This window comes from Bos indicus, chromosome 3, assembly GCF_029378745.1.
Source record: "Bos indicus isolate NIAB-ARS_2022 breed Sahiwal x Tharparkar chromosome 3, NIAB-ARS_B.indTharparkar_mat_pri_1.0, whole genome shotgun sequence".
NCBI lineage: Eukaryota > Metazoa > Chordata > Mammalia > Artiodactyla > Bovidae > Bos > Bos indicus.
Genome location: NC_091762.1, coordinates 84,385,605 through 84,962,320, shown reverse-complemented (window position 1 = coordinate 84,962,320; position 576,716 = coordinate 84,385,605). Strand labels below are relative to the sequence as shown.

General features: G+C 41.0%; 2 protein-coding genes and 2 long non-coding RNA genes across 9 annotated transcripts; 3 read left to right on the top strand and 1 right to left on the bottom strand.

The window, feature by feature from the left end:
- Positions 1 to 81,374: 81,374 nt before the first annotated feature.
- On the top strand, positions 81,375 to 88,089 carry LOC109556224 (uncharacterized). 3 transcript variants are annotated; one of them, XR_011565865.1, is made up of 4 exons: positions 85,107 to 85,225; positions 85,995 to 86,118; positions 87,717 to 87,826; positions 87,932 to 88,089. It is a non-coding gene; the product is annotated as an uncharacterized lncRNA (long non-coding RNA). The 3 variants fall into 3 exon arrangements; XR_011565864.1 differs by lacking the exon at positions 85,107 to 85,225 and adding an exon at positions 81,375 to 81,464 and having other exon boundaries at positions 85,995 to 87,826; XR_011565863.1 differs by having other exon boundaries at positions 85,995 to 87,826.
- On the bottom strand, positions 85,865 to 88,015 carry LOC139182225 (uncharacterized). Its single transcript, XR_011565866.1, has 2 exons — positions 87,915 to 88,015; positions 85,865 to 86,125 (listed from the first exon to the last, which is right to left on the bottom strand). It is a non-coding gene; the product is annotated as an uncharacterized lncRNA (long non-coding RNA).
- A 20,196-nt stretch (positions 88,090 to 108,285) lies between the features above and the next one.
- NFIA (nuclear factor I A) lies at positions 108,286 to 507,297 on the top strand. Of its 4 annotated transcripts, none has more exons than XM_070780237.1 (11): positions 108,297 to 108,610; positions 114,029 to 114,560; positions 308,227 to 308,292; positions 362,995 to 363,069; positions 382,686 to 382,803; positions 389,658 to 389,785; positions 414,982 to 415,110; positions 441,598 to 441,761; positions 444,182 to 444,347; positions 465,450 to 465,541; positions 499,899 to 507,297. In XM_070780237.1, the coding sequence occupies exons 1-11, from the start codon at positions 108,584 to 108,586 to the stop codon at positions 499,914 to 499,916; spliced, it is 1,515 nt and encodes a 504-aa protein (XP_070636338.1). In that variant the 5' UTR covers positions 108,297 to 108,583; the 3' UTR covers positions 499,917 to 507,297. The 4 variants fall into 4 exon arrangements, with proteins under 4 accessions (XP_070636346.1, XP_070636338.1, XP_070636343.1 ...); XM_070780228.1 differs by having other exon boundaries at positions 108,305 to 108,610; positions 441,598 to 441,776; XM_070780242.1 differs by lacking the exon at positions 465,450 to 465,541 and having other exon boundaries at positions 108,303 to 108,610; positions 441,598 to 441,776.
- Positions 507,298 to 537,123: 29,826 nt separating this feature from the next.
- On the top strand, positions 537,124 to 537,789 carry LOC109557076 (retinol-binding protein 1). The gene has a single exon (XM_019958403.2). It carries the CDS (start codon positions 537,188 to 537,190, stop codon positions 537,470 to 537,472), a length of 285 nt encoding a protein of 94 aa, XP_019813962.2. The 5' UTR covers positions 537,124 to 537,187; the 3' UTR covers positions 537,473 to 537,789.
- The last annotated feature ends 38,927 nt before the right edge of the window (positions 537,790 to 576,716 follow it).

The window sequence follows — 576,716 nt, the reverse complement described above, 5'->3', positions numbered from 1 at the left end:
CGCCTCGAGGGCCACCTCGTCTATTTGAAAGCACCTGGGGATGCTGGTTTTCCTCACGGCACGTTGGTGGAAAGACGAGGAAGGGCTGTATACCATCCTCAGGTTTAAGTTCCCATTCTAGTAATCAGGGGAAATTCATCTGAAGGATGATGAGGAATGTGACAGGCAGCGCCCCTGGCTCATGTTCTCAGGAGCGGAGACAGTCAGTGGCGTATAAGGCTCTGCAGGTCTGACTCCAGGAAACAGAATGTTGGGCACAAGGTGAACTGTCAGGAGAAAAAAAAATCAAGGGAACCCTAAACAGTTGTACGTAACTCATCTGACAGAATACTGCCCACTCCATCGTGGCAGCTAAAATACTGCCCCTCACCGATAGGGGAGCACATTCGCATTTAAGCACCCCAGACTGCATCTATTAAGGAAAGTGCTTCAGCAGGAAAGACAACATGGTGGGCTGCTGAGCCAGTGATTTTGGAAACCCAAGCACCATGTCAGAGCATCAGGATTAAAAACATACATACCTGGACTTCCCTACCCAGTGGTTAAGAATCCACCTGCCAATGCGGGGACAAGGGTTGGATCCCTGGTCCAGGAAGATCTCACATGCCACAGGACAACTAAGTCATGTAACACAACTACTGAGCCTGCTCTCTAGAGCTCGTGCATCACAACAGAGAAGCCATTGCAATGAGAAGCCTGTGCACTGCAACTGGAGAGTAATAGAGAAAGCCTGTGCACAGCAACACAGATCCAGCACAGCTGAAAATAAATAAATAATTTTTTTAAAAAGGTACATACCTAACTGTGGTCTAAATCAAAAGGAAGCTTATTCATCAAGCTAAGGAAGGGAGTAAGGGGCTTAAGACAACTGCCATTCCTGACTTTGGGTTGGTTAATTATATTCAGAGAAAAAATGCCATCCATTCTGAGGGTCTTCACACAAAGTGGTCCTAGAATTACTCTTGGCTACTTGGGTTTGCTTTCTTCCTAAGGGTAAAATAGGAGATGTTCACCATTTAATCAATAGATATTTATTTAGCGCCTGCCATTTGTTCACCCTTCTAGTAGGAACAACATTAAATAAGACAGAACATCATCTCTGCCCTCATGAACTTTATAATTCAATCCATTTTTAGGCCTTTCTAGATATTAGGCATACGTGTAACAGAGGGTTAAATTCAATTTAATTCAATAAACATGTTGAGTTTTTATTCTGAGCAAAGTAATATAAGGACAATTTAAGAATTATTCATTGAAAGAATATTAAGAAAACAACATGTGGGATATACTAGACTGGCTGTTTGTGGAGACATGTAGTTGATTTTGATCTAAGATAACTGCCTCAGGGAACCTGCTGTGTGGGAGCCATGATAAAACTTGTACATAGATAACTGTCCATAGACAGACATTTAAAAATGATAAATGTCATTGAAAAAGAGAAGTGCAGATAAAGAACTTTAACAGGAAGGATGAGGGGATGACCAGCTTTGGGAGCTGGACAAAATCTATTCTCTGCTTCAATTTCCTAATTCATTCATTTGGTCATTTACTCAACAAACATAGCTTGAATTCTTGCCACTTTCTAGATGTTATGAAGGCCTGGGATGAAGATCAAATGAGAAAGGAGAGAGATGCCGGTTCCCTGCCATAAATACCTTGGTAAACACTTCCCAGTCCAGAGAAGATGTGGTGCAAAAAAGATGAGGCAACTTCCACACTGGCTTGTGGTGGGAGATAGTTAGGAAAGGAAGGTTTTACCAAGTAAATGAGCTTCCATTGGGTGTGAAAGAAAAGTAAACATCTCAGAAGAAAGAAGAAGGAAAACACAGCACTCTAGGCTCTAGGGCGATGACAAAGTCTCTCAAGGGAGAGCTGCAGAGAGCGAGGAGGATGTACACAGGAAGCAGGGAAGGAGGCCGAAGGTGGAAGCTGAGGGTGGAGTACCTGGGGGGCCTCTGCCGGTGTCCCAGTGCTGAGGAGACTGGACCAGCAGGTTCTGATCTGGGAGTCTGCTTTGAAAATGCGAGAAGATACTAACAAAGAACAAGCAAAACTTTCCTGGTGGTCAAGTGGTTAAGCATTCACCCGCCAATGCAGGGGACACAGGTTAGATTCCTGGTCCTAGAAGATTCCCCATGCCACATGCCAGCCACAACTACTGAAGCATGCCTAGAGCCCACACTCCCCAACAAAAGAAGCCACCAAAACACGAGGCCTGCTTGCTGCAACTAGAGACAGTCCTCGGGCAGCAACAAAGACACAGCACAGCCAAAAAGGAGAAAAAGAAAAAGGCAGCTCTAGGGACTTGGCTGACAATCCAGTGGTTAAGACTTTGCCTTGCAATGCAGGTAGTATAGGTTCGATCACTGATTGGGGAGGTAAGATCCCACATGCCTCATAGCCAAAAAATCAAAACAGAAAGCACAAGCAATACTGTAACAAAGTCAGTAAAGACTTTAAAAATGGTTCACATCAAAAAAAAGAAAGAAAAGAAAAAAGAGGGGAAAAAAAGAAACGGCAGCTCTGAAGGTGAAAGATGAAGCATAAGTGCTTTGTGGCATAAATCCACATAGGAACCCAGAACACTCCAACAGCACTGAGCAGTCTGAGTGTAAGAGTGGAGGGAGCTCTTCACTGGACAGACACAGCAAGGGCGTGTGCAAGGGAACCAGGGATGCTCTGTAAAGCTCAGATGACCGACCACGGGGTCTGGCCTCATAGACTGAAAGAAAAAGGGTCAAGCTGTTGGAGCTGGATATCAAATAGATTTCATCTGAGATGTCAACTCCAAATGATAGAATCCTGGATTCCAAAGTTACCTCTGTGCTCCACGGGACAGGATGGCACCATCAGTCAGGAATGTTCTCTAAGGGCACAGAAAGAGTGGCAACAGCCAAGCCAGGCAGTGGCTATCTCTGGACTAGCGGCCAGATGAGTCTGTGAGAGTGAAGGAGTGAGAGACCTGAGAGAAAAGGAGATGGTGGGCAGAGAAGCTACCAGAACTTGAGGTTTCCAAGATGGAGTTCTCACAGGAGATGGCCAGGCCTGGACACAAGGTCATGGGACAGTCTGGCTGAACAGAAGACAAGGCACAATCTAGTGTTTAGATGCCCAAGTGCTGCCGAGTGTCTTGCTGAAGAAGAGACAGGTCTTCAGAAGAGAAAGACACTTGTGACTTAAGAGGAGAAGATGGAAAAAGCACTGGGCCATTACCAGGGGGATGGAAGAAAGCATGGGAAGCCCTTACTCCTCCACCCATCGTCATCAGCCTCCCACTCTTCGATGCATACGTGGACTCCTTCCAGACTCGTGGCACTTCCAACCCCCCTGAACTCTGCTAGAGGGATCAGCCACTGAAGGTTTCCTCCAGCAGAGTGGGCAGGGGGCAAGCCAACAACCTCTCCTCCCATGGCCTGATTTCCTGACATTTTTTCTACTTGAGGCAAGAGCACAACTTGAGGGTCTACCCTCTTAACAAACTTTTAAGTGTAAAAACGCAGTATTATTGATTATGGTACAATGTTGTACAGCAGATCTCTAGAACTTACTTATCTTACTTAACCGAAGCTTCATACCCTCTGATTAGTAAATTTGTTTTCTCCCCTTCCCCCAGTCCCTGGCAACCACCATGCCGCTCTTTGATTCTAGGAATGTGACAGTTTTAGATACCTCGTGTAAGTGGAATCCCGTAATATTTATCTTTCTGTGAGTGCCTTAGGTCATTTTAGCGTAATGCCCCCAGGTTTCCTCAATGTTGTCACATATGGCAGAATTTCCTTCTTTTTTAAAGCTGAATAGTATTCCATTGTGGATATAAGCCACATCTTTATTAGGCATCTGTCTGTCAGGGGACACTCAGGTTGCTTCTGTATCTTGGCTGCTGGGAATAAGGCTGCAGTGAGCATGGGAGTGTTACTCTCTCTTTCAAATCCTGATTTCAATCTTTTTGGATAAATACCCAGAAGCAGGATTCCTGGATCATATGGTAGGTCCCATTTCTTTTTTTTTTAATTCTTCAAGGAGCCTCTATACTGTTTTCCATAGCGACTGCACCATTTTTCATTCCTACTAACAGAGCACAGGGGTTCCAATTTCCCCACATTCTCACCTGAATCTCTCCCTGGGTTCTGGAGTGACAGTGTCTCAGGAATTCAGCACAGAAAACACCACAACCTCCTCCTCAGTCGGTGCCATGGTGGAGGGCTGGGATCATCCTTCTCCAAGCTTCCCCGTTTGCCAGCTTGCCCCGTGGATAAATGCAGAGATAGGCCTGAGGGGTGAATTTATGGCCCTGCAGAGCATGTCTAAAAGTGTTTGTCAAAAAAAGAGTTAATGACTGCTTCTCTGCAGGAAGCCCGAAAGAAATGAGTGTTCTGAAGTGTAGAACATTGCTTTTACGGTAGGTGGTGTTATTGTTACATGTTCATACAGACAGTGCTAATTAACAATCCTAAAGGCCACATCATTAAATTATTTCTCGGCTTAAAACCCTGCAATGTTTAAAGCACCCAGCAATTCAATTACACCCCAAACACTAGCCCGAACGCCAAGGCATTCTTCTGCCACTGACAAAATGCAATTCGCTCTTAAGAGCAGGTGAGCCTTAAAAAAAGAAAGAAAAACATCTGACACGCTGCTTCTCTGTGCCTCTCCCCTACACACATCCTAAAGATTAAAAACAACAGTAATCTTCAAAGAAAATTTAAAGGGGACCTTACCTTTGCCGGGCAGACAATGAAATATACACTCTACTGACTTTCCTGTATGTGCAGATAGGAAGACTATGATTAAGATTTTCTTAAAGATCTCACCTGAAAAATCAAATCGTTGCCCTCAGATCTGTTTAAGGTCCTTTGGGTTTCACTGTTTTTCCTCTGGGTCCTGCCACCTATCCTTTGTCATTTCTAACCACTGTAAGTTGCATTTGGGGTTTGAACCAGGGGCAATGTCACGGCTTTGGGCTGGGTTTTTCCTGGATGTGTATCACAGTCAGCACAGAGTACTTTGAAGAACACACAAAGCCCCTTTGTCTCCCACCTAGTGAAACATCACAAGTAAAGAGAACAGGGAGAGAGGGCTTCAATGCAGCTTAAACACACACACACACACACACACACACACACACACACACACACACACACACACACACACCAAGCTCCGGCTCTTCTGGACTCCCCCCAGCCTGATCGTCTCTGCAAAGGGTGAGACAGTTCTGCTCACAGGCGCAGAGCCCTGATCAGCTGGCCAAGTGGCCTCAGTTCTCTGGACAAGATTTGGCAGGTGACACCATGACAGAACCTCCCACTTGGAAAGTGCTGGTGCCGGGGCCACATCTGGGAGCAGCACATATGTGATTTCACTGGTTTTCACACAAAGAGGCAGTCTGTGCCAGTGGCCAGCTGGCCAGCTGGGCACTTCTCTGCAGCCATAGAAAGCAAGGCTGGGAAAGCAACCCACCTGATTCTCTTTTTCGTGGTCTCCCTAAACGTTCAGTCTCTGTATAAACCATCTCATCACTCTTCTCCCTAATGCTTTCCCAAGAGTACCCTTCAAGGAGGTCCCACTCAATTCTACAGGGCCAGGAGACTTATGTGTCTCCCTAGATCCATATTACAGAGCACAGTGCCTTACACAGAGCACACTCTGCCTAAAGCTTTTCTAGATGGAGGGATGGATGGACAGACAAAGACATGGATAGAGGATGGATGGATGGGTAGCTGAATGGATGATGGGTGAATATTGGATGAACAGATGTGTGGATGGATAGATGGAAGGATGGATGGATAGAAGAATAAAGCAACTGAAGATGCTGCTCCACCTTTCTGAAAGAACTGAGTCCTCCCAATGACAGCCTCAATCTGGACTTTAGAGCTATAGAGAGGTAGCACAGGCTGGTGTTAGCAGGGCCTTCAGTGCACTTGTAATGCCGCCAAGCCCCATTCGCTCACCCACAGCAGATATCGCTAACCAGCCACTGTGTTCTTGCCAACAGATTTAAGACTTTTCCTCAATATTTTCTCCAGTAGTGCTCCAGGCAGGTACTCTTTATCATCAAACAAGATGCAACCAATTTTCTTTCCCGGGGTTAGAACATGGGCTTTGGGGCCTAACAGACCATTGTTTAAATCCTGATTTGATCAGTTTTTTTACTGTTGCAACCTGGACAAAGCTACCGAATATAAAACTAAGCCTTTAGCTTTTCTACTTATATAAAGGAAGATAAAGAACTGAATGAGTAAGTACTGTGTTGATTAATGAGAAAATTTACCTGATATAGTAGGTGCTTAATAAAAGTTCGTTGTTTTTATCCAGAGACTGCTTATGGATTATGTCACTTGTTTCCGCGAAAGGTCCTTTCCATCACTGTCATGCTTATTGCTCAGTTGCATCGCTCCCAAAGTGATGAGAGAAAAGGCATCACACTGGCTTTGGTCTGACGAAACTCAGACTGGACTTGGTACCACAAGAGACAGTATCAATATGGACAGAGGAATCACAGTCTCTAATTTCACTATGATTCAGTCAGGCATTGTTTGGAGGCAGAATAGAAAAATGAAAGATCTAGAAGAGAGGAGACTGGATTCTAGTCAAAGTCTAGCTTGAGAAACAGGGAGAGGTCGCCTCTCTGCCATGGTCCCAGATGTCTTCTATGAAAAAAGACCACTGGGTTCTATGGATACTTCAACCCCCAATTCTACAATTCTACCTGATGGACATCTTCTCTCTCTCCACTAAAGCCTTTCCTGATCTTTCCCATGGGACATAAATTCTCTCCCTGTGAGACTTTGTAACACTTGTCTGTGCTGAGCATCTGGAAATTAGTCCATGTTCTGATCCCCTTGTAACAATGATACAGTCAGATCAAACTAACTGCAGGAGCACGGGTGGTTGCTCCTAAGGTACACACACACACACACACACACACACACACACACACTCACACACACACTCACACATGCGTGCACTCTAAGTCGCTTCAGTTCATGTCTGACTCTGACAGACACAGGCTCCTCTGTCCATGGGATTCTCCAAGCAAGAATACTGGAGTGGGCTGCCATGCCCTCCTTTAGGGGATCTTCCCCACCCAGGGATAGAACCCGCATCTCTTATATCTGCTGCATTGGCAAGCAGGTTCTTTACCACTGATGCCACCTGGGAAGCCCCACCACCCACCCACACACACACACAGCTCTCTAACTCTGAGATAAATAACAACCCGTTTTGCAGATAAAAAACCGATACAAAAAAAGTAACTTGACCAAAGTCAAACAGCTTTAAATGCTGGGGCAAGTATTTGAACCCAAGCAGTAAAGACCTGCTGTCTGGAGGCAATAATAGCTATCTTTGTTGTTTAGCATCTCTCTCCCATCCCCAGGAGCCTCCCTGAGGCAGTGTGTGTAGTGGTTAGGAAAGGATCCCTGACCAAGCCTGCCCGCATCTGAACCCCGGCTCTATTTAACCGCTTCTCGCCTCCATTTCCGAATGTATAATAGGAGGACAATAACTGTACTTCCTCATAAGGTTGCTATGAGAATTATATGAGTTACTCTAAGTGAAGTATTCAGAGCAGGGTCTGGTCTACAGTGAGTGCTGGTCAGGCCTTTGCTGTCTCTGTGTCCAGAGACCTAGACCAGAGCCTCTCCACATTCCCTGTGCCTTGTGCCTAGTAAGTGCTTTTGTGGTGATTCAGTTGATTTAGCTGAATAGCTCAAAATGATGGTATTAGGAGGCAAATAGACCAGATCCAGTCCCAGCTCAACCACAAATTAACCCTGTGACCTTGAGCATATCAAATAAGTTCTTCTGAGTCTCAGTTTTCTCCGTTTATAAAATGAGAATCCTGCGGGCTGCCCTGTGGATCCCTGAGAATTGCTGTGCTGCTCAATTCAACAAGACTGATGCATACACAGTGCAGACCGCTGGATACATGAAAGGGATGTAGTGTGGGTTAGTCCTGAAGAAACCACCTCCTGATGGCCTCTAAAGACCTCTGCTTGAAGGTCATTCTCACCCTGTTGCAAAAGCAGAAGAGAGAATTCTCTCCAGAAGAACCATTTTCAGAACTTTTGCTAAGCCAGATAACCTTATTATAAAGCATACGGCAGAGGAGGTATGAGAGACTTGATCTTGTCCCACTGAAGGAACCACGTCTCTATGTCCAAGACGGGGCAAGTCATGCATTTTCTGACATATATAGATCTTCTCTAAGACATCCAAAGAATTTTGCCATCAAGGACATATAGATACCCATTCAGTTTGTTGGAAGTTAGGTAGAACATATTACAGACCAGACAATATTCTGAAGGAGGCATTTATTTCTGTTGTTATTTCCTTGTGGAGTTAGACACATCTGTGTTTTACTACCAGTTCAATCACTTACAAGCTATGAGACCTATTTAATCTCCTTCAGCCTCTCCTAGGACAGGAGTAGGGATTAGAGACAAGACCTAGCAGAGACTTTGACACGTAAGAGAGAGTCTATGAATTTAGTAGTCGTTGTTGTTTTCATATTCCTCTTTATTTAGTTGTTTCAGTCTGAATGCAGGGATCCAAAAGTCCTCAAGTTCTGCCTTACCTGTTCCTTCAACCATTGTAGATAACCCAAGGTCCATGGTCTGAACCTTTCTTGACATCTGCCAATAAACACCCTTTTGTCTCCCTCCCATCAGATAGGCCAGTTCTTGCTAAGATGTGTACCTTCTAATGTGTTCCCCACCCACACAACATTTGCTAAAAGATACTAACTCGTGCCCCCTGCAGTGGAAGCTTGAAGTCTTAACCACAGGACCACTGGGAAGTCCCTATGACAGGTCTTAAAGACTCCGATTATGATTATTCATCACATGGCTATGGCTCCCAATCCTCTATAATAGAAAGCTTTCCCTGGTTACTACTAAAGTCCTAAAAAATCTTCTTATGAGCACTCAGCAGGTCAGGCCACAGCCCAAGGTAAAACCCTAGCAGATTAAAGAACAGAAACAGCATCATGTAAAAGAAAAAAATTACAGATTTTCAAGTCAGAGAGATCTCTGTCCCTTAGGCAGCTCTTGACCTGAAGCCTTGCTTCCTACTCCATAAAGTGGGGATGATGATAGCATGTACCTCATGAGCTTACCACAATAATTCAAGATTATGTATCAGTTAGCCTTTCTAACAAGTCTCCCAGAAACTTAATGCTTCATAATAACAAGTGCTCATTTAACTCACACGTCTGCAGGTTTGCAGTTCAGGCTGGTATCAGCTGGACAGTCCCGCTGGGCTCCACTGGGCTCTTGAGACCTGGGCTCAGAACTCACACATCATCCCTCCCACCACATTCAACTAGTCCAAACAAATCATAAGACCAGCCCAGATCGAGGCAGTACGAACATAAGCTGCCTTTTGACGTGACTTGCTTCAAATTATTGTGACAGTACTGAACTCTACCATAGGTTATAAATAGAAAACACCTGGCCTTCAAGCCAAGTTAATAGATTTCTAGCATATTTTTGGTTCAGAAATTCTTGCAGTGGCCTTTTATATGAAACTTTAAAAAAATATTTACTAAGCCTTTACTGTTCAGCACTGTGCTAGATATTGGAGAGGAAGGGAGGATTTAAAGTATGTTTATGACGGTCTCTGCCTTTAAGGTGCTTATAAATCTAATTGGGGGCAAGGGATGACATGCATATACTGGATTGGCCGTAAAGCTCATTTGAATTTTTCTGTAAGATGCTATGGAAAAACCAGAATGAACTTTTTGGCCAACCTAATACAAAGATGAATTACAAGACCAGAGTGAAATATCAGTGCGAGGGATCAACAGTTGAGAAGAGAGAATGAGACAGAGATAGAAGTGTGTAGAGTCATTGGGGAGCTTATCAAAGGAGAGGGGATTTAAGCTGGGTCTTGACAGATGGTTAAAGTTGGCCCAAAGCACCAAACTGACGTGGCTCTCGCTGACATTCACTTTCTATCCAGGCTCCCTTTCTAAGGGCCCTTTCCCAGAAAGAACTCTCTGTATCCATCGCTTACATGATGAAGCTGTTTCCAGCTCTGTATGGGGAAAAGGAGAAAGCCTAATCCTCAGAGCCATTAGTCAAATAAAAGACCTTTATTGGTGATCCACAGGATGACATAGTGGAAAGACTGTGGATTTTTTTAGTTCCAAAAGCTGGCAATGTATACTTGCGTGTCTTCTCGAAAGACTTCATTTCTTCATCTTTTATTTCTAATGGGAACTGTTCCTACCACAGTACATGAAACATCACAGAGTATTTGAATATAATGTTTCTGGCACATAGTAGACAATAAATAAAATGTAGTCCCTCTTCTATGCTTCTCCATTGCCTCTGCCATTACATCTAACTTAGTTATTAAATGCTCCATAAAGAGTAATAATAAATATCCCAGCAAAAGCACTAGGTTTTCACTACTGTAGCTGTGCAGGCTTCCCAGGTGTGCTAGTGGTAAAGAATCCACCTGACAACAAGGTGGAGACAGGAGGCGTAAGAGACGCAGGTTCGATTCCCTGGGTCAGGAAGATCCCCTGGAGGAGGGCATGGCACCCACTCCAGCATTCTTACCTGAAGGATTCCATGGACAGAGGAGTGTGATAGGCTACAGTCCATGGGATCACAAAGAGCTGGACACAACTGAAGCTACTTAGCATGCATGCATAGAGGTTGTGTGGCAAAACTCATTCCAGAAGACCCAGGTAGAGCATCTGTCAAGAGAAAGGTGTTCAGTAAGTATTTGTTCCTCTTGCTTGCAGTTCCTGAATCTCATCATACTCTCTTAGGTCTCTGCAACCTGCCCACAGTGCTCTATCTTTCTGAAATAGCATTCCCCCATCCCAGCCACCAACCTAGCCAAGGAGCTAACTCCATTCTTCTTAGGCATCTACTTTCTCCTCCAGGAAGTCTTTCCTGCCCCTACTTCCCACCCATTCCCACTCTGGTTTAGGTATCTCTCCCCATGCTCCTATAGAAGTAAATGGAACAATATGGGATTTCAGAAAATGGTTATTGGATGGATGGCTGAATAGAGGATGATTCACTGAGGTATTCCAAACAGAAATCAATCTGCCAAAAGCTCCTTTCACATTTTTGAGCCAGTGTATGGGGCCTCTTGTGATGCATAAATTTCTTGAATCAGAGATAGAAGCTAAACTTTCTATGAAAAGGTAGGGGTCAGTGATTAAGGCTCAGTCTCATAGAATAATAGACCTGACATGGAAAATTCCTGCTCAGCATGTGCACACTTTAATACTCACAGGAAACAGCAGGTAAGCACCATAATTAGAAGGATATGCATAAACCCAAGGAAAAAAGTCAAGCCATTCCCCCTGAAAGTTTTCAGGGGCAAACTTATGGCAAAGTCATTGGAGATAAGATTCTTTACCATCAGATTCAGTAAGCAGAAGACCCCAAGCTTGACATGTTTGGGAGGGAAATGCTTCTGTCCAAAGAGACTGAAGTTAATAATTCTGAGATCCCTAACAGAAATCATTTTCATCTTGCCAAGGGCTTCAGCAAGCCATGGAGCCAGAAGACCCCAACTCTTAGCTTCCTAATCTCTGCTTTCTCTCTCACCCTCCACAAAAGCCTCAGCATCCTTCTCTTCCACCTCATCATGCAAAATTTTCTAAGTGTTTTAAGATTAGAAGAACATAAATATTGTTTATCTAGCTTGCAACGACCATAAGGCTTTTCTCTTTAAAAATTTGTACAACAAAACAAAACAAAGCAATTGATTCAAATGTGAAAGCCATGAAGCACTATCTGAATTTAATAAAACAAAATGTGTATCATCAGTATATGATGCCTGTATATTTCCTCCCTCTCTTCTTTTCTTCTTTCCTTCTTGAAATACATACACACACACACACACACACACACACACAACATTTATGGATTGCCATGTGCCAGGAAGTCTGCTAGCCCTACTGATGTAAAATGAAAAGGGCACAATTGTTTCCCACAGTCTAGAGGAGACAGGGCATGTAATACAGTCACCATATAGTGTGAGGAGTGTGATGAGGGACATAAGGGCAGGGTGCAGAGGGGTCGCCAAGAAGAAACATGCAAATCCATCTAATGGATCACAAAAGCCTTCCCAGAGGAAAGCACTCTGGAGCATAAAGGTGATTTTAAGTATAAAGAGGGATACGCCAAGCAAAAAGAAAGAAAAAAAGGATGCAGGTTTCACACAGCGAGAATGGCAGAGAAGGCAGAGTAATGAATGAGCATTTGCAGAAGTATCGGTCACTTCATTATGACTATAGGAATGGGATAGACGAAGCTAAAGAGATACAGAGGAGCCAGATCATGAAATATCTTGTGTGCAAAGATGAATTTGTGTTTTATTCTAAAAGCTAATGAAGCTAATGGGAGCTAACGAAGGGTTGTAAGCAGCAAGGCTATAATCTGATTTCCATCTAGAAAAGTGGCTCCATCATAGAAGGGAGGATGGATAGTAAGGGAATGAAACTGGGGGCAGAAAGACCACCCAGTAAGTACTGGAGTAAACTGCATAAGAAATGATTAAGCCCTGGTGGGCCAAAGCAATGGACCTAGGAAAGGTAGCTGAGGGTTCTTTAATTTTGGATGGAACCTTGTATTTGGGTTCTTTTATTTTTATTTTATAATGGAGTATAGTTGATAAACAATGTTGTATCGGTTTCAGGTGGACAGCAAAATGATTCAGTTATACATGTACCTGTATTTATTCTTTTTCAAGTTATTTTCCCATTTAGGGTATTACAGAATATTGAGCAGAGTTCCCTGTGCCATACAGTAGGCTCCTGTTGGTTATCAATTTTAAATATAGCAATGTGTACATGTCATCCCCAATTTCCCTTGTATTTTTGGATGAAACTTCCCAGCAAATAATATACTGTGGTAACAGGCATTACCTGTGGTTCCCTTTGCGTTCATTTTCTATTTGCTTTCCATAAGTGTCTGGTTTAGGAAAAATATGTCTTTGCAATTACTGTGATCAGAAATCCATGTTCTTATCCCATCCCAATCACTTGCCAGCTGTGTTCCTTCAGGTTAGTCACTTGTTCTCTCTGTGACTCGGTTTCTTTAATAATAAAACAAGATCATAAAGCTTATCTCCTAACCCTGCATGATAATTAAACTATAATAACTCAATATATTACTGTTTAGCCAAATAAGTCTCAAAAGTGCAGTAAATCATCACATACTGTACTGTATTAGGAATATTCTGGATGCAGAAAAGCTAACCTAAATTGACTCAAGCTAGAAAACGGACGTCCTGGAAAGTCTTTGAGCAGATTTGGCTTCAGATGCAGTTTGACTCAGGCTCAGATGAGGTCACCCAGACCCAAAAACCTTGGCTCTGCTACTCCCATGATGGCTCCGTGCACAGGCTCACATTGCAGTCCCCTTCTCTACTGCCAGCAGCTTCAGACACACATCATACCACCTAACTCTGTCTCTCCTAGGTTCTTCATAAGCTTCTCTCATTGATCTGAACTGGATCATATGCCCTTCTCTGCAGCCAGAAGATGGAATTCATATATTGATTTATGCCCACACCGGGGATTCTACCGGTGGAGGCATCCAAATGTTCAGAACTGAAAATGAGGGAGAGAAAGTTCTTCCAAAACAAAAGTGTCCCCACTCAAGGTCTCTGGTTGCTAAGCAGCTGTATAGAGATGAACCAACCTTGCTGTTGCCACCACCGTTCAGAGATGGAATACTAAAGAGACGTGGCCCTTCTTTCCACTTATGTCATAATCGGAAAAATGGCTATTTATTGTTAAGCTTTGAAGTATTCTTCCAAATGTTCTCATAACACCTATGAGCTATTCAGGAATCACCAGGTTTCCACACGGCTCATTTAAGAGGCTCTTCTACTGGTAATAGAAAACAGAGGGCAAGAGAGCGCTTCTAGCAACAAGAGAGCCTAATGGGCAAGAGTAAGATAAAAGAATCTGACAGTAATCAATATTTGTATTTATAATACAATTACAGTCAGTAATTGTATTTATAAGAGGCATCCTCTTCCTCCTTGGAAAGTACCTTCTAGCCCGTGGGGACTTACCCATCTCTATAAGCTTTAGATCATGTCACCAATCTTTTGCATCCAGCCTCCTTGTCAGTGGACCCCAAGATTGTGTTTCCATTGTGCCCTCCATGGGAGAGTGTTCAACGGCAGAGAAACAAAACCAACAACTGCCTGGTCATCAAGAGAGGTGACCATCAGTACTATCTTTCTCAGTTCAGGTCAGTCACTCAGTCATGTCTCTTTGCAACCCCATGGACTGCAGCACACCAGGCTTCCCTGTCCTTCACCATCTTCCGGAGCTGACTCAAACTTGTGTCCATTGAGTTGGTGATGGCATCCAACTGTATCATCCTCTGTCATTCCCTTCTCATCCGGCCCTCAATCTTTCTCAGCATCAGGGTCTTTTCCAATGAATCAGTTCCTCTCATCATATGCCCAAAGTATTGGAGCTTCAGCTTCAGCATCAGTCCTTCCAATGAATATTCAGGACTAATTTCCTTTAGGACTGACTGGCTGGATCTCCTTGCAGCTCAAGGGACTCTGAAGAGCCTTCTCCAGCACCACAGTTCAAAAGCATCAATTCTTTGGCGCTCAGCTTTCTTTATGGTCCAACTCTCACATCCATACATGACTACTAGAAAAACCATAGCTTTGACTAGACAGGCCTCTGTTGGCAAAGTAATATCTCTGCTTTTTAATAGACTATCTAGGTTTGTCGTAGCTTTTCTTCCAAGAAGCAAGCATCTTTTCATTTCATGGCTGCAGTCACCATCTGCAGTGATTTTGAAGCCCAAGAAAATAAAGTCTCTCACTATTTCCATTGTTTCCCCATCTACTTGCCACAAAGTGATGGTACCAGATGCCATGATCTTAGTTTTTTGAATGTTGAGTTTTAAATCAGCCTTTTCACTCTCCTCTTTCACCTTCATGAAGAGGCTCTTTAGTTCTTCTTCGCTTTCTGCCATAAGGGTGGTGTCATCTGTATATCTGAGGTTATTGATATTTCTCCCAGCAATCATAATTCCAGCTTATGCTTAATCCAGCCCAGCATTTCATATGATGTACTCTGTTGCTGCTGCCAAGTCACTTCAGTCATGTCCAACTCTGTGCGACCCCATAGACCGCAGCCCACCAGGCTCCCACATCCCTGGGATTCTCCAGGCAAGAACACTGGAGTGGGGTGCCATTTCCTTCTCCAATGCATGAAAGTGAAAAGTGAAAGTGAGGTCACTCAGTCATATCCAACTCTTCGCGACCCCATGGACTGCAGTCTACCAGGCTCCTCCGTCCATGGCATTTTCCAGGCAAGAGTACTGGAGTGGGGTGCCATTGTACTCTGTATATAAGTTAAATAAGCCGGGTAACAATATACATCCTTATCATACTCCTATCCCAATTTTGAACCAGTCAGTTGTTACATGTCTTTCTAGATTCCATATATATTGTTTGATTTGACAGAATAACATTGAAACATATACATTACCATATGTGAAATAGATAGCCCGTGGGAGTTTGATGTAAGAACTTTGATGTAGGGAACCCAAAGCCGGTGCTTTGTGACAACCTAGAGGGGTGGCAAGAGGAGGGAGGTGAGAGGGTGTTTCAAGGGTTAGAGGACATATGTATACTTATGGCCAATTCATGTTGACGTATGGTAAAAACCATCACAGTATTGTATAGTAATTATCATCTAATTTTAAAAAATTTTAATGGAAAAAAAGGTAACTATAAACAGCTTGGAAGTTGGATCCCACCATTTCTTAACTCTAGGAGAACACAGAGGGGATGAAGCTTTTCCTACCCTGCAAGAGGCAACATTCACAAACAGGATTCCCCATTAAAGAGTAAATCTCATATCCTTTAACTTTATTCCCTGATATGTCCGTAGTGCATTTCTGTGTTCAAAAGCCAGATTCTCATGAGCAGCAGCCATATGTTTTTCATGTCTTAACCCAACATTTACCACTAGACTTGAGCCATAATAGGGGTTTCATAAATGTGCATAGAAACAAAAAATTCACTTTGCTAGGCACTGGCAAATTCAAAGATATAAAAGACAGGTTAGTCCTTAAAAGTCTCAAAGCCTGATTGGGCGAAAAATGAGAATATAATGGATTTGAATAAGACAAGGTGTCCTAAGCATAAGGCACCCATGCAAGGACCTTTCCTGTTTGTGAAGCACTAAATCAAATCCAGCTTTTATTTGATTTTCAGGACATCTAATTATATTGGCATAGCAGATTTGCTAGCTTCATTTTACAGACATAAAATCAGACATAAAAATTACTTGTGATGCACAGGGTAGAAAGATTTAAGTTACATGATTATCAGTGACAGAGCCTGGACTGGCTCTGAACCCCAGATCTGGGCTCTTCCTATGACATCTCTGCAGTGTTCCGGGATGAACGCTGCTAGCATGTTCTCTGAACACCATAGGAGGTAAAACAGACTAAATGGGTTAAAAAAAAGTGCTTTCTCATTCTCTCTTCTAACACCACACTGAATTTGTGTAACAAGTTTAAACATAAAAGAATAGAGAGAGCTTCTAAGTGTCTCAAGTTTAGACAAATGTAAAATTAGTCAGTGACTAAGTTACAACCAGAATCTAAGACTCCTTGACTACCACTCCCCCTTTTGCCTTCTCTCTGGCCCTAAAAAAGTGACAGTCATAGCATCCCTGGATAGTAAGAATAAAAGAAACCTTACATGGTGTACATTTCCACCCATGCAAATAGCTTTTTCTTATACACCTCCAATGAAAACATACCACTTCCCACAGTGAAATGCAGGTCATTCAATATTACCTACTATAGGTCTTTGTGTCATAAACAAACAGAACTATGATTCCCTGTTCGGTCTACTCATTGGTTCTGCATTGGTTCGATTTTATTCTGTTTTCCTGGGTACCTGACAGATGCCAAGCACCTCATAGACAGGCACTATTATTACATTCATTTTGCAAACAAAGAAACTGGGCCTTTGAGAGGTTAGAAAACTTGTTCGAGGTTATATCTGGGAAGAGACAAGATCGGCTCTGCTGTTCTTAAATATCAGTACAGTGCTGTCTGTGGCTGGCACTTAAGAGACACACAAGTGAAAATGCAAGCCTTCCTCCAGACAGAGCAGACAGGACCAGTTTTTCAGACATGGTTCCCTCTACACCACTCTCCTGTTTGACAAGTCTGTAAATGTTCAGGAGCTCTCAATCCAACATACGAGGTTAATTAATAATATGTAAAAGTTTATAGTTTATACAGTATAATCTCATAAACATTTATTAGTATGCTAATAGAGAATAATGGCCATGTGAGCATAAAATGAGATGGGGGCTGAAGTGATGGAGCAAAAGAGCTGTCAGAAATTCCGTGGTATCGTTTTCTCCAGCAAAGGTATTACAGAGGTGATCTTCTGACAGATTCATTTTCCTGGTTGCACCTCTGGAAGACCGCGATAAAGTTGAAAAGATGCTGGACTTGGGTTCTGTTCATCTGGGTTCTAGTCCTGAATCTGTCCTTAAAGAAGGAAAGGGAACTGATCTTTATTGAAACCTACTCTTTGCCAGTGTTCTACTAGGCACTTCCCCAGCGATTTCTCCAACTGTTCCACCTGGGTGAGCTCAAGCAATTACTTGGCACATTACAAATAGTCAAACATATTTATTCAATTATGCTGAGTTGAAATCACTCCCCTTCTCTGGGCTGTTTTCTCATTCTGTCTCTAAGACTCCAAGAAAGTCTTCCACCATCTCTCCCAAATACATTAGGTAAGTGACAAAATTTAAATCATTCCACTTTTTTAAAATCTAACACAGGCTGGTTTAATGCAAGAGACAGGACAGCTAGAGTCTTGTCAACCACTGCCCTCATTGGCCACAGGCAAGTCACGTGATACAATGTACGACAGTCAGTTTCCTCATAGAAAGTAGAGGTAAAGATGTCAAGACAGAAGAAAGTCATGAACGATGTGGAAGTGTTTAGAAACACATACACGTGCATTTGTCCCTCTGCACAACAACTGACTGAGTACCAATTACAAGCAAGCTCTCAGGCTGGGACGTTGGGGACATAAACATGACTAAGACCAGATTTCTATATTTAAGATGTTCACAATGTACATGTGATAGAGATGGAAGGGTGTGAAGTAACCCTGAAACAAAGTTATAAATAAGTTTCTGTAGAAAGTATAATTCATTTCATTTGGATGGGATTTTCTTTAGAGAACAGTTCATTAAGGAGAAGGATTACATTTTTAATTTAGCCATGAAAGATGAGCAGACCATTTTGCAACGTGACTATTTTTTAATCTCACCTTATGATTACAATGCATTTAGAGATTATCTATTTTAACTACCATACAGTATTTCATTTTATGAAACCACAGCATATTTTGATTTACTAAGGGACAATTAAGCGGTTACCATTTTGCACTATTAGGTTGACTGTCCTGATCCATGCCTCAACCACATTGGAGCTCTTTCCCTACCATAGACAATTACTAGTGGAATGACTGGTATGTGTTACTTACCAAGTACTGTCAAATGGCTCCCCAGTGGATATGGGCAGATTAATACAATTATGCAAAATATAAAATCACATAAACAGTGTTATGTATTATTTGTGGATACATTTAAATATAATAAAATTGCATTGGAAATGATTATATACCAGCTTCACCCCAGTGCTTACCTCCAGGGTAAGGGCAAGCAAAAAGAAAAGGACTTTTGCAAATGCCAACCTCTCTGAGTTTCTGGCAAAGAATTTCTGTACTTTTCTGGATGGAAATCTGAACTAGTTCATAATTAATCCTATTTAAATTAGAAGACCCACATCAAGGTGAGAAATGGGGAGCAGTAGGCCGGAGGAGCCTGGTGGGCTGCAGTCCGTGGGGTCGCGAAGAGTCAGGCACGACTGAGCAACTTCACTTTCACTTTTCACATTCATGCATTGGAGAAGGAAATGGCAACCCACTCCAGTGTTCTTGCCTGGAGAATCCCAGGGACAGAGGAGCCTGGTGGGCTGCCGTCTCTGGGGTCGCACAGAGTCGGACACGACTGAAGCGACTTAGCAGCAGCAGCAGGCTTTCTAGGCTGAGGAAATGGCGTGCCCAGGAGCAAAGAATAATGTAAGCACAGCCGGTCCCAGGAGTGGTCCAGGCGTAGCACAAACATCACTGTGACTGGCGTGAAAGATGCTGCGCTGAGAAAGAGAACGCGACAGGTCAGCGGGATTCAGCCACTCCGAGGTGTCTGGACCATGTTCGGAAATCAATAGAGAACCACTGAAGCTATTTGCAAGCCGCAAGCCTGTATGCGTGCTTCTAGCCGGTCTCTCTCTAGCCGGCATTATCTGGACAGCACCAAGGTCGCCCACCACCCGCCCCTCTGCCCCTCCCCTCCTCACGCATCTTCTGACCTCTCGCGAGATGCTGCAGTCAGAGCTAGTGAGCCAGGCACTTGGTAGCCGGCGGGGCCCCCTCCGTGGCAGCCTTTAGAGATGAGTCAGCTCAGGGCTGCTAATGTGGAAAATGCACATTGTCTCATGCACAGGTGTGAGAATTGGAGGAGCTCTGAGCCAGAGCCGTCCTAAGCTCGATGAGAGTTCAAACAATCACCAGAGGCAGCGAGAAGAAAATTGTCTCATAAAACTTCCCATTGATTTTAGTTGGACCCTTATATTTAAATTCCCGTGGGACCAGATTGCTTTTAGCATGATTAATACCCCTGCCTTCCCTGATGCTCCTTGCTCACTCTCTCTCTCCCTGTAACACACATATACAGACACACTGCAGACTCACAGCCTCTGACACACTCAGCCCTCCTCTCCAATGAAGACGTGAACACACAGAGACCCAGAATCTCTGCCTGAGTGCTTCTCAAACTCCTTCTACAGGGGGTTAAATGTTTCCCTTGTCAGGAAACTTCGAGTCGGTTTCCTTTTGTAATGTATTTTTCACACTTATCTCAAATCTGGCTAGGCTTTGCCTTATGACCAAAATTTTCCCTTGAAAACACCCTGGCTTTTCTTAACCCAGAGCACAGGCCCTGCATCAATCATGGAGCCGATGACTGGTGGGTCGGCTCCACGAACCAAAACAAGCCACTCAGCAGTTTGTACTCAGCCCCGCCAGGGCTCTCCAGGGTTCACAAGGGAGAGAAGACATCTTGCACCCACCCAACCGGGTGCAAACCTGGGGGCCTGAGGCAGGAGGGGGCTTCTCAGACTTATAAAGGATCCCACACAGTGCCCAGGGGAATGCTGGGAACCAGGAGGGGCAGGGTTACCTGGCACGCCCTGCAGCTGGGAGCAAACTCCAAATGAACTTAAATGCAGAAAATGGTCCCTGAGGATCCAGTTTCCCAGCAGACATCAGCCTTCAGGACTTGTTATTTTGGGGGGAAATTAGTGCGTGTAATAAGAAGGGAAAACATCCATAATCATTCTCTTTCAAAGGTGCCCAGCTTAGCACAGACATTAGCTCACGTTTACTACCATGCGGGAAATCCACTTCTCAGTCAAGGCGGCCTCTCTGCCAGGTAACACATGCTGCCTCTCTTCAAGCCTTCTCCCACCCCCAAGGCTCCCCATCCTCTCTTCCAGTTCTTAGTCTTTACCTGAACCTACCAAAAGAAGACAGATTCCAGGGGGTAAGAGAGTACTGTGGAGAAGGCCACACTGTCCAGAAATGATTCAGGGTCCCTTTAGCAGTAGAAACCAAAGGCCAAGAAGAAGAGTTGGCAAGAGTTGACTTAGTGGAGTCATGTAGAGGAGTGGGGCTCCATCCATCCCATGGAGCTTTGGGAGATGTGAGCCCAAGCTCCATCAGGCCTTCAACTACCACTGGGATGGCCGTGGCCTCGCCACTTCAGCATTCCTATAGCTCATTCCAAACACCTGTGTCCGTACTGACCTTTCCTTCTACAGAGATCCTTTCTCCCCAGATGGGGTCGATGGAATTTGAAAGCCCAAACTTTTCTTCCATCTTCTCTACAGCTCTAAGCACAGTTCCCAGCACATGGTAAATGCCTAGTAAATTGTTTGATGGGTTGAAGTGCTTTGGAAATGAGGTGTGAACAAAAAGATGGTCCTGGGATGTTTACTCTGTCTGGAAGAGTCTTATAAAACATACAGTCCAGAGTTGGGTTGTGTCAGTGAGCTAATCCCCCATCACAGTAGTTCAGATCCAAACACGGTGACCCAGGGTGGACCTTCTCTTGTGTCAGTGATGCCCCTGAGAATGCCATGGCACATCTGAGGGTCTTTAATGCACTATCTCTTTTGCAAAGCAGAGTGGTTAAGAGCAGGGATAATGGGCATCAGGCTGCTTTGGGTTCAAATTCCAGCTTTACCTCCTACCAACTGAGTAACCTTGAGGCTCACCTATCTCATTGCTAAAATGGAGTTATGAAGAGTTTGTACCTCATAGGGCTGATGTGAAATCAGGTGCCTTGTTACATTTAAATCTGTAAATAAATATGTGGGTATTCATATATATTCATATGTATGTGAATATGATATACATATGAATAGTGGCTGCCATAACCTGACAGTAAATATCTATCATATGCCAGGCACTGCTCTAATTGCTCAAAATACAGCAAGGAATAAAAACAACAGACAAAAAAATCCATGTCCTCATGAAGCTAATAGTCTATTGAGGACATCACCCTAAAGCAATGTGAGTGACCCTCATAATTAGTTTTTTATGATTATTTCTATGGCATCACCCTTTGTTTCCCCTACTGGCCTGTATCTTCAGATCTGGCAAAGTTCCAGGCACACAATGGTTATTCAGTAACCAGCTTTCAAATAGACAATGACTAGATGAATCCACAATTAGAATATTGCCATAGTTGTGTCAGTTTCAAAATTATATTAGGCAACAAGTACTGAGCCTTGGTCTAGGGATTTAAACTAACTGAGGACTCAGGCCTCAGCAAACCTACAAGGCCAGGAGTATTATTATCCCTAGTATACAGATGAGAAAACTGAGACAGACATAAACTAGAAACATTGCTCAAGACCACCTAGCCAGAGCTCACGTTCATCTGCTCAGGCCACCCTGCTTCTCAGTAGGACAGAATAGGCCAGGTTTTTTAAGAGCACAGTGGACACTCTTCCTGTGACTAGGAGGAAACCAGCCAGCACTTGGACAATTGTAGCCACTTAAGTCACCTGCCTGGCCTTGGTCCTACCCCACCTGCACAAAGTAGCCAGAGATGACCACCCTAAATGACAGAACTGATCCAGTCACCTGGTCATGTCCGTGCTTGAACACCCATCACCACCACCGTCCCTGTGAGTCTTTGTTGTCTTTAAAGTGTTTTTCAGACTTTTTATAAAAAATATTTATCTGTTTGTTTGTTTGGCTGTGCCAGGTCTTAGTTGTAGGACTTGAGGTCTTTAGTTGCAGCGTGCAAACTCTTAGACGTGGGATGTGGGACCTAGCTCCCGAACCAGGGATCTAAGCCAGACCCCCTGCATTGGGAACTTGGAGTCTTAGCCACTGGACCACCAGAGAAGTCCCTAGATATTTTTTTTACCTTTATCCACAGTAAGAAATACATTTCACATGGTAACTCAGTACATGTGCTGTGTGCTCAGGCACTTAGTCGTGACTCTTTGTGACCCCATGGACTACAGCCCATCAGGCTCCTCTGTGGGATTCTCCAGGGAAAAATAGTAGATTGCCACTTCCTTCTCCAGGGGATCTTCCAAACCCAGGAATCAAACTGGCATCTCTTATGTCTCCTGCATTGGCAGGTGAATTCTTTACCCCTAGTGCCACCTGGGAAACCCTAACCCAGCCCTACCCCAACGTACAAATGAAATAAAAGCTTCTCTAAACAGTACCTGGCCCTCTTTTGGCTATGTATCTTAGGCTGGGTATTTACATTTTCTCCTTCAGACCCCCTCTGCCCTCTCCACCCTGCCCTGCTCTGACTTTAAAAGCCTATCTCAACAACTTAGTGGCATGTGACCTTGGGCAAGTTATTTAACCTCTCGAAGCCTCAGTTTTCTTCCCTGGTTAAAAAAAAAAAAAAAAAAAATGGGGATGATAATAATAACACCCAGCATAGAAGACAAAATGAAATGGTACATAAATTCTTAGAGTATGCCTGAATATAGCCACACTCAGAGAAATGTTAGCAAGGGCTATAATTATTTTGAGTAGACACGACCATAAATGTGCATTAATTTTCGTGAAGTTGCTTTAGTGCCTCGTTCTGATTTAGCGAAGAGGCCTCAGACACAGGCTGTGTGTCCACAGTCTTGGAGCCACATGATCAAAATGACCGTTTTAGAACAAAAACCACCATCGTGTTGTTTGAGGCCATTTTTGAAACAGATTCGGATCGATTGCCCTACAGATCTCAGTGGTCCCCAACTGCTTATTGGAAGATGACTTCTCAACTGAAGAGCAGTTTCTTCTCTGGCAGTGCCTCACTGTGCCCAGAGTCAGAAATCTAAGCCAGTGATAATCCTAGCAGACTCACCTAATGACGTGTTTCAGGGTCCTGGGGAGCGAGGCACCCGTAACATGGGTCTCCCGTGCGAGACGTGCTTCGGCAGCAGCACAAGCAAGGGCTTTTTATTCTCCAAATTTGGGCTTATTCCCCAAAGGCAGACACCCAGGTTAACAGCCAAGTTCCAAAAGGTGCCAAAGCAGACTATTAGGAAAAAAGAGAAATCCCAGGTTACAAGTCACTTGGAAGGCAGTTTAATTATAAAATGTGTGAAGCTGAGTTTTAAATGTGAAGGTTCATATGGGCTGTTTCCTAGAACTCTTTGAAAAGTGTTAACTAGTTATCGTTACATGAAATTTATGAATGTACACACCCCAGGGCTGTATGTTATTTCCTAGGCCCTTCAAAAATTTGCAGTAACAAGGAGCTGGTATTCACTATTTAAACATTCCAATGCCAGCATCAAATTCAAGGCAAAGACCCTGAATGCAAACATTTATATCAATAGTCTGATCACCAAAAAACTCTTCTAACTTTGGACAGTGCTTAGCATCCTTAAATAATATTTACAGCCACCTTCTTACCAGACCAACAATGTGAACTTTCTTCCTATCTACCCAGCACACACACACAAACACAATTCCATTTTGAAAAGATAATTTTTGCTGATAGAAACTGCCTGGCCCAAGATGCATTGCAGCAGAAGATTAGCCACCAAGTGTCCCAAAAAACTCCACCCCAACCGAAAACCAACTCCCTCCGGTCACAGTAGTGAGGATGGGATTACAGCCCTTGCTGTCACTCATCCTCTTGCCACCTGCCACCCTGTGAGATCAAGGGAAAGGGCCAGGAAACTTTGACAGATGGTACCAGAGCCCACCTTTCTGTAAACCCACATCTGAATTTTCATCCCACAAATAGGCTGGGGGCAGGGCAGCACAGCGGGGGCCGGAGGGCGGGGGGAGCTGGGAGGAGAGTGTGGGCATCAAAGACGAAAAGATATTGGTCCCCACCCTCAACCTGGTCACCAAGCAATAAGGGACAAATTAAGGCGCCTCCAGGGGAGAAGCCCATATTTGTTGTTGTTTTGAGTGTTGTTTAGTCACTGAGTCATGTCCGACTCTCTGCAATACCAGGGACTGCAGTGCGCCAGGCTTTCCTGTCTTTCACTGTCTCCCATAGTTTGTTCAAACTCATGTCCATTGCGTCAGTGATGCCATCCAACTATCTCATCCTCTGTCACCCCCTTCTCCTCCTGCCCTCAGTCTTTCCCCCCCATCAGGGTCTTTTCCACATCAGGTGGCCAAAGTATTGGAGCTTCAGTTTCAGCATCATCCCTTTTAATGAATATTCTGAAGTTGATTTCCTTTAGGATTTGTAGCTCTTGCCAATTTCCATCATGTAAATACTCCCACTATGACCAATTTCAAGCTGCCAACATGACATCCCAGAACAGAGAGTTGGGCAAAGATCCCAGTGGCACCCCAGTACATGGTACCTCCACCATACAGGTACAGTAACCTCAAGACTATAGATCTTAATAAATGTGAGCAGTGCAGTTTCTCAGATTTCTGTGGCACATGGTAAAATGTAATAAAATAATTTGGAAGCAATGAATTTTGAGTACTTATTAACTCTAAGTGTTGTATATCTGATTGCAAATTGAGATGATTTAAGTTTTAAAGGTGGTTATGTTTAACAACCAGCACACGAAATTCCTGCAACCTTTAACAACTGGCTTTTATGGGTGGTGGCACTCTACTCCAGCCCATTGCTGGGTGGACCTCACTTGGACAGAGGGTTGACCAGGGTGCCTCAGGGCCAGGGCAGGGATTCAAGAGGCCAGATGTGAGCAGAGAACTTACCTGAAGCCATCTGAAGTGCAAGAGCTAGGAGTGCAGTCCAAGCCAAATTTTACAGAGAGCTGAAAGCCAGACACAGAGGAGACAAAGTACTAAGAGCAGAGCAGAAGAGCCAGAGGCCGACTGCGCAAAGAAGGTGCGGAGCAGAGTTGACTTGGGGCCAAAATTTGGTCGGACAGAGAACAAAGAGAATGATTCGGGAACACGTGAGGAGGTTTTTGGAATGCAAAAGGAACTCTGAGAGACGGTGCAGCTCACATTTATTAATGAATGCTCTTGATCGTCATTCATGAGCACTTCATAATCATTATGGGGCCCTCCACATAGACAAGGTGCTGGTGTAAACGCTTTGCATGCTTTATCTCACTTCTGATAGCTCCATTTCAAAGATGAGACAGACAGCCCAACTCCAGAGTCTGTGGTGGCCCCTCCGATGCTCTGCAGCTACACGGGTGTGCTGCTGCTGCTAAGTCGCTTCAGTCATGTCCAACTCTGTGTGACTCCATAGATGGCAGCCCACCAGGCTCGCCCATCCCTGGGATTCTCCAGGCAAGAACACTGGAGTTGCCATTTCCTTCTCCAATGCATGAAAGTGTGTGCTAGGCTTCTTTAAAATATTCTGCGGAAAAACAAACAGTACGTGAAGAAACACTAAAAGTAGAACAAATATGTGTTTTCCAGCCTGTGTTCAAAGGGATGGTGGTGGTTTAGTCGCTAAGTCGAGTCCAGCTGTTTGCAACCCCCATGGACTGTAGCCCACCAGGCTCCTCTGTCCATCAGATTTCCCAGGCAAGAATACTGGAGTAGGTTGCCATTTCCTTCTCCAGAAGATCTTCCTGATCTAGGGATCGAACCCATATCTCCTGCATTGCAGACAGATTCTTTACTCTGAGCCCCCAGGGAAGCCCCCTGTGTTCAAATAGTTGGTTCAATATAATATCTGTGTTAGGAGGTATCACCACACATTGCCTATGGGTGAGGAGGAGGGTTAAATTAAGCAGTGGTTGATCTTGCCTTTTGGTGAACCAGATGCACTGTGAGTACTCTGCGGGGAGGAGGGTCAACTATAGTTCCTGCCCTCCTGAAGCTCCAATCTTTACTCCTTCACTCACACATTCAGCCCCTTGGATTTGACACCATTAGCAGTCCTTGCTTCCTGAGTCTCCTTTCTTTAAACACAACAACTTTGGTTCCTCTTGCTCCAAGGCCCATTGCATACAAGTCAGTCCACCTTGCAGCCTGGGCCCACTTTGCAGCCCAGCCTGGGAAGACACTGGGTCCTTGTCCCAGAGGGGAAATTCTAGTCTATGAGCATCTTGAGACTGTACAGATTTTTTCCAGAGGACCTAGAAAAATGCCTGGGACCATAAATAGGCGCTGAACTAAATACAAGGCTGCCGGAGCAGGGGGAAGACATTACCACAATGCCTTCTCATTTTATGAGTCATTGCATGGGACATGGGCCAATGGCCCCTCTTCCCTTAGGAAGTGACCTTCTAACCAGAATGACACAGTACTGCATGTTCCCCACCGGGAACCACAGAGGCCTCACAAGTGTCTCAGTCTGGCTTGAAGCATTACACTGAGTCTCAAGCAGGGTTTTCCCTGCTTTTGTCTTTGACTGATAGGGGCACGTGAGAAAGAGCTATTAGAAAGGGCCAGGATCCCACATGCAGGGCTTCAGGGAAGTTCATGATCGGGTCTCACCCACCGACCTGGGAAAGTCTCCATGAATTCATTTTCCTCTCACCCTCAATGATGCTCCATTGGCAAACCCAGATGAGGGAAAAGGTCTGTTTTCAATTAGGGCTTCTCAAAAATGTGTTTTTAAATAGCCTGTAAAAATAATCTGATAGAGGTGGTGGAGGTGTGAGCTGTTGTCATCATCCTGTTTGGAAAACGTCACTCAGAATACACCCTAGAGCCGAGGAGGGGGGTTGTGACGCCTTCAGAAATTTAATTTGTGAAAGGAACCTGCCGGATTAGTCGTGCCCCTTTGTGCCAGCTTTAATGTGTCCTCCACCAGGGAAATCGGAGGCTTTGGATGATTAGCCAGGTTGGATCACATTACCCTGTTTGGCTCTGCAGAAATCACACTTTTCATTTTGCCTTTAATCCTAAAGGTCACCTGGAAGTTTAGCCCCCGACACAAATGATACTTTGTGGTCTTACTTTCAGACAATTATCAACTCATAAATCTTGGTCAGACGGTAATGAGAGTGTGAGAAATAATTGAATTCAGTCCAGATGAGCAGGATTCGAGGGAGAAGAGGGCTGAGTGGAGGTGAAAGACAGAAGGAGGGGGTCCAAGACCCGAGAGCTAGAAAGCCTCTGTTGACTCCTGTTTGCCTTTGTTGAATCACTGCATTTGGAGGCTTGGATGGATATGAGTGAGGACATTACAGATGGTGATGGTCCAGTGGGAGCTCAGAAAATAGAGAGTAAAATCTAAATAAGATCGCTACTGGCTCTAAAGGTAGCCAGTAGGAGAGAAGATGGAAAAAGAACTAGGGAGCTGAGAGTCCCACTTCAGCAAATATCCATGCTGTGTGATCCAGGGAAAACCATTTGACCTCTCAGTGTTGGAAATGGGGCTTCCAGCCCCTCTTACATCACAAGAATGTCATAAGGATCACATGAGATAACACACTGAAACATGTTTAAAAACCCTCAATAGAGACCATATTCTTAAGGCAAGTTAACACCGTTTAGTCAACAATGATTTGGAGACAATCCTGTTGACTCTACATTCCAAGAATGTCTAGAACTGACCTATTTTTTACCCATTCCACTGGTCCCATCTGGATCCAACCCAGCATCTTCTTTTCCCTGGATTATTAGAAAAGTCCTCAATAATCTTTCTCTCCATGAGTTCCCCTTCTCCAAAATTCATTCTTTATCCATCATCTAGTCATGATTCTTTGAAATATGTCATGTTACTCCTCTGATCAAAACCCTCCAGTGGTTCTTCATTCCGCATGAGTGCTTTGGTGGTGGAGGAGAGGAACCTTTGCGCCACGGTGCCTTCCTAACCAGCCTGGCTTCCACCACTGTAAATCTGCTGCAAATACCTACGAAGCTGGCAGCACCCATAAGAGAAAGGGAAGGAATCGAATTTGGCTTGAAATAACCAGTATTTTTGTTTTCAACACCAAGCATTGCCAGTGATTAGGATATAAAGGTTGCTGGGTTATTTAACAAGATTTTATTTATATATATATATATATATATATATATATATATAAAGCACCTGACACAGGAGAATGCTCAGTAAACCTGTAGTGATTCTATTATTCTGAATGAGAACAGGGTCACAGACTCAAGTCACATGGGCCACCAGTGTCTATATGATTCCAGGGACTTGGCCCATAAGCTTCACTCAGCTGGTGATGGGAGTCAGAATCATACGGTAGGGAGAACTAGGAGCATACATGGCCTGATTTGGGCTTTGCCACTAACCTAGTCTATGACCTTAGTCTGTGACCTCATTGCTGTGTCTCAGAATTTCCCATACGTTAAATGACAGTTTAAAAAACTCCACATGTGTATGTATGGCTGAGTCCCTTCTCTGTTTCCCTGAAACTATCACAATATTGTTGATGGGCTATGGAAGTGAAAGTGTTAGTCACTCAGTCGTGTCTGACTCTTTGTGACTCCATGGACTAGAGCCCACCAGGCTCCTCTGTCCATGGGATTCTTCAGGCAAGAATACTGGAGTGGGTTGCCATTTCTTTCTCCAGGTATGTTCGCAACCCAGGGATCAAACCCAGGTCTCCTGCATTGCAGGAAGATTCTTTACCATCCAAGTTGATTGGCTATACCCCAGTACAAAATTAAAAGGTTTTTTTTTTAAAAATTAAATAAACCGAATGCAAACAATAAAAATAAAATAAATAAGTAACTTTTTCATCTACCTCCTAAAATTGTGAGCATCAAGTGACATCAAGTATCTGAGTTGACTTTGCAAGGTTGATATAACTTATTAACTACAAATGAAATATCACCCTGATGGAAAAGGGACCTTACAGGATGATGGCTAACATTTTGTAGAGCTCTGCTCTGTGCCCAACACTGTTTCAGGGCTTTTCCAGGAATTAATTAACTTGCCTAATCCTTACAATAATCTTCTGAAGCCTGAATTATTATTATCTCTGGTTTTCAAATTCAGAACTGAGTACAAGGAGATTAAGTAATTTCCCAAGATCATGTGACTGGTAAGAGGTAGAACCAGGCCTCAGACCCAAGTTTCCCTGGCTACAGAGCTGGTGTTCTCCACCTCCAGCTGTGTTCAGCATATCCCCATTTTGCAGATGAGAAAACTCACGAGACCACACGCATAAGACAGCGGGAGGCAAGTGACATGCAGCAGGAAAGCACCAAGTAGCAGGCCAGTCTTCAGGCTTCCCATGTGCTCTGTTACTACTCACGGCAATCCCATGAGGCAGGAACCACACCCATGTTACTGTTGGGGAAACGTGAAGCATTTAATTAACACAATTAACTTGCCTAAAGTCACCAGCTTAGTAAATCATAAAACTAGGATTTGAGCCCAGTCCTTTCTGACACCAAAATCCCTGGTGTTTCCACATACCATGCCTGGGTAAAACTTACCCTGATGCCAAGAATAATTTACACACACAACATAATAATGTGGTACACTTATACCAATAGGTTCAAAGTCTCTTCTGATATGAAAGGGGCAGCTTATTTTTTGCCCCTCAGACCAGAGGTTTGCTGACACACTGCCAAATACTTCTTTTAGCCACTGAGCAGGGACAGGCCAATGCAATGATGAGTTACACATCACAGAAAGACAAAGCCCTTAATGACGATGCTGGCATAGTCAGCCCTGGTGGAATATACTAGGAGCAGGTGGTGCTGAAATAAGAGAGTAACTGGAATGCAGGGGAAATTGTGGCATACTTCATTTGGACTGATAGGCAATTTGGGGTCCACTCCCATGGAAATCACTTGGGGATAACCTAGCAGTTATTAAATGCACCAGGCTTGTGGAAAGACCCATTCATTACTGAGCCCCTGCACCAGAGCTCTTGCTTAGCAAAATGCCGCCATCACAGAGCCTGATTTAAACCTAATGCAAGGGGCCACGGTAAATCCTGTCACTTAGCAAAAGGCAGGAGAAGACAGCACCTTCTGAGAGATATAGTGGGGCTGTGGACGCGGCACGCAGGTGCCCGGAAATATCTAAATATGGAAAATAGACTGAAGTGACTTAGTTACTCGTATTTTTACTCATATTTTCCAGAAATGAAGGCTTCCTGTAATGAAATTGCAAATCTTCAACCCTGCGGTGGGAGCCACAGGGCCATGATGCTACTCCCCAAGCATCCCCTGAATCTCCTGGGTCTCTCCATTCATCCCCTTGTCACACCACACTTAATGCAAAGTCTGCCAGGGACACTGACAAACAGGTTATAGACGCAGAAGTCTTGCTCGTATCAGTCAGTGGCAACCCTGCCATTCTACTGCACGGGCCATGAACCTGGGAGCCATCCTTGGCTCCTCTCTTTTCTCACAATGCACATCCAATACAGCAGGAAATTCTGTTACCTCTACTCCTAAATATGCCCCAAATCCAACCACTTCCCCAACTCTCACCTGCATTCAAGCTGCCGTCATCTCTCACCTGAATTAGGCAACAGCCTCCTAACTGGTCTCCCTGCTTCCATTCCTGCCACTCTACAGTTTTTTCTCAACACTGCAGTTGGCATGATCCTATTAAAACCTTAATCAGATTATGTCATGTCTGTGTTTAAACCCTCCAATGACTCTCCATCTCAGGGAAAGTGCAAGGTCAAGTTCTTTCACTGGCCCATGGCGCCCCTCATGGCACGCCCTTTGTTTCCTTCCCTACCATGGATCTTAACTCCCCTCCTCCCACTCTCCCTGGACCCACTCCCTTGTTTCTTTACTGTTCCTCAGAGGGCCCAGGAGTAGTGGGCCACAGAAGCGGAGCCCCTGAATGGGCTCCGAATGGCAGAGTATCTCATGTACCTGCAGGAAGTTCAGTCCAGTGGGTGTGACCCGATTTGACTGGAGTATATGCAGAATGAGAAGACGGCACATTTTTAGAGAGCAGGGGGTTGAGCACAAGTTCAGGTCTCAGCAAGCCTGAGCGGGCCACACTGGAAGGTGACAATGAGCATGCCCATCTCCTACTGGGTCTCCATCTAACGTTTAATCCCCTAGCTCAGCACACAAGGCCCCTCCTGTTCTCTCCCCTACCTTCTAGTTTAGGCTGCCATGCCCTCCTAGGTCCCTCCCGTGTCCCCTGACTCCGTACCAGGCTGCTAAGAGTTACGAAGACTGTCATGCTGTTCCACACTGGGGAACCTTCACCTTTGCAATTTCCCCAAACTTTCCTCCCTCTCTGCATGTCTCCCTCACCCCCGGTCCACATACATTAGCCTGCACACACACAGGTACACACTCCATGTGACCTCAGGAGTCTTCTCTGCTCCTACAATGCCACGTGCTCACACTACCACACCACTTCATCCTCTGTACCGCAATAGCACGTTTGTCTCATGCCTGCCGGATTGTGAGTTCTTTGTTGGGAGGGACCAATGGTGCGTTTCTGCATCCCCAGCATCTAACACAGTGCCAGGCACATGGTAGTGCCCTCTCAGCTCCACATACCAGCACTCAATGAATGGAGGAATGAAAGCTGGTGCCCCATCAACGTAGAGAGGTTTGACAGCAGGAAAGAACAAGACCCATTCACAGGTCTGGAGGTCCGAGTCAAGCCGCCAGCATTTGGGAGGCTGGAGAAAGCAAAGCAGGGGTTAGTTAGTCTTACAGGAAGTAGAACATAGATCATCAAAGTGGACCTTTGAGTACAGGAAGAAGTCAGGGACTCGAGTGCCAAAACTGAAAGCGAAGAGATCTTCTCACAGAGCAGGACAAAAGACCCCAAGATGGGGAATATTTCTGATAGCTGATGGAGCTGCTGAGCTAGTAGACTGAAGACAGAAGTAGTAGACAGAAAAGAAATCAAATGTTCCTGTTAATGAGAACAAAAGGTGCAGGGAGCCTGCTGGCTCCGTACATGGCAGTTTCCATGGTGTCTTGATCACCCTTCATCCTCCAAACCCATTGGCACAACCGACGGGGACATCCCGTGGTGCAAACTAGAATGGGTACCATAGTATTCCCACATTTCACCTTAACAGCTCTCTCCCTCTTTGCATCACTTCCTTCCCCAAAGTACAGGAGAAAAAATTCAATCACCACTTTCACATTTAGCAGTTTTGAGTCAGATTGCCGGAGTTTAAATCCCAGCTGTGCCATTTGCTCCCTATGTGGTCTTCAGGAAGCCGTGTGCTTAGCTTTCTCTTCTATGAGATGGGATGTCATCATAGTACATAGCTTACAGGGTTAGGAGAGGAGGAAATGAGGTGCCTGGTGTCCAGTACTCAGTGACTGTGCCTCAGTATTTTTTAAAGTCTTTATTGAATTTGTTACAACATTGCTTCTGTTGTTTATGTTCTGGTTTTTTTGGCCTTCGGAATGTAGGATCTCAGCTTCCCCCTCTCAGGGATTGAACCCACATCCCCAGCCATTGGACCATCAGGGGAGTCCCCATGTATAACTATTGTAGTTCGTGTTGTGCTGTTATTGATGGCATAGTGACTATGAACACGAACTACAGAACCAGACCTTTGGGTTCAAATTCCGACTCCACCTCTCGCTAGCCCTGGGACCTTGGACAAGTTACTTACTTCAGGCACTTACTTCAATTTCTTCATCTGTACCATGGAGATAATAGCAGACTTACCTCTAGGGGCTGTAAAATAGTCAATAGCTATAAAGCATTTAGAACAGTGCTGGGGTTATATAACACGTGCTTTCTAAAAATCAGTAGAATAAATACCTTATTATTTTTAGGAACCAGTGTTTTACTGTTTCCCCTCTCCTGAGATGCAGTGGGGCCTCAGTATCTGAGGATATGAAACCCACAGACATGGAGGACCAACTGTATTCATTGAACTACAGCATTTTTAAAAGCTTTGGGGTTGTCAGAAGTCTTATTTTTCACCACATGGACAAAAGAACACTGGAAGCCAGTCTGGGGGTGTGCGGGGGGTGGGGGGCATAACAATGCTGGAGCAGGGCAAGGGACAGAAATGAAGGAGACAGGCAAAAAGTAAGAGAGATGAGAAGTGGAGAGAGAACCTGATGGCTTTTGTGTTACAGCATTTTATATAAAGGACTTGAACATCCTTGGATTGGCTCTTGGAACCAGTCCCCCACGGATACCGAGGGATGACTGTACTTGCAATTTTTCAAACAGTGTTAGGGGAAAGAAACCCTATGTGTCAGCGGCCAAGACCAATGACTATAGGCAAAGGTAATACTGGAGCTTCCTGGCATCTCCCAAGTGTCCTGTGAGTGCCAGCCTTTTCTCTCTGCTATACATCTGGCTTCACAAGACCCAAACCAGTCCCAGACCTGCTGGGAAGGTCCCCCGAGTCCTGACAACATATGACAGAGTGGTGGGAGGGAATGGAGCGCCTGCAGAAAACAGCTGACCCTGTGGACTGGCTGCTGCCACTGGATCTATTTCCCAGCGTCTCGAAAGTTGCTGACTTCAGCCTTTCCAGAGTAAAGCACCGTCCATGGTCAGAGACAGCGCTGAGGCGAACACGCAGCACAGCCGTAAATCTGCAAGCCATATTATTTAAGAGACCTGACTTTCTTGTGTTGCGATATTAAAGCAAATCTGCCTCCTGCTCATAAATCAGCAGGGCTATTTCCGTCCTCAGCCACTCTGCTCAGCCATCTCGAGATGCACACAGCATACATTTCTCTCACTTGGGAGGTGCAGGTTGAGAAAGTAAAGAAAGATATGTATTTACACCATCCCAAAACTCTGTCCTCATGACACTACCTATTGCTCCTTCCCCACCCTAGAAGCTTAGACTCCCAGCATCCTCCGGAGAGTCACAAAAAACACAGCACCACCCCCTGGATATTGACGCAAGTTACTCTCCCAGCACTCTGGGTAGATAGGGCAGGTGCAGGTCATGAAACTGAGTATCAGAGATATAAAGTGAATCTCTTGCAATCACATAGTGAATAGAAGCATACACGTGTGCTAAATCTCTTCAGTCATATCCAACTCTTTGCGACCCCATGGACTGTAGCCTGCCAGGCTACTCTGTCCATGGGATTCTCTAGGCAAGAATACTGGAGTTGGTTGCCATGCTCTCCTCCAGGGGATCTCACAAACCCAGGGATCAAACCTGCGTCTCTTATATCTCCTGCATTGGCAGGCAGGTTCTTTACCACTAGCGCCACCTGGGAAACCTAGTGAGTAGAGGAGCCTGGGCTAACTCACGTCTCCCAACTCCTGGTTCAGTGCTCCTCCTACAGCGTTAAATGTCTCATCATGAATCACTTCACATGCATAAAGCACAGATGTGCAGGGACTCTCCTGGGAAAAAAAGAAAATGATGTCAGTTCAAAATTGTAAATGAACGTTGATTGAGAGTCAGCTATGTGCCAGGTACTTTCCGACACATCAGCAAACCTTATCACTATACCAGAACTTTCTGTGGCTTCCCATCACCCAGAATGCAGCCCAGGTACTTAGCGTAATAGCCAAAGGTGCCCGTGATTTTGGTTTACGCCCGAAAGCACAGGACACAGCCTTCACTTCAACTTTCTGTCCTCCAGGAAGTCAGTTCTGGCCCGGCCGGCCGCCACGCCCTGGCTGGGCTGGGGCTCTTCCTCCGCAGTCCTCCAGCACCTGTGCTTGCTCTCACTGCAGCGCCTTCCACATTCCCTCACTAGGCTCTGTTTATTTCTGACTCTTCCTCAGATTCTGAACTCCTTCAAGGCAAAGGGATTGCATAATTCCAGGTGAGAGTGTGGGTGCGCAACCAATGTTCCTGGACCGAATCCTCACTACCATCCCGCTCAGCGTACATAGTTATTTTCACTTGACAAGTGAGGAAACAGAAATTCAGACACACTGCATGACTGTTCGGCATCAGCCTTTAGGACGGTCCCCAGCTGGGCCTAAAACTCACCCTGCCCTCGTCCCCTTCCCCTCCCTGCCCTATTCAGCCTTAGATGGGTCAACTGACTTCTCTTTTTAATATTTATTTATTTGGCTGTGCTGGGTCTTAGTTGTGGCACCCGGGATCCTTGATCTTTGTTGCAGCATACAGGAACTTTAATTGCAGCATCCAGCATTTTTTTTTTTTTTTTTTTTTTTTGAGTTGTGGCATGTGAAGTCTTAGTGGCAGGATGTGGGGTCTAGTTTCCTGACCTGGGATCAAACCCAGGACCCCTGTGTTGGGAGTGAAGAATCTTAGCCACTGGACCACCAGGGATGTCCTGCTTCAATTGATTTCTGCTTTTCCACCCAGAGTTAGTACGCAGAACAAGCCCTGCCATTCAGTGCTATCAAGAAAGCATGTGTCCTGGCTTCTCCCTCCTCCAGTCAGCATGGCTCAACTATCCCTTGAGAAAAGATCCTCATGGGTCACCTTGGAAGGAGTGTTGTCCTGTGGGCTTCCACAGAGGGCTGACCAGGACCCATGGGTGAAAATCAGAGGGTAGAATATTCACGTGAGTTCACAAACTTGGAGCGCTCACTCTGGGTCAAGCATTTCTCAATAACTAAATCTATCAGAAACGAGAAGAGACCCTTGACCATGGCTGGAGGTGGCACCTAGAGGCAGGATGAACTCTTGGCAGCAATGTTACAAGCAGAGACAGAAGCATTTGCTGTGGGTGGGGGTGACCTGAGGTGACTCCCACAGTCTCTGAATGTGAAACCCTGAGCCCACAGGCCTGGGGTCCCTCTCAACCCCAGCCCCTCCCCAACTCTTCCAAACACTATAAAAAGCCAAGGCTTAGGAAATGTAACTAAACTAATTTTGTGGAAGATTCTAAAATATTCTTTAAGTATGGCTCTAAATGATTTTGTTTCCAATACTTCCTGGCAGAAAAATATTACCCCTGCATTTCAATGCAGAGGAAATAAGCAGGCTACATTTGGCCAAATTCATTTATTTAAGTTATTTCCTAAAATGAGTGTAATTTGGAAATCACTGGTATTATTTTCTCCCAGTACAGGTTAATGCCTTATCCGTGGCCTCTGGAAGGGACACTTCTTGCAAAGAGAGTTATTAGTTTTTTATTTAGAATGTACTGTATGGGTGATTTGTGGGTGTAACAAACCTGAATAATTTAAAGTAGTCTTTATTTGCTGAGAACTGCAGTTTTTATTTTTTAAGTAGATTTTAAATCTTTAAACTTTCAGAGATTAAGAGAGATCGGCCAGGGGATTTATTTGTAGCAGGAATTTCTTTTTCTTATGCTTGCGTCTTTCCCAGCACCCATTCTTCTCTCCTGCCTCCATCTAGAATTATGTAATGTCAGCAATAAAGGAGATAGTAGATGGCCATCTTTTAGAGCGGTAGGTTTCAGACTTCTTTTATGGCCAAATCCTTTATGCAAAGAAAAATTTTAGCCCCTCTAGCAATAAAACAGGGAAAACCAGAGCTGCTCTGGTGGGGCTTGGGAGTGGGAATCATCCTTCTCAGCTGACCAGTCCATCTTCATGCCAAGACTCACAGAACTCCTGGGAACACACCTTGAAAACCAAGACCACTCATTTCACAGTAAGAGAACAGAGGCCAGAGGGTAGGGAATGACTTATCCAAGGTCATTCAGCAAGGACAAGGCAGAATCAGAATTAAAACAGTGTCTCCCATTCCCTGGTAGCTCAGATGGTAAAGAATCTGCCTGCAATGCAGGAGACCCAGGTTCCACCCCTGGGTGGGAAAGATCCCCTGGAGAAGCAAATGGCAATCCACTCCAGTATCCTTGTCTAGAGAATCCCATGGACAGACTATGGGGTCGCAAAGAGTCAGACACGACTCAGCAACTAACACCTGCTTGCTTGCTCCTGACCCAACTTATGTGCATCCCATCAGATCCAGCTGCCTCCTGCACTAGGCTTTGCTGTTTGCTCGTAGATCTGTCAACCATCTTTCAAATTCCCATCTCTTGGTGGGAGTGATAAGAAGCAACTCAGCACAGGAGCACAGCACAGAATCACACTCGTGCATGTTAGCAGCGGTCGTAACGGTGGTCCCAGGCCACATCCTCCTGATGTGCACTTAGCAGCCGCCCTCTGCCTCCAGCAAGGCTTGGTGGCTCGTCATTTCTAAGCAGGGCACGTTTTTCTGCGGTCCCCTTTCCAAAGAGCACATGGTGACAGCAGCCGGGAATGCAGAGTCAGCAGAAGGGGATCCGCTTTGCCTGCAAAGTCCCCATAGCGACCCTGCACCCTGTGCCCCTTTTCCTTATACCTGGAAACCCAGACCTTTTTCCTGGGGTCTGGGGCACCCTGTGCCAGCCAACACCCACCAAAGACCTCATCTCAGTCCCATACCCAACACTGATTCCATATGAACAAGGGTAATTTTTGTTTGCCTTTCTGCTTTTCATTTCTAAGGAGAAAAGCATCTTGCTACATAAAAGGTCTTTTGTTCTGCTAAGGACCTTGGTGAGTATAGGTGTGAATTTAGCAGGTAAAGGCTTAAGGGAGTTTAACTTCACTGCATAAAAAAAGGGACAAGTCATTTTGTTTGCTAGAGATGCTGGAGTGGACAGGAGAGAGATGGAGTGGGCCTGCCAGGCTCTGCCACCTGGCAAGAAGCTGGAGTCCAGTTTGCCACATGGACTAGAGGGATTTTAAAAGCAAAAATCTCTAACATGAAATTTTAAGTTATCTGTGCTGCTGCAATCAAAATCCCTCCCCTTCCTCTGCTTTCGGGAAGCCTTCTCTAAACTCAAATGCCTTGTTGTAAGTGGCTTTCCTGGAGGAAACCAGGAGAATGAACTGAGTTCATATCTCAGTTGGTGAGGTAGAGAAACAGACATGTGAGTGGAACAGTGAGAAAATCCCTAAAGGCAGTGAATGAATTAAAACTGGAGCTCAAAACCAGAGCTGATCGCAAAAACAGAAGGCTCTGGGCAATGCTTCATCATCTTGGGGAGAGTTTACTACTTACACACTCCATGAAATGGGCATCTGAGTCTGTCTTGTTTTCATTTTAATTCATGGGAAGATACCATCTGATGTTCAATTTATATGTCAGGCAGCCAGCCCTTCAAACACTGTAGAAACACAGATTTTGCCTGTGCTCTCAGGGCACCTGGTGAGTTAAGATACAGTAACAGTTGTTAATTCAAGCCGGTAACATTTGCTGACTCTAGTTGAGAGTAACTTTCTTTCTGCTTGGTGTATTTGTCCTTGCCTGGGTTTGAGTACTACCAGAAATCCTTTAGTCCCACCTCCGCTAGCTCTCGCCGAGCCACATGAGATTAGTGCAGTCATGAGGTCGAGGGAGAATGATTGCTTCATTCCAAAGCAAAAAGCATAAAAGAGGGTCACAGAGTATTTAGCCTTTGCTCTTACTAGTGATCGAGAACAATAAGACAAGCATTCTCACTCTTCAAAAATGGTCATCTGAGGTACTGGAAAGTCCTAGAGACAGACACAGATCACTGCTGAGTGTGAATAAATTAGATCAGATCTGAAAAGTAAGGGAGACTTTGAGGACACCGAATTTGGGGAAACAGAGAAAGGACCTTGGTGTTCATTTCCAATGTCCTTCAAGTTGGGAGAGAAAAGTCTCCCATGGGGAGAAAACCTCAGGATAGAGGTGGAGAGGAGCTGGGATGAGGGTCAGGGAGGGACATTTTCTCTCAGAAGATCAAAGGAATGAGCATGTTTAACCAAGCAGGTAGGTTCTCAAAGTGTGGCTAGTTTGGAGCATCCCCAACTTTAACCCTTTGTATCACAAGGTTTCTTCCAATAGGAATCCAGTTTCCCTTCCCACTAAACCACATCCCTGACTTGCCATGAGCAGCCCAGGGCCAAGACTAGAGTACTAGCTTAGACCCCAGAGGTTTGGATTTCAGCCTCAACTCTGACCTTCTTGGATTTTAAGTCAGCTACCCAAGCATCAGCTGGGGCATTATTAAATCATGAGGTGTCAAGTGCTTTCTATTTCAAGGAGCAGAACACTTTCTTCAAATAAAATCTTATTCAGTAGCTCAATATACAAAAGAAATCAAAGCAGAGTTGTCTAGAAGAGAGTGAAGGTGACTGTGGCCCTCCCTAAGGGACCCTCAGACACACAGAGCTGTGGACATACACTTCACCTAGCAGATCATGAGGAAGGTGCCCCTGGATTGTGCAGTGGAGCAGTACTAACTTTAAAGCTCCACAGAACACAGTTCAGGCAATCACAGGACCACCTAATCCCCTTCCAGTTCCCACAGACTATGGGGATACACTTTCTCCAAAATAGATCAGTCACAGGGCTAACCCCAGTTCTTTGTCTTTGTCCCAACTCATTCTGCTTGTACCCCAGGAGACTGGAGGCTGGGGAATTAGAGATGATAAAGGAGGAGAAAGGACCAAAGAGGAGAGAGAAAAAAAAAAAGTGTCCACTTAAGCATCAGTCAGTCAGTCAGTCAGTTCAGTTGCTCAGTCCTGTCTGACTCTTTGCGACCCCATGAATCCCAGCACGCCAGGCCTCCCTGTCCATCACCAACTCCTGGAGTTCACTCAGACTCATGTCCATCAAGTCAGTGATGCCAGCCAGCCATCTCATCCTCTGTCGTCCCCTTCTCCTCCTGCCCCCAATCCCTGCCAGCATCAGAGTCTTTTCCAATGAGTCAACTCTTCGCATGAGGTGGCCAAAGTACTGGAGTTTCAGCTTTAGCATCCTTCCTTCCAAAGAAATCCCAGGGCTGACCTCCTTCAGAATGGACTGGTTGGATCTCCTTGCAGTCCAAGGGACTCTCAAGAGTCTTCTCCAACACCACACTTCAAAAGCATCAATTCTTTGGCGCTCAGCCTTCTTCACAGTCCAACTCTCACATCCATACATGACCGCAGGAAAAATCATAGCCTTGACTAGACAAACCTTTGTTGGCAAACTAATGTCTCTGCTTTTGAATATGCTATCTAGGTTGGTCATAACTTTCCTTCCAAGGAGTAAGCATCTTTTAATTTCATGGCTGCAGTCACCATCTGCAGTGATTTTGGAGCCCCCCAAAATCAAGTCTGACACTGTTTCCACTGTTTCCCCATCTATTTCCCATGAAGTGATGGGACCGGATGCCATGATCTTCGTTTTCTGAATGTTGAGCTTTAAGCCAACTTTTTCACTCTCCTCTTTCACTTTATCAAGAGGCTTTTTAGTTCCTTTTCACTTTCTGCCATAAGGGTGGTGTCATCTGCATATCTGAGGTTATTGATATTTCTCCCAGCAATCTTGATTCCAGCTTGTGCTTCTTCCAGTCCAGCATTTCTCATGATGTACTCTGCATATAAGTTAAATAAGCAGGGTGACAATATACAGCCTTGATGTACTCCTTTTCCTATTTGGAACCAGACTGTTGTTCCACGTCCAGTTCTAACTGTTGCTTCCTGACCTGCATACAAATTTCTCAAGAGGCAGATCAAGTGGTCTGGTATTCCCATCTCTTTCAGAATTTTCCACAATTTATTGTGATCCACACAGTCATAGGCTTTGGCATAGTCAATAAAGCAGAAATAGATGTTTTTCTGGAACTCTTGCTTTTTCCATGATCCAGCGGATGTTGGCAATTTGATCTCTGGTTCCTCTGCCTTTTCTAAAACCAGCTTGAACATCAGGAAGTTCACGGTTCACATATTGCTGAAGCCTGGCTTGGAGAATTTTGAGCATTACTTTACTAGCGTGTGAGATGAGTTCGCAATCGTGCGGTAGTTTGCATAATTGTATATGAAAAGTGAAAGTGTAGTTGCTCAGCTATGTCCGACTCTTTGTGACCCCATGGACAGTAGCCTGCCAGGCTCTTCTATCCATGGAGTTCTCTAGGCAAGAATACTGGAGTAGGTTGCCATTCCCTTCTCCAGGGGATCTTCTTGACCCAGGAACCCAACCTGGGTTTCCTGCATTGCAAGAGGATTCTTTACCTTCTGACCCAGAAGACCTCCATCTAACTGTAAGAACACACTGAAGAAGGAAGTTGCCATTATGAATAGAGTGAATCTTGAACCAGAGTCATGGGGTCTGATTTCTTGAGCCAGTTCTGCCACTTCCTAGCTGTGCAACCTCTGACAACTTATCTGTGAGATGGGAGAGAAACGAATGCCTGCCATACAAGTCTGTGTTGAGGAACAGAAGAGAAATATGCGTTAAAATAATGTAAACTATAACATGTTTATAATTTAAGATATTATTATTGCCTTATTAGTTTAACACCGTTGTGGGCTTCTCTTGCATGCAATGCAGGAGCCACAGGAGACTTGCGTTCAATCTGTAGGTTGGCAAGATCCCCTGGAGGAGGGTATAGCAACCCACTCCAGTATTCTTGCCTGGGAAATCCCACGGTCAGAGGAACCTGGCAGGCTACACTCCATGGGGATGCAAAAATTTGGACATAACTGAAGCGACTTAGTGCACCCAGCACCTTTTTAGCTGTGCTGAAGATTTTAGCCCAATCCTTTATACCACTGAATCTCAAACTGTGAGTCAGTTGATGTTTTAGGAATTCTGCAAATAAGGGAATCACATTTCAATTTTGTAATAAATTTGAATATTTTTAAACTGTGATTCAGTGTTAGAAAAGAAAATTACAAGATGCCCAGAGAACATTCAGGGGCGTGAGATTGGTGGAGCAAGGAAGATTTACTGAAGAAAGTTATGTTTGGGAGTTAAAGGATGCGGAAGTGTGGGGAGGCCAAGGGAACAACATGAATGGAGATCCTACAACAGGAAAAAACATGGGGTAATTAATGAAGTGAAAGAGGGAATTCCCTGGTGCTCCGGTGTTAAGGACTTTGTACTTCCATTTCTGGGGGCATGGGTTTAATCCCTGGTGGGGGAACTAAGATCCTGCAAGCCATGCAAAGTGGCCAATAAATAAATAAATTTAATTTAAAAATACAGAACTGGAAGAAAGAAGGCCAGTGTGGCTGGTGGGAAAGGACAATGGTGAGAGTCATGAGATGAGGTTAGTGAGGGCAGCTAAGCAGGGGCCAGACCAAGCTTGTATGATCAAGCTAAATCTTATGTAGAATTCAGAAAAAAGTTTATAATTTTATTTATTCATTTATTTTTGGCTCTGCTGGGTCTTCACTGCTGCACAGGCTTTTCTCTAGTTACAGTGGCTACTCTCGAGTTGTGGTGCACAGGCTTCTCATTGTTGCGAGCACAGGCTCTAGGGCGAGCAGGCTCCAGTAGTTTCGGCTCCCGGGCTGTAAAGCACAGACTCCATAGTTGTGGCACATGGGCTTAATTGCTCTGCGGCATGTGAGATTTTCCCAGACCAGGAATCGAACCCATGTCTCCTGCATTGGCAGGCAGATTCTTTACCACTAAGCCACCAGGGAAGCCAGGATTCAGAAAATTTTGCTCATTTTTCTTTCTCATTACCAAATGTATTTTCATTTGGACACTCATCAGGATAAGAAATAAAAATATCAAGATACTGAGGCACATTGGCCAGCATGACTAAGAACGGTCACAGAGCAGGGATTATAGCTGAATAATGCAGAGCCTCAGGACATCAGGAGGACCCAGCACACCAGGAAGTGGCTGAAACCCTAGTTAAATGAATGAATGACTGAAAGAATAAACAAATGACCTTCAGCTTAACCACTCATTTATCAGCAATTCGGCCCAAAGAACTGGAAACTAATTCATTAGATCCTCAGCGGGGGCCTAGACCTTTACCCACTGAGAACTACCCACCCTATCCCATCCTCCACAGCAGAAACTAGATTCCTAGACTTTGGTTTTTGTGTTAACTTCCTGCCATACATCATGCAAACACCCATAAAATATTCCTAAATCATAAGAGGCTTTTTAAAAGCATGTCATCTAAAGCCTTCAGGCTTCCCTCTCAGATCCCATGCCTGAATCTCTTTACTCTCCCTACCTACAGATCTCTGTTCTCTTCTAACAGCTCCTCCTGCTGTGGGCATCTTTTTGCCCCTCAAACACCTGTAAATGTGAAAATGATTCTTCTGAAAGCCAAAACCTATCTCCCTGAAGCATTCATTCATGATTTTATTTCTTCTGCTCTTTGAGGATATACAGATTAAAGCTACCTCCTTTTTCAAATAAGAGCCTCTCATAAATGTCTTTCCTCCATTTGTTCCGTAGAAATCATGTTTCCGTTTTAGATCAGAAAAGCAAAGCTCTGTGCCCAGTGAAGATTCCTACCTAACAGGGTCGTGGGCACAAAACCCAGCACTTGTACGTGGTGTCTCCATGTCCTTGTTACGTGCTCTGCTTCTTCATATGGGGCGTTCAGGAAGATAAACATCAGGGCCTTTGGCAACTAGGGCTAAGGTTTGAGCTCAATTTGAAGTCTCCTGTGAAATATGTTGGTGGCTTGAACTCTGACACTTGTGAGTATTAGCTCACACAGTAAAACTATCATGACTAATCCAGCCCAACTGGAGGAAGTTATTGGCGGGATGCAGGGTAGCTGGGGTGACTTAAGGCATTGCTTTTTGAGAAAGGAAACTTGCATGAATGAAGACTGAATGATTTGTTAACCCCCAGAGAAGGTGTTACATATAGGTCAAACCTGAGTTCATTGCTAGGGCAGCTGTGCTAAAGGGCTCTGGCTATAAATTCACCTTATTTCAGCATTTATAACAATGGCTTTAAGAACTTCGAAGAGTGTCCAGAATAATTTAATAAAGCTTATTTTTGTTATATGGGTCTACTTGAAATAGGGCCATGATCTTTATCTCTTTTTTTATGACTAACCACTACACAGAACAATTCCCTGCCTTTATTGTCAGAAGATCCTCCTCATTGTCTCAAGTGGACTTTCATGAAGCAAGGGAAGGAATTCCATGACCCCTGGAAGGCTTTGGTCAGCAGTGTAGCACACCATGGCAGTAATCTCTGGGCCACCATTTGGCTTACTGAATCTTCTTGACTTTAATTGAAACCCAGATGGAATCTTTTATAGCTCAATGATTTTTTTCTCCCAGGCACTCTGATGAAATACAAACAGTTCCCTAGTATCCACTGAAAATAGTTTCTATTCCTCATTTCTGTTTCTAATTAATTGTTGAGCAATTAGATTGAACCTTGATCTGTAGCAGTCACTATAAAATTGTACCACTGCAGAGTCTTAATAATCATAGGCATCACCACAAAAGTAAGATGTTCTGGAGGAAAAAAAAAGAGGAAAAATATTTTGAGGGCCTTAATTCATTCAATTAAAAATATAATAATATTTTAACCTAAAAGAATATCTATCGCCTGAACTAATGAGGTCTTTCAGCACCCTGGTGAATGAGACAGATACAGAAAGATAATGGAAAAATGCTGAGTTTAAGTGACTAGCTGGTGGCTGACACGATGGAAAACCATGGCAGAACTCAGCAGGGGCCCCTCCTGCTAACCATCATAGACCAGAGCCAATAGTCACAATCTAAATTAAACACCCCTAGCCCAAGAGAGTTGCAGAGATGTCACAATCATACCGGAAAAATTACAACCAGGGCTTGCCTCAAAATTCCAAATGTGCATCAGAGGAAAAGCATACTGTTCCCCCACCCCACTCCGATTTCCTCCCTTGGAAAAATGACGGCAGTGCCATTTCTAATTCAGTGTTATGCTGGGAAGGTTGCAAATTAATTACAATTATGCCTTCTTTGTGCCAAGTGATAATTTACTGCAATTAATTATCAAAAGATCTACTGCTGTCAATTATGATACTTGCTCTTGAGGGGGGAGGAGCTATTTGTGAGCCTCTGAAATCTGTAAGCAAGTTATGTTTTGCCCTTTTTCTTTTCCATTTCCAATTAAGCTATTATAATTTGTTTTCATTATGCCAAACACAATGGAAAAACTAACAGTGTTACTCTAACCTTTTTCTTAATCTAAACATTATCTAGACTTTCATTGAGTCAACATGCCTATTGTTACACCTGCAAGTCGTACATGGAGGGAGGCATACTTCAGAATTAATGAGCGCAGCTGCGGTCTCTCTTACATTCAGCACTTGTAAAATAGACCTCTTTAAAGTGCCATTATCACAATATTGATAGAGTTATTTATAGCATTGCAAACGCTCCCAGTCATAACAGAGGACTTGTTATCCACAGCGAGTTCATGCTGCTGTCATCCCCTGGCCTCTATCCAGAGCTGGGGAGCAGGCACCAGGTGGACCATCTTTCAAAAATGAGCTCTAAAAGACGTCCAGAAAACTTGTTCTTAAAGTGAATCTGATCGCCAACAGTGGTTCCCGTGACAGAGTGACTACCTGTAGGAAACACAGTAAGTGGGCCAGAGACCCACACATAAGACACAGCACCTATAACCCAACCCAGCACAGTTCTGCAGGGAAATGGGAAACCCGGGGCACAAGGCTTGTGCCATTTCTTCATAAATTAACGAGGTGCCCCTGCAGGAGGGCAATGTCAGGAGAAATTGTCCATTTCCACACCCTTGCTTGTGCTCTTCCTTCCACAGTGGATGATCACCCTTTCTTCTTTTCTGTGAATGAACCTCCTTATTTGCATCTTCTCCCCATAAAATTTAAGTGCTTTGTGGATTAAGCATGCACCTTATTTGTGTCCTGATTAGCCCAGTGGGAAAGTACTATACTCTGTAATTAGCACCCGGCAAATTTATTTGAGGCTCCTTTGTCAGGCACCAAACCCTGTGTCAACCACAGTATTGGCCCTGTAAAGCAGTACAGGTCCTAGATAAGTCATCATTTCTTCTCTTAAGAATGTCATGTCTGGGACAAGGGTCCTTTACCTTTCTTTGACGTTATAAGATCCTTCGTTAATCTGCGGAAGTAACACTTCAGGATCTGTCTGTAGAGAAAGCAAGGTGTCACTCAAATAGACTCCAGGGCCAGGGCTCTTATGACAGAGGCTGCCTCAGAAGCCATCTGTCAGCACAAGGTAGAAGACACTGAACTCATGTACCCAGACCTTTTTACGAGAGTGAAGATCCCCTCCAGATGTCCTTGGATGTGTGTGGTGAGACTGAGACAGGGGACCGGCAGTGACTTACACGGCCTCTGTAAAGTAAGTGACTGTCTGCCAGGGACCCTCTGACAAAGTGACAAGCTTCTCTGCAACAGATGGCCTGATTCCCTGTCACCTTTCAGGGTGCCCGTGTGGGTGAGAAATCTCTAGGTAGTGCACCTAATTGTAGGGAGTCACAGCCTTATAAAGCCCATTCAGGGACCACCCCCACCCCCACTCTCACCCCCTACCTCACTCCATCCTGTGATTAGTGGCAATGAATTATAAGAATTGTATGCTGGTTGGGCAAGGGCATGGTTTGCCTGGGAAAAAGACTATTTATCAGCCTTCCTCCCAGAAGCAAATTCTCCCTAAACAGGTTGGCCTGGCTTGCTTGAATAGTGAGGGCCAGCCAGTTATCCCATATTTTTGTAAGTTTATGTTTGGACAAGTAGATTTGATTTCTTTTTCCTAGCTGCATTCTGATTGAATCCACCTCCCCCACCCCACCCACACGCTAGACTCTCTCCTTGCTGGCGGTGAAGATGAGCACGTGTTGATCAAATCTGCCAAGCAAATAGGTCAGCTCCTCTGCCAGCCTCCACCACAGAGCCCTGGGATAACAGAAACCCAGCTGAGAGGGAGAGATAAGCCCTAGTGCATAATCTTCCCCACCCATCCACATCTGAGTTTGCAAATAGACATTCAGAAGTGACCTTGGCTCCCAGGGGTTTCGACATGCTCTGTTCTTGCCAGCCAAACCCTGCCCTGAGCTCCATTCACAGACACCCATCTCTCACCTGCATGGACACGCTAAAGGGAGACGGGTTACATGGCCATCCCGTGGGAGCAGCCTGTCACTCATCTTGGGGCACAAGACCAAACTACCACATAGCTCGCAGAGGCCTTTCCCTCTGAATCCCATCACCTGCAGTTATTGCTCCTAAAGGGAATTTTTCCCTTTGCACCAGGTAGCTGGAGATGGCTGCTTCGTGCAGCCTGGGTGCAGTTCACAAAGTGCTTCTCTGAGAGGCAGCCCCTGTCACAGGAAGAGCCTGGGGAGGTGGGGACCCCAAGATACTAATCCTAGCTCTACTGTATTATAGTCACTTTTCTCTTCAAGTCTTCACTTCCTCGTCAGCAAAAGGAAGGACTCAGCCTAAAGGAGAGGTTGCAACCTCAACCACTCTCTAGGACCAGGAAGGTCACATAGATGACAGTAGCTGCCAACAGGTGGTGTTCAGAGCCATGGTGAGCAGAGAAAGCCTGTCCCACCTATAAAGGCATTTTTTCTATTCTAAAATTGTTAAATGCGCTTGAACAGCAAAATATGTCTGCATTCGAAATTCGTCCTGTGACTGCAAGTTGTGAGGTGGGCTGTTGGTCACAGCCAAAGCAAAATGATACTATTGGTATTTCAGAACTTGTTTTATTTAGTGGATCTCAGAAGTATTTAAGATGTTTTAAATAGAATCAGTGAAATTAAATAGATTTCAAATATGAAATTTTAGGGACTTCCCTGGTGATCTAGTGGTTAAGACTTAGCCTTTAGTGTAGGAGGTGGAGGTTCAATCCATGGTCAGGGAGCCAAGATCCCACATACCTTGAGGCCAAAAAACCAAAACATAAAACAGAAGCACTATTGTAACAAATTCAACAAAGACTTTAAAAATGGTCCATGTTAAAACCAAAAAAAAAAAAAAAAACTTAAAAAAATTAAGAAATTTTAGCTGAATCTTCCTTGGCCGTTATTGGTTCTGTTGCTGTCTTTGACATTAGTCCCTTCTGCCTGGGGCAGCTTAGAGCAACTGTGTGTGATGGAGTCAGTCCAGGTGGGCTGCAAAGTCTCCTGCAGGGTCAAGCCCTAAAAGCAACCTTTAGGACCACTGCTACTCTGGGCAGCTCTTCTGCTCTGTCCACGAGCTCCTAACTGCAGCACTTCTTCTCTCTCCCTCTTCTGTCCAGGAGAAATGACCCTGCCGGCAGCCCACCCTTTCTCTTCTCATGTAGGACAGGAGGTAGGCAGAGGGGCAGAGTTCCTTGCAAAGCTAGCCATCCGGAGGAAAAATTGTTGGTGATGTTATTCACTTTCTCCCCATCCCCTGTGCAGCCACTGTGCCATGTGGAGGAAAGAAGGATGCGCCCCTGCTCCATGCTCCTCTGACTGCACCCGTGCTTACCTCTGTCACTACACTTTTCTGCTGTTTTGCTTTTTTATATCATTCACATGTCTGTTTCTCCCACTAAATCTGTAAGGTCCTTGAAGGTATTTTTGTGTCCCCGGTTTCTAGCATAGTGTCTGACATACAGCAGATTCCACACATTTTTTATATTATTCCTTACTTTTATTTATTGCAAGGATGTTGAAGTTATATAAACAAAATAAAGAAGATAGGGCATTCTGGGCTTGGGGGAGCATAAACATAATAAACATAATCTATCATTATTTGTATTTCTTCAGAATGTCTGCCTTTTCCACTCCATGGCATTGCCAGCACCTAGGGCAACCCCTGACATACAGTATGTGCTGAATTAATACTGTCTGAATGAATGAATGAATGAAGGGAGAAAAGTCATTTCACACAATTTCTATTTCCATCAGCCTTCCTGGAAAAATTGCCTTTCTTCCTTGCTTTCTTGAAGTCACGTATCAGACTCTCGCCTCTTAAGCCATGTGTTGATAATTTATATCTTTGCATTGGTTGAGGGTCTCAAAATCTTGAAAGAAAACCCTATACAGAGCTCATGTTCATACACAATAAACCAGACTGACAGTTAAATCAGAAAGGCTGTTTCATAATTTAATTAAACTCCCTTAAATGTAGACATTAGTCAAGGACAACTTTATTGATTGAGTCTAATTGCATATATTTTCTTATACTTTTACTGAAGCCTATTTTTCAAGTCACTTGAAAGACTACTCCCATTTTTGAAAGAGGATATGACAAAGTGAGGTTTTAATTCATTACCTTTTGGACATACTGTCATTCCCTGGCTAGCACCAATCCGTTACAGAATGTGATAGTGTAATTACTTATAGGACTCCCAATCTACCTTTTTACAAGTCTTAGCTACTAGAAAATTCTGAAGATCTGTCTGACTTTCATTCACTTAATCAGTCAATCAGTCATTTGTCAAACATTTATTGAATCTCAGTTATGTGCTAGAAATACAGAGATGAATGATGCACAAAACTGCTCTCCAGGAACACCCAGTTTGATGGAGGAGGTTGATAAATAAAGAGTTAATTTACTGTAATATGCGCAGTGGTCTAAGAGATCTGTATAAGACACCAGGTACCCCAGACTCATGAGGGAGAGGTCAGGGAAGGCTTCACAGAGGCATGTGTGAGCTGGGTTTCATTAAACCTTATATAATAAGGGAGTAGCAGTGCTTCAGACAAATAAAGTGGGGTAAGTACATTCCAGGCAATGTCACCACTAGAGCAGATACATCCACAAGAGGAAGTAAGGAGCAACTAAAGCGCTGAATGCCTGAGGTGGAGGAGCAGCAAGTCACCCTAGAGAAGGAGCTGAGGGTCAGGATGAAAAGTGTTTCTGAAGACTGGGGGCATGATAAGCTTGACAGTGTGGAAAGATGGCCCTAAGCAGTTGCATAGAAAATAAACCACAGAACAGTAGGTTTCATGCTTCTAGCTGAAGTCACCCTGTCAGGCACCTCCTTCCCCAACTTTCTATGGACCAGCAGTGAGAATCCATTCTTTGCCTTTTCTGGGAGGCTACCTATAGCCCTTGGTTCCTGGTCCCTTTCTCTGTCTTCAAGGCCAGCAGCATTGCTTGTGTCTGATTGTACTTTCATCCTCACATCTTCTCTGACTCTCCTCTTCAGCCTCCCACTTCCACTTTTAAGGACTTTCATTTATACATTGGATCTACCTGGATAATCTAGGATCATCTCCCCATCTTAAAGTCAGCTGATTATCAACCTTAAATCCTCCTTACCATGTCAGGTGACCTATTCAAAAGTTTCAAGGACTGTGACATGGGCATCTTCAAGGGGCCATTATTTTGCCATTACAAGGAGGAAGCAGAATGAGACAGGTATGCAACATTTGTGAGGAAGAAAGCACCTAGTGTGATGGAAGGAGCCCTTTCCATTGTGGCTTTGAAGTTAGAGACCTACGTTACATCAACAACTCATCCACATGCTCACCCATGAATTAGAAAAATTCAGTTGATATTTCTGAGTCTCAGTATCTTCATCTATCAGGTGAAGATAACCATAACTACTTCCCAGGAAAACTGAGGGAATCAAATGTTCTTTAAAATTAAGGAAGCAGTGCTTGGCCAAGAGTAAGTACTCAGAAAACGAGGAGGAAGAGTAAAAAGTTGGTTCCAGCTAAATTTTAGGAGCTAGCAGAGGAGTAAAAAGAAGACAGGGCTGGACACGTAAGCAGAATCCATACCATAAAGAGCCTAGAATGCCAGAATTTGACTATGAAATGCTATCAAAGACGCTGACTAGAACAACAATGAATGGCCAGAATATTCACCAAGCAAACAAGAGTGTCAGATGAATGGGGTCGCAAAGAGTCAGACACGAATGAGTGACGTCACTTTCACTTTTCACTTTCATGCATTGGAGAAGGAAATGGCAACCCATTCCAGTGTTCTCGCCTGGAGAATCCCAGGGACGGGAAGCCTGGTGCGCTGCCTCTATGGGGTCGCACAGAGTCGGACACGACTGAAGCGACGCAGCAGCAGCAGCTTTGGCACGAAGAGTCCCTCAGGACAGGTAGGCTAGGCTCCCGCACAGCTAGATACCACATTTTAAGCCAATAAGCAGAAAAGAAATCCCCCATTCTGCTGCTGCCCATGGTGAACAGCGTGTTGCCCTCTAAGTGCTCAGTTCATGTTCACACATAATTTTAAATCTGCTTTAACCTCAGATTCATAGATTTCCAATTTACGCAACATCTGGAACACCAAGGACCCTGGAAAAGCCACTCTGGGAGCCTGCCATTTACACAGTGGTGCCTCAATAAACATTTGTTGATCAAAAACTGCAAACATAGGAGAAAGAAGATTTGGAAACCAAAACCAGGTCTTTTGAAGTGGAACAGAATTTGCCAAGTCTGAACTGTGACATATTGAAAAACATATTTTGCAAGTGAGAACTTGGGGAAAATTATCATCTAAGGTCAGCAAAAACATCCAGGGAAGAAAAAAGAGAATCTAGAACATTTGTGCATGTGAAGGGAACATTCTGGACTTATTTTCCTTTTTGTCCAAATCATATGCATACACTCACACACAACCTGGGGCAATGCCTAACTGCAATCAGCAAGCAGTAACTTTGAACATTCAGGCAGATTCTTCTAAGTTCCTATGACTATTATACCATCAGATATCCCTAACTAATATTTGTTAATTAGCAATAAGAATTTGTTTTGTAAAATTTTTCTGCAATCGACAATATACTTCGTATGGCTTTTCTAGTTGATTAGCTAGTCAGGTAGTTCTCTATAAATTGATATACTTCTGATAATAAAAATAATATTTTTTGAATGACTGTTTTCCTCTTGATTATAGGTTAACAAATAAACACTGTGCTTACTGCACCGATCTCTGCCAATAATATGAATCATTTTAGGGCATGTGTAGTGAGTTCCAAATGTGTCAACTTTAGCTTCCTGGTTTAGAATACTTGTCAGAGCATTCATCATAGACCAATGTCACCATGTCTCCAGAAGTTTCCTTTTAAAATGTAGATTTGTTCAGTGGCACAAGTGGTAAAAAACAAAACAAAAAAACAAACAAAAACATCTGCCAATGCAGGAGACACAAGAGAAGTGGGTTTGATTCCTGGGTTGGGAAGATCGATCCCCTGGAGGCAATCCAATCCAGTATTCTTGCCTAGAGAATCCCTTGGACAGAGGAGTCTGGCAGGCTATAGTCCATGGCGTCACAAAGAGTCGGACATGACTGAAGTGACTTAGCATGCAGCATGCACGCAAGGCAAGTGAAGCAGAACTAATGTTTGTAGAACTCCTCTCTAAGCTTTTTCATGGACATTAGCTCACTTAGTCCCCACAGCAACCCTGTGGTGAGCAATTATGAGTCCCATTTTATAGATGAGAGGGTGAACCTCAGAGTTTAATATCTTGCCAAAGGTCTTTCCACCAGTAAGTGGCAGAACTAGGATTTAGACCCAGTTTTCTCAGCCAGCTTTACTTCCAGCTGCCAAGACAACTGGAAAGTTAAAGCAAAAGTCACTGATGAACCAGAACAGATGCTGAAACCTATAGGAAGAGGCCTGAAAAAGAGTCACCCTCACTCTTTGACTTATGTTAAAGAAAACCTCACTTAACTAGGAATTATTAATTTGTCCCTAAGAAGAAACCAAGAAAGATTTCAGTCAATAAATCATCCCTGGATGGCAGTTGAAAGCAAGGCTGATAATAACGGCTATAGTCATAATAATATTTATGACTACCTACATTCATTTATACCTACTATATGCCAGGTGTTCTTCTAACACCTTAGAGATACCAACTCTTTTAATCTTACAACATCTCTGTGAGGTTGGTACCATTGTCATTCCATTTTATTGATGAGGAAGTAGAAGCACAACAAGACCACAAGGTAAGTGACAGATAAGAATCAATCCAGGCAAGTCTGGTTTCAGCAGCCACAGTCTTATCCACTAAACTTCACTGCTTCCATAAAGGAGATTCCGAATTATATAATATCAATGAACACAGAATCACACTGATACAAGAGGGTTTTTAGCCACAGAAGTAATGATGGATGCATGTTTATAAACTTTGCAATTTATAAAAGCAACTTATTCATAATCATTCATATCATTCATTCACTATTATCTCAATTGATTCTCTTAAAAAAGAGACTGAAAGTATATTTTTTGTCCACACTGTACTGATCCTTTCATTCATTCAACAAATTTATATAAAGTGAACACTTGTCTTGAACAAGCTTTGGAGATAGAGAAGTACTCAAAAAGAATCTCATCTTTGCCTTTATAGAGTTTACAATACAGTAGACAGGATATTCTTTAATAAATAATCATGTGAGTATGTAATTACAAATGGTGCTAAGAACTTTGCATGAAAAGTATTGGGGATTATGAGAGCATATAATAGAAGACGACCTAGGTATTCAAAGACTCGCTGATAGATCTAGGCTGGAAGACATCCCTGAGGAAATTAATTTGAGCTAAATTCTAAGAACAATTGAGAATTAATTTAAATTTTACCCTGTGAGTAAAGACGTCCTCCCTATTCAAAATAACAAGCACTTTTCATAGCCCTTACTCCTCTCTAGTCTTCCCTATCAATTATCATCTTCTAACAAACAATTTACTTATTTATTATGTTTCTTTTTGGTCTGAGTACCACCTCACCCCCAACAAGAATATGAGTGGTATGGGGATGGTGAATCAGTTTCATTCACTCAAGTCTTTGGCAAACGTGGGACCTCAGTAAATATAACAAAGGAACTAGTGCAAGGGGCCTGGGGATGTGATAACCAACAATAAAGGGGGGACGTTTCTCAGTAGATACATCCCTCTCTCAAAGGACCTGGGGTAGGAGGCTGCATCGATTTTTATTTTTTGGCCATAGCACATGGCAAGTGGAAATCTTAGTTTCCTGACCAGGGATTGAACCCGTGACCCCAGCAGTGGAAGCTCGGAGTCTTAATCACTGGACTGTGAGGGAAGTCTCCATATCCGTTTTGAAGGAACTCAAGATGGCCATCAGGCATGTTGAGCAAGGAAGAGAGTGGCAGAAAATGAGATGGAAAGGGAAGATTAGACCATGTTGTGAGAAAAAGGAAATTCGGAGTGAATGATTCCCCCTCACCAAAGAAAAGGAGCCATATGTGTATTTCAAGTACACTCTAGCCTAGTTTGTCACCTCTTAGATTTCTCCCAGAGGAGTAAGGAACTACATGCTCTTCACACAAAAATGACCAAGCTTAAGCAGTTGGCATGAACAATGACAAAGAATGCTCAGATTGGGAAAATAATTAATAGATGGTTAAAATATGGTCATTTAACATGCCTGAGGCAGAAAAGCTTGATGGATGTGGTTGATTTATGAGCAGCTGGATATTAATGCACAGGATGTCAAAGTGTGTGAATTTTGTAGAGTTTCCTAATTCTGCTTTGTTAGAACATAACATTTAAAAAGTGGTATCCTAGATCATTACTGTCTCAGCTAGAGATAATTGATATTGTGGCAGATAGCCAGCATTGTTGAAGGAAAGAGAATGTTTCAGGAGGCCAGAAACACCAGACATTCTAGGACCCATGGATAGATTTCTACTTGCCTGCCCCAAGGCACCATTGACCTCTTACAGGAAGGAATCTCTTAAGGAAGTCTTCCTTAGAACAAGATGGCAGAGGGGGGACTCCTTTATGTCCCTCCACCTGGTTCAGAAAAGAGAGATTTGTGTCTTTTAATTAAAGTGCATCTTTGTCAAACTGGTGTTCTTACTGTCAAACTAGTGTTCTGACCGGAAGTTTATTTCATACAGACTCCCAGATTACGCCTAACATGTGGTAGGACTCTTGAAACCCTGTGGCACAGTATTACAGGAGGAGCCTGGGGCTTGATTCTGTCAAACAAATTAAATGTCTGCACTTCATACACTAACAAGCCCAAATTAAACACTCGTCAAAAGGGAGACACCTTTCAATGGGCAATGCCTGCAGCCTCCTTGACACCAGCTAGCTTTCTCAACAAACCCCAGACTGTCTTCACTGGATGCATGAAGATGGCATTTTATTTCCAAGGTAGTCATTTCTAAGATTTGTCTTCCCTAAAAGGATGATTCTTATTCCAGCTACTCTGAAAGTCTAGTTAGTACAAGAAAGAGTTTAACCACCGTAGATAATTTGTTCTCACAGATAAACATTGCCACAGGTGTCAGCTATTTATTTTGCCCAGAAGGTAATTTATAGTAAATTAAATGAGACCACCATTCCACTGACCCTTCCTAGAACTTTAAGAATGGCTATTTACAAACTGAACTATGATAACTTACTCTGTGATTCCATTCTCTGACATGGTCACTGCCAGTTCTTTGGTTGCTGTAAGCTAGAGATATCCAGCACCTTGTTTAGGTGAAAATCTAGTTAAAACCTAACATGAGCAGGTCTGGCTGTGGTTTTGTCAGGCAGCTATTGACCTGGGAAGCACTTTAAAGAAGTAGAACCTTGCTCCAGGTTATTTTCTCATCTTTCCCAGTCTTTATATTCATTCTGGAATGTTACATGTTGAAAGCTAAAAGAGACCTTGAAAGAATATTTGGCCAAGTAATTCTCAAAAAAAGTCAGCTAAACAGCAGCATTAGGATTAACTGAGGTGCTTATTAAAAATACATTTTTATAGGTTCCACCCCAGACCTGCTTGAACAAAGGCTGTGGTTGTGGAACCTAGGGATCCAGGTTAGCAATAAGTCCCTCAAGGGATCTGGGGGGCTTCCCAGGTGACTCAGTGGTAAGGAATCCACCTGCCAATGCAGGAGACACAGGAAACTCAGGTTCAATCCCTGGGTCAGGAAAATCCCTTGGAGGAGGAAATGGCAACCCACTCAGTATTCTTGCTTGGAGAATGCCGTGGACAGAGGAGCCTGGGGTTGGGGGGACTGCAGTCCATGCGATCACAAAGAGTCAGGTGTGACTCAGCATGCAAGAGATTTTGTTCCTTAACCACTATGTTTGGAAACCAGAGTTATATTCCTCTCCTCACCCCATAATCAGACTACATAACCCTCTTAGTAGATGAGATCTTATATAGAGAAATAACAAATATTTCCCATGCACACTTTTAATTATTATTAGGAACAGAGAAAGGCCTCAAGTTATCAACGTGAGTTTCACATTTTCATCCCATTATCTGGGTTGCTTAGGATACTGCATTACAAAGAAGAGTCTAGCAAGTGGGTTACAGTGGCCAGAGTTTCCAGGTGAGGTTATAGTCAACATCAGGCACCTGCTACGTCCGGTTGGAGTAGGACTTCCACAAGTAGCTGCTCTAATAGGAAATCCAAGACCATCATGGGAGGGGATCAACTCCAAGACCATCATGGGAGGGGATCAACTCCAAGACCATCACGGGAAGGGATCAACCAAGGTTGGGTGAGGACTCAAGCACTTTTCATGCATTAAATTATTTAATCTGACAGTGACCCTCCTATACAGACCCCCCCTATTATTAATACCATTTTAACAAGTGAAGAAACTAAAGCATGGAGAGGTTAAGTAACTTGCCAAGGTCACACAGCTAGTGAGTGGCTTCAGAACCAGGCAAGGTGGCTATAGAATCCACGTCTTTAAACATTAAACACACTGCTTCTTCAAAAGGCTAATGATAAGGATTATGCTCTAATCAACAGAGAAGTGGAACACTCACTCAGTAGGAAAGACAGCCAGAGCTTGGCTGTAGCACAGGTCAACCTACCAGTCATTAAAAACAAATAATAATAAACTTAAAAACTTTTGCACAGCAAAGGAAACTATAAGCAAGGTGACAAGACAACCCTCAGAATGGGAGAAAATAATAGCAAATGAAACAACTGACAAAGGATTAATTTCCAAAATATACAAGCAGATCATACAACTCAATATAAGAAAAACAAACAACCCAATCAAAAAGTGGGAAAAAGACTAAACAGACATTTCTCCAAAGAAGACATTCAGATGACTACAAACACATGAAAAGATGCTCAAAATTGCTCATTATTAGAGAAATGCAAATAAAACTGCAATGAGATATCACCTCACACCAGTCAGAATGGCCCTCGTCAAAAAGTCTACAGACAATAAATGCTGGAGAGGGTATGGAGAAAAGGGAACACTCTTGCACTGTTGGTGGGAATGTAAATTGATATAGCCACTATGGAAGACAGTATGGAGATTCCTTTAAAAACTAGGAATGAAACCATCATATGACCCAGCAATCCCACTCCTAGGCATATACTCTGAGGAAACCAAAATTGAAAAAGACACATGTATTCCATTGTTCATTGCAGCACTATTTACAATAGCTAGAACGTGGAAGCAACCTAGACGTCCATCGACAGATGAATGGATAAAGAAGTTGTGGTACATATACACAATGGAATATTACTCAGCCATAAAAAGGAACACATTTGAGTCAGTTCTAATGAGGTGGATGAACCTATAACCTATTGTACAGAGTGAAGTAAGTCAGAAAGAGAAAGATAAATATTGTATTCTAACACATATATATGGAATCTAGAAAAATGGTACTGAAAAATTTATTTACAGGGCAGTAGTGGAGAAACAGACATAGAGAATAGACTTATGGACATGGGGAGAGGGGAGGGGAGGGTGAGATGTATGGAAAGGGTAACATGGAAACCTGCATTACTACATGTAAAATAGATGCCCAATGGGAATTTGCTGTATGTCTCAGGAAACTCAAACAGGGGCTCTGTATCAACCTGAAGGGCTGGGATGGGGAGGGAAATGGGAAGGAGGTTCAAAAGGGAAGGGATATATGTATACCCATGGCTGACTCATGTTAAGGTTTGACAGAAAACAACAAAATTCTGTAAAGCAATTATCCTTCAGTAAAAAAATATTAATTAATTAAAAAAAACCAGATGATACAAATTCAATACTAATTTACATGAATTATATCAGAAAGAATATTCTTTGGATTTGGATCATGGAAATCTTGGGGAGAAAAAAAAGTTTTCCAAATTCAATTCAAAGGTGTACAATGTTAAATAAATATGTTCCTATTGTAGAAAGATAAAAAATAAAAGCTGCACCTTAGTAACCATCAGCACACTTCAGGCACAATGACTTCTAGACTGTACAGCAGCCAGACTAATTTCAACCAACCTCACCTCCAGGGATGGTGTAGGGGCTCCTTCTGTTGTCTCTGTTCTAGAAGGAACCAGCTTAAGAGAGCAGGGTGTTGGGCATTGCCTTACCTCCCGGGCTGCCATAACAGTATGCCTTAGATGGCTTAAACAGCAGAGATGTTCTCTTGCAGTTATGGAGGTGGGAAGTCTGAGATCAGGGTGCCAGCATGGGTGGTCTCTGGTAAGACTGCTCTTTCTGGTTTGCAGGCAGCCTGGTTCTCTCTGTGCTCACATGGCCTTTCCTTGGTTACTATGTATGAAGAGAGAGAAGACTCCCTTGGCCTCTTTTTAGAAGGTCACTAGTCCTGGGACTTCCCCGGCTAGTCCAATGGTTAAGACTCTGAGGATCTGACCCCTGGTTGGGGAAATAAGATCCTGCATGCTGTGCCTGGTGGCCAAAAATGCATACATACGTATGTACATAAAATAAAAGATCAGCAATCCTATCAGATTAGGACCCCATCCTTATGACCTCATATAACCTTAGTTTCTTCCTAAAAGCTCAATCTCCAGATACAGTCTCATTGAGGAGAAGAGGGGCTAGGGCTGCAACATATGAATTTTGGGGACACAATTTAGTCCACAGAAATCACTTAGATACTATGGGAGAAGACGGATCCAACACCAGCAATGATGATACTGATTTCTGGCGCTGAGGGTCTCCTGTGTGCCAGACTCTGAGTTAAGCACTTCCTGTATGCTACCTCATTTAATCAGTGCCCTACAAGCTCAGGAGTAATAAACTCATTTTTTAAATGAGAAAACCGAAAAGGTCAGAGATTTGGGGGACTTCAGATTTAACTAGTGGCAGAGCCAAGCTTTGACTCTGCTCAGTCTGACTCTCAATCCCTATGCCAGAAATGACTCCGGATCTGTGATCTGGATCCCTTGGAAAGTCTAAATCAAGTTATAAACCCTCTCCCTAGGAAAAAAACACACAAACACAAAATTTGCATATAATTTTAGGGGGCCCCCCAGCAATCCAGAGGTTAAAGGAAGTGAAAAGATAGAATAAACAAGGGTTTTATTTTTCTGGAGAATCAGAATCTCAAGTGTGTGCTACATGCATGCTCAGTTGTGTTCAACTCTTTGCGACCTCATGGACAGTAGCCCATCCATAGGATTCTCCAAGTAAGAATACTGGAGTGGGTTGCCATTTTCTCCCTCAGGGGATGATCTTCCTGGCCCAGGGATGGAACCTGAGTCTCCTGCATTGGCAGGTGGATTCTTTACTGTTGCACCACCTGGTAGCCATATTATAGAGCAAAGGTAACTTTTGCATAAATTTCTAAGCTGAAGCATGTACATCAGAGAAACTTGCATGCTACATGGGCTGCAGTGGGCTTAGCCCCAGGACAACAAGACCACCATCCCCTGACTGGAAGTAGCAAGGCAGCACCAGGCTCCCTCTTTCTCTCTTTTTCTGGGAACGGATTTGATGCAGGGAGAGGGAAATGGCTCTTCAAGATGTACCAAAGAAGCAAGCTAAAGTCACCTGAGAGCAGGAGGCTAGAATTCAGAGAAAGCCAGGGATCAACAGATAATAGAGACTGAAGCAGATCTGGTATGATAGAGCAGGCAGCTCTCAGCCTAAGGGGCCACCCCACAGCAGCCCCTGTCTGCCTTCTCCATGAGGAATGTGGGTTCGGTCGGGACACATCTTTATTACCTTAAAGCAAAAAATCCAAATTTTTATGTAAAATCTCCCCATTTTCAAATGTCAACTCTTAGAGGACATGCGGCCTTAGAATAATCTCATTCTTCTTAGCTTTTAGTTTCTCCTATTGGTAACATGAGATTTGTAGTAAGATTAGTCTCAGGGGATTTTTTTTCAAAGATCAAATGAAATAAGGTATATAAATATGCTTTATAAACTATAAAGCACTATATAGGTGTTAACAAAAAACCTGTAAAAAGCAATTTCTCTCCAGCGGTAGTGATAGTATATTTAATAGCTGGGCATCACACACCGATAGAGTCTGAGCTATAGCAGAAGGGACCTTTTTAAAATGTAAGTCAGATTATATCCCCTCTCAGTTAAACTCTCATCCCACTTAAAGTAAAATCAAAGTTCTGTATGGTCTGGGTACTGTCCACCTCCCACCCAATCCCTGACCTTCCCCTCACTTAGGATGCTCCAGCCATGGCTCGTTTCTATTCCTCAACCACAGGAGGATTCTCCTCTTGGAGTCTTGGCACGAGGCTCGTTGACTGGCACACTGTGTCCCTGACCTTCTGCATGGCGGACTCATCTTTTAACTCTCAGGGTCAACAACCCCTTCTGAGTCCAAAAGAGCCACCTGATCACCCTCAGCAGCCACACTTGACTTTATTCTTAGCATAGCCCTTCTCACTATTCGATATGGTTCTTGATTTTATTGGTTTCCTTTTTTAACAAATGCGTCATCCCACAAGATACAAGCTCTAGTTAGAAAGGTCCTACATAGTCTTTTTGTTTATTTGCTTTTTATATTTTTTAAAATTTACTCTTAATTGGAGGATAATTGCTTTACAAGATTATGTTGGTTTCTGCTGTATGTCAGGGGCTTCTCTCATAGCTCAGTTGGTAAACAATCTGCCTGCAATGCAGAAGACTCAGGTTCAATTCCTGGGATGAGAAGATCCCCTGGAGAAGGAAATGGCAACCCACTCCAATATTCTTGTCTGGAGAATCCCATGGACAGAGGAGCCTGACAGGCTACAGTCCATGGGATTGCAAAAGTCAGACACGACTTAGCAACTAAATCACCACCACCACCACCACCGCTGTATATCAATCAACCATACCCCCTCCCTCTAGAACCTCCCTCCCATCCCACCCAAGTCCCATTCCTCTAGGTCTTCACAGAGCACCGGGCTGAGCATCTTGTGTTATACAGCAACTTCTCACTTTTTTACAATGGTGATATATATAATCTTATTCACCACCGAATTCACCAGCCTCTGAGTTAGGTCTGGTATATAGTTGAAATTACAATATCCGTTGAAAGAAGAGTCTTAAAATTGGTATTATAGTAGAAATTTTAGTAGAAGAGCAAAAAGCACTTTGGACTGGACCAAGGCCACTTCTTGGGTCCCACTCAGATTAACTAAGCCAGAATCTCTAAGAATGTGGTTCAAGTATCTGGATTTTTAGTAAACACCTTAGATGGGTGATTTGGGGTCAGGTGACCTCAGAACACATTTTTTTTTTAAACACAGGATTTAGAGGACAAAGACTGAGTTCTAGAGCCTATTTATTTTGCAGGGTGTTCATGAAGCCTCAAAAAATAAAATAGCAGGTAAAGTTCTTTGCCTACACCCAGACTTAGAGAAACACAGGCTGTTCTTCCCTGGCCTTCCTGTCAGGGTCCTGCAGCGTCCACATTCAGGGATAGAAGGTTGCTGTGCCCTCAGGCAGCTCCTTCTTTTCATGGACCTGAGCAAGCTCTAAGCCCTCCTCCATGAGGTACATCTTCAAGGATTAAAGACAACTCTACGAGCTTCCTTTAGCATTTCTAGCTTGTTAGCCATTCTCAGACCTTAGCAACCTGGATATATTTCAGTTTGTCTATGCCATGTTTAGAGTATAAATTTTTCTAAATTAATGAAATAGTCCTCTACAGTCTGTTCAGTGTAGCTACATGATAAGAATACTATTTTAAAAATGACTGGAGTTGTAAGGTCAAACATTCAGGAATTTGACTTTTTTTCCTCATCTCATCAAAAACAAAGCAGACTTTTATAGAAAGAATCATCTGCAGAATCTCACAAAAGACTGATGGGGAAACAAAAACCCAGACTATCAACCTACAATGAAGAGGAAAATATAATAGTAACAACTAACACAAATGAGCCCCACCTCAAGCCCAACCCCATCACACACTCATTTCATATGCATAACCCTGTAAGGAAGCATCAGGACTCTCCCCCTTTCAGAGATTTGTCCAACATGAGTAACTTGCCCCAAATGACATAATTAGATCTTTGCATACTTGGTATAAAAGCCCAGGCAGCTGGTTGACCCCAGAACCATGTACTTACCCACTGACTATGCCCTGTGAAAACTCCTCTTCTGACACCAGGCCAGTTGGCCTGCTCTCGCTCTTTATTTTCTGTCTCACTCTAACCAACCAGTTCTTCTTACTGACACCTCTCTTTCTAGAACAGTACCATGGATGATACCACAATCAAACTCCATCAGCTTTTCCAGTTTCTCCTCTTGAGGGTATTTCTGCAGCCATCCATTATATGTTGATTTTGAAATTTAAGTCTTTGAATTTGGATGGAGGGAGAATTCCTTACTGATGCCTGTAACTTCCTTTAATGATCAACTAAAACTTGAAATATTTTTCCAGACTACTGGTCTAAAGCTAGGCTTGTATACTTGCGCCACTGATTTTTTTTTTTCCAACCCAAACACAGGACTTTACATATATACCTGTGGGATTTCATCCTATGGTTTGGGGCCGTTGTTGTAGCTTGTCAAGATGATTTTAAATCTTGACTCTGTCTTTTGCGGTATCAGCTACTCCTCCCAGCTTTATGTCATCTGTAGACTTTATTAAATGAAGCATCTATTCCTCAGGCAAGTAAGTGATAGAAATGTTGAACTGCACAAAGCCAAGCATAGATAGTATGACAGGAGGGATTTTTAAAAATGAGTATTGGTATTGTGCTGGACTGAGCCTGAAGATGAACATTTCGTCACTAAAATTAACCCTCAGATGCACTATTGAAGAGAGTGTAGTTCCAGCTTACTCCCCGTCTTCTCCATAATGCCACATTCTAGCAGTCATACTAACAGCATGATCATCACTTTTGATGTACCTTTTCATATACTTCCTTGCCCTTTATAATTTATTGCCTTGATGAAGTAAAACACTCTGTGCATATGTGCTTTGGTTACAAAGATGAGGAAAATAAACAATTAAGTTGATCATCTGGGCTCTTAAACCAAGTGTGCAAAGTTCTAATTATGTCATTTACGGCAAATTACTACTGCTTTGGCAATTTTCATTTCTAAAATAGGGAGAAAATTGTGATTCTTTCTTACAGACTCGTGTGTATGAAATGAGATAGTGTGTGATGGTTCTTGGCCCTGAGTTAGAGTCCATGTGTATTAATTATTACTATTTTTCTCTTCACTGTAGGTTGACACCCTGGTTTTTTTTTTCCTCATTAGTCTTTTTTTTTTTTTTTGGCCACTCTATGGGGCATATGGGATCTTAGTTCCCCAACCAGGAATAGAACCTGTGCCCCCTGCAGTGGCAGCACTGAGTCCTAACCACTGAAACACAAGGGAAGTCCTCTTCATCAATCTTTTGTGAGATTCTGCAGGTGATTCTTTCTACAAAAGTCTGCTCTATTTTTGACAAATTAGGTGGGAGGGGGTGGAAAATCAAATTCCTGAATGTTTGACCCTGGAGGTCCAGTCATTTTTTTTTTTTTTAATAATTAACATCACTGGGCTTCCCTGGTGGCTTAGCGGTAAAGAGTTTGCCTGCCGATAGAGGAATTTGATCCCTGATCCCTGATCTCGGAGGATCCCACATGCCATGGAGTAACTAAGCCTCTGCACCACAACTATCAAGCCTGTGCTCTAGAGCCCAGAAGCCACAACTGCTGAAGCCCGCATGCCCTAGCCCCCGTGCTCTGCAACAAAAGAAGCATCACAATGAGAAGCCCATGCAGCAATGAACCCAGCACAGCCAAAAACAAATAAAATGATTTTTAAAATGATATTAATATCATGTAACTATTATGAACAGACCATAGTGGACTATTTCATTGGAGAGATGATATGGGAGAAAAAGAGGAAGACACATTACTATGATGAGAGATCAAGAAAGGCGCCCTAAAGGAAAGGGTGCCCGGGTTAAATCTGAAGTTCAAGCGTGGATTGGCCAAAAAAGATTTGGGTGTGGAGTGGTTGTCATGAGCTAAGTTCACAAAGCATCTATGCCATCTTAGAAGACTGGATTTTATATTAATAACATTAAAAACTTTCATTGAAGTTTCTGTCCAAGAAGCCTCCCCCATACACTTCAGTTGTTTCCAGTCCCTCCTGCCTTGAAAATCCTACCGACGTTTTTCTCCAAACCAGGAGCAGGTTGCCCTTTAACATACACTCATATTTTTACCTCCATAATGTATACATGTATCTTTCACTCCCCAAATCATGGCAGGGCATTGAAAACTAAAACTATGGCTCACATCCTCATTCAGTCCACAGTTTAAAGCACCAAGATGGTAATGAACAAGTTCTTGATGAATTGAACAGAGCCAGCAGAGATGAAAGGCTAACAAGAGCAGGGGGAGGTCAGGCGAGAGGCTGATAACCAGATAAAATGGCACAGATGGTGAGGATGCCTGGAAAACTGGGCTGGAAACTCTACGCAGGCAGGGATCACATTTGTGATGTTGCCTCTTGTGCCAGGTGACCAGTGGAGTGCCTGGTTTTATCTTTGGATAAAATAAACCAATGAAAAGTGTTACATTCTTCTCAGAATTATGTCATATTTACTATTTGTATGTTCAGTCCTACTTTACAAGGACAGCATATGGCATTGGCATCCTCTATAAAGGTTCCTGAGTCTGTAAGGTGGTATTAAATGTTTTCTTTTCCGTTATGATCGATTACAGGATATTGAAAATGGTACCCTGCACTACACAGTAGTTGTATGCAGTTGTGTACAGTACTATGCAGTTTGTTGTTTCTCCATCCTATATATCATAGTTTGCATCTGCTAGTACTGAATTCCCAATCTACTCCCCTCTTTTGGCAACCGTAGTCTGGTCTCTATGCTTGTGAGTCTGTTCCTGCATCATAGATAACTTCATTTGCATCATATTTTAGATTCTACATTTAAATGATATTGTATGATATTTGTCTTTCTTTCTGACTTCACTTGGTACGAAAATCTTAGGCACAATTTCATTATACATGTCAAGATAGAGTGAGCTTTTGGAGGGTATGCCAAGCTCATACACAAGCTTTTACTTTATCTGATAAGTCAGGCTATATTGACAATAGATTGGAACATAGATTGGAACATCCATGACCAGTCAGGTTGGTTGAGAATGGCTATCTGGGTTCAATGGGAAAATGAGCCCTAAGCTATTGATCATGTTTGTTGGCCATGGGTAAAGGATTTAGTGATTGGAAAACACAAGGGCCATACATATGCCAATCTCTGATAGGTATTGCCTTTAATGTGGCTTTCTTCAGGATTTTTGGCACAATCTAAATGGTCACCGTCATCCTTCACCTTATAAACTGGTGTGCATGTGACTCTAGCCTTTTCTTTAACCTTATTACTATGAAATAAAATATATCTAAATAATTTATCAATCCAAAACACATTACTAAACAAAAATATATATAAGATACACCTAAACAGTTCAAAAATTTGTCCAGAGTGAACATGTGATACCACCACCTAGGACAAGAAATAGAACATGTTCTGCTGCTGCTGCTGCTAAGTCACTTCAGTCGTGTCCGACTCTGTGTGACCCCATAGACAGCAGCCCACGAGGCTCCCCCGTCCCTGGGATTCTCCAGGCAAGAACACTGGCGTGGGTTGCCATTTTCTTCTCCAGTGCATGAAAGTGAAAAGTGAAAGTGAAGTCGCTCAGTCGTGTCCAACTCTGAGCGACCCCATGGACTGAAGCCTACCAGGCTCCGCCATCCATGGGATTTTCCAGGCAAGAGTACTGGAGTCGGGTGCCATTGCCTTCTCTGAGAACATGCTCAGTCTCTTACAAACCCCCCTCTCATTTGCTCTCTCCAAGACACTACCCACCATTGTCCTGATTTTTAAGGATATGACTTTCTTGCATTCTTTTCTAGTTTTATTGCCCAAGTATATTTCCCTAGGCACCATAGTTTGGTTTTTCTGTTTCTTTTTCTTTTTGGTGCATGCGTGCTAAGTCACTGCAGTCATAGCCGACTCTGTGCAGCACTATGGACTGCAGCCTGCCAGGCTCCTCTGTCCTCTGCAGACGTAAGAGACACAGGTTTGATCCCTGGGTCAGGAAGATCCCCTGGAGAAGAGCATGGTAACCCACTCCAGTATTCCTGCCTGGAGAATCCCATTGACAGTGGAGCAAGGAAATAGTATCTTAAAAATTAGGACAGTGGTGGGTAGTATCAAATCATACACTATACTTTCTTTGGTGTTTTTTAAATTGATATTAGGGGTGTGAGCTTGAATGATTTTGTTGCAAGTAGCTGTGGCTCGTTTATTTTTAATTTATTTTTATTGTAGTATTAAAAAGTGTGACTGTATGACAGTTTTTTTAATCCAATCTACAGGTGAAGGATATTTAGATTGTTACCAGTTTTTAACTAGTCTGAATAATGTTGGTATGAACTTTCTTATACACATTTCTTGGAGCACATATTTCTTTTGGATTTATGCCTAGAGAGTAATTGTTGGGTCATAAGGTGTTCATATGTTCAATGTTAATAGATAATGCAAACTGGTTTTCATAGTCACTGCATCAATTTCACTTCCACCAGAGACACATGAGAATTTTAGCCCTTCTGATAAGTGTGTGATATTTGATTGTGGTTTTAATTTTTATTCCCTGATGACTAATGGGCATCTTTTATATATAATTTGACTACTTGAAACCCTCTTTGGTGAAGTGCCTGTTCAGGCCCATGTACAAGATTTGCCATTTTCTTTTATAGGAGTTATTTTTATCTATTCTGGACACAAGCCTTTATCAGTTATACCTATTACAAATATATTCTATTTGGTGGCTTTCTTTCCACTCTCCTAATGGTTTACTTGGAGGAAAAGTAGTTATAAATATTATATAGTTCATATTATTCAACATTTTTCTTTATAGCTCGTGCATTATTTTGTCCAATTTATGAAAATTTTACCTAGTTCAAGATTGTGAAGATGTGTTATATTTTTTTCTAGAGCAAGGGTCCCCAATCTCTAGGATCTAATGCTCATGATCTGAGGTGTAGCTAATGTAGTAACACTAGAAATAAAGTACACAATAAATGTAGTGTACTTGAATCATCCTGAAACCATCTTTTTGTTTCGTCTGGTGCAGAGAAGTAAATCATTTCATTTTTTCCAGAGTGATCACCAACTGATGCAGTTTTAAAAAAGACTGTTCTGAATCAATATCTTTGTTTTGAATTATGTTCACATTTGCATGGGTCTCTTTCCAAAATCCCTGCTGCTGCTGCTGCTGCTGCTGCTAAGTCGCTTCAGTCGTGTCCGACTCTGTGCGACCCCTGAGATGGCAGCCCACCAGGCTCCCCTGTCCCTGGGATTCTCCAGGCAAGAACACTGGAGTGGGTTGCCATTGCTTTCTCCAATGCATGAAAGTAAAAAGTGAAAGTGAAGTCACTCAGTCATGTCCAACTCTGAGCGACCCCATAGACTGCAGCCTACCAGGCTCCTCCATCCATGGGATTTTCCAGGCAAGAGTACTGGAGTGGAGTGCCATTGCCTTCTCCTCCAAAATCCCTATTTTATCCTTATTCAGGTAGCAATACCAAACCAATTTCTGCAGCCGTTACATCCAGTGGAGCAAATCCTCCCACTATTCTTCATCAAGTGTCTTGCCTGTTCTTGCCCACTTGCATTAACATATGCATTTAAGATAATTTTTTCAGGTTTAAAAAATCTTGCTGGGATTTTAATTGGGAATACATGAATCTATAGACCATTTTGGATAGAAATAACATATCTATAATATTGTATTGTCCAATAGGAACGTGGTATGTCCCTACTTTTATCTAGGCAGTTTTATAAAATATTTTTGTTTTCTTCAAGTTTATTCCTGAGTATTTGACAGTTTTGATATTAGTTTAAAAACATGCTTTTTCAACTTAATTATATAATTGTTTGAGACTACAATATAGAAATGTAATGTTTCTGTGTGTTGATCTTGTATCCAGCGATCTGCTAAGCTCACTTATTAATTCCAACATTCATATGTATTTTGGATTCTCTACATACCCAACCATAGCATACACAAATAAGCAGAGTTGATTACTTCCCTTCCAATCCTGATAGATTTTGTTTCTTTTGCTGCCTTGCTATACTAACTGGGATCAATACAATACTGAATAAAAGTAGAGATAGAAGTCATCCTGCATGTTGCTCCCAATCCCAAAGCTTTTAACATTTTGCCATTAAGTATGGTGCTTGCTGCTGGTTCTCAGTAGCTACTCTATTCCTGATTAAGGAAGTTATTTTGTATTCTTAATTGTGTAGAGTTTTTTAAATCACCAATGGATATTGAATTTTATCAGATGTTTTTTCTGCATGTATTTAGATAAGCATATGATTTTGTCTCCTTTACTCAGTTGATGCAGCATATTGTTGGGTTCTGAATATCAAGCCAACTTTTAATTCCTGGAATAAAGCCAAATTGGTCATGATTTATTATCCTTTTATACATGTTCAATTTTTGTTTAGAATTTTTACATCTATGTTCACAACAGAGAATAGGACATACTTCTATAAACTGTCCTCATCAAGCTTTGGTATTACTAAGGTTGTGCTGATCTTATAAATCAAATAGGTAATACTCTTCCATTTTCTATTCTCCGGAAGAGTTTTTGGAAGATTGGCAGCGTTTCTTCTTTGACAGATAGGTAGAATTTACTGTGAAACCCATGTAGTTCAAGATTTTCTTTATAAAAAGGTTTATTTTAAGTATAGATTCAATTTCTCTGTTACCAAATTATTCGTACTTTCCCTTTCTACTTTTATCCATTTTGAAAGTTGTTTATTTTTTTTAGAGAATTTGTGTATTTCATCCACATTGTCAAATATATTTGCATAAAGTTACTCATATTATCTTTTCTTCAAATGTTTTTAATGTGCATAGTATCTGTAATCATGTCCCCTTTTTCATTTGTAACACTTGTAATTTGTGTTCACTATTTCTTTTCTTTTTCTTTTTTTCCTTTGATCAACCTCATGAGGGATTTATCGACTTTATTGACTTTTTCAAATTAATTTTTGAATTTGTTCATCCTTTCTACTCTATGTTTATTTTCTACTTATGTCTATTTTCTGCTCTTATTTTTTATTACTTCCTACCTTATATTTCATTTGACCTTATTTTCAGCTCTGTCTTTAAATTATTAGAACAGGTGATTAGCTCATTGATTTTCAGCCTTTCTTCTTTTATAATATATGCATCTGAAGCTACAGATCTCCCTATATATACATGGCTTCCATTGTATCTTATTAAGTCTTTTTTTTTTGGGCATATATATCACTATTTATTTTTTTACTATCATTTTTTTCTTTTATTTATTTATTGTTTTTTTTTTAATTTAATTTAATTTAATTTTTTAACTTTACAATATTGTATTGGTTTTGCCATATATCAAAATGAATCCACCACAGGTATACATGTGTTCCCCATCCTGATACATCAGTTCAGTTCAGTTCAGTCGCTCAGTCATGTTCGACTCTTTGTGACCCCGTGAATCGCAGCATGCCAGGCCTCCCTGTCCATCACCAATACCCAGAGTTTACTCAGACTCACGTCCATTGAGTCAGTGAAGCCATCCAGCCATCTCATCCTCTGTCGTCCCCTTCTCCCCCCACCCCCAATCCTTCCCAGCATCAGAGTCTTTTCCAATGTGTCAACTCTTCGCATGAGGTGGCCAAAGTACTGGAATTTCAGCTTTAGCATCAGTCCTTCCAAAGAACACCCAGGACTGATATCCTTCAGAATGGACTGGTTGGATCTCCTTGCAGTCCAAGGGACTCTCAAGAGTCTTCTCCAACACCACACTTCAAAAGCATCAATTCTTCGGCACTCAGCTTTCTTCATAGTCCAACTCTCACATCCATACATGACCATAGGAAAAACCGTAGCTTTGACTAGACGAATCTTTGTTGGCAAACTAATGTCTCTGCTTTTGAATATGCTATCTAGGTTGGTCATAACTTTCCTTCCAAGGAGGAAGCATCTTTTAATTTCATGGCTGCAGTCACCATCTGCAGTGATTTTGGAGCCCCCCAAATAAAGTCTGACACTGTTTCCACTGTTTCCCCATCTATTTCCCATGAAGTGATGGGACCGGATGCCATGATCTTCGTTTTCTGAATGTTGAGCTTTAAGCCAACTTTTTCACTCTCCACTTCCACCTTCATCAAGAGGCTTTTTAGTTCCTCTTCACTTTCTGCCATAAGGGTGGTGTCATCTGCATATCTGAGGTTATTGATATTTCTCCCGGCAATCTTGATTCCAGCTTGTGCTTCTTCCAACCCAGCGTTTCTCATGATGTACTCTGCATATAAGTTAAATAAGCAGGGTGACAATATACAACCTTGATGTACTCCTTTTCCTATTTGGAACCAGTCTGTTGTTCCATGTTCAGTTCTAACTGTTGCTTTCTGACCTGCATATAGGTTTCTCAAGAGGCAGATCAGGTGGTCTGGTATTCCCATCTCTTTCAGAATTTTCCACAGTTTATTGTGATCCACACAGTCAAAGGCTTTGGCATAGTCAATAAAGCAGAAATAGATGTTTTTCTGGAACTCTCTTGCTTTTTCCATGATCCAGCAGATGTTGGCAATTTGATCTCTGGTTCCTCTGCCTTTTCTAAAACCAGCTTGAACATCTGGAAGTTCACAATTCACGTATTGCTGAAGCCTGGCTTAGTTCAGTTCAGTGGCTCAGTCATGTCCGACTCTTTGAGACCCCATGAACCACAGCACACCAGGCCTTCCTGTCCATCACCAACTCCTGGAACTGAACTGAACTGAGAGAATTTGAGCAACACTATGGTCACATTTGATTTAATAGACATATGTAGAGTAAGACAACCAATAATGGCCAAGTACATTTTTTTTATATTCTTACTGATTTTTGGTCTGCAGGCTTTATTAGATATTAAAAGTGACTATTAAAATTTTCTGTTATGTTAGTCTGTTTCACATTCTAGTTTTGTCTATCTTTGCTTTATATATTTTTGTGTCTATTAGGAATATACAAATTTCCTGTGAATTAAATATTTTATCAGTGTAAAGTGTTTCTCTTCATTAATAGTGTTTTATAAGCATTTAAAGTATATAACAGTTACATTTGGCTAGTACTTGTTCTATGCACATTTTTACTCTCCTTCCAATTTCTGTATTTTTATGCTTAGGCATGCCTTCTAAAAATATGTTAAGCACTGTAATTTAAAGTTCGTGTCTCATGACTCCTCTGTTTGGAATTCCCATAGGTCTGTTTCTTTTGCCTATTGGTTTTGTTAGTTTTCATTCTTGTTATCTGGTCACCTCGTATTCTTATTTCTTTCCTGATTATATGATGGTCATTGTGTTCAACAATGTGTTTGTAGAATTAATTTGAGGGCTAAGATGAGGTTATCTTCCCCAGAATGGATTTACATTTGTCTCGGCCCTCAAGCCGTAATTACTTCAATTCAATTTAAAGATGATTCAAAACTGGTCTTAGTCCTTCCTGGGCCTCTCTGTTTCTGGTTCACCCATTCCCGGGACTCATACCTTCCTAGGGTCATAGCCAGCACCCCCAACCTGGGTAAATCCTGACGTCCAGTCTCTCCCTCCCTTGCTACCCTCTCTAGACCTGATAGACCTAGTAGAAAAGTGGGCCCAAATGCTGAGCTTACCTACTGGGCCTCACTCTCTTCTTGATCCTAGCTAGGTCGTTCTTCATTACTTTGTTAGTTATCTAGTGCCTGATATTTTTATATTTTCACCAGTTTTTGTTATTGTCCTCAGAGAGATAAATAGTCCAAATTACCCAACCCACCATAATTAGATAAATGTACATGTCTGCTCTCCATTTGTTTTTTAATGTTTATGATTTACATTATTTCTTGCTATGCTTTCCTTCTTTTTATTTTTTTGCCACATGGTTTGTGGGATCTTAGCTCCCAGACTGGAGACTGAGCCCTTTCCCTCTGCAGGAACACACTGAACACAGAGTCCTAACCACTGGACTGCCAGAGAATTTCCTTATTATGCTTTCTTATCATGGTTGCTTTTTTATTCTGAAAGTTATACATTTCCACTGTCAAAAATTTAGAAAATACAAACACAAGAAAGAAGAAAAATTAAAAATCACTTAAAATTTCACTATTTCCTATATATCTTTTTTCTCATATATATAGACATTTTTAACAAAAATGAGATCACACTGTAGTTATTTTAGAATTGAATGTATTCATTTAATATATAACATCTTGACAGCTTTATACTATTCTAGTATATATATATATATCATAATTCATTTAAAGAGTTCTTTAGAATTGGATATAAAATTTTTCCAATTATTAAATCACTATCACAAACATTATTTCATCAAATATTCTAACAGTTCATGATATTTTTCTTAGGATAAATTCCTAAAAATGGAGTTGCTGGTCAGAATATATAAGGCATTGTATATATAGCCAAGTTGTCCTCCAGAAGAGTATTACCAGTGTACACATCCACCAGCAGTGTGGGAGAATGATAGTGCTCAACTCCTAAAATCAGATTAGAACTTCTGAGTAATTATTTCCTTACCAACATAGGTGAGATGTATCATTTTAAAACAAGTAAAAAGCATTTTAAATGCTTTCTATCTTGCTTTTGCCATCATTGTGACTCTGATTTCTTCCTTGGTATATAAATCCCCACTAGCTTGGGTATTGGAGGATTTAGGGGCTTAGCACTGGAGATCAATCATTTTCTCTGCAGAGGGGTCCAGGGTGGGGAGGGGAGAAGAGGGAGGTCTGTAAAAAAGCTGGTTCACTGAGGATCACCAGGGATGACCACTGACATTTAGCCGGGTGGCCAAAGTAGGGCTCCTCCTTCTGGTTGATACCCTCACATCTTCTATTAAAAACCAAAGTAAATGAGTATAAAACTTCTTTCTGGTAATCCAGAAACTAAGCAGTACTAAAATAGATAAGCTTGTTTTGAATTCCCCTGTACTGAAGAAGTCCAACTCTTTAGCAGACTTTTTGAGGTCTGATCTTTTCCCCACCTCTCCTGCCTATTCTTTGTCCTTCCTGACTTTACACCTTCATAGCCAGCAATGCTGACTTCCCCTAGGTTCCCAGACAGAGTCATGTTTTTTCTCTTCTTCTCCCCTTTACCATGGATACAGTGTCCTTTGCATGGAATTTTCTTCTATTCTCTATCAAGTCCAATTTATCCTTCAAAATTATTCATCTCAAGGAAATTTCCCATGACTCCCACATCCTGGCTAGGAATAACTCCTATCTTACAGTATTTTGCATTAATCTCTGTCACAGAACCTATCAGTCTACTCTGTACTCCTCTGTTTACTTGTCAGTGTCGTCTGTTATCTTTAGAACTTGTGATGTCAGGGACTATTTCTTATTTCTCTTTACACTCTCAGCACTGCACCTGGAAAATGCTCCTTAAATTAAGTCTTTCCTTCACCTACAGATATTCTTTCACTTACTCCCCAAATCCAGGACTTTGTTTCTATTAAAGATAATACCACCTAAACATCTCATTCCCAGTAAGATAACAGTAGGATATAGTTGCATAACATTCTAGAATGATAAAACAGGGAGGGATGTAGGTAATCATAAGCCATGTTCTCTATTTTTGTGGCAAAGGAACTGAATTTCAGGGAGACAGAGCGACCTGTCCAAGATTATATTACAAGTTCATGGTCCAACTGCATTGCCAATGCCAGTCTTTGATTTCTAAACCAATATGCTTCCCACTGAATCAAAGAGTTTAAGAGCAGCATCTCAGAGGAGATGGTCCTTAAGTCACCGAAAATAATCTATACTTGTGGGATTTCAGACGCTATGGCTTGCGTAGGAGGGAAACAACTCTTGGTGTCTCTCTCTTATGCCACCTGCTGCTGCTGCTGCTGCTAAGTCGCTTCAGTCATGTCCGATTCTGTGCAACCCCATAGACGGCAGCCCACCAGGCTCCCCCGTCCCTGGGATTCTCAAGGCAAGAAGACTGGAGTGGGTTGCCATTTCCTTCTCCAATGCATAAGAGTGAAAAGTGAAAGTGAAGTCGCTCAGTCATGTCCGACTCTTAGCGACCCCATGGACTGTAGCCCACCAGGCTCCTCCATCCATGGGATTTTACAGGCAAGAGTACTGGAGTGGGATGTCATTGCCTTCTCCGCTTATGCCACCTACCTCTATCCAAAATGAGGAAAGGGGAATTCCACAATATTAACATGGAGAAAAAAACTATATTTCGCTGTATACTTAATAAGGAGGATTTTGTTTTATGTTCATTATTGTATATCCTCTTTAAGGTGTTGTAAAATCTTTCTGAAGATGAAGAAATAGAAACATGAAGCCACACGTTTTTTAAACTAAGCCTTGATGTAATCAAAACCAAGTTTCAAAGTTTTATTTTGCTTGACTTAATTACTGTTCTGATACCACCTTATGAAAATAGCAGATATCTATTTCTGAAATGCATTGAGTTAAACTGATAAGCTAAAATCAATTATGCTATTTTAGTTTTATTCCTAATCATTATTAGAACATAAAATAGTAAGAAACATTGTTACTAAGCCCTGGCTTAGCCCATGGGACAGTATAACATGGTGGTAAACAGCATAGACTCTGGAGCCAAACTGAGTTTGGATTAGTGACTTCTAACTAACTTTGAGCAAATTACTTAGCATCTCTGCCTGACCTTTTTCATCTCGAAAATGGGGATGTAAATAGACACATTTCAGATGGCTGTTTTGAGGATTAAATGAGATAATAACTGTAAAGTGCTTAGAAAAATGCCAGGCACATGGTAAGGTTTAGAATTAGTTATTACAGCAGGGGCTCTGTAAAGAAATGTTAAGTTGAAAATAATCAACAGATCCATAGTGGGGAGGCGGGGGTGTTACCTACTCCTGCCCCAAAATGCAAAGCTCATGCTTCTGGAAATAATTTTAGCGAATGGAACATATCCCCATTGACTCCCTATAATATTATGCTACAGGAAGTCCATGAAAGAAAACTCGATAAAATACAAGCAGCAAATGTTATCCTGTAACTATTCAAAATTTCTGGATTTTCACAATGCAGTTCTTCCGAATCGTAATTAAGGGTTTGAAAGTCAAATGATTTAAATGCTAGTTTTAATTACCGCTTGGTGAACTTTAGTGTGTTAGAATTGTCACAACTTTCCTTAAGGATTACTCTGAAGCCAGGCGATACAGTGGGAAATTATTAACTCCTACTTTGGTACAGCAATTATCTGCATTACAAGGTTTATGCAATTAGCTGTTTAAGATGTCATTATATTTTGCCATCTGGTACACAGGAGTTTATGCATATGAACAGGCACGTGTTGAAGTGATTTTCACTATATGACTTGTTCTCAACCCAAGTCATCTCTCTAATGAGGGGAAGTTACCGTGCACCGTACATTAGTGGCAGGTGCACACTATCAAGCTTCATTTTCATCGAAGACCTTCATTTTTCCATTTTAAAGTATTCTGCACAAGTGCTGGAAAATTAATTAGTCGTTTGCCATTGAACGACTCCTGCAGACGTGTTCCTTAGCAGTCAGACGGGGGCACGGCTTCAGCTAGGGGCCGCTCCTCTTCACCCAGACGGCTGCGAGGAACCCGCGTTGGGTGAAAAAAGCCAGGGCGTGAACCACCGCAGTAGACGGCCTCTCGGGACCTGGGAATGGGGGTGGGGGTGGCTGGCGGCGGGGTCCGCAGTCTCAATCCGGCTTTCCACCCAAGAAGGGGAGCGCCGGACGGGGGCAGCGCGGCGGCTTTCAGTTCGCAGCTCCCGCGGGGCGACTGGGGGCCCGACCGACGCGCATTGGAAGGGCGCCCTCTGCCGTCGGCTCGCGGCCGCCGGGTAAGACGAGAGGCTTGGAGCGGTAGACTTAACTTGACACGCGTTTTGCACGCGGAAAGCCCGGCTCTCCGAAGGGGCTTGCAACCCTGCGCACGCGCGGTGCGCGGACAATTTCCCCCCCGCCCCCCACGCCCCGCCGCCCACCCGAAGTCGGGCGCGCTCGGGTCGCGCGAGAACTCGGCCCCGCGCCCCCGGGGCTGGCCTGGGCGCCAAAGGCCAGGAAAGAGAAACCCCCGGGCGGGACGGCGGTGGGGCGAGGGACAGCCGGAGATCCGGCACCTGTTCCGGAAGGTGGCCCTGCGCCACCCGCCGCAGAGCCTTTGTTAGTTGGTTCCCTCTGAATCGCCGCGGGGCCCAGCCGTCCCGCAGAGGCGCGCGGGCACCTCGCCGAGGCTGGCCCCGCGCTGCCATTGAAACGTGACACTGACGAACGAGCTGGGCCCGCGGCTTTCTTTGGGAGTTAGGAGTCGCCGGTCGCGGAGAATGTGGCTCTCTGGTTCCCTGGGAAACGTTCTGCCTCCTCGGCTGCTGCCATCTTCCGTCTCCCCGCGAAAACCGCCGCAGCACGCACGTGTTTCCTCTTTCCAGTCCGCGTGCCAGGAGGAGCGCCCAAGTTCAGCTCCGAGAGTTGAGCAGGGAAGGACTCTGCTGAACACGGGAAAGTGGGGTTTGATGGGGCCCAGGCAAGAAGGTAGTTCCTTGAGCCTTTTGTTTTAGGGCACCGACTGCATGTGTGCTCAGTCGTGTCCGACTCTGTGCGACCCCATGGACTGTAGCCCACCAGGCTCCTCTGTCCATGGGCTTTACAGGCAAGAAGACTGGAGTGGCGGAGGAGACTTTAGCCTTTTGGGGGAGGGGAGCTGAGGATGATGGCACGGGGACTGAGGGAGAAGACCCTGGCTGAACCTGTCTCCCCCACCCCTTTGTCGCGTTTCTGCGCCAGCTTTTTGGGGGAGAGGGGCAGGGGGAGTGAGGAGTTCGTTATTTAGTTGCCTGTTTCCAGATAGACAACAAGGTGTGAAACACTGAACCAGGGACTAGCAGTTATTAAGAATCAAAATAGGAATTTGCAAGCTGATTAAAGAGAATAAAATTCAAAAAAGGGGAGGTCTCATTAAAAATTCAAATGGTGCAGCCAGGTGAGTGTACAACTGGTGCTGCTGCTGCTAAGTTGCTTCAGTCGTGTCCGACTCTGTGCGACCCCATAGACCGCAGCCCACTAGGCTCCCCTATCCCTGGGATTCTCCAGGCAAGAACACTGGAGTGGGTTGCCATTTCCTTCTCCAATGCATGAAAGTGAAAAGTGAAAGTGAAGTCACTCAGTCGTGCCCGACTCTTAGCGACCCCATGGACTGCAGCCTACCAGGCTCCTCCATCCGTGTCAACAACTAAAGGGTAGGTAAAATTAGAATTGGCTGTTGGAGTCTCAGAACTTCTGGTCCTGGGTGACCCTGCAAGTAAACTGGTCGGAGGTGATTTCTGTGTTCTCACAACGCAGAAAACAGACAATAAAGATTGAGGTGATGGTGGCAAGAAAAAGAGCCCATCATTTGCGCTGGAAGAGAAAGTTGGACACGTAAATCAAGGCCAGATTGGAGAAGGCTGAAGGGCCTGGGATTGACTGGATAGAGTAGGAAAACCTTGTGCTTTGGGGCCAGTCTAGACTAAGTCTAAATCTCCTTTATGCCTCTTAGAAGGTGTAATTAGGAGCCTCTGTTCACCTCTGTGAGGCATTAATTATGAGGATTATACAGGGTATTATGAGACAATGTTCTTGGCCCTAATACATTTAATATCGATATAACCCTTTCTTTCAACTATTTCAGATGTTGCCATGATCTCTAGGCTTCTTCAAGGCATCTCTAAGGTTATTTAAATAACCATGTGTCTATGCTCTTCTTGCTTAAATCCAGTCAGCTCTGTTGCCTCCAGACACTAAGGAGTCCATGCTATACTGCTATGTTTTACAGCATCTAAATTATTTGAAAATGTTTAATTTCTACCATAAGCTTCTAGTATAATCAACTTTCTGAGCAACTATCCCATCAGATTAGTCCATCTGATGCCAGTCACACATAACATGGGTTTATTTGACCCTGACCAATGGCTTTGGCTGAAAATTCATCTTCATGAACAGGAGCAGCAGTTCAGTTTCTCAAATAGCCCTCACACCTGTGGGCCTGCAGCCCACATTCAGAAGCTCTGAGACTGCAACTTAGGGAGGTCAGGCTGTGATTCACCATAGGTGATATGAAGAATATGAATGAGTTTCAAAGTGACATATAGACTGGATCCCCACTCTGTCCTTTCATTACTAAAAAGAGCCCTGGATTGCTCACTGTTGCTGTTGGGGAAAGGTACCAAAAAGAAGTAGCTAAGATCTCCAGATACATGCCCAACACACCCCAACCAATATGTTTCCATGACACAGAAGCACAATTACACATCAGAGAATAAAACAAATGTCTCCAAAGTACTATGCTATCTATTATACAATCTCAAGTATTCAACATTCACTCTTTTATCTAACCATACCAGAAGATGATGAAATTTGTAACTGAAATTCTAGGATGAAGATAGTAATTTCAGAAGAGAAACATGTCAGCTTAATGTATGAGGTGGAGTCTGTGTTCTCCGAACATTAACCCCACCACTTTATTATGATAGAACTAAGACATGGACCTAGGGAGTGGGAGAGAGCACAAAGTTTCTACATTGAAGTTTAGAATGTAAATCTCAAAAGAATTACTCCTGCATTTCTTCATACTTCTGCTAGCACTTAGAACAGGGTGGAACACACAAAATAAATTCCATGAGTAGGTACTGGTTTCAAATGGTTTTTCTTCACAAAGCCCTCTTACCTAATTACCAAACTGGTCCCCAAAAGCTGACCATCCAAAGCCATCTGACTTTAACATTGATAACTTTATGGTGTTAGTTACACAGTGGGGTTTTTTCTGCTAATGAATCTCCTATGGCATCTGTTTTTAAAAATGAAAACCTATTACATTATTAGAAATACTCTCAGGGTACAGAATCTGTATAGAAGTGAAATGGAGTTAAGGTCTGGGAGCTTCCGACATTTCACTGGCAAGCAGAAGCACTAAGACTGGACCCAGTTTAAAAAAAAAAAAACAACACATTTACATCCAATACCCCAACCCAAAGCCTCTTTAACTTCCCTTTTGCTATATTTGCGTTCAGTCATGGCGGACTCTTTGTGACCCTATGGACTCTAGCTGACCAGGCTCCTCTGTCTGTGGGGATTCTCCAGGCAATAAATGTTTGCTATGTTTAGTTATTCTAAAAAGTGAAAAGAGGGTATTCTGGGTAGGAATGCACCATATTCTACCACACCTTCAACATGGTTTGATTTAGTGCCTAGGTAGATAAGAAGAAGGGGAGCTAGTGAGTAATTGTTACACAATTTGGAAAAACAAAAGCACTGAAAGGACTATAATTTTCCTGCCAAATAATCCAATCCTTTCATCATGAACTGTTACTATTCCATGGATGCAGATATCAGCAAAAATATTTAATATTCAAAATTACTTTTGTAAATAATTTTTGTAACCAAATCAACAAAGGACCATCACTATAGGTCAGATGCCAGGATTTTGCCATAGCTACATTATACAAAAATTTTCAGTGTGATAGTATGCTATAAAGAGATTTGGTTGGTTTGGTCATTAAATATGTTACTCATATTTGTTAATGAGTAACTAGATCAACTCATTGTTTGGCTTCTCCTATGGCACACATGCCACCTTCCTCCACCATCAATATTTCCTTATGAAATGTTGTAATACTCGACCATTGCTAAAGGCTATAAACACCATCTTCTACCACACCTGCAACATGGCAAAACCACCAAGGTGCCACTTCTCCAAGTGACCTTTCCCAATAACTTGTAGCAGCATCCCAAAGCTAGTTGGAACCATACTAAGTTATGGTGCAACAGAGGCACCTAGATGTATCATCAGAAGAGCTGGGCTCTTCATCACCTGGCTCCACCACTTCTCTGAAGGATTTTAAGTGACCCCCTATTCTCCCACCATCCCACCCCCATACCCCCATCTACCTGAACCAAGGTTTCCTCTTCTATTAAGAGTGAACTTGAAGTCCTACTTCATGGAAGTGTTATGAGAATCACATGCACATAGTAGGTGCTTAATAAACTGATGTTAAAAGTAGATTCTGAAATATAGATCTGAGTTGTTGACATAGGAAAATTTCTTTGAAGAAACAAAATATACCAACTATTCCTTGTATCCTTTTGTCTTTATTTCCTCATATTCAAAATGAGAATAACATAAACAATGTATGGTGATAAAAATTAAATGAGGTAATAGTGTGTGTGTGCTGCTCAGTTGTGTCTGACTCTTTGTGACTCTACAGATTGAAGCCCACCAGGCTACTCTGGCCATGGGATTCTCCAGACAAAAATAATAGAGTGATTTGCCATGCCCTCCTCCAGGGGATCTTCCCAACCCAGGGAATCAAAACTGTGTCTCTCTTTAGTCTCCTGCATTGGCAAGCAGATTCTTTACCACTAGTGTCGCCTGGGAAGCCCCAAAATAGCAATAGTAAGGTATCCATATTAGAATGCTGTTATTTGTCTATGAGGAGGGGATTAGCTAGAGAGAGTAGTTATCACAACTTCTACTAACGGGTCCTTCTAATCAGACACTCATTTCTCTCTGGCTCTCTCTACTCTCTTCTAAGGCCCTAATCTTCATAAAACAGAAAACAGTAGACAAGGGCTTATAAGTTAGATTTGTTAGAGTAAAAGACAGTTTTTTCTTATTAAAAATCGCTGAAAGCTCCCTCTAGAAGGCATCGCATAGTATGCCGTTTAACTCTAGAAAAGATCCTGTCAGACAGGTATCACTATTCCCCTTTTTAAAGGTTGACGAAATCAAGACTCAGAAAGAGCAAGTAACCTGTCCAAGGTCACAGGGCCACTCTTAGTGAAACAAGCTGCACTGCTTCGGACTAGCCTGGAGGAGGAATTTCTTTGATCCACGAATTCCCGGATTCCTGTATTTACTACCCCATTTCCCCACTCCCCAAAAGTTCATTCTCAGTGCCCTCGGGACTCCCTCTTCTTCTAACAGTTCCATAATTCTGGAGCTCAGAACTCAGACTCAGGAGCAGAGAGACGGCCCCTGGACAAAACGGGGCCCTACTTCTTCCCCTAGGTCGCTTTTCTTGACCGGCAGTTTCTCCCCTTCTCCCTCTGCAATCTGGAACTCGCCTGTAGGTGGCGCCCTGATTCGCTCGGGGAACTTGGAGGGCGAGGACACCGGTCACCAGCGGCCTCCCCTCAAGGCCATTTTAAATAGTCCCTTGGCTGGCGCCCGGCACAGGAACCCTGGTAATGTGGACATGCCCTCCGCCCCAGCCCGGTCTCTTCCTCTCCGTCGCCTCGCCCCTCCCCTCCCGTCCCCTCCCCCCTCCGGCCGGTGCGGTGCGGGAGCTGTCTGCGCTTCCTCCGAGGTCTGGCTAGGGAGTGGATCTCCAAGCGCTCTAGGCCGAGCCTGGCGCTCCGAGGTGGTGCTTCGACCCCAGAGCCTGCGCCGGCCCTCCCCCTTCCCCCCTCCCTCACCCCCGGTGCTGCAGCTGTAGCGGGGGTGGAGGGATCGGGGGAAGAGTGTGACCCGTGAATGCTGGGCGGGGCGGGGCAGCTTTAAAAACTTCTGAAAGGCCACGTTCAAAGCCTCCAGGGACCGAACTTGGGCCGGAAGGCGGTTTCCACGGAGGGGGCCTAAAAGGAGGCGGAGGGTGCACCTGCAGGGCCGGGAGCGCGCTGCCTGGGAAGAGGGTCTGGGTACCCGGGAACCCTGAAGCCCGGGTCCGGCACTCGGCACCTGGCCCCAGCCTCCTCCGCTCCAAGCCCTCGCCCCCTCTGGGAGCCAGCGGCCCCTCCCGGGACCTTGCTTTCATCCTCCCCGCGGGATGGCAGTGGGGCGGGGTGGGAGCCTTTTTGGGCCGCGTGTTCCCTGCGGGGTCTTCCTTCCCTCCGGCCCCTCCTTAAGAACCAGAGGTTTCGCAGCAAAGTTGAATTCCCGGATTTTAATTCCAATCCACCCGGGTGGGAGACGGCTGAGGAAGTGGGCATCGCGATGGAGGAAACGTTCCCATTTTACTTCCTACCCCCATAAAAATCACTGGGGAGGGTGAGAAGGAGGAGAAAACGAGAGGAGGGGGCCCACGCTGGGGGTGGGGAGGTGGGTAGAGGGTGGCCAGGGTCGCATAGTGGCGAATCGGATAGTGGTCCGGGCGGGCGGCGTCTGTGCGCCTCGGCTGTGCCATCTGAGGGCACATTGGGAGGGGCAGACGCTGGCCAGGGCCGCTCTTGAACAGACAGCTGACGCGGTCCCTCACGGGGCAGAGGGGGAAGGACTAAAGGGATTTTCACTAGTATGAGGATCTCCAGGCCCAAAGTCCTTCCTATAGAGGCTCTTGAATTAATTAGGTAAATGATTTCCTTCATTGGTAGTTTCTGAAGAAGACATTTTCTCGTATCTTCTGAAATTGAGCGCTTTAGCCAGGTAGCAAATACAGGGAGGGTCCCCTTAAGACGGTGTCCACTCCTGTGGTCTCTCGGGGTGTGAATTGATGGGTGGGTTAGTGGGAGCACTTGGGGATACGTAGACATGGAATCGAACAAAGCTCGTGAGTTAGTTAAGGAAGAAAAAGAGCTACTGAAAATAGAGTCGCTTGAAAACAACAGTTTATTATTTTGCTTGGAGTCCTTTTCCTTGATCTGAGAAAGTAAAATAAGTGAGAATTCGGTTTTTTCTTTTTCCAATTAGCATTTATTACATTTTCTCAAAGGCCTTGAAAGAATTATTTTAGTAAATTTCAAGAACAGTAGTGCTGGCATTACAGAGATGAGGCGAACCGATCGCTAGGCTCCAGGAGAGTTTAGCTGCAACACTAACTCCTCAAATTTAGTGTCAACTTTATGTATTAAAAAAAAAAGGGGGGGGGGCAGCGTTTTTATTAACTCATAACTTTAGGAGGTAGGGAACACTAAGAAGGAAAGAGACCTAAGGAAAAATAAAGCAATGGGAACAAAAAGAGACGAGATTGATTATAACAGTCTGATCTTCAGTGAGTCCCAAGTCAGCATTCTAATACAGTGCACATTTCTGGTAGCCTTGACTTTACCCGCAATATTGGTGGGCCCGGTCTCTAAGCGCTTCCTAAGAAAGAACAAGCTTAAGCAAAACGTGTTCTCTTTTGTGAAGGTCTAGCACTTACTTAATGAAGTTGCTCCAACAGAAAAAGGGGTCCTCTTGCTCTCGGGTGACCTGAGCAGATTTCACTGCTGTAAAATCGGCAGGTGTGCGCAGCATCCGCAGTGCAAGAGCCCGGACCTGGTGAGCCAGAGTACAGATGACTGGAGTACCTTGCCCTGGCATCTTAGCAGACAAGAACTGGCACGTTGAAACTGTCCATGTGATGGACAAAGAGATGGAGTTTCTTACAGACGTGCCCACTTTGCAGTCCAACATTCTCCTGTATACAGGGTGAAAGCAACATTTTTATCCCTTAGGACTAAAATGTAACCTTTAAAAGGAGTTGAAAGCATGGTCAGGGCTCACAGGTTAAGTACAACTTATCTGGTAAAGAGCAAGAAACTTTGTAAAAGTTGGAATTGCCAAAGAGATAGTTTAAGATGCTACAAATAGCCTGGTCACCACAAGAGAAACAGAAATACTTGGGGGTGCATTTGTGTTTGTGAAGGGGGCAGGTAATTGAGATTTGGTTTTGCTATTGTTTGAATAATTTGAGGTTTACGGAAAGCAGACCTTATTCTTATGAAGCTGGAAGGCTATACTTTCTGGGCAAAATACTCTTGGTGATTTCACCCTCAGAGTTGTGGGGTCTAAGACCTTTGCAAGCACCCTTGACCAGAGAAATCACACATCTAGCAAACTGCAACTTTTCTCTTGAGTTGATTATACAAAATGCACAAACCTTGATTGTTAAATAATTTAGGTGGTGTTTTCTCTCAGAAAGAAAACTCCAGGGAGAATTTCTGGAGATAAGGGCTACATTAGAGCCCATTCCTTACCAGTGGGGCAGGGGGTCAGACAACATTCTGGCACAAACACACATCTTTGCCTGAACCGGCACCCACATTCCCACCCTGGGTGCACACACTGCCAGTTGAAGAACAAGTTTATCCACCCCAAGTGGATAAGGAGTAAGGCTTGATGCAGAGTTCAAACACAAGTCCACAAAACTACTAAAGGGCGCAGGGGGGGGGGGTGGGGGTGGGTGGGTGGGGAGGGGTGCTTAACTCTGAGTGTTAAGAAGGGTTACCTCCAAGCAGCCAGGGACTTCCAGCAAGCAGTGAAAAAGAGCCCCAGAGGTCTGCAACCTGTCAGCTCCAGGGGTAGTCCCGCCAGCCCCACAATATCGGTGCTGTGGTTCAAAAGTTGGAAACTGCGGTTTTTAATTGAGTCAGGGTCCTGCCTCCCCGTTTCCTCTTCAGCGGCCCCGCTCGGTAAGCGGATTTGCTTTTCCATGCATCGCTGGCAAGTCGCTTTTAGGAAACCTAGCTTCTGCGAAATGTTTTAAACATGGTAATATATTGCAGCCTTATGAAATCCCCCTCCATAAGTGCGTGAAAGAGGCTCTGTTTTCCTGAAGGATTTGGGGACTTTACTATCTGAGCAAAGGCTGGCTCAGAATCCTAGGAAGGCTTGGATTCACTTCACATCCACTCACGTGAAGGCAGCGTATTTTGTTTTTCGTTTTGTTGTTTGGTTTGGTTCTTAACGCCTAGAAGATTTTAAACTCACATAATACTCCCTCGAAAAGAGGTGGGGGGAACATTGAACGTGTTTCCTTCTCTCCAAGATACCCTAGAAGGTATTTGTCTGAGAGAAGCGGTGCTGAGCTGGTGGAATCACCAATTAATATGGAGAACTAGGCCGTCTGGGCCAAGTTCCCCAGGCATGGAGACGCGGAGGGGAGGGGATAAAAGTCTCTCACAAGTCGCCACTAGGAAAGAGGGTGGCAGAGCAGAGCCCCTTCAAAAGTTCAGCTGTGCTGGGCGTCTGATCTTCCTTCCAAGACCGCTCGCCAGGGAGCCCCGCGGGTTTCAGCTTCCACTGAAAAGTAAGGGTTGGTTCTGCGGCGTCGCCCCCCTCCTATTCCTAGGGACCTGCCAGGCCGGTGACCGAGACCCGAGCGGCGCGGGGTCAGCCCCGAGGCCAGAGGGCGGCGCCGGCCGCTGCGCGCCTCGGTCAGCAGCCTGGCGGTCGTGACCTTGTTGTTCAGCTCCTGCGACTCCCGCTCCGTCCCTCCGCCCGCCCTCGCCCCCGCCCCCTTCCAGGACCTGGAGCGGGGGATCCTCGACCTGTCTTTCCGGTCGGTGAGGACGGAGGGTAGAGCTGAAGGGATTTACTCTCAAATTCCCCCAATACCTCTGCAACAGGGGAAGTCCGCGGGCCACTGGGGACCGTGAGCAGTGAGGTCCTCGCGGGGACTCCGTGGAGGTCTCGGAAAACTATGCGAGGCCAGGCGCCGGCGGCTTGTGTTGCCAAGTTGCTGCGGAGGCGCGGAGGAATGAAATTCGCCAAGGTTCCCCCCTTTGCCTCCGGAAAAATTTTAAAGCATAAGTCCCTATATACTTTATATATATACAGGGACCTTGGGTTTCCTTTCGGCACCTTACAGCGCCTCTTTAGAGGGAGTGTGTCCATGATGGAGAGAGTGGGAGTCCCCACGGGCGAAAAGGAGGAAGGCAAACAGGTGTTATGAAAGGCAGCACACCCTCTTCTATTGATTTATTTATTTAGGAGATTGTGTTAATCAGATTGACAAAGTGGAGTCGAGCACGCACTAAGTAGCGCTCGGAACACAACTTTTCTTCCTGCGCTTTCAGCAAGACGTCGTCTGGCTAACGAACTGAACCCGGCGCATGCAGCCCTCTCAACTTGGAGTTGGACTTCACCCTCGGCGCCGCAGGTCTGCCAGCCCTGGATGGGGCGGTCTCTTCCCGGCTCCTGGTAGGGGCTTCGGATGCCACGGGAAGAAAGAAGTGGGACCTTACTTTCCAACATGCAGTGACCGACGCCTGCCAGCTTCCACCTTGTTCTGGAAACACCTAATCTCCACTTCCTCTATAAAGCTTAACTACAGCTCGCCTCCAATCCCAAAATGCAACACTATCGGGATTGCTCCCTTAAGCATTCCTTGCCTGTGACCCTTCCTAAAGCCTGGTTCAAGTCTGCACTCTAGGGGGTCATTAGGAGAGGAGGAAAAAGTCAGAATGTTGCTTTTCCCCTTTAAACTAATAATGACACGAAGGGAGCAGGCCAGAGATTTGCAATTGTTTTGACCCCATAATTCAATGACAGAGACTAGGCCTGAGGTAACAAATTGTGTAGGAAAGAAAGTATCACAACAGAACGGGCAGGAACTGATTCCTTGCAAACTTCTACCCAAAGAAAATATTGGCTTCCTACCACCTGGACAGTCAGGACACTCATTAATAAGGATGCACTCAACATACAGACCCGATATTACATATTTGCATTGACCTGGTCAAGTGGAGGATTCTCCAACTTTACCACTATTGAATGTATGGGAATGGAGTTTGGTAGAGAATGTTTTGGTTTATTCTTAATAAAGACTGCTGTGCTCCCTGCTTTAAGCTGACATCATAAAAGCCTGATAAAGTGCTTAGAGGCCTTAGTTGAAATTCAGAAGCAGTTCAAAGATCCCTCTATTATATCTGCCCTTGCTTTCCCTGTATTTACACTGGAGTAATAATAACCTCTAACATTTATTGAGCTGTTGGTTACATGTGCCATGCTCTGTTCCCAGCACTTTAATATGATAACTCATTTATCCTGACAACAGCCCTATGAATTAGTTGCTATTATAATCCCCATTTTATAATGTGGGAAACTGAGGCGCAACTAAACTAAGCAATTTGGCTATGATTACTCAGCTGGTGCATGTGAAAATTAGTTAGTGGTCTGGCACTAGCACCCACACTCCTGACCACTCATGACACAGACAAGAGGAATGTCAAAGAGTGGTCTCTGCCTATGACCCTGCTTGGCGTTGTTTTCCGAAAAAATAGACGAGTAATTAATCTCCTTAATTCAGTCAATCTTGACAGCCAATATGGCACAGAAGAACTCTTAGACCTACTAAAAACTTATTTTCTCTGAATTATCGAAGTAATTTAATGCATTTTACAAACAGATTATAAACAAGAATGTTGAAAATTGTTCCAATCCCAAAATTATATTGGCTGATCCTTGAAAATAGTCTCTACCCCAAAAAATATAATTACAAGACTACAATGTCATTCTCAAAGAGCATTCATTATATACTATCTATACTTCAGAACTGGGACAAGAGCAGCTCTAAATATAGACACAATCTTTATTGTTAAGAACTCAGGCATACTGGACTCATCACTTCCATCACCACCAGTTTAAACAGATGCCACCTGAAGAATGTGACCTCTTTTTCTCTCTACATTAAAACTTCTTCCCCGTACCCCATCATTATTCCCTCCTAGCTAAAATCATGTTAGTGCAGAATAAAAAGATCTTAGAAAGCATATAATTTACCCTCTGTGATTTTACAGATGAGAAAAGAGGGCCATAGCAAAAGAGACCTGCTCAAGTTCACAGACTAGGACTCCACTCTCAGTTCAATCCTTCTCCCAACCCTAATTCATCCTGAGAGTTCATAAAGGTATTTTCACTGACAGCATACTTAAAAAAAAAAAAATGTTTTAACAACTCTTTTTGACCCACGATATATAAAGAAGGGGCTGTCTTACGCCTTTCTTCCTTTCAGATGTGTTCCTGGAATGTCTTCACCAGATGTTTACCCAAGAAATTACAGTCGCAGAGTCTTCAACATGTGCGTGCATTTTGAAAGCAGCATTTAAGATCTGAACTCAATTTATGATTTTCTTTCCCTTATTAAAAAAATAAAAGGGTGGGGGCATGTTAGTTTTGTCTGCAAGTGAGTCTTTACCGAGTCTGCGTTAACGTCACTCACTTTCACTCTGCGACGTGCTAGTCTCACAGTCTAGTTTTGTTCAGACTTTATTTTGCTCCAAGCTCCCTTACAAGCCACTTGTCCACGCTGCAAAAGGTGGGGGTAGTGGTTGGGGTGAGGGGCTCTTTGGCTCTTTTTTCCCCCGGTTCCTATATGTGATGCAATCTGGAATCATTTCACTTGGCCCTCCGCGCGCGCAGAGACGCGCGCGCACACACACGCACACACGTGTACCATGCATGTGTGGGCCCCTATAGAACGGTGTAGACGCGCGTTTGTGATTTAAAGTGGCAGGACCGAGAGCCGGACTGAAGTCTTGAATTATTTTGCGTGATCAATCAGCCCGATCGTCTGCACACTGTACTGGCATTATTCACCCGAGTGCTCGGCGGTTACGGCGGACGTGCACTGCGGCAAAAACGTCCTCGGAGCCGCTAATTTTGTGGCCACTGCGGCGGCCGCGGCGGCGGCGGCAGCGACGGCTTGGGGGCGCGAGCACAGATTGATTTTTCAAGATCACGTCTCCTTCAGTGCGGGTCGCCAAATCGAATCGAGTTGAAGCCTCACTGGATGCATGCGGATTAGGTTTTGTACCTGAGATTGTTAAAATTCATTTTTTAAAAAATTCCTTTAGAAAGATGAGCAGAGCCGTTAGTGCAGGAAAGGAGATATACCTTTTCTGTTTTATTTTCCTTTTACGTTTAGGGGGGAAAAATGAAAATGGCTACCACCGCTTCTTGAGCATAGGGGAGGCCAGACCTTTGCAGACTGGGAAATGATGCTCGAAATCCTCTTTCTTCCTTCCATCCCTCCCTCCCTCGCCCTCATTCTCTGCTCTGAGACAGCCTAAGGAGAAAAATGGTCATATGCACTTGCGCGGGTCATTTGTCCTCACTCTCACTCTTTTCTAACGACAAGTAGTTACCTTTTTTTGTTTTTTCTTTTGACAAACTGATCCTTTTTATCTGGTTTCAAATTTTTAATAAAACGTGTCCGGAACATGTTTGATTTGTCTTCTGCTTAGACACCCAGCCTTGCAATGGTTGCACAGCGGCAGGGTGGGGGTGGGGGCAATCTCCGACCGGATCTGTAGAGCTCACCTGGGCTGCAAACACAGCCCAGTGGTCACCCAGACTTTTGCGGAGGGGGAAGGCGGGTGGGAAGGCTAATTAATAAACTAGTTACCAGATGTGTATTGATGCCTGCGAGTTTTTGAAAAGCACATCCAGAATTCACGTGCTCGTGATTGTATTGCTCTTCCGAGCATATGGATCACCCCAGACCAATCATTTACATTTAAAATGTGGGGTTCGAAAGACTGGAGAGACGGTTTGGCGTCCCACTTTGTTTGCAGGATAAAACCTGAGTATCTCTCCAGAGGGTGGGAAACCTTTTCCATTCCTGAAGGTGGCATGGACCTATTTATCCCGGATTTTTACTTCTCCCCGAAGCAGCAAAGCAGGTCGTATTTGCCAGATTGGGAAAATAATTGCGGTGTCTATATGTAATGACACAATGTTGCATAATAATAACTTAAGCAACCGTGCTTTTGTTTACGGTGATGTAACTTTCCCAGTTTGTTTGCAGCTTTAAAGGGTTTAAGTGCAGAGCAGAATGCCTGTGAGCAGCTGCCCTGAAGAAAGTGAGCGTGATTCAGCCCTCCGGTTTGGGATATGCAGTTCCCATCTTTAGCTGCAATCCCAACTTGTAGGTCCCGGGAGCAGGGTGGAAGGCAGAGGCAAAGCAGAAGACTTGGCTTTACCTGATAAAGTCTGCCTGAATTGTCCACGACTTGGAAGAATACTCCTGTTCAAAGCAAATTAAAAAGTCAGAGGCAGCAGCAGTGCTGAGAAAATCCAGTTCAGTTAAATGGGAGCATATAACATAGTTGAAATACAGCTTTTTAATGAGCGTGTCTCAAGTAGTAAAAATGAGTGCAAATGAATTCAAAACCAACCACCCCATTTGCTCCAACATTTCAAACATACTGAGTCTGTCATGTGTTCCGGCTGCTGTTTCACAGCCCATGATGTGTAGACAGTGCACAGTTTCTACGTTATAATGACTTGGAGATAAATGAGTGTTTTAATTCAGTCGTTAGAGACAAATGAAAGTAGGTTATACATCTAGGTCCACAGAAAGGCGGCCTAGCAACCCAGAGGAAGCCCACACTCTCCCAGACAGCAACACCTCCACTGTCCTTTTTTCTTAAAGACCCGGACTGCAGGGCCTCTGAGTTGGGCATGAGTCTGATTTATAACTATAAAAGTGATAGACCAAAATGTATTGGTTCACACATGGACATGGATGTATGAAAACTAACAAATAAGTCTTTGTTAGCCATTAGGCAGGGCTGTAAACTTGCGAAATGCATCCCTAAAGTTTATCTTAATTAATACTTTTTGTGATTAATACTCTTCTGTACAACCTTGATTCGCCATTTACAGAGACCCTATTCAGGCAGGAAAGTTAGTTTTAAAACTTTTGTGGTATCAAAGTTGTTTTTGTTTTTTTTTTAAGGGGAAAAATCACAAATCAAGCTCTCTTATATGTTATAGGAAAAATTAGTAAAATTCTTAATGTGTTGCTGTTTTAGAATTAAAGTCAACAGGCATATCCTTTGATGAAAATAATAAATATCTGAATATTATTTGCATTAATTATGGTGTTTTCTTAATTGATCATGTTTTTATTTTCAAAGTAACTATTTCTGATAGTGAAAAACTTCAGATTTTCTCATAATGGGACTGTGGGATTGCTCTATCAGTGAAGTGCTTTTAAACTTTCAATTTAGATTGTTATGTTAAACTTTCATATCATGAACTGTGAGAACATTAAGTTTTTTTTAGTTGTCTGTTTTTGTTTTTGATGTCAAAGTTAATTCTAACTATTTTATCTATAGTTTATGGAAATCTATTACTATTGCACCTAGCATATTCATTAAGACACTTAGTAAGTAATGCTATATAATACATTTTTTTAGAAAAGTTAAAGCAAAGGACATGAGCAAATTGAGACAACTGGAATGATCAAGTAACAATATCACAGCAATACAGACACTTGTAAAATTATGTATTTGAGTCATTATTCACATTCAAATTTACAAAAGAAAAATGAGGAGAATGAGTTTTTATAAGCCTTTCCAATTAACACTTAGCTGGGGAATAAACAGGTGTCTGTGTCACTGTTATCCACTGAGAAAAACTCTTTTCCTGGTCACACTACACCCTCCCCCCAAAGTCAAGTAGTATTTTAACAAGTACTGATACTGACCTTGCAATGAGTCTTTCAACTATCTGTAATATAAAATTCAACTGTATTCTCAAACTTGGACTTTGAGAAACTAAACTGAACACGAATTGTTATGTTTTAATACACTTTGAAGCAAGTGTCATGCATATTATGTTTTCAGGACTTACTCAAATACTATGGTTCTACATAAGAATGTACGGTTTACTGCAATCTGATATTCAAATAGAGACTTTGAAAAGTTAGTCCTACTAACATAAGAATCAGGTTTGGAAGGAGAGCAGTGAGGTAGGATGTGCCTTGCTATTTGGTACAATGTCATGTGTCATATGTTTTGAATGACCTGGAGAAGGTATTCTGCTCTGGCCTTCTGGCAAATAAAGTAACCCAGCCTTCCCAAGAGTCACTTGCCTCTTTGAAGACCAGATCATCACTTACTTGTCCTGAGTCCGTAGAACGTAACGGAGTGCCAGGCTACCGCAGCATCCAGTAAATGTTTCCCAGGCTTGAATTTATTTGATAGTTCTTAATTTTTGACAGTAAGTGTAAATTTAGGGAATGGATAGGCTTAGTAGAAATACTTTGGCAGAAAATCAATTGGGAAAATTTTGTTTCTATCTGTTATCTCGTGACAAATTAAAATATATTTGATTTATTGTTAACTTTATAGCTCTTGGGCGGGCTAGCAAACTAATAGGAAAAATGTTAAAACCAGAAACACTTACCATTCTTTGGCTTCTTTCTTGAAGCACTTCTTTTTTCAATATACCAAAAGCATACCATGTACCATACAAACTTTAATTTCCCGGCTCTTGGCCTGGCCCTGCTTGCTACAAGCTGGCCATTTCAAGCATCCTCGCCAGACTAAAGCACTCTTTATAATTGGTTCTCCTTGCTCTCATTTTGGTTTTCTTTAACACAAAGTAAAACTTATGCCAAACTGCCAAAATTTATTGAAGGCAAATGCCATTCTTTCTGGCATTACTTTACTAAACAAGGCATGAGTGATTGAATGAATCTTAATACCTGCAGTAAACCAAGGCATTATTCTTGCATATTAAAACTCAGAGTATTTTTCCAAACAATTTGTTTTGCATTTGTGTGATCTAAAATAGAACTAAGATCTAAGAACTCCTTTTCTTCACCCATTAAAAATAATGGCCTTCAGGGATCATTTGTTGTCTTCATAGATATACAATCTGCTGATGCAGCATAACACATAACTTTCAGAGTGAAGAAAATGAGGTATATAAAAAAAGGAAAACAGCATCACTGTGTATTTTTATGATTTTACAATACTACATTATTTATATAAAGAATATTATATAAAGCCAGAAGTAGACTATTTGCATCCCAATTAAGGAAAAACTCCACTTAATTATATATGAGTTTTCTAAAGTTTTCTCATGAAATATAAGAGTGATATTAATATGGTGATATTTAATTTTTTTAACATTGTAGATAAAAGGATAATAATTCTGATCAGAACATCTTTAAAAATTTCTTTAATGTCATAGTCCTATCATATTAATTGGCAAGCTAATGACCTGAAGACACTACATGATGAGTAGTTTTCATGGTTCAGGGGAAATGGTGGACAAATACTTTTCAGTGTAAGGAGAAGTTCAGTACAGTATTGTTTACCAAGATGAAATAAGTTTGATCTAAATGTCTTTTGTTCCAAGTTAGGTTCTGGGACATCTTGACTCCTTTCCCCACCGTTAAAGAAAAATACAGCAAAGCAGAGAAAGAATAGGCAACTTGTTTTGAACACCTACAGTCCATTCTCCACATTGTGGTTGGTTAGTGTGATTTTTTAAAACAAAGACTAATCTTGTTACTACCTTAAGCTCTTCAATAGCTCCCCATTAATGTTAGGATAAAGTGCAAAATCTTAAAAGTTGGTCACTCAGCCTAGAGTGTTCTGACCCATATTTACCCCTTCAGCCTTCTCTTGGTACCTGCCTTTCCACTAGTTCACAGTCCGTTTTATTTCTTTTTTCAACTATTACCCCAGCCTTCCTTCTCCCCATTCCCATTCCCCTTGGATAAGTCCTGTTTATCTTTAAGAGAGAGAGAGAGAGAAAAAAAAAAAAACCAACAAAAAACTGCTCTGACATTCAAAAAGCATTTCCAAAATAAATGAAGAATGGAATGGATGAACTCATATACCAAACAGAATATGCAGAATTAGAGACTTTTAGAATTTCAAAGGACCTTAGATATCAACTAATTTAAAAACATCTTTTTCAAATGGGCGAACTGAGAGTGGTCCTGAAAATTCAAGAGACTTTAAAGATTACATAGCTAATAGGAGAAGTGAGAATAGAATCCAAGATTCGTGATGCTCATGAAAGCAACTCTGTAAATGAACTATCATTAAATAATTTGTTCAATTTTCCCCCAAAGACAAACTAAAATTCCCATTTCCTCCTCAAAAAATTAAAAATAGAATTACTACATGATTCAACAATTCTAAGTATATACCCAAAAGCATGGAAAGCAGGGACTCAAACAGAAATTTATACACCATGTTTTTAGCAGCATTATTCACAAAAACCAAAAGGTGGAAACAATCCAAGTTTCCATCCATGGATGAATAGATAAACAAAATATGGTACATACTTATAGTGGAATAGTATTCAGCCTGAAACAGGAAGGAAAATCTTATACATGCAGGACCATGCATGAATTTTGAAGACATAATGCTAAGTGAGAGAAGCCACTCACAAAAGTGTGAAAACTGAATCATTATTCTTAGATAAGACTCCTAATGTAGTCAAGTTCATAGAGGCAGAAAGTAAAACAGTGCTTGTTAGGGACTGTGGGCAGAAGGGAACAGGGAGTTACTATTCAATGGATACAGAGTTTCAGTTTGGAATGATGAAAAAATCCTAGAGATGGATAATGATAAGGGTTGCACAACAGTGTGAATATACTTAATGTACTGAACTGTACATTATAAAACGGATAAAACGGTAAATGTTATGTATTTTACCACAATTAATTTTTTAAAAAGATTGCCATTTTCCTAACGGGCCTACCAGTACAGTGTCAGATTGTACCCTGTCTCCCTTTCCTTGATACACAGGCATTTTTTTTTTTTTCCTGTGATGTTTATGGTTAACTCATAATCCTGATTCTTAGCCTATTAACTGCACTTTGAAGCAAGTCATTACTTATTACTGCTAGTATATCCAACACAATAACAACAACCCCAACTCTATACATTTCTTTGCTGGAGGAACTCCAGCTGATCCCAGTTTTTTTTTTTTTTTTCACTTTACACTATTATATTAGTTTTGCCATACATCAACATAAACCCACCACAGGTGTACACATTTTAAGTCACTTTATAAAAGAGAAAGAAAGGTCAAGGAGGCTGGAGAGCTCTGAAGGGATAGAGGATGGATGGGAAAGTGTGAACTCAGTATCCATGCCAACTGGGTTGTCCAGTTCCTATTTCCTTCCTATCCATACTATCTTGTGGGGAACGGGATGTTATCTTAAGAGTGAGTGTAAAAACCCCTAAGGTCAGGACTTCCCTGGTGGTCCACTGCAGGGGATGTGGGTTTGATTCCTGGTCTGGGTACTAAGATCCTACAAACTGTGAGTTTAAAAAAGAAGAAGAAGAAAAGAAAAACCCCAGGCTAAAGGGGCCAACCTCAATTGGTTTCTCCTTTGTTGCTGATGTTCTGGACCTATAGACACTGATGTCAGACCAGGTACATCCTAATTTAGCAGTATCCAGAGCACTAGTTCCACCAGCCCAGGGCACTCTAGCTATAATTGAGGAGTTTTAGAAGAAGCACGCTCCCTCTGTCCTTATGCTGTCTGGAGTCTCACCCAGGGATTGAGTCTATGATTCTGTGTCTCATAGAGAAGCTTGTCCTCTTTACAATACTGGTTTGTGTACATGTATTACAGTGGTGGTGATGCTGGTGGTAAGAGCTTATGTGTTAAAATCTTGCAGACCTCAGAATGTCTGTGTTGCTTTTGAATAACTTTTCTTGAATTTGCATTTTATAATGATATGAATATTACATATTTCATACATTTTTACCTTTTCTTTTTTAAATTGACGATAAGGAAACTCAAAGTCGAAATTGCAACTCAACCCTAGATAAGTACGTAGAGTCTCACTGTATGTATCCTGGATACTAACTTCGGCCTTGACTTTACCTTATTTCTATGTTAATAGTTTTTTTTTTTTTTTTTTATGTTAATAGTTTCCTTCTCTCTCTCTCTCTCTTCCCATATATATATATATGGGCTTCCTGGAGACTTAGATGGTAAAGAAACTGCCTACAATGCAGGATACCTGGGTTCGACCCCTGAGTGGGGAAGATCCTCTGGAGAAGGAAATGACAACCCACTCCAGTATTCTTGTGTGGAAGAATTCCATGGACAGAAGAGCCTGGTGGGCTACAGTCCATGGGGTCACATAGAGTCAGACATGACTGAATGACTTTCACTCACTTTGGAGATATATATATATGACTATATGTGTGTGTGTCTACATATAGTTATACAGACAGAGATAAAGAGAGATACACACATACACATCCCTACTCAAAAACATTTCTGAATAGAGTCAGGATAAATACAACCAACTACATATCCATGTTCTTTATTCTGTGCTGTATGATAAACAACTGTTGGTGGTACAGGCCTTCACAGAACAGAAACCTAAATTTTTGTACAGTTTCACACTCATGATTTCATTGAATCCTCACAAAACTTCAATATGTAAGCAGGGCTGATGATACTTAAACATTTTTCAGAGAAGGAAGCCAGAGGGAGAGGTTGAACTGTCTAAGGCCACAGTGAGCAGAGACTAGAAAACCAGATCCATTCACAGCTCTTCACACGAATTTGCAGTTCTAAACAGCTGCTCTCACCCCACCCTCGTTTATTTTTCCTGAAAATTATCACTGAACTGTCTGAACACGTTTAGGTAAATCTTTTAGGTACCCGCCTGGATTTTATAGTCGTCCATTCGATTTAGATAATTAACTGTTTTCTTTCTCCTATCAGATTCAAAAGCAGTATTTCTTCACTTTCCCAGGCCTCTTTTCAACTTTGATATCAGAGATAGTTATTCACTCCTTTCCCATTCCTGCAAAATATCCTTTGCATGATGTAATGAAACTGGCACTGAACTGGGGATTAATTCTTTACCAGCTGTAAGACCATGAGCTTCACTCGGCTAGTTTCAGTTTTATCATCTGTAAAACGTGGTGGCTGGAGACTTCTGAGTTCCCCTTCCCCTTTCCTTCTGTGAATTGGGTACTTTGCTACCTTCACTCTAGTTATGACACAGATTTCCTCTCTCTGGTTAGCCCAGCAGCTCAGTTGTGCGACACCATCTTTGGTATTGAGGAATTTCTGCAGTTTATCACGGTGTGTATCTATGCTGCTCAATTGCAGGTGTGCCCAACTGCTCAGTCATGTCCAACTCTTTTGCAACCCCATAGGCTGTAGCCCGCCAGGCTCCTCTGTCCATAGGATTTCCTAGGCAAGAATACTGGAGTGGGTTGCCATTTTCCCCCTCCAGGGGATCTTCCCAACCCAGGGATTGAACTTGTGTCTCCTGCCTTGGCAGGGAGACTCTGTACCACTGAGCCACCTGGGAATAAGAAGGATGGGTCTAGGGTGGAGGAAACGAAGAGCTGTTATTCAGTGGGTGTTAAGTTTCAGCTATGCAAGATGAATAAGTCCTAGAGATCTGTACAATACAGTGCATATAGTTAACAACACTGTACTGTGCCTTTCAAGATTTAAGAGGTTAGACCTCAAGATAAATGTTCATACCACAAACAAAAGTGGGGGGGCACAAGGAAACTCTGGGAGGTGTCGGATATATCTATTACCTTGATTGTGGTGATCGATCATGGGTGTTGGTATATGGCCAAGCTCATCCAACTATATACATTAAATACGTGCAGTTCTTTGTATATCAATTATATCTCAATAAAGCTTTTCTATTTTTTTAACAATGGATCCACGTGTTTGCCTTTGATTACGATTAGAGCCCACTAGTACTTAAAAAAAATTGAAGCCTGAACTTTTTCCTAAGTCAGAAATCATAGCTAGAGCTTTGGAGAGGAATGCTAAATGAATTGAACTGTTTTCAACCACTCACCGATGAATGACCTTGAGTAACCACTACAGTTTCCTGAGCCTTAGTTTCCTCAATTGTGTAGTTAGAATGACAATGGCTGACCTGCCTAGAAGGAAAGGTAAAGGTGAGAATGTGTGTGGAAGATCTGTGAAAAGCAAACTCAACGTCCTACTATTTTATTACTTAAAATTTCCATCCAGTGATAATGCCATGTCTTGCAACAGCCATACTCCTGACCTTGTGTTTTATCAGACTGAAAGGTTGGAATGCCCACCATTTGTTCATGTGTTCATTCACAGGTGAATTTGCCCAACATTCATTGAGGATCTACTATGGCACTTTGCTTATAGGAATCCAGGAAGGAATGAAGTCATCGCGCTTCCAAGGAGCTCATGGTCTAGCAGACAAATGGACAAATAAATAATTGATATACAAACTGATGGGTCTTCCCTGGTAGCTCAGACAGTAAACAATCTGCCTGCAATTTGGGAGACCTGGGTTCAATCCCTGGGTCTGGAAGATTCCCCAGAGAAGGGAATGGCTACCCACTCCAATACTGTTGCCTGGAGAATTCCATGGTTAGATGAATCTGGCGAGCTACAGTCCTTGGAGCGCAAAGAGTCAGATATGACTGAGTGACTAACACTTTCATACAAATTTATATACAATGTGAAGAGAGAGCTGTCCTAAAAATGAGTATAAGACACTAGAGATCATGCTGGAGGGACGGATGGATTCTGCCAGGGGAGTTAGGAAGTAGTATTTGGTTCTTGAAAAAATGAGTGGAACTCATTTTTTAAGGGATTTCTGGACAGAAAAAAATCACACAGACAAAGGAAGAGAGGAATGAACATGTATGCTATGTTCAGAAAATGATGAGAAGAGATGAGTTATTTAGTGTGTATGGGATGAGCAGGTCACAGAATTGAGGCAAGAGGAGAGTCTGGAAAAGGAGGCTGATAATAAAAGCAAATGTAATCTGTACCAAGTTGGGGGAAAACCATAACATCTTTATAGAGAAAATTATCCAAAGATCTCATGAGATTATTTTGTAATCTTGATTATTAGTTGTAGTAAATGCTAGGCTGCTATATCAGAGACCTCAGAACCAGAAGTTTAAATTCGATCTAGGCTGCAGGAGCAACTTCGCTCCCTGAGATCACTTAGGGACCAAGGTCCTTCCATCTTGCCACTCTCTTGTCTCTGAGGGTGCAGACCTGCTCTTTGTCATTGAAGTCTGGTCTCTGACATGGCCTCATGGAAGCCCTTAGAGAGGCCAAAAATTTACAACAAATTTCTTTTAAGCAAGTAACATGGAACTTGCACTCAGCTATCCTGCTTCCATCCTATTGAGAAGAACTTAATCATGTGTCATGCCTATCGGAAATGGAGGCTGGAAAATATAGACTCTAATTGTTCATCTATGTATCCAAAAGTAGAGAACAGATTTAGGTGGGGACAGTAGACTGCCACAACTTGCTTATTTGGAAGCCTCTTCAAATTCTATATTTAAATTTGCTTCTAGTATTTATATTGCCGTGTTATGTATTATCCTTTATATTGCCATGTTAGACCTCTAAATGCCAGTGTTCATTACTTACCCTAAAAAGTTCTTTGGATGATCTAGGATTTACCCAAGCAAATCAAGAAAATGTGAAGTATACCTTTGTGTTCAACATTCAATTTAGTACAGACATTTAAAGTTATTATTAGAAAAATATAGTGATTCTGAATTATGTTTCTATTCTGTAAGACTCTGATGTTCTAGTCTCCATATCAATGCCCTGCAAGAGGATTAGGTTTTTATTTGGGTCAACAAAGCAAAATTCCTGGAAGAGCATACTATTTTCGAGGCATAAAGCCAGCCTATGTGGAAACATGAGGCTCTCAAATGGGTTGACAACTCAAAACCACCCTATTTAATGTACAGCTGTTTTTCAATGGGGCTGAAGTTACTAGAACACAAATTCAGGGAGTGGAAAGAGCTAATAGAGAGTAAACAGTCAATCTATGTGAGCTACTGTTATGGTTGCTGTTATTATTTTTAAATTATTTAATATTGTAGGTTTAAGGATATAGAAGTAGCAATTTGTGGGGTGAGGAAGGTAAGAAGAGCTTCTTTCATTAACAGATATTAAACGTCATGTAGATATTTGGACTTTGGGAAGAATGTGGAAACATTGCACTCTTATGTTGTCCCTATTGATCAAAGTCCCTGAAATGAATGTGAATGATGTGTCTCTCCCTTGCTTCCACACCTCTCTCCTACTCTCTCCTCTTCCCTCCTTTGTTCTCTTGCTCATTCATTTCTTCTGTGCTATAGTTCAAGACTTCATCTTCTCTCGCCTTGTCCTAACTGGTCTCTTTGCCTCCACTGCTACCGTGATCTTTCTAACTTGCACATCTTATCTTGACTATCTTTTGGTTAAATACCTTTGAGGCCTCTCCAGTCCCTCAAGCAAAACTCATAAGGGTCTCTACCGTCTTGCCTCAGTCTGCTTTACCAACTACATCTCTAGTTACTAGCTAGTGCAATGAGCCACAATCGAACCCCACCCGATTCTCTGGCCCATTGCATACGCTGATATCACCGTGCTTTCCTAGACAAGAGTACTCTGCCCCTCAATTGTTCACCTGACAAATGCATACTTTTAGCCTAACACTAATGTCACTTTTTTTTTTCTTTTTATCTGTACACCCAAGGAAGATCAATCATCTGTATTCCTGCTGCCCTTTATGTATATCTAAGTTCGAGATAGCACTTACTATGTTGTTATTTACCTTTATGTCTTGTCTCTGCCATTGGACTGAAAGCTTCTTGGAGGCAGGGATAATATCTTATTCTCTGTTTCCTTAGCTCTTAACACATTCAGTGTACCTAGAATACGGGTGTATGTGTGTGTGCACAGTGCATGCTCAGTCACTCAGTCATGTTTGACTCTTTGCAACCCTATGAACTGTAGCCCATCAGGCTCCTCTGTCCATGGGATTTCCCAGGCAAAAATACTGGAGTAGGTTTCCATTTCCTCCTCCAGGAAATCTTCCTGTCCCAGGGATCGAACTTGTGTCTCCTGCATCTCCTGCATTGGCAGGCAGACTCTTTACCACTGAGCAAACCGGAAAGCTCACCTAGAACACTATAAATATTAAACAGTAATAGTATTATTATAGCTACCTTTATTGATCACATATATTGTAGTAATTTACATATGGTATCTGAATATGTACCATTTTTCAAAGGAGGGATCTAAAGCTTACCAAGGTTAAATAATTTGCCTGGAGTCACATAGTAGGCACTTATTTGGTGGCTCAGTGGTAAAGAATCCACTTGCATTGCTGGAGACTGCCTGCAACTCAGGAAACGCAGGTTCAATCCCTGGCTCAGGAAGATCCCCTAGAAGAGAAAATGGCAACCCACTTCAGTATTCTTGCCTGAGAAATCCCATGGACAGAGGTGCTTGGTGGGCTGCAGTTCATGGGGTCACAGAGTCAGACATGACTTGGCGACTGAACCACCACCACCACCACACATTAGTAGGACCAACATTAACACCTAAGTTGGATTCCAAAGCCTATACTGTGTTGTTGTTGACTAGACGAAGATATAAAAGGTTACTTTGGAACAGGTGCTAACCTACCACATTAGACCAAGTTAATGAAGTACAGACATTATACACAAAACTCACTGTTACCACCTACTGACAAGGCCTGGTTTGCTTAAAATTAGTAATTATTCAGGCCACAGCATCTACAGAGCAATGCAATACAAGTTGATACCTCTTGTGCATTTCAAAGGCTGTTAGCTCTTGATAAAACAGACCTCCATTCTCACAATAAGTCCATGTCCTATTTTACAGGTGTTACATAACCGTCTCAATATCACATAGCGTAGCACCAGCCAAACTAATCCTAGAAATTTTTTGATTACTTAAAAAATCATTTTTTTTTCTTTTTACTTAAGCCACTATATCTCATCAAGTGTGTTTCTAAGGTGAAAGTGGTATGCCAAGTGGAAATGCTCAGTGGATTAAATGCCACAGACTTTCCAGAGCTAGACAATATTTGAATCTATCAGAGTCAGACCAGAACAGCAAATCCTGCGTAATACCAAGGGCAGCCACAGTACTTTACCTCCCAGCAATGCTTCATTAGTTAGCTAGTTGTAAAGTGTTTAAGTCTAAAGCCAAAAATGTGGTCCAAAATAAAATAGGAAGTTTCTCTAACCTCTAATTTAACTGTGCAAGGTCCTGTTATTAATTAATTAGGTAACTTCACCAAGGACAGTTAAGAAAATCAGACAACTGCCAGGTTGCTTCCTATTCCTCTTGACTTCTTATTGGATAAATTTTATCAAGTGAGCTAAGCACACATTTTCCTGTAACTCAGTTATTCAGTAAAAATGTGTTAAGCTACTTAACTGATGCAAAGCAAACACATTAAAAAAAAAAAAAATAATAGGCCAGTTGTGAAGCTTTCCACTTAAAGGGACACCCTACCCCATACACACACCACCACTGAACCAATGGCTTGTTTATTGCTTGAAACAAACACATAAAAGATTGACATTGAAATAACCTGATTACATGATCTTAAAGAGTCTGGTTTAATGATATAAGATGAATCAGTGAGATGGAGGACTTAATAATCCAATAACTGTGTTTTAACGCCTCTCCCCTATATATGTGGAATGTCTTTCAGCTCTTCTTTTCGGGGGATGGGAGGTGGAGGGCTGTATTAAACTTTGTGGAACTCAGGCTTTTTTTTTTTTTTTTTAAGGATATTGACAAATTAGACCCTTGCAATTAAGTTAGAATTTCACTGCATCTCTTGCTTTAAAGGGACAGCTTTATTCTTGAGGGAGCCCACCTAACAGTTTTATGTTCAGCCATCTGCAGGGTAGAGCCAATGCCTTTTTCTTTCTGAATCTGGAGTAGAAGCTTTATTTCATTGTGAGTTCTCTGTGACATTTTGCACTCTCTTGATTTAATGAACCAAAGAGGATCTTTAGCTCTTGGTCTACACCAGTGCAAATAAAGGTTAAATCTCTCACTAACCATCCTGAACTAGCCTAATAACTCACGAGAGACTACAGAAAAAGAAACCGAGAAAGCAGGTGTGCAGACTTGATTAAAACGTGCGAAACCCGCACAACCGCAGGCAAAGGTACTATATCGTCACATCTCCCTAGTCCCGGCTGCGAGGTCCTCAAGAGGGGGAACTCCTACTGCGCCAAAAACACCATCCAGAGAGCCGGGCCTAGTAACACAGGGGCTTTCTTCCGAACGGTGTCCCGACCGGAGCTTGCGCTGAATGCCGGGGCTCCTATTGGCCACAAGCCGTGGGGGAGGAGGAGACTGGCGGGGAGAGAGACAGGAGGAGGGGAGAAGGGGGCAAGGCCTTTTCCCTGCCCCCTCCCGGCCCCCACCGCCTCGAGCGTGGTTACTATGCAAATTGCAGCGATTGCGGAAATAAACAAGGGGGTAGGGAGAGGAGAGAGAGACTGCGAATCGATTGCAACTTCTGCAAAGTCTCGTACAATCCAAAGCACACAAGGCAAAACCAGAGAGAATCTGAGAACCAGCCAGCCGGGGTTGGATCGCTTTCAAAAGAGGAGAGAGAGACAGTGAGAGAGGCAGAGAGCGCGTATTGCAATTGCAAAAGCCTCCTGATTTGGAGTTAAAAAAAAAAAAAAGTCTCCGAGAAGCCTGCAATTGGCCAACAGCTTAAAAAAAATCTCTTCCGGGTTTTCAACGGTTCCAAGTTTATTTAGATGTCTTTTTTAATGCAAAAAAAGGGGGACAACTAATGAAGCAATTCGTCTGAACATTTTAAAGTTTCTCAGTTTCTCACGTACTCTTTTTACATTGCAGTGGTACGTGGTTCAGCTTTAAACTTTCTATTTTGCATTTATACGGTACGCGTTTTATAAACAACAATAATGGTAGAATGATTTTGTTTAATGGCTAAGACTTTAAAATTTCTCTAGCTTGCATATGCATTGGAGTGATTGCTGGGTAAATGTCTATTGTGATGGTTTTGTTTTAAAGATGTAGCTTTGTGGATGGCTTTTCTTTTCTTGTTATGTACATCAAGGACCGGGTTTCCTTTTTTTTTCTCCCCGAGATTTGAAAAAATTGCTGAGCTTGACAGATTTTTTTTTTTTCCTCCTAGCGCTTGCTCGGTTCCAGAAAGGGGGGGAAAAATCCTGTACGTGCTCTGTTCTGTAAAAAGACGTCTGGCCTCAGCAGTCAACCTAACCCGAAAAGAAATGTCTGGACCGGGAGAATAATTGACGATTCGATCCTCTAATCAATGGGACCATACGGGAGATTGACAAAAGCTTTACCCAATCATATCCAAGCTTGGGTGTACAATGGTTCTCAGTAGCCAGAGGGGGCGGGACAGAGAAGATCTGAAGTTCTCTGCGGCTCTGAAGGGGATGGTGTGGTTCAAGCTGTCAAAGCTACAAGCTCTTCCGGATTTAGCAAGCACAATAGGAAAGAGTTTTTGAATTTTAGAAGAAAAAAAGAACTTAATTAACGTGGGGTTGTTTTGTTTTGCATGAATGTAAGCCTTCCTTGCCTTTTAGAAAAAGTTAAAAAAATTCTGTTAGAGAAATGTTTAACTTTGCATGAATGATTATTTGTAAATTCAGGGAAGTTGTTAACGGTTGTGGAAGATGGTTGTTCAACTTTTAAAAATGTGTGGCTGATAAACTATGGGATTCTAGTGAGCTTTGGAAAGTAATGTATTGCATGCTTAGCAGTGCAAAACGTCTTTGTTTATCTTAGAAGCTTTGGCTTTTCAGGTACTTTGAAGGAATAGGCAAGCCTCTCTTCTGGAACTCTAAACAACAGTTTTAAAGGAGAGACTGTTTCACAGGTGGACTGACAGCTGTTTTATACATTTGAAAGGAAGAAGGGGAGAGTGTTTTTCTTGACTTTTCTTGAATTCTGTTTAATATATGGTCAGTAGCGAATAGGATATTGAGACTGGCCAACTGCACATTTCTTCTTGTTACCACATTAACCCCTGTGGAGGGTGTGTGTGGAAGATTGCTGACTTGCTAACTCTCCACTGGAGTCTGGCCTCTTGAACAAGTCTTTGACACCAATCCTGTGGAAACCAACAGCAGCAGCTTGTCTTGGAGACAGTAGCTGGCAGCCTCTGACTAAAATATATCCATCTTTTCCTTCCCTATGAGCAGTGTAGACACCTACTTCTGTTGGAAAATGAATGGAAAATAATAGAGGCTCTTTCCCATCTTTGGCTTAAATTCCCATCCAGCTATTTCCCAAGGCTTTAGGCCTTCTAATCAAATCTGGCCTGGAAATCTGATGTAAGAATCTGCTTAGATGCTCAGCTAAGCAACATGATTCAATTTAGGAATATATGCATATAAGAAAAATCTGCACACAAGTGACTGCAGGTCAAAAAACTAGAGAAGGAAAACCTTGGGAAATGTGAGTAATAAAGTTAGTCTTGGTAAGAACTATAGTAAATGGCATTGTCACTTCTGAACCCCACTTTTATCTTCACTGCTTTGTACATTAAAATCTAAATCATATTAACAAGATCTTCCTATTAAGTAACCTCTGAAATGAGAGGTATCCGAGATGCACATATGAGTGAATCCTTATTGACGTAATTTATATATCTAAGAGGATTTCACTAAAACTGGCAAGGTAACATTTCTGCAAATAAAACACAGCAAATGCAAGGCTGGGCTCTGTGCCAGGAAGAATATGGATAGCAGAGAGCATGACAGGAGCCTCCTTTGCACAGAGACAATCCCATTTCAAGGCAGTCTCCTAGCACTTACAAAATAAATGATTGGAGTGGTTATTTCCAATAAGGGGTTTATCCTTCCTAACAATGGGTCATTTATATGATTGCAGTAAACTAGTTTTTGTACTTCACCTGTGTTTCCTATATTGTTCTCTCCACTATCCTTTTTTTCTTCTCTTCATCCTTCATCCCTGTGCTCTTTCAAGGGTCTCAGTATCTTTGTGAACTCTGGACAAGGATTTACTTTTGTAACTTGGGACCAGGGGAGAGAGTTGGAAATGTTTTTTACCCCCAGACTGCCCTTTGAGGAACATCTGTTTCTTTGTGTGTGTGTTTAAATTTATGCCTGTTGGAGAGAAAGTTACCAGAAGCCTCTCTGTAACTGTAACTCTTCTACTGTATTTTTCTCAGTCCGATTTCCAAAGGCTGTAGTTGGAGCTGGGCTTTGTAGTGTTTCCCCCGCCTCTCCACCCCACCCCCCTCCCGCGGGGGAGGGAGCGGGAGCTGGCGGAGATAGCAGAGAAAGCAGGAGCGGATGTGAAGGGCTTTGGTGCTGAACTTGGATCCAGCCCTTGCCTAGAGGGCGCAAACAATCGTCCCATATCCAAAAGTCTTACGAAGGGCGCCAAAAGTTACTTAAGATAATATTGCTAACCGCAGAAAGCTGGAAATCGCGGGCACATCCACTGCTGCAACAAAAGAAGTTTTTAAAGTAGAAATATCAGCATTAAATTACTTTTCCCCATTAAAAAAAAAAAAAACCAGGGCGACGTGCCAGTGCTTTTTTTTTTTTTTTTAATCCTTTTCCTTTTTCTTGAGATTCAATTAAAACTCAGAATCTTTACTGTTTTGGAAAGTGGCAGATGTGAAGTCTATCTTTTAATACACCAAAAGAAAGATTTTAATCTTCTCTGGAAGAGAGCTTCCCAAGAGTACACACTCTGAACAATAACTTCTCACTGTGCCTCAGTTACATGTTGGAACTGTCAGCCAGAAACTTCTATCGAGGAAACTTGGAGCGCGTTGAAGTTATAGATCCCAGCAAGGGTTCTCGTGGCCAGGAATGTTGTCTCTGTAACTCGGCTAGCCTTTTAGGACGTTTTTCTCCTACTGAAATCTAAGAGGAAGCAAGGGAAAAAAGCAGTTGTGTCGTTTGGGAAACGGGGCTCTTTTATTAAAGTTTTAAGTCATTATTTCCCCTCACCCCTTAATAAATAACCTGAGAGATTTCCAAGGATATTTAGAAGCGGGGGAGTGTGAAAATGGTCTCCTGAGAAGCCAGGAATTATTTTGGCTATTAAGTAACTGGAGAACAAGCATAAAATCACATTAGAAAGATGCAGAATATTTGAGGACTTCATTTTCTTTTCTCTAGGAGCATATTTCTTGCCCCTTACTTTTTAAAAAAAGAGAGTGGGGTGGGGGAAGAGTCTGAATGAGAGTGGCCTTAACACGTCATCTCATCCACACACGCAGAGTGGGCATTCCTACAGGAATTTCCTCTTTTCAGAGGCTCTCTAGATGGGCAACCTCCACCAAGGTGCACATTCCCCTGTCTGTGTGCTAGAAAGAGCCTTTCATCGCCATATAGTCGTCTTCCCTTTTGGAATTTTGAGGATAAGAAAATGCAGAAGGCTGCAAACTAGAGTGAGGGAGATGAGAAGAGATGGAATGGGGGTTTGGAGGAAGAAGGTATACTTTTTTTTTTCCTTTCCCTTTCCCAGCAGTGAGGAGAACCTAGAGAGAAAATATGAGGTTAAAAAAAAAAAAAAAAAACTGGAAAAGCAGGCTTATTGGCATCTTGCCAAACCCTAAAAACCACCCCCCTTTTCTGCCAAAACAATACTTTAGCAAACCTAAAATAATTGCAGGAAGCTCTTTTCCATTTTAAGAACTATTACCTGGGGGAGGGAAAAACAGGGGATTCTTAAAAGGCACCCTTCCAGAGGTGTCCCGGGAACAGGGGCGGTAATGACAGGCCTGTGTCCAGTTCTGGGCACGCGTTTGTGGACGAGAATATCTCCCTTCCCTAAGGGGACATCCCTTTCACGTTTTTTTTTCCCTCCTAAAAAGAAAAAGATGTCACAGCTAAACCACTGTTGTTTCTGAACGTGACAGAACTTTTTCTATGGCGTCTGTGCTCAAACCCACTAGTTTCACAGTCCTGGGAGGGAGAATGCTCGTTAATCTCCGCCTCCCTTTCTCCAGACAACCCCCCTACCCCAGCCCCCAAATCCGGTGAATCTTCCTTGTGAAAATTTCCCCCACCACCCCCGCTTCTGGAGGCCATAGGACTGAAGCTGCACAAAGTTTGCAGGATTTTGTGCATAATTACCTCTGCCGACGATCTATTCCCACAAAAAGCTTCGTTGGAGAGATTACAATGCTTTGAGCCGTACCGCATTTCAGAAGGGAAAAAAAGTTACCTAGGAGGTCTGATTCTTTTAAATTTGCATACATGCAAATCTGCAAGCCCGCCCCCCCCTACCCCGCTCGGCTTTCTCCGCGGTTCTCTCCGTGCCCACGCAGTGAATCGAGGGGTGCAGGGCAACCTGGCAAAGTTGCCCAAGTCCTCCACCGAGGTCCGCGAAGGTCTGCGGCGGGGGTTGGGGGATGGGGACGAGGAAAAGTAGTTTTGTTTGCTTAAGCACATCCTGTGGCAGCCTATAGCTGCCCGGGAGTACAGACTGTAACTGCTCCTCACTGCGTTACCCAGTAATGCGCTGAGCGGGGACGGGGGGGTGAGGGGGGGGCCGAGCGAGCGAGCGAGCGAGCCAGGGAGCGAGAGAGGGAGCGAGCGAGGAGCGAGCGCGAGCGGCCGCGGAGGCTCGGGACCCGGCTGGCCGCGCGGCGCCGCAGCCGCCCCCTCCCCCACGCCCCCCCCCCCCCCCCCACCGGCGGCGGCGCGAGCGGGCGGCGGCCGTGCGGTGCGGTGCAGAGCGGAGGCGGGCGCGCGGGCAGCTCGCGGGCACCCGGCCGGCGGGCGCGGGAGCGGGAAAGGGTGCGCTATGCCTTTAACGCCCGCGTACAGTAGACATGTATAGTGGAGTGTAGGGAAACTCTAGGCGGGGTTAAAGTTCAGCTCATGGAGCGGCAATAGCGCTGGCTGGCTGCAGTTGAGCCGAGTTGGAAATGTGAACGCAAGAAGCAGGCTTGATTTTTTTTTTCTCCCCCCTTCTCTCTCTCTCCTCCTCTCTCCCTCTTTCTCCTTTCTCACCCGCACTCACGCACACCTCCAAACCGCACACACCAGACGCACACGCACACCCCACCGCCCGGCAGTGATGTATTCTCCGCTCTGTCTCACCCAGGTAAGCAGCTGTTTGGATGCGGAGTCGGGGGCGGGGGGGTCGGGATGGCGGGGGCAGACCTGGGGCCGGGCCGGCGGTGCCGGGGACCCCGCGCTAGCAGGGCCCGGGGCATGTGTCCCGGGGTGTGCCCATATCTGCGCGTGTTCTGTGTGTGTGTGTGTAAGTGTGCGCGCGTGTGCTCGTGGTGGGGGGGCGGAGAAATACAGCTTTAAGAAAGTAACTTTGTTTCCATGCGGGTGCATTCCTCTTGCACGGCCATTTGTGTGGGCACATGGCTAATGGCGCCCTCTTATTAATGCGTTAATTAATATCGGGGCGATTGACTGCGGAACGGTGGTGTTTTCGGACGCCCCGCACGTGTTTCGGCGGGGTTGCAGCTCATGTCACGCTGAAATCTGGACTCAGCGTTTCTGCAGGCGCGAGGCCGGTTTCTGTAGTTCCGCGGCGCCCGGGGAGGGGGCCGCCGACGGAGCCCCCCACACGCCCCGCACGCTCGGGGCCGCTGCACCCCCGGCTGCGGGAGAACTCAGGTCCCCGCGCCCGCGGCCCGCCCGCGGAGCCCGCGCCACCGCAGCCGCCCCAAACTCTTACTTTTGTTTATTCTTTGTCAGCCTTTGGGGTCCGGCCGCGGGAGGGACGCGGGCCAGCGCCCCGGGCCCCGGCCGGGACAGCGCCCCTCGGACCCGGGCGGGCGGCGGCGAGCCGGCCCCGGGGCTCCGCGGAGCGGGACTGCGGGGCTGCGGGGCCGCGCGTTCCCCCGCGTCGGCCGGGTGGAGCCTGCGTCCTCGCCGCCTGTCGCCCGCTGGCTTTCCCGAGCGAAAGTTTCCGTGCCGGGACGAGCCCACGCTGCGCAGGGCGGCGAGCAGCCGAGGCCGCGGGCCGCGGGCTGGGGCGCGCCGGGCGGAGTTGGGCTCCCAGCCGCGAGCCCGAGCGGCGGCCCGGTTGGACGCGTCTCCCCCCGCCGCCGCAACGCGACTCGGGCAGCTCCGCGCTCAGGACTGGGGCAACTTTTCCCCTCCGACCTAACTCGGAGCGTGGGTCTCTCTCGCCCCAGCGCCTCTCCTTTCCATGTCCTCCCTTTACATCCCGCTCCTGTCTGCACTACCCCCAGGCAAAATATTGCTACTTCAAGGCTCCAAATCTGGTCCCTATTGAATATATTATTTATTTATTTATTTTGACCAAAAGGCATGAAGTCAAAGTGATTTTGCGCTAATTTTTTTTTTTTTTTTTTTTGAAGAAAACTGTGAGCCTTCATTACTGTTTTGGTACATTGCGATCTGACCATTAATAATGTACATGAAGTTTGTATGCTTCATGTAAAATGTTTACTCACCACTCCCTACAAAAACCTGCTACCACTTCTTGCTTTCATTTAGCAGGAGATAACGGTTTATCCGGAATTCTTTTTGGAAGACTAAAAAGTATCCATAGTTTCTTCTCTCCTGTCTAGATTCTGTATTTATTTCCCACATGACATCCCTTCTTATTGCAATATCTAACAGTTATCTACCGGCTATTTGATCTCAGAAGACTCTTAAATATATCTTTTATGTTGAAATGGTCGATTTGGGATTTAGGCCTAGCATTAATAATGGATGGCAGTTGCTTTCAGTTATTGTAAAAGTTTTTTATTTTTCCCTAACAAACTTCCACAAGTTACTATTTTAGTAACTTGTGGAAGTATGGAATGAAACTTTTCCAACCACTTTTGGCAAGGTTCACAATTGCATATGGATAAGATGCAAAGTGTAAGATAATTTGAATGAGTTATGACTACAGTGAAAATGCTGAGATTCAAAGGCTGAAGTTCTAGCTGGCAAAAGTTTGCAACACATAGAACTGGTAGATAATACCAGTGGTGCTGCTGTTGTGAGGAGGGAACTTAGCAGACACTTCAGCGACTTCTCCAGTGAGCTCTCAATAGATAAATTTATATTTTGGCATGGTGCATATATGACGATACCAGTGTACGCATGTAGGCCCAGGGCATAGTCAGGTATTTAACACAGTTACAGGATTCTCACAGCTCATGAGCCATTATCACATTAAGAAAGTTTTTTTTTTTTTTAAAAAAAACAAAAACCTATTTGGCCCTGTGATGGATACATTCAGTAGGCCTTCTTCTGGAAACACCAAGAGAAATGCTTACTTAGTGTAACAGTTTGTAAAGAAAATGTACACTAAATAGTGAATGAGGGTCATGTATTTTATGAGTTGTTCTTTTAAAAAATTGATTCACAATGTATTTAACTTGCCAGAATATTTATAAAGCTTTAGAGCCAGTTTTAAAAACAAAAAAGAAGTTTATTGGTCATTAAAGAAAGTCCAGTAAAGCATAGTGGTAAAAAGACTCTAAATGAAAGAATAGACTCCATATACGTGAATGCAGTTTTTAAAAACTTTATTAGGAAAATGCCAAACATCATAGTTTAATCCAAGTGGGCACATCTTAACCAAATCATGTACCTGGTCATAGAATGATAACAGTAGAAATTTATAGGTGAACCTTTCAAAGAAGTAGTTGCAGAAATATCAGCATTCCGTGGTTCTGAAACTTGGCTTACTTGCAAACAGATGAACATTGAAGATGCTGATTCAAAATCCTGTTGCTTTTGAAACAGGTTTTCAGGTTTGTTTTTATTGCTGGCCTGTAACTTTCTCACCGAGTACATACGTAAAATATTCTTTTTGTTTTCTCTTGACTATTTTTAAATATTCCACAGCTTATGGCGATATGTGCAACAACATGATTTATAAGGGCATACTGTTTTTTTCTTTAAAAATTAATTTATGCTATGCCTGGACATTTCCTACAAGTGAATGATAGCCTTTAGTTTTGATATTCTGGAATATTTCTAATTGTGTGTTGAGAAAAATAACTAGCACTATCATTGTGCATGTGACTGAGTCATAAAAAATACAAAATATTGTGCACTTTTATTGGCACATTCTTAAAACCTTTGGGGAGTAAAAACTTGTAAATACTTTTGATGCAAAATTGGGACTTAGATTATTCTTAATGATTAGTTGACATAGTTGACCTCATTTAAGGATTTTTTTGATGAGATATGTGGGCATTTGGTTGGCAGGTAAACAAAATCCTTTTGAACACGAATGAACGCAGTTCGCAGTTCTCTGAGAAGCATATTGGGATATCTTTGAACACTTAAATGTCACATTGGAAGATTTATTTTAAATGTTTATCATTATTAAAGTGCTTTAATAAGACTAGGTTTGGACATAAATATGAATGTTTGGAGCTAACTTATTCTTTGCATTTTAAAATGGTGCTGAGACTTTAAAATGAAATCCTCCTTTTGGTGAAAGCTCACTTTGTAGTTAAGGTAGACTCCGGGCTTTCTTTGCATAATTCCAGAGAGCCTTGGTCCCCCGCATGTCCTGTGTATATAAAAAAGTCAGTCAATGTGAAGGAGTGTTTCAAATCCTAAATTTATGTATTTTAGAGCATTTCAAGGATGAACTCCGAATTTAGTAATGTTTAAATGCTCTGCGGTTTGGTGTATACCTTGCTAGATAAACTGTGGCTTGAAAAATGCTCCCCCCACCCCATTTCTCTCTTTCAAAGTATAATAGTAGAAAAGATACCCAAACATCAGAAATTTTAAAGTGCAAATGGTATATAGGAAAGAATAATATAATTCTTGTATTTTTCTCTGTTTTCTCTCCACGTAATGTACATGCATTATAAAGGCTGACTTCTTTGCTTTTGGATTCTTTTATTGAAAAAGAGCAGTTTTCAAGCCTAAACTTGAAATACAAAGCCTGAAATTTGTTGAGAGAGGAAAAAATTAAATGTCAATTATTGAAATGATTTATTGTATATTAATATAAACTTACCTAAAAAGCAGTCATATGTAGTGTTTAAATGATTGTAATTTATATTTTAACAGGCTTGATTGTTAAAATATTTCACCAATTTTAAACACTCAATTTATATTTTAACATTTAAAAATTAATAATTGGTTTGATAGTATTAATATTTTGGACATTATAGTTACTTGTGCCTCCAAAGTATATATTTAGATGGATATTCCAAACTTAAAGAATGCATTTTATATTTGTCTGTCCTCCACCCTTTAAAAAAGTCATCAAATATCTCTTTGGCTTCCTTATCCTCATTTATTTGAAAGTAAATAATTTATCTTTTGGTGGGGGTTGTGCAGTGGGGAGAAGTTATGTAAGATTAGTGTGGGTTGGTTAATCAAAAGTTAGATGTACTCAGAAAGCTTTGTGGAGGTTACTGTTTAATTTTCCTTTAATTTTATATTTCTGTTTCCTAAGAAAATGTCAAACAAAAGAATCAAGTATTTTCAATAAAAGAGTAAGAAAATTTTAAATGTTTTAGATTCAATTTTATTTTCAAATTACTTGAATTTTAAGAGGCAAGCATGAGGGTTTTCCTGTAGTCTCATAAGCATTGAATATACCAGGTTCTCTGTTTCCCTGTGAGAACAAAAAACCTGAAATACTATTTTCAAAATTTAAATAGGTACTCTGTTCTTTAGGGATGATTATTGCTGAAGGTATTTCACAATCACATCAGTAAACTGAATGTATTTAGTTGCAACCGTGTTGTCACAGTGACACATTCTGTTTACTATCTGGCTTGAATGCTTTTGTTTTTTTTTTCCCCCTTTTTTGCCTTTTTGTTTCATTTCCATAATATCAGCAATTATGTCTTGGACATAGATCTTTTATTCTAGTCCGACAAATATAAAATCCATTTCTTCTTTTATATATGGACCTGCCAAATTTTTCTAAGTTTTTGAGTAAAAAAAAAAATTGTGTTAACTGTAATACTTAAAAAGGAATTAAAATGTTACAAAAATGACTAAGAAACAGATCAGAGTCTACACGCACTACTTTTAGAGGGAAAGTCTTTGTTTCCATTGATCGTGGAGATGATTTTTGCTCCTAGACTTACATCAACACTGACTGGCATCTAAATGTTTAGGATTTGCCAATCTGGCTGCGGAGCCCTGGCTGTACTACAAGTAGTGAGGTCAAGGCTGGAGCAAAATTAGATATGCCTTCCTTGAAATAGGGTTAAGATTATATGTTGTTATAAGCATTTCGATAAACTTCACTGGCTGTCTAAAGGCTTTGGGACGTAGGCCCGACAATAGAACCTGGTACACTTCTGTAACATAACAAACCATTTTTTACTTTTAACAGTTTTTTTCTTTGAGATTGTGAGACACGATACTGATAGTATTTTTAACCCCCCCTCTTGGACTTCCCATAGCAATCCCATGTATGATTTTGGTAATGCTTGAATCAAATTTCAAGTGAAATAGGATTATATATACATATTTTAAAGGTGAGCATCTAAAGAAATGTTGTTTCCTTTTGTTTTCATTTTAGTTATATTTTTGTCTTGATTCATTTTGCCAGGATGAATTTCATCCTTTCATCGAAGCACTTCTGCCCCACGTCCGAGCCTTCGCCTACACGTGGTTCAACCTGCAGGCCCGAAAACGAAAATACTTCAAAAAACATGAAAAGCGTATGTCAAAAGAAGAAGAGAGAGCTGTGAAGGATGAGTTGCTAAGTGAAAAACCAGAGGTCAAACAGAAGTGGGCATCTCGACTGCTGGCCAAGTTGCGGAAAGATATCCGACCTGAGTACCGAGAGGATTTTGTTCTTACAGTTACAGGGAAAAAGCCTCCGTGTTGCGTTCTTTCCAACCCAGACCAGAAAGGCAAGATGCGAAGAATTGACTGCCTCCGCCAGGCAGATAAAGTCTGGAGGTTGGACCTTGTTATGGTGATTTTATTTAAAGGTATTCCGCTCGAAAGTACTGATGGCGAGCGCCTTGTAAAGTCCCCGCAGTGCTCTAATCCAGGGCTCTGTGTCCAGCCCCATCACATAGGGGTTTCTGTTAAGGAACTCGATTTATATTTGGCATACTTTGTGCATGCAGCAGGTAAGTGCGATGGTGAGAAGTCGGTCCACTTTCTCGCGGGTGCTTCTTTCCTGATGACCTCTGCGTGTGCTGGGCCATTCCTGAGCTCCCTATGGCAGGCCACGTCTATATGGACAGCGTGGTGTCCAAGGTAGCCCAATGTCAGAGTAGCCAGATGCTGCAGAGTTTGAGGTTCCACCTTCATTCAGGTGGGAAAGCATAGCTTTGAGAGCATTCTTGTTCAGTTCAATTCTCTTGGCAAGTAGTGTTATCAGTTTGTTGGTAGTCAATTATGAGATATTGTTTAAATCACGTTTTTTTGATGAGGAGTGAGAGAAACCTCTTAAAAACCCTTGTAAGAAAGAGTCTATTTTAACTGGCAAGTGATCTAGTTAAAAAGCATTTAGTTTGATAGTGAGGCAAAGTTTTTAGTTGCTTTTCTTCTGGGAGTGTTTTTAACCTTCTGGAGCCTCTTGAGCCCCCTTCTAATCAAGAAGAGGTTGGAGGTAAGATTGCTATCAAATTGCTGATCATTTATAAAGAAAAAAGAATCACACTAATACAAACTTACTAACTTTGTGTTAGGAATACTTGGTGGTGGTTAAGATTGCTAAGGGAAAAAAAAACAATCCAACTCTTTAAGCAGTTGATGGAAAGGTTAATCTTAAAAGTAACCAAACCTGTATAGTGCGTGAACAAATTGAGAAACCAATATTGAAAATTGATTGAGTTGCTTTGATTCATAATAACATTCTTTATTGTTCCAAGGCTGTTTTCAAGGCATGCTTTCCCTGTGTCTGTTACAGCAGGTAGAGTAGCATTCGGGATAAAACTATTGAGGACTGGATAAAACAATGCATTTTTACTTTGTTCCTCTTGTCTTGTTTTAGACAAAAGGCTTATTGTGTTAACGTGAAAGCTCAGGTCTTGTGAAACTTGTTGACTTTTTATATGTACATATCGGTCTTGCTAGATTACCTTTATGGCAGTTACTTGAGCCAGATGGAAGAACGAAGGTTGTGGAATCCTTCCAGTAGGTTGTTTTGGGGTGCATGTATGTATGTATTTTTTGCCAAAGGGCAGAGAAGATGATACCTGTAAAAGGGAACACTCCATTGTTTTGCAAAACATTTTTAATTCTAAAAATGTGAGCAGTTTTTTAAAAAAGTCATCTGATAGCCTACTCTCTATTATTTTTCTCAATATATGTTTTAGAAAGAGAACTTTTGTTATCCATCTGTCCTTACATAAGAAACTGGAGAAATTTACTTTGCAAGCATGTCACATCATCATTTGCATTCTGTTGGCAGGGGATAGATGAGTATTTTAGAGGATGTGATCTGTAAGTGTTTCAAATATTTGGGTTTTTGAAAATGTATACTTAATTATAAGAGGTGCCTGTTGCTTTAGCCAGTTCTGGGTAGCAAAAACGAAAATGCAACATCTCCCAAATGACCTCTAAACAGGAACAAGCGGCCCTTTATTAACTCTTGGTTAACTCTATTGTTGTTACTTTGTCTACTGTAAAAGCAGAGTTAAAATTTTTTATTTTTATAAATATAAGTAGAGATTCTGCCAGGGCAAGGTGCAAAAAAAGGTGTGGCTATTAGAGGTGCTTTGGGAGCACACTCTTCAAAAATCGTGTGTTTAATCTATAATATTTGGAGAAGTAAATACTTTATAAATGATAATAAATGCTCTAACGGACCAACATAGGAAATTGCAGGTGCCAACGAGTGATGCCCATCGCGGTGTGTGCGTCCTTCGAAGGTAACATCACAACGGAATACCCGTTCTGCGCTTATTGGTATGAGCAGCGTCCCTTCTAAGTTTTAGGTGTAAACGTTTCCTTTAGATTCACAGAGACGCAGCCCTTCTCGCTCTCGCCGTTTCACGTTGGATTCTCTTTCACTGTTGACAGTTTTTGCCCGTTTTATGGCTCCAGATCCTTGAGCCAACACAGTTGCTGGCGGTTTCAAGGACCGGAAGGTTGATGTTGGTAAAATGGCAGGTAGAAGGTTGCTTAGGAAGAGTGAGCATCCTTATTGCTAATGAAAGATTTATTGCCAGCACCGTGGATCAGACTACCTTTCGGTTCGGTTTCCCTGCGCCTCCCAGAATCCCTCGGTTGACTGAATGCCGGCCAAGTGCAGGCCATTGGCTCTCCCTGCGCAGCCGCGGCGCCTCTGCGCGCACCGGGAAGGGTCCGAGGGATGCTCATGGCCTTTTGTCTGAAAATATCTCAAATTTGATTTCAGAGATTTAAAGGCCTGCTATTTGTGGAAGGGAAGCTGCCAGTACAAATAGGAGGTAGATCGGTCAACTCGCATACAACTGATTTGACAAGCATCTGTTATAATACTGAAGATTTGTAAACACTAAACAATGTTTTTACCTCCTTAAAAGTTTTGAGAACTTGCCAGTATTGGCAGGAGGCAGAGACTCTGAAACGTGCTTCAAGAAACTTGCCAAAACCATTGTGGCCTTTTCACCTATAGTCTCCCTCCCTCCTTTCTATTAAATGTATTTTTTTTCCTCCCAAAATGCCATTTCCCCCCTTGATTGCCACAAGAAGATTTTTTTTTCTTTCTAAAAATGCATACAATAATTATTGCTTCATGCCTCAGCCTCTTCTTTGGACGGAAGTTGAAATCTTAGAACACACATGTAAATACTGGAAGATAATGCAGAATCAGTTGTTTTTTAAAAGTGTAGGAGATGATTTTTTTAAGTTATTGAGACGCAAAATACAATACATAAACTGCATTCCTTTTTTTTTTTATTCCCTCTAAATCAAGGGGCATTAGAACTGTGAATTTTGTGGCTGATAAACAGTAACAAGTGTAATGAAATCGGAGTGATTCCAGAAGCCTGAGAATTTCATCTCGTTAAAAGTACAAAAGAGTAAAACCATTTTATGCCCAGAATTTGGTCTGTACTTGAGTCGTCCTTCCCATGTATCGCATGACATCTTGGAGATGTTATGGTATTGTGGCAAATGGTTTTCTTTGTGGGCGTGTAACAGTAAAGCTAATTTATGACTAGTCTTTACCAGATGATCTGTATCAGAATCTACAATATACCCGGCACGTGGCAAGGTCACAATTTAAGTTGTTAAGGTCATAACCTTAGCCACCAGGCATTTGACCTTTTAGATAAAGTTAACCTTTGTTCATTAGTAGGCACTCAACCGAGAACTTTCTGGAGAGTTTTTTTTTTTTTTTTTAAACTGCTTCTGTATAACTTCTGGTAATGTAATCAGATTCTAGAAAGATTCTCAGTTGAGTTAGTTAAATTTGGTAAGGGGTTAGATTTTTTAAGGACTCATCTCTTATATAGAGATAGGTTGCTGTATCTAGGCCATAAAATGACAGTGTGACAATTTACTTTTTATAGTTATTACCTGCTGGGGGATAGAATGAAAGCTGAGGCAGCTGTGTGGAGATGTTTAAAAACTAAAGTTAAACAAATAGAATTATGTTTAATTCAGCGAAGGCCTTTGCTAAGTTTTGAGTGGCTTTAGGCCCCAAGGCGATTAATCACAATGAGCATCTTCAGTTTTTAGCAGGTGAGGAATTTTCTAAGATTGGAAGTATTTTTAGTTGCCTTAACATTCACTTTGAAAGACAAATACAGGACAGAAGTCAGGTAGTTGCTGTAATTGTTAATTAGCCCGTGACAGAGCAAACTGAACTTTTCCCAATGGTAGCAGAGTACTTGTTAGTTTCACAGTGGAAAGTGCCCGTGTTTGCACAGTAGTGTTTTCAGTACAGTTGTTACTGATTGCTTCCATGCTCCCATCGTTGCTACCTTTACTTCGTGTTGTTCGGACCAGGAATAATATAGGTTTGCTCACTTACTGGAAGAGTTGCGGTGCCTGGGAAGCTTGGTACCTGTCCTGGAAACCTGCTGGCAGGGTTCCTGATGACCACATTACCTGTACGATATTGTTCACTTAATTATGTTGTCCTGAATGCTCATTCAAATTATTTCTGTTACTGTTAGTTTCTCCTTGATAGGCCACATATTATTCCATTTCAACAAAGAGAGACTCCCATTCAGGTGCACCGTAGTTGTATTTTGGCTTCGTGATTGCCATTCCTTCATATAGTAATAGAGGAAGCCGTGATATGCAGATAGAGCAGATGGTCATGTTGACAGATTGAGAATTCACTTCCTACTGCTTCAGAGCAGGTGTAAGATTAGGAGTGTCTGTGTAGGAGCGTGTGTGCGCTTCGTGTGCATGTGTGTGCACATCCAGGCTGCACACAGAGTGCTGGATAGAGTAGAGGGAAATGCTTTCTTTTTCTAAAAAGCGGGTACCTGAAATACAGTGTAATCATCTGTGGAAGGTTATCAGTGCATACTGAGTAGTATTCAGTTCAGTTCAGTTCAGTTGCTCAGTCGTGTCCGACTCTTTGCGACCCCATGAATTATAAAAAAAATTTTAATGGATAATGTTAGATTGTTACAGTTTATAATTTTATGCTAAATTAATTGTGATGATTTTTAAATTTAAGGTAACTTACTATGTTTGTGGCAGGATTGTGTATCTAAAATATAGTTAATATGTCCTGTTAGCAGGAGCTTGTGTGTATGTATGTTTACACTCAAATCTAAGACTATACATTATAGTACCTTAATAAACTGCCTAGTAGAAATAGTTGTGTGGTTAGTTTCTTTGATTTATAATAATAAACTGTATTTGGAAAAAGAATGGGGTAAGATTATATACAGTGATATCTAATGTTAGTACCACTCTATTTCAAATTGTAACCCTAACCTTAAACCAAAGGTGGATTTTGTGGCTGATTGATGTACTGTAACTTATTGGTATATGCACAAGCTTTTAGAAGATGTCATCTTTCTACTTATCTTTTCATTCTTTAAGGGAGTTAGCCCAATCAGCAAACTTGAGATTAAATATGGCTTTTATATCCTTGAGTGTTTTCTACATAACTTGAAGATTGTAGCAATATCCTCTATTTAGAATGTAGTAAAAATATTCTTTATCCTAGAATGTGGTGAGAAAGAAGTTGAAAGGCAGAGAGAGAAGAAGGAATAGGGAAAAAGGGTTGTTCTGGAGTAAAACAGAGGTCAGCTCATTTATGGCTCAGAGGTTTGAGTGTTGGTAAGAAATTTCCCAACGCTGCTGGCTTGGATTTGCCTTGTCTGCTTTTCCACCCCGTGATGGATAGCATTAATTTAAACCTATTTAGGGCTAGTGTGGGAGAAACCACAGCCTTTGTTGTGGTCACTGCTGTACACAGTAGGACTGGGTGTTTTACTTGGTTAAGGCCTCAAGCTGCTTCCAGAGGATGCAGAACAGCCTGTCGGTTTTTTAAAACTTGCACAGAAGCAGCAACAATTCTAATTGCTCACAAATGTTAATATAGATTATTAAAAACAATTTTGAGGTTAGAATAGAAGGAAAAACATAAAATACAGATTGCATTCAGTGAATGTGCTAAACACCAATTTGTTGTCGTTTCAGCAATTATTTTCCCATGGTCATTTAGAGGTTAGATCTTGCTTTTAAACATAAAATTGTAAATCCTTGGGAGGTGAGGTCAGGGGAAGGAAGAAGTCAGGTGGAGGAGGAAGAGAATGAATGAACTGGCATGCTTTGTTAAGAGAAACATAAAACTATGAACTTAATTGCAAATGGAGATGCTCTAAAAAGTGTTTTGGTTTAAGTAATGACTGTAAAAGGATCCCAGGCAGTAAGACATCAGGTGGAGAATTTTATAATCCATCTCACCATCATTTTTTGCATCGTATTGTTCTAGACTGAGAGACTATGTGGGGGCTTTTGGAATTTCTTTTCAGATTTTTAGAAAGAAAAGTTTTGCAAAAATTCTTTGTAGCATTTAGGGGTCCAGTTAAGGACACTGTGGCATGCATGAACTTGGAAAGGGGGCTACTGAGATAATCATTATTATTATTACCATTTTGCTTTTCAAGGGGGAAACTTACAATGTTGTCAACATTTTGGCCATTTCCCACCAAGGCAACTGTTAGAAGTGATTGATCCAAACTTTAGAATTTATCAGAATTCTCTAGCTGCTGTTAAGATAGAAATGGCTTTTTTCCTAGGCATTTCCCCAACTATTAGAAATCAATACTTCTTATTTTGCTATGACAATTCCACAGGGTAAAAATATATTTTATCTAACAGGGTTAGTCTTATTAATATTCTAGTGAAATAAACATGGCCTTTTAGCCAAAGGAATACGTTCACAAATGACAAATTGTGGCAGGTTTGGAGCAGAGGATATTTTTGCTGTTTTGTTTGTAAGAGATACTAAATGAGATAAGATTGAGATAAATTCATTTGTGCATTTGGCAAGTGTTGGTCTGTGAGATATTGCTAATCTCAACCTGAGAAATGGTTAGGATGATGGTAATAACTGGAGATTGAAGTGGTATAGCTTTCATGTTTTTTGAGAGCTTTAAACTTATTTGTCTTCGTGTCTTTCACATATTTTCCTAGTGGTAAGTATTTTGGACCTTGATAGATTAAGAGTAGAGAGAAGGAGGGGCTTCCCTGGTGGCTCAGATGGTAAAGAATCCACCAGCGGTGTGGGAGACCTGGCTGGGTTTGATCCCTGGGTTGGGAAGATCCCCTGGAGGAGGGCCTGACAACCCACTGCAGTATTCTTGCCTGGAGAATCCACATGGATAGAGAAGCCTGAAGGGCTACAGTCCATGGGGTCGCAAAGAGTTGGACACAACTGAGTGACTAAGCACAGCACAGCACTGCACAGAAAAAGAGATGGGTGGAAGAAAGGAAGGCAGGCAAGCAGGCAGCTGGGCAAATATTAATAATAAATTTTATTCAGTGTCTGTTTTGCAGCAAGTGCAGTACTAAATTTTGGCATACATTGTAGCTTTCTGTTTTTGTTTTTTTTTTTTTAAACTTCATTGGAGTATTGTAAATAAGTAATACACTGTCCATTTGTACAGGTGAAAATCAAGTCTCAGAGGTGCCTAGTGACTTGTGCAGAGCAAGATTAAACCCAGGCCTCCTGATTCTGTGTCCTATTCTTTTAAAAATAAAATTCAGATCCGTCTGATATCCCTCTTTACATCCTGTTGTCTGGATTTAAAGAGGGATTGGATGTCACTTAAATGGCATCACACACCTACCTTAAATCAAAGGGCAATAAAAAGTCAAAATCCAAACCCTTCCCACGGAGATATTTTACAGTGAAGTTCAGGTTTTGTCCGCAAAATGAAGCCACACTTGGTTAGAAGAGGGAGAAATGGTCTCATGCTTGTTAGTGTTGGGGTCAAAAATCTGGAATGACTTGTTCTTTCTTGTTTTTAGAATGTAGAAGTTTAGTGAATAGAAGCATTATAACACAGGTTTAAGAATTTTTTTTTTTTTGGTAAGATAAAGTTAGATGAATTGATTCTAGATGTTTTGGGAATTAAAGCAACTATTATTTTAAAAATCATAAGTGCATGTAATATTTTACTGGGTAGATTTTTGTACATTTATATATATATATATATTTTAATTTCCTCATTAGATTTAAATGTTTTAAATTTACTTTGTTCCCAAAAGATCTTTTGTACAGTTATTTAAAAAAGCAAAAAATGGAATTTTATTAGTTAAAAAAGTAGATTTTTCATTTTAAAGACAAAGGAGAAAAATTGAAAATAGGAACAAGTTTCATGTTAATGCCCTTAAGTAACTGATGTATTTATTGATTAATTTATTTAATGCCTTTATTTTCATTTCCTTTAAACTTCAGCAGGTTTAGTTCTTAATGACTTAAGTGTAAAAGTTTAGAGCCTCACTCAACATGAATTTTATAATTGTAAATAGAAAAAAGGTGATAATTATAATTTATACTATATCTGTTCATTGTATATATGAATCCTTCTAATATTTATTTAAAAAAAATAAGCTGTTGAATTGAACTTACATAGAATAAAATAGAAATGTGACTTTCTTTTTAAGTTTAATTTTTTAAAAGTGCTAATAAATTTAAAAGTTAGGGTGTGGAGTATGTCATCCCAGAAAGGGAAACCTGAGGTGTGTGTTAAAAGTGATTCAATTGGAAACAAAAGAGGATTGCAATAAAAAAAAATAGGGCTCACACCCCACTGTCCTCTCCATCAGGTTCCATACTGCCTACCTTTGATGTCTCTGGTGAGAGTTTCTGGTGGGACCAATAGCCTGTGAGTTTCCAAACAAAAACTGTTTTCAGAGCATATATATTCATGTATATATTTTAATGACTATTTTTGAAATGCTCTATGGGTTATAAAAGCAAGATGAAATGAAAGTAGCAATAAAACATATTTTAAAAATGAATAATATTTAGCAGTTTTGTTGGTATTTCTGTGTAGCATCTGCCATTGTCAGGCTGTTGTCTTTGTTGCTATGGTTTGGCTGATTTTATTTCCTTTTGTAATTTTGCCAGCCTGTGATTGGCTAGTGCAACAACATGTTCATGCTGTTGGGGAAGATGTATCTGTGGTGAGTCATATAGCTTTATCCGATTGGTAATTTTTGGTAGGGAAAGGTATTTGTCAGTGGATAAATAGGAACTGTGGTGCTACAACATCAATAATTCATTTAATTTTCAAAATTTGGGACCTATTACTTAATATGGGAAACTCATAACTGTCTCTTCTGTGTTATATCCCTACCTTTTTCCTCTTCCCCTATTAGAAACATTTAGAATTCTGTGTGTTTTAATTTTGAAGAGATTAGTGATTTAAGTTTAAGCTCCTACATAAAGTGAATATTGTACGTATGGGATCCCATCATTGTCACTTTCAAATATTCCATTGCCTTTCACAGGAGCTGACATCACAAGTCCTTAGGTTGACAAATTCTCATCAACTTTTGTGAAAATTTTGGCTGCAAAAGGAGTAAAGTCAAAAGAGGGCCATAGACAGATGGATTTCAGTGTTGAGATGACATCAAGCCCTTCTTGTGGCATTTTTAAACATTCCAAATGAATGAGGAATGGAGATGCTTAAAGAGCTTACTGTAGAATGAGTAATTAAGATACTGTGCATCTGCATGTAAACCTTCAGCAGAGCTGTATGGGCTCAGATATAATAGCAGATTAAGAATGAAAATAGTAAACATCTTTTATGTTGAGTATAATTCATAAATATTAAACATTAAAAGTGTTGTTGATGGAAAACAGTGTATACCTGAGAGTACATTTTTAGCGTTAAGTAATTGAAAGTTAAAGATAAGTGGGTTACGGACACTTAAGATGAAGCAAGGATTTGGGATAAGAATTTGGCAGAAGCTTTCTGCATCTCTGTAGGACTGTGGCAGGATTTTTGCATGGATGCCTTGTGTATAAAAATTACCGAGTTACTAACGTTTCTGATTGATTTCTTTAGTTGGCTTTTCTCCCCTCCTTTTAAATGGTGGAGGTTCTCTTTGGGAAAGTAGTTTCAAGTAACTTCTGAGAATGAAGTCTTTGTAACTTGATGCTGTTCAACAGCACAACTATTGTTGTCTGTTCCTGTCAGGGAAAGATAGTCATTGCAATACTTTTATTGTATGGCCTCTTGATATGTGACAAGGACTTTTATCAAGAATTCTCTTTTCTTTTACATGTACTTTTAAAAGTCCCTTACCCTTCCGACCCAATCAAGGATGACTGTGGTTTTTAAGAAGATTCAAATGAATTTTTGTTATTATTTTTTCTGCTTATTTACTGTACAGACAAAAGTCTTATTTTTTAAAAAAAGGGATTCTGAAATCGTGTATTTTAGATTTTCTGTAAGATAGGAATAGAAACAAACAGAAAAGGGCCATCTCATTGGGCCCAGGATGTGTACAGTTCTTGGAGAATGAGGGTATTGCAGCCTGAAATGTTAGCATTGAAGAACTAATTGTTCTGAAGGTATTTGCCCCTCATCTCAGAAAAGATGGCAAACATGCACAATGGATAAATGTAATCCTTTGTACTTTTACCACCTACATTTTTAAACTACAGTGACTCTGATTTCTCTAGAAAGGTCAGAGGTTTCAGACAGAAAGCTTTGTGATTCTTCAAAGAGAGACATTTTCAATTTTGCTATCTAAAGACTGATTATGCATAGCTTTTAACTTTATTTGCAGTTGAGCCTCAGAGGTGCTGTGCTGGGGTGGGTGATGCTGAGTAAGTGAGGCCAGGTCATGAGACAGCAGAACTGGAGGCAGACAGATAGATGGGAGAGGAGCATACATGCACATTCAGAGAGTCGCATGTTTGGCCCTTTATTACCGACACCTTTTAAAAAGTGTGAACAGAGCAGCTGTAACAGTGTGTTTTGCTTTGTGCTGGAGCATTCTGTGACAGACTCTTTAAACACTTCGGGCACTTAAAGGAGTTTACATAGCTGGGTGCCATTTCTTAGGGTTGGCTTTGTTGGTTTTCTAAATTGTGGATATGGGTTTCTTGGGTTTTATGTGGGTTGCTTTGTTTCTGCTTTGTTTTCCTTTTGGACTTCTCCAAGTTTTGGAGAATTTTTCATGTTGGGTGGTGGGGGCGATTGGAGATGGCAGATGCCTTTTGTTGTGGTTTACTCCTGTTATTCAGGAAACTGAGGTTCAGAGAGTGTTCTTAGCTCACTCAAGGTTAGGCCAATGGTAAGTGGCAGAGCCAGGATGAAAGCCAGATCTGCTAGACTAGTGTTGTTCATTTCTATGATATTTAAGTTGGTTCTTATACATTATTTTATTAGTTCTTCATGTAAATCTTACCTTTTAGATAGGGGAGCTTTTATAATTGCCTTAATGCTGCTGAGAAACAAAGAGGCTGAGAAATGTGTCCTTGGTCCATGGTTAGTAAGTGGTTAGGGCTGGTTACCAGGTCTGATCTTTCCACGGCCTGTTTTTATCTCCATGTGTTCCTGAGTATATCATTCTCCCTAAGGGCTGCTTTGGAATTTATGGATGGGCTTAAAATTGTTCTCTGGAAGTACATTATAGTGCTGAAAGCTATTGTTTTCTCTGAAGTTAAAATTTTAAAAAAAAATTTTATTTTTGGCTGTGCTGGATCTTCGTTGCTGTGCGGGTTTTTCTCTTGTTTTGTATAGTGGAGGCTACTTTCTAGTTTCAGAGTGCAGGCTTCTCTTGTTGCAGAGCACTGGCTCTAGGATTCTTGGGGTTCAGTAGTTGCAGCACATGGGCTCAGTAGTTGTGGCTCCCGGGCTCTAGAGCACAGGCTAAATAATTGTGGCACATGGGCTTAGTTGCCCGGTGGCATGTGGGATCTTCCTGAGCCAGGGATCGAACCAGTGTCCTTGGCATTGGTAGACAGCTTCTTTACCACTGAGCCACCAGGGATGCCCTTCTCTGAAGTTTAGAAAGTGGTGAGCAAGTAGCCTTTGTCCTGGTTTGTTAATAGATTCAGAACTTTATACTTTGAAAGAAGCTTAGAGGAAACTTTCATTTTGCAAGTCTGTGCATCCAGGAGCTCCGGAGATAGAAAATTCGTGTGTAAGTTGAGGAGCAGTTGTGGTCTGTTGTTATCGTTTGCATCAAGGTGAATGCCCTTGGTTGGTGTCGTCATAGGAGATGTATTTTGGTTGCCTCCGCTGACAGTTTCAACCTTGTCGTTGACAACTCGGTTCAGCAAACGTGCTTTGAATGCTCACTACCTATTAAGCACTGTGGTAGGTGCCAAAGATACACAACTGAAGGAAAAACTAGGAGATGAGTTGATGCCATCTTAGATGAAGTTTCCTCAGAAACTAAGATTTTAAGGTTTTCAATGTTTTAAAATTAGGATTCTCCCAACTAATAGCCCATATGTAGTTTTAAACATTTGCAAAACCAGTAATTGATACCGCCCTTTTCCCGTAAGATTGGTCTCCATTGAGGAATTCTGTCATCTGATGACATTACTAGTAAGTGTTAAATTTTTTGTTTTCTTATGTCAGAAATATCTACATAAATGGAAAGCAAATTGAAGTAGACAGAACAGGGCACAGGTGGTTTCTATTATTTAATAGTTCACTGTAGCATGTCTTCTCTAGAGAAATCTGGTATACAAGAAACTTTTCCTTCTTTTTTTTAAGGCCCTCCTTTGAGGAACACTGAGGTATAAAATTGGAGAAGGCAATGGCACCCCACTCCAGTACTCTTGCCTGGAAAATCCTGTGGATGGAGGAGCCTGGAAGGCTGCAGTCCATGGGGTTGCTGAGGGTCGGACACGACTGAGTGACTTCACTTTCACTTTTCACTTTCATGCATTGGAGAAGGAAATGGCAACCCACTCCGGTGTTCTTGCCTGGAGAATCCCAGGGACGGGGGACCCTGGTGGGCTGCCGTCTGTGGGGTCGCACAGAGTCGGACACGACTGAAGTGACTTAGCAGCAGCAGAGGTATAAAACAGAGTTATAGGGAAACTAAACAGCAGGAGAAATGAAGGAGTGACCAACAAAAAGGAAGGGGAGGCCTTGAGAGCAAGTGTGGTGAATTCACGTGGCAGTTGCAGGTCGTTCCTAAAATACAGCCAAGTCCCAGAAGCACAGCTGTTTACATTCTGTTTTGCTCCATCTCCGAAGAAAGTAAGTAATCTTGGGACTTTGACATGGAAGTGAGTTTTAAGTTGTCCGAAGTCTCAAACTGCTCTGCCTTTCTTTCTCTTGTGAAAAGAAAACAGGCAAGTATTAAGGGGGTCCTGTATGTGTGAGTGTGTGTTAGTGTGGTAACGGGGCAGCTGTGAGGGTCTTTTGGGAAAGTGGGTACAGATGGTGATAGAAAGGAGAGGAACTGTCTGGTAAATGAAGTACAAACAGCAGCGACACCAACAACAATCTGGTGGTCCCAAATATTGGAAATTTTTTGTTCTCTGTTACATCTGCTTGTTGTTTAACCTGAAAATGAAGTCTGTTTCTGCAGCCATTAATACAGGTGCTTTTCTTTATATAGTGCACAGAACAAATGATTCGTTCAGTAATTATTTTTCAAAAGGCACGTGAGAATGGCATGAGATTGTCATAGAAATTAATTCTGAACACTGTAAATAAAAATGCTTTGGATTAGTCATAGTGACATGGGGTACATCGTGGAACTCAAGACAGATTTCTTTGTTTGACGGTCAGGGTGAGAAGTGAGGCAAAGATAGAGTTCACGGAATGTCAGCAGTTCATTTCTTCCAGGGAAAATCATGTTGACGTCAGATGAAACAAACCCCTTGGATACAGATATCAGGATTTACTTGATGAGTTTAGGAATATCTGATGTTTCCTTTAAGAGTGTCTTATTTCCAAATAATAAAAGTTTTGACACCTTTGAACATTTTTCCATTTTTGCTCCTAATCTTTAGAATCTCCCTGTCTCTCTCCTCTTCCCGTGCCCACACTTTACTTACTTGTAATCCTGGATGGCATTTTTTCAGATCTGGCCTTAATTCTGTTTTCTTTGGTTTCCCATTTTTTTTTTTTTCATGAGATGTGAATAAAACTGAACACGTTAATGATAAACAATGCTCATTAATGCTATGTATTTTAAATTATATGTATTCAGGAGAATTATGAGTCTATATTTGTGAGTCAGTATAATACTCTTTGCTGTTGTTTAATCACTTATTTAGAGGAAAATTGTTTCAAGGGATTCTCATTGTCTAAGTCCGACATCTGGAAAAAGGATTGCTCATCTTTAAATTTGGAATGAGTCCCCAGTCGCAGATTCCCACCAGGGTGATGTTTCAGTAAACTCTGATGTCTTAGCCTTGGATTCTTGAGCTTTCGGAGGCAGGGGCTGAACTCTGAGAAGGGAATTCAGGACTTAAGGAACTTAGTGTTATGGAGTGACTTATGCTTGTGACAAGGCCCCTTTCAAAATGCTGTGCATTATTGAAGGTTCTTGCTAAGCTGCTAAGCCACTTCAGTCGTGTCCGACTCTGTGCGACTCCATAGACGGCAGCCCACCAGGCTCCCCCGTCCCTGGGATTCTCCAGGCAAGAACACTGGAGTGGGTTGCCATTTCCTTCTTCAATGCATGAAAGTGAAAAGTGAAAGTGAAGTCGCTCAGTCGTATCCGACTCTTAGTGACCCCATGGACTGCAGCCCACCAGGCTCCTCCGTCCATGGGATTTTCCAGGCAAGAGTACTGGAGTGGGGTGCCATTGCCTTCTCTGATTGAAGGTTCTTATTTGTTATCAAAACAATAAATGTAGTGTTTAAATAAGGACAGGGTGTATTGAGACAAATGTGGGATAATTAACACAAGTAAATTACCTTTCTGGATTGAGTGAACCAGTGGACACGACTAACCTTGAAACTGGAGAGAGCACATGCAAAGACATAAATGAGAATTTTAGTGCACAGAACATATAGGGGCAACCTGTTTCTCTGCCAGGTCTTTACCCACTGTACACACACACACACACGTATGTGCACATATATACACATACGCACGTGAGTGCATGCTTGCTCAGTTGTGTCTGACTCTTTACAATCCTATGGACCGTAGCTTGCCAGACTCCTTTCTCCCTAGGGTTTTCCAGACAGGAACACTGGAATGGGTTGCCAATTCAGAATAAATAAATTATAATTCTGACAGTAAAGCTTTGGTGATATTGGACTTATTTATAAAAATTATATAGGCTATTTGTTTTTCTGTCTAAGGTCTTGGTGTTAGCTTTTACCACAACTGTTTTCCTAGGAAAAATGCTTTGGAGGTGATAGAGTAGTATAGCCATTGCTGCACTGTGTATGTGAAGAAATCCGTTTCTATATTATAGCAACAGGGATTTATCAAGTACCTACTGTGTGCTAGCTACTCTGATAGGAGAGGGAGAAAGGATTTTAATTCCATGCTGTTAAATTTGTGAAGAGCACAATCTTGATTAAAAAGGGAATCCTCTCCTCAGGATGAACACACATATTTTCTGGTTTTGAATCACAGACAGCCCTGTTCTACAGGGAAAGTGTCTGTCAATCATAGCCTTATCTCTCGTGAGCATTTGCAGGTTTGTTTGTCTATCCTCGCTGAATAGGATAGATTTTGGCATGGTTACTTCTCCTAAGTTGGGAGAGGCCAAGGGCAGTAGTGGTGGAAAAGGTAAAGATCCAAATTAAGGAGCTGGGTCCAATTATATACGATGAACTCACACGTCCCCCCGCTCCTGCCCAATACTTTACTCTCATTAAAACTGGTAGACCAATTTCATTAGCTCCAAAATGCACCAGCGTATGTAAATCTTCTTTGTTTAATTGGAGACCTATTGATTGTAGGTAACATAAGCCTCTCTAAGGGAAACAGAACCCAACTGAAGATAAGAGTTTCTTCCCCCCAACACATACAGCATTCACAATTTTATTTCTCTAGGCATGTTCATTATCAAAACCATTCCACTGCAGACTTTCCCAGAAAGTGTTTCTGTCTGGCCCTGTTTTCATATCTAAAAGCTCCTACTGGTTTCAGCAAAGGATAATGGAGGGATTTTGATGGACTATGCATTTCTTTTTTTTTAACTAAAACTTTAATAATAGAAAAACATAAAATCATATAAAAAATAATTTGCTTTAAAGAGACTGGGGGAAAAAAAATAAAGAGACCGGGAATAAGTCTTCTTTTGTGTTTTCATAGACTGCTAAAAGGGACCAAATTCTGACTGCCTTCTTTGGTGAGCAACACCAGCAATATTCCAGTGAGGAATGGAAACTAGAATGTACTTTTCCCCTTAACATTCTAATTGGATCTCAAAGTTACAGAGAGGATAGTGTACCAACCTGCACTTTGCAATGTGATATAAAGTGTGGGATTTTCCCAGTGTGCTTCAGAGGACTGGGGTATCTTATAAATGTTTAAACTATAATGAGAAAATGTGCATTTACTTATATATGTTCCTGCAATTCCACTTTATTTCTGAAGTGTAAGATTCAGGTCAAGGTCAATGTAGGGCTAGCTGCTTACAGGGAAGTAGGAATCTTGGGAAGGAGAAATATCTGTTTAAATATTGTATTCATACAGTAACTCAAAAATTATCTTTAAATGACAAAAAGTATGGTGTCAGGTAAACATCTCTACTTTTTTCCTTTCTTAAAATTATGCTAAACTTACGTTTAATGTTAAGACCTTGAATTATAAGAAGCACTCTAATTTTTCTATTCCTTAAAGTACTATTGATCTCTAAAGGAGATATTTAATAAGTGAAATTATAGCATCTAGGGAAAAAAATTCTTCTTTTCTGATTTTGTAAGGTAGTCGATGCTGCCTCGCAATACACTCCTGGCCTTTCTTGTACTGGTCATTTTCTTTCTTTCTCCTGTGTAGCTGCTTGAACACCTCCCAGCGGGTGAGGAGTGTTTGTTCAGGTGGCACAGAGTAGAGAGATCTTGACTGGTAGAGAGTAACTTAATATCAGCCACTATAATGCCTATCAGTGAAATTCTAGCTCATTTAATTATTACTTAATTCTCTGATTATTTTTTGTATCTGAGAGAAGATGATTGTCTTCGCTCTGGGGAAGTATGGATGGCTAGATGTTGCTCTTGCAGTTTCTTAATTCACTATACCTGGTAAGGTGTTTTGAGCCAGAACACCTTTTTAAAGAATGGGGTATCTATGTACCTACAAAAATGGTGAAATTCTGACTGGACCTGTGATAAAATAGGGAATCCTCACGTTCAGTTCATCTTTCAGTACTGGATGCCACTCATGTTTGGTCAGATTTCTAAAAAATTTGTTTTGGAGATCATTCATAGGATCTCAGGTCTATAACCAGGTATTGAATGTTTATCATTGGAAGGAAGCTTTGTATTCATTTATCATTTCCTTTCTGCCAAACCACAAAAATCCCACCTTGTTGATCTTTTCTCATATATGTGATATATGATGTGTGTGTGTGTGAGAGAGAGAGAGAGGCTGCGTAGCTCTTTACAGCAAGCCTGTATCATCATCCTTTCTTAACCTCTTTCTAGGAATAGAGATTTCTTTGAAACCAAGCATAATCGAGAAATGAAATAGATTGTTAAAAGACTGAATGATGCATTTTAAGTCGAACAGACATGTGGATTATCTGCTGTTTCGATCTGTCCATCCGGAAGTTCCCTCCATGATCACTGTACCCTCAATTTTTGTATGGGAATTGGAGATTAGATGTAAAATACAAATTATTCACACTAGTCAAGTAAAAAGAAATGAAGATTTTTTTTTTCTAATTTGACTACTCATATATTTTCTTGGAGGAAAAAGCATTATGAAAATAATCCAAAATAGACACTCGAATGTATTTCTTTTAAACTTGTTTCAGACCTGTTGCTGGAGGTTCTAGGATATTGCAAAAAATCCTTTTAATAAACATTACTGGTTTGATTTCTTACTGACTTTCACTACTTTTCAATGTGAAAATATGTGGAATTTATGACACATGATAGTGAAGACCTAGCTACCCACTACCCAACTCAAGGAAGAGTCCACTAGCAATACCTTGTATTTACTTCCATGTTCCCTAAAAATAACCCCCTGAAATGCCCCCATTATCATGAGGATTGTGTTTATCAATCCCCTCCCTTAGAAGAAAGGTTTTTATCACCAATGTGTACTAAATATATTTCAGTTTTGGCTTGTTACTAAATTTCATAAAGAGTAAAATATACCTATATGGCACTTCTTTGGTGGCTCAGACAGTAAAGAATCTGCCTGTAATGTGGGAGACCCAGCTTTGATCCCTTGGTCAGGAAGATCCCCTGGGGAAGGGCAGGGCAACCCACTCTAGTATTCTTGACTGGAGAATTCCATGGACAGAGGAGCCTGGTGGGCTATAATCATGGGGTGGAAGAGAGTCAGACATGACTGAGCGACTTTCCACTTTCACTTTATACACACACACATACATACATACATTGGTGCTTCTGGAAATTGCATTTTCACTCAACATTATGTTTCTAATATAATGTTTCTAATGTCCTGTTGTTAAAGGGTGATGTGTATAGAGAGTTGATCCTTGAACAACACGGGTTTGACCCATACCAGGGCCACTTACAGCTGCAGTCCATGGGATTGCGAAGAGTCGGACACGACTTCCCTTTCACTTTTCACTTTCATGCATTGGATAAGGAAATGGCAACCCACTCCAGTGTTCTTGCCTTGAGAATCCCAGGGATAGGGGACCCTGGTGGGCTGCTGTCTATGGGGTTGCACAGACTCGGACACGACTGAAGCGACGCAGCAGCAGCAGCAGGGCCACTTATATGCGATTTTTAAAAAATAAATAAGTATTTCAGTACTACATGATCCAAGGGGGTTGAACCCAAGATGTGGAACTGTGGACATGGACGGCTGACTTTCAAGTTTTATACAGATTTTCAGCTGTGTGGGGGTCAGTGCCTCTATCCCTGTGTTGTTCCGAGGTCAACTGTACTATGATTTCTTCTTCTTTTTCTTGTATAACATGCCAGTGTGTAATGGAGCGATGTGATCTTGCCAGTTTCTTGTTATTCAGTTCAGTTGCTCAGTCATGTCCAACTCTTTGAGACCCCATGGACTGCAGCACACCAGGCCTCCCTGTCCACCATCAACTCCCGGAGCTTACTCAAACTCGTGTCCATTGAGTCGGTGATGCCATCCAGCCATCTCATCCTCTGTCGTCCCCTTCTCCTCGCGCCTTCGATCTTTCCCGGCATTAGAGTCTTTTCCAGTGAGTCAGTTCTTCGCATCAGGTGGCCAAAGTATTGGAGTTTCAGCTTCAGCATCAGTCCTTCCAATGAATATTCAGGACTGATTTCCTTTAGGATGGACTGGTTAGATCTCCTTGCAGTCCAACAGATTCTCAGGAGCCTTCTCCAACACCACAGTTCAAAAGCATCAATTCTCCAGGTTTGATGCATGATACAGTGTGCTCGGGGCTGGTGCACTGGGATGACCCAGAGGGATGGGTGGGAGGGGGTTCAGGGCAGGGAACTCATGTACACTCATGGCAGATTCAAGTCAATGTATGGCAAAACCAATACAATATTGTAAAGTAAAATAAATAAATTAAAATTAATTAAATTAAAAAAACAAAAACCAAAAGCATCAATTCTTCTGCGCTCAGTTTTCTTTATATTCCAACTCTCATATCCATGTATGACTACTGGAAACACCATAGCTTTAACTAGACAGACCTTTGTTGGCAAAGTAATGTTTCTACTTTTTAATATGCTGTCTAGGTTGGTCATCGATTTTCTTCCAAGGAGCAAGTGTCTTTTCATTTCATGGTTGCAGTCACTATCTGAAGTGGTTTTGAAGCCCAGGAAAATAAAGTCTGTCATTGTTTCCCCATCTATTTGCTATGAAGTGATGGGACCGGATAACATGATCTTAGTTTTCTGAATGTTGAGTTTTAGCCAGCTGTTTCATTCTCCTCTTTTACTTTCATCAGAGGCTCTTTAGTTCCTCTTTGCTTTCTGCCATAAGGGTGGTGTCATCTGCATAGCTGAGGTTATTGATATTTCTCCTGGCAATCTTGATTCCAGCTTGTGCTTCATTCAGCCTGGCATTTCGCATGGTGTGCTCTGCATATAAGTTAAATAAGCAGGGTGACAGTATGCAGCCTTGACATACTCCTTTCCTGATTTGGAACCAGTCTATTGTTCCATGTCCAGTTCTAACTGTTCCTTCTTGATCTGCATACACATTTCTCATGAGGCAGGTCAGGAGGGTCTGGTATTCCCATCTCTTGAAGAATTTTCCACAGTTTGTTGTGATACACACAGTCAAAGCCTTTGGTGTAGTCAATAAAGCAGAAGTAGATGTTTTTCTTGAACTTTCATGCTTTTTTGCTGATCCAGTGGATAGTGGCAATTTGATCTCTGGTTCCTCTGCCTTTCTAAAACCAGCTTGAACATCTGGAAGTTCACGGTTCATGTACTTTTGAAGCCTGGCTTGGAGAATTTTGAGCATTACTTTGCTAGTTTGTGAGATAAGTGCAATTGTGTGTAGTTTGAACATTCTTTGGCATTGCCTTTCTTTGGGATTGCAATGAAAACTGACCTTTTCCAGTCCTGTGGCCACTGCTGAGTTTTCCAAATTTGCTGGCATATTGAGTGCAGCACTTTCACAGCATCATCTTTTAGGGTTTGAAATAGCTCAACTGGAATTCCATCACCTCCACTAGCTTTGTTCATGTGATGCTTTCTAAGGCCCACTTGACTTCACATTCCAGGATGTCTGGCTCTAGGTGAGTGATCACACCATCATGGTCATCTGGGTCATGAAAATCTTTTCTGTATAGTTCTTCTGTGTATTCTTGCCACCTCTTCTTAATATTTTCTGCTTCTGTTAGGTCCGTGCCATTTCTGTCCTTTATTTGCCTTGTTATTCTTTATTCTTCTTGTTATTAACAGTAGCATGTTTTCTGGACAGTGTGTGTAAGAGCTTCTTTAGGGTATAGACCTAGAAGTAGAATTGTTGAATCGTAGAGCATGTAAGTATTGCATTTTTTATAAAGATAATATTATTTTATTAAGTAGTTGTACCTATATACACTCTCACTGATAATTGTTGTTCAGTCCCTAGATTGTATCCATCTGTTTGTGACCCCATGTACTGCAGCATGCCAGGCTTCTCTGTCCTTCACTATCTCCCGGAGTTTGTGTAAACTCATGTCCATTGAGTTGGTGATGCCATCCAACTATCTCATCCTCTGTCACCCCCTTTTCCTCCTGCCCTCAATCTTTCCCAGAGTCAGAGTCTTTTCCAATGAGTCAACTCTTTGCATCCGGTGGCCAAAGTACTTGAGCTTCAGCTTCAGCATCAGTCCTTGCAGTGAATATTCAGGACTGATTTCCTTTAGAATTGACTGGTTTGATCTCCTTGCAGTCCAAGGGACTCTCAAGAGTCTTCTCCAGCACCACAATTCAAAAGCATCTATTCTTCAGCGCTTAGCCTTCTTTACAGTCCAACTCTCACATCCATACATGACTACTGGAAAAACCATAGCTTTGAATATACCGATCTTTGTCAGCAAAGTGATGTCTCTGCTTTTTAATATGCTGTCTAGGTTTGTCACAGCTTTTCTCCCAAGGAACAAGTGTCTTTTAATTTCGTGGCCATGGTCACCAACTGCAGTGATTTTGGAGCCAGGAAAATAAAATCTGTAACTGTTTCCACTTTTCCCCCATCTATTTGCCACAAAGTGATGGAACTGGATGCCATGATCTTAGTTATTTGAATGTTGAGTTTTAAGCCAGTGTTTTCACTGTCCTCTTTCACCTTCAAGAGGCTCTTTAGTTCCTCTTCACTTTCTGCCATTACAGTGGTATCAAATTAGAAACACATTCAGATATCAACAACCTGATATCTGAGGCTGTTGGTATTTCTACTGGCAATCTTGATTCCAGCTGAGTCATCCAACCTAGCATTTTGCATGAGGTACTCTGCATAGAAGTTACACAGTAGCAGTGTTTAAAAGATTCTGTTTATATTTATGCTTTCCAGCACTTGAAAAGTGAAGTGAAAGTGAAAGTCATTCAGTCGCATCTGACTCTTTGCGACCCCATGGAGTATACAGTCCGTGGAATTCTCCAGGTCAGACTACTGGACTGGGTAGCCATTCTCTTTTCCAGGGGGTCTTCCCAACCGAGGGATTGAACCCAGGTCTCCTGCATTGCAGGCAGATTCTTTACCAGGGGAACCCAACAGTTGTCATTGTCAAATTTTTGCTTTTTGCCATTCTGGTGGTTATAAAATGATATTTCAGTGTGGTCTTATTTTGCATTTCTAATTTGATTGCTAATGAGATTAAGTACCTTTTTTGTATACTTATGAACCACTATCTTTCCTTTTCTGTGACATAAACCCTCATGACTTTTACTCATTTTTTTCTGTTTTGTTGCTTATCTTTTTTTTTTTAATTTGTAGAAGTTCTTCACACATTCTTATTTCTGTCCCTTTGTGTTTTATGTTTGCAAATATCTTTTCATAGTTGTGGCTTGTCCTTGATTTTCTTTAAGGTATCTTTGATGACCAAAAATTCTTAATTTTAATATATATATTATTAATCCTTTGTTTTACAGTTAGTCCTTTTGTGTCTTAAGATATCCTTTGAGTTTAGAGATACCTTGTATTTGTCATACATCTTTAAATATTCGTCTCACATTTAATTTTGTATTCCACTTGGAATGTATTTTTGGTGTATAGTATGAGGTAGGGATCTAATTTCATCTTTTTCTCTGAATAATAGTTTTCATTATATCATTTATTAAATAGTTTCTCTATTTGTATATGATCTTCAGTGTTCTGTCGTTTATTAAGTTTTCATATTTGTGTGGGTCTGTATTTAGACTCACTGTTCTGTTACAGTGATCAGCTTGTTGGGGGGTGTGTGTGTGTGTGTGTGTGTGTGTGTGTGTATGTATGTGTGTGTGTGTATGTGTGTGTGTGTGTGTGTGTGTGTGCTCGGTTGCTTCATTTGTGTCCGACTCTGTGACCCTATGGACTGTAGCCTGCCAGGCTCCTCTGTCCTTGGGATTCTCCAGGCAAGAATACTGGAGTGGGTTGCCAGACCCTCCTCCAGGGGATCTTCCTGACACAGTGATTGAATTGGCATCTCCTGCATCTCCTACATTGCAAGTGGATTCTTTACCACTGAGGCACCAGGGAAGCCAGATCAGCTTGTCTACTCTGTATCAAAACCATGCTGTTTAGTTACTAAGCCTTTGTAAGTTAGTTTTGCTATCTGATAAGGCAAACCCTTTACACTTTATTTTAAGGAGTGTTTTTAATTATTCTTCGCCTCTCTGTTTCATATATATTTTAAAATCATCTTGTCAAGTTTCATGAAAAATCCTATTGGGATTTTGTTTAGAAATGTATTAGATCTACAGATGAATTTGAGGCAAATTGACATCCTTTACTGTCAGCCTTACTACATCTATGAACATGGTATGTCTCTCCATTTCTTTACATCTTATCTTCAGTAAATTGTATTATTTTTCACCCAGGTCTTGATTTTTTTTTGCAAAGTGGATTTTGTAAATTGTGTTTTGAAAAATATATTTCTGTGTTTCCAGTATAGAAATACAGTTTATGTTTGAATAATGATCTTTTGTGTAGCTGTATTTACATATTTTTCAGCCAGAAATTTGTCTGTAAATTTGTGTTTACTGTGTATATAATCATACATTTTCATTTCTGCTGTTCAAATGCTATGTTTTTATTTTCCTTAACCTTCTTACTACCCTGGCTGCAGTTCCAGTTCCAGTTCAGTTGCTCAGTCGTGTCCGACTCTTTGTGACCCCATGAACCGCAGCACGCCAGGCCTCCCTGTCCATCACCAACTCCCAGAGTTCACTCAAACTCATGTCCATTGAGTCAGTGATGCCATCCAGCCATTTCATCCTCTGTCGTCCCCTTCTCCTCCTGCCCTCAATCTTTCCCGGCATCAGGATCTTTTCCATTGAGTTAGCTCTTCGCATCAGGTGGCCAAAGTATTGGAGTTTCAGGTTCAACATCAGTCCTTTGAATGAACATCCAGGACTGATCTTTAGAATGGACTGGTTGGATCTCCTTGCAGTCCAAGGGACTCTCAAGAGTCTTCTCCAACACCACAGTTCAAAAGCATCAGTTCTTCAGCGCTCAGCTTTCTTTATAGTCCAACTCTCACATCCATACATGACTACTGGAAAAACTATAGCCTTGACTAGACAGACCTTTGTTGACAAAGTAATGTCTCTGCTTAGGTTTGTCATAACTTTCCTTCCAAGGAGGAGGAAATGGCAACCCACTCTAGTACTCTTGCCTGGAAAATCCCAAAGATGGAGGAGCCTCGTAGGCTACAGTCCATGGGGTCACAAAGAGTCAGACATGACTGAGTGACTTCACTTCACTTCACTTCCTTCCAAGGAGTAAACGTCTTTTAATTTCATGGCTACAGTCACCATCTGCAGTGATTTTGGAGCCCCCAAAAATAAAGTCAGCCACTGTTTCCACTGTTTCCCCATCTATTTGCCATGAAGTGATGGGACCGGATGCCATGATCTTTGTTTTCTGAATGTTGAGCTTTAAGCCAACTTTTTTACTCTCCTCTTTCACTTTCATCAAGAGGCTCTTTAGTTCTTCATTTTCTGCCATAAGGGTGGTGTCATCTGTATTCCCATCTCTTTCAGAATTTCCCACAATTAGTTGTGATACACACAGTCAAAGGCTTTGGCATAGTCAGTAAAGCAGAAATAGATGTTTTTCTGGAACTCTCTTGCTTTTTCAGTGATCCAGTGGATGTTGGCAATTTGATCTCTGGTTCCTCTGCCTTTTCTAAAACCAGCTTGAACATCTGCAAGTTCATGGTTCACATATTACTGAAGCCTGGCGTGGAGAATTTTGAGCATTACTTTACTAACGTATGAGATGGGTGCAATTGTGGGATAGTTTGAGTATTCTTTGGCATTGCCTTTCTTTGGGATTGGAATGAAAACTGACCTTTTCCAGTCCTGTGGCCACTGCTGAGTTTTCCAAATTTGCTGGCATATTTAGTGCAGTACTTTCACAGCATCATCTTTTAGGATTTGAAATAGCTCAACTGGAATTCCATCACCTCCACTAGCTTTGTTCGTAGTGATGCTTCCTAAGGCCCACTTGACTACCCTGGCTAGTACCTCCAGTTTGTTGTTGAATTAACCTGTGAGGGTGGGCATTCTTGACTTTTTCCTTGATTTCCTGTTTATTTTTTATCCATGAATGAGACTGAGTTAATGCCTTACTGTTTAAATATGACATTTGCTGATCACATTTTAATTAGAGAAAGGTCAAGCAAAACCTTACCTAGTTTTATTAATTTTACCCTAATTTTTCATACTAGATTTGCTCTATATTACCAAAAATCGAAACCTCAAATTCTCTGGGCAAATTACTTCATGCCAAATGAAGTAGTAAAAATTATTAGGTGAGTGGTGTTTTGAAAATTGTGATCATCTAATATTTCACAATGATAGGCTAGAGTGTGTATATGAATCATTCTAGATATTTCAGTAAAGACAAGGACTAAATTTTATGTTGACTTGAGATTCTTTGTTACTGTGGTATGTGGATCAGCTTCTTAAGTGTTTAATTTGAACTGTAGAATCTTTAAGTATCATTTTTCACAATTTGAAATGCCTGATTTGGGTGGGTTTACCCCCCCTCCACCCCCATTTCCTCATGCAATTTTTGTTAAGACTTGAACAGATTACTCCTAATCTTGTGAGCAGACTGCAGGAAGACAACTATTAAAAGTAGAAGGCTATTAAGCAGTCAGGGGTTTATTATGCTTTAGTGTTTTGTTTAAGTCTGCTCTTAATTGGTTGATTAATGTATGTAAAGTCCTTTTCCCCCCTTCATCTCTACAGATGGCAAATGGTAAGTCCCAACTGTCATTGTTCGCAAAAAAGGTTATGGTTCAAAGTCAAAGATTCAGAGATACCACAATAATCAATCATAGGAACTTGTCTCAGAGTGCCCAGCCAGGCAAAAGTTAGGCAGAGTAGTAATATTTACTCAGAATCCCTTAGGCGCATGTTTTTTTTTTTTTTTGGTGTGTTCTTGATTTTATTTAGGAAAGATTATTTAATTAATAGCAATGTCTCTCTGAATTTAGTGGCAGGAATTTAAATAAATGTGAGAAATATGAGAAGGAGTGGTAAACAGGTTTTCTGTTTACTGATTACCAAATATTGCTGGAATTTAGGCCTACTGTTTAAAAATGAGTGTAATAGAGAAAGTAACATTCTTAATATATTGAGATTAATAGAAAACTTTCAAAGAAATATGTTTTTTCCATTTTCACTTGAGGATGATTTGTAATAGTTAACTTCCTTTTTTTAAGAGGAAGAATAGAATTATGTTCTGGTATTGATCCATAAAGAGGATTTGCATTTTATTCATACTATAAAAGTACCTTTAATGGATACATTGTGGTAATTGAATCTATACTGTGTATCACTATCAAAGTATCTTTTTAATTATTTTATGTTATATAATTCAGTAACTAAATTGAAGTCATGGGGAAGGAGATGACGATATTACATCTTTTAAGTATAATGTATAGCCTTTAATATTCTTAAAGTAGATGGCAGTTAAGGACATTTTTAGTTGAATGCAAAAGAAAGAGGGAGAGAGAAAGCGAGGGAGAAAGAGAGAGAGGGGGTAGAAGGAGGATTCCATTACATTCAGCACAGTATGAAACGAAGTCAAAGGAGTTTTGTTAATTAAATTCAATTGCCATCCATTAGACCAGTGGAATGAGATGGCTCTGCCAGGACGCTGACACAGCACAGGTATGCAATTTGGCTAAATGGCCATTTCTAAACCATAGCAGACATTTCTCTACTTGTTCACTTTTTCTTTTTTTTTAAGTGAGAGAGTTTTTACTCTTAAAAAGTCAAAGTAACCAGTGCTCGCTGAAGGGTAAAGGTATCATTTTTATGCAGTCTATTGAGAAACGATTAGTTTGTTGACTTGGAAATATGTGGTTCACATGGAGACTATTTGGGAGAAAATGACTTTTAAAAAGTATGCAGTATCCTCAGGCAAGCATACTAACAAGTTTAATGTGTTAATATAGACACGGGTATGTTTTAAAAAATTTAGTTGTCTTTTGATCTAAACCTATTTCACTCATAGTCATTCCTTGGATTTTTTTAAGTATCCTTGATTTATAAAATTAATTAGAGCTATATTTGAGACTTTTATTTAGAGGAAGTTATAGTAATTGTGGGAATTATAAATGAAATTTAGGTGGCGGGTAAATGTATCTACATTTTGGCATAAATCACTACTTTTAGAGGCTTTATATGTCAGACTGGTGAGTTTCTTACCGTGGTGAAATGACAAGAATACCACTCCGGCATTGGCTGACACATAATTTTGACAGCCAGCAAGATTGCAGTGTTGCTGAGTGCGCAGATTTCCACTTCCTGCCAAGATTAAAATTGGCAAAAACCAGAAAGGATATTAGGGATTGTCACTTTAAGGAGAAATAACATGTTAATGTTCTCCATTTGCTTAAGAAATATAAGGGTGATCTCTTGAACTGTAGTCCGTTGAATTCTAGAAGTTTGCAATCAGTAGAAGAGTTTGATTAGTGTGAACATCAAAAAATTAAATAAGTTGAGGTTCTCTGACATTTGTGATAGTAAGTCTCATTATAGTTTTACTCTGTAGGAAATTTTAATTTTTCTTTTGTGTAAATTCTTCACAAAACTATAAAATGAGTTTCCCCAAAGTCCCTGAAGAACAAAGGCCTACCTTAAGTTAGTGAATTTGAAGCCAGAAGGCCTTATTTCCAGAATTCTCTTGATTTTTTTTTTCCTGTATGAGCAGACTGTTTTTCTTTTAATAAGATGCCAGATATTCCCTACAACAAGAAATGCCATTTATTGAGAACCTGCTATGTGCTGGGTTCTGTACCAGGCACTCGAATTTTCCATGTTTTTTTCTTGCGAGTTTTGTTTCAATCCAGGCGTAAAAATGCAGGAAAAAAAATGATATCCTCTGTTGTGAAAGAGTCAGACTCTGAAATCTGCTTATACTTTGCTATTTACAGTAAGTACTTTTGAAACAGCTGTAGACGTTCAAATGAAAGTAGCAGTGTGGAGTGGGAAATGTGGGAGCATTCATTTGTGAAGACTTTGCGTTTCTCCAGCTTTATGGCCAACAGAAAAGGAGATTGTTGTGCATTCTATTAAATACTGCCAGTATGATTAATTTAAAGGGTTACATTTTATTGAACCCTGGTGTAGATGTTCTTTGTCAACCCACATTCACAGCTAGTTAGAGTGTGTGTAGCATTTATCAAAACTTTCTGGAGCCCCTCTCACCTCATTAGCATCTGAATCTCTATTCAGCAGTTAATGTCCGTTACTGCTAGAGTGCTCAATTCTTGTTTTCAATAAGCCAGTTGTAAAATGTCAGACTGTCACTTACAATATAAAAAACCAAAAATGATGGTATTTGTAAAAATGTTATCACCTCATAAAAACAAATTGTAAAGACATGAAAGTGATCTTGCTATGCTGGGCTTTCAGAAGGGAGTTAGTACAGCTACTTTAAATACCAGTTGTGTAGATTCCCACACTTTTCTACCAATGGAGAGGTTTACACAAGCATAATTTAAGTTACAATTACACTAATTAACATCTCATTTGCATAAATTGTTGAAGTCAAAACAACAAAGAATTGTCTAAGAAGCTTAATCCTATTTGTCCAAAATAGATTTTTTTTTAATAAAAAAGCCATGCTCTAAAAACTGGCAGCTTGGGTATGTCTTTAGTATGTTGAGTTATGCCATTTAAAAAATAAATGCTTTGTATTTGTTTAAGAATATTTTCTGTATCCTTTTTAGAATATTTCACTTTTAGTATGCTTTGAAAATTAAAAACAAAACCCAGTACACTCTGGTTCCTAAATCATATCCCAAAGTGATAACAATATAGTAAAGAGATTAACAGGAGATTAAAATCAAGGTACAATATCATTTATATGTAGTAGTGTAGAATTACATGACTCACTGGATATATGATGAACACGTGTGTATGTGTGTGTATAGAATTTATTAAGCATCTTTGTAGATTTTACATGGTCAGTTAAAATTTTTAAGTCTTGGCTGGTCTTGTTCATATTGTCCAGGTGTTTTCAGTGTCGTGTATTTGCCTTTTTATTGTTGTAGATTAAGGGTATGTTAAAGGTGGTTTTTACCCAGGTCTTCTACATGTGTGATAGCTCACAACTCTAGTCTGAAAACTTATTTTTTAATGGCCACCCAAATGCAGTTAGTTTCCTAGGGGATGACTTAGTACAGTAAACTGTCTTCTTTTCTATGACTCATTTAAAATCAGGGACATTTTTGCATATAGTGGATTGGTGGAGTTTTCAGGTCAACCTGCAAAACTCTTCTGTACTCTTGTTTGTAGGTGTAACATTCATTTATTTAGTATGCAATTGTTACCATTGAGTTTACATTAATTGTATTGTGCATATATGGAAATAAAATGTCACCAGCAAGGTTTAGGATTTTTGTTGTTAATTTTTATAGTAATTTTGTGTTGAGCAATTGAAATTAGGCTGCTTAGTCAGTATTTCCAATGCTGTATTAGCCCTAAAAACATGACGAGATCAGGCATAAGATTAGAATGATAGTTTCACTTTAAAATTGTATGTCTTAAAGTATTTGTTTATAATACATAGTTTATCTTAATTCAGTCATTAAGTCTTACTTTAAATATATTCTTTAACTTGATCTTACAAGGTAAAGTTTATAAATTAATGTCTTAGAAATACTTAATTTGCAAATATGTTTTGAGTGTCAACAGCATGTGAGCCATTGTGCTGGATTTGGTGAGGGATATAATCTTATATATGTACAACGTAGTCCTTGCTGGTATGAAACATGTATTCTTGTGGATATGTAAATAAATAAACACCAAATGAGAACATGTTGTGTAGAAATGTAGAAGACAATTCATGAAGAAATGAGATGGTCTAGAAGGCTATTATATGCAACTGAATTTGACTAGTGGGTTTGACTAGTGGAAGGACGGTTGGGAAATGAGCTGATAAAGAGGGATGATAATAGGGATTAGTTAGAGAGAAGACCTGGAGAGCCAGGGAAAGGCATGCATGCAAGTGCAGGAGCAGGAATAGGCAAGGTTTGTTCCAGGTCAAGTGAGTGGACACATTCAGTTGGAATGGGGTTCGTCTTGGGGAGGGCAGTGAGCGCCCAATTAGAGATTTAAGCATTAGGAAATCTTGCAGAGGTTTTGAACAGGGACATGTTTTAAGAAGTGTTTCGCCAAGATTATTCCTGATTCTCAACGCAGGGAGCCTTGAAAAAAAGGATGGAGTGAGTTAGGGACAGTTTAGTTGTCCCTACACAAAATTATAAATCATAATGGCTCTTATTTCCTACTCCCTGAGTAATATAATGAACTAAACAAATGAAAAAAGCAAGGGTGCTTTGGAAAAAAATAAATGATTTCTGATTCTGGATGGCACTTAAAACTTAAAAAGGTATGTTTTGATATAATAAAATTTTACATTTCCTTTTCTATTTAATATTGATTAATTCACTCTATATGTTTAAAAAGATCAATATGGGAAAATGAACATTATTTCCATTCTCCTTTCAAAGGAAAATGATCTCCAGATTATTTTTCCATCTGTTGTTTTTAAGTTGGTTTTTAAAGAACACAGTTTGTTTCTTTTGAGTATGGCCAAATCGTTTCATTGTCAATATTTGGTTTTTCTTGGAAGTTGAGGGCATGTCAGAGTTACTCAGGAGAATGTTCTGGACTTTTCTTCTTATCTTTTAAAGGCTTATCTTTGATAAGGTTGGACATGGTGTGTACATGGTGACTTTTATCATTCTTCTCGTCACTTTTCTATATTTACCTTGTTCTTAGTACGTAATCTGAGAGTGCCTTCAAGAGAGTAGAAGATATTTGACTCCAGACACCACGTTTTGGGCATTTTAATAGAATCAGGAGAAAATAGAGTATTATATTCCAGTAGGAGGATAGGATGCATTAGCCTTGGTAGAAGTACTCATCTTAAGTATTCAGCAAATAACTTATTAATCATTTACTAGAAATAAGGTAACATGGTATATGTTGATAGCAGAAAAATAGTGAAAGTGGGGAAATGTTCTTTCCTTCCAGACGCTCAGATATTGGTAGGGGAAAAGGCAAGACGCGTCGAGTGCTCTGTTAAATGTAGACCACGAAGGACCCATGTGGCCCGAGAAAGGACAGTGCAGCCACACCTTGGGGATATGGCAACTTCAGTCTCAGGCTCCCAAAATAAAGCGCATGTCACAATGAAGCAGGTCTCGTGAGTTTTTTGGTTCCCAGTACATATAGAAGTTATGTTTGCACTATAGTCTATTAAATGTGCAGAAGCATTATGTCTTAGAAAGCAGTGTACCTGTCTTAATTTAAAAATCCTTTACTGCTAAAAAAAAAAAAAAAAAAAATGCTAACCATCTTTTAACAACCAGGGTGGCCACAGGCCTTCAGCTTGTAAAACATGCAAGATCTGTGAAGCATAATAAGGCAAAGAGCCATGAAACGAGGTGTGCTTATATTGATTCTTAGTTGAGGAGAATGAGGATGATTTCTGTGAGGGAGGTGGTGTTAACGGAGGGCCTTGCAGACTGGCAGGGGAAATGAAGGGACAGAGCATGGGGCTGGGAGCCTAGGGCGTGTGTTCCAGAAATGGCAGGTGGTTGAAATGGAGCCTGGGGTGCACCGTGATGCCTCACTCCTCAGTCATTTAGCAGGCCAACTGTGGAGCGAGGCTGCTCACCTCACTCACGAGGAGCTCACCGACTTCTTCCTTGATGGGTGGAAAAAGTTTGTCCAGTTGCCTCTGCCTCAAAGAGAGAGAAGGTCCACATGTGGTTCCTTTGATGTATTATCCCTTGGCATAGCTAAGAGTTTGGTTCAAGTGTTTATTTGAAACTTCACAGTCCTGTAGCTAAAGTGTGGATATTTTGATGGTGAAAACCGTAGATCTCCCTGTTCTTTCCCTTCCCTCCGAGGGTGACCTGAGGAATATCTGCCATATCTCCTTGTCTTTTCCTTTTTTCTCTCCTAAGAGTGTGATGCCAGTTTCCTCTGCTTCCAAGGCTGCTCAGTTATAACAGAGGTCAGTGGTATGCACGCAAGGCTGAAGTTAGAGATCCCAAAATAATGTTGTGGAATTCTCACGTATCAGTAGAATTGTGTTATGGATTTGAGGAAGCCTTGTATACAGTGAAAGCGAGACCCCTGAGTTAATTTAAATAAGTTCACAGGACATATCTACCATTACAAGTGTAGCTATAAAATATTTGCAAAGTTAAGGAGTTTTAATGTCTGCAAATATGCAGAAAACATGGGTACTAGAAAGTTTAGATGGCTTTAATGAAGAAACAAAGTCAACTTTGGAACTTTGCCTAACAGGAATGAGGTTTGTGAATTTGATAAACATTGTCGGTTGTTAAGGCATCTTCTGATAGGTGAAAAGTGGTTTTTTGATGCAGTACTGCCTGGCATGCATCTTCTCTATGGTCTATTATCTTGTGGGAATGACATTCGGTAAGTTGGTATCTGTGTGCATCCCACCCAAATAAAGAATGTTTCATCAGCAAAGTGAATTGCCATATAGTCATCAGACTCTGGAAATAAATTATCAGCCATGACTGCAGTGGGTGAGGCTGTTTGTTTATCAGATCGCTTGAGAACTGAGTAAAGTGAATTTCATATTTTCCTGAGTCTTGAATTCTCATTTTAGACATCTGTTCGGAAGCTTTGTAAGCCATGGAGCATTCTAAACGAGCATTTTGTTAAATGGATGAAGGAAGACTTAGTTTTCCATTGTTAGGTGAAACCTAATTAAAAATTAAATAATGACCTGTGTTGGCTTGTAAATTCCTTATTTCCTGCATGTATGAGTGTGTTTTGTTAGAACATTCCATTTTAAATTGTGCTTTTTTTTTTTTATTGACAAGAAATACTTTAAAAATAGTATTTGTTATCGGCCTCACGATAGAGTAGCAAAGGACAGTCTTTTGTTGAAAGTGGAGGGGGTGGTAGACGTTAGAGGCATGTAGCTTTAGGAACTGGATTTTCTGTGATTATAGCAGAGTTAAATTGTTCACAGAGGCACCACTATTTGCATTATATTAGGAATTCTTTGTAAATTTTAATAAATAAAAATGTTTTCTCTTACAGGCCTGATTCTCTAGTGGACTTCTGGTGAATTGTGTGGCTACCTTCCATTAATGTTAATGGAGGTTATGGATATAAATCCCTCCGTAGTGATGGATGAATGAGCCCCAGAGAAAAGAATGCTTGTAATTATTGGGTTGGGATACCGGATTCACTTGGTCTCCCTAATACCATTTCTTTTCCTCCTAAAAATTTAAGGTCTTACATCTAGGAGCAAGCCTTTCTCCATCCTAATCCTTTGTTGTCAAGTCTGCAGTGATGTTAAGAACAGAAAAAATAGGGATAATTTTTTATTGGTAGGCATAGTTCTGATGTTATATAATATATAATATATATATTTATGTATATATTATATATACAATTTTTTTGTTTTCCTTTCACTTAATATTTTTTGGTAACCATAACTTGATTGTTTTGGAGGTCATAATATTCTTCACTAATAAGAGTTGCTTAATAATTCGTTGGGCTTCCCTGGTAGCTCAGCTGGTAAAGAATCTGCCTGCAATGCAGGAGACCCCAGTTCGATCCCTGGGTTGGGAAGATCCCCTGGAGGAGGAAATGGCAACCCACTCCAGTATTCTTGCCTGGGAAATCCCATGGACAGTGAAGCCTGGTGGGCTACAGTCCATGGGGTCACAGAGTCGGACATGACTTAGTGACTGAACAACAGCAACAAATAATTCATTATCTTGACAGACTGACATTTATCATGTAGTTATTAAAGCTCTGAGATATATTTATTGAGTGCCCACTGTGTATAAGGCTCTGAGCTTAAATGCATATGGCATAGCCCTTGTTTCACATTGCCTTTCATCTTATGATAAAAGTATAGCCAGTCCCTAAGAGACTGTCCCTTGGGCCACAGACTATAAAAGTTGCCTTGGTTAAAGAAAGGGAAAGAAATTCAGAATCAGTAATATCACTTCTGGGAATCTGAGTAGAGGAAATAAGTCTATATGTAATGATGTTTTCAGTCAGTATTGTTTTAGATAGTCGATTTATCCAGCTAACTTACTGTTGGCTGTCCACTATGTACCAGCCACTGTGCTAGGTACTGGGAATGCTCCAGTGGACAAGGCGGGTAGAGTCCTGCTTTCATGGGGTTTAAAGATCAGGGAGGTGGGTAAACACATAACTAATTTCTAAATGTGGTAAATCTCTAAAGGGAACACATGGTGATAGAGAATAAATGAAAGGCCTTCTTTAGATGGAGATGTGGAGAATCAGACCATGGACACCTGAGCATCCAAGTAGAGAGATGATTACGTACGTGCAGAGAACTGGGTGTGGATGGGAGAGAGAGAGAGAGAGAGTGTGTGTGTGTGTGTGTGTGTGTGTGTGTGTGCATGTGTCCCAAGGAGAGGGAGAGAGAGAGAGAGAGAGAGAGAGTGTGTGTGTGTGTGTCCCAAGGAGAGGGAGAGAGTGTGTGTGTGTGTGTGTGTCCCAAGGAGAGGGAGAGAGAGAGAGTGTGTGTGTGTGTGTGTGTCCCAAGGAGAGGGAGAGAGAGTGTGTGTGTGTGTCCCAAGGAGAGAGAGAGAGAGAGAGAGAGAGAGAGAGTGTGTGTGTGTGTGTGTCCCAAGGAGAGGGAGAGAGAGAGAGTGTGTGTGTGTGTGTCCCAAGGAGAGAGAGAGAGAGAGAGTGTGTGTGTGTGTGTGTGTGTGTGTGTGTCCGTGTCCCAAGGACTGAAGATAGGAAGTCCATCGTTGATAGTGGTGTGTTGGGGGAGAGTGATCTAGAGAGAGAGAACTAAATTCCTTGGGAGAGGAAGAGTAGCTTGCTGTGAGATTACAGAGCAAGTTAGTGGTGGTGGAGGTGGCATTTGAATCCGGGTCTGTCTGACCTGACTGTGCTGCGGTGCTGCGACGTGTTATAAGCACCAGAGGGTAAGCACCAAACAGCAGTAGAGGAAATAATTGCTACCGACATTCAGATAAGAGGAAAATCACTTTCATCTGGCAGATAGCTCAGGATTCCCTTTTAAAAAATGTCCAGAATGAGAAAAATCTTGTAAGTCTTTTCCTCCTATAATATAATCAGAAAGTTATTCAGGCTAATTTTTGGATAAATTATTATCTCTAGCTGAAAGGAATATTGTACACAAACTTTTTCTTTGGTAACTTTTCCCATGAAATCTTAAATATTTATGCATATAATTTGGTGATTTTGCTCTTATTTATATATTTTTCTCCCTAGTGACACTTGCAAAATCTTGCTTACCCAACTCCTAAAGTCCACACCACTAGTAAACCCTCCAACCTCTGTTCTTGGGCCAAGTGTTCTTCCTTTGTTACCAGGTCTACACAATTAATGGCTTTATCATATGAAGTAATTCAGTTACTCAGCAAAACAAATGATATACACTTTTAGAAATAGCTCTAGAAAGTAAACTTGAACCTAAAAGTGTTTAGTGAGAGGAAATTTCTGTTTGTCTTTAATTAAAAGAAACTGTATGGAAATGTAAGCTTAGGATGCATTAATCAGAGAAGCTGGCGTCGCACTGTGTTCTTCTTTTTTATTTGGCATAGATTGCATGGGTGCTCATTAAATAATTTGGCTGAAATAACTCTTGTGATATTTCTTGTTAAATTTTTGCATCTATTCAGACTACAACTCTGAAAAGTGAAAAAATTTAATCTTTAGGGTTGAAGTTTTGAGCCATTTATTGTAACTGAAAATCTTTATTATGGAAATACATATTCATCATAATATTTGCTTGCCTCATTGTTGGGGAAGAAATGTATATTATGAGATTATATATAATTTCAATAAGAAACTAGTACACATGTAGCACATTTATAGCTGGTAAGTAGATACTTGTACTTAATGCCTTTGAATTTTAACAACTTTGTCTCTGCTCACTATGTCTGTGAATTTGCTAACTTTGGTATTGTTTTAAATACACGTGTTTAATACACTTTTGAAGGAGAAAATCTGCATGTCTAGAGGCTTGGTAGGGTACACTCACATCTCAAAGGGAGCCTGATCTTTAGAGATAGCATATTTGGATAATCAAGGCCAAGGAAAAGGGATTTCCCCCTTCACTTTTATTTTTTGGTTCATATAGATCAAACCATGTTTCTTTGGCCTATATCAGGTGGTGTAAACTTGGCCATAGGTTTGGTTTGGGTCCCGTAATATTTGTAATTATGAGAGGACAGGACTGAATTAACTTAATTGTAGAGTTTTACCCAGTGTCTTCACCAACCTCCTAATAAAGTAATATGAAATTCAGTAAGTTATGCCAAGTGGGACAGTGCTTCACTCACATAAGCTTCCTAAACGTGATATATTCTTATGGCGCTTCTCCAGAGTGTAGAAGAAACACATTTATCTAGGTGATTAGTATTCTTTCTGTCTGCCAGATTTAAGGATTGTTTGGAAATATTGTTAGAATGGAAATCAACATTTGTTGCTACACAGGGTTGGGCATTCCAGGCAGACTCCGGTCGTTTTTAACGGTGTTGCTCTCATGTCCACTTACGTCACATCTGCCGTGACAGTGACAGGTTTCAGTAACACAGCTGCCATCAGAGTGATAAGCTTGTGAGCGAAGCCTTTGGGAAAGTAATAAAGTCATTTCTGGTCCCATCTCAAAGGACATTATTGAAAATGTCTTTAAAAGTGATCAAGATAACACCCATGAGGCTGTGTAACGTTTGGGTGTTTAAAGTTATTAACAATCTGCAGTTGAGTCCATTTCAAGCTGAAAGGTGGCTCTTGCACAAACTCCCTTTTAAACACCATAGCTGGTTCAAAGTTTTAGGAAAATATAAACATCAGAAATTAATACTCAATTTCAATAGTCAGTAGTCAATAGAAAGTTCTAGGGCAGAAGATACTTCTAAGTTTGTAGCTGCCCCGATCAGATTTAAAACTTGAACATGGCAGTGCTTTGCATTTTGTAATATCTTATGAGGGCCTCGTGATTTATTTTGTGAATAGTATCTGTTAGCTGTAGTACAGGTCCAGTTTTAAAAATCTCGAATAAATTTACGATAACTATATTAACAAATTGCAAGGTCTCACATTGACCTCCAGGACATTAGGAAATCAAATTTAAAACGTTGCATTGTCTGTTACTCAATGCAGTGCACTGAGGACAGCGTGTGACTTGTGTACTGGGAATGATGCAATCGCTAAATATTCTAGTGTGAGTTAAGGTTGATTAAATGATCGTCTTTAACTCTGCTCCTCCTGGGGCTTTTTGAACTCTTGTTTTTCAGGTGATATTCCATGCTGTATTTATTGTTCTTCTAAAAAGGTGTTCTCTTTGGGGCAAGACAACATAAAAGCTCTCTTGGATTCTGGATGGAGATCAGCAACCTTATGCGCAGAATGTAAACATATACTGAGTTACTGCAAACTGACCCTCCTAAAAAAAAAAACAAAAACAAACCTGAGGAGTGAAATATAGATGCAGAAACTAGAAACCAGTCTACAAAGTGATAGATTTATTAAAAACTTTTAAACATTTTTTCCCCCCCTGGAATGAATTTTCTGTGAAAACTAAGGCATTTTTCTACTCATCTGGAATCAGTTTTTACCCCATTAGCAGGAAATAGTGAATATATATTCAATACAAATAGAGTTCGCTTTATGAGACAAAGAATTTGCACTCTATAAGTAGATGTGTACAATAAAAGACTCTTTTTGCTGTTCTTAAATAGCATTGTGAAGGAAGGATAGCAGTCAGATCAGTAGATATCATTATTCAGGTAACTTTCAATGGTGTGATTCCCCCTCCCCACCTCCCCACCCCTACGCCCCGCCCCCAGCCATAAATCCAAAGTACGGAGAATTTTTAACCTAACCTGTTGGGAAATATTTTAGTGCAGCCTTTAATATATTGGTAAAATTAAATGTTCCCTGTGCTGGGTCTTGGTGGTGATAGCGTGTGGGGCTAGGGTAGGACTCTCTTTTCTATTTTCTTTTGATCTTAAAGTTACATAACTGTGCATTCAGCTCAACTTGTGTTATTGCAGTAGGAAGATGTGTAGGTGGAAAGATATTCTAAAGGGAGGTTAAAGCTACCTTCCCTGACAAGAAGAAATTCAAGTGAACAAATAAAAATAGACTCAACGAATCATAGAATGTTACAGCCGTAGGGGACCTGAAGTTTCATTTAACCCAAATTTAAGCTTCAGGGTCCTAGATAGCACTTACATTCTGGACTTGTGAATGGGACATTTCCACATTTAAAAGTTAAATTTATTAATGTCTACACTTGTTTACCGTGATGTATTTGTGGCTATTTTTTTATATTGCTAATGGGAACATTCTGTATTATTGCTTGCTTTATTTGTCTGAATGCTTGTGTATGCCTGTTAGTCCACTAATATTCTCACATGTGCAAACATACAAGAGAAAATGGCAATCCAGTATTGTACAACGGAGAGAGTTATAGTGCAATAAGACTGGATTAATTGTGCTTTTGGCAGTCACGTTGCTGGAAGGGTCATATTTTACAGTTTTAGACTACCCCACATGCATCCCCAAGTTGGTATAGCATTGCGGAGTGTCTCATTAGACATACAATCTGCCTGCTATTCTGTCCTGACATATAAAATGGATGTCGTTGAACTGGCATCTAGAAAGCGTTGGTAGCACTACAGATTTGATCACTCATTCCAAACATGGGAATTGCAAAACACCTTTCTTTAAATATTTTCTCTTCATGGTGCAACTCGGGAGGGCCAAATTCCAGCCTTAAATAAAGTTTCAAGCTGACCGGGTGACAGAAATGGCAGGGTAATAAAACTTTTGGTCAAGAAACTGTTGCCTGCACTGTATTTGAGATTAGACCGTGCGTTTGTGACTATTCTGGTGGGCTCCTTGTTTCTGTATAGTACACACCCATCCTTGCATCCGGGAGAATAGTGGAGGTAGTGGCGAGTTTCACCTTTGATTTCTTTTTCTAGAGATAGTCCTCTTGAGACTTCCTAGAGCCTAATCAGTATTCTTTTGTTGATGATAATCTACTTAAATGATATCCTATCATCAGAATCCCTTGATAGACTTATCTTTGCACAGTTCTTTCTTCCTGGCTTCAAAAAGTGTTTTTTTCCCCCTTAAATCATTTTTCTAATGGAAATTACATATAAACATGCAGGACAGAATCTATAGTTGCGGCAGGAAACCTACGTAGTAGGGCTGGTTTTGATACACAGTCCACCCTATTGGCAACTATGGCCACTTTGTAGGGCACTTCGTATAATAATGTGTAGGGTACAAAAAGAGACCTCTGCTGTGATTTCTTTGATTTATATTTTTTGCATTGGAACTGTAGATTTTTTTTTTTTTGGTTGGAATTTATTTGAGATGATTAAAGACATTTTGCAGAGTACTCAAATATAGGTGAAAGAATTTCAAGTTTGCTCATTTTGGCATAATTTTACAACAAAAGTGTTACTGTTGGATCTGGGCATGTGATGGCTGAATGAGTGTTTCAATGAAATGACATAAGTCTGTATAATTTGGAGGGTAATGATGCCTTAGAACAAGAATAAATCTGGAGCGATGGAAAGGCTCCATATTCTAGATGAATGCGTGCTTCCTCTTATGGGTCTGAAAAATAAAATTAAATTTTTATTTATACGAGTCCACTGGGGAAAAAAGCTACATGGACTGGGTTTATGATATATTTCAGAACAGGAATATTAGCCTTAACCTCTTTCCTCACATTGCATATGATATTTAATCCATCATCTTTGTTTTAAACAAACAATACGCAAGCTGTTGCTGGCATTGGTATAAAGCTGATGGTCCATCTGGAGAGCAGGAATATAGATCAGGAAAATAAGAGAATTGAAATTGGGTGCAAGGGCAGATTTGCATGTGCAAAACCTTTTCTGTTTTACCAGCTTTTTATCAAATTATTTAATACTAGGCAAAACAGATTCCTTTTTGTTGAATCTGAGTGCCTTACTGGAAGAAGAGTTGCTTCAGTGTTGAAAGAAGGACCGTTGAGCTTCGAGAGACAATAAAATCCTAAGCCATTCCTGGCACTTTTCTTTTAGCACGAGAGAGTCCATGTGGAAGAGGAGACCGAGCCCCACTGGGGGATTTAGTTCTTGTTCTGGCTGTGTGATCCTTGGCCAGTCATTTTAGCTTCTTGACCTTCAGTGTCCTTTGATCCCACTTAATTCAGCAACCGTTTATTGGGGCAACTGTGAGAATTTTCTCTGAGCCAGCCATTCTGCGAGGCATTATGGATCCAAAGAGGAATAAGCCTGGGTCTCACTCAAGAGGCTTTAGGTCTTGCAGTGGAGACAGACCTTACAACCGAACAATGGAGTGAGTGTTGTATAAATGGGAGGAAGGGGAGATTTATTCTGTCCAGAACACACAAGCAGATGTGTATTACGAATCCTTCACAGGGCTTTTCTATTTTGACCAGGCGAGGAGCAGACATTCCAGGTATCTGAATGGTGAGAGGTTCAGAACAAATTATCAACAAAGTTCTCTCCAGTTCCTCGTGTATAGCGTTATCAATGTAAAATTCTTTGAATAGCTTTCCACTGATGAGTTACTTGCTGAAGAGTGTTGATTGTCATAGTTGGAAGAGAGGAATAATGAAAGAAACAATGATTTTTCTTTAGTTATAAAATTGGGGCTGGATGGGAGGAGGCAGCCAGTTTTTGTTTATTTTCCTCTCTCTCTCATTTTAGTTATCACCCTTTTTGACAAAGCACCTTGCGTGGAGGGTGGCAAGCTCTCTCGTAGGGGCCTTCCTCCTTCCTTGCAGAGAGCCGCGCGGATGGAACCGCTGTAACCTGGCCTCCCTCCACGGGAGGAGGGAATCCAGGTGGCCGTGTTCAGATGTGTGTGTGCAGCGAGGCTTCTGAAATGACAGCAGAGCCCCGCGGCTTCCAAAGCAGCTGTGACTCTGGATCGCGCCCACCATTTCTGCTTCTCACCACGAAAGGAGTGAATCTCTGCCGCCTTAGAAGGCGTGGAGCCTGGGACTTTTCTTCCTCCTGAAAAATTTTTATTTGATTTTTACATTTTTTTTTGAGTGGTGGATGACGATATCTTGACAGAAGAGAAGATTTCCTCCTTTTAAACTACGCTGATGAACGATCTTCTGTAAAGTCACGGGTTAGGAAGAAAACTAGAATACCTCCTTTTTTGTTGTTGTTTATGAATGCCAATAATGTATTCACATGTGACATTTGAGCTGGCATTTTTTTTTTCCTCTCCTAAGATGACAGTAGCTTTCGCCGAGGTTGTATCCTAAAGCAAAGTCAGAATAACCCTTTGCTTCTGTACCCCTTGGTAGTTCTATTTTACCCTCTTGCCTTTTTCTCTTAGACCTTATGGTGTTTCCTAACCCTCAGACTGTTTTGAAAGGCTTTGATTAAAATATGCTGATAAAAGAATTTGATAACCCAAGTTAGGGACGACAAGGCTATCTGGAGAAGACCGAATGATTTGGCAGCCTAACAAATTCTATTCAGAGCACACAAAGAGATCCTGGAATGTTTTATAGGGACTCGTGTTTGGGGAATGGTATGAACTCAGGTTACCTGCAGAATATGGTGTCATATGGAAGCATTTAAGAGCTTATGGAAAATTCTTTGAAATAAAGTGGAATGAGCCAGCAAGCATATAATACCTAAGAAGAAAAATAGGAGCATTCATTCTGTTTTTCAGGTGGCTGCTCAAGGAAGGGAGAAGGACAAAAGTAAATTATTTTCAACATGATACACATAATGTAGAAAAGATATCACCTAAGAACAGTTTTGCTAACCAAACCCTAGACTTAAAAGGATATTAGAGGCCATCACGTCTAATGGCCTTCCTCTGTAAGAAACTCCTGTCTGATGCCCCCAAGAGCCTCTGCTTAAATACTTCCAGAGAAAAGCAAGAGAGAGGGGGAGTGGGGAAGAAGGTTTCAGGCACTCATGTTGAAAACCCAATATCTGCAACATAGTGTAGTAGATACTTTCTCACTGTCTCAGTTGACTTTGTGTAGGTTTTATAAATTCCGGTTTACAGATGAGGAAACTAAGTTATATAAACATAAGGCGACTTGCCTGAGCTCATGTGTCTAGCTTAAGGCAAAACTGAGATTAGAACCTAGTTCTGTCTTCTTGCACTGCTCTAACCTGCCCCTCCCCAGATAGAAGAGCTCCCTTACTCACTGGGCAGCCTCTTCCGTCTTAATGCACATTGTTTGAAAATGCTTTCTTTTATTTAGTTGAAATCTGCCTCTGATTAACATCTCTCCTTGGTCTCCATTTCACCTCAGGAACATCACAGAGTTGATGGAATTTTTTTCGTCATTCAGGTATGTTAACAACCACTGCTGCCCAGATGGTCTCTTCCATCTTGTACGTAGTTGATTTTTTTTTTTTTAATGAACACACACACACACACACACACACAAAATGTCCTCTTGCTGACTGCACTGTACCGTCCAACATATGGAGCTCTTTTTGAACCCTAGGGATCTAGACTCAAAGATGAATGTTAGCAGACATCTTAGTTTCATTCCAGTGTGCCTGACTCACCAATCAGTTGTTAATATGCCATCATACAGGTCATTAATACAAATAATGAACAGGACGAACAGGCTCGGTTAATTTATGGTCTGTGTATTAGTTCCTGAAATTGCATGCTGCCTATGAATTTTTCTGAGGAGAAAGTTGGTAACAATTGTCAAGATTTTAAATGATCCCATTGTCTTAAAAAGTTAAGAACTACTCAAAAAAAAAAAAAAAAAAAAAAATAACTACTCAAAATAGAGAACTTCCTCTAGGTTGAATTAATAACTAACCTCTTTGAGGAGGGCTTCCCAAGAGACCGTAAATTCATAAAACCATCATCCGACCATTTACTTTGTCCGACAGACATGGGAAATTGTCTCATAAGATGCCTGGCTAAAATAAAGTTTGCCGTGTTTTTTGCCTTCTCTTGATACTCCTGGACATTGAAAAAGAATAATTATGCCCTTAAAAATGGAAAGGAGACTGTAATGTTTTGGTAGGAAGTGAGCCTTTTTTTTTTAAGTGAGCCTTTTTACCTTTAAAAGGTAAAAAGTATAAATCTTTTAGAATTTGCATTTATTTTCCATTTTTATTTGTTTTTATTTATAAGCCTAAGTACTCTTCACCAAAACCTTGCCCTTTACTTCTGCAGAAACCTTGAAAACAGGTGGGATATTGAAGAATATCCTGCCTACACCTGACTCTTAGCTGCTGTTGAGTAGCTATTGGCGTCCTCAGTAGCCTGGAAGCTCCTTCAGGGCAAGGGCCTTAGCAAGGCCTTGACTCCCATGCATGAAGCCCAATCAATGTCTGGCAAATTTTAAACCCTGAAGATTTCTGAACTGAATGGAATGATTGAGATGAAACTGCCTGTTATGTATTGTTTTAGTATCGGGTTGTTTAGTCAACCTTATTTCATGTGCCTTTATTTTGGGTGAATGAGTTAAAAATGTAGTTGTACTGAGCACCTAATTAATTTAATAAATAATGAAGAGGAAGAATAATGGGCCATAATGAGTTGTGATCTGCAGGGATGAGAAGAGCCCAGTTACAAATGAGGAGCTTTATTATGTGTGAAATAAAAAATATGTAGCTGAAGTGGAAGTGTTGATGAGCATAACCCCCTCATATGTTGCTGTTTAAAATGGGCATTGCCTGCATGAAACGGATGCTGATAATTTTACATATGTAAAAAGAGAGTTTTCAATATCTAGACTTCAGAGAAGTTAGTTAATACAACCCCCTACTATTTATAGATAAGGAAACTCAGGTCCTGATGAGAAAGTGGCTTTCCTAGGGTTGCACACTCAAAGCAGGAGTACTCGTTCCTATAAACAGTGCTGCCTACCTGCCTCATGCTTTTTTTCTTTTTTAAATCTTCTAACTGTTGAACGTGTAAGATTAGGTAAAGGTCATTTCTGGACTATGTAAGTAGCTTAGTTGTCCCAGCTGTTGTGGTCTGTTCAGTTCCTGTCCAACTTTTTGCGACCCCGTGGACTGTAGCCCACCAGGCTCCTCTGTGCATGGAATTTTCCAGATGAGAATACTGGAATGGGTTGCCATTTCCTAATCCAGAACATCTTCCCAACCCAGGGATTGAACCCATGTCTTTGGCGTCTCCTGCCCTGGGAGGCAGATTCTTTACCATTGAGCTACCTGGGAAGCCCAGTTCGCCCCAGGAGTAGTTCATGTCTACCATTATCTAGGGCTTCCCTGGTGGCTCAGAAGGCAAAGAACCTGCCTGCAGTGCAGGAGACCTGGTTTCCATCCCTGGGCTGAGAAGATCCTCTGGAGAAGGGAATGGCTACCTACTCCAGTATTCTTGCCTGGAGAATTCCATGGACAGAGGAACCTGGCGGATCTGTGGGGTTGCAAAGAGTTGGGCATGACTGAGTGACTAACACTTTTGACTTTCACCTTTATCTAGTGGAGTAAGAGCAAGCATCCACACAATTTGGGTTTAAGTTCCTGTGCAAGTGAAATATACCCACAGAAAGACAACAGTCACATTTTTTCATCTGAAGTTTTGAGTTCTTTGTGGTATTTCACATTAGGGACAATTTTCAAGGGAAGTTTAGATACTGAATACGTGAAAGACATCATCTAATAAAGCTAAGAATGGTGAGAGACGTTCAGAGCCCAGCTATCCCTTCTTACAAACTGTCTCTTGGCGGGGGGTGGCGGGGGGTGTCCCATAAGAATTAGAATCCTGGCTTGGTAGACAAGGGAACTGACCCAGGGTAATGGTTCTTAAGTTATGATGAACCGTTGTTGACTCTTCTCTAAAAAGTCAGTGTTTTGCTTCAAGCATACAGCCTAGACTCTAACTTTTGTGATGCTCCCAGAATGACTGCTCGGTAATTACCTCTACTCTGTATTAAAACAAAGTTCTTGATGTTGAGGTAGGGAGAAGAGGAAAGACCAATACATTTCCAACTTGCTCAGGCTGCATTTAGTTATGTTTCAGACTGCTAGTGAAATAAGAAAGGTTCATGATTTTAAAGGCATCACAGATGCCAAATGTATGATGCAGACATATGTTACCTTACTCTCTTAGAGCAGTGGATAAACAGGCATACTCATTGCCCTGTAACTTTCAGATCTTCTGTAACCTTTTTAAACAAAGTGGAAGAAGTTGCTTCTTGTACCCAAGGGAAGAGAAAGTTAATGAATAGAAAGACAGAATTTACCTAGGAAAACAGTGGAATTAAGCTCTGGACAAAGCACGCATCAGTGATGCATAACATTTTTGTTAATTGGGTCTTAACAGGTTTCTGACTCATGTGGTAATCATTGTAGAAGTGGGTCATGCTAGACCATGCCAGTGGCATATCTCTCAGCTATTAGAACTCTCTACCACTTGTGCATGTACACCTGAGTTTCTGGAGGCGTACATTTCTATAGCTTAATTTAGGTTCCACATACACTTCAGTGGTTAAACCTGAGCTAGACTCAAAGAGTTTGTTTCCATTAAGAAAATGAATCTTTTATGTGGACCAAGGTCAGGTGAGTTAATTTGTTTGCTTTTATTGGAATAACTTTTCCCATTCCAATTCATCACTTAATTTTAAGTGGTTCTACTAAAATACCCATTAAAGTCCCTTACATTTCTCACAGACTAGAGCTATGACAGGTTCATACAACTTTTTTTTTTTCAAAGTACAAAGGTAGCTTTTCCAGTCATCAACCTAGTCTTCCTTGTCTATAATTTCCCAACAACGAGGGAACATTTTATATAATAGCAGTATGAACCTTAATTGCAAACAGACCAAATGAAGTCTTCAGGAGAAACAAAATTAATTAAAATATGAAAATGCTCTCAACAGTGATAAACATTTCTTTTAAGAAAGTAATATGACTCCCTGCACCACCCCCCCACCAACAAATTATCCTTTTTCTGCCCACTTCACTGTCTTCCCCGCTGATGCATTTTCCAGCAACTCAAATTCAACTCCTGCTAGTAAAGTAACTAAATGTGATGTTATCGCTCTAATTAGTGGTGACAAAAGATCAATTAATGTTATAATTAAAAACAGTGTCTAGATCTGTTGTTTGTGGTGAACAAATTTGACAATTACTTTGTTCGTTGACATCGATGTGTTGAATTTCTTCCCTAGATTTTCAGGGGATGCATTTTAGTGCTGATGTGCACATTTAACTGTGGGCAGTAGGAACAAGGCAAGCGTATTAGGGGAAGAATAGGGCCCCTAATGTCGAAGCTAGAGCCATATTTTAACATACTTGACACCTTTCCTTGGTGCCTGGTGCTATATCAGCAACTTGTACTCACTGGGTCTGGAGCCTCATGCTTTTAATATTTTATCACTAAATGCTTAAGTGTTTATGTTGCAAAAAGAAAAGGGGGAAAAAAAAAGATTCCCACTTGGACTCTTAGACCACATGAACAGGACAATATGTGATAACTATGTCATTGATGATTTTGGTCCCATGTATGGCAATGACTTTTAAGTTGATGGGGTGGAGTAGTGAGTGTGTGATTTTCACAAATCTAGTTGGATTTTTTTCTGATAGGGAGCAAGCTGTTTTTCATACATTGAAGCCTGGGAAAGCTATGTTACTGTAGAAGGAGTAACTGTAGCTCTTTTCTGAGTTGTTGCCAAGCAGATGTAGACTTTTGGAATGTGCCCAGAAAACTTCTACAGCTGATACATTGGTGACTTGTTCCTACTTCTGGCTTTACTGGCACCTATTTCAATAGCAGAGGAACACAATTTCATGTCTGTAGGTCACAATTTTATACATTTGTTTGGAAGCAACTAACTGTAGGTAAGTCTATTGATAGAAACGAAGTGAACCTAGTTTGCTTTTCAACAATAGCAGTAAGATATGACCAGCTTCGGTTATGTCATTTTGGAAACATAGCCAAAAATCAAGAAGATCCGTCTAAAAAGTTGTCTGAGAGATTAGCACTGAATGTCAAATAAGGCAATCCAGTACAATTACTAAAAGAATCTCACCTTTGAACTGCATCTCACACATGTCTCATGCTTATTGGATCTACCTGGATAACACTTGGTTTGATTTTAAATTCTTAAATTCGTGGCTTCCACCGTCATTGTGTGGTGTTCCTTCCATGGTTTTAATGTTGTAAAGGCTCTTAGAAATGGGGAAATAGCAACAGTATCAAGTTGACAAATTTGTCAAAAATGAGCCTTTTTAAAATAGTTGCTTTAACAATGTCATGTTAATTTCTTGCTGTACAGCAAAGCGAATCAATTATACATATACAGATGTCCACTGTTTTTTAGGTTTCCTTCCCATTTAGGTCACCACGGAGCACTGAGTAGAGATCCCCGTGCTATACACTATGTTCTCATTCAGTTCGGTTCAGTTCAGCCGCTCAGTTGTGTCCGACTCTTTGCGACCCCATGGACTGCAGCACTCCAGGCTTCCCTGTCCGTCACCAACTCCCGGAGCTTATTCAGACTCATGTCCTTGGAGTCGGTAATGCCATCCAGCCATCTCATCCTCTGTGTCCCCTTCTCCCCCCATTAGTTACCTGTATTATAAATAGTAGTGTATATATGTTAATATCAACCTCCCAACTCATCCCCCACCCCTTTCTTCCCTCCAGAGATTGTCATACAGAGTGAAATAAGTCAGAAAAGCAAATACTGTGTAATATCATTTACATGTGGAATCAAGAAATGAGCCTTTTCTGTAACATAAGCTCAGAACAGCAGAGGCCAATACCACCATCTCAGACAACTTCAGGCAATTGAAATCTTGTAAACCTCGAAGGTAGTGTATTTTTGGCCTGTCCCCCATAAGAGGAGGAGGCCAGTTGGAATCCATTGACTAACTGTCGCTGGCTAAAAAGACAATTAAACAAGCAGAGAAGGGAAGAACAAAGAACCCAGTCTGTTCATCTTTTAGAAGGAGTTGGAAGATGAGGAGTAATACAACACTTTAGATGTGTATGTTAAAAATTTACAACAAATCATAGATCATACTAAAGGATTACTGAAGTTTAGAACATGGCTGAGGGTATAGATGTCAGATTTTCTTACACAATAGTGAGCCTTTTGTTTCAGAGTTCACTCTTGGCAAGAAACTCGCTACCTCTGTGTTAATTTCCTGTCGATCTTTCATTCAGCAACAGAACTAGAGATGGGGAGCAGACACCCCCCACCCCAGGCTTTTTAAGACTGTGCTTTGTGTAGATTAAAAAGAAGAAAGAACAAACTTTTCCCAAACAAGATATCCATGTGCTTTCTTTAAGATCCTGTGTTTGTGCCTAAAATGATCCTCAGAAAAATCCCTCTCCATAATTTTGAACCTCTCCTTTTTCTAAAGACTTTTATAGCCATTTTTTTTCTTCCCAGCATGTGAACAAACGTGTAACTCGAATAGACGTTACTTTGCTATTTACTTAGATTGTTTTAAAAGGCTAGCTGTGTGGAGGAATGAGGAAGGAAGGGATGTGGGAGTGGCTGAGGTTTATTTGTTCTGTGCTGACCTAATGAGTGCAGTTCTTAAAAAAATAATAAATATTTATATGTGATCTTAATTTTTAATGAGTCTCATAAACGGGCTGGTATAGAAAAGGGTATGAAAAGCCATGTATATTAAACTTTACATATTGTAAATATGTGCATATGTACACTGGAAAGTTTTAGGAGAGAAAGGATATTATTGGTCTTGTTCACTGTTTTTTTCCCTAGTATCTGGAAGAGTGCTTGAAACATAACTGGCACTTAGTAAATGAGTTTGAGTAGAGTTTTAAGAGATGAATGTAAATAGGCATCGTGTAGTGGGATGACGTTAGATAATTCAGAAGACCTGGAGTCTGCTTCCAGCGCCGCCGTCGACAAAGTACGACGTGAAGTTGCTTAATTTCTTAATGGAATCACTTAATTTCTTTGCTCCTCCATTTCTTAAAAATTGGAAATAATAGTTGCCGCCCTCCTTGCCTTTACGTTTGCTTTTTTTTAAAATAATGATTAAATGATATCTAAAGGATATAAAAATGCTTTGGAAACTACAGAGTGATTTAAAGACGTGTGTGTGTGTGTGTGTGTGTGTGTGTGTGTGTGTGTGTGTGTACACGTACAGAAAATCCTTTATCTCTTGCTTCTCAATTTCTTTTCTTAGGAAAATCAGATTATTTAAATCCCATTATGCACAGCTCTCCTCTCTTCTTCTTAAGCCTCTGTATTCCATTACTTCCAGTAAATCAGAAAAAGGTGGTGAGTCAGGCTAGAGTGGAAAGCAAGGTCTGCTGTTTTCTGATGTCTGTTTTACTCTGTGGAACTCTAAAATCTTGAGTGCACATTTCTCATGAAGTGTCTTACCTGTTTCAGCTTTACAAGATATAACATAGGATGTAGAGTAGCTCAGATAACTATCTCAAGATTCTCTGATGACCAAGCAAAATATTTATTAGTTGTTAATAGTAGATTGATAATTATGAATTTAACATAGATTCTGCCTACATAATGAGTATCATGGAATTAGCTGTAGAGTTTGTTCTTAAAGTTTGTGTGTGTGTGTATGTATGTGTGTTAAAAATAATGTGTCCTGAAGCTGCACACCTGGAAGGGAAAATGATAGGAAGTAAAAAGTAGGAAGAATGGTATTAACAAAAAGGAAAGAGATCAACATCAGGAGAGTTGTGTCTCATTTTCAAAACTCTTCAAGACTTTGTTTATTCTCTACAGTTACTTTTTGAATTAGGATTCTTAAATTTCATTATTGGGTAACAGTATAGGGTGGCCATTCAGATTAACATATTACCTTAAATTTGGAAGAAGGTGTGAAGATTGCAGTAGACTTTAACAGCATCATGGAACTTCAGACTCAGAAGTAAACTGTAATAGCATCATCAAAGTTTTAGATTTTAAAAGACCGTTTAGTCCCAGCTACTCTCATTGGTGTCTTTGAAGAACTGAGGCCCACATGGCCCAGGCCAGGAATCTTTTGGAAGGTCATGCAACCAAATTTACTTTAGAGTCAGGACTATAGCCCTAGGTCTTCAGATTTCCATATTCCTACTGATCCTTCCTGTTACCCAACTATTCAGCTTTCATAAAACGAAAACAATCATATAAGCCCCACTTAGAAAAACCTTCCAAAATATTGTAAAGGTTGAGTGCCTTGCTTTGCATTACCTGTGCTAATAACAGTCATTTAGGTTTACTGAGCCGGAAGCCTTACTTTCAGATTAATGAGTGATATTGAATGTACCATCACTGGCCAAACATATCCATAGATCACACATTTTAAATCTGAAAGAATGTAAGTAATCTCCATCCCCCATCCCCACCCCCCAGCCGCTCTTTTAAATGACAGGGGCTATTGAAAACCCTCCTCTGTCACTTGCATCCATGTGGCTTAAAATATATGCTGCTTATTGAAAGAGTCGTTCAACTTAAACTCAGGAGATATATTACAGCGTGTAATATGCCTGCGTTTGTCCATGCATTCTTTTTGGAAACCTGATCTTATTTATGTCTGCTTTTAACAGATAGGCTAGGTTAAGTTATGTTAAACATGTTGTACTGAGGCTTGATTCACTGTGCTGCTGCCTGGCTTTCTTCCTTGATTAGCTTTAATCAAACTCTCCACATTCCATGACCTTAATAAAGCTATTTTTCCTGACAACTGAAGACCGTCTTAACAAGCACAGCTCATCTGTGCTGAAACTAAGGGTGAGTTAAGATGGGGTTTAGGTCCTCATTAAAGTCCACAGCATGGAGTATGAGAGGAAATGATGAAACGGTGCTCCCTGAAACATCTCTTCTTTAAATTTAATTAGACAAATTATACGCAAACCAGTAGATGCCCTGGGAAGGCAATCAACATTAGGGCTAATAAAAAGCTTGAATAGTATAAAAGGGCCAGGGGGAGGGGCTTAGACCCTTTCTGACACTTACGAGAAGTAAATTAACACCAATCGCTAAACATAGAATCTAGATGAATCTCAATATTGATTTAGAAATTAATTTTATGATGCTGTTCGAAGTGCAGAAATTCAGTTTATACTTAAATCTCTTAAAGTTTGGCATGTGTACACATATCCACAAGGTATTTTATGAATACATACATTAAGTATACATACATGTATACTTTAAATATGAAATATTTTATACACTGGGGGGGGGGGATATAGTTATGGTCTGACTTTGGAGTTTTTGAGAGACCTGGGTTCAAATTGTAGAGAGTGTCCCCATTTGCTTTGTGCATGTGTGTGTGTCCAAGTTACTTCACCTCTGTGAAATTCAATTTCGTCACCTGTAAAATGAGTGAAATAATTCTTTTCCTGGAGAGGCTTTATAAGAATTAGTTGAAATTCAGTTAGATTAAACATACAGAATGCTTGGCACAGTACCTGGCACATAATAGGTGCTCAAAAATAGGTGCCCACATTTAAAAGAAACTTCTGCTTAGTTAAGGGTAGCTTCAAGTGACTTATCCCATAAATATGTGAAAACTGGATTATGAATGTAAATATTCAGCACAGTCTTATGGATCAAGATCACTATAAGGGTCCTTCATGCTAGAGGACACAGGCTCATAGATTTTGGAAAGAACGGTGACTCAAACGTAGCAAGTGAATTATTTGAAGCCTGGAGTAACCAAATGGAGGGACACTTTGGAAAGTCGAAAAACTTACTAAGGTGCTAAGTGTCTTGTATACCTTGTTATGTCATTTAATATTGAAGACAGCTCTGCAAGGTAGTTATCATTGACCTAATTTTATGGACAAGGAAAAAGAGATTCAGAAAGACTAAGTGAGTTGTGTGTCACCATGGTGGAACTCAGGGTTGACTCAGCTCAGAGCGCGTGCTTCGTTGGATGGAAAACTAGTGCCGACATGTGTATCACTTTTGAAATCAGATTTGTCATAAAACTTACTGCAACACATTCTCTTTTTTTCATCCTTCTCAATGCACTTACTTTGTGTTGTGTTTAACCCTCAGTTCCATGGCTTTGGGACTGTGGTTCTCGGTCTTGGCTGCCCTTTTAGCATGCCTGGGATGGGATCTGGCGTGAGTATTTTCTAAAGCTGCCCTGGTGGTTCCCCGTGTGCACACAGGGCGCTCAGATATATCTACCTTCGTCGTGGGTATTTGGGTTGTCCCCAGTTTTAAGCCTAAGTGTCAGCAGTGTTTTGTCAGAGTCAACTATGATCCCCCTGCTGGTTTAGGGGAAGATATATGGAAGGCCTGACATCTATTCTGGTTGTGATAGATGTTGCTTATGCATTAATTAGCATGTAAAAATTAAATGTTCTTACTCTATTAGCTGGTTTTCTCTTTTTTTTTTTCCAGTTGAAGAAGGCGAATTAAATGCAATGAAGATTATGGCCAAAAAAAAAAAAAAGATTTTGATTATGGCAACTTTTCCCCTCAATAATGAAAGAGTATAAGGTCATCCTTTTCTTAATTTTTAGTAAAACAAAAATTACTTACAAAATACCCTGACCTTTACCCTTACTCCCTTGGAGGTGGGAAGAGTCTTTGTGGTCAGACTGATCTGTGGTCAAATGCCGCCTCTCACTTTCTAATAAAGAATTAGTCATTTTAAACAAACTCTCAGAGTCTCGGTTTCCTAATCTGTAAAAGAGAAATAATTTTGAACTCATTTAGTAACTCTGAGGATGACATGAAGAAAAACTGTTTGCAGAGGCTGGCCCTGAGCCTGACCTGTTGTCAGGAGTCACAAGTGTCTTTGGATATTGGTCAGGTTGGGGGTTTCCTGAGAAGGCTTTGTGGGACCAGTGGGTTCTGCAGATTGTGGAGCCTGCAGTTGACTCTTAATTGTGGATGCTGCTATTCAGATAGATCTTTCTCCTAAGAGATTCCTGGATATCCTTTTATAGACCAGAAAATAAGGAAAGAAATTAGGGTATTTCCTTGAAAGCTGGTCTGGGATTTGGTAGCTAATGCTGCTGCTACTGCTAAGTCACTTCAGTTGTGTCCGACTCTGTGCGACCCCAGAGACAGCAGCCTACCAGACTCCTCCGTCCCTGGGGTTCTCCAGGCAAGAACACTGGAGTGGGTTGCCATTGCCTTCTCCAAGGCATGAAAGTGAAAAGTGAAAGTGAAGCCACTCAGTCGAGTCGGACTCCTAGCGACCCCATGGACTGCGGCCTACCAGGCTCCATGGGATTTGCCAGGCAAGAGTACTGGAGTGGGTTGCCATTGCCTTCTCCGTTGGTAGTTAATAGGAATCAGCTATTCCCTAACTTCAGGTTTCATAATATTCTCTCTTGGTTTCAATTCTGAGTCGTTGGTGCCTGCTCTGGTGGCATTGTTAATGAACTCAGCCGGTTACTGAGAAATGATCTTGTCTTTCCTCTTGCCTTCAGGCACAACTACATCTAAATTACCCCAAACAGATGTATTCCATTCTTCTTTAAAAGACTATGTAATAAGTTTAACTATTAAGTTCATTCTAATTTCTAAGTTGATAAGCATCAGGTTAAGCATATTTCTACTCCTGCCATCTTCCTTAGAGGTATAAAATTGTTTGCATACCTCTTAGGGATTTATACAAAGAAAATGTTGCTGTCTGCTAATGGTTTGAAAATGCAGAATATTTTGAGAACCCAGTAGAAGAGTACTTTCCCAGCACGTCCAGAACCTGGTGAAAATCCAGATGTTAGGTGGGACCAAACTGGATGATAACCGATAAATGGTGGTAGAAATATTCAGAGAGGTCGAAGCCTAGAGACCACTTACTCCCTAAGCTTCAGATCCTTATATGACCCTGTAACAGCCAGGCAGTGGGGCTGCAAGGCTGAGATAAGTACTGAAAATTGGCCAGGGTACTTTTTTTTTTTTTAAACATAGCTCCCTCCTTTACACTTTTCTTTACCTCTGCCCTGAAGGCTACGCAGCCTGTTACATGCTGATAGCTAAGTAAACCCAATCAACATTCCTTACTACTGCCTACAGAAAAGACAAATTATTTACTGGCCTCCCGGATGTTGGTAAATATCTGGCTTGTATTTGTTTGGGGGTTTCTTTTTGGGGTTGGGGGGGGTCGGTGGAAGAAGACCAGTGTACAGTATCTAAATGTACATTATAAAAATACAAATTTTGTTCTCCAGAATAAAAAATCATTTATAGTCGACCTGCACTGTTCCAAGGCTAATGACAAATTATTTTGTTCTTAATTTGCAGGTGCCTCCACTACCCCTATGGCTTTATATATTTTCTGTAGGGAAAAATGCAATTTATAAAATAACCTGGGGTAGGGAGAATCTAGTGATAAAAGGGATAAGAACATTTTTGGACTGTTTTTTGGAAGGTAGCATGGGAAAGCCTGGCTTCCCAGGAGGCTCACTGGTAAAGAATCCACCTGCCAATGCAGGAGATGCTGCTTTGACCCTTGGGTTGGGAAGACCCCCTGGCAAAGGAAATGGCAGCTCACGCCAGTATTCTTGCCTAGGAAATCCCATGGACAGAGGAGCGTCGTGGGCTATAGTCCATGGAGTCGCATAGAGTTGGACATGACTGAGCTACTGAGCATGCACGCAAGGGAGAGCTCATTTTAATAGTTCATACCTCTGGGCATCCTGGCAAAGTTGGAAACAGAATTGATAAGAATGAAATGAAAATAGGATGCAAATCCTCAGTTTCTGTTAAATATAGACAGGCTGGGAATGGGGCATCCTGAATTTAGAATAAGTTTCCTTATACAAAGGAGGAAACCTAATTTGACAGCGGTCCATGTGAAAACAGTCTAAGAGTGTAAGCTGACCACGAGATTAACAGGGGCCAGCCGTGTGACAGTGCGATTTCCAAAGCTGATGCCGTGTTGGGCTGTGGTTTGACCACAGCTGTAATTTTTTGCCCAGTTTTGGGCCCAAAATGTTAAAGAGGAATGCCAACAAAATGGAAACCTGGATGCTAATGGGTCAGGAAATCATCTCATAGGAGGGGAGGGGAGGAAAGCATGGTGGTAAAGTCTGGAGAAGAGATTATTTAGAGTGACCTTAAGAATAAGCTTACATATTGAAGCGTCCTGTGGAGTATTCTCTGTTGCTCTAGAAGACAGGAGTAGGAGTTGAGGTCTCTTCTCTGGAGCCTCTCATATAGGCTTCCCAGGGGCACTACGGGTAAAGAACCTGCCTGCCAATACAGGAGACATAAGAGTTATGGGTTCAATCCCCGGGGTGGAAAGATCCCTTGGAGGAGGGCTTGGCAACCCACTCCTGTATTCTTGCCTGGAAAATCCCATGGACAGAGGAGCCTGGCAGGCAACAGTCTAGGGGTTGCAAAGAGTCGGACACGACTGAAACGACGTACCACACTTAGCACACGGAGCTTCTCATATACACACTGTGTGTGAGACAGAAACCTGGGTTAATGTCTTGACCCATTTTCCCAACAAATCTGCTAATCTCCCTGTGTTTCAAAATGAGTGTCTGTCACCATTCTTCACCCTGTCATCCGAACCAGAAATGGAGCATCATCTTTCACTCATCCCTTTCCCTCGGGAAACAAACAAACAAACAAAAAACGTTGCTCATAAAGTCAGCACCCATGGTACCCGGGTTCAGTTTATCTCCAGTAACTCACTTGTTAATGCCTCTTGATAGGGAGGCAATACTGTTAAACTGGATAATTTCTAAAGGGTTTTGAGATGCCAGAGGAAAAGAATATTAGCTACTTGCAGCAGAGGGAAAAATCCTATATCCTTTGTGGGGGCCAAGGTTAAATTCTGTGTGACTCATCACACTGACATTCTCTGTGACCCAAAATCCCTTCTGTTTCCTGGTCTGCTTGTCTTGACCTGTTACACATCTACACCAAAATAGTTTGATTAACACTGTGATCATGCACAGGAGATAGTAGCTAACTGATGTAATTAACTGATGTGTCAAAGGCTATTGGCTTATTGCATATGCAACTGTCTTTCCTGGTGGGGAGATACACTTTCTGCTGACATCATAGATCTACACATATACCCAATTTGCCAGATAAATCTGTTGGGTTATCGTGAGGTGTTTGTAGCGATTCCGTTTATATAGGCAGAATGGTGGGATCAGTTACTCTGTTCTCCCAAAAGGCACCTGGCCGAAGGTGCTACTTGTTGAAGGGTTAGCGCAGAAGAGGAGAAAGCAGTTTAGTTTTTGGGCCTTAGTGAGGTTCTTTTCCTTTTCTTCTTTTTTTTTTTTTTTTAAATCTGTGCCTTTGGCATGCTAATGCACGCATTTAGTCTCTGCAAGAAATTTCCGTTTAAGAAAGAATTTAAAAACATGAAGTGCTCAATCCATATCTCCTAAACAACTAAAAAGACTGCAATTTCAAATGAGAAATTATGTTGCAAAGAAGAAAAAAGTTGTTTATTATGGCTCAAAATTTTAATCACCCAAGGGCTGTAAAGTTAAAAATAGACAATTCTGCCTTCTGTTTATGGTAAACTTGGCTGAGTCCCGGCAAATTTCAAAGCTGAACATACTGTATGTTATTTTTGCTTAATTTTAGATTCCACATTTTAAAATTATTTCTTACAAGAAGCATATTTCAGGATATAAACTTAGCCTGAAGAACGGTATTCTTGATTTCTGCCCATATTGAAACTCCTTTGAAAATAGTAAACTATGGTTTTGGGATTTTCCTATTCCCCAGAGTCCAAATGGGTACCTTTCTAAGTCTTTTACATTATGAATGAACACAGAAATAGGAAATTGTAAAGGTTACTTTCTGCTCTCTGGTTGCTTACTTGTGATTTTAGTTTCCTTAACAGCATAATGCAATACAAACATGCAAACGTGCACCAAGTGTTTCGTGGAGGGAGGGGCCTTCTGTCTTGGGTTTCGCGCTTCAGGTGTGGAGGCTGACACAGAGAGGCCCTTTGGCATGTAGAAGGTGTCTGCGTGGGTGCCAAAAACCTAAGAGAGTGCCCGGGAGAGAACCTCCCAGCTGCAGCTCCCGGACAGCACAGCTTGTCTCCTTGATCCGCTCGCACCTGCCCCGAGAACCGCTCCTGTGGTGCCTGCTTGGCCCAGGAGCAAGTGGGCTTGTTGACTCAACCCTCTTCATGCCTCCAGAGGGAGGAGGAACACCTGGCTTCTTCTCTTGACATGGCTCTTGTTGATTCTTGCCCCCTGAGCTCTTCACAGGGTGCACTTCTGGGCCTTTGCTCCTAGGGTTTTTAGAGCAAACCCTCTGGGGTGGCAAGAAACCTAGGGGAGAGGATTTTTTAAAACCTATTACTTAATGTGGCATCAGAGAACCAAGCCCTCCCCACACAGTGAATGGCATGCTTAGTAAATATTTGTCGAATATTGCTAGGTGAACGACTGTTTACTGAAGATCAAGATTTTTGTGACGGCTCTGACAGAGGTATGTTTGCGATCACGTTGATCATAGCTACCATTGAAGCATTCCTGCCCTGTGTGTATATTATTAATGATCTTCCCAAGAACCCACTGTATAGAAGGGAAAACTAAGCTTTGGGAAGTTGGGGATGTGCCACAGGACACTGAGCAGTCTAGAATTAGCTGTGTAGAATTTATCCTTATTAAGTGTAGAATTAGCACTGATTCCATGTCCTGTTCAATATGCTGTATCACCATGACTGAGAAAGGTTGAGATAAGAGGACCCGTGCATGGACACCTCTGAGTGGCCAGAGGCTTTGTTACAGCATTCATTAAAGTGCCCACACCCTTCATCATGAGATTTCCCAGGCCCCAGTCGGAACCTGTTCACGCTTAGTTTACACACTGTTTTAATAAAGTTGGTTATCTCTTTTTCAAGTACACAGCAGATTTATTTATTCAGTAATTATTTTCTGAACAGCAAACATGTGCCATGTATTCTTTTAGGTACAGAGAACAGAAAAGACAGAATTCTTGGCCTTAGAGATCACATTTGCAGATTTATATACATCAGGGGTTCTCAATGTATGGTCCCCAAAGCAGCATCATCAGCCTCACAAATGGACTTATTAGAAATTCATATCTTTAAAAATAATTAAAAAAAATTTTTTTTTGGCCACAACATGCGGCATGCAGGACCTTTGTTCCCCAACTAGGGATCGAACTCATGCCCCCTGCAGTGGAAGCACAGTCTTAACCATTGGACCGCCAGAGAAGTCCCAGAAATTCATACCCTTGATCTGAATTCTAGACCCACTGAATCACAAACTTGTGAATTAAGGCCCAGTGATTTGTTTTTAAGCAAACCATTGTTCTAGAAGGCTTAAAACAACATTTTTGTGTTCCTGTGACAAGCTACTCTGTGGAAAACTTTTGTCTTTAGAAATTTCCCAATTTGTGTGTCTGTGTGCTGAGGTCTGAACTCATCCATTCTGTGATGGGCTTGTGCTGGGCAGTGGCACTGGGACATTTGTCCCCCAAAATTTGAGCCCTGGAATCACATGTGTCTGGATTCAGATTATTTCCTTGCCAAGCACTGGCCCCATGAACTCATGATACTGCTAAGCCTTCGTTTTCTCACTGTGACAATGAGGGTTATGGTAATGGAACTGCACTTGGCACAGCTGCCGGATAACAGAGAACATGCCTGAGAACTAATCAGAATGTTTTTCTGTCTCTAGGATCTAGCACTTGGCTTGGCACAGGATAGGTGCTCAGGAAATGTTCTTTGAGAAAATAGATGGATGTTTATTTTTCCCTTTGTGTTAGCCACTAGCCCAAGGCCTGCAGCTGTTTAATTCCTACGCTTTGTCCGTCTTTAGTGGAAGAAACCAGAATAATAAGAACCGGCATCAGAGCATACCTGCCATACAAGGTTCTTTAGGAAATGCATTTTGCTTACCTCTGTTTAGCTGCTGTGCTGTGCTCTGCTTAGTTGCTCAGTCATGTCCAACTCTTTGCTACCCCATGGACTGCAGCCCGCCAGGCTCCTCTGTCCAGGGGGGTTCTCCAGGCAAGAATACTGGAATGGGTTGCTATACCCTCCTCCAGGGGATCTTCCCAACCTAGGGATTAAACCCAGGTCTCCTGCATTGCAGGCAGATTCTTTACCATCTGAGTCACCAGGGAACCCCAAGAATACTGGAGTAGGTAGCCTATCTCTTCTTCAGCGGATCTTCCCAACCCAGGAATCAAACCAGGGTCTCCTGAGCTGCAGGCGGATTCTTTACCAGCTGAGCTACCAGGGAAGCCCCTGTTTTGCTGCTGCTGTTACTTGATCCTTGTTGGTCTGTGTCACGTTGCCTGCCCCTCCGGCCCTTAACTTTGGGGTATTTCACATGCCTATAAAAGTTCATTTAATTAAGGGGCTTCCATTTCTGCTTGTAGATATTTTATTCTTGAAATGCTGATGGCATTAATAGTAAATCTAAGCGAATCAAACCTCTGTCTGTTTTGTGCCATTTCAGCACTAAGCCAAGAAGAAAAACCCTCAAGGAAATTAATGCTTCCCTCAAGCATGGTAGGAACACGGAGCTAACACACTGCCACATAACCTGCTTTCACTGACTTTCCGAATTTTTGTTTTGCCCTTTTTACATGTTACACTATATGGCTAAAACCAGAAGTGCAATTAGGAGGATGTTTTCTCAAAATCTGCAGAGTCTGGCCAATCAGATAACCTTGCAGTAGAAACATTATCCACCAGAGACTTGCTTGTTATTCACAAATAGATTATCTTTTATCTCCAGGCTTTCATTAGTTCACTAAATGTTAATGAACACCTACTATGTGCCAAGCATTGTTCTAGTGCTGGGGATAGAGTGGTGAAGAAACAGAACGAAATCCCTGCCCTCCAGTTACTTTTTCACATAAGGGACCGCGTGTAGGTGCCTCTGGAGCAGTGAGTTTTGTGGAGTCTGAGCCTTGGGGTGGGCTGGCCACGGCAGGGGCACTCAGATGTGAATTCCCTGGATATTTGATGACTGCGCACTCTGAGTTATGTGAGCACGTTGAGCCATTTGTAGTGTTTTGCTCCTGTTTTGTGTGTGGACTTACGGTTAGTGTCACTGTCATTGTTTCTCTGGCCCATCAAGGTGCCTGGATTTGTGGTGTAAAGTCAGTGCTGATGGAATTCATCTCTTCTTGCTATTACTGCAAGCCCTGTGCTTGTTTCCTATTCCTGCTGTAACCAGTTATCACAACCTAATGGTTTAAAACAACACAAATTTATGTTCTTACAATTTTGGAGCTGGGGAGTCGAAAACCCAGTCTGGTGTCAACAGGGCTGGTCCATCCAGGAGGTTCCGGGGGAGACCCTTCCTTGCCTCTTCCAGCTTATAGAGGCTGGTTTGGTATCTTTGGCTCATTTCTGCATCACTCCAGTCTCTGCCTCTTTCTCCCAGGTCTTTGTCGTCCTGCCTCTCTCCTGTAAGGAACCTTGTGATTACATCATTGGGCCTTCCTGGATGATTCAGGATAACCTCTCTACTTCCAAATCCTAAACTGGATCACTTTTTGCCACAGTCACAGGATCTGGAATTAGGATGTAGCCATTTAAAGGTGCAGTTGCGGGGTGGGGGGCAGTCATTCAGCCATCCACACCCTATCAGGAAGTCCAGAGTCCCTCATTGGCAAATAAATCAGTTTTGTTGAGTTGACTCTTCTGTTCTATGAAACCCAATCCAACAGAGCATGCTCTAAAATGCAAATGTTGCTAACCTGGCAGGGTGGATTATACTTGTTTTACTACCTGAAAACCTCCTTAAGACTCAACTCAAAAGCCCCTCCCCCAGGAAACCTTCCTGGGCTTATCTGGTGCTCTTCATTTGTGATTCGCTGATACCCTGTGTGTGCCTGCGGGACCATGTCTTCCTGTTGTGACTTTGTGGGTTTACTTGCAGCCCACTGCCCCTCATCCTCTCTCCTTCCCCTAAATGGTGTGCTCTTTACAGGAAGGTATTGTGTGTGCTGGACACACGGAAGATACTTGTTTGTTAAAAGTTTCTAAAAATGATTGGAGATTTTCCACTCTCATACATTAAAAAAAATTGTTTTCAGTGAGTGTTACTTAATTCCATTTAACAGGCTCTTCACTAGAAGTTGGAAGATAGAGTGTGGCCAGTCTGGGCTCTGGACGGACTGACATCCTGTGACATGTCTAAATTGTATGTCACATCATTAAGACACCTGAGTCTTGAGTTCATGGGTCTTGGGGGTGCTTCTTTGCAGGTGAATGTAATCCTGTGTCGCCATGCATGTGCATGCTCAGTCACTCAGTTGTGTCCAACTCTTTTCAACTTCATGGACTGTAGCCTGCCTGGTTCCTCTGACATTTTCTAGGCAAGAATACTGGAGTAGGTTGTTGGCATTTCCTCCTCCAGGGCAGCTTCCCAACCCAGGGATCATCCGAACTGACATCTCTCATGTCTCCTGCATTGGCAGGTGAATTCTTTACCACTGGCACTACCTGGGAATCCTTAAATCCGTATTTCCAAATATTCAGAAACAAGGTAGGTTCTGAATATTTGGAAATAATGATATAAATAATGGTGAAAGACTGAGTGAATCTTAAAGTTCTAAAATTAGTCTCAGTCACCAAAGAACTGTGGCCTGGTCACCTTTAGGATTAGCTTCATGGAGTCAGATTTCTGGTGACAGAGATATTTTATGTCAGTTTTCAAAAGGAGTATCTTTCTGTGTAGAAAAATCTTTGAGTCCTATAGGGTTGTGGTTGGAAGATCATTTTGCCTTCTTTTACAGTATCCAGGCTGATTTTTTTTTTTTTTTCTTTGTAAGTGGACCTTGGGCTTTCTGGAAAGCATGTAATTTTCATTTTTTTTTCCCACCTAGTGGTGCTTAATGATACCATGTGAATTTTTATGGTCCCAGCTGCACTGAAGTGTGTGCCCTGAAATTTCAGCTGGATTAAGAATGTACCTTGGTGTGAGGGCTGAAATTGGAGAAATGGGAGAACACAGGGTTGGATCTATATATGCCGCAGTTAATATTGATGAGCGGGCAAAAGTCCAACATTATCCTAGGGGGCTTGGCTAATGTTCATTGTAAACCAGTGCAAAGGAGTCCTTCCCTGCAGGTGTGGATAGTTTAATTTCGTAGGTGGATTAGGAAAAGCTAGGGGTGTTTTCTTGTGTTTCCAGTTTGCATCACACGGTAAACACTAACCTGCATCAGGTGCAGCTCATTCTTGAGTGGTGGTGACAGGTGTCCTGAAACTCCGCTAACCCACCTCGGTATCTCCAGGGTCTGGCATCACGCCTGCTACATCGTAGGTGCTCGGTAGCATTTGTGACATGAATAGGAGAATGAAGCAGTGGTCGCTGCGGCAAGGCCCCTTGGAAACACTGGCCTCTGCTTACCTCTAGCCCTCCTACCCCCTCCCGCCTTCTGGCCATAGTACACTATTGGTAGCTTGCTGAATAGCTCACATTCTTTCTTACCTTTGGAACTCTGCGCTGTTCATTCCCTCTGCCTCTGACTACACCCTCCCTAGCCCCTTAGTCTGACGAATTCCTGCTGAAGCTTTATGATTTAGCGCCTTCTAGAAGACTTAGGAGGCGTCCCTGCTGGTATCTGAGTGAAGAAGGCCTGCTTCATTTTTCATACCTCTGTGAACCTTTGGATACCAACAGGAAGCTGCTGACTAGTGGAACTGTTGAGATCTGTGTCTGGGCCTTCTTTTCAGTAGAGTGTGAAGCATTGGCAGGGGCTGGAATCATTTGGATTATATCTCCCAAACTCTACTTTATTGGTGCTTTCCATTTCAGAATGGCTAAAACGTGACTAGGATAACAGAACAGAAGTCGTCAAGTTAGCAGCAGGCTCTATTGTGTCTACAGAGCATCAGGATAGAATGGATGATGAAGGAGAAGGGTCGATGAATTACCTGTACTGAAGGGTCTCAGTCGGCAGAAAGAAGTTGAGAAACTGAAGCATTCCCTTTCTAATGAAATCTAGAAAAGTTTAGTAGATGCTCAGCCAACATTAGCTGAGGGTGGAAGAATAAATAAATCAAGTTACTTTTTTCTTTCTTTGGGCTTTATGTTAAGATTAAAAAAAAAAAATCTTTAGAGAGTCTCTTCCATTCTGCTGCTTTTTATGCACATAGTCCTAACCTCAGCCTATACTTAATGTTTTTGCTAAAACTGACTCATCTAGTTTCTGATTGCCTTAGTGATATGAGACTCTGGTATCCATGGGAATGGTGTTAAGGCTGTATTGCTTTCATGCTCAGGAAAATGTAAACCAGAAGGGCCAGCTGTTGGTACTGGTACCAACTAATTCCTGAGAGCTATAGGGCAATCTCATTCTTATATTCTTAAGCCAGTGGGGAAAACAGCATAATCTCTTGGGAAACTAATCAGCTTTCGTGACAAATAGGTGTGATTCAAATCTTGGATCTGCTGCTGACGGGCTGTGTGACTTTCGGCAAGTTGTTTAACCTCTCTGAGTTTCTTCATCTCTGTTTTTTCTGTTTTATAAAGTCCAGGTGATGAACCATATTAACTCTACAGGGCTGTTTGACAAGTAGAAATGATTTTGTAAGTGTCCCAGACTGTGTTTGATTTTCAGTAAATAGTAAATATTAAGACTGCTGTTACTGCTATAAACCAGGTTGGCTACAGGCCCTCCAGAGTTTCAGTGGTGACAAGATTAGGGCTTCCCAGATGGCCCAGTAGTAAAGAATCCCCCTGCTGATACAGGAGGCACGAGAGATGTGGATTCAATCCCTGGGTCAGGAAGATTCCCCTAGAAGAGGAAATGGCAACCCACTCCATTATTTTTGCTTGGAGAATCCCACAGACAGAGGAGCCTGGTGGGCTATAGTCCATGGGGTCACAAAGAGTTGGACATGACTGAGCACACGTGCATGCGCACATGCACACACACACACACACACACAGGATCAGGGTGGGACAACTGGGTTAGATTTAGCTATTCTCTGTATGTGTGTGATGGAGATTTTCTTTTTTTTCCTCCAGGGAGAATTCAGGTTGGTTTAAGAAGGGAACTGACAGTGTCTTCCTTATATTCTGGGTGTTTCAGAGATGGCTAAACATTGGTACTGGTTGCTAAGGAAGACAGAGAAGGCAGTAGCACCCCACTCCAGTACTCTTGCCTGGAAAATCCCATGGATGGAAGAGCCTGGTGGGCTGCAGTCCATGGGGTCGCTAAGAGTAGGACACGACTGAGTGACTTCACTTTCACTTTTCACTTTCATGCATTGAAGAAGGAAATGGCAACCCACTCCAGTGCTCTTGCCTGGAGAATTCCAGGGAGAGGGGAGCCTGTCGGGCTGCCGTCTGTGGGGTTGCACAGAGTCGGACACGACTGAAGCGACTCAGCAGCAGCAGCTAGGGAAGAACTTGAAAAATATGGATTCGAGGGGACTGGGGGCGTCAGGGCACGAGCGCTGACCTGTGCTCCCTGGGGCTCAGCTCTGTGCCCTCTGCGGGCTCCCTCTTATGCTGTGCCCTTCATCTCCTCCCTGGGAGCCGAGCAGACAATTATCCCTGCCCTCTCATGTGTCTCCTTTCCAGGCAGGTGCTTCTTCCTGACCAGGAGTTGGCATGGGTGGCCCCAGCTGGGCTGGTGTTATTGTTCCAAAAAGTGTCAGCAGAGAAATGGCTGGATATTGGAGTGTCCTTTGTGATTTTAACATTTTGAGGAATCCTTCTATGATCCAGAGTATCTGGCCCCAAAGTCTTCCAGCTGAGAAATTCTGTGAGTGGAAACACTTTGAATAAACCTAAAGCCAAGAAGGGATCTTCAGGATAAATTTTAAAAATTCTCATCTGGCTGGGCTGTAGCAACTGCTTATGCCACTGGACTTCTTCGGGGTATTGATAATGCTTGTCTTTGAATGGGGCATGAATTTCCCAGCTTCCTAGGAACAACAACAGCAGCAATTCCCCCAACAAACCCCAGGGTGTCTGAAGCGCCTGCTTTCTTCTTGAGGAGCTGATCGAATACTCTTCTGTGGGCTCAAGAGCTATCAGCGGTATTGAACAATTAGACTGGAAGGAAGGGTTGTGAACAGTTGTTCCCTAAAGGCTTGGAAATTAACAAAGGCCATATTAGTAGGTCCCGGGAGGAGGGGTTGAAGAGAATGGGGGGGCTGGGAGGAACAATTCACAAGTGGAGAGGGTGATTGGAGGGGTTTGTTTCCCAGATAGTTTTCAAAGAAAAGATTTGTGTAGTTTGCTGTGGGACTGAGAACGCAGTGCAGAACCAGTTGATGTTCTTTTTTGTCCAACAATTACTTTCTCTGGCATCTTCCTTTTAGGCTAACAAAGTATTTTCCTTCCTCCTGCCTGGTCATTGATAAGTAAGAACTTCAGGGCTTTTTGCTTCTCAGGGCTCAGGGTAGGGTAGAGAGAAGGACTTACATAAGAGGGAACTGACATTTTGCAAAATTTTGTGAATTTTGGCACAGAAAAGGAAAAACCTTCCAGTGCATAGTGAAGATTCGGGTTTTCATTTTCGGCTCGGGTTGATTGATTTCTTTCTTTCACGGGGCTGATGGAGGAGGTCAGTGTCTTAGAAAGGGAAGAAGCCAGGGAAAAGGAGAAAAGAAAGAATGAGATTTATGACCTGGTGGATCCCCGCTTTTATGTCTCGTAACCATTCCCAATACTGGAAGTTCATGACACCCTGAGAAACAACCCTGGAACTCGGAGCAGTGATCTGCATGCAAAGGCGAAATTAACAGTCCAGCAACTGCCTTGACTGAGAGTCACAGACGGTCCCTCTCTGGATCCTGAGTGTTGCTTTTCTTTAGTTTGTTCTCTCTGCTCGGATTCTGCTGTTTCACGGAGTTACGAGACAGACCACCCAGGGCCACTCACGTTATACCAGGGATGGTTGACGATGGTGCTTAGAGAGGAGTTATTTCAACAATGGGACTTTTCCATTATTCTTTCTGTAATCAGCCCTTAACGCTCAGCACACGGAAACCTTCGCATCTGTCACCAGGAGTACAAAACTGATAAGGTGTTGCTCAGAGCCCCCACCCTGGTTAATCCCCTGAGATAACAATAGAAGATCTTAAAAAGTGTAAGGATCTTCTTCCATTTTTATTTCATATGGCCCCTTAGGTAACATGACCCAATGTGGCCATTAAATGACCCTGCTTACACTCGGATTACTCGGTACAAAGCAAATTTATGGTTGTTTATTCTCTCCTCCCATCAGCTATTAGTGCCTAATCATATGGTCTATCGATCATGAGATTAATCGCCTGCTCAAAGAGGCAGCAGGTCTTGTGGAATGCTGCACTGCGCCAGACTGAACTTCAACCTTTTATACAAACTGGAGGAGTCAAATCATCATTCACTGCCTGAAGCCCCTGGTCCCTGGGCCTCCTGAACCCCAGGAGGTAAATCCCTGCTTTTTCAAACAGTGTACTTTGCACTTCCTTTCCTGTGTAAAACTTTACTCCATTGATTCAGGCAGGCACTTGTAAATAAAATCCTTTGCAAGGCATCCTATAAATAATGACCTAAACTGAAAATATGTGGGCTTTCTTATACAAAGCCCCATAGTGCTGCCATAATTAAAGGTCTGTCAGTATTTCTATTAGAAATTCTCATTTTGGAAGATTTATAACTAGACCATTAAAGTTTTCTTGGGCTAAGACTTTCCATGAGTATCATGATTTGAGACCTTGTTTTCCCCCTCCATTTTGTGGAATATGTTTCTTCAAAGATATAAATAATAAAGCTCAGGAACATTATGTCATAGTAGTCTGTATCTGCTAAGATCGAACTCTTTAAAACTTGAGTGCGGCACCCTCTCAAGTGGCTACTGTTCCCCTTCTCTGTATTCTCGTTTGCAGTTGATAAGAACAGAGCACTGTTGTCCCGTTTGTTCTATATTGTCACGTTTGTTTCCTGGTCTGTCTCATCCTCTACGGAGAGTGAGTGCAGGGTGATCTTAAAGTCATTGGTCTTTCTAGCCTGTTTATCAGAGAGCCTCGCTGGATGAGCTGGGTTTGTTCAGTAACTGCCTCGAAGGATGGGAATCAGGAAACTTCCCTCCAGTCCTGACACAGTTGATCAGGGCGGGGAGTAGATTCAAGCAGTGAATTTAGGCAAGTCGCTTGGCTTCTCCGAAAACAAGTTTTCTGATCGGTGAAATGGGTGCATTGCGTTCAGGGCTGGTAAATCAGTGTTCTGTGAGTTGAATGGTGCCAGCCCAGTTTTCAGACACTTGAATCTGAATGCCTTTAGGTGAAATCTGGTGTTTCTAATTTGCCATAATCTCCACCGTTCCCTGTTGTATTACCCTGTATCAGCAGCCTGCTTTAACCTGCCTGCTAGGTCTGTAAGTGTTTAAGATTCCTTGTAGTTACAAAGTTATAATGTGATCTTTTGTTGTTACAGTGAGGTTCGAAATCTGAGATGCAGGGGCGCTGAGGATGCCTTTGACTGTAATTTTACTTCTCCAACTTCTTTTTATCAACAAGAACCTCAAATACTACTTTTTGTTTCATTTTGGAAAACTTCTGTTTTCCAGACAGACTGCATTGGTTAACAATTAATTTGCTTTCCCATTTTTAAAGCAGATGGACATCTGTAACTGAGCACGCAGATACAAAGGAGTGGAGAGTATGAAATAGTTTTCATGTGATGAATTGGATGATGTTTTAGCAAGCTTGTGCAGTTGTTTTGTGGATAAGTATATAGTTTCTCTTCGAGGTTTTGATATACTAAAAATAGCTCTTAAGCCTTCCTGCCATTTTAAACACCCAAGGGTCCGCGGGTGAGTCCTGAGCACTTGGCTTTTTCTTCTATGAGTTTCTGGGCTACTGTTGTCCTCGGAGCTTCGAGTAACTTGTTTGTCTCCATATGCAGCCACATCTTAATTGTCTCACTACAGGTCAGCCTAGAGAAGTCTCTATAAAACCTGGTTTTTATTTTCCGTAAGAGGAAAAGAGCGTCCTAATACGAGTTTACCCAAACGCCCTCATTTGCATTTTCTGTCTTTAGTCAAGAGCATTTTGGAAGATTTGTCAGCAAGAGAAGGAGACAGTTTGACACTTGACTCCCAAGCTAAGGAGAAGCCTTTCTTTCATCTCAGCTGAGCACTGTTGGATATTGAAGGTTGAGAATTTAAAAGCACATATTTAAATAGAGCAAATTAAAGATCTATCGCAGTAACCTGCATAAAAACCAGTCTTGAGGTTTGACCTTTGGTGCTTGAAGTTGTCAACATCTCACAAAAATAAGGGGCTTTTGAAGGTAGCAACCGGGTGTAAACAGATCATCATGTGGATACTATTACTAAGAGGAGGTGGTGTCTGCATTATGGCTAAGAGCTTAGGCTCTGGAGTTCCACTAATTTACGTGTAGTTCTGTCTTGGTTCCTTATCCATTCTCACTTTGGAGAGGTTACGTAACAGTTCATCAGCCTCAGTCTCTTCATGTGTAAAATGGGGATAGCTTGTTGTGAGGAGTAAATGAGAGCGGTTCACACAAAGGATTTATCCTGTTGGTCACAGGATAAATAATGCTAATTATCATTATGCTAAGACGTAATTGAAATATGTTTTTGAGCTTTCAGTTTTTTTTTTTAAACAGGTTGAAGTTATGCTTTTTTAATAATTTGGCTGCACCAGGTCTTAGTTGCAGCATGTAGGGTTTTAATCATAGCAACATCTTCTACTTATTTTTTTTTTAATTGCATCATACAGGGGTCTAGTTACCTGACCAGGAATTGAACCCCAGTCCCCTGCATTGGGAGCCTGGAGTCTTAACCACTGGACTACTGGGGAAGTCCCTAAAGATGATGCTTTCTTAAGTGTGTTCACGTGTGCTGGGTCACCTGCCTACATTTCCAGGAAATCGTATGTTTCAGCTGTCCTGTTTTAGGTGTGTGGCTTTCAGTGTTTTCAGGAAACAAATGATGTTTAACTTTAAAAGTCTAAGGCTGAAATCTTCTCTATTACATTTTCTTCTCCCTCCAGATCAATCCAAATTAAAGTTTCATTGCAGGAGTTTCATGGACCCTTATTAGCATTAATTATTGTTGGTGTGCTGGTGAGAGTCCTAAAGTGAGTGCATTAAGATTTAAAACCCTTGAGAAAACTTTAAGCCCTCATGGACTGACAGAGCTGGAAGGGACCTAAGCCATCATCTCCTCTAAGCCCCATTCTACAGATAAGGAAAGTGTATTTTACAAGGTAAGATAGGTTTTGAACAGGGACTATCCTACCTAATGGCTTTTTAATTTGTACTCTCCCTGGAATCTGCACTCATTTGGCATGTTATGATTATGTTCTTATTGTGGGAATTGTATGTATTTATTAGAGGCCATTGAGATGTAGCATTGGGCATTACTTCTGTGGCAAAGGCATGGGGGCAGTAATCATTATTAATGGATTCCATTATTTGGGAGAGCGTTTTACTGACTAGAGAGAATTCATTGCATTGATCCATTGTGCCACATTTGTATTATACCTGGTAGTTTAAAATGATATCCTTCAAACTGGGAGGCTGAAAAATTGTCCAGTCTTGGCAGTTATCCCATCGGCACGACCTTCCTTTTACTACTGAAAATACATAGTTCTGCTGAAAGAAACCTTTTGACTGGTCCCCAGTGCCCTGAATGTGTTTAAATCCCTCACTGCTGAAATAGGAGGATTACTACTGCTATCATTGTTCTAAAACAAACTTCCTTTTGGACGATAACAGCAGCGGTAAGTCAGATGTTGAAGAAAGTACCAGCTTAACTTCAGTTTGCTTTAAAAGGGCTTCCTCTTTAATTGACAAGTGTCATGTGTAATAGAGCATGGCAACTCACATAGAAAACCATGGGCTGGGCTTCCCGCTGGGGTTGGAGTTCTTAATGAACATACAAGTGAATACACTTAGGCAAAAAATTAAAGCGCCCCAACTGTGGGCTATTCATTCTGTTCACTCTGGCCAGCGTGGTGATCGGCACCAGCTACACCAATGGCCAAAGAGACCTGTATTGGTCATGTGGCTGTTTGGTCGTCCTGAGCTAGGGAGACTGTGGTCTTTCCTAGTGATATTTTGAATAACAGCACAGATCTAGTGTCATTGCTAAGGGATAAATATGTATTTTTTGTTCTAGGTTTTTTTTTTAAACGTAAAGATAATAAGCTGTTTTTGGCATATGCTACCTCTTCACAGAGTGGTGGTTTTCTGAAGCTCTGGACCACTTGCTATCATTTGTAAGTTCTCTCACTTAGTAATTCCCTTTTCCTTCCCTTCACAAAGAGAACAGAGCCGATTTTTCAGAGGTGATGTTTATAGCAGTTCAACACACTCGAATAAGCACTTAGAATAATGTCAATGGGGGGGAGGGCATATTATTATCAAATTAAGTAATGGATGGGCAGTGATATTTTATTTATTAAAGCTCGTCTGAGTACCATTGGAAACAGAGTATGTTGGTTCTGAAGTGCATAGATTAGAAAGGAATGTTGAGTTTGGAAACGTGGCAGCCTGCAGCACTGTGTATGGTTTAAATTAAACCTTTTTTTGGAAAGCAGATTTGCTCTAGGCCACATTTAAGGGAAAAGCTACAGCAGAGTGAGCTGGCTGTGGTTTTTCTTTTACTCTGTAACCGGCCCACTTTCCCTTGTTTTAACACAGAAAAAAGACTTTGGACTCCTTCAGACCAACCACAGAGCTTCTCTGCTGACCACAAAAAGGAAGCTTGGCGTAGAAGCCATAGGATTAATACCCACTGTCTCTTAACCCAACAGAGTGTGAAAACTTTTATAAGAGATTTCTCTGGGCAGGCTGACACTGTAGTTGGACTTGAAACATTTTAAATCAAGAACAACTTTGAATTGCATTATGCCACACTGCTCTGTAAATGGTTATGTGCGATCTCACTGTTAAAAGTTATTTACATGAGCCCTCAGGTTTCAGAGGGATAAACCACTAACAGCTTTGTGTATCTTGAGGAAGAAACACAAGGAGAATTAAAGATAGGCCTATGCCAAATTATCTCAGCGTAGGTAGATCACAGTCAATCAGATTTTATTGTTCCTGGACAAATGGAGACAATTGGCTGTTGGTGGAAAAGCCTTTTAATCTTTGAAAATAATAAGATGAAGATTGTGGATTCTGTTAAATCACTTGATCAGCTTTATTAATTCATCACATTGTTTTTCAACTAGGTGAGAAAGCTTCCTTTTAGGAGAAGTGCATCTTTCTAAAATGATCGTTTGCGCGTTGCAGAGGTGTTGTTAGTTACGCTGACCTGCTCGGGGATTATAATGGGTGTATCTGCGCCCTCAGTGTTCATTTTAATGATTGGAATCTCACCACCCCGATTAACTCATCGTGTGTTTGCACAGAACCACTCGGAAATGACCAAACAAACAAAAACAAAACCCGAACACCCTCGTGTGTTTTTACTCCTCCCAGTTCCTAGGATTGATATATTTTAAAAGAAATCATGTGCATTTACATTTTGCCACACTGAATTAAACAGTTTTTCACAGGTACACTATATCCACGGTCTGGTTTCTGTTCCACAAAGAATCTCAGTTGAAATAATTGATTTGAAAAGTTGAAGGGAAAAATTGGCATACGTGTTTCAGAACTGTGGTCTTACAGTAACCACTGAGTTAATCCTTGGTTGACGGAGTGTCGTGAGAGGGGTTTCTTTGCTGTCATTAGAGAAATTGGTCTGTATAACACTTCCTGTGTGTGAAGAAATGCAGTTGTCATCTTGCCTGGGCCATTAAAACAGTATTTAAATACTTCCAGTTGTGAGAAGCCTTGCGTTTATTGTGGCTATTTTCCCAGGTGCCTTAGGAGCAGCTGTTTTGTGCTTTCCTGAACTTAATAGTTGAAGAATGTGGGAAAGAAGTGGTATACTCCCTGGGTAAAGTATTTTAGCCACCCTGGAGTAGTTGCATTGCATCTTGATCATCTAGGTAGAATTCTACTGTAACTAATTGAATCCATTGATCACTGTCTTGTTTTTTTACCATCTTCTTCTCAGAGGATTCATTTCATAGGGGTCTATACATCAGTCAAGAAAATGACTACAGAGGAATTACCAAGACTGGTAATAAAGGTAATTTGACCTGGTATAATATATATTTTTAAGGCAAACACTGTTAAGTGTCCTTTCCCTGGTGAGAGTTAGCTTCTTAATTAGGCTCTGTTGGAAGAGAAGTCAAAATAGGACACTGACCAGTACTTTCAGAGAGGGAGAGAAAAGGGGAGAAAAGGCATCGATCTTGGAATTAGATGACCTGGTTTCTAGGCCTGTCTATACTAGGGCTTTTCAAACTTTAATGTGTGTATGAGATCAACTGGGGAGATTGTTAAATTGCAGATTCAGAGTCAGTGGGCCTGTGGTGCACCCTGAGATTCTGCAAGTTTCTCTGCAAGAGTCTAACAAGCTTCCTGGGATGTCCATGGTGGACCCCAGACAACACCTTGAATGCGAAGGAGCCGATCCGTTAGAGCACTTAACTAACTTTGTGGTTTTGGATACACCATATAATGACTCTACCTCTCTGCTTCCTAATCTCTAAATAGGGAGGTTAATTTTTACTCTCCCTGCCTCATCAGATTGTTATGAGAATCAAATGAGATAATGTAGATGAAATTTTAAAAGGCTGCATAAGTTAGAAGACATCAAGGATCTTTGTTTATAGATAAAGACATTCTTGGAATACCTTTCCTCAAACCAGCATGAGCTGCTCTGTGATGGGAAGCGCCCTGAATTGTGAGAGGGACTGGAATCCTTCCTTCCCTCACATCTACTCTGTGCTGCCTTTGGCCACATCAGGTTCACCCTGCAGGTCCCTCACTGTCTCATCTTTAAAATAAGGGCTTGACCTGGATTAGCAGACCTCTCAAGTGTGGTCTCAAGACCAGCAGCATCAGCATCCCTTGGGAACTTGGTAGAAATGTGGATTTCCAGGCTAAATTTTGTGTGATCTGATGTCTCATAGGCTCAAAGAAGAGTTGGGGGTTCCCCAACGGTGGTCACTGAGACGGGAAAGGTGGGATGAACACCTGGGGATTTAAGCTTTACCTCCCTCAGATCAGATCAGTCACTCAGTCGTGTCCGACTCTTTGCGACCCCATGAATCCCAGCACGCCAGGCCTCCCTGTCCATCACCAACTCCTGGAGTTCACTCAGACTCATGTCCATCGAGTCAGTGATGCCAGCCAGCCATCTCATCCTCTGTCGTCCCCTTCTCCTCCTGCCCCCAATCCCTCCCAGCATCAGAGTCTTTTCCCATGAGTCAACTCTTCGCATGAGGTGGCCAAAGTACTGGAGTTTCAGCTTTAGCATCATTCCTTCCAAAGAAATCCCAGGGCTGACCTCCTTCAGAATGGACTGGTTGGATCTCCTTGCAGTCCAAGGGACTCTCAAGAGTCTTCTCCAACACCACAGTTCAAAAGCATCAATTCTTCGGCGCTCAGCCTTCTTCACAATCCAGCTCTCACATCCATACATGACCACAGGAAAAACCATAGCCTTGACTAGACGAACCTTTGTTGGCAAAGTAATGTCTCTGCTTTTGAATATGCTATCTAGGTTGGTCATAACTTTCCTTCCAAGGAGGAAGCATCTTTTAATTTCATGGCTGCAATCACCATCTGCAGTGATTTTGGAGCCCCCCAAATAAAGTCTGACACTGTTTCCACTGTTTTCCCATCTATTTCCCATGAAGTGATGGGACCGGATGCCATGGTCTTCGTTTTCTGAATGTTGAGCTTTAAGCCAACTTTTTCACTCTCCACTTTCACTTTCATCAAGAGGCTTTTGAGTTCCTCTTCACTTTCTGCCATAAGGGTGGTGTCATCTGCATATCTGAGGTTATTGATATTTCTCCCGGCAAACTTGATTCCAGCTTGTGCTTCTTCCAGCCCAGCGTTTCTCATGATGTACTCTGCATATAAGTTAAATAAGCAGGGTGACAATATACAGCCTTGATGTACTCCTTTTCCTATTTGGAACCAGTCTGTTGTTCCATGTCCAGTTCTAACTGTTGCTTCCTGACCTGCATACAAATTTCTCAAGAAGCAGATCAGGTGGTCTGGTATTCCCATCTCTTGAAGAATTTTCCACAGTTTATTGTGATCCACACAGTCAAAGACTTTGGCATAGTCAGTAAAGCAGAAATAGATGTTTTTCTGGAACTCTCTTGCTTTTTCCATGATCCAGCGGATGTTGGCAATTTGCTCTCTGGTTCCTCTGCCTTTTCTAAAACCAGCTTGAACATCAGGAAGTTCACGGTTCACATATTGCTGACCCTGGCTTAGAGAATTTTAAGCATTACTTTACTAGCGTGTGAGAGGAGTGCAATTGTGTGGTAGTTTGAGCATTCTTTGGCATTGCCTTTCTTTGGGGTTGGAATGAAAACTGACCTTTTCCAGTCCTGTGGCCACTGCTGAGTTTTCCAAATTTGCTGGCATATTGAGTGCAGCACTTTCACAGCATCATCTTTCAGGATTTGGAATAGCTCAACTGGAATTCCATCCCCTCCACTAGCTTTGTTCATAGTGATGCTTTCTAAGGCCCACTTGACTTCACATTCCAGGATGTCTGGCTCTAGGTGAGTGATCACACCATCGTGATTATCTGGGTCGTGAAGATCTTTTTTATACAGTTCTTCTGTGTATTCTTGCCATCTCTTCTTAATATCTTCTGCTTCTGTTAGGTTCATACCATTTCTGTTCTTTATCGAGCCCATATTTGCATGAAATGTTCCTTTGGTATCTCTGATTTTCTTGAAGAGATCTCTAGTCTTTCCCATTCTGTTGTTTCCCTCTATTTCTTTGCATTGATCGCTGAAGAAGGCTTTCTTATCTCTTCTTACTGTTCTTTGGAACTCTGCATTCAGATGTTTATATCTTTCCTTTTCTCCTATGCTTTTTGCTTCTCTTCTTTTCACAGCTATTTGTAAGGCCTCCCCAGACAGCTATTTTGCTTTTTTGCATTTCTTTTCCATGGGGATGGTCTTGATCCCTGTCTCCTGGACAGTGTCACGAACTTCATTCCATAGTTCATCAGGCACTGTCTATCAGATCCAGGCCCTTAAATCTATTTCTCACTTCCACTGTATAATCATAAGAGATTTGATTTAGGTCATACCTGAATGGTCTAGTGGTTTCCCCTACTTTCTTCAATTTAAGTCTGAATTTGGCAATAAGGAGTTCATGGTCTGAGCCGCAGTCAGCTCCTGGTCTTGTTTTTGCTGACTGTATACAGCTTCTCCATCTTTGGCTCCATATTTACCTCCCTAGAGGTCGGAATAGAATATTGCTGCATTGACCTATGCCTTTTTAGCTAATCCCAGCTTTGGGGCTGTTTCAGTGACCCGTGAAACCTGATTGAGACAGAGTGTAGACCCAGGAGTTCTTGTCCATCCTCCTCTTTGCTCTCCTGCTGCCCCAATGGTTGTCAGCCTAACCCAGCACTGTCTTAAACACTTTTCGGAGTTTTTGAGCACTTTCACAAAGGTGACTGCAGTCTGTTTGCGAAGGGTGGATAGGTGTGAGATGAGAACCGAGAGTACAATACACGATTGTTGTAAAGTCACTTACAGTTAAACTTCACATACTTGCAGTTTTAGAGTTTGTTTGTTTTTATATTAGGAAACACATCTGAAAATTACAAAAAAGCAAAACCAGCCTCCAGTTGTCCAAAGTAGATTTTATCAAGTTCAAACTAAAACTCATGAGCTTTATGCTCAGAAGAGACCCTCAGTGAAGCCTAACAATATCTATGCAAGTCTCCACAGCAGCAAATAAAGCATAATGGGTAGCTGCTTGAGTTTGGCGAGTGAAAACAAACAAGAGGCAGCTGAGCAGTGAGGAAAGAACTTGGAGACTCTGTCAAAAGTAGAGCAGATAGGAGGGTGAGATGCACAGTCGCTTGAGCCCCTCTTTCTGTTTGCATATAGATATACATGTGTATGCGTGCGTTCATGCTAAGTCGCTTCAGTCATGTCTGATTCTTTGTGACCCTGTGGACTGTAGCAACTCAGGTTCCTTTGTCCAAGGGATTCTTTAGGTAAGAATACTGGAGTGGGTTGCTGTGCCCTCCTCCAGGGGATCTTCCTGACCTGGCGATTGAACCCGCATCTCTTTACATCTCCTGCATTAGCAGGCAGGTTCTTTACCACTAGTTCCACCTGGCATATATGTATATGTGTGAGCAATATAGGAATAAATATATATGTACAGTGCATATGAGTATGAAAGTGAAGTGAAAGTGTTAGTCGCTAAGTCATGACTGACTCTTTGTGACCCCCATGGACTGTATCCTGCCAGGCTTCTCTGTCCATGGAATTTTCTAGGCAAGAATACTAAAGTGAGTAGCCATTCCCTTCTCCAGGGGATCTTCCTGACCCAGGGAATAAACCTAGGTCTCCCACACTGCAGGCAAATTCTTTACCATCAGAACCACCAGGGAAGCCCCTTAAGCATATGAGCCAGACATCCTGGAATGTGAAGTTAAGTGGGCCTTAGGAAGGAAGCATCACTACGAACAAAGCTAGTGGAGGTTATGGAATTCCAGTTGAGCTATTTCAGATCCTAAAAGATGATGCTGTGAAAGTGCACTCAATATGTCAGCAAATTTGGAAAACTCAGAAGAGGCCACAGGACTGGAGAAGGTCAGTTTTGATTCCAATCCCAAAGAAAGGCAATGCCAAAGAATGCTCAAACTACCGCACAATTGCACTCCTCTCACACGCTAGTAAGGTAATGCTCAAAATTCTCCACGCCAGGCTTCAGCAATACGTAAACCGTGAACTTCCAGATGTTCAGGCTGGTTTTAGAAAAGGCAGAGGAACCAGAGATTAAATTGCCAACATCCTCTGGATCATAGAAAAAGCAAGAGAGTTCCAGAAAAACATCTATTTCTGCTTTATTGACTATGCCAAAGCCTTTGACTGTGTGGATCACAGTAAACTGTGGAAAATTCTGAAAGAGGTGGGAATACGAGACCACCTGACCTGCCTCTTGAGAAACATATGCAGGTCAGGAAGCAACAGTTAGAACTGGACATGGAACAACAGACTGGTTCCAAATAGGAAAAGGAGTATGTCAAGGCTGTATATTGTCACCCTGCTTATTTAACTTATATGCAGAGTACATCATGAGAAACGCTGGGCTGGAGGAAGCACAAGCTGGAATTAAGACTGCTGGGAGAAATATCAATAACCTCAGATATGCAGATGATACTTATGGCAAAAAGTGAAGAAAAACTAAAGAGCCTCTTGATGAAAGTGAAAGTGGAGAGTGAAAAAGTTGGCTTAAAGCTCAACATTCAGAAAACTAAGATCATGGTGTCCAGTCCCATCACTTCATGGGAAATAGATGGGGAAACAGTGGCTGACTTTATTTTTTTGGGCTCCAAAATCACTGCAGATGATTATTGCAGCCCTGAAATTAAAAGACACTTACTCCTTGGAAGGAAAGTTATGACCAACCTAGACAGCATATTAAAAATCAGAGACATTGCTTTGTCAACAAAGGTCCGTCTTGTCAAGGCTATGGTTTTTCCAGTGGTCATGTATGGATATGAGAGTTGGACTATAAAGAAAGCTGAGTGCTGAAGAATTGATGCTTTTGAACTGTGGTGTTGGAGAAGACTCTTGAGAGTCCCTTGGACTGCAAGGAGATCCAGCCAGTCCATCCTAAAGGAGACCAGTCATGGTGTTCATTGGAAGGACTGATAATTGAAGCTGAAACTCCAATACTTTGGCCACCTCATGTGAAGAGCTGATTCATTTGAAAAGACCCTGATGCTGGGAAAGATCAAAGGTGGGAGGAGGAGACAACAGAGGAAGACATAGTTGGATGGCATCACCGACTCAATGGACATGAGTTTGAGTGAACTCCAGGAGTTGGTGATGGACAGGGAGGCCTGGCGTGCGGCAGTCCATGGGGTCTCAAAGAGTCAGACACAGCTGAGCGACTGAACTGAAGTGAAACTCATGGACTGAGCTCAACTGAAACTCTGCAGTTATGAAGAACCTTGTAGATAATTTTATCCAGTGGTTTCAGATTTTTCTTAAACAGAGAGCTTATCTTCACAACTAAATTCATGGGGGAGTGCTGTCTATCTGTCTATTTGCACATATCTTACTATATATAAAACTGGAGAATGTAGGGGTACTGGAATCTGTTGGCTTTGCCACTTCTCTTCCAGAACAGCTTCTGTTTGAGTCGACCCCTGGGGCAAGGAATCACCTGGGAAACTTGTTACATGCAGATTATGATTCTGTAAGTCCAGGGAAGGGTTTGAGACTGCATTTTTTAAAAAATTAACTCCGGAGGTGTTACACGATACATTGACGTAATTTGAGTAACAAATCCCTAGGGGATCTGTGTGGACCGTTTGAAATCCTTCAAACTCTTCATTTTACAAATATGAAAGACTTGGACTTAATAATGAGTTTTCAAAAGCCACATGCCTGGTTAGAGTCTTCTGATTTCTGGTAAGCCCTCTGCTCTGTATCCTCCCTGGGAGGGATGGCTGCGTCCTACCCCTTCTGGATGAACAAAGTAGCCCAGGACCAGGTTCCATTGGCTCTATGAGGGCCTGACACAAGCCTACTGTTACTATAGATGATGCTGGGGATGCTTGCTCTTCCAGCCCACTCTCTGGCCCATGGAAAAACAGTACTTTGAATCAGACTCCATTTAGGCTGGAACATTCTGATTAGCCAGCACGGGCCGTTAGGCCAGTCGCTGTGGTGTCTGCTGCCGCAGCAGAATGGATAAGCAGTTCTCAGCCCCCCCAACACAATCCATAAAACTCTTTCATCCTTTTTTTTTTTCATGATGTCTAGTGTGTGCAAATGGAAAATGGCTGAGGAAAAACAGAGTGAAAGTTTATATAAAATATTTATACCTTAAAGATCTTTTATCTTGTGTCATTCAAGAGATAGAGAAGTGAAAAATGTATTGGGAGTACATTATCAAGAGTACATTATAAATTTAAATCTCAGATTGAATAATACCAGCTGCTAATGTGTGGAGCTTTGGAAATGAGTCACTTTTGAATCTTGAGAGTTTACTGTACCAGGTCAGTTACACTTAAGAAGGAAATGCCTTTTGAAAAAGAATTCTATACCGGAATCAAGACTGATACTAATGGGCATTAAAAATCAAATACTTGACATAATATTCATTTTAGAATGTAGTTACATAGAAATGAGATGTAGAATCTGAGAAAGTTTATGGAGCATTTCTCAAAAAAAATCTGATATTTTTGGTTCCATCTTTGTGGAACAGTGTAACCTGTGGTTAATAGTATGTGTCTTATTGTCAGAAAGACTTAGATTTAAATTCTCTATTCCCTGTTTGTTAGCTGTATGATTTTTGGATCAGTTATTTTTTCTGAGAATCATTTTATTTTTAAAAATAAAAGTAATAATGCTCCCTAATATTTTTGTTTTCAGGATTAAGTGGCATTGTATTTGTAGAGCATTTCACCCATCTAGACTGAGTGAAGTCCCAGTAAGTTGTATTCATATCAGTCAGTATTATTACCATCACATTGTCTTTCCTTTTTGGAAACACATACAGAAAATCCCAACAGATCCAGGAAGGGCATGCCAGGCTCAGGAGGCCTCCTGGCCTCTGGTAAGGCTCTGAACTCTGCAGGTGCAGCAACAAACATGGCTAGAACTCCTAGCTCTGGACAGGCCCAAGTGCATGGCCAGTGATGAGAGCAGAAAATCCTAACCACTGGACCCCCAGGGAATTCCCCCAATTATTGTTTTTAAGAATCTGGAAATCCACATTTCAATATGTGAATCAAAAAATGTTTGAAATAATGGCAGCTGTGTCTTGAGAATGCTGTTGGCTGCAAGAAACAAAAATTAGTGGTCTCAACACAAATTTATTTTTCTTACGGCATGGAAGTTCAGATGCAGCAGTTCAAGTGGGTTTATTTGTTCACTGATGCCAACAGGAATGGGGCTTCCCAGGTGGTGTAGTGGTAAAGAACCTCCTTGCTAATGCAGGAGACACAGGAGACATGGGTTCGATTCCTGGTTTGGGAAGAGGAAATGGTAACCCACTCTAGTAGTCTTGCCTGAAAAATTCCATGGACAGAGGAGCCTGGCAAGCTATAGTCCAAAGGGTTGCAAAAGAGTCAGACCCAGCTGAGCAACTGAGCACGCATGCCAACAAGAATCTAGGCATTTTCCATTTTTCTTCCCCTGACATTCTTTATCTGTTGACTTACTTTGTAATTCTTGCTATGTTACGGTTGCCATATGTATGTTTAGGGGAGGATGATGAGGGAGATGGGTCATCTGGACTAATTTGTTTCGTTTATTAGGGAACGAGAAAGTTCCCCAGAAACGATACAGGTGGCCTCTCCTTACTCACCCGTTAAAACAGGGTCACTTGCTGCAGGGAAATTCGGGGAAGTAGTTGTGCAGCTTGCCAGCCCCTGTAGTGGGCAGTGATTGCAGTGGGCAGAGGAGGTAGTAAAGTGGCTGTGGTATTTACCAAGGAACAGTGCCCGCCCTGGCAACTAGCTCGACAGGAAACCCAGCTGCAGGGCCTGGAGACCCCGTGACCTCCAGTGTATATCAGAAATCTCCAGATTTGAGCCTTGTGAAGGGAAAGTATCCTTTGGGGCAAGGCCAGTGCTTTGTTTTCTTTTTATTCAGTGGTATTGTATTGTATGAGATAGGTCATTGCTAGCAATGAGGAAACTGCTGAGGGAACATAGCAAGACTTTATTTAATTTTTAGAAAGGTTATACACTAGGGCTTCCCTGGTGGCTCAGTGGTAAAGGATTTGCCTGCCAGTGCAGGAGACGCAGATTCAGTCCCTGGGTCAGGAAGATGCCCTGGAGGAGGAAATGGCTACCCACTCCAGTATTCTTGCCTGGGAAATCCCTTGGACAGAGGAGCTTGGCATGCTCCAGTCCATGGGGTCACAAAAGAGTCAGACACGACTTAGCGACAACAACAAACAGCAACACGCATATGCTAAGGAAAACCAAGTCTGTTTGACTCTAGTCAATCAGATCTTTTGTAATATTTTTGCTTATACTTTTTGCAGCTTTACTGCTGAGTTAGCTGTTCTTCAGTGTCCTTGACAAATTTGAGAAGCCACCATGTGTATATAAACTGAGGGAAAATATTTTTGCCATTTCGATCCTGATCATTTCTTCTCAGGGCTATAAAATTTGGGTTTTCATGACCCTGATGTCAATTAAAAAAAGAAAAGAAAAACCCCAAACAAAACAACTCCTGATAGTCTGAAGGGTTTATCCTCATTGTAGGAGGGTGTTGTAGAGTCTAGGGACTGTGGATGGCCACCTGCCAAGTACCTGGAAGCATGGAAACTGAACTTTACAGCACTCATGTAATTCCAATGTATAATCACTTTGTCAGGCCCTGCAAGTCAGTGAAATCCCTAATAACACTAGGATAATTAAATATTTCAGTAACCATACACTCTAAGATAAAAACCAAAACTTTTTTATCAGGGGAAGGGGATCAGCCCCGGGATTTCTTTGGAAGGAATGATGCTAAAGCTGAAACTCCAGTACTTTGGCCACCTCATGCGAAGAGTTGACTCATTGGAGAAGACTCTGATGCTGGGAGGGATTGGGGGCAGGAGGAGAAGGGGACGACAGAGGATGAGATGGCTAGCTGGCATCACCGACTCCATGGACGTGAGTCTGGGTGAACTCCGGGAGTTGGTGATGGACAGGGAGGCCTGGCGTGCTGCGATTCATGGGGTTGCAAAGAGTCAGACATGACTGAGCGACTGAACTGAACTGAACTGATGCTGAGACAACCTTTTGAAATGATTTAAGGGGATCAATAGATAGGTGAATAGGTGAACCAGTCCACTACTGTAAATAATCTGTTTACGTTTAAATATATTTACTAGATGTTGTATCAAAATCTACTTTAGAAGTGTAGTGAGGGACGATTTTATGTTTTAAATGAATTTTCCTTTTTTTTTTTGACTGTGCCATGTGGCTTACAGAATCTTCATTCCCCACAGGGATTGAACCTGGGCCCTTGGCAGTGAAAATGCAGAGTCCTAACCACTCTGGCTCAGCAGTAAAAAAATCTACCTGCAATATAGGAGATGCAGGTTCGATTCCTGGGTTGGGAAGATCTCCTAGAGGAAGAAATGGCAACCCAGTCCAGTCTTCTTGCCTGGGAAAACCCTGTGGACAGAGGAGCCTGGCAGGCTACAGTCCATGGTGTTACAAAGAATTGGACACTACTGAGCATGCCCTAACTACTGGACTGCCAGGAAATTCCCAGTGAGAGACTATTTTAGAGACAAGGAAAAGAACAGGAGACTTCTCTGTATGGGCAAATTATAGTGCATTTCTGTTTAGTAGACAGCTCTATTTGTGAGAGATTGTGTGCTGGATGTTTTAAACTTACTATCTTTACTCCTCATATCTGTCACAGATTGGCTATTGCAACCTCTTTTTCCTTTCTGTGGACACCAGAGCTCTGAGTCCTCCAAATGACTCACTTGCCTGGGGCACACAGAATGTTCTGGAATTGAGTTTAAACCTAGCTCTGTCTGTGTGCCACACTCATTCTCTTTCCCCTGTTGTACCTGCATTGAGTGAGTGAGGAGAAAAATAGCAGATTAACTTAAATGTGGGTTAATGTACTTAGCAAAGGAACAATCCAAGCTACTTACAGGATATGGACTCTGAGCTACTAATTACACGTCATGAAGGAAACCTGGGGCCTCCGTGTAGGCTGTCACTCACTCAACCTGACTGCTCCCCATCCCTAAAGACAGTCCATCCAGGAACGCTGGTTGAGCACTTGCTTTGCATGGAAATGGAAAGAAAATGTTTTTGCCCTTGAAAAACTTACATCTTTTTTTCATAGGACGTTTCTAACGTTGCTGTAGTGAGAAAAGTTCCCTGTAGAAGCTCTCTAAACAACACATCAGTCTGTATATAGAAAGGAGAGAGAAGGGTGCCGTCCTTTAGTCCCATGTACTGATTCGGAGTGAGTTTTAGAAACCAAGACTAGAAGTTAGAGTAAGTTTACTTTGATATAAAGGAAGCATTTTCTTAGCGGAGTCATTATTATATTATTTCCTAGCTATTAAAATTTGCCATCTTGATGCTTGGTTATTCACTGAAAGCTATGAAATATTTATTAAGGTCATATCAGTGTTGCGTACAAAGGGAGCCACGGAGTGATTTTTATTCCATGCTTTTTGGTAGCAACATTCCTGCTGGTTTGCCTCAACCTCTGTAGATTTTATTGATTATAATTAAGTCAATGTGCATTGTCTCTAAGAATTTACATGGGTTTAAAAATCAGTCCTTTATGTATTTATTTGAAATAGTTTAGAAAAGGTTCTTGGAGTAAGAGACAGACGTGCAACTATTAATCCTGTTATTTCTGTGAGGCAGAAATTGTGTTATTTTCCATGAAAACATTTGCAGGTTTTAGGTGTTATGATCCTTTTAGTTTTCTTTTAATTTCATTTCCTCTGTCTCCAATCTTTCAGAAGCGTGTCATAGCTTATCCTTATCTCCAGTAGATTTCTGGGTGTGCCTGGAAATCCCCCCAGCTCAGATCCTAAAGGTTATTTAAATTACAGTGTTGGATGCTCTCCACATATACAGATTTTGTTGTAGAAATAAGATTATGAAGATTTCATGACAATTGATACCTTGCATTTACATGATGGATCAAAGGACTATGGAAGGGCCAGTGGGAGACTGTGGGGTCAGAGCTTTTTACTAAAAGATTTCTGGGTTTCCTCATATATCAGCCAAGTTTGACAAATACATTTATGATATTAAGGCATCAATAATTATACAAGGTTGTGGAATTAACTCACACTGATATATGTGAGGTCTTAACCAATACAGAGACCAACTATAAGGCTTTTTAAAAAGTGATGTTTTTGTGGAGGTACAAGAATTGACTTATATTTATATAATTTTTCATAGCAGCTAATCTCTGCCTATGTAGAAGTTTGTCTACTGTGTGTGCATGTCTACTGTAGATATATATTGAGAGAGATAGTTGGAAAGATTATAGTGTTGGACACAGAAGTACTGAAGTAAATTGTGCTTTTACTTTAAAGATCAAATAAAAATAAAAGAGCATTATTTACAACATAAACTAAATACATAGCTGGGTGAGCCTTTAAAAAAATATATCTTTTTGAGATCTCTTTAAGAGACAGTTTTAGTTTTGCACACTGGAGCTATGTAGAGATTATGGGCCCTAACATCTTCCATGGCTATGATTCTTGAAGATAATGAGTGAAAATTTCTCTTGTTATACTTCTTTAAAATGGCATTTTATTTGTGGTACCCTGAGACTAGTGCCTGCCTCTAGGATGGAGGTGACTTATCTCTTTTCTAGGGGTTGAAAAATTAAGCCCTGGCTATAGCGGTTTTGGGTGTTTTCTTTAAGCCCATAGCTCTGATCACAGTTTTTTGAAAGCTTAATTATGAATGGTTGTGGAGTATTTTTTTTTAACCCACTTACCAGCTTTTTTTTTTTTTGCAGCGTGACTAGCTTCCTTTGCTTATGGAAGGCCCCACATTTATTTAGAAAACAAAGTCCGCCTTATCCTAATTTTGCTGGTGACAAGATGTGGCTACAAAAAAAAAACAAAGAACAAACCTGTTGCTCGTATCAGACCTGTTTGGGGGAAGCCTAAATTAATAAAATGGCAATTTGTTAAACTTAGCTCGGACTCTGTTTAAGGAGATCTATTATTTACAAAATTGAGTTGATTCCTCCCTAAAGGGGGGAAAAAAAAAGTAATTTTAGTGGCTCTTGAAAGCTTTTAGATAAATACTCCCAAGTCATTTTTCCCAAGCTTAAAAAGCAACATAGATAGTCTGAAGCCTGGTTTTTCCAGCTGTGTAACAAGCACAGAATAGAGGATTCCAAATATTTATCTCCCCACACCCGAAATGATTCTGTGTTCCAGTCAAAGATGATTACTTGTGCTGTGTTTCTAGGACGCTTTACACTGTGCTGTCTCGGTTCATCCCTCTAGGAATGCTCTTTTAACTTTCACATCTCTGTCCAGAGGAATCCTGTCTGTCCTCAGCCTGCAGTTTTTTTTTAAGTGCCAATTCTTTCTTGACATCTTCACGGACTCGCCAACAGGACGTGGTGATTTTGGAAAGGGGTCCACGCTTTCCAATGCAATTCCCTCCCTTACCTTGTGGTTGGGTTCCATATTATTGTTTTTCTGCCTTGCATTTTAGGTATTTATATACTGAGTAGTGTTCGGTGGTCGACAGATATTTATTAAATGCCTGCTTTTGCCAGATGTGTGTTATTTACTGGAGAAACCAAAGGTTTGAAACATGGCCTGTGATGTCAGTACATCTCGATCTTTTCTCTCCCCCATTTGGTTCTGAAATCCCGACGGGTAGAAACAGTCTTAGAGTTCTTTGGTATCCTCTGCAAGCCTTGGCTTCTTAAACATAGTTAGCTGCTCAGTAAATCTTCTGAGTGAAACTGGTTGACCAAATCAGTTTTCTTTGGATTAAATTTGACAGGAAAGGTCAGCTTTCCTCTTTGGGATCTGAATAAAAGTAGCGTTATTTATGTCATTGGCAATTACACTGTGATTGTGTGTGTGTGGGAGAGGAGGGGAGCGTATATAAAGGAAGATTTTCCCACTACCTCAGCCACGTACTCTTTGGGCATTTACTGTGTTTCTTGGAAGGTATGGTGACAGTTGGTATGGGTCAGACAATCAGAACTTTACTGAGTACCAGCGGATACCATGTTGGCCTCCTCATGCTACCCCAAGGGGTGCCCTAGAGATCTTCATGAGTGGTAGCTGACTGACTACAACTTCTAGACCCTGTCAACTGTAGCTTTCATTGAGTTCCCAAAGGCTTCCCTGACCCCAGAGAGGCTGAGTGAATGAATAAGTTCACACTTGTCTCCCTGAAGGATCTAAAATGTAGGTGGGATTAGACGGGTTCACAGCTCTGATCCATAGCAGCGTCTTAAAACTTCCTTTTACTTTGATGGGGTAGGAAGAAGGTCTGTAAATGTGAGTATAGGGTAAAACTTGAGGTGACCTCTAAGAAGCTGTAGGGCTTCTGGGCAAATGACAGCCAAGACCTACACTATCGGGATAGCCCAGAAACCCAGCTTGGCAGCCAGTGGTCATAGCATTTTGCATTTTCCCTGTATGCTAGCCACTGTAGGATTTCTGGTTGTTTAAGACTGTAGCCTAACCTGCACTCTTGCCTAAGAGTATCCCCACTGCCGTTGCTGTCTAAGTGACAAGGATACCTATTAGTAACATTTTGAACTTAACTGAAAAATGGTGTTCTTCATTGAGTGCTGTAGTAAATTTCTTTACTTTGGTACTTTGATGGTCTGAGCAGAGCAAAAATTAGTGTCACTGCCTTTTTAACGGCTGGACACTTATCATCAAGCTGTGCCGACGTCAGTGATGGTGTGCTACAAAGGTGTTTGGTCTTGATAAGCTTGGAAGAAGCAGACTTTGTTGTTGTTGCTGTTTTAAAAAAATAGCTACTGGACTGTTTCATTTTCCTAAAAGAGAGGAGAAAGGGAAAGAAGGGGTATTCTTCCCTAAATAGGAAAGACAGAGAGTTTATAGAAAATAACACCTAAGTTGCTAATGCAGTGTTTACCTTTGCTCTATGAGTGTGTGTGTGTGTGTGTGTGTGTATGTGTGTGCACGTGCGCGCATTCACAGGCACACATGACTTTTAGTTTGCCTACATAGTATAAGGCCTTTGAATAGATACCGGATTTGCTCTGTAACCTTGGAAGATTTATTTACTCTCTCAATTCCTTTTATTCCAAGTCTTTTATCAAACACTGTATATTATGTTCTCTAAAATTATTAAGTAAAAGGGAGTGTGGAAAAAAATTCCAAGATACTAAATTTATTCCAGGCTCAAAGTATTACAATAGCAAGATGGCATCTAACCCATACACTTGAAATAAAAAGCCAAGCAAATGGAAATGTGATATATTTAAGAGGGCATTTCTTAGAGGGAAAAAAAAACCAGGTTTGATGTTCCTTCCATATTGACACTATTTGTTGTATTTTAATTTAAACATAATTTAAAAACCATGTTTAAAATAACTATAGTGACATTTCTTGTCTGGTTGAGCCAAAGGATGGTATGACACAAATGTTACCTATAATACAGGCTACACTGAATCATTAAAGCCTCATTTTTGTTAAAACACTGAATATATGATTTGGGAGGAGGAGTTCCTTATCTAGGAAGAATTTTTGGTAGGTCTTCTTTAAAGAAATGAGGGAAATGCCCTGCTGATCTATTTTGAGAAGGAATAAGAAACTGTACCTTGCTGTGGCCACCATGCCAAGGTCCTGTGCTGGTGTGGGTGTGAAGGTGACTGTGCTTTTGAACACTTTTAGACCCCTCATTCTAAGCTGCTGTCCTCTTAGGAACTGTGTGCCCTACTGGAGACAGCAGCATTTGATCCTTGAAAAAGGGAGGATTTCCTCTGCACCCCTTAGAGACTTTGAAGAGCTTGGTGCAAAGGGTAATTTCAAAGGATTTACCTTAGCAGCTTTGTCACTGAGTGCAGAGAGGGGAATTTCTGTGATGATTCCAAACTTAGAATAAGTGCTAGGGAAGAATCCGTAGAGCTCCAAGGACTTCAACCTCCAGGGAAGAAAAGCAGTAATTTATGGATCTCTCTAGAAATTATGGTTGGGTTCTTTTCCCTCTGAACCCAGTCTTCCTTAGTCATGTGACTGGAATTCAATTATCAGTGCCGTAAATAATCTTGTGAATGGAAGCAGTGTGTTTGGCAGTGAATTTCTGCTTCCTAAAGAGAAAGGAACCTTTAGAGGTTATTAGAATAATGCTGGACTGGCCATGATTCCGGAGGCAAATGGTCAGAGAGGCACAGGACTGGGTCCCCGAAGACAGCAGGTTTTAGATGAGTCACATGTTTGCTGGGGACGGATGGCATGAAGGTGGGTATGTTTTTATAAATGCATATTTAAAGCAGGCTGTATTTAGAAGTTTATTTCTAATTGGTTTATTTCTAATAAAGCCAGCCTGTTGATGCATAGCAGAGTTGATCTTTTGGTTCCATTAGCGTCTTTGAAATATTTAACAAGAAGCTGAGTTTAGCACATGAGCTCTTTCAACCACTGTTGGAGATAAGGCAGCCCATATTGGATAATTCCTGCTGTAAAACCAGCCGGCATCCCCTTTGTTTTTCCGTCTTGCCCTGTCCCTTGTGTTCTAGACTAGGGAAGGTCAGCTTTTTATAGTCAGAAGCATGTATGCCTTTGAAAATAGCCATTCACCTACCTGTCCTCAGCCAGTAACAATTTATGTCCTGAAGATAGCAAAGAGTGCTGATTTAATTCATTTTACAACCAGTGTCCTTTCATGGGAGCGAGCAGGCTGGTAAAATTGTTTCAGGAACTAGAACATTTTTCTTGGTTATTTATAACATAACTTGACCATCCAGCTACACAGGGCTTCGTTCAATTGAGAAAGTCTATTGAATCCAAAAATAATAATCCTTTCTATTTGTCTGGTATTTGCAGTTTTATAAGGAACTTCACATCCATTCTCTCATTTGATTTTTCCGACAGCTCCGTGAGGGTAGAGAGGGCAGGTATTACCTGCAAGTCACAGATGAGGAACCTAAAACTTCAAGTGCTTCTAAGTCCTGCCCAGCGTTTCACAACCACTAACTGCCTGGGCCACGAGCCCCCTAGATTTTATTCTGGCTCAAAGGCCAGTGCTCTTTCCACTGTTTGTTTTGATACCCTTGGAAGGTTCGGCGCTCATCTAGGAAAGAAAAATTGGCAGCTCTTGCTGAGCAACACAGAAGTCTGCTGGGAGAAACAGATCTGAGAGAGCTGTGCTGGCTCAAAAGTAAAATGAGAAAAGACCAAGGGGGTCAAGGGCCTTGGCCACCTGCCCTGGTTCACTCCCTGTGTGATTGTGGGCAAGTCACTTAACTTCTCCACCGAGAACTCACTCTGGCCAAGGATGATCATCTCTCATCGGCCGTAGCCACCCTGCAGATGTATGGTGAAGACAACTGAGAAGTGATTCCTGTGTGGGATTCCTTAGGTGCTGCACGGGATACATCAGAAAGACACTCTCACTAGGGGTGTTTTTCGTATTTGAGTTTGAGGTGTGAGGTGGAAAAGCAATCATTTTCCATTATGCTCAGTCGATCAGTCATGTCCAACTCTTTGCGACCCCATGGACTATAGCCTGCCAAGCTCCTCTGCCCATGGGATTTTTCTAGACACAAATACTGGAGTGGTTGCCATTTGCTCCTCCAGGATTTTCCATTAATGGGGGCCTCAAATCTACGCTCCAGGCAAGAGTAGGGGATTGCTTTATCCGCCCTCAGTCAATTCCTCACTCTTCCTTGCTCCCCTTCTTTTCCTTTCTTTCACCTCTCTGGGCAGGACTGTGAAGAGGCCCCTAAGCATTTCCTCTGTGAGATAAGGGCCTGCCATGGAAGGAACATGAGATTTGTATCCAGATATCCCAGCCTGGGTGCTTTCCAGGTGTGTGACCTTCAATACATGACTTCTCTCAGCCTTAGTCTCTGTTCTGTCAGGCTAGGATCAGGGTGATGCCTGAGGGGATTAGCATTAAGTGAGGTAATGGATGCAGAGTGACCAGCACTTAGAGGGTTCTCAGTAAATATTCTTCCGTGTTAGAGATTGATGATTAGGACAGAGCTGATGAGAGAAGTCGATGCAGAGAGGGATGGCTTTGAGATGTGACCGTGTTCTTCACTGGAAACACTGCTATATTATCTTGCAGCTTTCATTTTGTCTCTCTCTCTTTTTTTTTTTCTCTCTCAGATGTGAGGTGTCTTAAAGGAAAAGACAAGCTGGAAGGTGAGAGTGTTACGCAGATGGAGAGGTCTGTGGCTAACTGTACCTGGAGGAATCTCTCTTCCCAGCTGTCCTCAGTTTAGAAACAAACGCCCTGTCAGCAGGCCGGGCCAGTTTGCAAGGCGGTGGGGAGGCTTCACCCAGGGAGTGTTACCTGCTCTGAAAGCGACGCCTACACACTTCACAAAGCAGATGGTTTCTTTTGTTTTCCATGTGGTCGAAAAATGAAATGGACCTTTAATAGAATGTGTTGGGGGATTCCACACTCTGTTATGACTCTGGTGCACAGATAGAGATTTGGTGGTGGTGGTGTTCAGTTGCTAACTCGTGTCCAACTCTTTGCGACCTCATGGACTGCAGCATGCCAGGCTTCTCTGTCCTTTACTGTGTCCCGGAGTTTGCTCAAACTCATGTCCATTGAGTTGGTGATGCTGTCCAACCATCTTATCCTCTGTTGCTGCCTTCTCCTCCTGCCCCCAATCTTTCCTTGCATCATGATGGTTTCCAGTGAGTTGGCTCTTTGTATCAGGTGGCCAAAGTATTGGAGCTTCGGCTTCAGCATCAGTCCTTCCAATGAATAGTCAAGGTTGATTTCCTTTAGGGTTGAGTGATTTGATCTCCATGCTGTCCAACAGTTTGAAAGCATCAGTTCTTTGGTGTTCAGTCTTCTTTATGGTTCAACCCTCACATCCGTACATGACTACTGGAAAAAACGTAGCTTTGACTAGACGGATCTTTGTTGGCAAAGTGATGTCTCTGCTTTTTAATACCCACAGCTTTAGAAGAATTTGTACTCCTACTTTTGACTGGCAGCAGGGTGGGGAGATGAGAAGGAAGTGAGTGACTAATGCTGCTGTCATGTGGTCCAAAATGAGTGAGCGGCCAGATATCTGCCATTTGCATGAAAAATTGAGAAGAAGGGAAGGAGCATGTTTCTCCCTTTGATCCCACATGACAAAGTGGAAAGGAAAATTGGTTTGGTTCTGTTTGATAACCTTTGAGTGCCTGTGATGTGCCAGGCACTGACTGTGATGGGTGTCTAGGGCATGAGAAGGAAAGATTCAGGTCTTGTCTTTGAGAAGGTTCGCTTGAACCACATGTGATGGAGCTGAAGTTACGCTTTGAGTTATAAAAGTTAGGACTTGGGGATGAGCTTTGGTTCCAGCACTGTCAAGGGATGACTTGCTCTTTTGGGGGGCACCCTGGTGTGCAGCGAGTAGCACCTTCTGTATCTGGAATGTGTTTAAGGATTGGTATTGTTGAAAGTGTGGCCTCCTCCCCAGTACTGATATAAAGGGTTTCAAAAAGACATGTCTCAAAATTTGGCATTAATTGGGTATTAACAGGCCAGTCCCCAAGACATTATTAATTGTTGACTGTTCAACTAAACCTTTCTGTATTGATGTTTATCATTATTTCATTTCAAGATTCTGAGAAATGTCATATGACTGCACAGGTGAAAAACTCTTACTGCGTTTTCCTCCCATCATAATAACTGTTGGGGGAGGGCACCAGGCGATATTTAGTCATGATTTGTCTGCATTCTTGTGATTCCTTATCTCTTCCTCTCCCTCCCCCTAAAAAAGAGAGGATTAAAAACTTGTGCGATAGAAACTCTTACTCTAGTATGTCAGTGTTTATGCAGAGGATTCTCACATTTGTTTATTGTTACACGACCTAGTCTTTGTAAGCTGGTTATTTCATTGACAATTACATCTTTCTGCGATTACCTTCTGTCAAGTGTCTCCAGTTATGAATTCAGTCATTTCCTCACTTATTCTACCACCAGTGACACCTACTGTATGCCATGCACATGTTAGGCAGGTTCCTGTCGTCAAGGAGCACACTGTCCAACAAAGAGACACAGCGGTGAATATAGTGAAGTTAGATCTGTGAGCGACATAAATGCCGAGTATTCAGGGCTGTCTTTCTAAGAGAGCGTTCCTCTTAGCTGAGTTTTAGAGGGTGAGTGGGTTGATTTGGGGAGGAGGTAGAAGCAGTAGCACGTGTGAAGACAAGTGGAGAGCTTGGAGAGGCCAGGGCGTGTTCCAGCAGGCGCGTGGGTCAGCCTGGGGTGTCTGGAGCCACACGCATGCTTCCGAGGCCATGGTTGACTTGCGCGCTCCACAGTGGAGAGCCACCTGGAGACGGTGACTCACAGGGCCACAGTGACACCTTCCCATGTGCTAATAACCTTTCTCCCTTTTTAAAATGTTGCCATCGTTTTTATTGTAAATTTTGCTGTTTTAAGATGGGTCAGAAGCTTTGCAGGATGATGGGGACAACCATGAATTAGTGAATGACAAAGGTCTTTCAATCTCCTTTGAAAAGTAGTCCTACCAAGTTCCTCCTTTCATTTCAATAGATGCTCAATAGGTTAGAGATAAAATCATGGCTTTTTCTCCCTTCTAATTGCTTACTTGCAGTTAAAGCCGTTTTTCATATAGAATGTGTTGATGTGAAAATAACTTATTTCTAATTGTAAATAGGCAATATCTACAGTATAGAATATCTAGAAAGAAATAGGTGAATATTAACACTAACTCTGCCTATTTTTCATTTTTTTTTCTTCCAGTCTTTCCTGGTATGCATTTTAAAATAAAAACAGGATCATACTGCAATGAAACAAATTTAAAAAATCCATTTATTCAAGAGAGAGAGTTGTATTACTACATTTCTGTAGCAAAACAAGCCTTTTAAATTCTCTGTAGGGAATTCTGACAATTATTGGGACTACTAAAACTGGAAAAGCAGAAGTAGCTGTAGTTCTCCCCTCTCTATATTTGGTGGTTTAGTCACTAAGTCATGTCCAACTCTTGCAACCCCGTGGACTATAGCCTGCCAGGCTCCTCTGTCCATGGGATTCTCCAGGCAAGAATACTGGAGTGGGTTATCATTTCCTTCTCCCGGGGATCTTCCCGACCCAGGGATCGAACTCAGGTCTTCTGCATTGCAGGCAGACTCTTTACCAACTGAGCTACTAGGGAAGCCCTCTCTATATTTAGTTCTCTGTATTTATGAAAAAGTTCAAACGAAGCTTATGAGGTGTTAGTTCAAATATAACTTCAGATGCATGTTATAGGGTCAAGTTTTTCCAACATCCTATACCTTCTATATTATCTTAAACAATAGTGAATTCATGATAATGGTTAAAAAAAAAAAATCCCTGATTTTAAAAAAGTCTTATTTGTATAACACCATTTACCTAGTGATGTTATGTACATTATCTCATTTAATTCTTACAACTCACTATTGTTATCATAAATTCTAAAGACCAGAATATTGAAGCATGGAAAAAAATTACCCTGTGCTGTGATCCTCAGGTATGTTCTGAATCCTTCTTTAAAAAAGGTTATGTTATACGTAGCATAGTGTTTATAGTAAGAATGTTTTCTGTCCTCTGCGTGTGTTTTGGAAGGCCGTGCATCATATACAAGTCTCTCTTGATTTTTAAGCTAGTCAGACTACCCTTTCCATAATCCCCTCCTCGAATTTAAGCCATCCTGAATAGAGGAGCTTTAATCAACCAGCTCTATTATTGGTTCTGTAAGACCTTGACATTTGCAAACTTTATTTTCTGTCTTTTGTCCCACACAGTAGCCACTCTTGCAAATCAACCTTGGGAAGTTAGCATTCTTAATGAAGATCTATAGGAGACTTTCTCCTTAGACTGTAAATCAGCTCTTTCAAGGCACCATTCATCTCTTCCTTTGAGCGCATGAATTGGTATATGGCACCTTACAAGAGCTCATTTATCTTACGTGGGTTCCTAGCTATTCCCTCTGCCCACTTCCCCTGGATCGCTGGAGATCAAGGCAGAAGTGCAGCAGGGGATGGCTGTGTACTTTGAAAGTTGCCAAGGTCAGCTGAGGTGCCTGTGGCGTTGACTTACAGGGAGCTGGTACTGAGTATCACCCATAACTTTTAGGGCGGTATCATCCACACCAGCAAAGGAGCTAATTTGCTAAAGCATTCGAGTTACACTTGGTTAATTAAAGGTGGCTAGAGGACAGACGACAAAACGGTAGGAGAAAAAGTTTGTTACTCTACCCAACCATTAGAGAGTCTTTTTCCTCTTTAACATTTGTCCAAATTATACAGGCCTCCTTTTGACTTCATAATTAATTTTATACTGGTGAGAATGATGAACTTTCATGTACCTCAGCTATATCCTAGGTGCTTTTACAAATATCTTATTTTTTTATGCAATCCTACCATGATACAGGATCCATTATCCTCATTTCTCATATGACTAGATGATCATTACTGAGATTAAATAAGAATACATAACCAGAAGGGCAGAATCGGGATTCAAAACCAAGCATCTCCAACATTTGCCTCTGTGACCATCCTCTGGCAAGGCTGCGGCTTTATTGGAATCAACCACTGTTCAAAGGATGTGGCACACTATGCATCACATTCTGCTAACAAATTAACTGAGGCAGAATGCTGGTGTGAGCTTGCAGCTAGCAGTGGACTCCGAGGCCAAGCTTACATTGCTAATAGTGCTAATAATTGTTTTTATAGTTTGGATTTCCTCACAAACAGACTCTAAGACAAAGGTTTGTACTTTATTTGGGAGGCGGTCCCCCAGAATATGGGGAGGGAGTAAGTCCAGTAAAAGGTGCCTTAATGAGCAGACTACTGCTGTGAGCAGCTGGGTCTCAGTCCTGGGCGACCCCCGCTGAGAGACTAGAGCACATGCCTCCGACTTGTTTCACTGAGGGCCAGCTCTTGTCCTTCGTTGCTTGAGATTGCTCCTGGGCACATTGCTTCTGTTCTTCCAGCCTGTCCCACTCTGCCCTGTGAACAGAGAAAGCCCTGAGGCAGAGGGACTCAGGTGTTTGAGGTGGGAAGGCTGTCCACCCCAGCTGTAGGTGACCTCCAGGGTGGGAAGGGCACCAGTAGTTTCTGCTGCATTTGCTTTTGAAGCCAACATTTGGTGCTGATAAGGATGCATCTAGATCGGTGACCCGGACTAGAGGGTTGACACCTTGTAGGAGCCACGCAAGGCAGCAGCGAAGGCAGTGAAGCTGGGATTAGTCCCAAGGGAGGAAGGAATCAAGGAATCGGAGTCAGGCAGACTCAGGCTTTGGTCCCATTGAAGTGAAGTCGCTCAGTTGTATCCCACTCTTTGCAACCCCATGGACTGTAGTCTACCACACTCCTCCATCCATGGGATTTTCCAGGCAAGGGTACTGGAGTGGGTTGCCATTTCCTTCTCCAGAGGATCTTCCTGATCCAGGGATTGAACCCCGGTCTCCCACATTGTAGGCAGACGCTTTACTGTCTAAGCCACCAGGGAAGTCTATTCTGCCATTTATTAAATATGTGTTAGCAAGTCACTTAATTGCTTGGAGCCTCGGTCTTCTCATCTATAAAGTGGCCATGACTGCCTTACAGGGTCGGTAAAAAAAAGCCTTTGTAAATTATAAAGAGATAAGCAGCCCTCCGCCTTGCTCCTGTTGGTGCTCCTGATGGAGGCATCTGATGGAGTACTCGGTCCTAGTGGAGCTTTGATTGAGGCTGTTTGTTTTTTTGTGAAGCTCCTGAAGAGCGAGTACCATCTTAATGCCCCGGGAAGCCTGTCCTCAAAATATCCTGACACTTGGGAAGTCAAAGGTCAGTGAATTCAAACCTTGTATAGGTACCTCCTTCTCAGCATGGTGTCTGGCCAACTGATTTGCCATACCTCCCTGTGGAGTGCTGATTGTTTTTCTGGTGAGAGTTGATTTGGATTTGAACCCTCTCAATCAAGCACTGGTTTTCCTAAAGGTCCACCAGCTGTTTTAGAAGACGTCAGCGAGGCTTTCATCTCTCACATTCCCAGTTTGGTGTCTGACCAGGGGCTGACTCTTAAACAGGTGGTTGATGTCAAGTGAATCAGGACTCTCTCCACATGTGAGTTTGGCCCTAATGTAGCCAAGAACTGGGTGGATGGCTCATTTTGGTAGTCACCCTTCAGTCCCCTCGGCTCCTTGGGGAGTTACAGACCAGGAGGAGAACACACAGCCCTGGTTATACCCTGTACATCCAACATCATGCCCAGGACTTTAGCCCACCCACCCTGTCAGCCCCTGACTTGAACTCCATCACTCAAGAGGGAGCATTAAAAAACCCACACCTCTGACTCATGCTTTGATTTTGCGGCCTAAAGAGGCAAAGACGCTGTAAGGAGCTTTTAGGGGCCATCACCATGGAGCCTCTTTATTGCCTAGCAAGAGCCTTAAATGATAATGGGAAACCTCACTATTGATTGGCTGACTCTTAATTCTTCCTCTTTGGGTTTTGAAGTAGAAGTGATGGTCCAGAATATTTATATTACTCATTGGATATATTAAATTAAACATACGAAAGTCCTGAAGCCATTTAAGATGAGGTTGCAGCACTGGTGAATAGGACTTTATTACCAAAAGAGGGAATAGTAGCTTTTAGTTGTGGCTTAGCTGGAAAGTATATTGATGATAAGAATGGTTCAGCAGAGGTCTTGGGACTCTCAGAAGGAGCTCAGAGTGTGTTTCCTTTTAAGAAAGTTCTTCAGGCCCATTCTCTATAAATGTGATGTGATGGGGCTATGATGTGATGGAGGGTGTCCTGGTGATGATAAGCCCTGTTGACATCTTGACAAAGGCTGTTATTGGGCTGTTAAGGACTAATGCTTGAGTTCTGGGGCTCCAAGTCTCAGAAGAAAATGCCCACTCACTATAGGTAGACACATGAAGGACAACCTTACTGGACATTGTGGGGTTTAGACTTTATTTCTCTCTCATCTTAAACCTGGTGGAAATTAGAATGGATGAGAGGATTAGATGATTCTGTTAAATGGCTGGTCAGGTACATTAGGGCTATAATTTTTGTTTCAAAAGATTTCAACCCCTAAACAAAATGCAGAGCTGTGGCTGTGAAATGGTTAACATGACTGCCTCTCTTACAGGTTTCCCCAGATATGCTTACTTGGTGTACAATGGATAATTGTTAGCTCTTGTTGTGCAGATGCTGTTGCAGATGGAGTCCTGTACCTGCATGCATAGCAAATGAATTAGACTGGCAATCTCCTTTATAAAGCATAAATATGTAATTTGTTCAGCTGTTGTAATTAAATATGTATGTGTGAAACAGCCACCATTCAGGTCATTAATGATGCGCCATGCCAAATTAGAGCTTACAGACAGTAATGTACATTGTTGTGCAATGAGGGAATTGCAAATAACATAGCTAAGCCTTTCTTAGTAAAGTGATGCATTCAGCAGCTTTAAAAGGAATATTTACAGTTGTAACATTATTTTTATTTAGAAGGTACTTTTTTTGTTCAATGTGAAAGTCTATAAGATGGAATTACTTTTATCACCAGTTTAGTTTTATTAATGTTTTAACATTTTATCGTACAAATGCCAGACTTTTTTAAACATGCTGCTTAGTGATAAGTCTTAAGTATCTACTTACATATAAAACAGCAGTTGCCCCTGTTTTTCTACACGGTTATGATAGAATTGATGTATCATAGCACCTTGGAATGTCTTGATTATTTCATTGCATTAAAAAAAAAGCCCTCATAATATTTCAACTCTATTCCCCACTGATAGATAAAGAAATTCCTCTGACAGTAAACAGTCTTTTTATTTCCATAGAAATTGAGCTGAGAAAAATGCAGTTATCAAAATATAAACAAATAAAAGTGGTAAATTTGCCTCTTGTGCTTCAATTTCCAATGAATTACTTGTGAATCCAAGGAATTTCCTAAGAAAAGTGTCATCCATGGGTCAGAATGGTTGTTTTTAAAATTTTAAGGCCCAAAATTTATGAAGTTAATGCACTTGGGAAAATTGTTGTTCTGTCCTTTTTCTCCTTGGTTTCGTGTTCCAGTCTTTAAAATACTTGAAGCCGAAATTTAAATATATTAAAACTATTTTTATTTTAAATTCTTTCTGCATTTTTCTGCATTTGTATTTTGGTTGCCTACAGACACTCTATTTTTAACATGCATGTTGTTTTGACGGTTGGTACTGAGACTGTAAGAGCTAACCATCTTGACCTTTCTGTTCACCAGGTCAGCAGGAGGAAGCGTCTCAGAGTTAATTCTGTCTTGTTCACAGCTGGGGACAGAACATTCCTCTGTGATCCGCTTGCCCATGATTTGCTGAGATCTCTTGGAAGTCAAACTTGATACTATAAGTCCTGGGCTTCTGAGGTGGAGCAAAGATCAACCTTACTGACACATTTGGTTAAGAATTAGATTAGACAAGACCTCTGTGGTCTTTAAAAGTTTCACAAACAGTTGAAAATGGAATCATTTGGTACATTATCTTAGTTTTGCAACAAGTTCCAATTTAGAAATTTCTTTAAGCCCAATATAAACCAAGATTCAGGACCTTGAAGAATTTTCAAAGTTAGGACTCTAAAACAGTGGGCATGGATGTAAAATTTTATTTTCAACAAAACAGCAAGTATTTTAATTAAGCAAGTATGTGTTATATTAGAAAGGATTGAAACCATAACAACTTGGCTTGCTTTATATAAATTATTATTTTATATTGTCAAGAATTTTTACTTAAGAGATTCTCTTATCCTCATAATCTCTGATTTTTCTGTACCATTTTTTCTGTAACTTTTCAGTTCAACTAAACAGAAACATTTAATTTCAGCATTGAAGAAGTTTGATTCATACATTATTGTTTATGAAATAGAAATGTTATACAGATGACAATAATTTAAAAATATGGTGACTTGTCTTGGTTGTATTCAAACTGCCCTGAATACTGAAGACCGAAATCCATGAAAAGTCTTTGCTCTGCTAGCTTCTTGCTTAGCATAAACTATGAACTCATAACTTTTCTGCAAAGATTTTCTTGAAGATCCTTTTCTCATTTAGTTCCTTTATCCCAGTTAGACATCTTAATCTTTTGATGGGCAGCTGCTTTTATTTCTACGTGTTTCAGAACTGTAGCACGGGTGAAATAGCTTTAACTAATGTCAGTCCATGCCGTTGCAAAAGAGTTGGGAAACGGCTTAGCGACTAAATGACAACAAATGTATATTTTGGTATTTGGAGAGAGAATTTGAAGGATGCTTTATTTAAAATACCCTATTACAGCTATCAGAGGTCTCTCCTAATTTATTTTCTTGCAGGTATTTCAAAGATGCTTAATCATCAAATGATGATTGAGGAATTTAATGATAGAATAGATAGGAATGAGAATTGGGAGGTGCGGAGGAGTCATTGGATCTGAGAAATGCCCGTAGTTTGGCGAGGTGGGACTGTGTGAAAAAGGCATAGGCCCTATTGAGGTAGCTTCAAGAAGTGGACGCTTGTTTTGGAGTAGTGGTAGCAGGTATATATGGTTTGGCTCATTCAGGCCCCTCTCTCCGGAGGGACACATGTAAAACCATCAGCATGTCTATTGGTCTTGTATTAACTGTGGCAAGGTTGTGTATTAAAGAACATAACCATCACCAAAAGGGTGGGAACACCCCAGTGGCAGTGGCTAGTGGCCAGGTGCTTTAGGATAGCACCGCAGGCAAGCCTGGCCAATCAGATGCGCTCTCTTGCTGGCAGTTGCTCCTTTGGCCACCACTGCAGTAAACACTTTCCCTTGGATGTTGGTTTTCTGTTGTGTCTGGCAGCCACACAGGGCTGCTTGAACTTTAGCCAGAGGCAAATATTTATACATCAGAGTGTGCAGTGTTCAACTGGTCAGGCCTGAGAGGGAGAGTGAGAGACCTCCGTGCCTTCTGGCCAAAGAGGATGTGTTTCCCCCCGTGCCCCCATCCCACCCCCTTTCCACCGAGTGACATGGTGAAGTGGGACCATCCTGGAGGTCACAGGAGCTGGGGCTGCCTGTGCTGCTTTCCCAAACGCATCCAGGCACAACCTGGGGGTGTGCTTTCTGAAGGGAGGGCGTCCTGACATTGCTGCCTGCTCCTCTAATTTCTCTTGGAAAGTTTACAGTTAATATTTTCCCTGGAACACTGTCAAGCTTTTGACAGAGCCCGAGTGTATGCCGAACTGTGAAATCGAGCCCGAGAAGCAAGTTGTGAGAAATCTGTTTCTACTCAAATCCGTAAGGTTTCGTGAAAAACAAAAACAAAAACAGAAAACTTCAGGGGGGAAGCCGGGAGCGGGTCCGGGCCGGCCTCTCGTGGTGCGGGCTCGGCCGCCATTTTAAGAAGCCGGCGCAGGGCGACGCTGGGCTCCTTACATGGCGGCTGTATTTACTCGGCCGCAGCCAATCACGCCGGCCGGGCCGGGCACGTGACGCGCCACGAGGGCACGCTCAGCCATTTCCTCGCTGCTGAAAAACTTGCTACCTCCACAGAGCACTTTACCTTGTTTTGCATGCCAAATGTTCCTGCAGAATGTGTCTAGCAGACTGGCATTTGTCCATAAAGTTATTTTAGTAGGTAAAAAGTCTCTGAGCACTTGAGCTTTGTGCATTCTTTATGTAAAATGGATTTCCCTTCTTGGCCAGAGGCCAAGGGTGCAGCACACTCGCTGGGTGAGAAGAGAGCTTCTCTGCTGAGAAACTGGTGGACCGACACACTCTAATTTTTTGGCTTCTGACCAAACAAGCTCGATGGATGCCAAAATTCAACAAAATAACACATTATTGTGTGATAGGAGCCCTACTCGAAGAGAGCAGGAACTCGGAAGAACTTCATACTGTCCCCCCTCCCCCTATTTTTTTAAAGCATTGTCACTTTGGGGAGCTTGCTTTGGGAAACAAGAGGAAAATAGCAAAATGCAGCCTAGAGACTAAGGTATGATTTGCACATAAACGTGAAGGAAGGAACTGAAAGAAAACAGGAGTTTAAAATTGCTTTTATGAACTTTTCCCAGACATAACACAGTTCCATGACTTGACTGTTACTCGGATTCTTAACCCTGTAGGCTCCATCTATGTGTCCAGGCTGAATGGTGGGCTACTTAATGTGCAAATAAGAATTTACGTGAGATTTAAACACTTTAAAAGGACTTAAATCTAAGGATACCTGTAAATACCAATAATGGAATCTTGGCAGGCTTATTAGGAACAGCAGAAAATGTCGTATTTTACATGTTTTATTGTGCTTTTGCCCCCTGACGTCTGACTTTGAAGTCTATTAAATTACTTGTGTAAGTCAGGTGAGCTGGCTGTACCTCAATTTCCACATAGGTAAAACGAAGACATGAAAGAAGATAGTGAAGATCTTTTTGAGCTCCAAGGGCACTAAAAGTTGGATTTGAATAAACAACAGGCAGAACTATAAAACAAATCCTCAGTTACTGTATGGAAAGTTATCAATCAAAAGGGGAAAGGGGAAATATCTCTAGTTCAAACCACCATCATCCTTCCTCGAAATACTTCTGTAATCCTGAGTGTTCAGGGTTCTTCCCAACAGCAGCGAGAACAGCATTTAAAGAATTGAATTAGTTTTTTTTAATCATCCCTCTGCTTAAAAATCTCTTGTGGTTTCCCATGGATTTAGAATAAAATCCAAACTTGATGCCATGGCTTACAGATGCTGCCTGGTCTCCTCCAACCTCATGTTATACCAAGGGACTCGTTGGATGGCTTACTGACCTTATTCTGGTTTTTGGAACCTGGCAACTTCTTTGCTCCTTGTTGTCTGCTTAGAATACTTTTTTTACCCTGGCTCTTCCTGTGGCTGGCTTATTCTTACCTTTCGGCTCCCACTTCAAGTGATACCTCTGTAGAGAAACATTATATCTAAAATCAGCCTTCATATTGATATTTTCCTTCATACTTTTAGCAATCTGGAGTGGTCTTGTTGATTTATTTGATTACTCATTTGAAACCCATTTTCAGTCCCACAGTAATAGGAGTCATGTACTGTTCTGTTTTCTATTTTTTGTACCACATAGAAGCACATTGGGAATGAAATGGTCAAGTTAGAGTACTCCAAAATACGAACTTCATTTACTTTTAAATTTCACTGAAGAGTCCTATATTTTATTGCTTACATTCAGAAAAGTTTTATCATAAAATGCGTTACTAGATTAAGGCTTTCACTTCTGTTTGGAGAGGCAGTGGAACACATTGGCTCAGAGAGGACACAGCTGGGAGCCCTCAGGGGGCCTGTCCTTGGATCTTGGCTCTGCCCCTGACCAGGGGGGTGAGCTCTCCACTTCAGTTTCCTCATCTATAGAGTTCAAAATAAGTTCCTTCATTACAGGATTATTGTGAAGATTACATGCAATATCATATGTAAAACTCGCATCACAAAAACATTAACATTTACTACTATTGTTACTACCACTGCCATTAATTAAGAACACTGTGACAGGCTGAGTCCTGCAGCAGGAATGCCACTGCTCTAAGACACAGGCCTCTCCATTCGTCCATGGACGGGACGTCTGTGTCAGTGATCCGCTAGAGGTGTCTTACCTGCAGTACATTGTGCCAGGAGCTGTAGGGATGTGTGAACAGAGCATTAGTGGGTACAGAAAGGGAGCATCTCCCTCCCCGCAGACAGCAAAGATGCCTTGGGAGAAGGAGCACTGGGCTAGATTAAGTTGCCCTTCAGGTAAAATATGTTTTTGTTGTTGCTGTTTAGTTGCTTAGTTGTGTCGGACTCTTTGTGACCCCATGGACTGTAGCCCACCAGGCTCCTCTGTCCATGGGATTGTCCAGGCAAAAATACTGGAGTGGGTTGCCACGTCTTTCTCCAGGGGATCTTCCTGACCCAAAGATCAAACATGTATCTCTTGCATTGCAGGTGGATTCTTCACCGCTGAGCCACCAGGGAAGCCCGATATATGTTCCTTAGAGATAATAATGGCAGCTAATACCTATGTAATTCTTTCACTAATGCACCCAGGTAGCAAGACACTCTTAAATGTCTTGTATTATTTAATCTTCTCTAAGTATTATCTCATTTAATCCTCCCAGCAGCCCTGTGAAGCCGTATGATTAGCCCCATTTTACAGAGGAGGAAACAGCCAAAGAGAGGTTAGATGGCATGCCCAAGATGGCACAGCTATCCAGTCCCAGGATCGCATATGTTTTTGCTGTTAGAACATGATAGCTACCCTGCTCAGTCACTTTGGCATTCTTTGGTGCTCTGTGATTGCTTCCATCATGTATGAAAACCCTGAAAGGATTCTGCGAAGAGACTGTTTCACCTTGTTAGCCCCTGGTGCCTTATTGGTAAATGTCAGCTGTAACAGTATCCACCTACCTTGTAGGGTGATTATGAGAATTAAATGAGGTAATTCGGGTAAAGGGCCTAGCATATTGCTTAGCATATGGTAAGCATTGAACAAATGCTTGCCATAACTAGTATTGTTGTTTGTTTAGCCGTGTTGAAATGAGCTTTGTGATCCCCTGGGATGGGTCTGAGCCCTCCTTCTCCTGGTAGCCCTCACGGGGAGGATAGACTCCCAAAGAGAAAAAGTTGGCAGCAGCCGAAATGGCCCGCCACCCAGGTTGTTAGCATCGTCCCTCAGCTGCCTCTCCAACTGCCATGACTGCTTTCCTAATTTAAAAATTACTCTTCCCATTTTATATTTCGGCTCAGAAATCGATGCATCTGTGAGGCAGTTTGTTTTCCCGGGAAAGTGTAAGGAGCCCCTGGTGGTGGTATGGAGACGCGCTCGGTTTAGACTCAATATTGCCACCCACTCCCTCTGCAGTGTCAGAGAACACTGGGGAAGATCTGTTCCTCCCCCTTGCACACTGGGGACTGCAGGCCGTCCCATCCTCCAGGGCTCTGCTTTTCTGCGGGTGTGGGGAAGCATTGATTCCTTGCACCTTGCCTCCTCCTCTTTGTGCCTCTCACGTTTCCCTATCTTCCAGACTTCAGCACTGGATTGACGCCCCTGTTTCTCATAGCCAGGGTTCCGTGCCCACTAAAATCCAGGGCAAGGCTCTTCAGAGCCCGATTTCCCATTTCCTCTTAGTGGGTTTCTGCGAGAGTCGATGGTGATCCATTTGTGCCTGGACGAGGCGGTCCTTCAAGGGGGAGGCTCTGCTGCCTCTGACTGCAGTTTTAGTGCAGGTGGGCCGTGTGTTTGTTGGAGAGGTGGGGGGCTTGGTGTGGCTAGTTGTGTAAATGAAATGGAGTGGGCTTATCCTTGAAGTTTTCTTATGTGACCATCTTTAGATTTCAGAGAAGGAAGAACACAGTTCCCAAAGCACCGAGAGTCACAACATATAAATAGCTCTGCTGAGTTGAACAAAAGCGCCTATTGTGTGGTGCGCTGCAGAGCAAGATGTATACTGGGAACTCGGAACAAGATACTAGAGATTTCTTTTGTTTCTTTTTTAACTTGAGCTTGAAAAATTTGTTTTCCCCATATGAATTATGCATTCAGTCTTGGATCTTAAAACAGACTAATTTAATAATGTAGGTTCGAATCCTGGCCATGCCACTTGGCACTGTTTGATTTCAGCCAAATTATTTAACTCTGTGCTGCTGTTGTTATTTAGAGGAATTTTATAATTAATCTTATAAGGCTTTTATGGTGGATGGAAATCTCTTCTCTCAAAGTTGGTAATCAGTCATTTGGTGTACCTGAACATTTCCTTCATTAAAAGTTGGGGCAGGTTATAGTCATTATTTTACCATTGAACTGTTGCTACCTACCAGTCCATACCTAATTTGTATTTTTTCTAAATTAAATAAATTGCTGAAATTCATATAACTGGTACTTGAGTTGATATTCAAAGCCCTGTATATCTGATTCCCTCTGTAGATAAATTATTTAAGTACAGTAAATGTTACCTCATCTGTGAAACAAGGATAGTAATACCTACGTAACAGGCTCTTTGTGAAGATGACACATGATACGCGTGAAGAATGGCTGGTTAGATGCCTTCATAAATTTGAGGGCATCATGGCTAGTCAGTCATTCAGGCTCATCATCAACCAACAGATTATCTGTGATCAATTCAAAGCGGGTGTAGGCAAGGTGAGGGGGTCAAAGAGATGGGTGGTCTTCTGTGGCCAGGAGAAGGCACGTAAAGGGCAGGCAGGGTGAAGAGGAGGAGGACTGGATAGTCAAGGCAGACAGAGCAGGAGTCCTGAAGGTGAGGTGTGAGGTTGGGCCTGATCTTTGGGCAACAACTGGAGTTCTGCATTTCTTTCTGCTTTCTGTCTAGGTAGCACATGGCCTCAGAACCTAGAGTATAGGTATGGAGAAAAGGTTCTGTATGTGGCTCAAGGATAAGCCACAGGTGCTTTTTCTGTTTTCAAATAAATACTGTGTTTCTAAATCGGTAAGTTAACTATGAATGTTTTATTATACAGGATCCGTTTGCCTGTGTTAGAAAAGACTTCCTTGTCTTCCATGTAAGGAGAGCCGGCCAACAGGAGTGCTGGGAATGTTGGGTCATAGGCCCTCATTAAATACGTGCTGATGGATTGATTTGGTTTGGATCACATCAGGAATTAGGGAAACTCTCATTCACATCTACAGTTTTCGGATAAGGGAAAATGTCATATCTGGCTATGTCTGATTATAAGGCTATTGAGTTTTGATAATGACAGCATTTATTGAGTGCTTCTTGGTGGCAGGCAGGCAGTGTTGTGAGCTTCTGTATCAGTTATTTAAGCCTCACAGTACCCTCTGTGTGAGTTACTATTCTCCGATTTCCTGAGTAGAAAATGGGCACCAGTCAGGTGACTCCAAAGCCACTGTCTTAATCACCCCACATGTCTGCAGTCAGAATAGTTCCATCTTCACGGTACTTTGGACTGATGAATCTTCACCCCAGCGCCACGAGGTTGGTGAATTCCTTCGTTTGCTGGGTAGTTATTATTTCTGTGCGCCTAGAATTGGGCGAGGCATAGGATGGAATATGGGATTATTCCTGGAGGCTAAGTCATTTTCCTAAGTAGCGCTGCTGTCAGAATTGTAATTTAAAGTCCCGAGTTCATGGCTCCCAGTCTTGTAAAACAGACACACACACTCTATCCTATTCTTATGGTTATGTCACAGGAATGATTTGCGTTTATTCAGTCACAAATAGGGCAGAGTGGTAGCTAATCTGTCTCAGGATTTGTTGCACATTTTCTTATTTACACATGTTAGGATGTAATTGATTGGATCTGATTTGAGGCATCTACTGAAACAAACAAATAAAATGCTTTATGACCTTTAGGTATAAAGTTTGGAATCAGAATATGTGTGAAATCAGAATCCAGGAACATGAGTTGGATGATATTCTTAAAATATAGACTCTATCTGATTGCCCTTATATCTAGGATTTTAGTTATATGACTAAGACTTGGGTTTCTTGCAAGAGTAACTCCTTTTCTTTCCTTCCTGATGGCAGGCTTTATATCATTTTTGGTACTGAGCACCAAACTCTCCTGGCAGCTTTTTAATTGAGGTTTTGTAGTTTTAATAGTCTGGTATTATAAAAAGCCAAGTTTGTGCCAGAATTTTTCCAAGACCAGACATGAGCTTTGACACCACAATAAATTAAAGATAAATAAATAAAGAAACATGGCAGTGAAAATGTGAGAAGATTTTTTAATTTTTTTTGGGTTAAACTAGCATGTGAGCCCTACTTGTAAATTTCAGGCATGTTTTCTTAGTACTTCAGCTCAATGTTACAATGCTTAGCTACATTAATCTGTTACTGGGTAACTCCAGAAAGAATGTTAGACCAAACCATTAGGAGATTGGTGTTTTTTTTGTTTTTTTTTTTATCCCTGTGTGCATTATTGAAATTTGACAACATTCTCATAGTCTCTGCTTTCATTTAAGGATTGGCTATCAAAAATAGGGGTAAGTGAAAGGAACCAAGAGAACTAATGACCAAATGAATAGTAGTATTTAAAGTCGCAAGTTGCTATGATACAGGCTTCACCGTGACCTGGATGGATAAGGGCTAAACAGGATTTGCTTTCTGGAGAATCTGGGTGCCTGTTCCACCAATTCTGTGTGTCTGCTGCCTGCCTTGTCGGCCTCCTCCTTTTCCCAGCACCACTTATTTCGGTTCTGAGAAACAGCTTCCTCCCATTGCACGCACCAGTTCAATCAGGCAGGAGATAGTGCTGAAGGTTTTTGATGCCGTCAGCTCCTGGTGTGTAGACAGGAGCTCTGTTTGGGAGAACCTTGTGAGAGTGGTTGTGATGAGTGTCTTTCTGGATTCTGACCTCTTCTCAACTCAAGGCTTTCAAATTGATCGATTTCTGTTCCTTCTCTCTCTCCCCCTCCCACGCTCTCCCTCCCCCTTCTATTTCCCTTTCTCTCTCTCTTCCATAACACAAAATGGGGATGATTGCACTGATCAAACCCAAGACCTGCCTTGCTTCACAAATACTGGTAAATCATTTGGAAGCCATTGCTTGTCTTTCAGATGCTCAGTGATGGTAGCCCTCATCTAGGCACTAGAGTTTGGAATTGAGTTTGCTCCTGTAGGAACCTGCTTTCTTTTTCTAAACCGTGTCTTAAAATTTACAAAAAAGGCCTTAAGAAGCTTTGAAGCAGATTAAAAATAACCCAACAAAAAACTTCCTTCTCTTTCTTTAGTCTACTAAACTCTGTCTAATTTTAGGCCACCATGCGGAACTAAAGCTTTTATTGAGGTTTGAAATGTCAAAATAAGGAGGGATTTGTGTATATTTTCACTTTTGACTTCGTTTACTGGAAGTGCTGAAGCACCAAGTGGGAGGCAGTTTTGGAAGTATTTCTGATCTAAAGAGGAAGTTCCATAAATCACCCATGGTAATGTCTCTTTTGGTATTCTGAGGAAATGTGGGTGATTCCCATCATGCCTCCTGGTCTTTGACCACGTACCTGGCCCTAACTTGGATTTCATAATTTGAGCATTTTAGTTGTTCACTCTTGAAAATGTTAATACTCAGATTCTTAAGGTCTTCTATTAAATATTTTTAAGATTTGCCTAGTACAGAGTTCAAAACTGGCAGGCACTGTCAGAACCCTGTGCTTTGCTTAGTCGCTCAGTTGTGTCCGACTCTTGGCGACTCCATGGACTATAGCCCACCAGGCTCCTCGGTCCATGGGATTCTCCAGGCAAGAATACTGGAGTGGGTTGCCATGCCCTCCTCCAGGGGATCTTCCCAACCCAGGTCTTCTGCATTGCAGGCAGATTCTTTACCATCTGAGTCACCAGGTAAGCCCAAGAATACTGGAGTGGGTAGCCTATCCCTTCTCCAGGGGATCTTCCTAACCCAGGAATTGAACTGGGATCTCCTGCATTGCAGGTGAATTCTTTACCAGCTGAGCTACCAGGGAAGCCTGTGAGAACCCTATGACATGGGAAAAACCATTGTGATTGAATGTGCCCCCAGAACTATCAGTGTTGGCCATGTGTTTGGTTTGCACAAATTTATAAAAAGTTTGTGTGCTTGTGAAAATTTTAATCTCTGCTCTTCAGAATATATTATTTAGTTGCTAAGTCGTGTCTGACTCTTTTGTTCTGAACCCAATGGGCCTGCCTGCTTCCTCGGTCCAGGGGATTTTCCAAGCAGAAATACTGGAGTAGGTTGCCATTTCCTTCTTCAGGGGATCTTCCTGACCCAGGGATCGAACTCATGGCCCCTGCTGTGTCTCCCGCATTGCAGGCAAGCTCTTTACTGCTGAGCCACCTGGGAAGCCCACCATTCAGAATAGTTGAGTATAAAATTGAGAAGGAAAGTATAAGAAAAGAAGCTTTCCAGTGACTCTCAGTATCTCTCTTTTGGTCACTGAGTGCTATGAAAAGGGTCTTTTTCATTTCCAACTTTTCTGCTCTTTGAAATCTCTTTCATAGAATTACATTTAGAGATAAATGGAACTTACTCTGCCTCCTCCATAACCCCCACCCCTCTCCATCTAGAGAAAGATAGAGTAGCCTCTGAATGAGGTGTAACAGAAATAAGTGGGTTCTAATAGATAGTCAAAATTAGTAATTCTCTATTGACAAGGGTGCAGTGGAGCTTTTCAGTGTTATTCTGCAGATGTTTTCTCTGATAATGTGGTAGAAAAGTGTTGATGAAGGATCATCATCTATAGTCAGTTCTGTTTTGCTTCTACCAAAGATGATAGACAAATATGACGCATTTCCCAGACAAGCTACAAATTCCCTGTGTCCCAGAAATAATTTATGCTGGTTAATACATTTATTTTATAATCTGCCCACTTTTTCCTTTAAAGATTTCCCCATTAATGTCCTTGTTGCCAGAAGGCAAATATCCTAATTTCATAGGATGGATACTTGTAGGACAGATTCTTTGGAGTTTATATCCTTACACTTAGGTTTTTATTCAGGGCTTTGTCTACATGTATCCAAAGTCAGCTTAACTTTTTGACCCAATTAACTGATTGGCCTGATGAATTTAATTAAAAGAGGGGAGGTATTGTGCAGAGAGGACCAGCATTAGTGTAATATGGTAGTTAAGATTAACAAGACTGATTTAATTTGGTAATTAATTCATTTGATAATTTGATTAACAAGATAATTTAGTGTCAGAGACCTGGGTTCAAATCCGTATTAGCTAGGCGATCTCATCTTAAGCATTTTAAGTGTGTTTCCTCCCCTCCCCACCTATAGCACATAACATAATAAGGGTGCAGGAAGAATTGGTGAAATCAGTCATGTAGAGTGCTTAGCCCAGCACTTGGCACAAACTCGCTGGTGGACAAAAGTACCTTTTGTTATGTTCTAGGATTTTTAGATGTATGTCCTCAGAAAGACACTGTGTCTCAGATTGCTGTCAGATTTCTTTCTGAGTAAACAGAATGACTTCTTTTTCTGAAGACATCAGTAGCACAAGTATCATATGGTCTCTGAATTTTCTCCACCTTTTTGCAGTTGAGGTATTCCTCCCTTTCTTATTCACATTGAACTTTAAGTCATAATGATAGTCCCAGTATTAAAAAAAAAAAGCATTTAATAATTTCTGTACAAGCTTATCTTACTTCATTTCCACAAAACTCTACAAGGTGCTCAAGGTAGAGGTTAGATCGTAGAGAAACAGAATTTTAGAGGAGGCAGGACACGTGGTGCCTGGACCGTCTCATTATTTGGTTGGTGCAGGAGCAGTGTGTTCAAGTGCTCTGTCGTTAGTGGCAAAGCTGGCAAAGCAGATCTGAGTCCAGTGCCCTTTCCACCACACCATGATGATCACTTCTCGTTTTAATTAAAAATGCCCTATTCCTGGCCCCTTATTGACAAGTTGTTCATAGCTCTTAATTTCTGGGGTTCTCGAAACTGTTTAATGAGCATATCTGGATTAAATCCAGATACTCTGACGATAAATGGTGCTCCTTTCAAGATACCTATCTATGTAAGTACAGCAGAGAATCCATAAGTTCCCCATCAGTTTCCCCATTTTAACATCATGGCTCTTTTCCTGTAGCCCTCTGAGAAATCAGTTCTATATATATACCTCTGCTTCTTTCTATCACCATCTCTTGTCACACATGCTCCTCTGACTATGGATGCCACTTTTAAAATAATGATAGCTAGGGATCAATACTGAAATATTTTCAATAAATTCTTATTTATCCTGTAATATCGGCATTACAGAGTTTCTAGTTATGTATTTAACAGATTTTCCTTTTCTCTTCTGTTTTATGGAATGTTAATTTTGTTCAACTGAGATTCCTTTGTCAGACTGCTCTAATTACTGGATCTTACATGATTATGAGTATGTATCCCTGTTAGTTAATATTATCTTAGCCACATAAGAACATAACCAATGCATGCAGCTAGTATGAAATGCAGTCCGATGGGCTATAAGTCTTTCACTTATACCTTCGTTTTCTTGAATCCTTTGTATTTCAGTTCTTATCTATAATTTACTCCCATAAAGGATATTGTTCTCCTGAGCTTTCTTCCATACCCCCCTCTGTACATTTGCCTCTTTCTTATTTTTGGTTACATTGTATCACGGAAAGTTAAGAAAGGTAAAAATATAATTTACTGTCTTATCTATATTATCTGTATTTAAATGTTTTACTTTTATTTCAGATTTATGAATTCTTTTATCTCCTGACAGTTTTAGCCTTTTCAAAGGTGAGGTTTGTTTTCTGTAAATGTTCTATAAATTGCCATTCTATGAAAGACTTATGAAAATTTACATATAACAGCATGTATTTTTTAGAATTATAAGAAATATCTCTTTTAAATGCTACTTCTTTATAATATTATTTCAGAGAGTAGGAATTCAACTGCAGTTTTTATAACCTAGTTTTATGATACCAGGAAAAAAATACATGTATAAATAAAGCAGAGTAAAATAACAGTTTTTAATTAGCTTGGTTTTTCTTACAGAGTAGCCGAATTTTTCATAGCAGAGACTTGATCTTTTGGGATAGATTTTGCTTTGTTTAATATTGATTGGAAAGTGTATTTTTTTTTAAGTTAGAGTATAGTTGATTTACAGTGTTGTGTTAGTTTTGGTGTAAAGCAAGTAATTCAGTTACACATATATATATATTCTGATTCATATTATTTTCCATTATTGTTTATTACAGGATACAGAGTATAGTTCCTTGTGCTGTATACAGTAGGACCTTGCTGTTTGTTATATTATATACAGTAGTTTGTATCTGCTAATCCCAAACTTCGATTCATCCCTCCCCCACTCCCCGTTGGTAACTAAGTTTGTTTTGTACGTCTGTGAGTCTGTCTCTGTTCTGTGAATAGTTTGTTGGTATCGTATTTTAGATTCCACATTTAAGTGGTACCACATGATACTTGTCTTTCTCCTTCTGACTTGAAAAGTGTATTTTAAATTCTGTACTTCACACTTTTATAAGTTTTTAACTTTATAAAGAAAATTAAAGGTAAATTTGCCTAGGAGGTATGTTCTTATTTTGTGTGTAGGTGCTTTCAGTGGATTTTAAATGAAATTTAGTGGTAGCTTTTGAGAAAATTGTAGCTATAGTGTGCTACTGAAAACCTAGGGTTAGGAAGCAATACCTAACACTTGATTTGGACAAGAAATTTGTATAAATTTTATAGAGGAATTTAGCAGGTAAAAAAAGTACATCCCCAAGGCAGTATTCATTTCATGTCGTAAACGCCTAGGTCTGTGGAGCTTTCTCAAGTTAAAGGAATCTTCACTTGAACCGGTTATTAATAAAAGCTAATTTAAGATAAATTTGGGAAGCGTCTGTCACTGAGAATATATATGCCTTTGTTTTTCTCTGTTGCTCATGAAGTTGCATTTTACTGCATTCTTGGTGTAGAACAAATTTTACACGCGATATATGACCGACTAGTGGCATTTTGTTTAAAAAAACTCATGCTTCAGAAGCTCATACAGGAGACTATGATATTTGTTTTTTGTTTTATCAGCATGCTTAATTTTTTGAAGAGTAACTGTATGCAGAATGCATATTTGCCGTTCAGACGAGCTAATGGGCTTACAACTGGAGGGTATAAATTCTAGTATCTGTGTTTTCCAGCTTGTAGCAGTGTTGTCTGAAGCCTGAAACGGCTGATGTTAATCTTCAGTTTGTTTTGTTGCTTTCCAAAAATTAAGTTGAAGTAAAAGAAAATGTGATGTAAATCAACTTCTCTGCATAAAGTCACAATACAAATAGTAAGATATAAAGTGAAATTTCCTATGTGTCATACTGTTTAAAAACTTTAAAGGATTGTGTGTGTTGTGTGTGTGTGTAATTGAAAAGGAGAAGCGGTAAATTGCTGGCTTTTCATCAAATTGATGAATTTTGAATTTCCACTTCAATGATAGTTCTACCTTAAACTCATTTGTCTGATTTGATAACAGTATTTGGAATGCAAGAAAGAGATAAGGATTTGGACCCTATATTTATAATATCCCAGAAGAATTTCCTTGCTATTGGCTAGAAATTCAGCTTTCCCACAGAGTTGTAGATGTGTGATTTGGCATGTACCTTTACTTACCCTTATTCTTTACAGTCAAAGATTTATAGTTCAGAAGGAGTCTGTAGGTAGAGAAGGATGTAAAGAATGGTTCTCTTAGTATTGCATGGTTTGGCTAGGAAACCTTTTTATTATTCTGTTTGCTATGCATCTAGACTTGCCCAGAAACAGCAGACTTAGACTATCCCCACTTCAAGCAGAATAAATAAGCAGAGTGGGGCCAGGAAAAGCCAATGAAGAAGCCACAAGGCAATTCATTAACCCATTTGAAGACATTTTCAGGCAACTTGTTAAGCTTCAAAGGTCAAAGTGACCAACATTGAATTCATCACAGGAAAAAATTCTGGTAGAACAAAGTTAGCCAACTTGACCTTTAATACTTAACAAGTTGTCTTAAAATGTTTTTATTCAATCTGGATACTTTGCTAACATGATTCATCTTCTAATCTATGCAAATGTGACTTTAACATCATACTGGGTTTTCCGTAAGGGCTTCATGTGATGGACTTTCAGAGCAGGTAACACAGAGTTTGTGATTGCTCTGCCCTGCTGTGTGTCCAGTCACAATGGCAGGGAGAGTGCCCCCTGCAAGGGCGATTGAGGGAGAAAGTTCTCAGTCAGTGGTTAGGCTGTTCTGAATATTTTCTTGCTGAAAACTGAGCGTGGGAGGCGGAGGTTTAGCCTCTTGTGCTGCTTTGCCCTGCTACCCGCTCTGTTGAGTTGCAGCAGTGGCCCCCGGCAGGCAGGCCTGGAAGCGGCAGGAAGGCAGCGCTGTCTGTGGGGTGGTGCTGGCCCAGCACTTTCCAGGCATGCTAGCACCCAGTGCGCAAGCGGAGGACTTCGCTTCCGCCAACTGTGACTTCAGAACCCAGGTCTGTTCCTGAACCTGGACGCCCAGCTGTCAGTGTGCCGCCATATGTCACCAGCACATGGCACCCTAATTAAAATTTCAAATTGCATGCATTTGTGTTTGCTGGCTGGCTTGCTTAAAAGGCAGAGACCTCACCACCCCAGCCTGCCCCCTCCTCCATGGCTCTGAGGTATTATGTTTGCCATCCGTAGGCACTGGTTGGCAAACGAATGGCCTTTCCTCACTAAAAAACCATCACTCTTGTTCTCTCACCTCCTATTTCGAAGGAGGAATAGTCCCTATTTTAAGAGAGGCGAAGGGCTGTGAGAAAATGTGTCTGGTGCCCTTGACAAGATCTCTATAGACCAGAAATGAGGTCCCTGGTTTTACCAGTGGCTTATTCAGAGTACTCTTCATTCTTTACCTCTCTTCTCATTTGAAAGAAAGTGAATATTACTATCCCTTAAACATCGTTTAATTTTTTTTAATGAGACTTGTTTATTATGATACATGTTTGTACTTCAGAGTCAGACCCTGGGAGCTGGTGTTAATAAGTACACTATTGCTTTTGTGCTATCCTCTCTTTGTGCATAGTTGTAGCTTTTTGTATGTTTACATTTGAAAATTTCTAAACAGGATTACATGGATCCCTCTTGGAAAATAGTAGGAATGAAATTCTGTGAAAGTAGGCTCCTCTGTTCAAAGTAGCCAAGACTTACTGCTGCTTGGGGACATCTTCTATTAATAGCTGCCCTTTATTGATCATTTAGAGAAGGGTATGGAAAATGCAAATTGTGTATATCTGTCACCTTGTTTAATTCTCACAGCACTCCTACTACACAGCAGCTGCTAGCATCCTCATTTCAGAGGAATATATACTGTGGGTTAGGGCTTCCCTGGTGGCTCAGCGGTGAAGAATCCGCCTGTCAATAAGGAGTCATGGGTTCGATCCCTGAGTTGGGAAGATCCTCTGGAGAAGGAAATGGCAACCCATTTCAGTATTCTTGCTTGGGAAATCCCATGGACAGAGGAACCTGGAAGGCTACAGTCCATGGGGATCACAAAACAGTTGAATACAACTTAGCAACGAAACAACAAGAACACCCTGTGGATTACTTTTGAAGCTTTTTCAGGACAACACACTCATTGGGTTATGGAAATGAGATTTGAACCCAGGTCAGTTTGACAGGAGACTGTGCCTATTATATTGCTTCCTCTCTGGAAGGAGAATGGAAGGTTTTTTTCTAGTTCATTCTAATACTAGCTTCTTGTGTGTAGCTTCTTCTAACACTAGCTTCTTGAAAACACATTGCTGATCTTTTCAGAAATTTTAGCTACACTTCATACAACTCATTTCTTATCAACCTCTTGTCGCCGTTTGCAGTCTTGACAAGCAAATACAAGGGGTATTTTCTTCTACAGACAAGGTGAAATTATAATGCCTTGTGGTGAAATAAGCTTGTGGTTTATATAAATCCATGACAAACTCTAATGTTGAGCTCCTTGAAGTCATTATTGCCAAAGATGTCACTGCTGTGGCCTAGGTGGTCTGGTCAAACACGTGACATGGAATTTATGTTATTTATATATGCGTGTATGCTAAGTCGCTTCAGTTGTGTCTGTCTCTGGGCAACCCTGTGGACTGTAGCCCTCCAGGCTCCTTTGTCTATGGGATTCTTCAGGAATGGATACTAGGGTGGGTTGCCGTGCCCTCCTCCAGGGGATCTTACCTACTTACTAACTTGTAGTGGTATGATCACTCATACTCACCTACTCACCTAGAGCCAGACATCCTGGAATATGAAGTCAAGTGGGCCTTAGGAAGGATCACTACAAACAAAGCTAGTGGAGGTGATGGAATTCCAGTTGAGCTATTTCAAATCCTAAAAGATGATGCTGTGAAAGTGTCACTATTATGAATTAATCCATGTAAAACACTTTAGAATTTGGCTCCTGTAACATTGGAAGTACTTAATCAGTGTTAGCTAAAATTAGTCATCACATTTAACACTTTACATGGAAAAAGAAGTTATTTTTCAGGAAGATTAATTGATCAGTTTTATAGAAAATTCTAATATGAAGACCCTGTCTTTTAAGAGCATCTGAATAAATAAGTCATCTTCTTGATTGGATCTGCCAATCAATAATCATTGATGATGCTTCTGCTGGGAAATGGTGCATGAAATCTCCAAAATAAAAAGTATTATCACAGACCTTAAAAAGATACCAGTTATGTTGGATAGAAAAGATATCCACTTACTATGTTTCAACAAGTGCTCTGGAGTGTTTACATATGTAATACAGTGAATTGTCACAACTACATAATGGAATGTGTTCTCAATCCTAAGTAATGACAGAAAGGATGAAGAAAAGCTAAACAAATAAACCAAAAAAAAAACTGCCTGCAAATTTTAATAAGGTATATAATACTAATAGTAGTACTTCTAACAATGATAATAACAGAAATAGAAGCCAGCAGTACACATGGAAGCCGCTTCTCTTATGGCTGTAGACAAGCTATTTACATACTTAGCAAAGTTATGAAATTCTATCAGCTCGAATCTTTTCCACCACAAATTATTCATTTCTTGTAAAACTCCCATGTATTCCACAGGGTTGCTGAAACACAGCAAAGTGTGAAAGAGAAAACAACTACTCCCTCCACATTTTGTTTAAAAATAGAAAATTCTGATGAGAATCTGAGATACAAGCCAAGATGTACTTTCTCAGATTTGGCTTTTTTTTTTAACCCCAAGTATCATATGAAAATACATTCTGATAGCTTAAAGAATCAATATCTTTTTACTATACCTATGAAAAAGGTAATGACTGTTGATAATTTTTATAAAATTCCTTGTACTCATTTTAATCAACACATCCTCTCACCTATAGCATCATGCCTTGAGATAAATATGGCAAATGACCCATGAGCCGACCTGTTTTCTTTCTTTCGTTGAACTTTAAAATGTAATATTCTCCCTGGTGTTCAGAGAGATACATTTGTTTAGCCTCTGTGTATATTACGTGTCATTAAGAAAATTATGAAAAGCTTGATGAAAGCTTGAGGCAAACTTTTATAATAGAGTTTTTCTTGTCAAATTCCTGTCTCTTTTGAGCTGAAAAAGAAAGAAAGAAAGAAAGGAGTAAGGGCCATTAGGAGGATAGCAGGTAGTAAAAGCCTATTTAATGTAACATCAATTGTGGAGAAAATATTACGTACAATTACATAAGGATTGCGTGAGAGGGAGCACCTTGAGAAGCATAATTTAATTAGAATGAATTTATGAGGGAGAGGGCCTGTGCCATTAAACAAAGGGAAGGCAGTGGTAGTGTGCTGTCTTTGCGAGAGCATTTAATGAGTTTCCGCACAAAGTGCTTCAGGTACAAGATTTGTAGCAGGTGGGCATAGAAATGTAGCTCAAAACAAAAACTGTCAAGTGTCCTCATTGGCGATTTCTGAATTAAGAATGTTTAGGAAACTACTTGGATAGTAGTACTTCTTAATGATGATTTCACTGAACAGCTATCACAGGCAAGATAACCCTTTTCTCTTTTAAAAAAATGAGATTCCAATGTGGTCTTTAGTTGGTCAGTGAATTTCTAAGTGTAGTCCTGGCCTCACTTGACTCCTGTCTTGCCCCTGTGTTAGATCACACCTCGTTTAGCATTGCAGACAATGCTAAATGACAAAGTCAATATCATTGACTGTCTTGATATTCCAGAAGAATAGTGCCAACGGTGACTTTAAATGGAGATTTTTGTCTTTATGGTTTGTTTCCTATTTCTGGTCGGAGGGAATTAGGGTGTTATCTCCCTATACTGTAATTGTGATCATAAACTTTATCAGGATTCTTTAAAATCCAAGTAGGTGAAAGGGAAGGAAAACACAGTTGTGAAATTGGGGGAAGGAGGCCTTAATAAGGGTGTGACCTTAACCTTGGTCAAAATATGCTCCCTGAGACCCCAGGAAATCTCATATATGGAGGGTTTAAATCGTATGGAAGGTTTAAAAAATTGGCAAGAGAATAATTTGTTCTTTAAGGATTTATTTGCATCTGTTCCTCAGAAGATATGTTTTTGGAATTTATTGCAAATAATCTTGTTAATCTTTTCCTAGGTATCCCGACAGGCCAGGTGGCTAAGGAAGGATGATACATAACAGGACTATGGAAATGCCATAAATTATTACATAGTATAAAAGTATCTGTGATATCCATGACTAACTTTTAAAATGGCAAAGTTATAAATATCTATAAAGTCTGTGCTCAATTGTACTGATTACTGTGGTACTAATGTGTAAAGAATATGTATTTTGGTTTGGTTTTGTTTTCCACCCTTAGATTTTATTTATAAAACAAAAATTTTACATTTGCAGAAGAGGGGCATTAGCAGGGTGTAAATTAAAGACAAAAAACCCCCAATAGGGGAGAATATTTTAAATGTCTTGCAGGGAGTAGAAGAAAGAATTTTGCTTAAAAATTTCACCATATGCTAACTATATACAGCACTTCAAGTTTATTTATTGTTAAAGCCTCATGTAAATCACGTCATTCTGAAAGTCATGGAAACTGCACATTTGTGCATTAAACTATGTAAACAACAAAACTGGTCATCCATCCAATTGTTGCTTCACTTATTTTGAGTTATAGTGTAATTTTGTGGAGGATGAAACGGAGATTGCACAATATAGCGATTTCCTGTAACACCTACGTTTTTGCTGATATAGCAAGGTCTGTTGGTATGAGAGCTTAACCTTTATTTTATTTCAAAATGTGTTTTTTATTCTGAGTTCCATTGGTGCCTATGGTTTCACTTTTCTGTGTGAACCACATGTTAAACCCGCCCTGACTAAATGAAGGAGTCAAGTGGTAGAAAAGACCTTGTAGGCAGGCAGATTTTATACTGGAATGAGTTCAAGAATACTTTGAACCTATCAGTAACATTATTAATAGGGAGAAAGTGTAAATGCTAACACTTCAAGTGCTCAAGTGTACATGTCAAAATGAAAGCATAAAGTTACATAGGACTGCTCACCAGCTTCCTTTATTTATAAAACAGATACATCCCTTGCACATAATTTGTCCCGTTCACTTTTGTCTATGACTGTTCTTCTGTCTGGGGTGCCCGGTTCTTCCTCTGCTTGTTGGGACTCCACTCATCCTTTCAAGCTGCCTCCAGTCTTTTGAAAAATCGGGCAAGGAATAGATCTTTTTTCTTCTGCCCAGCCCCCCTTGATTAACCTTCTTCCTGGTCCTTTTACCCATTGCACATGGTTTAGGTTGCCATATGGTTGTTAAGTCTGGTTTGCATTTGTACTTGGTTGTTTGAGAGTTGGTCTTCCTCATGAGGTTCTGTTTTCTTAGTGCTTAAAACAGTTCTTTGTAACAGTGGATACTCAGTAACTATGGCGTGGACTGAATTAAAGGAAAAATCAGAAAATTAAAGGAAAAAACAGAAGCAGAAGATATTAAGAAGAGGTGGCAAGAATACATAGAACTATACAAAAAGATCTTTATGACCCAGACAACCACGATGGTGTGATCAGCTATCCGGGAATGTGAAGTCAAGCAGGCCTTAGCTTAGGAAGCATCACTACAAACAAAGCTAGTGGAGGTGATGGAATTCCAGTTGAGCTATTTCGAATCCTAAAAGATGATGCTGTGCAAGTGCTGCACTCAATATACCAGCAAATTTGGAAGACTCAGCAGAGGCCACAGGACTGCAAAAGGTCAGTTTTCACTCCAATCCCAAAGAAAGGCAATGCCAAAGAATGCGCAAACTACTGTACAATTGCACTCATCTCACACATTAGCAAAGTAATGCTCAAAATTCTCCAAGCTAGGCTTCAACAGTACATAAACTGTGAATTTCCAGATGTTCAAGCTAGTTTTAGAAAAGACGGAGGAACCGAATTGCCAACATCCATTGGATCATTGTAAAAGCAAGAGAGTTCCAGAAAAACATCTACTTCTGCTTTATTGACTATGACAATGCCTTTGACTGTGTGTATCACAACGAACTGGAAAATTCTTCAAAAGATGGGAATACCAGACCACCTTACCTGCCTCCTGAGAAATCTGTATGCAGGTCAGGAAGCAACAGTTAGAACTGGACATGGAGCAGCAGACTGTTTCCAAATCAGGAAATGAGTACGCAAGGCTGCATATTGTCATCCTGCTTATTTAACTTATATGCAGAGTACATCATGCAAAATGCCAGGCAGGATGAAGCACAAGCTGCATTCAAGATTGCTGGGAGAAATATCAATAACCTCAGATATGCAGATGACACCACCCTTATGGCAGAAAGCAAAGAGGAACTAAAGAGCCTCTTGAGGAAAGTGAAAGAGGAGAGTGAAAAAGTTGGCTTAAAACTCAACATTCAGAAAACTAAGATTATGGCATTCAGTCCCATCACTTCATGGCAAATAAATGGGGAAACAATGGAAACAGTGAGAGACTTTATTTTTGGGGGCTCCAAAATCACTGCAGATGGTGACTGCAGCCATGAAATTAAAAGATGCTTGCTCCTTGGAAGAAAAGCTATGACCGACCTAGACAGCATATTCAAAAGCAGAGACATTACTTTGCTGACAAAGGTATGTCTAGTCAAGGCTATGGTTTTTTCAGTAGTGATGTATGGATGTGAGAGTTGGACTATAAAGAAAGCTGAGTGCCGAAGAATTCAGGCTTTTGAACAGTGGTGTTGGAGAAGACTCTTGAGAGTCCCTTGAACTGCAGGGAGATCCAGCCAGTCAATCCTAAAGGAAATCAGTCCTGAATATCCATTGGAAGGGCTGTTGCTGAAGCTGAAACTCCAATCCTTTGACCACCTGATGTGAAGAACTGACTCATTGGAAAAGACCCTGGTGCTGGGAAAGATTGAAGGCAAGAGGAGAAGGGGAGGACAGAGGATGAGACGGTTGGATGGCATCACCTATGCAATGGACATGAGTTTGAGTAAGCTCTGGGAGTTGGTGATAGATGGACAGGGAAGCCTGGCATGCTGCAGTCAATGGCGTCGCAAAAAGTCAGATACGACTGAGCGACTGGATCGAACTGAAAGGAAGAAAAATGAGAGAGGGTCTACTTCAGTAGGATCCAGGCAGTAAAATGGTGAGGATACATTTAGGGAAATCTGTACCTTGGGGAGCCTGGTGGGCTGCCATCTGTGGGGTCGCACAGAGTCAAACATGACTGAAGCGACTTAGCAGCAGCAGCAGCAGCACCTCTCTAGGAGCGACCAGTCGCCTAGCTCCCAGTGGACAATGTGACAGGCTGATCCCATGTTTTACGGTAGATTTTAAGGTGTATTATGTATGTGTTGTGGTATTTGAATACTAATTTTTGATCAAAGGAATTTTTCTTTATACATAATTCAATAAACCCATCTTCTGTAAAATTTGAAGGATTTTTTCTTGGTCGGGGGGAGCGGTTACTAACTGCCTAGTGATTTATGAAATGATGAAGTGGAAAAGAGGTATGTCTCCAGCTGGATTGTTCTCATCAAAGTGACCTCCCCTTTTCCTGTGGCCTCCTTGGAGTAGATCTAGTCTAGAAGAACCTCTAATTATTGTCTTAGGATTCTTGTCTACCTAGGCATAGATTCAAGAGACCAAAACTAAGCTGAGCTTGTTTTTAGTGACTTGGAGCTGGTAAGCGGATGGACTGCAAGTCACTTAGGCTTGAATTGATTCATACCTCTTTCCTAAGAGGTTCCCCTGATTGACAGAACTTTCTATGATCATTTTGATTCATGCATCTATTTGCATTTAGAGCATGCATGTTAAATGACCCTAAAGGTAGTGCCTGATATAAGACATAGCAGGAGGACCTATCTTTAAAAAAAAAACAAAAACCTTTACTGTGTAATGCTAGATACCTTGTTAAGTGAATTTCCTTTTATTTGTAGCCATCCTCTTTCTTTGAAAAGACAAAACAGCAAAAATGCACTGAAATTTGATTTAATTTCTAATTGTGGATGTTTGACTATATCTGCCTTAGTCTGCCTTTTGGCCCCGAGGGGTGGATGCCGAATATAATGAACTTCTCTGGGGATTGGCTGTTGAGCTTTTTAGTAGAACAGACTTCCCTGCCCTTCTTACCAACAGGGATGGTGAGTTGAGGAAAACTCCATCCTTTGTTTTTGTTACTGTGTGAGCATTCCTGATGTATCCTGGATGATACGGAGAAACATTTAGGTATAGCTTTTTTCTCTCAGAGCTTGCTCATTCATTCACTCAACAACTGTTTAGTTTGAGCCCACTCTTCTAGGCCCTGGGCTTGTGTTCTGTTAGCTCAGACATAATTTTCTCAATCGAGAGGGCTTTCTACAGTGCTAGGACATGTTGATTAATTTAAAGCCCATTGCCCATTATAAATGTATTTTGCTGTCGATTCGAGTAGGTCCTAAAGGCTATCCTATAAAGGAGCACTGCTTTTTAAATTTTAGATTATATTTTATTTTGAACCCTTTTGTTGTGGAATCAAACATTTAGGAAGAGAGGATACACTGTAAGTGAGTAAGTTCAGGAATTTTGATCATGGGAACCACTTGTTGCAACCACCTCCCAGTCAAGAGGCAGCAGTGCTAGGAGCCCAGAAGCCTCTGTGTTCTTTTCCGTATCACAGTTCCCTTCTGGAGATGATCCCTTTCTTGACGCTTATGGTAACCACTTCCTTGCTTGCCTCTTCCAGTCACAGTTTGTCTTTATTTGTTCAACTCCGTGCTTAGAGATTAATCTGTTGTTTCAGTGTGGCTGTAATTTGTTTACTTTTTAAAAGAAAGCTGTGGTATAGTCATAGGATGGAAGCCTCTATAGCCGTGAAAGAATACTGTTATTACCCGCTTTTTATAGATGAGGAAATCGAAGCACAAAGAGGTGAATCAATTTGCCTAAGGTTCTACTGCCAGGATATGTTATAAAACTAGGATTTGAACCTAACTAGTCTTAACGTCTGAGTCTGTTGTCTTAATTTTATACCAAGTTGTCTAAGACTTTTAGCAAGACTTCACCTAAATGATGTACAGCATTTCAACTTCTCTGAAGGTTTATTTAACAGATTTTCTTAAAAGTGCATTCTCAGAAGCAAGACTTTCTTATAGATACTATGAAGTGAAGTGAAGTCGCTCAGTCGTGTCTGATTCTTTGCGATCCCATGGACTGTAGCCTAACAGGCTCCTCCGTCCATGGGATTTTCTAGGCAAGAATACTGGAGTGGGTTGCCATTTCCTTCTCCAGGAGATCTTCCCAACCCGGGGATTGAACCTGGGTCTCCCACGTTGTAGGCAGACACTTTACTATCTGAGCCACCAGGGAAGTCCATAGGTACTATAGTGATGATATAAAAATATAGAAATTTCTAGACTTATGCAAATTGACAGCCCCTGGAGATAATCTAGTCACTGGATTCTTTATTTTAAAACTTTGAAAGTAGAAGGTCCAAAAGTTGTGAGACTGGGCAGAATTCAGACGTCTGTTTATCCAAAGAGGCAGCACCAAGAGGTTTGTTGAGGTGAACTGATGAGAACTGAAGTGGTCCCAGGCTTACTCCGTGTTTCAGTCTTTTGATCAGCACGCTGAGTCTTACCCAACTGGATGCCCAGTTTCTTGCTGAGAACATTTCAAGGCTTGGTGCCAGCTATTGCTAGAAAGAAAAGCTCTAGACGGTGCCTTGACAGCTGGCAAAATTTCAGGTAAGACGAAGTTGACAGGACAGAAAACTGAACCTTGGTGGACTTGAAGCTGAGACCAGTGACTGGAGCACTCTCTCTCAAAGTCATAAGCCTGATTGGAAGTCAGTGTAAAGGTGTTATTCCCTATGCTATGCTAAGTCACTGCAGTCGTGTCCAACTCTGTGCGACCCTATAGACGGCAGCCCACCAGGCTCCCCCGTCCCTGGGATTCTCCAGGCAAGAACACTGGAGTGGGTTGCCACCCCCTTCTCCAATGCATGAAAGTGAAATGTGAAAGTGAAGTCGCTCAGTCCTGTCCGACCTTAGCGACCCCATGGATTGCAGCCTAACAGGCTCCTCCGTCCATGGGATTTTCCAAGCAAGAGTACTGGAGTTTGGATAATTCTTGTGTGACCTTAGAGACATGTATTGCCTCTTTTTCTGTGTATCCTTTGACCAAATGAATTTCTCCTACTTTTGATGTTACCAAAAGGCATTTAAAAGAAGAAAGGTGTGTCCTAGATAAATATAAATTGATCAGATACCAACTCTTGAACCAAAGATAGTCACACCATCCTTCCCTTGTTGTCAGAACTTTTTTTATTTCTGTCCATCGTTACACTCCCAAACCCACTCTGTTGCAACATATACACACACACCATTGTATTGTTTCAGACTTTTGCATTGACATCAACATCCCTGTCGTTCTGAAGAACTGTTCTAGGAAAGAGTAAGTGAATTCTTGATAGCTAGTTAATCTATGGGACTTAGATGTAGACAGAAGTCAAGTCATTATGAGGTCATTCTAATCATTGAAGATGTCCAACAGTAGACTGGACTTAGAGAGGGGCCTCACATGGGGAGGGAGCAGGTCTGCTGAAGTGGTTCAGAGACTTTGTAGCTGAGATGGATTGGGAAATTGCACGAGACAACCTTCAAATCTGTACAATTTTTTAAAGATTTTGAAATGAAATTTATTGAATTGTTGGTTTGGGGAGCAACTTATCTTTGATAATTTCATTTTTCTCAGATTTAAGTAAATACACATGGGGAAATTATTCTTGAGTAATAAACAGTAGACCTATTTTACATATATCCATATTTGTTCTTTCCCCATTTTTTTTCATTAGAAGATATATTTTCAGCTTGGATCCAATCTTTGAGGGGTGGGGGTTAATTGCTTCAGAGTATTGTATTAGTTTCTGTTGTTTCACAAGGAAGTGAATAAGCTATATGTATACATATATATCCCCTTCCTCTTGGACTTCTCTCCCACCTCTATCTCACCCATCTCCATGTTTTTTAAATTAAAAAATGAGACTATAAGGCAGTGTTAAACTGCTTAGCCAGAAACTGTGTTGTACATGGTCATCTTTCCTTTCTTTTTCTTTTCTTTTACTTTCTTTTTAGCTTCATGATTTTGTCCTAGAAAATTTACAAATTCCACTTACATGCGCCTCCGTCCCCAGCCTGGTAGCTATCCTTAAAAAAAAAACGGGTGCTCATGGGCACATAGAGTTCAGCCGATAGTTGGAAGTGTGGGAGGAGTCCCGGGAAACCAGAGAAGCACTGTTAAGATGTGCCCAGATGGAATTCCCGTGAGGCTCTCTTCTGTGAAGTGGGACTTTTGTGGCACCAACAGCAAAGCAATTCATGAACAAAAAGCCTTCTCTAGCGTCACCATTGTTGATGTTCTCTGTTTCTTGCCTCCCTCTGCTTTTGTTTGGCGAGGGGTTTCTTATTTATTCACACACACGTTTTTACAAGATTAGAACAAATGTCTATGTTAATAACATCCCAAGTTATTATTTTGGGGGGAGAGGTGCACATTTCATCTTGGTGTTTGTCTGAGGTTTTGCTGAGGAAAGCAAACAGAGAATTGAATGAAGATTCACTCAGCCTGACTAGACGATGGTGTGCCGTGTAAATGTACTGAACATTTTTTTTTATTCACTTTCTCAGGAGTGGATAAGGAGAGGCACTATTTGCAGTGTGTGAAGTATTGTTTAAAAGTGAGAACTCCCTGTGAGGTGTGGTTGTAACAGGAGTAGGTCAAGTATTTCCTTCTTTCGTATTTAGCCAGAAGAGACCACTTAGCTCCTCTGAAGCCTTGCTTATAACTGATCATCCCTTTCTTTTTTTTCTGTTCACAACATTATGATCCAACTCTTGTTCTTGTACACTAGTGAGATCTTTCATTCTGAAAATCCTGCTACAAGCAAGTTCTGACCAATTCATCATTCTTGCTGCCATTCTGTACTGAAGTACATCTTGGTTCATGCGAGGCTGAGAATGAGCTCAGCAGAGAAAGGAGAAATATATAGTGGTTTAAGGATGAAAAGAAAACGAATACTCTGGTGGTTTTTCAGTTTGTGTTTGTTTTGTTTTTTAGTTTTGAAAAGACCCAAGCTCTGACTTTTTAATTTTTTTAATTCAAAAGGAAGCAGTTTGATACATTAGAAGCATTGTCTTTGGAGTCCAGGAGACCTGAGTTTGGAGTTGCACTTTGTGACCTCAAACTTCTTGCTCTTTCCGAGGTTCAGTTTGCTGCCTGTAAAATAGGAATAATAGTATATCATAGGGTTGTTACATGGATTAAATAAGAATACTTCGTATAAGGTGTGTGGCACAAGGCTTTGCCCATAGCAAGGGGCTTGCTATTCTTCTTGTATTAACAAAGCTGTCCAGGTATTTCTTCCCATTAGTAATTTTCATAAAATACATATTAAACTCTGTAATTTAATATGATTTAAAACTTTTAATAAACATGTCTAGAGTTTAAGATTTAAGACTTTAAAAAGAGTTCACACAGGACTGGTTTCTCTGTGATTAAGTAGTGGGCAGTCATAAGATTTTTATTTTATGACATGTTTAGGAGAAAGTACTGAATGAAGCTTGTAATAGTAACAGCCCCTTTAATGAGAGGACCAGATAGAGAAGTCATTTTCAGTGCTGTCTGGGAAAAGGGTGGATTTCCTGTGGCATCATAACAGTTCTGAGTAAAGGACCTCAAAGAATCCCTGAATTAAAGGAGCTTGGAAACTAAAAAATGCAAGATTTCCCCCACGCCACCCCCCCATAAATTGATCTATTGCATCCTAATGATATTAAGTAGAAGTTGATTTTTCAGAGGAAAGAAATACTTGAGAGAATTGAATTGTCTGTCAGACTTGCATATTTCTCTTTGGAGAAACTGAAACCTGTTTGTTCTGTAAAAGCAGTTATTTGTGTCTAGATTTGCTCTCTTGGAAACCATAATTAACCCTTGAGGGGTAAATAGTTTTCTGTCCCCTAAATGGCTTTGATTGATTATTTTTTAAAGATTCATTTTCCCATATAATCTCTCAGAGGCCGGGGATCAGATAGCCTGCAAAGTATGTACCACACTATGTAGCTAGGCTCAAAATTAATATTTTCATCTTTATTTTAAAGATTTTTTTATAAAAGTAATGTAAGCTTATTATAGATCCTTTGGAAAGTACAGAAAAATGGAAGAGAAACCATACACAGCTCCACCATCTAAAAATCATCATCATCACAATCTTGGTGCATTTCCTTCTGGATGTTTCTCTGTACAGAGCACCATGGTGGATAGTCATGATTGAATATATATGTAGGGTCTTCAAGGATCTTCTCATGAGGCCAGGTGCTATTGGACAGAAACTGGTGGTAGCCAGGCAAAGTGTGTGGGCCTGCTTATAAGGATGAGAGGATCACAGAGAGAGCAGACTGCCCTCGGATCCCTCAGCCCTGTGGGACGTGTGGTTTTCCTCAAGTGGGAAAAGATTGTAAAGGGAAGGTGGTGGTTGTAGGCGAACTCAAAAGAGATCTTCAGATTGTCCCCATGGTAAGTAACAAGGGCCAAAAAAAAAAAAAAAACACCAGACTTTTGCTCTGCTCTGATATTTCTGTATTCAGGAAGAAATCATTAGTTTCAGTAAGTTCAGGTTTTGAAGGTAACTTCTTCCTCTTGAACATTTCCCAGTAGGGATTATATTATTGTCATTAACTTGAAATGTGGAGGGGGAGACATAAACATGAGACAATTGAGAATTGTTAGCACATAACAAATTTTTACAGCATCTATCCCTGACCTGAATCATTACTATTTTCTTTTGAGTTAAATCTTTTTTTATAGATGCTTTCTAGTCTGTCTTATGCATCTCTGACTTTTCTCATGCTGAGTCATACTTTGTTCTGTTTCTTAAATATAAATATATATCCGACATCACCGACTCAGTGGACATGAGTTTAAGCAAACCCCCGGAGACGGTGAAGTACAGGCAAGCCCAGAGTGCTGCAGTCCATGGGGTCACAAAAATCAGACATGACTTAGCAACTGAACAACAATGTATACATATGTATGTATCTCCATTATTGGACAAAGACTGGAAGAGTGGATATGGCATTGGAAATGTGCAATATATCCAGAGATCACTTGTGTTGAGAGATGATTTCATTGTAATCCTTCCTGATTGAACCTCTCAAACCTTTGATTCTCATCTGCAATGTGAATGTTTTATTCCTTTTCCCTTGGCTGTGTCTCCATCTGCATGCAGTCCTCAGGTGGACTTCTTTACTAAAGAGAAGAGCATAATATTCTTCAAGTTTGTCTAGCTCTTTGACATTTAAACAAGCTAGAGAGATGCATAAATTTAGCAAAGGATTGGGGCCAAAGTGATGGCTGAACTGGCATCATTTCACATTTTTCATGCTGTATATTTATAGCAATAAATTTCAAGCAAGGAAATAGATTGCATGGAGTATGCTGTATTAGGAAGGAAGTTTGTATACTTTTGTGGCTTATTAGTATCTTAGTATAACCTTCTTCCCACTTCGCTGGTTGAGTGAACTGAAACGGATAAGTTCAGGGGCTTTTTGGTTGTTATTCATGTGTCTGGCTGGTTAAAGGGTAAGTTTTTTTTTTTTATTAAAAAAAAAAAAAACTAAACTGAGCTCCCAGAATTATTACTTGGTTGTTGTGGCTTTCCTTCTCTCTCATTCTAAAGTCTCTCATTCTAAAAGACTGAAGATACCCTCTCATGACCGCTGCCCTCGTAGCTGCTAAGTTCTAGAGCTCTGTGGTGAAATGCATATGTTAACTTAAAAAAACAAACAGTACCCCCAAAACAAACAGTGCCCAATTTTTTAATGAGGAGATAACAATAGTACAATAAAATTGTATTTCCCAGTCAATGAAATCTTATAATCAAAAATACTGAGAAAATTTTGCTTCCATGATTGTCTTGCTTTTTGAATCAGTGGTGGGTTATAGTTCAGAAAAGAATTGCCCAAATGTTATTTATTTAATATATAAATATATAATTTATATATTTAATTATATAAATTATATATATAGTTTATAACTATAATATATAAATGATGATGATGATAAGGATAAATAACAACACCTTATTTTTTAAAAAAAGATAGATACTAGCCTAAATGCTTTCATGAATTATCTCATTTAGTTGTATCAACAAACTTTTAAGTCATAATATTATCATTCTCATTTTATAAATGAAGAAAACCAGTTTTTTGAGAGCTTGAGTAACTTCCTTTAGAATATAGATCTTAAATATCTAGAGTAAATAAATGATAACAGAAAATATTCCCTTCCACTAAATATGCTTTCTCCCACATAGTCCAAAACTCTAGAGAGTTTTGGAATAGGGGCTTGTTTTTTCTAAAAAAAGAGAAAACCTTGGTAGACATTTTAGTCTTCATTAATCATACAGGGTTATGATGTGAATTTGAGTGAGCAAAGAACTTGTTGGATTTGTAGCTGTAGGGTAATAGGGTTGTTGGTGGAAGATTTAAAGGAGGGGTGATGGTGAATAAAGTTTGTTTTTACAAAAGGCACAAGCAAGCAAACTGACTCTCTGTGCTCAAGGTCATAGGATTGGAGCAGAACATCAAAAACATATGCCATCTACTGCGAAAATTTCACCTTTTACCCCAATAAAACTTTTCTCATATGTCACCTTTGAGACACATACCAGAGCTTATTGTTCTATAGAGCTTCCAAATAAAGTGCATTTATTTCGAGGACAGAAAATATAAATTTGAAAAAGTATTTTAGATTTAGAAAGCATGACTTTTGAATTCTAAGTATTTATTATCCAGTGGGGACTGTGAGCCCCGAATTATCTTCATCTTTACATCTAGAGTGCCTGGGAGTCTGACAGGGAACATCATAAAGAGTCCATAAAGTTTTTTAAATACATGAATGAGTGAAGAAATGAATGAACAAAGTTATAGAGTTTTCTCCTATCATCTGCTAAACGTCTGCCTATCATTTTAAAGACCCTCCTTTTAAAAACATTAAAAAGAGGATATGTAACCTAGTTTTATTAATAATATTTAGTATTCATTCATATATAATTGGACTGACTGATAAAAGAGAACTTTGTAGTTTGGTTCATAAAAGAAAATTCACAATTGAGTGGCGTGGGGACCACACCTTCAGACACAGACACTCCATTCAGACTTGCAGACCCCCACCCTGCTCAGTGTCTGGGCTGCAGCCCAGACTGAGGTTGGACCGCGGGAAGAAGGAAGCCCTGTGGTTAAACCACTTGGGATGATCGAAAGTCGACCATACTTATTTTCAATTTGGCAGCCGCATTAGCTTTTTCCTCCAGTGTGCAGTTTTCCCTGGCTGTTTCACTCTGTGGGCTGCTCACCATTGGTGATCTGGCAGAGGCATCTGAGGAGGCTCACCATGGCTCCCTCCTGACAGTTCCTTGGGCTGTTCCAGTGCTTTCCCTGACTCGGCCATGCTCTCTGGTCTCAGGGAGTTAATCAGTTGCAGTGAGTGCAAAAGAAGTAAAAAGAAAGACAGGAAACTGTGACCTGAGGATGATGATAATGGAATGTTAAATTTAACATGACCTGAGTTGTAAATATTTACAGCATGTGAAAATGTTCCTGGCTCCTTCTACTGTTTACATGCTTTGATTCAGATCCTTAGAAATTTCTGGTGGGCCTTTGATATTTGAGCCCATCAATGTATCTGTCTTGATACTCCAGATTTGAATACCATCTTAGTTAGAGGCATGGTGTGGTGGTTATGATGTGTGAGTGTGTGAGTCTCTCAGTGTCCAGGAGAGGAAGGTTGTGAAGATGCCTTTTCTTGTGGGACAGACCTGCATCTCCCGGGATGAGCTAGTGTATGTAAGTGTGTTCGTTTTCTTTTTCCTGTTTCTTTCAACCTATGTCTTTTTCTTTCCCATTTTCATCTCAAGTTGATACTATGTTATCTGCACTAATACCTGGGTATAGTTTCCTACCCGCATTGAACCTCAGTTAGAAGAACCTCAGGCCTTAATGATCTTAATTTTAACCGATTTCCCTGGATAAAATGCTCCTGATATCAAATAACTATACGTTGAATATTTATTATTGCTTGAAAGCAGTGTCTTGGAAAGGATGTCAGGGGTTTCCTAAAGGAGTAGTAAAATTCCGTTTTCCCTGTAGCGTTTACCAGCTGCCTTGCAATTTGGGTAGCCTGAAATATGGTCATAGTGCACGTTACCCAACTTTTCCTGGCAGCTCCTGCTCTCTCATGCTTCACGCAGATGATATCCCATCCCCCTGCCAACAGGGACATGTCGGGACCTGGTCGTATCTTCATGACTCTAGCAGGGAAGGGTGGATGCCAGGAAAATAAGAATCAAGCTAGTAACCTACCTGACTTAAAGAAAGTACCACTGCATTTTGTTGGAAGTATGGGAGTTTGGAGGTGTCCCCCAAACAAACCTAAATCTTTAGGTGGTCAACCATGATTGAGTTGCTGTTTTCTTAAAGGTGTATGGAGGGTATCATTTCATGACTCCCCTAGGCCTGAATGGACGGATGATTAAAATACATAAATTCATGGATCATATCAGAGAGAAAGGATTCTAATTTGTGGTCAGAATGGGTCTACTCTTGTGTACTGCTAGAGTTTATCAGGATATTCCTTGCTGAAATTTGCTTGTCCAGTTTGGATTGAACCACTTAAATTTAACAAACTTTAGCCTTGCAAGAAAAAAACAGAAAATCCTAGAAAGTAAGAGTTTGCTATTATCTTGTGTAGGATTTCAATAATGGGAATCAGGATGAAAAAACCAGTGTTGGCTGATGAAAGTTAAAAGTTGGGCTCATAATAAATTGTATTTGCATTTCAGTTAACAGCTTGAAAACGGCCCTACATTTATTACTTTATTTGAGCTTTGTCATTGTTCCCTGAGGGAAAATATCTATTATTATTATCAACATCACCTTCCATTTTACAAATTATAAAATGGAGGCTCTGAGAATTTAAGAGATTTTCCCTAAATTACTTAATTGACATGCCAATGCAGGAGACATATGAGATGCAGGTTTGATCCCTGGGATGGGAAGATCCCCTGGAAGAGGGCATGGCAACCCATTCCAGTATTTCTTGCCCATGGAAAGAGGAGCCTGGTGGGCTACAGTCCATAAGGTTGTAAAGAGTTGGACACGACTGAGGCGACTTAGCACGTGTGCACATACTGTAGCTAAGTCTAACTTTCTGAGGACTTCTCTGTCTTTTATTATCTCATAGTTGGCATTCTAACAGAAATAAAGTTGTTTTATAAATGCATATTTTATAATGCTGCTATAGCCAATATAGGAAATGGCATTGAAGTTACATACTTTGCCTGCTAAAATCAGCACAATTTGTGAAACAGGCCTTACCTCTCATAAACTCCCTTAGCTCCTGCACATTTTACTACTATATTGTTATAATGAAGTTTGCAAAGCACTGCAAAGACTGAGATGCACTTTTCCCGTCCCCACACCAGACAGTGCTATGACACACCTGGAGACTTTAACAGACGATGTGGGCCTACGGTGAAGTGCTTGTTAAAATTTAGGTCGTTCTTCATGAATATACTTCTTTTTTTAAAAGATGTAATTTTATTTTTATTTACTTATTTGTTTTCGGCCAAGCCTCTGCATGGCACTGTGGGATCTTAGTTCCCCAACCAGGGATGGAACTTGTGCCCCCTGCAGTGGAAGCGCGGCTTCTTATCCACTGGGCCACCAGGGAAGTCCCCATGAATATATTTCTTTTTAAAATTGAAAAAAACTGTATCTCAGAATTTGTATCATTGCTTTAAAATGTGTTTCTAATGAATAGAATTAAAATTACATTTTATGGATTCTTCAACATTGATAAACTGTTAAAAATGATTATACTGTAATTTGAGGTATAAAATCTTTTATATCACTTAAGTGAATAATTCATTATATGTAACACAGCTGGAAAATTCTGTCCATGCAGTTACTGATTGTGTAGTGCTATCAGTTTTTGATAAACATGTTCCACGTTTCTCTATTTTACACACATAAGCATTAAATTCACCCACTGTTTGAAGACAAGAGATTGTCACTTTTTAGGAGTTGGCATCAATAGATACATCTGGAACTAGGTAAGAAATTAAAAGACCAGAGAAAAAATCAGACTAACCCCATTGGTAAAAATTGAGTTCCTCAGGAGCTGACCAATATAAGGTCTTTTCCAGATATGACTACTGACTATAAAAGGCTTTTAAAGTACACATCATCATTATTGTAGAAATGTAACTTATTCAAGTGGGTGAGATAAATCAGCTCCTCATCTGTCAAGCTGCAGCTGAACAAGGATGATAGTATCTGACCTGTAGATGACTTTTCTTATTGCCTGTGCAAATCAGGTCACTACGAAATCACTGTTTATTAACTTTTTTCAGTAACATGATGGTCTAAGTATTTCAAGACTTGTTTATCCCTCTTCCACATGACATGGAATCAGATCCTGCCCTCTGCTCTGCTAAGGTTTTTCTGACTGAAACAGGTAAATTGAACAAGAGCCCATGAGAATGCAAACTTCTGTACATGTGGTCATTACTCATGTACCTTGCTTTGGTTAAATAAACCCTTGATGTCCTTGATGGTTTGTTTGCCAAGAACTTGATAATCCCCTCCCAATTGCTGCTATCAAATGCAAGCAAGGAGAAATATGAATGGTTATGAACTTTCATGATGCTGGTATATGCACACAGTGATATTTGGCACAGTTAAACCTTGCTTAGTAGCTTCCTGGTTCATTTTCTTTTCATTCCATCAGAGAGTTTGGGCCTTTGTGGACCATCACTGTACGCAGTTCATAGTGATATATAGTTCACATTTCTCGAAGGGCTATGAGGTTTAAGCAATAATCTAGTGCCATCATCATCTGATCTATTCCTGGAAGGTGCATCTTCAAAAGCTTTTGACTTTTTTTGGATGCCCAGTGTAGTACCTTGGGTTCCACTTTTTTGCCTGCCACCCCCACAAGCCCTAAATTTTACACACACACACACACACACACACACACACACACAATATTAAGCTAAGTACAAGACTTTCAAAGAAAGGCATCTCTTTCTTGTTATGGCAGGTAGTGTCATGGTGAAACATAAAAGTTGTCCCAATTGGTTCCTGAAACTTGGAAAAGTTTCACTGTTTCAGCTGAACTGAATCATCATCTTAGTTTTGTAAAGCTGATCAATTCAACAAGACAAGACTGATTGCTCAGGCAGATTAACTGCCCCTGAGACAAGTGTTCAGAATAATTCTTGTATGATCTTCAGTATTGGTGTGTAGCAATAATCTTTACTGTCCTATTTTGTTTAATTGTCTGTGTAGATATTCTCTAGAAAGGAGGTTGATTAAACTTTGACATAACTTGAATCCATTGTATGAACTATATTAACATACATAATTATGCCTGGAAGAGAACTGTACATAATTTAAAAATTTATGGTTAAGAGATCTATACAATTTTTTCTCTGTAGCTTTCCTTTAGCTGTGTGTTAGGAGGTATTCAGGAATATGAGTTTAGGTTAATAACCCATGACAGAGCTAAAGTCAGGAAGAGGTGGTCCCAGAGGACCCGAGTTAGCTCTTGTTGGGAAAAAGTCAAAATTGGGAAATAGGACTTCGGAGGCATAGGTCAAAGGAGGATATGAAATATTTGCCCCACAGCCCCTACATGAATAACCTTTATTTTGGAGAGGAAAGGTTTCTCAGACTTACTCAATGAGGATTAAAATGAGAATAAACATATATTCCCTATATTCTCTCTCTCTCTCAGTGGTCTATAAATTCATAAATGAAACCATAAAGACTTAAATCTAACATTGTATTCAGTCTGAGCTCTTCCACTTAAGCAGTTTGGGACTTCAGGCATGTTGCTATTCATCTGTGAGCTTCATTTTCTTCGCCTCTACAGAGGGTATTGACAGCGGTTATATTGTGGCATTGTTATGAAGAAAAAATGAGGTAATATTAAAAAGTGTTTAAGGCACAGATACTGGCACATTGAAGATACTTAGTAAATGTGGATTTCCTTCTTGTTCAGCAAAAGCTTAAGGAGGAAAGCTGGTGGTGGGAATGTACGTGTTTCATTATTTCACTAGAGTTTGCCGAACATATTTACCTCATTAATGCTGAGTAATTAAAACAGAGACTCATATCTAAATGTGAACACAGAGATATTTTATAACTGAGCTATCACTCCATTTTTGTAATGCAGTGTGGACTCTTTCTTTACCTCTGTGTCTCTGAAAATCTTATAATTTTGAAATATAAGTTCTTCTGGGAGTCTTCTGATTGAAATGTTGTTATTGTTGTTGTTCAGTCATCAGTCATGTCTGACTCTTTGTGACTCCATGGACTGCAGCACACCAAGCTTACCTGTCCTTCACCATCTCCCTGAGCTTGCTCAAACTCATGTCCATTGAGTCAGTGATGCCATCCAACCATCTCGTCATCTGCCATCCCCTTCCCCTCCTGCCTTCAATCTTTCCTGGCATCAGGGTCATTTCTAATGAGTCAGCTCTTTGCATCAGTTGGCCAAAGTATAGGAACTTCAGCTTCAGCATCAGTCCTTCCAGTGAATATTCAGGACTGATTTCCTTTAGGATGGACTGGCTTGATCTCTTTGCAGTCCAGGGTACTCTCAAGAGTCTTCTCCAACACCACAGTTCAAAAGCATCAATTCTTTGGCACTCTGACTGAAACGGGCATTCTTCAGCTCCATTCATATCCTGGCTTTATAAGATAACTGAGAACTCCCTGAACTGACAACGTGGTGTATGTTTGTGAGCTTATATGTTTTCTTGGGAAGCCAGTGTGTGGCTTTCATCATTTCCAAAGAGTTAGGGAACCCACAATATTTAATACTGATCATCATGATGACTTTCTGCTTACATTTTTTGGCCTGAGAATATAAATTTTGCTATTGATGTATGTTAAAGACTTGTATACTGGGCTAAGCTTGTTAAATGTTTTATCACGATGGAACCTGGGCCTTTATGAGCCTAGGTCCATAGAGATATTTTCAAGCACTCAGGAATAGAAAGTCCAGGCACAGTTTGCCCTAGCCTAGCAGAATACCAGAACCAGGGATGGACAATTCACTCAGCTGTTTACTTTGTACATAGTTTTCCCTAAAATGTGAAAATTGTGATTTAATAATAGTACTGTGTTTCTACACCATGTACTAAAGGTATGAGAGGTTTTTTTAAAAGCATTGAAAAGGGTGACATTAAGATGATCATCTTACAAATCATGGTGTGTGGAATACACCTTAGACCATGAACCTCAGTTTTGGGGGATTTTATTTATTTTCTATGTATGTATGAAAAGTCTATATTTGCCAGAAAGATTAGCTCCATCTATTCCTCATTCCCTCTATGGGACTGGGGAGGGGGAAAAATTTATGGAAGATTCAGATTGGTTAAAAAACCCACAGCAGGAAGCCTTTTGTCTTACTAAAATATCCTGGTTACAGGGCTTCCCTGGTGACTCAGCAGATAAAGAATCCACCTGCCGTGCAGGAGCCATGGGTTGGATCCCTGGGTCAGGAAGATCCCCTGGAGGAGGAAATGGAAACCCACTCCAGTATTCTTGCCTGGAGAATCCCATGGACAGAGGAACCTGGTGGGCTGCAGTCCATGAGGTTGCAAAGAGCTGAACATGACTGAAGTGATTTAGCATGCATGCATTCCAGTTAACAGCTGGGAAAATTAGGGATAACCCATTTGCCAGATAGCTGGACATTGGCCAGTTTGAGGAAATCTTCAATACAGGATCTTAGCAAATTCTTAGTTTGTTGTTGAATTGACCCATTATGATATAGACATATCTTGAAATGATCAAAACTTGTGAGTTATAAGTAAGGTTGTATTTTCCTCGATGAGAATTAATTGTTGTGCAGCCTTACTGGACATGTCCCGATGTAGCCCTTTTGTACCTGAAGTTTGTTCATGTCTATTGGGTTTTAAGCATTGTTAATAATATAGTCAGAGCAACACTGAAGAGTTAGTTTTAGTGGTGTTTGCCAGCTCAACCAGCTGATTACTTTGTTCTGAGCATAGTTCGTATACCTGGTAGAGTTCTCTCATCTCTTATGCAATTCTTGTAGTTCCTGTAGACTTGCCTTCCAACTTGATTCATTCACTTTATCCACCCAGTGTATAAGTATTGAACAACTGTTATGTGGAATACACTGTTCTGTGCTCCAAGAATTAGTTCATTGCTTTAAGAGTACACACTTGGGTACTGTTTTGGAGAATTTTAGCTATGTTTTAACCCAGAGGAATAAATGAGAGAGAACAAGGAAATTCAGTAATTTTGTCAGTGTTCCAATATCAAAAATGATTCATATCAAATAGAAACACACACCTGGGTATTCTTTTTGCTGGCCACGTGACCCTCTACAGTTTTATGTCCAGCACTATGTAAGCAACAAAAGTGTTCGCGATAGAATTGCTCTTTTTCTATAGCCATCTTCAGAAGAGTTTTCAAAGGATTTGAATTTTTAGGGGATTTAGAAGGATTTTGCCTCATTTGGGCTGGAATTTTTGTGTCTCCATTGAAACCTGGAACCCAAACCAGACAGGTTGGGGTTCTCTTTCATTTAGAATGTCAGAGAACATCAAAGTGAAAAAGCCTATTTTGTTCTAGTACTTCATATTCATTATATTTTGTTTGTTTTAAATTTCTACTGAATATTACTGACTTCTCTTGCTTCTAATAAACTCTGTTTCAAATAAGTTACTTAGAAAAACATTGGGAGAAGATAAACCTGAGTGTAATGATCATGAACTTTTCAACTAGGAGTGTTAACTAAATTGTGAATCTTTTGGCAAGGTCACACAATCTTTTTCATTCCTGGTCTACCTCTTGACAGTTTTTAAATTTTAAGAGTTTTCCTTCTACCTAGTTTTTCTGTAAAGAGTTTCATGGTAGTAATATAATAGCAGTCTGTATGTACTGTTTTTCTGAACTTTTCTTTTTTGTAGCATTTGGGAATTTAGCAGAGTTTTAGCAAGTAATGATTACCACTACCACACCAAAAAATTGCTAACATTTCTAAAATACACTCACTATGAAGATTGAATTTCATAGGAGTTATGTAAATGCCTAGAACACAAGTGTTTTGTGTCATAACATTTTTTAAAAAAGAAGAGACACTTACTTCTGTTTATCATTATAAAATTTATATGCCATCATTGTAATTTGCATTAGACACCCTGGTAAAAAGAAGAAAACAAAATTATCTAGGGGGAAAAATCACCTAGGGAAATCCATTTAATATTTTGCCATTTGGGGAGGTAAGCTTTTGAATATATTTATGTATTTTTAAAACCTTTTTAAAAATGTAGTGCATTATCACACTTTTTAGTGCATATCACCTTTTCTGTCATTATATACTCTCCTTCAGCATTGTTTTAAAGAAGACTAACTTATATGAATGAACCATTATTTGTGAAATCACTTCTGCATTGGATACTGAGTTTGGGTGCAAGCTTTTGCTATTATAATTAATATGGTGATTAATATCCATATAGCACAATCATGATTGTGTATTTAGATTTCTTTTTAAAAAGCAATATTGTGATTTTAAAACATTTTTAGACAAAACTAAGTGATATGGAATTGTTTAATTCCTTCCTTGTATGCTTTCTTGTTTGTACACTTCATAAAAGAACTAGTTTTCAAACTGCTAACCTCAATTATTTAAAAACTGCTTTTAAACATTTGTTAGCTATATAGTTTTGACATGTTACTTAAGTAATCTAGTTATTAAACTTACAAGTTATCTTATGTTTAAGGAAATACCAATTATCTCACATTGTTTTCACTAACAGAACAGTGTATGATAGCTTCCATTTGGGGGTTGCCTGTAAACTAGAGCATATTCCATTGGCATTTTCCACCAATAATTTGGGAGCATGTTTTATGCCACTGTCTCCCTGGAGATGGTAAGTGAAGAATTTCTTGGATCTTAAGGAAGAAGAGGGATTACAAAATCCACAGTATTAATGTTTATATTTTTTTAAATAACCTTTTACTTCCTGGGGTTTTAACTTGTGTGTGTCTGTGTGTGTGTGTTCCTCTGTATTCATCATAGAATATCTCAAATACCATTGGAATACTTTACCCAGTCCCCTCCAATTTGTGGGTTTGCGGGCTGGTCCAGCAGCAGGCTTTGGAGAAGTTACTTGCTACCTTATTATAACATACTTAAACTCAATAGCAATTCAGGCCTTACTGGGTATTTACCTAATTTATTGTGGCAATGCGGTATTTAGACCACTGATTAAGTGAAGTCTGTCAGTATAGTTAAAAGAAATTAGAGACACTATCATTGCTAAATCACTTTACAATTCAAAGAAGAATTGTAAACATATGAATCCATTTAATTATAATAGTGCCAATTATAAGAGAAATTGTAACACTGAGAACAGTGGCTTTTATGTAATCATAATAATGGCATGTATTTATCTTGGTTTGGCAAGTTAGGCCTTTCTTTAATACTTGGCTTTGCCTAAATAGAATGTGGTTTGCTGAAACCCACAATAACCCCACACCCTCCAATTTGTTATTGCAGAAAATACTGAACAATAATCATGTGGTATGAATGATTAATGTATGCATGGGTTAGTAAGTATCTTTGAGGTTTAAAAAGTGTTTTTATTTACATTCTTCTGTTGGCTGAAGGTATAAAACAAATAAATACAAGTCCACATGTGTTACATATTCCCATTCCTTTTCATACGAGTGTTTGCAGCGTGTGCACAATCATAGCCTTTTCATTGTTTTCTGTGCTTTTTATTTTTGTTTATCTCACGCATATCCTTTAGTAATATTTTAACTGCAGTGTTTGATATGTAATCCAGTTTTAAATTTGCGAAGTGCTTTGAATTTAGCTTTATCCTAAATATAGAAATAATCAGTTTAGTAATATTTGAAGATTGGCAAATTTAATTTATAATGTGTTCAAAATAATACCTATTAGAGTCACACGTATTTCTAGAATGTAAAAAGATTACTCATATTTTCTGTTTAATAAGATTACTATTATCATGGAGGAAGAGGTACTATCTGGTGGTATAAACAAAATTACTGTGGAGTTGGAACATTTCTGTACTTTAATCTCAGGGCTTTTATTTATTTCTACTTCCTGCCTTTAGAAGGATAATTTGCAGCAGTTCCACACGGTGCATTTGTAGATGTGGAAGGAAATCCTACTTTCCTAAGCAGAGAAAGAAGGAATTTAAGTTTAATGAGGGCTCTAATAAAAAGAAAAAACTTTTAAAAATTCAGATAGATCTTTATTTTAAGAATAAATAGACCTTCAGTGAACACGTAGAATTCTTTGTAAAACCTATACATTATAAAGAACATTAGAAATCCAAACTGTTGAGTTATTGGTAAGTAAGGCACAGCCCAGAGAGTAAAGCTAAACATATAGTAGATTTTAAAACTTGACATCTGGAAGGGGTTAATATTTTTATTATATGAAATTTGATATAAAATTGTGGGCAACCCATGACACGGTTTGGAATACTTGATTATTCTTTTCTCAGTAAATAAGAGTGGCATACAGTTAATTTCAGCACTGTAATTGAGCAGTGCATTCTGGGAAGTCAAAAAGCACTGTAAGATGAGGAAATGTTTTAGGGACTAATCATGAGAAGAAAGGAGCCTTTCATAGCCCGTATGATGCTGTTGTCAGAGCTAAAGGCAGATAATGATTCGGTAATAATGGCACATTGTGAATATTTAAGCTGAAAAGATTTGGGCAAAATGAACAGACATTGTTGGTTTGTTAAAACTGAACAGTTGGTCCCTGGGCTTCAAAAGCGCTCTGAACTCAGTACAACATTTTTATTCGAAATTTTTCCTAAAACAAGACACTTTTTTGAAAGTTATATCAAACACTACCAGTATAAGACATTTTAAAATGATTTACTTGTTTAATTTTTACTGTAGAAATTGATAGTATGGGCTGTTTCGTGTTACTGAGAAGTTTAAAAGTTTTGTGTTTCTTCTATGTCTTCTAAACTTCTCTGGCAGAAGCAGTGCCTTCAAAGAACATTCTGATAGCAATGATGTAAAATATTGGATATAAAACCAAGAGTGTCAGATTGCAAAGAAAGTGAAGTGATGTGCATTTTGTTTCTAAGGTTTCTAATACACCCCTAAGAGTCTTGCAGCTGGATTTCTATGTACCTTGTCTTTGCTTCTCATTAGTATGTTTTCAACCTGTTTGTTTGCATTCTGGAAACATCTGTTAAATGCAAATTTATATAGCTCTAGTTACCCATTTTTGGGGTGAATGTTACCAGAATCTTAAGATTTGAGTCCTCATCGCCTTCCTTTAGCTTAGAACGGGAAGAGAACTGTACCCTGAGCCAAGAGCAGTATATTTCAAAACTTACACACTAATGGTGTGTTTTTAGAGTTGGTAGCACATCTGGGAAAGAGCTAGATTCTGTTTTGCTAAAGTGTAGGTAAACACACCAGTACCTATACTTTAACAAGCATTATGGAAAACCTTAGTGAAATGATGCTTTTTAAATTTTTAAAAAATCTGATTCGACTAGAAAAGAATACTTTTTAGTGTAAGTTTTAGGGTAAAATTCAACCTTTATGCGTGTAAGATATGTATATCTCCAGTGAGCTCTCATTTATTATATGTATGTTACAATGACATAAATAATTCCAAGTCTGGTATTTCTTTTATAAATATACTTTTCATGTGCAGTTTTACACAAAGACTGAAATGAAACAGATTTCTGAGGCTATACAAATGTTTTTTGTTGAGTAAAAAAGATTACTTATTAAAATGGCTTCACAATTTAAACCAAAATAACTTTTTTTTTTTGGTTTATTCTCTGAGATTGTTTGAAGGGAAAAAAATGTTGCCGTATGTTTACACTAACATTCATTTTTACCCATATGCTTTAAATCTGTGTATTTATTTAACCAAATATTGTTTATTTTTAGAACTGTTTAATTTTTCTTTTTAACTGGAATTTTTAAACAGCAGCTCTTTTAAAATTAAGTTAAATAAAATTACACCATTTCAAGGACATTTTCTTCAGGATTTTGAACTAAGAAATAAGTCCTTTATAACCATTAGGTGAGACTAGTCTTTGGGCAGGAAATAGGCAGAGTCCAAAAGCAAAAATAAAGCAGAACAAATGTTTACCAGGAAAATTTACTGTAACCCAAGCAGATTCTTGTATCACTTTTCTAAAGTAGCTTTCATGAAGGGTGCTCCATGCAACTATGAGCTGAAGAGCCTTTCCTTGTACTTCTGCAGAGAAGCATAATTTGAATTTTGACAGTCTACCTGTACAGATTTACATTTTTTTCAAGTTTGAGAGGCGAGAATTGAAAATATAAAATGAGATTGTTATTTACTTAGAAGCTCCCTAAAATTTAACTTAAGATAAACATATCAAATTATATTTTGAAAAAAAAAAAAGTTTCTGTAATCACTTTTTGACTTTTTCTTAGATTCCATGTAATTCCAGAATTGTTTGGTCTAATTTTTTTTTTGGTCTGAAAGTATGGATTTCTCATTTCTCAGTAATTTTCTTTAAAATAATAGTTATTATCCCCTACTCCATCCTCTGTATTTCTGTTTGTTCAGATTAGCATTCTTTTATCAGACAACTTTGGCCATACTCAAGGGAATCAAGGCTGCTAAACTTTCTTAACATTTACCTTAAGGTTTTCTGAGGATATCATCTAAACCTTCATCAGAGGAACCTTCCAGGAAAATTAAATTTTGTTATAAATAATTTAAAGCCCATAATCAGAAATCACCCTGTTTGAAAACCGGCCTCTCCACTTACAAATTACCAGATGACTCTTGCCTAATATGAAGAGAAATGCTTGAGGTAGAACTTTTGTGGAGATGAAGAGAGATTTTTTTTTTTTTTTTTTACCACTAATAGAATTATATTTTATTTACTGAGGAATAGAACAATAAGGTCAGACAATGTGCTTAACATAGGATAATTATTAAAGAATTTCAGTTTGTTTTAAAAAATATTTTTGTTAATTTATTGTCTTGGATTCAGCTATTCAATTTAATTGTAAACAGTTTTACTTAAATCTAACAGCTCCGGGAGCTCAGCAGTGAAGAATCTGCCTGCAATGTAACAGACTCGGTTTGATCTCTGTGTTGGGAAGATCCCCTGGTGAAGGAAATGGCAACCCATTCTAATATTCTTGGCCTGGGAAATCCCATGGACAGAGAAGCCTGGCGGGCTACAGTTGGTGGGATCGCAACCGAGTCAGACACGACTTAGCAACTAAACAGCAAACATTTTACTGTTTATACTGTTTTATATTAGCCAAAATACGTGTTTCAATATTTGCATCTTACACTCCATGGAAATAGGGTTTTGGGTTTTTATTGTGAAATATGTTTAAAATATAAATGCATACGATTGTCTCTCTTGAAGAGTCATGATATACATTATTCAAGAGTCTGAGAACTTTTAGCAGTTCCCAGATTTGTCAGTGGAATTGTTTTTTGTTTTTAACTCCTGTGAATCCCCCCAAAATACTTTGCAAAATTATGCCCTGAGTCTTTTTTTTTTTTTTTAAACTCTTTTAAAGTGAAGAAATTTAGGATTTTTGGTTCCTTTTAAAGGTGTAAAAATCATCTTTCTGCTCGAGGGGAGTCCTTAAAAATGAATATGTTCTGGTCTCCATTTGGATACCAAGTGCCTCTTGGAGGGGGACTTTATCTCAAGCAATGCTGCTTGATTTGGCTATCCACTCCCGTGGCCCCCATCCATCCAGTCCATTGCAATTTACTTTAAGTACTTCAAACTGTGTCCTTGGAAGACAGATTTGCCTGGAGCCATTCCAAGTTGGCAAAGGGATGTTCTAATAAAGCTCTAAGTGGTACTACTTGCTGATCAAGAGGAGAGGGGAAGGCTGGTGACAACGTGATGCTACAAAGGTCATTTCATATGAATCTAAAGTCCATTTTTAAAAGGTCTCCTTTCTTTTCATCCCATAATTTTCTGCACTGCAAAGATTCGTTAGTGAGGCTCTCTTTTATTATGTTATGCCTACCAAGAAACAGACTTCTAAAAAGTACTAATTTTCAAGATTCCTGACATAGGAATCCATTGTACACTTCTGCTTTAAATTTGTCCCATGCCTCAAAAAATGTTTTATCACTTCCAGTCTTTTTTAGGGGAAAAAGATCCATCAGAAGGAAATTGATTTGAAGATTTTAGCCTAAAACTTAGTAAATATTCAGTGTAAAACCATCATATAAATTTTTATGTACTTGGTATCTTTTTGCCTAGAAAAGAGATGGAACAACTGTGGCAGGAAATTTTATCTTTTATTATCAAAAAAGAAGTTTGCTGTTCTCATCTAGTTGACGTCTTCAGTATTTGCTGAATAAGCATACGTGATTCTTTTTCTATCATAATATGTATCTAAGAGATCTTAGATTTGTTAATATTTGAGCTCTCATTAGTATGAGAGGTGAGTCTGATTTAGTGTTTGAGCTAAAAATCTTAAGAAAAACACATAATACAACACCAACTCTATAATCTTCTTACCAAATAGACTGTAGTAATTCCAGAGGATTTAACACATTTATTAGATAAATGACGTACAGTTTCAGAGACCATAAACATACGTTTAAAAACTGTTGTAAGTGAAACAGGCTCTTGACAATAATTCGTATAATCTAATTAGCTAATGTATCAGTTGTTAATACTTTTTAAGATATCCTGTAAACAAAAATGAAATGTTGGGTACCCAGCAAACATGTATGATAGAAGAAAATCCAACTCCAGCAGGAAAATAGTATTTGTGGAATATGTGATGTGGCACTGTGGTAGCATTACAAGAGATCAGTGACCAGCTGGGGTTAGTAAACCTTTGCATCTTGCTATCGACATTAGGCAGCCACTTGGTAAAGCCTGGAAAGTAACATGTGCCTCAACAGTTAGCACTTAGAGACTGTGTTTTAACAAGTCTGCAGATATGTGTTTACATGATAGACCATACTAACACCTTTTAGTGTTATCTGTCAATCAAGATTTAATACTGTTCCTTGATAAAATGTATCTGGTGTTCATTTCCATTAAGTTATCCTACTTACCTTGTGTTTTTACGTATTCTGTAAGAATTCATGACTGCCTGACCTCTTGGCAGTCTTCTGTAAACTTCACATTAACCCTGCTTCCTAGGGATTGCAGGGGTCATTTTCACCCCTGTGAAACTGAAAGGTCCAAATGATTGAGTCCAAAGACGCTTGAGAAGGGCTCTGCAAAGTCTCGCCCACCTCCAAAAAAAAGAAATGCTTTAGTTTATGCATTTGGCAACCACGGCTCCCATCTTTTTATTTTTATTTTTGGTGAAAGGATTTTACATCAGACAGATATTATTAAAAGATTTTATTTAACACTCAGATGCATTTTGTTCTAAAACGAATGCTTGCTCAAGAGTCTAAGAAGGCTTCATGGGAAGAGCAAAGCAATCTAAGCCATATGTATTGGGCAGGTTGCCAGTTGTTTGCCAATATGCCCAAGCCACCTGGCTGTGCATTCAGCCAAGTATGCCATTCCGACCAGCCAGCTTTAACCTCCCGGCTGCTTTTCAGAGCTTAGGAAACTCCGAAGGCCGGGAGCTGCACTTCATTTCTCCCATGCCAATAGTTCTCACTCAGACAAACGGCACAGCTCCACTGACCGGTAACTCACAGACACCCATTTTGAATGAGCTCTCCTTTTGTTTAAAACACCATTCATTGGTGTTGAACCAGTGCCATAAGATGAGTCTGGAGATAGCAGACTGAAACCTTTACCCATATGCCGTAGACAGACACTTTGACTGACAAGCAGCGTTTTATTCCCAAGTCTGCAGTGATAGGGTTTTATGATTCTGGTTTGCTGAGATTTGGGTTGACTATATTTGCCACTGGTTTCAATTTTTATTTTGGGTGCTTCTAACTTTTAAATGTTTGGAAACGTTTGTTCATTTGGTTTTTCCTTTTTTGTTTAGTTTAGACATTGGTTCTGCTGTTGCGTAATTTATGTATCAAGCCTGATTTCATAATCTTTGGCAATCTAGGTCAGGGATTGTGCAGAACAGACAACTTTAAAATTCTGGTTGGAACCTTGAAGGCTGGTTTGTCCTTTCCCAAAGTCACATTAGGGGAAGTCTTACTACTAAAAGGTAGCATTCTTTCTTTCACCTGATCATAAGAATTATGTAATGTGTCTAATTTCCTTTTTTGCCTTGGCTCCTAAGAAACTCAGAGATAAATTTAATTCTTAGCCTCAGTAGATAGTTCACCCTAGGTTTCTGCCCCTGTAACTTCTCTTCTTAGCCTCTGTTGTTTTGTTCATATCTTTCTTTCATGGCCTTAAATTTGCATTTGTGTGTGTATGTATTTGTGAATTTAATACATAAATGTGAACCATCTCAAATCATTTTGGGAATGTAGGTGTGATAATGGATAAGTAAACATAAATTCAGTGTAGAAACTTTATTCTTAATTAAAATCTTTAAATGAACTTTTCTAGTATCATTGCAGGTGTCTCAGATTAATCATCCCATGTTTTACCTAAAGGGAGCTGTGATGATTTAGGCCTAGAACTTCATTGCTGTAAATTTCTGCATGAGGCTTGGACTGGCTAGTTTATAATTTCCCATCAGTATTGTGGTCTGTACATTCTTCGTGGATGCCATTTCCCTCTTCCTGGCTCAGTGACCACTATCTCTCAGATCTTGAAGATCTGTTTTGGCTTGGCTCCAATTTAATCAGTCTGAATGGATTCTATTGAGTAACTTGACTCATTCACCCTGCTGAAGAGAGTCTGAATACACTATTTCTGAGGGTTTAAAAAAAAACTATTATAAGGTTCTTTTTGACTAGAATTGTCAGTCATTTCAGGAAAAACATGTGATCTGTGTATGTGTGTGCCTGCGTGCATTTGTGTGTGTATGTGTATTTTGGGGGCCCATTTTTCACTCCACTTATAAGACCCATTCAAATTGTAACATTTTGGCCTAAGTCCTAGGACACACTCAACAAAGCCCCGAGAAGGTGGAGCTGCACCAGCTTACAAGATGGATAGACTGAGCTGGGGGAAGTGTCCCAGTGGGCTTTTGCAGTCTGTCAGAGGAGCTGCAGCTGTAACCACCCATCTGTGCATCCTTGGCTTGGGCTGGGCTTCAGTGTTGAACACTTACCCTGAAGAAAGATGTTCAAAAGGAATGGATGATATGGTTCAAATAATAGTGGCCAAAATGTGACAGGGCTAATGCTTGAAGAGAACTATTGTATTCCACAAACTGTAAGATTTAGCCTTTTGGCATTTCTAAAATTGTAAAATTTCTGCAACGTTCATTACATTGCTTGTTTTCCTATATCCTCCTAGGAAGAAATACTGGGCTTTAAGTTTATTTTTTTTATGTGTATGTGTGGATTTTCAGCGTAACCTTAAATCCAAAAGAATCTTGACAGCCACATTCATAGTGTCTTCTCTGATTCATGTTTTTAATCTTATGAGTTAAGCTTTCTGCAGTAGGTAGCCATCTTTCATATCTTAGTTCCTGAGCATTGGTTATCTCCTCATTCATTTTGAAATAAAAATTCTTCTTTTGAGAACATTTGTGAGCAACAAGAAGCTCAATAATTCTGGACAAAGAAAAGACTGTTAATTATTTAAACTTTTATAGGTTTTTTTTATAAGATCTGTAAAAAAATCTTAAAAGGACCCACTAATAACCAAGAATGCAAATATCCCCAAAATAATACAAAAAATTTCCCTCTTTTTGATATAGAAAAATGATTTAGATCATTTATATTTAAGAGATTTATACATATGCTTGATATAGCAGATGAATGCATTTCAACCATGTGATCTAAAATAAGTCATTCATGGGGTGCGAATAAAAAACCAACAAGACTCTTTCTTTTTCTTTTGTTGGATCAAAAATTTCATATGTATATATACTACATATACAGTGTGTATGTATGTATGTGTGTATATATATATATACACACACACACCTCTGTGTCAATCAGATTGAATTAAAAAGTATATCACTTAAAAAGTGTTCTTGGAAAAGTAAACTATTACGCAGTTTCCCCCATTATCACCCCTCTAGCCAATTACTCAACCATATATTAAAGAGAAGAAATATCTATTGTGTTTATGCTTGAAACTTTGTTATATGTTTACAGTGCAGTGAAATTTATATTCCATCTCTTACAAATTTTCCTATACTCAGATCCCCTCAAACATCATTTCTGCCTTAGAAAGGATTCTTAGGCAGTTTTTCTTTTTTTAAAGTCTCTTTATTTGATTTCACTCAACTATATGAGCTTATCAAGCAAAAATGGAGTGTTCAATCAGATGTCATCTCAATGAAAAATCATTTGTGGATTTATTTATTGAGTACCTACTACACTTGGTGCTAAAAACCCCATCCTTGCCCTATGGAAGATTAAAGTGAGATTAAATCAGGAGCCCTGTGTCTTTGCTTCTTCCCCAACATTCATTTATTACCCTTTCAATCTCATTTTCTTGGAAAATTCTTAAATGTTGAATTTTCAATTAAAATATAGGATACAGGTGCAAAAAACATTATTAAAAGTGATTTTGGGCAAAAAGGATTTGATAAAATTCAACTGTGATTTCAAATTTTTAAAAAGTTTTGATAACCAGTAACAAAGGAGAATAATATCCTTAACATAATAGAATTATCTATATCAGAAAAAGATCATACATAATGAAAAATATTTCATCAGTGAGGATGAAATATTTGAGTCATCCTCACTAAAATTAGGAACAAAGATGAGTTGTTATCACCATTATTATATAACGTTCTCCTAGAAATTATGTCCAATGTAATAATATACAAATCAGAAAGAAAAGAGGAGACAGAATTATCACTCTTTGCAAATGATGTAAACCACTTATACAAAGAGTTTGACAAAAAACATGTGGAATTAATAAGAAAATTTAGCAGAATATCTGATTAAAAGATAAATACCTTCAAGCAATAAGTTTTCATCATCTAATCATCTCTAATGAGAAGCTATGATGGAAAAATGATCTCATTTAATAAAACAATAAAAATCACAAAATATCTAGGAATAACCTTAAAGTAACTTGGCAGTGAATTGATGAAAAGGCCTGCTCTGAAGCTGGTGTTCTGAATCGTGAGCGTTATAGGAACGGGAAAGAATGGCACGTAAAGATCTCGTCACTTACGCATTCCTCTTATGTTGCAACCTGGAAGTTATATCTTACTCCTCTTTCATCGTGCCTCCTAACTAATCAGCCACCAAGTTCTGCCAAGTCTGCCTTCTTTTTAGCATGCAAGTCAGTTCCCATCTTACCCCATGCTTCCTTTAGTTTCACACCCTTATTATTTCCAACCTACTCTATCTTTTGCCTCCTCTTTTTGCTCTCATTCTTTCTGTGTCATCCGTATGCTATTGCCAGGGTGGTATTTCCACAAAGAGAATAATCACTGCTTTCCTGACATCTCTTCAATAGCTCCATCGCCTACTATAGAAATTCTGTGTTTACCAGCAATCCAAACAGGATGCTTTATTCTCTGCTCCCCCCACCCCACATACCTCTAGTGTCATTACGACTCCCACCTCCACCTTTCACAACTGCTTACATTGCTGTTCAGCACTCTGATCAGGCTCTGCTGAAATACTTGCAGTTCACCAGCTCTGTGCCTTATCAGTGCCTCGGTTCTGCCAGATCAGGGTGGTGCCGTTGCATGTTCTGAGTTACTAGAACATGTAGCCTCCTCTACTGTTACTCTCCATCCATATGGCTTTGCAGCCTGGAAAACTCCAAATCCTCTTACAACATTCAGTGTAAGCACTGTAGCATTTGTAAGACTATTGCAGTCACAGTCTTGCAAAGTTACTTACTTTCCCTGTTCCTTTAGCATCTTAGTATATAATTCTTTCATTTTATGTACCACACTAGACTGTAGCCATTAGTAAACCCCTAGTAGGGTAGGAATTCATTGTTATCTCTAACCTTAAGCACAGTGGCTAGAACTTGGATGCTCAATATTATTTGCTGAAATGACTATCAAGAAAATTTTCTTTAAATTTGAAATTCGTGAAGTTTTATGTTTTTGAGATAATTTTATGGTTATACAATTTTTTTTCTGGATTAATTGCTTTAAACTTTCTTAGTTTTCTGGCATGTTGGAACTCAACAATAGCTGGCATAAAATGTAAGTACACAGTTTTAATGTCACAGCTGAAGTTTGAAAAATACTGTTTTTTTTGCAGGAATTAATTATAAAGTTTTATGAATTAGGCTATAATTTGTGTTTATGGTGTTAGTGATAATCATTTCTTTATTAAATGCTAGGTTAAGGTCACCAGCTTATTTACTAATGTTCACAATCAGGTAACATGTTTTATTGAAACTAATAAATGATACAGAATCATAGATGTATAAAATTCAGATCCATTAAAATATTTATTGAGATTCTTTTATATGCTTAGGACTGAACTGGGTTTTAGAAAAGTATAGAGCAGCTCAATCTTGAAGAAAATTATATAAAGGAAATGACTTGCTTATGTAACATTCAGACCAAGATGAAAACAAAAGAGTATTTCATCCTGCGATACAAAGTATTGTCACCCCCATTTTATAGATAACAAACTGAGTTTCAAAGAAGTTGGTGACTTTACTATCATTACAAAGCCAGCTGTTAGTGATGGGTTTCAGGCCAGGACCTAGATTTTTCAGTCTCTGACGAAGGACTCAAAAGAGTTTAATATGCTAAAAAGGAATTTGATGAATTTGAAAAATGTAAAGCAAGTCCACAAAGAACAAGAAACAGAATCGTAATTCATGAATTTTCTGTTTCCCCCTTTTTACTTATGAATTTATAGAAGTAAATATTCAGTAGGTTATATCTAAATAATAAAACATGGCATTTGGGTGGCTCTAATATTTTGTAGGCATTCCAGAAGCACTAATTAATCTAAGTTCACAAATATTCCTCTGAGTGATGGGACTAGACCATTTTAACTAAAAGGGAAATTGAGCCATATATATTATATATGTACATATTTATGTAAAGCATAGTAGAGCAATATTACACTGAAATTTTATTGCTGTGAGTTTGGGATGACATCTTATAAGTGGCAAAGCCACAAGTGAGTTATGCAGGTCATCTCAACTCAATGCCAATAAAATGTTTTTACTGTACCACATCATCCGGTATTCTGCCTATGCTACAAATTTAAAAGAGAACCAATTTTAGAAATTTCCAGAGTTGTAAAAGTTTTTATTGGCACTATATTTCAAACTTGCTGGCTTGTAAATATTAATTCCATTAATTGTGGTAAAAATTAATGCGTGCATGTGAATGCATGCTAGTTGTGCCCAGCTGTTTGCCTCACTGAGGACTGTAGCCCACCAGGCTCCCCTGTCCATGGGATTTCCCAGGCAAGAATCTGGAGTGGGTTGCCATTTCCTTCTCCAGGAAATCTTCCCAACCCAGGGATCAAACCTGCATCTCTTGCATTGGCAGGATTCTTTCCTACTGAGTCACCTGGGAAGCCCCAAAAGTAGTGCACAAAGAGGTTAAAAAAAAAAAAAAACAACTCATGATAGGGGTCTTAAAAAATATTTCTAGTTTCGTTTTTTCTGTTCTACATATAAATGCTGTCTTCTCGCTTCCCTTCATATGTAAATCTTTTTCCCTTTTCAAAAGCTACTTCAAGCCCCATCTCCAAGGAACTCTCCGTAGGTCCTTCACATCACCCCTAAGTTTGATCTAATTTTTCTGAACATCTACTTTCACTTATTGCCCATAAATTCATCAGCAGATGTATCTATTGCTTTTAAATCACTCTTTTGTTGTTGTCGTTTAGTCTCTAAGTTGCGTGTGACTCTTTTGCGATCCCATGGACTGTAGCTCCTGAGGGTCCTCTGTCCATGGGATTTTTTTCCCAGGTTAGAATACTGGAGTGGGCTGCCTTTTCTTTCCTCAAGGGATTTTCCCAACCCAGGGATCGAACCTGCATCTCTTGCACTGGTAGACGGATTCTTTATCACTGAGCCACCAGGGAAGCCCAAATTACTGTTAGTTGTAGTTTATAATTAAACGATTAAAGTTTATCACTATTACGCTTTTAATTGCGTGTATGGTGGCACTAGTGGTAAAGAATCCGCCTGCCAACGCAGGGCACAAGACACAAGAAACGAGGATTCAGTCTCTGAAGCAGGAAGTTCCCTTAGGGTAGGAAATGGCAACCCACTCCAGTATTCTTGCCTGAAAACTTCCACGGACAGAGGAGCTTGGTGGGCTATAGTACATGGGGTCACAAAGAGTCGGATGCAGCTGAGTACGCATGCATACTGTCTTTCCCAAATCAATTTTAAGCTCTTTGAGAGAGTATTCTTTGCTTTATGTTGTTCCTGGTCTTTAGGACAGTATTTTTATTTGCATGTTTATATATTTGTTTTAATATCCTTTCTTTTTTCCTTCCCTTGTGTTCTTCCACAGACATTGATTGAGTGCCTACCATTTATGTTTATGCCTTAGTATGCATTGGATATTGACAATGAAAGACTGCCTAGAGAAGAGCTTATAGAAATGATTCTCAAACTGGTGGACATAATAATACCTTAAGGAGCATTGTTAAGGAAGTCTTTTCCCATGTCTTACACCTAGAGACTCAGGGCTGGTACCAAGGATCTGTACTTCTTAACACCAGGTGATTCTCATGCTGGGAGCTCACAGACTTTGAGAAGTCCCAGTTATAGGTGAAGGGTGAATGCACCATAAGCTGATCATCATACTGCTGCTACTGCTGCTAAGTCGCTTCAGTCGTGTCCAACTCTGTGTGACCCCATAGACGGCAGCCCACCAGGCTTCCCCGTCCCTGGGATTCTCCAGGCAAGAACACTGGAGTGGGTTGCCATTTCCTTCTCCAGTGCATGAAAGTGAAAAGTGAAAGTGAAGTCGCTCAGTCGTGTTGGACTGTAGCGACCCCATGGACTGCAGCCTACCAGGCTCCTCTGTCCATGGGATTTTCTAGGCAAAAGTACTAGAGTGGGGTGCCATTGCCTTCTCCGGATCATCATAATCATATTTAAAAAGTCTTGGCACTTCCCTGGTGGTGCACTGGCTAAGACTCCACAGTCCCAGTGCAGAGGGCCCAGGTTCAATCCCTGGTCAGGAAACTAGATCCCACATGCCACAACAAAGACTTGGCACAACCAAATAAATATTTTCTAAAAAAATAATAATAAAAGTTCCTATGATGGCAACATGTTCCAGGTATTCATGGAATCCAGTGGAGAGTCACCAGCTGAAATTAGAGAAGCCAGAGGAGTGATGTCATCATTGCTGCTTATGAATAAATACTTGCTCTATGAATAAATAAATGACTATTTCAATTTAGAATTGGACTGAAGTAGTGGGAACCCTGGGGCTCTATGACCCTGAGCAAGTTCCTTAACTTCTCTGAGCTTGAGTTGAGTGACCATGTGTCAGGGTATTCTCAATGCTGGTGCCATTAGATTGGTTTCAGCTACTTAGCATACTTTACTACTTTCTGTCAAGAAGTCATAGGTGAGAGCTGTGAAACAATCTTTGAATTCTTAAGTATTTTTTTTTGTTTTAAATACAGTGTGCAGAAGGAGAGTCTGCCCTGATTCCCATGGCTTCAAAGGGTCTGTTTCACAGGGACCTAATCTGAATTCATCTGGACGTGAGTTTGAGCAAACTCTGGGAGATAGTGGAGGACAGAGTAGTCTGGTATGTTACAGTTCACAGGGTCGCAGAGTCGGACACGACTTAGCAAGTGAACAACAGCACCAATCTAAAAAGCAGTTTCTCAGTCGATAACTCTAGTTTTGCAGTTTTGAATGCTTGATGTGGATCCATCCTTCCATCATGTGGGTACATGACTGCCTCCTCTGGTTTCTGATTGCCCCCTCTTCTGTGAGCTGAAATGTCTGTTCTCTTCTCTGTCTCTCTACTTACCCATCAGGCTACTTTTGTCCACGTAACATTTCAAAACCACTGGCATGTTAAAGAAATGAACCCTCAGAGAGGCCCCGGTAGCTAGCTCGAGCCCCAGCAATAGATGCAGTATCTAGCCATTTTGACAAAAAAATTTCATATTATCATAAAGCTGACCATATTCCCACCTTTCTAGCTGTACTGTTTTATGGTCAGAGTTTGGATGACTTACAAGTTTTTTAGGAAGACCGAATATGTATGTTGGCTTCTGGCACTTGCAGAGTGGGATTTTGATTTAAAAGACATGAAAAAGCACGTTTTGGTTACAGTATTTTTTGTTTTTTTAATTTGTTTTTAGAGATGACCACAACTGGGTTATTTCCTGGAAATACAGCCGTAATTGTGACGTCCATAGTAGCTTTCTACAAACTTGTGACAGCTGTGACATTTGGTTTCCCTGGCTTCGTGTTTCATTCTCTCTCTCCCTGGTGGGTCCTATCTTGAACCAAGTCAAGCCTTTTTCCCCTTAAACTCCACTCTCAAGAAAGAAGCTGTGACTAGAGGAGGAAGTTGCAACATGTGATAAAAGGCATAGCAGGCAGCAGGAGTAGGGTGTGTTAATGAATAAAGGAGTAAAACTACTGCACTGCAATCAATTTTAAAAAGTGAAAAAAAAAAGTGAGTTTATCAGCTTGTCATTCATTTGTAAGACAGTAAGAGGACTGAGTTTCCCTCCTCCCCTCCCCACCCCCCGACCCTACCCTGAGTTGAAGATTGCTTTGCTGTTGTGTAGACTCATTGTTTTTTTAGATTAGTATCTAACAGTGTAGATGATAGATCTATGCTGGAAATGATGTTACCCTAGTCATATAGTTTCTGAACTTCCCTTTCCTCACTGAGTCCCACTTGTTACAGAATACTAGGGCTGATGTTACATTCTAACTCTGAGTCAAAACACATTAAAAACATCCTAAAACAGAGGACTTTCTGCTAGTCCAGTGGTGAAGACTTTGCGCTTCCACCGCAGGGGTCGTTGGTTTGATCGCTGGTTGGGGAACTAAGATCTCATAAAAAGAAATCCCCAAATAGTCAATTAATCTGTGTCCAGTTCAGGATATATTTATCATTTCAGAAAATACCCATATTTTGAGAAAAAAAGGGGAAAGCAGGTAGACAGAAGTAATTTTTTTCTAGATCAGTGTCAACATGGGAACAACTAATCTATTTAGAACCGGCCAACATAATCATCATTGGAGAGAGTTCTTCAACTAAACAGGTGTGAAGAGTAGGGTGTATCTTGAGTGTGTTGCTAGTTAGGGTCCCAAAACATATGGCATAAGACATCCTTGAACAAAATCACAGACAGTGTATGCTCTGTGCTTTTAAGGCAGATGCTATATATGATTTTTACATGGTTTCTTTGATGTGAGTTGTCATAATGTACTTTATCGTATCCAAACCAAAAATAGTGACCCTGGCCTACAAAAATTATATACAGGCATTTTAACATACAAAGAAATAGAAGAAACCCAAACTCTTTGTTAGTTTCTAGGACTAACAAAGAGCTTCCAAGCTGCACCTGGCCCTGAGAGTCTAATTTGGATACATGTTAAACTGCTGTTGGAGAAGAATTTTCCTAGAAAGGATGGCTTTCTTGTTTCTGATCATCCCATCTCATTGTTCTGTGACATCTTTCTTTTTCCTGTTGTCAGTTAGTTTAAAATGACTCAGTGGATTCATTTGTGTTAATGTGTGAAGGGCACAACCAAGGACTGTGTGCTTTTTAGTTCGTAGCAGATACAGTCCATTTCTCTAATTATATCTAGACAAAGAGCTTTGGCAATCACTCTTTTGCTTTTCAACAGTGAGAAAACTTTAAGAAAATTAACCTTTGGAAAAAAGAAAACAAATAACCCTATAAAGTTGTAGCCAATGACTTTTTCATGTCTTTATCCCGGTGCCTAAGGTGCTTAATCATTTTTCACGGATTAATTAATACATATCTGCTGTGTGCTAAGTCGCTTCAGTCATGTCTAATCTTTGCGATTCTATGGACTATAGCCCGCCGGGCTCCTCTGTCCATGGGATTCTTCAGGTGAGAATACTGGAGTGGGTTGCCATGCCCTCCTCTAGGGGTCTTTCCCCCTAGGGATCAAACTCGTATGTCTTACGTCTCCTGTATTGGCAGGCAGGTTCTTTACCAATAGTGCCACCTGGAAAGCCCAATATAGATCTAGACACTTTATCTTCAACTCCAGTCTAATGTAAGCTCTCCAGGAGCAGGGAGTTCTGCCCCTTGTGTTCACTGCTGTGTCCATGGCACCCAGAATGCTGCATGGTACCTAGTATGTGTGTTTTTCATCTCCATTCCTAGTGTTGAATGAATGAGTGAAGGAGTGAAAAGCACTTCTTAACCCTCACAACAGTCAACGATATGGTAATTTCTAATTCATATGATCAAGAACCTCAGACTAACATAGCCATGTTCCAAGTAAAAGCGTTCTCATGATTCTGCAAAATGTACACTTATTTTTGTAATATTCAAGTAGTTTTATTAAACCAAAGATAACAAGAGAACCTCATCTTTGTTGGGTTATATTAACAGTAAAAGAATGAATTATTTTGACAATTAATTGATAAATTCTTAATTCTCTATGGTGGGCAAAATATTGTGCTTGAGTATATTAGAAATAAAATTTAGAAAATTTACAAACTAGTTTTTCTCCTCATGAGCAGCATAGGTAAAAGGAAACACACAAGACTCATTTTTTTTTTTTTTTAAACAACAAAGTCAACAGCAGTCTGCTTGTTTTTTCATTAGATCTATGAGGTTTTCTCTTTTCTATCACTGTCTTCAGATATAACTATCACAAGGTGGGTTATTCGGTAGGTTTCCCACATTCTTGTGTGTGCTCTTGGATTGTGATCTAGCCTTCCTAGTCTGCTGTGTCTCAGCTTTCCCAGGTGTCAAATTGGCCTAACGGAGCCCATCTACTAGCAAGGAGGGGTATGAGACTTAATTAGCAAACAGCTGGAAAACCCCTTGAGATAGCTCTTTAAGTCAGAATGGAAGTGCATTGTTATTAATCATTATTATTATTGTTATTATTTTTAAATGGCTCAGAGCCATCTCTAAATTTAGTAGTAAAATGAATGCATCTAATAATTCTTCCCATGTACATGATCTGTGGTCATGCATTTCACAAATTAAATGGCAGAATACTTGTAGGATATGATTATAATGATCCAAGTAAATGATCCTCAACCAGTTCAAAATTATGTAACTAAGACCCCAAGGAGCTAAAGCAAGCACTTTGTTTTGTTACCTTTCAGCTTCTTGAATGACCCATTTTGTGTAAATTTATATGAAAGGGGAAAAAAATTAGATTTTTTTTTTCTATTAACTTGGACTTTTATGTGTAATTAGCTGGGAACTGGGGATGGGTGGGTCACCTCCTAATTTCCAAATACGTCTATCTGTGGCACCTTGTCCATACTATACATAGAAGCTGTTCTAAATGTGATTGTCTTAACGTCCTATCAGTTACTGAGTCAAGCTTAATTTGTGAACTTTAGAAGTCAGAGAGTTTCAAACATCCTTTGAAAAGATAATCATGTGAATCATACATGTGTCTTATTTTTCTAGTTGTTGTTCCCTGGTCTCTTCCAGTACCCTTCTGTCAAGAAATGCTTTTGGGTCTGAGTTAGGTTGTGTTGCAAGTCGGTGGAGAGTCCGTTTCTACTGAGATCATATGCCTTTAGCTTGAATTATCTCAGGCAGACATCCTGGCTAGGTGCAATGCAAAACTCAGAGGGTGCAAGCCTGAGAAGACCTAAGGCTGGCAGCCCACTAAGTTGGGGAGGAAGAAAGAAAAGGGAAATTCTATCTTTTCTGGTGCTTTTCCCCGTCTTGGTTTCCCCACAGAAAATCAATAGCGTGGTCGATAGTTGGTTTTGAGTTGTTCACTACATGCTGGAGTTTTTCTGATGTAAACCTTTGGTGTCTGGACTTCAGACATTATAGTGTGTCAGGGAAGATTTGATAGCTGCCACAGCCCTCCTGGGTTACATTTTATTCCCTGTGACAGCCTTTGTAATGTGAGAGGGGAAGTACAGATCAATTTTTACACCATTTAGTTGTTGGGGGAAATTTTTTTCCCCTGTGAATTGATTTGAAAAATTTACCCTATTTCTTCTAAACAGCAATAGAATGAGACCTTTTTATTAAAGAGTTTATTAAAAAAAAGAATATATTCAAATAAAAAGCAATTCAAGCCTTGCTCTGAGTTGTTAAGACTCCGTTATATCCTGTTCAGAATTCCTCAAATTCCTTTTGCATGACTTGGAATGACACTTTTAATTTTAAATGTATCCATTTGGGAAAACCTGGTGTCCTTCCTTAGCAATACTGTGGGATGGTGATATCATAAAGAAGATGGCACAGTGTCAAGTATAATGCTTGAGTGGTTTAATGCAGCTTTTGGTTTCTTTGAAACTCTATGGTGTCATTTATGGATATTGAATAACTACAGATAATTAATAGTCATTATAATTTTCTGTTAAAATGTCTTAATTTTCATTTGAATGCTTTCTATTAAATCTCTTGTTATTTGAATTTGAAAATCATTACATTTTTCTTCCACAAATGAGGGTTTAAGTTGCTTACCTATATTTTTCTTTCATTTTAATATTTATTTTCCTTCAACATAATAAGTCTTATCAGAATTACCCTTGAGAAGCTGTAAGGTAACCTCTAGTATATTTATATTCAGTGAATACAAGATGAAAAAAAAATTGTGTTTGTAAGATGGCTTCAAATTTTGAAAGATAAATTTCTAAATGGAATGAAAATGTTTCTGTAAGATTATGTTGAAACAGCATCCTACAGAGGTGCAAATGCTGTGTCTTTAAAATACTAAATACATTTATTTGAAATAAGGGCCAAATATTTGAACAGTGATATTTAAGCAGGAACACTAGAATCAAGCTTCTTATTCTCAGTGTTAGATATCCATCATGCTGTATTAATTGAAAGGATTTGGTATAATCTCATAAAGAAACAGGCAAACTCTGGGCTTTCCTCTCTAGTAAAAATATATCATTCATGTCTTCCATTACTGTGCTATAATTATGGTAAGTGAAGCAGAACGGAATCGATAGAGCAATTTATCAATGCATTCCAAACTATTCTAGCACCGTTTACGTCATCTACTGCAGATACTGTCATTCAATAAAGAGACATCTAATAGTATCAGGATTTTGGACTGATCCGTTTCAGCGTAATGTTTTCCTATGTCATGTTCTAATTTGGATCATCATTTAATTAATTGTTTCACTCTGTATGATATTATGTGAAGTAAAATAGTTCCTGAATTGAATTTCAGTAGAAATGTTAAAGTTTAGTCTTAAAGTTTAAAAATACTGCAGTATTACAAACAGTGTAAATAGTGCATAGATTTAGCCTTTTAGGTGCTGTGTGGAATTATATCACAGTTGAAACCAAGATAGAAGCCAGGTATCCATCATGCCCTCAAGATACTTTAAAATTTAAATAACAGATATTTGGTTGGGGATATTATTTAATGACTTGAAAAATTTTTTTGATATCGCAAGAGTCAAAATATTTTAAGTTTTATCATATTTATGATTTAACAATAATTATAGACTCATAGAAAATTGAGTTCATTTAGATTTTTTTCCCATAAAACCATAAACAATATGGTCTTTTTTACCATAAATGATCCTCTATAATATGATATTAAATACTTACAACATTGAAGGGAAGATACTAAATTGTATATTAATATGTTGTTTATTTTAGTAGGGAAAAGATATTTCAGATTGTTAGATTGTTATGTTCCTTTTCCATATGGTGGTAAAATTGCCATCCAGTGTCATGTAGTTAATTCAACCTTCTACAAAATGATATGAATCTGGTAATGATGCCAAAGTCACACCAGTGCAATATTATCACTTTTATTTCAGGTTTGTTGCCATCAAGAAATGTTTTGATGGCAGAAGTTATTTTTGGTTGAGTCAGAAACATTGAAACTTATGGAGAAAGAGTGAAGTTGACTATAACAGCAGTGTCAGAAAATACAACTCTTAGTTTTGGAAAAATAGTATTATGTACAAGTTTTCTCTTTTTGCTTTCTTTTAGGCTAGTTCTTAAGATGACATTTGTTCTTGTCTTTTGGGTAATTATATTAAAGGTCCTTAAGATAGTGTCCATGAACTCATAGGGCATTAAGTAGGACACAATCTGACATTTTGGAATCATTCTCTAGAATTGTACTTCGTGGGGTGTGATGACAGCCCTTCTCCCTTCTATTTTATATCTTGAAATTGAACTGGCTTGTGAATGTTGTGACACAAATTGTGGCTATGTTTTTGGCCATCTCTTTCCTTCTTCATACCCTCCACTTTCCTGCTCACTGGTGTCCCTCCAGGATTGATTTTTAAGAACTTGTGTGCTAAAGGGTTAAAGAATCACATTTTCAGCCGCTTCAGCGTGATGTATTTCAGAAAATTGGGGTGTCATTTACTTTGGTGAAGATGTTATAAATTGGTTGGTTGGCAAGATTTATTGAGGGTTAGTCTACCTGATACCACACTGTATTGTTGAATGTGGACTATTTTTAACTAGCCTTCTATTTAAACAGTGTCAGCGAATTCTGAGCGCCTGCCAAACACATTCTCAAAATGGTTGCCAAGCTGTAAGATGGCTGCCAAGGTCTGAGCACACCGAACAGGTTCAAAATGGTGACCAAGTTCACAGGATCTGCTGGGCAGATTCCCCCACTGCCACTCTTAACCACCCCCCTCCCCAACACACAACTACCACCCAAAAAGGAAGGGGAAAAAAAAGCCCGAAGATGCAAGACTTGGCACCAACTCCTTGGCACGAGTGGTTGTAGTATCATCCAGAGATTCAAGTAGTCACCGTGTATTCCTTGCATCCCATGCTTGGCAGAAGACTATTCAGGGGAATACGTGAGGTGAAAACACCACCGTAAAACTACATGGCCATTTTCTCCACCTGATCTAATATGCACCAAATAATTCTTTAGAAAGGGGTTGGGTGGGGGTAGGGGGAGACTAGACGAAGCAGCGCTTTCAAAGAGCTTTCTAACCGAGATCCAAGAGCGTTAACCAAGGCTTCGGGCTGTGCCTTTTTGTACTGCCTGCCTTAAGTGGCACAAACTTTATATACAACAGGTTTAAGATTTATTTTAGTTTTGCATTTGTTTACTTAAGTTTATAGCAATTGCTTTCTGGCAGTTGTGCTACTTAGCAGATTGAAATAAAATCATAAGGGTGAATTAAAACATACTGCTGTTAGTGCTGATTAGAATTTTAGCTTAGTGTAAATACCGGATGCAGGGTCCAACTTCTCAGACACTTGGCATGAGCTCAACAGGGATCTCCAGGCTACACAGGAGACAGTGTGTGTGTGCTTGGATGCTTTTAACATTCTTGGATAGGTGGAGCAAACTACTTCTGCTGGCATGTTAGTTCATTGTGCTGCCTGCATAATGTGCTTGGGTTCCAAGGTAGACAGAGAAGCTGGGGAAATCACAATAAGGGAAAAGAGCTGGAACTTGAAAAGCAAAACCTGGACAAAGGATTTTAATTAGACCCTGTGAAGTTAGTACTGTGTGTTTTGGTTATTAGATATAAATAACTAATGCTGAACAAAGTAGCAGTGTAGGGTTTGTGGTATTTTGAACAATGACCTAATGGTGAGTATATTTCTACAACTTGTTAAAATTCTTCTCTGTGTGACACGTTAAAAAATATGCTTGGTGAATTAACTTCTCCAGGCCGTCAGTTTACTCAGGGAATTCCTTAAATAGGTCTTCTGTTTTATATCAGCTGTGGGCTAGGTTTTATATTCTGATGAAATCCTGAATTCCTAAAGAGAATTTTTAATTGATAGATCATTTTATTAAATACTTAAGTAGCTATACGAAGAAGCTGGTTGTCATGAAGGGCATGTTTTGTTTTGTGTCAATCAGTAGTGGAATTGGCTAGTGATAATATTATAGTAATGTGGTTTATATAGTTTGAGCTCTTGGCAGTCAGCAGTTTTAGGATTTGTTCAGTCATGGAGAGCTGTTTAGTAGGCAGGTTACACTTGGTATATACTCTGTTGTAAGAGGTAGCCAAGAAATGTGGCTTCTCGGTTCTTTTATTATTTTTTTTAAACTGATATCAGTAAAAAAAAACAAAAAACAAACAAAAACAACTTTGTGTTTAGTTAACAATGACTGTAGCTCTTGTAGTTCTTTTCTAGTCTTTTCGCTCCTGGTAGGCATTGTCAACCAAGGCTCAGCCAGCCATTCAATAGGTGAAACCAAACGTTATTGACGGTGCTGAAATTTGAACTTTGCATCCTTCAGTGTAAAAGATCAATGCCCATTAAGATGTTTCAGCTCTGAAAGTTTCAGCATAGAGCTACCTAGGCTTTTAGAGGTTAGCTGGGCAAATGTGTGTGTGATATGAAAATTGCATTGCAGATGCCTTAATGTATATTTACAGAGTACATTTGCAATGTTACATGATATTACAAATGTAAGCTAGTTTAATTAAAAACATTTCTTGTAATTCTTATGTATTTTACTGTGAGTTAATGACAAGGAACTTGAGTAAAACCTTTCTTTCTGAATTAAAAATCAGGAGTTCATGCCTCTTTACAATGAATCATAGTACATGTGTAATCTTCAAATTAGGAATGTATAAGTAGTACTGATTATTACCTGTCAAATTTTCCCATTCTTTTCTATTATGTATTTTTTCATTGGCAGTTTATTTAAGTGAATGATATTGTAGTAGAAAGGTAAATATGAAATCCCTAGAAATATTCTATTTTTGCTTTGCTCATATTATGCCCATGAATATGTAAGCAAATAGAATTTTTTCAGGTTGCCTGAAACATGAGGTAATTCTAAATTTTGTAGTATAAAATGCCATTCAGGCAGTGTTTAGGGAGGTAGAATAAAGCAGAGTGTTGTTAAATTAACAGATAATTCAGCATTCTTGCTTCTGTGAAAAACAGTACTTTTCAATATTTTTAAGAAAAACTTTGCCACTGTACGACATAGTCCATATTTTCGGTTAGTGAAGTACAAAATCATTTCTTCAGGAAATTTTTCTATTAGTCCTTCCAAAGTGAATATTTTAATTTCACAAGATTGTGTTTTAAACTCATGTTTGGTCTGTTTGGCATTTTACCCTTTCTTTACATAGTATGCACGTATAATTAGTACATGGGGTGTACGTGTATGCTAGTTCTACCCACGTATGTATAGAGATATAAAATTTACTTTCTATATAGTAGCTTTCTGCATAGGGCAACCCAAACAGCTGTTATTCCTTTTTATAGCTTCTTTAATCTATGTGCCAACAAGTCAGTTTACAAAATCTGTTTTGTTGATGACTGCTGCGATAATAATTGTGGTGTTTTGTGGCTTGGCAAAAGGCTGGGGTCTCCTCTGAGGACTCGTGCCAAAGGCTTTGAAGGGGTTGAGGTGGATTCACTGCCAAAATGAGTCACCACTCTCTATTTTATTTAGTGTCCTTCTGCCAAGGCCTTAGACACTTTCTGTTTTCATTCTTTTGTAGGCTTTCCTCCCCACATTGTGGTTTTCTTCACAGCCAGAGGCCTGGGTCTGCCAGGATAGGTGAGAGAAACTGGCTGCCCTTCACTAAACGCCAGTGTGCAGTGGAGTTGGAGGGATGGGGTTAGCTGTTGTGTTCCTTGAATGAATGTGAGTTTAATTATACAGTATGAATCCTAAATAAAATGATGGATAATCTGGTTCACTCTAATCACCTGGATTTGGGTTAGAAATTCTCAGCAGAGTAGTTATTATTTATTTTAAAGTAGCATCCAAATAATGTGACAGTGTTTTAATGCTTTTCATAATTGATTGTTGAAAACCTTAGATTATTCACAAGTACTGGGTGCAGGCCCAAATCTTGAATTTTTCTTCAAACAAAAGAGTACCATCCCCTTCCTTTTTAAATGCCATAATATTTTGCTTCAGATAAACTATTTTATATACATGCCCCGTAGTTATCAAAGAATAATCCTAAAAACTTTATTTCTACCTGTCTAGATTTAAGTTCTCACTGATAAGTGGACTCTGAACTATGAACTGCCAGTTGTTATCTAAGATATATTAGAGATTTAAGTATTTTTTCTTCCTTAAATTCTTTTAATAGATTGAGATAAGTTGGACTAAATATCCTCTCGATAGATTCTTCTAACTCAGATATGTTATACATATAGAAAGATGACTGGGATAAATCTGAATCTTCAGAATATAAGCAAAAATGGTATTTTGTACATTCAGTTCAGTTCAGTCCAGTCGCTCAGTCATGTCCGACTCTTTGTGACCCCATGAATCGCAGCACGCCAGGCCTCACTGTCCATCACCAACTCCCGGAGTTCACTCAGACTCACGTCCATCGAGTCAGTGATGCCATCCAGCCATCTCATCCTCTGTCATCCCCTTCTCCTCCTGCTCCCAATCCCTCCCAGCATCAGAGTCTTTTCCAATGAGTCAGCTCTTCGCATGAGGTGGCCAAAGTACTGGAGTTTCAGCTTTAGAAACTTCCAAAGAAATCCTTCCAAAGAAATCCCAGGGCTGATCTCCTTCAGAATGGACTGGTTGGATCTCCTTGCAGTCCAAGGGACTCTCAAGAGTCTTCTCCAACACCACAGTTCAAAAGCATCAATTCTTCGGCACTCAGCCTTCTTCACCGTCCAACTCTCACATCCATACATGACCACAGGAAAAACCATAGCCTTGACTAGATGGACCTTTGTTGTACATTACTGTTGTTTATTTTTGTTCAGTCCCTAAGTCGTATCCAACTTTTTGCGACCCTTGGACTGCATCATACCAGGCTCCCATCACTATCTCCCGGAGTTTGCTTAACTATATGTCTGTTGAATTGGTGATGCTATCCAACCATCATTACTATGAGGAGTACTTAATTGGACCTTTGATTACTTTGGCCCCAAATATTCAGATGACTTTTTTCTTAACTAAACTTATGACACCATCCTAAAAGTGAATAAACTGTGTATGCAGAAGTAAATTGACGGGCATAGCTTTTGCTTTGTTAGGTACCCATTCATTGTGTTATATCTTTAAACATGGTCTACATTATAACATCCCCTGAAAACATTTCCATAACTATAAAATATATTTTTCAAAGTTCAAAGTCCTAACTGTGGGACATCAAAATACTTTCCATATATTATGGCCTAAGTTTTGTTCCTTAGGAAAGAAAAATGCCATAAAATGACTTTGACACTTTGTTTACAAAATAACTACTATTAATAATTGATTATTATTCCTTATAAATATTTCAGTTAAAATGTATAATTATATAAGTGAGGAGTCTGAGATAATATTAGGATAAAAATTGATGTAATCGCATCCTGCAAAGGTTAGTGGTGAGCATTCTGATAAGTTAATGTATGTGAAAGCCCTTTAAACTGTAAAATATTATATAAATATCAAAACTTTTTTTTGTTTGTTTTCGTAAACTCTGGATTATCAAACCCTTTTCTCCATGTATCTTCTTTACATTTCATTTTCATTTAAAACAGCAAAAATAAGTAGAAATAGTTACTAAAAACCTATTGTCATTTTGTGATATAAATTTACTTGAAATTTAAATACTTAGAGTTCAAGGCAAGACTCCAAGACTGAAATTCTTCTGGATGATCTATAAACCACTCAATCCCTGGTTAATGCTCAAACCATGTGAAAAGTTCCAGGTGAAATTCACTTTGAGCCTTGTCTGAACCCCATAAACTGAGTGGAGTCCTGTAAACCCTGTGCAAACCCCAAAGAATCAAAAATAACGAACCCTAGTGCATTTCATTAAAACCCACTGTTTCCTAGTGGCTGCTTTAATGTGCCCCAAATTTGAAGACAAACTTTGCATTTGGAAGTGAGCTGTTTTATTTTGGAAAGGTTTTGAACTGTGGTGTTGGAGAAGATTCTTGAGAGGCCCTTGGACTGCAAGGAGATCAAACCAGTCAATCCTAAAGGAAATCAACCCTGAATATTCATTGGAAGGACTGATGCTGAAGCTGAAGCTCCAATACTTTGGCCACCTGATGCAAAGAGCTGACTCATTAGAAAATATTCTGATGCTGGGAAAGATTGAAGGCAGGAGGAGAATGGGACGACAAGGATGAGATGTTTGGGTGACATCACTGACTCAATGGACATGAGTTTGAGCAAATTCAGGGAGATGGTGAAGGACGGCGAAGCCTGGCATGCTGCAGTCCGTGGGATTGTGAAGAGTCAGACACAACTGAGCAACTGAGCTGAACTGATGAATCATAAGATGCTTAGTACTTAGATATAGTTATCCTATTATGAAGTTCCAATAATAATACTAGTTCAAAAGAAGAACAGGTGCCTCCTTTCAAGTCTTAATATTCCCAGGATCCCTCAAAAGTCAACCAGGAATCGAACTGGGGTCTCCTGTATTACAGGCGGATTCTTTACCAACTGAGCTATCAGGGAAGCCCAAGACATAAATAGGGTAATAGTAATGGTTGTCATCCTAGTCATGGTATTAATAGTAGAGATCTTCATCAACATTATTTTGAAAGAGTAATGTTGTCTTGAATAAATCCTGAACCTTTGTATCAAATACTTATCTATCCTTTATTATGACAGTGTAAGTTGAAGGGAGCTAAGTATTATTTGTCCTTTTATGCAAAAGGGAACAGAATCCCTGATTAGTGAAGTTACTTGGCTTCTAATTAGTTGCATGACTTAAGATGCAGGTAGATTAATCTTTTGGGGCATTGATCTCTTCTAAAAAATGATTTATTAGATTCCTTTCAATTCTTAAAAACATCTGGAAATGCTATTGTTGTCGTTTAGGAAGCCTGTCCCCCAAAACAACAGTCTTTGTGTCATTGTTCATTAAATCTATTTTGAAGATGAGGTGACTGATCTGTTGAGGACACATTATAACTCACTGGCCTCACTTTCCTTTATTAATCACCATAGTCAGAAGTATAATAGTTATCACACACCAAATGCTTCCTCTACCTTGAACATCATGTGCTGGTCTCTCTCCATCAGTTAGCTCACTGGTCTTTCTGTAGTTCTTCATTAGTAGCCTTAGTATCACTTAGTAGTATCACTTACTGTATCAGTGATTCTATTAAGTTGACTACACATTTTGTATGACTATTTTTACAGGTCAGTGTCCTTGAGTATTCAAGAATTCTAAAATCATTCCTTTTGCCTGTAAATGTTGACAGCTACCCAAAATGAGGACTCTCTTTCAATCTCCTATCGAGTTTGCTTTGAGTGTCAGTCTTATGATGAATTTGGTGAGGATTAAGTGATTTTCATACATTTGTCTGTGCATTCTTTCAGCTATCCATATATCTACTTGTGTACATGTAACCTTTTTTTCTGGCGAAAGCTAGATGAATGAGGAATCCTCCTTGTCTTCAAGAGGTTGCAACTTACAAAGTTATAGATCCACCATGAAGAGTGTCAACACGCACCTTAAGTTCCTCACCTAAATGGCACTGGGAAATATTTTCAGATAAGCAAATGCTGAGTGAAGTGTGTGCTTTACAGACTTTCATGTTTCATCTCCAAGTAAGACATGGCACTCTGAAGAATTGGGCTTTTAGAGTATATGTGCTTAGCTTAGTTCTAGATGCTAAAGAATGTCGTAAATAGCTGCTGAAATAGTCCTGTGTCAGCCATGAACAGTACTTTTGAAGCAGTCACTACATGCACTGGGCTCTGTCTGTTATAGGATCTGCTCATTAAAGCTACTTGCTGGGTCTTTGTTCATGTCATGCAGACCTCGTGGCAGGTGTTAGAGCTGCCAGCCTGGCACAGCCCGTTGGGTGCGTGCTGTAATTGCTCTTGATGCCACCCTTAATGGGTGGGGGAGGAAGGCAGCATCGTGGGTGAGGGGTGGTGAGAGGGAGCCCTCGGGCTGTTTCTGACATCTGGTCACCACTGCTGTTTCACTGCAGTGTCTGCTTGGTGCCTACAAATATTGGACCCTTGAGTTGAGTTTGCCGCCACCACTGGATTCCTTGCAGCTATCATTATTTCACAGCTGGGCAATGATTTTAGCTTAGAAAGGGATTATTCATCTCAGGGCCAAAAATAGTGCACTGCCAACATGACCCTGAGAACTTTCTTATGTTTATTAAATGAGAGAATAAGTATCCTCATGACCTCCTTTAATTAAGTGTTTCCTGGTTTTGAACTTTTTTTTTTGCTAGAATGTTATCTTCATCATTATTTCTAACCTTATAAAGGATTAAATTTCCTCTTCAGGAGTTTCACATATTTCTTTTATGTATACAAGGTGATAAGTAAACATGGATCTGAGGAAATTCTGAAAAATCTTATTCAGCCAGCATTTACCACGCCCTTGTCTGTCAGCCCCTGAACGAGATGCAGGGAAAAGAAAGGCCAGACTTCAACTTGCTCTCACTCTAGCAAGAGAGACAAACCTATACACAACTAACCACAACACTGGGCAGAGTGATTCAAGTGAAAATGAAGTCAAGGGTGTTCCAGTCTGGGTATGGTTGTGCTTTGTGTGTACAATAATGGAAGATAGTCCTTTTCACTGAACACTTGGGTGAGATGGATTTGAGAAAACTTCATGCACAAAACTTCTCAATGCACAAATTAGGCAAGTCCCAAATACGAATGCACTCTTGCAAGGGAGGATTTCAGGCTGTCCGGAATCTCCAAACTTGAGTTTGTCCACAGTATTGAATTAAAGGGGCTTTCCAGACGGCTCAATGGTAACGAACCCACCTGTCAATGCAGGAAATGCAGGTTCCATCCCTGGGTCGGGAAGATTCCCTGGAGAAGGAAATGGCGACCCACTCCAGTATTCTTGCCTGGGAAATCCCATGGACAAGGGAGCCTGGTGGGCTACAGTCCATGGGGTCACAAAGAGTTGGACATGACTAAATGACTGAACATGCATGTGTGAGGAATGCTAACACAGCAACAGCATACACACTGAGCCCCCACTCTAAACGCACATGGAGAGAGAGCACTAAGGCTTAGTGATTCTGCAAATATAAAGATGGCATTTTATGGTCCCTGAAGTGATATATTATTGGAGGAGCATTCATACCATTTTGTTTTAATTGATTCTATCTCTTAAGTATGCAACCAATCTGCGTATATCTCCTTTTAATTATTTATTTGAGCTGTGAGAGAGAAGTCAGTAATCATTTGGCGATCCATTCAGATACCTTCAAAGGAAGGTATCCATCTTTTATCTGACAGACATGCTGAAAGATGTAAAACAAAATATTTTTATTTAGTGATTTCATCACTATTCTTTGTAGTGCAAACCATTTAAAAACGCAGCTTATGCAAGATGCTCAGTAAGTATTTTTGATTGAAAAAAAATGGCCACAAGAAAAAAACTGGTCACAAGAATTAAGTTTATGAAATTGAGGAAAAGGCTAGAACATAAGATAAATAAGATAAATCAATGAATAAATTCTCTTCAGAAGGAAATCAGATATTGTAGTTAGGGTGAACAGTGAAATAAACCCACTGTAAGAACATTAGCCAACACATTTAAGTGCCTTCTCTATGCTTATTATGGAAAGCGTGACAGAAGGAGGTGGAAGAAATTTATCAGAAATGAATGGTATTTATTACCATGTTTTTGTTGACAAGTTTCAGTACACAGGTACACTAGTGAAATAAAGGTTGAAATTATCATGGATAAAAGCTTAAAAAAATACACTTTTCTAAGAAAATATTTGTAAACTGTGTTTCGTTAATACAAGTACATAGAAAGCATATGGAAGTTTTCAATCTATTTTCATAGAATTTGTAAGATGCTGGGTAAGATGTACAGGTCCTTGTCCTAGTCCTGTATGTTGAAAATGATTGTTTTAATTGGATTACTTCTTTGGAAAAAAGACAAAGAGCACATTGCTAAAAGCTTCTGGAAGCCGTTTTCCATATTTGTAATAATATAAGTGCTAGAAATGTGCTTCCATTATATGCAAAGGCAATAATGCCTTCTGTAAGTATAGAGTCTCTATAAGACTTTTATAATATTGTCAATTTAAATTCAAGTAGACAAAAATAATTTTTAACTTCAGATAAGAGGACCAGCTCCTTTCTGCTTTGTAGTTTTTTGACCACTCTTTCTAATTCGGTTCCAAAGAGCAACTTAAAAGTCCCTTTTTATTTAGTTAAAAAAGAATGTTTGTTTCTTTAAGTGCTGTGTCAGTTCTATATGCCCTGGATGGTGTGTGTCATAAATGTAATTTCTGCATGATTGGCTGAATTTTTCACTTTTAGCTAAGATGTCTGCTGTAGCCCTATACTTGGGAATGTTTGTGTTGAGAGATAACTTGGAATTTATTACCTTACTTTTAAGAGTACCTCTGATAATATAGATATAACAGCTTAATTATAATGTTCCATCATCTGTATATAGGCATGTACATGAACAGAAAGTAAATGGCCTATGCCATGTAATATGTTTCTTTTCATGATTTTATTTTAAACTTTACAGTGTTATTTACATGACCAGACAAAATTTGAAATTGTAAGACAACTATGGGCCAGTTAAGTGCCTTTTGAAATGTCCTTTGAGATAATGAAATGTTGTATAGAGCATTATGAGTGTAAAATGAAAAGGCTCTCTTTATCTCTTTTCTAAAGCCATGTCAACTTTTGCTTTCATAATATACCATTGAAAAAGATATTATACAAATATATTATAAAATCTTACCGTGAAATTTTTTTCTTGCAAGTAGGGAATTATGCACCCTACCAAAGGATAATTAATATTGAGAAGCTCATTGAAAACCTGTGTGGATTTGGTTTATATGAACTATAGATTGATGAAAGCTATTTTACTTTTGGATACTCCACAAATTCCAGACATCTCTTTCTGTCTTTTCTATGTATGAGAAATCCATACACAACAGAGGAAGGATGGAAAAGATGGAGAGCTTTCATTTCCCTTATTTTCACTTTTGTTTCATCCTCCCGTGCTTGTTCTTTGTTTAAATAAACTTTTGTGGCATGTCTTTCACACATCATCGCTCCTTGCTTCAAAGGCTTCTTTTAATAACTTAGCCCTGGCTCACTTTCTTTTGCATATGAAATTGATTTAACCAAAGTGTGTGTGTGTGTGTGTGTGTGTGCATATATGTGCACTCCAACATGTACACACACATCTGTACAAATAAAAATTTCACTGGAAAGGAAAGCCTATGCTCTCTGGTTTACTTTAAACACATGCCACAGACCCTTGTTGAAGTGAGAGAGCCTAAGCTTGGAGTCAGTCTATTTTTGAGATCCAGATTTTTCTCTCAGTGCTGTTTCAGTTTCTTCAATCTGAAATAAGGAGAATAATATTTGCTTTGCAAAAGTTTCTGGGAAAGTTACATGCATGTGAATAACTTGGCTCACAGTGCTGACCATTCTTATTCAAGCAGTTGGTAAATCCTTGCTGTTTCCATCATCATCATATAGGAATATACTTAAGTAATATGTTTATTTTGAAGTTGATAAGAAGTTAACTGGTAATAAGCAGAAAGTTGAAGTTAATGCTTTTTGTTGCTGAACAATTAAGTACAATCACGTGAAAAGTGTTAGCTATATTAACCTGAAATAATTTTTTAAATGACAGTATTATCTATGTGATTTTGAATTGTCAAACCAAATTATGTTAAAATGGAAATAAAAATTTCCATTAACATAGTGTCTCTAATTAAAAAAAAATGTTTCACTAAATACAAATTTAAATCAAGACAGAAGTAATGACATGCTGATGGTTTTACAAAATGACAAAAATATAAATAAAGTTTATAACTTGAAAATACTATATTAGGAGCTAAACAGTCCAATTATTTTTCCTGTTCTTGAAATACAGTTAAATCAATTTAATTATTTCCTAATTTTAAATAGAGTAACTCTGAGAAGTTCTAGTTATTTCTTCCATTATTAGAAATTAGAGTTATACCAGAATTCAGAGAAAGGTATGTTTTTCAATCTTATGTCCCACCAACAAGCATTATGCATCAAGCATCAATGCCTTCTCATAATATCCACTCAATAACGATTTGAATTTTATTTTCGTTGGGTTGACCCTCACTGGAGAAGATCTGTATTAACCAGTTCGCAAGACTAAGACGTTTTCCCTTACACCAGCTGGTGCCTGGAGCGTGCTGAATCCTAAGGGCCAGTCGTTCGCTGCCGGCACAAACTTGCACTTTTGTTATTAGTAGCTGTGTGCCTACCAAAAGTTAGTTTCATTATCCTTAGACCTATTTATACTAGTATTATTGGTATTGTTATAATTTAATTAAATTTATGTGATTTCAAAAAGAAAAAGGAAGTTTTATTTCTGTGAAAATAAGCCATTAGCTTATTAAAGGTGAGTTACAAAAATGTTTTTGTCATGTGTGGGTGAGTTTTGTAACGTGTGGGTGAGTTGTCTCAATTGTAAAGGGAAATTTGTAAAACTATAAAAGGATCCTGTGCTTAGATTATCTTAGAAGTATGTTTAGATTCTCCCTGCACTTAAAAAATCTTATATAGGTGTGGTTTATATAAGAAAGATGCTGCATTTAGCAGATATTAAAGTTAAGGCTGTATTTCTGTATAGAAGGACTGCCAAGAAATGTGCATATGTCTTTAAAGTTAAATTGCTTAAGGTGTGTATGTCTCATAAAAATTTATTTTTATCCGTTTTAAAAACTAACCAATCAACTACTAGCTCCTTCCATATTGAAAGGGAATGCTTCTATTCTATTTCTTGTTCATATTCTTTTCATAGATTTAGAGATATTCTGGGTTTTTTTCCCCCAACAAGGAAAATCAGAGAGAATTGGCAGATAGGGTTCATATCCTGGGCTGTGAGACTTGTAAAGGGTCAAGACCTGAAATTTTTCTGTGGGAGTTGATATGGTGAGGTTGGTCAGTTCCATTTAAAAAAAAAAAAAAAATCATCCCAGGTAGATGTTCCAGATGGTCTCATTATAGACTTTGGGAGGTAGCTTAGTGAAGCAGTGGATGACTTGGAGGTCTAACTGGCAGAACCTGAGTGCCCCAGAAGTTGGGCAGAACCAAGAGATAGAGTCTATGGGTCAGTGGTTAGCATCATAGAACTCTGTCAGGAGCTAATAGGACTCCGGGTGCTAACCTGAATTTCAGTGCCAAGAATTTTGTTCTTGGGAAGCAGGCAAGGAAAAACAAATCAGCATCTCCAGTTCCAGATGAGTCAGGGTACTTGACTGAACACTTAAGGTGGAGTTTACCTGCTGAGAACACTGCACAGATTGCTCGTACCAAAACTGGAGCACAAGGTCAGAAGCCAGGGGGAAGCGTAATGCGGAGTTTCATGGTAAAATTGTGTTTCTCAGAGCCCCTCCTGTCTCCTGAGGATGGTCACACTTACAGGTGGCTACTGTTAAGCAATTTGATATCAAATGGCTTACCTGGGGGTGACAGAGAGCCAGGTGAGGACTTCAGGTGTTTAAATAGGGGAGAAGATAAAATAGCTCTGTGTCTGTCTAAATGAAGACAAAACCCAGTAGCCAGAGGATTGAGAGTTTTCCTGAAAAAACTCCTAGTTTTGAAGGAAGCATCTGCTTCCAGTGTTAGAATAACCATAACTAAGTAAGATAAACTCGTTGCCTTTCTTTGTTGTTGCTGTTGTCTGTCCTAGCATCTAGTCTTGTCTGGCACCAAAAAAACCCAGTGAAATAGTGGTTATTCATCTGACCTATGGGCTTCCCTTGTGGCTTAGCTGGTAAAGAATCTGCCTGCAATGAGGGAGACCTGAGTTCAGTCCCTGGGTTGGGAAGATCCCCTGGAGAAGGGAACAGCTACCCACTCCAGTATTCTGACCTGGAAAATTCCATGGACTGTATAGTCCATGGGGTTGCAAAGAGTCAGACATTAGTGAGTGACTTTCACTTTCACTTTCATTTGACCTATCTGGGTCACATTTGTAATTAAGATTTATCCTTCGTTAAAGCAAGTATAAGCTTTATTAATTTTTTTTAATATCTACTTACTATTTTTATAAATTTGGATTTCTGGGTTTTTAAAATTATTATTATTTTGTTGCTGGAGTGGTGGTTCAGTGGTGTTTTACAGTGGGGCATACTTATAGCTGAACTAAGGTGTTTGAGTTAGACTTTACGCATAAAAGTACTCTGCATGGTTTTATTTCAAGTGTATCAACTTACGTCATTTGTGGCACTGAAAGTGAGATTGTAATTCCCAGAGCACTGGGACAGTTCATTCAAAGGTTAGCCCACCTATGTTTATAGTAGTTCTCTGTAATATAATTATAACTAATTTCCACTGTTGTTTTTGGAGAAAACTGTAGACTGTAATTATGTGTTAGCGCTTTTTAAACAGCTCCCTGCATTGTCATATTATTTTAAATGGGCTCTGTTTTAAAATAACCTTTCATGTTTTGATTGCAAGAATATAGCTTACATGGGTCTGTAGTTAGCAGAATACAAGGATCTAGCAAATGATAGAGCGTTAACACAACTCTGGAAGCATTTGTTAAACATTTCTAGCAGTGCCCTAGGTTTACAGGGGAGAATAAGCAAGGGAGTAGAAATTTCTTGTCCTTTAACCATTGACTAGCCCTGTTAGATAGGCAAAATATTACACAGAATAGGTAAGCCCCCATGTGGAAAAAAAATACACAGTTATACAAATGTGAAAGTGCTACCCATGAAGCATATTATATTTCATTTTTGTGGTCCACTCAAAGGCATCTCAGAGCAGAATTAGAATAAAGTCCCATCTCCCAGAATTAAGGGCAGCAACACCATTTTATCTCTTGACAAATGTTGCCCATATCGTCCCCAAATGGCAGATATCTGCATATAGTTAGTCATCTGGACACACCCTTCCCCTGCTACATTTCATGGCCATATTAGTAATAGAATTTTAGTGTTGATTTAAAAGACAGTCTGCCTTAAAGCAGATTGCATAGTTTGCACACTGTGAATTGTAATTAAAGTGTAAGGGGTGCTTATTATGTCAACAACTGGCATGAGAACCCCCGAGCAGCAGGTGACCCCGAGCATGTGACGTTTGTGACAGCTAGGATCCCCTTTTCACTGGCTTAGCAATCTGAAAGTCCAAATTGAAAGAAGCCCAGAGGCTGTATATTTCATTAGATCCCAGGGGAAGTGCAGGATACAGCTTCCTTCTGTTTTCCTGGGAGGTCGCCAGAAAGTTTGTGGAGCTCTGTTTCTGTCAGAGGCTCAAAAGAGAAAAGAAAAAGCACACACAAAACAAAACACCATACACACCACAAAACCATCCACCAATCACCCCCAGGACCATAAATTTGACATTTCCCACAGTCTCACTGAGACCACAGCGTTGCTGTGTCAGCAGTACACCCCTTGCTCTGAGTTGTTTGAAAGGAAGTCTCCGTGTTCTAGCATTTAAAAAACGCTTAATCTTCCGCAGGCAGTGATTCTTTTCATATAAAACCATGAAAAAGTATCAAGTACAGATATCATATGATTCGCTCTAAATGCTTTGGCATTGTGCATTGCGTTCTCCTCACCTCCTAGGATGGGGCAGAAGTCTGAATTTAGAAAGACGAAACCACACGAATAATAAAGGAAACAGACCAAGGAGCCGTACTGTGATGGGCAAACCATTTGAAATGTGGTCACATCAAAGGTGTGCTACTTCAGGCGGCTCAGATCCTTTTAAAGTAGATTTTTTATGGCATTCCATAGTGAGTACAGGCCCTCACTAAGGTTTTGGTTCTGGTGAAAGTTTTTGGTCTTTAATCTTCTTGAGACCTGACTGGCAGTTGCTGGAGTGAATAGGAAAGGTGTCTCTTTTTTTTCACCTCACATTCGGTGGTAGGCTTCTTCTGTCATGGAGTTTCCATAGCACAAAAATGGAAGCTATGGTGCTTTGTTGCTTAGCTTTGATAACTCATATATTTTGGGAGTTGATTTTTAATTTGGTACTCAAGCTTCCTACATGAACTCATGTGGCTGTAGCTACTCTGCTCTCAGGAAGGCCAAATTTAAGCCTAGCAGGAAGTATTTCTAGCCTTATAGATCCCTAGCATAGCTTTTAGTCCGTAAGTGTTGTTAAATTTAAACCAGAAAATAAGAACTCTGTGAACCCAAACTCCACTTTTTGTGTGTGTGTTTTATTTTTTGGCCAAGAAAGGAGGGTTAACAAGTCACTGTTTGTATGCTTATATGTGACTGTGTGTGTGTTCTTATGCTAGTCTGGGAAGAGAACCTCAAGGCTTGAGAGAAAAAGATGCACCATTTTTATAAATATGGTAAATAAAACCTTTGAACTTTAGAGCTGCATTCAGTCCCTTATTATTAAGGGAGTACCAGTTATGTTTAAAATTATAGTACACCTATTTTAGAGAATTTGCAAAGAATTAATTTCTTTGTATTTATATTTTTCAAGGTCAGTTCCTTTATTCAGCCAGAGGGAAATCCAATATCCTTGCAGAATTTTACCTCAGTTACCCAGAGAGATGAGAGAAGAATAGATTGGGGGTGGAATGTGACAGTAATTTGTCTGTCTCTGCTGCCGCAGGTTAGCAAACTGATCATCAATTTCTGTGGCAATATAAGCATAGTGTAGAGGTTAAAAACAAAAAACAAAACTGTCCCAGGTCCAGAATTTTCCATTTATTACTTAGCTCCTAAATGAAGCTTTTTATTTTTTCTCTCATTGTGTAATGTGAATACTGCTTCCTTAATCTTTATTTTTAGTTTATCAGCCTTTATTATATGTCCTTACCTGCCTTGAAAGTATATATTATATTGTTTTATCATCTGTACAAAATCATGTCACTTTGTGAATATAGTATGTTAATACATATCACCAGATAAAGGGTCAATACATAGAAAATAAGCCATTTTGACTAATTTTAGAAACTTTTGGCTAATTTTGTCTATTGTGGGCACTAGACAAGTCATTTGCCCATCTCTCATAGGAAGAAGGAAGTTCCTTCCTTGTGTGTAGCCATTTCAGGAATTTTAGCCTTAATTGAAAAACACACCTTGTTTTCTGATTGTACTTTGTTTCTGCTAGGAGATAGAAAAATCTATAGGCAGTTTCTGGGATAGGCCTTGCGTAGAAGTCTTGCCCAGTGTAGCCTCCCACCTCTATTCCTCCATTCAAGGTCACTTATTGAGCATTTCCTATGTGCCAGCCCGTCTTTAAGTGTGTGCCCTCACGGGCTTGCAACTTGTTGGTGGGGCAGATGGGGATTCTGCTCGCGGAGAAATGAAATAGAAGCTGAGCCCTGTTCTTAGTAACCAGGCTGTAGAAAGCCAGAGGAAGGAGGGATTAATTTTGCCAAGAGGAAGGGAAAGGATCCTGTCTTCATCCTCTTCTACACTGAATTATAGTCTAAATTCAGGGCAGGGATCTGCGCTATATAAATGTGACTAACAGGTCTCAGAAAAGAATGCAGTTCCTTTCTGTGCCTAAGTGGGGTGTGGACAGAAACAGAGGGTAAAAGCAAAGCCAGAACTGTACAAATTAAGCAAAATCTTTTCAGATATTTGATAGGAAGCTTTGGGTAAAATGTTAAAAGTTTTAATTAATGTATTTTAATGGCTGCTGCTGCTAAGTCGCTTCAGTCGTGTCCGACTGTGGGACTCCATAGACGGCAGCCCACCAGGCTCCCACATCCCTGGGATTCTCCAGGCAAGAACACTGGAGTGGGGTGCCATTTCCTTCTCCAGTGCATGAAAGTGAAAAGTGAAAGTGAAGTCGTTCAGTCATATCCGACTCTTAGCGACCCCATGGACTGCAGCCCACCAGGCTCCTCCATCCATGGGATTTTCCAAGCAAGAGTACTGATGGCAGTTGAGGGTTAATAAACCCAAGGGGCACTTACTTATCCTAGTTATCAGTGTGTTGTTGCCATACAGTTGAGAATAGTAGTGTGGGCTGGTCTGTGTAATACCAGTGGGATAATTAAACTTTGCAGCAGTCTGTCACTTACTCCTCAGGCAGAGGGACTTATGAGTTGGCAGTAGGTCATCTTGCTTTGCAGTGTTGTGTTCTAAATGTAGCTAAGTCTGAACCTACAGAAAAAAAGATCGAGAAAATGGAAGTGGTGAGTTCTTTTTGACTAAGGAATTTGTTCAGTCGAGGCAAAGGGCCAGTTTGAACAGCGTGAGCCTGAAACATCTTTCACAAGGGGCTCTGTGTGCCCTTGCAGCCTTCTGCTTTGCTTTGCTTCTAAAGACATGACATCTATTTTCCATATAATGTCTCAGAAGTAATTGTACCCATTTATTTTATTTTCTTAAGGAACTTTTGAGCAGATCTTGCAGTGTAGCGAGCACACACATTTTCTCTCCACGTTGGTGCCGTCCTGTCCAGGCCAGCAGGCGAACTTGCGGCAGCTCCTGGGCCTGCAGGCTTCCTGGAACCTAGACGCTGGGAGCCCGGAGCACGTGAGCCTCCTGTTCAGGGCTCCGTCTCCAGGGCTCACAAGAAGCCGGGCACACAGTAGGTGCTCGATCCATGTCTGTTGGCATTATTTGTGGAATCATATGCTGACTAAATAATTAGAGTGTATTATTAAGGGATTTCAGTCGAGCTTCCATTTCCTCGGTTGCTAGATTTGTAATATTTTGATCAGCATATGTCAACATTTCTAAAATTATTTCAGATTGATCAATGACATCTGAAGTTCCACTTACTCTTTTGCAATCACTCGTTTCTTGGGACATACGATTCTTAGGAAAAAAATGATTTAGACTTCAAGAATTTAGGGATTTTAGGAGAAAAGTAGTGCTCATTTACTTGAATAGCCTTAAAGATGAGGAAAATGAGACCCAGGTTTATGGAGCTTTTAACAGTCGATTCTGGATCCCAGATTTCCTAATTCTGAACCCAGTGTTCTCTTTTTGGATATTAAGCCAAATACCTTAAAGCTTTTCCTCTCTGTTGCTCTCACTTTTGATCTCTCATTTGTGAATACTTTCTTTAGACCAAACAGAGGATAATAAAGTACTCCAGGGGAGAGAAACTCAGAGGTGAGCCTCACATGGAAATGCTACAGGCCCGCTGCAAGGTGCAGCCAACAACAGCAACAAAAGTGAGCTGGCGATCTGCCTTCCACGCAAAGGTTATTTTTCTTATTACAACAAAACTAATTAGTGGATTTTCTAATGTAAGAAAATGTTGCTGTTAGTAAAAGTTTTCTCTGTGCCAGAAAGCAGATGGTGGCAGTGAACAGTGTTTTCTTTTGCCAGGTTTTGTATATGCTTTCTAAACCTGCAAGAGATTTTGCTTCTCCAGATTCAGATTTCTGATCTTTTTTATTTTTAAACAGAAATAGAAACTTATATTTAAATGTACTTGCATCATGTGGTCTGTTTGACATATCATGGTTCCTTGAAAATGTTGAGTAACATTTGATGTTCTGCATGAATTTCTTCTCAAAGAGTCTTGGGACTTTTTAATGCTGGGCTGTACTTTCTCTCCTGACGGAAATCTCGAGGTTGTGCCTCGAGGGTACTGCCGCAATAGGGAGTTTTGATGGGATTATCAGGAGCAGTGTATGAGATTTTCTTTATGTGGAAAATTTTTTATTTTGTTTTGTTTTGCTTCCAATTACTGTGTAAATACCAGCTTTTCTCAGTAGGGTTCCTTAGAGTCTGCCTCTATTCATGATGATGTCAGGGTTTGTATACAGTTTTGAATAATTCATTTCCCTATCTACTGCCGGTGAGATGTTACACTCTTCCTGTTCATTTAAAATTTTTTTTTGCCTACTGTTTTTGATGAAATTCCTTTCAAATAGGTTTGTTCAAAGTCTTCCCCTTTGAAGTCTAAGCATGTCAGGACAATGCGAACATGGCGGCGTTAAGACAGAGTGCTTTCTGGTTTTAAGACCAGGTGGGAGGACACGTGACCACAGTAGTGTAGATGTCAGGCTGTTTTGTGTGATGAAGACTGAGAACTCTGTTGACTAAGTCTTTGAAAATTTTCAAGAGGGTTTCCATTTAGAGGAGAAAAGGAAATCATTAGATGAGTTGTTAAAATATAGAATAAAAATGGAAAATGAAAACCAGCCCAGCGATGTTTTTTTTTTTTTTTTTTTTCTGAGATCGTTGGATAAATATAACAAGAAAGAATTGCCCTAAATTTACTAAATGGAAAAGAATTATGAAATTTTGTGTTGTTTTTGGAGGTGGTAGCCAGAATCAAAAGAAATAACAGAGGCCTTCATCCCTTCTTTTACATCATTCCCCTGTTAACCTCGACTGTGTTCCATCTGTGCCTCAATACAAACCTGATAATTCAGAGATACCATGCAGGTTATTATGTCACCTTTAATTCCTGAATAAACTCTGATCTTTTCTTGTAACTCTCCGTAGGTCTGTTGTGAATAAAAATTCCTGTCTTTTTTGAAGAACTGAGATTTCTGACCCCTGTTCAAAACGAACCACTTGTTTTGTTAATGTGATTTTTATTTTTTTAATACTTTTTCTTTGTTTTTCTCACTTACAATTTTTTAGAAGATATTTATTTCTTTGGCTGCAGTGGGTCTTAGGCAACATTGCGGATCTTTAGTCTTCACCGTGGCATGTGAGATCTAGTTCCCTGACCAGGGAGCCAGCCCCAGCCCCCTGCTTTGGGAGTTGGGAATCTTAGCCACTGGACCATCAGGGAAGTCCCTATAATTTGTTTTCAATCTTCTTTTCTAGTAACCAAGAAATAAAATAGGACAGTTTAGAAGGACCAGTGAGCGATTTCGACCAAAAATGATTTAGTCACCTCTTATTCTTTGCTTAATATTATAAATCTGAAAAGACAGAGGTGATATTGGAATCTCTCTGAACCCTGGGTTAAGGCCGTGGCTGTGTGAATGCTATAGGGGGTTAAACGTTGCTTCCTGAAGCCCAGCAGTTATAGAGTGTAGGGGTGAGGTGGGATATGATTGGCAAATAGAACTGCTCGATTTTTTCCCCTTAATTTATTTATTTTAAATTGAGGGCTAATTACAATACTGTGGTGGTTCCTGCCATACATCATCATGGCTCAGCCACAGATACACATGTGTCCCCTCCCTCCTGAACCTCCCTCCCATCTCCCACCCCATCCCACCCTTTTAGGTTGTTGCAAGCCCGGTTTGAATTTCCTGAGTCATACAGCAAACCGTGGGAATTTGCCATATGACTCAATTTTGTTTTACATGGTGGTGCTCCAGTTTCTCTGTCAGCTTTTCCTTGTCTGTAGGCTTCCACCATGACCCAAAAGTTGAAAAAACTGAGAAACTACAGAGATTTGTTATTTTTGTTAAACAGAAAACAATCAGATAAACCATTTCTTTTTTGTGGAAATCTCTACCTCCTTTCTCCTCCCTTATAGACTTAGGAAAGTGTTCTCAAAAACTCCATGTTACCACCACTGGTGTTAACTGGGGCTGTGGGGGAAGTAGCTACTTTTAAAACATAAGTAATATACACTTTGGGGCTTTCCTATTGACTCAGTGGTAAAGAATTCACCTGCAGTGCAGGAGACACAGGTTCGATTCCTGGGTCAGGAAGATCCCCTGGAGAAGGGAATGGCTACCCACTCCAGTATTCTTGCCTCGGAAATCACATGGACAGAGGAGCCTTCTGGGTTACAGTCCCTGGGGGTCACAAAGACTCAGACGTGACTCAGAGACTAAACAACAATATATACTTTAATAAACAGTCCAGAGTTGAGTGAGTGGAATTCTTAGTGGAATATTATGAGCCACCTCAGAATTGAGTAAAAGACTCAATAACTTGTACATAGTAGGTGATCAATAAATGGTTGGTGAACTGAAATAAGCTTTTCCCCCTAAGAATCACTAATTATTAGTCATTCTTTAGAGTGATAATGGTTCTTGAAAAGTGAATCAACAAAAATGAAGTCCCAGTCACCACTTAGACTTTTTATGAGGAGCAGTTATTGAAATAGCACCTCTATTAGAAACTTTCCAGAAAACATGATTTTTTAAATCAAAATAAATCCAGGTGACAAATAAGAAACTTTAAAAAAAAAGCATATCCTGTCAAACCTCAACAGGAGTCAGCCATAGTTATACATATATCCCCTCCCTTTTGAGCCTCCCTCCCATCTCCCTCCTCTGTAAAGCAATTATCCTTCAAAAAAAAAAAAAAGCATATCCTGAAGGTAGTTCATTTGCCTAATCCCACATAAACTATTACTAGTAATTGTATGGGAGACAGTTTAATTTTAGGATTATTACTAAGCAAATTACTCATCCATACTGAGTTACTGAAAATACTTATCCCCCCTTCAAAATGACCACAGAAATGAATATAGATTGCACCTTAAAATGAAAATTAAAATGACAGATAAAATGAACTTTAGATGAAGATAAAGGCATGTAAGTTCAACTGGTACCTAACTGGGTGTAAGTGGGTAGGATCCCATGATCTGTGATGGATTTCTGAAAGCTTTTCTGTATTCAGAGCTACATAAGTCAATTCATGTATTTTAATGATCTAGGTTTGTTTTCTTCTTTTTTTGTAGGATGTTTGTAGTTTTCTCATTTGTATCAACTCACACATTTTTGAAATTTTATAATTCAGTATAGTTTTGGTTATAGATTAAAGTTCACTGACTAATCTTTTTAGCATGTTTAACTGCTGCAGGGTATAAAGATACACAGAACTTGATGGCTTCCAAGTGTGGTTCAAACATCCAAAGCACTCGAGATTAGCACCATGTGAAGAAATTTTAAAATATTGTACTGCAATTAATTTTAAATAACTTAGCACTGCATATGTCAGGGAGAAAGCCATGATAGAATCCAAATGGAAACTCCTAAAAGTGAGATGATTCAGTACATTGAAATCATTTTATCTATCATAAAGACATAGAGGCAAAACCTATATCATTATTTCTACTTGCAAAAAGCTTCGTTACGATGCTGTGGAGAACCTGAGCACCGTTTTTGTGACTGACCAAATGATAGCTCCTAGGTTCATGCATGTTAGTTAAAAATGCAGAAACCAAGTTACTGTCAACATGAAAATTGAAAGCACATGGAAATTAAAATATATACATGTATTTATATGTGATAAAAATATTATATGTTTAGGGATCAGAGGTACCAATGCACCACACAATCAAGAATCGTATAACTTACAGTCATTGCTCAGTGTATGTGGTTCCTTTATACATACAGTTGCACATCTACAGATTCAATCAACCCTGGATCGTGTAGTTCCATAGTATTTACTAGTGAAAAAGTCTGCTTGTATAATGGACCCACACAGTTCAAATCTGCGTTGTTCAAGGGTCAACTGTACATACATTTATGGGTACATACATATAAATGTATGGTATATACATTTATATATATATACACACACACGTGTGTGTGTGTGTGTGTGTATCTGAAATATTTTTGAAGAAGTATTGTCCTCAATACTAGTCTAGGACCTAGGACCTAGACTAAATTCTTCAGGGATACCTTATTCAGTAGCTCTGAAAACAAGTTTTCTGGTGTTCTGAATTATATCATAGACTAAGAAATAAAGAGAAAACTGTTTATTGGCTTCTGTGGTGAGGATTGGTCAAGTCACTGAAGATAAGCATTTACAATTTATAGCGGGGTATTTGTTGTCATTCATAAGGTAAAGAATAGACAGTCTGGACTTTTGATGATTATTGAACTCATGTTATTTCTAATTGTGCTTGGGATCAGCAACTAATATCCCCCAGTCCCTTTTGATTAAAATATGGGTCCCAGCCTTGAATGCAGCCAGAAGACCAACAACTGGATTGCTAATGATCTGTTTCAAATTAGAACTCTAGGGCTGGAAAGAACCTTTACAGGATACCTAACCGCATCCCCCACACACCTATTCTGTTCCTGAATCTAGGACCAGAAAGCCAAGCCAATAACTCCCATAAAGTCTATTCTCACCACATGGGGTATACCACCATCCAGTCATGTAACGCCCCAAAAAGCCAGAAAATTCACCCTAAAACATCTGTTGACATCTCCCAAAAGAGGCCCTGTTGTATTTCCATGGCCCTGAAATAGCAATTTTTTTCACCTTCTGATTTCAGTTCCAACAAGTATCTGTTAGTACCTATATGTTCCAGATACCCTTCTCTGTGCAGTAATACATAGTAATACACAGGAAATACAAGTAAGAAGTCAGTGTGATTCTTCAACCAGTTTCTGTGTGTTAAAAACCAGTGTCCATGCAGTGTACAGTTAAGAGTTATAGCTCCTATAATTTACAAGGCATTTCAAATCATGCCATTCCATTCTTACAATTTCTAAAGTCAGGCATCTGGAAGATGAGTACACTGAAGTTCAGAGAGATGAAAGGGCTTGTCCAGTTCAACAAAACAAATATAAATGGCCAAGAAGAGACTCAAACTCAGGTTTTCTAATACCAGGTCCTCTACTTTTTTCAGTGTACCACAGCTACCTATATTAAACTGTCATTTCTCTTAAAGGGAGTACGCCAGGCCTGATTATGAACAGCATCATGAAATTATGTCTCAGGGAGAAAATCCTGATTTTTAAAAAGTTTTTTGATATTTTGCACCATTCCCAACAGCGTTAATTATGCAGTAATAAAGGACTCTGCCTAAACCTTTGTATATCTTACTGGAAAAGTTAATCTCAATTGTTCCTATCAACAGTTAGCATCCAGGCTACTGGAAATTCTGTTACCAGGCTACAGTTAGTGGTACAGTACAGATTGCAAATAGTAAGAGAATAAAAGACATTACAAATGTACTCAATAACATGAGTTGCTGTACATTAATTTCACCAAGAGACAGGACTTAATCAAAAGGAGATGCCACAGAATCTTGGTTTTATTATCATTATCCTGATTGAGGACTCTGTAAGAGCAGAGACCTTGCCTTTTAAAATTTTGTATCTCCAGGTATGCAGGGAGAAAGAAGGCTCACAGCAGATGCATTGATGAATGCCTGAATTAATAAATGGAATAAGTGAACCCAAAGACGAGGACGTTAAAAGGAAGCAGTGTTTTTTCAGGAGACTGTTCCAATATCATTTTCCCCTTTGATTAGGAGAACTGGTGTGAACATTGCTAACACTGAGGAGTCCCAGGCTTCTCCAAAATCTAGCTCTCACCTATGCTAGTACTCACAAAACATCTGATAGTCCTGTATTCTCTGCTTGGGGGGAGGAGGTAGGAAAGAAAAAAAAGAAACAAAACCCCCAAACTTCCTGATTTACCCAACCACAGAATCTTCAACCTTCTCATTAAGGCATCTGCATTTTTTTAGGCAAATTGTTACTATGCCATTCTCATCCTCTTCTTTGACAGCATTATCTTCTGGTTATGAATGTGACAGGGTCCAGTGATTTGATTTGTGAGAGTTTGGTCCTTTATAGTCAGTGGATCGAAATCCCTTCCACCATGCTTTTTCCCTGCCTCCCATCCCTCCCCTTCCCCCACCATCAATTCTTAATTCCCTTTTCTCCTTTCTTCCTTTTCAAGCAGGAAAATGTCACAGTAAACCCCACCATCTTGTCATCCAAAATTCCATGGGCGCTTTAGCTCAAGGGGTCTTCTTCTCGAGGCCTTCACCTTACTTTTAGACAGTTGTCATTATCTTTGTCTAAAGGTCATAGCTAAATTGAATAAAAGGAAAGCTGTGTTTTCCTGTCGATGCACAAAGGCAGTATTGACTTCCCTAATCCAGTTTGCTGAGGGGTGAGAGAATTAAATTAGATATCTAAGCACAGAAATTGAGAGCCTTTGAAAACAAAGATAAGGAGACAAGACTGTATTTTCCCTTTTCCTGGGAGCTCTGGGCTCAAGATTTTGCAGGTGTGTCATCTGATCCATGGCTTGCATCGATCAAAACTGTGCCAATGCATATTTAATTAGCAAGGGGACCCTGGATGCATTATAGCCATCATCCCTATATTGAATGGACTGTCAGACTTTCTGCACACTTCTCCACCCCCACCCTCCCCTCCACCCATGCCCCCTCCTTTGCCTCCTTGTTTGGGAAGCTTCTGCATTTTGTCTGAGCAGCTAAAAAGTTTCTTTGTTTTTAGCTGCTGATGCATACAGCACTACTGAGGAGAATACAAACAAGTAGAGTCCTAAAGTGTTTATTTTGTCTAGGAAGACAAGCTCAACCAATTTGATGCCTTTGGTAAGATTTTCAAACCCTGTAAAAAACCAACAACAACAACAAAAAAAGAAATACATTTTTCAACTCTGCAGTTATAGATTTTTTTTAAAAGGAGTCAGTTATATTAGGATAAAAAATGAGGATCCTGGAATAAATACTTTAACAATAAAATAAAAGAATAAGTAGTTGTCTATTATAATAGAAAAAGTATTTAAAAAAAAAAACTCTCTGTTCTTGACCATTAGATAGGGCATGTTAGCAAATTTTTAATTTATCAGCCCAAATTGCATGATAGAAATTCATTCTGTCCTGAGTCTGTCCTGCTATTAGGGAATTCAGTGAAAGTAGAAAAATTAAGATAGAAGGTGGGTAAAATGTTAGAATTGGATGTATTTATTTATTTATTTAAGTTTCAAAGGTTTCATAGGAACAGCTGTTGGTGGGGGTTCTTAAAGTGATGGGAAGTTTGGAGTTTTGCCTCCGACAGGTTATTTCATGGGATTACAGTCACCATTGATTTTCACACAGGTTACAAAGCCTGAATACCCAGACAGAGTGTTGTCTGATAAACAGATGTAAGGCACCAAGTCTGCTTAGAATAAAGAGCAACAGACTGTGAGCACATATTTAGGACTCATTTAAACTCATCAGCATAGTCTAGCTCAGAGTGCTCTGTCTCTAGTCTACTTTTGAGGTGGCTTCTTGCTGGTAAAGTAACAAGAAATTTTTTTTCTTACTACAATTTGCTGTGGAGACTCATGGGAAGTTCATTTGCATACATCTTGTTACCAAGACTGACTACTTCCTGGCTTAGACAAAGTGTTGCCTGATAAACAGACGTAACACACAAATGTCTGTCTGGAATAAACAACAAGCTGAGATTTACATTTCCATTATCAGGGATAATCTCTTTCCCAGTACATGGGAGTTAGGAACCTTTATTTTAAAACCAGGACTGTGATGCTGATGTTTTATACCAGAATCATGTCATGTGTAAGTTTGGCTTGATTTTTTTTTGAAAGAAGCAAAAATGTATTATGGATGGTAAGATTTATATTGCAGAGGTAAATGTACATTTCTTTTGTGGGGGATCTTATAGTTTCAAAACCAGGTTTTCTTGCATTATTTGATCCACATGACAACTCTATTAAATTAGTCAAAATAGTCATTAGTGCCCCCATTTTACAGATGAAAAAACTGAGATGCAGAGTAATTAAATTATACAGCTGAGATTTTTTAGGGTTCCATCTTTTTAACATTTCATACTCTTTTCTGTAGTGAAATACGAAAAAAAAAAATAGCAAAATAGTTAATCCTTAGAATGCTAACTGAACTTTAACATACTTATCCTCAGAGATCATTTTATTATTTTAATAAATTTTTGACAGATACCCAGATACATGAAAATAATGTGTATAGACTATAACTAAATTATACATCATTTTCATTTGACACGTTTGTTTTTATAGCATGAAAGTATACAAGGAGTTTTTCTACTTCCGGTTGTATAGATGACTGTTCAAGTACTTTTTAAGTGTATTTTCTTCTGATGAAGAACTCCAAGAACTTACTGTTATAATTCATTTTGTTTGTGAAAAAACTGACTCAAAAGGAGAAATTGAGCACAGGTCTGATGTGCAATAGTGTTATAGTTGTGGCTTTTTAGGCAAGTCTTTGTTTACACATGAGTGGGTAGGTAACCAGGTTGACTCACTATTGTGAGTTCAGAAGTGATCAACAGGTCACCATCATGTATTAACATAGCTCCTATTATGAGAAAAACAAAATTCAGAGGTTACCTCAACATCTTAGTTTATTTCAGTCGTGGCCCCTTGTCAAAGAAAACATGAGAAATTAGAAATTGAGTCCAAGTAGCACACTTGCACATCTTTATAATCACCACATTCTTGCCATTGACTTCATTTATAACTTCTCTGAAAAAGCCCATCACGACTTGAAATCAGTCTCATGCGAAGATTGGGGTTTGAAGATTGAGTCATTTGGTCTTTACTTTCAGAGTGACTGAAGTTGTAATTTTCAAAGCTTAGAAATGATTTCCCCCTCAGTGTCATAGCACAACAATGGTGAGACCATTGTACTTTTCTCTCAATGTGTTAAAACTGTGTATCATTCCACAACCTCCCTGTGCATGTAGCCAAGTAACACGTTTATGAGTAGGTGATAAGACAGTTGAATCACTCTTCAACCTAAACAGTCTCATCATCATACACAGCCCCGACTAAACAGATGGGCCTAGAATACCAGCATTAATGCCAAAAAAATCTAATTCCTGCAAATTTAATATTTCACATATTCTTCTTCAGAAAGAGACGTTAAAAAAAAATAATTTCAAGAAGGAAATTTGTAGTCATCTAGATTATGTAACACTTTTAATCCCAACCCTGAAAATGCCATACCCGGAAGTGGTGAGGGGGTGAATCTCCTGAGCAGCTGGCAGCCCCTGGGGTGGTCTGGTGGAGCCCTTCCAAGTCGCTGCTGCGTGAACACAGCCTTCCTGCTCCATCCGAATCCGGATTAGAGGATTCAGGGACAAACGTGCGCAAACTAGCCTGGTCCTTTTGGAATGAGGGCTTTCCCTCTGTCCCGTCTCTACCTCCCTTCTGGTGGAGAAGGATTTGCTGTGCATCCCTTGATTACTATGATTATCATAACACATGCAGTTCTAGCTCACTGGGAGAGTTACACAGGCCAAATTTTGTATTTTAAATACAGTTAAGACTTCCCATTTAAAGAACCGTGGAGTATTTCCATTTTAAAAGATAAGAAAACTTTTATGGTGTGACTCATCTCATAATTTGTTTTTTTTTTAAAAAACAGGTTATTGTATATTCATTTTTCATTAAGTGGACCACAGTTGTATACATTAATTGCCATTAAATATTGGTTTGGTTGTTTACTGAGCTTAAAAGATTTATATCCATTCTCTGAAAATGCTGGTGGTAGTTGAAGATTTTTGGTGGTCTAGATTTAATGATGGTATTACAAAATTCTGTTTGTTCTTTGCCAGACTGTGATGGATAATGTTATATTTAGCGGATAGTATTGTATTCATCAGTGTTTACTCGTAAGCTGCAGATTGTATATACATATGTGCAACTGTGCAGTGACAGTCTACATTCTCAAATAAAGATTTTTAAAATATTTCCTCACACCTCTGTCTTTAAGGCCATGGTGATACTGGAAAAAAATAGACAATATTCCTAAAGGTTATAAAGTGTTACAATAACACTTCTTTTATAACTGCAGCTGTAAGACTGATAAGCAAAATGCATCTATTATAACCATTTTTCTAGATTTCCTTACTGTAATAAACGTCTTATGGTACTGAACGATCAAAATAGAGTAGTTCTAAGCCTTAGATTACCAATCAGAAATAGATTTCTGTAACATCATGGATGTAGAAAAAATGAATCTTGGATTCTTTGGTTTGACTCTTTTGCAAACTACTCATCTTTCCAAACCTCTGTAAGGAAAAAAAAAAAAAGCCTACCTAAATTTTGAAAATCTTTCAGGGCCACAATCCTAGAGGGTAACTGTTTATTATATTCAGAATATAATCACCCTATTCCTTATTTTCTTTTACTCCAGAAGCATTCCTAACGCTTCGTTTTGTTGGGGGAAAGGATTCATTCCCGACTTTGCCTTTCCTTTTTCACACTATAAACAACAACTCCATTTCTTTCTGGCGGCATTTTCACTTTCTTTCTTTGACTTGACTAACTCATTTTTGTTTCTGGATGCCTTCTCATTTCTTCTTCGTATCACCTTTTAATTTGGGAGATTTAAAACCGGACACAAAACTCTAACAAAGCCTTTTCAAGCTTCGTCTTTAGCCAAATCAGTATGCATGTAGGGAGCTTGAACTTAAGCAAAATTACTTTTCCAGTGGAACCTGGATTTGTACTTTTGGGGTCTGGAGACTTTTGTTGATTTCATGTTGACTGAAGAGGAATTACACTTGTTTGTTTCAGGGTGGGAAGTGCTCCCCACCACTGCATGGCTGCCCTTCTTTTATCAGCTATTCACAACAGCAGTTGTTAGGATTTTGAGGTCCTCCTTGGGCCTCAGAATATGGCTGCTTTCTCTTATCTTTGGATTTTTTGAATGTGTGAACTATTTCTGCCATCCATCATTTTAGCCTGCACACATTTCTGGGGGCCTTTCATGTGTCAGACACTGTCCTCAGCTCTTATTATTCTGAGAAGCCTCTTGCCATGTGTCGGCCAGGGGATCAGAGGAGGTGATTGTCTGTAACTTCTAAATGCCGTGCAAGATTTCCCAGCCATGAGCCAGAGGGATGTGCCTCTCCCTTGCCAGGTCCCACGAAGGGGGACATCAAGCAGAAATAAAGACCTTTTCTGCCCTCCTTTTCCATTTTATAAGTCCCAGTCAGCTTTTAGGTGTAAACTTAGTGTATTTTCAGTCACTGGCAGTGGTTCAGCCCTAGAAGGCTGAACAAGTGAAAATTCATCCTTTTAGTTCTGTGGTTATCAAATCCTTGGCTGGGCCAGGTACTCTTAGAAGGTACTGGACCTAAGACTAGAATAAGAAAGGAATTCTTTTCTCACGGAGTTCTGATTCTCATGTGAGATCATTGAAAAGTACCTTAGTGCAGCATAGTGTAAGTCACACGGTAAGAAATATATGGCCGAGGAGAGAGGAAAAGTTTAATTCTGGGTTGGGCACAAGGAAGATTTAACAGCATTTCATCTTTGCTTCCTGCCTGGAGAACAGAAAATACATGGAAGTGATGTCTGTATTTTTGCCCAATCAGTTTTACCCTACTGACCTGTATTGGTCACTCTTCACCATCCCAAGAGGAGTATTCTCTTGAGGTTCCAAGTTGAAGGGGAGCAGAATGAGGGGAGGGGGCCTGGACCCGTGCATAAGTAGTAAATCCAGTACAAGATTTTGTTCCTGCACTGCACAAGCTTATGGAAGCTCAGGCTAGTGTGTTGGCACTAGGATTTATTTTATTCCTTTCCCAAGTGATTATATTGATAGTGAAATATCTTTGTCTGAGTACTCCAGCAGTATAGCTCTAAGCGCCATAAAAATGCATAGATAGATGACTAGCAGTTCAATTAAGAGGTCTCAATCCAGCCTCCTATATGAAAACCATGTCTATTTTAGGTTTAAATTTCTGCTCATAAATTTTTTAGAAACCAAAAGAAAAATTGCTTTTACAGGTTAGGTTGAAGTCTAAGGTTCCTTAAACAAAAAACAAATCCCTGGATGGGGAGAAAAATTGATAACCCTAATGTACTTCCTCCCAATAGCATTTCCAACTCCATCATTTAAACACATTTTAAATAATATTCTCTTCATTGTAATATACAAATCTTCTGGCTTTCAACCAGGAAACCAGAGAAAGTTGCTGCCATGGGGGACTCAGATACAAGAAAGGCACCCAATTCTATGCAGGTGAATTTTTTTTTTGGCCTCTAATTATTTCAGGTGGTGGGAATCAAAAGGCCATGTGATAATTGTCCCCAAAAGTAAGATGTGAAGTTACTTTGGCTTCTGACAGGTCTCTACCAACTATGCACAAGAGAAAATTGAATTAATTTTTTGCTTTCATAATAGTGTTTTAATGCAAATACTTAAGAAAGAGATCTTTCCTTTGTATCAATTATGTATGGGTAGAAATTATAATTCTGGTCACCTGGTTGGCCCCATACATAACAGCATCGCTGACCTTTTGTAATACCAAAGAAAGAGCCCATCCGTCCTCAGCAAGAATTGCACCAGGACTGGGTAATTTTGTTCCTTGTTGGTTCAAAAAAGAAATGGCATTAAATGGCCCATGGTAGAAAATAATTAAGTTTTAAGATCATTTAACTTTTCTTGTAGATCTTTGGCTTTTCCTGTCTGTTACCAGGATGGTGTATTTTAGTATGCAGTCCTCCGGTGGAGAACAGTATCCCCAGCTTTTGAATAAAACTGGGAAATTAAATTCCGTTTTCAGTTTGGCTAGGTGCCTCCTCCAGTGTTGGTAGCTGAGCTTTCACAAGAGTGCTGTGGCGCCTTTCAGACCAACTCTGAGCTGTTTCCCTGCCGCTCAGTCGGTTGCTGTTTACTTGCTTCTTTTTCTGTGGCTTGGAATTGTAAACTTTCTTTGAACGTATCTATTGCCATCTTTTGTTGCTATTCATGTTTTCTGTAATTATGCTATCTTCCTATAAATACAGGGTGACAAATGTAAAAAAAAATTTCAAAGAGCAAAAAAGTCTGCTTTTAGTATTAAGACAGTTGTTTGGATCTTTCATTTTTTTTTTGCCTTAATATTGATAGATAAAATTCAGAAAAGTAGTTGGCTATGGTATATTTAAATTAATTGAGATAAAAAATATTTTTCCTTTTGTTCGCAAAGAAGTGATTGGTCATAAAGATATTAATACACCAAGAAAAAGAACATCGGCTAAGCTATCAGATAGAAAGTTAAGTTTACTAGTCTTATTCCAAAGACAATGTTCTGTTTGGCAAAATTTTAGGTATCTATATTGGCACATGATCAAGAAGAATTTTAACTTTCCCTAAGACAAACTTAGATATTTTCTCTGATTTCAATTGTGGCTATTAATGGTTTAAAAATTTCCAGTACACAAATAATGAAGGTATGCCTTTCTCCTAAAACATGTTGAATTGCTTATAAGAATGTTTAATTTATAATTTTTAATTGCAAAGTTACAGAATACTCCCTTAGAAAAAGAGAAGGTAATCATGCCATATTTTAAAATCACTTGCTATAAATGTAATATTAATTGAGTTAAAATTTCAAATGTGATCGCATATAAATTTATATTCCAATTTTCAGTGCAGACTTTGTATTTAACTCTGTGGTTCATTCTGAAGAATTTCTCTAAAGTTTTTTGAGAAATACTGTAATACTTTTGGTGTGTGTCTTCACTGTGGCTATTGTTACATTATGATAAAAAGCTATCACTTTGCCAGACTTAAATAAAAATTCAGATTTTCACATTTGAACCTTTGAATCAATCTAGAATTTTTGCTCTATGCACCAGGTTAAGCGCATCGAAAAGTTTTTAAGTAGACGTTTAAAAAAAAGTACTTTCCAATAATTAAAATCTTCATTTGCCTAAAAGCAGGGAGTCTTTCTTACAGTAATAAATCAGTGCTTCTCGACCTAGGGTCGCTAGTCGCACTGCTTCTCTGTGCAGTATCTCCAAGAAAGAGAATGCTAAAGCTGTAACTCTATTGGTTAAATAGAAGTAATATTTTCAATTTAATCACAGTCAAGTGTCATGACCTTTTGATCTTGCATTGAACTTCTTGCTAAAATGTGGTCAGATTCCAGATAGCCCGTTCTAACCCTGTGAAGTCAAGGTAAAGTGCAGATCCAGGCTTTCCATAGATACAGAGATTTTTCTAGAAAATTTTTGGTTTGTTTTTCGAGAATGTTATATACTGTTTCAAGTCTCAGAAAAATGCTTTACATAAAAAACTCTCTACTTGAAATAGTTTGCCTGACTTTTTTTTTCTTTCCCCAAGAAAATGTATCATAAGTATGCTTACTTCTAATTCTGTGAAAGTTTTTGGTCTAACTTGTTTAGCTCATCTTAAAATTAAATGTTACTTTATTTTAAATGGTCTCATTTAGAAGTTAAATTGATTGGATTAAATTTTTAGTTTAAAAATGGTTGTATTTTTATCAGTAAAATAAAAAATAGATGCGATTCAATAAAGGTGTGCAAGAACCTGTTTTTGCTCACAAGCCCTTTAGGATCTCCCAGATGCATCGGTACAAAAGGAAAAGAAAACTCATAAAGTGGGGGGAGATGTGTACCTTTTAGAAAGATGTCTTTGAGTGATCCTGTTATTTTAAGTAAAGGCGCTGGAGTATTAGGATTCTAGTATTTAATGGTGTTAGCCTGCATAGTCTGTTGCTGTAATACAGAGCTAAATATCAACAGAACTTGTTTCTGTTGTTTGGGTTGCTTTTATATACCAGCTTCAAAATATGTTTTGACACTTTATTATGTTCTGAATCAAGCTTCAGATGTGTGTAATGAAGGATGAAGTCTTTATCAGACTCTAGTGTATAAATAATGGAGAAGAGCAGTTTGGAAAGGGTCTCTGTGTAGGAGGATGGTTTCTGAAGAGTTTTAAGTTATGATCTGGTGCAAGCCAAGTGCTGCCGGAGGTGTAAACAGAACCGAGAGTCCTCTCTGAAGGCATGGGCTGCTGCGGCTGCCGCCCTTCTCCCCCTGTCTTTTCTTTCTTCCTTTTTTGATCATCACGTCACCTCTGTAATGTTCTCACTCCTGGTTTACGGGCTGAACCTTTTGAGAAAGTCTGCCACCTCTGATCCACTTTTCTTTCACAGACCCTGTAATTTTTGGCCGTATTTTTATGTTTTTCAGATTCAAGTCAATCTGAAAGTCCCAGCCAGCCAAGTGATGCTGACATTAAGGACCAGCCAGAAAATGGTAAGTTTAGTTTGGGACTCTGGTTGCTGTTCTGAGAGTCCATGGTAGCCAGCAGCCAACCAAGTAGGAGGATTTCAAGGTCTGCCTGAGTGGGTGGCCCACACAGTAGGAACAGTCTTTGAGAACTTAAGGAATTTTCTGGGTCACTCTAACAGCCCCAAACCCTTCCCCTCAGCCACAAACTCTATCAGGGTACTCTTAAGAACCTTCATTCCCAAGAAAGTTGGTTACTGTTTGAGGCAGGGTTGATTTACCTGATCAGTGTCATTTACAGCATAAGTGAGGAGCCAATGCCTTTTTATTTCAGTTCCTTTTAATGTGGCAAGTGACGCATGATCTTCTTCACGATGATTTAAGTTTATTGACTAACAAGTATTTTTGAGGCCTTTTGGAAGATTTTTGCTTCTGCTAAATAATTACTGTGAGAAAATGATGTCTGCCTTTGAAAGATTTTCACTTTAAGTTGTCTAAAACAGTAAGGGTACATGACAGTATACAATGTGTCAATTGTATAAATGTATAAGCTGTGTATTGCAGGAACTTGATTACCTAGAATACACACTTTATATATGAATATAATAGTATCCACTAAAATACTAAGTGTGTAGTATATATGCTCCAAGGATGAAAACAGTTATCATTGGTTAGAATTTGAGTAAAACCATCAGTTTCAGTAAAAACTGAGGAGTGACCTAGTGGTACTCATCACATGCTAAACACTGTATTTCCCACTTTCATGGATATAATCTCATAAAATTCCATAGTGCTGTTCCTTGATGAAAGAGCTGAAGCCTCTAATGGTGACTTGACCATGAAGGACCTTTGGAGGGAATATGGCACCGTGGCTAAAAGCTCAGGCGGTGGTGTCAGACCTGTGTTTAAATTCTACCTCTGTTCTTTCTTTCCTTTGTAATTTTGAATAGGTTATTTACCCTCACAGAGTACTGATTTATTTCTTCTTTGAAGTGGTACAGTAATAATATTACTGACATGTTGAAGAATTAAATAAGATAATATATATAACATGCTCACAATAGTATCTTTCATAGGACTTTACACTAAATAAAAGTTGGCTGTTGTTCAGTATTCCTTGTATTATTTTTCTAGTTAGTATAATCCAGCCATACTTTTTCACTTACTTAAAATGACCTCATTCCTCCTGACTGTCTTATTTTTGTTGTTCTATTTTTCTGTTTTGATCTCCACCCAATCTTTTGGAATAGATAAGTAAACTGAATTATGTCAGTGTTGTGGGGTGGAGGATTGATTTTATCACTTTGAATAGCCTATCACTGATTTGTCAGGATTTGTTCATTTCCCAAGCCTCAGAAATTCTCTACATTGTTGCTGGGCTCCCATATTAAATATGCACTGTCTTGCTATTCCTCTCCTCATCCTGGTATTTTGGTGGTATTTTACGTATCAAAGTTGTCTTTTCACAGCAGGCATTAAAAAAGAGAGAGAGAAAGAGACCTCTGAAGGCTTGTTTTCAGTGTCATAAACAGCTACATCTTATTTTTTGTTGACATTTTAAAGAGTGATATTTATAGACTAGTTTCACTCTTTATTTCCCGCTTGACTTATAGGTGATGCTTATATGTCTCTTTTTTACATATAATATATTTATGTATAATCGGCTTGAAGTTGTGTCCAGAGGTACTCGTTTTATTTTCACTGTTGAGAACTGGTGGGCTGCTGGGGTGTGTGGCGCTCGTGTTTGGGTCTGGCTGCCCCTCTCGCAGGCCTGCGGTTCATCTGTCTTCATAAAATGGCCGGCAAGCTGTTCACATGCAAATATAAATTGAGAGCATGAGAGGCCTGGCATGCCTTTCTGGAGCTGCTGTAATACCGATATTGTGCATTTCCCATTCCAAAAAGCAACCAGGATTGAGCCCGAATTTTTCGGCCAAAGACGAGGAGAGACTAGCCAAGTTCATTGTTAACCGCAGATCACTTGGTGCCACCTCAGGGTTCACAGGACCATTTGGGAAGGATCATGTGAGTTCAAAGAAAGAAAGTGGTAATATCCAGGAGAGAAAATAATAAATTCCTGTGTTTCAAATTTCTATTTATTTCAGAGAAAGAGATGTTGCTTCATCTTAGACAGTTCCAACTGGAGTTCAGACTAGAGGAACACCAGCCTCTTGGGTTTCCTCTTTCTGCCTTTTGTCAATCTCAGATAAAGTTATTTGAGGAAAAAATTATTTTTTCCCTCTTTTTTAAATGTATAATCCCTGAAGGAAAATAAATGAAGATTTCTGGACTAGGTATTTACATGCATTAGATGACTTTCTGGGGCTGCTTTGATCAAGTCTTCTTTCATTTCATTACCCCAGATTATGGAAGATGAGTTCCTGAAAGGTTTTTGTTTGTTTGTTTGTTTCATTTTTAAGAAGAGAACACTCATAAATGTATCAACAAAACTCTTAAAGGACTTTTGAAATCTTGGTGGATGAAGAAGTGACAGACTCTGATCTTCAAATAAAGTGGGAACTCATTATTCCTTCTTTATGTATATATTCGAGGGGAAATAGTATTCTTTTTATCCTAGCTCTTGAAGAGAAAGGTAATGGGAAACGAATGGTATTTTCCTAGTAAACCATGGAGAATGAATAGACAAATGGTAACATGCTGTTTCATCCAAAACCATAAACTAGGCCATGTAACTTTACCTAAAGTGGATGCAGCTGTTTCTTCCCTGCCCAACTAGTCTCTTTATTTCTACAGAATTTTTGCTTTCTTTTCTTGTACTCCCTTAAGACTCAACTGTAAAAGAAAACAAATCTTTGTCCAATTAGAGTATTACATGGGAATTTTGAAGGAATTATCTGAAACCCAGAGATAAAATGTCAGAATCACTGAAACTCAACACTGGTATAATGTAATGATTCAGAACTCCACCTCTAGAGTCAAACAGGCCTGAGTTCAAATGAAACGAAGGCTGGGGGACTTTGAGTAAGGTGTCGCCCCAATCTCAGTCTTCTTATCAGTAAAATAGGAACACTAAAAGACCCTAACTCCTGAGTAACAAAATGAGAATATGCCTGTGAAACAGCATAATGTGGGTTCATAGTAAGCACTCAAAGATAACCATCAGGACTCGCCAGCTAAAGCTCAGATCTGTAATGAGATACACATATTCAAAAGGAAACAAGCTGGGAGACTTGGAGTAGAAAGAGGAAGAGTGTCAGCAATAAACCAAGACTCTATAGAGACATCTTCTGTAGATACCTACCCTGTTCTGAAATGTCAGGTTTAAGTCTCTTAAACCTGTCCATAATCCCTATAGTGGCATATCTATTTTGTTGTTTAGTTCTATTCTTCACATTCTGTTTCCCTCTCAGGAGCTGAGAACTACAGAAGTGATGCAGAATTGCTAGGGCCTTCAGAATGAATGCCCAAGAAGGTTATTCTAGAAAGAAGGGACTTCACTTAGATGTCTTCAATTTGGGCTGAATTTTTCCTTGGCACAAACCAAATAGAATCTCACTTATTAAAAACTATAAGCTGTTGATGGACGGAATTCATGACCAATTTCGGATGCTTTGAACATGACACATACCTAGTATTTATTAAAATTAATAGGTAGACAAATAAACTGTCATTGTCCCCAAATAGTTTTTGAGTATTTGCTTGTTATTGATTTATCAAGGGAAAAAAAAAAAAAAAAAAAAACCCTGGAGAAGTTGAAAATCTAATTTGAGAATGGGGGAAAGTTCTGTAGTGGTACATAGTTTTTGAGTATTTGCTCACTGTTGATTTACCAAGAGGTTTTTAAGAAAAAATAAAAACCCTGAAGAAGTTGAAATGTAATTTGGTTGTGGGGAAAAGTTGTATAGTTGTACATGTATGACAAACGGACATACATACACAGATATGACTAATAGTGCTGGGAAGCCAAAGCTCGGGGCTATTCTAATGGACAGAGTAGATCAAGTTGTAACTCCACCCTCACCCCACCCTAATGAGCAGGTGTGATCAAAGATATGAAATACCATCCTGTTCGTTTATAGTTGATGACCATAAAGAATGGAATCTGACCAAGTTTTCAGCCTAACTGTTATCATTCATTTAATCCTTTTGCATGTTACAGAAATCCCCTTTCTGGTTTTTCAAGAGCTCCTGAAGGTTTAAAGCCTTATCTGTTAGACTGTGACTTAGAAGATCTACTCATACCACCTTTGTGAATTCCCAGGAGGTACTTTGGCTACTGTTAAAAAGAGTATCTGTGGCACAGAATACTTGCAGTGCTTCCTCGGTATTTACAGGGCCTGTGAACAGTCCTCCATAGCTTGCGTTCTGTGTGGCATCAGGTCATGCATTGATGAGGGAGAGGCTCATGTGATAGCCCTCCTGCTTAATTCCAGGCACACTTCCGTGGGGCCACACTGAGGCAGTGACTGAGGGAAGAGCGTCGTCCAGCCCTGGCACTCTGAAAGCACACCCCCAGTGGGGACTCCCTGTGCACGCACCCTTAACTAAAACCAGAGAAGACCACATACAGTTCCTGTGCCAGAAGAAGAAAAGCTGTGTCACATGTATTTGATTGGAGTTTGTTTTTCCTGTTTACTATCTCTCATCACTTGTACAAGCTGCTAAAATAATAATAATCTCATCTTAGTGGTTTTAAAAATGTGATATTTATAGCAGGAAATCAGAGTTGGTATTTAGATAATTTTCTTTAGGTTTAATCATGTTGGCTCTTCCTTATCTACCTGGTAGTTGCATGTGTGTTGGTGGCATCAACTCTCAGGTGGGCCACTTGCCATCAGTGGAAAGCCATTAATCATGATGTTTGCCTCAGATTTTGAAAATTTCCAGCTCTATCTGCCAGTTCAAAAATCACCCTGGAGTATTGGTTGGATCTCGTGTTCATGTTCAGCATCTTTGTTTATGTCCTTCCTATCTTGTATCACCAAACTAGGTATTGTTGCTAAGTGTTGCTAGATGAACAGGGAATCTCAACTGTTAGTATTTCATTGGTGGGCTTCCCTGGTGGCTCAGACGGTAAAGCATCTGTCTGCAATGCAGGGGACCTGCGTTCGATCCCTGGGTCGGGAAGATCCCCTGGAGAAGGAAATGGCACCCGACTCCAGTATTCTTACCTGGAAAATCCCATGGGCGGTGGAGCCTGGTAGGCTACCGTCCATGGAGTCCCAAAGAATCGAACACCACTGAGCGACTTCACTTTCACTTTCATTAGTAACTCATTTCTGTATTTTGATTATTTCAGTACTTACGAAATAACTTCCAAGGATATTGACTTCCTGACTTAAGATTTGTATGCAGGATTAACTCTGTAACTTGGTGGTGAGCTAAGAAATATAAATTTATATTTCTTTTTTGGACAAACATTCTTTTATCTGATAATATTTTCATTACAAAGTTCAGGCCTTCCACTTTCATTTTTTTCTCATTACTTCCTCAAATATATGGGAGATATATTGCAGTATGATATATAATATTAGTACATAGTTGGAAGGTAAAATAAAATTCGTAATTCTAAATGTTAAGAATTGTTTCTTGCTACTGAATGGACTGCTGTTTCAGGAACTATTTTGATTATTGGTCATTTTAGTTGTGTCATTTTAGGAATTTTGAAGGCAGTGCACAGCTGAACAGTTAACATTTTATTGGGAAAGCAGGAGCACTCTAGCACCATTGACTTGTAAATAAAGCTTGTCAATATTTCATAATTTGCATGACTTTCTTTTACAATTACCTAGCAACAGTTATTCTCAACAGTGTTCTTTCCAAAAACCCTGCAGGGACAGACACAGTAGAGTGACCACCAAAATAGCAGCAATAACAGTAATGATCAATATTCTAAATATTGTAAAGGTCCCAACTCAGGGAAACATTAAAACCTAAATGCCTTTTGGTTTCCAGATCTGTGTAATTAAATTCTGACTGATGAATTTTCAGCAATGAGATGGAGCTAGTCTATCTTGTTTTAGAGACTGGGGAACTAGAATTTGGTTTAATCTAAAATGTCAGTCTGAGGCCAGGTGAATTGTGCTTTCTTAAATATTGTTAGCAAATGTGATCCATCATGGTTTGCAGGGGCTCTTTAGAAATGCCTCCAAACAAAGTAAATTCTTGAATCTTGCATTTGGAAAGATGAGGTACCAGGTGAGACTGGAGGCTTCCCCTACAGGCTTAACACAGTATAGAGTACTCCAAGCTTTATTTACCACAGGATCCAGGGTAGTAAAAGAGCCTTTTCAACTGAAAAGAGGCGGAGGAAATTTGTCATTTTAAAAAAGTCGTTTACTTCTCACATTAAGGGTATTTTATTATCTACATATACAGGTTAACTAGGTGAACAGACTTCAAGTGGTTGGCTAGTAGCCAAAATAAGGAATGGATTAGACTCCTATTCCCCTGATTTCCAAATTCTGAAAAGGACTGGCTGGGTGGTCTCTTCCAGACACAGCCCTCCCTACCCCCACCCCCCGCAACCCCGTTCCCCCAACCAGTCCCTCACGCACAAACTGTATAGAGGAGAGAAGACATAAAGGGGTGTCTTTCTGTTCCTCAAATTTGTTCTGTGTCCATGACTCGTGGTCCAGGAGAAACAACCGTTTGGATGTAACAGAATAGAAACATCAAATAGAAAAGTGATTTTAAGTGTTTGTCTATAATTTATATGGGATTGTGTAAATATATCCATAGATCTCGATTCTCAAAACCGGAAGCAATGCTGTTCATATTTGAATTGGGCTCAGAAAAGAAATCAAATGAGGGGCCGCCATCAAATCACAGTGACGTGGAGAAGCTGTGGAGGATGGTGCGCCCGGTGGTCAGTGGTGGCGCCATCTGCACTGCTCTCTGCTCCCTGGGTTTTTCCCTGGACAGGCCCTGATAGAACCTTTGGCAGATCTTCTCAGAAGGACCTGCAGTGCACTCCCAATGGTCGCTTTCATGTACCTCTCTCTGTCACTGAAAAATCCACATGGTGAATTATCAGGGAGGCTAGTTTGGGTCAGGAATAGTGTATAAGCTCTCTTTGCCACACACAATAGGGTCTGATTTGACACTTGAGGGTGAATTTGTTGATTTAAATCCTGTATATCATTTTGGGGAAAGAATTATCCATTTGTGGATCATATTAGTAAACTGAATGCAATATAAATAATTTATTTGGGGATTTGGAGCCGCTAATCCAGATTGATTAGTTGTCTGCTAGAAAAATTCATGTGGCCACAAGGACTTTTGGCACCTTTTCCCTCTCCAGCTTCCTCATTCTTTTTCTCTTCTTCAGGTTTCACTCAGCTCCAGGCAACTCTGTTCCCTTGGCATTGCCTTGTTAAGGAAATCTACTGGGATAGTGCAAATCGCAAATCGAGGTGGGGGGAGGGGTAGTATTTACAGCGGATTACTCTGCCCCTTCTCAATTGTTAAGTTCTATACTTGGTTGATTTTAACCCAAAGTGAACAGGGGAGTCTCATATGCCTTAGCCACAGGCATCATATGGCGAATCCAAAGAGAAAAGTATAAAGGATGTGGTGGTGAATCCTAGCAAAACAGGAATAGATTTCCAACAATCTCTCCATGAAGGAAAGTCAGTGTTTTCTTAGATCTCTGTAGGTATTTTGCAACCAGAGAGCTTCTCAGCAAGCTGAATTTGTAAACTCAAGAGATGAACAAATAGAAGCCAAATCACAGTTTCTGAATAGGTGGGATTAGCAAAGGAGAGCTGCCATTATAAGCCTGACACCGAGCATCTGCTAAGGAGAAATCAGTTGTCCAAGCCACTTAAAGACCTGCACCTCAATTTTCTTATAAGTCATCTGCTTGCTCAGTCACTCAGTCATGTCCAACTCTTTGTGACCCCATGGAATGCTGCCAATCAGGCTCCTCTGTCCATGGGATTCTCCAGGCAAGAATATTGGAGTGAGTTGCCATTCCCTTTTCCAGGGGATCTTGCCAACCCAGGGATCGAATCTGTATCTCTTTTGTTTCCTGCATTGGCAGGCAGATTCTTTACCACTGAGCCACCTGGGAGCCGAGATAGTTATGAAGAGTCTGCGGGGTACATTGGACTATATACTAGATGCACTGAGGGACAACAGGGATGGATCAGACTTCCTGTTCTGGAGGACCTGGTAATCTAGTAAGGGGAAAAAGGCTGCATTCATCCTTTCAGCAAATATTTATCAGATGTATTCTCAGAACCAGATTGACTGAGTAAAACAGATAACATCTCTGCTGGAAGAAAACACACATAATGTAACAAGTGATGTTAAATATTATGAAGAAAAACAAAGCTAGATAAAGAAAAACGGGGCTTTCTAGGTGACACTAGAGGTAAAGAACCCCCTGCCAGTGCAGGAGACAAGCGATATGGTTCCATCCCTGGGTCGGGAAGATCACCTGGAGGAAAGCATGGCAATCCACTCCTGTATTTTTGTCTGGAGAATCCCATGGACAGAGGAGCCTGGGGGGCTACAGAGTTGGACAGGACTGAAGTGACTTAGCACGCATGCACACACAAGGGCTCAACAGTGGAGTATAGGGCACTATTTTACAGAAGGTAGTCAGGGAAGGCCTTTTTGACCTGTTGACTTTTGAGCTAAGACTTGATGATAGTAAAGATGAGGACTATGCAGATATTTGGGACTTCTCTTCTAGAAAGAGGGAACAGAAATGGAAAGACCCAGAGGCATGTGGGAGGAACAGTCAGGGTTAGGGTGGCTTGTGGTACATCAGTGAAAGAAGAGCAGTTGGCAGCAGGGCTAGCAGGAAGCCAAATTATGTTGAACTTTGTTGGCCAAGGAAAGACACAGCAAATCTTTGATAAACTATAATATGCTTGACAAAGGAACGCACATACCAAATCCATTCATTACTTGCTGTGGTGGCTATGCCCTGAGCCCTTGCGCTGTGTTAGATACTTAATGTTGAGTGGTGAACAAAGCAAAAAGGCCTAATTCATAGCATTGTCAAAGGAGACTGTCGTCTGCCATGGCAGTATCTTTTAGTATCCTGAAAGGTTTTCCCTTATGCATATGTTACTGAAAAAAGAGTCACTTGCATAGGATATTTGGCTTCACATACACTCTCATGCAAACAATTCTTTTTTTTTTTTTTTTTTTTAATTTAATGGAGATCTAAATCTGTGGGGCTGCAGTTTAACCCTTATCTCAGGACTCTGTTTAGATTGTAAATCCTCAGGTCTCAAGTCCATGACCACGAAGCTTGATATTTTTTCCTCCCAATTGTTGCTAGATTTAGCAAATAAAAACACAAGATACCAAGTTAAATTTGCTTTGCAGAACCACAACAAATAATTATTTTAGTATTACATGGGCTCTATTTATTACAAAAAAGGACTTGTTTATCTAAACCAAGTCACGTATTTTATCTGGCCACCAGTCCTAGTTCTCTGCACACTCCCATGGAGGTTTCACGGGCAGCAGTAAGAGCAGTACTGGAAAAGGTTCAATTAGTCTGTGATGATTTCAGTGATCACAAAGGGTCAAACCACTGGAATTTAACCTGCTGGAAATGAGACCTGAGAAGAGTATCGCAAAGTTCTAATGACTCAACTGCTTAAATTCCATTCATTCTGCATCTGCCGGTAGCCCAGTCGTTGTCTTGGAACAATAAGCCACTTGTGTGGCATAGTCAGTAGGTACAATACTGTAGTTGAGAGCCATTCAACCCATCCAGGTCAGTGTGTAAGTTTAATTAGTGGAACTGTAATTGAGTAAGGCATAGGGACATCGTGTGAGTCACTTCTTCAAAGGAAGTATATCTTGTCGCAAGTCCTAGTTATTGGCAGACTGTTTGCCTCATGAAAGATGGTGAAAGTAGAAAATCAGTCAAATCACACAGCACTGGAAAAGTCCACATTCAAAAGTAACGTAGAGAAAAGACCTTTAGGTTGACTTGAAAATAGACGGTGCTATTTTCTTTATGCTCTACAGGAATATAAATATATATTATGTTCTCATTTAGGGCTGTTTCACTAGCTGTGACAAAACATGTTTGAATGTGTCATAAGAACATGATGTGGTCTTTGTACCCTCCAACTTAAAGAAAGGGTAATGTCCACAGATTCAAGGAAAGCACTTTTGGAAATGAGAGCTAAACTGTGTTGAGCTTTGGAGCCAGGTAATAATGAATATTACAAATTTAACAAAAATAATGAATTTGCTGGCAACAGTCATGCTATTGATAATAGCTCCCATTTGTTGTGGGTTTACCATGTGCTGGTGTGGTAGTTTAGGTCTCCCAAGAAGAATATGCCCTTACAGAATTAGATGTACAGGGATTTTGGGGGCTAAAATCTGTGAGCTATAAAGGGAGGGAGCCAGGTTGGCTGCAGGGGCTTCAGACTACAATACTGATCTGATACCTGTGAGAGGAGAGAGGAAAGGAAGAAGGATTGGAGAGGAAGAATCTTAGATGTGAGGGAGCTTCTAAGAAAAGTTTTGTACAGGCCAGTGGAAAGTCTTTGAGCCAGTCACTAGTTATAAAGTTTTTTTTGTCTTCCCATAGGAACCAGTCTGCATTAGTATCCTCTTCTTTAATCATTTACTGGGAGCCTGGAGGAAGCTCTCTGGAACAAACATGGTAGTAAATCCAGAGGGGAGCGATTGGAGTTGTCAGGCAGTGGTGCTTCTTGTCACATGTGATACGAGGGCCACCACAGCAAGGCACTGTGCCAAGAGTTCTAGATTCATGATCTTATTTCACTCTAATACAACCCTTGGAGATCGGTATTATTAGTGTACCCATTTTACAGATGAGGAAACTGAGACACAAAAGAATTTAGCTGGCTTTCCCACAGTTAAGAAGGCAGAAAGAGTACTCACAGGACAGAGTTTTCACACTTACATGTCAGAAGCTAATTGCTTAACCATGACCTTGCATTATAGAAAGAACAGTATTCAAACTCTGGTCCTATAACTTATTGATGACGTAAATTTGGGCAAACTCTTGGACTTGTGTTTTCTCATTTATAAGGTGGGATGCCATCACCTCGTCAGGAAGTGTATTTTAGTTGCTGTTTTGTTTTGAGCTTAAGCGGTGTTCGTTCCTTTCCTTCCCCGTGTTGTTCGCTCCTTTAGGATGGGCATCTCATACTGTTAGGTATCTGCCTCAGCCTTGCTCAGGCACCCACAGGCTTAATTAATCCTGGGAACTAAAAGGACTGTTTCTATGCAGATTATGTATATGGATATATCTCTGTGGATGTGTGTGTGTATAAATTGCCCCGAACTTGTAGTGATTCATAGGAGATACACAATAAAGGGTAGTCTACCTTTCTTTCATCCACCTCTTTGCTTCATGGAAACGAACTCTGTGCTAGATGGCAATCTGAAATGTGTCGTTTTCTTGTTTTTAATTTTGGGGGCAAAATTACATTCTTTTGGGAAAATTATGTTCTTATTTTTCGTATGAACATTTTTACTCTTTTTCCTACAATCTCAGCACTATTCTTATATGGATCAACAGTGAATATTTTTAAACAGTGGACTAAATTTTCATTTGATTTTTGTGCTGAAGGTGGAGTGTATAAAAGTAGTTGTAAGGTGTTTATACCAGATGCCATTGTATTTGTTGGACGGTGTAAAACAATTATGACTGCCAATAAATTTGAAAGTATTTCACTTGGAAAAGACGTAGGAATGTAGTTTATTGAAAACATAAAAATAAGGAGTTTATTTCCACTCCCCATTTTTGTGCAGTACAATAGAAATTTGTACATCATCCCTTTGATTTTAGATTTCTGAATTATTTAAAAGAATCGGTTAATTCTCCATTTCAAGTGAGTAAGACAAAGTTCATTAGGATATCTGATTCCTAGCATGTCCCCCATTCACAGATCATGTTAACTCCTTAGAGAGGTTTATCTTTTAAAATTGCAAATGCTGTCCAAACTGAAAGCTTTTCAATTTAATGCCTTCTTACAGTTTGGGACTATAAGTAAGATCTTTAATACAGAGAAGGGATGAGTCACCTTGTCAGAGCATCAGTCAGTTCTAAAGGTAGCAGTGCTCAGGACATGCATGTGCAGTGAGTTCTAGTAGATTTGCAAATTGCTCTCATGAAAGATATATAAGTAAAATTCAACAGGCGCCAACAGTGCTCCTGACCAGTGGTTACCTACTGGTGGTTCTTGAATGGAGTCAAAGAAAAAAAATCTTAAAAGAAATGGTGCATTTTTCCCTAGATAATAAGATGCATAGGCTGACAATTTTTGCTTTTGACTTTGTGAGTTCACTGGTCATATAATACAGAGAGAGACCTGTTTGGCAGTTGTAGTTTGAATTCATCTAATAAAAGATGGAGGAGAGATAAATGATCCAGTATTTAGTAAAGATGGTAAGTTAAATACTTTGAAAAATAGGCTCCATGAGAGGGAAAATATTTTAAGATGTCTTTAACAGTGAAAAGATACAGAAGACTCTGTGGTAGACCAGTAGTTAATAATAGCCTTTAACTTTCCCTTTGGAAGGAGAAGGGAAAAGAGAAAAGCAGGTACCAGGGAGAGCCAATAAAGAGGAGTTGTGCCCAGGGCTACTCATCATCTCCATAATGCATCCTTTTATTCATCTCAACAGATATTATTAAACTTAATTCTGTCTAAGCAGAATTGATAGTAAGGGCCACAGGAAAAAGCCTCTCAAAGTAAGAGACTTGGGTAGAACTTCTCTATATAAATTGACCCAGGACATCATACCTTCAGAATACAGTAGCTTAACAAAGTTTGGGTCGCCTAATCATACATTGTTGTGTTGGGCATTTGTGTTCTGGGTTCAGAGCTCTTCCTGTGTGGATTCTGTGCATCAGTAGGAGTGGTGAGAAAACTGACTTCAGTAGAATAATAGTGTGTACTAGGCACTTTAAATTGTTGCACTGTGTTGTCTTAATTTGGCCTAATCTAAGACCTAGAGGATGAGGTTCAGGGAGGCTGAGGCACAGATTCATGGTCAACAGCTAGCGAGTGGCAGAGGAAGTGTTGCTTTGCTTTTCTGGGGAAGGCTCTGGCATTGTACGGATGATAAGCAGTGAGGTGCTTTGAAATGTCTTGGAATGCTTTACACTCAGCACTGATAATAATCTCAAATAATTTGTATTATTAGTACAATAATTGTATTATTTCAATGTGTTTTCTCTATGTCATGCCCCTTCTTCCCAGGGAAATAGCAAACATGAGGTTAGAGAATGACAGTGGTGATGATACACCTATGATGGGACAGTAGTGGTTAATCAGTTAAAACTAGACAATCGCGTCACTTGTTTCAGCTGAACATCAACTAATGTAAAGAGTAATACGTCACAGTATGCTTAAAATTAAACCAATAAGAAAGATTTGCAGAACTCCACATTTCCCTTGGGATAATGTTATATACCATGGGTCACATGTGACAATCTGACATAGGTACCAAGTGAGGGAGAGGGCATTATTAATAACAAATGCATCATTATTTTTTAGAAGATGCAAAATAAAGATAAATAGAAGCCCTAATGTCTTCTTCCGGTCTCCCTAATACGTATTTTGAGGACATTGCTATTCTAGATAATGTAGAATAGACTACCCTTGGGGGAAGAAATCAATGTTTGCAGGAAAGAATTCTGTTCCAAACATAGTATCTGGCAATCAAATAAATATTTTGGGGTGAATGATGAGTGAACAAATGAGTGAATCTGGCCTTCGGGAGCTTAAAGTTTTTCCCACTCCCATCCCTATCTTGCCCCTTCCCACCTTCCTCTCCCCACTGATACCCACTAGTTTGTTCTCTATACCTTTGAAAAAGTCTTTTTCTCAAACTGAGATATAGTTGACATGTAACATCTTGCATGTCTGAAACTGATTTGATACCTTTAGACTGCAATATGATTGCCATTGTAGCATTAGGTGACACGTCTATGGCATTACACAATTACCATTTTCTAGTGTGGGGAACAATTAGGATCTAGTCTCTTAGCAAGTCTAATGTGCATAATATAGTATTGTTGTCTGTAATCACCATACTGTGTATTAGAGCTCCTGACTGACTTATGCACTAGTTATATATGCACCCTGAAGTAACATCGCTTGCATTTTCCCACCCCTAGTCCCTGATAACCACCATTTTAGGCGTTCAGAGTTTTTTCAGGGAAATTTATATTTAAAAGTAATTCCACCCCTTTCCAATTCATCTTTTCTTAGTCATCTGTATATTTATTATTCATAGTGTATTGCTACTCCTTGTGTTAGGCAATGGGAATATAAAGATAAATGAGGTGCAGCCCAGTGTTCATCAAACATATATTCTAATAAGGAAGATGAATATTTAAATAAATATTTGCCATGAATTTTGACTGATCTCCTGAAGGTATTTAGGGTCCGTGATGAAAATGGGTACAAATGATAAAAGCTATGCAAGAAGCACCAATAGTTAAGCTATAGGTGTTCATACAAGAGCTTTATTAAACATTTGACCTAAATACTGAAATGTATGTTCCTAGATATTACCTGTGGCTTTCTTGCCCCTTAGAATGAGCTCAAACCTCCATTCCACACAAATACTGAAATGTATGTATGTTCCTAGATGTTGCCTATAACTTTCTTGCACCTTAGAATGAGCTCAAACCTCCACTCCACACTCTGAAACAATCTGAACCTCACCCAGTGTTTCTGCGTGTTTCTGGGAGGGCTTTCAGGCTAAGGTCCCTTCTGGTTCTCGGTTCCTACACCTGCAGTTAGTTTAAGTGATAGGTCTTTTTTCAAGCTGTACACTGCCCTCTCCCATGGCCTGTGCTGTAAATGTTGGGATGAGCCTTTTCTCCATAATTCTGTTCTGTGCACACATAGAACTTATCTGAGTTGCTGAGATTGGTGGAGTTGTGTGGTAATGGAGTGGGGGCGGGAGCTCTCAGAATACACAAGCCACTTCATACTGATTTTACACACTCTGCTCCTCCAAACACGGGGCGGCTGTGCCACGTTGCCATTGCCCTCTCTTTCCCCCTTACCCTCTCCTCTCTGAGCTGCCTCTTGTTCTTGGGGTGGCTTAGTCACTAAGTTGGGTCCCTCTCTTGCGACCCTATGGACTATAGCCCATGAGGCTCCTCTGTCCATGGAATTTTCCATGCAAAAATACTGGAGTGGGTTGCCATTTCCTTCTCTAGGAGATCTTCCCGACCCAGGAATCGAACTTGGGTCTCCTTGCATTGCGGGCGGATTCTTTACAAATTGAGTCACCAGCGAAACCCTTCTTGTTCTTGTTTAGTTCTAAATGCAGAGGAGTTTCACTGTATCTAATTTCCTTGAATTTTACAATCTGATGTTCTTAGAGGGTCTCCTTTGTTAATAAGAAATGTACCACCAATATATTTTCCTAATCAAAGAATGCTAGTGCTCTTGATAATAAATGGGATTCTCAGCTTCTGTATATGTGTGAGAAAAGATATAGCGTCTTTATTAAGCAAAGAGAACATTTGATCCACCATGTAAGGCTCAATTTGACTAAGGCATTGTGTGTCTGAACAGTTTTTAATAACGATAGTCATATCATGTTTAATTCTTGGATGGCCAGTCATCCAGCATGTTTCCCTTGGAGTGAAGCTTGCTGACTTCCTGGCTGACAGATAGAAAGCATCCATAAATGAGAGACAGAGACAAAATTAAAATGTGACTTCTTTGGCATCCACCTTTCGAACCTAGGCCTTCCCCCACTTTACTCTAATTCAATTTAGGAGATGTTGGATGGAAACTAATACAGTTAAAAAGAACTTCATGTAATCTCACTAACATTCTTAGAACATGATGCTCAAGGTTTTCTGGTCAAGGATATTTGCATTTGCATTTATAGAACAGTTAGAGGCAGAATTCTGTGCGTGTGAAAAGTCCTTGCTCTGAGAATGACATTTCCAAGCTGTCAAAAATCTGATGCACTCAAAGCTAAACCCAAAATTGCCTTTTATTCTGTAAATATTGAAGAAAGGGCTTAGCATGGCACCACTGAACTTGCTAGCCAAGGAACTAGCCTACTGGGTCGGAATCAGAAAAGGGCTGTTGAGTTTAAATTGTCACAGAATTCAAGCTTGAAGGATGCAGTGAGAAAGTATTACAAGCAGTCATAGGCCCATGTTTTCCTGCCGGCCTCTCAGCCCCTTAACACTATTTTCTGGTGCGTCATTGGGGGTGTGAGAAAATTGCATGAATCTACGTTGTTTGACTGTTCTTATCTCTAACGTCTACAGTGAACCACAGAGATATTCACACTAAACCTTCACGCATTGTTCATCCAGTCAACCAATATTTATTTATTAAACATCTGCTGGATGCCTGACACTGTTCCAAGCATGAGTTACAGGGCTGATGAAGCCCAGAGAAGTAAAGAGATGTGCCTGAGATAACACATGAATTAGCAGTAGACCTGAGACCCTGAATATCATGTCCCCTATCAAAAATTCTTTCTACTCTATTATCACTCTGCCTTGCTTAGGCTTATTCTCCCCGCTGTCCCCCAAATAGACTGAAGTCCAATAGTTAGTTGAAAGGCTATTAAAATTGTTCTCTTCACTTTCCAAGTTGTAAAGTTTATTTGAAAGTCATTCATTCAGAATTTCGAATCATATTATGGCAATTTTCACATCTCACTTGTTTATGTATTTCTGGGAATAACATCTGCAAAGGCCAGCCTCATTATAAAGTAGATTGTAAACCCCATGAAGGCAGGGACTATTTATCCCTGATCATCCACCGTTTTTTCTTTAGTCCAGAGCCTACCATCCAGTGTGCGTGTGGGTGAATACCAGTTGTAAGTGCAGAACTGAATGACTCTCCCCGATGCCTTAGGGTACTGCTCTTGTCTGGCATGGTGTGCCTGCAGCACAAGCTCTCCAGAGAAGTCTGCTGCTGGGAAGGTGATAGATGATTTGATCTGTATTTGGTGGGCCTCTGCTTAGCCCTGCGTAGTTCCCAGCCCATTTCCTCCTGTTTCAGAGCCTTGATGGTCATCAAGCAACTTGCAGCTGTGCTTGCTGGATTGTGGTGGGAGCCTCTGAGGTTGGTGGTCCGCGGACACAGCAAGGTGCTTTTGTGGAGAGTTTGCTGCCTGTCGGGGAGGAGGGGTTTTCCCTGGGACTTGGCTGGGGCTGCGCATCTGCCGGTCCGCTCTGTTCCCCACCACTGCCATCCTCACCTGCCCGCAGCCGTCAGCTTCCCACCCTCTGAAGGAAAATCTTGTGTGAGGCCGAGCTGGGTGTAGCTTGTCGCAGTGTGAGACAAATGCGTGTCGCCTGGCCAAGCTGACTTTGACATGAAGGGATCTTTGCAATGGGAGACTGAGCAGAGCAAAGGAAGACAAGAATAAGATGGAAGTGGGTTCTTTGTGAGCATTTAAGCAAGTACATGTATGACAAGAAAGGCCAGTCCATGTGATTTTAACAAGCATCTTAAACTATACTTTATGGAGAAGCATAAATATAAGACCTGGTCTCTCTTGTTCACTCTTCTTTTCCTGTAGGGTAGAGAGCAAGCATGCAGTTTGAAGGAGTGATGAGCTTGACAGTTCTTCCTAGTAGGGGAAGCTGGGTTTTGGGAGGAAAAATCCAATCTTCTGATTTGAGCTTTGACAGGTGCATGGGTGCAAGAGGGATGGGACACCCCTAATTTTATCACCTTCCTGGCTGTGAAATGTTTTTGAAAACATTTGCATGTGGACTTTTCCACTTCCGAACTGACCCTGCAAATGTACTTAACCTTTTGTGTCTCAGCCTCCTCATCTGTGAAATGGAAACAGGTGATTCTTGCCTTTCTTCTCTCCCAAGGCTTTAGTAAAAGTATAATCAGATGACGTATCTGAAAGCACTAAGCAATCAAGCCATGTATAATACAATGAGCTGTTGTAATAACTTCAGGTCATCAGGAATTTCTTCATTTCCTTCCTTGATCCCCTGGAAAATGCTAGGAGGCTACTGAGTATATTTCATATTTTTCTCCTCTCAGTCCGGCAGTGCTCATTTTCAAGTAAATATGGTTTTAAAGCTGCTGCATGGGGAATGAATGTGCCTCTCCATGGGGAGTGTATTTTACTATGTGGCACATGGCTTCTCCCCACCCCTGCGTACCTACAGAAAGATATTCTTTCTGCATTTACTGTGGCACCACTTTTACCGATACTATTCTGAATGAAGTTGGAATTCTAACATTTTGAACATGATTGTTAAAAAGGTAAACATCCAAATTTACCTCAAAAAGCCCTAACAAACAGATACGTGAAGCCCACAGTTTCTGATGATATTCCATCTGGTCCAGAATGCATCGAAGGCACCTTCAGACTGTGTCAATATATCAGTGTTTGATTTTGAATTGACTCAGGTTTATTGTCTTAAACTCCCTTGAATCCCCAGTCCCTTTGCTTATTTGCATTGAGTATATTGTAAAAGTGCGTCTACACTCTTAGTTGGCTTTTGCTTAAACTTTTCTCTTTCTGGAACAATCAGGTCAGAGACAAAATAGGCTCTAACTCTGTGTATTTGTTGTTTTGGCGAATCGTGAGCATTACAGGGATATAGTTGTTTCCAGTAATTCCTATGTGTATTTAGTGATCTTAAGAGGAAATACTAGCATCCTTTTTCTTAAGCCACTGGTCTGAAAGATCTGTAAAGCATAGACTTGAAATTCTCTGACAAATTATCTCTAAGGTTCAGAAAGAAATTTTAAGCATCTTCTAATTCCAACTTTATCTCTGCCTTCAAGCCTCCATTTCTACCCACTAATAATCCCTGACTACCAGATACTTGTGTCTTCAAGATATCAAAGTTTGTTTTTAAAAAGAAAATATTAATAAGTTTCATAGAAGAAAACATCCAGTCTGTATTGGGAGCACTGTGGTACATTTTTTGTTTTCATGCATTTTTCTGGTTGAGCCAAATTCTCTCACCACACTTTCTCAGAAAAGTCTACAACTCATCCCATGTAGAAGTACAGCAGAACAAGCAAGGTTTAGTCATTGCCGAGACCTTTTTGGTTTTTTTGTTTTTTTTTTTTGCTTTGTGGTACCTGCTGAGGAGGCTCTTACTTATACTCTGACAAATATGACATAAATTGGTGGAGAAGAGCTTCCTTTGTTAAATGGTTCATTCATTTCACTGGCCTGATGTAAGTTATATGAACCACAATGAATCACAACAATTACTAGTTTAATTCCTTTTTTACCCTGGATTCATTTAAAAGGTTTGCTCTCTAAATATAGGACCTGTAGATAAAAGGTTTCTTTAAAAATCACTCTCTTTTCAAGATGTTTTCATTAGTTGGTATTCATTTAAGTGGGTTCTACTCTGCATACCATTAAAGGTGTGTGTAAATGTTTTTATTGGTTTCTTCCCTATCTTCCACTTTTATATTTCCTCCGTAAGAGGCAATGCCATTAACCTTAGCAGTGCTGAGTGTGATTGTCTTTCGATCAGCCCCATCATTGCAAACCACTGATCCATAGCTTACATTACTTAAACCACTGGTTCCTAAACAGAAAAATAGCCCCATTACCTTCCTTGGAATGGTGATAGGCTGTCTGAAAAATCCTTTCAAAAAGAAGAGTGAACAAAAATACTCCCTGGTTCCTTTGGGAATAGTCCTTTCTTTGATAGAAGTGTTTATAGTAGTGGAACCTAAGTTTCCTATTTTAACTACACATGAAACATTTATTGAGTCCCTGTTATGTTCACGGTGCTTTTTTGGACACACAGGTGATGCCAAGGTTTTTGGATGCAGTCCTTTAAGAGACGTACTTGTTTTCCTCCCAGTTAGACATGTATACTCCTAATAATAACACAAGATAAATATGCAAAGCGCTCTAAGAGGGAAGCAGACAAAGTGCTCAGCAGACATAGGCAAGAGAATGCTTGAATTCAGATTTTAGAGACAAGGAGTGGTAAGTTAGATTTCACCCAGCAGAGACGAAAAGTGAGGAGGAAGAAGGAAGAGGCATGTTCAAATCAGTGAAATAGCCGCCAGAGTCACTGTGTGGTCTGAACGTTTATGGTGAACTTTGAAAATAGCCATCATCTGGTATGACTTGTGCAAGGTGAAATGAGCGGCAACAGAAGGCAAAGTGTCTACGGGGATGACTAGCCTCCCCTTTGAGGTTCTCCCTATGGGGGAAACCGAATATGCTATCAGTTCACACATCTTGGAGGGCTTACTGTCTTCAGAATTTGGCTTAACCCCACCCCATCACTCAACTAGCCAGAGTGCTGGAGAAGGCATTGAATTAAGAACTCAGAAAACTGTGCTCCATTCCTGGCTGAGCCATTAATTAGCTAAACTCCTAGATAAGTAACTGTTCTCTGAGCCTTGGTTTACTCTTCTACAAAGAGGAAGTAACAGTACCTACCTCATAGTTGTTAAGAGTCTTAAATGAGATAATTCATAGAAGATTCTTCGCATAGTGCTTGGTATATATCTAGTGCTCAAAAAATGGGATCCATTAATTTAAAATGATATTTCCATACCTCATTACCCTTCTTAAATGAATTGAACTTTCTTTTGTGCTCAGTCATGGCTGACTCTTTGTGACCTCATGGACTGTAGCCTACCAGGCTCCTCTGTCCATGGAATTTTCCAGGCAAGAATACTAGAATGGGTTGCCATTTCCTTCTCCAGGAACTTTCTTTTAGTTATTGATAACTTACAACATACTGGGGAAAGCCCTCTGTTCAACATGGCTGCATTAATTTGGAAATAAGATCCAGTTTATTTTCTCCACAATAAAAATCACTCTAAAAACGTGCTCACTTGTATTTATAGAGCAGGTATTTTGAGCATTTTGAGACCTGAAGCTTATGAAATTGTAGTTTCATGCATATCTAAAATAATCGTGTGTGTGCCAAGTCACTTGAGTCGTATCCGACTCTGTGCACCTCCTGGACTGTAGCCCGCTGGGCTCCTCTGGCCATAGGATTCTCCAGGCAAGAATACTGGAGTGGGTTGCCATGCCCTCCTCCAGGGATCTTCCCGACTCAGGGATAAACCCACGTGTCTCTTATATCTCCTGCATTGGCAGGCAGGTTCTTTACTATTAATGTTACTTGCTGCTGCTGCGTCACTTCAGTTGTGTCCGACTCTATGCGACCCCATAGACAGCAGCCCACCAGGCTCCTCTGTCCTGGGGTTCCCCAGGCAAGAACACTGGAGTGGGCTGCCATTTCCTTCTCCAATGCATGAGAGTGAAAAGCGAAAGTGAAGTTGTTCAGACGTGTCCAATTCTTCGGGACCCCATGGACTGCAGCCCACCAGGCTCCTGTGTCCATGGGAGTTTCCAGGCAAGAGTACTGGAGTGGGTTGCCATTGCCTTCTTCGCTACTTGGGAAGCCCAAAATAATCATATGATAGAACTTTCCCCATTGCTTGACACTAGCTCCTTAGTGTCCCAGTGAGTTTACAGAAGCCAAGAGAAGATGGTCTTCTCTAGTTACGTACTAAGTGGTGAAGTTTTCCTTCTCTTACACATCCCCATCATGTCAAAAGGCTCGAAAGATCCCTCCAGTTACTGTTAGCATTTACTGCTGTTACAGCAGTTTTGCGTCTTGATCTTTTCATTGACTAGTATTGTACCTTCCTTTCCTCTGAACTTTGAAAGATGCAAGTGTTTGAAAGCTTGATCTTGTCTGTCTGAAGCTGTGGAGAAAAGAATTTTAATTTACGTTCCCCAAATGGGGCCACTGTGTCTTTAATTTTTCTTTTTAATTAATCTCTATGTCTATGCAAGAAAAGTTTTCACTTAAAGCACGACCTTTAATGAAAGCATTTTTGTTAAAGGGAAGTCTTAATGGAGAGAACTATAGATAACAAATTTGAAGAAAATATCTGGCAACACAGACTTCTGCAAGTTTGAAGCTCTTGGTGAAATCTCAAACAGTCGGAATGGAAAATTACCCAGTCTGTTTCCTCAAGATAGACTTGTTTGTACAGCTACTCAAAGTTTAAATGGCAGAACAGTAGGGTACACAGGCTGTACTTATAAGCTGTGTTTGTATTACAATGCTGTGTTTTTAACCTCTTTTTAGTTTGGAACACAAGCTGGCTAATGTCTTAGTGCTTTGCTTCCTGGATTATTAGTGAATAGCATGGTTGTATTTAATAACCAGAAGGAAAGGAACAAACCGACAAATAACTTCACTGAGATTATATTTCTCTCTTATCCTAAGGGATGAGAGTTTTTACTTCAGTTGTATATGAAGACTACTTTAAAATTAAATATTGAGTCCTACTCTTGGGAGATCAAAGAGTCTTCAAATATCTGAGGATTCTTAAGTATATCCTTATTTTGTAGAGTCCTGTTAAAGGTCTGGGACTTACAAAAAATTTGAATCAATGAGCAGGCTATCTTCATAGTTATCAGCATTCTTAGCAGAAATGTGCACCTCACGTCTGATGATCGTGGTTTCTAAGCTATGGATAATAGCAATAATTGCTAGCATTCGTATTATACCTTGAGTTTTACAAAACAGCTTCCTTTGCATTATTTTATGGGATATCTTATGGAGCTTCTTCTAAGTATAATTACATGATATTCAAATAGATCTAAACCCATTTCACTAGAGTCTGAATAAAGCATATTGAATTCTTAAAAAGTGTCACTTGTCTGAAATTTTTGAGAATAATGCATTTTAGAAATTAGACTCCAAGAACTCTAAATCCACATTTGTAAAATAAGAGTACAGAAAATGCCATTAAAATGTGATATAACTATTTCTATAGATTAGTAGATAGCCCACAGAGATTTGTTGTACTTGTTAAAATAATTCTTTACAATGAATAATCCAGTGCAGCTAATTTTATTTCTGTTTCATGTAATAGTTCTTTTTCATGAAAATATACTATAAAATTGTTACCTTTGCAGATAAGTGTGGGTATATAATTTGTGTATGTGTATATATTTACCAAGTTGGCCAAAATGTTTAGATTTTTCCATACGATGTTATACAAAAGCTGAATGAACTTTTTGACTAGCCCAACATAATTTAATTTGTACATACATGAACTTCCATTTTATAAAGATTGGAAGGCTTATTTACAAAGAAAACAGTAAAGTGGAAAATATAAGCAAGTAAAAAAATGAAGACTGGGAAATATATAAATTAAGGTAGATAATTAAATTTGAAAAAGATTCTGTTCTGCTATTCTACATTGTTAATAGTGCTGAGCCATAAGCTTGTTTCTGAACTTCCTGGCAGCCAAAGGAAAAAGAGAAATACCCATGATTAATTATGTCATTCTCATTACCTATGAGATGATGCATATCCATTCCTCAAGGGAAGAAAGATTTTCATGGCTCTTAGTTGTAGTATTTTTCATGTGGAACTTCAGCAGGAGGACTCAGGGGATAAAGGGGCATTCAGTATTAGGGACGTGGATGCAATAGAGGATTTGATAAATCCTCTATTATAGGGTCCCTAACTAGAAGCTCGGAGTAGGCAATGGCACCCCACTCCAGTACTCTTGCCTGGAAAAATCCCATGGATGGAGGAGCCTCGTAGGCTGCAGTCCATGGGGTCACTGAGGGTCGGACACGACTGAGCGACTTCACTTTCACTTTTCACTTTCATGCATTGGAGAAGGAAATGGCAACCCACTCCAGTGTTCTTGCCTGGAGAATCCCAGGGATGGGAAGCCTGGTGGGCTGCCGTCTATGGGGTCGCACAGAGTCGGACACGACTGAAGCGACTCAGCAGCAGCAACTAAAAGCTGAGAAACTAATGCAAATGTCTAAGTTAATGAAAATTATTTGGGATAATCCATGATGAAACCTGCTTTTAATCTATCAGAAAATTTGCAAAAGCTAGAGAAATTGACATTGTGATCTTTACAAAATCTATGGCAATAGGTAGATCTCATTGTCTTCACATGGTTTTAAATGTTTCTCATGGCTAGGCAGTTGGTTAACTGATGTGTTTTAAGAACTGATAATTGCTTAAAGGGGGCTACCCTGGTGGCTCAGAAGGTAAAGAAACTGCCAGCATGCAGGAGACCTGGGTTTGATCCCTGGATCAGGAAGATGCCCTGGAGAAGGGAATGGCTACCCACTCCAGTTTTCTTGGCTGGAGAATTCATGGACAAAGTGCTTAAGCACTGAATCATTATACTTCACAGAGTAAACAAGCAGAGTCTGCCTCTCAAGGTGGAAACTGTGGCTCCTTAACAAGTTTTTTGTTGCCAGGATGTAGGGAAAACAGATATTTGCCCTTGTGATTATTTTTTAAGTATTTAAAAAAATTCTCAAGTCTCCCCCCAATTGCTTGAAGATTCTTTTAGCAGTGGATCATGTCTATTGTTGGTTAAAGAGAACCAGAACTCTGAATGCAAAGCCGTTTGAGAGAGAGAGTGAGCACACGCTGATTTAATTCTCCTCCAAATAGAAATGATTGATATCAGATTCTTGTCTGAAAGCACTTTCCCCGAGTGGAAAGAACTCTGGGTTCGTCAGGGGAAGTGACGGTAGGTTCTGTCCGAGCCAGGTCACCTACAAAAGCCAGTGCCAGGGCCTCTTGGTAAGATGTGTGTTGGCAGAACGCAGTCACCGCCGGCCTGGTGACCTTGCATTTGTGTCTCATCCAGACCCCTCACTGAAAGAGAACTTTTCCACCTAAAATATTACGTGCACACACTACTGTTGCTTAGGACTCAAAGGGTTATTTAAACATGGGATAAAGTGGTAGGCGTGAAAGTGTGTACTTTGACAACAGTGGCTTCTTCTTGCAGATCAGATTTTCTTCTGACCCTGTTCATTCATTGAAGAAAGGTGTAGGCTGGTACCCATGTCCTCACCTGGATACTTGGGATGGGGATTCGAGAAGTCTTCGCTCCTAGTAGAAACCACGTGGAGTGTGGTCCTGTTAACAACTTGAACAGTAAAATGCTGAACAGTATAGCCTGATATTCTCCTGTGAAGCATAACAGTACAAAAAGAGAGTTTTGTTCTCCAAATACCAATTCCTGGCTATAGTCTTTTTTTAATGTGTAACTTCAGATTTATTTCATCAGAGACCTGGGAGGTCCCAAGACAGTGACTAAGTGGGAATATGCAGCAATGACGAGTGAGAGCTCCGTTTCTAAGAATCTTGGTTATGTGGAAATCCCCCTTAGACTAATGATGGAAGAGAAAACATGTGGTGTGTGTTTGGTAGATCATTCCCCAACAGGATGTTTTATTTTTTGTGTTTAGTCTTTGTCCATAGTAACAATTATAACGAATGCATCAAAAATAAAGCATGCAGACCTTGTGACCTGCCTTGGAATCAGCATGAATTAGTTTGGGGGCAGGAAAATCTTGCTGCGTATTAGTTTTATTAGATGTTCCCAAACACTTTATTGCAATATTTTGGAAAAAACAGCCACAAACAAATCTTAAGTTTTCAATGTGTTTCCTATTCAATATGCATTTTGTTTTTGAAGAATAATTAAATTGGATGTTTATAATTCCTTTCTCCTTGATTCATTAAAATGCTGTCTTTGGGGAGAGCAGTTTCAACACAGGAGGATCATTCCTTTTCCCAACAACCTGTTCCTAGAAAGGGGGATATATCTTTAGTCCCCCCCCCCCCCACCCCTCCAAATGTTCTCCAAACTGAAGAAAAAAAAAGCTTTTAAAAGTTCAGACTATTACTTTTCACTTGGTTCTAATGATATTGCCTGAGATTTTTTTTTCCCTATTCTGATGATCAGAATTGTTACTTTTAATTACGTGGCTAAAAAGAGCTGAGCACCCTATAGGGCTTTTCACCTTACTCAATCCTCTTTTTTCAGGGCTTCCCAAGAGGGACTTCCCTGATAGCTCAGTTGGTAAAGAATCTGCCTATGGTGCAGGAGACCCCAGTTTGTATTCCTGGGCCAGGAAGATCCAGTGGAGAAGGGATAGGCTACTTACTCTAGTATTCTTAGGCTTCCCTTGTGGCTCAGCTGGTAAAGAATCCACCCACAATGCAAGAGACCTGGGTTCTATCCCAGGACTGGGAAAATCTGCTGGAGAAGGGAAAGGCTACCCACTCCAGTATTTTGGCCTGGAGAATTCCATGTACTACAGTCCATGAGGTTGCAAAGAGTCAGACACGACTGAGCAACTTTGATTTCACGCAGGTGGCGCTAGTGGTAAAGAACCTGCCTGCCAATGTAGGAGACTTAAGAGACGTGGATTTCATCCCTGGGAAGGGCAGGTACCCTGGAGGAGGGCATGGCAATCCACTCCAGTATTACTGCCTGCAGAATCCCCATGAACAGAGGAGCCTGGTGGGCTACAGTCCATAGGGTCACAAAGACTCAGACATGACTAAGTGGCTTAGCATGCACAAATCCTCTTTTTTACCAATGAGGAAACTGAGGCTCAGAGAACTTAAACATATTGCACGGGTGACATGACTACTAATGGCAGAACATAATCATTCCTCCTTCAACATTTGATAAATATGTATTTAAGTCACTACTTTGTGCCAGGGCTTCCCTGGTGGCTCAGGCTCAAAGCGTCTGCCTGCAATGCAAGAGACCTGGGTTTGATCCCTTGGTCGGGAAGATCCCCTGGAGAAGGAAATGGCAACCCACTCCAGTATTCTTGCCTGGAGAATCCCATAGACAGAGAAGCCTGGTGGGCTACAGTCCGTGGGGTCGCAAGGAGTCAGACACGACCGAGCGACTTCACTTTCACTTTCACTTTGTGCCAGACACCTTTTTTTTTTTTTTCTAATTTTATTTTATTTTTAAACTTTACATAATTGTATTAGTTTTGCCAAATATCAAAATGAATCCGCCATAGGTATACATGTGTTCCCCATCCTGAACCCTCCTCCCTTCTCCCTCCCCATACCATCCCTCTGGGTCGTTTTAGTGGCACAGGATATACCGGTGAATGGATCATCTAACCCCTACCCCTCCACCCTGCGACTACATTCTAGCTGATGGAGACAGAGAATTCAAACATAATTCAGAAAAAGGTATAGTGTGCCAGCTGGTGAGAAGTGGAGAAAAATTAAGAAAGGAGATGGGGTGGGGAGTCAGGAGCAGTTGGGGTTTTAAGACGATGTCCACAAACACCTTACTGAGAAACTGACATTTAAACAGATGAGAAGGAGGTGATGGAGTGGGACAGGAAGACATCTGGGGAAGGACTAGTGAAGATGGAATGAAGGGAGTGAGGTGGAGAGCAGAAGGAGAGGGACTCAGGTAAAGGGCTGGGGATGAGGGCAGCTCATACCGGACAGTGGTTGTCAAACTTTAGCAGCATCACATTCACGCGGAAGACTGTTGTTAAAACACACATTGCTGGGCCCATTGCCCCTAGAGTGTCTGATTCAGAATTTGCATTTCTAACAAGCATCCATGCGCTGCTTCTGCTGCTGGTTCAGGGATCACACTTTGGGATGCACTAAGGCTATTTTCAGACTCTGGCTTTGACTCTCAATGCATGCATGCCATTGGCAGGATTTGAGCACAGGAGAGACAGGATCTCGTGCACTGGAGGGTAGGCTGTAGGAGTCAAGGGCAGAAGGGAAACCAATTAGGGCACCACTGTAGTAATCCAGATAAGAGATCATGGTGACAGCATTAAGCTGTGTTATCTCTATCCTGAGTTTACTTGAGCTTGACCTCTAAAGCAAAAGCATACTAAGCATTAGTTACATTTAACCTAAAATTCCTTTGGTTAAATCTCTAGTAGAGTGAGTGTATGTATTCTTTTTCAAAGAACTGCTGGTTTAGAAGTATGGGAAAAAGAAGATATGGGGAGTTCAGAGTTGAGATATTTTTTTAATAGGGCTGACAAGGATCTACCCAGGAAGACAGGACTTTGTGGAATGACCCTGAGGAGGCAGCAAGGGTGATCAGCAAGACTAATCAGTCTGAGAGACTCGAGCGTTGACCTTCAGCTGACCCTCTCTATATAAGCTGATCCTTGGTAGGAGTAGAGAGGTGAAAGTTTCTAGCGTCACTAGAAATATCATCTGTAGCACATACACTGTTTCCTTGCATGGATGCATGTGTGCTCAGCGGCTCAGTCATGTCTGACTCTGCAACCCCCTGGACTGTAGCCCACCAGACTCCTCTGGTTATGTGATTTCCCAGGCAGAATACTGGAGCGGGTTACCGTTTCCTTCTCCAGGGGATCTTCCCAACCCAGGGTTTGAACTTGCGTCTCTTGCATCTCCTGCACTGACAGGTGGATTCTTTACGACTGAGTCACCTGGGAAGCCAGTGTTTCCTGAAACACTCAAATCTGTGAGGAACCGAAACATGGCGTGACCTTTGCTTCCTTCCTGACAGGAAGCAAAGAAGAGGGAAGCTATGAGGCAAAAGTTGATCTTGGAGTCCCCAGTTTCAAATGAATAACTGCATCTTTCTCCAAGTCTCTTAATCTCATCTGAAAATTGGAATAATACTAGTGTCTGTGTCACAGCAGGGAGTCAGATGAGGCTACTTGTCAAACGTTCCTTGTAACCGTCCTGACTGTCACAATGAAATTTAAGTAGATTCCTTGGCTTTTCAAGTCTGATACTTCCTGGTCCCTTATCCAAATTCCTACCACACACACAAAATAACAGAGTGTGTTGTTAGGGCAGAGGTGAAATGGTGGGAATGGTGTGTATGTCAGTGTGCATACTGGGCATGGGAGACAGAGGAGCAGAAACCCCTTGGAAGGAGTGAAGAGGGGAGCAGGCAGATAGAAAATGGAGATAAAGTGGAGAACCAGAGGAGAGAGACTGAGAAGGCGAGCAGAGGCCACATGAAAAGGGGAAGGAGAGCATGCGAAAGGGTGGCAACTTGGAAAGAATGAGAAGTTCCTGGAATTGGATATCAGGGCAGAGAATAAAGGGCCGAGGACCTATTGGGGCAGAAGATAGCTTCATGGCGCCACAAGCCAAGTGTACCTTACCAAGCCTCTGTTACTCACAAGATGGCCATTGCTTGCCCTGCAGAAGTCTCTGCACTTTTGAGGGGCAGCAGAAAACAAGAGAAATATCAGAGAAATCACAAGTTACACTTCAGAGGCTCTACTTCGCGGCAGTGTCTGTGACAAGCAGACTCATGAAATCTGATATCCATGCAAACCTTTTAAGCAGATAATCTGAGAACCCAGACAGTTGTTATAAGTCCCCGTGGAAGCATTTGAGAATTCTTTCTGCACATCCTGGGGCCAAACCTGGTGTGACCTGCTCCTCCATTGAGATGGAAGCAAAAAGGACAGCCATCATCTCTTCAGTACCCACCCTCTTATTTTATCCTCTGATGGACAGAATTAGTTCCATTTAGCAGATGCAGACTCTGAGGCTCAGACTGTAAACAGGTATGGCTGGATTTCAAACCTGGCAGCTGGCTCTAAAGGACCATCTTTCTGTTACAAGACACTGTCTCCTCAATGTTTTCAGGGACTCACTAGTCGGCCTCTTTGCTTTCCTCACTTCTGTGGCTCTCTGCCTGCATGCCTGTCTTTTGGCCATTCCATCTCTCACCCGCAAACCCCAGAATCGTTCTTGGATCAGAATTTGGTGAAGAGTTCTGTAGGATTTGGTGTAGAGTTTTTCTGTTTTCTTGGCTGTTGCTTCTAGAATGCTTTCTCACACCCACGTCTTACCATTATTGATTTACAAGTTCAGTTCAATTGCTCAGTTGTACCCAACTCTTTGTGACCCCATGAACACCAGACTTCCCTGTCCATCATTGATTTATGAGGTTACCCACAAAATGATGTTGGCCCCAAATCACCTAGTTTGTGGAGGGTCTTTACTAGTACCGTCCCATCCCCACTCACACGCATGCAGTGCCCGCTTTCTGGCCTGGGAGTCCTGGATGAGTTGTTGCATAGCATCAGGGTTACCTGTTCTGCCACGTCCAGGTATGCACAGCCACGCACTGGCTGTCCAGCACACTGAAGAATGCAAAACTCTCAGGATATAAGGATATAAGAAGAGTCACCCTGTGCCAAAGTTTGGGACCCACTCTGTTCTGGCATGTCTTTCGCAGGGTCATCCATTTTTGATCCATCTTGCTTCCTCTACTACACCTAACACAGTACCGTGCATGTAGAAGGGGTTCAGAAAGCCTTGGGTTGATTACTGGAGAGTAGATTACTCATTTTAACCTAAAGCAGTGTCTTTAGGGAAATGCAGTGTCTTTAGGGATTCATGCCATCCCATGGTATGGCATGAATATGGAAGGATATAGGCCTTCTACAATAACCATACCACAATCAACACCAGAAAATGTGATTTCTTAAAAACCATAATGAAATCCAGTTACCTGGATGAGTGTGCCGAATGATCAAGTAAATCAGCCAATAATCTCTAGAGAACCATTTCCAGGACCCATATATGGTCATGTTTCCTTTTTGTGTTTTCCCCAGCACAAGGAAGTTGGCGATTGAGTCACCTGTTTGTGATAGCGAAACTTTTATGAACCTTTAGCAGATCCATTTATAGGCATCTTTTAAAGACTCCAGATTTTCCTGGGCCTTTTGTGGTGATAACTGATGCATCTGAAGTAGAACTGGGAGCTATTCTTTGTCAAGAGATAGAAAATATAGGCAGTCTTGTCTTCCTTATAAATGTAAGTTGTTGTTGTTATTATTATTATTATGTCAGCGGTAAACTGCTCCCGGGAGAACTGAGATACAGCATCGCAGAGAGAGAGTGCGCCTGGCCGTGAAAATGGGCAGTAGGAGTATGATGATATTATCTTGTGGTAATGAATTTACCTTTATGACAGATCATTATCCCCTTCTGTAGCTGAATCGGATGAAGGACAAGTCTAGCAGAATAACCTGGTGGTGCTTGGGATTTATTGGCTTTAAATTTTTAAACTGGAAAAATGCAGTTACAGCCAGGTTATCTCTATATGAATGTTGCAGAGGGGGACAGAGATGAAAGAAGTCACATTTTCTTTCTGGTAATGGTAGAAAGCAGGTGGTCGTGACAGTCTTTAACAAAACAATGAATGCAGTTCCTCATATGCTTTGTCGTTTTAGTGCTTGAGTCGGGATGAAATGAATGGTAAAAAATCCATAGGACATCATCATCTTCATTGATAATAAAAACAACTTAAGGTTTCACTGAGTATTACACTATAGCAAAGAGCAAAGATTTATATTTTACATGATGAGATGAGATTTCCCTCCTAGGTGTGTGTCATTCGAGTTCGTGATTTCAAGGCTTCATGTAAACATGGGACTGTCTTATGTTAGTGACTGTGGGAGATGGTAGATTATAGTTATGCACAGAGGTGAGCTGGGGTATGATGAGGTAGGTGTCTCCATGGGGAGAGGATGGGTTTGGAATCATGTAGGTTGACATCATGGCTTTGTCTGTTACTTATCCTGTGGCCTCAAGCAAGTCACTTAAACTGTCTTAGTTTTCTGTTTGGAAGCAACAAAGTCAACACCTGACTCTCAAATTGTTTTTATGCTTTAGTGTCGAGTACCTAGTAAGTCTTCAGTACGTGATCATTGTTGATGTTCCTGCTGTTATTGTGATTGTCTTGATTCAGGAGCCCTGGTGGTGACACTCTGTAGGGCCTACACCTTATGATTGTGAATGACTGAGAATGAATGCTGATATAAAGCTCCTCAAACGCTGCATTTTTACAGGAGTTGTGAGAAATCTATCCCGCTTTTTAGTAATCTATACTACAGGGCATGACTCTCAAACCGTTTTCCATTTGCATGATCATCAGAAGAGAGACCAAGTGTTCATTCTCTTAGTGAATACCTTGTAGAGTTTCCCCATCTTTATCCTCTTTCCTCTGATTTTCCTTACGAGACCTTTTCTGCTTTCATCTGAATTTCTGACACTCGGTACGTTATGATAATCATGTGGAAGCCAGGACCAGGCAGTCCATATAGAGGGGCTCCATCAGGCTTGAATGTGAAGAGACGGTTAATTCCTTTTCCCTAGATTCACTCCTATCAATCTCAGAATCTTGAACTCTTTCTTCAATATCAAAAACCTTTATCTTCTGTTTCGAGCAAAATGTGATTGTGCCCCCTCACCACCACCACCTCCCCTAAAAGCCCCCTGACCCACAAATCTGTGCATGATTCTTCCTTAACTTAAGATTTTCCATGTTTCTGGGCATGTTCACTTTACTGTCTTCCTGTTTTTTGTTTTGATTTGTTTTGTTTTGAAATCTTGCTATCCATAGTGAGAGGGAAAGACAGGAATATTCACATGGAGGTATATGTATGTAATACCTTGGGTCCAGATTCTCCTCAATTCAAGAAGTAAAAGAAAACCTCAAAGGTGTAAGAATGTGAGTGAATGCTTCCTTTTTTCTGTTTCTTAGAATGAGTGCATGGATAGAAGCAGTTGCTTCTTTTTTCACTTTTTATTACAGTGAGATTCTGCTTTTAAGTCCATTTGCTTTGGGCACAGAGAAACACCTAGAGTTTTCCTGTAACAGAGATGTTTTACAAAATAAGACCACACTGGAATTGTTCAGTCAAGGTGTGTCTCAGGTGAAATGTTAATCCATTCAGCACTTCTTTGTGTTTTGGAAATCTCTTTAGTGTGCTGGGCTGGTGGCCACATTTTCTGGTAATGTAGGCTTGGTATCAGACTTTAGCAAGTCAAATTTTAATAAGTATGAGACCGTGGGGCTGAAGTAGGGAGAAGATCTAAAAGTGGAAGGGCTCAACCTCCTTCCACTTAGATCTGCCATTATCTTTGACTATATGACTGAAAGCTTCATACGTTTCAAGAGCTTTTCAGTACTTTAACCAACTCTGTAGTAGAGGCTTTCCCCCTTGTCAAAATGCCCAGAGAGGAAGCATCTTACTGCCTTTCAGTGTATGGGGAGTAATGAAAGGGGGAATTCAGTTCAGTTCAGCTCAGTCGTGTCCGACTCTTTGCGACCCCATGAACCACAGCACGCCAGGCCTCCCTGTCCATCACCAACTCCTGGAGTCCACCCAAACCCATGTCCATCGAGTCGGTGATGCCATCCAACCATCTTATCCTCTGTTGTCCCCTTCTCCTCCTGCCCTTAATCTTTCCCAGCATCAGGGTCTTTTCAAATGAGTCAGCTCTCCGCATGAGGTGGCCAAGTATTGGAGTTTCAGCTTCAACATCATTCCTTCCAAAGAAATCCCAGGACTGATCTCCTTTAGAATGGACTGGTTGGATCTCCTTGCAGTCCAAGGGACTCTCAAGAGTCTTCTCCAACACCACCCTTCAAAAGCATCAATTCTTTGGCGCTCAGCTTTCTTCACAGTCTAACTCTCACATCCATACATGACCACTGGAAAAACCACAGCCTTGACTAGACAAACCTTTGTTGGCAAAGTAATGTCTGTGCTTTTCAATATGCTATCTAGGTTGGTCATAACTTTCCTTCCAAGGAGTAAGTGTCTTTTAATTTCATTGCTACAGTCACCATCTGCAGTTATTTTGGAGCCCCAAAAAAATAAAGTCAGCCACTGTTTCCACTGTTTCTCCATTTCCCATGAAGTGATGGGACCAGATGCCATGATATTAGTTTTCTGAATGTTGAGCTTTAAGCCAACTTTTTCACTTTCCTCTTTCACTTTCATCAAGAGGCTCTTTAGTTCTTCTTCACTTTCTGCCATAAGGGTGGTGTCATCTGCATATCTGAGGTTATTGATATCTCTCCCGGCAATCTTGATTCCAGCTTGTGCTTCCTCCAGCCCAGCGTTTCTCATGATGTACTCTGCATATAAGTTAAATAAGCAGGATGACAATGTACAGCCTTGACAGACTCCTTTTCCTATTTGGAATCAGTCTGTTGTTCCATGTCCAGTTCTAACTGTTGCTTCCTGACCTGCATACAGGTTTCTCAAGAGTTAGGTCAAGTGGTCTGGTATTCCCATCTCTTGAAGAATTTTCCACAGTTTATTGTGATCCACACAGTCAAAGGCTTTGGCATAGTCAATAATGCAGAAATAGATGTTTTTCTGGAACTCTCTTGCTTTTTTGATGATTCAGTGGATGTTGGCAATTTGATCTCTGGTTCCTCTGCCTTTTCTAAAAACCAGCTTGAACATAGGGATGCTAAATATCTTATCATGCTCTGGATAGTTCCATCTAATGAAGAACTAACTTTCCTAAAATGCCAGTAATGTCCCTATTAAGAAAGGGCTTACCAGACTGTTTGGTCATCCTTTTGGAAGTGCCTTTGAAATATTAGGTGCCTAATATAGCATCAACTATATATAGCATCAACTGGGCTTCCCTGGTGGCTCAGCAGTAAAGAATCTGCCTGCCAGTACAGGAGATGCAGGTTCAATCCCTGGGTCATGAAGATTTCTTAGAGAAGGAAATTGCAACCCGATCCAGTATTCTCGCCTGGGAAATCCCATGGACATAGCGTCAGCTGAATATTAGGGAATGGTGCCCACTACATTGGTCTCCCGTGTCAACAGGTACTATGCTGGGGTCTATGCATTATTTCGTTTAGTCCTCACTCCAGCAATGGAAGGGCTTCCCTGTTGGTTCAGGGGTAAAGAACCCGCTGGCAATGGAGATGTGGCAGGAGCTGCGGGTTCGATTGCTGGGTCAGGAAGATCCCCTGGAAAAGGAAATGGCAAGCCACTCAAGTATTCTTGCCTGGAAACTCCCATGGACAGCCCATGGGGTTGCAAAAGAATTGGATACTAGTTAGAGACTAAACAACACCAACGAGCAATAGAATAAGAAACTGAGGCTCAAGGTGGTGCATCCACTTACCTAAGTGGAGAAGGACTGGGATCTGAGCATGTCTGCCCAGCAGCAAGACGGGCTGTGTCCTGTGCTGCCTGCCTCTCAGATGAATCTTTTCCTCCAGTGGGGAATAGAGGTTGCCCACTTCTGTCTACAAGTTGACTGCCGTCAAGGCATGGAGAGCCATATGTTACCCATTCTTGGCAGTAACACCTGCATTCTTTATAACTGGCAGCCCAATAAATATCTGATAATGATAATCCTGGCTGTATAGACTTGTGGGCACACAGTTGCAGGACACCTGTGGGTACACAATTGGCCTGTGCTTTGACTATTAGGAAACAGAGTTCACTGAGATGAACCATGGCCAAGCAAGAAATTTATAATCTCCCTCATCTTTTGTCTGTATCAGACCTCTGTAAATGCAGTGTTCCTGTTCCTTCATAGGCTCTCAGGTGAAAATATAGGTATCACCATTGCTCCAAGGTTGTTCTTTATTAAAACTCTTTATTGTCTAACTTGAGTTTTATTACCTGAAATTTTGATTCTTAGTGGCATTCTGTAATTCACTGCTGGTCCCCCTCCCCAACATTTTGACTTGAAAAAATTTTCAAATTGGAATTTCTTTACAATAAAGTTTATTCAAAATCTCAATTGATAGAAGGGGAAAAAAGAAAAAAACTCGTAACTTTTCAAATATTTCTCTCCCCCACGTGACAGCTAGGGCTTCCCAGGTGGTGCTAGTCATAAAGAACCGCCTGCCAATGCAGTAGACTTAAGAGACGTAGCCTTGATCCCTGGGTCAGGAACATCCCCTGGAGAAGAAAATGGTAATCCCGTATTCTTGCCTGGAGGATCACATGAACAGAGGAGCCTGGTGGGCTCCAGTTCATAGGGTTGCAAAAAGTCAGACACAACTGATGTGTTTTCTGACTTCACACAAACATGTGACAGCTAACTCATAACTTTCACTGTGAAGCTGGTGTGGCTTTAAATTTTCACGTATGCACAAAAATACAGTAAATTAAGTAGTAGTCAAGGATGGATCAAAATCATATTTATGGGGAAGAGGTTGGAGGGAAGTGGTGTTAAGGGATCCAAAGTGTTTTGAGAGCTCGTGGTTTTAGTGGTACTGATATGAAAGAAATAAACTTCCCACAGGGCTGTTTGGTGAAGGACACTTCCTTTTGACTGTAAAGCTGGAGTTTCAGTTTTTGGTTAGAATCCACTGAGCCCATCATCTAGTGGGAAGAAAATCTAGTGTAGTTAGATCTGCAGGTCAGATGTGTGTATGTAGACACTGGTGACACTGATGGCTCTCACAATTATGTTGTCATCTGCCAAACCCTTTCTCGGTGCTTGGGCCTGTGGACTAGATATTGTTATCTGTGCAATTACGGAGCCATGGGTGACAGCGTGGGTTCTTTAATTAGACTGCTTGAGTGGAAATCTCAACTCTGTCAATTACTATCTGTGTGACTTCGGGCTTAGTTGTGCCTGAGTTTGCTTCATCTATAAAAATGAGGACAGAAGAGTAGCTGCCTCATAGCACTTGAAAGATTATAAGAAAATAATACATGGAAAGCGGAGATGAATAGCCGGCACGTAGTGAGCCCTCAGTAACATTAGCTAGCGTCACTCCAGGGTTACTTTTCTACCCACAAAGAATCTGTGCGAGTCTCCCCCACTTCACAGTGCTCACCCTGCTGGTCTTGGGGGACAGTACAGGCCATCACTGCCCTTCCAGGAAGCTTTCTTTAGCACTCTCAGACTAGTCTGTGCTCTCAGGGTCTGCTTCTACTACCAGGGCCTTTATCAGGTTGTACTGTAATTGTCCTGATATTGGCCTGCTTCCCTGATTAGACTTCAGGTACCTGAAGGTTCAAGATACACACCCCAATGCCTATCAGAGTGCCTGGAACAGATAATGTTCGACAAATGTTGTCTGAATAAATTAATGGAAGTTTAATTGGCTTATTCAGGGTCACAAAGCTGGTAACTGAGAACCACGTCTTACTTATAAAAATAAGCTGTGCATCGTTGTTGTTGTTGTTTAGTTGCTAAGTCATGCCCAGCTCTTTTGCAACCCCATGGACTGTACCCCATGTAGCCATGGTTGTCTGAGGAGCCCTTACAAATAGCTGAGAAAAAAAGAGAAGCTAAAGGCAAAGAAGAAAAGGAAAGATATACCCATCTGAATGCAGAGTTCCAAAGAATAGCAAGGAGAGATAAGAAAGCCCTCATCAGTGATCAGTGCAAAGAAATAGAGGAAAACAATAGAATAGTAAAGACTAGAGATCTCATCAAGAAAATTAGAGATACCAAGGGAACATTTCATGCAAAAATGGGCACAATAAAGGAAGGACAGAAGTGGTATGCACCTAACAGAAGCAGAAGATATTAAGAAGAGGTGGCAATGATACACAGAAGAACTATACAAAAAAGATCTTCATGACCCAGATAACCATGATGGTGTGATCACTCACTTAGAGCCAGACATCCTGGAATGTGAAGTCGAGCAGGCCTTAGGAAGCATCACTATGAACAAAGCTAGTGGAGGTGATGGAATTCCAGTTGAGCTACTTCAAACCCCAAAAGATGATGCTGTAGAAGTGCTGCACTTAATATGCCAGCAAATTTGGAAAACTCAGCAGTGGCCACAAGACAGGAAAAGGTCACTTTTCATTCCAATGCCAAAGAAAAGCAATGCCAAGGAATGCTCAAACTACCGTACAATTGCACTCATCTCACACGCTAGCAAAGTAATGCTCAAAATTCTCCAAGCCAGGCTTCAACAGTATGTGAACCGTGAACTTTCAGATGTTCAAGTTGGATTTAGAAAAGACAGAGGAACAAGAGATCAAATTGCCAACTTCTATTGGATCATCAAAAAAGCAAGAAAGTTCCAGAAAAACATGAACTTCTGTTTTATTGACTATGCCAAAGTCTGACTGTGTGGATCACAATAAACTGTGGAAAATCCTTTAAGAGATGGGAATACCAGGTCATCTTACCTGCCTCCTGAGAAATCTGTATGCAGGTCAAGAAGCAACAGTTAGAAACAGGCATGGAACAACAGATGGGTTCCAAATTGGGAAAGGAGTACATCAAGGATGTATATTGTCACCCTGCTTATTTAACTTATATGGAGAAGGCAGTGGCACCCCACTCCAGTACTCTTTTGCCTGGAAAATCCCATGGACGGGGGAGCGTGGCAGGCTTTAGTCCATGGGGTTGCTGAGAGTCGGACACGACTGAGCGACTTCACTTTCACTTTTCACTTTCGTGCATTGGAGAAGGAAATGGCAACCCACTTCAGTGTTCTTGCCTGGAGAATCCCAGGGACAGGGGAGCCTGGTGGGCTGCTGTCTATGGGATCGCACAGAGTTGGACACGACTGAAGCAACTTAGCAGCAGCAGCAGCAGAGCACATCATGTGAGATGCTGGGCTGGATGAAGCATAAGCTGGAATCAAGACTGCCGAGAGAAATATCAATAATCTCAGATATGCAGATGCAGAAAGCAAAGAGGAACTAAAGAGCCTCTGATGAAAGTAAAAGAGGACAGTGAAACAGCTGGCTTAAAACTCAACATTCAAAAAATGAAGATCATGGCATCTGATCCCATCACTCCATGGGAGATAGATGGGGAAACAGTGGAAGTAGTGTCAGACTTTATTTTTTTGGGCTCCAGAATCACTGCAGATGGTGATTGCAGCCATGAAATTAAAAGACTGTTGCTCCTTGGAAGAATAGCTATGATGAACCTAGATAGCCTATTAAAAAGCAGAGGCATTACTTTGTCAACAAAGGTCTGTCTAGTCTAAGCTATGGATTTTCCAGTAGTCATGTATGGATGTGAAAGTTGGACTATAAAGAAAGCTGAGGACTGAAGAATTGATGATTTTGAAGTGTGGTGTTGGAGAAGACTCTTGAGAGCCCCTTGGACTGCAGGGAGCTCCAACCAGTCCATCCTAAAGGAAATCAGTCCTGATTATTCATTGGAAGGACTGATGCTGAAGCTGAAACTCTAATATTTTGGCCACCTGATGCGAAGAACTGACTCACTGGAAAAGACCCTGATGCTGGGAAAGATAGAAGGCAGGAGGAGAAGGGGATGACAGAGGATGAGATGGCTGGATGGCATCACTGATTCGATGGATATGAGCTTGGGTGAACTCCGGGAGTTGGTGATGGACAGGGAGGCCTGGCGTGCTGCAGTTCATGGGGTCGCAAAGAGTCGGACATGACTGAGCGACTGAACTGATTACTTAGAGAATGTTGTCCAAATTGAAAACTCCAAATTTTGGCCCTATCATCCTTGCAAACCTCTATCTAGCAGTAATACTTGCGATCTCCCGCGCTCCCAACATACACACTTGGCTTCCTAGCCATAGGCTTATCCTTGGTCCCATTAAGTTTGATCACTTACGCTTCCATTGTTTTCTGACAGTTGTCATTATTTATTGAGTGTGCAATGTAGAGAGGGCTGTGATGCTCTGAGGACACAGATGAAATCAAAAGGTGATGACATTTGAATTGGGTCTTGCTGGCGTGAACCCAGTCTTCTTACTACTTCTTCTTCGAAAAGTGTTTTTGCTAAACTGAGGACAGGGAGTATGTTAATATCTGATCCAAGTCTATCATCTATACTTATCTCATAGATTGACATAGATTGTTGAGGAATGAACCAAGCTGTAGAGAAAACTTTAGGTTTAGAATTAAAGCACCTTAAAAAAAAACAAAAAACAAAGAAAAACTCCATTTAACTTTTCCCTCTCTCTTTTGATAGTAGTTGGAACTTCAGAAATTGGCCTGTTGAGCTTACTGATGTAGTTGGTTTGGTGTTAGCAATAGGGACTTGGGGCATTTTAGCTCTGTGTCTCTTTTATTTCACCTACATTCTTTCTCTGAGAGCTGAAAATAGAAAAAAAAAGTTTATTTTCAAGCATTATGTGTTATTTTCATATTTCTATAGAGTCTGTGGACTTCAGGTACAAAGGCGCTGTCAAGACAGAACAGTATTTGTGGGGTTCCTGGGAGTTTACAGTAAATGTATCTTCTCGGCAATAAGAGATCAGAGAGGCTGGGCCAACGTGTTCACGTACACATAAAGACCAATGAACCAATATTTGAAATTAAGATCTTCCAGAAAGGGCAAAATTGTGTTTTATATTTATGAACCACATATGTGAGAGCCCCCAAAACAAGACAAAACTTTGTCATTTTAAAATGCTAACTGCATTTCTACAGTTAAATTTAAAAGTTTTAACTTTTAGTTTAAAGTTAAAAACGTCCAATTCTAACTGTAATATCTGAAGTAGATACTAGGGTAAGGATGAAGGGTAGAGGGCATGACTGAGGAGGAAGTGAAATCTCAAAAGAATTGTAAGAATCATTCCCTGACTTAAAAAGAGTTTGCATTCTAACTATAGAGTCGATAAGTCAATTCAATAGTAGGCAAAATTACCTGGTATCAAAATTACCTAATGAGATTTGTAAGATAGTGTTTATACACTAGAGAGAGTTTTTCACCGAAGGACCAAATGACACCTCCCTGCCTTAAGCAAAAGTGAAAGTCACTCACTTTGCCATCCTGTGTACTATACAGTCCATGAATTCTCCAGACCAGAACACTGGAGTGGGTAACCTTTCCCTTCTCCAAGGGATCTTCCCAACCCAGGGATCAAACCCAGGTCTCCCGTATTGCAAGCAGATTCTTTACCAGCTGAGCCACAAGGGAAGCCCAAGAATACTGGAGTGGGTAGCCATTCCCTTCTCCAGGGGATCTTCCTGACCCAGGAATTGAACCGGGGTTTCCTGCATTGCAGGCGGATTCTTTACCAACTGAGTTATCAGGGAAGCCTTTTCCCCTACCTTGGGGGGCAGTTAAAAATGTGTGAGGGCAGTTTTGGTTGTCACAAAGAGGGGGTGTTGTTGGCATTCACTGGTGGAGGTCAGGGACGCTAAGTGTCCTATAGCATACAGGGTAGTTTTGAACATTGGAAGGAATCCCTCTCAAAATGCTGATAGCCCTGCCAAGACACATTGCAGAAATTCTAAAAACTCAGTGCTCCAGCTTAGGTAAAGCCAGGTCTGAGCCTTACTGGTTCACTCTGCAAGTCATGCAAATTTTCTGTTCCCTAAAATCAAGGAAATGGCCTGAATCATAAAGGGCTTCACTGATCAAAGTCAGTAGAGGGAAACATGTCCTTCATTCTTCTGCCTAAAAGGGCAAATTCTTTTAGCATTGATTTAAAGCTATAAGGAGTCACGACTCGTGGTGAAGTAAGGAGCTCAAGTGTGGAGGCCCTGGATTGAGAATAGTTCATTTCAAAAAGGTATTTCTTCATTCAGTGTTAATATTCCTTTTTTTTTTTTGTAGACATTTTTATAGTATCCTAAGTATTTTAACATCTTAAAAAGTTTAAATACAGTGTTCATCTGAAAAATACTGAAAAACAAAATGAGATTTCTAAATACCTGTTTTCTGGAACAGGCAGCTTGCACTTCGTTACCAGTAAAATTATCAGCAAATCAAATTCTTTAAAAAAATAAAATGTAACTGGCAAAATATGTATGCTATTATTTTCGAAATACTCCTAAATATGCTTTATTGAAAAATTAGGTAAAACTTAGTTTACTGAAAAAGAAAATTGTCCAAGGGTCCTTTTCTTGGTTGAGTATCTATAGTTATCACCCCTAAAATAGGAAACCAAAATTTTTATTTCCATACCTATGATAATGCTTGACCCAGGTAGATAGTTAATGTGCATTTAAAAAATAAATCTGTATTTAAAATTATTTTAGGAATTATAACTAATTATATTTTTACAAACACTGAATAAATATATTTATTAGTAAATATAGGAATCAGATTACTGAAATATATGCTCAATTTATTTCAAACAATTTGGAGACTAAGTACTGTTTTTATTTCACTTTACAAAAACCTAAGAAATACCAGAAGATTTGTTTTTAATGGTAATTTTTGTGTTACTTGCTTTAGAAAATAATTTCATTTTTACTCAGAAATTCTTTGTAAACAAAATATCATTATTGTATATAAAACTTTTATGTAGATACTACATTAATTGTTTTCTCACATCAAAAGATCATAGTTATTTCTACCTGTTTTTTTAAATTTTTCTATTGATTTAACATCTAAAACATAATTTATTATTGTAGTAATGGCTATCATTTTTTTGAGCACATTCTATATTCTAGGTTCTTAGCCAAGTATTTTTTATATTATTATTTTAAATGGGAATGATGTTTTTTTTCTTCCTTCTTATTTTTTATATTATGAAAGTATGATAACACATTTTCAGGAGACTTAGAAGATACAGAACAAAGTTACATATATTTCCACTGTATGTTACAATTATTTTTTTTAAGTAGATAAATTAAAGTTCTTAATTGGAGTTTCAATATCAAACTTTCAAAAATTAATAGAATGAATAGACAGAAAAGAAGGATATAGTAGACCTGAAAAGCACTATGAACCAATTCAACATAATTAAGATTTATACAGTTTTCACACAACGTCAGGATACAAATTCTATTCAAGTTGCCGTAGACTATAAACCAGGAGACATTGGAACATATCCAGGGACATAAAACAGGGTGCACAAATTTTATGGTCCAAAGGCATTAAAATCATGTGGCGTCCATACTGTTATCATTGTGGAATTATGTTAGAATTCAATATAAAAAGATATTTGAAAAAAAGCCACGTATTTTCAAGTGCAACATGACATTTACCAAGAGAGATCTTTGACTTTTGGCTAATTATTTTAAATACATTATCTCATTATTCCTAGCAACAAACAAGAGGTAGGTACAACCATTAATGCCATGTTATGGCTACAGAAACTGAGGCTTAGGACATTTGGGGTTCTAATTTCTGCAATATTTTCCCTACTACTATATGATACATAAATAATACCTTGCAGATATAATTTTTGAAGGACAAGATAAAGTGAACATGTTGCCATATTGATCTCTTTACAAGAGAAAAAACAAGTATATTGCAAGTTCACCTTAATTTATACTAAGCCCAGAATGTTTTGTTTTTCTGATCACAAATAACTGAAAACTATGAGACTGAGTATGTTTTATAATTTCTTATTTTACATTAGATATATAACTTATTTAAATGCAGCCGTAAGTCTGAAGAAGTTTGTAAATGAGGCAGAATTAGCTTCCTTTTGAGTGAACTTTCAAAGCAATGGTAATAACTCGCTAAGAAGAATGGACACTGGCAGGTTTGAATCCTTGGTTGCAAGCTGACACTTTGAGGGAATGTTCTTAGCAAAACACTCACTTCAAGGGAAATTAGGTCAGGCTTCTGGAACATTTATCATGTGTACCTGTCACCAGTAAGACCCAGTCCTTAAAGTGAACTGCGATCGCAAGAAATGATCCCTCCTGCTCGGGGTTGCAGAGGACACTCTAACCCAATAGTTCTACAAATATGTGAGCTTGGCAGAAATTCCCATAAAACTGAAGCCAACGCCCATAGAGTTGCTGTGGGAATTGAATTCCTTAATACTCTGTTTATAGAATTTTGAAACGGCAAATGGATTCGGTCTGTTCCAAAAAACAATCTGTCCCATGGCTTGTTTGTAATAACATCTAGAGTTGCTACAGAAGGATGTAGGCAGACAACCCCTGTCTGCTTTGGAAGTCAGTTTCACCAGCCTCTGCTTGTCTCATACCACACAGCCAGGTTGGTTTTTGCCCAACTCAGAGTACTATTTGCATAAAGGAAAGGCCACCTTCTACTGAAACTAAGGAGTTGCTCATTTGCGACAGAAACTAGAGTACTTAGCAAAATCCAGAGCTAGAGGAGTTAACAAAATCCAGAACGGTGGAAGGTAAGATAGAATGCATGGTAAAACCAAAACAACATAAATGAGTCATAACTCGGTGTCCTTTCAGTAATAGTGTGGCATCATTTGGGTAGTTTGAGAGCAATGTCAGCAAGTATGGGGATCCCATATAGGAACTTGAGATTGCACCTGCATCAGTGTATGTGCTAATTTTAGCTCAGTGAACATCATTCACTGGGGTCTTATGGATCGAAATGACCTCATTCACCAAGCAGTCAAATCTCTATATATCTACTTGGTTAAGTTACCTTATCTTTGACAGGAAGTAATCACTCATCTTTTTCATAAATTCTTGTTGAGTAAACGTACCTAAAGATGTAACCAAAAATTGCTAGTGTATCTATGAACTTGGTTGAAGAAAAAGGTGATATTATTAAATGTTCATGTAGGAATTTACCTTTTTATGCCAAGAAAATAAAAAGAATAAATGGACAAGAATAAATATTTCATTTCTGTGTTACCTTGTCATATATATAGGGAGGACCCACCATATGCTAGCCACTGTATAAGTGGCAGAATTAAAGCAATGAGCGATTACAGTTCCTGCTTTTATTGAACTCTCATTTATGTATGTGTGTGTATGACAGATCCTTAGATAAAAAATAATGATATCCTGTGTAACATGCCAAATAGAGGTTATTTTAAAATGCAAGAGACAAACTCAAGAACTTAAATTGTATCTGTAAGAGGTAGCTTTTGAAACAAAGTTTTGTTTTTAACTAAAAATGATAAGGCTTTTATACATGAAAACCCAGGAGATTTGAGGGGCTAAAAGGGGAGAATGGGTTTGGAAGAAATCTACCAATGATTTCTTGCTGGAAGAATTAAAAAAAAAAAAAACAAAAAAAACCTTTCATTATCACACTCTATTAAGCCAGGACCAGGAAACAATTTCTAATCAGCACTCTGATCTGGGCAGAGATTGTGCAGCCTTTTGTACCAGGCCTCAGATCTGTGTTCTCCATTCACACATGCTCACTTCCAGCTGTTGTCATTGAAATCCCACATAATCTTTCAAGGTCAAAGGGCAGTCACCCATGGCTGCTGCAGTTAAAAGGTTATGCTGATTTCTGTTGTCAAATATTGGCCCTTTTCTCTTCCAATCACTCCCATTCTACTTTTTCTAACAAGAAAAATCCAGCCTAGAATTGTATTACATGACTTTAAAGTCTTAAAAGTGTTCCCCCATTGTGCTAACACGACATGGCCTGAACAGTCTAATTCATTCTGTTATATTTCACAAAGAATTTTCTGCTACTTCTAAAATACTTTGTGTTTGTGCTAAGCCAGCAAACTTCAAAGTCTAGTGGCCTGGCCGATTTGTGGCGTGCCATAGTATCTGCAGAATTGTGTACTATAGATCCTATAATTTAATAAAGGCTGTGAATTATGGCATCAGTAACTAAGTAATTTCTGGGTGAGTAGGAATTGCACAAAGCAAATGACTTTAAAAAAGATGGTTGCTGTTTGTATTCTGTGTTTCTAAACATTAACTTTATTTTATTATATAATTAGGAAATGACATCCACCTATTTGTAATTTTTTTTTTTGTAGTCTTAGACAAGTCATTGTAAGAATTCTTTTAAAATGTATTGCTTCAGTTCATCAGTGATTTTCTTCTTGTGCCCTGTGAACCGAAGTCAGTGTTGAGTGTCTTAAAATTAGCACATGGCTCCTGGTCATCTTCTTTCCTTGTCATTGCGTGTGTCCTCGGGTGGTTTAGCATGCAGGCTCTATGTGAATGGTTTCACAGCCATGGGAATTAAACCTAAAAAGGAAGAACAGAATGATAGGCATTAATTTTTTTTTTCCTGTTTTACATCCATAAACCAGGGTAGCCCTCAGGTGATCTAGTTTCATGTCTGTTTCATTTAAGGTAATCAGTTTCTGATGTATTCAGAGAATGCGTTTGCTTATTTTTTCTCCAGTATGTATGAGTTTGAAAGCAGAAACTGAAGCTATTACAAATAGTTTGATCCATTTGCAGATTAACAATTGTTCCTGTCCAAGTTTAGAGAAAACTTTGGTTCAGAACATAGAAACAATAAGTTTGCTTGAAAGCCTCTTTTAATTCACAACCAGGTTAATTAAGAAATACTTTTAAGTTTATGATGCATTAAAAGATAATGTTAATTTTAATATATTTATAAAATATGAATCATTATATTAATTAAATGGAAGTTACTTTTTCCTAACTTGAAGCAAAATTTTCTCGTTAAGAACCTTTTTTTTTTATGATGCTTGAAAAAAATTTTTTTAAAGCAAAGTGTTTCTCTGTTTTTGTACAAAACTAATTTGTGGTTGGGTCCTCTTGAAGAATATCCATTTATGCTTATTATAGGTCTAATAAATGTATAATTCTACATGTTTAAGGGCAATGGGAAAATTAATTGGCTCACATGACAAAACAATGAAAGAGAATATTTAGCCTAAGGAAGAGAAAATTAAGGGCTGAGGACTGTCTTTAAATAAGTGAAGGGCAGCAAAATGGAAGAGAGAATAGATTTATTCTGCCTGTTCCAGAGGAAAAATGAAGCGAAGTTACAGCACGGCAAACATATTATTTTTTTAAAAGTCAAAGCTTATTATTTTATTAGTCTAAAATTCTTTATGACACAATGATGACTCCCTTACTAGGTGATCTTTAAGATCCCGTCATTTCCAGTTCATTCTAAGACATTACGCATCTAATGTTTCTAACATACAAATAAGTAAAAATATTTTTCCACCTTTTATTTACATGTTTTGATGTCTTTTAGACCTAGTCCTTTAATTAAATGCCTAATCACTTGTAACTCAAAGTCATAAACCTTTATAGTTAAGTTGAGCCATCATATTTAATTTAGTGAAATATTACTCTTCCCTTATTAACTGCAGGAATTAGTAAAAGGATATGATAAGGCCTTTGGGTTAGATTGGATAATCAAGTCTCTGGTATTATATTTGTTGGATTAAGATGCAATAAAATACATTATATAAAGAGAACTAAACAAACCTGTGTTCTACTCCTAATTCTGCCACTAAGTGTGTGACCTTGGGCAAGTCACTTAAGCTCAATGAGCTTGAGCTTCCTTTTCTGTAAAATCAGAAGATTGCCAACTACACAGGGTTACAGGAAGAATTAAAGCTAATATGTCTAAAGTATGTTATCTGTGAATTTTTCAGCTAGGTAACTTATCTTTACAATACCTGTTACTGGCTTGATCCATTTGCCTAATCTGGATATTTTAAAGTGATTGCAAGTTAAGATTGGGAATATCCTTTAGCCTTGCCTTAAAGGTGTGAATTAGCTCAAAGAGTTCAGATTCTACTTTCCCCTCAGCACTTTAGTACATAAACCAAACGGGAGAAAATAGGAAAAGGAGCAGAACAGTGTATGAACGGAAGGACACTTGCCAAAAACAAACGGTGTCCTTGTCAAATTATTTAGGAAATTGTGAGTTAAATGATATTAAGAAAGTTTGTAAGAAACTCTCAGAGGCTTTACTATGTAAATGTTCCTTGTCATTCTCTAAGGGTGGTTGTGATAGTGTTTCCTGAACTATTTTTACTATGGAAATCTTTATCTTATATGTACTTGTGTCTTTGTTTTTAATTCTTTTGTGGTGGAGCATTTGGGGGGACTATCAGGAAGGTCCTTTGGAGAAGGCATGGCAACCCTCTCCAGTATTCTTGCCTGGAGAATTCCATGGAGACGGGACTCTGCAGGCTACAATCCATAGAGTTGCAAAGAGTTAGACATGACTGAAGCAACTTAGCACATGCGCGCGTGCGCACACACACACACACACACACACACACTCTACATAACGGGGTTTGGGAAGTGCTGATATGAACCCTGACATGGAGGATGGAACATACCCGTATTTGGAGAACAACAGATGGGACATCTTGGTTGCAACACAGGTTGGCCAAAAAGTTTGTTTGGGATTTTTGTAACATCTTATGGAAAAACCTGAATGAACTTTTTGACCAATCCAATATTTGGATGATGTTGGAACTACTACCTGAAATGCTGAGAAGATATATTAGAGTCCAGATTTTGAAGAGCTTTAAATACCCAGCTAATACATCTAAACTTTATTCTCAAAGAAATCATGAAACACTGATGGTTTTATTATCAGACAAAACACAGCAACCAACCATGTGTTCTATCTCTACTGTGCTACTAGATAAACATGAAGAGAAGATGTGTATCAGGCATCACACATTTCTTTGGCTACAAGGGCCTTACAGAACATTTAAATAAATGAAATACAATAAAGAGTACTAGGGAATGTGGTATATTTGTAAGCTCATGCTCAGTTTAAAAACTTTCATGTGCAAAAAAAAAAAAAAATTAGTATTCTGCTAGCCAAGCAAAATGTGTTTGCAGACTGGACTGCTAATTTGTGGCACTTTTGATTCTAAAGGGAAAGACTGGCACTTATGTTGGTTAGGTTAAGTACTAGGCTACTATAATAAAGACCAAAAAAAATAAGGTGGTTAAAGTACATTAAAATCTATTTTTCTTTTTGTAACTGTTCCAGATGATAGGCTTAGTTTGCAGGGAGGTTCTACTCTACACCATCATTCAGGGTCCCAGCTTCTTCTTATTGCTTTGCCATCCCGTGGGCTCTGTCTTTGTCCACAGACCAAAAATTTTTAATTTGCATTTAATGGATCAGTAGACATATTTACACCCCCCCTTAAAAAAAATCTGTTTTCTACGATATTCCAAAAGAAAAGTATAGAAGGAACATGTGACTGGAGGTAAACTAATTTACATAGTTCTTTAGAGGGCTACTAAATAAGGGTGTCTCAAGGTGCTCATCTGAATCACCGAATCAATATTTATTGCACACCTAGAAAAGGGATTGTGACTGTGGGCAGAGTCAGATCAGAAGACATAGCCTGCTCTTGCCTGGTTTGTTGTAGGGGTGCTGAAGTAGGACAGGAAAACAAATCACTGTCAGATAAAGAGAAGGAGCCTCCTACGGGAGGCAGGTCAAGCTGACGCTCTACTCAACAGGACTGACTGAGCACAGCTGATAAGTATGGACTGAACCGTGGGGGCCAGAGACGAGGAAGGAGCCACATGCCTACCGCTTGGGTGGCTCAGAAGCCAGCTGGGAGTTCACGGAAGCAGGAATGAAAATTCCAGGGAGGAACAGAGTTGATGAGGTCAGCTTTTCTTTAGGAGCAGCAGAACATGAGTTCTGTGAGAGTGATGTCTTCAGGATTTAGTCCAAGACCTGCACGTCACAGACAGTCCCAAGTACTTGTGGAATGGAAATGGCCTGACCACAAGGGAGCTCTTTTCCTTTGAGGAACTCAAGCATGAAGAGGCCTGGCCATTGGCTTGTCTTACTAGTGATGGAACCATATTTACCGTGAGAGAATAGAGATTACAGTTGTCCCTCCATATGCATGGGCCTTGTTTCCAGGACCCCCAGGGATACAAGAATCCTCAGATGCTAAAGTTCCTTGTGTAAAATGGCATGGTTGGCCTTTGGTATCAGCGGGTTCTGCATCCCCTTATATGGAGAGCAGGCTGTACATTTGAAGGACCCGTGTATGCAGTGTGCCTCCATCCATTGGCTAGATGAAATATGATAATATAGAGCTGAGAGCCTTTGCTCTTGTTGTTTAGTTGCCAAGTCGTGTCTGACTCTTTGCAGCCCCATGAATTGTAGCCTTCCAGGCTCCTCTGTCCATGGGATTTCCCAGGCCAGAATACTGGAGTGGGTTGCCATGCCCTCCTCCAGGGGATCTTCCCAACCCAGGGATGGAACCCGCATCTCCTGCCTTGGCAGGCAGATTCTTTTACCATTGAGCCATTGCAGCTTCCTGCCTTTGTTCTTTCAACAGAACAAACATACCACCTCATGTATACACTTTCCTCCTCAAATGCATCACGTATGTTTCATGGATGTTCCAGCTTTCTTTGAAGGCCAGCCCTCCGGATGGTTTGTTACCACTTATTTCTTCCCTGACCTCTGAACCGCTCTGCAAGGTTACCTGCTGCTGCTGCTAAGTCACTTCAGTCATGTCTGATTCTGTGCGACCCCAGAGACGGCAGCCCACGAGGCTCCCCCGTCCCTGGGATCCTCCAGGCAAGAACACTGGAGTGGGTTGCCATTTCCTTCTCCAATGCATGAAAATGAAAAGTGAAAGTGAAGTCGCTCAGTCGTGTCCGACTCTTAGTGACCCCCTGGACTACAGCCCACCAGGCCCTCCGTCCATGGGATTTTCCAGGCAAGAGTACTGGAGTGGGGTGCCATTGCCTTCTCCGTATGTCTCTGCAAATTTAGCTTTTTTCCTTTAAGAGGTAGATAGATATTCAGTTCCTTCATAAGATGAAGGGACTGCTAATAGCATTTTCCATAATAACTGCTGATATCATCGAGGTAAAGAAAGCTGCTTTTCCTAACGACCCATAAAAGAATTTAGCTTTTTGTATTTCTGCCTCTCTAGAAAGTCTAATCCCTCCCCACTGTGAGTATGACAGACTCCACGGTATTGAAATCTGTACTCTAATTGTGAATTCATTGAACAAGACTTCAGTGACTGAACTTTTTTAGCCATTTTATCTAAAATGAAAAAGAATCTGGTCGTTATTTCAATCTCTTATACAATTGCTCCTGGACCGTAGTTCAGAATTGAAGAGAGTCAGAACAGTCTGCAGTCTGGCTTTTCACCTAAGGCATACTTAACCAAAGTATATGTTTTGCACTCATTTCTGAGAGGCCCTACTCAAAACGTAAATCCTGGGACCTTTGGGGAATGTTTACTCAGCTTCCCATCTGAAGATCTTTCAGTGCTAACATCTGAATTGAGAATTAAGTACTTAAATTTGCCTTTGTGTTGTCTTTTCTATTTTGCTCTCATCTTGCGATAAAGTAGACCACCCAGATTAGTGTTATTTCCCTGAAAGTCATTTTTGTGATTTGGTTTGTGTTAGTAAGAACAAAATATTAATCTGCTCAGGTTTGCTTAGTAATTACGTTAGCTGTGTCATTTTTTCCATCATTTCTCAGGTTTCACTTCTCGTTGTTGTCTTCTAGAGTTCATCAGTGGGTTTCCAAATAATTGGTGAAGGAACAAAACCAGTTTCATAGTCATTTAAAGTTACATGGAGTGTTTACACAGGTCTTTCCTTGGGGACTTATTATGAAGTAGTCAAGGCAACGTGACTCAATTTCATGATAGTGTGAGGGGATGCTTCCTTCAGGATTTGTGAATACTTCTTTTTTATTTTTCTGGTTTTTGTACACTGACATATATTTTATCTTCTAAATTACAGACATTCCACTAAAATAGGCTTTAGGAGGCAGGTTGCTGGAAGGGGAGGAGGATCCAGTTGTTATTTTTACAGTGACTTTCAGGATCATACAAGATGCTAGCTTAAGTGTGGGACTAGACTTTTTTTAGCTCCTTCTGTCCATTGAATAATGCTGTCCTTTATCCCGTTTTTATTTGGTCTCCCAAAACATGAAGCATAATCACAACAATAGGACAACCCAGACACTTCTCCTCAGGGAACCTGCTCTCACCTTCTTGACTGGAAGCTTTGTCTAAATGGCTTGTCTGTCCTGTCCTTGTCCTGTTTAGTTTGGAGGGACTGTTTGGGTGGTTCATTTTAATAGTTTTTCAGATGCATATTGGCTTGATTTCACTGGTAGAGATGAGAGAGAATAAGAGACAGAAATAAGAAGTTCTGTCAACATTTTTATAAAAAAGGAAAGAAAGCATATTGAGCCCAATTTGAGCTGTGTTTGTTCATTCTGAACCATGTCTGAAGTGCATAAAGAGAGACCTTCCCTGTCCACTGTTTCTAAAGCTCTTCCTGTTTGTGTCCTTAATATTATTTATCCCCTTTGTTGTCATTGTTGAGTCGCTAAGTCAGGTCCAGCTCTTTGCGACCCCGGGGACTGCAGCACGCCAGGCTTCGCTGTCCTCCACTACCTCCTGGAGCATGCTCAAACTCATTTCCATTGAGTATGTGATGCCACCCAGCCATCTCATTCTCTGTCACCCCCTTCTCCTCCTGCCCTCAATCTTTCCCAGCAATGAGTCAGCTCTTCACATCAGGTGGCCAAAGTTTTGGAGCTTCAGCTTCAGCATCAGTCCTTCCAACGAATATTCAGGGTTGATTTCCTTTGGGATTGACTGGTTTGATCTCCTTGCTGTCCAAGGGACTCCCAGGAGTCTTCTCCAGCACCACAGTTCAAAAGAATCCATTCTTTGGCACTCATTTTCAGCTGTATCTAATCCTAGACTATAGATTTCCTGAAGCTACCTTAAGACACACTTCCTGAAGCTACAGGAGTGTGTCTTAAACCCTTGGCCCAATGTCTGACACAGGAGACACAGAGGAGGTGCTCAAGAAGTATTTGTTGAATAAATGAATGAATCATGAGATCTGCCTGTCAGAGAGACATTTCTGGCTGCAGTGTGGGAAGCAGACTAGAGGAGAAGCCAAGACTGATGATATAGACCGTAGGAGGCTGTCCCATCGTGCTGGTGATAAGTGGGAAGAGCCAGGGCCACAGTCAAGAGGGAGAGATGGAGATATGCATGGAGTAGAATCGGGGAGATTCGTTGCATGTGGGTGTTTGCAAGAGGCGAGAGTCAGGGATGACATAAACATAGAAAATGAGATGAACGGTGGATGGCTTGTTGAAGTAGGGAATTGACAGAGTAAGAACATATTTTTGGAGAGAAGAAAAGGAACTCGACTTTGGACATGTTGGATCTAAGGATACCTGTAGGCTATCTGGATAGAAATATCTAATAAATATTTTGATCTATGTTTTTGGAACCCAGGAGAGAGATCTTGGCAAAAGTTAAAGATTTGAGAGTCATTGGCCTATAGATTCATTCATGCACTCATTCAACAAATATGCACTTGCTAACTGCTTTGTCCCAGGTATTAAATACAATGATGAACCAAGCAAATATTTTTCTAGTTTTCACACATATCACAGTCAAGCCTGGTAGCTGGTAGCATGGAAATAAAATAACACAGGGAATATGTAATAAGCAGAGATGAGCACAAATGCTGGAGAAGACCAACATTTAAGAGTGGACAAAAGAAAAGGAGCAGGATGATGGTTTGAGTGGATGAACACTTGGGCTTCCCCCTCCCAAGGCCTTGCGCTAATCTAAACGAAGTTTTCAAAATACATTGGTTGCTTTTTCTGGAGGCAGGATTAAAGTATGTTCACATTCACTCTGCTTAGAAATTCATGTTAAGTCGTCCTTAAAATAAGGAATTTCACAGGTTGGAACTGAAACAAGTATCAGCCCGCAAGCAAGTGACACAGACAGAGATGAGCAGGAGCTGGAGATCAACCCAGATTTTCACATTCAGCTCTGAATTTCCTTGCTATTGTTAGATGGGTCTTAAGTCAAACTTAATGCAGGTTGTGGTTGGATTTCCTTTGTTATGGGCTGTGGGGTAAATGTGATGTTCACATTGTCACAGTAGAAAGAGATATTATGCTCTTTTGCCAGGACTTTGAGTTTTACTTATTTATTTGTTTTTACTTCTCAGTTCTTTTAACCCAAGAGGCAGCAACATCTCAGGCACCTACCAAGTAAATGTCAACTGAATACCCGGGTGTGGGTTGTTTTAAGAAGTGAAATTTCTTAGTCACTTCTTCAAATGAATTTTGTCTTCTTTAAAAAAAAATGGTGGTGTATATATGTGTTTCTTTTTTTAATTGATATAAATGGCATAAACATTATGTGAGTTTCAAGTGTAGAAGACAATGATTCAGTTTATGTATTTACTGTGAAATGACCACCACAATAAATGTAGTTAATATCCATCCCTACACATGGTGCCATTTTATTTTTAAAAAGCAAAGTATGATTATTGCATATTCTAAAAATTAGAGCCACTTCATCTAAAATATCATAGATGGTGTGTTTGATGTAAAAATTAACTGAATATTGTCTTTTAATTCTCAGTCAAAACATCTTTCTTATGCTAAAGTCCAATTTAACCAAAAGAAAAAGAATAATTTGTAGGTCCTTTTTTAATTCTCCAAAACTTGGTGATTTCTTTTTGCATGCGTTTATGTGCATGATATTTAACAAATTTATTGGTGCATGGATAGGTAAACTTGCTTCCTTTTAGTAGTGGGCACAATCTAACTTTTATTGCTAACATAAACCATATTTATGAATTCTTTGTTATACATTCAGACTAGTTCATTTTCTTACATTGTGTTTCTTAAAGGTATGTTTCTTATTTCAAAGAATAGTTATTTAAAAAAAATCCCTTCCACCAACTACTTCTCCATGACCCTATTTTTAAAACAGGAGATTAACACTAGTCCTATAGACAGATCTCTCAACCGGATTCCACCTGTGATACTCACAATCAGAAAACTTCAGAGGCAGAGAGGGAAATGACATGCAGAAATTATGTATTTCTTGCCGTTTATAAATATGTTCCTGAATATACCATAAAAATAAATAAGCAGTGGATAATTAGATGTAATATCAGATATCTTAAGGGAAATTAATTATACCCAGCAAAAATAAAGCAGATGCAAAATTCAGAGGTTAAGTCATTTTGAACTGTTGATTACCTTTTTAGAAAGTTTTATTTGTGCTCAAAAGAATTTGTGTTTATGGTTCAAGGTTTGGGGCTTGTTCTTTGCAGGCTGGCTTTTTAAAGAGTCACACTGTGGTGCCTCTTGAAGTGAGAGGAACATCTTTAAATCTTGTTTGGTTTGAATGAATGGATAGCTAATCCCGATCAGATGTTTCTTTAGAGAATAATGTTTAAAAACTGTTATGGAATTTAGCTATCCTAGCTGATTCTTAGGTAGGGTGTTTTCATCCCAGTTGTGAAGGTCTCAGAGGTCAGCCAAGGTAACCATTTATTTAAATCGTCTTTTGTTTCGGATTTCCTGTTGAACTCTCTTTTTTTAACCATTTCAAAAATCACCCAGTTGTTGTGTCATAGCTTTCCATAACCCCTAGATTCAAAGATTCAAACCAAAAAACCATCTTCATAACTAAATGACTGTACCCTCCTACATAACTCTAACTAGAACAGAACCTGAAATTAGACTTCACATTTTCTAATCACAATGAAACTAATATTTGGAATTCTCTCATCAAATGTCTTCTATTTATGACACTTCTGTTTCTTTTGTTTTTGTTTCCCCAGGACATTTGGGCTTCCAGGACAGTTTCGTCACATCAGGTGTTTTTAGTGTGACTGAGCTAGTAAGAGTGTCACAGAGTAAGTATAATTTTGCCTTGATTTGATACAGTTTTGCCTTGATTTGATACAGTTTTGCCTTGGGTTTTTTGCTTACCTTTTGCCTCCTAAAGACATAAATCGCTTTCAGAATATCCTTTTCATACACCTTTTGGAAGCATTTTGCCATGTAGTTTGTTTGACAGCCAAGAATTTTAAGTCAGAAAAAATTAAATATTTTAATGTGAGACATAGGGAAAGAACTGAAATCCTGAGTGTCTCAGGTATTTCCTAGCTTATAGTGTGAACCTGGTTTAAAGAAGTTTTGAAGCTTCTGGATTTCTAAGAAATTCAGCATTTTAAAAGAATTTGTTTTTGACCTTTCAAAGGATGCTAATGCCCTTAGCGTGAGTGACACCCTGCAGCATGATCATTACCAGCTTGTCAATAATCACCAACAACAGTGAATTAAAAGTACCTGTCACCACCCTGTCCCATTGATCAGAGGGTTATTGATTGTATTTGGCTATGATATAATCCAGACAGTCCAAGGAGAAGGTATAGGATTCCCCCCAATTCCCTGTACCCTGCCACACAGACACACATATACACACTCTGTTGCCGTCCCACAAAGACTTCTCTTTGTTTTTATTTAAAAGTATACCTACAGTAACCTTGAAACTGACATAGTATCATACATCAACTATACTTCAAAAACCTAATAATGATTTTCATCATATTTCAGATAACTTTGCAGGTCTTGAAAAGATCATACAGGCCTTAGGCATTGTGCCTGTGATGCTTGATGGTTTAAAACAAAACAAAAGTTTCTGGCTCACATGAAAAGAACACATTTCTACACTGACTATGGTGTTCTAGGTCCCAATACCAAGGGAAAAGATAACAAATATTTAAATTTTATTTTTTAATCCCCTTTCTACTTCAAAATACCACTTGTAGATAAAATTTGCATTGTTGAAGTTGGTTTCAAGCTGCATCAAATTCTTTGAGGAGTGAGTTGGAGTAAAAATAAATATTTTTATTTCAAGTTCATACCCTCCATTCACTGTATTACAGTCTCGCAAGCTTGACTGAGTAAGCAAGTCAGTCTCATGACAAGATGTCAGATCAAGCAAGGCAAGCTATCCTGATTCTCACAAGCTCAGGTTCTGTCTATTCTTATTTCTTAAAAGTACAGAAAGTGGGATACCAAGGTATGGGCATGGAATACAGGGGTAGAGGGAAAGAGAATCTGTCTGCTAAGCATAGGTTTTCATGTATGTTACGTAAAATTAATCCTTGCAATAAACATGTCAGTTAAGATATTACTCTCATTTTTACACATGAGTTAAATCAAGAATCTATTTAAGTCATTTATCCAAAGTCAAACAAGTAGGCAAAAGGTTAAATCTGTGTAGTGCTAGAATCTGTATGTTTAGACTAACCCAAAGGAACTTGAAGAAATTTGCAGCCTGAGACTAGACAGGGAAACAGCAAGAAGGTAACCGTGGTTAGTGTTAGAATTCTAGCACCAGAGTCCTTGGTTAATGCTGTAATCTTCTGGTGTAGGGATGTTGGAAACCTAGAGAATGAAGCATTATGAGCAGCAAGTTTATGACTTGGAAAGGTGAAGTTGCTGCCATATTATGAAGTGTTCTAGGAGTACCAACAGCGAGCTGGAGACTAGATTTTCTTGTTAACTTGGAGGGTATATTGCTGCCACAGCACAGCTGATTAGCCATTGACAAATGGTAATGCACTCATATGTATATTTTTTACTTTTTAAGATTTTTAAAAGGTGATCATCATCCTACTTTTTTCTTATAATTTTAATAGTAATATAGAGTATAAGAGTATAACTATCCTGATGGCATTACTGGGACATACATTCATTCATAGATCCCTTACAGGATATCACCTTAGATTAATGAGTAAAGAAAACCCTCTTAAGATTGGTGCCCAAGACCTTTTGTAGTCTACCCTGGCTGCTGTGCATCCTTTTAAGTTTTCATTACTGTCAGTGTCCTAAGACCTAGGCCATTGTAGGCCAAGGCCCACACTGCTCACCATCCGCAGAATCACAGCCTTCTTCCACGTTCTCTGTGTCCTTTAAGGTCTTATATCCCGAGGCTTCTCAGGGCCCATCTTGACGAGACTTCCATCAGTCTGCCCCACACAGTTGCCAAGGAAATTCTCAATCTGCCTTGAGAATTGCCAGGGGCTATGGTTGGACCGCACATTGAATCTGCAGAGGGACCTGGTTTGTTTCCTGTCCCTGTATAGGGCCGTGTTGCCGATGCCTGGCATCCTGAGCGTCCTTCGGCTCCCAAATGCTTTTCGATTCTGCACTCTGCTGTGTAATCGCTCTAGGATTCACTCACACATGGCCTCATGCTGACTGAAACTGTTTGGCAAGAGTGGGACTGGGCTGTGTCAGCGAAACTGTGGCTTCAGGCCAAAGTGCCATGTAGAGCCCCCTCCCTCCCGCAGATCTATAATCCAGGTTTGTCAGGGTCTGTGTCTCAAGATTGCCTTGGCTGCTAGGGGAAGGATCCCCCGCTCACGCTTCCTCACCCACACAGTGTTCTGAAAGACTAGACATTCAGGTCACATGATAACGTCAACATCCTTAACTGTTCCTTACAGTGTTGCCCCCTTCCCCACAGTAGAGATGCTAAGCGTCCACTTAAATGCTTCAGTGGACACTTTTTCCTGATAAGTGGGGCTGGGGTGCATTTGCAACCCTGAGATAGAAATAAGCTAACTGGCATATAAGTTAATTTCATGCATGATGTTAGTCCTGGAAGGAGCATGATGCTAAACTAATATGAAAAGTTATAGTAGCTAGAGTGTATCAAGTACTAAGTACCAGGCCTTGTGCTAGACATCATTCAGTCCTCCCATGGTTGCTGTTATTGTCCCTTTTTGTAGATGAAGGAATCAGTGATGCTCGAAGTTCAGAAACTTGCTCTTTTCATTTTGCTGTACTCAACTGCCTGTAGACATTTTGGTCATGACCTCTCCTATAACCAACTGTAGGGCTTCCCTGATGGCTCAGTGGTAAGGAATCCACCTGCCAATGCAGGAGACCCAGGTTAGATCCCTGGGTTGGGAAGATTCCCTGGAGAAGGGAATGGCAACCCACTCCAGTATTCTTGCCTGGAAAATCCCATGGACAGAGGAGCCTGGTAGGCTACAGTCTGTGGGGTCACAAAGAGTCAGACACGACTGAGCAGCTAACACACAGACTCCTATAACAATTATAGAAGCAAACAATCCAAAGATTCTGTACTTTTACTAAATTATGATTTCTTGTTAGAGTTGATAAACTTTTCAATTATTAATTTTTGTGTTAAAAAATTAAAATGATTTTTGGGTAAACCAAAACAAGTAAAGTACTTAATTACAGTTTTTTCCTGGATTTGTTTTCAGGTTTGATTTTTTTCTTTTTAACGAATAGACTTTAGAGAAGTTTAAGTTCATAGTTTTAGATTAACAGATCATAAAGAATTTCAATATGGCTTCCTCCCCAATTTCCTGTCTTATTAACATCTTTTGTTAGTGTGGTACATTCATTTTAATTGATGAGCTGATAGTGATATATTATTATAACTCAAGTTTGTAGTTTACATGAGGGTTCTTTGTGTTTTACATTCTATGTGTTTTGACAAATGCATCCGTTATTACAGAACAGTCTCACTTCTTTACAAATCACCTGTGCCTCCCACTTCCCCAACCAGGGATCCCTTTACTCTTTCTATAGTTTAGCCTTTTACCTGGATGTAAAAGGTAAAAGTTTCTAATGTCCTCACTGTCTTAGAATTTCTTCCATCGTGTTGCACAGTTCTTATCTTCCTCCTGTCTGTCCCAGCTCCACCCAGTCCCCCCATCACCACTAACTGTAACCACATACGTGGTCCAGAACATTCACACTGATGGTGGCCTTAGCTTGAAAATTTTTTCTCTTTCTGGACCTTTTGAGTTTAATTTTTAAATTTGCTAAACAAATATTGACATTCCCCAGGTTTCCAGTTAGTTTCTGTTTTTAGTTTTCCTCCTTTTAAACTTAATAGAGGAGGGAGATGCTATTTCAGTGTTTCCTCAGGAGGATTCACTGAAATAACTATGTGCTAAGTTTGTTGATTATAATCATGTTACTACAGGGTGGCAGTGGCAGAGAAACGCAAGGAAGGGCTGCCAGCTTAGCCTTGCACGTTCAGAGATGAGGGTCAAGTGACAAGGTTGCTCGACATTTAATTATCCTTCTCACTTGCACACACCTGTTAGAATCAGAGGCTCCTGCTGCTGTCTCCCAGCAATTTCCCTCTTTCTTTACCTCTTTCTTTGCATCATCCATGTGTGTGTGTGTGTGTGTGTGTGTATGTGTGTATTAGTTGCTCAATCGTGTCTGACTCTTTGCAACCCCATGGACTATAGCCCACCAGACTCCTCTGTCCATGGGATTCTCCAGGCAAGAATACTGGAGCGGGTAGCCATTTCCCTCTCCAGGGGATCTTCCCGACCAAAGGATCAAACCCAGGTCTCCTGCATTGCAGGCAGATTCTATACCATCTGAGCTACAAGGGAAGCCTGTCTGCTGTGTACCTAACTTTTAATTTTTTGCATCATCTGGAGTCCGTGAAAGGCAAGAAAGGATAGTTCTGGTTTTCTTAGCAGCAAAGCAAGTCTGTAGCATAAAAGTAAATGTACATTCATTCTTTTCCTACCTTTTCCCTCCCTGTGCTTGGACCATCTGAAAGTAGTTCTGGTTATTTATTACTTTGTTCTGGGGGAGGGAGGGTGGAATACAGACCACTAGACACGTTGCCAGAGAGAAGGGAGAAGTCTTCTCTGCTCTGGGGGAGGGGCTTTACAAGTGCTGACAATGAGGTTCAGAGTCACTGAAGTTGTTTTAGCATAATACTGTGAGGAAAGAGGCAGGAACCATCTGTTGAAATGGCTCTGACATGATGCTGCATTTTCAAACAAAGCCTTCTAGAAGCATTTTCAGATGGGTCTGTCTCCCATAAAGTTGCTACAAAGAGAGCCCACTCCACTGGCAGCTGAATGATGCCGCTTAGATGGTGCTCTCTGTCAGCACCCTCTCTTCTTTATTTGGCACCGATGTTTTCCTCAGAGTGAGTGCTTTGAGGCTGTCAGATATTCTGCCTGGTATGAACCCAGAAAATCCTCCTTAAAAAAAAAAACCCACTCCTTCTGCCCATTTCCTTCTAAAGTGCTGACTGTCTTGAAGTTGGTGGAGTGACTCTGAAACCTTAAATACTTCACTGGGAAAAGAGGAAAACCGCAAATACACACAGGCCATTGTGACTCTGGCCTGACGGGTTCTAATTTTCTAGCCGTGGTTTGTACGCCCGAGCCGGCTGCAAGGGTTAAGTAAACTTCGTGGCTGGGGATGACTTCATGGCCCTGGAATTTTGAAAAGCCAGGGTTCTCAGTACACTGTGGCCAGCCTTAGAATCTTTGGGTGTGAAAACCACTCTCAGTTACCCAGACTGATTTGGGGTTCCCATTGCACTGCTGCAGAATCGATTAAAATCCAGCAGCTGAACCATCCTGGCTCTGCCACAAAGCCAGGCTGCTGGGTGGCTACAGAATTCCCGAGGTGTTTGTCAATGGAGAGCAGGAGTGAATGGAGGAAGGCGTCTGCTCAGCCTGGCATGAGGTGGCACCCTAGTGGCTGTTTGCTGCTTTAGAAATGCGCACTCTTCTGTATTCTCACACGGGAATCGTTGCTAAGATCCAACTTGCAGTTCATTCGTAAAATTCTTTTTGAAGTCTCTAGGTCCTTTGTGCATCTCTGGGGAACCCACATCTACACCCTTGGTTTTCTGGCCACCAATTTAGTAGGAACTCTTTTGGTAACAGTCTAACCTGCCACGATGGAGCTACTACAACAGAATTAACTCGCCTCCAAGGTACAACGAGGAAATGAATCTCTTTGACAGGGACAAGCCCAAACTTGAAAATTACAAAATGTTCTTGCAAAGAAAGGCTCATGAAGAAATTAGTATAGGATAAGAGATTCCGAATGTCCTCGTCCTTCGGGGGCGCCATTTTAAAGATTTGCTGGGTTTTAGGTCTTCGTTAAAGTGGAGTAGATATGAAACTTTCTTTTCTGAACAAGTGGCGTATTGGTTCACCTTTGATCAGGGCATGGAAATTATTTTTAAAAATAAGATTATATTCTTACGCAAGTTCTTCTTTTGAAAGAAACCATTTGGGCTTGAGCATTAAAGGAAGAACCAGAAAGATTATAATAAAAAATAGACTGCAGCCCTAGCATGAACAGTGGCTGTGACCTTGCCTCTTGTTTGCCATTACACAATTCAATGGCAGTCCACTCAAACTATGCTCTCGATCAATATCCTATTAAAGCAGCACAAAAAGTCTCCATAAACTTAGTGGTTAGCTATGTTTATAAATGGAACTCGGCATAATTAGATGGTCAATAGCAGGCTCTACTAGTAATTTTAAAATGAACATCACACATTTTCTATCTGTAGAAGTCAATGGCACCTCTTCCAGAGTAAGGGTATCATGTGCAGCACACAAAAGAGTAGGAGTTCCTTTAAAAAAAATCAAAACGCCTATCTCCAAAGTGCAGTTTTTCAAGAAAATCTGTTGCATTATGAAATAGAGAATACTGATTGGCTCTGTATGTGTTTTTCACTTTGCCTGTCAAAGCCACCTTATTCCGAATATATTATGACATTGCAAATGTTTTATTTTCTAGTTTTCATCAGCCCCTCATCGAGAGATAAAGTAATAAATATTGCCATACTCTTAGGAAGAAAAAAAATGCCAGTCTTACTGGCTTAATTTAGTGGGTTTCCTCTACTATAATTCAATAAATTTTCAAAATAAATACTGAAATTGAGTTAGTTCAGAAGGATGTTTTGTAGTATAAATTTTTTCTTTTAATTTTCTTGACATATTTGGGGTGAATATTTGGACAGTAAGGCTGGCAACAAATGGAATGAACTGGCAGTAATAGAAATTTTCATCAAACTACTCATTCTTCTGAGTCCTGGCTCACAGTATGTGTGGCCAAACATGATTTTTTTTCCTGTCCTCCTCTCCTCACCCACTTGAGAAAGAGCCACATAAAGTAAAAAAGTGTTCCCACGCTTACCTACAAATTGAAATGTGCATATACCCTGTGTTGTTTGTTGTGTGCTCTGGCAGTGGTGTTATGATCACCATCTCAGCTGAAATCAGAGCTAGGATAAGGACAAGCTCATGACATCAGCAGACCCATCAGTCAATGCGGTGCATGAAGGGTGTGTTACACACACACCCCTACAGTCTTCCTGGTTGAAGCAGTGAGTTCTTACGGCAAGATTTAGACAGCCTCTTATTTTCTTTTCTTAGCTGAATCTTCTGCTAAATTTGCCAGACTGTGAATATTTTTATTGTAAAGATTTGACTCAGGAAAAAGCAAAACGCTTAACACCTTGATGTACACACTGTTTTGTTATGATCTCTTCTCATCTGTTCATCTGTTTATCATCTTTTCTAGGTAATTCTTTCTTTGGATGATATATTACATAAAATCAAATACAAGATGGCATCATGGTATTATAAAATAGTTATAGAGATAATAGGTGACCTGGCTCTGCTAGCTGACTTTGGGCAACATTTAACCCCTCTCAGCTGTGTTCTCTTCATAGGTAACCATCATTTATTCAATCAGCAAAGATTTATTAAGTACCAGTTGTGTGCTGGGCCTATGTCTGAGTAATGGAAATAGAAGCCCCCTTCAGGAGTGTTTTAAGGATGAAGTGGAAAGTGTCAAGCATCTAGCACATAGTAGATGCTCAGCAATGGTAACTACTGTAGTTATTATTGAACAGGGATTCTGTCTCTTATCTTTTACTCAGAGTTGATCTTTGAGCTGACCATACTATCAGCAAATTTATTTAAAATATGTGTGTGTGTATGTGTGTGTGTGTGTATAAATTAACAGGGACTGGTTACAGAATTCATGTTCTAAAAATCAATTTATTACCAGGACCATTCTAGTGACCCCTTCAGAGTTAGTAATTCTGATAGAATAAGAGCATGCCAATACTAGATCTAATTTGTCTACTTTAGGAATCCAAAAAATTTTTATTCCTCAAGCTTTCAGCCAAAGCCTATGTTTCTATGTTATCCTGGAAATTTCTCTTCCAGGGCTTTGAATGGATAGCAAGATATTTAAAAATCCTCAGTCTAAACACTGACATGTTAACAATCTTTTAAGTGGCCAGCCATACTGTGGGTTTTTTTCAGGTTTAAAAAGTATTTGGTTTTACAATATTTGAAAATTTCACTTTCTTTTTCATTATGGACATAAAAATCCCAGCATGCTGGAGGTCATTTCTGCCAATGTAGTTTTTAGTAAGTCTATACTTATGCACTCATAAGCCTTGATTTTTACAGAGCAGATGTTTATATTCAATAAGTAACATTTAGGGAACTAAAAGACATTTTGGGGATTTCCAAAAGCCTGACAGAATTCTTATATTACCCCACAATAAGACTTCAAATACTATGTTGAGATTTTTGTTGGAATATAGTGTCCTCACTAACTCTTGCTGATTGTAGAGACCATTGCTGATGACTCTATAGGCATGTCAAGGACAAGACTGATGGGAATCACACTCAGAAAAGCCACATTTTAGGTCAAATACTGGGAACGGATTTAATCCAATATGTGATTGATATGAGGACATACTAGCACCCAGAGTTTTTCAACAGGTGGAAGAGGAAAAAAACTAAACAGGTCTTGCTGAAAATATTGAGAATTGTTGGAGATGGCTGGATTTGTAGGTTGTAGGGATGGGACTCTGTTGACATAGTTTGGTTTCCTAATAGCTAATAGTCGGATAGTCCCAGTGCACTCTTGGTTAAGAGGGTTACGTTAGAAGCCCATCCCTGGTTTATAGATCATTGTGGTGAAAAGACCTTTTAGGCCATCAGATCCATCCCCTGTCAGAAAAGACTTAATCCCATGGCCCAGGCTGTATCATATACTAAACGGGTAGCACATTCAACCTCAACCAAAAGCTGTGACGAAATGATACTCTAAAATGCAGATAATCAGTGTCGGTCCCAAAGGCAGAAGCCACAAATGCAAGAGACCCGTCAGCATCACTAACCCCACTGTGGGTTGCTCAGCTGGACCATGTGTCTGGCTCTTCACCCAGTGAAGGCACTACTGCCTGACACTCAGAACTCTAAAAAGAAAGAAGTGAGAAGGGAGAGGATGAGATAGTCATTTTGCCAGTTATGTGGTGGGTGATAAATATTTTTCTATTTAAATCTTATTAAATTCATCTCTCCAGTAGCCAGTGATGACGGAAAGACAAGGAGAAATGCGTGTTTCACCTGTGTTTCTTTGCAGGTATCTAGATATCTGGGCTCAAGGCCCTGCTCTGTCACATGTTTAGCTGTGATCCTGATCTTGCTGCTTAACCGCACAGCTCGTTTTCTTACTTGTCAATGAGAATAAATACAAATACACATTCCATGTCCCCAGGCAAGGATGAAATGAGATAATTCAGATAAAACACCTATTCCATTGCCTAGCACACAATAAATGCTGGATAAATATTAGTTCCTCACCATTTTTCATTAACAAGCTCATATAATTTTAGTTCAACTCAATAGTCATCTGTTGGATGTGAATGTATGAAGCATGAGTTACTGTGTGCTGAGAATACAGAAATAAGTAGCAGACAGTCCTTTGCTTTATAGAGTCGATATGGAAGTTTATTGAGACCCAAGACTGGACTTTATGATTATAGATAAAGTGCCTGAATATGCTTTATTTACAAATTGAACTCCTAATAATTATCTATCAAAGATGAACCAGCTTCATGGCTCATAGTGGGGAGGAAGGAGGGTATCAGTGAATGGTTCTTATTTTAGTAAAGGAAAAAAATTTTTTAGAAATAAAAATTCCTCTGTTTACCTTCTTGCCATCCCAGGCACACATATTCCTTACCTTTGGTTCTCAAAACATGAATGTGTGAAAATGGTGCTCTGTGTTAGCGATGCCTTTGAGAGGGTTAAAGCATTCTGCTGGGTTTTGGCACTTAATACTTCATTTCATAAAAAACATTGCTTCAATCTTATAATAGCAGGGAAGTTCATTTTCACATAGAGGGAAACCCTTGTTTTAGTTCAGTGCCTCTCTTTTATGTTCCATTCTGGAAAAACACACTCCCTGCCTTCATTGGCCAGATCTTTCAGAATGGAAGAAAGGGGAAAGGAGATCAGCGCACGGTTTACAGACCAGAAATCTGCTTGGCAAAGGAGTTGCTGAAGACTGTGGTGTTGAAGCTGCAGAGAAAGTACCTTTATGATTGATTTCCATTCAAGTCAGACTGACTGCAGTGTGGTCATTTTTCTAACCCATAACTGCTCACACTGCAGCAGTCTGCTATCTGCAGGGTGTCTGAATTATAGCAGTCTATGTCCGTGTTCCCTCTTACACAAATTACTTACACTGGTTTCTTTTTCCATGCAAATTCATCAGTTTTACAGCCCCTCGTAGCCACAGTCAGGAAACTCTGGCCGAGAGCACAAATTGATAAAATGAGTTAATTTTACTATACTTATTTTTTTTCTTTCTAAAAGCCCTTTCTCATAGGCAGTGTTCAGGAAGCATATTATGGTAAAAGGAAGATAACAAAGGAGTTGAATTTTCTTGCCATAAATTACTTTCCAAGTTAATTCCCTTTAACGACGATTCCAGATTTGCTTGAGTTTTCATAGCATTGTACGTTTACAACTGCGCCTTTGATAGGAAGAAGACCAAGTGTTTGCCCATGTTCACTCCTTTGTGCCTGTGACGTGGACTTTCTTACAAGATCTTTGCCACTGGCATGCCAAACAACACTAAATTGTGCTGGGCTCTCAGAGCTGTGTGCTGCCGTTGGACTTTTTTTGTCCCCTCTAGTCTTAAAGTACGAGTTCACAAAATCTCAGTGAGTGTATTAGAGTATGCACTCTAGAGAGCAATGGACCTCTCTTTTCTTTCAGTGCTTATTTTAGAAGTTGGAAATCCACTGCTAAGTCCTCATAGTGTTTCTTGGGGGATACCTACTGGCCATTACTCCATCTTCTTTAGTTGTCATGCAGATTTGAGGGAGGGCCAGGTGTGATTTTTAATCTTTAAAATGTAAACACCACCAGGGCAAGGGTTTTTATATATCTTGTCCACTGATGGATCTCAAGCACCGGGAGCAGTGCCTGGCACATTAGAGTTGCTCCATAAGTATTTGGTGAACAACAACCTCAGTTATACAGATGATACTGCTCTAATGGCAGAAAGTGAAGAGGAACTAAAGAGCTGGCTTAAAGAGCCTCTTGATGAGGGTGAAAGAGGAGAATGAAAAAGCTGGCTTAAAACTCAACATTCAAAAAACTGAGATCATGGCATCCAGTCCTATCACTTCATGGCAATTAGATGGGGAAAAAGTAGAAATAGCTACAGATTTTATTTTCTTGGATGCCAAAATCACCGTACACCGTGACTGTAGCCACAAAATTAAAAGATGCTTGCTCCTTGGAAGAAAAGCTATGACAAACCTAGACAGCATATTAAAAAGCAGAGACATTACTTTGCTGACAAAGGTCCATATTGTCAAAGTTATGGTTTTTTCAGTAGTCGTGTATGGATGTGAGAATTGAACCATAAAGAAGGTTGAGTGCTGAAGAACTGCTGCTTTTGAACTGTGGTGCTGGATAAGACTCTTGAGAGTCCCTTGGACAGCAAAGAGATCAAATTATTCAATCGTAAAGGAAATCAACCCTGAATATTCTTTGGAAGGACTGATGCTGAAGCTGAAGCGCCAATACTTTGGCCACCTGATGTGAAGAGTCGACTCATTGGGCAAGACCCTGATGCTGGGAAAGATTGCAGGCAGAAGGAGAAAAAGGCAACAGAGGATGAGATGGTTGAATGGCATCACCAACTCAAAGGGCATGAGTTTGAACAAATTCCAGGAGATAGTGAAGGACGGGGAAGCCTGGCATGCTACAGTCCATGGGGTTGCAAAGAGTCAGACACGACTGAGTGACTGAACAACAGTACCCAAACGCAGCCTCTCAGAGAAGATGTGCTTTTAACCATAGACTGGCCACACTGGTCGTTTAGGTAATACTCCCCGCTGACTCCCATTAAGCAAGTTATAAACTCAGTGCCTGTCATCTCCCAGGCAGAGTAGCTTGAAATTTTGGATAGAAAAAAAATTTTTTTCCATCATCCTCTCTTTCCAACAATGCAAGCCTGAGCAGATTGTCTCTGGTGGATGGCAGAAGTTCAATAACCACAACCTTATCCAACTACTAATGTGTACTGAAGAGCAGGTCATTAAGAGGGTTGGCTACTAAAGTAACCCCTTTCTTCCAATAGCCCACATTACTGTAATGATTCCTTAATAGCAAACCATTTATTAAGAAATGACACAAAGACTACATTCTACAGATGACAGGAAAGAAGGGTGGGGGCAGGGGCATGAATGATTTAGGAATAAAATCTAAGAGACAATTCCCCAAAGTTAACCTTTTGAGGAAAACTCCTCGGTGGAGCAAAAATCCACAAACGCTTTAGGTTGGACTAATCGCAGTGCTAATTAAGAGGAATGAGAAGCCCTTTCTCACCATTTATGTGTATTTACAGATTTCTAAGTAAAGTTTGGGGGGAGGGGGTGCAAATAGAATACATATTTACTCTTTTTAATTCAAAACATATTTATTGCGCATCAGCTGTTTGGGGATATAAAAGAGACTGTGGGATCTGTAGCATTAAAGGCCACCCGGTGTAACCGCCCAACTTCATGACCCAGGAAAGTTACTAACCCTCCTCATGCCTCAGTCCTCCCTAGTGGTGGTGTGAGGATTAAATAGGATGAGGAGCTTAAAGCTCTTAGCCAGGGTCTGCCCAATGTGAGTCCTTGTTGTTGGGATGGTGACGACCATGTCAGTGCTGTAAATGGTGCTGGTGGCAGAGGTAATGGATTTTCATTTTTATTATAATTATTCCTAGCATTATGAAATCCAAAGAGCTTAAGTGACTAAGTGACTTAACCAAGTTCCTCTGGTGGTTACTGGCAGGGCTAGACTCTATAAACAGTCTCTCCAAGGCCCTGACCAGCACTTTTTCTATGCTCTGGGATGTCTGTCCTTACAGAGCTTAAATTGCGCTCAATCTAGTTGGGTAGAAAATCTTATATATTAATAAGAGATAAAAAATGATGAAGCCTATGGTCAAGTACACATGGAGAAAAATCAGTTTCACAAAGTACGGAGCAGAAAGGAAGTGTTGTGGCTGGTCTAGTCCTTCCTTAACATCCCCATGTTTGATTGGCAGTGGCCATAATCTCTATACCAAACCAGCAAGCAGTTAGTCGTTAGCTTCAGAAGCCCAGCTTGACATCCTGGGCAGATGCATTTCCCTGATTTGCAAAAAAGACATAATACCATCATTAGCACATTTCATTATATACATCTTTTTTATATTTTATATTTATTAGAATAATATTATTTGCTTATTTATGCCCTTTCATTGTGTGTAATTAGAAACTGGCCTTTTATACCTATTCACTATTTACCAACTGTGAAAATTTTATTTTCATCCTTGACAGCATAGTTTAGGTCTCCATTCCTTTTTGCCAGGACTCCCAAATCAACCTATCAACTGATTTCCCCACCTCCAGAGTTATAGTCACCCAATGTTCCATCTGTATGCTGTTGCTGTACTAATATTCCTCACGCGTGCATACTCAGTCGTGTCCAGCTCTTTGTGACCTCATGGACTGTAGCCCGTCAGGCTCCCCTGTCCATGGAATTTCCCAGGCAAGAATATTGGAGTGGGTTGCCATTTCCTCATCCAAGGGATCTTCCCAATCGAAGAATTGAACCCGCATCCCCTGCATCTCCTGCAGGCAGATTCCTTACCACTGAGCTGCCTGGGGAGCCTGCACGAGCAGCATTCCTCAGATTCCGTAATTATTCTATCACTCCCATTCTCAGAAAATGTCACGGATCCCACAGATCACTCTCTCAGTTTAAGCACCCATTCTTCCTGGTCAGCCCTTTTTCTGATCCCACAAGCCAATGAGATCTATTACTCCTTTGAACCTCCCTAACACATCTATTCATTTCCCCTGTGAGATTTAACATATTCCTTGCATTAGATATTCAGGTATAATTTTTTTTATTATTCCACTAGGTTATAAACCCTGTGGGGCAGATACAATATATACCCTTTTATCATCTCAAGTTTAAGACCAATATTGTACATGAAATTCAGGGTGGTACGGCAGAAAAAGCCCAGCTTTTGAGGTCAGACATCCTTGAATTTTAATCCTGGCTGTCTCTCTTCCTTGCCTTTCTGTGATCCAGGGCAAGTGATTTAACCTCACTCCAGGGCTTAGTTCGCCTCATCTAGAAAATGTACCTTTCCTGAAAAGATTGTTTAAGATTTAAGTTAGGTATAATAAATAAAGTGCTTCTCAAAACATGAGCCCCCAGGTTCTCAGAAAAGCCTACCAAAAGGCCACCTTTTGAATTGTTAGTTACTTGGCAAGACTTCCAGTTCTCCAGATTAGAGGCGCGGACAATACTCAGTGCATTGCAATGGTATTTTGACCGTGACCTCTACCCTCAGATATAAAAAAGCCTTTCTCTTTGGCTCTCACAGTTTCACTGAATCAGAATCCACTCCAGTAAGCTGACATGCATACCAACCATACACATAGACAGGACTGGACGATGTTGCCTTACAAGACTCTTTTGAAGAAAGCAGAATTTGGATCTGTGAGTTATTAGAGTTATGTAACCCAGGTGTGAAACCCAGTCTCATTTCAGAAATGTAGTGAGGTTTTAAAACTCAAGACGTATATAATCAGTTTGCCAAATCCTGATGTTATTCACCAGAAATCAATAGGTGCTATGGAAGGTGTCCCATGCTGCCAGGACACCCAGTGTTGTTAGATTACAGCTAATAAGTGGCTCACAGGAAGGAAATACACAGGCAAGTTAAGGAACATTTCTGTGGGCTTAATTATTTTTTTATTCTCTCTAAGAAGTGGACATACCACATGCACACGAGTATTCTTCTCCCTTCACCTATTCTGCCTCCCTTGACATTTTAGAAATATAATCAAGGCAAAATACATTTTCTAGACTAGAACATGATAGTGTCTTTGCATTCTAAATCACCTCAGTCATGTCCAACTCTGTGACCCTACGGACTGTAGCCCACCAGGCTCCTCTGGCCATGGAATTCTCCAGGCAAGAATACTGGAGTGGACTGACATTCCCTTCTCCAGGGGATCTTCCCAATTCAGGGATGGAATCCACGCCTGTTATGTCTTCTGCATTAGCAGGTGGGTTCTTTACCACTAGCACCCCCCGGGAAGCCCTAGAGCACGATAGACAAAGTGTTCAATGTAAGAGCAACTGGATGTTCACCAGCAGATGGGGGGCCTCAGACTTCTCTCGTTCAGTCAAGTCCATCTTCTTTACATTTTGCTCTATGTTTCCTTCCAAGACGAAGGAGTGGGGTCATCCAGTTTCCACAGTGCTCCATCCGGCTGAAGCCTCAACCCCATCTTGAAACTTGTGAAGAAAACTGAATCCAGCCTTATCCTCTGTTTTAGTTAACAAGAGATGCCAATCTCTAAGCTCCATGAAGGCACAAACTGTAAGCACCTATTAAGGGACTCCCCTGGTGGTCCGGTAGCTAAGACTTTGCACTCCCAGGGCAGGGGGCCTGGATCCGATCCCTGGTCAGGGAAATATATCCCGCATGCCACAACTAAGTGTTCAAATGCTGCAACTGGAAAAGATCCTGCATGCTGCAAGGAATGATGGAAGAACTCGTGTGCCACAACCAAGACCCGGTGTGGCCAAATAAATTAAAAAAAAAAAAAAAAAACCCACCTATTATATGCCAGGCTGCTAAGAGGGGTCATGGGTGATCCACGCCCCCATTACAGCAATCCCCTCTGCACCCCATGGCCTATTTAAGGCATAAAGTATTATGAAATCAAAGTGGAAATTATGCAAATAAGTTTGATATAAAAAACAAATTAGGGAATGACTAGCAAAATTGTTCATTAGAACTCTGTTTACACTCATTGTCAAGCCTAACCATCTGTTTTTGAAGTAAAGACCTTCCTCGATTAGAGCCTGTCATTGAGAGATGTGTTTGAATTTCAGAAAGTAAATCTGTATGCAGGTCAGGAAGCAACAGTTAGAACTGGACATGGAACAACAGACTGATTCCAAATAGGAAAAGGAGTACGTCAAGGCTGTATATTGTCACCCTGCTTATTTAACTTACTATGCAGAGTACATCATGAGAAACGCTGGACTGGAAGAAACACAAGCTGGAATCAAGATTGCCAGGAGAGATATCAATAACCTCAGATATGCAGATAACACCACCATTATGGCAGAAAGTAAAGAGGAACTAAAAAGCCTCTAGATAAAAGTGAAAGTGGAGAGTGAAAAAGTTGGCTTAAAGCTCAACATTCAGAAAACGAAGATCATGGCATCCGGTCCCATCGCTTCGTGGGAAATAGATGGGGAAACAGTGGAAACAGTGTCAGACTTTATTTTTTTGGGCTCCAAAATCACTGCAGATGGTGATTGCAGCCATGAAATTAAAAGACGCTTACTCCTTGGAAGGAAAGTTATGACCAACCTAGATAGCATATTGAAAAGCAGAGACATTACTTTGCCAACAAGGGTCCATCTAGTCAAGGCTATGGTTTTTCCAGTGGTCATGTATGGATGTGAGAGTTGGACTGTGAAGAAGGCTGAGTGCCAAAGAATTGATGCTTTTGAAGTGTGGTGTTGGAGAAGACTCTTGAGAGTCCCTTGGACTGCAAGGAGATCCAACCAGTCCATTCTGAAAGAGATCAGCCCTGGGATTTCTTTGGAAGGAATGATGCTAAAGCTGAAACTCCAGTACTTTGGCCACCTCATGCGAAGAGTTGACTCATTGGAAAAGACTCTGATGCTGGGAGGGATTGGGGGCAGGAGGAGAAGGGGACGACAGAGGATGAGATGGCTGGATGGCATCACTGACTCGATGGACGTGGGTCTGGGTGAACTCCGGGAGTTGGTGATGGACAGGGAGGCCTGGCATGCTGCGATTCATGGGGTCGCAAAGAGTCGGACACAGCTGAGTGACTGAACTGAACTGAACTGATGTGAATTTCAGTATTTTCTATTTCTTAGCAGTGGCTATTTTTATATAATGATAGTTGTGATTAAGGTCTAACCATTGCCATTATCAAACAACTAAGTGTTTATTTTAGAAATTGCTTTGCCCCTCATGCTGTTTCTTAATTCCATAGTTTTATTATGGCTTCACAGTCTCCCCAGTTCCCCAAAAATCTGTCCTAGGAATTATCCTGTAGCCCTCATTTTCCACCATTACCACACTTCAGAAGTCAATACATGTTCTCAGTTTCAGCTCCTAAACAGCTGTCTCCAGACTCCTCCTTTCTATCCCTTGGACCATGCCCCCATCTTCTCTTATTTAAATGACTCGACTGGTCTCCCTGGTTTTATTGATTATATTCTTCAGCTGCCCCACCCCCGTACCCCATACTTATCCTCCTGACAGGTGGCATGTCTAGCTTATAAGTACAGATTTGACAGTAGCATTCTTGTACTTTGTTGGTTTCCCTTTGACTAACAATTACATTTGACCGATGCTTACTGACTGCCTCCTATCGTAAGGGATTATATTAGATACTAGTAGCATACTCCTAATAGTCCCCTTATAGTGGAGTGTGATAGAGCTTCATAGCTTATAAACTTGAGAACTGACTGAACTCAAATTCATATTCCTTAAAGAAATCTACCTACCCTTCATATTGTTATTGTTTTTCTTCAGTTGCTAAGTCATGTCTGATTCATTTGCAACCCCATGGACTGTAGCCACCAGGCTCCTCTGTCCATGGAATTTCCCAGGCAAGACTACTGGAGTGGGTTGCCATTTCCTTTTCCAGGGGATCTTCCTGACCCAAGGATTGAACCCATATCTCTTGCATTGACAAGCAAGTTCTTTACCACCTGACCTTAAATCTCCCCTTTCCCCATGTATTATTAATATGTACCACATCATACCAAGTTATCATAATCCAATACACATTTTATGTTCTCTTACCTGTATAAATGCTATTCTCTCTACCTAGAATGCCTCCATTCCTCTAATGGATAAAACCTACTTGTCCTTTTAACATTCTTCCCAGGCCTCACATTTGCTGAGGCCCTTTTACTCCCTTGAACCTCTCATCCCTCGGCTGAGTTAGATACCCACTTCTATGCAGCCATATCTAGGAATAACACTAGCAAAGGACTGACTTATCAGAGTGTATTGAAATTGATCTGCCAGCCTAACTCTAGAGCTGTTTCAGGGTAGGGACCATGCCATTCATTTAAGTGTCTTCCTTACCCAGCATAATTCTTGGCAGTAGCAGACTCTCAGTAATCATTGGTTGAAAGAGTGAAAGTCCCTGGTTCATGATTTTCCTAATTATCCTTTCTTCTTATGGATATGAGCCTCTATTTAATTTATTTATATATTCACTTCTACGGGCTTTAAAACTCTCAAACTAATGCCTTGATACAGAAAAACATGCATCTATTGCTCCCGCCTTGTATAATCTTTCAAAAGAACAGATTCCTTGCATGTATATAATTACACCACTATTTACACAGAATTGTCTTTTAAGATTGGTAGATGTTATTTATTCATTTAAAAATACTTATTAAGCTACTTCTGTAAACAGGATATCTAGAGGCTCCAGGACATATAAAAAGTGCAGAGAATCACATCTCACACAAGGGTTAGCCCTGAAAATCATGTGTAGTCAAAGTTATTTTTAACAGTCCCTTGAATCAGAGGTCAACAAATTTTTCTATATAAATATTTTCAGCATAGTGAACCATATGGGCTCTGTCACAGCTACTCTGCTCTTGCAGTGTGGAAGCAGAGATGATATGTAAATGAAGGTGTGCGGCTATTCCAGTACAAATTTACCTACAAAAATTATGGCTCAGGAACCACAGTTTGAGGACCTTGCCTTAAACTGGAAGGTGGGACAGACAGTAAAGATGTATGCAGGGTGCTGAGGGGATTGGGAGTAGGGGGAAATCACACATTCTCATCGCATGAAATTGGGATTGGGTGACCTGCAAAAGATGAATTTGCAGTTCAAAACTAATTCCAAAATACAGATGTGTGGAAGCTGTCACAATCAAACAAAGCTAGAAAAACCCAGGGAATGCTAGTCGTTCAAGAAAAGTAGCAGACCGAAATGTGAAGGTATTTGTTAGAAGCATCCAGGAATATGGCAACCTTAGTGACAATTTACCATTACAAAAAAATAGGGAAGATGAAAGATGTGTTATAAAAAAATATATGTCCTTCTGATGCAGAGGATTTTTATTGTCAGAATTCTTTTAAGGTCTGAGTTCATTACTGATCAATTTGGATAAGCTAACCATATAAATTCAAATATAAAATGTGTTAAATGTAACACTGAAATATGCTCTCATTGATCTTTTATTCACAGACCTTACCTGATATTTCTTTCTTTTTTTTTTTTTTTTAATTCTAGCACCAATAGCTGCAGGAACTGGTCCCAATTTTTCTCTCTCAGATTTAGAAAGTTCTTCATACTACAGCATGAGTCCAGGAGCAATGAGGAGGTCTTTACCCAGCACATCCTCTACCAGGTAATTTTATTGTTGGCTCTTAATGAGGTCAAACTTCCTAGTTTACACACCTTGATTTTTAACTCTGGGCCTACTAGACACTTAGCAGTGTGCCTCTGGTAATAGATAGTAGAAGTGGGTTCAGCCCGAGTGGATTTCCAGTATCACTGAGGACAGAGAGCAAATGCACAGGCGGCATGCCTATGTGTGCATGTGGGGTGGGGGCAGCGCTTCCCAGGTATCCACCTGCCAATTCAGGAAATGTAGTTTCCATCCCTGAGTCAGGAAAATTCCCTGGACAAGGAAATGGCAACCCACTCTAGTATTCTTGCCTGGGAATTCCCATGGACAGAGGAGCCTGTGGCCTGCAACCCATGGGGTTGCAAATGAGTCGGACATGACTTAGCAATTAAACAACAACATAAGCTCACACACACACACACATACACACACACACACATATATACACACATACACATATATACATACAGACTCACACATACACATCACTCAGTCAATTCTATGGCATGGGCTGAAAATAGTTAAAGACAGCTTTATCCAAAATGAGCGTCTTGTGTTCAGCTGTAAACTGTAAGCATTAGTGGGAGTTAGGGGGATGGAAAGTCATGGAATGGTGCTCTGGGTGAAGACGTGAGCAAAGACACAGAGGCAGGATGGAGTATGAAAATGGCATGTTCTCAGAAAATTAAGGACAAGGCTCGACTAGGGGAGAGTGTTTTGGCTAGTTTGGCAGAAAGTTGGCCCTGGTGACGACAGTCCCAGTCTCCATACCCGCAGCAAACGTTACTGCTCAGTTTCAGCTCTTTTCCTACTACTGTGCCCTGAGAGTTCTCAAAATCCAGTCTATTAGAGTTGCTCTGAGAGATGCAACTATGTGATATCCTAGTGTGAAGATGTAAAAGCAAATGCAGCCCGACAGCATTGTGGGGCCAGATCACAAGCACGGTTGCACCGGGAGACCTTTAAAAGAGTAAAGCTAAAAGAACACAACCAGATAACGATTCCAGGGTGCTTGATCCCCTTGGGGTCACAAAGCCAAAATCAGAATGAAGCATTTTGCAAGATCCTGTTGTCTCCAGATAACCTGTACCGGAGGGAAAGGGATTAGGCATTAAACCCACAGTATTCTTTTACAAATTGGCTTTAGCGCTGGACTGTGACAACAAAGAAAAGAATGGTGCAGAACGATCTTTAATGTTTGTGTACTTTGCAGAAAAACATTTGACAAAGGTATGTTCCTCCTAAAGCAAGCATTTGAGGATTTAAAACAATGTCCAGATGATAGAAATTTTCCCTGGTAGAGACTCATTCTTACCTTGACTTTATGTATTTTAACCATCATTACTTAAAAAAATCATCAGCTTGGTCATTACCAATAACTTGAAGATGGTTAAATAAACAGTATTTTCCCACATATAACCACCAAGTCCTACCATCATCTTTCACGTTATTTAAATGTCCCCCCTAGTTCACTGGGGTATAAAAAAGTCGTCTCCAGCGCCACCCCTCCCACCCCCACGTTAAAAAAAAAACACTTATAACAAAAGAATGAGATTTTGAACGTATTCAGGTAGTAATACATTCTGAGGATTTTGAATGTTTGCTGATGGAAGGGACATTGTGTGTAACTACACTTAGTCAACATAAAAAAGCTTTGCAAATACTTGTGGTTAGTGATTAATTTAAAAGTCGATTGACTGTTTGTTTTTCATATGTGCACTGTGCGTGTACCATGGACAGCCCAGCTTCTCCAGCTGTTTTTTGCCTTTTGTTTCAACTTTCTGTGTGGAAGCCTGGTTATTAACGTACTTTAAAAAGCTAGTGTCATTCCCATATTCTGCAAATAACTAACCCTGATAAGGCAGTAATTATACACAGCATCAGTAGTTAATAACTTGATAATATGTTTGTTTTGCTCTCATTAGGCTCTCCTAAGATGATTCTTTTAAAATTATTCTTTAAATATATAGACTCAGCAGAATTATCTGTGTACAGTTGAGGAACTGTGCCCAGAAGAATACCCCAGATTTCCATATAGAAAAGTTCATCAACCAATCAGTCTTTGTTTATGTTATGCCAATATTAATTGGTCACCTGCTCTGTGGCAGTCACTGTATTAGGTGCTTTACATACCTGATAGGCGTTAATCTTCACAGTAATTTTACAGTACAGACAGTGCTGCATGTAACAATGTATCAGCCCACAACTCAGAGAAGTTAAGTAACGTGCCCAAGGTTGCAGACCAAGTAAATGGTAGAGTCTACATTCAAACTTGGAGCTGCTGGAACTTTCAAACAATACTGTTTTGACACTGGATCCTCTTAGGAATGGGGCTCACTTTTTCAGGAAGGAATAGAATAGGAAGCCCCCAGAAAGGATTATCTGGCATCTCTACTTTTCATGGACAGTTAGCATTTGCTATTTTGAATCATTATTACCATCTTGGAGGTATGTACGGTTCCTGCCTCCCCTTCTGGATTGCAGATCCCTTAGAGCAGCGGTCCCCAACCTTTTTGGCAGCAGGGACCAGTTTCATGGAAGACAGTTTTCCCACAGATTGGGGTGGGGTAGTGGCTGGGATGACTCAAACACATGACAGTCATTGTGCACTTGATTTCTCATCTGATGCTGCTGCTGATCTGACAGGAGGTCCTGGTCCACACACGGAGGGCGGGGACCCCTGCTGAACTCTTCCAGTTCAGCTGCAAACACGTATTAAGTCCCAAGGATATGAGATCCATAAAGCAAGTAACAAGCAAGTAAAGTCAAGTAACAGGAGTTTTGCAGTCTCATGATATAGACTGATGCGTGAATGAAGATTTGTAGTTCAGAGCATTTGGAACACTCAGGAAAGAGGCATTTTGCTGTTCTTTAGGGACAAGATACAGCATCTAGGCTTTGCACATAGTAGGAATTAAGCAAATATTTGAAATGAAGATAATAGTCTTCCCTTAATTTCTAGGTAGTATTGCTAAAGACAGAACAAATTCCACACCCAAGAATAGGTGGTGTGTCATTACTTAAAAGAGTATTTATCCTCCTTCTTATGTAGAGACCTTACTGGTCCTTTCCTGTGTCCCTCAAGTGTTTCTAGGAGAATAGAATTTATGTTAGATAGTCAAGAGCAAGAAGCCAGAATTAATAACTGGGGGTTCCCTGGCTGTCCAGTGGTTAGGACTCCGAGCTTCCACTGCAGAGGGCACGGGTTCCATCCTTGGTTGGGGAACTAAGATACTGTATGTCGTGCAGCACAGCCAAAATAAAAAAAAATAATAAGGAACAAAAGTAATGACTGATTCATATCTAAATTTAAAAAAATAAAGATTGATAGGCTTTAACTGTAGGTTCTGTATTCCTTCCAGTAAATATGTTCAAAATCATAGAAGGGGTAATATAAAAATTGGGATGAAATATGCTTTTCTTATCCCAAAGAACTTCATCAAGATAAACCAGCTGTCAGGTTTGTGAAGTCAGTAAACTTTGTCCTGGAAGCCCTTCACCCATCGCTCCTGGCACTTCTAATTTTCTTCCTTCCTGGATCTTGTTCTCTCCTCTAGCCTGTATCTCCACCTTCCCAACATTTATCCTGTGTCAACATTGCCCTGACAGTCCTTGCTTTCAAACTGAGGGGTCAGCTAATATCTACAGACTCTCTCACCTTTAGGATTTAATAACCACATGAGTAGGGCTTCCTTAGTGGCTCAGATGATAAAGAATCTGCCTGCAATACAGTAGTCCCAGGTTTGATCCCTAAGTCAGGAAGATCCCCTGGAGAAGGGAATGGCTACTGACCCAATCCGGTATTCTTGCCTAGAGAATTCCATGGACAGAGGAACATGGCAAGCTACAGTCCATGGGGTTGCAAAGAATCGAATACAATTGAGTAACTAAGTCTTAATGCATGAGTATTTGCATTTTATTCTAGAGGACACCAAGGAAATCAAAAGCATTAGAAACTCAGAAAAATATTGGTACTTGGAGAATGATAGGTAATGAAGTTGGCCTTTTGGGTGGGATCTCACTGAATCATGACACTTGGGCAAATCCTTGTCACAAGCACTCATGTGACTGTTTCTAAATCTGTAGCCCAATTCAGCAGTGTTTGAGCATCTGTTATTAGTCAGATACTGTGATAGGCACTAGAGCTTTAAAAAAAAATCCTGATAATCTCCTTCTTCACAGATCTCAAGCTCCTGTCAGAGAATGTAGGTCTTGCCTTTTATTTGCCAGGGAACACAAGAAAATATTTATTCTGTTTCCAATTTGTATTCTTTCAACTTCTAACTAAAATTATTTCAGGTGGCTTTCAATTTAAAAACTATAACAGATAATATTAAATACAGAGAGGGCAGAAACCATGTGGAAAGATGGGAGAGACTCTTATATCAAGAACCTGAACCCAGAGTTATTCCTTAGGTTTAGTCCTGAGATGCCTGGTTTCCAAGGCAAGAAGGGAAAGCACCAGGTTATGTAATGTACCTTTTCCAATAAAAGGAAACTAGAATTTCTTTTAAAGAAACGACATGTTTTCTGGTTTTATGTATTAGGAGTTTTTTTGTGTATGTCCTTTTATAAAGTACTTCTGTTAGATGCAGTTTTACATAAAATACAGAAAAATTCTTTGAGTGGCTCTTTTTCATTAAACTTCAAGGAAAGCCAGGCAATGGACATTAAATAAATTGTTAGAGGTTTTTTCCTTTGGATACTAAGCTAGCATGCTGCAGGTCTGTTGCTTTCCTGCGATCTAGCTTTCATGAGAATAGAGCTTAAAGGCTAAGACTCCTGGAATGGCAACTTCAGTAACTAGAATTTCATGCCTTGAACTGTGTCTTCCTCACTTTTTTACTGGGATGGCTGCAGTGGCCTCTTAACTGTCTCCCCGGGGAAGGTTCTGTCTCCTTCTTTTCCCTTAGCTCTTCAAAAGCCGTCATCTCTGCAACTACCAGAATGACCTTTCTGACAGATGACTCTGACATCACTTCCTGTTTAGATCTATTCAGGGAGCCTCTATTGCTTGTAAGATAAAGTCCAGATATACAATATCTTCTATCACCTTCACCCCATCTTTCTCTGTACCCCTCCTGCCACTTTTAACCTGTTTTAACCTTTTAACACTTTTAACCTGTGTTTAACCTGTCAGCTCTGCGAGCGTCACACACTGCTTGTGGTGTCGTTTCTGCGTGACGTGCACCTTCCTCCTGGAGTGATGTTGGGAATAGCTAGTAACCTGGGTGACAGGAGCATACCAGTTAGGGCAGACCTGCCCTGCCACAGTGCCAAGTCCTGGAATGCCTCTAATGTGCCAGACCTTAACCCTGTAGGTTTGGGATCATGAAGCTGTCCTGGGCCAAAGATGGGGTGGCAAAGTTGGGGCAAACATGAGGAGCTTGAGAGTGGGACTTTGCCAGTTGATAAAGAAGTATTTCAGTATCTTAAAATCCAGAATGGCTGCCTCAGGAATGCATCACCTGAATAACAGCCTTTTCCTGCCCTGTTTTTCTTTCTGCTTCTTCTCCTTACTCACTCTCTTACAGACAGTTCAGGAACCATGCCCTGTGGGCATCATTTCCCGACCTTCTTTGTGTATCATTGCTTTCTTCCTCCATCAAGGAACACACTATAACCTCTGTGCGGTTCCACCATCATACCTGTATTTCTCTGTGCACGATTTCGTTTACCTCTTGTTCTTCATCCATGAGATTGTAAACCCCATGAACACAGGTGTTATATCTGATTCATTTCAATATTCTAGCCTTTAGCACAGTACATGACATGTGGGAGGTGCACAGTAAATGTTTGATGAATGAATATATATTTAAAATTTTGTACCTGACATGTGAGGAAGAGATTACCCAACTAGTACTCACACCAGGTGTGAAATCTACTCATTCTGGTATGTTAGTTACATAATCAATTAATACAATTAGAACAACATTAGCAACATGTAGCATGTCACTACCTTTTAACTCTTGCAACCTCAAATTGGGAGAAAAAGACCTCAGTTCTTTAACTGGAAGAAATAGAATATATTCTGGAAATTTCCCAACCATACTTCTCCAAAGCTAAAACATCCCCACTTGATGGCACAGAAGTTCATTTTTGGTAATTTCCTTGTAGAGAAGTGGCATGCAAGTCACTGGGTCACTCTTTTTTCCACGTCCCTTATTCTCACAGGGAGAATAAGTAGAATTCTTCCACTTTTGTCTCGTTTGTTCACTGCTTTATCTCTAGGGCCTGCACAGTGGCAGTAGGCCAGGTCCCAGTCCAGGCACTGGAGATAAAACAGTGAACGAATGAGGCAAAAGTGGAAGGAAGGTATTGTCACTGTGCAATAAGTATTTTTTAAATGAAGAGCTCTAAGTAGAAGATGAGAAAATATGGCCCAAAAAAACCCAAAAGGCAATTCAGGCTTTACTTCGAGTGTTGTGTGCCCTGATTTTTCTCCTTCCTGGGGCACCAGAGGGGTTAAGTAGATGTCTAGGATCGTTGCTGATGGCAACGCCCCAGCCAGCGCTCTGGGAGATAGACATGTGGGCTTACTACCCAGTCTTCCAGGTGGAGACAGGAGACGAGCCAGCCAGCAGTTCCTCAAAGGAAAAAGGAACCGGATGTGGCGGCAGCAGCAACTCAAGTGACAGTAAAAACCAAACCCAGACACTTGGAACAACATAGACCCAAGAGTTTGTTCTCCATCCAGTGACTCACTAAACTGAACAGGAGCCCAAAGAAGCCCACGGAACTACACTGAGTTACCCAGTTGCTTCCTTCCTTGGCTTTCTTTCCACCAGAGATGCCACGTCCGGGAGAAAGGTGGTTTGAATGGCTTTTAAACATGTACCCGTTTGTTATTTCAGCTCCACGAAGCGCCTCAAGTCTGTGGAGGATGAAATGGACAGTCCTGGTGAAGAGCCATTTTACACAGGCCAAGGGCGCTCCCCGGGGAGCGGAAGTCAGTCCAGCGGGTGGCATGAAGTGGAGCCAGGTAAGCAGGGCGGGCGGCCACTGTGAAGTCTAAGATGTGCTGGGGGTTGGTGGGGAGGAGGGAGTGACGCCAGGCAGAACGCGAAGGGAGTGAGCTCAGAGCAGTGGACTTTCTGACTTTCTCCACGTGAACACGTCTGTACCTGACGGCTGCTTTTATGAAAGGGTGGCAGGGCAAGGATGCCATTCAACTGAGGTGAAAGATTGAGAATGGTGTGTAGGGTTTTCTACTCTTACATGTTTTCACTACACAGCGATCCAGTGCTCCGTTTGCCTTTGCTTTCATTTTATACTAACTGCCTTTTGGGTTTGGTTTTATCTTTTATCAAAATAAAAATCCATCAACTTTTTCGACTGCATCAGTAGCATTAGAGAGGAAAGAAGGGCTCCCTGTGCAGTAGCTTGCACTTGGATCTTTATAAAATGAGGAAACTTTTAAATATGTTTTGTCATCACAATTCTTTTTCTATTTAAAAGCAGCAGCTAAAAAAATAAAAATAAAAGGAATAGCTATCTTTATGTCCGTCTTTTATGAACTGAGCAAATGATGACTGCTAGTCTAACCTCCTGGGGTTTAGTCCTGACTCTGGAGTCTTGAGCCACGTGACTAATTCTGATAGCAGAAGCCTTTTGAAACTTTTCTCAGTGTCTATAACCTCCAGATTGGCAAGGGAGAATCTTCTCCAGTACCTTCCTCAATACGCAGTCTAATGATGTAGAGAATAGAGTGGGCTTTGGAAAAAAACAGGTTGAGTGTAATCCTGGCTCCGCTTCGGCTGGCTGTGTGATTATGGGCAAACCACCTAACCTCTCTGAGACTAAGTGTCTCCATTTTTACCATCTGTCAATAATAATACGCATTTCAGTGTTGTTGAGAATTAAATGAAGTAATATACATGACCCAACTAAGAATTATACCTAGCACAGTAAGTTTGAAAAGATTTTCCCAATTCTTGCCTCAGAATAAACAAGCAGCGAGAAAATCTCTGAACCCCTTCACCTTCAATCTTAACTCCTTTCTCTCCCCCTAACATATCAAAAGAGAATCTTCAGAGAGTGTGACTATAGAGGAAGCAACACAGCGGAGGCTTGGGGGATGATGGAACTGTTCTATATCCTGATTGTGGTGGTGGTTACAGGAATCTATACATGTGTTAACATTCATATTACTAGAAATGCATGCCTTCCACTTCTGAGCCCCCAGGCAGTTTTACTGTATGATAATTAAAAACAAAACCTCGGTCCCCACTAGCTGAGTCCTTTGTCTTGTTCCCTTTACCAAAATGTGAAGATTTCATTTTGCCTCCCTTCTACCTAATGTTTTTACCCAGCTCATCCATTCATTGACTCACAGTTTCACTGAGAAATTTTTTGTGGATGAGGCACTATGCCTGGTTCTGGGAACTCAAAGCTGAATGAGAAGGTTGTGGCTCCTGCTTTCAAGGAATTCACAGTTGGGGTGGAGAACAGACACATAAGAAGATCATTATGTGGTGATACGGGAGGTGTAAGGATGGGGTTTACCTCTGGTGCCACCATTTTCTAAGTATCATCAACATAGTGCTCAGGGTGTGATGGGTCTTCTACAGAGGGCTACGCATCAGCTCACCCCACACAGAGATCCATGCCAGTTTGCCGAAAGCGGTCAGGAAATACGCCCTGGCCTAAATGAACGTGCTGACTACCCATGCTGGTAAATGCACGTTAGCACGACCTCAGGATAGTGCCAATGAGAAGCTTATGTGCTGTTAAAAAATTAAAAGATCTACATGTTCTTTAAACCCTTTTTAAAAGGCCAGTTAAAGTCCTGGCTAGTTTACCTGCTTCTGTGAAAGTGAGACTCAAAATATATAGGTTTGGGACATTGTGCTCGAGAGTCATACTAACTCGGTTTTACACAGACTGAGCTGCTTTTTTTGTTGTTGATGTACATGAAGCTCCTCTTCCAGGAGCCTGTCCTCTGGATCCTTAAGTAGATTCCTTTTGAGTCTATGTGGGGGCTGTGGGAGTAGGTTAAATATAGAATATGTTGACCTAGTGACTCTTTTATTCAGAATAATTCTGTTCCCCTCTTCTGCATGTTCTGATTCAACTGATCATAAATTTTAACATCTGAATAACTATCCCTTATGGTCATTAAACAACTAAAGTTTAATGGCTGAATCCTTTTGGGGAAGAGATATATCCTTTTGGGGAAGAGACACACACACACACACACAATTACACTATATATTATACTATATGTATATATACACACATGCTATATACATATACACATATAGTGTAAGCATATAATTAATTGTAGGGGGGATTCTTTAAGGGAAAAAATGTATACTTTTAGAGAAATCCCTCATACTTTTACTGTATTCCTGGACTGATGCTCCATTCTCTATTTCTTTTTCATTATTGAAAAATGCAGTTTCATGGTATATATGCAGGGGGTGGGAGGGGACAGTGGATAAATTTACATTTGTCCGTATTCAGCATAGAAAGTCGTAATAGAAACAGGGCCTGAGGGGACATTAAAACTCAACTGAAGGATGTTGTACATGTTCCTGGTGGCTTTGGTGTCACTAACTCACACCAGCCATTTTAAATGGATAATTTATGCTGCCAGATGGTCCTTTTGGGGGATTTTCCATCTAGCCCAATCCCCTTTTGGCACAGAGGACACCCTTATGTTGTTCCCACACTGATCCAGGCCTAGCATCTCCCCAGGGATACAGTTCATTGAGTAGGAGGCTTTTAGTGGTCCACACATGTAAATTACCTTCATAACGTGCTGGGAGTTTATGCATATCTGAAGGCCAGCAGCCTCTTGGTTGCCTGCATTTGGAATAATTCTCACAAGCTAGTACTAAAGGATACTTTGTTTATGTCTCAGATGTGACCCAGGAAGCAAGGCCTGTGCTTACTCCTCCACTCAGAAAGCTTTGCATCTGTTTACCTGCCCTCAAATGCTTTTTCAGCGCTCCCCGGCCAAAAGAGGGCCGAAGGTTGCCAGAAGAGACAAATTTCCTGGAGCAACAGGAAGGCTTTGGAAAGTAAAACAAACCAGACATGCAGTAAATTACATGGGCTCTTTCAAATGTCTTTTGTAGTATCCTGTTCCCCATTAGTTTATCTCAGCACTTTTAGTGCACAGCTCTTATTATCTGGGAAGAAGGGCATAGGAGATTAAAGATGATGTTAGTTTAAAAACATCAGACAACCTCAAGCTGACTTTTGCTTCTCTTACAATGCTGCATTTGTTCTCTCCACTTAGTTTCGTTTCCCAGTTATCTCAAAACTGGGTTAGATTCGAAGCTTTGAAGCTAATCATGCACTGATGAAATGAGTCCTATGAAATTCTATCAAGCAAAAGTGCACATACCATCAACTCTTGTTTATCTGGACAAATGAAAAACTGCAGAGGAACTGATAATGCAAATGAATAGGAAGGAAACCAAGAGGCAGGCGCCTACACTGGGTCAGATACTGAGCATGGTGCTTTCGTATGTATGGCAAAGATTATGGTTACAATTGTTTAAGTACTTCCTGTCTACCAAGTTTTTTTTTTTTTAATTGCCCTAAATCATGCAAGTAGAGTGAGCTTGCCTCTGTAGAGATGAAAACTGAGAATTATAAAATGTTAGGTGACTTGCCCAGAGTCACACAGATCGTAAACCTGGGGATCCCTAATCCAAATTTCAGTTCTGATTTTGGAATATAAGTTTTGTCTTCTCTGCCCAGTAACCTCTTTTACTATAAACATTTATACTTGTATTTTAAGTATAGGCTTGTATTGAAATTAAAAACATAACAATAAAAAAAATTTAAATTATTCTTCAGAAAGACTTGAAAATCCCCTACTTCCTTATCCCAAACCCTTGACGTGCACCCAGGTCGGGGAAGGATTGTGGGTTTATTAAATACATATAGGACATAATACATGAACCAACAGTATTAACTGTTAACAAAGTCAGATATCTATCATTTTTCTCATAAAATCATATAATCCTCAGGATTCAGATCTTTGTTCAAATAATACATCATCAGTGAGGCTTCCAGTGACTTAAAATAGCTGCTGTTTCTCTTCTATCATCCTATAATTCATAAACTTTTCCTTTCTTTATACCATCTTCTCCTGTTATCTTATGTTCTCCTACTTGGATATACACTCTGAGTAGTGGGCCTGGGTCTGTCTTTTCTGCTGCTGTACACCCAGCATCCCTGACAGTGTCTGGCACATAATACGTACTCAATAAATGTTGATCGAATGAATGAATGAAGCCTATAAAGCAGGGAATTTGGGTGCTTTCCATAAATCTGAAAGCAGAACTTGCCACCAGTAATTCTCTCAGAATTGATGTTTACTATATTCTCAATCTGTAGGCTATTATCCAGTCAAATCCAATTATTAGCAAGTAGTAAACAAAGCCGTGGGCTTCCCCGGTGGCTCAGCAGTAAAGACTGCCCGCCAGTGCAGGAAACAGGGAGACACAGGTTCAGTCCCTGGGTTGGGAAGATCCCCTGGAGGAGGAAACGGCAACCCGCTCCAGTATCCTTGCCTGGGAAATCTCATGAATAGAGTAGCCTGGTGGGCTACAGTTCGTGGGGTCTCAAAACAGTCAAACATGACTAAGCAACTAAGCAACAACAGCAAGCAAAACAATTGCTAAGGCTCAACCAAGGGCCCCGTTGACAAGTGGTAGTATATAGCATTTTATTACAAGTATCTCTCACCTTGAAGGGTATTCCGTTAAGGGAATCGAATCCTTTTTTTCTAAAGGGAATACTTTATTGATTTTTAAGATAATGCTTTTTTTTTAATAAAAGGACAATTCATTATTACAAGCTGTATATCAAGAATTCCAATAACGAATCTTCTGTAGAATGTTTTCTGTAACTTTCTTGATTTTTGTCTGAATATTTTCAGATTTCCATATGAAATTTTCTCTATAGTAGCTTAATTAACACCCATATGAGACACTATGAAATCTGTATTATGTGACATCTAATCTGTTACACAAAGTGTGGTCCATGCACCAGCAACATGGCATCATCTGGGAGCTTATTAGAAGTACAGAATTTCAGACCTTACCCAGACCCATGGAATTTTAACAAGATGGGTGGTGCTTATACATGTTAGTGATTGAAAATCCCTGATCTAGGCTCCTTCCTTGACTGTTCCTTTTTGCAGCCTCCTACCACTCAATTCTTGCCTTATCTAGAGGCAACCTGAACTTTCACTATTGTGATCCCCAAGCTTTCTCCCTACTGTAAGTAGGAATGCCATTAATGCTCTTCTAGACAGATAGAAATCTAACCTATTTTCAGACATGTCAGAGAAGATGGTACCCTTACACAGTGGTTCATACCTCAGTACAAGAAGAAAATTCTCCTGTCTCTCTCATCTTCCTCCAGTGGAAGTACATGAAGAAGAAGAGCTGGTCATCTAATCAATATAATTCAAGTCAAACCAAGTCACTGAATCTTTATTAAGTGCTGACTGTGTGCAGTACAGAGTAGGTTCAAAGTTGACTCCATTGAGTCCCTGTCTTCAATGGCAAACCAGATTTTCTTCGTGGTCAGACACCATCTGTAAGATGGGAACTGTGGTTTCTGCCCCATCTCTGTCACAAAGCTCAGTTCAGTTTAGTCTCTAAGTTGTGTCTGACTCTTTGCAACCCCATGGATAGTAGCCCGCCAGTCTCCTCTCCCTATGGAATTTTCCAGGCAAGAGTACTGGAGTGGGTTGTCATTTCTTTCTCCAAGGGATCTTCCCCACCTAGGGATCAAATCTGGGTCTCTTGCATTGCAGGCGTATTCTTTACCAACTGAGCCGCCAGGGAAGTCACAAAGTTATGACAGTTAAATGATCAACTTGAACTTCTGCTTCAAGTGCCAAATCCTTTGTTAAAATTAACGTTCTCTAATTGTATGAAATATTGTTAGGATTATTGAAGGAGACAGACCTTACCAGCTCATGGTGGTTGAAAGCCAGCAGGATTAAATGCTACAGGGGTAAAAGGAGAGAGTGGTTCAACCTGACTTTAGAATTAGAGACACTGTCTGCAGAAGGAGGCAGTGAAACTGGATTTCCATTGGACCTCAAATGAAAAAGTTCACAAACTTGAAAGTGAGACATGATGTCTCTTAGCCTTTCAGTCATGGGTATATATAAATTTGTGTTCTCCACATATCTTTTTTTTCATATATATATCTATCTTACAAAGCAGTTTTGTGGCTGTCCTGTGAAGCTTCTCAGGTTGTCTGTGTTCCCAAAATTGACTCATTTGAGGGTTCAGTGGGTTTCATGGATTACTCAGTTGCACCACTTTCTGCATTTGACACATACATGCCAGTCAATATTAGAATAAATGTATTTTTTATTGTGAAAAATATGTGAAATTATACAACTTTTTCAGTGAAATTTAGTTCTGTGTTTGAAAAGAGGAGCTTCTTACTCCTTAAATTTTCTCCTGTAGAAAAATATTCACAACTCTAGCATGCCTTCAGTTATTTTGTGATTGTAAAACTTTATTAACAGACACTGTTATTTTAGCCAAGATGCTGGAAGTTCTGAACAGTTCAGTAAAAAGTTTTAAAGCCAAATTTGGTAAGTAATAAGTTTAGCTGTAGTCCTTTTCTTAAAAACTTTCAGAGATAAACTTCTTTCAGAAATAGATTTCTTCCCAAAGGCATCAGTTCATTTCAGTTCAGTTAGTTCAATTGCTCAGTCATGTCCGACTCTTTGTGACCACATGGACCACAGCACGCCAGGCCTCCCTGTCCATCACCAACTCCCAGAGTTTACACAAACTCATGTCCATTGAGTCAGTGATGCCATCCAACCATCTCATCCTTTGTTGTCTCCTTCTCCTCCTGCCCTCAGTCTTTCCCAGCATCAGGGTCTTTTCAAATAAGTCAGCTCTTTGCATCAGGTGGCCAAAGTATTGGAGTTTCAGCTTCAACATCAGTCCTTTCAATGAACACTCAGGACTGATCTCCTTTAGGATGGACTGGTTGGATCTCCTTGCAGTCCAAGGGACTCTCTCAAAAGTCTTCTCCAACACCACAGTTCAAAAGCATCAATTCTTCAGTGCTCAGCTTTCTTTATAGTCCAACTCTCACATCCATATATGACTACTGGAAAAACCACAGCCTTGACTAGACAGACCTTTGTTGGCAAAGTAATGTCTCTGCTTTTGAATATGCTGTCTAGGTTGGTCATAACTTTTCTTCTAAGGAGTAGCATCTTTTAATTTCATGGCTGCAGTCACATCTGCAGTGATTTTGGAGCCCAGAAAAATAAAGTCTGACACTGTTTCCACTGTTTCCCCATCTATTTGCCATGAAGTGATGGGACCGCATGCCATGATCTTCGTTTTCTGAATGTCGAGCTTTAAGCCAACTTTTTTACTCTCCTCTTTCACTTTCATCTAGAGGCTCTTTAGTTCTTCACTTTCTGCCATAAGGGTGGTGAAATCTGCATATCTGAGGTTACTGATATTTCTCCCAGCAATCTTGATTCCAGCTTATGCTTCCTCTAGCCCAGCGTTGCTCATGATGTACTCTGCATATAAGTTGAATAAGCAGGGTGACAATATACAGCCTTGACGTACTCCTTTTCCTATTTGGAACCAGTCTGTTGTTCCATGTCCAGTTCTAACCGTTGCTTCCTGACCTGCATACAGATCTCTGAGGAACCAGGTCAGGTGGTCTGGTATTCCCATCTCTTTCAGAATTTTCCACAGTTTATTGTGATCCACACAGTCAAAGGCTTTGGCATAGTCAGTAAAGCAGAAATAGATGTTTTTCTGGAACTCTTCTGCTTTTTTGATGATCCAGAGGATGTTGGCAATTTGATCTCTGGTTCCTCTGCCTTTTCTAAAACCAGCTTGAACATCTGGAAGTTCACAATTCACATATTGCTGAAGCCTGGCTTGGAGAATTTTAAGTATTACTTAACTAGCGTGTGAGATGAATGCAATTGTGCAGTAGTTTGAGCATTCTTTGGCATTGCCTTTCTTTGGGATTGGAATGAAAACTGACCTTTTCCAGAGGCACAGCAGTCCTCATTTTTGAAAGTTAAAATTAAGCACTATAATAATACACTGTCTGTTCTTATCACAATTATTAAGTCAATATATACATTTTTAAAGGTATTTTTAGAAGAGTAGTTGGTAAACATTGGGTCAACCAGAAGCCGAGGACATTTAGAACCAGAGTTCAAGTGTCACAACTGCTAGGAACACAGTTGCATTTTGCAGACTTAGGTTGGTTCATTGTAGTTTTCAATATTCCATATGGAGTTCAGTTGATTCCCAACTCCGCTGGTCCTAATTTGACTGCTAATAGTCATTCATCAGTTGTAAGAGTGGGGAAAGTTTACCAGCTTAAACTTGTAGCTGAGACACATGAGCAGAAGCCCATTATCAATGCCAGTAAAAAGGCTGCAGACTAGTAACAGTAGTCCATTGATCATGGACACTCAGCCGCACTGGCATATATTAAGGGAGATGATTAAACCTCCCACAGTCTCCTGCTGTAATAGGAAGAGTCACTGTTACAGAACACTGCCATAGGATCAATGTCTTGGCTTTTCTTCTGCATTTATAGAGCATTGGGAAATCATCATTATGTGACAACATTGTCTCCCATTACCTCTTTAATATTGGCACTTGCCAGGTAGAGACCAGTGCACCAGAGAACACCACTGCAGTGACAAGGGTTCTTGCTCTCTAGTGACCGTCTGTTAGCAGAGAAATTTCATCCAAATACGGGGTTATGAGAGATGAACTATATTACAAATTGAGCACTCCTTAACTGCCCTTCAGAAATGTTCATATCTTCTTTATCAAGGCTATTTTTTAAAGCTAACAAAGGGAGCGAGAACAACATATTCTAATAAAAGATTACCTATTAGAAGAAAAGAAATACTCTTCCCATGTAAACGCATGTACACCATATGTGTGTGGATGTGTGTTTGTCAGATATATGGTAAAGCACAATCCAAAAAATAACTTGTATTCCTGAAGCCAGTTAAAGTACCTGGTACGTGGTAATAACCATTCAATCAAGATTTGTTGGCTAACTGAATAAGTAATAAGATGGGAACCGCACATGTCTTATCTTATCTTTTGAGGAGGGCAAAGTGCTCAGGAAGTGGAGTGCTGCGTACATTTGTTCAGTGATTGAGTGCATTCGTCGAGTGAATGAGTGCAGCTTGACGTGCATCAGAGAACTCAGATGCACGATTTTGTGAATACGGAAGCTCCCAGGAAAACAGATGCTGCATTTTAGCTTGCCTTGTCTGAATAAATAAATTACCCAAGCCTCCAAATTTTTTATTTCATGTTTGAAAACGAAGCTGTGTGAATATTCTAGAAAGCAGGAAGGAAAAGTGTATCCTGTACCTTCTCTTTATGTGGGGAATCGTCCTCCGTCTCCTGCTCCTGTCACTGTCTTCAGCACAGCCCCCGTGCCTTAGGTGGCAAAGAGCTGGCTCATCAAGTGGCCTTACTTGGCACATTGTAAGGAGGAGCTTTCGAGTAAATTTCATCCCAGCCACAGCAATCTTCATGGGCTTGCTGGGGAGGGAGAAAATAAGAGAGAAATAACATGTATTTTAAAGAGGAGAAAAGTACAATTGAGATTCAAAATCCTCCAATTCTTCTGTTACGAACAAGCCTTGGATTTTTAGCAAATGACTTCTCTGAATTTTCATTTTCTCGTATGTCAACAATGGGTTCTTTAAAACAGCTGGCCTTCCTAACTCGTAGCTTTGAAAAGATCGTATGAGATGATAATAAAAACAGGAGCTACCATTTTTTAAGCACCAGCTGTGTGCAAAGTACTGTGCATGGCACAGAGATAAAGGTGTTTTTAATAAATGTAAAGTATACTTATAAACTTAAAGCTTTACACATATATTATACCCCTTTTTCAAAATGCTGAAGTGCTATGTGAGTTTAAGATGTGTGCTCAGACACTCAGTCATATCTGACTCTTTGCAACCCCATGGACTGTAGCCCACCAGGCTCCTTTGTCCATTGGATTCTCCCAGCAAGAATACTGGAGTGGGTTGCCATTTCCTCCTCTAGGGGATCTTCCCGACCCAGGGATTGAACCCGTGTCTTCTTGCGTCTCCTGCATTGGCAGGGGGGTTCGTTACCAGCTGCACCAGCTGAGATGCCCGTGTGAGTTTAAGATACTGTGAAGTTAAATTGAAAGCCTATTATACATATCTTCATCTCTTATATATGAAGCATTGTGCAAGATGATAGAAGGCATATAAAAATAGATAGGACAAACCTTCCACCCCAGAGAAAGAAGAACGGTAACTGGTTAAACCAGTACCCAGTTCTACAAGGACTTGAGTGTGCTAAAAGTCATGTAGTTTAGGAGTTGATTCGTTGGCTTGGACCACTATCCTCCGCTGTAATTGCTTGAAGAGCAGATGTATCAGCCTTTCCGTTATTAAAGGAGTGTCAGTGAACGCTGTCCCCATTTCCTCCCTTTCAAACTATCTTATCTTTCTTTATCTCTGAAAAACAGGTAGAATGCGGATGTGTAGGCAACACTCAGAAAGGGTACAACACAATGCCAGCCCATTCCAGCAAAAAATTTAGCTATCTGCACCCATGGACTCAACCCCTTCCTAAAGCAGTTCTAACTTGCAGATAATGAAATTGGGCGGCATCAAAGCAGGTGTTTACTGAGAGGAAACAAAATTATTCTGCAATGAGATTAAATTCACCAAAGGGGAAAAATAACAGAAAGTATAGTTGGAAGAGAAGAAACAAAGGATATGGACAGACAAACATATAGGTAGATAGATAATGACTTACCTAAGAATTTCCTGTGTTGATTTTTCTATATCTAATAGATTTTATTTGTCTAATACATATTAATAAATATTTGTAGGATTCAGAAGGTATTTTTCACCTCTGATACAAAGAGCAAAAACAATGCTTCTTTAGTGTCCCTACTTCCTCTGATCTGTTCTATGAACACAATGTAGGTATTTCCTAGACATTAGTAATACCACATTCTGATTAATAATAAAAGATAAATTTACTTTTATTTTGTCATTGGAATGCTGCTAAAAATTTAAATACGTGGTTTTATTAGAAAGAGCTAATGTTTATTGGGGCTTCCCTAGTGGCTTAAGCAGTAAAGAATCTGCCAGCAATGCAGGAGACCAGGTTTGATTCCTGAGTTAGGAAGATCCCCTGGAGAAGGGAATGGCTACCCACTCCAGTATTCTTGCCTGGAGAATTCCGTGGACAGAGAAGCCTGATAGGCTGCAGTCCATTTTTGAGCACTTACATATCTGTACGTATATGCACATACCACTAATAATAATAAGTACAGATCACTAATAATACTATTTGCAGACTTAACTTCCCTCTTGCAGGCCTACACACTGATGATTCTATTTAAATGTTAAATAACCAAGTGTAATATTGTCAGTTTATATGGGGAAAAGTTTCTCTCTCTTCTGGCCACCAGTGTTTTTAACAAAATTGGTGTATAGTACTGAGTTTGAGGCTCTCTATGGGGATGGGAGCAAAAAGAAAGAAAAGTCCAGGCATACACAGGTCTCAGGAGTCAGGAACTTTTCTGCCCCGCGCAGCCCAGCAGTTTCTGATGCAATGGTGCGCATCTCAGTAGCTTTCCTGCTCAGCAGAGAATTACAATAGTGCCTATTTATCCAACTCTATCTATCCATGGATTTCAAGCACATCATAAGCTCATCAGTTAATCGAAGACATGGCACCCTTTTGGAGATGATGGGTGAGTTACATCCTTGAAGATGATAAGAAACGCTCACACTGACGTAGTAAATCAGTAGGTACTAAAAGTGGAGAGTGTTCTCTCCTGTACCGAATCACAGAGTATGTCTCTGGGACAGGAGAAAACTTCAGAAGTAAAAATTAAAAAAAATCATTTGATTTCAAAGCATCTCTTTAATTTGATGAAATATTAAACCCCGATAGAATAACTGAATAAATACAGTTATTCAGCATGCCTCTTCAAAGTATTACTGATCTCCCTTTTGCAACAATTAAACCCCCACTCTGAAACATTTGGATTTTTAAATCCTGGGTTACTTTGGTTCCCTGTTCTCTGGGTCTGTTTGGAGTGGGGGACTCTGTGCTGTGATCCAGCACCCCCAGCCACAATGGAGACATGCTCCAGAGACAGCTGCAAATGCCCATTCACATGACCCTCCACATTTTAATGTGTTCGAAACATCTCATTGTGCTTCATTTGGAAGGAACATGCCAACCTCTAGGGATTTTCCACTTTGTATCTAAGGAGAGGTGAAGGTTTTTTCATTTGCATCCTTAGAAACACACTCAAGTCATTAGACTTTCAAGGAATGGCAACCCAATATCCATTTCTAATCCGAAGTGTCCTCTGCAGCACCAGATGATTCTGCAGTGTTAGTTGTCGACCCCGAAATCACTTCACTGTGATGAGCTTCCAAGATGAATGCATTCTAGGATATCATGATTACTTATGACTTAAGGCCCATTAGAATCCGCAGTCTGCCTTTCAGCCATTTCATGAACCTGAGCGAAGAGACAGTTTATCAAAATGGCTGTGCAGTGTCCCTCATGTTTTAACACACTTTAGGTACTTGCATAAGCAGCACTTCATGTTCTAATGTCAAAATACACGTGTGAAGATTAAAAGTAATAAGGGATGCATAAGAATACTTTTCAGGGCCAGCTATTCTTTGATATTTATCACTTCATAGCAAAGACACCTGCTTCTAATTTTAAGACTTCTTTTTGCCAGTGGGTGATTTCTTTTTTCCTTTAGAAATGAAATTGTATCCTCAAAAGACTTAACTGGTCATTTTTCTCCTTTTGATGTGCTTGATATTTTTATGAGTTTGTCCATTGGCATTGAAGCCTTAACATGCCTTTAGTTTAAAAAAAAAATCTTTATAACACATAATTATTATATTGGGTCACATAAATTTCTATCCTAGCCACACATTTGGAGACTTTTGCAGAGAAAAGTTGTTATAAATGTCATTATCTTCCACTTGGACTAATTGATAGTTGTCTTAAGTTGAACAAAGCCTGAGAAATAAACTCTCCCTGTGGGAGAGGTTCAGCAACTTACCCTCAGTACATATATTTGGTTGTTTTTCACATTCAGTTGGCAACAGTTATTATTTGAGGGTTGGTAACTGGAATCAAAAAAGAGAGAGAGAGAGAGAGGAACCTAGGTTTGTCTGTTTAAGTACGTATGGAAATAGTCCTTTGGCTTGGGAGGTAGCCAGCCTACTTGTAGAGTCCAGTGTGGTTTGCTTTCTTGGTTTTATCGTGCATGAAGACCTTTTCCTAATAGGCACTGGATAAAGTGAATTATTCAAGTAGAAAAAGATGCAGAAGATGGTATCTTGCTAGCATCCCATTCTGATTGGCCCATGGAGAGTTGTCTGTATAAAATTGGATTCTTGTGTGGGGTTCCAAAAAAAGGTGTGAATATGAAGGAGAAGTGCTAAATCATGACTCCAGAGAAAATGTCGGCCATGAGCAGTTTTTAGTTTCAGTGAAAACCGAACTTCAGGATTTGGACAAATAAGACAAGGCGAAAAAAGGGTGAATCATTAACTCCAGTATAAAATTGTTATAGTGATCAAGTTTCCGCAAACTCGCATAAGATGCTCAACGAAGACTGTGACTGAATGGAACTTACTCATTTACTTAATTGATATGAAAAGCTTTGCCAAGCATTTACCCTTTATTCAGATAAGTAATTTTTAATAAAATATTTCCAAGATATGAAGACAGTTAAGAAAACAGCACGGTTTTTAATAATTGCACTCCTAAGTAAACGGATCTATCATTACGTTGTCACAAAGAATGACAGTGAGCAGAAACATCCTGCTAATCCCGCTCTGATAAGTGTTCAGTGTAATTAGACAGACACCATCTTGTCTGTTGAATGTAGCATTCATCAGAAGTGCAACTTTACACAGAATCCTCTCTTCTGATATGTCGTTTTGCTTCTGAAAACGGCTCGTGTCGTTGTACGCAGCTATTTCCTTTTGATTTTATGTTTTTGTTTGTTTTAGTAGTTTTTAACAATGATCTGGGCCTTTTGTATCCACAAAGCTGCATTTGAGGTTAGCAGTTCATTTTGTTTTGCCAACTGTCAGAATCATAAACCTGCTTAAGTATTTTTAAGCTTTGAAATGACCTGTTGGCTTATCTCTCTGAAATGAAGGTATGACTCTTTTAGAGAGAGGTCTTCTTATGAGGAGGAAGCCAGTTTTCTGCCTTAAATAAGAGCTCAAAAGAGAGCATGTTTCTGTGAAAATTTTTAATGTTAAAATGATTAAATGTATTGCCCCCTTCCAGCATCCCCAGGCATAGCTTAAAAAAAAAAAAATCCATTTCCTTTTGCCCTGTGGCTTGTGTCCTGAGCTATGAACTACCCCATGGTTACAAAGTGCTATCCACTCAGTTCATTGCCCGGCTCTACCTCCCCACTTTCTTGACGACTCAAAGGCCTTTGAAGGCAAAGAATAGGGTTATTGAAGGATGGCAGGCAGATTTCACTAAGTAACATAACAGGTGGAGGTCAAAGTAGTTTATTTGTGGAGATGAACAGAGTGCAGAGATGAAAAATCAAATGCTTTGCCATAATAAGGTTTAGCAAGAAAATGCTGACTACACTAAGCTGAGATTCTAGCTGACAGAACCTTTTCTAGCGTTCATTACTTGATTTCACAGTTCAAGCAATTTGAAGAGACCTAAAATTATATTTCTTTTTTCCCTTATGAAATGTTCACATCAGTTTTCAGATTTTAAGTAAAATGATGGGTGCTCTGCTTGTAACCAAGGAACATTAGGACTTAATAGATTCCCAGTGTAGGCATATCCCAAGCAGGGAATGTCACAGACTGTGCATCTCTTACAAATTAAATTCTACCAGCAGGCACCTTAAAATCCAAGCTTTCAATCATGTTTTAACTGACAGAGTGAACATATTTTGATAAACACTTAACTCCACATCATCTAAATGAATATTGTGAGTGGAGAAAAGTCTCTAAAAGGTTATTGACCAAGTTTGAGCACTGGCTTACCCTCAGCTTGTTGAAGATAAAGAGGAAAAGGCATTTGTTTAGGTTTTTTTATTTCCCTTTATGCAACTCATGTATAGTGCATGTGCTTTGCTTTTACAATTTAAAAGAGGGTTAAACATGCTGATAAAATATATCAAAGTAAGATTTATCTGCTGTTCTACAGCAGGACCAAAAATCTAAAAGATTATTTGGTGGCATATAGACCAAAGCTGTCGAATGGAACTGTGTGCAGTGATGCAACATGTTCTAACTCTGCACTGTCCAATACTGTAACAGCTAGCCAAATAAGGCCATTGAGCACTTGAAATGTGGCTGTGCTGAGCCACTGAAGTTTTTAATTCATTTAATTTTAATTAATTTAAATTTAAGTAACCACATGTGGCTAGTAGCTACCATATTGGACAGAGCAGATATAAACCAAACATATGTATGATTGAGTTTTTTACTTTTCATCTGGGTATCTAGGCAGAATGAATAAAACATTATGCTATATTGTACTATTTTTTCATGCAAAGAAAATAGTTTAGTTTTCTCAGTAATTTCTTTTTCATTCTCAGTCCTCTGTGAATGTGTGTGAGTGCTGTGTTGAGCCAAAATCAATCCTGCCCTGAATACATGGGAGAGGGTGAAATGGTTAGGGAGAAGATAGGATGGGTAGGGAATCTCCAACTTGTAAGTATATGAAATGCAATAGCTGACTCATTGAAAAAGACCCTGGTGCTGGGAAAGATTGAGGGCAGGAGAAGGTGGTGACAGAGGATGAGATGGTTGGATGGCATCATTGACTTAATGAACATGAGTTTGAGCAAACTCTGAGAGATAGTGAAGGACGGGGCAGCCTGGCGTGATGCAGTCCATGGGGTCACAAGGAGTCGGACATGACGGAGCAACCGAACAACAACAGCATCCTGACAGTGGGGTGTCTGTATTTACCCTGAAAGGAAAGGAAATCTCAGAAGTCATGAGACTTTATTGTTGGCTCAGGAACCAGATTTTTTTTTTGTATGGTGCGGAGAAGGCAATGGCATCCCACTCCAGTACTCTTGCCTAGAGAATCCCATGGATGGAAGAGCCTGGTAGGCTACAGTTCATGGGGTCGCTAAGAGTCGGACACGACTGAGCGACTTCACTTTCATTTTTCAGTTTCATGCATTGGAGAAGGAAATGGCAACCCACTCCAGTGTTCTTGCCTGAAGAATCCCAGGGACGGGGAGCCTGGTGGGCTGCCGTCTATGGGGTCTCACAGAGTCGGACACGACTGAAGTGACTTAGCAGTTTCCTTGTGTGTATCCTTCACTCTCTCTGGCTGTAAATTTTCACTTAACAAGTGAACATTTGGAATACATTAGCGAACTCATCATTTCTTTTCTCCTGAATTATCCATATAATTTTGTACTCCATTCTCCCATTTTTTTCTAAATTGAAGAAATCATTTGTGTCCAAGACTTTTAAATTACCTGAACTTCTTTATGATGTGATAATTCTTTGGGGGGGGGGTCCTTTTAGCTCATTTTAAATGGTTGCATATAGAACAATGAGGATACACCTCAGAAGCTATATTAACTTTCATTTTATTCTCTCCATCATAAAAATGATTTTAAAACATTTTTATTCACTGAAAAAGGTTAAAAGTCAAAATAGTCTGAATGTTTTACCTTTTTGTATTGTTGAGTGTGTTAATCATACTAAATTACTTTAGAATGAACCCTAATGGGTTTTACCATTAGGACACAAATCTAGGGTGAATACAGTATCTTGAACTAACTCCTATCACACAGCATGTGTTGATAGCCACAAAACAGGATGGTCCTTTGACTGTGGGATTAATCTATCCAATCACAGTCTTTATTTAGCATCACCCTTGGAGATGATCTCATATAAAGTCTAGCTGAAATGGCCCTATAATGGTTCTGTTCTTGCTTGGGGGGGCTAGAGACTGGGACAGTGCTCTGCATCTAGAAGCTGAGCGTCTGGGCGTAAATCTGCTGGTGGTAGGTGACTTGTGAGATAGAGTGCTGGTCCTCAGCTTTTGTTTTGTGCTTGAGAAGTGGCACTGCAGTTTATGCCGACAACATTAGTCTGACGGCCGTGACTGGTGTATCCATTCCCCACACTGAGACCTGGAGGTAGAAGGGAATCTGAAGACCCAAATGTAGAGACAACAGTCAGGACGGCAGTTAGCATGTTATTTAGGCTGGAGAAAAATGTTTGCGTACCATTAATAAGCTCTCTTTTAAACCAGCCTGTGATTGGTGTGTAGCAGTAATGGGAACTTTGTTCAGAAGTGGGCACCTGGGTGAAATAGTATACTGAAGGGAGGAAGGGCTTTGGCTAGCTCAGTCCAAATCCTGGCTCGCTCCTCCACGTACTAATCTTGTGGCCTCTCACCCTCTCTGGGACTTCGCTCGCTCAGTTATCCTCCCACCAAGCCATGGCCTTCTGCCCATCTGCTGGACACTTCCATCAGTAGGCCAGCATGCTTTACTGTCTCCCACTGCTTCCCCCCTTCTTCCTAAAGCTACTACCCTAATTGTCTGCTTCCCTTTACAAACTAACTTCATGAGAATTGACTATACCGATTGTCCTGCTTCTTCCCTTCCTGTTGATTTTTGCAGTCCATTCTAACCCATCTTCCATGCTCCTCACTCTCATAGAGCTCGTTTATTCTCATTATGCTTGACCTCTCAACAGCACTCACCTCACTCTGTCACAACTGTCTTCTTGAAATACTTCTCTTAGTTTCTGTAAAACTGCACTTCTTATGAGTGAAATGCCTCTACTTAGTTACCTGCTTTGACACCAATGTTAGTAGCTCAGAGGTCTCCCTTGATGTCAAGACTTACTGAATTTTAAATAATTGTGTGTGTTAGCCACATACTTTTGATTAAGTGAGGCATTTCTGCATTATCATATAGACTAGGCTTGGAGTTTATCGGAGTTTATCAGTGACTCTTAAAAGAAGAATTGTGATCCTTTCTGCTAATGTCTGCAGGAGGCTATTGAGAAAACAAGGTGTTGATAGGGAAGAGGCCTGTTGTATATATTAATGTGTATATATTTGCTGTTTTAGAACTTAACATCTATTATCTGTTAGAAGACTTCTAAGTCTGTGTGATATTTTTCTTTTGGAGGTTCTGTGTTAGAATTACTGGTAATATATTCAGGATGTTTAATAAAATCCTAACTGATTCCTACTAAGGCCAAGTAAAACCTCTGGTATATAAGACAAGATGATTCTTAGTACTGTACTTCAGAGTCATTTTAATATTTTGCATATTCTTTTGCAGTTGGTAATCACTTTTCTTTGGATATCAGAAAGTTCAACTGTATTTTGTTGCCTTAAATAGGACACTGTTTTTACAGTGTACAAGGGAAACTACAGGAGGGAGTATGATATTTAACAAAACAATACAAGCTTCAGAACCTGAGAGACCTGGGTCAGAATGATCACTTAATGGCTGTATCTTTTAATTTTTATTTTATATTGCAGTGTGATTGATTAACAGTGATGTGCTAGTTACAGGTGTACAGAAAAGAATGGCTGTATGGTCTTGAGCAAGTTGCTTGATATCCTTGATACCTACTTTCTGTGACACTACGTTAGAGGTAGGTAGGATAATAATACCTACCATTCTGAGACACAGACGTAAGGATTTGTAAGTACAGGGTACATAGCAGGACTCTGTCATTTGTGGCTTTTATTATTCTCAGCCTGATTTTTGGAAATGATCAATATGTAGGAATTTGATGGCATCTTTTTAGCTGCCTTGTGGCTCTCTTGAGGCTCCTCGGTGGATGAAGGCTTCTAATAGCCTTTAGATTTAGTATAATAGTTGTTCTGGTAAAGCAGTAAAGATGGGTTGTTGGGAATTCGATCATGATAGCAAACAGGAGAATGTCTGAAGTCAAACATGAACAACCGAACTTAAGCAGCATTTAGTGGTCCTCTCTAACCAGCTTATATGTTGGATTTTAAAATGAAAGTGCAGAGTTTGTCGGTTTCCAGAGCTTCTCCCAAACAGATTGTGAGTCTAAATGAACAGTATTAAAACTAACCTTTCTTTCCTTTTTTTTTTTTTGGCCGGGCCATGTGGCATGTAGGATTTAGTTCCCTGATCAGGGGTCAAACCCTTGTCCCCTACAGGAGGACCATGAAATCTTAACTACTGGACCTCTAGGGAAGTCCCCTAACTTTTCTGTTCTCAACTTTAATACTTTGAAGACAGAAACATATACCAGTTAAATCTTTTCTAACAACTGGAACTACATCACCCAAACTCCAGTGACAGACAAGATAAGGTCCTGCTGTCTGGAACAACATTAAACAGGGATAAGTTTCACAGGACAGTTGGATTTTTGACTAAGTACTCTAACAAATTAAGCACTAACCCGGACTTTTTGCCTCCTTTTAAAAATCTAGCATGGTGTTCTATGGTCAGTGGAATAATTATAGGTTATTGTGATCTCTTTCTTCCCCTTTCCCACTAATGTTGTAGCTCCTTGACTCAAAAATATCTCATTTTAGAAGCTTTCTCAAGCAAAGAACAGCATTATTATACTTTCTTCTCATTCCTGTAGTATTTGCCTCTTGTCACTATAAAATTCTTGGTCAAAGTGGGTGGTAATCTCATGACTCAGGAGAGAGGGGGAGTTAATATTGATTATGATTTTTCTCCTGTATATTCTTTTTTATTTCAGGTTGCAGCAAAAAGTTACCGCCCCCCAAAACTCTTGATTTGTTATAAGAGACCTCCAGAATTATTTTGAGTTTCTTCATATCATTTGATCACATTTTATTATTGTTATTTCCTGAAATAATCAGGAGAAAATAGAAATTTTCCAAAGTGCTTACACCACTAGAAATAACTTTAAGCCTCTTTCCTAAGAAGATGTCTTAACCATTTTCTCTGGGTGAGCGTAGGCTAATGGAAAACCTCATTACTAGAACAGACATTAAAAATATTGAAAAATTCTGGATTTCTAGAGGTTAGTTAGTGCATAGTAAGCTTCTTTAATGGGCTTCCCAGGTGGTGCTAGTGTTAAAGAACCCACTTGCCAATGCAGAAGATGTAAGACATGTGGGTTCAATCCCTGGGTCGGAAGATCCCCTGGAGGAGGGCATGGAAACCTCCAGTATTCTTGACTGGAGAGTCCCACAGACAGAGGGGCCCAGCTGGCTACAGTCCATGAGGTCGCAAAGAGTCGGACACGACTGAAATGACTTAGCACCAGGCATCTTTAATTACATATTACTAGGGTCAACTTGTTATATTTTAATATCTTATATTTTAATATCATGTTTGTCTGCTAATGCTGTGTAACAAATTACCACGTTTAGCTTAAAGCATCACACATTTATTATCTCACAGTTTCCATGGGTCAAGAGTCTGAACGCTGCTTAGCTGGTTCCTTTACTCAGGGACTCACAAGACTACAATCAAAATTTTGTCCAGGCCAAAGTCCTTTCGCTTAGGGTTTTCTCTGGGATGGGTGTGGGGGGGAGAAAGTATTTTTTTCTTTTTAATTGCTTTGCAACGTTGTGTTAGTTTCTGCTGTGCAATGAAGTGAACCAGCCATATGTATATGTAGATCCCTCCCTCTTGAACTTCCCACCCACACTGCCCATTCCACCCTCTCTAGGTCATCACATAGCCCTGAGCTGAGCTTCCTGTGCTTTATAACAGGTTTCCATTTGCTATCTATTTTTTACACCTAGTATTTTATATACATCAATCCCAACACATGATTTGGCAGAATTCGATTCCTTGCAGCTTTAACTAAGGTTCTAGCTTCCTTAAAGCCCTCTGTCAGTCACAGCCCTACTTAGCCCCTTGAGGTCCCTACAGTTCCTTGCCATGTGGCCCTCTCACAGGTCATTTTTACCATGTGGCAGCTTATTTTTTCAAAGTAAGCAGGAGACTCTCTCTGACTTCTAATCCTTCTTTTGAAGGACTCACCTGATAAAGTCAGGCTCAGTTCAGTTCAGTTGCTCAGTCGTGTCCGACTCTTTGCGACCCCATGAACTGCAGCACACCAGGCCTCCCTGTCCATCACCAACTCCTGGAGTCCACCCAAACCCACGTCCATTGAGTCGGTGATGCCATCCAACCATCTCATCCTCTGTCATCCCCATTTCCTCCTGCCCTCAATCTTTCCCAGCATCAGGGTCTTTTCCAACGAGCCAGTTCTTCGCATGAGGTGGCCAAAGTATTGGAGTTTCAGCTTCAACATCAGTCCTACCAATGAACACCCAGGACTGATATTCTTTAGGATGGACTGGTTAGATCTCCTTGCAGTCCAAGGGACTCTCAAGAGTCTTCTCCAACACCACACTTCAAAAGCATCAATTCTTCGGCGCTCAGCTTTCTTTATAGTCCAACTCTCACATCCATACATGACTACTGGAAAAACCATAGCCTTGACTAGATGGACCTTTGTTAACAAAGTAATGTCTCTGCTTTTTAATATGCTGTCTAAGTTGGTCATAACTTTCCTTCCAAGCAGTAAGCTTCTTTTAATTTCATGGCTGCAGTCACCATCTGCAGTGATTTTGGAGCTTCCCAAATTAAAGTCAGCCAATGTTTCCACTGATTCCCCATCTATTTGCCATGAAGTGATGGGACCGCATGCCATGATCTTCGTTTTCTGAATGTTGAGCTTTAAGCCAACTTTTTCACTCTCCTCTTTCACTTTCATCAAGAGGCTCTTTAGTTCTTCTTCACTTTCTGCCAAAAGGGTGGTGTCATCTGCATATCTGAGGTTATTGATGTTTCTCCTGGCAGTCTTGATTCCAGCTTGTGCTTCTTCCAGCCCAGCGTTTCTCATGATGTACTCTGCATATAAGTTAAATAAGCAGGGTGGCAATATACAGCTTTGACGTGCTCCTTTTCCTATCTGGAACCAGTCTGTTGTTCCATGTCCAGTTCTAACTGTTGCTTCCTGACCTGCATACAGATTTCTCAAGAGGCAGATCAGGTGGTCTGATATTCCCATCTCTTTCAGAATTTTCCGCAGTTTATTGTGATCCACACAGTCAAAGGCTTTGGCATAGTCAATAAAGCAGAAATAGATGTTTTTCTGGAACTCTCTTGCTTTTTTGATGATCCAGTGGATGTTGGCAATTTGATCTCTGGTTCCTCTGCCTTTTCTAAATCCAGCTAGACTTCTTTATTTTTATATATCAAAAAGAACTTTGAAGTAATATTTTGTTTGTTCCAGAGAAATGTGTAGCATTACATCATCATCTTTTTTAAAAAATCTGATACTTCTAAAAAATATATTGAAATGAAAGTTTTGACTCATTAAGAGAAAGCCAATCAGTCAGTCATCTGTGCAGTAATTGTATAACAGTTGTATAGCTATTTGGTAAAAGAAATTTTAACAAGGAGTTTATTTTTAACATAACATACAGAAACCAAATTTGATTTCAGAAAGAAAAACTAGGATTAATGTTGTCTAGCTTTAAACAGAAATCAGTTGACTAGCATTTTGAAACTTCATTTGGTCAATTAAGTATACAGAGCAAATTAACCAAAACATACATTATGCATATGGAGAAAATATTAAAGTATATAATAAGGAAAAGTGCTCAGTATGAGTCTTTAAAAATTGAAAACATAAAGTAATTTTGAGATTCATGACAGTCTCGGGGTTCATATTACTTGGCTGTGATAAATTTAGAAGATTATACAGAGTTTGGCTTGTTCTTCACGTACACACAGTATTTCTTCTCAGTTTAACCCTTTTAAAGAGGATTTGAATTTTGATCATTTTGAATCCATTTACCACCTTCATCATCTTGATGTGTATCATCTAAATATAATTTCCCTCCCCCTTTTAAGAGTGGAACTGGTGTGTTTAAAGCATGTCAGCGTTTCTGCCCTATTTAGAATGGCATGGGTTGGAAAACATGAACTTTTCAAAGAAATGACAGCTTTTCCTTGAGTCGAACCATTTGCTTTCTTTAATAAGATTAGTTCAGATACTGCATTTCATCAATTCCATCATCTGAAAAAAATCCTGCCATCTTAAAAGTTTTGACATTTTCATTTTCTATTCTATTTCTGCTCTATGACACATAGTTCAGGCATTTGGCTGAGTTTAAATCAGTGGACTGGTTGGAAGCCTTAAAATGTGTTTGCACAGAAGTTTGAATGAATTGGGAGATTTGTTTACATTTGGAGCTTTGTATTCCTTTCTTTTTATTTTTAAATTTGAAATCTCTTCTCATGACGATACCTTAGGTTAGGTTACTTGCAGTGAACGTTAACCCAAAATCTCAATTCATCCTAATGATGTTAGGACATTGGCATGACATGACTTTGGTTACTGATTCAGTGAGCAAACAAATACAGCTAAAGTCACTTAGTGACTTGTTTCTAATTCAAGTCACATAGATATTGATCTAGAATGGATCTGATCCTGATTTGTCTAGTTTGTGTGAAAATCACACGCCACTTCATGTTGTCCTTGTCTGTCTATGCAGATTTACTTACAATTTGCAGTTTGTTTCTTTCCTGGGGTTAAAACCCCAAGTCTGGCTCTGTCCAGGCATCTCTTAGTAAAGCCGCAGATAAAGCTGAGAACTGTAAAAGTGTTAATAGTTGACATATCTTTTCAGGCCACTTGGTATGTTCTAGACTGTTTGTCAGATAGCCTGAAAATAGAAGCAGGCCTGGTCTCTGTTCTTACAGAATCTGTAGTGACACTTGAAGGTTGTCTTGTAGAATCTCATTAAGGAAATCTGTGGTCAGAAATAAGGACATGTTTAGACATAGGCCAAACTAGCTAAGTTTCTGAACAGATCTATACTTACAAAGCTTTTAGAATAGTAATGATACTTAGCAACTACTTGATAACAGTTACAGGCTAATATCATTATTATTTTTATTATTTATTTTTCCAGGTCATCCAAATAATTCTCTGGTCATAGACAGAGCATAATACATATAAATATATAAGTGAAATGAGATTTGGTTCTTTGACATGAAATCAGACCAATTTTGTACTGCAAAGTTAAAAGAGCCCAAATTTGTCCTGTGATGTGGAGACTAGGAATCATTTCCTTTATTTTTACATGCAAGTTTTCATGGTTTTAATCGGCACCCTACCAAACTGATAGATGCCTCTAGCTGTGTGTGTCAGTGTGGTTGCTGAGAACGTCACACATGCAGTAATTACAGGGGACGATTTTTGCCTGATTTTCTTCCTAGAGCATTTGCTATGCTGGAAATGCTATGAAAAGCTTAGACTATAGTACAAATACTATTTTTAAAAACAAACTTTTATTATATATTCTTAAAATAAAGTAATATATGTTCATCATAGGAAAAAAAACAAGCAGAAAAAAGCAGGGATAATCACTCAAATCCGACATGCGAAGAGAACTGCTATTATAGTGTATGCATATTTCTTTGCAGTTCTTTCTCTGTACACAGAAATACATTTTAAAATGGCATCACAGTGTAATATCCCATTTTGTAATGGCTTGCTATGTCTTTATCCTGTGTCATTAAATACCTTTCCATTGTCATTATTCTTTTACAATATTATTTGCATTGTCTATGACATCTTTAACCATTTAATTTTTATTGGTTAATTTTTACCTTTTCTTTTTTTCCACCATAAATTATTCACTGCGTGAACAACTGAGTTACCATTGTTGAGGGTTATTTAAATGTTAAAACAGCTAAATTGTATAAAATGTGCCTTGGCACTGAAGTAAAGTAACGGGCAGATGAAATGATTGCATACGAATCCTCATATGCTGCTATAGCCGTCTCTGTGAATGGTCCCAGAGGCCTCTGGCCCAGATGACAACTTTCAGGAAGCACTGGGAAAGTGGTGTTCCATAATTAGAGATCAGAAGCCCTCAGATGGGCTGTGATTTAGGAGAGTAAGTTAAAATCAACTATCTGCTGACATCAGGGGACCCTTCCGTTACCTGTTTGTTTCTATGACAAATTCAAACCAATTCAAAATAACTTTTCCATTCGCAGGTAGATTTCTTTTTTTAATTCTTTTAAGTTTGATCTTGTAGGTTGCATAAGCTGTGTTCCGTGACTTAAGTGTGCTTATCCATTCATCCTTCCTGCCAGGAATGCCATCTCCAACCACACTGAAGAAGTCGGAGAAGTCTGGTTTCAGCAGCCCCTCCCCTTCACAGACCTCCTCCCTGGGAACGGCATTCACACAGCATCACCGACCCGTCATTACAGGACCCAGAGGTGAGCTGCTCCGCCTGCACCCTTGATTGTGCTTAGTTCATGACCTTGGAATGAGAGTAGTAAAATGAGAGACAACGAGGACTCCCCCAGAGTAGTTGTGAAGGAAGTGAGTGTTCCAGTTTCTTATCCTCGGGGACTGCTTTGGAATTGTAGGGACCCAAGAGATTTGGTATCAAACCCTGATCCTTACCTCTTTCTTTGCTGGTGGGATGTTGCAAAGAGGTGGGAGGTAATTTGAATTAACCAAAATCAAATCTGTCTTAAGGGCTTTCCTGGTGGCTCAGATGGTAAAGGGTCTGCCTGCTATCTGGGAGATCCCTGAGTTGGGAAGATCCTCTGGGGAAGGGAGTGGCTACCCACTCCAGTGTTCTTGCCTGGAGAAGTCCATGGACAGAGGGACCTTGTGGCCACAGTCCATGGGGTCACAAAGAGTTGGATGCTAATGAGCAACTAACACTTCCTTATCTTAGAAATTGCATGAGAGGGGCACTTGTGTGTGCCTGTGTGTGTGTTTGTGTATATGTGTGTGTTAGGTGAGTTTATTTTCATTCTCTCACCCCCTTTCTTGAAACCTGATTTCAATGTGTGGCATTTTGCATTCAGGTTGTTTGCATCACCGTGTTGACGAGCCGTCTTCATTCACTCCTTTTGAAGTGGTAGATAGTTTGTCTGGTTTTCATTGCAATGTTTTCATTATTTTTGTCTCATGTGCTTTTAAGTTTATTATTAAAATGTGTCCACAAGAAATATGATTTGTATTTCACATTAAAGACAAGCTTTAAACCTCAAGAGAATGTCAGCAAATCACTTAACTTGATCTTGTTGCAAGATGAAAATATTTATTAGTTTGTTTATGAAACTCCCACAGTAGGAGTATGAATAATTGTAACCACGTTTGCTTTCTTCCATCAGATTTTTGTTTAGGTAAGTTTGTGATCTACCAGCTGCTATCATAAAACATCCTAGAAAGTTATGGTCTCTTGTCTACTTTGACATACGCCTGGAGAAACTGGTATTTCTTGCATTAATCTCAATGTGAGTCCCACAAATCTGAATCCCTTTATGAATACTCTGTGTACATCTCAGGGAAATATAGCAGTTTAGAGGGCTGGCCAATGTACATGTGTAGAAATCACTTTGAAGAAAATAAGTATTTTGACTATTATATGAAGCAGTGTCTATCCACAATTATGAAAGCTCACTTGCCCCATCTTTAAAGATATTGTGATCATTGATGGAACTTTAAGTGTTCTAATTATTTCACTTGTGTGTAAGAGTGAAAAATACGTGCATTACCCTCCCCCTATTTGAAAACCTTGCATCTGAATGAAATTATGTGCTCCCAGAATGACTCTCTTTGAATGGGGCAGTGTGATGATATTATTTTCGTTGTCAGCATTCCTTAAGCATTGAAACTGTGGTGGGAGGTAAGAGATACGAAGATTTAGTCAGAAGATTTTTGGTCTCAGGGAGATAAGGCCTGTATGTTTCTCATCTTTTTATGACCAGGCTGACATGTTCTAAGTGCTACATGGATCTTAAAAGCAGAGGTTTCTGTAGGAAACTCTGGAGTGAACTGTGGAGGTTCCTTCATCATCAATCAAGGATTTACTGAGTGCTTGTCACTGGGCAGACACTGGGTATTCAGTGGTTCCTGTCCTCATAGAGCGTATTGTCCAGTACAGAAAAATAAGCATTTAGAATATGTTGTGGAATGCACACTTTTCACTTTATATCACCTAAAGAACCTTCAAATGGTAGATATTGTCAGAGTCAAATCTTAAAAGTCACTTAGATGAATAGAGGGCATTCCAAGCGAAGAAAAGACTCCTGGTACACCAGGATTAGAAAGCAGCAACGCCAGCAATCAGGGTAGTTTGTTAAGTTGCCTCTTTCCATTTCTGCTTATCGTCTGAATTTTTTAATGTCCTCTCCAATAAAATGGGGACAGTAATAATGGCTCCCCACTCCAGCACTCTTGCCTAGAAAATCCCATGGACAGAGGAGCCTGGTGGGCTGCAGTCCATGGGGTCGCTAAGAGTTGGACACGACTGAGCAACTTCACTTTCACTTTCATGCATTGGAGAAGGAAATGGCAACCCACCCCAGTGTTCTTGCCTGGAGAATCCCAGGGACGGGGGAGCCTGGTAGGCTGCCGTCTCTGGGGTCGCACAGAGTCGGACACGACTGAAGCGACTTAGCAGCAGCAGCAGCAGTACTGCTGAAGGAATTTTTTTTTTCCCCAACCTCACATTCTTACACAGAAACTACAATAAAACAATATTTGTAGAGACTCTGAGGGGTATAAGGCAATGTGCGTATGTTATCATTTATTCAGTAAATACTGAATGCTTTCTATATGTCTTGCCTTAAAACTATAGATCTAGAAATGATTCTAGCACTTACCCATAAGTGCCATGATTGGGAGCTTCTTCTTGCTAAACAGTTAATCACATTTGCTAAAATGATCCACACTGAGTTGAACCAGAGGGGACCTTCTTATTCAACAGAACTGTGAGTTTTGGTCTTCTGTTCATACTCATGGAATTGTTTATAAGGAAAAGAGAAAGATGCCCAATTTAAAAATTACGGAACAATTATGGAATTCCAAAGAATTTTTTCACCAGACTTCAATATGGTTCACAGCATCCTCAGGTCTCCTTTCTGGGAAATCTACTCAGGAACCCATTCTTATTACATCCTACCCAACTTAGAGGTCTGGTGAAGGGAAGTGGGGTAGTTGGTATGAAATACTTCAGCGGCATCTTTGTGGTCAGCATGACAGAGTTGAGATAGCTTAACATAAGACCATGTTGGGCTAAGACCTTTTTAAAGGTTGGTGGTTAGACACTTGTTATTTAAGACATACTCGCTATAGGTATCATATTCCCTCTTATCCTTCTGTGAACTGGTTGGAAAGCTAATGCTTGGAATGACATCACATCTGGGACTAAGAGTTGATGTTTTAGGAAGATAAGGCTGGATTTAAAAAAGGAGAGTCTGACAGAGGGAGCCAGTGTAGAATAAATGTGGCATGTACATTAAGGAGAATTCAACCTCACATGTTCTTTTTATTGGAAGGAGAGGCTTGGCTTCCCTGGTGACTCATATGGTAAAGAATCCATCCGCAGTGCAGGAGACCCAGGCTCGACCCCTGGGTCAGGCAGATCCTCTGGAGAAGGAAATGGCAAGCCCATTCCAGTATTCTTGCCTGGAGAACCCCATGGACAGAGGAACCTGGCGGGCTACAGTCCATGGAGTCGCAAAGAGACAGACACAACTGAGCGACTAACACTTTCACTTTCTCTTACTACAATCTGAAATGGTAAATCATTAGAGAATCCAGATAGATGATCAGACTTCAAAAAGGCCAGGAAGAAGAGAAGGGTGTGTCCTTTATCAGGATCCTGGGGCACTGGGGAGGCTGTAAACTGTAGTCTTATTCAGAGTCACATGGTATAGTCACCTCTGGATAGCACCTAGATTGTAAGACTTCTGCTGCTTTCCTTAAAATTCCTCATGGGAATACCTCAACTAGACAAACACCAATCAGTAGACAGTAGCTGTGTTATACACCCCAGTGCCCAGCCCTGAGGTGGTATGCTAACAGAGCTGCTGCTGCTGCTGCTAAGTCGCTTCAGTCCTGTCCGACTCTATGCGACCCCATAGACAGCAGCCCACCAGGCTCCCCCGTCCCTGGGATTCTCCAGGCAAGAACACTGGAGTGGGTTGCCGTTTCCTTCTCCAGTGCATGAAAGTGAAAAGTGAAAGTGAAGTCACTCAGTTGTGTCCGACTCCCAGCGACCCCATGGACTGCAGCCTACCAGGCTCCTCCATCCATGGGATTTTCCAGGCCAAGAGTACTGGAGTGGGGTGCTAAAAGAGCTACAGAACAGCAAATCCACCTCAAATTTCAATGAATTCACCAAATTCATTGAAAACAAGCAATGGTCCTATTTTTCACTGCAAAAATTAGCTATGTTTGGAAAGTTGGTGGCCACCTTTTACACAGGAAACCTCTCTTTGATGATTGCAAAGCTGAGGCAGGAAACATAGAGCCTCGAGGGGAGTGAGTAAGTACAGAAGCTAGGGTTGGAGGTGGAATGGACTGGTGTTTGAATCCCATTTCCACCACTTTTACCAGCTGTGTGAACCTGGCACATAGCTTTGTTTCTCTGAGCGATGGGTTCCTCATCTATAAATTGAGGATCTAATCTCAACCTCAGAGAATTATATTATCTTAAGAGTAGATGAAATCATCTACTCACGGGCATGATCAGGTCAAGCAAACAATTAAGTCACCCATTTTCATCAGGGCTTTGAAAGTCTCATGCTATCATGCTGTCCTCCTGCCTTTGCCTGTCCACACACTGGACACACTGGTCCCATCCCAAGACCAATTCGGGTACCACTTTCTACCTGCAATCTGCTCAGCTCCAACCAGGCTGCCATCATCAATCTGCAGACTCTGGGAGTCTCTCACATCACGTCTTCACACTCCCTACACCAACTTGGTCTTACTTTGTCAGTTCACGTACACGTCTTGTTCTTTCTCTAGAACAAAACCTCTGTGAGGAAGGATCTCTAATAAACACCTTTTGATATCTTCATTGTTTCTCACACCGTGGGTTTTGAGCTCAGATTTTACCTGAATGAATAAAAAGTATGCAAGATGTGCATAAAACGTACATAAGAGATATTCATCCCATCCCTGAAACTGACAGATTCTCAGTGCTTCAGAAGGAGTAAGGGTGACATATGACAATAGTTGATATGGCCCTTCTTTATAAGGAATGTCCAAGATGAGGAAGAACCATGGCCTTTCATCCAAAGAAAGCTTTTGCAAGATTATGTAGTAAGGTTTATTAAAAGCTATGGTGTTTCTTAGTTGATGTTATTCTAATCTTCTAATCTAAAATTGGAATCTAATTTCCAATTTCCCTTGTGAAGGTAGGGGCATGTGGTTTCTTAAAATGAACCCCCTCTCTGATGGTGTCATTGTTTATGGCTTTGATAAATCATTTAACATTGTGACCTCAGTTTAGCCATCTCATGGGGGATAACACTTTGCCACCTCACCTGGTGGCTCAGATGGTAAAGAATCTGCCTGCGATGTAGGAGGCTCAGGTTTGATCCCAGATTGGAAAGATTCCCTGAAAAAGGGAATGGCTGCCTACTCCAGGATTCTTGCCTAGAGAATTTTAGGACAGAGAAGCCGGGTGTGTTACAGTCCATAATGTCCAAAGAGTCAGATACGACTGAGTAACTAACACTTATGTAGTTAAAATTAGGTGAAGAAGTTAAAGACTGTGGAATGCCCTACTGAGTGAGGAAGAGATTAAGTTTCCATTATACGTTAGTACAGTTACTGTGCACTTTAAACGGAAAGATTGGGCTTTCGAAGACTTTCTTTTAGCAGTGCTTAAAATTTCAACCATAGTAAAGTATTTAATCATGACAGTTCATCTTCTTCATGATAATGAAGAAAAATTATCGTTTTTCTTTTTTCTTCCCTTTGCTTTTCTAAGAGTTGTAGGTGTACCTGATGATTTAAAAGGGCCTAACTCTTTTTGAGAATGATTTGGAGTACTCATCAGAGATATTTTAGAATTTCTTAAAAGTTGTCTTCTCAAAACTTATGTTTCTGCCTTTAAGTCTTTGCTATTTCCAAAAGCGAGATAATAGATGATACTTAATTTAAATGCTTAGCACAAAGGTAAAGTGACTCTGTGCTTTAGGGATCAAGAGGCAGTCGGGAACCTGCACTATACATGTTGTAAAGCAGGGGTTGAGAGTAATTGACAAATAAGCACCAATTGAGCTTCGTCTAGAGCCATAGAATTTCAGAATAGTAAGTACTCTTGGGGCCTTCTGGTTTAATTCTTTTCCTGGATCCCTTAAGAATGTGTTTGGCTGTAAGTAACTGGAAATCTAAAACAAACATATGGAGTTTTCCCTGGTGGCTCAGTGGTAAAGAATCTGCCTACCAATGCAAGAGACATGAGTTCAATCCCTGGTCTGGGAAGATCCCACATGCCCTGAAACAGCTAGGTCTATGGGCCACAACTACTGAGCCTTGCTCTAGAGCCCGGGAACCACAGCTACTGAGCCTGCATGCCCTAGAGTGAGTGATCTGCAGCAAGAAAAGCCACCGCAGTGACAAGCCTGCACACGGCAACTAGAGAGTAGCCCCCGCGCACCACAACTAGGAAGAGAGTCCTCACAGCAGCAGAGACCCAGCACAGCCATAAATAAGTAAATAAGAAAATGAAAACCGAGTATGTGGTTCAGAACTGTCATGGCGGCATCTGAGTGCAGTCAAGGACTGAGATTTCTTCTCTTATCCATGCTTTAGTGGATTGTTCTCAATCTCACGCTGTGACCTCATGGTCACAGTGTAGCCACTGCCCTCCTGCCATGCATCTGCATTCCAAGCGTTTTAAAGAAGGGAGCAGACAAGAGCCAAAAGTGCCTGCCAGGTCATTTTGCCACCTTTCATAGACTCTTACTCAGCATGATCAAAACTAAGCCTCTTGATCACCTCTAGCTGCAAGGGAGGCTGGAAAATCTAAGTATTTGACAGAGCACATTGCTGCTCTGTATAAAATTGGGGTTTTATAAGTAGGAAAATAGGAGAAAAATATTCTGGCTAGCAGTCAACAACATAGTTACCGTTACTCAGAGAAATGCGAAATCTGAGTTGGCCAGAGCCAAGACTAGAAATCTAGCCTCCAGTGCTAAGCCTTTTTCAACCTATTTCTACCTTTTTCTCCACTACTGGGAGAAATCAACGGCATTTATTTCAACAGTTTGTTTTCGCAATTTTTATTAGTCAAGGACATGACATACCCATTTAGATCTTTCGATAAGTATGATACAACTCTTATTATCACACTGAGTTTTTTTTGTAATAGCAGCCATAAACAGATCATTTGACCTTTTTTTATGAGCCCATGAATCCTTGCTACTGGTAAATGCAGGGTTTCTGCTAGGTGCAAGTCATTTCAAAGATAGCTTTTGAGGTCACTTTGACTTTTTTTTTAATATTGAAATTAGTGTGCAGACTCCTATTACTGTCTAGGGGCCTGTTAACTTTTCCACAAATATTTATCAAGTACTTACAGGGTACAAGGTGCTCTGCTACTTGCTGAATACTGTAGGGAATAAAGCTTGGATTCTGGCCTCAACTTGCTTACTTCCTAGTAGATGGCAGACAAGAAAGCCAGCCTTGTATTATTGTGATGGGTGCTCCCAGGGTGCTGCCAAGATCCTGGTCCACCTGATAGAACTACCGTGGCAGATGACACTGGGCCAGTCCAAACAGTGTGACTTACCCACTGACTTACCTCCTCTCAAAGAGAGTGCCTCCTGGTGGTAAGCAGGCAGCAACAGCAAACCATTGTGCTTTTAGACAACTAAGTACTGAGGAATCCAGACATACAAAACGTGAGCAAATGGCCAAAGCCCCACTTCTTTATGGGTCAAAACATATATATATATATACACACACACACATGAAGGGGCTTTAGAGATTGCCCTGATTTTGAAGACATGCGCAGATGGCCCTGATTTTGAAGACATGCGCAGTATGTATTAAAACAATAGCCATAAGACACATTGTGCAGCTTTCAAAGAATCCTGCCAGTTTCTGTTCAGACACTTACATGCTCTATGAACCTCTCTAAATCCAGGATCCTCGTGGCCCAATCAAGGATCTTGCCTTTAATGATGAGACATGTGAGGGTATGAAGTCAATAGTCTCTCCCAGTTTGTATGAAGATAATACACTGCAGAGAATTACGAGAATAAAATAACTTTCCAGGAAGTTGAGGTCACCAGGAAAGGTTGGAAGACCAGAGATTCAAAGACAATAATAGAGAAGGAAGGAAGGAGAGGAATAGTGGGAAGGCTCAGTCATCACTAGATGGCAGGGCCATTAGAATGGGACCACGTCTTTATTCTTCCTCCCGAGATTCTGTATCTCCCATCCTTGTGGTTGGCGTTAGCAGAGCACTTAGTAGGTATTTGTTGAATGAGCACATAGGTTTGATTGACAGCAAACTGAAAGTTTGGAAATAACAGGTGGTTCTTTCCATCCTCCTTGTGTGATAATAATACCATATTGAAATGTATGTATTTCACAGCATTTAGGGAGATTGCATAGCATAGTGAATAAATGCTCGATATACACTTGTTGTTGTTTAGCCACTGTCTTGACTGATCCTCTGTGACCCTATAAACCGAACATGCCAGGCTCCTCTGTCCTCCACTGGCAGTCCCTGAGTTTGCTCAAATTCTTGTCCTTTGAGTCAGTGATGCTATCTAACCATCTCATCCTCTGCTGACCCCTTCTCTGTTTGTCTTTAATCTTTCCCAGCATCAGGGTCTTTTCCAGTGAGTCAGAAAGTGGCCAAAGTATTGGGCTTCAGCAACAGTCCTTCCAATGAATGTTCACGACTGATTTCCTTTAGGATTGACTGGTTTGATCTACCTGCTGTCCCAGAAGACTCTTGAAGAGTCTTCTCCAGCACCACAATTTGAAAGTATCAATTCTTTGATGCTCAGCCTTCTTTATGGTTCAACTCTCACATCCATACATTTACTCAGTTTTAATTCAGAGCTTCTATTTTCATGAACATTAAGAGAAATGCTGAGCTCAGAATGATTTGATCCTCTTTTTATGGAATATTTGCTGTGGTATTATAAACGTTTCTGCCCAAATGAAGGACCCTAAAGAAGGAAGAAGTCCCTGGTGCTCCATCGCTCTCATGACCTTGGCATCCTTCCTTGGCATACACCCACTACCTAAGCAGTTGGTTCGTTTAGCTTTCTTGTATCATATCTTGTATCAAAGACTCCTTTGCCTCTTAGGAAATATTTTTAACTTAGTTGTAGAACACACTAGTGCTCCTTTCAGTGGAGCTGAATTTAATTTGTCTCTCCTGGTTTAGTGCAATTGAATCATCTCAGGAAAATGAGAAGCAATTAAGTACCTGTTGCTAACAAGGTGCTGAAATAATCTGCCAACAGATGCAAAGTGTTTATTTATTATTGGAGTATGTCATTTGAGAAAACATTACGTTGTCTTTCGACAATCAGAATTGACTTTCAAATGCAGGCATCACAGACCTAACAAGTACCACCTATGAGGAGCACTGAAAAGAGAATAAGAGGGCTTGTGAACACCGGGCAAGGTTAGCTCAAGTGCCGGTGCCGGGCCTAATGGGAACCCTCGTTGATGGGATTTGAAGGAACTGGATGGTAAAGAGGAAAAGCAGCTTTTTAGCAAAGGCCCTTTAAGTCCCAGTTCAGGAAATTATTAAATTCATTAGCCAGATACTTAGAGCCAGCTATTACTACCCAGCCAAAGGAAAAAACAGTGCCAGCAAATGTTTTAAAACTACAACTAAACAAAAGTCAGGAAGCGTGTAATTAAAACTGTACCTTTATTGTATTGTAAAGAGTTTCACTGTGACATGGAAAATATTTAAAGGAGAAGGCTGTTTAGCTAATTTGTCTGCAAGTGAACTGCTTAGTGGAGAAGTACCCTAAATTAACTGTAAGGCCACCCACCGAGCGAGCCTCATAAAGGGCCGTGGCTGCTCAGCTTGGTTTTGTGTAACCGTTCAATAATTACTAGATAAATGCATAACTAAAAGCTCTATTACACTAATAATTTGTACTGAGATAGATGTGTGGGACACCCTGCTGGGTTAATTTGTCATCCCCGCAGCAAACTTCTAAAGAGAGCCCTTCTGCAGTGCTATCTGTTAATATGTGGTCCCAAGGAGGACAGGTTAGAGCAGTAAGACCAAGTGGCTCCTTAATCTCTTAAAGAGGCAAAATGCACCCCGCCCCCCGCCCCCAGCCCACCGCCGGCCGGCTGGGTGAGTGCCTGAGAAAAGAACAGGGTGATTGGTGATTAACCACATGGACCCAGATTGAAACACATTTGGACAAAAGGAGCTGCTCTCCCTTGGAATTTCTTGCCCCTTTCTCTTCATCTCTCCCTCGCTCTCTTCCACCCCTACCTCCTTGTCCCCCAACCATAAATCCACACATATAGACACAGTGAAGGCACTAGTTCTGGGCAAGGTTTCTTTGAAATCCTGTCATTGATAAGACTTCTGGGTACTGTTGCACTGTAAATCCTATAACCAGATAAATCCCGATCAGGTCTTTCTAGTTGAGCTTAATATAATGTTGATTTTATGTTTAGATTTATTCTTTATTTTTCTTTTTTCAGAGTAGAATAAAAAGTCAGTATTGGGCTTGTATCTCCCTTTTATGTGGAATGTTTTCTTCTATCACACACACTCACACATGGTCTTTTAAATATGAAGTTCGCATTTAAGCTTTAATGCAGGGATTTCAACCTCCCCGATTGACAGAACCATAAATCATGTTAAAGTTAAGTGAATTACTGTAGCATGGAACTGTAGCTTTAACAGTGTTTATGTAGTATCAGCTTATCATCCACGTAGGCAAAGAGGGGTGAGCACTGATACTCGAAATGGGAAGGCATGGTCCTGTTAATGTGGCTGCAGTATCACACAGAGTCACCCATTTCATGCCACATCCTTTGTATTGTTGAAACAAGTGGATTCAATCACTCACGTGAATGGATGGCCTTTTAAAATGTGTATTTCCATGGTAAATTTTACATTTGCCATTTCTTAGTATTAAGTAGCAGTTACTTCCTCTCCACCCCAAACGATTCATTTTTCCTATGTACAAAACACATGTGAGGAACACCAGAGTGGACAGTTGTAGTACAGTAGTAAGGGACCTATGAGGCAAATATCGTGAAAGGAAATAAATGATTTGACCTCTGAAAAATAATTCGTATGGGAGCAGAAGAGTACAATGAAAAGCACATGGGCTGTGGCGTCCCACAGAATAGATTTCAAATGCTTCCCAGCCACTCAGGATCTGTACAAGCTTGGGCCAGTCCCTGGCCTCTGCTGGCCTCTGTTTTCCCACCTGTACGAAACTTTAGGTGTTAATAGGAGGAGGAAGTGAAATGACATATGGATAGGGCCACGTATGTGATTCGTATGTTACTAAACGTTAGCTGTCTCAGAGTCCCCCCATCCCCATATCTTTTGCTGTCTTTTTATGTGGTTCTCTTGAAAGGATTCTCACTTCTCTCATTGCTCACTCCTCAACTCCAGCTTTCTCTTTTATCTGCTCCTGTGAGTCCAGAAGGTGTGTGTATTTCTCCTCACTGAGAGGAGTCTTATGGAAGTCTTCCAAGGAGCCCCTGGAAGAGATGGGGCCTCAGGGACATGAGCCAGCCCAGTTACACCATCCCATCACTCTTGTTTGGTTGGAGGAACAGACGAGTCTCCTTGTGGGGCTGGTGAACCTCCTACCATGATGACTAGCCCACAGCCACGGTGATAACTTCACTTTGACTTGTCTTCATTCAGGCATGGCTCTTGCTAAGGGATAAGCACCACTGTTATTTACACAAGTCAAATCAGCAAATAATTTTTGAGAGTGTACCATCTGCCAAGCACTGTGCTAGGCCCTGGTGAACAAATCAAACAAGCTTGTCTTGCCCCTCAACCTGAAAGACCAGAAGAACAAACAGTTGTTACTCGGATGAGATTCATGAATTAAAGAAATGGATAATATAGCAAGGTATTAAAAGTATTTGTGGGCATTTGGATTTATTTGTCAGTTTGTGTGGGTCCAGTCTATTGGTATACAGTATGTATTTAGGAAACCTTAGTATCCCTGAGGGATATCTGTAGATCTTCACGAATCCTCAGATTCCTGAATACCATAATAAGCATTGTTGAACTGTTGCATACCCAGTAATGCATCAGTCCCCGACCTTCTTGGTACCAGGGGCCAGTTTCATGGAAAACAGTTCTTCCACAGACTGGGATATAGGAGATGGTTTCAGGATGATTCAAGTGCATTAAATTTATTGTGTATTTTATTTCTATTATTATTACATCAGCTCCACCTCAGACCATCAGGCATTAGATCCCAGAGGTTGGGGACTCCTGCAATAATGAACAGAAGACATGTTAAAGTACTCTTTCAAGTGAAATATTCTCACAAGGGAAAGAACCCAGCCAGATTGCTTAATCACCTCTCCATTCTCCCCAAAAGAAAATAATGGATTGTTTGTGTAACGAAAAAGTCTGAGGGTTTGTGGCTTCACGTAGAACTGGATCCAGGTGCTCAGGCAATACCTTCAGAAATCTGTCTTTTTATCATTCTCAGATCTTCTGTCCTCTGTGTGAACTTCATTCTCAGGCTGAATCTCCTCAGATCATGGCACTGATGATATGAGCAGTTCCAAGCTTAATTCCTACTCTTGTAACAGTCCCAAGGGAAAGAGAACAGCTCTCTCACAAGAGATCTAGAGAAGCCCAACTCCTTCTTGATGCTCCGAGTGGCCTAGTGTGGGTCATTTGCTCACTTTTAAAATAATCTTTATGTTTAAAAGATAGTGATCTGATTCCCTGGTGGCTCAGGCGGGAAAGAATCTGCCTGCAATGTAGGAGACCTGAGTTCGATCCCTGGCTCAGGAAGATCCTCTGGAGAAGGGAATGGCTACCCACTCCCGTATTCTTGGCTGGAGAATCCCATGGACAGAGGAACCTGGGGTTGCTATAGTCCATAGGGGTCACAAAGAATCAGACTAACTGAGCGACTAACACTTTAAAAGATAATGGAGGAGGCAGCTGGCATGGCAGACAGTGGCCCCACAGGGGTTACAGTGTTGGTGACCCTGACGCGCAAGCCAGGCAGTGGCAGCATCTACCTTCAGACCCCACCACCGCCCCGGAGCTGCAGGTGAGGCTTAAGGGAGGTGCCAAGGGAAGGTCATGGTCAGGTCTGACCTCAAGGAGCTATGGAAGCACGTCAGCCTGGGGAGTGGATCCTGGAGCAGTTCCCTGGCCTCTATGGCTGCCAGGAAGAGGGGATCCTGGAGCTGGAGATTGATGTGAATGAACTCCTGGGCGTGGAGAGTGATGAGACCCAGCTGCCAGGGTTGAGAAGCTGCTGGTTGATTGTTACAAGCCCACTGAGGCCTCTGTCTCTGGCCTGCTGGAAGAGATTTGGGCATGCAGAAGCACACCCTGGAAAAAGACAGTCCTCCCACGAGACAGCCACTGCCCCCCAATCTTATAGCAACAGCAATACTGGGGGTCTGGTGCCATGAGCAGGACTCCCTGTGCCTCCCACGAGACAGCCACTGCCCCCCAGTCTTATAGCAACAGCAATACTGGGGCCTGGCGCCATGAGCAGGACTCCCTGTGCCTCTGGCCCAGAGGTCTCTTCCCTGACATTAAAAGTAAACGTAATAGGTTTCTCATTGGTGTGGCCTGGGTTCTATGCCCACCCACAGAGCCGGGGGGAGGATGAAGTCAGTGACATAGACTGAGGTGGAGAGAAGGCTGTTACCCAAAGATACCTTCGAGCTTTGTTTCCAGAAGAACAGGTGAAGGACTGCTGGGCCTGCAAAGCTGATAGCTGCCCAGTCCAGGAGATTAGAGCACAGCTGTCCTGTGCCCAGGGCAGCAGGGTTGGCTCTCCCACCAGCCAAGTGACTTCATGTTGCAGGTGGGGCTTGAAAAGCGCAGGTCAAACCTTGGTCTTAGGAGAGTGACAGTCCATGCCAGGGAACTCCAGGTCCACGGGAACAGTGGAGAACAGTTCAACTCTTCTTTAAAAGTTATTCACTTGCCTGTGCTGTGTCTTCATTGTGGTAAGCGGGATCTTTAGTTGTGGTATGCGGCATGTAGTTCCCTGACCAGGAATAGAACCCAGGCCCCCTGCATTGGGAGCGTGGAGTCTTACCACTGGACCACCAGGGAGGTCCTAAGAACAGTTCAGCTCTTGATTCCCGATGGTCTTACGCTGCCACAGGGCACTGCGTGATCCTGATTGCTTTTAGTATATCTTAACTTATCCTAAGAACACAACTCCAAGGGTAATAAATAGCCCAGAGTCCAGCATATAGCCTGGGACACAGCAGATTCTCAACACATAGTTTTTAAAGGTATGAGCCCACTATGTACTAGGCACCTACATACACTAATTCTAATTCTCAGAAAAATCTCTTAAATTAATACTATTTTATCCAATTTTACAGACAAGGATATGCAAGTTCGAAAATGTTACATAACTTTTCCTAGACTCACATAGGGAGTGAATGATTTCAAAACCCAAAATAGTCGAGCTCTAAAAATCACACAGACATAGGATTTCCATTTTGCAGCACAGAAAACCCAAGTGCTTAGGAGGTTGACACAGAGCTAGTTGATACCCAGCTTGGGGTAAACTTTGGTACCCTGACTTCAAACACTGGCCCAATGCGTCTCATACTTCTCCTTGTGTGAAATTTACCAGCAGTAGGAATAAATCCCTAAATCCTGTAGGGTGAATTCAGGAGGGTGCTTTGAAACCTGTGCTTTAGTAAACATGTTACTCAGAAATAGGGCCTTGAACTTCAGTGTATACCTATAAGTTGGGCAGGGGTAGTGGGAAGAGAGGCCGTGAATCAGTCATTGCTTTGTTTGTTGTGGGGTTTGTTTGTATTGGTCTTGCATTTTTTTATTTTAAATGTCAGCAAAGACTTGCAAACAGCACAGGTCCCAGCATTTGGTAGGCCTCCCATAGGCTAGAGAACCTCCATGGAGCTTAGTGTTTCAAATTCCAGGTCGTTTGAGGATTAATTCTCTGTTAACCTATGTGATCATCCAATCTATGGTGGTTATTTTTCCCTTAAATGTTTTGATGTATCTCTTCTTCATCTCTTGTATATCTGGCATGTTACATAGAAGCTCAAGTTCCCTTCATGGAACTGAATCTTATCAACTTTGCTTATTAAACAGTCCCCCTTCGTGTCTCCAATAATCACAGCTGTTGTGTGGTGTTTGTAGGCATTTCATATTAGCCGTCATGGCGGCTTAGTTGATTCATGCATAAATAAGGTCTATTCAGAGAAGAGGCCCTGTCAGTACCGAAAGGCTAGGGCTCTATCTCACATAAAGAGCTTGAACTAGTGCATTCACTCAGGGTTGTTTTTTTTTTAATTGAAGTATAGTGTCAGACTTTATTTTTGGGGCTCCAAAATCACTGCAGATGGTGACTACAGCCATGAAATTAAAAGACGCTCACTCCTTGGAAGGAAAGTTATGACCAACCTAGATAGCATCTTCAAAAGCAGAGACATTACTTTGCCAACAAAGGTCCGTCTAGTCAAGGCTATGGTTTTTCCTGTGGTCATGTATGGATGTGAGAGTTGGTCTGTGAAGAAGGCTGAGCGCCGAAGAATTGATGCTTTTGAACTGTGGTGTTGGAGAAAATTCTTGAGAGTCCCTTGGACTGCAAGGATATCCAACAAGTCCATCCTAAAGGAGATCAGTCCTGGGTGTTCATTGGAAGGACTGATGCTGAAGCTGAAAGCCACCTCATGCGAAGAGTTGACTCATTGGAAAAGACTCTGATGCTGGGAGGGATTGGGGGCAGGAGGAGAAGGGGACGACAGAGGATGAGATGGCTGGATGGCATCACGGACTCGATGGATGTGAGTCTGAGTGAACTCTGGGAGTTGGTAATGGACAGGGAGGCCTGGCGTGCTGCGATTCATGGGGTCGTGAAGAGTCGGACACGACTGAGCGACTGAACTGAACTGATTTATAATGTCATGTTAGTTTCATGTTAGTTTCATTTCAGTTATATATGTTTATGTATATATATTTTTTTCTTTTTCACATTATTTTTCCTTAAAGGTTATTACACAGTACTGAGTATAGTTCCCTGTGCTATACAGTAGATCCTTGTTGGTTATCTACTACTTTTCTGACTCTTATGTTTGACTTGACATAATATACACATGGATGGGGCTTCCCCAGTAGCTCATAGGTAAAGACTCTGCCTGCAAAGCAGGAAACGCAGGTTCAATCCCTAGCTATGGAACATCTCCTAGAGAAGGGAATGGCAACCCACTCCAGTATTCTTGCCTGGAGAATCTCATGGGCAGAGGAGCCTGGTGGGCTACAGTCCACTGGGTCTCAAAGAGTCAGACAGAACTGAAGCACCTTAGCATGTACGCGTGCACATACACATGGATGTGGGAAACCAGCACATACCCAAAGCATGTTAATTAACAGTGAAAAGGGTCAATCAAAGAGTGACAGCGGCTAGTTAGTGGGGATACAGAAGGCAAGCAGTTTGCTTTGGAAGCCTTCAAAAAGATGAGGCATCAGCAGGACGTCCAGCTGGGACAAAGACCAGGTTTGGTAGGCAGTGGGTAGGAGGAACAGAGATTGTCTGGTGCTCAGCTCACAGAAAGAGCATTGCTGGTATTTGGAGAGTAAACAGGAATTATGTGGGTCTACCCCAGGGGCCATTAGACTATGGCCCACCAGTCGAATCTAGCCCTCTGCTTGTTTCTTAAAATGTTATCAAAACATTTTATGGCCATGCTCATTTATTTATGTGATATCTATGGCTGCTCCTGCACTGAGTAATTACAGCAAAAACCATGAGGCCCACAAAGCTAAACTGTGTCCTCTCTGGCCTTTACAGAAAATGTTTGCCAACCCCTAGTCTAGACTATAAAAAGGACTTTTGAAAAATAAAGGTCTTTAAGTAGCAAAAATTGATCTAAATTAAAATTTTAAAAGATCTTTGCTGCCCCTCACCCCTTGCTATATTTTTAAAATTTATTTTTCCAAAAGATATTGGAATTTGATCTCTATCCTGAACTTCTACCTTAACTCAAATAGAATAGAACATATCAGTTATCTCGGAAGTCTACTGTAACAGAAAGTTACTTTGTTTGGTAGCAATAACATAAAAATACTGGTGTTTTGCAAGTCATCGTGAAATATATATTTCTCTCATTTGATATACCCACGTCTTTCACACGTATTCAGTGATGTTAAAGATGTGTTTTGAAAACCTTGGTTTGAGTCAAAGGTTTGTTATTTAGAAAAAGTTTCACCTCCTAAAGGCTTGAAAACCATTGCCAGTTCCTTGTTCCTTGTGTCTCTGTTAAACCCCAGAACTCCAAACTTCTAAACTTTCGTGAATGGCAGGTCTGACTCATGAATGATGTATAAATTATAGCTATGGACCAGTAAGATTTCTCAGCTTTACGTAGGCTATCATGGTGTTACATATTGTGGTTTTGAATTTCTAAAGAAGTAAACGCCATAGTAGTTGACAGCCCAAACAATTCAAGTTCCATTTGCCCTTATGGAATGCTTTTTTTTTTAAGTGCATTTTTTTTTCTACTTTCTGCTCCTTTTAGAACTGTGCCTTATTAAAATCTTTACTTTTAAATATGAGTAGTCAGGATTTCTTAATGCCACCTTGTACTTTATGGAAATGGTTATTTTTGTCTAAATAACATCTTACTGCTGAAGACAGATGAGTAGCTTTTTCTTGTAATGGTGCTAACAGAGAGAAGCAGTTTGGAATTTCACCTGTTGCCACTGACGATATCAATTAATGGTAAGACTGAAGTTTCCCAAATGCCAGGCCTTGGGAGTGGTCATTCGCTCTATGAGCAAAGAAGACTGTGTAACGCCATCTAACAAGCACGCTGCGCCTGAAGGAGGATTTGATTTTATTGTTTGCATTGCTCTCCTAGCAGCTTATCTTTGTAGCCTCCCATAGAAGAGAGACTAGGATCTGAGGGCTGGTGCCGGAAAGCAAAATGAATATGAAATGAACCTAATTCTCTGTCCAACCCGTGAGAGTCTGCAGTCGTTCCTGGACGAGAAATTAAGTCAATGTCAAGCCTAAACGGAAGAATGTATTTCAATCATGAATTCTTGGTTTGAGAAAAACGTAGGAGGGTTATTAGAACTTTTAAAGGTTCTGTTTGGGCAAAACTGCTGGCAGTGGTAAAGAGAGGTGATTTTCTTTTGTCTCTTTTTTTCCTAAGACTTAGAATGAATTCGGAGAAGGCAATGGCACCCCACTCCAGTACTTTTGCCTAGAAAATCCCATGGGCGGAGGAGCCTGGTGGGCTGAAGTCCATGGGGTCGTTAGAGTCGGACATGACTGAGCGACTTCACTTTCACTTTTCACTTTCATGCATTGGAGAAGGCAATGGCAACCCACTCCAGTGTTCTTGCCTGGAGAATCCCGGGGACGGGGGAGCCTGGTGGGCTGCCGTCTATGGGGTCGCACAGAGTCGGACACGACTGAAGCGACTTGGCAGCAGCAGGCAGAATGAATTAGAATGAAATACAAGATACCAAACCCATGTGGCCATGACTCCCTGGCCATCTTTGAGCTGGAAAAATGGTCCATAAAGTCTCCTCCCTGTAGTGGACTCTCAGACCAAGAATCAGTTTTTGGACCTTAGAGGTCTCTCAGCATACACAGTAATACAGTAATGACTTTGACCTTCTCTTCCCCAGTCTTAATCAATTATGCCTTAAAGGAGGAAGAATACTTTTAAGTTAAATATATATATATATATTATATATACAATAACATTTAATTTTAAACTTTTCCTCTTTCAAACTAAAACCAAAGAGTCTTTTAAATAATTGGGGCCACCGTGGGGTGGAGGTGGGGGGCGGTGCACAAACAAGTAAACCAGCCTGCCTGACCTGCTCTCTTGTTTAAGTACCCAGTAATATGATCATCTGGCAATAAAGAACTGAGCCTACACCTTGGGAAATTCTGGGTCTCTGCTTCTTTAATTGTGGCTACTTTGTTCAGATGTGTAGGCAGTGCCATTCCAGCCAAAGCAACCGGATCAAGTTGCCTTCCTTCCCATCTTATTTGTATTCTTTATGAAAAGCACAAGCAGTTGTTTGAAACAAGGCTGGCCTCTGGTTAAAGTTTAAGCTAGTAGTGAGATCCATCTCAAACGGAGTGTTTGTGACACTTTTTGCTGCTCCTGGCCTAGGGTACTAAGAGTATTAGGCCCCAGAAGCAGCCAATTTTGTAGTGCCTTTTAATACACAAAATTGTATTAACATCAACATGGATACAGATGGATGCACTGCAATAAACTGTAACCACTTGAGAAAAGCCTTTATTGACTTTCAAGTAAATAATGCACATTTTAAAGGATCTAAATATGCATTTACATAATGTGCTATAATTTTTTATTGTGTCAACTACTCACACACACACATCCATAAGAGATGTTTTTCTCCATCAAAAATTTGGACTCGTACCATTATTTTGTGCATTGCATTAGCACCATGCCAGATTAACAATGGTAGTTCCTCTTCTCTAGGGCCTGAGCTGACCATCTCAAGATACAGTTAGTCAGTTTTGCTGACTGAATAATTGGTTGGTTAATTTAACCTCAGTGAAACTTTCTAAAATAATTTGTGACCACTTGTTTGAAAACTTAGGCACACTAAAAACATATAATCCAAGATAAAAGAGAAATGAAATAAAAAAGAAGGAAAATCAGATTTATACATGGCTAGAATCTTAAATCTGAGCTTTAGAGCAATGGAAAAACCCAATGCAGTCTCATTGTTCAGGAAAAGAATGCTACTAGAAGGTTATCCAGAGAAATCACATGTGTTGAATAGTACTCCTTCATGGCTCACATGGTAGAGAATCCACCTGCAATGCTGGAGACACGGGTTCAATCCCTGGATCAGGGACATCCCCTTGAGATGGGAATGGCAACCCACTCCAGTATTCTTGCCTGGAGAATTCCATCAACAGAGGAGCCCAGTGGGCTACAGTCCATGGGGTCGCAAAGAGTTGGACATGACTAAGCGACTAACATACACACACACACATACACACACATATACACACAACATATTTTGTGATGTGTGTAACACAGCTGTTTTCTGTTTGAAGAAATGAAAGCACAGGATCTTGAATGATTTATATCCTATTCCAGTGAATTAGTGGCTGAAGCAGACATCCAAGGCCTGAGAAAGTAGGGGTTGTGAAGAATGACCCTTTGAAATGCAGTCTCAGCAGTTGTCTAGTTTGAATCTACAGGCTAAATGATTTTCTGGTATTAATTAAGAATTAATTGATTATTATAAATCATCCATTGTAGAGTTAACTCCACATAATACCATGTGTTTTCAGGTTTGTGTTACAATAAACTATATGACACAAGGAAAAGAGGAATAATTTTTTTTAGTAAAATGTAACAAAGAAACTTTCTTGAGGAGATCTCAGGTCTTTCCCATTCTGTTGCTTTCCTCTATGTTTTTTGCATTGATCGCTGAGGAAGGCTTTCTTATCTCTTCTTGCTATTCTTTGGAACTCTGCATTCAGATGCTTATATCTTTCCTTTTCTCCTCTGCTTTTTGCTTCTCTTCTTTTCACAGCTATTTGTAAGGCCTCCCCAGACAGCCATTTTGCTTTTTTGCATTTCTTTTCCATGGGGATGATCTTGATCCCTGTCTCCTGTACAATGTCACGAACCTCCACCCATAGTTCATCAGGCACTCTATCTATCAGATCTAGTCCCTCAAATCTATTTCTCACTTCCACTGTATAATCATAAGGAATTTGATTTAGGTCATACCTGAATGGTCTAGTGGTTTTCCCTACTTTCTTCAATTTCAGCCTGAATTTGGCAATAAAGAGTTCATGATCTGAGCCACAGTCAGCTCCCGGTCTTGTTTTTGCTGACTGTATAGAGCTTCTCCATCTTTGGCTACAAAGACTATAATCAGTCTGATTTCGGTGTTGACCATCTGGTGATGTCCATGTGTAGAGTCTTCTCTTGTGTTGTTGGAAGAGGTTCTCTTGGCCAAACTCTATTAGCCTTTGCCCTGCTTCATTCTGTATTCCAAGGCCAAATTTGCCTATCACTCCAGGTGTTTCTTGACTTCCTACTTTTGTATTCCAGTCCCTTATAATGAAAAGGACATCTTTTTTGGGTATTAGTTCTAAAAGGTCTTGTAGGTCTTCATAGAACCATTCAACTTCAGCTTCTTCAGCATTACTGGTTGGGGCATAGACTTGGATTACTGTGATATTGAATGGTTTGCCTTGGAAACAGAGATCATTCTGTCGTTTTTGAGATTACATCCAAGTACCATATTTCGGACTGTTTTGTTGACCATGATATGGCTACTCCATTTCTCCTAAGGGATTCCTGCCCACAGTAGTAGATATAATGGTCTGAGTTAAATTCACCCATTCTAGTCCATTTTAGTTCTCTGATTTCTAGAATGTCGATGTTCACTCTTGCCGTCTCCTGTTTGACCACTTCCAATTTGCCTTGATTCGTGGACCTAACATTCCAGATTCCTATGAAATATTGTGCTTTACAGCATCGGACCTTGCTTCTATCACTAGTCACATCCACAATTGGGTATTGTGTTTGCTTTGGCTCCATCCCTTCATTCTTTCTGGAGTTATTTCTCCACTGATCTCCAGTAGCATATTGGGCACTTACTGACCTGGGGGAGTTTCTCTTTCAGTATCCTATCATTTTGCCTTTTCATACTGTTCATGGGGTTCTCAAGGCAAGAATACTGAAGTGGTTTGCCATTCCCTTCTCCAGTGGACCACATTCTGTCAGATCTCTCCACCGTGACCCTCCCGTCTTGGGTGGCCCCACACGGCATGGCTTAGTTTCATTGAGTTAGACAAGGCTGTGGTCCTAGTGTGATCAGATTGACTAGTTTTCTGTGATTATGGTTTCAGTGTGTCTGCCCTCTGATGCCCTCTTGCAACACCTACCGTCTTACTTGGGTTTCTCTTACCTTGGACATGGGGTATCTCTTCACGGCTGCTCCAGCAAAGTGCAGCCGCTGCTCCTTACGTTGGATGAGTGGTATCTCCTCACGGCCGCCCCTCCTGACCCTGAACGTGGAGTAGCTCCTCTTGGCCCTCCTGCGCCTGTACAGCCACAGTTCCTTGGACGTGGGGTTGCTCCTCTCCACTGCCACCCCTGGCCTTGGATGTGGGGTAGATCCTCCCGGCAGCCGCCCCTGACCTCGAACGCAGGGTAGCTCCTCCCAGCTGCCACCCCTGACCATGGATGTGGGGTAGCTCCTCTTGGCCACCGCCCCTGACCTTGGGGAGGGGAAGCTCCTCTCAGCCACACTTCGGTGCTCTTCTGCGCGGGACATTGTAGCTGATGAACAGAAATGGTATGGTATGGACCTAACAGAAGCAGAAGATATTAAGAAGAGGTGGCAAGAATACACAGAAGAACTGTACAAAAAAGATCGTCACAACCAAGATAATCACAATGGTGTGATCACTGACCTAGAGCCAGACATCCTGGAATGTGAAGTCAAGTGGGCCTTAGAAAGCATCACTGTGAACAAAGCTAGTGGAGGTGATGGAATTCCAGTTGAGCTATTTCAAATCCTGAAAGAAGATGCTCTGAAAGTGCTGCACTCAATATGCCAGCAAATTTGGAAAACTCAGCAGTGGCCACAGGACTGGAAAAGGTCAGTTTTCATTCCATTCCCAAAGAAAGGCAATGCCAAAGAATGCTCAAACTACCGCACAATTGCACTCATCTCACACGCTAGTAAAGTAATGCTCAAAATTCTCCAAGCCAGGCTTCAGCAACACATGAACCGTGAACTTCCAGATGTTCAAGCTGGTTTTAGAAAAGGCAGAGGAACCAGAGATCAAATTGCCAACATCTGCTGGACCATGGAAAAAGGAAGAGTGTTCCAGAAAAACATCTGTTTCTGCTTTATTGACTATGGCAAAGTCTTTGACTGTGTGGATCACAATAAACTGTGGAAAATTCTGAAAGAGATGGGAATACCAGACCAGCTGACCTGCCTCTTGAGAAACCTATATGCAGGTCAGAAAGCAACAGTTAGAACTGGACATGGAACAACAGACTGATTCCAAATAGGAAAAGAAGTACGTCAAGGCTGTATATTGTCACCCTGCTTATTTAACTTATATGCAGAGTACATCATGAGAAACACTGAGTTGGAAGAAGCACAAACTGGAGTCAAGATTGCCGGGAGAAATATCAATAACCTCAGGTATGCAGATGACACCACCCTTATGGCAGAAAGTGAAGAGGAACTCAAAAGCCTCTTGATGAGAGTGAAAGAGGAGAGTGAAAAAGTTGGCTTAAAGCTCAACATTCAGAAAACAAAGATCATGGCATCTGGTCCCATCACTTCATGGCAAATAGATGGGGAAACAGTGGAAACAGTGTCAGACTTTATTTTGGGGGGCTCCAAAATCACTGCAGATGGTGATTGCAGCCATGAAACTAAAAGACGCTTACTCCTTGGAAGGAAAGTTATGACCAACCTAGACAGCATATTAAAAAGCAGAGACATTACTTTGTCAACAAAGGTCCATCTAGTGAAGATTATGGTTTTTCCAGTGGTCATGTGTGGATGTGAGAGTTGGACTGTGAAGAAAGCTGAGCACCAAAGAATTGATGCTTTTGAAGGGTGGTGTTGGAGAAGACTCTTGAGAGTCCCTTGGACTGCAAGGAGATCCAACCAGTCCATTCTAAAGGAGATCAGTCCTGGGTGTTCTTTGGAAGGACTGATGCTGAAGCTGAAACTCCAACACTTTGGCCACCTCATGCGAAGAGTTGACTCATTGGAAAAGACCCTGATGCTCGGGGGGGATTGGGGGCAGGAGGAGAAGGGGATGACAGAGGATGAGATGGCTGGATGGCATCACCAACTCGATGGACGTGAGTTTGAGTGAACTCCAGGAGTTGGTGATGGACAGGGGGGCCTGGCGTGCTGCAGTTCATGGAGTCGCAAAGAGTCAGACACGACTGAGCGACTGAACTGAACAAAGAAACTAAGGTCTGCATTTTAGTTGTTAATGATTTTCTTTTACATATTTTTCAACAAGAACAACAGCAACAGAAAGGGCAAGGGTGTTGATTAAACAATTAAGGAAGGAATTTCATGGTCCCGTTAAAATATTTCTTCTATCAGGTTTCTTTAACTTTTATCTGTCCAGTCTGCTCAAGTTAATTTTTCCCTTGCCAGCATTCTCTGCTGGCCACCACAATTTCATAATCTCACAACCATTCATCACTTTCCACTTAAGCACCCGAAGCATTGCCACTTTATTATGAAGGTCTGCTTCCTGTAGGCTCTTGACAATGGAGGTGCCACCTTTGTGTTTGTCATGGGGCAAAAGTTGAGTGTATCATTTCATTGTGCTCAGTACATTCCCACCCTCATCTGGGAAATGCCACATTCCATCTCTAACTAGAAACTATTTGGTCAAATACAGGCTACTGGGTGAAAGTTTCTTTCTACCAGCAAAGACGAGCATACCATATTAGATGAAAAAATTCCTTGGGTTCTTTAAAGCCTTTTGCATCGTAAGAGATGGCTAAAGTCATTTAACTTTCTAGCTGCAGATTTTAACTCAGAGATTATAATGGATTCCAAGATTTATCATCCAGTATATTAAGTCCTGGGCTTCCCAGGTGGTACTAATGGTAAAGAACCTGCCTGCCAATGCAGGAGACATAAGAGAACACAAGTTTATCCCTGAGTTGGGAAGATCCCCTGGAGGAAGCTATGGCAATTCACTCCAGTATTCTTGCCTGGAAAATCCCATGGACAGACGAGCCTGGCAGGCTACAGTCCGTAGTATCGCAAAGAGTCAGACATGACTGAAGTGACTGAGCCCATATTAAGTCCTACGTTTTACCAGTTTTTCTATAAGCTCATGGCTTTTTGCCAGGAAAATTTTTTTAAGTTTATATTTATTTGTATGGCCACTTTATTAATTTCTGTACACTTATATATCTGATCATTCATTGTACCATTAGCAGATATTTACTGAGTGCCAGACACTGTTCTGGGGATATGACAGTGAATCCATTAAACGGAGGGATAAACTATTTACTATTTAACTTTTATATGTCCAGTCTACTCAAGTTAATTTTTCCCTTGCCAGCATTCTCTGCTGGCCACCACAATTTCATAATCTCACAACCATTCATCACTTTCCACTTAAGCACCTGAAGCTTTTTATGTACTAAGATGGTGAAGAGAGAAGAGCCAATACGAATTGATTTTATTCAAGATGCCCTCAATTGTAGGACTGAAGACAACTTTGTGTCATCTCAGTGTTGTGTCCCAAGCCCGCAGTAAGAGCCTAGGAATATTTTTGGATGGATTAAAGGTGGCATAAATGAAGAAATCTTATCAAGTCATCTGCATGGTATCGACTGGACTGTTGATCCCATTCCAAACTCCTGTTTCTACTCTTGAAAAACTACAGATGCCACTCAAAACCTCAGAGTTCTTGCCACTCCCAATTATTAGTCAGAAAATGCCCCAGTCCTACAGATACAGTAGAGAACAGAGAACCCATGTCCAGGGATCAATAGAGATGCATCCTTTTTTGACAGTCCTCAGACTTACTGATCAAATGGTGGTAGAAAATGTGGCCAGTCTTGCTTACTTGCTCTTCAGTTTTATTGAGTCATTCTCAATGTTAGGAAAGTCTTACTTTCCAAATATTTGGGTATTCGTTTGTTTCCTCTTTGCAGGGGCTCCTGGAGTTTAAAGGTTTAAACTGCAAAAAGTAAGGAAAAATAAATGCTCTCATCTGCTTCTACTTGGGAGATGTCTCCTTGGCCCTCTTTGGGAGATGAGAGCTGCCATGTTGGCGTTATTTGGTTTGTGTCTCCAGCCCTTCCCACATGCTCTTCTTACCCTCCAGCAGGCTTTACCAATCACCCTTCCATGTCAAGGGCAGAAGTCTTCCAAGGCAAAATTATTAAGCACTTCACATACAATTTTTTAGCCTAATACAATATTCTTCCTATATCAGTGAAACTCAATATATAGGTTCAGATACAGTTTCAGATATAAGGGAGTGATAGTTGTCTGAGTCTTTCATCAGTTTGTATGAGCAGAGGGCCAGCAATTTAGCAGGGGTCACTGCCTATCTCCTCTGCCTGTGGGTTTCCCTGCTCTAACTAACATCTATGCTTTTCAGAGTTTGGCTTTGAAACCTTCCATGTAAAGTGAGGCACCCAAATTGCCTGGGTTCATTAAGTGATCATTTACTACAGACTTCAAAAAAATTTCATCCTGAATTAGTCCCTAGAAATTTCCTTGAAAGGGGTATAAGAGCTTTAACAATGAATTATTGTCTATGGAATGCTCAGCATGAAAGGGGATCCATATGTGCAAACTAGAATTTGTCATATGTAATGTCAGTTAAATCAGGTCTAATCTACCAAATACATTTTTTATTGCCTGCTTCATTAAAAAGGCTCTTAAAGTAATGAATAATCTTCAGCTTCACCAAGGATTATTAATGCCTTTATAACTCATGTCCACTGAAAATAGAAAGACAGCTTGAAACTCTACCCTAATCTAACCTCCATGTTTGTCTTAGAGCTTTAAGGAAGAAAATCTATCAGACCTCTCCAGTATTAAATGCTGTCACACAAGCAGTTACTGCGAATTGAGTCAGGAGAAGAAATTTTAAGAGGAAGTTGAATCTGGTTTAAATGCTATGGCAAAGCAAGTCTTTCTCTGTTAACTCTGATGTTTTGTTTTCCTACAGCAAGTCCACACGCAACACCATCGACTCTTCATTTTCCGACGTCACCCATCATCCAGCAGCCCGGGCCTTACTTCTCTCACCCAGCCATCCGCTATCACCCTCAGGAGACGCTGAAAGAGTTTGTCCAACTTGTCTGCCCTGATGCTGGTCAGCAGGCTGGACAGGTGGGGTTCCTCAATGTAAGGAAAATTCTTTTTTTTTCTCCATTTCTTTAGAAATATTAACCAAATGTAAAAATAACAAGGGAAGACCTTATGACCATGTGACGTGGTGCTCCAATGTCGTGCTGACTGACTACAGGCAAATGTCATATTTATTCTAGATTGTGGGAAAGTTAACTTACTCTAAGAGGGATTGGCCAGGATTTAAAAACAGTGTTTGTGTTAACTTCTCAACTGTCAAGTTTATGGATATAAATCATCTCAAGGGTGAACTGTATAACCTTCTAAGGTCTGTGGGCAGATAATTCCACCTCCTGCACACTAACTCAAGGGCTCACACAGTTAACAAAATAGAAAGACCAAATAATTTTAAATAATGATTTTGAGTGGTAGGGAGCGGTAGGGGGAGGAGGGGGCACAGATGTTTCAGATCAGCTAAGTTGATATTTTTTAAAAATAGTCTTCTAACACTTTACATCAAGTTGACCAGTACTTGAACTCAAGATGCTCGAAGTAGTTTATTATAGTTTGCTATTTCTGCAAGTAGTTATCTTTCCCACTTATCTTTGTATACAGCTAAACAGTCCTCAATCGATTTGAATGAAGATTTCAATTTTTTTCTCAAATAAGCTAAATCACAAACTGAAACAACATTCCTAAAGTAAAAGTGATTTTTTTTTAACTTTTTATTTTGTACTGGGGTCTAGCTGATTAACAATATTATGATAGTTTCAGGTGAACAGCGAAGGGACACAGCCATCCATATACATGTATCCATTCTCTATCAGACTCCCCTCCCATTTTTTAAAAATCACAAATTTTGTTTCAAATGTAGAACCAAATGTTTACAATGGATAGCTATATCCCAAGGCCAATAATAATAAATTGGAAATAATGAACAGCATAAAGCCAAATGTAATTTTCCTTTTATCCTAATAACTGCACATGAAGCCACAGATGAACCATGATTATGATTGCCTAATCTAGAATATTTTATCACACCATTCTATCACTGATTTTCTTGCTTAAAGAAATACCTGATTCTGCATATCTGAGACAGAAAAGGCAGCTTTGACTAATGTCTGGTGATGTGTTAGCAGATACATTTCTGTCTAGACAACAAATCAATATGGAGCCTTTTTTCTTTTTGCTTGTGTATTCATTTGCTTGGCGTATTCTAAAGCATTCACTTACGGACTTTTAGCCCACTCAGAAATAACACACAGGCAAGTTTGTTGGCAAGAAAGCACAACATTCTGACTGTCAGATGAGATTGTCTTTGAGGAACAATACTAAATATATAAGTGAATGTTGATGAGGGAGTGAGACTTCCTCTGCAGAGTTATTAAGCTTAAACTTAAAAGCCTGGGACAACAGCATTTCCTTCAGCTGAATTTTGATTCAGGACTAGAGCTGAAATAGGAGATGTTATTGCTGAGTGAACGATGTCACTGAAGACCAGAGGCAGAAAGGCCCCTTGGGAAGCCATGAAAAGACTGAAGTGATCACCAGCATCAAGCATCTGACTTTCAGATTTCTAACTTCTTTTTTAATAGTCCTGACATCATCCTATATAACTGTCAAATGCCCAGTTTTACATTTTGATCAAAATTTTATAGGGTTTAAGGCAGGTCTCTTCATGGGACTATGTGGAAAAACTTGAAAATAAATGGATTTTATTGCTTTCTTCAGAAGAAAACTTTTCTTTTGTTAAAGAGCTGTTACTTGGTTGTTCTAACATCAGGCAGCCAAATAAATATGACTCTTATGGCATATGCTTATATAATTTAAATCAAAATTAGAAGTGATATTTTTCCTTAGCAGAATTTTGACAGCTGAATTCTAAAGTTTCTGTGCCTGATGTTATACAATATGTGAAAGAAATTTTTTATGTTCACTTAACATATTTATTAAATGTTATATAATATCAACTTTGAAGAGTGAAAATAAAATATTTTTTTAATCTCAAATGCATATTTAGGAAACTTCACTATATCTATATAAATAGGCGTGATGGAATAATTCCGCATTCTATAAAACACTTAGAAATTAAATTAATATTTAATAATCATGAGAATGATGACAAAGGTCACAGTTAGTACCGAATCAAAGCATTCCAAGCACGAGTTGGCAGGTCCTTTCATAGAATCAAATGCAAAGAAGGTCAAAGTAATTCAAGAGATAAGTTTAGGATACATGGAGCATGTGTGCCTAAGACTGTACTTTTGTGGAATGTCTTAAGAACAACCTACGTTTCGTCATCCATATGCTCTTATGGAAGAATTCAAGCAGCTAGAATACTTAGTAATTTGCATAAAATGTGCCTAACGCCTAACAAATCGTTTGTTTTCAGAAGCAGCTAATGGTTCTTATCTGTGTCTTCTTTTTCCTGTGCATGCTTTGTTTTGTTCCCACCCCGGCAGCCCAACGGGAGTAGCCAAGGCAAAGTGCACAACCCATTCCTTCCCACCCCCATGTTGCCACCACCACCGCCACCACCGATGGCCAGGCCTGTGCCCCTGCCGGTGCCAGACACGAAGCCTCCGACCACGTCAACAGAAGGAGGCGCAGCCTCCCCCACCTCACCAAGTAAGTATGGCTGAGACAAGGCGCCGGTCACTTACAAAGCTCTGTGCACTTGAATCAACATCTCAGCTTGGCCCCTCACTGCATAGGCTTTAGTGAAAGGCACGATCCCCAGTGATGGTTGTAGCATGAGTTTGCAGAACCAAGACCAGATCAAAGCAGATACTGCTCTAGGGTACCACCAACTATACCAAGTGTGAAAATGACTGGGTGTTGGGTGGATGAAATGGTACAACTACATGCTCAGGACTGAAAGTGAAAATATGAATTACTCAGTGTTGCATATTATTTGAGTGGCTTTGAATGCTATCCTCATGATCATCAAACAACATCTACCTGTATGAATCTTACTAGCAAAAATTCCTCATACTTTGGTAGAGCCCTGCCTTCCCGTAACTTACAATCCAAGAGAAATGCATTTGATGAGCTACAAAGATTAGGTACCTCATCCATCAAATAGAAAAAAAAGTTTAGATGAAAGTAACCAATTCAAAGGTGTGTACATTGAGCATTCACCAACAAAAGAGACTGGCAGAAGATCAGAGCTAGTAGCCATGGCAGTTGCCTAGCTAAGATTGGCAGAGGGAGGAGATGGAAAATGCAATTGGAAGGAAAGAGAAAAGAACTCTTGGCTCTTCTCTGAATACTCTGGGAAGTGTGATCTGACAGTATAGGATTATTTGATAAATTAGAGAGAGAACAACTCTCCTGGTATTTCCTGATATTTTAAAGATGACAAGGGAATAGAAATAGGTTGAACACATAAATTTGTCTTTTATTATACCTGAGATAATGATAGGAAGAGTGGTGGCTGTAGGCAGAGTTCCCAGGTAATGGATGAGACTACCTAATCTTGATAGGGGGTGTGCTGACCACCTTCTCTAAAGCACTGCAGAGGGATCAAGGCATAGGAAAGAATGGGAACTGTGACAGTGACCCTAAAGAGAGAAGGTCTTCAAGGAAGTGAGGCTGGACACAAGGCATCTACAGAGGAAGAAGTGAGCATAGACCAGGAAAGAAGCAGTAAGATCAAGAACTTGAGCAGCAGCTATGGAAATTGAATGGAAGAAAGCCCAAGAAGAGCTGTTTTCCAGACATAAGCTTTTGGGCTTGGACAGCCATTTGGATGAGTATAGTGAAGGATGATTCAAACCTCTCGGTGTTCGGGACAGTGTGGTATTGAATACAGGAGGGCCAAAGAGAAAAAATGAGCCTCTGTTGATACAATGTTCATTGAACTTAATGTGGGGGATACTGATTTCAAATATCTAAAGCCCCTTATGGGTATGGGTGAGATTCAGGTTATCTAGTATGTATTCATTTTGATAATGCATGCAGAAGTGAGTGGCATTGTGCATGGATTCTGGTTTTATAGCAAAAAGACTGAGAGTCTAGAGGAAATTCTGGGCAGGCTGACTTCTCTTGGTAAGAAGTGGTTCAACAAATGAGAAAACCCTGAGTGTCCAATGACATAGGAAGCAAACTAGGCTTGCTATAAGGATCTTGGATGCTCAGTTCAGAAAAGAAGCTTCTGAGAAGTAGAAGCTTGTAGGTGAGTCCTCCTTATTGTGTATTCATGTAACATCTTCAAACTAGTCAGAGAATAACCATCCTCAAACTCTGTTAAATCTAGTCGCTGGGGATATTGACTTACACATTGGCAACTACATGCTTATTGTGCTGTTGCACCATTGGTGCATATTGTACCACTTTTCTGTCTCTCTAGATGTACAGGACATTGGCTGAGCTCTCAGAAAACCTTGTTTAATGTTCTTATTCCACATAGAATAAGTCTAAAGGATAAGGGCTCAAAGCCCCACCTTTCACATTGGTAGCTATGTTTCCCTTCCAATCCCAAGTTTCCTCATCTGTCGAATGTGGGCAGTAATCCCTAGCTGGGCAAGGTTATGTGAAATCAGCCACGATAAGCACCACACCACCACCAAATAAATTGGACCATTATATTATCTCCCAGGGGCTTATCTGTTGGCTCAGACAGTAAAGAATCTGCCTGCCATGCAGGAGACCTGGGTTCGATCCCCTGGGTCGGAAAGATCCCCTGGAGAAGGGAATGGCAACCCACTCCAGTATTCTTGCCTGGAGAATCCCATGGACAGAGGAGTCTGGTTTGCTATAGTCCATGGGGTGGCACAGAGTCAGACACAGCTGAGCGACTAACACTTTCATTTCTTTATTTACCAAAACTCTTAACTAGTGGAAGCCTCCCAGGCTAGGCTAATGAAGAAACGTGTCTGTAGGACGTGTAGAAGCTACTCAACCCCTCAATCAGGTTGGTATGAGTCTCTTCCTGGGCTTCCTTCCATGGATTGCATCTAATGCCTTGATGAGAACATAACCACTGTCCTCCTGTGCCCCGCCCCAAGCATTCATTTAACGTGATGGGAAGAGGTGTGGAGGAGGCCTTGGCAGATCCAGCTCATATGGTTGCCTGTTCCTTAGCACAGGGTTTAGAGATTTTCAGAAAAAGAATTTCAGGAAAGGGGAACAAAAGTTTGATATTTACATAATAATTTTATACCTACTTTTTGAATCCTAGGATTCTAGGAATGTAGTCAAAACCAAGTGTTCTACTGATGGCATAGAAAGGTTTTTATCATCATAAATTTTAGCCCTTGTTTCTGGTCTTTCCTGGGGTTTGCTGAATTCACAGTAATATGTTATTTCAGAGCAGTATATCAGCTATCTTCTACTTTACTTTTAAGACAGTGATAGTCTGGGAAACCTGTAATTTATAGTATAGGAGAAGCCTCTCAAATTAAAAATCTAAAAGCCCACCAGCCCACACTGGGAAGACTGCCTCCTTTCATTCATTTATTCATCCTTCATATATTAGGCATCTGTCATGTACCAAGGACTGTGTTAGGCACTTGGGATACAAAGATGATTCACTCCTTCTCCAAAGAAACTCGGGGTTTGTTGTGGGAGACAGCTGGGGTACAGGCAGCTCGCCCAGACAGCACTGGGACAGAGGTGTGCATCGGTGCCACGAGAGGACTTGGGAGGGAGTTGGGTCCAGGTGTGGGGCCTCAGGTGGGGTTTTTTTGGAGGGAGTGACTTCTTAGCTAGTAGCGGTAGCATTCTGATGTTTCAAGCCTGAGGGAGAAGGTAGAACTTCTCCTCAGAAACCAGCTTGTGGGTGGAAGGAGGGGGGGTGTCTGACATTGGATTACCACTGGATAAAAATTTAGAGCAGAAGTATCATTTCATAAATTCTGTGCTTTCTTAGAAATTACAGCCACAGGGTGGTTGGATCCTGTTTATCTTTGTCAGTTTATTAGAGCTCAACTTTAGCAAGAAGAAACATCACGACAGGGTATTATTAAGTACAGATGTTCAACATCCTGACAGTATATCTGATATTGAGTCTTTTTCAAAACCACTAATTGTATACCCTGGGACAGTCTTTTCTACTGAGAGGTTTAAGATGATTTGCGATAAAATAAGGTTTTAAAAAGGAAAGTAGGAATCACCTATACTGACAACTTTTCTGGGCCTGGACTCCCATGTCTGTTAACAGGAATAACCCTAATTGCTCTTCATACTGTCACAGACAGGTTGTCAGGACAAAGTGGGGCGACAGATGTGCTGTGCTGTAGACAAAGTCCAAGACACCATTTTGAATATGCTCATTTATAAAATACAAGTGGGTGCCAGCCTAAAGCAGAGTATGTGTTTTTAAACTAATCAGTTGCCTCTGGCACCACTGTGCAACTTTGCAGCTGCCACCGGGAAAACGAGGGTAAGACAGATTTGGGGGAAAATATTTGCCCATAAAATAATATGTTTTAATGGAAAAATCCTTACCAGAGGCCTAAAGAAGAGTAGTGAGGGTGGAAATAACAGTTCTGTTCTCTCAAGGAGGACATTCATATAGTTGATATGTTTGGAGGAAGATTGATATATACTATGCCAGATCTGTTTAGGATACCATGACAAACGGAATAACTGGTAAGAGTAGTTCACAGTGGGTGGATTCTACTTCTGCTGATTAACTGGGTTTAGATAACCGGTGAGAGAATATAACTTCTTTCATTCATTCAGTAAACAGTTATTGACTAGCCACTATGTGCAAAGCAGCGTTGCAGATGCTAGGATTCTGCGGGAAACGAAAAAGATGAAAAATCCCTGATTTTGTGGAGCATTCATTTTACAGAGGACGATGAATAAAATAACAAGTATAACAGGTAGGAGTGATGTGAGATGCTGATACAATAGTAGGAAAGCGAAGCACAGAGGGGTTGGGATTAGTGGGGGTTGGATACAACCTAAACAGGGTGGTCGGAGAAGGCCTGTCTGAGAAGGGAGGTGTGAACAAAGTCCAGCAGAGGCAAGAGAATGAGCCATGAGACTGTAGAGGGAGGAGTTTCCGAGCAAGAGGATCAACCAGTCCAGCCTGCGTGTTTGAGGAGCAAAACCCAGAGGCCAGTGTGGTGCGACCATAATGAGTGAATGAAAGAAAGTAGGGGGAGGCCATGCCTGAGAAGTAATGTGGATGAACGAGGATATGACTGGGAGCTGGGGAGCAGAGGGGAGGCTCAGGCTCATGGAGGCAGCAAATGTTGAAGGTTCTTATGGGCCACGTTAGGACTTTGGCATTTGTTCTGAGATGGGGAGCAAAGGAGTGACACGAGTTAGGTTTTAACATAAACGCTTTGAAGGCTTTGCTGAAAATAGATTTCATGGAGCAAGAATTAAAATAGGAGGACTAGTTATGAGGCTTATTTTTAAATCAATAAATACGAGTGTCTTCTACATGCCAGCCACCATTCTAGGCAGAGGGATCCAAAAGTGAACAAAGCAGACCGTCCGCTTCCCTTGTGGCATTTACATTCTAGAGGGAGGGGACGAACAACAAAGAATAAGTAAGTTAGTGAGTCAGGGACCAGGAAGTACAGTGGGAAAAAGTAACGCAGGGAAGGGGTGGCATACCCTTGCAGTATTGCAGGCAAGAGCTGCTAATGATCTGAACCCATATAGGGGCAGTGCATTCTCAGTCACTTCAGTCATGTCCAAGCCTTTGCAACCCTGTGGACTGTAGCCCACCAGGCTTCTCTGTCCATAGGATTCTCCAGGCAAGAATACGGGAGTGGGTACCATGCCCTCCTCCAGGGGATCTTCCAGACCCAGGGATCGAACCCATGGCCCCTGTGTTGGCAGGTGAATTCTTTACCACTGAGCCACCAGGGAAGCCCCTGGGGAGGCAGTAGGGGTGGTGAGAAATATATGAAAGATAAAGGTGATAACATTTACTGACATGTTAGATGTGAGTTGAGGAAAAAAGAAAAACAAAAAACTGGAGGTATCAGCAAAGACACCTAGATTTTTGACCTGAGCAATTGGAAGTGTGGAGTTGCCATAAAGTGAGTTGAAAAAGTTACAGGAAGCTCAGTTCTGGGCAAGGGGCGGGGATCATAAGTTTAGTTTGACCAAGTTATATTTGGAGATGCCTATTAGGTACTCTTGCCTGGAAAATCCCATGGACGGAGGAGCCTAGTGGGCTACAGTCCATGGGGTCGCGAAGAGTCGGACACAACTGAGCGAGTTCACTTTCACTTTTCACTTTCATGCATTGGAGAAGGAGGTGGCAGCCCACTCCAGTGTTCTTGCCTGGAGAATCCCAGGGACGGGGGAGCCTGGTGGGCTGCTGTCTGTGGGATCGCACAGAGTCGGACACGACTGAAGTGACTTAGCATTAGGTATCTTGGGCTTCCTAGGTGGCTCAGTGGTAAAGAATACATGCCGATGCAGCAGACGCAAGTTCGATCCCTGGGTCAGAAAGATCCCCTGGAGGAGAAAATGGCAACCTACTCTAGTATTCTTGCCTGGAAAATCCCATGGACAGAGGAGCCTGGCGGGCTATAGTCCATGGGGTGGCAAAAGAGTCAAACGCAACTGAACATCCATCCATGCATGTTAGGTATTTTACTGGTGAGACTAATTGTAATAACATCCTACCTACTGCTGTTCTTTGCAGTGTACTGAGTTTTTCTACATGCACCATCTCATTAATTGGGAAGGGACTCCTTTTCAAACATGTAATAAAACAAATGGATATTCCTAAGAGTCCTGAGGATAACAGCTCAAGAATAGGCAAATCTCTCATTACATTTGGATCTGTTTGTGGTATGATAATTCAAAATGCACAATTCATTTTCTTAATTGCATTGTAAAATTCAATTTTTTATAATAGGTTGGCACCAAGAACATACTATAAAAATGGACTTTTCCAGAAAAGAAACTGAAGATTGGCATCATAGCCTAGAATTATAATGAAAAGAAAAAAAAAACATTTTTGAATTATGATAGAAGATAAAACATGAATATTTTCCTTTTTTAAATTAATTAGGAACACAAAAACTCAATTTAAAAATGCATGAAAGACTTATAAACAGTTTTCTCCATCCTGTCTTAGCCATGAACTTTTGATTTTTTTAAACTAGAATTCTATTAAATTAGAAGCATGTAATAACAAGTTCCCTTTTTATTTTTATATCTCTGATGAATCTTGTATACATTCATTGTATGAATGAGTTTGAACCTGTTAATTGAGAATGTAACAATAATCTCTGACCAGGATTGAAATTTCCTAGTATAATAATTAACATATGTTCAGTGCTTTTTGGTTAGCAGAGCTCTTTACATGTATATTTTATCTCATTTCCAACTTCTTAAGACTCAGGAAGTCAGGATTTTATAGATAAGGAAACTGAGATTCAAGAATGGAATCTCAAATTTCCCAAGATTATAATCCCATAGTGTGCGTGGGCACTCAGTCGCTCAGTCACGTCTGACTCTTTTCCAACCCCGTGGACTGTAGCCCACCAGGCTCCTTTGTCCATGGGATTCTCCAAGCAAGAACACTGAAGAGGGTTGCCATTTCCTTCTCCAGGGGATCTTCCTGACTCAGGGATCAAACCCATGTCTCCTGTGTCTCTTGCATTGCAGGCTGATTCTTTACTGCAATAAGCCATCTAGATGAAAAAGAATAATCCTATGGTCGCATGGTGCTAGCTCCTCCTGTAGCCAAATTACAAAGCAATACGACATGATTTCTGGTTACCAGGGAACCACAAACTGCCTATTCTTGTCTGAAATTAATAACACAACAAAATGTTGAGCTTTTATTAAAACCAAGCACTTTAAAAAGTGCTTTTTATATATTATCTTGTTTTAATCCTCACATTAATGCTATGAAGTGCATACTTTGAAAAGTAAATACCTTAATGGAGAAACACAGGGTGTGAAGAGATAGATAACTTTCTCAAGATCACTCAGTCAAGTGTAGCAGCGTCATGACTCACACCCAGCCACCTTGAACCTGCAGTTCATACACTTGGCCAGAGCATCCTTTGAGGATCTTTGCTTTAGCCCAATTTCCAAGTTTGCAGTGCAGATCTATGGGAGAAGTACAAAGGAAGATACTAGTGGTCATTTATGCTTCGGTGTGGATCAGTTTCCGTTGCTGAGAATAACTTTTTGTTAGCAGGGAAAGGAAAGAGAGCAGAAGAAAGGAGATAAGCAAAGAATAGCGAGAAGGTGGGAAAACAGTAGCTATTGCTAAAGCCGGAGGTTCTTTGTTCCTTAGGGCTCTCCAGAGCTTGGACTGTTGATGAATGCTTAGAAGAATTACTCTCTGAGTTTTGACCCAAATAATGATGGCTCTCTTTTTCATCAACACTTTTTTATGTGTTAATTTTAATCAGTAATTGAATTTAGAACAAGTCAGTGAATATGTCGTATACACAATTTTTAAATGATATAAGGAATGTATTTCCTCTTTCAGAGAAGAGCCAGTAGATAATGACAAGAGCAAATTTTAAAAATGTTATTTGCTTCCTTTCATAAAATAGTGTTTCTTTACTGGTACCTGAACTTTTCCTTTAGTTTTTAAGTTTTAAAAAAAGTTTATATTCAATGAAATCCACCCTTTGGTGTACAGTTCTATGAGCTTTTAAAACATCATAGATTCTTCCACCCAGCACCACATACAGGATACTGAACAATTCCAAAGAGCTCCCTCCTTCTTCTTATCTACTCTTAAGTTAATGTCTGATGTCGTTTAGTGCCAGGGACCATATTTTACTTTGATCTCTCTATTTCCACATTGAATTTTATTCTTCAGCCAGCACTGCTTCTATCCCCATTATATTTTAATTTTTTATATTCTTCTGAATCAGAAAGAGACCAGTTTAACTACAGTATTTTAGGATATGATAATAGTGACATTTTCATATGGAAGAGGGAAAAGAATTATTCAATAAAGTATATTGGGATGACTGAGTAGCTGTCCACAAAAAATAAAATTCCTTATACCAAAATAAATTCCAGGTGGTACAAAAAATATAATATAGAAATATTAAACCTTAAAGTACCACAAAAACATAGGGTAGACTTTTTTGAAATATTGAAATGAGAAAGACCTTTCAAATAATATAGAAAAGTATCATGACATAATCTTGTTGAGTGTGTGAAAAACAGGCATTCTCCTATACTGTTAGAGGACTGTAAGTTGGTTCAACCTCTTCAGAGGACTATTTTACTATATATATATTTATATATATAAATTTTAAATGTAAGTCATACATAGTGTTGGACATATGAGCAAAGATATACATCAAGTATTCGTTGCAACAGTGATTATAATAAAAGAGTGAAAGTGAAAGTCGCTCAGTCATGTCCGACTCTTTGCGACCCCATGGACTATATAGTCCATGGAATTCTCTAGGCCAGAACACTGGAGTGGGTAGCCTTTGCCTTCTCCAGGGGATCTTCCCAACCCAGGGATCGAAACCAAAATATCCAAATATCTACTAATATGATATACATTAGAAAACCCTTTGAAAAGAAGGATGGGGCTTGCTTCCCTGGTGGCTCAGCGGTAAAGAATCTGCCTGCCCATTGCAGGAGACACGGGTTCGATCCCTGATCGGGAATATCCCACGTGCCATGCCGTGGGGAAACTAAGTTTGTGTGCCACAACTATTAAGCCTGTCCTCTAGAGCGTGGGAGCTGAAGCTACTGAAGCCATGTGCCCTAGAGCCCGTGCTCCACAGCAAGAGAAGCCACTGCAGTGAGAAGTCTGTGCACTGCAGCCACGGAGTGGCCCCCACTTGCCACAACTAGAGAAGAGCCCGCACAGCAACAAAGGCCCAGCACAGTCAAAAATAAAAATAAGTCAATAAACATAAGGGTGAAAGTGAAGTCGCTCAGTCGTGTCCGACTCTTGCGACCCCATGGACTGCAGCCCACCAGGCTCCTCCATCCATGGGATTTTCCAGGCAAGAGTACTGGAGTGGGTTGCCATTGCCTTCTCCAGGGGATCTTCCCAACCCAGGGATCGAACCGAGGTCTCCTGCACTGTAAGCACACACTTTTACCATCTGAGCCACCAGGGAAGTCAAAAATAAAGGATAAGTGTATATGAATTCATGGAATAATCTTTGAGTTATATTAAGTCAGCAAAGGAGAGAGAGGGCTAAGAAACAGTATGTATAGAACATATACTACTGTAGAGTGGGGATGTATATATACACTTGATTGTGTATTGAAGGATAGAAATTGCTTTGTTGGGAGGTAGTTCCTAAGTCGGAGAAGGCAATGGCACCCCACTCCAGTACTCTTGCCTGGAAAATCCCATGGATGGAGGAGCCTGGTGGACTGTAGTCCATGGGGTCGCTAAGAGTCGGGGACGACTGAGCGACTTCACTTTCACTTTTCACTTTCATGCATTGGAGAAGGAAATGGCAACCCACTCTAGTGTTCTTGCCCGGACAATCCCAGGGACGGGGGAGCCTGGTGGGCTTCCTTCTATGGGGTTGCACAGAGTCGGACGTGGCTGAAGCGACTTAGCAGCAGCAGCAGCAGTTCCTAAGTACCTTACCCAGTAAGAATGGAAGAGATTATTGAGTTTTAAATCCCCTTTTATGTCAAATATAATGATTTATTTAATTTTTAAAGTATTTTTCTAGTGAACTAAAATTTTTCTTTAAATCTCAATCACTAATTACAGTGACCAAAACTCACACAGTGGGGTCGGGTAAGGCGGGTGAAAGGGGGTGATCCAGAAAAGCCTTGGTAAATTTTGTACATCTGATAGCAAAAATATGTGCTCTTTCTGCTGGAGAATTATATTCTTCTTCCCTCCCAGAGAGCATGGAATTTAGTACAGGATAACATTTTCACCCTCAGTAGCCATTATTTGCTCACAAGTTCTGCTTCCCTGGTGGCTTAGAGGGTAAAGTGTCTGCCTGCAATGCAGGAGACCTGGGTTCGATCCCTGGGTTGGGAAGATCCCCTGGAGAAGGAAATGGCAACCCACTCCAGTACTCTTGCCTGGAAAATCCCATGGACGGAGGAGCCTCGTAGGCTACAGTCCATGGGGTCACAAAGAGTTGGACCCGACTAAGCAACGACACGTTCTGCTTTAGGAACCCATTGGATACAAATGTACGTGTGCTATCTTTAAGTTATAATTTTCAGTAAATACTTTTTTGCAGAGAGCATTTCTACTTTGTGCACAACCCAAATTTTTAATGTCTAACTGTGCAAAAGAAAAATAATTATTGCAAATCAGGCACTTTGATAGGTGTTTTCATATGTATTACCTTAGTTGCACTTGATTTTTATTTTAATCTGAAAAATTGGAATCGTTAGCCCTCTTTTTAAAAAGAGGAAACTGAGATTGAACCAGAATTCAATTCCAGGTCTGTTGGATGCTAAAGTCCAGTGCTTTCTACTCTACCACTTAACTATATTTCAAGACATGCCATAAAAAAAACTTTTCTATTATTCTTATAAAAACTCCTGGGTACATTGAATTGGATGAAAAACAGAGGAACTCGTGAGCAGGAAAAAAAAAGAACTGAACTTTGTCAAGAAGGAATGAGTGACAAAAGAAAACAGCCAGTGGATGATTACGTTCATTTGGGTTATTTAAGTTATCATAACCCATTCATGTCTTATCTTGCCTCAGTTTTTTACTATTTCAAATGACAGAAATGACAGATGAGTTTTACGATTTTCTTCATGAAGATAATATATGGCAATGCAATGTAGGAAAATTGAAAAATACAGAAAAGTATTTTAAAAATTATATTCTCCTATAACCAACTACTAATTAACATTTTAGTCTGATTTTCTTCCCTTTTTTCAGTGCATTTCTCTGTGTATGCTTATATTTATATAAGATTATTGTGACCTGCTGCATATAATAATTTCTATGTTGTTTTCTTAACTAGTATTTTACATCTTTTCTTACTTTATAATAGAAAACATTCTAGCAGGAAATGTTATTTTAAATGATTTTTACTTATTCTCCTACCGTAGAACATTAACTTTTGTCCTCGCCTATGGAATATCCTCCAGCAAATCATCAAACATATATTTTTGTCCCCAACTTGAATAATTTTATTAGGATAGATTCTGGAATTGGAATTACTAGTGCAAATAGTATAACTATTTCTCTTGATATACATTACCAAGCTGCTTTTCAGAAAAGTTGTGTCAGTTTACACCCTTAGAAATTATATATGAATCTGATCATAACATTAACCCAGGAGAGATTTAAGTATTATTTTTTTAATTGGTTGAAGGCAGATACCTTGGGGTGTGATGCCCTTAATCGGAATTTGGTATCAGTAATCCCTGACTGGATGATTTTAGCAGTTTTCTTCAGCTGTCTTAATGTAGAGTACAGTGGGATCCTGGAGATTTCCCATCTTGTTGGCTAAGCCTCTCCTTAGAGATCACTCTCTGGATTGCTCCTGTGGAGAAGGTAGCCTATTAGAAATTCACAGAGCGAGGTGAAGCCTTACAAGAGTTAGAAGTATTAGAGCAAATAATGTTTATTATGTTGGACTTTTTTTATATATAGAGGCTCTGAGAATTTAACTGATTTGTCAAGATCACGTTTCTAGTAAGAGACTGAATGGATTTAGTCTAGAATTTTCTGATTCTAGAAAAAAAAATTATTTTCTATTAACTGCATTGCATTGCTGTAAAAATAAAAATATTATTTGGGGTTTTCAGATTCTGTTTTTATTTAGGATTAAAAATTACTAGAAGATATTTTGAAATCACTTGTAATTCCAGTCTTTATAGATAATAACTTTCTGTATATATTCTCCAGTCATTTTCTGTGCTTATTTTAAACATAATTGATCATATGTATGTGTTTATATATGTATATACATATATATATAATTTTATAAACTAATTTTATTCATTTCATATTATAAGCATATCATGGTATCATTATTATTTTAAAACATTTTTAATGACTGCAGTATTCCAACGTATGGATGAAACATCAGTTTATCCATTGGTTCCAATTTGTTGCGCTTATAAGTAATGCTGTAATGAACATCTTGGAGTGTAAATCTTTATATGTGCTTTTAAGTATTGGTTGAGAATATAGTCCCAGAAGTGGGTTTCCAAAGTTACACTGCCTTTGGAGAGGCTACAGAAGCCTTTCAAGAGGGAGCGATCCAATATATTGATCTTGGTTTCTTTTTTTAGTAAACCCCAGCTGAATCCAGGGTTTATTCCCTGTGGCTCTTCAATATTACTTTCACCTGTGCCTACCATCTACGTGGTTGTTTTTGATCAATAAATATGTTCAATTGAATAACACACAGCATACACATAAAAATAAGCAATATAGAATGTGGATCAGTCATTAGAAATAAATTGAAATGAACTGAAACAAAGCTGTATTCTGTCCTTTAAATCATTATAAAAAGAATATTATAGGCAGTATAAATAGGTTGTTTACAGGAAACACTCATTGTTAAGTGCCTCTTCATTACACAGGTTTTGGTAACGTAAAGTCAAAAGACGCCCAGTTTATAAATTGCTCTGATTCCCTTCTTTCTGTGTGCACACATGAATTCGTCTTATACCTTCCTCTCTGAATGTTTCATCCCAAATCATGATGTCATCTGAGCCCTACCCGCTATGAAGATCCCTAACACAAGTGGAGAGACCAGCAGAGCAAAGCCATCTGCCCAAACTGATTCTTTTCATGACTTTTGTGAACTATTGACACATTAAACATTTCATGCAAATTGTTACCATACATGTTAAGTAATGCTAATATATTAAAGTTCGAATTCTTTAGATTTTCAGGAAGAAAGCTTGTGGGTATGCTATTCCGTAATAATTTACTAGCGGCCTCTTGAGAAACCTATATGCAGGTCAGGAAGCAACATTCAGAACTGGACATGGAACAACAGACTGGTTCCAAATAGGAAAAGGAGTACGTCAAGGCTATATACTGTCACCCTGCTTATTTAACTTACATGCAGAGTACATCATGAGAAACGCTGGGCTGGAAGAAGCACAAGCTGGAATCAAGATTGCCGGGAGAAATATCAATAACCTCAGATATGCAGATGACACCACCCTTATGGCAGAAAGTGAAGAGGAACTCAAAAGCCTGTTGATGAAAGTGAAAGAGGAGAGTGAAAAAGTTGGCTTAAAGCTCAACATTCAGAAAACGAAGATCATGGCATCTGGTCCCATCACTTCATGGGAAATAGATGGGGAAACAGGGGAAACAGTGTCAGACTTTATTTTGGGGGCTCCAAAATCACTGCAGATGGTGACTGCAGCCATGAAATTAAAAGATGCTTACTCCTTGGAAGGAAAGTTATGACCACCCTAGATAGCATATTGAATAGCAGAGACATTACTTTGTCAACAAAGGTCTGTCTAGTCAAGGCTATGGTTTTTCCTGTGGTCATGAATGGATGTGAGAGTTGGACTGTGAAGAAAGCTGAGCGCCGAAGAATTGATGCTTTTGAACTGTGGTGTTGGAGAAGACTCTTGAGAGTCCCTTGGACTGCAAGGAGATCCAACCAGTCCATTCTAAAGGAGATCAGCCTTGGGTGTTCTTTGGAAGGAATGATGCTAAAGCTGAAACTCCAGTACTTTGGCCACCTGATGCGAAGAGTTGACTCATTGGAAAAGACTCTTGATGCTAGGAGGGATTGGGTGCAGGAGGAGAAGGGGACAACAAAGGATGAGATGGCTGGATGGCATCACTGACTCAACGGACGTGAGTCTCAGTGAACTCCGGGAGTTGGTGATGGGCAGGGAGGCCTGGCGTGCTGCGATTCATGGGGTCGCAAAGAGTTGGACACGACTGAGCGACTGAACTGAACTGAACTGAACTGAAGTAGGCTTTAATTTCATGCCCTGAAGGCTGTCTTTTTTGTTATTGGTAACTTGCTTGTACAGACAAAAGATCTGCAGAGATAATAGAATGAGGTAACTGACTTCACATACGTGATCAAAATAATGGAAATTCAGTGTGGTTATCTTCTAGATTCCAAATATCTGGACAAAAATTACAACATCCATTCAATCACGTGGAATTTCCAAACCTCTGAATACTGGGTCATGTGTCAGCAAAGGCTATATGTGTTTCCTTGGCTGTATAATTACATTAATAATGCCAACTAGCCCTGTAAATTTGTCGATACCCATAGATTTCTTCAAAGGAAAAAACATTCCAATATCCTCCAGCATTTTTTTTGTGACCTGGCAAGAAATAGTGCTGTTCAAGTTCCCAAATGAGTCAATTGTAATAGGTTTCATTTAGAAAGTACCCAATCTATTTTCTAATAGTTTCTGCATTTATTTTTTTACAAATGAAAGTTTTTTTCACAGGGCTTTAAAAAAAATAGTATTGTAACATACGATAGTGCAGTTAGGATTCCAGAGATTATTTCAATTAGGTATTTAGTCACCTCCCTGCTTCCATTTGCAACTGCATGCGTTCTGATGCACTCTTGGGTGTCACTGATAAACGTTTCATAAACTTGCCGTTTGAAAACACAGGGATCTGTTCAAGTCTCCATTCCTAAACTTGTTCGGATGACTTTGGTCCAGTAACTAGCACATTCCTGGGCAGGGAGTGAAATCACAGTAAGTCCAGCTGAATGAAATTGAATCTTTGTCCAGCGTCTTTAAAGAAAAATCCCCACATGTGAAAATGTCTTGAGTTTCTGAACACAAGACAACATGTGAAGGGCACACTGATTTTGAGATAGGATGGGAAAGGTTTAAAGTGTTAGGATGTCTGGTGGTCTTATGTTGTGCTGTGCTTAGTTTCTCAGTTGTGTCTGACTCTTTGTGACCCCATGGACTGTAGCCTGCCAGGTTCCTCTGTCCATGGGGACTCTCCAGGCAAGAATACTGGAGTGGGTTGCCATGCCCTTCTCCAGGGGATCTTCCCAACCCAGGGATCGAACCAAGATCTCCCTTATTGCAGGCAGATTCCTTACCATCTGAGCCACCGGGGAAGCCTCTAGTGGTCCTAATGGTGTTTAAAAGTTGGTATCTTTGATTATTTTATAAATTACTTCTTCCTCTTGAAAGAAAAATTCAATGGACTTTTTCTCCTTCAATTTCAAACATTCAAGTCCCCACTCCTCAACTTTTTATCTTCCAGACCGTATGGCAAAGTGTCATTTGCAGCATTTCATCTCTTCTTTCTCTCCACGGCTGACACCCCCCCCCCACCCCGCCTCTGTTGCTTTCCTCGTGCATCTTACTCTGTAACCCTCAGTCCATCTAAACTAGTCAACTAACATGTCTTTTACAGCCTGTCACGAAAGCCATCTCCTCCTCTACAAAGCTTTCTGTCCCCCCTGCCAGGTGTCACTTTTCTGTCCTTAAACACCCCACAGATTTTTATGTATATTACTTTTAGGCACTCATATTTTCACTTTCTGTACTCATCTCTCCCCACTAGATGCTAACATTTCAAGGATAGCAGTGTGTCTGGCTCATCTTTTTATCTCCCATAAAACTCAGCATAGAGCCTGGCACAGAGGAAGTGTTCACATGAGAGCAAGACAGAGACAGAGAAAGAAAGAGAGGAAGAATGGGAATACATAAGATATCTCTCCTCAATGCAGCACAGCAGTTAGACTTGGTAGTTTGAGGGAATGAGGATTGGGTAGTCCTTCCTTTTAGATTGAGACAATGAGAAACTGGATATTCCTTCCTTTTAGATACTTGGCATCTCTCATGAACAGAACACAGACTTCTTTTCAAACTTTGCATCTGCCAGGGTTTAGGGGAGTTTGTTGCTTCCTGTGTCTGGAAGTAAACTCAGAATGTCAGAACTAGCAAGGACGTAGTGTATAGCACAGGGAATTATACTCAGTATTTTGCAATAACCTATAATGGAAAAGTATCTAAGAAATTATATATATATATATATATATACACATACACACACACACACACGGATCATGTTGCTATAAATCTGAAACTATTAATAAAACAACACTGTAAATCAACTGTATTTCAATAAAAATTTTTTAAGACAAATATCTAAGACACACACACAATAAAAAGAAAATCAAAATACACTAGCTCTCTTATATTATCTTTTCTGCCAACGTGCCTCACTGGCTCATCCCCTTCTCTTCCACCCCAGCAGGGGACCTGGCTGCCTCTGTCCTCAGGCCGCTGAGCCCAGCACTCAGCCTCTTGGTGGCTACTCTGTGGCACTGGAGAGGGCTTTCTCCAAAGGGTTGCTCTCCGTTCACACCCTGGCTCTACACAGAAATCTGTAATTTTCTCCCTCTTCTGTTTTCCAGTGATGACACACATTTCAGGGGTTGCTAAATTTGAATTAGATCTCGAATCTGGCTGCCTACTTTCAAAACAAGCTGATGCACTCACATTTTCTAGTTTGTGAGATTTCAGTAGTTTTACTAATATAGTTTTTATCTTAAAGAAACCATCAACTGACATTGATACAGATATTTTAATGTCTTAATATCTTGTTTTGCAGTCATATTTTACCCCCAAAACAGCAAAGTTCCAACTATTTTTTATTCAGAACAGTTGGACCACTTTTTTAGCCCCATGATCAGCTTATAATTGTTGGGTCAAGGCTATTCCAAACTCCAAACTGATTCATCTGGAACCTTGTGTGATTCCTCTATTCAGTCACCTCCCTTATTCCTTCTTATTCAGAGGCAAAAAAAGAAAAAAACACCAGATAACCTGGGAACAACAAAAGTTGGAATTCTCATTGACTCACAGGCAGTCAGTTACATCCATTTCTGAGAACATAGAAGCTGTTCTTCCAGGGAACACCTGCCCAGTTGTAAAGAGCAGAGCTAATGGGTGATCTCAGCCACTCTCCCTGGCCATCCCACAATCTCCCTAGAGATAGATTCCAGTATTCGCAGAGGCTCAATTACATATAAAGAAAGAATTGTTCATGAACCGTTTTCCAATTGCTCATACTGAGGCCTGACTTGTACTGCCTAACTGAAGGATTTTAGAATTAGCAATGCATATGGTAAGTGGGCAACACAGAAGGATATGGGATCACATTCTGACTTGAAATTTTGATACTTACCTCTGTGGCTAAGGCTAAGACTCTTGGATAATCTGAAGAAATACATAGGAAGAGAAAAAATATGATCAGATTAGCCCATATAAGAGCTGGCATGTGTTTATTATAGGAATGTTTTTTCAGAAGGCTAAGAAAATGGTCCATGATGATGCTGCTCATGTAGGTCAAATGGCTGCTAAAAAAAAAAAGCAAACACTTTCTGTTTCAGAAGCAGACAACTAATCAATACTTTGATTTCTAATAGTCATGTTTGTCATGAGGACTTTTACAATGAGGTTATATAAGCAAATTGATTTCCCTGTTGACTTTATCAGAAAATCATCAAATGCCCCTGAATCTTCCCTCCAGAGTTCTCAAAAATACCTGTCTTCCCAGAAAATTATTTTCTGGACTTACTGATTTTCTGAAGCTCTTTCTGCAACATTTGATGGTTGCTGTAAATAGACAAAAATTATAATTAAGACAGATAATGTAATATAAGAGCATAGTAAGCACAGTTGTATATAATTAATTACCATATAGCTCCCTTTACTTCATTTTATATTCATGTTGAAAGCACTTAACTGGGCATGCGTAATTGATTCACCACGGCGTATATGATTGTTTTAACAAAAAGTTTCAACCGAGGCTTTTGTTCAACAGGATAACTCCCTCATTCCACTGCTTCTTTGGGAAAAATCAAATTCACCCTCTGTCATATCATCTCTGGAACTGCATCCTGTTATAGGTGAACACTCTGCTTATTGAAACTACAATAATGGAAGATGAGTCAGACTTTCTTTCTTCCTTTCCTTGTTTTTCCTGTATCCTTGATTTTTCCCAGAATCAACTTTCTATAGAATAAGTTTCCCTGAGCACCTTTTCTTCCATCCAGTGACTTGGATACTCCAAGACTCCCAGATCTTTATAGTTGTAATATCTTTTTTTTTTTTTTTAAGGCAAATACCTTACCACCTCTTTCAGCATTGCTCTTTAAAAAAAAATAAACTTTGGAGCAGTTTTAATAGCCTATGAGAGAGCATTAAGGGCCTCCTGGGATGTTTGGTCTCATGATTGAAGAAGAAACAAGAGCCAATTGTTAGTCTCATGGTAATTTTGAGTGGCTCAATTATTTAGATGCTAACCCTCCTTTCAAAATGGCAAAATTTATGTCTGGCAAAAATATTAAATAGAGAATGAAATGTAATACAGACCTTTCCAGATTTAGTGCTATGTAGGAGACCTGGGTTTGATCCCGGGTTTGGAAAGATCCCCTGGAGAAGGGAATGGCTACCCACTCCACTATTCTGGCCTGGAGAATCCCATGAACAGAGGAGCCTGGCAGGCTACAGTCCATGGGGTCATAAAGAGTCGGACTCAACCAAAAGACAAGCACTTTTATGGTCAGTGAAGACCTATCTTCACACAAAAAAGAAAAGAAAAAAAGCTTATGTTTCCTAGGATCAGTCAGCATGCTTGTTGAGATGTCACCAGTACAGTGAAGTCATCGTAGGAAATCCTGTGTATATCTGTGATGATCAATGCAGGCATGCACACACAGCTCTGCTAGGACCATCACACCAAGGCCTTACGGTTCAAGCATTTGTCAGCTGTCACTTACCCTTAGAACCTTAACTTATTCTTCATGCCTTTTTGTTCCTTCTCAACCTACCTACCTATGCACGTGTAAAAAATACTTTTTTTCCTCCTAATTGCTAATAGGCTTAACAGGTTATTTTATCTACAAGTTTCCTCCTTATCTCTCCCACATCCTCCTTGTGCCCTAGGAACAGATAAATTCCCTATCAGGTAATTATAGTCCATCATTTTCAGTATAAAACTTTCTGTTAAGACTTTTGAAAGCACATCAAAGTAGAGCAATAGGCCGAATGAAACCATTAATAAAGAGTATTTGACTGAGCTTTTTAAAAAATAAATTTCCCCATAGCAATGAGCGAGAGGCACTTACAGAATAACTAAATGTGTCTTTCAAATCTGTACAGGTTAATCTGACAGGATGGGCTGGGGAAGAAATCGGTTGCTAGACAATGTAATGTATCATACAATTAGATCATTTTAGATAAAGCTATTCAGAGAAGGCAATGGCACCCCACTCCAGTACTTTTGCCTGGAAAATCCCATGGACAGAGGAGCCTGGTAGGCTGCAGTCCACGGGGTCGCTAAGAGTCGAGCACGACTGAGCGACTTCACTTTCACTTTTCACTTTCATGCATTGGAAAAGGAAATGGCAACCCACTCCAGTGTTCTTGCCTGGAGAATCCCAGGGATGGGAAGCCTGGTGGGCTGCTGTCTATGGGGTCGCACAGAGTCGGACACGACTGAAGCGACTTAGCAGCAGCAGCAGCAGATAAAGCTATTATTGGACAAGTTCTTCTCAAACAAATACTACAGCCACAAAAAGTTTCTTCTTAATAGATATCAGGGGACCCTTTTATTCCTTCTCTGTTCCAACACAACCGTACTACATGACCATCACAGCTCTGCGTGGGTGACTTACTTCTAAGACCAATAGGACTTGAGCCAGATTGGTTGGAACTTTTGTCTCTAGATATGCTTAACAAAGGAAACAAGAAGTCTGAGCAGTTTTCTGTAGAACAGAAAATCAAAGGAAGAGAGGCAGATGATGTTAATGTGCGGGAAAAATATCTGGCAAAGGAACTTGATATTATTCCTTCAATTATTTGTGTTTTTTAAAAAGTGCAAATCCTTTTCATCTTTTAGATAGTGCATGTCTTGTGTTAGTCCAGAAAACTTAGGCTTTTTACAAGTATGGGTAAGAAATTTGAAATTAAGTAATTGTCTAAAAACTCTAGTAAAGAAAGAATATGAATAAATCCTTGGAGTTTGTGGTTAAGAAGTGAATTTGAAGGACACCAGAAAAAAAATGTTCGTTTGGATATACGAGCCAGTGAAACACTAAAGCTACAGAATTTTTTCTCTGTAGAGTGAAGCTCTTCAATATAAGTATAAAAACCAGCAACAGAGCATTTATGTACTGTGAAAAGCACAGTAAGCTGAAGTGTGGTACCTGAGGTCCCAGGTTTACATGGGGTCTTGATGGTTTGTACCTGAACAGAAAGGTTCTAGGATGGGAAGACTACAAATGTTAATACAGTAAGCACATTTTGTGATCGTAAAGTTCTAGACAGCCCACTACGCCTGTAAAGCCAGTGTGCTCTAGATGGTTTTCCACTACCTTTCTGGAGAACCCAGTCCCTTTGTAAAGACTCTTCTATTGTATTTAGAGATAGAGGAACAGGAACATCCCGTGATCTTTAGGACGGTGGTAGTGTGAAAAGCAAGATTGTAAAATGAACTGCTTTCCTCCCCTTTCTACCTGATTTCTTTCTCCTGTGCTTTTAAAGACTAGGATATCTCTTTCTGACCCCAGAACTCATGTTTCACTCAGAAAGTATACTTTGCAAATGTCCTGCATGTTCTAATTTGTATGATGGAAGGAGAAAAGAGCTCATCTGAGCACCAGTTTGACGCTGTTTTACTCCAACAGTCTTTGGAAGCCAACCCCCCTTCCTTTTTGACTGTCTAAAGTGCCCTTGCTAGCTAGATCCCTCTGCTAGCTACAGTGTTTGCACATTTCCTTGTTAATCAGCTGCGTAGGCTCGGAGACTGTGTGTTTTGGTGTTGTCTGCGTGTGCAATCTCGTGCTGCTTCCTGAACGCATGTGTCCCTTCCCTTCACAGCCTACTCGACACCCAGCACCTCCCCCGCAAACCGATTCGTCAGTGTTGGACCACGGGATCCAAGCTTTGTAAATATCCCTCAACAGACACAGGTGGGCCGCTCTCATCTTTTCTGTATGTGGTGCAGCTTGTTTTATTCATCAGGTGCATTGTAACTCATCTTTCGCCACCACAGGCTGCGTTTCCCAATCCCTGTTCGGTCCCTTTACCTCCCACCCCCACCCCCCCACCCCCACCCCCCAACCTCGTCCCGGCCCTTCAGCCACCTTTCCACGTGTTCTCAGAAATCATGGAAAACAGTGCCTGCAATTTTTGTTTCTTGTATTGAGGGGGTAGAAGAGGAGGGCTTCTGTGCCAGACCTACTTTTGCTATGGGAAGAAAGTTTTCCCAGGGCTGGATAGAGAGTGCTCCCTCTTTTAGGAATCCGTGTCTCTGCGTGTGAGCAGACAGAAAGAAGTAGGCCCCTATTGAACCTGGAAAGTACATTCTGCTTGCCAGTGACATCAGAGTGCATGCTGGGGTGGGGGGCCAGCCACTCTTCTGTACTCGTTACAGGGTCCCCAGGACCCTGACAGTCTTTCTAAGAGAAAGGGAAAGAAAGAGTTCCTGAGCCCTGTTAAGTTGCTGGTATTGGTGCAGCAATTGGTATAGGAGGTATTTGTTACGGGCTACGCTGGCCCCAGTGGGGTGGGAGGGGATGGACGTGAATTAATGTCATGTTTTGAGGTAGGTGATTGAAAAAAGTTTACCAGGACATCTAGAGTTTGTTTTTCAATAGATGTGTTTTGTGCTAGTATAGGTCAAGGAGAAGGTCTCACTTTTAAAAGTTTTGAAATAGCTGCTGTGAATTGAGAAACAGTGAAAGACTTTTAGAATTCCAGGGTAGTAGCTATAAAGATACTTAGAGATGTGTAAAATAGAATTAGATACACGTTTTAGAAAAAGCTCCTCTCTCATTTCTTAACTAGAATGTGACTGTATGTTATCAGAATTGACATAAAGAAAATGTTTTCCCTTTGAGGTTCTGTTCAACACAGTGTTTGAAAAAATTCTCCAAGATGTTTTGTGTATGTGCTGCGGTGTGTAATCTCCAGATGCCTAATTTCTAACTATTCATCTTTGTTTGTAACACTATGAGCAGGTGCTTATGAACGAAATAGGTTTGCTTTCCTGGGTCCATTTGCTTTCTTTGTAAAAGATTTTAGTTTATTGCTGTGTCGACAGTGCGGGTTAAACAGCATCGCATCTGAAGCCTTCCTACACTGAAGCAGGGTCACAGAAAGTACAGCCTCGGAGGAGGCAGCTGTAAGGAGAGGGGAAGCAAAGAGGGGAGGAAGAAAGTTAACTCTTGAATTTCCCACTTCTGCTGTTTCTTCTGAAACTGGCAAGGGAGGGAAGGGGAGGAGGGGGCAGGTGCATTGGCATCCGGGATTGACATTGCCTATTCCATACTCCCCACAAAATTGTTCAAGTTTATTGCTTACTTTCCCACACCTTCAAATACTTAACTGCTGAATTTGAAGTTGAATAATTACCTCAGATGCATTAAAGTAGAACATTTCTTGTTGTGCATTTGTCTTACGTGGTCAAATTCAATGAGAAGGGAAGAATTGGGGACAGTAGCTTTATATTGGATTATTTCTTTTCTCAAAGCACCAGTGGGCTCAGGTTACTTCATTAGGAACCTCAAAAATGCAGTTTGGAAATGCCCTGTTTGTATTTTACATACTATTTTTATATAAGCTGTGGTTCACTGCGCTGAAATTGTACCCTGCATTCCATTCAACTTGTTTCTCTATAATCAAAACGTGTTCTATTCCAATATGGCCTTGTTTCACAAATGCCTTATTTAACCCACAAACTGAGTCTTCATGATGTTGACCACAAAAATTCAATTCTTAAAATCCAGATTTTCTACGCATCTGGATGAATGATGTCATGTAGGCCCAATATTGGCATCTGGAACTGAATTTTTGGGTTTCTGTTAAATATTTGGCATCATAGGGACAACAGCTTAAATGTTTCTTATCACAGTGACACCTGCCACATTTGGCTTGGAAAAAGCCATCCCCAATTGTCTTATGAGAAACTGCACTAATGGAGTTATTCTTTTTCCCCAAAAATATATCCTGAGATAAAAATTATGTGCTCTAAATATTTTAATATTTAGATGTATATATTAACTTTTTTTAAAAAGAACTACTTTCTGGAACCATTTGGAAGGCATATCTATAGATATAAATAATAAAAATAATATTTTTTAAAATAATCTTTCTGAGAGGACATCAGTTAAGAAGAGGAATTTTTATAGGAATTTTTTAGACATAATCTGAACATGGCCTACAGATTACTAATTTCCTAGTCAAGCCTACATTTTTTATATAAATACTTTTGTTAATAGGCATGAAATTTGTATTAATTGCATTATGGGAAAAGTTTTCTGGGAAAACAAAATTTTGTAATGTGCCTTGAAGAAGTAAAAATTGAAGAGTCAGCCAAGCAGATAGGTGAGCTTTATAAATGCAGAAAAGGTATCCTGCACAGAAATCCATAAACAAATACAAAATAAAATGGCCTCTCTTTTCCCCAAAGAAGCCTCTTCAAATACTTGGAGCATCAACCTATGGAAAACAGATGACTGAGCGACTGAACTGAACTGAACTGATGGTCCCTATTTCTTTCTAGTAGATAGAATTTGAACTAACGAATAGACATTTGAAGTAGTCAGCTTTCAGTTATCATAAGACCATTCCTTTTAAAAAAAAAAGTTACTTGATTATATATAGCCCCTATTTATTGAGCATTTTCTATGCACTTAAGTACGTTATCCAACAAATCTTGACAGCCATCCATTAGGATATATATAACCATCCATTAGGATATATATAATTATCTCCATTTTATAGATGTGAAACCTGAGATCTAAAGAGTTGTTGATTTTTCCAAGGCTATACAGTGGAGAACGGAGCAAGAATGTGTCCCCAGTTCTGTCTGACTTCAAGACCTATGTTGTCTAACTACTGTATTGTACTTCCTGCCTTATAGAGTGATGAGCTACTTTCCCTGCAGATATTCAAACAGAGACTGATGCTCAACTCTCAGGAATACCACTGGCATATTCCCTGGTTTTAAATCTGAGTTTTCTCTAATCAGAGATAGACTCTGATCATTAGTGTATACCCGAAAGAATTGAAAACCAAGTTTCAAAGAGAGATTTGTATACCCATGTTCATAGCAGCATTATTCACAATAGCTAAAAGAGGCAAGTCATCCAAGTGTCCATCAAAAGATAAGTGGATAAACAAAACATGGCATATATATGTTACTGTAGGTATACCATTTTAATGTGGTATAATACATATTATCCAGCCTTGAAGATGAAATTCTGCAATATGTTGCAACATGGATGAACCTTGAAGACGTTATGCAAAGTGAAATAGGCTAGTCACAAAAGAACAAACACTGTACGATTCCACTTAATACGAAGTACCTAGTGTAGTCACATTCGTAGAGACAGAAAGCAGAACCGAGGTTGCCAGGAGCTGGGGAGTGGGCAGAATAGACAGTTATTGTTTAGTGGTATAGAGTGTTCATTTTATAAGATGTAAAAAGCTCCGAAGATGGATGATGCTTGATGTTGGTGTTACACCACAGCGTGAGTGTCTTGCATGCCACTGAAATGTCCACTTAAAAATGGTTAAGATGGTAAAGTTTATGTACATTTTATCACAATTTTTAAATGTGATTATTAGATAAACTCTTAACGACCCTTTCACCTCTTGAGATTCTGAAATTCTGTAAACAGCCAGGAAGAGTGGACTGTTTATCAAAAAATAATCCCCTGTCATTTTGTGCTGAGCTCTTTGAAAGCACTCGTTCTCATGTCCGGCACATAGTGGGTAGTCAGCAAATATGGGCTGAATCTAAATGATTCATAAGGAAGTTTAAAAATAATGACTTTTTCTTATTACTGTCATGATACATGTTAACTGTGGAAAATACAGATGGGAAAAATAATTTTTAAAAATCTCTTGTAGTCCTACTGTTAACATTTCTGTCTAAATCCATCCAGACTGTTTCTGTGCATACAAATATATTGCAAAAATGAGATCATATTATATACACTGTTTGGTAACCTGCTGTTTCTTCCCCCTTAACAATATATTATGGCCTTCTTTCCATGTAAATTGGAAAAATTGAATATTGGCTTTTATTGCACCTATTCATCATCTGTAATGATTGGTAGGGAAAGATAACATGGATAATTGAAAGCCATTTTTCCTCCTCCTTCCTTCCAGTCTATTTTTTTTCCTCCAGAGAATTCCTCCCTTCACTGAGACAGAATTGCCTTCTTTTTAGCCTTGCCCTGAGCTAGTTTTCTTTCAAACTGCCTTCCAATTGCATTGTATTAATATAATTCACCCCAGCTTTGGCTCTGTTGGAACATTCCTGCCAGGTTATCCATCCCATTCTTCTGCCTCACTTTTCTGCTATCTCTGCGACTATCACGATTTGCCTCCCCGTTTCCTTCTCCTCCATTTTATAACTCATCATTAACACGGTGGGTAGCCACCTCCAGACAGCCTTTAGAACACCCATCTGTTCTGAGAAAACACGACCACCCTGAATCTCTTTATTTTTCAGTATTGTCCCATGACAGTTGATAATAACATATAGAAACGACTCTGGGGCATAGAGTGTTTACTTCACTTTGGACACTGTTAATGTCCCCCGCACACCCACTGAATGATATAAGAGAGAGCATGCCATCATATCAAATAGCTGAAAGCCAATGACCATCTCAATTGCATCTCATAATTTAATCTGATCCCTGAAAACGAGAGCCATTAAAAGGAGGCATTTATTTAGAGAGAAAAAGTTAGTATTTCATCATCAGGTAATAAATAGAAATACCAATTCCCACACAGAAGGACTGAGCAAAGAACTCATTTTCATTCAGGTTCTGGTTTAATCAGAATGTTCAAATAAAATGCTTAACCTGCAGAACGCCAATGAGGACTAATTCTTTAAAATGAAAAATGAGTGCAAACAATATTAAAAACAGGCATTTCTTCCCTGCCACCCAAATCTATCACTGTTCTGCCTCAACAGAATTGTGGTATCTGAAAGGCTATTTAAAACCAAATTACCATTTGGGTTATTAGAAGAATCGCTTGGCATGGCACGGGCCTGATTTGTTGACAAAAAGGCACAGGTGCTGTAACCTTTGCTTAATAAATCATTTAGCTGCCTGACTCAAAAGCAATGTGACTGCCTTTGCCTCATGAAATTTACAAATGTGTGCACAAGCCACAGGCTTCTCTGTGCCAGAAACCTGCCCACCTGGAGAGGTCCCCGCAGAGCTCAGTTATGGCACAGTACTTGCTGTCTGCCTTTGGGGGGGATGCACAAGGAACATAGGGAGGTGGTGGGTATGGAGAGTGTTTAGATCTGTTGCCGTTTTCTGTGCCATATTCCTGAAGCTCCACCTGAGAAACCAGTGCTCAGGCGATCTGCAAAATGCAAAACTTTCTAAACCCCTTTCATCAATCACTCATCATTTCTAACTGTATTCCCAACACCTACAGAATGCAGGGAATAACAATTCTCCTCAAGTCGCTCAAAGTCTGATAGAGGAAACAGATGTAAAAAATAACAGTAATGACAACAATATTAATGATGCAGTGTGATAAGAGTTAACAGTAAGGATTTGCCTAAGAGGCTTGGAGTTGGGGAGAAGACCTTTCAAAGAGTAGAAGGGACAGACAAGGCAAGATAGCTTTTCTGTCCTTGTCTAATTTTGGACTGATGATATGGCTCTGGCTCTTAGACATTTTACCTTTTTCTGCTACTTTTAATTTGACCACCCATGAGCTAGACAATAAGACTTTATCCCATGTAAAGTAGAGAAACATGTTGAGCTGTCTTCTTTGAACCAAACAGATGAAATTATTAGACTCCTTTTCTGCTGCTGGCATGTCAGCCAGACCCCCACCCCCCGCCATCCTTCATTTCCAAGAAGCAATGCTCCTTACGTAATATTCTCACCCCAGACACCAAACTCACTAGAGATTGCAGTGCAATTAGCTGAAGCCATTCCCTGCCTCCTCCCCGCCCTGACCCCAGCCACCTACTTGGAGGAAGTTGGGTACCACACAGAAGTTCAAGGAGCAGCTGGAGAGCTGCAAAGGCAAGAAACTCAGACTTCCTTATAGAGGAGAAAATAAACTATCCTCCCCCTTCCAGTTAAAACTGGGTCTGAGCATTTGAGTTACAAGCCCATACAGCTGAAAACTCCCAAGACTGGAGAGGAGTGGCAGATGAAATTCCATTTACTTCTAACTCTGAAAAAAGTTAATTGGCCAAACGGGCACTCTGTATTAAGCGCCGGCGCGAACCGTCACACGTTAGTTTCTGTGCCTGCACTAACTACAGGTCTCAGAGCCCTCTGAGATTAGTGCCGTTAACCTTGTTTTGCTTCTCTGATGGCTCAGTGCAGGAAACACAGGAGATGCAGATTCAGTCCCTGGTCCGGGAAGATCCCCTGGAGAAGGAAAAGGCAACCCATTCTGGTATTCTTGCCTGGAAAATCCCATGGACAGAGAAGCTTTGCGGGCTATATAGTTCAAAGGGTCACAAAGAGTTGGATGCAACTGAGAGTGTAGGAGAGAAATTCCCTGGTTTCGGAAGGGAATCTCCCTGTTTTACTGATAAGAAAATTGAAGTTTCAGAGAGTATACTTGTCCCATGGCAAATGAGGTAGCCAGGATTTGAACCAGTCTGTCTCCAGAACATCTCTTTCCTGAACACTGTCTGCATCCTTAACTGTTTATGATGAAAGGTTGCTGACCATTTTCTCTTTGTGGCCTGAGGTTGACTCTTACACCAAGGAATAAGACCGCCGCTGTACTTGGTTCTTCTGAAGACCTGCCCCGGTTTCCTATTAGCTCCTGCATCTGTGAAATCAAGACTGAGCTCATTCTCTCATTCTGCCTGGGAAAAAGACCTTTACTAATGACATTAGTCAACATCTGTGAGAACTGCCAGGCTCTGCCCAGAGAGGAGAGCAGCTGAGGTTGTGAGCTTTCCTTTCAGATCTTGATTGGAGCTTTATTTCATCACTTAGAAGTGGTATGCGTGCTTCATTTTGGGGTAATTTTTAAAATTTTTTCTTGGTAATTCAATTTTTCTAGCCTGGTTTATGAACTGCAAAATGGTGATAACTGTATTTATCTACCTCCTACGGTTGTTTTGAGTCTTAAACTCAGTGCAGAAAAAGTAAATGCTTAACACCTGCTAATACTCAACAAGTGATAGCATTGGTTGTTTGGTTGATAACTGTTTATATTTAAACATTGTTTTCTGGATTACAAAGTATTTTCTCATGTGATCTTCAGAACAACCCCTTGAAGTAGGCAGAGCTGTTACTATTTTTATCCCCATTATATAGATTTAAAAACTGTGTAAAGGTTTAAAGAGAGGGCAGTGACTTCCCCAGAACCACATAGCCAGGGGTTGGCAGAACCAGGACACAGACCCACTTCTGATTCCAGAGCCCACACTTCCTTCAGTGCACCCATCGGGAAAGGACATGTGTGGTCTTTCAGCAGCACATCATCATGTACTGCTCTGTGGATATGGGCAGAACCTGCCTGCCAAACGCTGGATCTAACGTGACCATCCAGTCAGGACACAATTTGGAAAACGCCACCAGTTCAGAATCTCATGGATTCTTCCATTGAGCATCTGCACTAAAGGTACTCCAAAAGCCTCATTCTTTTGGGCACCTCTGTCCTTATCTAACCTTAAGATAAGTTGTGCCCCAAGGAAGAAGAGACTTCCCAAGGGGAAATCAATCATATCTCTGAGGATAGTAAAGTGAAAGTGTTAGTTGCTCAGTCGTATCCGACTCTCTGCCACCCCATGGACTATAGTCCACCAGGCTTCTCTATCCATGGAATTCTCCCGGCAAGAATACTCAAGTGAGTTGCCATTTCCTCCTCCAGGGGATCTTCCTGACCCAGGGATGGAAACCTGGTCTCCCATGTTGCAGGCACATTCTTTACCGCCTGAGCCACTTAGGGAAGCCCCTTTTCTGAGGGTAGTAAGGACTGTGGCAAATGAATGGACCCCCAGCATCTGCAGAGAAAACAGGGCCTGATCATTTGTTCTCTCACGTTCGCGGCTCCAGCGTAGGTGTTGAGTAGTCAGCGCCGCCTCAGGGAGATGAGTTACCCCTGCCATCTGCTCCCTCCCACTGCGGGCAGGAGTGACTCCTCCGGCTTCCCAGCCCCCACACCAGCCTGTATGTTCTTGCCACGTTCCTCTTCACAAACACTTGGCAGCTGACTCATGGACAGCCTATGAGACACTCTTAAAATACATTTTTCAATAAACAGAACCGTTGTCTCTCAAGTTTTAACTTGGCAGCATGTTTTAGTTGTCCTCAGCCACAGATTTCACTCCTGAACCAAGCCAGAGCCTCAGTTCTAGGTACTGGTCTGCTTTTTCTTCCTCGGTTTTTTAACTTCAGAGATTCTATCACGTTTAATGGCATGTTTTAGTTTGGTTTTAGTGTTTTTGTTTGTTTTTTGCTTTGCTTAAAAAAGATTTGAGGAAACTCCTTCGATAAGTGAATTGATGATCACTGAAGGGATTAAAGGTGTTTATATGGGATCTGGCAGGACTTCCCAGGTGGTAGTGTTATTCAGTTGCTCAGTCATGTCCGACACTTTGCCACCCCGTGGACTATAGCACGCCAATCTTCCCTGTCCTTCACCATCTCCCGGAGTTTGCTCAAACCGTTGTCCATTGAGTCGATGATGCCATCCAACCATCTCATCCTCTGTCACCCTTATCCTCATGCCCTCAATCTCAGGCGGCTGGATGGTAAAGAATATACCTGCCAATGCAGGAAATGCGAGGTTCGATCCCTGTGTTGAGAAGGTCCCTTGGAGAAGGAAATGGCAACCCACTCTAGTATTCTTGCCTGCAAAATCCCATGGACAGAGGAGCCCGCTGGGCTACAGTCCATGGGGTCGCAAAGAATCAGACATAACTGAGCATGCATGCCTGCATGGACTCTGGCACACAGCAGGTGCTCAACAAGCAGTGGTTCCTTTTGTGCTTGCGTCTTTGCCAGTACTTAAATGAGATCAGTGGCGATGGAGAAGGGGAAGGTAAAAGGGAGATTCTTCAGGAGATTTTAGACATCATGGAAGAAGAGAATGGACTAAATGTCTGATATTTACTGATATTTAATTAGCTGTTTGGATTTTGGGGAAAGTGGGATAGAAAATGAAGTGAAGGGTGTGAATGGCTGTACAGAGCTGAGAGGAGTTGGGTGAGAATTTGATGAGAGCCTTACAGTGAAGTCAGAAAATTGTAGCATCAAATGCAAACCTGCCATCAACATGTCCAGTTCTGAAATGGGTCTTGATAATGATATTTCCAATGAAATATCCAACTAAGGGAGATGTTCTTTTTTTAAAGTTGGAATATAGTTGATTTATAGTATTGCATTAATTTCTGCTGTACAGCAAAATCATTCAGTTATACATGTACATATATATACACACATGCATATATATATATATATATACACACACACATTCTTTTTAATATATTTTTTCCTTTAAGGTTTATCACAACTGAGCGTCATTAGTTGTGATAAACCATAATGTATGTATATATGTATGTATGTACAATGTATACACACACAAGACACATGCTGGGATAAATAACAACCTCAGATTTGCAGACGATACCACTCTAATGGCAGAAAGTGAAGAGGAACTAAAGAGCCTCTTGATGGAGGTGAAAGAAGAGAGTGAAAAAGCTGGCTTAAAACTCAGCATTCAAAAAACTAAGATCATGGCATCTGGTCCCATCACTTCATGGCAAATAGAAGGGAAAAAAATGGAAACAGTGACAGACTTTATTTTCTTGGGCTCCAAAATCACTAAAGACAGTGACTACAGCCACAAAATTAACACTTGCTCCTTGGAAGAAAATCTGTGACAAGCCTAGACATCATATTAAAAAGCAGAGACATCACTTTGCTGACAAAGGTCCGTATAGTCAAAACTGTGGTTTTTCCAGTAGTCATGTATGGATGTGAGAATTGGACCATAAAGAAAGCTGAGCACTGAAGAATTGATGTTTTCGAATTGTGGTGCTGAAGAAGACTCTTGAGAGTACCTTGGACTGCAAGGAGATCCAACCAGTCAATCTTAAAATCAACCCTGAATATTCATTGGAAGGACTGATGCTGAAGCTGAAGCGCCAATACTTTGGCCATCTGATGTGAAGCACCAACTCATTGGAAAAACCCTGATGCTGGAAAAGATTGAGGGCAAGATGAGAAGAGGGTGACAGAGGATGGTATCACTGACTCAATGGACATGAGTTTGAGCAAATTCCAGAAGATGGTGAAGGACAAGGAAGCCTGGCATGCTACAGTCCATGGGGCTGCAAAGAGTCAGATATGACTTAGCGACTGAACAACAATGGTTTATCACAGAATATTAAATATAGGTCTCTGTGATATATAAAAGGATCTTGTTGCTTATCCATTCTGTGTATAATAGTTTACATCTGCTAGTCTCAAACTCAGAGAAGGCAATGGCACCCCACTCCAGCACTCTTGCCTGGAAAATCCCATGGATGGAGGAGCCTGGTGGGCTGCAGTCCATGGGGTCACCAAAGAGTTGGACACGACTGAGTGACTTCACTTTCACTTTTCACTTTCATGCAATGCGGGAGGAAATGGCAACACACTCCAGTGTTCTTGCCTGGAGAATCCCAGGGACGGCAGAGCCTGGTGGGCTTCCGTCTATGGGGTCGCAGAGTCTGACACGACTGAAGCGACTTAGCAGCAACAGCAGTCTCAAACTCTCAGTCCGTCCCTCTCCCACTCTTTCCTCCCCCTTGGCAACCACAAGTCTGTTCTCTATGTCTGTGGATCTGTTTCTGTTTCATAAAAGTTAATTTGTGTCCCTGATAGCTCAGTTGGTAAAGAATCCACCTGCAATGCCGGAGACCCCGGTTCGATTCCTGGGTCAGGAAGATCCACTGGAGAAGGGATAGGCTACCCACTCCAGTATTCTGGCCTGGAGATTTCCATGGACTGTATAGTACATGGGGTCACAAAGAGTTGGACACTACTGAATGACTTTCACTCAGATCCCACATATAACTGATACATGGTATTTGTCTTTCTGACTTACTTCACTTAGTATGATTATTTCTAGTTGCATCCATGTTGCTGCAAATAGCATTATTTCATTCTTTTTATGGCTGAGTAATATTCTATTATATATATGTACCACATCTTTATCTATTCATCTGCTGATGGACATTTGACATGTTTCCATGTCTTGGCTATTGTGAAGAGTGCTGCTGTGAACTTGGGAAGAGCAGGTATCTTTTTGAATTATAATTTTGTCTGAATATATGCTCAGGAGTGGGATTGCTGGATCAAATGGCACCTCTAGTTTTTCGAGGAACTTCGATAGTGTTCTCCATAGTGGCTGCACCAACTTACATTCCCACCAACAGTGTAGGAGGTTCCTAAGGGAAATACTCTTGACACTCATGATCTGATTGCTTTAGGGAAACAAGGCCAAAGTCATGAACTGAAGAGTGGAATAGACTTAGGATTGAGTAGGATTGTTTTCACATCCTGTTTGTGCCATTTATCTGAGTGATCTTGGGCATGTTACCCTTTAAAATTCTGTTTCCTCATCTATGAAATGAAGGTGATGATATTATCTACCTCATAGAAGAAAATCCAATTAACTATGGCTTAAGCCAATCAGATTTTTTGGTTCCTGCATAGGAAGAAATCTGTCAGTGAATGGTTGTTGGCATTGTTTCAGCTGCTACAGGATGCCAGCAGGAGCCTTGCTCTTTCAAACATTCTGTTGTACCATCCTTAGCAGCCACAAGCTGGTGCCTCCTGACTACAAAATGACTGCTGCAGCTCCAGACATCATCCCCACATCATTCCCCATTATTCCTTTTATATCAAGGAACAAGGATCCTGCTGTTTTGGTTTTCATTGACTAAAGCTAATGGTCACATTTTAATCTTTAGCTGCAAAGAATGCCAGTAAAGCCAACACAAAATTATCTTGATTGGCTAAGATCATGACTCATTTACCCAGGGCTGGTCACATTGTCCTCCCTAAACAGAATTGCTCTGAGAAAGAAGGAGCAATAGATAGTAGGAAGGACTGTTAACAGTATCTGTCATCTTCCTTTTTTTCCCATACCCTGGCCGGTTTCATGATGTTTTCAACTCCAGTTCTTGCATTTGACTCCTTTCCTCTCTTGCTTCAATGTCTTTCCTCCACTCACTCCCTGTGTGTCTAGGAGACCTGTATGCTGTGTGTATGTATGAGTGGATAGTGATCATCTCCTTTAAGCCTTCTGTTGGATTCCAGGATTTGGGCAGAAGTACTGGAGTTTTGGGTAAACCAGTTCCCCCCGGGGTGGAGTCAAGGTTATCCTGGTAAACGAGCACTCCAGAAAGGCTGCGTTGAAAGACATGTGCCTTGGTAATCACAGGGGAGCTCTGGGAAGCAGTGCCCTCCGTGCACCCTCCCAGGTGCTTATCAGACACTCAGCAACAGGTTCTGGGTTTCTCTTTTACGACTTGGAACCAGATGCTTCCTTTTCAAAAGAAAAGAGCCTGGTTTTGCTGAGCTTGAGTCAACAGAGTTCGGAGAACAGGAAAATGGATCGGCCCTGCCACATGCTCTGAGGGGAGAAGGCAGTACAGGTGGGGCTCCCACTTCCACAAAGCCCCTGCATGTGAAAACCCTGTATGAGGGAGGCATTTGCTTTACCAAATGTTTCTGCGTTCTGAATAATGACCGATCACGGAACTTCCGTGGTGGTCCAGTGGTCAATGTGCCATGCTACCAGTGCTTCCACTGCAGGGGGCGCAGGTTTGATCCCTGGTCAGGAAGCTAAGATCCCATGTGCTGGTGGCATGGCCAAAAAAAAAAAGAAAGCAAAGAAAAAGCTTTCTGGTTATAAATAATGACCGTTCACATTAGGAGAGGTTCCTTTCAGACACAGGCTTTCCCAGGCCATCTAATGAGTCTAAGACCTTGAAGGTTCTACCAAAGCACAGTTTCAAGGCCAGAGCCTATTGTCTGACGTGAGATCTTTCTCCAAGATCTCATATGAGTTCTCAGTGATTCTTCCTGGCCACTTTTCCCACACCCACTTGTTTACCTTCCTGTTTGTTTATTAAGGACGAAGGCACATTCTTTTATCAGTGGCCTCTGTTTTGGGGATATAGCCTTTCAATGGAGCCTATTCATTGAGTTACATTCCAAAGTACAGGCCTCCCCCAAAATATTTGCATGAGAATTTTTCCTAAGGCTTCGCATGGCTTCCTTTACAGCAGAGATGAAATAACTTAGCACTTCTAATTGGCTTTTCCCTTTCCAAATGCTTTACACATTAACTAATGAATCACATGAGCTTGTGATAAGCTGGATCCCTGGGCTGGAGCTGGGACACTGGGTTAGGACAGGCTGTCCTGGCCCTGTGTTCCTCTCCCTCACACTCTCCCTTCCCCCACACCCCCGCCCCCTCCACAGTCTAAATGCGTTGGGCTCAGCCCAGACACAAACATCCTCAGCACAGCCTTGTGGGAAGGACCCAGCACTATCTTCCAAGGCTGGATGTTGTTCAGTGACTAAGTAGTGTCCGACTCTTTGTGACCCCATGGACTGCAGCACTCCAGGCTTCCCTGTCCTTCACTGTCTCCCTGAATTTGCCCAAACTCTTGTCCACTGAGTGGATGATGCCATCCAGCCAGCTCATCCTCTGTCATCCCCTTCTCCTCCTGCCTTCAGTCTTTCCTAGCAGCAGGATCTTTTTCAGTGAGTCAGCTGGATGTGCTACATGTTAAAGGAAATTTCAGGCCAGCCTTGGTGGCACATAGCTTTTGCCCTTCTCAAGCACAATTCTCCTTCCATGGATCTGTGGCCAAGTGTGTATGTGTATTGAGGAAGGAACAGTACCAGGGGGGTGGAAGGACAATATAAGAGAAAGGTCCAGTAAGGGAAATGCCCATAGTGCCTCTTCGTAGAGTAAAAGGAGCACTAGACTAAGAGTCAAAATACTCGGATTCCTAGCTCATCTCTCCCACTCACCAGCTATGTGTTTGTCCTTAGGGAGGGAAAACAAACCAGAATTTACTGTTGTTTTAGTTGCTAAGTCGTGTCTGACTCTTTTGCAACCCCATGGACTTTAGCCCGCCAGGCTCCTCTGTCCCTGGGTTTCCCAGGCAAGAATATTGGGCTGAGTTGCCATTTCCTTCTTCAGGGGATTTTCCCAACCCAGGGGTCAAACCTGTATTGACAGGCGGTTTCTTTACCACTGAGCCACCTGAGAAGCCAGAATTTACTAAGTACATACTATATCCCCAGTATCACACTAGGGTGGAAGGGGTCTACTGACATATGATCCAATCCCTGCCATACATTACTGACCAACTTCTAAGGAGAAAAGGAAAAAATTATAGTCAGATATACTAAAGGAAACACTTGAAGTATGTATAACCTACAAGTAGTGCAGAGAATAGGTGACTAACCCTGGGGAGAAGCAGGAAATTCATGGAAGATACATTCTAGAGGAGATTTCACATGAGCTGGTTTGCAAGGAGACAGACATAATTGCATTCCTGGAGATGGGAATAGCACATGCCAAAATTAGTGGTATATGTTCAGAGAACTCTGCTCTGTTTAGTATGTTGGTTGTGTACACGCATGCTCAGTTGCTTCAGTTGTATCTGACTGTGCAACCCTATGGGCTATAGCCTGCCAGGCTCCTCAGTCCGTGGAATCCATCAGGCAAGAATACTGGAGTGGGCTGCCATGCCTTCCTCCAGGGGATCTTTCCCGACCCAGGGATCAAACCCTCATCTCTTACGTCTCCTGCATTGACAGGCAGCTTCTTTACCACTAGTGTCACCTGGGAAGCCCAGTATGTTGGTTAATATAAGGTAAATGACAGAGAATGTTGTGTGATGAGGCTGGGAAGTTAGACGGGGTCTAGTCTTGAATGCAGACACTTGGACTTTACTCTATGGAAGACAGGAAGCAGGTGAAGGGCACAGTGGGATCTCTGTATGGGAAGGAAACCTTAACCCTCATGAAGTATGAGATTTTACAAGTAGTAGCAGCATTAAGCGGAGAAGGTAATGGCACCCCACTCCAGTACTCTTGCCTGGAAAATCCCATGGATGGAGGAACCTGGTAGGCTGTGGTCCATGGGGTCGCTGAGGGTCAGACACGATTGAGTGACTTCACTTTCACTTTTCACTTTCATGCATTGGGAAAGGAAATGGCAACCCACTACAGTGTTCTTGCCTGGAGAATCCCAGGGACGGGGGAGCAGACACGACTGAAGTGACTTAGCAGCAGCAGCAGCATTAAGACCTATGGTCATGAGGTACTATCTTCTCCCAGGCAGTATAACTTAGTAAAGAAAATAGAAGCTTTGGAGCCAGATAGACTTGATTTTTATTTATCTCAGTACATGACTGATATGGACTAAATTGTAACCGTCCCCCCCTCCCATTTCATATTGAAGCCCTAATCCCCAGTGTGATAGTATTTGGAGATGGGACCTTTGGAAGGTAATTAGATTCAGATGAGGGTGAGCTCCTCATGATAGAATCAGTGGTCTTAAGGAAAGATGGAATTCTCTAGTGGTCCAGTGGTTAGGACTCAGCACTTTCACTGTTGCGACCCCTGGTTCAATCCCTGTTCAGGAACTAAGATCCCGCAAGCAACACTGTGGCTTAAAAACAAAAAAATGGAAGGACCTTAGAGAGCAGGCTCTCTGTCATGTGAGGACTGGGCAGGAAGAAGGTGGCCATCTGCCAGCCAGGGAGAGGACCCTCACCAGACTCTAAATCAGCTGGAACTTTGATCTTGGACTTGCCAGCCTCCAGAACTGTGAGAAGATAAATTTCTGTTGTTTAAGCCACCCAATCTATGGTATTTTGTCATGGCAGCCTGAGCAAACATCTGCAGAGACCTTGGGGTAATTTTTAGCCTTTCTGACCCATAGATACCACATTTATAAAATTATAAATTAAGTCCTGCACTCCACTTAGTCTTGTGAAAATTCAGTGTAAATTGAATGTAAAGCTGCCAGCACCCTACCCTGGCACAAAGAAGAAGCAGCCTGTGCTGCTGCTTTTTACCCCTTAGAATGGAACCTACATCAGCTCCAGAGATGAACCAGGAGGCCTCTCCTTCATCTTCAGGACCAGGCACCTGTGTGTACCAGTAGAAACAGAGAAATGTTAACGTGGTGAGAACCCCAGAGGTAATCTGGTAATTTCCCCCCTGAGCTGAGACATCTCTGCCCCCATCCTCCCATGTCCATTTTCCATACGTTGTGCCATTAATTCTCTCATTAGCCCGTGAAATGATATTTATTTATTAAGAATATACTTAGCATACTCCCAGGGAGCAAGTTAAAACTCAGCTAACAGCTGCAGTTTCTGGTTGTGAGGAAAAATACGCTGAGGAATGCATATGGAGAGCAGCTATGTATGTATGTTATAATTTCATATTAAAAAACTATTAAACTTTATGCTGGATGAGGGAGAAAAGAAAAAAATCCCAGTGCAAAAGCAAGTTATGAACATAGGAGCACAGTTTCTGAGTGTTTACTTTGTCAGATACACAGCTGACATGATTAGCTCTAATGGGGTGGTGATCCTCATTGAATTGCAGATGGGTGTGAGTGACTGAAATGCCAACGGGACTTAAATAAGTGGCACATACTGTATTACTTAGGCTGCATCCTTTGGCCAAGTTGAAGGCTTCTTTTTCTCCATCCATTCCCAACCCATGCACGCTCACAGGTAACAGGCACACACACGCATGCACACAGAGGCATGCGTCTCTCCATTCCAGAAGCTCCGTGGAGAACATTAATCACCATCTGGAGCAATGCTGACTTGCCTTCCATGACTTTTCCCCCTTTGCCCTCTGCCATCAAAGTGCAAACCCACCCCCCACCCTCGCCATGGCAGATAATGGTATCTCAGATCAGTCCACTTGCTGCAGCATCAAGACCCAGATCAATTTATTGACTCCATGAGAGTGGCTGGTACTGTAATTGTTACAAGAGAAGAATGAAAAGTGAGAACGTGTCCACATGAAAAATAAAAATGACGTTTTGTTCTTTCCTGCCCTCCCCTTTTTTTGCCTCATAGATCTTTATGTGTTTACACAGCAGAGAGCACTTTACTTAAGTTAATCAGCTCCTTCTACATTATTAATTGTGACAGTTAGGGTGCTACATGAGAGGAAGAGTATTATGGGAAGCATTGATCTCACTCGGATGGCGTGGACCTGAGCAGGTTTGGTATTCCTCCTCCCATCTCACTGCATTGGGGTCCCATCAAATCACATTTCCTTGACTGACAATGCAGAACGCCTCCCATCAATACAATTGATTCTGTGAGAAAGGACAAGGAACATTTTTCAGCTGGAAATAGATGAATTATGGTGATGGCAAAGAGAACATTTCAGAAATCTTTCGGTTTAGAAACTTTTGTTGGGAGCTAAGGTACTATTATCATCCCAAACACAAGCCTACTTTATATCCTCAGAAAAAATGCAACTATTAGAAGAAACTTACTCCAAGTGAAAAATAGATTTAGTTGAAGCCAACAGTGAACCTGAGGATGTAATAGATGTTTTTAAAAGGCCATCCACTAATTTTTTGTGGGAAATTTTTGGTTAAGTGCACATCTTTGAAAGACATTTCACTAAAGTTCAACTTTCATGGCTTATACCTGTAGACCCCAACATAAATCCTATGTGAATGGACAAAAGTGAGCGGGTGTCATTTGTGACCTGGAAATAAAAGGTCAACCATTGGATTTATAGCTTTTTTAGTGAAAAGAACATAAAGATTCCTGCCAACTGGAGTCAATCCATATTTTAATGTTTCTTAGTTAAGATTATAAAATCAAGGGACTAGGATCATGCTGTTCAGTGAAGGTCAAAAATTAAATGTGATGGGCTAAGTATCATTCCCATGGGGCAGAAGTTAATATTTCAAAATCCATTTCTACCACTGGCAGTCAAGAAGCGAATTGTCCATGATCATTAACCAAGGGAAGGGGAAATCCCACTACCATTACTAAGTTTAATGATGATTATTACATTAATCAACTATATTGTTAAATTACTCTGCTGTTCTCATATAATGTCCCCAAATAGTGATAGTGGATTGATTGCTATCAAAAAATTCTCACATACAGTGGTGAACAAGTCATGATGGGGGCTCATGGATGAAGGCTTATTTGTGGGAAAAGAAGTTGTGGCTATTGTATGGATAAAGAGATATAACATAGAGTGTTGCACTGCATATAACATTCCTCTAAGACAAGATTCTGTGACACTACAGACCTGTTACTGTGTATGATTCACCAGGACAAGTTTTTTAAATACAAAAAAAAAAAAAAGAGCATGCATTTCTTTTTATTATCTGTTTTCTGTTTCATATTTTTGGCATCTTTTTTATTTTTAGGGAAAAAATTCTGTTTGCAGTTCCTTTTCTTCAAATTTTTAGAGTTCTGGCTCCCATATCCTTTGGATTAAGGTTATTTAAAGTTGTTTGTAGGATGACTCAGACACATGTACCCCATGCCATTTTTTAAAATTTATTTATTTGCCACACTGTGAGGCTTCTGGGATCTTCGTTCCCCAATCAGGGATTGAACCCAGGCCCTTGTCAGTGAGAGCATAGAGTCCTAACCACTGAACCACTAGGGAATCCCCCCGCATACTCCCATGGCATTTTAAAATCCATTTTAAGATGCCAGTACTTTAAGAAGTTACTTTTAATAAAATAGCCCCTGTGAACTAGAGGCCCAGGCTCAGGAAGTTGAAATGATTTGTGAGGCCATACAGATAATCGGAGACAAGGTCAGCCTGAGAGAGACAGGGTATCTGACACCAGGGAAGGAAGGGACTGGTAGTTTAGTGGTGTGGCTTAGGATATGGGTGCACAGTTTCTGTTTTACAGAGGTGTTTTGTAGAAGCTCATTATCCGTTAGGTCTTCCCTTGGTGGCTCAGCTGTAAAGAATCTGCCTGCAATGCAGGAGACACGGGTTCAGTCTCTGGGTTGGGAAGGTCCCCTGGCGAAGGAAATGGGAACCCACTCCAGTATTCTTGCCTGAGAGATCCCATGGACAGATGAGCCTGGTGGGCTACAGTCGCTGGGGTTGCAAAGAATCAGACACGACTTAGCAACTAAACAACAAATATCCATAGACTGACCCAAGTGCACTGGAATCTTGAGAAGCAAAAGGCTCACCTTGCAGAATTTATCTTCATACACTACCACCTGTTGTGGGTGTGGGTGGGTGAGTATTAAACCCGTGCCTCTGTCTGTGCTGTGGGGTAGCTTTCAGTGGCATATTTTTCTAACTTCTGTCCTTCACAGTTCAGACAAAGGTTAAAACTCCCATCTACTTTCACAGGCAAACACTTTAAAGTGCTTCTACAAGAGGCAGTGAGTAGGGAGGACCTTTGATTTAAAGTTCAACATTTACATTTGTAATTTTGACTAATTTCTGTGCTCACATTAATTAAATTGAAATTGTTTAATTAGAATAAAACTGAAATTGATCATTAGGATTAATTTAACCTGATAGGCTTTGTGTGCCTTTCTAGACAAATATTATGAAATACAGTGATAATGAAGCAGCGAGAGGTATAATTTCACATCTAATAATGATCTTAATATCTGCCAGTTGCTCTCTCTGGTATTGGGATAGCTCTGAATGTTGCTGTTTGTTACCTCATTACCCTTCAGCTAAGACCATGCTGTATCTGCTCTCCACTGGTCTCTTCCCAAATATTTTTTCCTGTCAAAGTCTAAAGATGTACCAAATTCTCTTCACCCCTCCCTCCTAGTAACATCACCCCTCCCCTTTCCCTCACCCCACCATCTTCCAGGAAGGCTATTTGCTTGGCTGTTCCCCTGGGCCTTGTATCACAATGACCTTTGTAAAACAAGAACTGCAGAATGACACTCCTTATGGAATTCACTAATGCTCCTCAGTTCTGGGGTCATTGCTATCAAGTCTGGACTGGCCCTCTGTCCTGTTCCTGGCTGATTACTACGATTAAGAACCAGGCACAGAGCTAAGCTGCGTAGAAAGAGGAGGGGTTGTAACCCCTGAAAAACTCTTAAGGGGTGGGAGAGAAAAGGCAGCTTTTCCAAGTGTCTAGTGTGCACCCAGGAAATAGCTTTCCATCTTCATCCTGTGCCCTCTGTGTAGCTCCATCCAATGAGCATGTTTCCAAATTTGGTGCCTTTTGTTTCTGAAAAAAAATTCCCGAAAGATAAGACTACTATTTTGCCATAAGATTTGGCATAAATGAAAGAATATTAGATCTGCATCTGCCTACCAACACACTGAAAGAAAGTGAAAGTGTTAGTCATTCAGTTGTGTCTAACTCTTTGCAACCCCATGCACTGTAGCCCACCAGGTCCCTCTGTCCAGAGGATTCTCCAGGCAAGAATACTGGAGTGGGTTGCCATTCCCTCCTCCAGGGAATCTTCCCAACCCTGGGATTGATCTCAGGTCTCCTACATTGCAGGTGAATTCTTTACCATCTGAGCCACTAAAGAAGCCCAAGCAACACATTGATGAATGTAAAGCTTTTTGAACTATCAAGTCAACTATCAAATTATTTTGTCTTCAGAAGAATTAAGATCTGCATGGATAAATTAAATCTTCAGAAAAATCTGTAAACCATTTGAATTTCCGATTCCTCCTATCTACCATTTTGCTAGAGTTACTTTAAAAAAAAAAGTAACATCAGCAGTTATGTTTCCTACAGCAACCCTTAAGGCAGAAGTTCAAAATATAGTGGAGAATGAGTTAAAATTAGGTAGATATTTATGAGTAAGAAAAAAGAGAAACAAAACCTAGACAAAAGAAAGAACGTGTGCTTCTCAGTGTGAATGTGATTTTGGGAATGAGTGATCAATAGGATAGTAGAGATTATTGCATATGCAAATTATTATCTTTCTGCAGCTTGGCCAGTCATTCCTGGCCAAAGACAGAGAAGCTGGTAAGGTTGTAAGCCCTGATTTCATTCAGTCATCATAAGTAAACTGCTATCCCCAAAGAAATTAATTTTATCATTCATTTCTATAGACTATCATCTATGTGGATTCTACTTGTGTTCATGTCTTTATCCAATAGAAGAATCTTACTACATTCATAGCAAAGGGTTCTATTTGGAAGCGTGTTCATATTTCGTTGGGTTTTTCAAAGTCCTTCATGTTTCTAGCATTTGAATAAGAGAAAAGAGGAGATAGCCAGCATAGCCATGCTGTTATTGTATTAGTCCAAGAAAAGTGACTTCGTGTTATGTACTAGGGCCAAAAAGCTATATGGGCTAGCATACAGAGATGAGGTTTCTGTCTTCCTCATGTCAGAAAAGCAGATGCATACATAGAAAAAGCATCACCTTGGTTTAACAGCTTAGTTTAACTTAAGAGACAAAACACTTTCATATTTTCATACATTATTTCATCCTCACAACTACCATGCTAGGAAGATGTTCTTAATCAGAGGCACAAATGGAGAGATTCATGATGGACTCAGTCCATCCTCCCTGAACCAGTTTCTTCTCTGAGCCCCCACAGCAGTGCTTGCTTTTAAACTGTCTGCTGGCTTATCACCTGTTGCTGTGCAGGGATGCAGCTGCTGAGCCTGGAGTGCTGGGAACATCACAACCTGCCATGCCGGGTGCGCTCACCTATCAGGAAAGAACTGCTCGCTCCAGGGCTGAAGATGCTGTGGAGTAATGCTCAGCTGTTGGAGCACTGGTTTATCACTGTTGTACGCAACTTCTTGCTAACTCAGATTCACACAGAAGTTGAGTGGCAGAGTCCCTGCTGTTACTTCTCCAGCTTTCCTTCCAATTCTGTCCATAAAGACCATTGCTGCTTTCTCTGAACTCCCGGCCCCTTGCTTAGCAAAGAGATTGAATCTTAACCTCAGTCAGCCAGGAAACCAGTTCTCTCCAGATTGGTTTCTATGAGCATTTCAGAATCCCTACTTCAGTTCTTCCTGCTTCTAACCCAAAATAGCCATTTCTTCCTCTCTAGTATAACTTTATTGACTAGAAAATACCTGAAATCTTTTCAACATGAAAAATCCGTTAGATTTTTTTCATAAACATAATAAGAGATCCCTTCTGAATTGGGGATATTTCTCTTCATAACACCTTTTAACTGCATTTTTCAAGTCAGAAAACCAGCTTATGCAAACCCTAGATCTTATCTTTGAAGAGTATAAGTATGTATTGACCACTTTCCACAAGGAGTTGAAAATGGTTGCAAGGAAATCCGAAGTCATGACTATGGAATTCTAGAATATGCATCTAAAATCTTTTTAACTATTAATAGAATGTTAACACTAAAACCTTATTGGGAAAATTAAGAAGATTCTGTTTTCTAGGCCCAGCCTTCTCTTTCTTTCCCTCTTTCTTTGACTTTATAGTACATCTGAGGAAACTTTTAATACTAACCAAAGCTTGGTGTTGCCTGGCATCTGAGTCTAAAATGCCTGAGAAAGCAGTACAGATTCCAACTGTAACACATTCCTCCCCCAAGCCTTGGAAACTAGCTTACTGAGGCCGGCAGGGTTCAGAGAGAGCACATGTAAATGAGGCTCAGTTATAAACTCCTGAGGAGTGTTTTATTTAGTTTAAACCTGAACCTGAACTTGTCAACGTGTTCCTGGAGAACAACACAGAAAGCTGCTGCAGTGAAACAGGAAGCCATATTTCAGCTCAGACAATTCACTTCTTTGAGAGAAAGAAAAGTCTTCGAGTAATTTTTTTTAAACTGAACTGCCTTTAGGATAGCACACGGTGACATCTCTGCAAGAAGTCGTGATTGCAGAATCAGAATGACAGTTAATATGTGTCATTTGAACTTGCCACCATTTTTTCAAACTGAATTATAGGATCTCTTAGCCATATGGTGATTTAACAAGAGAAAAGAATATTTAAAAAGCCAATGAACATATAACCGTCATCCAATCTGTAATTGGTTTCATTAAAATATAATAAAGTGATAGGAGAGGTATGGAACTATTCCAAATCAGTACTGTGTGTGTGAGTTCCGAGTCTGTTCCTAAATCTCAGTTACTAGGAGAACACTGGCAAATAGAACTCATCTGTAAGCAAAGTAAGTGATTTTGTTTGCATGCTTGATTTTATGACATGTTCTTAAATATGTCTTCTGGCTTCCCTGGTGGTTCAAATGGTAAAGAATCTACCTACAATGAGGGAGACCTGGGTTTGATCCATGAGTCGGCAAGATCCCCTAGAGAAGCAAATGGCAAAGCACACCAATGTTCTTGCCTGGAGAATTCTGTGGACAGAGGAGCCTGGCGGGCAACAATCCATGGGGTTGCAGAGTCAGGCACGACTGAGTGATTAACACTTTGACTAAATGTGTCTTAAGTAATCTTCACTTAGGAGATCACCATTTTTAAAGTCATTACCAAAAAGGTAAAAACGAATTAAATTTTCTGCGTTAGAATGATGCTGCCTCTTTCTAAGAAGCATAGAATCCTGACAGGGAAGCCTCTGGTGATCCCATAGATTATGTTCACAATGATATCATTGATAAGACCCTTGACAGAGACTGTGAATACTGTGAGATCTCATCTTTGCACGATTCCCCAACCCAGCTCCACCAAAAAGCTTCCCACTCACCTCCACTAGAAATATTCAAGAAGAATCTAATTGTTTATAGTAATGAATATTGCTTAGTTGTAAGTTTAATCTACAAATTTAAAAGGAAATAAATGTGAACATAAAAAGCATTTGCTGTTTCAGCATTAAAAAAAAAAAAATACTGTCATTTGAAACTGCCGACTCCCCCATGTGGGTTTGTTTTGCAAGTCACGTCTTAACAAAGACAAGTTTTGTTGTCATAAAACCCTAAATCCCACCACGTTTTCAGAAGAAGGAGTAAAGCATTGTTCACTTATCCTCAGTCTGTGCTTTCTGGGATGTCACACAAGAGCTTTGACTGGGCTTGGGAAAATCATTCCATTTTTATCCAGGGCAATTGGCTCCGATGAAACCCCAGCCCTTTCTGTAACATCTAGATCACATCAATGTTTCCTGTGATAATGCTGCTTACATTTTAGGCCAGTATTTCAAAGTTTTGTCTCTATGTATCTTATTTCCTCCCCCAAATAATGGAATAATATTATAATAACTGGTATACAAGGGCTGTTCTACAGATAAGTTGGACCCCTGACTTCCCACAGACTAGAATCTGGTCTCTGACTTTTTCCATAGTCAAACTCATTCTAACCTCATTGAGGGATAGGAACAGTTTTATCCCTGCCAATATCACATCTACACAGTGAATGAGGAAAAAGGATGACTTCTGCACCTGTAAGACTGAAAAGCAGATGCTCCCAGAAGGTACAAGTATAGGAATGGGATCTTTATAGTGTGATCAGAGCAGCCAAAGTTGCAGGGCAGCCAGAGACTGAGCTGAGACTTGAACCGGGCCCCCTGCCTCGCAGTCCAGTGTGGAGTTGCTTCCTACTACTCTCTTGCTCTCTTCTGTCAAGAATCTGAGAGCAAAGATGTACAGTCTCCTTCGCATTCCATCCAGATCCCACCTCTGCACCTCACTTCTTTGGCTCCATACAGAAGCCCCCAACCCCACTGCTGGTTGAGTGTGCCCTCTTCCTTTCCCTTAATCCAGTGAACGGAGTGGGGCGGGCAGCTGGTTTGCAGAGTCTTTGAGAGGGTAGAGGATTTCCCTCATTCCTGTGGGGGTGGAAGCACAGATGGAGAAATAGAGAGAGAGAGAGAGAGACTGGCTGGAGGGGTGAGAGGAGGCAGGAAAGGGGACTGGAAAGGACAGAAGAAAGGGCCTTGGACAGTGAATAGAGGAAGATGAAAGGGGTCAGAAGCAAAGAGCCATGCTCAGGGCCAAGCAAAAAAGCACCTGCTGGGGGGTGGTAACGGGCACAGGTGCCAAGTGCCATCCAGTGCCTAAAGGGGACTCCTTGGCTAGGAAGGTTAGTTTGGAAATGTGTTTCTGGCCAAGTAGCAGATCTGTCATACTCATGCAGGAGTCTCCGGGAGAGTTTTTGAAGTAACTGGACTTTTCACTTCAGTGTTATCTCCCCGCTCACCAGAATTTATCTACCTGCACCACTGAAACGGTAAATTTGCATGTTAGGTTTCCTGCGAACCTGAGTCATGTTGGGAAGAGCTTTTCAGCTCTGGAGGAAGAGCAGGAGTAGGGAGGCAGGCCGTGGCATGATTATTGTAATGCGGCCACGCTCGGCTGAGCGCCGACCTCCACTCCCACGCCTCTCTTTTTAAATCAGAAAGGTTACCTCCCTGGGCCACCACTGGGCCAGCCCCAAGTGTGACTGTCTGCACTTGTTAGACAGCAGGCGTTTAATTAAAATTGGAATCCAATGTGTAGAAAACATACATTTTTTTTCACTTCATAGCTCTCCACAGGAAGTCATACTCTCTTCCTGCCCTGCTCCCCTCAACTCCCCACCACCGAAAAAGAAAAAAAAAGAAGACAGACTAAGGGAAAGATTATTTCAGTGTTGAAAATCAGAAATTACAAAGGGCCGGGCTGCCTTCTTTATTTTTGCCTTTAGGGTTGACATCAGCCAATGATAAAGTCTGTATTGTATATTCAGCCCAGAGCTAGCTTTTTTTGTGGCTAACTTCCCATGTGGAAAAGGGACTCATCCCATTTTAGAGTGTTAAAATACGGCATTTAATGAATCTGTAAATAAAATTTTTCACCTTACTTTTGCCCAATCAGAGGAGTCGGTTGATGCCTTCTGATATTTGGCTGGACTTTGTGGAATCAAAAACAACAAATTGAAAGAGCAAATAATAGACACAGGACCCTAGCTGAAAACTCAGCCCCCAAACACCCTGGCCACCGCCTTTCCCACTGCAGAGCCACCCAGTGCACTGTCTGGGCTCCTCCCAGAACATTCGGCTGCGCCATCGTGGCCAAACAGATAGGAACTCTGGACAATTTCATCGGGTCCTTGTCCCCTTAATCTCCATGCTGCACCTCAGATCTGAAGCAGCTTCCGTGGTGCGGGCTCACTTTAATGGATAATCTATTTTTCATGAAAAAGCAGGAAATAAGCTGTCTCTTTCATAAAAAGATTTACAAAATGTAATCATTGTTGAAATATTCCCTTTGAACTGCCGTGTCCACGGGGGTCTCCGGCTCCCAGAGTCGTGCTTCATTAGAACCCCCTCACAAGCGGCTCCAGAAGGGCAGGTACACTGGTGGGGCCCGCTTTGATGTCTTGAATGAATGAAAGAAAAGCACAATAAAAAAGAGCTGTTGATCAAGCATAAAATACTCTTTAAGCTGACAGAATAGCAGCGTTAACACACCCTAAGCTGCTTTTCGTTTTTCCCTTTTTTCCTCACATTTTCCTGTGCTTTGTGTACAGTGGGGGTTTGTATTTTATAAGAAGTCTCTGATCTATGTAGTATGCCATTCGCTAACAAAAACCAAAATAGGATTGTTTCTGTCCCACTTGGTTGCCTGACTACTCCGTCCCTCCCCCTTCCCTCGCCCCAACCCCAGATCCCCTCTCCCCCTCGCCCCCAACTTCCAAGGCGTGCAGCTCAGCCTTGCAAGGCAAAGGCCCAAATGCCTTTCATAAACTTGAGCCAATTTCTTTTGTGCGGTTGGTTTCGCTGCTCTGATTTTAATACCGCAATTAAAGACAGATTTTTATTTTCTCAAGAACTTTCTCTTGCAACTGGAGAAATGGAACTGACACAGCTGCTACCTTTAACTAAGAAATTATATCATTAAATAAGAGCAAGCCGCCTTGCTGAGCGATGCCTTTCCAAGGGAACTGGTCCTCTGTAGGTCTCCTGTGGACCTTATGGCCCGTACACACTTTATAGAGAACTCATCTCCCCTGGCTTTCAGGTTTTCGGCACTTGTCTCTCAGGCATTAGTTCATTCAGTCCCTACAAAAACTGATAAACTTGTTGGCTCCATTTCACAGAGTTTAAAACTGAGACCCAGGGGTGCTGACCTATCTAAGATCATTTAGAAAGTGAAAGTGTTAGTTTCTCAATCTAGGGTTAGTTTGTGACCCCGTGGACTGTAGCTCACCAGGCTCCTCTGTCCATGGGGTTCTCCAGACAAGAATACTGGAGTGAGTTGCCATATCCTCCTCCAGGGGATCCTACTGACCCAGGGATCGAACCCTGGTCTCCTGCATTGCAGGCACATTCTTTACCATCTCAGCCACCAGGGAAGCGCCTTTAACTAGCATGTAATGGCATACTAGTTAAATGATGTGAAAAGTGAAAGTGAAAGTCATTCAGTCATGTCTGACTCTTTTCGACCCCGTGGTCTATACAGTCCATGGAATTCTCCAGGCCAGAATACTGGAGTGGGTAGCCATTCCCTTCTCCAGGGGATCTTCCCAACCCAGGGATCAAACCTAGGTCTCCCACATTGCTGGCAGATTCTTTCTGTTAACTTGACTCCAGTGCCCCACCTCTTACCACTATGCATGCAGCCCTCCAGTAAGTCAGCAGAGCAAATGTGAGTGGCCAGAGTGCAGTTTTTAATTCAGAAGTCTTTGGTTTCGTGAGGTAAAAGATTACTTGGTAAACATGTAAAGGGAGGCCAGAAAAAAGAACTTTGCTTGATGGTGAGACAGACACTAGAGCAAGTTGGAATACGGTGAAAGAGTCAGACTCTGGAACAACTGTTGGAATAATTGGATTGTGTATGTACTCTCAAGGTTTGGAGGTGCTGGATGGCTTATTGGGTAAAAAGATTAGTGTTTTCCCGTCTTGAGGTTTGAACCAAATGGAGGTCTTGGCCGGGAACAGCATGGTCACTCTCCAGGGAGTGGTGGTTTGGACAACTCCTCTGTGCTCGTAGTAAGCAGGCAGCCGTCCATGTTACAAAACTATTGCACATGCTACGGCTGCAGTTGGCCCCACTGCAAGAGCTCTTCAATCAGAACTCGCTGGGGTGGCTTGTGGAGACCTGCATGTCTCTGGGGGGAGCACCTGTCATTCAGGGAGATGCGGGCATGAGCCACGAGCATGGATGAGGCACAGCCATTCTAGAAGTCACCCATCTCAACAACTTGTTGGGGTAATTGATACTAGTCTTTGAGCTTCCCTGGTGGCTCAGATGGTAAAGAATCTGCCTGCTAATGCAAGAGACACAGGTTCGATCCCTGGGTCGGGAAGATTACCCTTGGAGAAGGGAATGCCATCCCACTCCAGTATTCTTGCTTGGAGAATTCCATGATCAGAGGAGCCTGGTGGGCTACAGTCCATGGCCTCACAAAGAGCTGGACACAACTGAGGGACTAACACTTTGACTTTTTACTTTTGGAACCTTGGAGATTTCTTCCTTTATTCAACAGTGTTTATTAAGTCACCAGGCAAGACACCGGAGATGCCACACACAAGAAGACACTTTGTTTTCTTGGGGAGAAAACAGGTAATTACAGTTCAGTGACTTTTCTCCAGTTCAGCCTGGAGAAAGACCCTTTGGAAGAAGGGACTGCTAATCTGAGAAAGCAAGGACTAGCAAGTGTGTTCAAAGCCAAGGAGAGAGGGATAGCTCTGCCAAGTTCCAGCAGGGAGAAAGCATTTGGCTTTGGGGGACCTGGAAGAAGTGTAACACAGCACAAGCGTTGAGTATAAGCAGCGAAAAGATAAGGCCGCAAAGGTGAGCAGGGCCAATCATGGCCCATTACTGTTTTAATAGCTTCCTGTACAATAAACAAGTCTTAGTTTAGCATTATTGAAAGCAGGCTTTCTTTAACAAAATCAGACAAGAAAAATGGCTGAGAGATCACAGCCTGTGGCTGGCAAGACCAATAACTGACACCTGGGTGCAGGGTGTCACCTTTGTCAGAAGAAACCGGTATCCCCATGCCACGAAGAATGGCCCTACAGTAGTCTTCTAGGGGCCAAGGACAGAGTCATGCTTACTTGAAGTCACACAACTAGTCAGTGGAAAAAATAGCACTTGGTCCTGGGTCCCTTGGACACTGAATACTCAGCCTCATCAGCTGACAGAAGTTTTCAAACATCCAACTATAAGAATAGCAGGGTAACTGGTCTCTAGAAGGATACTGAAGTCTAAAGATCCAACTGCCTGGGAGCAGGTACCGTATTTGTTGTACTCATATTCCCAGAGCCTAGTGTTATCAAGCACACAGTAGGATGCTCAACACTTGTTAAATAAGTGAAGTACTCCCAAATGAGGTATACTAACGTCAGAAACCAGGAGTGGACTCCAAGGCCTTGTCCATTTCCATTGGATCAGAAGGAGGCAGGGGAGGCTACCTGGCTTCTGGCTGATTTGCCAAGGACAATTCATTTGGGCTAAACAGTGGGCTTTCGCTCATCCACACAAGAGCTGGAAGCCAAAAATGACTAACTGGATTAATGACCCAGCAGAGATAGCATCTCCTCCAGAGAGAAGTCAAGATGTTGACCGCAACTCCTGCAGTGCTAGTTGGCAGCATCCTCTTCAGGGGCTGATGGAGTATGAAGGAGTGGAGAGTGGGGGCAGAGGCCTCCCTGTGTTTGCCTGTTTCTGCTTTCTGTGTGTGAAATGTCCTGAAATAACCCACCTTGCCTGGAGAAGAAAGCAAAGTGTCACACCCAGTTCTGGATTCCACATTAACAACCTCCTTCCGCGGTGTTCAACTTTGCCCTTGAGGCCTTTTGTTTAACTTTTTAATTTGAAAAACAGATTCTGCTGCGTCACAGTCTGTTCCGCCCTCCCCACCCCCCACCGCAGCACCCTCTCTTTTTTTTTGGTTAAAGTAAAATGCAGCTATCTCAAACAGACTTGCATTTCCTTTTGTTTCTGAAATATGCATCCTGCCCTTTTAGTAAAAAGTGCATATAAAAGCCATTTTAAAATTCATTATTTACATTAGAATGTTTGATGTTAACTAAAGAAACTGAGCCTTCATCAACCATGTTTTAGGCATCCTTATGACCAAATTTTGAAAAATAGCCTCGGTTTCCTAATTGCTCTCCCCCTCAGATAGGAAAGGAAAGAGACTGCCACCGTCAAAGGTACCGAGTGCCATTTCAGGCTTCCTGCTTGCGATGAAGCCGGATAGATGTTGTTTATGGTTCATAAAACCTGACTACTGAGAGTATTCCAGAATCCTGGCAGAATGGGATTCGAACTTTCATGGAGCTGTAAATTAAGGGGCGGGAAGTGTGATAAAACTCCTTAGAAAAAAGTGGGGGTGGGGGGCGGGGGGGAGTCATGCTGCAATGGTTAAATGAAATTTTATAAGCACATTCAGTGTGGAGCTGTTTTGCATTACATGAGTTGAATACCTTAGAGACGCCACATCTGCAGGCACTTTATTAAATCCTTAGTCAGCACTTTCCAACCTGATGAGATTACTTCTTCATTTGACTGGAGAAGAGGAAAGCTGAGCTCTGGTCGTGGACTGCAGATTTCTTTTGATGTTTCACCTTGAACACTGAGAGAGGACAATCAGCCCCACTTCCAGCCCCCTCCTCACCACCTTAGCACATCCCAAACTGTAGAAACTGTGAATGCAGCAGTAATTTCCCTTAACTCTAGCTTCTGTGGGAGTGTGGATTTGTGGACCTCCCAAACTATAGCTGAGAGTTCCCAAGGGAAAAAAAAAGAAAAAATAGATCAAAGCTCTGTGTTTACTTCCTTAATGTAAATGTATCAAGATAACATCATCCGATATTGTATTGTAATATTGAAATTCACTGTAGATAAGGGACAGGGGTTCCTTTGTAGTCCATCTGGATACAGTGGGTTAGATTAAAGGGCTATAACATATGAAGGCAGAAACCATATGAAACCTAAGCTTGTGTTAGTAAATATCTGAAGACAATTTTTTGACTCTCCATCAATGAATTTTGTTTAATGTGGCAACATTTTCCCAGTGATTTGCTCCTCAACCCCAACAATTTAACAATCTCAGATTTCTTTCATATTTTTCTTGTACAACCTGACAAGAAAATGCCCAGAATTATTCATCAAGTAATGTTTTGAAACTTGCACTGCTTGAATTATAGATTTTGTAAGAGAATATCACAAGAGAAAAATGGGCTTTTACAAACATTATCTTGTCTATTGGACATTATTCATAGTTCATGGAAGTTTTTAAAAATCGAGTGGCTTAGACATGTGCAACTATCACACTCATAATGGAATTAAGGAAGGTCTTCAGCTACAAACTGGTCATGAGAACATTTGATGAAATGAATGGGTTCTATTTTTTAGTATTATAGTTGCTTATCTGCCATCACTATGAATAAATGGTTTAATCAAGGAGCCCTCATTCAAAAGGGAAAAAAATTCCCTGTGTAGTTCCCCTAACCAGCTGACTTCCCATTCTGGAAAGCCTTGGTCAAGTATCTGGGTTAATTGTCATGAAGATTAGTGTAATGTTGAAATAAGGACTAATGGTCAAATTACAGGAGTGAAAAAGTTTAAGAATAGGTTTTGGTTTGGGCCTGAAAGGGTTAATTAAGTTTTTTTCACGGCTTATTAAAGACCCCCAACCCAGGCCTTCAGGAGTCATATTGACACCCCACCCCAGGGCAACTCTCTCCTCTGGTGACATGTTGCTGGTCAGAGCACAATAGTCTTCTGTGTCTGCAAATCATTGCTAAAATCATCTCAAGGAAAAAAAAAAAAAAAGTTTGAAAGCTTTAACGTTAGACAAAAGCCCAAGAGCTGCACTGCGCAGCTCAAAAACCCGGAGTCAGCAACTTCTATTGATTAAAAACTAACCTTTAAAGTAACTCTGAGAGTGTGTGGTTAGCATTTAAATTTAAACATGTCATGAGTTGATTTGTGTTACTGAATACCAACTCAGAAGGAGTAACATTCACATCGCATTTTTTTTCTAATTCCCTTAAGCAGCTAAAGTATTTCATGAAATGTCAATAGGGCAAAAAGAAAAGGAGGGGGGGACAGCCAATGCTGGGCCTGTAGTTTTCTTTCCCATGCAAATATTCACACACACACCCCCCCAAAAGAAAAGTGTGGAGAGTGAAACACAATAATTAGTCCTTTGTCTAACTTTCCCAAGTGCCAGAGAAAGACAGATTAATTAAATACACAACAGTGTTGGTTTTTGGAGTGGGGGTCTCGCTTGCTGGGTAGGTCATAAATTAGGCAGAATAAATACTTCAGTGTGTTTGCAGTGGGCCTGCTACGTCAGAGCCACTGGAAGGTTGGTGGGAGGAGAGCGGAGGGTTTCTTGCTAATGATAGTCACGTCTGGGTCTGTCTGGTTGCTCTTAGCAACCAGACATGATGTAACACCAGGATGAACTTGAACTTGGGGGACTTGAAAAGAGAACAATAGACCAGAGCAATCAATAAAGCCTATTTCAGTGAAGGATTACAGAGCTGCTCTGGGGTAACCTTGTCGGCAAGGCACACACTGAATAGTAAGATGTGTGAAGAAACTTTTTTTTCCTTTGCTTTGCTTTTTAAGAGAAGTGTAGAGGCACTGCAGATTTTTGTAGTGCACTGAGGTTGTGTCCAGAAACTGTGGAATGGAAAACTGCTCCCCCTACTGACTCACTGGGTCTCAGGCGCTTGCTTCGAGAACTACGACGCAGCGTCAGGTTTAAAAAGTCTGGAATTTCACAACTGACTTAGAAAGTGTGAGAACAGACATTGTCAGCGTGACTTGCCGCATCCAAAGTTTGAGACTGTTGGGTTCCAGGGAGAACTCGGCTCTAACTCGGATCTGCGTCAGCTATGCGGGAGTCCAGCTAGAAATACGGTTTGGAGTCTGCCTCCCGGTTCCTCTCTTCCCCCCTCTTCTTTCTTTTGTCCAGTTCGATTTAGGCCCTGTGTATTTGCCAGGATGATTTCCTTTCAGGACACAAGAGGCTTTATTGTGCTCCTCAAAGCATGCGGTCAAAGAATAACATCTAAAAGTATACAGGATGAGTAGTTTTTCGGTTTAGACTTCAGGGTTTTTTTTTTTTTCTTTTTTCCTTCAAGACCTCTGGACATCAAAAGTAGCTTGTGTGACCAGGAAATCTTATCCCAACCTCCATGTAGCTATCATTTTGCCATTTATCCTGGAATCAAATGAGTCCTTGCTTTACCTAATTGAATCTCTTGGACACGGATGAGCCTTCATCTGACTGAATCAACCCAAATGCAATCCTTTCTGAAACTGTCAACTCAGAGGTTTCGGAAGCATTTAATTTTGCTTGAGGTTGATGATTTTTCTGTGAATAAATGTGGTGAATTTGGTAGGGTAGTTCTGGAGAAAAGTTGGCAAAAGCCATGTACTTTTTTATATCACTTGAGAAACTGACTCTGATACTAAACCATAATTGGTCACTTTGTTTAGCTAACAGAGAAAGAAGTGCCGGCATGTAGAGTGACATATCACCAGACTGTTGCCCAAAGCTAATCACCTAAGGGCTCATGCAAGGAAAAGGCAACTGGTAACTGGGCCCAGCAGTTAGATGCAAGGCTGTAAATAAACGTCAGAGGAGCAAAAGCATGCATGAGCTGTGCAGGTGGCCTCCTTTTTTCCTTTGGACACTATGGTAAAATCTGTGATACCAGTTGATGATTATATGTCATTTTTTTAAATTTTATTTTAGAAATACTGAGCTGAGAGGAGCATTTTACATTGTAAAATCTACCTCATGCACATCTAAGGAGACTGAGTAGAAGAGAGATGCTATGACTTGTCCAGAATCACCCAGGACTCTTGGTGTAGCGCTTGTCCTACCTGAGCTCCATTCACTCTTCTCTCGCTTTTGATCCTCTGTGCCTGTTACAAGAACGTTGTAATAGCATCTCATTGAAAAGGAGATGCTGTGAGATTCATCAGAGAAGACATCCATGATGATATAAAACCTCTCCCTTCACCCATTCTCCATTCATTCCACTCTTCTTTGTTTGGAAGCCTGTATTCCAGGCACTGAGCTAGGCGCTGAGGGTTCAATCAAAAACCAGGTGATAGAGCTTCCTGCTCTGCTACAGCTGCCCTCGCCAGATTGGAACCTCCATACCATGCATGTGCTTCAAGTAGACATAAATACTTGGTTGTGCAAGTTACACTCAGAACATGAGCAGCCCCCTACAAAGACACTGAGTGTTGTTTCAGAAGAGTAAGATCAGGTTCAGAGTCTTAAGGTTTACTGTTAGTCATTCCTTTACTTTTACCAGTGAAAACCCCCCTTTATCCCTAACATCGATCTTGATTTCACCAGTGGAAAGGCCACCGTTAAAATGTGTTCTTTTCCAAATTGTAGCTCTAATTGCACTTTTCCTCTTGTCTTCCAGTCCTGGTACCTGGGATAAAAGTCGCAGCGTCCCACCATCCACCAGACAGACCACCTGACCCCTTCTCAACTCTGTAACATGGACGCATCCTCAACCCAGCGCGGTTACAACTTCACTGTCACTGGAAGGGGAAAATCAAATCAACTTGTACATGGAAACAGCAAGCATTATGGTCCAACAGCAAAGGCCATAACCTTTTGGGATTTTTTTTTTAATACTTTAGGAACTGTTGTAATTTTCTCATATGGTGCTGGAAATGGTTGGGCTTTGTAACATTTGAAGTGTTTCCGTGGTTGCGTGAGCATTAGGCAGTGTGGCTAGAGAGGATCTACCCTTGCTCACTGACTTCCTGTCGTAACACACTTTCTTTACGGAGCCCGGCTGTTTCACAGTATTTCATGAATTTACCCACACCGGTGTGAGCCTCTTTGAGCAATCAGGAGGCACTTGGAGAACTAAATCTTTTGTAGTAGCTGAGATCTGCAATATATATAACTTACGGGACAGTCAAAGGGCAATGTTTTTCTGTAACATATTGGAAAAAGAAATCGCAGTTATGTTCCTTTTTTGTTCTTTCTTTTAGTTTGGCTTGGTTCAGCAGTCAGCCGTTAACTAGGTAACATGGCCCGGAAGGACAGTGAACCCACTCGCGTTGCAGAATAATCCCGAAAATGGCAAACTACTACTACTGCTATTCAGTTTTTTAAAAGTTTTGAAATGCTGCACTTACATTTAAAAAAAAAAAAAAAAAAAACATTTTTTCAACAATTTCAACAATGACACAAATTCACGTGGTAATGGGGAAGATGGTCTGTTTTGACAGAAACTGACAGGAATCAATCAAAACAATCGAATTTTGAATTGAGTAAAGTGCAATTTCATTGGATAGCTAAATATCTTTGTAAGATAGAGATTGTTGAAAATTCTATTTTTGTTTTTCAAGTCCTTCCACCCCAGGACTCTAAATTATTGGGGTAAAAAACAGCCTTGCAAGAAAAAGGGGAGCTATTTTTGCTTTTTATGTTTTTTATTGTTAAACTTGTATCCCTTTAAAAACTGAAGGAAAATTTAAAAAAAAAAAACAAAAAAACAAATCTAATGGTGCTTTTACCACAATATGTTAACTACATTAAATGCTAATTAATTATTTTCTGTTATCAAAGCACATAACTAAAATAAAATCATGGTATCTGTTAATTTTATAAGCTAGAAGTCACTAGAATGGATTATGCCAATTCTGAAAATTTTTACATGTATCTGGCATCATAGGATTTATCAGTTATCAGACACTTCATTGTTCCAGAGATTGTCCAGAAAATTTAAAGACCTTTGCGCCCTGAACTGGGCTATGGGAAAATAATTTTAATAATAATAATGAAACCAATACTGAGACAAATGCTGGTGCCCATTCAGATCAAGGGTACTTGTTAGGGAAAAAAAAGTTTGCACCCCCAAATGTCCTGTATCTTATGTAAAAAAAAAAATACAAAAAACAAACAAAAAAATAACAAAAAAAAAGTGCAAGTGATTTTTCTACCAGACAGCGAAGCACCCCTTTGCTTCCCATGCAACTTCAAGAAGGTTTCCTATACTATACATATATATACGTTCTGGTTGGCGAGCCCTGCTGATCAGAGAAAGTCTCTGCATGTTCTAGTGTTAGTAACTAATTTTTATATAGTTAATGTAGGATAAAGTAGAGTGCATTAAGACACAATATTGTAATCCCTACTCTAGGCACTTGCCTTTAAACGATGTTTTTCAGCCCTTCAGAAGGGTTCTACTACTGTCCTATACAATCAAGTAACTGAAATTCTTGGGAAGACACTTTGCTCCTCATCTTTCCCCCCCAAAACAATGTTGTTTTGTTTTGTTTTTTTTCCTTAATTTGCACGAAAACAAAAATTCCATATCAATGTGCCTTGCCCTGGATAGCGATTATTTGTGGAATTGTTGCACATGCTCCTCTATTGAAAGGGGTTTTTCCCTAGTCAAGCATTTGGAGACACTTTTTGTAAATGTGACTTTTATGTCAGCCATTGTCAGTTTCAACATCTAGAACTAAATAGAGAGTTAGTTGTCCCGCAGATAGGAGTAGTCTTTATCGTCCTATGTGGTCAGTGGCAGTGCTATTCTGAGATCTGTAGATGCTTAGAATATCAGTATTTTGGATGTTGCTGCATTTTACAATTTATTTGGAGTCTTCCTTTATTTCCCCCCCCACCCCGCCCCCAGATATATGAAAATATGCAATACCTGCTTATATCGTGTAGAAAAGCTTAGCAATGATTAATTTTTCTTTTATTTTTTTTATTTGACCAAAGTCGGTGCTGCACTTGACGCAGTGTGTTTTAGGTGTCTGTCTTTGTACTTTTTTTGTGATTTTTGAATGCACGTGCGCAGGAAGGGCTCCTCTTAGAGAAGCAGTCAAACTGTGAAGCACTAAGCTGACCCTGCTTCAAGCAATTTTGTTTTTACAACTGTTCCTTTCACAAGCAAGCCTTAAAAAAAAAAAAAAGACAACTTCCCTTTTCTTCAGCTCCCACACCCCATTTTTCTTAGCAGACTGCAGTCAATCCACATTCAATACAAAGTATATAATGCCCATTTTTATATGCACGTTTTTAAACTTCCAAGTTCTGAAAATTGTTTACTGGTTATCTCTATTTAAGGAAAAAAAAATAAAATAAAACATTTTGGATTTTCATATGTGTCTGATAAGTGGTTGAATAGTCGTTTGGCGCTGTCGTATGGTGTGATTGTCAGTATATGGTGTCACTTCCTCTAGCCAGCCAGCATACTTTGCCTTCCCCTATAGCACTTAGCTGGGCATTACTTTATTATGACATATGTGCACTAAAAAAAGAAAAAAGAAAAAAAAAGAAAAAAAATAGCAGCTTTCAGTGCTTCACAGTGAAGGGAAAAAAGCCTAGACAAACATTTTGTCAGAACCTTGCGATAAGCCAAGGTATTACCAGTAAATTGGTTGTATATACAATAAAATTGCACCCTTTTTTTAAAACAAAACAAACTAAGCAATAGTTTGGGCAGTTTTAGTTGTTTTTAGTGAGCATGTTGTAGTCATGACTGCAAAGAGAGAGATTAACTGCCCACTCAGAAGATATGTAATTTGTATTGTTGTATAGTTTTATTGATTACACTGATTTATTCTACCCTATTTTATAATGCAGGACTTTTGTAATGTTGTTTAAATGAGGAAAAATTTCTGTCAAATTAGCCTAGTGAAATTTCTGATTGTTCATTATAAAGGCAGCGTTCATAGAATGGCTTTTCTTTCTTTCCCACCCCCCTCTCCCTTTGGGAACTGGATTTAAGTTTAAAACTTTCCTGTTTCCTTTTTTTTTTTTTTGTAAGTATTTAAATACAGTTTTGTTTGTTTTTTCTTTCAATGGTATAGCATATTCCTATGCTTGAGAAGTATAGGTCTACTGAAAAACCATTGTAAATGGACGTTACAGGTATGCTGTATTTTTGAAGGTATTCTGTTGTATTAAGTTTGATGAAGCTAAAATTAGGGAACTCTGAACAGATTTGCAGGAAAAAAAATGTTTTAAAGGCTTTAAAACATTAGGGAGGCAGTCTAGGGTGATAACGAACAGGGGTTAAGTATTAAACACACTAAGTTATATTTTTGTTCATGTTTCATTGTCCAGAAAGCAGCAGGAAACTGTAGTTTAGTTGTGATCAAGCAGGAAAAAAGAAACATCAACAATACGAGTGTTTAACCTTTTTAGACTCAAAGTCAAGCGAAGATGTTTGAGGAAGACGTTGCTACCTGGGGTGTGTAGACTGACAGACCGAGGGCCATCCACACTTGAAGGCCCAGCCCTTGATTCTGAGACACATTCGAATTTTTTCTCTCCCTTCAAATGGCATTAACAATATTGGCAAAGATAAGTCCCTCAAATAACTCTCCGTTTTTTTCTTTGGGAACTGAAGTCAGAGGCACAAACACTAAATCATACCATTTTCCTATATCCTTTTTTTTTTTTCCTTCTGGCCCATCTCCCTGCCACAAAAACGCTCCTTGTCTGACCGTTAATGGGCAGAGGCCCTCTTTCCAAAGCCCGCTCTCTCCATCCCACACGTTCTTCTTTCCTTTGAGGTTTGACCTAGGTTTTCTGTTTCTTCACACCCTGGCATGACAGTTACTATGTCAGCTCCTCCCCGCCCCCACCCCACAGTCAGGCGTGGGCTACAGGCGGGCCAAGGTCCACTTCCCGAAGCGTGTATTCTTCACATTCTGACAGGTGAAGCGTAAAGGAACCCAGACTTCCCAGAGTCACAGTATTCAGACAGCCCACTGGAAGACGCAAAACCCCGTCTCAAAAAGTTTGTCTTTCACTTTTCAAGTCCTTATCCTCATAGGCTTTGAATTCTGTAGTTACAGTGTCATAAAGTATTTACAAAATCTGGATTAAGACAAAAAATGTTTTCCTTTTGATTTTTTTTTTTTTTGTGGGGAGGGGTTTCTAAGAATGTCATTTAATGTACATGGCATCATGTCTCTGGAAGTATCATTTTGTCCGTAGCCGTAGTGGTCTCTCTCTTTCATTTTCTTTCTTTCCGTTTCTTCTTGTCTCTTTTTCCTGGTAGCAGGCCTCCATAGAACCAATTTAAAACACAACTGGCATGGTAATGTACGGAGAGCTTCAGTGGCACCTCACCACCCACCCTCCGAGACCTGTCCTAAGACTTCAGACAGTCTCAGAAAGCTGCACTGCCCCCAGCACAGCTTTCATTCAAATCAGCTTTTCCAAGGCCACTTTCGTCCTGAAGTCAATGCATGTATTTGCTGTTTGACAGTAAACCCGCTCTGCCTTCTCCACGTCCAAGGCTGTGCATTCGTCTAATTAGTGTCGTGTATGTTTTCCTTTTATTTTTTCCAATAAAAAAAGCAGTGGGATGAAAATTGCTTTGATATATAGCAGGTAACATTGAAGCTATTCCATAGCACTTAAGTGTAGTGAATACTGTGTCACCAATCCTGAAATCAATTTAATGTTTAATGCAAATCCATTACATGGTGCTATTACAGGCTGACAAAATGATTTACACAAATGTGACAACTTGGGCTCAATTCACTCTGCTTTCCAACAGTGTAAACGCATAGCAGTGTTTATCTGCATGAGAACTATGCACTAATCTATCTGAAGAAAAAAACTATATCAACTTTGGTATCTACTTTCCGTTTACTTCAATCCTTGCCTTTTTGGTCATTGTTATAATGCCAGCTTTAGGACAGAAAGAATTATAAGAAAACCAGCATAATACCTGATATATTAAAATGTAGTGCCTGTGAAATCTGTATTATATTGCTCTTCTGAAGTAAGATTTTTCTACACCGGTAGCCTTCGCTGTCTGTCAGTCAGGACCTTCTGGTATAGGTGATGTAAAATAACCGTACAATATTAATGCATGCTATTCCATAATGCTTAGTGAACTGTATGAATATTACTCAAGATTATGTTAGTCTTTTTTTCTGACTTGGTTCTTGTCAGCTAGGTTTAAAGGTATTTCACTGAGAACGCAAATTCTGTCTTTTCTTGATTTCGGCAGTTTTCAGTATTTTGGAGGTATACATTGACTTAAATTCAGTATTACTTGTGTTTTTGTTTTCGTTTTTGTTTTTTGTTTTCTTTTTCCTAGGGGACAAGCATGGGTGTTTGATTTCAGAAATCAGTCCCTGGCAAGACTTTTGTCTCAAAACAACCATTTGAATTTCAAGAACTCTGCTCTGAAGACACTGAGGATATTTCAAAATGAGGGACATTTCCCTTCACCCTCGACTGAAGCTTTGCCGATACTGAAGCATTTTCTTAATGGACAATGTTCAGCCAGGTACCCATGCTTGATCCGTCTTCACACCAGACTTCCTCGTATTAAAAGAAAAAAAAAAAGAAAAAAAAAATCTTTACAGAATCACGTGGCTATTTAGTTTCATGCACAGTTGCAATATTTTCTTCAAAAATAAAACTCTGTACAAACTTTGGGCCCGATTCATAAGAAAAAGAAATTGGCTATTAACACGGGATTTTTTTCAATATAACTTTTTTCTTTTTTGGTCTAAATTTGAAATGACTTGCTTCCCAAATGAAATCTTTTATCTCATTTTTTTTTCCCCTAAGCCAGCATTGATCTGCCTTTTTATTTTTTATTCCCCTTTTATAATCTGTTAGGGGGATGGGGAAATGGAGAGCAGATTTCAGCAATGCTCAGAAAGATAAGAGGGGACCACCTACCCTTGAGCATGGTAACAAGGGAGGCAGCATCATGTAGGGGCAGGACTTTGCCTGAGTGCCAGACATCATGAGTTTCCACATGAGCGTCACATTTCCTGATGCTATTCAATTCAAAAAACACAATTTCCAAAGTGTGTCTGGACCACAAGAGTATATGGTGGAAGTGCCACCGTGAATCCAGCCCTACGCCGTCACAGTGGAGAATACCCCCCAGGGTGCTCGATGTGAACTTGTCTCTCCGAGGTGGTTTCTAGGACAAATGGTGTCCAATGAATGGGGCTGTTTTTCTTGCTGTTTTTATGCTCAGCTTCTCACAATGACAGAAGATTTTTTCCCTTTTTGATTCTATTTGTGTTATTTTTATTTTTCAAATTTTTTTTAGTAATAGTCTATAATTTAGCACTGTTTTTTCAAACATCTCAGCCGAAGGTCACAAGGCCACTGGCTACGTTGGGATGGAGGCCTAAAGAGTGCACTTTCTCCCTAGTCTCCGACTGCCTTTCTGCACTGTGAAGGCATTTGGTAGCATCACTGCTGAGGTACTGGCTTGACCTAGAGCTGGAGGTTTATCAGATTCTAGGAGGTCCTCTAGGTAGACTTTCAAAGGCAAATACACGACCCCCCTCCTCTGCAGCCCTGACCTCTTACCAGAACAAAGTTCACTGAGGGCTTGTCCCACCACCCTTGGAAATCTGTCTGCTCAAGATACCTCCATTTTTGTTTTTTGGGGTTTTTTTGTTTGTTTGTTTCATTTCAAATTGTGGGAGAAGGGGATTAAACACTTCCAATGATAAGAGATCTGTTGTGAAACTGAACACCCCGTGTTAATAAGTTAGTTTGACATTTGTTTTTTATGAGCCGGGCCCCCTGTGCCTCTAGTATACTTGTATTGACTCTCATAGTTACCCTTTTAGTTTGACTGTGTTCTGTGAAAATTTGTAATTGGTTGAGAATCACTGTGGGCGTCCATTCTTATTCAACTAAATCTCCACAGGTTTTTGAGCTGGTGTGGATTAGTTTAACTCTTGTATTCAACCATTAGTGCTACCACCGTCTCACATTACAATACAATTACTGGAAGCAAGTACTGCATTTCCTATGCAACAAAAAAGGAAAATAAAAAATTGCTAATGCTATGGAAGCTGTGTCATCATTTGCTTTAAATCACACCTGGAAGGTGACATTTGAGTGATAGTTATGGGTGTGGATCAGAGTTTCCCCTAAAGACAGCCAGTCTTTGCACCCGTCGCTTGCATCATCCTTGACAGATGTCAGGCACCCTCCACAGGGTTCTCATGAGCCATGTTGGCTTTTTTACCTATTTGTGTGTGTGTGTGTGTACTCAGTCACTCAGTTGTGTTATTTACCTTTATGTCTTGTCTTTGCCATTGGACTGAAAGCTTCTTGGAGGCAGGGATAATATCTTATTCTCTGCATCCCTGGATCTTAGCACATCCAGTGTACCTAGAACTTGTGTGTGTGTGTGTGTGTGCGCACGCGCGCACACTCAGTCTTGTCTGAGAGTTTGCAGCCCTGTTGACTGTAGCCTGCCAGGCTCCTCTGTGCATGGGATTTTCCAGGCAAGGATACTGGAGTGAGTTGCCATTTCCTCTTCCAGGGGATCGTCCTGACACAGGGATCAAACCCTTGTCTCTTACATCTCCTGCATTGGCAGGAGGATTCATTACCACTGCAGCACCTGGGAAACCCCTTTTACCTACTTGCTGCTGCTACTGCTTCTAAGTCGCTTCAGTCGTGTCCGACTCTGTGCGACCGCATAGACAACAGCCCACCAGGCTCCCCCGTCCCTGGGATTTTCCAGGCAAGAACACTGGAGCGGGTTGCCATTTCCTTCTCCAATGCATGAAAGTGAAAAGTCAAAGTGAGGTCACTCAGTCGTGTCCAACTCTTAGCGACCCCATGGACTGCAGCCCACGTCCATGGGATTTTCCAGGCAGGAGCACTGGAGTGGGTGCCATCGCCTTCTCCGTTTACCTACTTAGACAAATGCAAAACTTCACACTGACATAGTGCCTATTGTGTGCTTGAGGCTGTTCTCAGTGCTTTAGATTTCTTGTTGTTCACTTGCTAAGTCATGTCTAACTCTGCAACCCCGTGGACTGCAGCATGCCAGGCTCCTCTTTCCTCCACTGTCTCCCGGAGTTTGCTCAAATTAATGTCCATTGAGTCGGTGCTTTAGATAGTGTATCAGTTAAGGCCCAGTCTGGAGCCAGGAAAAGGGTCCAGTCAGTTTTTCCAACACGAGTACAGCCACCACCCCTGGAGTTAGAGAAACAAAAATGAAAGGTTGGGTTACCAGACCAGAAGCTCCAAGGAGGGACTCCCTACAGATACTTGGATCTTTACTGAGAGGAGTCACCGTGAGGCCCTCACGAGTCACCACACGGCCCCTACTCAGACCTCTCAGAGGATGTGGGCAGCTGATGCTGGGCCTCAAGGGGGTCACAGCCACAGGTACCAGCACTTCAGAGGCAGTAAAGCCTGACTGGCGCTGGGAGAGTTGAAAGGAGCTCGGGCGGTTTGCACCTCTATCCTCTTAGCTATCACGCTGTGTGTAGAAAATGAACACACAGTGAAGTTCCCTCCCTCCTACTCCTAGGCTCCTGCCAGAGTTTCTCATCGGCTTTATCAAAACGGAGCCATCCAGCAAAGGAGTCTGGGAAAGTATCATAAGGAAACCGTGGCCCCATGGAACAGCGTATAGAAGGGCGGGCTTGGAGGCCAGAGATAACAAGTAAATAACCACTGTCTTAATCCAGTTAATCCTCACAAACACCCTATGGGATCACTTCCATTTGTAATCTTCCTTCTAGAGATGAAGAAATTGAGACAGATTCAGTAATTTACCCAACAAATACATGGCAGGGTAGGATGTGAATCTAAGAAGTCTGGCTCCAACGTCCTTCCTATAATCACTACAACATTTTGACCGAACTGTTTATTCAATAAATATTTTTTGAGTACCTATTATGTACCAAGGGCTAGGGCTAGTCAGTAAGCAAAGACGGCAACTATTTGTAGGACGTGCACAGCCTAGTGGGCAAGATAAGCATTATTCCAACAAACAGCAGCAAAGGTAAGGATTTACCTTATTGCACATCTGTCAGCGATTGGGTGCTATAAAGGATACACATAACTGCCGTGAAAGTCAACTGAGGCTGGTGAGACAGAAATTAACCAGGCAAAGGGGGTAGGCAGCTGGGAGAATGTTCTAGGCAGAGGGAATAGCATATACAAACAGCCTGTAGTAGCCCTAGGAGGGGGTTGAAAGAAGCCCTGTTTGGCTGAAGAGAAAAAGAGGAAATACGGTAGAAGATGAAGCTTCATGTTTAGATCACAATGTTGCGGGGCCTTGCCGGCACATTAGAGAACTTTGTCCTCCCTGCAAGAACATCATAAAACGTGTATCAGTCAGATTAGGCTAGATCTATGCTGTGACACAAACAGATCCAAAAGTGCCGTGTATTACAACAAATGATAAAAGTTTGTACCTTATTTTGCATGTCTGTCAAGGGTTGCTGGAGCTTCTGTATAGAGTTTCCTCATTCTAGGACCCAGGGTGAAAAGTGACCACCGTCAGGATGGTTGAGAGATGCATCAGCATGCGGGAGGAGGAGCATGGCAGGACACACACTGGCTTTTATCAACTCTGTCTGCAATTGACACACACCACTTGCACTCACATTTCATTGGCCAGAGCACATCATGTGGTTCAAGAGGACCAGGAAGGTTAACCCTCCCTCAGGAGACTAGAGAACAGATTAGTTTTGGGCATGGGTGGTGCAGTGTGGAGAGTAGGCTAAGTGGAGAAATCCAGAGAGAACACACTACAGCAACCAGAGAGAGGACGGACGCCTGGGCTGTGGCACCCACGATGGAGTGGACGAGAAGTAGACCGATCAGAGAGGTTATGAAGGATGTTAATAGCTACTGTGTATTGACCTCTCCTATGTGCTAAGTGATGTAGGTGATTTATCCCGTTAAATTTAATATTTTCTCTCTTATTATTGCGGCTTTCAAAAAGGTAGAGTCCGTCCTCAAAACACGTTTGTAACTCAGGTGAATGGATCAGTTTTTCCCATACATGCCTTAAAGTCCAAGTTAGAATCAGTTACTACCTTTCAGTTATTACTCAGGCCAATAGCAGAACTTTGGTCTTTATTAGTTGGAGTTAAGACTTGGGAGTTAAAGTCAGTTAACACTGCTCCTTCATTGACATACTCTAGGACAGATTATGCGTAGGTACCAGGCTCAAGGTGAAGGTGAGGTTGAGATCGAAGCCCAGGGTCAGGTGGAAGACTGCCTGGATTGAATCTTGGCTCTGTATTGTTATTAGCTCTGTGGTGTTGGCAATGCCTCAGTTTCTCCATCGGTAAGATGGGAAGAATGATAATAGCATACAACCACCTCACCAGGCTGCTATGATTATGTGATGAATTAACATTTGTAAAGTGGCTAGCAGTGGCCTGGCCATTGTTAACTGCTATGAGAATGCTATGACTTTAAGAAAAAATAACTGACTCCAAAATATAGAGCTAAGTCATTCTTTCAGCACACTGATGGTGTAAGTTCTCTTCCTTGTCATTTCCAGGTCTCTATTTGGGGGAATTCTGAAAAAACTTTCATCTTCCACTAAATAGGGAGAAGTAGCATAAAAAATATAGTCAAAGGTTTGAGGACAGATATCCTTGAGTTTAAATGTCAGTTCCTCATTTTATTAGTTCTGTGACACTAGGGGCCTCCGTTTTCCCATCTGTAAAATGGGCACAAGGATAATACATACCTTATGAGATCATTAAGAGGGTTGAAATGAATTAATGCATGTAGAGCACTCCATACAGTCCCAACCACGTAACTATTATTATTTGCAACCTTGGATTGGTGCATCCTAATGAAAGGAACCCTGAGACTGGCAGGGCAATATGGTATAGTGGGAAGAAGTCTGGGCTTGAAACCAGAAAGGACTTGGATATGAGTCCCAGTTTCACCATTCATGGGCCATATGATGTATTTTTTTAATTTTTGGCTGCCCTGGGTTTGCACTGCTGTGTGCAGGCTTTCTCTAGTTCAGTTAGTGGGGGCTACTCTCTAGTTGTGGTACACGGGCTTCCCATTGCAGTGGCTGCTGTTGCAGAGCGTGGGCTCCAGGGCACATGGACTTCTGTAGTTTCGGCTCTCAGGCTCAGTGGTTGCGGTGCACTGGTTTAGTTGCCTCGAAGCATGTGGGAGCTTCCCAGACCAGTGAACCTGTGTTCCCTGCTTTGGCAGGTAGATTCTTAACCACTGGATCACCATGCCCAGGCCATATGATATTAAACAAATCATTACACCTCTCTCTGAGTCTTGATTGAGAGAGAGGCCCAAATGACTCAAGGACTATGGATGAGAATGTGCAGAGAAGCACAGTTGCAAGCATTAGGCACTAGGGACACTGAGTAAAACCCAACTAGAGTCTAGACCCACCTGGCTCTGGTTCCTGTTTTCCTCAACAGTGTGAGCAGCTAGGGAAATCCATTCTCATCAGTCAGGGAAGTTGGCCAAGAGAAGTGATGCTAGTCATCATTTTATCCCTTCAAGTTCTGGCTCTTAGTTAAAAAAAAAAAAAAGCTAAAGTGTAGAAATCTTACTGGCCTTCAGGGAGAAATAGGGCTTCCCATGCCCTGTGAGGAATGAGCTAGCTTTCATCTGCGAAACATATAAGCCCATTTCTGGCATGTTCAGTTTGAATTTCAAGTTCGTTTCAGGGAACCTGGTAAAACAAGCAAAAAGTACATTTATTCCTAACATACTTAGATTTTCTTCTATTATAGAAAAATACCATTATGTACAAAATAGAATTGATTAGTGAACTCCCATGTACCTCCTATTCGTCACTTACAATTAACTTCTACCCCCTCTATATTCTGGGCTTGATAGCTCAGTTGGTAAAGAATCCTCTGGCAATGCAGGAGACCCCGGTTTAATTCCTGGGTAGGGAGGATCCACTGGAGAAGGGATAGGCTACCTACTCCAGTATTCTTGGGCTTCCCTTGTGGCTCAGCTGGTAAAGAATCCACCTGCTAATCGGGAGACCTGGGTTTGATCCTTGGGTTGGGAAGATCCCCTGGAGAAGGGAAAGGCTACCCACTCCAGTATTCTGGCCTAGAGAACTCCATGGACTGTATAATCCATGGGATGGCAGAGTTGGACACGACTAAGCAACTTTCATTTCACTTTCCTTTCCCTCTATATTCCATTCACTTCTTGACCATCCCCAGATTATTCTGAAGCAAATCTCATGTATCATATACTTCATTCATAATATTCCAGAATATATCTGTAAAAAGCAAAGACTCTTATAAATGTATTCACAATACCATTTTCATACCCCAAATATTAGCAATACTTCCTTAATATCAAATAACCAATCAAATATCAAATACTCTCAACTGTCTTATGATTTTTAAAATACTTTGTTCAAATAAGGATCCAAATAAAGTCCATACACTAAGAGGTTTGTACATATCTTAAAGATTTAAATCTATAGAGTCCCCTTCTTCTCTTGTATTTTCCTTGCAATTATTTGCTGAAGAAACTGGTCCATTTGTCCTGAAGAGTTTTTCCCGGGCTCCATCTTATAGATGGCGTCCCTGTGGCGTAAACATGTTTGACCAGTAAATTGGAAGCATATCCTTTGACCTTGGAAATTGACCCGATGGGATGCAGTCCCAAGGCTGCCTCACACAGAGATATGGGATTAATCAAGGAACTCACCATGTGTTTGTGCCCTGACTCTGGAAGCTGTGGCCAAAATAACTAGGCTGAAGTGAAAGGTGCCCAGGAACTGTTCTTCACCAACTCCATCCCAAAGTGTTTTTTTCTTTTTTCTCAGACGGTATCCGCAGAGGCAAAGCAGTGTCCATCTTAATGTCAAAAAACTCTCTCCTTGTCCCCTACTGCTGATAAAAAAGAAAAAAGAAAAAAAGCCAGCTTCTACCTTAAAGAAGAATAAGATTAATAGTTCTGGTTGGCTGTAAACTCAGATAAGGGTCTTTCTGTTCCTGCCTCCCTATTCAGTGGGCATCGTCTTCCCTGTGAATGTATGCTCTTGGGGTAGAAGTCAATTCCAAGGCAGGGAGTTGGGGCTTCCGATCAGGCTCTATGGAGCAGTGGGGCTGGGGCTGGATTCTTAGGGCCATGAAATCCCTTCTCCCTCTACTTCTACATCCTGGCTTCTGAACACGGGCCTCGGCCATGCTCGGGTCCCTGAAACTACAAAATCTCATATGTAAAGTCACTCAAAACAAACTCGACCTCCACTATGGAGTTCCTCCCCTCTGTCAGAACACAGGCCTGGAGAAGGACCTGAATCTGAGATTATCCCCAAGTGCGCAAAGTCTAGCAGAGCAAACAAACATGCAAACCAAATAATTGCACCTTGGCCTTATAAGAACCAGGGAGGCATCATATGCCAGATCACCTGGGCTCAGGTGTGCCCAAGGGACAGGGAGGGGGGAGAGAGAGCCACGGGGAGGAGTTTGCACAATCTAGGTCTTTAAGGATGAGAAAGAGCTCAAGAGACTGGAGAAAAGATGTAAATAGCAATAGCATAACAATAGTAAGAATAATAACATGTACGGGATGAGCTCTTACTTCACACCACTTATCTTTCTCAGGGCTTTACATGTAACCCAACCCCATGAAGGACTTACAACTGTTGTTCCCATTTTACAGATGAGGATATTGAGGCACAGAGTTTCAGTAACTCTCCTTACTTATATTAACAAATACATACGGGGGCTAAGGGGAGGGTGCATTTCTAAATCACAATTAGTTCCAAATGTAAGTCTGGTTCACTGCCTTCTTCCTAGTGCCTAGAACACTGCTTGGCATGTAACACTTTGTTGTGTGACGGAACCAGCAATGGTGGTGTCAGTCAGCTTTCCTTGCTCCTCCTGATCTATCCTTCACCTTTCTCCAAGCTGGTGTCAGCTCAGGAGGCTGACTGTGTGACCTCATCAATGGGCTTCCTTGGCCTCAGGTTTTCAGTCTGGACCAGCTGATTGGAAACCCAGAAAGCAGATGTGTGGGAGAGAGGACAGAGATGTCAGGGCATTTACTTCCCAGGCTCTCTCCCTATGTCCCTGCTGGCTGGTGGCATTCCTTATCAGAAGGTTACAGCCCCTCTCAGGATGGTCATTGTTTCTGCCTTTTAGGTTCTAATAATGGCTCCCTCTCCCCATCCCTTTGGGCAGAAGATGGTAAGAGTTTTGGGTACTGCTCCGTCCTTTGACATTTCTCTACATCTTGCCCAAAGCTTTGTCAATAGCCTCTTTATTAACCTCTCTCAAATGATCTTGCATTGAATATGCCATCTGTTTTCTGCTGGAACCTGGACTGATAGAGTGGTTAAGCCAGAGCAGGCTTCCGGAATCTTCTTTCTCCTAAACTCCAGCAAAGGCTCAGATTTATTCACATGGTGGATGTCAAAGCCATAAATTTTCTCATCTTAGTTTATCCTAGACTCAGAAGGCTGGACTCAACCTTCAAAGGTCGCTAAAGTCCATTTCCCTGCTTCCAGCTAGGAATCCAACCCCCCACTGCCAGCTCTGACTGCTCCTGTCAGAGGGAAGTATATCTTACTTTGAAGATCTCCAGGTAAGAAGATACCATAACTCACGCGAGTGTCTCCATCCTCCCTGACTGATAAATTTCCCTCCTGTCTACCACCAACCCCCTCCTGTTATAGGTGAATCTTGCTTCCTTTGTCTGCTCCCTGGCAAGAACTGAACAAAAGATCCTTCATTCTTTGAAAATAGGCATTAAATCATCTTTACCTTCCTCTAGCTCTGAAGTGCAGATCAATGAAAGCAGATAATCTACCCATGCTGGTCTCAAGCCATTCTGAGAGAACACTAGGCTGCAACGAACACTTAACAATAATGAGTTCTAAAAGGCCTGTCAGGAGAGGGAGGGAAAGATGGCGCCCAAACCTCCACTAAAGACGGCTGACTGGGTTCCTGACAGGAGACGGGCAATTCTTCTTCCCCTTTGATTTACTCATCTCCTTGGCCGTTTATTTTCTACCTGCTATCCTCAGTCTGAATCCTGGAGGGCACTGGTTCGCAGATAGTTACCTGCCTGTGACAGCTGCTGTGTCTAGACAGCTCTTATTCCCTCCAATCTCCACCCAGCTGGGCTCTCCCTGGACTTGAATGGAGCCAGCCGGGAACCAGGAGCGCCGATACACCCAGATCTGATAAACCTCTATGTCCACAAACCACTGTTTGCAAGTGAACTTTTTATCAAAATTTATTTCCAAAGTTTTCAAAATGTTCTTTCCCAAAACCGATTTTTAAAATCCCAATTGCAGGGGGACTTCCCTGGTGGTCCAGTGGTAAGGAGTCTGCTTCCCAATGCAGAGGATGTCGGTTCAATCCCTGGTCAGGAAACTAAGATCCCATATGCTTCAGGGCAACTAAACCCAAGTGCCACAACTAGAGAAAAGCCCATGAAGACCCAGGGCAGGCAAAAATAAGAGAAAATAACAAATAAAATAAAACCCCAATTACATATTTTAAATCATTTACCCAAATCCTTAAAGGGGTCTCCAACCTGTTACACTGTGTTTGCTCTCATTCTCAGATTGGTGAATATATGCACACAACAGGGCCTTTTTCTCATTCCCATAAAAGCATAAGTGATGCGTGTACAGGCCCTTATTTATATTCCTCTATCGGTTAGATGTCCAGCCTAACCCAGAAACCCAGATCAGCTTGTGTCACTGGGTCATCCCAGTTAGCCACTAATCCTCCCAGTACTTTATTAAGGTAGATGCTCTTAGTCCACTTAAAAGTGAAGAAGGTATCTGTCACAGAAAGGAAAGTCATCCAGATACTAGGGGAGAACCTGAAGGGCTCATCTCTGACCCCTGAAAGGGGTGTGAAATCTATTTAGATGAAGAGAAGTGCCAGCAACTAATACCATGGGATATTTGTAACTGAAAGGTGCTTGTAGGTACCTTACAGGTCTTCCCAGGTGGCACTAGTGAAAAAGAATCTGCCTGCCAATGCAGGAGACATGAGAAGCAGGTTCAATCCCTGGGTCAGGAAGATCCCCTGGAGGAGTGCATGGCAACCCAACTACAATATTCTTGCCTGGGGAATTCCATGGACAGAGGAGCCAGGCGGACTACAGTCAATAGGGTCACACAGAGTCAGACACGACTGAGTGACTAACACTAGCGCTGACAGGTAATGCAATGATGCCTGGTTCAGCAAACCTGTGTCCAAGTTTCTCCTCTGACACTTTGACATCCTGCTTCATCTTAACCATCTCATCTCCGAATCTCAGCATTCTTCATTTGTGAAAAGAGGAAGAAGGTGGTCCTCACAGAATGATAAAAGTCCTGTTAAACAAAGGAAGTTCACAGAAATGTTGACAGTTGGAATTTAAGAGCTGAGAGAACTGGAACAGAGATGGTGTGCCTGGGTCAGTCTCTACCTGGGGGAAAGAAGTCATCAGGGTCCTCTCCCCAGCTCCCTACCATTTAATGACCCAGAAAACACTAGAAAGGATCTCCATCCCTGTGGTGGGGTTGACTCGCTTCTCAGTTCAGTTCAGTCACTCAGTCATGTCCGACTCTTTGCGACCCCATGAATCGCAGCACGCCAGGCCCCCCTGTCCATCACCAACCCCCGGAGTTCACTCAGACTCACGTCCATTGAGTCAGTGATGCCATCCAGCCATCTCCTCCTCTGTCGTCCCCTTCTCCTCCTGCCCCCAATCCCTCCCAGCATCAGAGTCTTTTCCAATGAGTCAACTCTTCGCATCAGGTGGCCAAAGTATTGGAGTTTCAGCTTCAACATCAGTCCTTCCAAAGAACACCCAGGGCTGATCTCCTTCAGAATGGACTGGTTGGATCTCCTTGCAGTCCAAGGGACTCTCAAGAGTCTTCTCCATACACCACAGTTCAAAAGCATCAATTCTTCAGCGCTCAGCTGTCTTCACATTCCAACTCTCACATCCATACATGGCCACTGGAAAAACCATAGCCTTGACTAGACAGACCTTTGTTGGCAAAGCAATGTCTCTGCTTTTTAACATGCTATCTAGGTTGGTCATAACTTTCCTTCCAAGGAGTAAGCGTCTTTTAATTTCATGGCTGCAGTCACCATCTGTAGTGATTTTGGAGCCCAGAAAAGTAAAGTCAGCCACTGTTTCCACTGTTTCCCCATCTATTTCCCATGAAGTGATGGGACTGGATGTCACGATCTTCGTTTTCTGAATGTTGAGCTTTAAGCCAACTTTTTCACTCTCTTCTTTAACTTTCATCAAGAGGCTCTTTAGTTCTTCACTTTCTGCCGTAAGGGTGGTGTCATCTGCAGATCTAAGGTTATTGATATTTCTCCCAGCAATCTTGATTCCAGCTTGTGCTTCTTCCAGCCCAGCATTTCTCATGATGTACTCTGCACAGAAGTTAAATAAACAGGGTGACAATATACAGCCTTGATGTACTCCTTTTCCTATTTGGAACCAGTCTGTTGTTCCATGTCCAGTTCTAACTGTTGCTTTCTGACCTGCATACAGGCTTCTCAAGGAGCAGTTCAGGTGGTCTGATATTCCCACCTCTTTCAGAATTTTCCACAGTTTATTGTGATCCACATAGTCAAAGGCTTTGGCATAGTCAATAAAGCAGAAATAGATGTTTTTCTGGAACCCTCTTGCTTTTTCTATGATCCATCCGTTGTTGGCAATTTGATCCGTTGTAGCTTCAGAAGGTGGTGCCTCCAAGCTGAGGCTTCAAGCTGCGATTCCCAGAGTCCAGCCCCCTCTGCACCGCAAACAGCATTTTTCCTTCTGGACGGCTCTGCGCAAGTGACCGAAGTGTCACAGAACATTGTGGACTTCCGCTTCCTCAGATCCTATTAAAAGGTCACTTTGGCCTCTTCCAGCTCCTCAACTTCCGCCTTAACCCATATTATTGAGGCTGGATCCTCCCCAAAATTAGTTCAATGGAGGGTTTTTTTCTGGGTGCCTAGCAACTCTTTCTTGACCTTGAAATATAAAAAATGATAAGGTCTCTCTGAGGTAAGGGAACTCAGAACATGGAGGCTTTGCTAACTTCTTGGGATGGGAGAAGCAAAAATACCATCCTTATTTCTGCTTCTGTTATAATAATGACAGCAAACCTCAAGCCATTATCTTTATAAATTGGCCTGCATTCATGACAACCAAGTGCCAGTTACTGTGCTAAGGGGTTCTTTTCCAAGAGTCATCTCATTTGAATGAAAGGTAATAACATAAACCGTGCATCTGAATAGAGATGCCAAGAAATATTGAGGACACATGCTCCATTCTGCTCCGTGGGGCCACTCCTTGTTTGTTACCTCCTCCTCCTCAAAAAGAGCTGTCATAAATTAAACTGGAAGTGAATCAATTCTTATGAACAGAGCCCATGACTGAAGCCAAGACCCGATTTCTTACACATAAAGCTCAAGAAGTACAGCTGTCCTTGTCCAACTTCACAAAGTTTTGGAAGAGATCAACCATTTTCCTCCTTTGTCCAAGGAAGAAATGATACTTAAGCTTTAGAAAGGGAAAGCTAGAAAGAGCTTCAGAAGAAAGAGAATTAGCATTGAGAATTTGCGCATTTGGTATTCCCATTTGTTCTGAAAGGTGGGGTACAGATGCAGGGAAAAAAATTCAAGAGTCCTGAGGGCAGTGGGGGGCACTGTTTGGGAGGCGACTGTGCTGCCCTGATGGGTACATGGGCATTGCACACGTGGGCCTGTGTGCCATCCACAAGAGGCCGCCTGGTGAGGCCAAGGGGTGCACACGGAGATGAGTAGGAACCAGCCCTCACCAGTGAGAGGGGAAGAAGCATCTTCAGTGTGAGTCACTCATACTGGGTACTTGCCTGCAGCCAAAGATGCCCCTAGACAGAGCAACCTCCAGGCATTATCTGTGACGAGAGAAGAGACCGCGTGGTTAGCAGCATCTCTGGCAACAGAAGTGCAAGATGCAGATGCAGGAGAGACTAGAGCATATACCCCTCCCTTCACCCACTGCTGCCCCTGACATTGGAGCCAACTCCAGAGAGGGGGAGGGGCAAACTGAAAATGGCTTTGAACTGGATATAGATCTATTCATTCTAAAATTGACAGAAATCACTGATTGGTGTGAATTTACCCACAAGCCTCTAGATGGAACTTGCTGAAAGACAGCTTAGAAACTAAGTATCACAAACGAAACAGAGTTGCATTTCTTTTTTTTTTTTTTTTACCACATACTACTGATGCCTGGGAAACTGCACACCCTCCACAGCTGTTAGTCACCGTGAATTAATGGAGCCCTGACCTGGAACGTGGAGGCAGACTCCCTTCTTGTGATGGGAGAAGAGAGAGAGAAAAAAAAAAAAACCCTCAATGTTTTGACTTGACTGTAGCAGCAAGGATAAACTACAAACAATATCTGAGCAAAGGTCCGTCAGGTCAAGGCTATGGTTTTCCCTGTGGTCATGTATGGATGTGAGAGTTGGACTGTGAAGAAGGCTGAGCGCCGAAGAATTGATGCTTTTGAAGTGTGGTGTTGGAGAAGACTCTTGAGAGTCCCTTGGACTGCAAGGAGATCCAACCAGTCCATTCTGAAGGAGATCAGCCCTGGGATTTCTTTGGAAGGAATGATGCTAAAGCTGAAACTCCAGTACTTTGGCCACGGTCACCTGATTCGAAGAGTTGACTCATTGGAAAAGACTCTGATGCTGGGAGGGATTGGGGGCAGGAGGAGAAGGGGACGACAGAGGATGAGATGGCTGGATGACATCACTGACTCGATGGACGTGAGTCTGAGTGAACTCCGGGAGTTGGTGATGGACAGGGAGGCCTGGCGTGCTGCAATTCATGGGGTCGCGAAGAATCGGACACAACTAAGCGACTGAACTGAACTGAAACTGTCCCTACAAATGATAAAGATAATAACAATTGCTACCAAAATAGAGAACTGCATGCCAGGCAATGTTATTTTGTCTAAAATGATGAACTACTGCTTGCATTACCACAGAGATGTTCCACAAGGTTTAGGAGGCACACAACTTTTGGTAAATATCAACAGTCTGATTTTAAATGTTTTATGGGAAGGCAAAGTGACTAGAAATGGCAAACCAATTCTTAAAGAGAGGACCGAATTGGAGGTTTCACACTGATTTCAAAACTTACTATTAAGCTACGTAATCAAGACAACACAGTACTGGCAAAAGAATAGATACATAGATCAACAGAACAAAACAGAGTCCAGAAGTAGATTCACACGAATGTAGGGAACTGCTTTTTCTGACAACGGCAAAGGCAAAGGCAGCCTGATGGAGTATCGCCTTTTTCAGCATGTGGTGCTAGAAAATCGGACACTCACATGCAAAAGAAAGAGAGAGTGAGGGAAGGAGGAAGAAAAGAGGAAGAACCTTGATGTATGTTTCAGTTTGTACAAATTTTTACTGAGAATGAAGCATCGGTTCAGTTCAGTCACTCAGCTGTGTCCGACTCTTTGCGACCCCATGAATTGCAGCACGCCAGGCCTCACTGTCCATCACCAACTCCCGGAGTTCACTCAAACTCACATCCATCGAGTCAGTGATGCCATCCAGCCATCTCATCCTCTGTCGTCCCCTTCTCCTCCTGCCCTCAACCCCTCCCAGCATCATAGTCTTTTCCAATGAGTCAACTCTTTGCATGAGGTGGCCAAAGTTCTGGAGTTTCAGCTCTAGCATCATTCCTGCCAAAGAACACCCAGGACTGATCTCCTGTAGAGAATGAAGCATAAAACTAAGTGAATAACCCAAATTTATAAAATCACTAGAATTAAATACTACTTAGAAAATCTTTGTGATCTTGAATTTTGCAAGAGTTCTTAGCTACAACAGCAAAAGAATAATCTATTAAAAATAATATATTAGTATTCAGTAAAATTAAAATATTTTGCTTGTCAAAATATATTGTTAAGAGAAAGAAAAGAAAAGCCAGAGATGGGGGAAATATTTTCAAAGCTTATGGCCCAACAAGGAACTTGTGTCCAGTATATACAGAGAACTTTCAAATGGTAATAAAACAAACAATCCAACTAAAAATAGGCCAAAGATTTGAATAAGCACATTATCAACAAAGAACAGCAAGTTTTACTGTATGCAAATAAAAATACAATCTTTTAAATGTACGAGACTTAGCTAAACTACATTTATATAACATTTTGCACCTTGGATAGAAATCTTAGCAAATAAAAAGACTGAAATCAATGCACTTAAGATCTAACTCAAGAATTTTTTTGTTTATTTTTTATTTAATTTAGTTAATTAATTTATTTGGCTGTGCCACATGGCATGCAGGATCTTGGTTCCCCGACCAGGAATCCAAACTGGGGCCCCTGCGGTAGACACATGGTGTCTTAGCCACTGGATCACCACAGAAGTCCCAAGAACTTTTTTTTTTTTTAATTACTAAATTATGCCCAAAGAAAGTAGAAAGAAGGGAAAGATAAATGGAATAAAAGAACAAAAGACAAAGCAAACCCACAATAGAAGTCAACAAAGCCGTAAGTCGGTACTTTGAAACAAAGAGTAATAATGAATATTCTGAGGAAAATGACAGGTGAAGAGAGTTTTAAATACACAAATAAGCAACGTCAAGAATGAAAAGATCACAGCTATAGATAAGGTAGTCATTAAAAATAATATAGTAAGACAAGTTTGTTCCTTATCCCTAGAAAATATTGGCCGAGTGGATAACTGGACTAATTTCTTTGAAATTCTGACATGAGAATTCCCTGGTGTTACAGTGGTTAAGACTGCATGTTCTACTTAGAGGGTAGAGTTTCCATCCCTGGTTGGGGAACTAAGATCTCATAGGATGTGTGGTTTAAAAAAAAAAAAATTAAAATCCTGACACTAGACAAAATAGAAAATATAAACTGTCCAATCAAGATGAAAGGTATTAAAAACCTACCCAAGAAAAGTTTAGGCCTTAAGTCTCCCAACAGTGACTTCTAGCAAACTTCTAAAAAGAAGTGATGTTAACAGTTCATAATTCTTTTAGAGACTAGAAAAAGAGAGACTCCTCAATTTCACCTTGATACCAAAATGTGACAAGGATACTAAGTGTAAGAAAAATTTCATTCACAAACATAGCTGCACAATTCCTAAACAAAATTTGTTCAGTCACGCCTGACTCTTTGGGACCCCATAGACTGCAGCACGCCAGGTTCCTCTGTCCTCCACTATCTCCCAGAGTTTGCTCAAATTCATGTCCATTGAGTTCATGATGTTATCTAACCAATCTCATCCTCTGTCGCCCCCCCTTCTCATCCTGCCCTCACTCTTTCCCAGCATCAGGGTCTTTTCCAATGAATCGGCTCTTTGCATCATGTGACCAAAGCACTGGAGCTTCAGCTTCAACATCAGTCCTTCCGATGAATATTCAGGGTTGATTTCCTTTAGGATTGACTGGTTTGATCTCCTTGCAGTCCAAGGGACTCTTAAGAGTCTTCTCCAGCATCACAATTTGAAAGCATCAGTTCTTCGGTGTTCAGCCTTCTTTATGGTGCAGCTCTCACATCTGTACATGACTACTGGAAAAACCATAGGTTTGACTATATGGACCTTTGTCGGCAAAGTGATGTTTCTGCTTTTTAATATGCCATAGGTTTGTCATAGCTCTTCTTCCAAGAAGCAAACACCTTTTAATTTCATGGCTGCAGTCACTGTTCGCAGTGATTTGGAGCCCAAGAAAATAAAGTCTCTCCTTGTATCTGTCAGAGAAATGCAAATCAAAACTACAACACGATATCACCTCGCACTGGTCAGAATGCCCATCGTCAAAAAATGCACAAACAATAAATGCTGGAGAGGGTATGGAGAAAAGGGAACCCTCTGGCACTATTGATGAGAGTGTAAATTGATACAGACACTATGGAAGACAGTATGGAGATTCCTAAAAAACTAGGAATGAAACTACCATACGACCCAGCAATCCCACTACTGGGCATATACCCTGAAAAAACCATAATTGAAAAAGACACATGTACCCCAATGTTCATTGCAGCACTATTTACAACAGCCAGGACATGGAAGCAACCTAGATGTCCATTGACAGATGAATGGATAAAGAAGTTGTGGTATAATACAATGAAACATTACTCAGCCATAAAAAGGAACACATTGAGTCAGTTCTAATGAGGTGGATGAACCTAAAGCCTATTATACAGAGAGAAGTAATCAGAGAAAAGCAAATATTGTATATTAACACATATATATGGAATCTAGAAAGATGTTACTGATGAACTTATTTGCAGGGCAGCAATGGAGATACAGTCGGAAGAAGAGACTTGTGAACACAGAGGATGAAGGAGAGTGTGGGACGAATTGAGAGAGTAGCATTGAAACATATCCATTACCATATGAAAAATAGGTAGCCTGTTGGAATTTACTGTATGACATAGGGAGCTCAAATCCTGAGCTCTGTGACAACCTAAAGGGGTGCAATGGGCTGGGAAGTGGGAGGGAGGTTCAAGAGGGAGGGGACAAATGTATACCTATGGCTGATTCATGTTGATGTATGGCAGAAACCAACACAATATTGCAAATCAATTATCCTCCAATTAAAAATAAACTAATTAATTTAAAAAGAGGGCTACTCCATTTCTTCTAAGGGATTCTTGCCCATAGTAGTAGATATAATGGTTATCTGAATTAAATCTGCTCAGTCTCATCCATTTTCGTTCACTGATTCCTAAGATGTTGATGTTTAATCTTGCTATCTCCTGCTTGACTACATCCAATTTACCTTGATTCAGGGACCTAACATTCCAGGTTCCTATGCAGTATTGTTCTTTACAGCATCAGACTTTATTTTCACCACTAGATATATCCACGATTAGGCGCTGTTTCTGCTTTTGCCTAGCCACTTCAGTCTTTCTGGAGCTGTTAGTAATTGATCTCTGCTCCTCCCTGGCAGCATATTGAACACCTTCCGACCTTGGGGGCTCATATTCCGGTGTCATATCTTTCTGCCTTTTCCTACTGTTCATGGGGTTCCTGAGGCAATAATACTGGAGTGGGTTGCCATTTCTTCCCCCAGGGGACCAGGTTTTGTCAGAACTCTTTATTATGACCCATCTGTCTTGGGTGCCGTGCACACTGTGGTTCATAGCTTCATTGAATTATGCAAACCCCTTCGCCACCAACAAGGTTGTGATCCATGAAGGGGCCTCAACAAACTGTTACAGTGACTCCAGCTTTATAGCAAAAGGACTTACGGCACAATGAGTTTTGGTTTTATTTCAGTAATGCCAGGTTAACCTAGCATTCAAAAAACCAAAGTGATTCGTCATATCAACAAAGGAGAAGGTTTACTTATGATAAATCATTGAGCTATGTTTTTTATTTTGCACACTTAATTGTATTTTTTATATTTCACAATTAAAAAATCTAAGATAATGAAGGTATTTCAGGCAGACCAGACTACTTTGAAATTCACACATCTTGTACAACTAAAGATATTGGACAACAGGCAATAATTTTTAAAAATTTCATTGTATGGTTGAGTTTTCAGGGGAAAAGGAGGAATCGTCATATTCTAGAAAGAGAGTAGAAACTGAGAACAAAGTGGTAGCACTTACTGAATCTCAGACAGCCCAGCAGGCGATGGTCAGGGGGCTTGCTGCCAAGTGACAGGGGCTTGGATGTTACCATCCATATGTTCAGGATGTACGGAAGATGGAGAGCTCAACTGTAAGCCATGGATGCATATGAGACATGGATGTCAAAAAGGCAGTTGGCTGTTAAATGTCAGAAGCGCAGGATGAAAAAGGTAAACTGAAAGGAGAGACTGAAAGTCAGGAATCTGGCATATTGGTTGGGTTTAAAGACTGTTTTCGGGGGGTTGAACACCATAGCACTCTGCTTTTCCTCCCTCCATTAATATTGGCATTTCCCCACTTATGCATCTGTCTATCCATCTAGACTCAGGGTTGGAAACATTTCTGGATCCTCAGTGCAGGATTCAGAAAAGATACTACACAAACAAGCTGTTGAACTATTGGCTGTCAAACAAGAAGCCAAGGGAGGAATTTGGTCAGGTTCCAGACACAATGGAAAAACAGGTGAGCCTGGAAAGTGGGCAGGGCGTGTTGGAAAAGGGAGAGATGGGCCTCTAAGGAGCCACCTGGAAAGCTCAGAGAAAGCAGTGATGCTGGGAACTCAGAGGAGCCCTCAATGAAGAGGAGGTTGGTGTCACCTGGGTCCAGACTGCCTCTTCTCTCCCGCGTATGATTCTGGGAGGTTTGGTTGATAGATTGGTTAGGATAGTCCCTATAACTCCTACCACCCACCCGCCTGCACTGGCCCTGGATGCTCACGGGGATGTAATAGGAACAACCCACACCCTTACGTAGGATCCAAATTCCTGCCTCTTTTATTATCAGAGCTATATCTGCTGGAGCAAGTCAGGGAGTCTCAGTGCCTAGGACCATAAATCTGCTTTCAAATGCCTACAGACGCCTCTCTCTGGGATCTGTGGAAGATACTCTGAAGCCCCTCCTTCCAGAGGAAAACAACCACCCAGCTGATGACAGAGACATCCCTACTGCAACCAAGCCCTGCCCATGCCAGGTGCTTGCTGCAAGAGCTGTCGCCTGACTCACCCTCTCTACTCAACGGCATTTGGCATCACTGCCAACTTCTAAAGAGCCTTTGGTCATACACCTGGATATCTGGGGGTGGGGGTGGGGGCATGTTCCAGGCTCACAGTCCAGGGGTTGCTTCTTAACCTACCTACTTTTAATCCTCCTGAATGCCATGTCACCACCAGAAATAGTACCAAACGTTATAACGCTACTGAAGCAGGAGAGAGATGGATACAAAATAATCCTACCAAGAATATGTTGCAGTCTATAGCAAGCAAACAACCTCTGCATAGATAGACAAGAAAGGAAAAAAAAAGACCTGGGAGAAATTGGTCAAGGTATTGCACTGTGTCTTCCAAATAATCTATGGTGGGCATGCGTGCTAAGTCGCTTCAGTCACGTCTGACTTTTTGTGACAAGGCTCCTCTGTCCATGGGATTCTCCGAGCAAGAATACTGGAGTGGGTTGCCATGTCCTCCTCCAGGGGATCTCCCTGACCCAGGGATTGAACCCACGTCTTCCGAATTGCAGGCAGACTCTTTAAGACTGAGCCACTATGGTGGGCATGCCTATTCTATTTTCCAAATAAGTCTACCATCTTTATGTACATCTCTTCTACATATATTTTGAAAAATACTAATAGGCATTTTGTAGAGAAATAATATGGACATACTTATTATCCTATTCTCTAATTTGACAGACTGAGCTGGCATCTCTTACTCAAATGATTACAACAGCAGCTCCTTCTACACCCGCGCAGTACCTGTCCATGCTGGGCATGGTGTTGGCTGGGTTGGTAATGTGAAAGTTGTTTGTAACCTTGGTGGCAATTGTCTCTTGAAATTGGAGCAGAAGTCAGATTGCCATGGGCGGTATGGTGAGATGGAGCAAGAGAAAAAAGGTTAAGTTTGGTGTCAGAAGGATAGCCTTGGAAAAGGTTTTGTGTAAGGACGTTGCATTGCTCTGCTCTGGTTGCCATAACAAAACACTACAGACTGAGAGGCTTAAACAACAGAAATTTGTTCTCTCCTAGTTCTGGAGTCCAAGACCAAGGTGTTAGCAGGTTTGGTTTCTCTGAAGGCCTCTCTCTCGGCTGCCTTCTCATCTTGTCCTCGTGTTGTCTTCCCTCTGCAGGCATGCATCTCTTTCTGCAGCCAAATTTCTTGTTCTTAAAAGGACACTAGTCAGACTGGCTTATGGTCCACCTCGAAGCCCTTGTGTAACTCAATCACTTCTTCAAAGTCCCCATCTCCAAATACAGTCCCGTTCGAAGGTACTGGGGGTTGTTGGGGCTTCAACACAGAAATGTGGGGAGGGGACACAATTCAGTCCGTAACAAATATCAAGGAATTTTTTTCTTTTACCACACAAGTGACAGCATTTTTAAAAATTAATTTTTATTAGAATGTAGGTGCTTTACAATGTTGTGTCAGTTGCTAATGTACAGCAAAGTGAATCAGCTATACATATACATATATCCCCACTTTTTTTTTTTTTTGGATTTTCTTTTCATTTAGGTCACAACAGAGCACTGAGTAGAGTGCCTATACAGTTGTCTTTCAGTTGCTCAGTTGTGTCCTACTCTTTATGACCTTGTGAACTGCAGCACTTCAGACAGGCATCCCTGTCCTTCACTATCTCCTGGAGTTTGCTCAAACTCATGTGCATTGAGTCGGTGATGCCATCCAACCATCTCATCCTCTGTTGCCATAGGTTCCCATTCGTTATCTATGTTATACAAGCGTCAATAGTGTACACATATCAATCCCAATCTCCCAGTTCATCCCACCATCCCCCTTGGTGTCCATACGTTTGTTCTCTGTATCTGTGTCTCTGGTAAGTGACCACATTTTTAATGTGGAAGGAGCTCACAGAGAAAGAGAAGACAACTGAGAGAAGAAAACACTGAGGCCAGGGGAGGGCAGCGATGCAGAGCCCTAGGGAAAGGGAGCCCTGGGCAGGAGGAGGGCGGTTCCTGCCCCAGTAAATGGAACTAAGTAAGAGCGTGGATTCCCCGGTGGCTCAGTGGTAAAGAACCCACCTGATGCAGGAGATGCAGATTCGATCCCTGGGTTGGGAAGATGCCCTGGAGGAGAAAATGGCAACCCACTTCAGTATGCTTGCCTGGAGAACGCCAGGGACAGAGGAGCCTGGCAGGCTAAAGTCCGTGGGGTCACAAAGAGTCGGATATGACTGAGCGACTAACACTTTCAAGAGGGTGGAGCAGGTGTAGTTTGAAAGTTAAACTGAAAATCCCTCACTCGTGTCTGACTCTGCAGCCGCATGGACTACACAGTCCATGGAATTCTCCAGGCCAGAATACTGAAGTGGGTAGCCTTTGCCTTCTCCAGGGGCTCTTCCCAACCCACATTTTTGGGAAGACGTAGTTTGTGTCTCTACAATTGACTTGACTGTGAAAAGCTGGTGATTCTTCTCATGAGAGAGGAAATGAGTTTCTGGGAGGTGAAACTGTCACCCATTTTGTGGGCAGCTCTTCACATATGTCAAGAACTTTAAAAATGTGCATGTGGATTGACCTAGAAATTCCATTTCAATGAATTTACCTCAAGAAACTAATCAGGGTTGTGAACCAAGATCTAGTAATAAGAATGACTAGACAAACAAAGCCACGGAGTTGTTTATAATTTATAAAAGGGCAGCAATCAACCTCAATATCCAAACTGGGAGGGCTAAGCAAGCAAACTCATGTATGTTCTTAAAATGTAGCCCACGTGCTGGTGGGGCCACTGAGCATGTATGCAGCCATTGTGCTTATTACGACGGGATGAGGGGCAGACAACCACACAGAGAAATAGCGTGCTTTTGTAAAAAGTGATGGATATGTATAGCAGAGAGCCCGAGTGTGTGGGAGGCAAAGGTAAGCTCTGGTGATCTCTGGGTGGTGGAATTTAGGGAGCTAATTACTCTCCTTTGGTTTACCTATAGTTTTTAACTTTTGCCACAGTGAATATATTATGTAAGCAATGCAGGGGAAGCAGTAAAAAATATTTTTAAGGCACCACTTGGATTTCTTTTCAGGGCTATCTTCCACAAAGAAACCAATTTTTTATTACCTCTTAAGAGTTGTTGTGTAAATGATGCTGGCAAGTAAAAAATAATAAAACTGATATGAACATGCTCCCTGCAGACTGAGGTGCCTGTGCATCCCTGGGGCTGAAGATGGCATTCGGCACACAGTAGGCCAGGCAAGTGAGTGGTTAAGGAAAAACTGTTGGATGTGTGCTGGGGGAAGGGGGGTTACTAGGCATCCCCCAAAGAGAGAAAAATCACTCTCACAGCAGGCTCCATCGTACCTTAGTAAAATAACAAATGATCACAAGTCAGGAAGCCCCGATGTAACTCCAAGGTTGTCAAAATCTAGAATTTTCTTTCTATAAAGGTCCTGAGCCTGTGGGAATGAGATCTCCAATTTCCATCCACGACTCAGACTGCTAACCAACCTGGGCTTCAGCTCCCGTCAGAGGTGAAGCATTTGCTTTCCAGAAAGACTTTGAGGCCAAAAGGCTTTGGTACTGGTGATGCATCATCTTCTTCTTCTTAGGTCTATTGTCTTTACCACTATAGCCTGAAGGCATTACTTAGATGTTATGAAACAACAGCCTTTTAAATTCATGTGATGGGCTGGTCTAGCTATTTAATCTTGTTCTTAGGTGTAAATATTTCTGATGCTACGGAGAGGAAGAGACTGAGAGAATATTATTAAAACAGGGGATGAGTCTAATGTCTTTTATCTGCCAGAGACAAGCCAAGACTGGAGGTATTTATTGGTTCAGTACTTCAGCAACATGGTATTAATTGTCTTTGAGTGTTTTGATAGGTAGTTCGTGCAAGGGTATTAATGAAAACAGCCTCACTTCATTTTAAAATTAACTACTTGGCCATTGAGCAACAGGAGCTGATAAATGATGGCAATAAATTTGTGATGGAGATTTATGTCCTCGTAACTCAGAGCAGGTCCGTGGGCATGCTCAGATAGAGTGGGGAGATAAGAAGTACCAAAAAGTAGAGAATATTTCTCTCAACCCCTTGCTGAGCCCATTAGTGGTCACCTCCTGGGACGTCTCGGGATCATGGATATTTGGTTTCGCTGGTGCTGTGGGAAGGTCCCAGGTGAGGTCTCAGACCATCTTGCTGGCTGAGATGCTTCCTGATGTGTGAGAAGGTGTCTCCCAGGTGCTTGTCTGGACTCTGTCCATTCCATCCTGGTGGTTGTGTTAGGCAAATCACACTGACTGAAACCGCCCACCCTGGGCAGGCAGCATAGTAACCATCTGTGTGAGTTACGTTATGACAGGAGGTCCTGGTAAGGCACAGGGAACTAACAAGCCACCGCCAATTGGAAGAGTTCAGGAAAGGTCAAAAGGAGAAGCCACGTGTCTGACCACCTCCCAGAATCCTTCTTGGTGGCATCCATCTTGACTGAGCAATGTGTGCATCAATAAGAAGGACTCTGACTGAGACTGACTGGCCGAAGACAACCAGGAAACTAATCCTATCACCATAAAACCTGAGACCAGGAGCCACGTGGCAGAGCAGCCCTCCTGGGTTTCCTTACCCTGCTGCTCTCTGCCCAGGCACCCCCTCCCCTTCTTGCTCTGTCAGCATATGCATCTCCTCAGACAATTCATTTCTGAGTGTTAAACAACAGCCCACTCTCAGGCCCTGGAAGGGGTCCCCCTTTCTGCAACAGTTGGGTAAAAGAGCCTTCATCCACCTGCGCTTCTCAAAGCAGCTCCTCCCAGGCTGGAGTGGCTGACACAACCACTGTCTCCTCAGAGCTGCCCCCTTGCTAAGGCCATGGGAGAATCTGCCCAGGTGGACACAGCCAGGCGGGAAGGAAATATTTCTTGCACAGTTGTCAGGCTCTAGGCTAGGTGCCTAATTTACATAATTCTATTTAATCTCTACAACCATCTTGAGAGGCAGCTCTTATGAACCTATTATTAACTCTGTTTTAGACAGGAGGAAGTTGAAACTCATAAAAGTAAAGGGATTTGCCCTGGCCCTGGGCAGTGCTCTTGCCTGGAGACCGTGTAACAGAGAGAACATGAGTTTCAAAATCACAGAAGCCAGGTTTGAATCCCAGCTACCCCACTCACTAGCTTGGTTATTTTGAGACAGTTCTTTATCTTTTGGGGGCCCATAGGTGTTTTGGTTTTTTGTTTGTCTATCTACAAAAGACAATAACACAATCATCATGGGATTCTGAAGCAGGTTAAATTAAATAATACAATGAAAGTCAACTGGGCTGGGATTCCAAGCTAGGCTTTTCAGACTCAAAGTTCTTGTAATTAAACCATAAGGATTCACAGCCTTGGAGAGACACAGAAACCAAGGCAGGATGGCACATCCAGAGCTGCCCTGGTCCCAAGCAGGGCACTGAGAGTGGGACCCACTCGAGTGCTACATAGGGTTTGAATCTGTAGAGCAGCAAAGCTAGAGCAGAGTTATCCTTGCTGAGAGTGGTCACAGAGGCTTAGCGTCCAGGCATACATGAAGACGGACCAATGTATACCTGTGTACATGTCTTCTGATTCTTTGGTCATCTGATATGAAGAGCTGACTCATTGGAAAAGACCCTGAGGTTGGGAAAGATTGAGGGCAGGAGGAGAAGGGGATGACAGAGAATGAGATGGTTGCATGTCATCATTGACTTAATGAACATGGGTTTGAGCAAACTCCAGGAGATAATGAAGAAGAAGCCTGGTGTGCTGCAGTCCATGGGGTCACAAAAAATTGGACACTGAGCAACTGAACAGCAACAAGGGGAATGACAGAAAACTACTCCCTAAGAAATTGAGAAACCTCATGGTCTGGGAGAGGAGAAGCCTCTAGAAGGAAGATGAGGGAATAGTAGAGAGCCAAAGCTGCAGCCATGGGACACCCCAAAGAGCGCTTCCTTGGGATGAGCAGAAGGGTGCTATCTGCTACCTAAGGCTCTGCTAAAGGTAGTCATTGACACAAACCACTCTCATTGGACATTTTCGAAAGTGGAAGTCATCTGGCTGCTGGAAGACTGATGGGAGACAGTGGAGACTGGTGGGTTCTGGGAAAAGAAGTTCACTTCTAGGCTGCGATATTAATGGAGGGCTCTCGGCACTAGGGAAGCTCCTGACAATGTATTTAGGGCCTGGCAGTCCAGCTGAAGGTTGAGTATGATCTAGAAAGTGAAAAGTGAAGTTGCTCAGTCGTGTCCAACTCTTTGCGACCACATGGACTGTAGCCTACCAGGCTCCTCCATCCATGGGATTTTCCAGGAAAGAATACTGAAGTGGGTTGCCATTTCCTTCTCCAGGAGATGTTCCCAAACCAGGGACTGAACTCAGGTCTCCTGCATTGTAGGCAGATGCTTTACTGTCTGAGCCACCAGGGAAGTCCTGATCTAGAAGCAGACAGAACATGGTCCAGCTGAAGATCATGAATGCAGCAACTCCTGGGTGCAAATATTTAGGATTCAGGAAAAGTGACGTGTAATTGGATGCTGCAGATGCAGATGTGCCAAAGAAATGACTCCTGCCCTCAGGAAATCCCATGGGGAAGACAGTGAACAGGCATTTATGACATGGCTTGGTCAGTATTCTTTCCCAGAGCAGTCCTGAGAAGATGCCCCCAGTCATCAACTGGTGTTGGTTCAGAGGAGCTAACACCAGAAATGGGACATAGAGACAACAGCAGCTACTCTGGACAGCAGAGCAGACATCCCTGTTACTGTCCTGCTTCAAATCTTGTTCTATTCAGTTGTGTGGCTCTAATGATCCACATTCATGGAGCTTCCCAGGTGGCCCTAGCTGTAAAGAGTTGCCATTGTAAGAGATGGAAGAGACACGGTTTGATCCCTGGGTTAAGCAGATCCCCTGGAGTAGGAAAAGGCAACCCACTCCAATATTCTTGCCTGGAAAATTCCATAGACAGAGACGGGTAGGCTACAGTCCATGGAGTCACAGAGTCGAACACAACTGAGCACATAGGCACACCACATTCATGATTCAGCTCCTACCTCAATCCCCAAGCTCATTTCTCATCACTCCCTGCTTCCCACTTGGGTTATAACCATATCAATTGCTTGTGGTCACCGACACAGCCAGGCTCCTTTTTGCTTTTGATTATATACTCCCGTCCTCCTGAAATACTCCACCACCCCGGAGGGCAGCTAAATCCTATTCATCCTTAAGAGTCTTTTAGGACAGAGGAGCCTGGCGGGCTGCAGTCCATAGCATTGCACAGAGTAGGACACGACCGAAGCGACTTAGCACTCATGCACACAGGAATACTCACCTGTCTGGTATTCAGTGTCTCTCATGGACATCCCTGTCTTCATCATTGTCCTCTCCACCTGTGTTAGGTTTAATGATGTGTTTCTCCCTCGCTGGACAGTTTACTGGTTGATGTCAGGAACTATATATTCTTTTTTTATTATCAAAGAACCCAGCAGTTAGCTATTGCTTCATAAATACATTTTGTAATAAGCACTTACTGAAAGGTAGGCAGACAAATTTAAATGAAGTACTTCTTTTCTCTTTAAGCTTACCAGATTAACACAGGTCACTCAGCTAAATTGGAATTGAATTCAAATTTGAGTTTCAGATAAGCAATGAATAATTTTTTTAGTGTAAGTAGGTCCTAAATGTTACATGTGATATAACTAAGCAGTATGTGTCTCAAATATTTCCTGGGACACACATATACTAAAAACTTGTTATTTATCTGAAATTTAAATTTAACTGGGCTTTCTGTTTTTGTTTGCTAAACTGTGTGGCCATATTTCTCTCATTAAATTTCTAAAAAGTCAAAGTATTTGAGCAAGGGTATTCTCATGTGACTGATGGAAAAATGTTAAATCTAGCTAAGACTTTGGCAAAATATTTTCGAATATAATTGGATAATTGTTCAAAAATACTGAGAATTAATTCCAGTATTTTCAATGACCAAAAGTTTGAAGCAAATTAAATGGATCTCAGTAAGAACTTAGGTAAAATAAAATAGAATTTTTTTTTGCAGTATAACATCAAGATTAAGAGCACAGGGTCTGAAGTCAAAATGCCTGGGATACAGGGTATGAGACTCTGAGGAAGGTTATTTAAGTTTTCTGTCTCAATTTCCACATTGGTAAAACAAGAATAATACAAATGTCTGCCATAGGGTTTTGTTGTTGTTCAGTCACTAAGTTGTATCTGACTCTTTGCAACCTCATGGACTGTAGTATGCCAGGCTCCTCTGTCCTCCACTATCTCCTTGAGTTTGCTTGAATTCATGTCCATCGAGTTCGTGATGCCATCCAACTAACTCATCCTCTGTAGCCCTCTTTTCCTACTGCCCTCAATCTTTCCCAACATCCAGGGTTTTTTCCAATGAGTCAGGTCTTTGTACCTGGTAGCCAAAGTATTGGAGCTTCAGCTTTGGCAGCAGTTCTTCCAATGAATATTCAGGGTTGATTTCCTTTAGGATTGACTGGTTTGATCTCCTTACTGACCATGGGACCCTCAAGAGTCTTCTCCAGCACCACAATTCAAAAGCATCAGTTCTGCAGCACCCAGCCTTCATTATGGTACAGCTCTCACACCTGTACATGACTACTGGAAAAACTATCGTTTTGATCATATGGACCTTTGTTGGCAAAGTGATGTCTCTGCTTTTCAACATGTTGTCTAGGTTTGCCATAGCTTTTCTTCCAAGAAGCAAGCATCTTTCTGCCATTAGAGTGGTATCATGTGCATATCTGAGGTTGTTGATATTTCTCCCAGCAATCTTGATTCCAGCTTATGAGTCTTCTAGCCTAGCATTTCGCATAATGTAGTCTGCATAAAAGTTAAATAAGCAGGGTGACCATATACAGCTTTGTCGAACCCCTTTTCTAATTTGGAACCAGTCAGTTTTTCCATGTCTGGTTCTAGCTGTTGCTTCCTGACCTGCATACAGGTTTCTCAGGAGGCAGGTAAGGTGGTCTGGTATTCCCATCTCTTTAAGAATTTTCCACAGTTTGGTGTGATCTTTGTGCAGTACTTACATCAGGGCCTGGCGGAGAGTAATTCTCAAATAAAGATCACTATTATCATCATCACCACTATCCTTATTGTAGAATACTATGGTGCCACTGAAAATGACATTATAGATTGATGTTTATTGATGTGAAAAGATGTTTCCATTATGCAAGTGAGGAATAATAATCAAAACAACTTATATACAGCATTCATTTAGCAAATAATTTTTGAACACCATCTCTCCATTAGGCCCACTGTCCAGAAGTCAGCGGCTTCAGGCACAGCAAGGAACAAAGCAAAAATGACCTCTCCCTTCATGAAACCTAAAACCTTTCTTGAAAAGACAGACATTACTGAAAACATACACAAATTAAAATGTAACTAACATTCTGGTAAGAGCTATTGAGAAAAATAAAGAGAAGAGTATAAAGTAGGGAAGACCTAATAAAAAAAAGGTTGAATGCTAAGTCGCTTCAGTCACATCCAACTCTGTGTGACTCCGTGAACTAGAGCCCACCAGACTCCTCTGTCCATGGGATTGTCCAGGCAAGAATACTGAAGTAGATTGCCATTTTCTACTCCAAGGGATCCCAAACCAGGGATCAAACCTGCATCTCTTATGTCTCCTCCATTCTCAGGTGGGTTCTTTACCACTGGTGCCACCTGAGAAGCCCAAGAATACAGGAGTGGGTTGCCATTTCCTTCTGCAAGGGATCTACCCAGCCCAGGGATCGAACTTGTGTCTCCTGCATTGGCAGGTGAATTCTTTACCACTGAGCAACCAGGGGTTATTATATCTGAAACCTAAAGGATGAGGGGGTCAGCCGGGCCATAGCTGGAAGACTACTCTAAGCAGAGGAAATAGCATGCATGAAAGCTGTGAGGAGAGGGAAATCTGGACAAGGTTAAGGAACTTAAACATGGCCAGTGTGGTTGGAGCCTAGCAGATGGGTGAGAGAGAAAAGACAAAATTGGAGGGATAACTAAGAGCTGATCATCTTCAGCTTTGTAAAATATCAAGTCATGTTAAGTAGGCTTGAGTAGTTGGATGTTTATGCTAAGGTTCTCAAATACAGTCTCACCATCCATCATTTTTGTTTTACTTGCTTGAGACTTGGGGCTCTGCATACTGAAGGAGAAGAACAAAGTTGAAGGATTGACAGTACCGGACTTCAAGAATTTCTCTAAATCTACAGTAATCAAGACAGTGTGGTATTGGTGAAAAAACAGACAAATATATCAACGGGACAGAATAGGGAGCCCAGAAATAGATCCACATAAATACAGTCAACTGACCTTTGACAAAGGAGCAAAGGCAATACAATGGAGCAAAGATAGTTTTTTTTAAACAAATGGTTTGGAACAGCTTTACATCCACATGAAAAAAAGCGAATCTCTACATGGACCTTTTGCCCTTCACAAAAATTAACACAAAGTGAATCATAAACCTCAATGCAAAGTGCAAAACTTCTAGAAGATAACACAGGAGAAAACCTAGATGACCTTGGCATTAGTGATGACTTTTTAGATACGACAGCAAAAGCATGATCCATGAAAGAAATAATTGATAAACTGGACTTCATTAAAATTAAAAACTTCTGCTCTGCAAAAGACAATGTCGAAAGAATGAGAAAGCAAGGCACAGACTGGGAGAAAATATTTGCAAAAGAAACATCTGATAAAAGATTCAGAGCTCTGGGTAAGAAAAATCTCATTGGCTTAATTAAAGCTACATATCCTCAGGGAGGGGACAAGAGGAGTCTCCCTTCGGCTTCTACTTCTACTATTGACAAGCTACTGCATGGCCTCTGCTGCCCTGGCTTCCTTCCACCCTCGCTGAATCCAGGGACCCCATGTAAATCGAGGCTCCCATCAGTAGCCCCAGGCTTAAAGATAGCAGTGGCTACAGCAAAGATGCTGGTGTGCCCCTCACCGAGGTATTTCTCAAGACTTTGGCAAAGGGAATGTCCTTTGCACTCTCCTGGGAGACATAGTTAGGGAGTGAGAGGGTAAGTCATTCCTGATAAATTCCCTCCAGCCTTTCTATCTCTCAAAGTCTTTGAATTCTTTCCTTTACTTGATATCAAGGAATTTATGACATCTCAACTCTGTTTAGTGTTGGCCACCACTGAGTCCAGATTTCTGTCAACCAACTGAACAAACAACGGTATCTACTCCCAGCTGTTCAAACTTGCAGCAGAATCTGGAGTCTCTGCTGAGTGCATCCACATTAGTGACTTCAACTTGGTCTGAGATTATGTTCTTCTGTCCTTAGTTAAGAGTCTACAGAGATCGCACCGCCTGCCCACATCTGCTCCGGCCTGTTCGGTCCCCGTCGGGCCCCAGTTGTCCCCCCGAAATGCCGGTCGACTTTACTGGGTACTGGAAGATGCTGGCCAACGAGAATTTTGAGGAGTACCTGCGCGTGCTGGATGTCAATGTGGCCTTGCGCAAAATTGCCAACTTGCTGAAGCCAGACAAAGAGATCGTGCAGGAAGGCGACCACATGATCATCCGCATGCTGAGCACTTTTAGAAACTACATCGTGGACTTCCAGGTTGGGAAGGAGTTTGAGGAGGATCTAACAGGCATAGACGACCGCAAGTGCATGACTATGGTGAGCTGGGATGGGGACAAGCTCTAGTGTGTGCAGAAGGGCGAGAAGGAGGGACATGGCTGGACCCAGTGGATTGAGGGTGAGGAGCTGCACCTGGAGATGAGAATGGAGGGTGTGGTCTGCAAGCAAGTATTCAAAAAGGTGAACTGAAGCTTGAGCAGATCTTGGTCTCTAGGAATGAGTGACATGACGGGGGCACCGGGGTCCCCGCCTTTCTGCACAGCATGGGGCAGAGATGCCTGGCTACCCCCACCTCTGTTAGCAGAGTCTGTCTCTCGGTATTGTCTCTTTTCCTTTTCTTCAAACGAAGCCATCCCAATAAAAGTGGTTTCTGCTTGGAAAAAAAAAAAGTCTACAGAATTCATTCCCACCATATTCCCCAGATCCTTGAAGGTGTAAATTAGCAAAGTTTTGCAAGTTACTTGTTATATGCCTTTGACTTTTTACCATTCACCTCCCCAGTGGGCATTCTAACTCTGATCCTGAAAACAAGGGAGGGTTCCTGCAAGGCAGATCATAAAAATAGACTCCTTCGATCAGTGTAACTCTTACGAGTAAGGGAGTTCTAGTGTCTTTGAGCAAAAAACAAAGAGAGTCAAAAAAAGAGAAGAGCTGCTATTCTCTGAGCTGAGTTCTCTGAGTCTTTCCTATATCCTCTTTCCATCCATGCCTTAACTTTCTTCTGAGAGGCATGGCAAGGCTAAGAACTCAGCTGATATAATTCTACAAACCTCAGATTCCACTTTAAATTTGTTTTCCAATCTCTCATATATGTGGCTTTTAGCATCTGGATGTTAATTTAGCACTGCCATAATAACTTGCTGGGTTTAATATATATTTTAAATGAGAATTTGGGATGGTACTTAAACTTGTTCTCTTTTAATAAACTAACCCCAGCCAGTAGAAGCAGCCACTTCATCCTAGGGTATCGAACTCCTCCTGTCTTGTACACTGTGTCAAGATCATGGTCTTAAAACCTTGCTTTTTTTTGAGCCTTTCATACAAATGACCACTGGTAATAATTAAGATCTGCAGCCATAAACCATTGGCTTAGTTTCCTATTCTCTGAATCCTAGAAAGATGATCACTATCATCAACTCAACATTGAGGCAATGTAATCAATCCCAGATATTTTTCTGGTTCTGTTTTTTTTTTTTTTTTTGCTGTGCTGGATCTTTGTTGCTATGCAGACTTTTCTCTACTTGCAGCAAGAAGGGGATTGCTCTCTAGTTTTGGTGTGTGAGCTTCTCATTTTGTTGGCTACTCTTGTTGCAGATGGAGAAGGCAATGGCACCCACTCCAGTACTCTTGCCTGGAAAATCCCATGGACGGAGGAGCCTGGTAGGCTGCAGTCCATGGGGTTGCTGAGAGTCAGATACGACTGAGCGACTTCACTTTCACTTTTCACTTTCATGCATTGGAGAAGGAAATGGCAACCCACTCCAGTGTTCTTGCCTGGAGAATCCCAGGGACAGGGGAGCCTGGTGGGCTGCTGTCTATGGGGTCGCACAGAGTCGGACACGACTGAAGCGACTTAGCTTGTTGCAGAGCATGGGTTTTGTTGCTTGAAGCTTGTTGCAAGCAGGCTTCAGTAGTTGTGGCACATGAGCTCATTAACTGGCTTCCAGGCTCTGTGGAAATTTCTGAAAGAGATGGGCATACCAGACCACCTGACCTGCCTCTTGAGAAACCTGTATGCAGGTCAGGAAGCAACAGTTAGAACTGGACATGGAACAACAGACTGGTTCCAAATAGGAAAAGGAGTACGTCAAGGCTGTATATTGTCACCCTGCTTATTTAACTTACTATGCAGAGTACATCATGAGAAATGCTGGGCTGGAAGAAGCACAAGCTGGAATCAAGATTGCCGGGAGAAATATCAATATCTTCAGATATGCAGATGATACCACCCTTATAGCAGAAAGTGAAGAACTAAAGAGCCTCTTGATGAAAGTGAAAGAGGAGAGTGAAAAAGTTGGCTTAAAACTCAACATTCAGCAAACTAAGATCATGGCATCCAGTCCCATCACTTCATGGGAGATAGATGGGGAAACAGTGGAAACAGTGGCTGACTTTATTTTTCTAGGCTCCAAAATCACTGCAGATGGTGATTACAGCAATGAAATTAAAAGATGCTTACTCCTTGGAAGGAAAGTTATGACCAACCTAGACAGCATATTAAAAAGCAGAGACATTACTTTGCCAACAAAGGTCCATCTAGTGAAGGCTATGGTTTTTCCAGGGGTCATGTACGGATGTGAGAGTTGGACTATAAAGAAAGCTGAGTGCTGAAGAATTGATACTTTTGAACTGTGGGGTTGGCAGAGCCTCTTGAGAGTCCCTTGGACTGCAAGAAGATCGAACCAGTCAATCCTAAAGGAAATCAGTCCTGGGTGTTCATTGGAAGGACTGATGTTGAAGCTGAAACTCCAAAACTTTGGCTACCTGATGTGAAGAGCTGACTCATTGGAAAAGACCCTGATGCTGGGAAAGATTGAGGGCAGGAGGAGAAGGGGACAACAGAAGATTAGATGGTTGGATGGCATCACTGACTCAATGGACGTGGGTTTGGGTGGGAGTTGGTGATGGACAGGGAGGCCTGGAGTGCTGTGGTTCATGGGGTCGCAAAGAGTTGGACATGACTGAGCAACTAACTGAACTGAACTGAGGCTCTAGAGCACAGGCTCAATTTTATGGCCCAGGGGTTTAGTTGCCCTGCAGCATGTGGGATGTTCCTAAACCAGGGATTGAACCTGTGTCCTGTGCATTGGCAGGTGAAGTCTTTACCACTGAGCCACCAAGGAAGCCTAATCCCAGACTGCTGCCTTAAAGCCCTTCTGATATGAAGAGCTTGCTGCAAATTCCTTGGTACAGATCTCTGTACTGGGAAACTACAAGAACAGAAACAGGGTTGACTAACTTTCATTTTTAAAAAATTCATTAGAAGACATTGGATAACTCAAGGTTTGGAAAATTGTTAGGAACCAAGCAAGGCTGGAGAAACTGGCCAGGATGTAGCTATAACCAGTAAAAAACAGAGCCTTCCTGTGGCTGGTCTCATCATCCCTTGTCTTTGCTTCATTCACTCAAAAGTCAAACTTTTGGGTAGAAGCATTCAATTAGTGACCATAGGTCTTGTGCCCTCACTCTAGTAAGGGAGGAGGTGGTGGAGAGAGGGAATGGTTCCTGTTAAGGCTTCCACTAAAATCCCAGGAAGGCAGACAGGTAGGGGGACTCTGACCCTTGGTCATGATTCACTTCCCTTGGCTCACTGAGATGTTTCCACCTCTCTGTGATCTTATGGGCTTCCCTGGTGGCTCAGAGGTAAAGAATCCACCTGCCAATGCAGAAGACAAGGGTTCCATCCTTGGGTTGGAAAGATCTCCTGGAGGAAGGCATGGCAACTCACTCCAATATTCTTGTCTGGAGAATCCCTTGGGCAGAGGAGCCTGGTGGGCTATAGTCCATGGGGGTGCAAAGAGTTGGACATGACTGAAGCTACTTAGCACTCATGTGATCTTGTGTCATGAGCCCTTGCTGGTCACCATGAAATCCACTTCCTCGCATCAGCAAGGGCCCACCCCCCTACCATGCTGTGCTGTGGGAAAGTCTGCAGGTCCGTGGTAGAGTTGTATCCCTAGATATTTCACAGGGTTATTTCTACACTGGTGTATCTCCCCTCTTCATAGATGCTCCTCACAGGAGAGGAGCCTCTTGACCTTCTGAAACCTGTCTGGAATTTCTGCTGTCTTCTCTCACTCAGAGCTTGACCTAAAGTTGGTGTGGGAGGGATGCAGGCACCCCACTATGTCTAAGCTCTCTGTGTTTCTTCTGTGACTTTCTTACCTTCTCCAGTCTGGAGAATCTTTTTGTTGTTGATGATGCTATTTGCTCTGAAAGTAGGATAGTCTTTCTTTATATCTAAATCCCTAAATCTGTTACTTATGTCCTGATTTTCCTTTATTCTCTGCTTGGCCATTCCTCTTCCAGGGTAGAGTACATAGAACATACAAGCTGTTTGCCAAATCAGAGGAAGGTTTATAAAATAACAGGAAATACTGAGAAGAAAAAAAGTTAAAATATAATAAAAAGTCAAAAGAATACAAAATATTATCCTGTAAACTTACTGGTTATGCTTATCTGTATTTTTAATTTTTCATTAATTAAATCAGAGTACAGTGTAATTTAACACCAAACTGGCTACCTTATGAGATAGTGAGCTCTCCATCAATGGGGGTATTCAAATAAGGGTAGGATGACCACCTGTTAGGAATGTGGTAAAACGAAATTCTTCAATAGTGGGAAGTAGGGTAAAATGATGTCTAAGGTCTAATTGAAAGTTAATATTTTATGCTTTATTTTTTATTACATTTCTTATTTTTGTTCCACAGATTTTGACATCTTAATGAAAATCTTTTGAGGTCCCAACTAATTATTTGAAAAAATAGCCTCCCTGGTTTCTAACAAATCAGTCAACATTTATTTTAGAACTTGTTCTCAACGCCCAAGATTGGCCATTCCCAATTCTGTTGGTTCTGTTGGCTTTAGTACAGCTCTTTCTGTTACAATGGACTTACTGTTCTTTTCAATGTCTTCTGGCCTTTTCTCTATAAATCTTTTATGGAGTGGTTGTCTGCTTATTTTTCCCGGGTAAAGAAGAAAAACTATGGTTTGACCCAAGTTGGGGAAAAGCATCTTTTAAAACATTGAAGAAGTCATAGATTTGAGGTAAAGGAACATTGTTTCCATCCTTTCTAACTGTGGGGACCTGATAAGTTATTCAGCCTTTCTGAGCCTCAGTTTCTCAAATGCAAAGTGAAGATGCTGCTGCTGCTAAGTCGCTTCAGTTGCGTCCGACTCTGTGTGACCCCAAAGACAGGAGCCCACCAGGCTCCCCCGTCCCTGGGATTCTCCAGGCAAGAACACTGGAGTGGGTTGCCATTTCCTTCTCCAATGCATGAAAGTGAAAAGTGAAAGTCAAGTCACTCAGTCATGTCCAACTCTTTGCGATCCCAGATAAACCCCACTATATCAACTCAATCAAAATTAAGCAAAAGTGGTATGTTTAGGTGTGAGATGGTCTAGAGATGACACTCTCGTAGCTTCATCTCCATTTCTCTGCATTCCCTCTACTCTGCCCTTTTCTGTGGGTCAGCTCCCTTTCTCTTCCCCTCTTTCCCGAGCTGCCTCCTCATGGTAGCAAGAATAACAGTGTTCTCAGGCCTCCCTTCATACAGTATATGCTCCAAAGGAGGAAGACTGGTCTGTTCCAGTTGTTACTGTGGATGAAAAAAGAAACTTAAATTCTTTCCTGGAAGTCCCCACAGCTGTCTCCTCACATCTCACCAGGCAGACTGGGTCCCATGCCCGTCCTGAAGATCCTTGTGGATCAGAGTGAGATGGGCTGAACTACTGAAGTCAATCAGAGACCCCTCTGGAGATGAGGAGGAAGTGACCTCCCCTCCAAGAGAGGGGGTCTCAGCCCAGGAAGGAGCTGCTCTCCGCACCAAGATCTGGGTGATATTTCTGGGAGAAGATGGAGAAGTGGAGGCTGGGGAATCATCTGCCAAGATGGTTTCTATTCCTGTACAATTCTCTTATTGTTCAGCTTCTCAGTCATGTCCAACTCTTTGCAACCCCATGGACTGCAGCATGCCAGGCTTCCCTGTCCTTAACCATCTCCTGGAGTCTGCCAAAATTCATGTCCATTGAGTTGGTGATGCCATCCAGCCATCTCATCCTCCATTGCCCCCTTCTCCTCCTGCTTTCAATCTTTCCCAGCATCAGGGTCTTTTCCAAGGTTGATTTCCTTTAGGATTCACTGGTTTGATCTCCTTGCTGTCCAGGGGACCCTCAAGAGTCATCTCCAGTACCACGACTGGAAAGCATCAATTCTTTGATGTTCAGCCTTCTTTATGGTCTAACTCTCACAACTCAATACAATTCTCTAGGTTAAGACAAAAGTCACAATGGCAGTGCCTTATATCTGTGAAAATGCCAGGCTCCAATAAGCCAAGTGGCATCAGGGAACTGATTTGATTTCTGACCCTCACCTACCACTTTAGAAAATTTATGCCATTTCTTTCAGACTTAGTTTCCCCATCTGTAGAATGGGGGTGCCACCTAATAATGGGATATGCTCACGAATATTCATTCATTATCAATTGTTTTTAATTGTGTCCACACAGGAATTGAGTCAGCTGTTCTAAAACCACTTTGGGCTGGTAAATGTGGAGGTCCTGTTTGCAACCTCGAGAAAACCACCCCTGAGCAGATCAATAAGTTTCAAGAAACTATGGCACTGAGATTTCAGAGAGAAGGAATGCTTTGTGAACCAAAATTTTAGTAACATATAGAAAATCATATTCATGTGTACATAAGTCATCATGCCCTGAACCCTTGATCTCCATATCTCTGATGCAGAAAGATTAATCTTAGGAAGAATAACTGACAACCCATTGCTTCAGGCTGCAGAGAAAAATGAAAATGTCCTCTGCCAATGTGATTCATATTACAATATTTATGCACGTCCTGCATTATCTGGTCTTGTTTGAATGAAAGAAACTTGGTCAACTATCCTGTTGGAAGATATACATGTTTTTTCCTTTTTGTATCACTCTCAGAATTGTTAGATGCTAAAAAAAGAGGCCTGTTTCTTGCTCACACAATCTCATCTATGAGTTAGGCATTCCTAGGGAAGCAATATGGCTTGGTGGGATTTTGTGAGATTGTCCTGTTACCAAATTCTGACTCGACTATTTTCTTAACCTTTGCAAGCTCCAGTGTTCTCATTAGGAAAGTTGGGGTGAAAACGGCATCCACCTCATTGTAAGAAATAAATGAGGGGAACTCCCTGGCTGCCCAGTGGTTAAGAGTTCACCTTCCAATGTAAGAGGTGCAGGTTCAATCTCTGGTCGGGAAGCTGGGATCCCACATGCCTCAGGGCCAAAAAAAAAAAACCCAAAACAATGGCAAAACACAAAATAGAAGCAATATTGTAACAAATTCATTAAGGCTTTACAAATGGTCCACATCAAAAAATATTAAAAAAAAGAAATGAGATAGTGCTGGTTAAATATATTAGAGAAAGACCCTAACATTTAATGCACGTTAGCCATCACTGTTTGGGGATTTCTGAGAAAGAAGAAGTGTACTTACATTGGGAAAAGTCTGGTAGGCTGATACTTATTCTGATTTTGGGACTGTTCCTCATTGCTGGTATGTTCCAACGTATGAGGATATGGGAATAAGAGTAGAAATAAGGGCCCTTGAATCAAGGCTAACCCCCTTCCTTTCCTACCTCTACTTTAGCCCTGCAATGTGAGGAATCTTATGCACATGCCCGGAAAGCCCAACCTCAATGTTCAAGCTCTGTCTACATGCCCACCCAAATGCAAAGAGTAGTCCCTAGATTATGCCCTCAAAATTATGAGTATGCACACCTGTGACAAAGCCTGTTCTCATTATTGGGAGATGGACAGGTGAAGAGACTCTACAAGTCATAAAAGCAAATTGGGGCCATTTGTGTAGGAATTTCAGGGTGCCAAGTAGCAACAGAATGGCCTACAAGGGACAGTGAAGGATCTTGGTGGACTTGTTCCCTTAGCCTGATGGACATTCACCCTGTGGGGAGGGCACAGTTATAGGAGAGCCAAAGCCAGGGATCTCTAAAGCGCGGGGCCCAGGAGAAGAGCCTGGGGCTGGAAGTGGTACTGAATTCATCTCTTGGAGGGTATGGCAACCCATTCTAGTATTCTTCCCTGGAGAATCCCTATGGACAGGAGAGCCTGGCAGGCTATAGTCCATGGGGTCACTTTATTGAGACATAATTTATATACTATGCAATTGACTCATTTAAAGTAAACAATTCAATTGTTTTACATATAGATGTAGAGTTAGGCAACCACCACGCCACTCAGTTGACTTCTGCTTCGGTAGTTGGTGGAGAGGGTGCAGAATCTACTCTCGGTCCACTCAACACATCTGCCTGTGAGGAGCATGAGAAGGGGAGACTGGAATTGGCTCCTTCTCAGGGGATCTGTCTTCCCCATGGCCTCTTATAAAATGTGTTGCTGCCCTGACTTTGATTCTGATATTTAAAGATGTGAATTTCTGGTACCACATGGCCTCAAAGTGCAGTCCAATATCTTTATGAGGATTCAATCAAGAAATGGTGATTTATTTTTCCCCAAACTGAAAAACAAAACAACAACAAAAAATCCTGCCCATCATGGACTCACCAAAAGATGATTCATCAACCTTCAACATAGTATTTTTCTCAGGCATTTTTAAGGGAAATTTTGATGACATGAAATTTTCACTTTATACATGTATCAGAATCTAATTTTCAAGAAAGATGCAACTTCACTCTAGACAGGAACACAAAAGCAGCATTTTGCTTGGTCTGGAGCTCTTAGATGACCCAGGGTCTTGCAAGTGCAGCCTGTGACTCAACATCAGACCTGTCAATGTGGCCATTTCCTAAATTCCATTGACAGTGCATCTTAGTTAAAAAACAAAAACAGGGGCTTCCTTGGTGGTCCAGTGGTTAAGAATCCACACTTCCATTGCAGGGTGCACGGGTTCAATCCCTGGTCAGGGAACTAAAATCTTGTATGCTGCATGGTGCAGTTAAAAAATAAGTAAATAAAAACGTAGAGGGCTGTGATCGGGTGGGATGTGGGAGGGAGGTTCAAGAAGGAGGGAACATACATATACCTATGGCTGATTCATGTTGACATACGGCAGAAACCAACATGATATTGTAAAGTGATTACTCTCCAATTAAAAATAAATTTAAATTTAAAAAATTCAAAAACCATTAAAACAACAATAGCAACAAACCACCTTTGGCACCTCCATGATTACACACAACTATCCTTCACTATGGCAGCTCCTGAGTTGGGATAGTATATTTGAATAGTGAGTACCAGTTTATCCAAATCAATTTGGCCTCCCCCAAGATTCCAAGAGCAAGTAGTAAGAGTTTGGATAGCAAAAAAATGTATCTTGAAATTCATTTGAGTTGATTTGGCTCCAGCATTCTGACAGCAAGTGTTGGGTAGTGGAGATAGCTATATGTTTATTTAAGATTATATTTGTGTTGTTGTTGGTTAGTCGCTCAGTAGTGTCTGACTCTTTTGTGACCCCATGGACTGCAGCTCGCCAGGCTCCTCTCTTCACGGAGTTCTCAGGCAAGAATACTGGTATGGGTTACCATTTCCTCCTCCAGAGGATCTTCCCCACCCAGGGATCAAACCTGAGTCTCCTGCATTGGCAGGAGGGTTCTTTACCACTGAGCTACCAGGGAAGTTCTCTGTACTAATACATGGGTAATATTAAAGAATCACACAAAAATACTCATTTTAATAGATGAAATAAATGCAAATAGCAATTCCAATCACTGTGCTAGATCCCTGGAGTATGTGTCTTGTTTTGGAGATCATTCTAACTGGTCAAGAACCACGAGTGTCCTCGGGTCACCATGCAGAGCGGCCATAAAACACTGTGATCTGTATCACTGGTTTTCAGAATAATTCTCTGCTCTCTTCCATATTCACAGCTATTAGCCTGCCTCATGCTTGGGGTGACTGCCTTTTCTTCATGTCACTTCATTTTATCACTTTATAAGTTTTGATGGTATTAGCAAATTTGTAATAGCTTCTCCCTCTACTGTTTCACAGTAGATCAAACATTAGCATTAAATGGGCAGTTTCTGATTTCTCCTTAAAATAGAATCCTAATTGTGTTTAAAACTACCTTCTCCCTGGGTGGTTTCTCAATAATAGTTGCCAAAATGCTGAAAAGTTTCTGTCCTTCAAGAAGGAGCAAGTTACATCTGGCCTACTCTTGCCTCATCCTGAATTCCAGATAACCATCTGGCTTTTGCTGACCCTTAGAGAGGCAAGCAGGGCCTTTACTCATGAGCAACGGCTGCCAGTGCATGTGAGACTTTCAATTCAGTTTAATTAATATTTCTGAAACCTTACTATGTACATGGTTCAGTAGTCTGTTTGTTGTTCCAGTTTATGTTAGCATTGGGTTAATGAAAGGGATTATTTTTGTGAAAAATAGCTATCATATAAGAGCCATTCAGATTTTTCACTTCATCTTCATATCCAATCATCAGTAAAAAGAAGGTTAGTTTGTCTGTGATAGTAGTATTCAAAGGTATTTGAGAAGCCCAGAGTCTTTTCCCTAAGATTGTACTTGGAACTATAGTATGCAAAAGAGAGGAGAAGGTTCTGGTTAATTTAGACACAGGAGCCCCAGGTCCCACCTACATGGCCTTCTCTTGCCACTAACTCCTAATTCTCTTCTTTGTAGAAAACAAGAAAAGAGCTGGGTGGGGGAGAGATTGGAACATATGGACTAGAATCTCTGCTTTGTAAGAAATGATATGAATGTGTAACTTTGAGATGGGTATACTCAACCCCTCTGTGCCTCTGTTGGCTTGTTTTAAAGATAGAACTAATAATATTTACTTCCCGGAATGACTATGAGCCTCCAGTGAAAAGCCTGGCTCCTTGCTCTGCTACAGTCACTCTGCTCCAAGCAGGCCCAAATTTCCTGAGCAAGAAAAAGCACAGCCATTACAATTGCTCTCAACCCAAGCCAAGGTACACAGGTGAGGAGGAAATTCTGCCTGAGGCTCCATCTGGGCAGCAATACCAATGGGTAAAAAAACAGACCGAAAACTTGGATGTGTAGCCATAAGATTTATGATCCATACTGACTCCTTCCTGTCAGGGTGAGAAACCACAGTTCTGCAGTACCGCAGATGTTCTCCATAAGGTCTTCCTGACTAGCCCACTTTCTCCTAAATGTATTTATAAGTTACTTTGTTTCTAATAATTACATTTTAGGTCTTTCCCTCCTCCCATATCAGAGTCCATCTCCTTATTCTCCTTCGGATCAGTCCTGCCCCACTCCATGAAAATGATTGTGAATGTGCTTTGTAATGATCACAAACTGTTCACATGTGAGTTACCATTACTGTCTTTTATACAAGTTTCTTCTATTCAAACATATCGTGCTTTCTGATGTTTATTAATCATTGTCTTGGATCAGCTTTGTTTTTCCTTTGTCTTCTTTCAAAATAACTGACCTCTGCCCTTGAAACCTGAATCTGAGACAGACCTAGAACTGGGACCTCTGCAGGGAGAACTTGACTTTCATTGTTTTATCCTTTTGTGCCCCGTAAGCTAATTTTGTTTTCCCAGAGTAGAAGAAAGATGAGGCAAGATGCCACACCAGATATGCTGCTGACTGGGGTTCATTTCATTACCAGGCCATTTGCCGCTTGGAATCGTCTATGGCTGGTGCCACAGATGCCAATGCCCTTTTCAATCATGAGGGTGCTGGGTGTTCCAACCTGTATTTGATTCATTTCATGGCCCCTTTCTCCTCTCCATTCTCACTGATGTGTTTCAGTATCTGCATTGTTTTGAGAAGAGGAAAATAAGGTCCTAACTGGAATTGTTTTGAGGGGCAGACATAGGGAGGTAGAACCCGTGATCACGGAGAGTTGGCAGCTGGTGGCCAGAGTTGTGGATCTCTCTTCAACCTGGAGGGACCTTGGGCTACACAGGTGGGAGGTGTGGGCGAAAGGAGGTGAACGTGGCAGGCAACTCATTGTTCAGATGTGACACTTCAACCCCTACAGCATCAGAGGTACTTGCCAAGAGCCCCACCCTTCTTTGGAAAGGGTGAGTTATTGACTGTGAAGGAAACACAAATAATGGAGGTTATTTCCGTGCAGAGACAACATGAGCCAGGGTGCTCTTTTAGGTAGTAAGTCTTATCAACAATGGCTTCCCTAAGTGCCTCCAAAGTGTCTATCCATTAGGGCCCAAGGAGGCGCTTTGATTCTCCCTTGGAGGGGAGAGCAGTTTAATAAATCACCCAGTGAATGGAGCATCTAAATTCAATAATTGTGAAGTGCAGATAAATCACTGCTGTCAATGCTGACTTAGACTTTATTCATTCAAAACAGTTAAATTCAAACAGCATCCAGACATTCACGGCTCACAACCCCCGGCTACTGGGCTAGAATGTCTTCCCAGAGTTGGGCCTCCTTCCTGGTTGTCTGTTGGGAAGTGGGAAAGGAGGAAGTAGGTTGAATTACAGCCAGAGAGATGACCTGTTCAAGCAACAGAGAGATCGTGGAGGCTCAAAGTTAATAATTCATCGTACTGTCGGCTGTGTGTTAGGCTTCATCCTCAGAGTTGCTGATGGAAAGGCGATCAGGCTCTGGCATCTTACTCCAGATGCACAGCTGGGCCTTCTAACACATTATCTGTGGTTAATTTGCTTACCAGTGAGGTGAGGGCGTGACACAAGGGTACATGATAGTAGCTGGAAGTTTCATAAATTCAAGTTGAACCAAGACTGGGAGGCTAATTCCATCTCCTCCCCCAGATTCTTCCCCATAAAATATGGGGCATTTCTAGCCCCTCCATTCAACCCTAAGTACATTTCATGTAAAATGCAAGAAAGTGTAACTCTTATATTTATAAACATGCCAACTTGTAAATGGTTGAATAGGTATTTGAATTATTGTTTGTTAAATATTTAAGCTGAATCCCTCATCCATCAGTTCTCATGAGAAGGCAGGGGACAGATTTATGATGCTGGAGGTTTTCTGGTTAGTTGGCAGTTGGCATCTCCATTAATTATGGCTCACACAGTAGGGTCTGTAGTGATAATCACAGCACTGAAAATCAGGGTCTCTATTATTCCTTTTAAAGGGGACTAATGCAACAAGAGCTGCTGACATGAAAAGGAAGATGCCATCTCTGAATGGTTGCTGCCACTTTCTGAGGCTTTGGTGGGTCTGATTGTTTCTCTGACTACAGCATAGTTTAAAGATCAACTTTTAAGAGACAGACAGACCTAGATTTCAGTTCTAGGTCCCTTGCTTTCTGATTCTGTGAACCTGAACAACTTACTTTATTCCTCTGAAACAGCTTTTTATCTAAATAAAAGGGAATGGGGGAGAGATAAATTAGAAGTTTAGGATGAGCATATGCACACAACTATACTTAAAATAGATAATCAACAAGGACCTACTGTGTAGCACAGAGAACTGTACTTAATATTTAGTAATAACCTATAAGGGAAAAGAATCTGAAAAAGAATATACATATATAACTGAATCACTTTGCTGTACACCTGAAGCGGACACATTGTAAACCAATTATACTCCAATAAAATATTTTAATAAAATAAATAAAAGGAAATGACCATAACTAACTTGATATAAATATATTCATGTATATTCACACATGTGTAGAAAGATAAGTGGTTAAAGTGTAGTATGCTGCTGCTGCTGCAGCTGCTAAGTCACTTCAGTCATGTCTGACTCTGTGAGACCCCATAGACAGCAGCCCACCAGGCTCCCCTGTCTCTGGGATTCTCCAGGCAAGAACACTGGAGTGGGTTGCCATTGCCTTCTCCAATGCATGAAAGTGAAAAGTGAAAGTGAAGTCCCTCAGTTGTGTCCAACTCTTATCGACCCTGTGGACTGTAGCCTACCAGGCTCCTCTGTCCATGGGATTTTCCAAACAAGAGTACTGGAGTGGGGTGCCATTGCCTTCTCCGAAAGTGTAGTATAATACCTAACAAATGATAACAACTAACCATAATTCTTAAGCAATAAAACAAACTTCACAAGGGGAGAGGTTTTAGTCCTGTTTATTCACTGTTAATCCCCAGTGCCTAGAACAGTGCCTGATACAGAGAATAAATTCAGTAAACATTTGAACTTATTTCAAATGTTTATTGAATTAATCAGTGAGCACATACCAAGTTCCAGACACTGGCACAGGTGCTGTTTAATATTATGAGAACCCTGGAAGCCGGGTATTACAATTTTGGGGATAAAGTCTCTGAGACTCTGAGAGGTTAAGTAATTTTCCTGATGTCACCCAGCTAGTATACGCCCGATGAATGTCAGTTTCTAGCCCCTCTTCTCCTGCTCTCACTAAGAGTTGCAGTGGGTCCTGAGATCTGGCTCTTTTATGGTTTATAGGCCCTGTGACCATGGGGTCATATGTGGAAAGACAAGCACTCTCTTCCCACAGCAGGGAGAAGTCAGAGGTCTCTTTCCCGTTTGAATTTCACAGATGAGGGCTGAAAACTGAGAAAGTGCCTCCAAACCAGAAGAGGCTGCAGGAGAGAAGATGGGTGCCATTGTGATGCTCATGGGAGCTCTGAGGATGGGGCACAGGAAGGAAGGTTCACTGAGGTGCCCAGGGAAGGAAAGCCCTTCTTCCTTCTCTAGGCCAAGTCTGTGGCTCAAACACCAGCATTGTCCTCTCTTTCCTGAAGACAAGCTCTTAGCTGGCAGGGAGAGATGAGGGGCTGATTTTGGACAATCCTGTTTGCCAACTGGATCCATGAGAAGGGTTTTGGGGGGGTGGCTACTGTTTTTTCTGATAGATGTTAGGATGGGTATGTGTGTATGTGTGTGTTTGTGTGGTCCCTGCAGCGGAGAGTGTGGTGAGAGACAGATTGTGACCTGCTCCACAGGCCCTCCAGGCCCTCTGGCCTTGGGCTGGCAGGTGAGCTGGGGGTGCCCAGAAGAGACTGAGGGCTGTTTTTGTAGAGCTCCAGGGCCCTCCCTATGGCTGTCCCTGGCTGGGCCCAGGCCTTGAAGCAGCAGTGAACCTCTCCCCATGCCTGCCTGCATGACCCATGGAGGCCTCAGCGACTGGAGTATACGTATGCTACCATTAAGGAGAATGTTGGATATCACCAAAAAAAAGATACCCCATGTCCAAGGGCAAAGGAGAAACCCCAACAGGATGGTAGAAGGGCGAAATCACGTTTAGAATCAAACTCCATACCCACCAGAGATGCTCAGAGGACTCAAACAAAACCTTGTGTGCACCAGGACCCAGGGACCCCACAATAGACTGAGCCAGACCTGCCTTTGAGTGTTTGAGTGTCTCCTGGGGAGGTATGGGCCAGCAGTGCCTGCCACGGGGACAGGGGCTCTGGCTACAGCAGACCTGGGAGGCACAGCTTGTGAGACCCACCATAGAGCCACAGAGCAGACAACCCACAAATTGGAGAACAATTATACCAAAGAAGCTCTCACACTTTCGCAAAAGTTCTAGGGCCCACAACAGATTTCCCAACCTGAGGATCTGGCAAAGGGACTAAGAACCTCCAGTCTTTGAAGGCCAGTGGGATTTGATTATAGATCACAGGACTGGGGAAACAGACTCTTGAAGAGCACAAACAAAACCTTGTGCACACCAGGACCCAGGAAAATGGAGCAGTGACCCCATAAGAGACTGAGTCAGACACACCTGTGAGTGTCTAGGAGTCTCCCATGGAGGCCTGGGTCGACAGTGGCCTGCCATGGGATCAGGGGCACTGAATACAACAATCCTTTCAAAGGAAGTCACCATTATTCCTCCTGTGAGAGGGAACACATCCCCACCCATCAACAGAAAATTGGATTAAAGATTTACTGAGCATGGCTATGCCCATCAGAGCAAGACCCAGATTCCCCCAAAGCCAGTCCCTCCCATCAGGAAGCTTCCACAAGCCTCTGCCCTCCATCAGAGGGCAGGCAGAATGGAAACCACAATTGCAGAAAACTAACCAGACTGATCACTTGGAACCTGGAAACTAGTCAGAAGAGTGAACTCATCAGCTCCCTCCAGACCTACTGAGTCAAACCCTGGGGGTAGGAGCCAGCACTCTACTCTAAGAAGCCCTCCGGTGACACCTAGGCAACTGTTGGAAATCATTTACATGTATTTGTCTACTTTCATCCTTAGAACTGAAGAAAGAGAGGCCCAGGGAACTTAAATAACATGCTCAAAGTTACACATCTGGAAAATTACCAAACTGGAATGAGAACCCAGCTCTTGACTGGCAGACTGGAATCTGCCTTGAGGTCTTCCAGATATCCCAGGGGGAGTCCCAGTTGCTGCCTGGCCCTCCTCTCTGCACTTGCCCAGAAGTCAGAGGGCATGGTGGCCACGGGGTAGCAGGGCCAGCACCGTGCTGCCCTGCACTCTTTTCTCTCCACTTCCATCTCCTGCCTCACCTCCTGACCTGATCTGGTTTACAAGTACAGAGTCAGCAGCATTTCCATCTTCCTTTTCCTCCTCTGGCTCCTCATTCTCTCTCACTGAGGCTTTTTATACATCCCTAGTCTCTCATTGGAGGTAAATGAAATTTCATGGTTAGGAAATGTTGGATTAAACGAAGTAGATTTCTTTACCACAGGTCTTCTCAGAGCCTTTACTATGTACTATGTGAAGCTCCCAAAACAGGATATAGCAAGCAGCGTTCATCAACTTAGATGATCACAAAACCTTTTTTGTTTTTTAAAACTTGTGTTTAGTTATTTATTTGATTGTGCCAGGTCTTAGTTATAGCATGTGGGATCTTTAGTTGCTGCATGCAAACTCTTAGCTGTGGCATTAGATCGCTAGTTCCCTGACTACTGATCAAACCCAGGGCCCCTGCATTGGGAGCACAAAGTCTTAGCTACTAAACCATCAGGGAAGATCCCCAAACCTTTTTTATTCAGAAGACATTTTGGAAGACTAATGTTCTGCAGGTCCTTTTCCCATGGCGAGCAAAGCATGAGCCCTAAGTGGATAGGATATGATATAGTTAGATTTTGAGGGTTGTGGTAAAGGATGGAGAAAGTTCCAGAATACAGAATTTTCATTCTACCAGTCTTTGCCATCTCAGCACATCCTCAAGAGTAGCCCTATCAGAGGTCTTTCTAAAGTACCAAGTTTATTGAGTTGAAATGAGTAATGGTAGGGAAGTATCAATTCTTGGGGCGAGGCCCAATACTCGGTGCCCCACAGCATTGCTGGGGTTGGGTAATCGACACCCCATTGGGCCAGTTGCTTACCCTTTAATTTCTGGATCTTTGGAAGGTGGGGTACTGGGTCTCAGATGAGGGTACAGGAGGAGTTGAATCGGGGAGGTATATGTGGGTATTCTGAAGGCTCTAGATAAGTGTTCTGTCAACTATGGAATTATTTCAGTGTTTGACAATCAATATGGCTATTCTGGTTCATGCCAGCTAAATATTAGCCCTTAATTCAGGAGCAGGCTTCAGATAATCAGTGTCCCTTCAAGGCTATATATCCAAGATTTCCCAGTGCCTGGGACTCCATGTTCCCAATGAGGGGGTCTGGGTTCGATCTCTGGTCAGGGGACTGGATCCTACATGCCGCAACTTACAAGAGTTTGAATGTTAAAACTGGAGAATCCCACGTGCCTCAACTAAGACTTGGCATGGCCAAAAATATACATACCTAAATAAATTTTTTTAAAGGTTGTATTATCCAAATAAAACAATATATATAAAACACTTGGGAACATGATAAAATACAAAGCATAATTCTCCACAAAAGCAATGAAACTAATCAACTACCTTCATTATTAAACACCAGGTATGGTTTTATTGTCCTATAACACTGTTCTCTCTCGAATTTTTGATGATCAGTTCTGCTTCATTTGGGGTATGGGTTGCTTCCACTGATATTTAGTGGACTCAATAACCACATCTTTCTATGTGAGGGGTCACAGCCCAGCCAGAGGCCCCTGGCTTGGTTGGTTGCCCATAATAGGACAAAGAATATAAATATTAAACTTTGAAAACCTTAGGGCTGGTTCTGGCTCTGCTACTAGCTGTATGGCCTCGGGAAAGTTATATACCATCTCTCTGCCTTTGGAACGGGGAGATATGTAATCATAAGATAATGTGCATGAAGCAGCTGATTAACAAATGCATGGCACATAGTATGCTTTTAATAAAAGTTATAAGATCCAAAAAATTGTTAGCAAACCTGGAAAACTAAAAGAGTTGACTAATAACTAGTTAACTAATTAAGGAACCACACACACACACACATTACCAGCTCCTTCTGGGTCACAGGCCTCATCTGAAGAGTAAACTGCTGGTTTGAGTTTGAATGTGGCAAGGAATCTGAGACCTGCTGCCTCTCCAACTCTGCACCCTCACCTTCAGTTGAGGAAAAGCAGATGTACAGAAAAGGAGGTACCAGATCACGTGACCAAAATCTGAGCTGGAGGAAAGCACACCTAATCCCCATGGGCGAGGGCTTATGATCTGGCAAGTGAGTGATGGGCACATGGTATATCAGAAGCATGTATCAGTCAGCATCCCCCAAAACTTAGTGGCACTGGCCACATATTTAGCTCATTGTTCTGTGGGTCAGAATTTGGGGTTGGGGCTCCTGTGGTCTTGACTGGGCTCACTCACGAATGTGCGGTTAGAGGCAGTGTCAGCCAGGGACTAGGGGGCCTACGTTGGCTTTAAATTTGCGATGGCTCATCCTTGTTCTACATGAAGTGTCAGCCTCTGGCAAATTAGTCCAAGCCTATTCACATGGCAGCTGAGCAGAATTCTATGAGAAAGTGAAAGTCCTCAAGACCTGTTAGGTTCAGAATTGGTACGTCATCATCACTTCCACTCATCTTACTGGGCAAAGCAAGTGACAAAGTTAGCACAGATTCAAGGCGTAGAGAAACAGTTCCCATCTCCTGATGGGAGGAACTTGACAGAACTGTTGATCAGAGTCTCCACCCATCCTAGCCAACAGATGTTATGCAACCCGGTAGACCCGCCCACGTGCTCTTTGCCCAGAAACTGAACATTCAATGAAAGGAACCACTTAGGAGCTTCGATGCAAACTATATATATATATATACACACACACCCACATATATATATATGATGGATAAACAACAAGGTCTTATAGTATAGCACAGAGAATTATATTCAATATCCTCAGATAAACCATAATATAAAAGAAGATGAAAAAGAATATATATATATATATAACTGAATCACTTTGCTGTACAGCAGAAATTAACAAAAATTGTAAATCAACTATACCTCAATAAGATAAAACAAAAGGATATCTAGTAAAATTATTCAAGAAAGAAAGGAACAAGAGAGACATAGAGAACAAATGTATGGATACCAAGGGGGGAAGGGAGGGTGGGATGAACTGGGAGGTTGGGACTGACATATATATACTCCTGATACTACGTATAAAATAGATAACTAATGAGAATACTCTATAGCACAAGGAACTCTACTCAGTGCTCTGTGGTGACCTAAATGGGAAGGAAATCCAAAAAAAGAGGGGATAGGGACTGGTGTTTGATACCTGGGTTGGGAAGATCCCCTGGAGAAGGGAATGCTACCCACTCCAGTATTCTGGCCTAGGAAATTCCATAGACAGAGGAGCCTGGCAGGATACAGTCCATGGGATACAGTCCTAAGAGTCGGACATAACAGAACAATTTTCATAGTATGGCAGATTCATTTTGTACAGTAGAAACTAATACATTGTAAAGCAACTATACTCCAATAAAAATTAATTTTAAATAATGAAGGAAAGGAACCAGGAGAGTGACACTGTGACTTCCAAAAGGCTCTCCATTTGCTTGCTTGCCCAGTGCAGCTGAGCCACTTCCTTTCTCAAGCTCAATTTTGTTTCCTCCTATAGTGGGTGCGTTGGTGCACTGTCCCGACTGCCTCCCAGGACTGGGCGGTGTTGCATGCTGATGGCCACAGGTAAGCCTCATCCCAAGAACCTCATAACCTCACCAAGGTTATGCTCCCTCCTTGGAGTGGCCTCCCTTGGACTGATTCTGAAAGGCCATCCCTGTGGGATCACAGTTGGCTTCTCCCTCTGCCCACGCCTTCCTGCCTCCTGCCTCCCTCCCTCCCTCATGGGTTTTGCTACCAAGAACACTGTAGAAAAATCTCTAAGACACTACCCTTCAAGCTCAAGATAAGATATCCTATATCCCCCTGAAACTATACCAACATTGTTAATTGGCTATACTCCAGTACAAAATAAAAAGTTTTTTTTTTTTAAAGAAAAGATATTCTATACCCCTTCAATAAATTTCATGTTTGCCTAGGTGAGGCAGTCAGATTCTTGATACTTACAGTCCAAAACTGTTACAAGATATTTCACTCCCGGATTCTTATCACTATACTGCTTTTTAAAATATTTATTTATTTCTATTTATTTATTCATTTGGCTGTGCTGGGTCTTAGTTGGGACACACAGGATCTTCCAGTTCTCTGTGGCATGCAGGATCTTTAATTGAGGCATTCAAATTCTTAGGTGCAGTATGTGGGATCTAGTTTCCTGATCAGGGATTAATTAAACCCTGGTCCCCTGCACTGAGAGTGCAGAGTCTTAGCCACTGGACCACCGGGGAATTGTCTCACTACATTATTTCTAATTCTTATTTACTACTAATTGAGTGCATACTGTTCAACCTTTCAAAATCACCCTGCCATGTGAGTACCAGTATCCCTGTTCAACTGTGGAGATAAAATAAAGCAGAGAGAAAGTGAAAATGTTAGTTGCTCAGTTGTGTCCAACTCTTTCGACACCATGGACTGTAGCCCGCCAGTCTCCTTTGTCCATGGGATTCTCCAGGCGAGAATACTGGAGTGGGTAAGCCATTCCCTTCTCCAGGGGATCTTCCTGACCCAGGGATTGAACCTGGGTCTGAGCCATCGGGGAAGCTAGAGTAGTTAAGTAACTTTGCCTTGGAACCAGGTGCCTAGGTGTGATTCCCAGTTTTCTCACTTACTACCTATGTTGTCTTGGGTAAGTTTCTTATCTGTCTATGCCTCAGTTTCCCCCCTCTGTAAAATAAGGGCAATAAGCCATTTCATTGGGTTTCTGTGAGGATTAAATGAGTTAACATAGATAAAATGTTTAGAACAGTTCCTGACAAACAAGAAGCTTTGCATAAGTGTTTGCTATTATTATGGTTGATGTTAGTATCATCAGTAGTAATGGTATTAATGTTGATCTTTCTGATTCCGAAGGCTGTGGATGTTGGGCCTACTATCTTCCCCACTGGAGAACCCTCTTTTTTCCACTCCACCCCAGTCCATCTTGCTGCCAGAATACCAGAACTCAGCAGAGAGTCATGCATCTCTGATGAAAGGGAACAGCCACGGCAGCTCTGCTGACAGGGCTCCTCTTTGCTGGCCTTCACATTTTTCTTTCTTGCAGGTTTGAAATACTGTCTCCTCCCCACTCACTGGCTTTGCCATAAGTAACTGTCTTCCTGGAGCCACCTGAGAGATGCTCCTCTCTGGGGAGTCCTGACCTGACCAGGATGTAATTTGTTAAGGAGTATTTAAACACAACAGACTCCAAGAGTAAATGGGCACTGTGCTACCCAAGGAGGTGATTTAATTATTAGGATCATTCTTCAGGCCATTCTTAATCTCAGGCCTGCCTTTCTTATCTGCACATCTTGGGATGGGACACAGCATAAATATCAGAATCAATAAATTACAAGTTTGCAATGATGCAGGCCAAACAACAGTAACCTGGTTACTGGGCACCAAAGCCAGCTTCTCCTTAGAAACCTCAACCCTGGAATAAGAAGTCAGGGCAGTGGGATGTATTCTTGTTATAGGGCACAAGCTGTTCTGAAATTAAAAGAATGAGGTTGGTCTTAAAATCTGGGATCCAGTTATGGGGACAACCCCCCAGCCAAGAGGGGGGCTCCAAGGCCCAGAGCACGTGTAGCCCCGATGGGAGGCTGGGGGCCTCCACCTAGCATCAGACCAACAAGGAAGCTGTTCGAACTGATGGAGACGTTCCCAGTACAGAGCCAAGCAGAGCCGGTATGTCAAGGAGGCTCCACCTGGGGCCTCTCCGAGCAGCCTGTCCTCACTGTTTCTCATCAGATGCTGGGTAAGTGGCACCCAGCCCAGTGGCCTCTCCTGGTGCCATTCTCACCAGGGCTACCAGCCCCCACCTCCAAGTCCCTGGCAACCTTGGATCTCCTTGAACTTTACACTGGCCGCTGCTGGGAGCTCCCTGAGTCCTCTGCATGATTTTGCAGTCAACCTCCTGCCCAGACTCTGTTGTGAACATTGTGTTCTGGGGGCACACGGGCCAGCATCTCCCGTTCTCCCTTCACTTGGCTCTGATCTCTCCCTGTCCTCAGGGCTCCAGACTTCCTCTGCTGTGTCTGGCCTGGTGACTCTCAGGGTGCCTTTTACTTCAACCATTTTGCCTCATTCCTCCCAGTTTATCTTGCACACTAACCTGTCCCAGGGCCTGTCCCCTCCTTGCGCAGTGGTCGTTGATGATGCGTGTGCATCGGCCTACCCCCGTCACTCAGGCAGTCGCTCACTTGCCTCCCCTGCTCCCTTGCCCCCTGTTCCCCATCTCTGGCTTTGAGACCAACTGCAGCCTATTGCCTGCCTTTCATTGACTCCTGTTTGTCCCCTGGGCCGAGGGCTTCCTTAGTCTGACCCCCACCCTACCTACCACTCCTTGGGGAGGAGCAGACCCTCTGGCTTCTCTGTCCCCCCTCACCGCCTCACCTAGTACACCCTTCCCCTCCTTCTCCCAGACCCTCTGCTGTGAGGTGAGAGCTGCATGAAGGTTGCATCAGCAGCTGTGGCCAGAGGGAAGATGATGACCTTGTGGGACCTCATGCTCCGGACTGAAGGGAGAGGGAGTCACTGTGAATTCCACATCCTCTCTTGACCAGAGACACAGGGCTGGGCCTCTTCTCCAGAGGGAGTACACGCGGGAGTTCTAGGAAGAATCCAGCCCATCCACGCGTGGGTTGGAGGAGTGTCTTTGTGCCTGGGAATTAGGACCCTGGCCCCCAACCATTAGCTCTCCATCCTGGGCCTGCAGCTCTGGGCCTCAGTATAGGCTCCTGAGGAATTGCTGTTCTCCGCCAGCACTTTGGGTCCTTCCTGAGAACCCCTTCTTGAGGCCTGGGATGGGGGGCATCTGGAGCTAGCCTCCTCTTCTTGGAATACAATAAAGGCAGATACTGTGCAACCAGAAAAAAAAAAAAAATCCAGGACTTTGTAATTATAAGGGAAGACTTGATTCTTAATGATAACAGGAGCATTCCCAGGCTGAACCAACTTATGTTTGGAAATCACAAGGCCAGAGTGAATGTGAAAAACAAAGATTGACTGAACATCCCTAAGGGCTCTGGAGACACAAAGGAAAGGCGGTCAGAGTCCCTGCTGTCCTCCCAGGCAGGGAGGTGGGGAGCGACACACGACAACTGTCTCTCCAGGAGGATCAGAGAGCGTAAGAAAGGAGGGAGCGTAAGAAAGGGTGTTTGAAGCCAGCCTGGGGGCGAGGGGGTGGGGTGGGGCTTTCCTGAACTGAAGCGTCTCAAGTTGAAGGTTAGATAGCAGGTGTAGAAGCAGCAGAGCAATCTAGATGGAGGAGGAAGCTCTCTCAATGGCACCTATGTGTAAACAACTTTGGGAGCTTCCGGAATCTCTTGAATTCATTCCTCCTCCCTACCTCCACTTCTCTCTTCCACCCGTGAGCAAGGTCAGACTCTCACCATCACTCACCTGGGTTACTATAGCCGCCTTCTTACTGGTACTGCCATCTCCTGCCCTCTGATCATAGCCTTCTCCTGTGCCTCCTCCTTCCCAAGTCCGTCCTCTACTGAGTAATCTCATTCTCACTCCTTTCCCCAAAACCCTGTTAAGGGGCCTCCCCAGCAGGATGAAATCTACTCTATTTAGCATGGTAGCTGGTGTCTGTGTGAGTAATCCTGCTCCCAGCAAGGCTATGTCTCTCCCACCCAACCCCCCACCTTGTGTTTGAAGGACACAAAACAAAAATCTGAGTGTCATCTGAGTGTGAGGCTGCGCTGAATGCTTTTGCTTTGGATAGTATGTTATTTATTCTCATTTTACAGATAGGTTGAAAAGTGTAGCCAATTATGGGACTTCCCAGGTGGTTCTGTGGTTAAGAATCCACCTTGCAATGCAGGTGATGTGGGTTTGATCCCTGCTTGGGGAACTAAGATTCCACCTGCCTCCGGGCAACTAGAGAAAGCCCTCGTGCTGCAACAAAAAAAGGAAGAAATTTTAGAAAATAATAAAAACAAAATAAAAGTGTAGCCAGTTTGACCCTACACCCATGCTCTTTCTAGGGCTGTAGTTTGAATTAAATTTATGTTCAGACTTTTAAACTAAAAACTGTAGAGACAAACCTATATGTTAATTGTATAAGAAGAAAAAAATTGTTTACAATTATTGAATTTTATTACAATTAAATATCCTTAAAAGCCTGGAGTTGACACCTGACACTGTGTGTGTTTGGCTCCAGCTCCTCCCCCTGACCTCACCTCCTATCAGCCCTCCTCCTGCTCTGTGCTCCAGCCATTCAGCTGTTCCTCTGTCAGGAAGCAGTTGTCCATCAAGTTCTCTCTTGTCTCTCTCTCTCTTTTTTTTACTTCATTGACAGCTTTGTCAGGATCTCGCCTCTTCAGAGAGGACTCCCTGACCAGACTCTAAGATAGCCCCATCATATTTGGCTTCTATTTCCTGTTGCCCTTACCACTACCTGGCATAGCTGCTTATTTATTTGTTATTTGTCATCCTTATTCCATGGAGTTCTATAACTATAGAACCTTTATTTCCAGAACTTAGAACAGTGCCTGACATGTAATAAACACACAACTAGTATTTACTGAGTCATTTTGAAGACTGACTCCCAATACTCCAAGGCTTGATTATGACCTGACTGAGACTATAGTCACTAAAGCACGTGGGGGCATGCAGAAGGCAGACTTTGCAAGGACAGGAGAGGCATGGAGGCCAAGTGGGTGGCCTCCACCTAATGCACTTAGGAAACAGGCCCAATAAGTTGACCTCAGATGCTTTGATGGGAGTCTTATCAATTATGGGGACAAATACCTTATTTTTTTTATCCTGAGTGCCTGGTACAGAGTAGACACTCAACAAATGCTTAAAGTGTAAGTGAATTCTAGAATTTTATGGTTGCCTCAGCCTGCCTCCAGCTAACTCAACTCACATTCTGAGTGCAAAGGCTGGTCAATGATTTTACGAGTTGTTATTGCCTAAGTATGCATCTTTTCAATTCTGTGCTGAAACTGGCAGCATGAGCAATCTGATTCCTGGTTCCTTTATTGGGTAGAAACTTTCTTGTAACTCTCAAGGTTGGCTCAGATCCAGCCAAGGAGTCTGGGAAGCTGAACACTGAATGACTGTTCCAAAGGCCTCTCTGTAAAAGTGGTTAGTGTTTTGGCAAGCTTGTTGGAGATTCTTCACTATGGGAACCACTTCACTTCTCAAGATGGCTTGAAATAGCTGGATGGTCAGGGGGCACATTCTGCAGCAGAGTTTTTCCCTTTACAGGTTAGCGATGGTTTGTGGTGGCCTTCAAACCACTTCAATGCAGTGGTTTCTTAAAGGAATGTAATAAGTTACACACAGCTTTTTAAAATAAAATATATTAGGATAGAAACTATAATTGGCAATCTAGAATCAAAAATGTATTTCAAAAATGAAGGCAAAATAAAGACATTTTTAGACAGCAGATGCACACTAAAGAAAATGCTAAAGATGTTCTTAGCAGAAGGCAAATGAGCCCTCACAGAAGCACAGAGATACAGGAAGGAAAGAAAAGGGATAGAAAAGACGAATTTTAAAGAGACTAGTGTATAAAACACACAGACAGTTAAAATACATGACAACAAAGCACAAATTTGGGAGGATATTAAATGGAGTAAAGACGTTCTAAGTTCCTTGTATGTCTCATCTTACATATAATGTTAAATATTATATACGTAATGATGTGTAATATATAATTTTTTATCACAATATCACAGTTATGATGTTAGATTTTAAAAGTCAAGGGTGCATGTTGTGAGCTTCCCTGGTGGCGCTAGTAGAAAAGAATCTGCCTGCCAACGCAGGAGACATAAGAGAGATGGGTTTGATCCCTTGGTTGGAAAGATCCCCTGGAGGAGGGCATGACAGCTCACTCCAGTATTCTTGCCTGGAGAATCCCCATGAACAGAGCTTGGTGGGTGCCAGTCCATTGTGTCACAAAGAGTCAGACGTGACTGAAGCGACTTAGCAGGCACACATATCCTAGCGGTAGTCAACGTAGTATCTGAGAGTCAGAGAAGTCTTCATATCGGACAAGAGCTCTAAGTTAAAGGGTGAGCTGGAGTAATCCAGTTGATGGTGAGATGTATAGGGGATAAGATATGGCGTATTTCAATCAGGGCAAAGAATGTATTCAAAGGCTTAAAGGTAGGAGAAATTTATCTGTGCTCCAGGAATTGAAAGACTTTCAGTGTATCTCAAATAGAAGAGGGCAGAGTCCCAGAGAGAAGAGAAGCGCTAAGAAGGAAGGAGGCCATGTGTAGACTTGTTTGGTTGACTTTTCCATTTCTTGCTCACTTTCACTAACAGCTGTTGATACTGTGAGTGATGCTGAGGTAGTGCTAGTATATGGTTTATTCCTCCCTCTTCTGCTCTAAGTAGACCCTGGAGTCCTGCAGAGATGCCCTGGACCATGTCAGGAGGTAAGGTAGGTGGCAGAAGAAGCTCCTCTCCCTCATGATCTATTTTTAAACCACCATTGCTGCCAGAGCAGCCTTTTCACACTTACCTGATTTACAAAATTAATTTCTGGGTAACATTTCATCCAAAGACACAGTTTTACTGCTTAAAATGATATCTGTGTAATTTGTGTAAGAGAATTTCCAAGAAATGAACTATTATTTTCATGAACTAAGAAATCTGCCCCTGGCAAAGGGCGCCAACTCTGTCCTCCAAAAGGTGAGCAGGGGTGGGGGGTCACATTGATAGCAAGGCCAGATGTTTCCAGCGGGCTACAAGGGAAATGTGACTGCAATGTTCCTGGAGCTGAACTGCAAAAACTAAGAGAAGGGGGAGGAATAAGAGAAAGGGGAGAAGTCAAACACGTGAGTGTGAGTGTTTGCAGGGAGCTTGGAAAATGCTTACTCTGAAAGAAGGGAGGCTGCAGAAACTCAAATGGAATCCTTCTGAGAGGACTTTCTGAGCAAAAACAAGCTTCCCTCTTTTCCTTCTGCCTTTATCTCAGGGTCCAAAATGGTGAGCAAAACCCAGTATCTCTTCTTCCCACCCAGCTTGTCATCACTTTCCCCACACCCCCAACACTGACTGCGGGGGAGAGGATAATTTGAGTTTGGCAGAAAATGCAAAAGCAGTTCATTTTCCCATACTTTTTGAAAAACAGCAATTAAAACCATCCCAAACACCTTGAAAATTAATGAACTGTTTTCCAGTTAGGCTGATCGCCTTGTGAAGACAATGAACTAACCTTGTTAATATACATTGGAACATTTACTCATTATTTGCCCATATCTACCTGTCTTATCTATCTTTATTTAGACTTTTACAAAGCAGTTGTTAAATTGTATGCCCCAGTAGATATGTTACCTTGGTACAATTTCATGGAGATTTATGCACCTGCAAAGTCGGATATATTAAGTTCCCGCAAAAGCTTGGCTTTTGGGGTGTGTTCTTTCCAAAGACTCTGTGGGGGTACATTTTCAATGTGGAGAGCAATACGCAGGGACCAAAATCAATAGACTTAAATTATTAAAATTCTAAGGACTTGCTACAGATCGGGTCAGGTATTATAAAACTTATAGTCCATCAATTTACTTTCAATATTAATTTTAGCCCTGGGCCTGGCCATGAAAACCATGAGAATGCAAAGCATGTAACATCTCACTTAGAGCTGACGCAGAAGGGAAGTGACTCTGAAATATAGACCCTCTTGGCCTCTGGGGGAGATTTATGTGGCGAGGATCACGCTCCTCAGAGAAAGACTGCAGGTGAGTGGCAGGTCTGCATTATAAATGCCTGGGGTAACTATAAAAACATAAATGGTATCAGGTTATTGATTTTTTTTTCTTTCTGGATCCCACAAATTAGAAAAGTCACTGCTAAAAATCACCGGTCTCTCCACCAAATTTTAATTAAAGCATAAATAAATCATTTTGGTTGCTGCACTTGCATATAAACAAAGGGGGAGATGGCATCCTTACAAATGCTTGTCAACATTTGGTGACTAATGACTCACAGTGAAAATACAATCTGAAGCAACTGAATTGAAAGCAGATTCTGGAGCTAACTAATATCACATGCAAACCATCTAAAGCTATTATGTCTAGAGGCATTGAAACCACAGATCAGGTTTTTGGGGGCGGGTGGGGGATGAGGATAATTTTGTTAAGTAGAGCAATACTATTTTTTGTTATTAAATAAAGTGAAGCCCTGTAATGAGATATTACAGCTGCTGCACTTTCGCCACGTGATGAAGAAATGGATACCTCATCCCTCACAGCAAACACTAACCATATGCTGCAATGATTCCAAATGTTGATTTTATTCCTAAATAAATACATAGCAAAATAGATCTTTAGAAAATAGGGGTGAAAGAGGATGTTCTGGGCATTCCTAGATCTCATTACACCAAAAAAAGAAAGAAACCTTGAGATATTGAATATTAAAGGAATCCCCAGGGGATTTCCAACATTGGCGTGGGTGCAGGAAGCTCAGACCTGAAATCTGTGCTGTGCTCCAGCTCTTGGAGAATGGCATGGAATGGTCCTCTATGGACATCACTGGAGAGCACCTCCGGATTTCCCTCCAGAATCTGCTGTGAAGAGGAGGCATTGTGACACTGGGCTCTGCTGTGCTAGAGAAGGGGGGTTTGACAGAATGACCTGTGGCCAACACATCTTAAAGCAAAGTTCTTCCTGATAGGAAGGTGTACCTTATGCCTGCGGTCCCCACATTTTTGACACCAGGGACCAGTTTTGTGGAAAACAACTTTTCCATAGACTGGGGTGGAAGAGGATGGTTTGGGGATGGTTCAAGTGCATGACATTTATTGTGAACTTTATTTCTATTATTATTGCTTCAGCTCTACATCAGATCATCAAGCGTTAGATTCCGGAGGTTGGGGACCCCTGCCTTATGCAATTGCTCTTGCAGCTGCACCGGAAGAAGCTCAGAGAGAACAGGAAGTGTGTTGTCTACAGTAACACCTTGTTTGTCAAATAATAGTAAAGGAAGGACAATTTTTATTCCTTCATTCATTTATTCCTCCAATCGGGCAACATCCATTGTGTACTTAACTTTGTGCCTTGCATGATATTAGCCGTTTGAGAATATAGAAAAGCATAATGTGAAGTCTCTATCCTCAGGAACGGTTCAACTTGAAAATAAAAATAGGTTCAGCACAATGTGGTAAATAATAGCAGCATCTTGAGGATAACAGGGGTCCAGAGGAAGGCAAACTTAACTTTGGAGGACCAGTCATGGGGCCCGAGGAAAGTTTGATACAGTGATGTCTAGGCTGAATTTTATCATGTGTACGTACACTTGCCAAGGGGAAAGAAAAATTTCAAACAACTGGAACTTAACCTTGTGTGTGCTGAAACTTTTCTCTTTACCAATTGTGAAAAGAAGGGAAAACTTATTTAAAAACACAAACACTGTATCAAAGGCATAGAGAAGTCAGACTATCTAAATTTGAATCCCAGTTCTGCCACTTACTAGCACTGGAAACTTGCACTGATGGATTAGCCTTTCTGGGCCTCAATTTCCTAATCTTTAAAGCAGGGGTAACAATAATACATACTTTATGTAGTATTTTGGCTCCCATGTGGCTCAGTGGTAAAGAATCTGCCTGCCAATACAGGAGCCGCAGGTTAGATTCCTGGGTCAGGAAGATCCCCTGAGGGAAGAAATGGCAACCTACTCCAGTATTCTCACCAGGATAATCCTATGGACCAAGTAGCCTTGGGGGCTACAGTCCATGGGGTCGCAAAGAGTTAGATGCGACTTGAGCAGGCAGGCATGTACTATTTTAAGAAGTAAATGAGAGTTAATGCCTGTAAAGATCTTATAATAGGGCCTAACATGTAAAAACCATTGTAACCACATACACACACAGAAATAGACAGACCCACATTCACACACATTCTCATAGACACACATAGATTGTCATAATTATACTTAATAGCAAATGTTTATTGAACATTGTTTATGTGCCAGTTATCATGCTAAGCACTAAAAATAGAAAACAGAAAAACAGAGTCCCTGCCCCTAAGCAGCTCACTGTTTTTGCTTTTGTTTTTCAAGTATAGTTGATTTATGATGTTGTGTTAGCTTCAGGTATAGAGCAAAGTGATTCAGTTATACACACACACACACACACACACACACACATTCTTTTCAGATTCTTTTCCCTTATAGTTTATTACAAAGTCCTGAGTAGAGTTCCTTGTGCTTTGCTGGTTATCTATTTTATATACAGTAGTATGTATGTGTGTTTGTGTTTTAGTTGCTCAGTTGTGTCTGACTCTTTGTGACCCCATGGGCTGTAGCCTGCTAGGCTCCTCCATCCATGGAATTCTCCAGGCAAGAATACTGGAGTGGGTTGCCATTCCCTTCTCCAGGGGATCTTCCAGTATGCATGTATTAAATTCAAACTCCTAACTTATCCCCACTTCCCCTTTGGTAACCATGTTTATATTCTATCTTCATGGGTCTATTTCTGCTTTGTGGGCTTCATTGGAGCCCACAGTTTTAATTCACAATTTTATTGACTGCTAACTCTGTCTTCAGACCTGAACATTTCACCTGATCACAAATGTCACCTCTCACAGAATCCTCACACTCAACATGTATGTGATCACACACTTCATCCTTTCTCCCTAAACCTGTTCTTGTTCCTCAGTTTCCTGATGTATTCTGCTGCATCACCACCCAGTCAGTTGTCCAGGCCCAGAACCCAGAACTTATCCCTGACTCTTCTCTCTCCCTCACCTGCAAGTCCGATCACCAAGCCTTTCCAACTGTGTCTCTAAAAGTTCTTTCAACCCTTTCTCCTCTTCTGCCTCCTGACATTGACTCCTGGAATTCAAGCCTTTGACACCACCCTTCTGTATGACCACCAGAGCCCCTAAATCAGCCTCCAGGTTAAGCCATCAGGCACCCAACTCCCAGTGGAAATTTCCAAAATGGAATCTGGTGATGACCTGCTCACAGTCCCTCAAGTGATCGTCATTGCTTACAGTGTATTTCAGCAAGACTCTCAGGGACAGTCATGGTCCAGCTGAGTCATGCATCATTACACCAAATGGTGCTGAACACCTCAAACCTCATCTTAAACTACTGTCTGTCTCGTATTTTATTATCCATCAAATGCAGCCACATTTGTCCCCACCACACTCACCTCTTTCCCCACCACCTACATTGCACCCCTCTGGGAAGGCTTCCCTGACTCCTCCTCCTGGCAAGTGCCCTTTTGTATTCTCTCACTGCACACTTCACATTGCACTGTGAGTAATCACTAATTCTCTGAATCATTCTCTCTTACCACACTGAGTCTAGCACAGCTAGAGAAGGAGCAGTAGCAATATTTGTTGAAAGAATACAGTGCTTGATGAACTCTAACATGACTTTTTTGTGAGATGCATTTTTATGTTCCACTAAGGAAGAAAGAAAGGCTGCCAATTAAACAGGCTACATGTTCTTATCACATCCCAGTTGCAGAGATGTTAAAATGGGAAAGAGAGGCTTCTTAGAATCCATGAACTATAATAACTAAAATTGTCTTTGTGGGTTTACCAGAGGCTTGTAGAGATTAAGGCCTGGGCTCTGAAGTCAGACCGTTTCAATCTGAGCAAGTTACATCCTTTCTCTGTGCCTGGTATTTTTCATTTATAAAATAGAGTTGATAATAATACTGTTGCGATTTTGTCTGCTCACATCATTCCTGCATTTTGAACTTTGAATCCTAAAGCCTTTGCCTTTCTTGAGTAGCCTGTTATGTAGCTTGGTAGGAGAAGGCAATGGCACCCCACTCCAGTACTCTTGCCTGGCAAATCTCATGGATGGAGGAGCCTGGTAGGCTGCAGTCCATGGGGTCACTAAGAGTCGGACACGACTGAGTGCCTTCACTTTCACTTTTCACTTTCATGCATTGGAGAAGGAAATGGCAACCCACTCCAGTGTTCTTGCCTGGAGAATCCCAGGGACGGGGGAGCCTGGTGGGCTGTTGTCTATGGGGTCGCACAGAGTCAGACATGACTGAGCGACTCAGCAGGTAGATGCTTGTTTGTCTAGTGTCACTTCCTTTGGTGAACCAACCCTCACCTCATTCTTTGTTCTGCCCAATCCAGGTGACTCTGAGGGGCCCAGTGACATCTATCTCAGCCTGAAGGACGTGAAGAGGCTGAGGTAAAGGCAGGGAGAGAGTAGCACAGAGAAGCAGGCCTAACCAGTCAGAGCACACCATGCTACTCGACCGCAGTGACAGTCTCAAGGCAAAAAAAGATACGACTAGGGTCTCAATGAAGGTTGAAGAGGTTAAAGTACAGAAAGTACTCTAAAGGCACCCATGGATTTTATGCAGGAACTAGAAACTTACTGAATGTAAGCTTTTTGAGAACAGAGATCTTTAACTGATTTGTTCACTAATATTTCCAAGAGAAGGTCTTCCCTAGTGGTTCCGTGGTAAAGAATCTGCCTACAATGCAGGAGCCACGGGACATGCAGGTTTGATCCCTGGGCCTAGAAAATCCCCTGGAGGAGGAAATGGCCACCCACTCCAGTACTTTTGCCTGGAAAATCCCACAGACAGAGGAGCCTGACAGGCTAAGTTCTTGGGGTGACGAAAGAGTTGGACAAGACTTAGTGACTAAACAACAACAACAACAACATTTTCTAGAGACCCAGGGCAGAGGCTGGCACATAATAGGTACTCAAAAGCATTTGCTGAATTAATGGACTCTAGTGTTTCTAAGTCCTCTATCTAGATGTAAGATGTCATTGTGCTACTTTCAATGTGTTCATCTCTGTCTCCCACCTCTCTATTTCCTCCTTTCCTTTTCTCCCTCTTTTCCTTCCTTCTTCCCTCCCTCCTTCTGTCTTCTCTCTTTATTTTCTTTATTTTGTTTTTCACTTCTAGTCTGCTATTACCTGAAAAGCAAAAACAGCTATCGCATTAGAATTATTTTTTTCAGCCTAAATAATGCCCCCCATCCCTGCCCATTTCCACTTGTCAACCCCTATCCTTGTTCATCCCCTCCTGAGGCATGACCTCAGCCCACGGGGAACCCAGGTGTTTCTCCCTGAGCTCATCACGACACTGCCATTGGCACAATCTCACCAGTTTCCTCTATGGTTTGCTCCTGGTGGTCTGGCACTGACAACTCACTGCCCTCAATGCCCAAGAAGGGCCAGGCATCCTGTTGGCCCTGTTTTGCTGTGGCCTCTCTCCTGACTTGCTTCCATGCCCACTACCCATTCTTGGTTGATGCCAGCACAGCCCCCGGCACCTCGAAGAGGAGCTCCCTTTCTGTTGTCACATGGAAGCGCATCTTGGTGAGGAGGAGGGGTTTCCCACATGCAGGTCTCCCTGGAGACCTACCACCACCAGTAGGAGGTCACTGTCTGAGACCTCAAGGAGATTGGGACTGGACCATCATTTACTGAGTACGAAGCCTAGGGAGACCCCAAGGACAGTGTCCAAGGGAAAAAAAATCCCAGTAAAACCTCAGTCTACAGGAGTTGACCAGACAGGTGACAACAGGGAACAAGGCACTGGTCTTATTATTGGGGAGGGGGCATAAATTCACTGAAGAGGGTGTGCCAGGCAGTCTGGGGAAGGAAGGAACAGACTTGGAAGGTGAGGAGGGGAGGGTGTGCTGAGATGGAAAAAGACACAAAAGATCAGCAAGTCCCCGGCTGTCTGACCATGGCCAGAGAGGGGATGAGGGCTGCTGTGTGGAGCTTCTCAGGAACCTGGATATGGGAGCAGTGACCCCATCTCACCTGGATGTCCTCTGTCCCAAGCAGAGCACTTGGACCTGGGCCCCCTGAAGGGGACAGTGGCCATCTCAGCAATGACCAGAGGGGATCTCTGGCCCCACAGAAAGGCCTCCAAGAACTTTTCCTGGAAGGTCCATGACTGAGGCTGAATTTCCTTCCAACATAAAAGTGATGGGAGTTCAGAGTTGTATTTAAGTTGACTGAACAAAAGAAAGACTTTGCCTTGTGTGTGATGTGCCTGGCTTCCTTAGTCTGTAGCCTGAGATTCAACCTGCTATGAGTGTCTACTATGTGCTAGAAAATATAATAGCATTATCAAACATTTTATCATTTAAACTTCAAAACAACGATTCTGTGGCAGTCAGGATTCACACCAAATTTGTCTAACTGCAAAGTCTGTGGGTGTCTTAGTAAATAAAATCAAGATAAAGAAAGGAAAGAAATAAGTTGTTGTAAGAGTGTTCCAGCATTTATGTTATATATGTGACTTTTAATCCTCACAATAAACATCATATATTTTAAGTAGAAGAACATTTTCTGGGGTATTTTCTCTGGCTATGACATCAATTCCTTGTCTGTTATGAAAAGCCCTTTTTCTATAGCAGGACCTCAGCTTCTCACAGCCCTGAGTTATTCATCTTGTTCGAAGTGAACAGCAGAGAGCACAGAGACTGAAGTCTGAGTTCTAGATTTCCAGAAAAGAGATTCTCCCTGGTCCAGTACGAGCCAGTTGTTAATTCCTGTTCCAGTCAGCTATGGGAGCAGCTGCCCTCAAGCCGCGTAGCCAATCTAGTTCTCTCTTCCAGGGATTTGTAATTGGGCCTTAGAAATTCTAATCAGTCTGTACTGGCCATTTGAACTGAGGGCGTGTAACTGTAATACTGGAAAGAAACTGTAGTTGGCTGCATGTGCCCACAGAAGTGCTGGTGGTGGTTTAGTTGCTAAATCATGTCCAACTCTTGTGACCCCATGGACTGTAGCCTGCTATGTTCCTCTGTCCATGGGATTTTCCCAGAAAAGAATACTGGAATGGGTTTCCATATCCTCCTCTAAGAGATCTTCCCGACCCAGGCATCAAACCTGCATCTGTTGAGTCTCCTGCATTGGCAGGCAGATTCTTTACCGCTGAGCCACCTGGGAAGCACGTATTTATTTATTTACTTGGCTGCACCAGCCTTAGTTGTGGCAGGTGGGTTCTTTGATTTTCACTGTGGCATGTGGGATCTTTAATTATGGCATACAAATTCTTAGTTGCAGCATGCGGGATCTAGTTCCTTGACCAGGGATCGAACCCCAGGCCCCCCGCATTGGGAGTGCAGATTCTTAACCACTGAACATCCAGGGAAGTCCACTGTTACAGTAACTTACCTACGCTTTTCTTCTGATCATTAAGTGCTGGCTTTGGCCATGTTCATTTTTGAATTCTGTCATCTCTGCTGAGACTCAGCAGCCCAGTTCTATGGTAAAATTTCCCCACCCACCTGTGTCGACCCTGAACTGCAAATTCTCAAGGATGCCAGAGCCCCTTCTCCAGTGCATGTCTTATAAACTTATGGGAGGGAATGCCCTCCAGGCCTCTTGAGGATCATGGAGAGGTGGTAGGTTCTCAATTCTTATGGATTATATCCAGTCTAACATTCCTTCTCTCTGACTCTCTGGATTTTATTCTGGAAAAACTCTATCTTCTGCATTACTAATTTTCTCTTCAGTTGTATCGAATCTGTTTAATCCATGAGCTCTTAATTTTAATTATATTTTTCATTCCAGAAGTTCTATTTCATTGTTTTCCAAGTATAATAAGTCATTTTTACAGTTGCTCTTTCTTATAGACATTTGAAAGTTTACCTTTTATTCTTTTAAACAGAAGAATACTTCTTCCACATCTGAGAGTGTGGCAATTTAAAGGGTCCAGTGTTATGGGGAAGTATGTCTTGTTATGATCCTCACCTAGGGAAACCCATGAACTTTGTCTTCTTTTCTCTGTACTCTGAAGGCAGGGAAAAATCAAAGCTCAAGAGCGAAAAACAGCAAACACTCCCAGGACAAAAGCTTTCTCTGAGCCTTGCTTTCATTTCTGGGATCCTTTCAAAATGTGACTGGATAATTTCTTCCTACTTTACCAGCTCTTAGATGCCATCCAGCAATCTTAAAAGATTTTGTAAAACCTAGCATTTTTAGCATTTTCATCAAGAAAACAAACCTAGATATCTAGCCTGTAAATATGACTGAAAATGGAAATCTCATGATTTTTTTCTGAGGTCAGGGAATTGAAAACTCCAAAGGTCATGACAGTCTATGACCAAAAACAAATCCAATATAATTTTTAAAAATACTGTTTTTTTTGTGTGGTTCATTTTATGGTTCACAAAGTATTAGTACTTTACCTCCTGTCCATTTTTTTCTCTCCATTCCAACATCAACCAGCCTAGTTCAGACTTCACTACCTTTAGCAGCCTCCTATCTGATCTGTGACTCTCAGCTTCTCTCTCTAATTCATCTTGCCGGCATAACATTCCTAAAAACAATTCCACTACCTCATTTCCTTCTTTACAAATATCCTATAGCTGCCCATTGCTTATTAGATAAAAATCACTTTTCATCCTAAGAGGTAACATGGTACTACATGAAGATTGATATTTATCTAACTTGAATCCTCAGTGCAAAAAACATATGCATCTGAAAGACCTAACTCAACACTGATTTCTTCCCTGAATTATTCCCTACTAACCTTGCTCTCTATTATTTTTCTTCCTGAGCCATGAAGAAATTTATATAGTAACACAAGGTCTATTATTCTTTTTTTTTTTTAGGTCTATTATTCTTTAACAGCTTTATTGAGATACAATTAACATATCACATGATTCACCTATTAAAAGTGTACAATTCAATGGTTTTAGTATGTTCACAAGATTGTGTAACTATCACCACAATCAGTTTTAGAATATTTTCATCAATCCAAAAGAAACCACCCACACATTGGCAATCACTCCCAGTTTCCCGTCAGTCCTCCAGTTCCTAGGAAACTACCAATCTACTTTTACCTCTATGGATTTGCCTATTCTGAACATTTTGTATAAATGAAATCACATGTTATCTTTTGGGAGTGGATTTCTTTAGTTAGCATAATATTTTCAAAGTTCGTCCGTGTTGTAGTATATATCAGTACTTCATTTCTTGTTGTAATTAAGCAACATTCCATTGTATGAATACACAGCATTTTATTTATTCATTCATTAATTGATGGATATTTAGTTTTTTTCCATTTTCTATTATGGATAATGCTGCTGTGAACATTCGTTATTACGGACAATGCTGTTATGAACATTATTACAGACAGACATCTAACCTGGTGTGATGTGGTATATAGCACTATGATTTTCGTTTGCTGTTCTCTAATGAAACAGTGTCAGACTTTACTTTTTTGGGCTCCAAAATCACTGCAGATGGTGATTGCAGCCATGAAATTAAAAGACGCTTACTCCTTGGAAGGAAAGTTATGACCAACCTAGGTAGCATATTGAAAAGCAGAGATATTATTTTGCCAACAAAGGTCCGTCTAGTCAAGGCTATGGTTTTTCCAGTGGTCATGTATGGATGTGAGAGTTGGACTGTGAAGAAAGCTGAGTGCCAAAGAATTGATGCTTTTGAACTGTGGTGTTGGAGAAGACTCTTGAGAGTCCCTTGGACTGCAAGGAGATCCAACCAGTCCATTCTAAAGGAGATCATCCTTGGGATTTCTTTGGAAGGAATGATGCTAAAGCTGAAACTCCAGTACTTTGGCCACCTCATGAGAAGAGCTGACTCATTGGAAAAGACTCTGATGCTGGGAGGGATTGGGGGCAGGAGGAGAAGGGGACGACAGAGGATGAGATGGCTAGATGGCATCACTGACTCGATGGATGTGAGTTTGAGTGAACTCCAGGAGTTGGTGATGGATAGGGAGGCCTGTGATTCATGGGGTCACAGTCGGAAACAACTGAGCGACTGAACTGAACTGAACTGAACTGAATGACTAACGATGCTAAACGCATTCTCATCTACTTGGTGGCCATTTATGTATCTTCTTTGAATAAATGTCCATTCAAATTCCTTGTCCATTTGAAAATGGGTTGTTTGTCTTTTTATTACTGTGTTGAAAGAGTTCTTTGTTGTTTCTGGTTATAGGTTTCCTGTATCTGATAATTTATAAATATTTTCTCCCATTTTGAGCACTGTATTTTCACTTTTGTGATAGTGTCGTTTGTAACCAAAAGTTTTAAAGTTTTATGTAATCCAGCTTATCTATTTATGCTTTTGCTGCTTTGCTTTTAAGAAACTAATACCTAATCCAAAGTCATAAAGATTTGTAATAGCTGCTTTGAAGGCAAGTGCTAGGTAGGTCTGCTAGGCTTATCATGGGAGTTCCTAGAAAGGCAGCTTCTAGTGACTGGTTTTGCCCTCTGTTACTTTGCATGTTATACAGCTTTTATTGAAGACTAGACATCTTAAATATTAGATTGTAACAACTCTGAATATTAATCCCCCCACCCAGTTGTTGCTGTTTGCTTGTTTATTTTGTAACTTGGCTGAACAAACTTGACAGAGTCTAATTCTAGTGCAATCTACAGCCTCTGACACCCCTGGTCAGACCTTTCTCCATTTGTTCCTATCTTTCATCCTGGCTTCCTCGGGGTCACCTTTGAGTTGGCATCAACCACTCATCAGTGAAAAGTTGTGCTTAACCCCTATAGGTAGGTCAGGGTTTACCCTTTAACAGTGTGTGTATGAGGTTTGGAGATTACAATTGGAGGAGGAAATGGCAAACCACTCCAGTATTCTTGCCTGGAGAATCCCATGGACAGGGGAGCCTGGCAGGCTACAGTCCATGGGGTCACAAAGAGTCAGCCACGACTTAGCAACTACGCAGATTACAACCCAGGGAGCTCTCTCTCTTCTTTCTTCTCGTCCCATGTCCTGTGAGGCACTGTAGTATGGAGGCTCCCGCTCTGACCCCTTCTGAGAGGTGCAGCCTTGGGCATTCACACAGGCTTCCAGATGGCCAAGGGTATGTGTGATTTTTGTTTTTAAACCTGGTTTTCTAGGAGTCACCGCTGGGTTAGAGTAGCTTATTGCTCAGTCAGTGCTGAGTCAGAGGCTGTGTTTAAGCCCTTTGTGCTGGTGTGGCTTCTGCCCGAGGTTAATAGCTCCGCGTACAGCTTGAGAGGCACTTTCAAGTCCGCCCCACATCCCGCTCTGATTGTTCCTGGCCGGCACAGCCTAGCACATACATACGTCCTTCCTGACTCCTCTCTTGACTGTGTTCCCAGGAGCTCTCCTGGTAGCTGTCTTTCTTTTCTTGCTCTCTATGACACTCCTGCTCTGTCACTGTTCCTGTACAGTGGAGCTACCAGCTTTTTAATCACTATCCATCAAGACCCCTGGGCTTCCCAGGAGGCTCAGACCGTAAAGAATCCACCTGCCAATGCAAGAGACCTGGGTTCGATCCCTAGGTTGGGAAGATCCCCCAGACAAGGGAATGGCATCCCACTCCAGTATTCTTGCCTGGATAATCCCATG

Coding starts and splice junctions, on each gene's coding strand:
- LOC109557076 (XM_019958403.2), top strand. CDS start 537,188: ATGCCGGTCGACTTTACTGGGTACTGGAAGATGCTGGCCAACGAGAAT.
- NFIA (XM_070780228.1), top strand. CDS start 108,584: ATGTATTCTCCGCTCTGTCTCACCCAG. Junction 308,293..362,994: donor TAAGGACCAGCCAGAAAATG/GTAAGTTTAGTT, acceptor TTGTTTCCCCAG/GACATTTGGGCTTCCAGGAC. Junction 441,777..444,181: donor GACAGGTGGGGTTCCTCAAT/GTAAGGAAAATT, acceptor CCACCCCGGCAG/CCCAACGGGAGTAGCCAAGG.